At 40.8% G+C, this 523,975-nt stretch overlaps 5 protein-coding genes and 1 long non-coding RNA gene across 17 annotated transcripts; 4 read left to right on the top strand and 2 right to left on the bottom strand.

The window, feature by feature from the left end:
- Positions 1-57,024: 57,024 nt before the first annotated feature.
- Positions 57,025-237,861, bottom strand: CPEB3 (cytoplasmic polyadenylation element binding protein 3). Of its 6 annotated transcripts, none has more exons than XM_077822603.1 (11): positions 237,741-237,861; positions 224,065-224,960; positions 185,788-185,947; positions 162,839-162,895; positions 130,033-130,056; positions 122,579-122,746; positions 120,562-120,651; positions 83,220-83,338; positions 80,673-80,787; positions 71,767-71,948; positions 57,025-60,733 (listed from the first exon to the last, which is right to left on the bottom strand). In XM_077822603.1, exons 2-11 carry the CDS (start codon positions 224,947-224,949, stop codon positions 60,506-60,508), a joined length of 2,028 nt encoding a protein of 675 aa, XP_077678729.1. In that variant the 5' UTR covers positions 224,950-224,960; positions 237,741-237,861; the 3' UTR covers positions 57,025-60,505. The 6 variants fall into 6 exon arrangements, with proteins under 6 accessions (XP_077678729.1, XP_077678727.1, XP_077678728.1 ...); XM_077822601.1 differs by having other exon boundaries at positions 237,684-237,800; XM_077822602.1 differs by lacking the exon at positions 237,741-237,861 and adding an exon at positions 227,267-227,359.
- Positions 237,862-237,928: 67 nt separating this feature from the next.
- Positions 237,929-315,099, top strand: MARCHF5 (membrane associated ring-CH-type finger 5). The gene is made up of 6 exons (XM_077822607.1): positions 237,929-238,228; positions 268,195-268,397; positions 298,917-299,047; positions 303,707-303,890; positions 304,364-304,530; positions 312,961-315,099. Exons 1-6 carry the CDS (start codon positions 238,185-238,187, stop codon positions 313,075-313,077), a joined length of 846 nt encoding a protein of 281 aa, XP_077678733.1. The 5' UTR covers positions 237,929-238,184; the 3' UTR covers positions 313,078-315,099.
- A 20,211-nt stretch (positions 315,100-335,310) lies between these two features.
- On the bottom strand, positions 335,311-444,489 carry IDE (insulin degrading enzyme). Of its 5 annotated transcripts, none has more exons than XM_077822592.1 (25): positions 444,361-444,489; positions 415,638-415,822; positions 413,399-413,606; positions 411,488-411,657; positions 407,873-407,995; positions 405,399-405,511; positions 404,736-404,898; positions 399,601-399,693; positions 398,853-398,944; positions 395,157-395,237; positions 391,754-391,857; positions 386,292-386,394; positions 384,735-384,857; positions 381,602-381,684; positions 374,364-374,508; positions 368,833-368,943; positions 366,123-366,243; positions 363,022-363,113; positions 359,310-359,421; positions 356,533-356,700; positions 353,778-354,050; positions 349,594-349,655; positions 340,050-340,122; positions 338,751-338,818; positions 335,311-338,142 (listed from the first exon to the last, which is right to left on the bottom strand). In XM_077822592.1, exons 2-25 carry the CDS (start codon positions 415,795-415,797, stop codon positions 338,047-338,049), a joined length of 2,937 nt encoding a protein of 978 aa, XP_077678718.1. In that variant the 5' UTR covers positions 415,798-415,822; positions 444,361-444,489; the 3' UTR covers positions 335,311-338,046. The 5 variants fall into 5 exon arrangements, with proteins under 5 accessions (XP_077678718.1, XP_077678717.1, XP_077678716.1 ...); XM_077822591.1 differs by lacking the exon at positions 444,361-444,489 and adding an exon at positions 434,178-434,220; XM_077822590.1 differs by lacking the exon at positions 444,361-444,489 and adding an exon at positions 433,997-434,205.
- Positions 340,123-350,834, top strand: LOC144268045 (uncharacterized). Its single transcript, XR_013346702.1, has 3 exons — positions 340,123-340,139; positions 343,889-343,993; positions 350,698-350,834. It is a non-coding gene; the product is annotated as an uncharacterized LOC144268045 (long non-coding RNA).
- An 18-nt stretch (positions 444,490-444,507) lies between the features above and the next one.
- On the top strand, positions 444,508-477,185 carry KIF11 (kinesin family member 11). 3 transcript variants are annotated; one of them, XM_077822585.1, is made up of 23 exons: positions 444,508-444,894; positions 445,232-445,317; positions 455,923-456,055; positions 456,188-456,285; positions 456,366-456,444; positions 456,850-457,035; positions 457,119-457,243; positions 458,524-458,614; positions 460,070-460,312; positions 460,462-460,557; positions 461,276-461,364; positions 462,745-462,832; positions 464,438-464,626; positions 466,257-466,464; positions 467,930-468,102; positions 468,578-468,700; positions 469,509-469,667; positions 470,150-470,289; positions 471,890-472,169; positions 473,321-473,543; positions 473,787-473,938; positions 474,313-474,429; positions 476,798-477,185. In XM_077822585.1, exons 3-23 carry the CDS (start codon positions 456,053-456,055, stop codon positions 476,921-476,923), a joined length of 2,988 nt encoding a protein of 995 aa, XP_077678711.1. In that variant the 5' UTR covers positions 444,508-444,894; positions 445,232-445,317; positions 455,923-456,052; the 3' UTR covers positions 476,924-477,185. The 3 variants fall into 3 exon arrangements, with proteins under 3 accessions (XP_077678711.1, XP_077678710.1, XP_077678713.1); XM_077822584.1 differs by having other exon boundaries at positions 445,232-445,334; XM_077822587.1 differs by lacking the exons at positions 444,508-444,894; positions 445,232-445,317; positions 456,366-456,444 and having other exon boundaries at positions 456,037-456,055.
- A 27,757-nt stretch (positions 477,186-504,942) lies between these two features.
- On the top strand, positions 504,943-511,131 carry HHEX (hematopoietically expressed homeobox). The gene is made up of 4 exons (XM_077822908.1): positions 504,943-505,356; positions 507,410-507,588; positions 508,010-508,060; positions 509,870-511,131. The coding sequence occupies exons 1-4, from the start codon at positions 504,966-504,968 to the stop codon at positions 510,101-510,103; spliced, it is 855 nt and encodes a 284-aa protein (XP_077679034.1). The 5' UTR covers positions 504,943-504,965; the 3' UTR covers positions 510,104-511,131.
- Positions 511,132-523,975: the final 12,844 nt, after the last annotated feature.

Genomic DNA, 523,975 nt, shown 5'->3' with positions numbered 1-523,975 from the left:
TCCCATTAAGAGGGTGTGCTTTTTTAATTTATCTATAAGGCTAGAATATAGCCCCATTCAGAGACCTATGTATTCAGTAGGTTTCAATCCTATATATTTTTTGTAACTAAAAGAACAAATATACAAACAGAACTTTTCCAGAAATAGATTTTGCACTGTTTAGAATTCTAAAATCCATGCTGAAGAGACTGTTTACTGTACTAGTGCATGAATTAAAACCTCTTAAACAGAAGATGGGAAAATATTTTCTTTAGGGATCTAGATTTACATACATATCATCATAGAAATACCTCCTCTCAATCTGAGGGAATCGAGCATTAGAGTTAAAATCATGTAACAAAGATTCTAAAGCAGGAGTGGGCAAACTACAGCCCAGGGGCCACATCTGGCCCTTCAGATGTTTTTAATCTGTCCCTCGAGCTCTCGCCGGGGAGCGGAGTCTAGGGCTTGCCCCACTCCATGCATGTCGTGGCTCCGCATGGCTCCCGGAAGCAGCAGCATGTCCCTCCACCGGCTCCTATATGTAGGGACAGCCAGGCGGTTCCACATGCTGACCCCGCAGCCCCCAGTGGCCAGGAACCGTGGCCAATGGGAGCTGCAGGGGCAGCGCCTGTGGACTGGGCAGCGCGCAGAGGCACCTGGCCATACCACCGTGTAGGAGCCAGAGGGAGGACATGCTGTTGCTTCCAGGAGCTGCTTGAGGTAAGCGTCACCCAGAGTCTGCGCCCCTGACCCCCTTCCACCCTCTGTCCCAGCCTAGAGCACCTTTCTGCACCCCCTATCCCTCATCCCTAGCCCCACCCCAGAGCTCGCACCCGCAGCCTGAGCCCCCCCCCAGCCCGGAGCTCCCTCACATGCCCTGAACTCCCCATTTCTGGTCCCACCCCAGAACCAGCACCCCCAGCCAGAGCCCTCACCCCCTCCAATACCTCCCCAAACCGCAATTTCATGAGCATTCATGGCCCGCCATACAATTTCCATGCCCAGATGTGGCTCTTCGGCCAAAAAGTTTGCCCATCCCTGTTCTAAAGGGCTTTAATAGCTGGGAGTGCGTATACAGTAGCTGTATATTAAGCAGCTTTTTATAAAAGGGAGTCAATAGTAAAGGTGGTATGTATGTTTATAGATGTGCATGTATGTACCAGTATGTACACAATTTTATAAATATATTAAATTATAGATAAATTTACAAAGCTGTCTGAATGAATACATATATAGGATATATGTATAGATATCAAAATAATCTACAATTTGTAGCTTGTTGTGCACTTAAGCGTCAGAGACTAAAAACCATCAGAGACCTCAAATATGTAAAATAACAGATTGCTTTGTTAAAACACCCCTCCCCCCCAAAAATAAAATAAAAAAACCCGCTTATCCTATAAAGCAAGACTGTTCTGCTGCATTTGGAAATGAATTTGACATATTTCAGTAGTTACAAACTGCCATATTGTAATATTAAACTAGCATTCCATTAAAAAAATAATAAAAACAAAATTGGGAATACATAACTCTTTGTATGTTGTATGTACATGTGGTGTGTGTGTGTGTATATAGAAAAGAATGATGAATGGAGAAAGACCAGTTTTATGCATAGTGAACAGTCCTATGGAGAAGTACAGTTGGGTCATTAGTGGTGAATGTTTTGGTGCAGGGATGATCCTGATTGGTTAATGTTCACTGCAAAAATAAAGTATCTTTCTCTCCCAGATGCATAGCAAGTACCTTCATGTACATTGCCTAGGTTTTTTCTACTGCATGTTCAAGAAAAGATGAACAGTGTGTAGCTAATATCTCAAAACAATAAGCTTTGGTGTCCTTCTGTTTGAATATTTGACTTGCTATTGTTGTAGCCAAAGAATTACTATGCATGAATTTTGTAGACATTCGGAGATAATGTTGACAACTCTTTTATGCATTAATCTTGCTGTGGCTCCAAGACATCGGTGATGAAAAAGATAGTAAATGTTTTTCTTTAATTTCAGTAAAGAAGTGTTTTTATCTAACCATAAAACATTGCATTAATTCAAAACTAACTTGGGGAACTCTGCAGCAAGAAGCATTCCAATCTACTTATCATGATGGGAATTTGCTGGAGCACTGCAAAGCTCTACTCCTGTCACTGCCATATGGTCACCTGGACTGCATTACATTAATTACCACCATAGGGAAGGAAAGATACTGCCTAGCAACGCTCTCATATGATGGCTTTAAATTGGCTGCTCATTGTCACATTTTTGTTGCTATGCAACCCTAATCCTCCTTATGACAGTGGCCTTCTTGGATGTGACATCAAGATGGCCCTGGCCAAGAGCTGGGGAGTCCGGAATAAACTAATGTTTGTGTTAATTTGAGGATTGTATGCACAAATTATAATTCTTAAGAGAAAATGTTCAGAGCAGGAAAGACCAGTAAACACCAATGAGGACTGGTTCAAATCATTTTTATAGAAAGTCAGACTAAACAATCTGACTAAATCCTGAGATTGAATGACATTAAACTCAGGCAAGTTTCAGGACCAAGAAAACAATGAATGGAATCAAAGAAAAAATACCCTATACACTTTAGTAAATGAAAAGATGTGTAATGAACATTAATCTGTTCAGAAATGTTGCAAATGGTAGCTGTCTAAAGTATTCAGAATTAAGCAGAAAAGGGTGCAGACTTCAAGTTTGAGGGGAACCAAGGCCTGAAAAGATACTAATGTGGGATTACAATTTTTATTAAGGTTACAGCTCAGACTGACATTCTAATCTGAGTCAATGTCTATGAGATTCTTTAAAGTACATGGTATTAAAAAACATAGACTATAAAACACTTTGGGGCAGAAAGTACCATTTTAGAAGCAAATTATATGGATGTGTATAGTTCTTTTCAATTTTTGAAATAACCTAATTTTTGAAATAACATACCGTATATACTTGTTCATAAGCCGAATATCTTTGGTAAAAAAGTGATGCATCAAAGAGTGGGGAGGTCGGCTTATAAACGGGTCTACACCAAAATTTGATGATTTTAAACTCTATGAAATCATTGAATGAATATCTAATACATTGTCAAAAAGAAAAGGAGTACTTGTGGCACCTTAGAGACTAACCAATTTATTTGAGCATGAGCTTTCGTGAGCTACAGCTCACTTCATCGGATGCATACCGTGGAAACCTGTAATACATTGTCATTTTGTTTACCTGGAGCGTCTGCAGACATGGAGCCCCTCAGTTCCCAGTGGCTGCGGTTTGCCGTTCCCAGCCAATAGGAGCTGCAGGATATGGCGCCACTTCCCGCAGCTCCCATTGGCTGGGAATGGCAAACCGCAGCCACTGAGAACTGAGGGGCTCTATGCCTGTGAACGCTCCAGGGAAACAAAACGTCCTGACCCACCAGCAGCTTACCCTGACAGATCGGGAACCAAAGTTTGCCAACCCCTGAAATATAGGGTCGGCTTATGAAAGGGTCATATGTTTTTTACTATTTTTACCTATCCATCTTTTGCGGGGTTGGCTTATAAACAAACGGGCTAATGAATGAGTATATACAGTAATTGTTCCAAATGAATCTTTCCAGTCTAGTATTAGCGAAGTTTCTGTGCATGTGCACTACATCTGCATGTTAAATATCTTATTGAAAAGTTTAGTTTCTCCATTTGCATCCTTAGGAGAAAGGCAGCAAATATGACAACTGCCCAAAGAGTCCACAGCCAGTCTTCACAGCTGATAAGGAGAGAGGACTTCTCTTGTTATTCTGGGGACAATCATTTTCCATGCCACACAAAGTGTACTTAATTCACTTTGTTTTAGAAATCTTCCAGGAAAGTTAAGTGATGCATTTCCATGCCATCTCCCAACTCTTCTTCCTAGTCCTCCACAGATACCTTCTCTATCCCTTTTCATGGATCCATCTCCTGGGGCCTCTGCTTTAACATGAATTTGCCACAGTTCTGCAATTTGGGGGGAAACACAAATTGTTCCCCAAGAGTATTGAAGAGAATGGCTCTTGCTTTTTCAGTTTAAAAAAAAAAAAAAACAACAAAAACCAAAACAAGAACAGTAGTCTCACACCTGTGTTTGACTTTTGCAAATCCAGATCTTCTGAGATACTTGTTTTAAGTGGGTGGTGGTGGTGGTGATCTTTCCATGCTCTTTTTTTACTTTCTCAGGATTAGTTTGGGACTTCATTCTTCCATTTCTCCCACCATGAAATCAGGAAGACAGAGTCCAAGTTATTCTTACAGTTCTAACTTAATCTTGTCAATTTTGACATTCTACTAGCCCTGTCACTGAACATCAAAACCAGTTGCCAACAGTTCCAGATCTGTTACCTCAAACCATTGTCAGGTCTTCCATCTAGACCTGACGTCACTTCATATGGCATCTTAGTGTGTGAAATCCTTTTAGGATTTGGATGTAGACACCCAAATCCTTGGCTGCAACCAAAGAGTGCTGAACTACGATCAGGAAGGTAAGTACAAAGGTGGACTTAGTGTCTGAGCGTAACAAGTTTCCTTAAACTACTTGCATTTTCTCTAGTTTGGGAACCACCACAGATCTTGGATCTAAGTAAAGTCCTGACAAGACTGACCATCTCTCTGTGAGCCAATGTCTCTGAAGAGTTCCTCATAGCTAAAACTTGAGGCACTGATGGCTGATCTTCCATTTAAAATATTTCCAGAGTGTCATAATTGACCTTTATACTAGATTTAAATTACTACTTAGATGGGACAAATTATTTTCATAACCACTGTAGGCTATTTGTGGTTTTGTCTGTCTCGATCCAGAATCTTTCTAAATTGATTAGACTTTGTATCCAATTTTGTTAAGTTAGGCGAGAGTCATGGCCATAAGGAACTGAGAACTCATTACACTACGTCCAAAGTGTCTTGCAGGGTATACTTGCAAAATGTCCATTACAAAATGCATAGTCATTGCATTGCAATTTTCCATGATATTATGTTTGTGAAGCTGCCACTTCGAGAGCCATTCACATACTATTTTACACAGTATTATTCTCTTGAAATGGGCCAGAGTAATCCTTCTATAATTAGAATAAATCTTCTGCTGAGGATGGATTAGTAGTTCTACTCCCAGACTGGGGATCAGCAGAGTCCATGATTTTGTTTTCATTGCCATCCACTAGTCAGACAAAGTTCAAAACTTAGGAACCAGTTATATTGGCCACGGTGCAATCAAAGAATTAAAATTCTATTTATTGGAAAGTATGACTTCCTGTTTAAGCAAATTACTTGAAAAACCTCAGCACTGAATGCTGAGAAGAGGTCTGTGTTTCACTGTGCACATCTAAAGCTGATCTCTTCCACCAACAGAAGTTGATCCAATAAAAGATATTGCCTTGCCTGCCTTGTTGCTCGGGATGAAGACTGAGACTTCCAGAATGTAAATATTTTTATAAATAGTTACAATCTGTCAAACATACTCCTAGTGCAAGGAACATATACTGCCTTCTTTTAAAAAGAACAGGAGTACTTGTGGCACCTTAGAGACTAACCCATTTATTAGAGCATAAGCTTTTGGGGGCTTCAGCCCACTTCATTGGATGCATAGAATGGAACATATAATTACACACACACAGAGTTGGAAGTTACCATACAAACGGTGAGAGGCTAATTAGTTAAGATGAGCTACTATCAGCAGGAGAAAAAAACTTTTGGAGTGATAATCAAGATGGCCCGTTTAGACAGTTGACAAGAAGGTGTGTGGATACTTAACTTAAGGAAATAGATTCAATATGTGTAATGACCCAGCCACTCCCAGTCTCTATTCAAACCCAAGTGAATGGTATCTAGTTTGCATATTAATTCAAGCTCAGCAGTTTCTCATTGGAGTCTTTGTTTTTGAAGCTTTTCTGTTGCAAAATTGCCACCCTTAAATCTTTTACTGAGTGGCCAGAGAGGTTGAAGTGTTCTCCTACCAGTTTTTGAATGTTATGATTCCTGATGTCAGATTTGTGCCCATTTATTCTTTTGCATAGAGACTGTCCGGTTTGGCCAATGTACATGGCAGAGGAGCATTGCTGGCACATGATGGCATACATCACATTGGTAGATGTGCAGGTGAATGAGCCTATACCGGAAACCTATTGACCGCTATACTTGCCTACATGCCTCCAGCTTCCATCCAGGACATGCCACACGATCCATTGTCTACAGCCAAGCTCTAAGATGCAACCGTATTTGCTCCAATCCCTCAGACAGAGACAAACACCTACAAGATCTCTATCAAGCATTCTTACAACTACACTACCCACCTGCTGAAGTGAAAAAACAGATTGACAGAGCCAGAAGAGTACCCAGAAGTCACCTGCTACAGGACAGGCTCAACAAAGAAAATAACAGAACGCCAGTAGCTGTCACCTTCAGCCCCCAACTCAAACCTCTCCAGCGCATCATCAAAGATCTACAACCTATCCTGAAAAATGATACCTCACTCTCACGGAACTTGGGAGACAGAGCAGTCCTCACTTACAGACAGCCCCCAACCTGAAGCAAATACTCACCAGCAACCACCCACCACACAGCAACCACACACCACACAACAAAAACACTAACCCAGGAACCTATCCTTTCAACAAAGCCCGATGCCAACGCAGTCCACATATTTATTCAAGTGACACCGTCTTAGGACCTAATCACATTAGCCATGCCATCAGGGGCTTGTTCACCTGCACATCTACCAATGTGATATGTGCCAGCAATGCCCCTCTGCCATGGACATTGGCCATACCAGACAGTCTCTACGCAAAAGAATAAATGGACACAAATCTGACATCAGGAATCATAACATTCAAAAACCGGTAGGAGAACACTTCAACCTCTCTGGCCACTCAGTAAAAGATTTAAGGGTGGCAATTTTGCAACAGAAAAGCTTCAAAAACAGACTCCAATGAGAAACTGCTGAGCTTGAAAAATTAATATGCAAACTAGATACTATTCACTTGGGTTTGAATAGAGACTGGGAGTGGCTGGATCATTACATACATTGTATCTATTTCCCCATGTTAAGTATCCTCACACCTTCTTGTCAACTGTCTAAATGGACCATCCTGATTATCACTCCAAAAGTTTTTTTTCTCCTGCTGATAATAGCTCATCTCAACTAATTAGCCTCTCACAGTTTGTATGATAACTTCCAACTTATGTGTGTATAATCTTACTGTATGTTCCATTCTATGCATCCGATGAAGTGAGCTGTAGCCCCCGAAAGCTTATGCTCTAATAAATGTGTTAGTCTCTAAGGTGCCACAAGTACTCCTGTTCTTTTTGTGGATACAGACTAACACGGCTGCTACTCTGAAACCTGCCTTCTTTTAGGACCTTGGGTTTAACAGGTTACGGGTAGGAGTAGGCTCCATTTTGTAATTGTCAGTTCAAGATACTTGTTTCTGTTGGGTTTTTTTTTTAAATACCATAAACTGAGCATGAAACAGTTAAATGTGATTTAAAGTTGATTTAATTTTTGATCAGTTCAACCAAGGAAACTTCTCTGAATGATAGTTACATTTAATGACTCATCTGAATTCTGCTCCTGTAAAATGTCTTCATTGATAAATGGCTTTTGAGCTTTTGATTTCTGAAGCTTAATTAACTGCAAACTCTTGTAACAGCTCCCCCACTCCTTTAAATCAGAGTTCTCTCCCTCTGCATTGGAGCCAGAAGCAAATGAACACATTTATTTAACCACATTCCCAGTTGCCATTCTGATGCTCTAGCAGCACCAGCAATAAAACTATTCAATAATTGGGGCTAGATTCAGGTTATTATTCAGGTGCCCCACTAACGAACCAGATTCTGGTTGTAGCCGCAAAAGGCGATCTTTCTATTGGCGTAGAGCTGGCTCGTGGGCCAGCTGCTGCCTGTCCTCTCCAACACAGATGAGATATGGGGAGTGAAGGCGGCTTAACTATGCCAATCTGCTGTTGGCAACTGGTCCCTTAAGGATGATATGCCAGTGGTATAAGCTCAAGCAATAGTTCCCAAACTGGTATGTGCACCTCTGGTGCTCAGTATGGTTGCTGGAAGTAGAGTACCAAAAGTAGTTTTTCAGATGGTGGTTGCATGCACTGCAGCGTGCCAGAAAATGCAGGAGAAGCAAAATACTCCCTTCTAGCTAGCCTCCTTTAGTCATCAGGGTAAATAATGCTCACCAACGCTGTGAGCATCGTAGTTTTATGTAGCAGGGTGTGCTGGCTGGGCTCTGCAGAGGAATGCTGTACTATCAGCTGGTCACAGGAAGCTGAATTTCTGCTGAGCTTAGCTGTCAGTTTGCACTAAGCTGCACGGCTCGAGAGACAGAGGCCAGCTAGTGAAGTTCCACAGCTGGTCTCCTCCCGAGAGTAGAGGCAGGTGTGCGGGGCCAGTTCTGCACGGCTGCACAACCTATGTGCTACCTACCCTGCAGAGGCTTCCCTCCGGCTGGGGAATACTGGGAAGCTGGGCCACATGGGGAATTCCCGCCTGTCTGTGCAGGAAAGTTGCTGAGAGACAGGTATTGCCAATCCCAAGTTTCCTTCAACCCTGCTAGCCATGTGCTGCTTCTAAACAACGAGAGCAGGATTCTCCTGCCCCTCTCAAGGCTGGGCCTGGGCCTCTGCAAACCAATTCACCAGACACACAGTCAAAGGGTGGCAGTTGGGATCATGGTCCAGTGTAGGGAGAGCCACCTGCTGCCTCCCAAGCAGCAGAGCCAGCCCATGGCAACCTGAGCCTCCTCCCAGCAGGACGTGCCCAAGCAACATCGCAGGCTCCGCCCTTCTTGGGAGGGGCCAAACTCCAGAGCTGCTGAGGAGCAGCCTGATGCCCAGGTAAGCCCCACTTCCACCCAAGTGCCCTACCCCAACACCCCCAACAAACCAGAGCCTCTCACACCCTGACTCCCCCAACAAACCAAAGCACCCCATGTCCCCTACCCAGAGTTACCCCGTTCCGACACCCCCAACAAACGAGCCCCCACCCCTCTTACCAGAGCACCCCATACAGAGCTCCCGACACCCCAACAAACCAGAGGCCCCCCATATAGAGGTCCAGAACCCCAACAGCCCCCCAACAAACCAGAGCCCCTCACACCTCCTTATCAGAGCCTCCCCATCCTGACCCCTCCAAACCAGAGCCCCCCTCACCAGAGCCTCACCTGCCCTGACACCCCTAACAAGCCAGAGCCTCACCTGCCCGGACACCCGCAACAAGCCAGCCCCCCCAACTCTGATGTCCCCCCACCAGAGCCCCTCTGGCACCAGAGTCACCTGCTCTCTCACCCCCACCCCCCCAGAGCCCCTCACCCTGCCATTTGATGCACATGGCTTTTCACTGATGGCACTTTTTTGTTTTCTCCAAGAGTTATTTAAATTGTTTTGTATTTTTCTTCATTTAAATTTTGTAAAAAAGAAGCAAAGTGAACTTTGACTTGTGCAACAACAATTCAGATATTTCAATTTAAATTAGACAAATTAAAAGGTGAAGACACTGAATGCAAGTCAGCGGCACACACCAAAATACATCAAGGCGTCATTTACTTGCTTGTTGTTTTGAGTAACAAAACATGTAAGTGGTAATAATGGCTACTTCATTTTGTTTCTTTTTGATGCACTGTTTAAACACCTGAGATGTTTAAAAAGGATGTTATAATCTAACATATTAGGCTTCCTTACATATTTATTGTATGGTAGAGTCCAGAAATACTTATTTTTAAGCCTATTAGAGGCCTGAAATAAATGCACAAACAGGAGGAATTTGCATGTGGTACTGCAACCATATTTTTTTAAGTCAGTGATATATAAACCAATAAAGATTAGGAGCAAATGATTAGAGCAACCCCTACAGTGCTCTGACTTACAGTGATGCTGGGGCTGATGCAGACTTGGAAATAAATAAACACACACTCTATCTTTTGCTCCCTTTTCCCTATCCCGTACGACCATTAGAGCTCAGACACATAGGAGAATCTGGGCCTTGGTTGAGTTGGATTTTTTGGGCAGGGCAGCATCTGGTACCACCATATCATCAGTTTAAATCTTGCTCAGCTCCATAGTTAGTTAACATCTGATGGCTATTACAGTATAAAATGTATAGGAACGGGAGTGAGACCAAACTAACATAACTTCAGTTCAGCATCTATTTAAGTTCTTTGCTGAACAGGGTCCAAAGAGTGCACATCAGAAAACAGCCACCCTTGTTGGCTGTTTCTGAGGCCAGTGTCTGAATTGGCTGGATCTCTGCCCTATTTTCTCACTTTTAGAAACGGTTGCTGCATGTCAGGAGTCAAGTAAAGTGATGGGGCAGTATAGGGAAACTTGGCACTACTACTGTTAATGCCTTATTTTTCCTGTAGATAAAGGACTGTAGTCTGCTGGCAGTTCAGTACTTTCCCCCAGCACTAAACTCATTAAGAAAACACAAGGTCTAGGATTATGAGATACCATCATAGGATTTTTAGAAAGTAAAGAGTGTATGGTTTGAGGATCCCAATACCCAGTCTTGCTGTAGCACTGTCCTTTCACATACCCAACAGAACTTTTGTAATCTGGAGTGAAACAGATATCCCTTTTTTCCGCTAATTACTGGATATCAGTAAACTGCTGAAATGCCTAATTAGGTGAGTTATTGAAGCTTATATATTTATAATTTGAACTAGCCTGTTAGCAGTTTTGTCCCTTGTTTGCTTATGCTTGTTGATGGTGTACAACAAGGAATGAAATGGATAAATGATTCAGAGATTTTTGTGACCACACTGAAAAACGTTAGCACAGTCAGTTATTTCTTCACACAGTTTTCATTATTTTATATTTAAAGCACAGTGTATCACAAACATGAGGGTTTCAAGTCTGTGTGGAAATAACAGGTATTATTTGTAGTACTTTACTGTGTGTTGCACATAGGGCCAAATTTTTAATCCTTATCTTATTTTTCTCTGCACAATCAATACAGACACAGGAGTGACAGCATTTCTGTCTGGTTGCAACTGCAAATCAAGTGGTTACATGTCGAAAAGCTGTAGCTCCTGATCTTGAAATGACCTCTGTAGAGGCATGGGGTCCATCCAGGTTGAGCTCATTGTAGTTTGAAGGCCATAACTGCATATGCTGAAATTGCCTATAAGCATAATTGTGGGGGAAATAAACCAAGACCACCAGAACCTCAAAATAGATTGTCCATGTATTATTTTTTTTTTTCTGTTAGATGTACAGAGAGTGACTCTCAAATTGCAGGGCATTGAGAGGAGAGGAACAAAAGCAATTGAGGAGGAAAAGAGAGTGACTTGTGGAAAGATTAAAGAGTTAAAGATTAAAGAGTTTGGCTAAGCAACAAGTATCTACAGATAATTGACTTACATCAGCCTTACGTGGGAGATGAATTATTTGGCGTAGTATAAGTGAATAAAACTAGGAGTTCTGGAGTCAAATTAACAGAAGGAAAATACAGACTGAACGTTAGGAAAAACTCCCTGCTGTTGGGATGTGTACTGGGTTTTGAAATAGTTTCTTAAGAGAAGTGATTTGAATCTTGGGTTTTTAAAACTGATTTGGCAAAACACTAGAAGATGAACTGTAGGGAAAAATTCTATATTAGCAGGAGGGGGAATGGATGATATAATGTCTCTTTTCCATCTCTGTTTTCTTATTATTTCTGCTTAAACTCAGCTGTATTCTTGCTGGCTCAGTTTCCTATTGCCTTTCCTATTAAAGCTGCTACAACCACTACAATCCTGGCTTTGAATCTATTGTGAAACAAATACAAAAACTTGATTTCATTTAAATTCAAGCCAGTTTCTGGCCCCATCTTGTAGACCCATTAAAATTTTCTTTATAGTGTATTTGAAAATGTGTGTTATACTGCAAGCTATCCTAAAATTGTGTTATGCTTAAATGTGATATTGCATCTGTACAAAACAATTACGGATGAAAGTTCATTATACACAAACTTACAAATTACAAACCCATCTTGAAACTCTGCTAAGAACTATTTCTTGAATTACTGGTAGAGCTGCACAAAATACTTTTCATCATATTAAAACTATTCAATATTTGCCATTTTTAGTTTGAGGAGCTTTCAGGAAAATGGTATGGCGCCCATGAAATTTTTCATGTCAGCAAAAGTATTGGCAAAATTGAGATGATGATTTTACAGTATCTGTATGACCGTGTAAGTGCAGCTTTTTGTCATGGAGCAGCTATTTATGGTGAATTTTTATTTTTTAACTGGGATGATTAGGTGTTGACATATGATATTTCTTCAGGATTCTGATCAGCTGAACCCATCCTATGAATTCAGGAGGGCTAGCACAAGGCATTTTGACGTATTTGCTCAGGCCTTAGTAGGAGGGATGGAAGAGAGATGCCCCCAATAAGCAAGAACAGTAGAAGACAACCTGTAACCCAGACCTCCAACCCATGCCCAAACAAGATAATACTTGTGTCTGTTCGGGAGAAGGTGATTGGGAGGAAATGAAGGCTGCCAGGACATTGGTGGTCTGGTTGCCTGTTTAAACAGAACTCTAAACCTTTTCAGGTTCCCATATTGCTATTTTTATATGCATTTCCTGTTGGTAGGATATTTTTTTCATTCTATGTGTGTGCCCCCCAGGGTTCAACAGGCTTTCTCTATGCTCAGAATGCATAACCCGTTAAAAGTGTTTCAGTAGTGGTTTCAGTGATGTGACTACTCTCAGGAATATCTTTCCGCTAGTTACTCCCTGCGGCTGAAGGGATAGAGAAACTTTTTGTAGCTGGGAAGAAATTGTGTGAGTAGAGTAGAACACTTAGTAAGGTTATAAATTTTATTTGTGGGCATTGATATCATGGGAATCAATGGCCACAAGATGAAGGATTTTAAAAAAGCAACCTGAGGCCAGCAAGTGGTGATCACTGCCCCACTGGGTTAAAATCTTCACTGACTTCTGACAAAGCTGTCGTTTGCATCTAAGCTTATTTTTCTCACATACAAGCTTTAAGCATGGCTGCAATCAATGCTTTCTTGGAGCAGGGTGAAATACAGGTTTAGAGTTACAGTATCTGCTATGCACCCCAGAAACTCTAAACTTAGAGCAGGAGTAAAAATGGATTTTCTGCCTTTAGTAAAATTGTTTGGGGGTGACAGATCCAGTACCCTCCCCATTGGTGCAGGACTTCATTTCAGGAGAGCATGATCTGATAGGTGAAGCTGGTATTTTAAAAAAACAAAAAATAGCCAAAACAGTCTACCCACTTCTGATATCAAAACTTGTGAAAAATGCATTTTTGCCCATGTTAAAAAAAAATTATGATATTTTCTTTGAGGTGCTTTCGTGCCCCCATGCTTTGAAATTTGGCCTTTGTGTCAGGGATGAACCTTTTGTCATCCCCATGAAAATCTGCCCAAATTTGGCCAAGTTATCAGCCTTTGAAAAATTGCAGTTCTCAACATGCTGAGTAGAGACTTAGATTTTAGCAGTTGAATCCCTCAAAGATTCCACCCACACTGGGTATACTCCAGCTCAGGGCTGAACAGGACTTTTCCTGCAGTTGTAGCTTTGGGCTCCAGAATGGAAAGCATGGAGACTCTCTCTCATGTGCATTCAATGTCCCTTCCTCCCCCCAATGGGCCTAGACATCTTAGAGGAGGAATCTACCTGATTCACACAGCAGGGGGACAAGAGCCATACCAGAAGTTCGGGTGGGGAGAGAGAGGAGTATGTTGGCAAAATGAGCCTGTGGGGAGGGAGAACATTGTTGGGACTGGAGTGACTGGAGGCTAGGGGTGGGAGAGAAACAGATTGGGCAAGGAGCTGGAAGGGACCGGATGCACAGAGAGTAGAAGTTACTTGTCCAGTGTCACCTGTTAGACGAGTAGTGGAGCCAGGGCTAGAACTGAGAGATCCTGAATTACCATCCAGTTCTTTCCCTTTCAGTTGTAGAAGAACATGTCTGTACTTCTGGGGGAATTGTGGGAAGCCATCGGAGGACTATCAGCACTTGAGTGATTTAGCCTGCATCTTCAGTGTAAAGTGGGCAGGTTCCAGCCCACATTCCCATCCAGGTAGGCTAGCCAAGGCTTAAAGTGTTTCCATACCCAGCTCAAAGATTTTTCTGTATGGATTGTAGCGGGTTTGGGCTAAAACTGAGGTTAAAGGTGCCATGAAATCCTAGCCCAAGAGCTTAAGAAGGGAAAATACTGAGTGCACCACTGGCTAGATGAAGTGGAATGGTATATTTTGGGCTATTATTGCACAGCTGAATCATAAAATCCTACCTCATGGGGAAGGAGGGACTGGAGAAACGAACACATTGATAGTATCATCAAGTTAGGAAGCAGAAAAATCAGCCCTAGTACATTTCATTTAGCTTGATTAGACAACATACAGCAATATTACCAAAAGTTAAGATAAATCAGCCTTTGCAAATATGTCTGTAAAACCTACAGGTGCTCAGTAATATTTTAGGAAGAGTTACAGGCTGCACTAATCCTTCCTCTCCCATTCCTTGGTCTAACTTGTTTAAAAGAGGAATGATTATTAGATCAGGTTGCCCCAGAGAAAGAATCCCAAATTTGGGGAGATTATCAAGGGCAAACATTTTGGGGGTATTTCTACTCTCACTTTTTGCTCCTCAATAATATCACTCTTCTTCAGCAACAAATAATTTAAAGCATTGGCTCTGAACCTTTCCAGACTACTGTACCCCTTTCAGGAGTCTGATTTGTCTTGCATACTCCCAAGTTGCACCTCATTTAAAAACTACTTGCTTACAAAATGAGACCTAAAATTACAAAAATGTCACAGAACATTATTCTAACTTTTTACCATATAATTATAAAATAAATCAATTGGAATATAAATATTGTACAGTAAACACTGTGTTATCTGGCACTTTACTGACCAGAAAGCTCTAGAAACTGGCATTTCTTATATCCATTAAAAATCCGGTTGGCGTGGGTCAGCAGGCTCCCTACCTTGCTCCACATGGCTCCCTGGAAATGGTGACATGTCTCTTCTGCTCCTAGGTGGAGGAATGGCCATGGGGCTCCATGTGCTGCCTCCACCCCTCCCCAAGCATTGTCTCCGCACTCCCATTGGCCGCACTTCATGGCCAGTGGGAGCTGTGGGGGGCAGAGACAATGCGCAGAGCTGCCTGGCCATGCCTCTGCCTAGGAGCAGCAGAGACATGTCACCGCTGGCCAGATCCGGCTCTGCAAAACGCCTCCCATGCCCCAACCTCCTGTCCCAAGCCCCTTCCTGCACTCAAACTCCCTCCCAGATCCCACACCCCCTGTCACTCCCCAGCCATGAGCCACCTTCCACACCCAAACTTCCTCCCTCCATATAACTCTTAGTTAACCAGAATTTTTGACTAACCACCACCTCCCATTCCCCCAACATGCCAGAAAGCAAAACTTTTATTGTACTTACATTTCAGCATATAGTATATAGAGCAGTATAAACAAGTCCATTGTCTGTAGGAAATTTTAGTTTGTACTGACTTTGCTAGTGCTTTTTAATGTAGCCTGTTATAAAACTAGGCAAATATCTAGATGAGTTGATGTACCCCCGGAAGACCTCTGTGTACCCCCAGGGGTACACGTACCCTGGTTGAGAACCACTGATTTAGAGGTCCCTTGTGGAGATGTCCCAGGCTGATCCCTCTTGTCCCCTCATCAATCTGTCAAATAGATGCCCGTATAGAAGACCTCCGTTCACAAATCATATTTCATGGGGCCATGCTTTATTGAAGGCCATATATGATGTGCCATAAAGCATGCAAGAATGTGAGCCCCTTGACTAATGCTGTGAATCATCAGCCCCGCAAGTTCATTATGAGCAACAGCTTGTGTATGTGATAATTTTTTGTACAGACAGAGCCTGGTAAAGGTAGCATATCACTTCTAGTTAACACCCTTCTCCCCTCCCCAAGACTAGAAGACCAGCATCGGAGAAATGTCCTGGAAGTTATATCTGATAGGAAAAGAGGCCAGGAAAAACTAGCATATTGGCATCAGCAGCGGATATTGCAGCTTTAATTCAGTTAGAGGAAATGGGATTCAGCACTAGGACGTTAAAACAAATAATAGACTTCGGCAACATTATCAAGACAGTCATTCTCTACAGTTAAATACTTTTTTATGCTTAAAAGGAATGGGATCCCTCTGTAATGCATAGGGGAACAGAAGACAGCCAGCTAGCTTGAACAGTTGTTTTCTACCTACTATCAAGCTCTAACCTTCAGTGCATATGTGAATTTGTATAGGTGAATAAAATCTATAGTACATTAGAAGTTCTGTTAAATATACGTGTGTGTTGGGGGAGAAGCCCATTTAATACTGTCTTTGTTGCAAAAAGTGTATCAGCTGTCTTGGTTTCCTCAAATCTCAAAAACAATCCTTAATTCTACTTCATTTGTCTAAATGCACCTCAGTTGCTACTAAAGAGTCCAAATTTTCTAACAGCTACCACGGTGTTTTGAGTTTAGATACCATCATATTTCTCCACATGTAAAATAAGAGCAACCAGCAAAATGAAGCTTGCATTGTGTGTGAGTTCCATAGGACAGTAATATCCTGGGAGCTAAAAATCTAATGCTTAAACACATGCCATTTATTTAACTAGTAATCAGCAGCCGCATGCTTTTTCATGCTGTTGAGTTGCATCACTTTTTGAGGGTAGGATTCTTCAGCAAGTAAGCTGTAAGGAGCGGAGTCTCACACTGCTAAAATTAACATTATTAAGGTGGTTTTCCCTCTGGAATCAAGAAAAAGAAAAAGGAAAAATATTAATCTCAATCCTATAGGTTGATTTTTTACCCTGTGCACCAGAGTGGAGTTCAATGCAGGGACTGTGGGTGCATGGAGCTTTTGCATTTACCATATGCTGGGTCCTGCCAAGTGTCTGGTTCAGCCTACAGGGCATGTTAGACTGTGGGCCATTATAGCCAGCCCGTAATAGTGGATTGTAAGAACACCCCTGCAAAGCCCCTAGCACATTTTTTGTTCCAGGAGCTGCTGCGTTAGTTATGCCAAATCTATACCTGCCAGGGATTTCCCACATGTTGGGGAAATTCGATTGTATGGCTTTTGTAAACCTGACTGCTCAGGGTTAGACAGTTCCACATAACAGAGCAAGTCTGAGGAAAGACTAAATATACTAAATGCAGGTAAATTGGCTTGTTGGTCATGATGTACTCATTACTGTTGTTTCAGCTATTTTATTTCTCTTTGAGAATTTCCCTTCCAGATAATCATTTACTTCTGTTTCATCCTATGGCAAGTTCCTCAGCCTACATTTGTGGTGGTTTAGGCATCACAACCTGGTGGCCTAGAAATTTAATGAAATATCAAGTTGAGCATTATGACTGCCTGGGAGAAGAAACAATGGTTCTATTTAAACTTTGCTAATTGGAAAATGTGTCATGAAATGTAACTGGTCTGTTTAAAAATAGCACCTACTTAAAGATTCTGATCCATGTCATGTTTAGAATCATAGCTGCTTAATTTAGGAACAAAAGTAACTTTTTGCTACTTAGCACTGTAGAGCAACAGAGCTCTGAGAGAGAGCTGTATTCTAGCTCATGCTCCCACATTGTTAACAAAATGACTAACTTCAAATTGTGGCAATATTCTGCTTCCTGTACATCTGTGTAATCCTCCTGGCTTCAGTGGCATTGCACAAGTGTTATGAAGTTATCATGGAGAACCATCATGGGTGACGCTGAAACTTGTAAACTTTGTGACACCCTAAACTTAGATCATCACAGTGCCCGTATTTCAGTTATTTTTCAGAGTATAACCATGTAGTGGGCAAAATTCACCCCTGCCTAGCAAGTCAAAATACAGCCTGTGCCCTATTTCAGAGTCCTTTAAGAATAGCTATCTTTACAAAATGATGTATGGATTAGCATCATACACACTAACCAAAGTAACGCTGCCTGCCCACGAAAGCTACTTTCTTCTCAGGCCTAATTTAATGCTTGCTGGTTTGGGCACTGTACAAATTAAATAAAACTTTTGTGTGTTAGCGAGAGGGAGAAGAGAAAGAGAGAGAACTCAGAGTTGATACTTCTGCTTCCTTTGTTGTCCTTGTAAAAGCTGTGAGACTCAGGATTTCAGGTTTCTCATGGCTGGCTCAGATTCAGCAGTAATTAATTGTATATAAAATTATACTGTACTCAGTGTTCTTGTGACTACATCACTCATTGGCTATGCCTACTTTTATTTATAGCCTGAAGAAGGGCTCTGAATATGCCTGAAAGAAAAGTAAATTAACCTATTACAGTTTATGCGTTTCTTCAAAATCTTTTGGAGGGTGGGGATGAGGAGATGCACTCTGGAATCATCCCATAGTTTTTTTTTCAGCCTTGCCCCCTTCCCTTCCTGGAGAGATGTGAGCCACCTGTCCTCAGGAACAGAACGTGCTGCCTTGCATCCCTTCTAGCTCAGTAGTTCCGGGTCTGAGCTTATGTCCCAAACTTAAGCATTGCTTCCCCCAGTTATTCACCAAAGTCTCAAACACAAAGGAGCATCCTTGGCCAGTTCTAGAAAACAGCAGCAACATAACACATTCACATAGAGATAAACTGGAGCTGTAAGGTTCGGATTGGATCTAGAGTGGAATTTTCCCAGAACCATGAAAGTATTTGGAACATTTATCTGGATAAAGCTTATCTCAACCCTTAGATTCTCCAGAGGCAAAATTTTTTATTTCTTTAGCTTGTGATTTGTCCTATTGTACAACAAGATTAATGTTAATGGCAGAGGGATATTCAAGGCAATAAATAGCTTTTGCAGTATTCAGATGCCTTGATCAGCTTTGCTTTGACATTTAATCATCTGCAGAAGCTGTTTATTGCCTCATAGACTCCTCTGCAGCAAACATGATCTCTTAATTAATCTCTAAAAATGATTAAGGCTCTAGCTGTAGCCTGGTTTTAGCACCACATGAGTAAGGGGTTGGGTTTTTTTCTTTTTTCATTTTGTTTTTCAGACAGTTATTAGCTGGTAGAAACTCAATGGTTCAGACAGGTAGCAGCTATTCAGTCGCATGGGATGTAACAAACTCCATCATCAACACAGAGGTGTGGGAATCATCCACAGCTGAAAAAACCTGGAGCATGAGTAGAGGTCTCTTACAGAGAAAACTAGTTGGCAGCTTACACCCAATTTGGATGACATATTTAAATAGGAAGGTGAGTCCAATAGGCTAGTGGCTTCAGTATGGAGTTTGCTGTTTAAAAACTAATCATGAAAAAGATTGGAGCCATTTGCCAATCAAGGGTATCTGAAACTGAGCAGATATGTCACCATGAGGCCAGAAAAGGCTACCTTCTTGAATTTGAAGGGAGTGTGATGCATACCCACGTATTTTAGAAATAACAATTTTTAAATCAGTACTTTTTACAAATTCAAAATAATTTTGTTTTGGTTTTTCCGGTTCAGTGCATGTAAGACTCACATATCAGGATCTGTTTCTGTTTGGTGCATCCCCTTAGAAGAATTTATATACATATTTTCATAGCATAGACCACATTTTAGGAGAGAGATTCTCATAAACCCAGTTTAGCCAACGCCAAGCATTTAAAAATCATGAGTTAGGCCCCAAAATCATAAAATTAGATGAAAAATCATGAGATTTTAAAAATGAGAAGCATAGGGTTCTTTTTCGTCTCTCTACTGGTTTTGGAGACCAGACTTTAGACTTCATGGTTTCAAGCTTTTCTCTGCAGCCATGAGGGCTAGAAACTTCCTGTTTAAAATGGATGCTGAGATTCTCAGGTAACAGCATGATTCAAGCAGTCTTTAAAAAACAACAAAAAAAAAAAATCCAAATTCATGAGAGTTGGCAGTCCTGTTGCCCTTCCTCACCACCTCCCATGGATGTTTGTATGGTATCCTTGCGGTGACTACAGCAATTGCTTCCAGAGAGAAGTAATATTGAGAAATGATTTAAAGTATTTTTAGCTTTTGTTTTTTTAAGGCAGTTCAATAATTGGAAATTAGGGGGTGATATCAGTACCATGTGATCAGGCAGCTCTCTGCAGCCCACAAGCAAATGCTCCTGGATTACAGTTTAGGAACCCTGCTCTAGCGTGTGGTACAGAGTTTGCAGTTACTATTGTATAAATTTGATACAGTACATGGTAATGCAAGAAAGGGGAGTTCTCTAAAGAGTCTCTGGAAGAGATTTGTCCTATCAACAGTGAAAGCTAAAAAGCCTGATTCTAAAAACCAACACACACACAAAAGTCATGTCTGTGAAATGGCAGAAAGTGTAAGAAAACTAAAAAAAACCCCCAAAGTTGTTCTCCCCCACCTTTTACTAATTTTACGTCTCTCATCAAACTGCAAAAAGCTGATGGTTTGAAACTTGGAAAGGTTTACATTAATGACAGCTACTAGGGAATTTATCTCTCATATGGCAGGTGTTAATCAACAGGAACTTAAAGAGTCACTTCAGTGACTCTTTCTATGCATTGGTAGATGTCAGTAAAGCCAGGCACAAACTGAAAGAAATTGTTTTTGAAAGACATATTGAAAACTCCAACCAATAATTAAGTTTTCTAAAGTAGTCTGTGTTTGCTGTGATGCAGCTGGAGGCATTCTGCATTGTCTCAATGGTGTTTTCTGGGAAGCTGAGTTTCTGGAATAGAAACAGAAATAAGTTGGACTAAATGCTGATGCTGCTAGAGTAAAACTTTGGAAGCCAGAAAGTCCAAACCACAATCTTCCAGAAAGAGGTGTAATGATGAGATTTCATCGTGTGCAAACACAGACACCACAGCTATCATCTATAACTGCATTCACGCAACATGGAGAGTAGAATGTTTAACCTGCAGTTCCACTGACCTCTTCCCAGTGAACTAAAGTATCCACTCAAGTAGCCTATTTAATACAGTGAACAAATTATACAGGCAGGCCTGGGACAGTCCACAATACCTCAGCACCCACTCCTCTTCACTGGTCACAACATTTATATTTAACATTCTTTTTTTTAGTGGGACTTCCCTGGTAATAGGGAATTAATATTTGAACAGTGATGCTCTATTTCTAATTCCAAACTTCAACAAGGCTCAAAGTGAGATCAAGAAGAGACAGCTAAAGTCAGGGATGATTATATTCAACAGCGGGAAACAGCATAAAAAAAATTCTACACTAAAGAGCAGAAGAATTGGTCCAAGGTAGTCACTCCTTACTCTTCAGGCAGTCCAGGATCATTTGGCTCAGATATAAAGACTGTGACGGAGAGGCACAGAGAGCAGTTAGTCAGCTAACTCCCATTGAAAGACAATAGGAATTAGGGACCTAACTGCCCATTGTGCCTTTGAAAATCTCCTCTTCATGGCTCTCCTATGGGAGTTGAAACAAGCTCAATACAGTGAAATTGTTCCCCAAAATTACATCGTTTGAATTTCTATCAAGCTCTTTTTCAGGATAAGTCACAACCATCGTTATTGTTTCAAAAAGATGACAGCAATCTGCCTAGTGGGCCAAAGAAATGACAGAAGACTTCATTAGAGTCGCTTAGCCTTCTACAAGACTGAAGCAAACCAGCGTTGGCATCTGTTCTTACAAGAATAAAGCAAAAAAATAAAATAAAATAAAAACAGTACAGGGGTCACAGTGGCACCCTTTAGAATGTAATTCATCAGAACACACTAATAACAACAGAACATTTTGTTATCAATCACCCCTTAAATAGAGTGCTTGGACCAGATAAATTTTATGTGTGAGAACAGTCCAGCTATGACTGCATCATATTGACCCCAGAATTTGGCAAGATAATGAGTGATAACTAGTTGGAGAGCCTGCTACAGTGTCATAATGCATTTTTGGATCAAGGTCCTCCCCACCATGCCTTTCGGACAAGAGGCTAAATATTCTCTTTCTGTATCTCACCAGTAATCCAGATCAACTAGTACCATTCTGAGTGACATGTTGTGCACAAGGAAAACAAAAGGGATTGCATTTTTTCATACTTTAAAAATTAAACATTTCTTCTGAGTAATCTCCCCTCTGCAAATTGTACCAGACTGAGTAATGCATTCAGAATTATTGTGAGCTTGGATGTGTGAATGATTCCTCTTGTCTGAGTTAGCCTAACTGTTGAGAGCCTGGATCTCTGAATCATTCCTCCTGTCTAAATCAATACAATTTGCAATCCAAGAGGGTTTACGTAGCACATATATTGTGAGTGGATATGGCCCAACGCAAATCTTACTCTCATTTGAAAACCATTATATTATAGATGGCAAGTGTTTGGATGTGTCTAAGAAGGGGCCTAAGCGTATGGGGTTTTGTTTAAATGTTGCTATTTAATGTGTAGCAAACATTGTAGTGAAGGCTTTGGAAGAATTGACCTTATAATATCCCAGTGCTGATTGTGTCAAGAGAGAGCAAGGTAAGAGTAAAGAACTGCACCACAGATCATGTCTGTAATTTTTCTCCAGTGAGAAGCTCTCCTAATACAGATGTGGGTATGAAGAGCTTATTTAGATGGAGGAAGTTGTGATGATGATCTGCTAGCAAGGCATCTTGGAAGTTAATCTAGTAACAAAAGTAAAGCCACAATCCCAAAAATGCACAAATAACAAATCTAATCATTATTTCCCCTCCACCTTCAAAACAGAGGGACTAGATCTCAGCCATATCACTCACAGGAAGCACCAGCCATGAAACATGTCCAAGTGTTGACCACAGTTGTGGTGTGTCACACCAATAAATCTTACTTGCAGTGAAGACAGAGACAAAGACCATACTGGCCATTTTTAAAAAATGAGATGGCTGTGCTGGTAACAGATAAGTAGGTAAGAGGCACCGTGCTCCTGTGGAGACCTGGGGTTCTATTCCTGCCTCTGCCCTGATGTGCTGAATGATCCTGGGCAAGTCACTTCACCTCTCTGTCCATTTGCTTCCCCTCACAAACTGTCTTTTCTGTTTGGATTGTAAGCTCTTCAGGGGAGTGACTGTCTCATATATATGCAGCGTCTGGCATAATGCGGCCTCCAGACACTCCCTGTAACACAAAAATATTGAGCAGCAAAAATGTGGTGATACTGACTCTGAAATGGAAGCCAGGACAAGGCCTGAGAGAGTTTCTTTAAAGGCATTTTCCCATATCTATTGCAAAATATTAAGTCTTAGAGAAAATATTGGCGATTGATGCAAACAGTATGAAGGCTTGAAATATTTTGCACAGGAGGAACCCCCTGCTGACTTTGAAGTAACTTGTTTGAGAGGTCTTATATCTGCATTTAACCCACAATATTAGCTTTATTAATACTTATTTACATCTCATACTAGGCACTTTCCGAAATCAGAGAAAGAAACAATGCCCGCACTGAACAGCGTTCGGTTTAGTACCAGGTAAAACTAAATCCAACGTGATAGAACATAAGACAACTGCCCTGGAAGAGAGCAGTCTGCTGGTCTGGTCATGCCATAAAAATTTCCCCATCCCTGCTTTACTGTCAGCCCTGCCTCCTTAGGCAAGAGGGAGAAACCTGAGTACAAGCAGAATTTCCTTCCCAATAGTTCAGTACCAGTCTATGATTGAGGATACCTACAAGGGCACATTTATTTTGGGAGACCAATTTGGCCTTTCAGTTTCTGGAGAAAGTTAAAGGCACCAACAGCAAAATTGGTTTAACTGGCTCTTGTGACTGAGGTACCCATTGTTTGCTGTAGAGAGGTGTTTAGAGGCAGAATGGAAGGCTACAGTTTGCTTCATCTATATTCTTTGTACTATGGGAGTTTCAGTGGGAGTTAAGTGCTTAAATATCTTTTAGGATCCATGCCTAGGTCATCTACAGAGGTAAAGCCAAGGTTCTGAATAGTCATCTTCCATGCTACTTGATTGTGGTTGTCCCAAAGAATCATCACCTTGCTAGTTGCAGAAGTAAATATTTTCATTATGGATCTGTCCAAATGTCCAAGTCAGGATTGGTAAGGGGGCCCAATATCCCCTCCACTTAAAGTGGGCGACCGTCTACACTATGTAGAGGAAGTCCAGGCTCTGGTTTCTGTTTTTACAGATTTTCAGAGGGCGGTTCCAAAGGTTGTTGAAGTAAAACAGAACATTTACATTTACTTCAGTGGGCTTACGATCAAGTCCTAGGTGTTTATTTCTATCTAATTTGCTGGCTTCACTTCTTAAACATTTTTCTGTAAGTTTATGTTTCAGTTATGCATGGATCATTCTGTTAGTGAAATTCCCTGTGGAGCAGAGAGGCCTGCAGCAATGGTTTCTCATATTTTTTTCTTGGTTTATGGAATCAGTCTCCTCAATTATTTTTTGGGGTATTATTGCCAAATTCTTTATCAGGGGATTGAAACAGAGAATTAATTAATGTTTTCACAGTGCTTTCCCATGTAAAGTATTAAGTATCACATACCCATGGAGCTGGCAGCCTGTCCCATGACATGCACGATCAGTCCTGCTCTTCTTTCTGCTTCCAACTCCCATGCCCCCCCTCCAAATTCCACTTACTACAGGAGTTTGGAATCATCCTTTCCCATTTTGCTCTTTGTTGCTGCTCTACCTTTGCCCCATTCCTCCCTTTCAGTACTTTTCTCACCCACCCCCATCCTCTGTAGCACTGTGTCCTGCTGTGCTATTGACAGCTCTTTGTAGAGTGGAATACTGCTAACACCACTAATCATTCTCCCCTTCCAGCTCATTTGCATGTGCCCCTCGTGATTGAAATGAATCAGCAAATTAAGTTTTTGTACCAGTTAATTGGGATCCCAAATGCTCCATATTGCTTTACTGTTCACTTACCTGTATCATCCATCAATATGCAATACAGTTATACATAATTAACACAGAGCTACAAGGTTTTCCACTGTATTAGTTGTGCCATGTGTAAAGTGCAGATGTCCACCATGTGGCCATAAGACTATGCCAGTGGCACTTCAGTGAATGGGCAACTACTGTTCATAGGGCATTGAAGTCTTAAACACAGTATCACCACTTTATCTTTTGAAAATACCACCAGCAGCCCTGGTATGATGCCTGTCTTCTCATTGCCCAAATCCTATTTTCAATTTATTTTCAAGGACAACCTACCTGTGAGACCTCAATTTAGCACAATGCTCCACTAGCACAGCCTGTAAATGCCAGCAACAATTACAGCATTTACTGACTTGAAAATTGAATCAAACTTCTAGAAAAGTAGAAAGGGGAGGAGCGGTAACTGGTTTGAGGCATATGCTCTTGTAAATTATGGCCCTCACCCTCCCTTGAGCAGTGAGAATAATTCTGGTAATATGACCAGTTCTGTACATTCTGTATACCACTACTATGTGCATGCTGGCTAGGTAAAGCTCTGGCTACCCACAAGGGCTAAAGGGAGAATGAGAACATTTACAGGAAAATAAATGCACTGAGGGATTCTGTAACATATAACCCAAAAGATAAGAGCTCGGATCAGTGGATATCTTTTGGGGAGAGTTTTGGTCAATTCATGACTGTTTCAGGCTTCCAAAAAAGACTTTCATATAAAGTTATAATTTTCAAATAAAACAAAAAACAGCTGCTCAGGGAGCGACATAAGAAAACTTTGCCAGGTCTTAAAAGTCCAGCTTTTTTCTCTGGAGTAAAAAAGGATGCAATCTGCATCCTACCACTGGTCCATCTAAAGCAGTCTGCTATCCCCAGCTGTGGCCAAACCCAGAGGGTCAAACACCAAGGCTACTCTCTGTTTATAAAACTGAGTCATGGACTGTAAATACTGTTGGCCTCTTTTTTACTGGAGCAGTTAACCAATTTCAGAGGTCTAGTGGGTTGTTTCCATTGGGAGGTGGGGGTGAGAGGTTGGGAATTGATGATGGAATCAGGCATTTTTTTGATGCAATCCTGTTTATTCACAAAGAATATACAAAGTGAACACAGTAGGAATCAAACAGCAAGAGACCAAGTTTTTTTGCTCACCCTCCCAAGTCTTTTTCAGCCTGCACTTTACCCTAAAGGTCTCTCAAGCTTCTTTTTCCTAAGTATCCCTCTACCAGGGCTTCTCTGGCTCTTTTGCTCCTTCTCCATGTCCTGTGTGTTTCTGTTGCTTTGTTCTCTATCACAGACACTGAGGCACGCAGCTTCACCAGTTGGTGCTTCAACCCTGCCTTTGCAATGTCAGTCTCAATGGGAGCCCATTGGATCAGCTTCTACTAAGGCCATGCCATGTGACTTTGTTTTGGGTGGTGTTCCTATTATTTCAGCTGTCTGGTTCCATAAAGGAGCTTGACTGTTTCTCACAGGATCCTAAATGAAGGATGACAGTTATGCCCACCAGCTTCAATGAAGTTTCACCCAACTGTCCAGCATAACAAAACGATCTGTGAGCAGGAGGTTGGACTAGATGACATCCTGAGGTCTCTTCCAACCCTAATCTTCTATGATACTCATGTGAATCCAGGACCAATCATTGTGCCCTCTGCAACTGACTGTCATTGCCCAAGTCTTCACCTCGGGGAGTTCCGCCGATGCAAGCTCTGTTCCAGGTTATCTTGGACTACCTCTTATCACTGAAAGAGCAAGGCCTAGCCCTTTCCTCTCTAAAGGTCCACCTAGGGGCCATTTCAGCATTCTTCCCAAAGGTTGACTCTAAGTAGGTATTTTCAGATGAAATGGTCATTCATTTCCTCAAAGGTCTGGAGAGAGCATTTCAACAGATAAGAGAACCCCTCACACCATGGTACTAGAACCTTGTCCTCTTGAAACTGATGGGGTCACCCTTTGAGCCGCTGGCAATGTGCTTTCTGCTGCATCTTTCATGTAAGATAGCCTTTTTGGTGGTGATTTCTTTGGCCAGGAGGGTTTCAGAGATTGAAGCCCAAACGGAAGAGCCCCCCATGCTGTTTTCTTTAAAGACAAAGTACAGCTTTAGCCGCATCCGAAGTGCCTTCCGAAGGTTGTGTCCCAATTCCATTACAACCAACGTACCTGTCTGCTAGTCTTTTACCCTAAGCCTCTTGCAAATAGGGAAGAACAACGCCTGCATTCCTTGGATGTCAGATATGCTCTGGCTTTTTATATTGAAAGGACCAAACCGTTTCATAGGTCACCACAGCTCTTTGTGGTGATTGCTGACAGGATGAAAGGGCTTTTGATCTCTGTCCAGAGGATCTCATCTTGGATCACATCCTCCATACAGATGTGCTATGACCTCACGAGCATTCTCCCTCCATCAACCTTAATGGCCCACTCCACAAGGTCCCAAGCATCCTTGGCGGCCTTCCTAGTGCAGGTCCCAATCCAGGACACATGCAGAGCAGCGACCTGGTCCTCAGTACATACTTTTTTGACGCATTATGCTATCACACAACAGGCTAGAGATGATGCCTACTTTGCGTGAGCAGTTCTACAGTCAGTTTATCCTTAATCTCCGAGCCCATCTCCAAATCTGCTTGCTAGTCACCTAAATTGGAATAGACATGTGCAAGGACTCAAAGAAGAAAAAGGAGTTACAGAAAGTTAGGTAACTGTTGTTCTTTGAGATATATTGCACATATCCATTCCAAGACCCACCCTGGGCCCCTCTCTCGGAGAGGTTGGTAAGAAGAAACTGAGGAGCACAGGCTCGGTGGAGGCCCTTTATATCAGCACTATGAGAGCATGGCATCAGGGGGTACCAGAGCTGAGCCAACAGATACCCACTAGTGGAAAAATCTCCAACGTCTGTGCTCAAGGTACTTGCACACCTAAATCAGAATGGACATGTACAACACATCTCGAACAACAACAGTTACAGAAAGCTAGGTAACCATTTTATTTGAAGACATTTTTTTGCTGTATGTAACACATTTGCTGTATGTTAGAAGAATATCTCAATTTGAAATTGAATTTAAACAGATACGGCAGATTGTCATTACATGATTAGAGTGAGTGTCCTATTTTACACTATTTGTAGTATAATGAATTGGAGTAAGATTGTTTTAAATGCTGCTCTAACTACAGAAAATGAAATGTGCACCTCATGAGTTTTTAATTGATCAGTGAACAAATTTTGAAACACAGCGAACACCATCATCTTTTCATATAGCCACAAATTAGCAGTAAAGCCCCAATTCAGCATGTTACTTAAGTGCATGCCTACCTTTAAACCTGGGAATAATCCCATCTGGATAGGCCTGGGTTTAAGTACTTTGTTGAACTGGGTCTTAATTGGTTTCAGCTCCTTTAATTGTTCAGGGTTTAAGTTCTGAATGCTTGTTCTTTCCATAGTCAATAAACAGTACAGTTCCTTCTTCTAGCATTTGTGGCACTTGTTGAGCCAACCCAACAGCAGTTTTATCAGCACAATGAAGGGCCCTAAGGCCACCATGAAATTTAGTCAGTTGACACTCCTCAGCTACATGCACCATTGACTGATGGAGGCCACAGTGACAAAGTGGGTCTTCGCATAGATCCCATATGTAGAGGCTGGCTGTGCATTTTGCTTGGCCAATTCGGAACCTGTCAGCAGACTCCAAAGGTGACATGGCAGGTCAAATCCAGATAGTCAAATGGTCGGACCAGCAACAAGAAAACCATTTCAAACATCTTTAGTCCACCATTCATCGTGCCATAGGGTTGGTGCCGACAGATTCCAATCTGGCAGTTGAGACCACAGTGGACACCTCAATGTAAGTCATGCTCTGGGGGGTACTGAAAATGTCAATGTACAGAGGGACACCTGGATTAGCATGTAGCTTTTCCACAAGTCTGGCTGTAGACTTTCTGCGACAAATGTATGTAGGGGCTATGTTCTCAGAACTAGTCGCCATGGGATAGGAGTGGGACACAAGGTGCCTGTGATGATACACAGAGTGAAGTTCAATTTAGTGTGAGGCGAATGACACCATGCAGGAGCACACTATTCTGCTGTGGAATAGCAAAGCGCCAGATCTGAAGTGTGACGTGCCTGTGCTACGTGTCGAACAGGCTAATTTGCTGCTTAGTTAGGACTAGGAATAATCTTTGGCAGCAGTCTTTTTTAGATAGTCATGGAAAATCAAAGAGCGGTCCAGTGTGACACTAAGAGAAAACGGTTTTGCCTCATGTTTGTTTTCCGTTGAGGGTGACATCTAACTCACATTTAAGCGCTTGCGTTGTGAAGGTGAAAGACGCTCAAAACTCTTAGTCATACTTGGTTGGAGGTGCCAACTGCTACAGTAGGCTGCCATCTTGGCCAGGTCAGCGTTCAAGATGTTCTCCAATTCGGTGAAACAGCACGACTGGGTATCGCAGTGGCAGGTCATCTGTGTACAGATTAAACAGGGTGGGTGCAAGCACGGCGCCTTGAGATAAGCTGTTGGATGGTCTTTGCCGTGCGTGTATTCTCTCCCCTATATTTACCCGAAAAAGCCTGTCACAAAGTAGAAGTTCCGCAATGTCTGCCACCTATGCTGGGAGAGCTCTTGACAGTTTTACCAAAAGACCGGTGTGCCATACAATATAGTACAGTATAACTGCATCACAACACTGATGAAACCTAAATCAGCTTCAGATTGCATCACTCTACCAGAGCAATACTGCAGATACGCTTGCAGCACTTATTGGGTGGATTTGGCACCCCCATTCTGAACAGAAAAGTTGAAGTGAACAAGTTCCATACAGCTATATTCAGAAACTGAATAATAATTTTTTAAATCCTGATATTACCATTTTTCCGTAAAAGAGGAGATCAAGAAATAAACAGACCTTGAAAATGGTGTCTGTGACAAAGTGTGATATACAGCAAATACACAAGTCTATTAAAACAACAAAGGCCAAGTTTATTAAAAGGTGTCTGCTTTTTGCTAAATTGAACATTCATCCCAAAGAGTTTACAGAGCATGTGGGGGGGAGGGAGAATATAATGAAGGACAGGTGAAAAGATCTTAGATAATTCAAACAACTATGTGTAGTTGATTGCAGACACATGTGCAGTAATAAAGGGAAGTTAATATACTCCAAGGGCAGGAAGGACCACTCTGATCATCTAGTCTGACCTCCTGTGTAACACCAGCCACAGAACTTCCCCAAAATAATTACTTTTGAAACAGAGCATATGTTTTAGAAACAATCCAAACTTGATTTAAAAATTGCCTGTGATGGAGAATCTACCACAACCCATGATAAATTGTTTAATTGCTTACCACCCTCACCTCACCTTAAAATTTTACACTGTTTCTTTAAGTATGCCTTATTGTCTAGCTTTAACTTCCAGACATTGAATCTTGTTATAGCTTTGTCTGATATATTAGAGAGCCCATTGGCAATATTTGTTCCCCATGTAGGTTCTTATAGTGTGTGATCTTGACTTTAGTAAAGCTTTTGATATTGTTGCGCATGACCTTCTCATAAACAAACTAGGGAAATGCAATCTAGATGGAGATACTATAAGGTGGGTGCATAACTGGTTGGAAAACAATTCCCAGAGAGTAGTTATCAGTGGTTCACAGTCATGCTGGAGGGGCATAACGAGTGGGATCCCACAGGGATCAGTTCTGGGTCTGGTTCTGTTCTAGATCTTCATCAATGATTTAGATAATGGCATAGAGAGTACACTTATAAAGTTTGCAGACGATACCAAGCTGGGAGGGGTTGCAAGTGCTTTGGAGGATAGGACAGGATTATAATTCAAAATGATCTGGACAAACTGGAGAAATGGTCTGAAGTAAATAGGATGAAATTCAGTAAGGACAAATGCAAAGTACGCCACTTAGGAAGGAACAATCAGTTGCATACATACAAAATGGGAAATGACTGCCTAGGAAGGAGTACTGCGGAAACCGATCTAGGGGTCATAGTGGACCACAAGCTAAATACGAGACAAAAGTGTAACGCAGTTGCAAAAAAAGCAAACATCATTCTGGGATGTATTAGCAGGAGTGTTGTGAGGAAGACACAAGAAGTAATTCTCCCACTCTGCTCTGTGCTGATTAGGCCTCAACTGGAGTATTGTGTCCAGTTCTGGGTGCCTCATTTCAGAAATGATGTGGACAAATTGGAAAAAGTCCAGAGAAGAGCATAAAAATGATTAAAGGTCTAGAAAACATGACTTATGAGGGAAGATTGAAAAAAATGGGTTTGTTTAGTCTGGAAAAGAGAAGACTGAGCGGGGGACATAACAGTTTTCAAGTACATAAAAGGCTGTTACAAGGAGGAGGGAGAAAAATTGTTCTTAACCTCTGATAGGACAAGAAACAATGGGCTTAAATTGTAGCAAGGGAGGTTTAGGTTGGACATTAAGAAAAACTTCCTAACTGTCAGGGTGGTTCAGCACTGGAATAAATTGCCTAGGGAGGTTGTAGAATCTCCATCATTGGAGATTTTTAAGAGCAGGTTAGACAAACACCTGTCAGGGAAGGTCTAGATAATGCTTAGTCCTGCCATGAGTGCAGGGAGCTGGACTAGATGACCTCTGAAGGTCCCTTCCAGTCCTAGGATTCTGTGATTCTAAGTCACCCCTAAAATTTCTCTTTGGTAAGCTAAATAGATCACTATAAGATATGTTTTCTAACCCTTTAATCATTTTTATGGCTCTTCTCTGGACTCCCCCATTTGTGCATCCAAAGATCTTATTAACCCTTTTGGCCATAGCATTGCAGTGACAGCTAATGTTCAGCTGATTATCCATCATGACCCCAAAATCTTTTTCAGATTTAATGCTTCCCAGTATTGAGTCCCTCAACCTGTAACTATGTCCTACATTCTTTCTTCCTATATTTATATTTAGCCCTATTAAAATTCATATTGTCTTCTTGTGCCAAGGTTACTAAGCAGTTTGGATCACTCTGCATCAGTGACTGGTCTTCTTCATTATTTACCACTCCCCCAATTTTTGTCATGTGCAAACTTTAGAAGAGATGATTTTATGTTTTCTTCCACCTCACTGATAAAAATGTTAGAGTGTAAGGCCAAGAACTGATCCTTGCTTGATCTAACTAGAAAACACCCAAGATGATGATTCCCCATTTACAATTATATTTTGAGACCTATAAATTAGCCAGTTTTTAATCCAATTAATGTGTGCCGTGCTAATTTTACCTCACTCAGTTTGTCTCTCTAATATCCAAGGAACAACACAGCTACAATAACACTGCATTCTACATATATTAATTTTGTATCATTCCAGTTTTTTATCAAAATGTTGTGCGGTACCAACTCAAATACTTTGTAGAACTCGAAGCATATTACCTCAACAGTATTACCTTTATCAACTAAACTTGTAATTTCATAAAAAACAAATCAAGTTAGTTTGACAGGATCTATTTTACATAAACCAATGTTGATTGTCATTAATTATATTGAATACTGGAGTGTTAACTTAAATCTATTCACTACTATTTCTGTCTTTCTTTTAGAAGGCCCCTGCCTTCTAAAAATGGATTTCCTCTTTTCTGCACCCAAGATTAGCAGAATGAGGGAGGCTCTCACATTTTCCAAGCAGAGATCGTTGGACTTTATTACTCACCTATCACTATGTTGGGATATGTCCCTGCATAGGCCTCCTCCTCCTCCCGCACAGTAGCTGAACTAACTTATAGATATGAGGGGAACCAAGCCTCCAGTATTCCCCTTTCTCATCCACTATGTGCTGATAACCACCGCCATCCGCTCTTGCAAATTAAGGCTACTGCTGCAGCCACAGCTCCCAGCCTTTGCCAGACCAAGGAGCAAAAGTGCTCAGGGCCGTAATGAACCCAAGTCTTCTGCAAGGCCATGATTTGCATTATTTACCAGGCAAGTGGATCAAATTATAGCCAGCTCCTGTTTGTCAAAATACATTAACTCCTTCCTGTTTTCACAGTTGACACTGCTTGTTCCCTGTTTGAGTTTTAGAACACATGGCTGCCCTTTACCAGAATTCCCTGAAATGCCTAATTCACACAGATGCAGAGAGGCTTTTCCAAACTATGGGCTAAATCTGTCACTTATGTGCTAACCCCCTGGAAGAGAAAAGGTACATTAAATCCTTAGTGTCCCCTTCACTGAAGTTCCTGACACATGCTTCCCTTGGGTGGAGGGAGAAGCAATCGCATAGAGGAGCACTCATCTTCGGGGCTTAGAAGGAAACTTCCCCTATGGCAGATTATTGCATAATTGTCAGCTATGGAATTTCTTCCACCTTCTTCCGAAGCAGCTGGTGACTGTATGAGACAGGACAGTGGACTAGATGCACCATGGCTTTAATCCAGTCAGGCAGTTCCTGTGCTCATACAGAATAGGCAGGGCCTTACATTCTCATGGAGCCAGAGAAGCTAAAGGCAATTTTAGTTCAAATGTGGTTAATCTTAGGCTTCCAGCAATATTTAGCCCTCTGTTCAGTGCCCAGGGTACCCTTTCTGCTACTTCTATGGCCAGCTCTATTGTGATACTGAAGTTGAACTCCTTGTCCCTGGCTCCACACCACTAGCTCCTGTTCCCCCTTCAGGAAACAGCAGAAGCCATAGCCCAGACATTAATGGTGCTGTTAGCAGTAGCAGGGGGCTTTCCTGCCAAAAAAAATCTCTATAGAGGGGCTGGCAGGAGGAAGGGGAGAGCATCATAGGAGATCCACTTTGCTTCTTCAGTTTCTCACAAGTATCTCCTTTGCCCTCCTCTACAGCATAAAATAAAGGGGAACATTTAGCTCAGTGATTTTTTGAAGTCCAGGAAGTATAGCTCACAATTATCCTTTCCTTCCCCTAGCTATGGAATCCTGTAAAATCTCTGGGGCAAATATTAATACATTCTTAGTTTTTGTAAGGACCATAATACAAGAACAAAAAACATAGCAAAACAGAAATTTAACCCGAGAAGCCATTTGGGTTTGGCTCAGGATTTGGGCAAAGATTGAGCCTGTGTATTTGATATGAACAATTCACTCATTGCTGATGCTATTTCTGGTGCTTCCCTCTTTAGTTGTGCTGGACTGATAGGAGACCAGCAACCATTTACTAGCTCCACATCAGTTCCTGCAGCATTTCAACTGCATCTTAATTCCCCTTTGAAAAGGACTAACACAACTGATCCTGTCCAGTGTGAAGAGTTCATAGGGAAGACAAGTGACTAGGTCAATACATAATTAGGAAATTGGGGCAAAAGAAACCGTTACTTACTGTAACTGTGGTTCTTTGAGATGTGATGAGGATGTGTATTATGCTTAGGTGTGTGCAGGCCCAGCACACCAGAGCCAGAAAACTTTGCCTGACAGTACCCAGAGGGGGTAGAATTCACTCCTTGTGGCAATATCCCCATACCTGGATATATGAGGCAGCTTGCTTTGACCCCCTGCTCAGTTCCTTCGCACCAAATGCCCAAAGACTAGACTATGTATTCCACTCAGGTGGCTCTCAAGCAGTACCCACAGGAGTGTAGCTCAGAGTCTATTTAAACAAAAATTTCAGGACCTCCTTCCCAAAGTTTGTATCAGTTCTGGATGTGGCAGTAATGGCATAGTGGTTCATAAAAATATATATCAATGACTATGTGGCAGCCCTTCAAACATCCTATATTGAGATAGATTCTTGTCCCTTCAGACAGTCCATATATGGCATAAACAGATGAGGCAAAGCATAAAAAGGTTTAGTCCTGTACAGGTGGAAGGAAAGACACCATCTAATGTGTGAAGGCGCTGCTCCTCTGGGGATGAATGCACTTTAGGAAAGAACATAGGTAAATACACTGCCTGGTTCAAATGAAACTGAGACACCACTTTAGACAGAAATTATGGCTGTGGCTGCAAAGTCACTTCGTCTTTGGAGAATTGCGTATAAGGAGGCTCTGCCATCAAAGTCTGCAACTCTCTCACACTCCTTGCTGATGTTATCACCACCAGGAATGCAGGTTTTTGACCCAAAAAAGGAAAGGGAGAAGATGCCATAAACATGAACGGAAGTCCCATCAGAGCTGCTAAGACAGTGTTAAGGCTCCACAAAGGAATTGGTTCTCGCACCAGTGCATGGAGACAAAGAATCCTTTTAAGAATTTTGCTACCATGGCATTGGAAAATACCCATCTTCCATAAATGGGTGGATGAAATGCTGAAATTGCCATCAGATGCATCCTCATGAGCTAAGTGTAAGGCCCAGCAATTGAAAATGCAGCAAGTACTCCAAGATGTCCCAGATACAAGTCAGCATTTGTTAAACTCTGCAGGCCAACAACCACATCGAAAACTGTTTCCATTTTGCTGAATAGACCATTCTTGTAGAGTGCTTTCTCCTATTGAGTAGAACCTCTTGAACAGCTGTTGAAAATTACTCTTCCTCCTCATTCAGCCACACAGCAGCCATGCAGTGAGATGCAGAGAGCTGAGCACAGGATGCAAAGTGTGACCGTGATCCTATGTGAGTGGGTTGGGATGGAGAGTATGGGAGGCTGAATCGACAACTTGAGGTCAGAGAACGAACATTGTCTCAGCTGTGTTTGGGCAATGAGGATGAGCTTGGCCCAATCTGCTTTCAGCTTGAGGATGACTTGTGGAGTGATTGGGATCAGAGGAAAAGCATACAGATGATCCAATTACCAGCTGAGGTAGAAGCGGTCAGTTGGGGAGCCCAAACTGAGGGCCCCTCAAGAGCAGAACAAACGGCATTTTCTGTTGTCTCTTGTAATGAAAAGGTTGATTGTCAGGATGTCCCACGCTGTAAAGATGATTCTCAGAACACTCATGACTTAGGGAAAAATTCCTGCTGAGATGGTCTGTGAGACAATTCTGGACCCCACGCACAGGATCCGCTATTGAAGTGATATGCTCCTCCCTGCAGAACTGCCACAACCAGATTGCCTCTAGGCAGACTACACTGGAATGTGCTCCCCCTCGCCTGTTCGCACACCTGTAATACATCACAGTGTTATTGTAGATAAGTAAGTGAACCACTGAGCCTCTGACGCAATCTGGAAAAGTGTGACAGGCGTTATAGGTGGCCTGAAGTTTCGGCACATTGATATGCAGAGAAGTTTCCTGCTCTAATCACAGACCCTGAACTTTCAGCTACCTCAGGAAAATTGCCACATGAAAATAAGCATCCTGAAGGTCCAGAGCAGCAAGACAGTCATTCTGAGTCATCTCAGGGAGGATAGTTGATAGGGTGACCATTTGGAATCTCATGTATCTGATATATTTCTTGAGGCTGTGGATATCAAGAATAGGTCTCACCCCCTCCTTTGGATTTGGGAACCAGAAAGTACCAGGAATAAAAACCTTGACTTCAGTGCTCTGGAGGAACCTCCTCCACCGCTCCCAAATCTAGTACAGACTAGACATGAGCAATATCTTGTGAGAGGGGTCCCTGAAGAGGGATGAGGGAGGGTGGAGAGGAACTAGATAGTATAGCCCACTCTGACAGTGCTTATGAACCAGCTGTAGGAGTAACTGAGCCCTAGGTGAAAGCAAGCCAACCTGTCCCCAAACAGAGGAGACTGAGTAATAGACGTCACAAGTGGACAGCTGCTCTGAACAAACAAGTCAACATGGGCACTTGGGAGGCACTGGAGGAGGGTGTCAGCTGGCTGAACCCAGAACCTGAACGCCTCCACCTTTGGGACCTATGCCCCTTTCTGTGGTTGTCCCACTACTTCAGGAGAGAGAAATACTGCCCAAAAAGGTGGTGTGGGAGGTACTGCTGCTGCTGCCGTTTCTGACTGCCATAATGGTGTCTTTGCACTACCAGCATATACCTCCCCAAGGAACATAGGGTAGCCCTAGAATCCTTGAAGGAGTGTAAAGTTTCATCTGAAAAGAGCACTTTACCATCAATGGGCAGGTCCTCTTTAGCCAGCTCCCTGCTGCATGTCGGGAGAAATGCCTGAATGCAGCCAGGACGCCCTGCTCATGGTTACCGCTGATGTCATCACTCTGGCCGAAGTGTCTGCCATGTCTAGCACGGACTGTAGCAATGTCTTGGCCACCAAGCAGCCTTCAGTAGTAAATGCCTGAAATTCCTCCCTGCAGGTTTCAGGCAGCTTGTTTCAAGATTTAGACATTACCACCCAAGTCACAAAATCGTATTTGGACAGCAGCACCTAGATTCATAGATATTAAGGTTAGAAGGGACCATTACGATCATCTAGTCTGACCTCCTGCACAATGCAGACCACAGAATCTCACCCACCCACTCCTGCGAAAAACCTCTCACCTATGTCTGAGCTATTGAAGTCCTCAAATCGTGGTTTAAAGACTTCAAGGAGCAGAGAATCCTCCAGCAAGTGGCACATGCCCCATGCTACAGAGGAAGGCAAAAAACCTCCAGGGCCTCTTCCAATTCCTTCCCGACCCCAGATATGGCGATCAGCTAAACCCTGAGCATATGGACAAGATTCACCAGCCAGATACTACAGAAAATTCTTTCCTGGGTAACTTAGATCCCACCCCATCTAACATCCCATCACAGGCAATTGGGCTTGTCATAAATATAAAGGGAAGGGTAAACACCTTTAAATCCCTCCTGGCCAGAGGAAAAACCCTTTCACCTGTAAAGGGTTAAGAAGCTAAGACAACCTCGCTGGTACCTGACTAAAATGACCAATGAGGAGATAAGATACTTTCAAAGCTGGAGGGTGGGGAGAAACAGAGGGTTCTCTCTGTCTATGTTGTCTTTTGCTGGGACTGGAGCAGGAATGCAGGTCAGAACTCCTGTAAAGAGTTAACAAGCAATCTAGTTAGATATGCATTAGATTCTGTTTTGTTTAAATGGCTGATAAAATTAGCTGTGCTTAATGGAATGTCTATTCCTGTTTGTGTCTTTTTGTAACTTAAGGTTTGGCCTAGAGGGATTCTCTATGTTTTGAATCTGATTACCCTGTAAGGTATTTACCATCCTGATTTTACAGAGGTGATTCTTTTACTTTTTCTTTAATTAAAATTCTTCTTTTAAGAACCTGATTGCTTTTTCATTGTTCTTAAGATCCAAGGATTTGGGTCTGTGTTCACCTATGCAAATTGGTGAGGATTTTTATCAAGCCTTCCCCAGGAAAGGGGGTGTAGGGCTTGGGGGGATTTTTTGGGGGAAAAGACATTTCCAAGTGGGCTCTTTCTCTGTTATATTTGTTAGATGCTTGGTGGTGGCAGCAATAAGGTCCAGGGACAAAAGATAAAATAATTTGTACCTTCGGGAAGTTTTAACCTAAGCTGGTAAAAATAAGCTTAGGGGGGTTTTCATTCAGGTCCCCACATCTGTACCGTAGAGTTCAGAGTGGGGAAGGAACCTTGACAAGGCCTATTTACCATGAATATTTAAAGATCAATTAATTGCCAAAATCATGTTATCCCATCATACCATCTCCTCCATAAACTTATCGAGTCTAATCTTAGAGCCAGATAAGTCTTTTGCCCCCACTGCTTCCCTTGGAAGGCTATTCCAAAACTTCACTCCTCTGATGATTAGAAACCTTTGTCTAATTTCAAGTCTAAACTTCCCAATGGCCAGTTTATATCCATTTGTTCTTGTGTCCACATTGGTACTGAGCTTAAATAATTCCTCTCCCTCTCCGGTATTTATCCCTCGGACATATTTATAGAGAGCAACCATATCTCCCCTCAACCTTCTTTTGGTTAGGCTAAACAAGCCAAGCTCCTTGAGTCTCCTTTCATAAGACAGGTTTTCCATTCCTCGGATCATTCTAGTAGCCCTTCTCTGTACCTGTTCCAGTTTGAATTCATCCTTCTTAAACATGGGAGACCAGAACTGCAAACAGTATTCCAGGTGAGGTCTCACCAGTGCCTTGTATAACGGTACTAAAACCTCCTTATTTCTACTGGAAATACCTCTCCTGATGCATCCCAAGACCGCATTAGCTTTTTTCACGGCCATATCACATTGGCGGCTCATAGTCATCCTATGATCAACCAACACTCCAAGGTCCTTCTCCTCCTCCGTTACTTCTAATTGATGCGTCCCCAGCTTATAACTAAAATTCTTGTTATTAATCCCTAAATGCATAACCTTACACTTCTCACTATTAAATTTAATCCTATTACTATTATTCCAGTTTACAAGGTCATCCAAATCTTCCTGTATGATATCCCGGTCTCTCTCTAAATTGGCAATACCTCCCAGCTTTGTATCATCCGCAAACTTTATTAGCACACTTCCACTTTTTGTGCCGAAGTCAGTAATAAAAAGATTAAATAAGTTTGGTCCCAAAACTGATCCCTGAGGAACTCCACAGGTAACCTCCCTCCAGCCTGACAGTTCACCTTTCAGTAGGACCCGCTGTAGTCTCCCTGTTAACCAATTCCTTATCCACCTTTCAATTTTCATATTGATCCCCATCTTTTCCAATTTAACTAATAATTCCCCATGTGGCACGGTATCAAATGCCTTACTGAAATCTAGGTAAATTAGATCCACTGCGTTTCCTTTGTCTAAAAAATCTGTTACTTTCTCAAAGAAGGAGATCAGGTTGGTTTGGCACGATCTACCTTTTGTAAAACCAAGTTGTATTTTGTCCCATTTACCATTAACCTCAATGTCCTTAACTACTTTCTCCTTCAAAACTTTTTCCAAGACCTTGCATACTACAGATGTCAAACTAACAGGCCTGTAGTTACCCGGATTACTTGTTTTTCTTTTCTTAAAAATAGGAACTATGTTAGCAATTCTCCAATCATATGGTACAACCCCTGACTTTACAGTTTCATTAAAAATTCTTGCTAATGGGCTTGCAATTTCATGTGCCAATTCCTTTAATATTCTTGGATGAAGATTATCTGGACTCCCCGATTTAGTCCCATTAAGCTGTTTGAGTTTCACTTCTACCTCAGATATGGTAATATCTACCTCCATATCCTCATTCTCATTTGTCATGCTACCATTCTCCCTAAGATACTCTTTAACCTTATTAAAGACTGAGGCAAAGTATTTGTTTAGATATTGGGCCATGTCTAAATTATCCTTAACCTGCACTCCATCCTCAGTGTTTAGCAGTCCCACTTCTTCTTTCTTTGTTTTCTTCTTATTTATATGGCTATAGAACCTTTTACTATTGGTTTTAATTCCCTTTGCAAGGTCCAACTCTACTTGACGTTTAGCCTATCTCACTTTATCCCGACATGTTCTGACCTCAATAAGGTAGTTTTCCTTGCTGATCCCTCCCATCTTCCACTCCCTGTATGCTTTCTGCTTTTTCTTAATCACCTCTCTGATATGCTTGCTCATCCAGCTTGGTCTACAACTCCTGCCTATGAATTTTTTCCTCTTTCTTGGGATGCAGGCTTCCGATAGCTTCTACAGCTTTGATTTAAAGTAATCCCAGGCCTCCTCTGCCTTTAGATCCATAAGTTCTTCAGTCCAATCTACTTCCCTAACTAATTTCCTTAATTTTTGAAAGTCAGCTCCTTTTGAAATCAAAAACCCTAGTTGCAGATTTATTTTTGTTAATCCTTCCATTCAGTTTGAACTGAATTAGCTCATGATCACTTGAACCAAGATTGTCCCCTACAACCATTTCTTCTATGAGGTCCTCACTACTCACCAAAACCAAATCTCAAATGGCATCCCCTCTAGTCGGTTCAGCAACTACTTGATGAAGGAATCCATCAGCTATCGCATCTAGGAAAATGTGAGCCCTATTATTATTACTAGCACTCATCCTCCAGTCTATATCTGGGAAGTTAAAGTCTCCCATGATCACGCAGTTTCCATTAGTATTTACTTCATTAAAAACATTAAAGAGGGCTCTATCCATATCCAAATTAGATCCCGGAGGTCTATAGCACACCCCAAGCACTGTCCCAGGGGAGGCTCTAGTAGTTTTCTTCCCCAATGTAATTTTTGCCCAGACGGACTCTGTCTTATCCATTCCATCGCTTCTTATTTCTTTACATTCTACCTCATCATTGATATACAATACTACTCCACCACCTTTACCTTTATTTCTGTCTTTCCTAAACAGCACATACCCTTCAATACCCATAGTCCAGTCATGACTACTATTCCACCATGTTTCTGTTATCCCTATAATATCTGGTTTCACTTCCTGCCCCAGTATCATAGAATCATAGAATATCAGGGTTGGAAGGGACCTCAGGAGGTCACCTAGTCCAACCCCCTGCTCAAAGCAGGTCCAACACCAACTAAATCATTGTCAAGCCTGACCTTAAAAACTTCTAAGGAAGGAGATTCCACCACCTCCCTAGGTAATGCATTCCAGTGTTTCACCACCCTCCTAGCGAAAAAGTTTTCCTAATATCCAACCTAAATCTCCCCCACTGAATCTTGAGACCATTACTCCTTGTTCTGTCATCTGCTACCACTGAGAACAATCTAGAGCCATCCTCTTTGGAACCCCCTTTCAGGTAGTTGAAAGCAGTTATCAAATCCATCCTCATTCTTCTCTTCTGCAGACTAAACATCCCCAGTTCCCTCAGCCTCTCCTCATAACTCATGTGTTCCAGTCCCCTAATCATTTTTCTTGCCCTCCGCTGGACTCTCTTCAATTTTTCCACATCCTTCTTTTAGTGTGGGGCCCAAAACTGGACACAGTACTCCAGATGAGGCCTCACCAGTGTCGAATAGAGAGGAATGATCACGTCCCTCGATCTGCTGGCAATGCCCCTACTTATACATCCCAAAATTACATTGGCCTTCTTGGCAACAAGGGCACGCTGTTAGCTCTAGTTCCTCCATTTTGTTACCTAGGCTTCTCGCATTGGTGTACAAACATCTTAATTTTTGCTGTTTGGCCTCGCTCACATTCTATACCCGATTAGGCATGGTCGTTCTACAGCCAGTATAACCTATTAGACTGGTATCCACACTGCCCTTCCTCCTTATATCCATTCTCCTACCCATGGCTGTGTCCTTTCTTACTTCGTTTTCTTCCCTCTCAATGCTAAAATCCGGCGTGGAGATTACCTGGCCATCTCCCAGCCATCTCCCCCAGATTCCTAATTTAAAGCTCTCTTAATCAGTTGTGCCAGCCTCCATCCTAGAAGTCTGTTTCCTTCCCTACTTAGATGAAGTCCATCCCGAGAGAACTGTTCTCTGTCCATGAATGCCTCCCAGTGGCCATACATCCCAAAGCCCTCCTTATAGCACCACTGCCTAAGCCATCTGTTGATAGTCATAATCTTGTCACACCTTTGTTGCCCTTCTTTAGGAACAGGCAGAATCCCACTGAAGATCACCTGAGCCTTGATTTCCTTAAGCGTCTTCCCCAGCCTAGCGTAGTCTCCCTTAATACTTTCCGGCCAGAATCTAGCCGTATCATTTGTTCCCACATGAAGGATAATTAGGGGATTCTTTCCCTCTCCCTTTAGGATCCTTTTCAACCTCAGGTCTACATCCCATATCTTAGCACCTGGAAGACAGCACACCCTTCTATTCTCTGGATCAGCTCTGGTTACAGGCCTGTCTATTCTTCTCAGTAAAGAGTCCCCGATCACATAGACCTGCCTTTTCCTGGTGACAGTGCTATTCTCCAGTCTGGTTTACAATCCACATTTGCAGGGGAAAGGAGGTATAGATCTTTCTACCCATTAAGTCCTTTCTCTTAGAGTTTTGTCCTTAGGAGTGGATTTAAATCTGCCCTGCTGAGCTCTGTTATTCACTGCAGCTACAACAAGGGAATTAGGAGCCAGGAGGGAGTAAAAATCCTCAAATCCCTACATTGGTACAAGTAACATTTCTCTAAATGCTTCAGCGTAGGAAACACCAAAGCTGGAATTCTCCAAAGAACCTTTGCAGGCTGCAGGAGTGCATCATTAATGGGGAGGGCCACTCTCCCTGGAGCAGACAGCTGCAGAATGTCTAGCAAGTGATGGGTATTTTCCTGCAAGAACTCCATCTGGATGCCCAAGGAATCAGCCACATGCTGCAAGAGGTCGTGCTGGCCCTTGAAGTCCTCAGGCACTGAGTGGGAGGAAGAGCCAGGCACTGCTGAATCGTCCAGGGTATGCAGTCACTGCAACCATACTGGTGCACCTGGACTGTTCAATTCCGGAGGCTCCGCAAGGGGGAAGGTCAACTGGTTTCAGCATTTGCTACGCATTGACAGCCCCAGCCACCAACATGCCTGATGATCTCACCTTGGTTGGAGTGAGATAAGGAGTGCAACCTCCATGATTGAGGAGCATTCCGCGGATTACATGGGGGCCACTGAGCATAAGAGTTGGGCATTGGTGGCCAGTGGGTGTCAGGCTAGGGGCCCGTCTGACCTGTGTGAAGAGTGCCAATCTCAGTACCCGTGTTGCTCCATGAACAGCCCCCAATGTGGGCCAGGTGATGGAGAGCAGGAGGATCCCGACATGGATGTTGTGGAGTCTTGGGTCTCTGGGGATAAGGGAGGTGCCAGACCCAGGATGCAAGCTACCAGTCCAACTCATTTGTCGTATGGGGGGAGGGGGTTCCAAAGGTGAAAAGAGTACTGAAGTCAGTAACAGTGCCAATGCAGCCAAAGTGGAGGGTGGAGAATGTCACTTGACCTCACACAACTGATATTGCCTTTCAGGGGGAAGCCATGTTAGTCTGTATCCACAAAAACAACAAGGAGTCCGGTAGCACTTTAAAGACTAACAGATTTATTTGGGCATAAGCTTCTGTGGGTAAAAAAAACACTTCTTCAGATGCAGGGAGTGAAAATTATAGATGCAGACATTATATACTGACACATGAAGAGAAGGGAGTTACCTCACAAGTGGAGAACCAGTGTTGACAGGTCCAATTCGATCAGGGTGGATGTGATCCACTCCCAATAATTGATGAGGAGGTGTCAATTCCAGGAGAGCCAAAGCTGCTTTTGTAGTGAGCCAGCCATGCCCAGTCCCTATTCAAGCCCAGATTAATCGTGTTAAATTTGCAAATGAATTTTAGTTCTGCAGTTTCTCTTTGAAGTCTGTTTCTGAAGTTTTTTTTGTTCAAGTGTGGCTACTTTTAAATCTGTTATAGAATGTCCAGGAAGATTGAAGTGTTCACAGATTGTGTGAAGTTCACTGGTGCTGACGAGGTCCCCTGTGCTGAGCCAGGCACCAGCTTCACTCCTGCAGTTTGTGGCAGGGAATACCGGGATGCGGTGCTAACAGACCCGAAGGTTCAGCACCCCATCCAGAGAGTTCCAGCAATTTGTGGATGCCATAATCCTGCCAAAGTCTTGGACTAAACGAGAACTCAGGACAGAACGGCGGAGGATGCTCACCACCCCTGTCATAAATATAAGGGGAAGGGTGACCACCTTTCTGTATACAGTGCTATAAAATCCCTCCTGGCCAGAGGCAACATCCTGTTACCTGTAAAGGGTTAAGAAGCTCAGCTAACCTGGCTGGCACCTGACGCAAAGGACCAATAAGGGAACAAGATACTTTGAAATCTTGGGGTGGGGTGGGGGAAGGCTTTTGTTTGTGCTATTTGTTTACGTGTTTGTTCTCTCTTGGGACTGAGAGACGCCAGACAGAAATTCATCTTCTCCAACCCATCCTAATCCAAGTCTCCAACGTTGCAACCAGTATAGGTAAGCCAGGCAAGGTGGATTAGTTTATCTTTTGTTTGATGTGAATTTTCCCTGTGTTAAGGGGGAGGTTTATTCCTGTTTTCTGTAACTTTAAGGTTTTGCCCAGAGGGGATCCTCTGTGTTTTGAATCTGAATACCCTGTAAAGTATTTTCCATCCTGATTTTACAGAGGTGATTCTTTTACCTTTTCTTTAATTAAAATTCTTCTTTTAAGAACCTGATTGGTTTTTCATTTTTCTTAAGATCCAAGGGTTTGGGTCTGTGTTCATCTGTACAAATTGGTGAGGATTATTATCAAGCCTTCCCCAGGAAAGGGGGTGTAGGGCTTGGGGGGATATTTTGGGGAAAGATGTCTCCAAGTGGTCTCTTTCCCTGTTCTTTGTTTAAAACGCTTGGTGGTGGCAGCATACTGTTCAAGGAAAAGGCAAAGTTTGTACCTTGGGGAAGTTTTTTACGTAAGCTGGTAAGAATAAGCTTAGGGGGTCTTTCATGCTGGTCCCCACATCTGTACCCTAGAGTTCAGAGTGGGAAAGGAACCCTGACAACCCCAAATATGCCAGTGGTGTGGAAACAGTCAGTGCTGGCATCATTGTTGTCTGTTCCGGCCTCAACAGATACCTCAGGGCCAGAACTGGAGTCAAGGCTACAGGGCCTCACATCCCTACATGGTACCAGAGAGTGATTGGCAGGATCTTCTCCATCCCACATGCCAGCAGTCATGCTCTGCTGATCCATCCTTCCTGGTGGAGGAAGAAGTCTCCACAAGGCCTGGAAGGGTCTTGATTGGACTTGAGACCTTTTTTTGGCGCACTCAATGGAGAGTGGCTTCTCTGGAGAGGTCCCGGCTCCAGAGCATGAGATGGTACTACTCGCGGTATCACTGACATAGCCTGAGGGTGACTTTCAGTCTGACACAGGCCTTGGTGCCGAAACAGATCTCCTGGCCTGTTCCAGAAGGTGCTGCTCCAGGTGACTGTTTCTAGCTATCTGAGTCTACTTTGTGAACAATTTACAAATTGAACACCATTCTTTGGCATGAGCCTTGCCCAAGCAAAGCAAGTACCTCATGTGGGGAGCATCATTAGGGATCTCTGCTATGATGGACAAAGTTTGAACCCTGGTGATGCCCTCACCAGAGAAAAAATTAACTAAGCTAACTAACACTAACTCAAAAAATGAGAGGAATTGTGAGGTTAAGAACCACACAGAGCTCTAACTCCAGCCATGGGCAGTAAGAAGGAACTGAGAGGAGATCACTGCTGCCTCATAGCCAGAGGAGTAGCTATGGCCACGAGGTGCAAACACTTCCCTCTATGGGTACTGCTAGGCAAATTATCTGACCCTGATGAGCTGGGCGCACCTATACCTAAGTGGAATACACCGCTGCATCTGCCAAAAGGAGGAGGTAGGCTTCTCAGGATTGCCCAGAGGCAGTAGCTACAGCTTACAATATGCAATTTAATTATTAGAGGCCACTTATGCAAGAAAAGGCAGTTTCAGGAGCTAGACGGAAAGCTACTAACTACACTTCTAAATTCTAGCAAAAATGAGGATACAAGAGCTTGGGGATTGAATAGGAACATTTAAAAGATCAAAGAAAAAGTGTTGTAGTCTTGTCCTGCTCCAATTGTTCCTCTTGTTCTCAGTGGAAAGATCATGGTGACCCATCTAACCTCAAGCATCACTTTAAAAGGTGAAACCAAGAACAATTTAACATAGTGCCTGTTAGGAAAGTGATTTTAAGGAACAATTGGCCTACGCCTGAGATGCAGGACTGCAGCTGCTGTATGAACAGCAGACAAAATTCACTTTTCTGCAACTAGTCCTTTATGATGTCTCAGAAAACTATTAGCAAAAGGCTTAACTGCAGGAGTGATGTCCCCCCACTTTTGACACAGTCCATCATGCTATACACCATACCTTGGAGCCCAGCCTAATGGGATGGGGATAGGGTCTGAGGCATTTTTGTCACATCACAGACGAGTGGTCTGACAGATTTATAGGATTCAACATATCCAAGCATTTCCTTTTCCTTCTGGTCTTTCAAGACCGTTTAATTTCACTAGGGATTATCTTTCTGCAACCTTAAATGCAACAACAAATTAGACACACATTTACTGAGTTATATAATGGGCATATAGATTTACTTATTCAGCAAAATCAGTTTATAGAGTCTCACTTTAACTAGCAAAAAGTGGTTTATTTGAAAACTCTAGTGATTTTTGACCAGTTGTTCACATACAAAAATGCCTTTTTTTTTTTATAAGTAGTAGCGGTACAGGTTTCAGCAGCCGTTTTACAGAACGAAGGAGACAGCTTTTGCACTGAGTGTTCTTAGCGCAGTTGGACTTCTTCGGCACAAAACATTTCTAAACTGTTGACTAATCGTTAGGAAAACTTGCATCCTAGAATCAGCAGGGTGAACTCTTTATATATAAAGACAATGTTTGGGCCTGACAAAAACATTACTTTTGAGTAAGGCTACGTTTTAGTCACCGGTATTTTTAGTAAAAGTCATGGGCAGGGCATGGGCAGTAAACAAAAATTCACGGCCTGGAACCGGTCTATGATTTGTACTATACACCCCTAACTAAAACTTGGGCTGGGGGTGCGTGGGGGTGTGGTCTGGGGGCACAACAAGTGCTGGGGGCATGGCCTGGGACCCCCACTGGTGCTGGGAGGGTGGGTGAGCCGTAGCTTGCAGCCTGGGACCCCTGCTGGTGCTAAGGGAGGGTGGAAGGGCTGGTAGGCTGCCTAGCCAGCTCCATACAGCTCCTCAGAAATAGCCAGCATGTCCCTACAGCTCCTAGGGGAGGGAAGGCCGGGGGGCTCCATGCGCTCCCCTGCCACAAGCTCCGGCTCTGCAGCTCCCATTGGCTGGGAACTGCAGCCAGTGGGAGCAGCAGGGAGCAATGCCTGCAAGCAGGTGCAGGGCGTAGAGCCCCCTGGCCCCTCTGTCTAGAAGATGCAGGGACATGCTGGCTGCTTCCGGGGAGCCCCCTCCCCAAGCTAAGCACTGCCCCAAACCCTTGACCCAGCCCTGATCCCCCTCCCATACCCAAACTGCTGCTGCTGGACCAGGGGCTGCCCAAGTGTTCAGGCAGCCTCTGAGCCAGCTGTACCAGCCACTGCAAAAGTCACGGAATCTGAGACTTTCATGACAGACACGCAGCTTTTCTTATGAGTGGTGGGGCAGTGCTTTCATTATTCAGCAGCAATGGCTGGAAAATTCCTTCTTCAATGCTTGTTCCTGACTCTAAATATTCTCGAACACCTCAGCTATGTACTGATTTATTTTTCTCCTTTTTATATATTTTCTGCAGTTTGTTTGTATTGTCATTTCCTAAATACATTACCGCATACTTTCTTCTGCACTTCAAGTCCCTGCTGTGGTTTCTGGTGTCCTCCAGGGCTTTCTCCAGCAAATCACTAGTATGTATTATGACAGGTTTCAGAGTAACAGCCGTGTTAGTCTGTATTCGCAAAAAGAAAAGGAGTACTTGTGGCACCTTAGAGACTAACCAATTTATTTGAGCATGAGCTTTCGTGAGCTATAGCTCACTTCATCAGATGCATACAGTCTCTAATGTAGTCAAGTATCAATTCATTTGCTTAGTGAAGCAGCATATGCAGCTAATTATAAAAGCTAAGAAAAAAGCTATTAAGCCCCATTAACCCCCTTAATTCAGAGGGTTTAAGGAGGTTCCAAGGCACATATTTCCCTTCTGCACAGCAAAGATCTAGAAAAATCGTACTTTGCTTCTGGTCCTTTAAAACTTCTCGGATACTCTGATCTCTAGCTTGTTCCAGCTCCAGCCAGGACAGGAGGAAAAAAAAAAAAAGTAAGAATGGACCCTCTGTACAATTCTCTCTCTCTCACACACACACTCACAAAATTTCCCTCAGACTTTTATTGCTTCCCCTCCCAAGCTTTTTAATCTTTAAACCACCTTGTTTGTTTCTGTTACAGTATGCATAAAGTGCTCTTAATCTCTTATCTGGGGACGTTCGTTAGTGAGGCAGGAGCAGTCCCATAAGTAAGCTGCGCACACTTTTCCCTTCGGTGCGGTAATTGTTAATTTGTGAAAGTCTTAAACACAGTTAAACAAAGTAGGTCATTGATCAGAGAGAGCAGTGGGTTAGGCAGCTCCTAAACAGAATGAGTTTAGATAAACTGTTTTATGGCTGTGTAAATAAAAGTAACCAAAGTAGGCTGAAAAGTCTGACTAAATCTAAAGCAACAGGGAAGTCAGATACTAGAGTGACAAGCTGGGCTGACATTCCAGATGAAATGCTGGCCGTACTGTAGTCAATTAGAGCTTTGTCATGGATTTAAATGGACTAACTCCATCCTTTAGGCACTGTTTTGTGCTTAAGTATTACACATATTTCTAACTAGTAGGTGATCTTACATCCCTGAATATAGGTTGCCAACTTGGTAATATTTAAAAACTGGACACTCCAGCAGAGTGCCAAAACCTTCCCTGCCCCCTCTCTTTCCCCTGAGGCCCCAGCCCCACCCCTATCCACTCCTCTTCCCTGCTCCACCCTGTTGATTGCTTCTTTCCCCTTCTCCCCCTACTCCAGGTCAGGAGGGACTTGCCTGCAGAGCCGGAAACGGGAACTGCAGCCACCTGACACAAGTAGGAGGCAGCCCCAGCTGAGTGGGGCTAGTGCAGGTGATGACCCAGCACCTCCCCCACCACCAGTAACTGGACATTGGGTGTCCGGTCAGTAGATCAGGCTGGACACTGTTTGGTCCCCTTTTTGACCAGACTTTCCAGTCAAAAAACAGGCACCTGGCCACCTACATGTGTACGAGGATTTTACACATGGATATTTCTACGGTATGTTGTCCAGAGGACTTGTATCGTTGGCCATATAGTAATAATCTATAGCTGCTCTACATTCTCATTTCATAAGGGATTAAATTCTTTGGATTTCCTTTGTTTGCGCACACAACTGCAGAAGAAAATTTAGCACAGCAAGCAACAAAATTAAGTGGTACAAACAGACAAGTTTGAGAGTAAAATAGTTCAGTTTTGAGCTACCCAAGGATTGAGCAGGAGAGATTTAAAAAAAATTCTAAAATTAAGACATACCATTTTGATAGTGTCTTTTAAAATACAATGAAGATTAAATTGTTAAAACTTTGCCCATTAATCCTAGATGCAATTTACTCCTGAAGATGACAACTTCAGATTTTCCATTTCAAATAGTTGCTGAGGAAGACTCCCTAGCACAGAATGTCATTGTTTGCTCCCTAACGCCCAATATTCAACCCTAGTTTTGGCCTGAAATTTAGGTCACTATTTGCTTTTCTGTGTACAGCCTGTTTGCTGCAATATGTACTGCACATTAGGAAGGGTTAGTTAGTTTCTGAACCCAGTTTTAGCCTTCTGAGAATTTCCTAACTGATTTTGGTTTGAGGCAGATCATTCATATACCTTTCTGTAATTTGATAGAATTAGATAAAGTACTGCCCCTAACTTCATAAAACTGTAAAACAAAGATCCTGGAGGAAAGATGAGATCATGGGTTTGTACCTTAGCTATGAGTTCTTGGCTGTATTTGGCTGAATTACTTTACTGGGCAATTGCAAATTGCAGTTTTCCAGTGACTTGCTAAACCTTTACAAGCTAAAATCTCTGACGCTCTTGTCCACACTGTGCATGCTGCAGCTCAGGGTTGAGCAGGACTTTACCTGCATTTGTAGCTCTGGGCTGCTCCAGGCCTTCCGAGATCCTGACACCAGAACAGAGGAGGGAGGTGCTATCTCTTATGCTCTCAGTGACGCACTCCCGCTGGGCCCAGGCAGCATGGAGGAGGAAGCTGCCTGATACGAATACAGAGAGGACAGGAGCTGGGCAAGGGGAGTAGATCAGGAGAAGAAACTGGGTATGTGACTGGGACTGGAGGCTGTTGGTAGCAGGCTGGGGAAAAATGGGAGGCAGTAGGTGTGGGGTGGAGGGAAGAACACCTATAGCTCACCCCACTTGGGACAGGGAAGAAGAGAACCCCACTGAAGCTGGTTCCCCACACTTGGGATTATAAAGAATCCCTGGAATTGCAGAGGGAGCAGTGGTGTGCTGAAGGGCAAATTTGGGAGGGGTGGGAAGAATTAATTAAAATTTTTGGCAAAAGCTGGAAGCTTTGTACCATCTGGCAGCCAGCAAGAGCTTCTGCAGCTAGGGGCTAGAATCACATTTCTTTAATAAAGTGGGAGAGTTGGCAACATTAATTGTCACACGCACTGTGAAGGAGGGGCAGGAAAAGTTCAGATTACAAAGACAAAAACTATACTCTTCAAAAAAAATTTAATTTTGTTTTTGGGCTAGTCTGCTCATTTTTGAACTTTTAGGATCGGCAATGCTGGGTAAGAGACAGTCATTTTGAGACAAGATGCAACATGTTTATGGGTGACCAGGATAACCGTCAGTGGCAGGAAGGGATGGTTTCAGACTGGCTATATGCTCAGTTTCTACATTTGAGTGGCGTTTCCTTTTAAAATCTAAACAAGATTCACAAAAGTAAAAGTAGTTCCTCCTTGCGACTAGCTGCCCAGCCACTGCTAGCTGGCTGTTTACTATAGATGTAAAGTAAGCATAGCAAAAATGGAAAAGGCAAGGACTAAAGGATTTTGTTTGCACAAAGAAATAGGAGTAGGATGGTTATACCTAAAATGTCTGTGCTTGTTCTCAGGCTAACAGAAAAACGTGAATTAAAAAAAATTCAGATTGTGCCCTTTAAACATCCAACCACTAGTCGTGTCAACACTGACATAATTTCCTACTTTTCCTTTGCTGTCTACACTCTCCTGTATTCTTCCTTTTGACTAGATTTCATTGATCTAACAAGTGATGCTTGTACCCCTCCAGAAGTCATTTCTCTTCATATCTGAGTTTTGAGGCCACGGTATCTTCAAAAGTATCTTTGCCTGTCCTCCAGTTATCTTCAGATTGCATGCAACAAAAAGAAACCAGCTTCTTTTCCGTTGGAAGGATGGTCAACTGTGTTACTGCCCTCCTGCTGCAGTTTTACCTTCATATTAATTTGGCCACAGACATTTCCTTAATCATTTTGTGCACTGCTGAACTTCCTATAATTTTCTTTATTCATGGAATTTTTTGTGCATTTTACTTATTCACAATTTCCAGTTCATGGGTGTGTATTTGTCTACCTCTTGGGCACTCACTAAACTGTCCATATTTAAATCCTTCTTAAAGATCCACTCCTGATAAGTAGTCAACAGTGACTAGTATAAAAATTGACTAGTATAAAAAATAAATAAATCTGTTTTTTGTTCCTCTTCCCCTAACCTCCTTCAACCTATCTGTCCTTAGACTGCAAGTTCCTTGAGATGTTGAATGTTAGGACACCTAGCTCATAGTTGGTGCTACCATAAACAAGTAATACATCAACATCTACCTACTCCAGTATTCAAACAGTTCAGATGGCCAACTGAGTCAGTACAGAAGGAAGCAGTGTGGCCTAGCAGATACTGGGCATCATGAGACCTGGATTTTCCCCCCCAGCACTGACTTGTTGTGTGATTTTATCCCTAGGGGAATTTTTGTTTCTTCTTCCAGGTCGGGGAGAAGAGAAGCAAATGGGTTTTACCATAATTTCATCCTCAGATTATTTGAGGCTCAATATCTTTGTGTCCCCTATTTTTTCCCATGTTAGACTAGATCTGACTAGGCAGCAATATTACAGGAATAACTCTACAAAGTTTCCTCTTTCTGTGTCAGCATCACAGAAAGCTTTTCAGCACTTGGAAGGTCATATCTTCATTAGGGCCCTTCTCTTCCTCGAGCGTTTAAATTGGTCTTGATTTAGGGGCTGGAAAAATCTGGCAACTTTACTACCTACTGTACAAACTAACTACTCACATTGAATCAAACCGACCGCAACAAAAAATAGGTGGTTTTTAATCCAGTAGTTTGTAGGTCCTGGGCAATTTTAACCTTTTTCTGATATTTCGCAGTAACCTCACTCCTGCAGATTAGAAAGAAAATTCCTTATCCAAAAAACTCATTTCCATGGGTTTATTTTGGATATGCTTGTGACTTAAGCTTCCTGTTGTTTGCATGATAATCATCATGTAATGCACCATCCTAAGTGGTATAAATTGCGATGGCCACATTTCTCATGAATGATAAAGCACATAGTATCAGTTTAGAGAAAATAAAATTGATTCTTCTTAATAACACCCATGGAGAAGCAATTAAGAGTCTCCCTGCCTATTTATGTTATTTGGCTTTTACATTTAAATAGGTAGGGAAAGCAGATTTCAGTATTAAGGCCTGGACTGTGGCTTTCCCACAAGAGCCACGAAAGGGGCCATATAAGTCCCTTGGAGGCCTTGTTTATATAAGTAAGCTGACCTGGTGTAACAAATTAGTTTTTAAAAACAGATTTAGGGGGAAATGTTGCATGGATGCTTATGTTGGTTTAGCTTAATCCTAACAGAAATAAACCACTCAAACCAGTGCAAAAGGCTGTGTGAATTTTGGTTTAACTCAAATCACACCTTAAATTAAACTAGTGAAAATGACTCATATAGGCAAGACCGCAGTCGCAACATGGTTCCTGGTTCCTCCTGCTATAGGAGGAAAATCATCTGTGCACACTTATAGATGATACAGATTACTTTCACCAGCTCATCTGCTGGAGTGTTGCAAAGAATGCAGAGTAGCAGCCCCACAGAAACTGCTCTCGCCACTACACTGCTACTGATATTAGCAGGTGAGTAAACCAGGCCACAATGGTACCCTCAATGTCTTATAGAAATGGAGCTTGCTCTTCATGCTGAGGAACATCAGTTACACGCTATTTACCTATCTGCACTTTAGAGCTGACTTATTAAACATATTTTAGCAGAATTCCCCACTCAAATTTAGCTGTGAAGCACACCAAAGCCCTTGGCTTCACTAAGTGCAAAATATTTATTACCAGGATTTCTCAGTTACTGGGGACCAGTCAGAGCTATTAAAAAACCCTCTACTGTATTCTAGAAAGAGCAGTGTCTAGGGGAACATTCCTCTCCCCAGTGTCTGTTCATTATAGGTTTCAAACATTTTCACATAAGAGTATTCTGCTTATCTGGTATCCAAGAGTGAGCCATTTCTTTTCATGTGGCTAAGCAAGGGTACATGCCAGTATAGTCTACCATAATGCATGCCAATGATGCTCAATGCAGTGAGGCAGTAATATAGAACACTCAGCTGGCCCAAGTAAACCAGCCAGGTTTTTGCATACCTTTTCATAATATAGTTATTTATTCCATCTATAATCCTAGCCTGTTTCCAATTAAGTACAATATACACACTGCAGTCATCCTGTAATTTTTAGTGCAGATAACTTTAGCAGGATATTGTGCTGTTCTTATACAATCAACCACAAGAAGGGGGTGACAGAGCCAGAGTAGTGGTTCTTATGTCACTCACTCTTCCTGCTGCTGACATAGCAGGATTTAGGTAGTATTAATGCAGTTCATGTTGCAGCTGGTATAAAATACAACAATCTTCAGGCTGCTTTAACTTAGCACCAGGGGGACCAGCTCTGCACAGAGGCTGCACCAGGATTGAAAGAGTGCAAAGGTGAGTTCACCAGATAGGAACAAGAGTCCCTTCTAAAGAAATATTTTACATTGCTCTAATTGTTTATTTCACTTAATTTTTCCTCCCTCCATCCTTAAAATACAAAGCACAAACTAAATACATAGTAATATAATTGTCTCTTGTTGATCAGTCCAACTTTTAGCACGTGGCTAGTGTGAAGCTACAGACAAAGTAAGTGCAATCAAAATTAAACATCTAATATTTGTTGGCTTCTCTGAATTTATCTCGAGGGTTTTTTTTTGTTTTTGTTTTTTTTGTTTTTTTTAAGAGGTATTTGGGTTAGTATTGTGAAAGAAACTCCTAGAAGTGGTAGGTGATAAAATGAGATCTTTTTCAGGATCTTATAAAACAGACAATTTTACAGCTTCTCACAGAACAGTATTGAAGGTTTTCCCAGTCTCTACAGCACTGGAACATATTGGACAATATTTATTCCAGTCAAAAACTGCCAGACAGGCTTTTCATAAACTACCCTATACTTACCTCTTAGGCATGTTTATAAACTCCATGTTATGGGAGAAATTGGATTTTGTCACATTTTGTGTGCTCCCAAGCATGTTTGACAGAAATAAGTATCAAAAACTTTGAATACTGAAATATACAATCACATTTCTAGGGGAAAACAACTCATTCTGCTTACTTACATTTCTGTGAGGAGATGAAGAAATCTGTTCTGCATGACTCATTTGGTAGCAAAACAAATTTTGTACGAATACAGTTGAATGGTAATTATGTTTTGCCCTTTCAAAAAGCCCTACACCCTTTATACTAATTTCATATGAAGTAAAATTTCTATATTCAGCTTCAATTTAATTAGATTAATGCCTTAATGTTAAATTTAAGAGTGATTTTGGGAGATTTCAGACATGCTCAAATTAACTTACATTTTGAAGGCGAAAGAAAAAGATTAAGTGGAATTCACACCAAAAGAAAAAAAGATAATTGACAAGCATAGTTTTTGTGCATGTGAGCAGGTGTATTTTGCTTAACTAATCAATGTAAAGAGGTTTTTAGTATAAGTTTAATTTTTAAAACCTATCATATATCCCCATAATACATTTCCCAAGCTTTCCTTAGAATATGCAAAGGATGACAAGTGTCAGTACTTCATACAACTAGATTTAATAAGTTGTTATTACAGAAAAAATAAAGTCCAAACTACAAAGTTTAAGCAATAGCAGCATTGAGCTCCATGTTTAGTCACAGTACTGCAGTTCCATACAAGCATTAGTCCAAGCCAAAAAGGTAGAAGCCTTGTTAGGATTACTAGCAAAAACAATCCAAGAAAACATGTAATAAAAGATACAGTACATTTAAAATTAGTTAGCTGAAAAACAAGTACAGAGATCTTAGCTGTGAATACTCTAAAAGTTATGTCCATTATTTTGACAGCAAAATTACAAATATCTAATACTTTATACCCCAACAGAACTACATCCAGGAAAAAATAGCTGAAATGATTATCCCATATTAGCATCCTGGTTTTCTACATGTTGCTAAATTTTGTTTCCATATAAAATTTAAATGTGCCAGAATTACATGATCATTATAGTTCCTGACCAGCTACCCATTTGGGGTATAGAGTAGTTACCAACATGAATATAAAATACTCTGTGGCATGATAGAACACTACAGCAGCTGAGATTGAGAAGAAAGTGTGTCTGGTTTAAAAAAAAAAAAGCTGACATCATACAAACCAGTGTAACAAGCAACTACATACAAGCCAGATTAAACAAAAGAGACATTTGTACAAATCTGTGACTAATCTTTCACTCATATCTTGCAAGTAGAGATGTCACAATACTGAAATATTAACATGGGAGCTTTTCCCAGTTAAGCGTTTTTTTTTAAAAACTACTCTAACAGAGATAGTGAAATCAGCAAGTTATTTGCTAACAGCATATTTGCAATACAATTTATTTTACCCCATGCCTTGCTAAGGAGGCTATAAAACACAAGCATGTAGGCAGAAATCTAAGCATAAACTTTGTACCACTTAAGAAATTCTTTTATTCCCCCCTTCAATCCTTAAACTCTTTTATATTTGCAAATATTCCAACCAGTAGTACCTAATTTTAGTCTAAATTTTACCTCACTATTCTAGTGATCTAGTCTATACATTACTTATGGAACTGAATACACAGAGGATACACACAATGGCCCAACTCTGGACACATTTCTTTCTACAAGTTGTAGGTGACCTCTATCACACCAGCATACATTAGTTATGAAAGGTCATCAATAAACCAGTTGAAATAACTGATCTCTCCAGAGAAGGTCATTGTATGCCCTGTTTACGCAACACCAGTTTCAATCTGGATTGTTTTAGGCACCAGAGTAAAGAGTCACTGGCTCTGGGATGTGGGTTCTGCCGGGAGAATATGGAAAGGGAAGGGTAGGTGAGCAGCGGTGAAGAGAAAGTGAAGAGACGCTTTCATGGCAGCCACGGACGCTGCGTATGCAAGAGACTAAAAGGACAGACAGAAAAGAAAAGCAAATAAAAATTGAAAAAGATGAAGGAGCCGAACAAATTGTCACATGTAGTGGTGATGTGGGTTACTGCATTGCTACCAGAAAAGGACATACATTATTTTGCATTAACTATATGGCTACCAATAGTATATGGTAACACCACTGGAAAATTATGCAGTTACCTGCGTTAACATGTTTACTTCTTCTACGTCTGTTCCATGTCATCAGTGAAAAATTATGAAAGAAGGGAAGTTATTCAGAAAGGGGATAATTAAATAAATAAATAAAGATGGTGGCAGAATACATTCAAAGGGGATAGGGCAGATTTTAGGACATTCAACTGAAGACAGTGTTTGAAAGAAGAATTTAAATAAGTTCATGATAAAAAAAGCAATGGAGCATTATGCTGAACAGACAGGGTCATAAACCCATTACTTCAGTAGATTTTAGTTCGTTATAATAGCAATAGCATTCATCGGCACTGGTGTTGTATAAATCTAGATAGTGAACTGGTACTGTGACATCCCTATTTCCCTAAATCATTTTGATAAAGGAAAAGGCTTTTCAAAATATCACATTTTTCTGCTTCATTCTGTCATTTTATTGCCCAATTATTCATTACATTTTCCAATCACTTTATATAACCATTTTCATCATTGCCACACTATTGTAAACCACATCAGCAAGTTAATACATAAAGCTTTGCATTTCAAAAACTAGACACTTTAGTAACAATATTACAAAGGTTTTAGCTTCAAAAATAACTGAAAATGAAAAAAATAAACTTTTAAAGAATTAGCATCATAAAATTAATTTATTCCAAGTAAAAATACAAAATAATATTAATGACATTGACCAGATATGAAAGTCTCTCCCAGAAATAACTATATTAATGGTTGAGAAAGCACTCCTTAAAGAAAATATGAAATAAAAATGAAAAATATGTAAATATGTTTAATTTTTTTCTTAGCAAAAAATCTTTCTAAAAATAACAATGAAAATTTGTCTCAGTACAAAGGCTACATTACTATTGAAAATATACCAGCATGAAGAAAAGGTACATATTTGACAGTAGAAAAATGATCTTAGTGAATCACAATGTCTAAAGTCTGCAATGAAAATAAATCTGCAATAAAGATTTATGCCTTTTTTCTTTTCATTTTTCTTTTTTTTTATACAAACAGTACAAACAGTATTGCACATAACAACAAATAGTCGAGGTTAGGTTAGCCTTCAAAAAAATCGACTAGTTCAAGTCTCACAACAGAAAAGGCCACAATAGGACCTGTTGTACCCAGGGGCTTCTTAATCAAGTTGCAGTTCAGAACACCTTATTTTAAAAAATATTTTTTTTGAAGGACCCTCTTAATAGAACATTAATAACTCAGGGGCACATTCATGTACAAAACAAAAGGGAGCATGTTATAATTTAATAAACTAAAAAAGTTCTCTTTAAAAAATACAAACAGAAGAACTCTCACAATTCTGGTCAGTCGTGCATAATCACACTTGATTATAAATATACAAATTAAGGGAAATATTTCTTCACCTTTTGTTCACAACTTTCAGCACCAAATGGAGTTTGTGTTTACACATTTTCTTTATGACAACTTTGTTGTTTAGTTTTAATCCAACTTTATGCTGTACTGTACATCTTCATCTCTGTCTGTCTCTCTCTCTCTGGGGTGTCTCTCTACATGAAAGAGGGGAATTTCTTCAAAAAGGTTTACTTATTTCACATAATTAGGTAGATTTCTGTAGGTTAGCTATGATCTTTAATATTACAGTTATAAAGCTTTAACTTCTTCATTTTCAAAAAACGCAAATAAGCATGAAAAAAATAAAGTTACCCATCTGTTAAATCATTTTCTTGCAGAATTAAATTAATATATATTTTTCTGAATAAACTTACTTAGAAAATATCATTTTCTTTCCTATATTTCAAAATTGAGGTATTGCAAAAGATCATGTCAGTCAGAAAGCATGCCTTTTTCTTTAAAAAAAATCATTGGCCGACTGTTGAAAACTGTCTAGATACAAAAAGTAGTGCATAACAAAATGTCTTTTACAGATGAAAAAAAAAAAAAAAAGAAAAAAAGACAGACATCTGGGCTGGAAAAAACAATATCACCAAAAAGCCCAGAAGTAACCTTGAAAGGGATAATTATAATAAGCATTTTAAACCAGTAAAAAACTATTTTTCTTTTTTCAAAAACAGAAAAGTTTCTTTCAAAGCCAATAATTGCAACTACACATTGACAAAAAAAAAAAATCTTACTAAATTAGACACAAACAAGGACATCACAACAAACAAAACCCAGAACATTTAAATCTACTATGCGGTGTCATATCCAGTCAGATTGTCCCCAGAACTGCAAAACAAAGGAGGGAGGAGGGGAACAGTGTACACAGTCTCACAATCGTAAGTACACCAAGTGTGTTTTTATGCTATTATCTACTGTCCCATTGGACATGCTAAATAAATGTCTACTGTGTAAGCAGGTCTTAATTGTATTCAAGCATCACAGGATACATCCAGGGATCAAAGAGTTAACGCCATACCCAGAAAGCAGACATCTCATATTAACTTGTGTGCAGACATTTCTTTAGCACTCCACTTTTTCCTAACTTGCTTTAAAATGTGCCTAGTTTCTCAGTTTGACAGTCTATCTGATCGGTAGTGTATGTAAGCTAGTATGAGCTCTTTGGTCTTCTGGACAAGGTCTGCAGCTACATAAATGGTGCAAGCATTAGGAGAGAGATTGTAACTAAGAGCTCATGTTTTTGTTTATATGCCTGTTATAAACTGTCAAAAGTGTGTTAATGTTGGATATGAGGCTTTAACAGTTAAGTTTGATCACAGTACTAGACATAATCACTTTACTATATAAAATAAATTGCACAATATATAACAGAGCACCGCAAAGTACTTCATCTACCATCCACAAATTTGTTTTAAGAATATCCTACATCTACTTTTTATATTTGCTGTAATATAGGTCATTCTGTAATGGGCTGATCCTAATTTCAGAAGCATTACATTTACGGAGGCATGCCTTCCTCCAGTTAGTAATCATTTTTTCCTTTACTCAGTATTTTGTAGCTTACATAGATTCTTAATTTGTGCATTGTGGGCAGGTTTTATATTAGACATATATAAAATTTATTGCATGCAGCAACCTGATTAAGTAAACATGCAGTCAAAAATATTGACCTTCCTTGGAAGCTTTCTGTATGCTATACTGATCTCCTTTCAGCAGCCATCTCTCTATTTTTAATCACATATTCATTTTTTTAAATTGATACCCTAGCCTGAATAGAGTATTATGGTATTAGTAATACCATTTTAATAGCAGCAAAAGCTATTGCAGCATACATTTACATAACACTAAAAGACTTTAAAAAAACAAACAAACAAACAACCCACCCTCAGCAAAACAAAGAAAAAAATCTGATCCAGCTTATGAGGTATCATCCTTACAAGTCAAAATGGAGAGCAACTAAAGGCTTATTTTCTTTAAGGGTTATTCCTACCTCTAAATGACCCAAACTAATGATTGCTGAATATCTGTTTAAGTTTTTGCTACATCTGCCACCTATTTGTGAGTATTACCTTTGGTAAGTCATCTGCTAGGGGCAAGTCTAAGTTTCTGAAAATAAGTGCATGCTCCAGTTCAAAAATAAAAATAATAATTATAATAAAAAATCTTTATCACATACACATCAACCCAGTGGTGGCTGATGAGAATGGCAGTCTACGTAACGTCACTAGTGACAAGTCTTATGTAGGAAATTAAGGTACCAAGCAGATGTTTGTGTGAATCAAAGTGCAAAATCAGTACAGTTACACTCTGCCGGTTTGTATTATACTGGACACTGAGTTCAGTAATGTGACTGTAAATAATAATAATAGTAATAAAAAGACCCATATCTTCGTTAAAGTCGAGGACAAATGCACAGATTTCCAGAACACTAAGCCCTGAGGCAGCGTTCTCTTCTTTTCACCTCGATTTTATCTACTCCAGTACTTGCTGCTGGGTTTAAGCATAGGGTTCAGCTCCAGCGGAATGGAACATGGCGTGGCCGGTCACCTCCCTCCTTCACCAGTGGTTTGTGGAACTCTCGCCCAGCACGAGAGTGTATGCTTGCCCAGCAGTATTCACAGTAATACTGCAAACAGGTAACATTGGCACAGAAGAACGGAGCAAATTTTCCACCACAGCGAGTGCCCTGGCATTCATCACACATCTGATCATCCAACACATATGGCTTCACTTCCACCTGTAATGGGAAAAGAAAAATTACTATCGGAAAAGCAAATGCTTTACATAGTTCTTTCAAATGCTGGTTAACGGAACAGTATTTTGATTTGTTGTTTTGAAGTCTCATTAATGCCTTTCAAGTTATGCTGGTTGAACCTCAAAAGGCTTTGTGATTGAGATGCTTATTAAAACCCACTTTGGTATGAAAATTTGGCAGGAAATCCCATGAAGAAGTTTGCTTTGATAGCTTTCCATAATTCCTGCTTTCAACTAAGATGGAAATGTGTGAAACTAGTCTCTCTCTCTCTCCCCCACTCCCTCTCTCAGAATTTCTGCTTCTGGGTGCAAAAGTGTAGAACTGATCAATGAAATTGTTTTTAATTGTTCACTTTATTAATATAACTTCATAAGCAAAGTTTTATGAATGAAACGTTCATTCTTAAAACTGGTTACCCCAATAACTGGCTAATTGAGTTTCACTTTCAATCCAATTGCTGCTTAAAATCGCTGAAACTTACACTGTTTCAACATTGTAACTTCTGCTCACTGTTTGTCATTCCTTACACTTGTCCATATTGTAACTCAAACTCCATTTTAACTTGTCCCAAACTCCATTTTAAAATGCTCACTTCATTTTGTAAAAGCTAGCTGCAACCTTCATTTTTGCAAAACCCTGCTATAATCTTACTAGTTTAGTTTAGATGTGTGAATGATGTATTTATGGATGATGGAATCAACCTCCAGCCCCAGCCTGTCCTGATGAAATAAAGTGTAAACACCCAACGGCTGAAGATGCAGACAACAGCCCTGACAAAGTAAGAGGAGTCCACCCTCAAAAAGAAAAGAACAAAAGTACAATTGAAGAAACATCAAAGCCAGGTCCTAGGCTGAAAGTCAGGTCTGCAATTGATGAGTGATCAATCACACTGAACCTAGAGGCAGCATGACACAGCAAGACCTATAGACTCTGGATTCAAACTAAAGCCTACAAAAAGGATGGGTGAGATGGAAGACTTTGGAGGGTAACATTCTGCTGCCAACATGGAAGGACATCGGTGCATGCCCAACAGAGACCCAGCTCTTCCTTGTGCCTGACTTTCCTGGCCCGTTAGCCACCACAAGCTATGAACCCAAGCCACGAACTCAAGCTACATTCAGGACTGGTAACTATATAGCAGCTGCAGAACCTGTGTGTGTGTGTGAATGAATGTGAAACTGAATGAAATGTTATAGCTGTAACCGACTGCCTACTACGATTTTTTCTGTATTCACAATAAAAGTGACATTTTGTCTTATCCCCTTTCATAAGATCCTGCTGGTTTTTATTTTATTGGTATAACAAAAGCATCCAGTTGTTTGGATGCACGTCAGAGTTAAGGAGCAGGAAAAAGTTGACTTATATTGTTGAACCTCAGATGTCTGGGTAAATGCTTGTACCAAATGGAAAGCAGGGATGATCAGACAAGAACAATTACCATAAAATAGAAAAAAAGATTAAATGCATTATCACAATTTGTACAATGTTTGGAAGAGTCACTATCTAAACTATTAACTCTAGAAATTTTCAAAAAATGGAAGTCTGAATGCACCGATGGTACTGTAGGTCCCGAAGGATGCCATGCTAACTGGTTCCAGTCTGCCATATACTTTAATAATCTCTGTGACCAAAAGGAATCAGGGAGCCTCTTGAGCAACAGAAGAATTAAAGGTGCAAAGCAGAAAGATATTTATTTCTCTATTATTTTGTAGGGTGCAAATGGGCTATTTTCACAGTTGACATCAGCTGAGGGCCATAAGCGGACTATCCTCTTGTAGAGGGTCTAGGAGGTGGCTGCTGGCAGGGTACTCTTAGTGAGGTTGCCTCTCTTTTGGAACCGTTGATCTGCCAGAGCTTGAATTTGATGACCTTTTGGTTACATTGCAAATCCCATCAGTTTTCAACAGAGTTTCCAGAGAGGGTGGGAATGGGGATTTGTGGAAGTTTTTAGTTTGGATTGTTCTTGTACATTAATTTGTGGACATTCGTTTAATTATGGGAGGTGTTGTGGATGGAGGTTTCTGAGTTATTTCAGTTGTTGGCTTGTAATCTACTGGAGAGGAACATGTGTGCTAATATTCTGCATGTGTTCCCAGAGCTCTGGATGGGCACAATTTAAAGAAATCTAACTACCTAAACCAATTGATAGAGATCTAGAAATGGCTACACAATAAGCAGCCTACAGTGGTCCCACTCAAGCCTTTAATTCTGTCAGAAGCTCAATATTTCTGGACACTATCACAAAAGCAGCACAAATAACCAGGACAGATAGGGTTGCCAACTTTCTAATTGCAAAACCCAAACACCCTTGCCCTGCCCCCTGCCATGACCCTTCTCTGAGGCCCCACCCCCGCCCACTCCATCCCCCCTCCTGCCATCCCTCACTCACTTTCACCAGACTGGGGTAGGGGTGTGGGACGGGATATGGGCTCTGGGCTAGGGCCAGGGGGTACAGAGTGTGGGAAGGGTCTCCTGGCTGAGGTGCAGAAGAGGGCTCAGGGTGTGGGAGAGAGTTTGGGTGCAGCAGGGGGCTTGGACAGGGGGTGTGGGAGAAGGTTTGGGTGCAGCAGGGGGCTCAGGGCTGGGGTAGGGGGTTTGAGTACAGAAGGGGGTTCAGGGTGCAGGCTCTGGGAGGAGTTAGAGTGTGGGTGGGGGTTCTGACCTGAGGCAGGGGGTTGGGGTGCAGAAGGGGGTGCAGGGTCCAGCCAGGCAGCGCTTACCTCGGGCGATTCCCGGAAGAGACCGGCTCCTAGGCTCGAGGCAGCCAGGTGGCTCTGCGCGCTGCCCCTGTCTGCAGGCACCACCCCTGCAGCTCCCATTGGCTGCAGTTCCTGATCAATGGGACCTGCGGAGTCAGTGCTTAGGGTGGGGGCAGCGCGCAGAAGCCAGACATGCCAGCCACTTCTGGCAGCCATATGGAGCCAGGGCAGATAGGAAGCCTGCCTTAGCCCCGCTGTGCTGCCAGCTGGACTTTTAGCGGCTTATTAAAATCTCCTGGATTGCTTTCAATAGCAACCGGGAGATTGATTCTGATTCCGGGAGACTCCTGGCCAATCCGGGAGGGTGGCAACCCTAAGGACAGACTGTAACTGCTCCTAACAATTTCTCTATGTTCCGTGTTTTGTGAGATATTGGTTATCTCTTGTGCTGACCTCTGCTGCCCATCTTACTCATGGCAGTGCAGCCTAAACTGCATTTGCATTATGATCTAGCAGTTGTGGCATTTCAGTACATAGGAATCCTTCCCAGCTGCCTAGGTACATACCATCAAAGCAAAGCAGAATGTGGAGGTGGAAGGAAGAGTGAAAAATAGAAACAAAACCACCAACAAAAGCCAACCACACAGTAATGAGGATAATAGATTCCCAGTGTTCTATATAAGAACATATAGATTATTAGATAGATCTAGTTTTTGAAAGTGGCTTTCATGAGAGCATTTAAGTGGGAAAACAAGTAGAAGTTCTGTGTTAAAGAAATATTACCCCTTCCAGGCAAAGGATACAAACAATTCATGGATCTATTTCCTGCATTAGTGGGAAGACACTGTTTTTACTTTATGACCAATTATTACATTTCACACAGTTTGAGGTAAGTTATAAAAGATTTGTCACTAAGAAAGTGACCATTTCAAAACTGCATATACCCTAAATATTTTCCTGTTGATGTGTAACCTTGGATTATAGCCACAGTTATTATATGTTAACCATCAAGCTATCTACCTTGGGACTTAGCTATATATTTTTTATCAGGAATTGGGGTGGAAAAGGAAGATTTCACTTAGCTCTGGTGAGTGCCAAAGTGGTTTAGCATACTGTCCTCTAATTTTGTATTTCATCATCATAGCATTCCCTGTACATATCTGCATGATTACTTTGACATAGCTTTGCTTTAAAGGGTTATTTTTTAGTACCAAAAAGCCCTTTTGATTTACCTTAAATATGAACTATATTTCGTAATATTAAGCCTTTATTATGATTTGGCCTTGCCGACATTTCAGTGAAATAAATGTTGGATACGGGATAGAGCAACAATACACCTCCCCCCTATTATTCCTGTAATCAGATGATCTCAGAAAGCAGTTTACAAACATTAAACAAACTCTACATCATCTCTTAGGCTTTGTCTGCACTACCACTTTTGTCGGTAAAACTTTGTCGGTCAGGGGTGTAAAAAAAACAACAACAAAACACACCCCTGAGTGACATAAGTTTCACCAGCACTTTTGCTGGTGTGGACAACACTATGTTGGCAAAAGAGGCTCTCCTGCCGACATAGCTAACACCACTTATTGAGGGTGGTTTAGTTATGCCAGCAGGAGAGCTCTCTCCTGCTGGCAAAGAGTGGCTATATGGGAGATCTTATAGCTGCACCGTAGTAGTGGTGCAGCTGTGCCACTGTAAGGTTCGTAGTGTAGACATTGCCTAAGACATTCTATCCTTGGGTGATGCAATAATGAGGTATATCAGCTGAGTAGGGTACAAATTATCAGCTTCCTGTCATCTGATTTCAGTGGCCACTGCACATAGATATCTTGATAGAAGACTTGAATGTGTCCTTAAGTTTATAAGTATTCGTTAGATTTAGGAACATAACTAGAAGAATTGAGGGAGAGTTACGGTCCTTTGGCTGAACAACCCTATACCATTTTGATGCACAGTGAGAGCTTTTATAATTTATCAGTAATACCAGCATAAGCCTTTCGTAAATACAGGAGAGCAACTGTCTCTTCCTCTGTTCATAGGAAACTTACTTTTTACACCTACACCAGTGTCCTATGAGAAGGTGCAACTTATGTTCCTTCACTAAATCCCCCTCCCTCCAGAAAAAGCTGTCTATATATACACACACACACGGCACTTAGTCCACTATATACACACACACACACGGCACTAAAATCCAGCTCATTTTGAGAAGTCCTACTTTTTGAAGTTTATTTTAAAATGTGCAGCTACAATCATATCCTTTACAACAGAAGATATACATGATCTCATTCACTTTGAAGACCACATTTATTGCACTAATAAGATTTTCCTTCCATCCCAGTGACCTAGAAAATCTCAGTTTGGATCTTGAAGCAAACTAAACTACTGGACAATTTAAACAGTAGCTTCACATCTTAAATGTTAACTTGGCATCACTGCTAAAAATACCATTAGAATTATTGTCATTTTTCTCAGCCTTGCTATGCCCTATTTTCCCCTCACAAAGCACTGAAGTAATATGTTTAAGTTAAATCTACAATGACTCAGTGTCAAAGTAATTATATGCTGAGCCTAATATTGATACGGTGCATTTGTGACAAAGGAGCATGAGTCAGATTTAATACTGAATTTTCCTTTCATTTGCAGACTAGAAGCTTTATATTTTATTCTTACTATTGAACTTCAAGTTTACCTCCATGTTTACAATTTAAAAAACCAAGTCACAAATTATTCAGTGTAGTTGTAGCTCTGTTGGTAGCAGGGTATGAGAGAGACAAGGTGGGTGAAGTAATATATTTTATTGGACCAATTTCTGTTGGTAAGAGAGTCATGCTTTCAAGCTTACATAGAGCTCTTCTTCAGCTCCTTCTTCTTGAGCTCTGTGTTAGCTCAAAAGCTTGTCTCTCTCACCAATGGAAATTGGTCCAATAAAAGATATTACCTCACCCACTTTGTCTTTAAGTCAGAAATTGAAATTTAAGCTTTTCAGAGATTGACTCTGTCACATTACACAGTACAGTAGAACCTCAGAGTTATGAACACCAGAGTTACGAACTGACCCATCAACCACACATCTCATTTAGAACCAGAAGTACGCAATCAGGCAGGAGCAGAGAGACACAAACACGCACACAAAGGCAAATACAGTACAGTACTGTGTTAAACATCAACTAGTAAAAAGTAAAGGGAAAGCAGCATTTTTCTGCTGCATTGTAAAATTTCAAAGCTGAATTAAGTCAATGTTCAGTTGTAAACTTTTGAAAGAACAACCATAATGTTTTGTTCAGAGTTACGAACAACCTCCATTCCCAAGGTGTTCGTAACTCTGAGATTCTACTGTATAGTATAAATTTAAAATTATTAGAGCACCAGTGTTTAATACTTATATCTGCCAAAAAGTCTACAATTGCTTGTTCAATTAAACATACTGCAGTTCAAGAGCAACACATTCTGAAGTCAGGAATTTTAATTTTTTATTTTATTTTATTTTTTTAAGTGTAGAGTATAGATGTTGATGCCAAACAAAGCAGGAATTAGTACTTTGATTTACTGAAATACCTTGATCAGTATTTAAAAACCCAAAACATAAAACTACAAAACCCATTTATTTGTAAGAGTCAGTTTCAATTTTTGAGGTTCACCCACTTTCAGATCTTATCGTAAGCTTCACAGTTTATTAAGTAGCTTTCTGTAACTCTGGAAAATAAACCCAGGCTTCAACTGCTTCTCACTGAGAAGATAATCACCTTGATTTGAGTATCAAATATGAACAAAAGACGGTGTAGGTATTTTTGAGGTGGATTACTATGCTCTGGCAATTACACAGTAGGATTTTCTACACAGTATACTCATTTTGTAAAATCCTATAGATTCACGTATTCAAGAAGTCAAGACTCCTGTCAGATGCATTAAAAAAGAAACAGCTCTTGTGGATGTACAGATTCTCATTTTTTGTGGTTAGATAAGTTTCACTGGATGACTAAGCATTTTCTACTGAATTAATCTACCCTACCAAAAAGAAAAATAAGGCAACTGTATCGGAATAAACATGCAAGCCTTTTTTTCATTTCTAATCAGTTCCATCCCTGACGTAGATTGGAGTTCGAGGTTAAGTTAGAAAGAATTTTGTTTGAATCAATTCTGATAACATTGTTTTGCGATAATACTACCCATATATCTTCAGTATAGTTTGTTATTTATACATTAGGCAGAAGTCTGCTAGGCATTTCAAAGAACAAATAAAAACACATGGTCCCTGCCCTTAAGATGTTATAATTCAGTTATAAAGGCACAGGAGAGTTTAACATGTAATATAAATGAGAGAAAAAGGAGTACAAGTATGATAGTAATAAATTCATATGGTTAACTCTAGTATGTCTGTACACACCTTATTTTTTGTCCAACATGTAGTAAGTTATGGGTTGGTTTTGTTTTTTTGAGAAGAATGGGTGTAAAAACACAGGGGTGATAGAAGGTGGGCGATAAGGAACAAAATGATGGTGAGGAGTGGTGGGTTACAATAGGCATGGACAAGGGAGAGAAAGAGGTAGAAAATGTATGCTTTTGACTGTTAAATATATTTGTTTGCTGAAGTTATGCAGGCTGATCATTTAAGAAATAACTAGAAAAAAAATATCTGTCCCATTAGGCCACTATGTGCATGTCTCAGAAATAATGAGAGAAATGCAGACCTAAATTCTGATGGATGTACACATTCAAACAGTGACACCCCAACAGCCTCTGTATTGATGTGAAATTACTCAATTGTATCAGCAGACGCAAATATTCTGTTTATATTTTATGAGTACATGCCCAAATGCTGTAAGTGAAAGCCGGAGTATTTGTTCTCTTCTGGGACAAATGTAAGTAAGTATGTTTATGGTACCAACAAATATGGAAATGAAATCAAACTTCAATCACGTCAAAGTTTCTGTAGTCTCAAATTTCTTTGAAAGAAGAAACAAGAGATTTATTTTTAAGAACAAGGGTGACTGAAAGACTGCCCTCTCTGTCTGTATCCATCTGTTGTCCCTTGTCTTCTACTTAGGGCTTGTCTATGTGAATCTACCCTGGAATAGTCTACTGCATACTGTCTGTGTGGACCTTGCTGAGGTGCATTAACAGTTTGTTAGTGTGTTTTGATCTTTAAAACTGTGCTAGATCAAAACATACAAACAAACTGTTAATGCACTCAGCAAGGTCCAAAGAGACATTTAGCATGCAGCACTCTAGTGCTGGATAGAGTCACACCCCAGTGTGTAGACAGGCCTCTTTGGGGAGGGACTGTCTTTTGGTCCTGTTTGCACAACTATTAATAATAAAATTATTTTGATAACATGACTGATCTCCCATGAATGTTCCTCCGAGTCCTGTTTGCAAACCTTAATAAATCAGCCATGCACTCTAGGGCTGAATTCAAGACTAATTTAATAGGAAATCAGTTTCATGACTTAAAGAGGAGAAGGGGAAAGAGAGGTAACAGTTTCTTCTCCATTTTTTGATGGCATATGCCTCTACAGTGTCATTTAGAAATTAGCATTTTTTTGAATAGTTCTAAATATATTAAATAGAGCTAAATAAGTACAACCTATGTCTGTTTTTTCTTATACATAATTTTGTTCTAGCTGCATCGTTGTCATTCTCAGACATCTTTACGAATCAGGAAAAATAAGACTGTAATAGCTATGCTAAAATATGTCAGCTTTCAGGTATGAAAGTAAAATATTCAAGAAACATTACATGTTAAGTTAAATAGGAGACTTAAAGTTATGCAAAAGAGACTTGGCAATTCAAAGAAATGTAAATTTTACTCTGCTTTATCTTGTTCCCCTTCTAAACATTAATTTTATTCTCTGAAGTAAAGTTATCTTAGTGAATTACATTACACTACTATCTGGAATAGTTATAACTTTTGTTGTTGCTGAGAAGTTAGACTGTACTAGTAGTACTTCCTGTAACAAGTTGGTATAGAGTGCCATCCTATATGTCAAACACACTACTGCTAGTGTCAGGAACTTTGTGTAAAACAATACTCTATGCACTTTAGTTTTCTTTTATTGTTCTTGGTGCCTCTCTGATCAAAGGTCAAAATAGAAAAAAATTTTTTTGAGGTAATCTGCCCACTCATTACCAGAATGAGATGCCACTCATAGTAAGTTGTGCAAATCTTCATAATATGATAATATCTCTCCTTCCTTGCATGCTTTGGTCAGCAGTATAATAATTTTAATGATGATGTATGAGTTATACAATAATAATTAAGGAATTTGAATAATATCACTAGGTTTTAGAGTTAACATTTAAAGGTTGTGAACAGGGGCAATCCACACTCTCTTAAGCACTATTATTTCAGGATAACTGCATTTGGTTAACCTAAAAAGCAAACTGAACAGTATTTTCACAATTATGCAAGGTAGAGGCAATATCTTAAATAGAAGCTCAGATTCTGGAGCAGCCAACAGGGAGAAGTATTGGCTTGCGGAACTGCTGTGAGTTGGCCCCATTTGTCAGCTGTATCTTGAAGTTTAAAAAATAATAACAACAACAACATGTTTTAAAAGGGTGTTATTAATTAGTGATGGGAAAATCTCAAAGGATTCCAAAACTTGGTTACAAATCAGAAGTTTAAAATCTGATCTGAACCACTATGGTCTGTGACTCTTGCCATAGAAGTCTTTCTGGTAAGATTTCCAGTATTCCCTAGTTAGAAATGCTATAGGAATGGTCTAAATTGGCATGTCTACCACTTGTTGTGGCTGAAACCAGGAAACGTAGAGGCACATGGAAAAAAATATCAGAGTTTTTTTCCCCTCCTCCCCTTCCCTAACCTCAACAAAGGTTCAGTTCAAGTTTTGAGAAAAGATGGGGACAGGTGATTTTAGTTTTCTAAATATGCACACACGTCAGCTTGTCATCTCAATGTGTGAACCAGCTCAGACTAAAAAGAAAAACAACCCACCCTATCTTTGAAGATTATATGTATCAGCAGCATATATTGTATTTTGTTAAATTATTATGAATGTTCTAGGTCCTCAAAAACATGTGCCTAATTTGCACACACCATGATTGCACATACAGTTTCAGTAGCCATGCTATACCTAGCTGGCCTTTTGCATATGCAGCTGCAGTAATGCTCCATAGTTACATACACAGTTTAGTTTCTGAAAATCTGTCTCCAGATGTCTTGACAGGATATAAAGAAACTGCTCCATTTAAATAATGAATTTCAGAAGTAAGTTTTTGCTTCTCAAAACTTAACATTCTGTATCGGATATGAAGTCTGAAGGTCCAGAAAATTTTTTTGTCTCCTGGGAGATAAGTAATAATTTCATGTAAGTCTGAACTTGGAGGACATCAACAAAAAAGAAACTTACTAATTCACTATATGGCTTTTCCCAGTCATTTGTGACAGTATTTCATATGAATGTAACAATAACAATTTGCATTTATATAACTTCCTTTCAAAGATCTCGTAGTGCTTTGTTAACAGGTAAGTAAGCCTCAAGACACTTTTGAGCTCAGTGACACCTATGACCATGCATCTCTTGACTTTTGGGAACCCCAGATATAGTCATATTTTTGGGGATGTAACAATATTTCCCAGTTCCCTTCTAATCTTGCCATATGCTCAGGGTTTAGCTGATCGCCATATTTGGGGTCGGGAAGGAATTTTTCTCCAGGGCAGATTGGAAGAAGCCCTGGAGGTTTTTCACCTTCCTCTGTAGCATGGGGCACGGGTCACTTGCTGGAGGATTCTCTGCTCCTTGAAGTCTTTAAACTATGATTTGAGGACTTCAATAGCACAGATATAGGTGTGAGGTTTTTTGCAGGAGTGGTGGGTGAAATTCTGTGGCCTGCATTGTGCAGGAGGTCAGACTAGATGATCATAATGGTACCTTCTGACCTAAATATCTATGAATCTATAAACACTAGAGAAGCCACAAGCTCTATCGCAGGCACTGACCAAGAACGCTAACTGTTCCTCAAAGAAAAAGAACATCCATATGAAGAGAACAAAGCTAGGAAATTCTACCAGGCTTCACCTTCAAAAAGATAAACAAAAACAAACCAAAATGTATTGCCACTATTTCCCACTTTTGACATGGAAGTTTATTAAGCTAGATATTTAGGCCTATCATCTTCATCATGCTTTGGCTCCTCAAGTAAGCTTTTAAAGAATTACCAAATATGAGACAAGAACACAGCCTAAAATATCCTCCCACACAATTTAAAAAAAATAAAAAAGATTTTTTTTTTTAGCTCCTGTACAATATCATCAACAGCAACCATTCCATTCGGTGTTGTTTTACTTACCCGTTTGTCAATGTCATTATGTTGGAGCTGGACAAAGCGAGCACTAATAGCAGCAATATAGCTCTGCTGATTGGAGAAAGCCACTCTGCCAGCACCTTTTGGGTACTTCAATTCTGGGTCCGTATCAATACCAGCATAGCAGACACCTCCATATAAACGGTCCATAATCATTGCCAGTTCAACTGTGAGAAAATAATTATTAAATATTGAAGACTCAATATTACTAAAGGTTTTATGCATGGCCTGCAGCTTTAAAAATAGACTAGACCATTCACCCTAATTCCAGTACTTCAGGAAAACAGAAAAGGGACCTGAAAGTTGGATTGGTCAAGGAATCACAGTACCCATCTGAAATATACTGGAAGTGCAAAGATAAATTGGTCAAGGTGCTAAGGAAAAGCTTTCCTGGGATTCTGTTACATACCCCAGGCAGAGTGTTATATCAGTTACATATTATATTTGATTCCAAAAAGTGCATTAGTGCAATGTCGAGGTTAAACAGTTATACATTACACAGTCAGAAAATGTAGATCACCCCACCTCCCCCGCCAACAATGGTTAACTCAGCCCTACTGCATCATGTATATTGATGGTATATGTTTACTGACAAAAATAGTAATATACTAAGCTATACATTAATGAGAATAATAGAAATAAAAGTACACCATATGTGCATAATGGAGAGTTATCGGTGGAACCTCAGTTTTTGCATTTCCTGACTTGTTATTTTAAGCATTTGGTCTCAGAGATGCATTTATTTCCTTGGGGTTTTTTGTTTTAAAGAAAAAACTAGAAACTGTTGGAGTTGTTCTTGGACATATTACATGCTCTAACTATCTGAGTACACTTGTCTAAATGCACAGTCAAATAAGTGCATCTGTCCTAAACTGGGCACTTTACAACTTTTCATTCCACGTCAGTATGTAAAGTTCAGACGTTCTTAATTTTGTTAAATGAAACCTAATTTCCACACTCCCCAGACTTGGGAAATCACGCTTTAATTAAGAGCTAAGACTGTGCCACATTTCACACATTGACCATTTTTGCTCAATTAGGGCCTGATCCACTGAAGTCAATGGAAATACTCCCATGTTTTTTCCAGACTTAATTGGGATTTAGGTCAGATTCTTAAAGAATATGGTTATTTTTTTCCAGTGAGGAAACTATTTTTTCAGTCTTTCCATTGAAACAGCTAAACATCCTTCAAACTTTCAGCAGAAAATTCATTTTTGGGTAGAAACCAAATATGGAAAATTTGATCCCAAAAGATTAATTATTCAGAAAAGCACAAGAGAACAAAGGTTGCAATGGAAAATGTTTCGTAGCCTTACCTGCCACAATGTACTCTCATTTGTGAATGAGTTATGTTTATACATATGTAAGTTATATATACATATTTATGGAATATATTGAATGTTATGTGATTTATATTATTGCATGGACATATTGCTTTACACACACATACACACACCCCACAATACCCTCCTCCCTGCCCCCCAAACAGGAGGGATTTTTAGAAGACACTGAATCCTGTCAGAACTTTTCCAAACTGTCAGATATTCTAGCCACCCCCCCCCAAGTTGTTTTAGTTTTTTAAAAATTAATAAAACTCCCCACAAATGAATGACCAACAGAAATGGCAAATATCTATTCTAAACAAGAAAACTACCACAATAAAATTTTGGAATATATGATCCTCAGAGGACAGCTGCTCAGGAACTGAAGAAACCAACATACAGCATAACCAAACACCCAAAACAGTAACTCCAAGAATAACCCCACCTACTAAACTTCTAGTTCCAATTCTTTGTGCCATTCAAATTATGACACGTCATCTTTAAAGCATGATCATATTTCTCAAGTCATACTGCCCACTATCTTCTATTCCCTATATACCATACATGTGCACAGACAAACCTATTCTACACCAGTGTCACAAAAATTCCTTAAGTCTGAGCATTTTCAAACAGGGGGAAAGGAGTTAATTGGTTTTTCTTTAAAAAATTAAATATGGTGTGTTGCATCAGGTTCGTTGTGTCATTTAGTTGCCTTGTCACACCATGTGTACTGAATTTATGATATATTGTAGGGGTAAAGGGAAGCTTAACTATCTTTGGCTTTGAAGACAAAGACAATCCAAGTTTAGTTACCAAGCAAAACAATATTTCTATTCTGTGAATATATTTAGACATCTGGTTTTACAGACCTGTCATCTCCTATATTGACCACAGTTTGGTAGCTACTCTCTCTTGTTGTCTCTCCAGAGATACCCTGTAGCAATCCTTTAGAAGAATCTGGCAAAGCAGGAACTTCTAAATATACTTAAAGCAATAAATCCTGTGCCAGAGAGAAGAGGGTTTTGAGTATCTTACTACTTCTCTCGCTATATTATTTTATTACTGGTTGAGATGAATGCCTTTGGATTACAATCCATGTATGCCATATTGATACTGTCTAAGAGTATATATACCTTAAACTTCTGTTGGAAGGGTCACTAAAAATTTTCCCAGACATCTGATTTTCCAAAATTCATTTTTCTTGTCTCAATAGGTACAGAAATATAGTCCTAGTACTACAGTTGCAACAAAAAAACATCAGTGGGGAAAACATACTTAACTTCTTAGGCTTTGGTACAATTAAGACTATGCTTTAAAAAGAGAAGACAGCAAAAATGATTGAAAAGGAAAGCACGGAATGAGAATGTATAAAGAATGGAATGGAAATTTGCAATATGTCAGACATGCACAGTGTGTCATTAAAAATGTATAAGTAAGAGAAAACATCTCCAGATGATGGTGCCTTTCAGATTCCCCAATGCAGTAATTTCTTAAGGTTTTTTATAAATCTAGCAGTAGAAGCACAGAGTTCTTTTAAGTTTTTATCTTGTTGTTTTATGACAACCTCTTAACTTGACAGCTCAGAAGCTAATCCAGGTTACATAGGTCACCTAGAAAAACTGGAATTTAAAATTACCTAAAACTGTAATTTTTTTTTTTTTTTGACATATAGCCCATCTTTTACAAAACAGAAAAAAACATCTCTCCTTCTCAAGGGTACATTAGTGCAACGATGGTAAGCCACCAAAAGTAGGCTAGTATATTGGCACCATGTAAAATCTTCATAGACTTTAAAGCCAGAGGGGACCACTGTGATAATCTAATCTGATCCCCTGCACATCACAGGCCACAGACCCTCATCCACCCATTCCTGTAATACACCCATAACCTCTGGCTGAGTTACTGAAGTCCTCAGAGCATGATTCAAAGACTTCAACTCTATGCCTAAGGAGGAGTCTCAAGAAAGTCTTAGACAGTTTCTAGACTAGGGTGACCAGATGTCCTGATTTTATAGGGACAGTCCCGATATTTGGGGCTTTTTCTTATATAGGCACCGATTACCTTCCACCCCCTGTCCCAATTTTTCACATTTGCCATCTGGTCACCCTATTCTAGACAGAGAAATTCAGGCAAAGAACCAATTTTACTAGTGATAATGTTCAACTTCAAGAAAGCGCTACATTACAGCTGACAAACATTTCTTTAAGAGTTAACTTTTATACATTCAGATCACAATACCATTTGCAATAATGCCATTTAGTGACTCGCAATAAAGTTCTATAGACTGAGGCCCCTCTATACTATAGGAACTCATAACAGCATAGCTATAGCGCCATAGCTATGCTGGCATTACCCTGTAGCATAAATGCAGCCTACAGCGATGAAGAGGGTTTTTCTTTTACTGTAGGAATATCACTTCCCCAAGCAACAGCAAGCTAGGTAGCTGGGATGGAAGCATTCTTTTCCTGAACAATGGAGCCCTGCAGCCCCTCCTGGCAGGTTCCAAACCATGACACCCCAGTACAGGCAAAATGCTGCATACACTGGATTGTCCTTACTCCTCATAACCCCCACAACAAACATAAGCACCTCTATTTCACTCACTTGGCAGGCTCCAGCACTGCAACCACAAAATGCCACTTTTCCAGCAAGTTCCAATGATCCCCTCCCAGCCCCACTCAACAGCAGGGTACAGCAGTGCCCTCCAGCTTCCTCCCAGTCTCCAGGGAAAGCTGCTGTGTTGGTAACAAGAAGAGGGCGCCTGCCAGGGTCCTCTCTGCCCTCCTATTTCAGTTAATGAGGATCGGGGTCAGAGTCATACAGTTTAAGGCCAGAAGGGGCCACCACATCCTCTAGTCTGACCTCCTGTATATCACAGGCCACCAACACCACCTAGCACCTGCACACTAAACCCAACAACCAAAATTAGACCAAGCAGAAGTAGCCAAAGCAGAAGCTGCAGGTGGTTGAAGAAGAATTTCTGAGCTGCATCTTGATGTTCATAAGATCACAATACTTGTGATAATTTCATGAGTATTGGAGCCTCCATATATACACATCAATATTTGCATGGAAATACACTATAGTCACTGGTTAGTGCAAATTTTAAAAACTTGATGGTTTGAACACCCCACTAAACATAATATGATTAACACGTGTACAGCTTTCAGAATTGGGCCCTTATAATAAATATCAAGTTGAAACTAGTTTAGACTATGATTTAGTGAGTTTGTAAAAAGGACAGTCAGATTAAAAATTTTATTATTTAAAACCAATTTCCTAATATATGTTACAAACCTTAATTTTCAGCTCCCCTTGGGAAAAAATAGACTTGCCAATGTAAGTTTGTTTGTAGAGAGTTTCTAGCCAGTTCCATGTTCAGATTCTCATGCATTAACTCACTGCAGCAGTGTTCAAGTTTGAAAACATCGTAGGGCAATATTTTAAATCCAAACAATTCATTAAAACTTGTACAATATTAACAGTAAGTTTTGAGCAACCCTTTAGAATATTATATATTTTATTTAACCAGACCTATTTTTTGAGCCCAGTGTGATTTAACAGTGTCTATAAAGTGTTTGGTGTCAGGGGCTATATTTGTTTGTACAGTACCTAACACAATGGGGTCCTGGTCCAGGACTAGGGCTGCCAGGCACTATAAGAATACAAATATAATAATAGTAAATAATAAACTGAAAAACTTTAAAGGGACACTATCTAACTGGTCCTCAAACTTAGGTTTTTTTTAAACATTAAAAATCCCAACTAAAACTAATTACATAAGTGTATTTTTTTAAAATATACACTGATTTTGTATAGATATGAAACATTCCACTTAATATTTCCTACATACAGGGGCAGTTCTAGTACCTCTGGCACCCTCTACAGATTGACTTGATTCAGACCCCTTTTACAATCAGTTGCTGCTCTTTCCCACTCTTAAGATAGAACATAGCTATTTTATTTTTTAATATATTAAACATCTACAAGTTAGGACAGGTTGACTGTGATGGGAAAGAGGCAGTACAGAACAGGCTGGTTAGGGAACGATGGAAAAGGGACAGAAACAGGCTGACTGAGGTTTAGGGTCAGCATTGAGCAAATCTAGGTTCTTAGTAGAAATTGGAGGTGGAAGTGATCTTTTGTGGATGAACGAAGAACAAGCCTTCACAAAATCAGCTCTATGGCTCCATGTAGGGGCACTAAAGGTTATTCTGCCTACCCGAGTTGGCTATGCCAATTCAAGCGTGGCTGTGTTACGCTAGTGCACGAGAACCTTGAAAGTGAAACTAGAATCATAGAAGATTAGAGTTGGAAGAGACTTCAGGAGGTCTAGTCAAATCCCCTGCTCAAAGCAGGACCAACCCAACTAAATCATCCCAGCCAGGGCTTTATCAAGCCATGCCTTAAAAACCTCTAAGGATGGAGATTCTAACACCTCCCTAAGGAACCCATTCCAGTGCTTCACCACCCTCCTAGTGAAATAGTTTTTCCTAATATCCAACCTAGACCTCCCTCACTGCAACTTGAGACCATTACTGCTTGTTCTGTCATCTGCCACCACTGAGAACCGCCAAGCTCCATCCTCTTTGGAACCCCCCTACAGCTAGTTGAAGGCTGCAATCAAATCCCCCCTCACTCTTCTTTTCTGCAGGCTAAATAAGCCAAGTTCCCTCAGCCTCTCCTCATAAGTCATGTGCTCCCAGCCTCCTAATAATTTTCGTTGCCCTCCGCTGGACTCTCTCCAATTCGTCCACATGCTTTCTGTAGTGAGGTGCACAAAACTGGACGCAATACTCCAGATGTGGCCTCACCAGTGCCAATCACTTCCCTTGATCTGCTGGCAATGCTCCTACTAATGCAGCCCAATATGCCGTTAGCCTTCTTGGCAACCAGGGCACACTGTTGACTCATATCCAGCTTCTCATCCACTGTAATCCCCAGGTCCTTTTCTGCAGAACTGCTGCCTAGCCAGTCAGTCCCCAGCCTGTCGCAGTGCATGGGATTCTTCTGTCCTAAGTGCAGAACTCTGCACTTGTCCTTGTTGAATCTCATCAGATTTCTTTTGGCCCAATCCTCTAATTTGTCTAGGTCCCTCTGTATCCTATCCTAGAATGAGGGGGGATTTGATAGCTGCTTTCAACTACCTGAAAGGGGGTTCCAAAGAGGATGGCTCTAGACTGTTCTCAATGGTAGCAGATGACAGAACGAGGAGTAATGGTCTCAAGTTGCAGTGTGGGAGGTTTAGATTGGATATTAGGAAAAACTTTTTCACTAAGAGGGTGGTGAAACACTGGAATGCGTTACCTAGGGAGGTGGTAGAATCTCCTTCCTTAGAGGTTTTTAAGGTCAGGCTTGACAAAGCCCTGGCTGGGATGATTTAACTGGGAATTGGTCCTGCTTCGAGCAGGGGGTTGGACTAGATGACCTTCTGGGGTCCCTTCCAACCCTGATATTCTATGATTCTATCCCTACCCTCCAGTGTATCTACCTCTCACCACAGTTTAGGGTCATCCACGAATTTGCTGAGGATGCAATCCATCCCATCATCCAGATCATTAATAAAGATACTGAACAAAACCAATCCCAGGACCGAACCCTGGGGCACTCCGCTTAATACCGGCTGCCAACTAGACATCTAGCCATTGATCACTACCTGTTGAGCCTGACGATCTAGCCAGCTTTCTATCCACCTTGTAGTCCATTCATCCAATCCATACTTTTTTAACTTGCTGGCAAGAATACTGTGGGAGACCGTATCAAAGCTTTTCTAAAGTCAGGTATATCATGTCCACCGCTTTCCCCATATCCACAGAGCCTGTTATTTCATCATAGAAGGCAATCAGTTTTGTCAGGCATGACTTGCCCTTGGTGAATCCATGTTGACTGTTCCTGATCACCTTCCTCTCCTCTAAGTGCTTCAAAATGGATTCCTTGAGGACCTGCTCCATGATTTTTCCGGGGACTTAGGTGAGGCTTACTGATCTGTAGTTCCCCGGATTCTCCTTCTTCCCTTTTTTAAAGATGGGCACTACATTTGCCTTTTTCCAATCATCCGGGACCTCACTCGATCACTACAAGTTTTCAAAGATAATGGCCAATGGCTCTGCAATCACATCAGCCATCTCCCTCAACACCCTCAGACACATTGCATCTGGCCCCATAGACTTGTGCATGTCCAGCTTTTCTAAATAGTCCTTAACCTGTTATTTCACCACTGAGGACTGCTCACCTCCTCCCCATACTGTGCTGCCCAGTGCAGCAATCTGGGAGCTGACCTTGTCTGTGAAGGACGAGGCAAAAAAAGCATTGAGTTCTTCAGCTTTTTCCACATCATCTATCACTCGGTTGCCTGCCCCATTCAGTAAGGGTCCCACACTTTCCCTGACCACCTTCTTGTTGCTAACATACCTTTAGAAACCCTTTTTGTTACCCTTCACATCCCTTGCTAGCTGCAACTTCAATTATGCTTGATTACACCAGGCTAGTTATTTTTATTTTCCAGGCTGAAGTGCAAAAAAGTAAATAAGTAAACTAAATTTGTGTTCTAATTCTAGTAACTACTACAAATTGTGTGTGCGTGGGGGGGTGAGGGTGGCGGGTGTTATTTATAACACTGGTATGGAAATTTGTTTAATTATATTACTTTTAGTCTGATACATAGGTATCACTTTAAGGGATAACTGTGTATGCCAATTCCTATGTTTTTAATGCAATTCCCCAAATTAGAGTAATTCTATCAAACAAAATAGACTCCAACACCATGCAGGTGGACAGCGAAAAAACAGCATAATCTAGTAACTAGTAAGTTCCCAGATTCTTTAATAAAATATGAAAAGTCATCCTTCAGTTCATGAACTGGCAGTAGGAATTCAGTCCAAAATAAGCAACCATGATATCGGTCACAGTAAAGAGGTACCGTCAGTGTGCAAGGAACCCAAAAAATTCAGAAAAAAAGATTTGCTGTATTGCTTTCAAATGTTCTAAATTAATTTCTAAAACTAATCTTAGAAGCTTGCAAATTAATACATCAATACCAAAAAATGGGTTGTCGTGCTTTGGAAAAATTCTAAATTTACTGTTTGAAAGCATTTTTCAACTATGAACTACAATTCATAACAGGCTGAGAAAATAATATAGACAAAAACAGTTAGGCCCATTCTGTTTAAATGGCCTCATTAGAACTGGTCTGGTTTTCAGAGATGTTGAGCAACCACAACCCCAATTTAAGTCAGTGGGAGCTTAAAGTAAATACTTAACTGAACTGGTCAACTTAAAAAAAGCAACCCCCAAATTCAAGGACAATATGAAAATTTGAGCCTTAAAGTTATACTTAATTTATAGTACTAAACAATTGATTCATTGTCTTAACTAGTAGTTAATTTCAAAGATCAGAAGTTCTCAGAAGTTATATTCTTACAGTTAAGGACAGAAGAAACTGATATGCTTAGAAAGTAAACCACAAATTCTTCAAAAATCTCTGAAACAGATGGAACGTCATTGTCTCAGAATCTGAAACCAGTTACTGATAGTATGGTCTGGCCTAACTTTTCTTCTATTTCAACTCACCAGCTCGGAGGGGACGTGGAACTCCCCCTACAAAGATAGTTTTTCTCGGGTCCAATGGCTGAGAACCATCCATTACAAAATCACTGTCACTTAGGTTCCAAGGTCGAATTTGCACCTGAAAGAAAGAGGTCAACTTTTTCTTTACTTCATTGCTAACTTACCCTACACAAAGTAATAAGAATCAGCTGCTAAACATTTACATATGTAAAATCTGATTAGAATATATGTACATACCTATATTCACATTTTTTTAAGATAAAATAGTAAAATGATAGAATGTGAAAGTAAAAACGATGCAAGTACATCATTTATCTATGTAGGTATTCAGAAAGTACACCTTACAGTGTTTACTTGAAAAAGGTGGACAGTATATTTATCACCTCTAGAGGCCAGGCTTGAGTTAGATTTCCTCTTGCAAATGCAGCTACCCCATTCTCTCCCTAATCTGCTTCCTCCTCCAGCCTCCTTTATTAGAATACGGAATATATAAAAGGACATTCAGAGCTTTATCATTTATAGAGTGAACTTAAGGATGCAGGCTGAACATTCAGCTTTCTTCTAGTCACATATAATTTTAAAAGTTGAAAAAGAGGGAAGAGGAAGTGGAATTAATTCCTGTGTTTAAAATAAGAGGATTGCAGAAATGTAAGTGCACTTGTTCAGTTTAGTTAAGCAGCCAGATAGTGGACAGTTAGACAGAAAGTCTTCAGATTGTACAGAACTAAGAATTCTGCTCAAAAGCTACTTGGATAAGCCTGCTCACCACTACAACCCCCTGAATAAGTGAAATGTGTAAGCATCATTTCCATTTGCCATTGCATTGCAATTTTCATTCACCCACGCAAGGTCTAATCTTTTGATTCAAAATGGCCCCTGTGAGCCTTTTATATGAATTTGGTTAAGGACTACTCTGGAAGGATTATGCATATAGTATAATAACTTTAACATATATAATAATAATTACAATTCTATAAAGAAGGCCCCAATCTGCAAGATATTAAGCACATACACTACTTTACTTACTTGACTAGCCCCATTGACTAAATACAGTATGTCCAATTAAAAAGAAAATTGAAAGAGGTGATAAATAGTTGTGCACATGATTACAGATGTAAACAGGTGGTAAATGATTGACATTACCCCTTGCAGAAGAAAGTTAGGCCCAAACTACATGTTTAGAGAAATACTTTACATTAATAGCCTAAACTGATGTTGTCATTCCTGTAAATTAATAAAGTAGCAACGATCTATCTTAAAACCACCACCACACATGCAGTTTTTAGCCCCTCTTTATGTAAACCTGTCCACTTTAAACACTGGTAGTACAGAAGAAGTCTCTACCTCCAGGATTTAACACAGTGCCAGCAATTCCAGAGTTTCTTGTAATGTCCCATTGGCAGTTATAAACAGGATGGACCACTTTGTTTAATTTAACAAGATTAAGTCTCTATTCTAGCTCAACCCTGAGTAATATAAGCCAGTTGTGCTATAGTGGAAATTGTATCACGTATGTAATGCACCATTATATGCAAGCAGCTGAAGCGGTTATCCACCAACTCATTTCTGATTGCAGACAACATAAAAATGCTTGGTTTTTACATACCAAAAGCCAGGGTTACATTTACAATGCCACTTTACTTTCTAAATAAAATTAAAAACAGGATCTTAGTAACTAGGTCTTTTCCAATAGCTCATTTTTAACAGATTCAGTAGTAATAGGGATAATTGTTCATCCTTGATTATAGGGAGTCTTTATGGAAGCAATTTAGAATAAAAAAAGGGGGGAAATACTAAAAGGTATCAGACATTCAACCAGCAACACATTTTGAGGGATGTTAACTAGAAAAAAATATATTTAATTTTCTATACCAATGAAAACCTGCCTGAACATATGTTGATTTAAAAAATCCCTTTAGAAGAATCCAGTTAAAATTTGATTAGCTCTAGCAAAATGACTCAGCAAGAATATACTTCAAACATGTTTTCCTTCTTTCTGGTATTATCCTACTCCTCATTTGTCCATCAGAAGTATACAACTATATGCTTTTCACTGGTTTTAATAAACCTTTCTTTATAAACCAAATTTGGGTCAAAGCAAACTTGCTACAGTAAGTGAAAGGCATGAAAGATTGTAAATTCCTTAGCTAGCATATGCAGAATTGAAAGCAATGAAGTACTCGCAAGGCTGCCTAAATTATTAAAGAGTTTTCTTTTTTAAATCATAGGGGCTTTTAAAAAAAAATAAAACAGTATAGGCAAAGAATGTCACCTATAAAAAAACCTTACAATGTCACCTATAAAAAAAATGAGCAACAGAACACATTCTGTTACCATATGGTACTGGAAGTACCAACATAAAAGTTTAATTAAACAGTGGCATTCATTAGCTTCTGAAGAAGCCAAATTATGCTAACGTAAGAAGGTAAGCCTAGTAGAGGAACACCAACATAACCAGTTACACCGGGGGAAAATGCTTGCATATTTATTTGCTTTTGAATTGGCAAGGGGAAGTTGGTTAAGAGCCGAGGCACTCTGAACACTGCTTACTGGTTTGTCCTTGATGGTGGGGCTTGACACACATAGGTAAAGTTTTCCATCTTCTTCTAGACAGGCATCTATCAGCGCTTGTACAGAGCTTTCTTCCTGGAACAGCAAAAAGGCATAACCTTGGAAAGGACAAAGGCACAAAAAGAAAAAAAAAAAAAGATGAAAACTTTTGAAAGATGGGTCAAAACAGAACACAAAAAAAGAAAATCTGAGAACTGCAAATATTTTGTAAGCAAATGGTTTTGATAATTCACGAAGATTCTGAATTACTTTGTCCCAATACATAGATGGCAATAAACATGTAATATTGTTGCTAACTGTACTGAAGTTAATCCAATAATAAAATGCTTTCATAAGGAATCCTGCCATAGGATCACATGGAGAAAGCAGGCTTCCCCACGATCACTCATTTTTGTTTTGATGGTGCATACAGTGTTGATACCACAATGGAGAAAAAAAGTCTTCAGAAAGTTTGTTTTCTTTATATACATTAAAGTTTCCAAACAAACACAGAATGGCTGGAAAAAACAGAAAAAATTGTGGAAGATTAGCCCACAACTATAATAGATCTCTATTTGTGCTCTTACAAGTATTCGTCATCTTAAATAAAGTGATGGTGTTGAGGCAGTTTCAGATGATATACAAGGGGGAAAATACTATGTGGGAAGGTCCATGAAAAGACAACCTGCATGCAGATAATCTGAAAATTTCTATAATTTTCGATAATCTGAACATACATATGTTGGGAAGGGAAAAATGTATATTCTCATTCATTCATACTGTAGCTTTATTTCCTAAATATATTTTTAAATCAAATCTCCTAACTTACGCAGTCCTCATTGAAGACCCATGATTTACTGAATTTGGACATTTAAATTGCCACATACATAAAAGATTACTACTTGTTTTAGATAATGAAATTTTCTCATGCTTAGGCTCAGACTGTCTTTAAACAGTCATTCAGACATTCAAAGGCTCAGACTGTCTTTAAACCTCCCCTCTAAAAAACAGCTGAAATAAAATAATCTTGAGGGAAAGCTGTAAACAACTGAAAGATTATGGATTGAGAATTGGAGTGCCTTCTGACCCACAAATACTCTGCTAATAATATATCATATTTTAAATCAAATTTTTATTTTAGTTGAGATACTGAGATATTGAGACAAACTTTTGTACAGTATAAAGTTAAGCCTCAGATATTCTTAACGTGTATCCCTAACAGGTTAAATTTTGGAATAAAGAGAATAAAAGTTTTGGCATTAGTTTCCTTAAACTTTGAAATGCAAAATGTGAGCATAGAGATCAGTCAATTAAAAAAAAAATGTACATGTCCTCATGTTTGACTACTGTTCAAGAAGTGCAACTAGCATTTATTTTCATAAAACAGACAGTAAAATAATAATATGAAATGGGTTTGACAAAGTTTTCTATGCAGTAGAGTCCACTGATTTATATTTAATAATGTATATAATTTGACATTGTTTTAGTAAATAGGGGTTGTTCTTGGATCCCAGCTGCTCAGGATAGTCTGACAAAATAGTTTTTAATCAGTTATGCTTAATGCCTTTGCTTTTCACCACCACAGTCATTCATACCTTTGTCACCTCAAAGCTAAATTACTGCAATGCTACTACACTAAATTAGATCTTAAGACCATTTGGTAATTACAGCTAGTATTGAATGCAGCTGCCCAGTTGTGGGGGATTTCCAGTAGTCTGTGTTACACCTGTGCTGAATAATTTGGTGTAGCTACCAGATGATTTCCCACTCACTGTTTTGATATTGGCTTTCACCTTCATAGTTTCGACCCTACCTACCTTATAGAGAGTTCCTTTCTTCACACAATTCTGTAGCAACTGCTTGAGCTAGCATTCCTCTCAAAACACAGGAGGACTGCTAGCAGAAGATTCTCAGTCGGGGCACTGACTCAAAGGGCACCTGGCTAGGCCTATTTGCATTCCCAAGTTTTATTGGGGAGGCAGCAGTTAAGAGGAGCTCAAGTAGAATTTTGAAGTAGTTACTGTGAAGAATGGCTTTCTTTTTTTTTTTTTTTTGCTTGAAACTGAACACTTGGAAGAGACTATATCAGGGGTGGGCAAACTTTTTGGCCTGAGAGCCACATCTGGGTATGAAAATTGTATGGCGGGCCATGAATGCTCACAAAATTGGGGGTTGGGGTGCAGGAGGGGTGAGGGCTCTGGGGTGGAGCCAGAAATGAGGAGTTCAGGGTGCAGGAGGGGGCTCCGGGCTGGGGCTGGGACTGAGGGGTTGGGGTGAAGGAGGTTGCTCCAGGTTGGGACTGAGGGGTTCAGAGAGTGGGAGGGGGTTCAGGGCTGGGACAGGGGGTTGGGGCAAGGGAGGGGGTCAGGGGTGCAAACTCCAGGCAGCACTTACCTCAAGCAGCTCCTGGAAGCAGTGGCAGTGGCATGTTCCCTCCAGCTCCTATGCAGAGGCTCAGCCAGGTGGCTCTGCGCACTGCCCAGTCTCTGCAGCCTTGGTTCCCAGCCAGTGGGAGCTGTGGGGGCGGCACTTGGGTAGGAACAGCGTGCGGAGCCCCCTGGCTATCCCTACATGTAGAAGCCGGAGGGGGGGCATGCTGCTGTTTCTGGGAGCTGTGCGGAGCCTCGGCATGTGCAGAGCAGGTCAAGCCTCCAGCCCCGCTCCCTGGCTGGAGCGCCGGAGCGGGGCAAGCCCCGGACCCTGCTTCCCGGCGGGAGTTAGAGGGTCGGATTAAAACATCTGAAGGGCCGGATGCAGTCCCCAGGCCATAGTTTGCTCACCCCTGGACTATAGTAGTCCTTCACCATCCACCACTAACTCATTATGATCATATTTCATTGGTCAATTCATTTTTTTGGGGTGGAGGCATGGTGTTTAAACTCATAGGCAGACTTCAATACTCTACATACTTCAGTCAGAAAAATTAGCCCCAAATGTTAAGAATGCTCTGGTTTTAACCAATATTTCCACTTGTTATTAAATAACCTCACAGTTCAGAGATTAAGCTAAGCACACCAAAATGTGGATGCTTGTCCGTACATTGTAATATTTTTGGTCTGCAAAATTCATTTGGACATTTTGACTGAACAGTCTCTCTTACAGTATGTTTGGTTACTGTGTTTTCTTTCCTGGATGGAACACAAAGCCTGGAAGATAGAAACGAAAAAAAATCTATACATGTTAGTTTTTTATACTGCTCCTCATTACCACAGCAGCTGAATGCCATCCATGTAAAACAAACAGCAAATATTTAGTTCAAGATTTGGGGAAAGGTTTGGGATGATTCTTATCAGAATCTACACAGATGCACCTGAGTTTCTTACCTCACAGTAAAGATTCTGTTGAACGGGTGGCAGAAAGACCCGAATGCCGTTTTTGGATATAGTAAATATTGTATTTGTAGTTATAATCCAATTAAATTTACCCTAAACAAAAAATCCTTGGCTTGTTCTGTTCAGCTGCTAAACTACAAATGCAGTCCTGGTACGTCAGAATTTAGTTTCCTCTCCTGACTCCAGTACCCTATATACTGCAGTCAGAAAAATCAGCCCCAAATGCAAGACCTGTGCTGCCTTACTCTTCTAGTGCATATTACCTCTGCCAAATAAGGAGACTGCAAGGAGTCTCTGAAAATGAAATTCTATGCACTTTGCTTTGGGATTATGACAGCCCTCCCCTATTAGCTCTGCTGGGCCACCCAATCAGCTTCTCAAAAAAAGCTAACACAGGACTTCAAAACCTGCTGACCTGATGCCTCCTGCAGTTCTTGAAAGGTTTTGGGCATCCAAGACCTCCAGAAATCAGGTTTCCACTATAATTAAAAGTTGTGATTCAATAACTGAAGTTAAATTCAAATACTATACTGATAAACACACATAAGAACTTATATGGATTTGAATAAAACATCTATATCTGCCAAAGTTAAATTAATTAAAAAAAAATCACATTCATCAAAATATTTAGGGAGGCAAAAAGTCAGAAGAGAGAACCACCTTGAGATAGGAAACCTACAGTATTTATTTTAGAATTAGTGTTTAAAGTATTCTGAATGTGTGAAGTATTGTTACTACTAAAATTCATTGCATAAAATCTATCCTCTTTTTGGTATTTAAGGTTGTTTGTGTTTGTTAAAGATTATACTAATCTTTAAATTAAGATCTCAGATACTCCTTGCTCAAATAGACTCCCAAGAATTAACTGTTATTTGTATTGGAATAGAACCCTGTGGCAGAAGGTGTTCCCTGAACGCTAACTATACAAAAGTTAACTAGAAAATATCCATGAAGACCACTTGCTCCATGCTTAAGCTAACATTGCACAAGGAAGTTTTATATCACACAAGATGCAATTTAAATTAAATATCAAATATGTATTTTGTATCAGGAAAAACAGAAGAACATTTTGAATTATAACACCAACCAAGCCTTTTAATGAAAAGCTAATATGTACTTTGACAACTGTAATGCACTAACATCTTTTCACAATTATATCCACCTGTGCTTAAATGGCTATAATTTGCAATTCTCTGGAACAGACCATATTATTCCCTCTAGGAGATGACACCACAACATGTGGTTTGGAAGGTATAGCTTTGGCTGTTAGGCAACAGAGCTCTCAGCCATACCCTATGTAGTTGTATGCAATTATACAATGCATTTCACAGATCATCTTGAAGGATTTTTATATATCCTCAAGGACGACTGGTGTTTAAACTTATCCTCTGCCTTTTTCTGATTTTCAGATACAGCCAAGAAAACAGCAGGTGGTATTCAGATGCACATCCAAATGAGATTTAGGCTGGTGTCTGAACTAGAAAAACAGAGAGCGTTCAGGTTTAATGGTGCCAAAATGAGCTATTTTTACATTCTTCTGACAAAAAAATAGACAATCTCATAAGATGAACTTTTCAAGATTCCCAGTGTCATGGCAGTCATTCTCATAATATTTCAGCTGCACCTGAGTCTGAATAAAGGTTTCTTCTTCCCACAGCTAAAACCATAGGAGGTGGTTCATATTTGAGAAACTGAATATGAATTCCTTCCTCTGCCTGGAAGTTGAGTTCTGAGCCATCTCTGCTTAAAATGGATCTTTTGTTTTATTTATTTATTTTAAACCAATTTGATTTTGATTAAAAAAATATTATCTGGACCCTTAGAGCAAGGCCACTACCACAGAGAGAAAGTGACAATTGCGAACAGCGGAGAGGCTAACAGAGGGAGTTTGCTTGGGAGTTCGCCTGGGGAGAGGCCACTGAGGCGTTCATCTTGCAGGCTTCACTGAGTAGTTACTGCAACAGCTGAGGAAACTCTTAGAAGGAATGTAATATGGATGGTGAGCGTTCAGCTGTTGTTACCAGCACAGAATGTGCCATGTTTGTCTTTCTTCCACAGGACAGAAGCGACCTTGTCTGTACAAAGTGCAAGCTGGTCTCCATATTGGAAGAGAAGGTTCAAGGTCTGGATAAACAAGTATCAACCTTGCGTTGTATAAGAGAAACTGAAGATTTCCTGGACAGACGTCAGGATATGCTTCTACGGGCACAACATTATGAAGAATCAGAGCAGGCTGCACAGCAGGGACAGAAGGACAGTGAAGAAATTTGGCAGCATGTGACCTCCAGAAGAAGAAAGAGGAGCGTCCATGTACCAGCAATGCAGATGAGCAACCGTTTTCATGTTCTCTCCACAGGTACTAATGTGGAGAGTGAACTAGATGATACATCTGAGGGAAGGGAGCAGAAGGAGACTCCACCGATTGGAAGGCATGAGATGCACTGTCCTAGGGATGGGGGTTCAATGACTGCCACTCCCAAGAGAAGGAGGGTGGTGGTGGTGGTCAGGGACTCCCTCCTCAGGGGGACTGAGTCATCTATCTGCCGCCCCAACCGGGAAAACCGAGAAGTCTGCTGCTTGCCAGGAGCTAGGATTCATGATGTGACCGAGAGATTGCCGAGACTCAACAAGCCCTCAGATTGCTACCCCTTCCTGATTCTCCACGTGGGCACCAATGCTACCGCCAAGAATGACCTTGAGCGGATCACTGCAGACTATGCAGCTCTGCGAAGAAGTTTGAGGCGCAAGTGGTGTTCTCGTCCATCCTCCCTGTGGAAAGAAAAGGCCTGGGTAGGGACTGTCAAATTGTGGAAGTCAACGAATGGCTACACAGGTGGTGTCAGAGAGAAGGCTTTGGATTCTCTGACCATGGGATGGTGTTCCAAGAAGAAGAAGTGCTCTGTAGAGACGGGCTCTACCTAACAAAGGGAGGGAAGAGCATCTTCGCAAGCAAGCTGGCTAACCTAGTGAGGAGAGCTTTAAACTAGGTTCACCAGGGGAAGGAGACCAAAGCCCTGAGGTAAGTTGGGAATTGGGATACCGGGAGGAAGCACGAGCAGGAGAGCGCAAGAGGGGAGGAATCCTGCATCATACTGAGAAAGCAGGACGATCAGCGAGTTATCTTAAGTGCCTATACACAAATGCAAGAAGCCTGGGAAACAAGCAGGGAGAACGAAGTCCTGGCACAGTCAAGGAATTATGATGTGATTGGAACAACAGAGACTTGGTGGGATAACTCACATGACTGGAGTACTGTCATGGATGGATATAAACTGTTCAGGAAGAACAGGCAGGGCAGAAAAGGTGGGGGAGTTGCATTGTATGTAAGAGAGCAGTATGACTGCTCAGAGCTCCGGTATGAAACTGCAGAAAAACCTGAGAATCTCTGGACTAAGTTTAGAAGTGTGAACAACAAGGGTGATGTCGTGGTGGGAGTCTGCTATAGACCACCAGACCAGGAGGATGAGGTGGATGAGGCTTTCTTCTGGCAACGAACAGAAGTTACTAGACTGCAGGCCCTGGTTCTCATGGGAGACTTCAACTCACCCTGATATCTGCTGAGAGAGAAATACAGCAGTGCACAGACAATCCAGGAAGTTTTTGGGAAGTGTAGGGGACAATTTCCTGGTGCAAGTGCTGGAGGAACCAACTAGGGGCAGACCTCTTCTTGACCTGCTGCTCACAAACGGAGAAGAATTAGTAGGGGAAGCAAAATGAATGGGAACCTGGGAGGCACTGACCATGAGATGGTCGAGTTCAGGATCCTGACAGAAGGAAGAAAGGAGAGTAGCAGAATACGGATCCTGGACTTCAGAAAAAGCAGTCTTTGATTCCCTCAGGGAACTGATGGGCAGGATCCCCTGGGAGAATAACATGAGGGGGAAATGAGTCCAGGAGAGCTGGCTGTATTTTAAAAGAATCCTTATGGAGGTTGCAGGAACAAACCATCCCGACGTGTAGGAAGACTAGTAAATATGGCAGGCGACCAGCTTGGCTTAACAGTGAAATCCTTGCTGATCTTAAACACACACAAAAAAGCTTTCAAAAAGTGGAAGATTGGACAAATGACCAGGGAGGAGTATAAAAATATTGCTCAGGCATGCAGGAGTGAAATCAGGAAGGCAAAATCACACCTGGAGTTGCAGTTAGCAAGAGATGTTAAGAGTAACATGAAGGGTTTCTTCAGGTATGTTAGCAACAAAAAGAAAGCCAAGGAAAGGCTATCCTGAAGCACTTACACGAGAGGAAAGTGATCAGGAACAGTCAGCATGGATTCACCAAGGGAAGGTCATGCCTGACTAATCGCCTTCTATGATGAGATTACTCTTTCTGTGGATGAAGGGAAAGCAGTGGATGTATTGTTTCTTGACTTTAGCAAAGCTTTTGACATGGTCTCCCACAGTATTCTTGTCAGCAAGTTAAAGAAGTATAGGCTGGATGAATGCCTATAAGGTGGGTAGAAAGCTGGCTAGATTGTCGGGCTCAACGGGTAGTGATCAATGGCTCCAAGTCTAGTTGGCAGCCAGTATCAAGTGGAGTGCCCCAAGGTCATTCCTGGGGCCGGTTTTGTTCAATATCTTCATAAATGATCTGGAGGATGGTGTGGATTGCACTCTCAGCAAATTTGTGGATGATAATAAACTAGGAGGAGTGGTAGATATGGTGGCAGGTAGGGATAGGAAACAGAGGGACCTAGACAAATTGGAGGATTGGGCCAAAAGAAATCTGATGAGGTTCAACAAGGACAAGTGCAGAGTCCTGCACTTAGGATGGAAGAATCCCATGCACTGCTACAGAATAGGGACCGAACGGCTAGGCAGCAGTTCTGCAGAAAAGGACCTAGGGTTACGGTGGACAAGAAGCTGGATACGAGTCAACAGTGTGCCTTTGTTGCCAAGAAGAGTAACGGCATTTCGGGCTGTATAAATAGGGGCATTGCCAGCAGATCGAGGGACGTGATCATTCCCCTCTATTCGACATTGGTGAGGCCTCATCTGGAGTACTCTGTCCAGTTTTGGGCCCCACACTACAAGAAGGATGTGGATAAATTGGAGAGAGTCCAGCGGAGGGCAACAAAAATGATTAAGGGACTGGAGCACATGACTTATGAGGAGAGGCTGAGGAACTGGGATTGTTTAGTCTGCAGAAGAGAAGAATGAGGAGGGATTTGATAGCTGCTTTCAACTACCTGAAAGGGGGTTCCAAAGAGGATGATTCTAGACTATTCTCAGTGGTAGAAGATGACAGGACAAGGAGTAATGGTCTCAAGTTGTAGTGGGGGAGGTTTAGGTTGGACATTAGGAAAAACTTTTTCACTAGGAGAGTGGTGAAACACTAGAATGCGTTACCTAGGGAGGTGGTAGAATCTCCTTCCTTAGAAGTTTTTAAGGTCAGGCTTGACAAAGCCCTGGCTGGGATGATTTAATTGGGGATTGGTCCTGCTGTGAGCAGGGGGTTGGACTAGATGACCTCCTGAGGTCCCTTCCAACCCTGATATTCTATGAAAGTGTGGGCCCCTTCCTGAATGAGGGAGGCAACCAAGTGACAGAGGATGTGGAAAAAGTTAATGTACTCAGTGCTTTTTTTGCCTCTGTCTTCACGAACAAGGTCAGCTCCCACAATGCTGCACTGGGCAGCACAGCATTGGGAGGAGGTGACCAGCCCTCTGTAGAGAAAGAAGTGGTTCGGGACTATTTAGAAAAGCTGGATGAGCACAAGTCCATGGGACTGGATGCACTACATCAGAGGGTGCTAAAGGAGTTGGCGGATGTGATTGCAGAGCCATTGGCCATTATCTTTGAAAACTCATGGTGATCAGGGGAGGTCCCGGAAGATTGGAAAAAGGCTAATGTAGTGCCCATCTTTAAAAAAGGGGAGGAGGAGGATCCGGGGAACTACAGACCAGTCAGCCTCACCTCAGTCCCTGGAAAAATCATGGAGCAGGTCCTCAAGGAATCAATTCTGAAGCACTTAGAGGAGAGGAAAGTGATCAGGAACAGTTAGCATGGATTCACCAAGGGCAAGTCATACATGACCAACCTAATTGCCTTGTATGATGAGATAACTGGCTCTGTGGATTAAGGGAAATCAGTGGATGTTTTATTCCTTGACTTTAGCAAAGCTTTTGATATGGTCTCCCACAGTATTCTTGTCAGCAAGTTAAAATAGTATGGGCTGCACAAATGGACTATAAAGGTGGATAGAAAGCTGGCTAGATCGTTGGGCTCAATGGGTAGTGACCAACAGCTCCATGTCTAGTTGGCAGCCAGTATCAAACGGAGTGCCCCAAGGGTCAATCCTGGGGCCGCTTTTGTTCAATAACTTCATTAATGATCTGGATGATGGCGTGGACTGCACCCTCAGCAAGTTTGCAGATGACACTAAACTTGGAGGATTGGTAGATACACTGGAGGGTAGGGATAGGATACAGAGGGACCTAGACTAATTAGAGGATTGGGCCAAAAGAAATCTGATGAGGTTCAACAAGGACAAGTGCAGAGTCCTGCACTTAGGATGGAAGAATCCCATGCACTGCTACAGAATAGGGACCGAACGGCTAGGCAGCAGTTCTGCAGAAAAGGACCTAGGGTTACGGTGGACAAGAAGCTGGATACGAGTCAACAGTGTGCCTTTGTTGCCAAGAAGAGTAACGGCATTTTGGGCTGTATAAATAGGGGCATTGCCAGCAGATCGAGGGACGTGATCATTCCCCTCTATTCGACATTGGTGAGGCCTCATCTGGAGTACTCTGTCCAGTTTTGGGCCCCACACTACAAGAAGGATGTGGATAAATTGGAGAGAGTCCAGCGGAGGGCAACAAAAATTATTAGGGGGCTGGAGCACATGACTTGTGAGGAGACGCTGAGGGAACTGGGATGGTTTAGTCTACAGAAGAGAAGAATGAGGAGGGATTTGATAGCTGCTTTCAACTACCTGAAAGGGGGTTCCAAAGAGGATGGATCTAGACTGTTCTCAGTGGTAGCAGATGACAGAACAAGGAGTAGTGGTCTCAAGTTACAGTGGGGGAGGTTTAGGTTGGATGTTAGGAAAAACGTTTTCACTAGGAGGGTGGTAAAGCACTGGAATGGGTTCCCTAGGGAGGTGATGGAATCTCCTTCCTTAGAGGTTTTCAAGGTCAGGCTTGACAAAGCCCTGGCTGGGATGATTTAGTTGGGGATTGGTCCTGCTTTGAGCAGGGGGTTGGACTAGATGACCTCCTGAGGTCCCTTCTTCCAACCCTGATATTCTATGATTCTATGCACCTGTATGCCGGTTATGGGTAAGAAGGGCTGCCGCCTCTCTCTTCCCCACAGCTATGTCCAAGAAGGACCTGTGGTGACTGTTTTGGTCATAGGAAGCTAAAGTATTTGAAGGCATCCAATCAATCATTGTTTCAATGTCAAGCCTGACCTTGAAAACAATCAATCATTGTGTGCTGTGTTGTGCAGAGTGGCTGAGTTACAGTTGCTGTGGGAACATATCTGTAATTCCTGATGTAAGCATTACTATTTCTTTCAATGTATATTAAAAATAACTTCATCCATTTAAAATATGCAATGTGAAATTCAGATGCGTGGAGCTCCACAATACTTGTATTTCCTGAAGTGCTCACATATCAAAATACACAAATCCATATTTATATTACTGATACACGTTTTTCCCCAACATGCAATCACTGAAAAGACACAGGTATAACTGGTTATCAAATGAGCTGGCCAAAAGTTTTTATCAACTGTTTGATGGAAAATTGTGTTTTTGACAAAAAGCTTTTCGCAAAAAGGGTCTCTTTTCCTTGCAAAAGTTTGGCTTTTCATAAAAAATGAACACCCAAAAACCAAAAAGTTGTTGGTTTTCAGTTGAAAACTGAAGAAATTTAACCAAAACCCAAAAAATTTCATTTCAGAAATGCTACTTTGTTGTCTCATGTCCCATTCTCTTCCCAGCCAGACAACATCTTCCATGATGCACTGCAGCCAGGAACTCCCATGCTGCATCACGGCAGCTCAGCAACAGAGGAGACCATGGTGCATCATGGCAGGTGTATTCCAGTCAGGGAGCCCAGCCTACAGAATAGAATAGGGGCATGAGGCATCTGAATGAAAACTCCCATGAGGCACCATTACAGCATTTCTAAATCAAGAATTTTGGTTTTCAGCTGAAAGTTTTTGGCTGAAAATTTTCAGTTTTTGATTGTTCACTAAAAAGTCAACATTTTCAATTGGGGCGGAGGGTGGGGGGGGAGGAAATCATCTCATTTTCCAACCAGGTTTAGGTCTCAAACCACAAACTGAAATAGACTTGCAATATTTTTGATTCCATATTCAGTATTTTGCTAGTTCATTCATTGTAGGTGAAGAAATAAAGAGGCATTCAACTGCTCCAAGGATGTGGAGAAGTTTCAATCAGAGTGGCCTGTTTGAGGAGAAAATAACCCATTTCATAATTTATTTTCAAAAGCCAAACTTTTTTAACTCTCATTCCAGACTTCTAGTTACAACAGAAGTGAATTTTAAAAATGTTTTCATACAGCTTGGAGCACATTTCTATTAATTTTTTGCATTTGAGATAACTTCTAAATTAAGATTCAGAAAATTCACACTATAAACTGCCTCCTCTGATATACAACACTATTTTGAAATTCAAAGGTTGTCAGCAGGGGGAAATATTAAGCCTATTCTTGCCTTTGGAAGCAGGGCTGCATCAGTTCCATACCCTAGTACTGCTCTGAAATTCGGCATTCTGACAAATTCGGATACAGGAGTCATATTCAGAGATGCATACGTGTTCAGCCCTATCTTAGTGCAGCTGGGTTAGCTCTCTCATGCATTCCAATATATGGTGGGTGAGAAGAGAGGACAAACTATGAGTATCGTAAGGGCACATTCTTTTCCCTCATCCTACACAGGAAATGGGATGCTGTGACCAATGACAAGGTCTGATTTTAGATAGGATGCAAATATTTTAAGCTTGAAAACAGTTTAACTACCTCCACATTCAAATGCTTCTGTAAGTCAAGCACAGCAGTGTGGTTCCAAACCTGCATATTTGCCCTCATTCTGTTGGCTGAAGGTTTAGAGTGTTCTCTTTTGTCTTCCCACCTGCTCACAGCTCACTTTTAAGGCAGCAATGAAATCTAAAACCTATTTCAGATACGTTTGCTATGTGCCATCTCCTCAATATTTAAAAAAAATTTTTTTGCACCATACCAATAAGTAAAAAAGTTCATATGGAATTACATTGGTGAAATAGTTTAGTGTTCTAGTCTTAACTCTGACAACTTGACTTTTTTTTTTTTTAAATGGTTCTGAGTTGGTAGCTGTGTCTGGTACCTAAAAAAATTTTTTTTAAAAAAGGAATGTTTATTTTAAGAAAGTTTAAATTAACACATTTTCTTCGTCTTATTTTTTATTTTTGTTCATTGCATTAAACTTTTCTGAATACTATTTGCTGTAAATCTTTATTTTTAAGATTGTAATTACTAAAATAGTATCTGAATTTCCTTTTAAAATCCTCAAAGAAACATTTTAAAAAGTTGTAACAAATTCAAGAATTTGTTTCCATGACTGTAAAGGATCATCCCTCAAAGTCACCTTTAGTACCCTTATTAGAATATATTCTTTGAACATGAATAAATACACTTCTAAATCCAAAGATGAAATGAATATTCAAAAAACTGATCTTTAGAAAATAATAAGCCAAGGTGATGACAAAAATCTGACGACTTTCATTTAAAAAAAATAAAATGTTGCCATGCCATGACTGGATTTCCAAAAGACAAAGGGGGATTTAAACATTAAAGAAATCTCAAAATAGAAAGGACTCTCACGTTAGCTACTGCAGAAGAAGAGTGAAATTATGTATTAGTCAGGGCTGCAAAGCTGAATTCCTCTAGACAGACTAATTTTAAGTGGCAGTGTGCAACACTGTCAGCTGATTCCTTTGTCCACATAAATGGTGCATAAGAGATACAGATGAAGTCTAGAATGTAAATAGTTTACATCTCACAGCTAGATTCCCATTAATTTTACAAGCTTTTCATGAACAGAGTACCCCTTTAGCCTCGAACTACAGGAAAATGCATACATAGGAGAGATTTCCCTTGCATCACAGTTATAGAGACAACCTGTTTGTTTAAGCTTTGAACAAATTACTCTGTATGCTTAACTCTATGTGTAAAATAACAATGGTGCTCCTGGTGCCAATGAATGACTATTTTTTAAAATTTTATTTCTTTTGTAGTAAAGTGAAAACAAAACATCTATACAGGAAACTAAGTAGCAAGCATATTTCCTGCAGGAAGTAGAATGAAAAATACCGGACCTTTACAAACTGAAATCCTTGCTCAATGGCCTATGTGAAATCAGTTTGGTAGTCTAACTTCCATTCTTACTGGACAGTGAACCACGTCATTGAGACCACGACCAGAACTTATACCCTTAGTGGCCATAACAGTAGAGAAGCCACAGATTGAAAAAATATGTAAAATGAACTAACTTCTAACCCCTAGAAATCTTTCCTCCATATCAGAGTTGGCAAACAGCATACGGATATTAGCAATTTGCTGCTTGTGTTTTACTTACTCTGTGGATAAAACGAGAATTTTGGTCTTCTGTGCTATCAATAGGACACGGGTCATTGCATTACATTTGCATAAAAATAATGTAAAATAATATGGAGGGCCTGACTTCTCTGTTGACAGTAAACATCCATAACAGTTTTCCTGAGAGTTTGCCCATGTGTCTATGGCCAACATTTCCTCTCCCCTTCAGTGTCATTCAGAATGCTGTTGCTGTCCTCCACTTCAGAAGGAAAGTACATTTCAGCTGTGCCACAGACACGTAAAATTTAGGAAGGATATTAGGTGGCTAGGCATCGCTACATGTGAGTTTCTCACTGTTTATATATATTAAAATACATTTATATCAATGCACATGTGTCATACATAGTTCTCACTACTTAGTTTGGTGGCAAAGTTTCCCCCTTAAGCATATACAGGTTGAAAAAGAACTTAAAATACAATGAAAAGAGACTCTCTCTCTCTTTTTAAATACCAGACTTTTTGCCTCAACATTAGTTAAAAATATCGCAACTGCACATTTGTAAGGATGTCTCCTCTCATAAAGCTTCAGACTCTGAGCTGTAACTACTGTGGGCCACAATATAATCCAAATTAAAAGATAACTAAAAAATTCTCAGATGTGATATGAAAACTTAGGCCAGTGGTACGCTACAAAGTTTTTTCAAGATAACTATGTCGGTCAGGAGATCTTGGGAGGGGTGGGGGGGTGAGACAGGGAAACAAAACAAAAACACCCCCAGATGACATAACCATGCTGGCAAAACCCCACTGTAGACACAGCTATGCAGGAAGGAGAGTGTTTCTGTTGACGTACCTACATCCTGATTCATGCTAACATGTGGCGAATGCTAGAAGAATTCTTCTGCTGACAGCCTCAAAGAAGTCTTTCACAGCAATGACACCACTACTCACAATCTACGTTCCCTGTAAGCTGCGCAGGCAGGCAGAGGAGCCCCTCCCCTGGCCTGGACCAGGCCCACTGGAGTTGCTGGGGAGGAGAGGCAGTGGAGCCCTTCCCCCAGCCAAGCCTAGGCGCGCCGGGGAGAGGAGGCCCTCCCTCGGCCTGGCCCAGCCCAGGTCCGCTGGAGCTGCTGCGGCCAGGGAGAGTCACCTCTCACCTGGCCCAGAGCTGCTGTGGCAAGAGTGTGCTGGGGGGAATCCTCTCTCCCGCCACAGCCCTGGGGCAGCCTACACCCCAAACCCATCATCCCTGGCCCCACGCCACAGCCTGCACCCCAATCCTCTGCCCCAGCTCTGACCCCCCCCTCCTGCACGCATCATTCCCAGCCCCACCCCAGAGCCTTCACCCCTAGCTGGAGCCCTCACCCCCTTTACCCAACCTTCTGCCCCCTCCCGCACCCTGAACCCCTCATCCCCAGTCCCACACCAGAGCCCGCACCCCCAGCCAGAGCCCTCATCCCCTCATATCTCAACCCTCTGCCCTAGGCCTGAGCCTCCTCCCACACCTCAATCCCCTCATCCCCGGCCCCATCCCATAGCCCGCACCTCCCCTGCACCCCAACCCTCTGCCCCAGTCCTAAGCCCCCTTCCACACTCCGAACCCCTCGGCCCCACCCCCACCACATGAATTTTGTTATGTGCACCAATCTGAAGGTGATGTGCCACTCATTACCAGCATATTGGTACACTTAAACTTCATTCCGCACATGGACGTAAAAAATTAGAGGGAACACTATTCACAGTTACTATGTCCCCACCGACAATAATAAGAAAAAAAAGAATCATCTGACTGGACACCACTGAGTGTGGAAAAAAACACACTTAATCATTACATTGATTGCATCAGGAAAGAAACTGACTGTGAAATACTTAAGCATCACATCCATCTCAATCTCTCCATCACTGAGAGGACAGCTATACAGTCCCTGAAATCTAACCGTCAGATAGTGATCAAACCACCAGACTAAGGGGATGCCGTCAAAGTCCTCCACCATGATGACTACTCTCCGACACCATCTACTATAAAGAACTCAAAGACCACCCCACACCACAGCATACCCAGGAATTTAAGGATTCATCAAATGCTTTGCCAAGCAACTCCAAGAGAAACTCTACAAACTCATCCCCCATGAACCCACACCAGGGATCTTCTCCTTGCTTCCCAAGATACACAAGCAAGGGAACACAGGCAGACCCATAATATCTGGCCACAGCTCTCTTACTGAAGGAATATCAGAACTCAAAGAAACCATCCTCAAACCACTCAACACACAAAGGGCCAGCTTCCTCCACGACACAACTGACTTCCTCATAAACTCCACAACCTTTACCACCTCCCTCAGAACACCATCCTTGCCACATGGATGCCACTTCCCTATACACTAACATTCCTCACAATGATGGCATAGCTGCCTGCCTCAAATATTTACAAGACATTGGACAATCCTCATATATACCCCAAACACAGCACCAAACTCATCAATTTCATCCTCACCCATAATAACTTTACGTTCAACAACACACACACACACTTTGTCCAAACCATGGGAACAGACATGGGTACTAGGATGGCTCCCTAATATGCCAACCTTAAAGTAGAATTTCTGATTTTGTGGTGCATTTGTCCAATGATGAAACAGATACATTGATGATATTTTCATTTTCTGGACAAACAACTAATACTACCTCAGATTTCCAGCACATCTTCAACAACCACCACCCGTCCATTCAACTCTCTCTGGAATACTCCCACACTAGCATCAACTTCCTGGACACCACAATCAGGTTCAACAATGGAATCCTACAGACAATCATATATAAGAAACCCTCAGATCACCAAACCTATGTTCACAGGTCCAGTAACCAACTCGAACAAACCAAAGAATTGGTTATCTACAGCCAGGCACTCAGATACTACAGAATATGCTCAGAGGAGAAAGTCCAGGATACACACCTTAACACACTCAAAACTGCCTTCAAACAAGGACACTCCATCAGAGAAGTAGATCGCATCATGAAACAGGCCACCCAAATACCACAAGATAAATTGCTTCAATACATAAATAAACCCCTCCCTGACTGCACACCCCTAGTTGTTACCCCACCTACCAACTCACACTGGAACCCATATGGGATGTCATCAAACAACTACAACCGATACTCGATGGGGACCCCATCCTGAAAGAAATCTTTCGTGAAGCCCCACTTCTGGCTTTCAAACAATCCTCCAAGCTCATGATCAGAAGCAAGTTCCCTACAGATCAGGACACACCTACTCAAATTGGCACCAGACCATTAGAACAGATGCAAAACCTGCAGACATAACCACTGCTATAATGGTCAACACCCCCCACAACAGACCTTACAAGATCTATGGATACAGCACATACCTATGCATAGACAATATGTATGGGGGCCATATGGGGTAAAGTGCACCTGCAGATTTATGCTTAGCCTACTGGGCGGGAAGGGAGAGGGGCCAAATCTGCTGGGGCAGTGGAGACAGCGGGAGAAGGACAGAGCCACCATCCATCCCCCAAGGTAACTCTTGTGGGGTGGGGAGAGCGTGGTGGCCCTAGGCTGGGCACAGGGTAGGGAGGTCACTGGGCAGAGGAGACACATGGGGCAGTCATGTTCCTCCCCCTCCATCCCCCCAGGAGGCATGAGTCATCTATGTGCCTATCTCATGTGGTGTGCCTCATCCAGTGCATTAAATGTACCAATAAAAACTATGTGTGCAAAACCAGACAATCACTACGCTCTTGAACAAAGTCACGCAGAAAAATGATAAAAGACAAACACCCTATCACCTGTGGGTGAACACTTTTCACAAAACAATAGATCTGTCCTCATCCTCACAGGAAACCTGCACAACATTTTCAAAAGATGAGCCTGGGAGCTTAGGTCTTGTCTATACTACAGAGTTTTGTCAACAAAAGTTATGCTGCCATGCAGCCACCGCTTTAATTAAACTGCCATTGCATGTCCACACTATGCCCCTTATATCAGCAGAGTACATCCACATTAGCAGCTCTTGCATCAACGCAGAGCAGTGCACTGTGGTAGCTGTCCCAGTGTGCAACTCGCTGCCGCAGGGTTCTTTGGGAAGGGTTTGTAATGCCTCATGCAACAAGTACAGTGTTACATGATGAAGGTTTCTAAATCCCATCATTCCATGGGCAACATACCAGATTGCCAGCCACTTTTCAACTGAAGGATGTGGGGTGGGGACGGGTGGAGAGTGTGCGACAGGGAGTGTGCATGGGGGTGGGGGGAGGGAAATAAGAGAGAGAGAGAGAGAGTGTGACTGTGTGGGCACACTGTCTTTTTAAGTTCAGACAGCAACTGGAAGCAACAAGTCTTGACGCAGGGGGAAGGGGACACCCCAACATCAGGCCCCACCTCTCTTCCCGGCTCTGCGCGCGTGCGCGCACACCCCCCCCCCCCCCACCTGCCTACCAGCCACTGTGTTCCTAATGCTGGGGAGAGCAAGATTCCACATTAATGATTTGCTGTTAGCTGCTGGAGTGGCATGCTCAGGTGTCAGAACTTACCAGAGATTTGAAATGGGAGGGGAGCATGCCTCTGTAGCTGGAATGCAGGCCAGTGGAGTTCAAAACAATGAACAGAGCAGTCACGGAGGGCATTGTGGGACACTGGAGGAGGCCAGTTATGACGATATAATGAACAGCAGTGTCTACACTGATGCTTTGTCATTTTAATTTTGCCACAAAAAACTATGCTTGTTGAGGTGGTTTTGTTTTGCCGACGAAAGGAGCATTTTAGTGTGAACACCTCCACTGTTTTGTCAGCAAAAGCTGCCTTTTGACGACAAAACTGTGTAGAGTAGACAAGGCCTTAATTTCATTATTCTGCTAGACACGAAAAATCATAGACTTTTTTTGTTGTATGATTGCAGACATGTTAACAGGCCATTCTACCTTGAATGATCTCTTAGAATATGTGCTAACTACCTCGACTAAACAATCTGTCCCACCTTGTATTTAGCTGTGATGCTCAGAGTACCTTTCCCAGACCTGAAGGGCTCTGTGCAGTTTGGAACTTTGGCTTTGTCTACAGTGCCACTTTCGTCGTTAAAACTTTTGTCACTTAGGAGTGTGAAAAAAGCCCACCCTGAACAACAAAAGTTTTATGACGAAAAGCCCTGGTGTAGACAGTGCTTCGTCGGCGGGAGCTGTGCTCCTGATGATGAAGCTACTGCCACTCTTTGGAGGTGGTTTTATTTTGTCACCCGGAGACTGTAAAGAGCAGCTACATAGCGCACCTTACAATGGTGTGGCTGCAACGACACAGCTGCGCCATTGTAAGGTGTGCAGTGTAGACATAGCGTTTGTCTCTGTCACCAACAGAAGTTGATCCAACAGAAGATATTACCTCACCCATCTTGTCTCTCTAATACCATAAGACCAACACGGCTACAACACCACTGCATATGATGTACCTGCTCTTGTTTGGTAATGTGGTATTTATTATGCCAACAGAAAAACTCCCTGTGTTAGGAAAAGCTGCCTCTATACTGGGGCTCTGCCAGTACAGCTATACCAGCAAAGCATTCATAGGATAGACAAGGCCTTAGTTTAACTATATAATTATAATACTAATCACATGAACCAGTAATGATGTGATTTACATAGATGAGCTTTGGACAGTGGAAGCAAGAGTTGTATTTGTAGAATTTTCTGAGGCAATATATATTGTTTCATGACACCTACAGTACATAAAATTAAATGGAAATAAGTAACAAGCAGTACACTGAATTTGAGAGAAACAAAGGGGGTGATGTAATATGTTTTATTGGACCAGCTTCTGTTGGTGAAAGACAAGCGTTCAAGGTACACAGTTAAATTTGTTGGTTTCAGTATTAAGAGGCAATACATGTAGAAACTGCTCCAGGCAGAAACAGATAATCTATTCCTACTGTTTGTGTATGCATCAGGCCTTTTTAACTCTGAACAGGCTGCTGAAAATAGATCAGCTTTCAGGTTAAAAAACAGATTTATTTTTCCGTTCTTTGCTTGAAAAGTCAATTTCTAGTCCTTCTCCAAATAATGCTAATGTAGGAAGCTTCTAGATAAATATAAACTGATAGCCTCTATTTGATTTCAGCTGCCATTGCAACCATGCTGCAAGCACAATCTTAAAAATTTAAGCATCCAATACATGGTTTGGAGGAAGAAAATCTGGGGGCAAGACAAGAGCAAAAGTTATCTCAGTTTCTCTTTTTACTAAAAGACACTTCAATTTTTTTTAATTAACAAGAAACTTGTTTATATTTAGAAAGTTCTTTTATATGGACTCAAGAGCAACACCAGATATCTCTACTGCTTCTCTCTCTGCACACACAAAGAGTAGCAGCATGCAATTTAATAGCGCCATAGTGGTAATACTCCACAAGTAAGGCCCTATTTAATTTGTAAAATTGCAGATTCTATAATATTAGGCTTCCACCGCAGTTCTGACAGTGGGAGCCCCGACAACTCTGGGATGGAGAGCGTGAGCCCCCTGTTCTCAGCCCCATGCGCCCACTCTCAGCTCCGGCGGCCCACAGTGGAAAATTGCAGAAAAATAATAATGGACTTTATTACCACAAATACAGTCCAGTATTACTTTCCCACAATTTTCCATAGCTTGTCCTCAACTCAGCTGCAATTTTCTGACAATCATCCCACAATTCAAGTAGGGCCTTATCCATAAGTTACTTAGGCAATAATGAAGACTGCAAAGTAGTTCATATTTCCTTCCCTTTATAAAGTGGAAACCTTGGTGCATTAGGAGAATTTGCTAAGTCACAACTTTAAAAGTGGAACTTGTGAATTGGTATCTCCCAAAAAGCCTGCTGCTTGCTACCTATTCAGTCAGCTCTGCTGCTGCAGTTACTGATAAATAACCATTTTGCACAACCTGGGGAACTGCAGACAGCATCAACAAAACTGATAATGATTACACAGTACACAAAGTAAGCAAATCTAAAAAAGAAGAAAAATATTTTCTTCTTTACTAACATTGGAAAAGATTAGTTTTGGGGGTTATTTGTTACAATCGTAGGTACAACATTTTTGGATAGAAATGTGATTTTCAATTTGATGGCATCCCTTTTATTCACTGTAGTTAGCATAATCCCATATCAGCAGCACTATGCAGACTAAATCAGTTAGGTCTTGAAAAATAAAGAGCAAGGACTTTTGCTTTCATTTAATCTTTTCCACTGATGACAAAAGAGGAGTAATTATTTAGTTCTTGGCTTGAGAAAAAGCACTGACCAATAGAAAAAGCAAGAACACATATGATTATCAAGAGTTATTTGAAAATTTCATTTGCAACATTCACAGTACCAATTTTGCATGTCAGCATTTTCCATTAATCTAATCTGTTTTGTAGCTTCGGGTTCAATGGAGATTTTAGCATTCTGCAGTTTACCCATGTTGAAAAACAACATGTCCCAAAGTCATAGTCACTCTGCATTATCATCATCTCCATAGAAGTCTATTATGCTGTCAGCACTCTCAGTGAACAAAAACGTGTTCTATTGCTGACAGCTTCAACACTAAGTTTCTTATCAAACCATGGTTACTTTAACCAGAACTTCACCGCAGCAGGAAAAATAAATAACTGTTTTGGATTTTCAGCCATGTGTGTATTGCTTTTCCATTCTAGCTGCTCAAGTCTGTTTCTTTGTCTCTGTAAAGTTGACTGGGATTCTCAAGATGCATCTTTTTCTTCAGTGGCAGAAGATTTCTCCAAATCTCTAAATCACTCTTTGTAACTCCATTATATTATTTCTTTAAAAGAACAGTAGCATTTGGGGAGTGCTGAGCACTTTTTGGGACTTTATAATTCACAGGTTTAACTTTTAAAAGCTTTTATCAAATTCTCTAATACACCAAGATTTCTACTTCATTGAGGGAAGGAAACGAACTACCTTGCAGACGTCATTGTATAAATAATGTATACTGATGCATTAATGCAACATTTTTGTGCTGTTAAACATTATGCTGATACTATGTTACTGTAAGAATAGCACTATTTGTGTTATTGCAATGAATGTTTTGTCAGCAATTCTTTTACAATATCCTACTTATAAGAGTTTATAATAGACTTTGGACTGAAACTTTGCTTATGGCGACAGCCAATGACAACTAGCATGGCATGTACTCTAAGTGGCATACAGGAAAGTTTAATATGCTGTGGGTCTGGAGTCTGTGGACCATCAGCCTATTGTAATATCCTTCCTCTGCCATGTCCCTCCGTCAACTTAAAAGTGGAGTTTGGTGCTTCATAAGAAATGTTGCATGGTTATGCACCAGATATAACTGGTGGCTTTTTGTATCTTGGACCACACAATACCATGATTCAGAAAACAGTTTTAGTCCAGAGCCAGAAAATTCACAGATTGACATGTAGGCTTGTATTTAAAAAGGTAGAAAGAAGCATTTCAGAGAATGGCTTTTGCAGCTGTTATGGAAAAGAGGCACAGGTTTCTGAAGAAAGACTGGATGACCAGTCAAGCTGATCTGATTTCAGCAGTCTGTTCGGTCTTAAAATAAGCTGTAGGGCCTAATCCAAAGATAAATTATGGCAATCAGCTGTCTAGAGCACTAACTGCTTTTACTGGTCAGAAGGAGTGGTGAGAAAAGATCCACAGACTCATTATTTCCTAGCAATAAATATCTCTAACTTATCCACTGCAGTCCTTAGCAATGCCCAAACACTTCCTAATACCCTACCTCCCCACTCTTATATAATTGTGGACCTCAACCTACATTACAAACTTTTTGAGGTCTATTCGTCATTGCTGCTCTTCAGTAGTGGTTGGAAGTTCCAATCTGCCAAACATTGTGATCTATTCTTCTTTCAACATGCTTAAGTCCCATTAATTTAAAATGAGCTATACAATTCTATGCTGGCAACATATACCCATGTATCAGAGGAATGCCAAAGTTTGCTTTTTTGCTTTTCTCTATTAAGAAAGGCTTGACTGACCTTTATTGAAGATAAAAACAAAACAGTAGTGTACCTTAATGTCAGCTCTTTCCCCCTCCTGTGAAATCCTAGGCTTTCTGCATCCCTTGCTATATCATTAACATGATAAAGGTAGTAGAGAGCTGGGACTCTGAGCATGTGCCAACACACTAAGTAGTCGCAAAAAGAAAAGGAGTACTTGTGGCACCTTAGAGACTAACCAATTTATTTGAGCATAAGCTTTCGTGAGCTACAGCTCACTTCATCGGATGCTTATGCTGAAATAAACTGGTTAGTCTCTAAGGTGCCAAAAGTACTCCTTTTCTTTTTGCGAATACAGACTAACACGGCTGTTACTCTGAAACCACACTAAGTAGTAAATATCTGAAAAATATCTCCTACATTACAAAAGCATATTAAAAACCAAACATGTTTGCTGGTTATCAGAAAACAGTATCAGAAGTAATAAAGAAAAGCAAGAGACGGATTGTGAAAAGAGCTTTTTTGTTTGCTTGGGGGAAAGAAGGGGTGTACTGCTAAATACAAAATTTGTTCGGAAATTCACTTGAATGATTTTTCCAAAGACACAATTAATGAAAATCTACTATAGGTTTTAAATCCGTGGTAGTTGAGACTATTTAGTTCAAGCATACAGTTTCACATCTAGCATCATCACACACTGTTCACGCTCTGCTTTAATTTAAAATAGATAAAAAGGATCAAGCCAGTCCTGAATTTATCTTTGTCACACTTTACTTTACAGACAACATGGAGGTGATGAGACACTTATCTTCAGGATTTATTATCCTGAAGAGCAGTAATTCCTTTTCCAGTATCCTACTACATCATAAATATCATACCATAAATACCTCAGCATTGCCATGCTGCTTTGAAAGTAGTAAGTATCTGGAGTGGTTATACAACAGATTCAAGTCAGTGGTTTTAAGTGTTTCCTTTTAAGGGTTTGAAGGGAAAAAATATGGTGACATTACAATGTATACTGCATCACTGAACATCTTGTTTACATCATTTAAACAACGTTCTATCTTTATTTCTACTTATGTAATAAGGTGAATAACAAATATTAAGAATTAAAATATATGGATGGTGTTTCTTTTAAAGAAAAGAAAAAAGTCACAGCCTCAGACATCTATGATTTTTGTTCACTTACAGATCATTGTGTAATATGTACAGTATCATTACACATTTATTTTTTAAAATTCAGTTCACATACCCATCTAATTTTGCTTTCTATTCTGCTTTCCAAACTGCAATCTGTTTCTGTGCCAGGGTTCTTTGTACATATCAATCTAAATCCACTCCACAGCATATAGTATACAGCTGGTGAACAAAATTATTTGACTACTTCAGTTGCATACTGACCAACTACAAAAGACTGCACGAAGAATAAAGACCACGGACAGCTCTACAAAATATGCAGTTTTAAATATTAGGGGCAGCAAAATATTTGTTCATTAGGTTATAGAAGTGACCACAGGCAGGGAGGAACATACATTTTCCAGTCGGCCTAAGGCAGCAGCCAACAATCTTAAGCAAAACTTCCCCCTAACCTATCGGTCGAATTACTTTTAATTTAAGGAGAATTTAAAAAGAAAGAAGACTAAAGCTTCAGAAGATAATCCCCAAGTTACAACAAATATGAGAAAACTTTATCCTGTTAAATTGTTTAAGCTTTACAAAAAAGTTGAGCCAAGAAACGACAAACAATTCCTTTAGTGTATATTTTAATTAACAGTGCTAAAGAAGAAATTAAGGAATTCCAAGAAAAGGCTTTGGAAAGATGGGCTTTTCTGAAGATTGAAGCCACCTATTGGACGGATAGGAAACTTGCCATGATAATTAAGGTGTACAGTTACTGAATAATCACCTGCAGTAAAAGGAAATACCTCCCCAAAATTTAAAAGTGCCAATGGAAAATTGCAAAATATGTGCTTTTGGGTAGATCAAACCTCTCAATTCAACTGAATAGAAGAATAACTTATAACAACAAGACAATTGTTTCCAGTTTACTGTTCTCTCTCCCCTAAGAGATCCAGTGATTCACTTCCTGACTTAAAAAGGTATAACCTTGACGCACGCATCCCCTTGCCTGTTTATATAGTGCATAGCTGTTGTATTCTCTATCTAGATTTGAGTAGAGGTGCCCTGAAGAGGCGCAGAAATGCCTTGGCAGGCTAGTCAAAATGTTCTGAACTTTAGTATATTTATGTGCAATCAAGACTCTGCTTGGGATCATATACTTTGAATTTGGAAAGAGTCTAAATGTGCACTCTAGCCTATTTTGGACGTGTCCATCACTAGGGTCTTTGAAGAAGGTGGTGGATAATATCCTGGCAGACATCTTAGAGGATCTGTCCATCAAAGGAGATATTATAGTAACCTTTAGAAGTTCTTCAGAAGGAAGTCCAACTTTGTATCTGTTCAGCTGATAAACCGTCCACAGCCAACCTTGAGGAGGCCTCGTAATCTTGCCTACAGATTACATAAATACAAGATGCCACATGACCCAGCTGAGGCAGACTCACTGTGGTTCTTGGGTGAGCCCAATGGCAAGAAATGAAGGGATTCTTTGTAGAAAATCTCTCCTAAGGAAGGTATGCCCTTGCAACTGGAATGTAAGACTGCCCCTATGAATTCTGTAGGCTAAATGCTGGTGAGAGCAGAGCTGTCTTGATTGATCCTGAAGCTTGAACAACAGTTATAGATCTGTGCAGAACAGCTCTGTTGAGCTGACTGACCTTGAATCAGCCAATCACCCAAAGAGTGATACACAGGTAGGCCCTGTCTCCTTAGGTGAACTGCTACCATGTGCAGGCATTTGGTAAACATCCTTGGAGCTGCAGAAAGGCTGAACACTTGAACTCTGAATTAATGGTGAAGTCTGCTGACCACAAAACGTAGATACATCTGTGAGCTGGATGAATTGACACATGGAAGTAAGCATCCTGCAAGTCCAGAGTAACAAAACAATTCATGGGATCTAAAGAAGGAATTCCTCAAGGAATCAATTCTGAAGCACTTGGAGGAGAGGAAAGTGATCAGGAACAGTCAGCATGGATTCACCAAGGGCAAGTCATGCCTGACTAACCTAATTGCCTTCTATGATGAGATAACTGACTCTGTGGATGAGGGGAAAGCAGTGGACGTGTTGTTCCTTGACTTTAGCAAAGCTTTTGACACGGTCTCCCACAGTATTCTTGCCAGGAAGTTAAAGAAGTATGGGCTGGTGAATGGACTATAAGATGGATAGAAAGTTGGCTAGATTGTCTGGCTCAATGGGTAGTGATCAATGGCTCCATGTCAGGTGGAGTGCCCCAAGGGTCGGTCCTTGGGCCGGTTTTGTTCAATATCTTCATAAATGATCTGGAGGATGGTGTGGATTGCACCCTCAGCAAGTTTGCAGATGACACTAAACTTGGAGGAGTGGTAGATACGGTGGCAGGTAAGGATAGGATATAGAGGGACCTAGACAAATTAGAGGACTGGCCCAAAAGAAATCTGATGAGGTTCAACAAGGACAAATGCAGAGTCCTGCACTTAGGACGGAAGAATCCCATGCACTGCTACAGAATAGGGACCGAACGGCTAGGCAACAGTTCTGCAGAAAAGGACCTAGGGTTACGGTGGACAAGAAGCTGGATATGAGTCAACAGTGTGCCCTTGTTGCCAAGAAGGCCAATGGCATTTTGGGATGTATAAGTAGGGGCACTGCCAGCAGATCGAGGGACGTGATTGTTCCACTCTATTCGACATTGGTTAAGCCTCATCTGGAGTAGTGTGTCCAGTTTTGGGCCCCACACTACAAGAAGGATGTGGAAAAATTGGAAAGAGTCCAGCGGAGGGCAACAAAAATGATTAGGGGATTGGAACACATGACTTATGGAGGAGAGGCTGAGGGAACTGGGATTATTTAGTCTGCGGAAGAGAAGAATGAGGGGGGATTTGATAGCTGCTTTCAACTACCTGAAAGGGGGTTCCAAAGAGGATGGATCTAGACTGTTCTCAGTGGTAGCAGATGACAGAACAAGGAGCAATGGTCTCAAGTTGCAGGGGGGAGGTTTAGGTTGAATATTAGGAAAAACATTTTCACTAGGAGGGTGGTGAAACACTGGAATGCGTTACCTAGGGAGGTGGTGGAATCTCCTTCATTAGAAGTTAAGGTCAGGCTTGACAAAGCCCTGGCTGGGATGATTTAGTTGGGGATTGGTCCTGCTTTGAGCAGGGGGTTGGACTAGATGACTTCCTGAAGGCCCTTCCAACCCTGATATTCTATGATTCTATGATAATTATGGAAGAAAGAGTGAAAACTTGAAGCAATGGATGAACTTGTTGAGATATGTTTGAGATCTAAAATTGAACAATATCCATCTTTCTTCTGTGGTATAAGGAAGTAACAGGAATAGAACCCTTTGCCTTAAAACTCTGGAAACACCTCCCCTACTGCACCCAATCAAGGAAGAGTATCTCCAAGCACAGCAGGATTTCATCAGAAGAATCCCTGAAAAGGCATGGGGTGGCGGGACAGAGTTGTCAGAGGCTGAAATTGAACTGAATATCCTTTCTAGACAATTTCTGAGACTTCTGGTTGATAGTAATTGCAGCCCGTGAATCCACAGAAAAAGAAAGGCAAGTGTCAAAGGGAAGAGAGAAGGGATAAAGATCCTCTATAACTGGTCAAGGACTCTTAACCAAAATATTAAACATTCAAACTCTGGCCTGATGAAGAGTGCACTGTCCCTGGAGAAAGAAGGCCTTCTTCTGAAAGAGGTCTTTTTCTAGAAAAAAGATCAGGAGCCCATCATTGATTCTGATATGACAGAGGCTTTTATCTGGAGAATGATGAAGCCACTTCGCTTTCTCTCTGTTACGGTGTGTAAAGACTCAGAGACCAAAGCGTCACTCTGGAGTCTTTCAGAGAGCGAAACACTTCATCACTTCTAGAACGAAAAATGTCATGGCCCTCAAAAGGCAGGTCTTCAATAATGGCCTGAATCATCTTTGGCATCCCTGACGACTGCAGCTGTAAATTTCTTCCCCTAGTGACCACAGTTTGACCTGGCTGCAGTGTCAGAAGTATCCACTGAGGCTTGTAGACCTGTCTTCACCAACTCGCTTTCTGACATCACTGCCCTCAATTAGTTTCTGGTCTCTTGAGGAAGTCTCTCAGACTGCTGTAAAACTTTGTCCCCTTTCAGAAAATTATATTTAGCCAATAAGGCTTGATAATTGGCTATACAAATGTGCAAACTAACAGATGAGTAAGCTTTTCTTTCCAGAAGATACATCTTCTTGGTCTCCTTATCCCTGAGTGTAGATCTAGGAAACCCAGGAACTTAGGTTTTTCACGAACTGCCCTTACAACCAAAGATCCAGGTATCTGGGCATACCTAAAGTACCAAATCCCTTAGGGGTGACTTGGTACTTGCAATTTGCCCTGATAAGAGGTGGCCAAAATAGAAGCTGGGGTCTGCCACATGTTGTTAGCAGCCTCAAGAATACCTTTGTTAATAGGCATGGCCAGACAACCTTAGGACTCCAGGTGCAGAATGTCAAATAATTTATGAGATTTGTCCTGGACCTCTAAGGAAATCTCTAAGGTGTCTGTCATACTTTTAGGGAGGTTCTGAAAGGACCTGAAATATAGTAGAATGTCAGAGTTATGAACACCAGAGTTACAAACTGACCGGTCAACCACACACCTCATTTGGAACCGGAAGTATGTAATCAGGCAGCAGCAGAGGAGAAGAAGAAAAAAAGCACATATATGGTAAACTACTTTACTAAAAAAATAAGGGAAAGTTTAAAAAAGATTTAACAAGGTAAGAAGACTATTTCTGTGCTTCTTTTATTTAAATTAAGATGGTTAAAAGCAGTATTTTTCTTCTGCATATTACAGTTTCAAAGCTGTATTAATTCAATTTCAGTTGCAAACTTTTGAAAGAACAACCATAACATTTTGTTCTGAATTATGAACATTTCAGGGTTATGAACAACCTCCATTCCCGAGGTGTTTGTAACTCTGAGATTCTACAGTAGTCTATAATGCACTTATTAGATGGAGTCATGGCCTTGTCAAGTGATGACAAAGGGCTGATCTTCACTATGGGTGGATCGACACTGCTGCAATCAATGCATCAAGGATTGATTTAGTGGGTCTAGTGAAGACTCACTACACTGACTGCAGAGCACTCTCCGGTCAACCCCGGTACTCCAGCTCCCCGAGAAGGTTAAGGTAAATCGATGGGAGAGCGTCTCCCATCGACGCAGTGCAGTGAAGACACTGGGGTAAGTCGACCTAAGCTACATCGACTCCAGCTTTGTTATTCACGTAGCTGGAGCAGTGTAACTTAGGTCGACTTACCCTGGTAGTGAAGACAAGCCCAAAGACATGACTAGAGAATAGGCTAATCCTTGTATTCCTCCGTTACAGTGGTTCTCAACCTGCGGCTCTATCAGCAGACAGCTGCAGCCAATGTGACATCCTCAGGGCCATACAAGTAGTATATGTATTGTGGGATGCGGCCCACGTAACACAGAAAGCTGCATATACGGCCCACAATGGTAAATAGGTTGAGAACTACTGCTCCATTAGGTCTTTCCCATCAATATGAGGTTTTAACTCACCAGTTTGCAGGAGCTCCTGATGAAATGATTAGGACTCTCTAGCAGGATCCTTAGGAGGTGGCAGCAGTTTTACTCTGGACCTCAATGCAGCCAAATAAGGAGTTGATGGAAGAGGCTGCAGGTTCCATGGAAGCTAAGAGGGCTAGGTATGCACCGTATAAGAGGAAGGCATATCATACCACAAAGATGAGAACCAGGGGATTTAAGACCTTTCTGAAGCATGCTAGCAGCATGAGCCGTCTGAGCCAGCAGATCTCCTCTCTCCCAAAGTAGTGTCTCTAGTAGTTAGGGCACTTGTTGAAACTTGGTTCAAAACGAGAAGAGACTACCCTTGAGGGGACCCCTCAGAGTCAGTTGTATTCTGCATATATTTTTCCATTAAAAAACATTTTAAATGAGCATCAATGAGACCTCTGTGTATGCTTCAAAAAAGCATTACGTATTTGATGGGAGACTCCTCTAAACAAAGCAAACATTTTGAACGTGCATCATTAGCAGCATAGCTGTCTCAGGAAGGGTAGATTTTAAAGCCCAAAGACCTGTTTTGCACCACCAGATTTACTCTCCGTACAGAGGCAAGACTAAAGACAGAAATGTTAGGTTTTATTTAAGCCTGTTGCCTAAAAACAATTAAAAAAACTAATAAAAATAGACGGTCAAACAATAACTATCCTAAACTGTCAAAGCTACAATGAAGCAGAAAAACACCTTATGTTCCAACTTGCTACCACAGGCAGTGTGAATGAACTGAGTCCCAGTTGGGGCTGATCCACCTTTTATAACCTTGCTGTAGGGGTTGAAAGAGAATACAGGGTGTACTGCACAGCCCCTGTGGACACTGCTGGCTACAAGATTCTGGGCTCATTTGCAAAAGGTGCACGTTTCTACAATGGGACCACAAGGAAAAATACTCAAAGAACTTGCACTGGTGATATCTGTACTGCATCTGTGGATCGATACCAATCTCCTTTAAAGTCAATATGGTATTATGATCTCTAAGCTTATTTTTTAAATAAAGATATTAATGGTACTCAAGGACTTAATGATACTAGTATTAGTATTAAATAGTAGACTATTTAAGCCCAAAAAATGTAGTTCTAGTACAAGAGATTGTTATATTAGGTAGGAGACCACCTCATGCCTACAGAACCCAGAAACAAGAATTATAGGAAGATTAACTCTGGATCACAAAATGTCTGCCTGATGCGCTGTAAGATATGCTTGGATGCGGTCAACCAAGTTGTGCACACAGACTCATTTTTGCCTGTGCATCAGAAGAACCACCATAAGGTATGGAAATACTTGTGGCACCTTAGAGACTAAACACATTTATTAGAGCATAAGCTTTCATGGGCTACAGCCCACTTCATCAGATGCATAGAATGGAACATATAGTAAGAAGATAGATATAGATAGATATACACACAAGGTGGAAGTTGCCATACAAACTGTAAGAGCCTAATGAAGATGAGCTATTATCAGCAGGAGAAAAAAAAAAACTTTTGGAGTGATAATCAAGATGGCCCATTTAGAGTTGACAAGAAGGTGTGAGGATACTTAACTTAAGGAAATAGATTCAATATGTGTAATGACCCAGCCACTCCCAGTCTCTATTCAAACCCAAGTGAATGGTATCTAGTTTGCATATTAATTCAAGCTCAGCAGTTTCTCATTGGAGTCTGTTTCTGAAGCTTTTCTGTTGCAAAATTGCCACCCTTAAATCTTTTACTGAGTGGCCAGAGAGGTTGAAGTGTTCTCCTACCGATTTTTGAATGTTATGATTCGTGATGTCAGATTTGTGTCCATTTATTCTTTTGTGAAGAGACTGTCCGGTTTGGCCAATGTACATGGCAGAGGGGCATTGCTGGCACATGATGGCATATATCACACTGGTAGATGTGAAGGTGAATGAGCCCCTGATGGCGTGGCTAATGTGATTAGGTCCTACGATGGTGTCACTTGAATAAATATGTGGACAGAGTTGGCATCGGGCTTTGTTGCAAGGATAGGTTCCTGGGTTAGTGTTTTTGTTGTGTGGTTGCTGGAGAGTATTTGCTTCAGGTTGGGGGGCTGTCTGTAAGCGAGGACTGGTCTGTCTCCCAAGATCTGTGAGAGTGAGGGATCATTTTTCAGGATAGGTTGCAGATCTTTGATGATGCGCTGGAGAGGTTTTAGTTGGGGGCTGAAGGTGACAGCTAGTGGTGTTCTGTTATTTTCTTTGTTGGGCCTGTCCTGTAGTAGGTGACTTCTGGGTACTCTTCTGGCTCTGTCAATCTGTTTTTTCACTTCAGCAGGTGGGTGTTGTAGTTTTAAGAATGCTTGATAAAGATCTTGTAGGTGTTTGTCTCTGTCTGAGGGATTGGAGCAAATGCAGTTGTATCTTAGAGCTTGGCTCTAGATAATGGATCATGTAGTGTGTCCTGGATGAAAGCTGGAGGCATATAGGCAAGTATAGTGGTCAGTAGGTTTCCGATATAGGGTGGTGTTTATGTGACCATTGCTTATTAGCACAGTAGTGTCCAGGAAATGGACCGCTTGTATGGATTGTTCTGGGCTGAGGTTGATGGTGGGATGGAAATTGTAGAAATCATGGTGGAATTCCTCAAGGGCTTCTTTTCCATGGGTCCAAATGATAAAGATGTCATCAATGTAGCGCAAGTAGAGTAGAGGCGTTAGGGGATGAGAGCTAAGAAAACGTTGTTCTAAGTCAGCCATAAAAATGTTGGCATATTGTGGGGCCATGAGGGACCCATAGCAGTGCCACTGACTTTATATTGTCCCCAAATGTGAAATAGTTGGGGGTGAGGCCAAAGGTCATCCACCAGGTTTGTCGTGACATTATCGGGGATACTGTTCCTGATAGCTTGTAGTCCATCTTTGTATGGAATGTTGGTGTAGAGGGCTTCTACATCCATAGTGGCCAGGATGGTGTTTTCTGGAAGATCACGGATGGATTGTAGTTCCCTCAGGAAGTCAGTGGTGTCTCGAAGATAGCTGGGAGTGCTGGTAGCGTAGGGCCTGAGGAGAGAGTCCACATAGCCAGACAATCCTGATGTCAGGGTTCCAATGCCTGAGATGATGGGGCGACCAGGATTTCCAGGTTTATGGATCTTGGGTAGTAAACAGAATACCCCTGGTTGGGGTTCTAGGTATGTGTCTGCACAGATCTGTTCCTGTGTTTTTTCAGGGAGTTTCTTGAGCAGATGGTGTAGTTTCTTTTGGTAATCCTCAGTGGGATCAGAGGATAATGGCCTGTAGAATGTGGAGTTAGAGAGCTGCCTAGCAGCCTCTTGTTCATATTCCAACTTATTCATGATGACGACAGCACCTCCTTTGTCAGCCTTTTTGATTATGATGTCAGAGTTGTTCCTGAGGCTCCAGTGAGAAACTGCTGAGCTTGAATTAATATGTAAACTAGACACCATTAACTTGGGTTTGAATAGAGACTGGGAGTGGCTGGGTCATTACACATATTGAATCTGTTTCCCCATGTTAAGTATCCTCACACCTTCTTGTCAACTGTCTAAATGGGCCATCTTGATTATCACTATACGTTTTTTTTCTCCTGCTGATAATAGCTCATCTTAATTAATTAGGCTCTTACAGTTTGTATGGCAACTTCCACCTTCTCTGTGTGTGTGTGCGTGTATATATCTTCTTACTTTATGTTCCATTCTATGCATCCAATGAAGTGGGCTGTAGCCCATGAAAGCTTATGCTCTAATAAATTTGTTAGTCTCTAAGGTGCCACAAGTACTCCTGTTCTTTTTGCGAATACAGACTAACACGGCTGTTACTCTGAAACCTGTCACAAGGTATGGTGTTCACCAAAGGAAACTGGTCAAAATGTGCAAAAAGAGGTTTTGATCTTCAAATGTTTTATAAACAGTATAAATAAAAATGGAAAAGCATAAATTAAAAAGATGCTGCCATCACTTTCAAGGTTAATTACAAGACATTAATTAATCTTAGAATTTCATTTTGGAATTCTTTACTGTTTCTGCATACTAAAGTGCTTTGCTGAGCAGACTCCTGTTAACAGAATACATTGTACTAAATATTCACAAAATATAGATCAATGGCTCCTCTTGGATTTTAACAAATGGGTTTATACTTGTATTACTCCAATCTTAAACTTGGTCCATTCACTCCGAGTAAAGTAAGATAACGACTTCACAATAGTGCTTGGCGCAGTTCCACGTGTGGTATTTTCTTGCTGGTGAAAAGATTTCCCCTCAGTGTCCCCAACTAAGCAGCATGAACGGAATGGAGGAATGCAGATGGTATATTTCACCCAAATCCCTCAGAAGCACTGGAAGGTGACTGGTGGGAGAGGAGACCAGGACGAAAGTATCGGAAGGGATCCAGGGACAGGAGGAACTTGAGGCAACCTCACTCATTCTTCCCTTCCCCCCCATTCACTTAATCTGTTTTTTGCCTCTGTGTCTAATTCCGCTCTGAGCTCAAAAGCCTCCCCATTATCACATTAGCTCCACCCACCCCACATTCTGCATGTCTTTTTCAGTCCCTGGAACCCATTTGTTCTTTCCCCATCTCCTCCCCTTCGAAGTGGAGAACGGATGAAGCCAGAGGCTGCCTTCCCTCCCTCCCCTATTCTTGCTAGCCATAATCCAGTGAAGGGAGCAGCACTCAGGCACCTTTTTCAAAGGTGTCATAGCAGCTCCCACTAACCATGTGAATTTCACACTCATTTTAATCTTCAGAAAAATAAATACAGAGAAACAAGTAAGAGGGGAGATATTCTTTTCAAGTTTGCAAGCTAGTATTACATACAAGGAAAAGTAAAACTATTTTAAAAACAGTAGTGTACTATCTGCTTAACACAAAATACCATATAAAAAACAAGTTAATTACTGCATTTGGTGTATTGCTCAAGTTAAAAACATCATACTCTAGATTTACTGGCCAGTACTCAAAAAAACATCATGTTTAAATTAAAATAGTCTTTGAAATGTCCAGTTTTTGCCTGAATAAAATAGACTACCAGGTCTAAAGTGGCTGAGTCATAGTTATGTATTGCTCAATCCAGTATTTTTCTTTAGAACTTATCTCGTTATTTCTTGAAATCTCATGAGTACTTAAAAGAAAACAAATCGCATTTAAATTCTCAAAACTCTGCAATAAAATTCAAGTAAATGTGTTACGATTTGAGCATCTGCTTCCCCAAGACTAGCACATGGCATTTATAATTTTGCCAGTCCCTTTAAGAATTTGTTTATGATATGTTATGAAGTATGCAAGTCATCTAAAGAATCTTCAGGCAACAGTAATAATTTGGCCTTATTCAGAAGCAAAGCATTGGATTCACATCATGGGAGGCACTGATAAACAGCACTAAGCATTTCAACACAAAGCAGAAAAATGCCATGCAAAAGCAGTAATTTAAATGTGTAAGGGACTAAAAATAGCCCCTTACACACATTGTCAGCTGCTGCTAACAGCGTCTCTTGTTCAAGTGCATAATCTACACATTTAGTGACAAAACAGCTGTGTATCACCACTACCCTCATCCCCCAGCAATCCAGATTCTGCATTTATCAAGGACAAAATGCATACTATAGGGATTGTTGGTTTTTACTCAGGTGTTTTTTTGTTTTATTTTTAAAACATCCATAAATATGAACTTGTGATTGATAGCCAAGCCATTTTAAAAATAGAAGCCAGATGCATACTTACTCATTTATGCAGTGAAACCAATTTAGAAAACTCTTTAAAATATATGCAGACAATTACAGTATTTTGTAGTGTTAGACAAGATACATGGTTCAGTCCTTTCAGTGTCATGTCTGGGGAACAAGGCCAGAATTTCCTGCAGTTTTTTGTTACAAATACTCTGCCATCACGTAAGTGTCAATAGGCTATGTTGACAGTACTCTACACTCTAGGGCCAGGTTCTATCCAGGTATTTACATAGCCTCATGACTAGCAGATGGATCACCCAGAAAAATTCATGAACTTTTTTGCAGGTTCAAACCAGTTAGACTCAGAGTCCACTCATTTCTGATACTGCAGTAATTGAGGGTACTACACAGAAGGACATCCATCATATGTGACATTGTGGAGAAGTTAAGAGAATTATTTGCATTGGTCTCCACTACAGAGGATATGGGGGAGATCCTCATATGGGAGCCATTCTTTTTAAGATGACTAATCTGAGGAATTGTCCAAGATTGAGGTGTCAGTAGAGGAGGTTTTGAAACAAATTGATAAATTAAACAGTAAAAAGTCAGCAGGACCAGATGGTATTCACCCAAGAGCTCTGAAGGCACTCAGATATGAAATTTCAGAACTAACAACTGTGGTACGTAATCTATCGCTTAAATCAGCCTCTGTACTTGATGACTAGAGGGTAGTTAATGTAATGCAGATTTTAAAAAAAGTCTTCAAAGGCGATCCTGGCAATTACAGGCTAGTAAGGCTAACTTCAGTACCAGGCAAATTAGTTGAAAAGACAGGCATGCTGGAGGGACGATGCTGAAGCCCTGATTGATAACTAAGAAGCCAGTTATAAATAATCAGGAACAGTTGGGACTGACTGTTTAGCACTTTCAGACAGACATTCTAGAGCAACTGGTAGGGGCTTTGAAAGCTGTTTCCCATAATAGAATCGTGACAGAAATAGAAGAGAAGCTGGATTCCCTTGTCTTCTGCTAAAATAGATCTTACTCAAAAACATTTTTACAAGTCTGAAAGTAGACTGATTTAGCCTCCTGGAATACAGAACAAATCTGATCCTAACTAATAAAGTCTCAGGTTAATCTGCAACAAATTTGTAATTAAATTAGTTATTTACAAAGTCACAGCAAACAAACTTGTGGAGGTCTTGGAGATATCAGGTCAAGTAGGAGCTCATTTTACCTCTTGGCTAAAGCTAGAATAAGAATTCTGACTAGAAAGAACCTAAAACCTGTGTAAGGCACTACATTAGTTAGTTGCAACTTTTAGGAACTACACTCAAAAGCATATGTTCACTTCATTTTATTTATCCATGAGCAGATGTTATAGAATAACCACTGATAGCAGTTTTCTTTTGAGACAGAAATGTCCTAAATGGTATTTGCAGGAGACTTACTTGTCACAAAGAAGTTACCATGCCTCAATCAGTTTAAAAAACATCTGGTAAGAGTAGCTATTTGCACATAAAAGTGCATCTAAAAAAATATAGTAGGAGTGTTAGCTCAGGGACCAAACACAGTACAATGTGCTGCCAAACCAGCCTTAAGAACAATTGTCAATATTCATGGCCAGGGGAGAATGGAAGGATCTCAGAATAGGAGTGCTAACCCACCCTTGTGGCTACAGATGGTATGCTGTATAATACTTACAAAAATGCAGGAGCTGTGGGTATTCAATAAAAGCCAAATTGTATAAAGCCAAAAAACCTTCCCAAACCACCTCCTCCCCAACCCCAAACCGGTCTAAATGACATTGTTTCAAAAACTTCAAGGACATGGAAGCCTTGTTTACATTAACATTCTTGTTGTTGCTATTAACTGGCAGAGCTCAATTAACAGGGGAAATTTTGCAACCTTCCCCCCAGAATAAAACTAGCTTAAATACAAATTCCTGATTCACTAAACTGAGCAACGTCCACCTCAAATGGGACTCCGTGGATCCACTCTTCAAAAAAAACTTTGTTACATGGATTGCAATTTCCCCCCTCTATACACAATGTATCTGCAGAAGAATCTTACTTGAAAGAGACTGTAACCATCTTAAAGGGTCAAAGCTGTTTGTTTTAATGGATTTAATGTTTTTAAAGCAGCAGCAGCAGGCGTTTGCTTGTTCCAGAACAGCCTGTGTAGACTTATTTTAAGATAATTACCTTTAGGTGGAAAATATGACTTGCTTTCAGCTTTGTGAGGCCAGTCCACCACAAGAGGTCCAAACCTACGAAAGCTGGCAGTGATTTCATCTACAAAAACAAATAAGGAATCTTAAAGAAAATCTGAAGATTAAAAGTGGCAAAACGAAAATTCTTGCTTAAGAAAATGTTAGAAACTGAATTTTCTGAAGCTATTGAAAAACAGGAAAAAGTGAAATGATGAATATGAGAACCTTCTTGACATAAATATGCTTTTTTACCTCTACTATACTTTGTTGCTTAAGTAGTGCAAAACTAGTTTTGCCTTTCACTACGTAGCTTCACAGACTAAAAGCAGATGGGCAGCACGGTTACAAGACATAATTTTCTGTATTAGTAGTAGTAATGATGAAAACCAGAAGCCTTAATACAGATTTGCCACATTATTTTTTGAAAACAAACAAAACGACAAATCTGAACCATCTTAACTCTCAGACTTCGGGGATTCAAAATCTGGATCTGAGATTTCTCAAAGTATGGGATACTAAGAATCAGTAACTACATTTGATCTATTAGAAAGAGTGTGTACTGCAAACACTGATCTTAACCCTGAATTCTGGTTGAGGCCTATTTCTACTTTTAACCACAAATACCTAATTAGCTTACCAAACAAACATCATTTAATCACTGTTTTAAATACAGACAAACATACCCAAAAAAACAAACCAACCAAAAGGAAAAAAAAAAAAGTTATTCCACATTTACAGGCTATTTATTTTGCATGGAAATGTAACTTTTCTGAAATGTTTTTGCAACTCTTTTTATAGAAGGAAGATTAGTCTTAAACAAATGGATCTGGAAGAAAGGAAAAGACTAAGTCTATAACAAGATTTCATTATTTTTAAAAATTCCCTGTACTATGCATTTCAATAGAGCTTTATCAACTGTCACTCACAGCAAAAGGTTGGAGCTCTGGCTTCTGTTCCTGTTGGAGTTGCTTAAACAGAAACTCAAGACTCAAACGTTTTGGTCAAAATAAGTCCAATGGGAATACAGGGCATGGGGGAGGAGGTGGGGTTAAGTTCCTTTATTGTGTGAACAGCCCTGATTCACCAGAACTAAATTTTGTCTCACTGATTTAAGAGAAAAAAAATACAGATTTTTCTACATCAAACAACACTTGAATATAATCACCACCAGACAGATATTAGCAACATATCCATCAGCAAAAAGGTCTGAAGGGCAGTGTTTTGGCAGTGTTTGATGTTTAATATTATTTCTTTATAAAGGTATTGCATGGTTTAGCAAAAGGCTTACTACAAAGTCAACTTCAAAAAAGCCTTTCTTTCCCTTGTGACGCATCCTTAAATTCCTGTATATGCTTAGTTAATGGTGGATTTTTGGTATGGTAGGCGGGAATTGAAGAACATCCACAATGGATTGTGATGAAAATAGGTGTTTTATTAATAAAACAGATACACAATGCAAAAATGATTGTTGACAATAACCTAAATATCTTTTTGCAACAACACTAAATAGGTCACATTTATCAACTGATTCACTGTAAACATCTGTTAGAAATACCCAAGTAAATGGAGAGTCATTGTATTAACTAAAACCCATTTTTATTACAACAGTGGACATATTTAAAAAGTATAGGCTGCCATTTTTCCCTTTCTTTTTTTCCCCCAGATTGAGAGATGGAATAGTTCAGGACTTTTGTGGGCTTTCACCAGTCATTTAACCCTGTATTTCCATCAATTTCTTCACTTTATGTATGTAGACACTTTATGCACATAGGAACATGCCATTCCTGTGGAGGTTACATGCTTACTAGGGCATATCAATCCATCACTCCTCCACAGAGGCTGCCAGACCTAGAGCAATCTGCAAGAATTCCAAGCAGATTCCCAAACTCAAGTTGCCTTTGTAATATCACAACACACTACCAGCCGCATAACCAGGAAAAGTCAGGATTTTTATAAAAGAAAACCAACTCCCACCCCCACCAATTGTAGACGTCACGGAGTCACAGTACCTTCATCAATGTCAGGAGGCAGACCTCCAACAAACACCTTTCTAGAATAGCGTTCCACTCTTTCACCGTTCTGACAGCGAGTTGGAGAGCTGAGACCCGATGATAAAGACTGATCACCATGACTGTCGTCTAGGAAGCCATCTTCAAAAGGAAAGAGTGAAGACCGACCTGTAACAGATTTGGGAGTTTCTAGAGTTAAAATTTTCTGGAGAAATAAATGTTCCTTTAAGAACAAGGCCTACTTAAATCTGCCTTTTTTTTTTTAAGTTATGTTTTACTTCAACAGAATTAGCAGTTTACACTAAAGGCCAGATATTGCAAATGGTACCACACATGGTCTACCACCACCATCAGTACTACTGTCTTCAGTAGCACTGCTGGTGGTAGGAAACAATATATGTGGTCATGTTTACAGGATAAGCTGTAAGAGCTCAGCCATCTCATATGCTGGTGTCCATCACTATCTAGATTATAAAATCAGCTATTGAATGTGTGCAAGATTACAGTTGCCTTTGTTTTGTAATAAAATGAAGTGATAGGTCGGTTTTCACGTAGGTAGGTAAAACATGTTTCAGTGTAATTATAAGCGCATTGCTAAAGCAGTTAAGTTTTTAATCCCACTCTCCCTTTCTTTACCTATTTAGTCAAATTACAAAAATAAATGTGCAACAAAAATTCTCAATTATAACTAGCTCACGATCTTAAAAAACAGACTCTTCTATTAAAGACATTCCACTGTTGCCAATAGCCAGCATTCAAGCAAGTGTTTATTATAGGTGTTTACATTTTCCCAAAGCTACAGTTGGATAACCTTTAAGTATAAAACAGGTATTTCTTCTAACTTGAGATAAATGTTTCAGCTGTAAATATGGAAACCATTAACTACAGCTGGCTAACAAATGAAAGCAAGGAAAATAATCTGCTTATACTGTCTAGCACTGTTATTCAGAGAGCTTGTGAGTGAGATTTAAATTTAAGACAGACCCTCTCAAAACTCTTTACTGTGAAGTTTTCAACAAAAAATATTTTCACTGATTCTTATAAATTAATGCTACAAGAGATACACAAGATCATTAGGCTACTTCACTGCTGAACGGTTCCCCACAACGTATTTTCTAACAGAGAGGCAAATGTCAAAGTGAGCACAGGGGAGTTTGAACTGAGTGGAAATTGGGTAAGGTGGTGTAGCAAGAAGCTTAATTTGTTAGCAGGCTAAAATATTTTAAAAGTCCTTGTTCAAATACTTAGATAAATCACTAAAAAACAACCAAACAAAAAACCTTATTCTCTACTTGAAGAAAAGTTACACTTAGCTCAAGCTATTACCCACAGTTAACACCCAGTTTGACCATGAGAGTAGTAGCCCAGCAGCAGAATATTCAGGGTGGGTACTACCCAGTTTACTGCAAAGAATGAGTGCCAAATAACTACTTGGCTTGTGCCCTCCTAATGTAAACAGCTCATGACTCTCATAGCCAAAAGTACAGCATATCTGCTTTCCTGAGTTGCAGAAGTGGAGGAGCAGAGGGACGCAGGATCTACATATAAGGAACATCATAGAACTTGCCCACTTTTGAACTGATTTCCCTGAGCAGCTGAAGAAGCCAGTCTCATGATGGGGAGAGACTTAGATGGAATGGAAGGACTCCCTCACTTAGATGGGACCCATGTTCAAACTCTGATGTGGCTGAATTTTCCCTCACACACAGTGAGTCAGTTGCTCCAGGGGATTGATTTGTAATGGGAAGATGAACACATATTGTAGAGGATTTGATTATTATAAATATAGATAGCTGGGTATGCAGCAACCAGAAGAAAGACTCATTAACTTCTTTATTGGGTGCAAAGATGTTGGATCTCATGAGACATCTAAACAGACTTCCAGATAGTGCTAGGTAGGAGTTGGTGGTTATGGTACATATTGTTATTAATGAAGTAGGGAGGTATAGGACGGAGGAAAACAGGAACTTAGGGAGCTTAACAGAAAGCCAATAGGTGCTGAGGAGCACTCAAGTCAGGTAAAAGATGTCAACAGCACAAAGATATCCCTTGTATCTAGCGTTAATGGATAGGCTAGAAATTGGGCAGGGACAGGTTAAGATCAGAGGTAATTTCTGTTAAATTAACAAGGTTTCATACTAAAAAATTAAATAAAAAAATAGGCACTTGGTCAAAAATAAAAACTATAGATGTTTACATACAAATGAGATGCTTAAAAGCAAAAACAGATGAACTAGAATGTCAGGCAATGAAAAGAGACCTTGCCATAACAGGCATCACTGAAACATGGTGAAAGCGCAAATGTCAATGAGATACTGCAATACCTGGCTACTAACTATACAGAAAGGACAGATTAGGTCAAGAAGGTAGAGGAGCAGTAGTGCTGAACCTAAAAGACTGCATACACTCTAATAAGATAAACATTCTAACTGGTGATAAAAATCCCAAGTTTTAAGATGACAAATATCCTAGTAGGGTTATATTAACAGCTTTCAGAGGAGCAGAAAAGATACTGAGGGCATAATGTTGATAGAGATCAAAGAGGCAAAGTCTAATAAAATGATAATGGGGACTTTACCCATATATAGTCAAATATAATAGTAATAATCAAATGTCACAGTGAGACAAGATTTAGAGAAGCAATTTTTCAAAACCTTCAACAACTGTTTCATGGAATTGATAGATTTAGAGCACACAACAGGAGAGGTTATTCTTGACTTAGCCTGAAGTAACACAGGATTTAGTTGCAATTGTGTGATGTGTATAGGAAATTTGGAGGCTTAAGATGCAATTTCAAGAGCAAATAACTAAATATCTAAAAACAAGAAAGTATATCAGAAGCAGAAATCCTGGCAAACAACTGGATGCTGGACCACCATGGGATAGATAAAAAGGAGAAATTGAGGAAGAGAAGGATAATGCTGGGAAACTAAATTATTTCCTTGAAATTGTCTTCATCAAACAATTTTGAGGAGATGCCTATCCCAATCTACTATTTTTGGACAATAATGAGGCAGTAACAGAGATTGAGGTGTCAGAAGAAGAGGTTCTGGAACTAGTAAAAACTAAAAAGCAATAAGTCACCTGATCCAGATAATACATCCAAGAGTTCTGAAGGAACTCAAGAATAAAGTGACTTACTTAGTAGCAAACACAGGGCATCAGCTACTATCACAGATAACTGAAGATTAGCAAACGTTGAGCCTATATTTTAAGAAGGCACTAGGGATGATCCAGAAACTTACAGACCAATAAACCTTACTTCTGTAGCTGGTAAATTGGTTGTAACGATAATTAAAAATAGAATTAAAAGACACCCTGGAGATCATGACATGACACAGTATAACCAGCATGTCTTCTGCAAAGAAAAATCATATCTCACTAATCCATTGGAGTTCTTTGACCAGTCATATAAAATACTGGACGAAGGAGAAACAGTTGACCTAATTTATTTAGGTTTCCAAAAGACCTTTGACAAAGTCTCTCATTAGAGAGACTAAAAAAAACCTAAATAGTCATGGGTGGCAGAAGGAATTGCCATCATAGACCAGAAACTTAAGAAATTGTCATTTACTATATGTTGATGTAGCACTTAGCACAAGGCCCTGACCTCATTGGTCTCTAGGAGCTGCCAAAACATAAAATGTTAACCAAAAATAAAGGATATCTTCCACTGTTTGCTGTGTTGGTCCCAGGATAGGAGAGAGACAAGGCTGGAAAAGCAGTATCTTTTATTAGCCCAGTTTCAGCTGGTGAGAGAGAGAAACTTTTGAGTTTACCTTTCCCAGACCGGAACAAGAGCTCTGCGTAATCTGTCACAGCTAAGTACAAGGTGGAACAGATTGTTTAGCATAAGAAGTTAATATGTTTGAACGGTCTCTTCCATGTGAAGTGGGCAGTTTACACCTCACATGCCTGTCACAAAATGTAGAGTACCTCATCCAGTGCACTAAATGTCCCAATAACTATGTGGGTGAAACGAGACAATCACAATGCTCTCGAATTAACTCAAACAGAAAATTTAGACAAAAACACTATCACCTATAGGCAAACACTTTTCAAAAATGATAACTCTATATCTGACATACCTGTCCTCATCCTCAAAGGAAACCTGCACAACCCCTTCGAAAGATGAGCCTTAACAACAATACTGGATTTATGGCTCATTACAAACACTTTTGTAAGCCACTAACCCTCCTTTCTCCTAGACCAAATAGGTATTAACTGCTTACTTAACATATTGTAAGAGACCATTCAAGGTGAACTCCTTATGCTAAACAAGCTGTTCAACCTTGTACAGTAGAACCTCAAAGTTATGAGCACCTCGGGAAGGGAGGTTGTAACTAGGAACAAAACATTATGATTGCACTTTTAAAAGTTTATAACTGAATATTGACTTAATACAGCTTTGAAACTTTACTATGCAGAAGAAAAATGCTGCTTTTAACCATCTTAAATTTAAATAAAACAAGTACAGAAACAGTTTCCTTACCTTGTCAAATCTTTCTTTTTTTAAATTTCTCCTTAGTTTTTAGTAGTTTACGTTTAACACAGTACCGTATTTGCTTTTGTTTTTTTGTGCACTTCTGCAGCTGCCTGATTGTTTACTTCCGGTTCCAAATGAGGTGTGTTGTTAACCAGTCAGCTCGTAACTCTGGTGTTTGTAACTAAGATTCTACTGTATTTAGCTGTGACACTGAGTACCTTTCCCAGACATGAAGAACACTGGATAGCTCAAAAGCTTGTCTCTTTCACCAGCGGAAGTTGGTCCAGTAAAAGATATTACCTTACCCACCTTGTCTCTCTAATAATAAATCAGAAACTTAAGAATGTTTTAATTGCTATAATTTTGGGAGGGTTCATTAAAACCTTTTATCTATATATTTTATATATAAATTTTATATATAAATGAAATAGCCTCTCCAGAAAAGTTTTATATGTATAAGACAGCTCAATGCTTAAAGCAATTTCCCATATATATGAATTCATAGTTCTGAAAAAGCAAACATATAATATAATGTGGTGATTTCTAGTTTTATATGGCAGTTGACTAAGACAGAAAAAATGGAGGCACATTTCAAGAGAAATCAAAAGAGCAAGACTAACAAAAATAAACAGTTCTTTACTCCACCAATTCCTGTAGATAAGTATTTTACACAGGAAGAAACTGAGATGGGATGAAGACAGATCTTTTAGGTAAAGAAAGGATATTGGGAGTCAACTGTTAGAACTTGGGTCTGGGTTTTTTTTTTGCCTTTACTGTAAGTTTCATAGTGCTTTAATTGTATACCCTGTCACACAGTCACCATAGTTAGTGCCACATTCTAGGAGTTTCACTCACTCAATAAGACATGTAAATCGGAATTTCTACCTGAAGATACAAGAGTGGTTAATGGTATCAAAGTGACCTTTTTTTAAAGTTTTAATTGCTATAATTTTTGGAGGGGGCTCCACAATTTTAAAAGATAAACTTTCTTCTGCATTCCCAGTGATCACATGCATAGATGGGGCCCACCGTTCCATACCCTTGTTTTATGACTATATTCATTATCCGATGAAGTGAGCTGTAGCTCACGAAAGCTTATGATCAAATAAACTGGTTAGTCTCTAAGGTGCCACTAGTACTCCTTTTCTTTTAATGGTTGCTTCAGTAACATGATATAACGGACTAGGAGTACTGTGGCAATGAATGAATGCACTGAAGGGTTTATCATGTTGATGTATTACCCACCTAACTAGAGATTTTTCCCCTGGGGGGCCAAGATATTAAATTTAAAAATGCAAGATGGACACTTAGTTATTAAAACCTACTAAAAATTCCATCTTTAATTGTAATCAAATTCTATGGCCAAGACGGTCTCCCTACATAATTTCAAATCACAAGCTCATGCAATCTACATACCTGTCTAGCCTCTACGAACATACTGATCTGTCCACCTAAGTCTTCAATTTTCTTTCACAATGTGATGCAAAACTCCAGATTGCACCCAATAAAATAAAATACTCCACCATGATATAGTCAATGATATATTTCACTGCCTAGACAACTAAATTGCATTTTTAAATTATTTCAGTGCCATGCAATCAAAAATAAAGATAAAAGAATGTTACAGTATCCACAGCAGATAGTATTTGCGTGTTATAGGTGCCAAAATCTACAATCTGCAGCATTGTATTTTATAGTCAATAAGCCAGTTAGAAAGAAAAATATTTTAATTGCTGTTGTTGATTTCTTTTAAATCTATATTTTCCCTTAAAAGATTTTCTAAATAAAGAGAAAAAATGGTTTTAAAAAGCTCATTCAAGTTTCTGAAAGTTTAATTAAGTAAAAAAAGGAGGTTCAAAGCCTGGAATTGGAATAAATCCATGCTTCAAGCCTCAGAATTACAGTTCCTTACCAGTGGTCTAATTTCATTATTGTTGGCTAGTACCATTGATATTAATTGCTCATTTTCATGACTTTTAAATTCACTTAAAGTTAAAAGTCATTGTCCAATAGCAGTGTTCTTATTTCAAGAATCTACAAATACTGAAGTTGTCAGCTCTCACTCAAATTACTATGTGTACCATTGTCATTTGACTCATGTATCTGGTCTTCTCTTATACCACATGTGTAGGGTTTGAATTAGCAATTCATCAAGACACAAAAAAATAGGATAATTCAATTATAAGCTCACATAAATTTAAGAGCGTCTCTTTAGTTGATTTTTAAAAAAGCTTTATACTAGAAACGCAGCAATAGCTTTTATAGAAGGCACAAGATAGTTACAATGTAATACATCTCATGGCACACAGCACTGTGTGTATCTACATACAGGGTAAATTAAAGGTACGGTTCGGGGGGGGGGGGCAGAGTTGGGTGGTTAACAAGCTTGATGTTGTCCACCAAGAATAAATATGTAGCAGCACTTTAAGACAGATGATGTACTATCTTTGCAAATTATTATTTTCAGTTTCAAGGTAGAAAAGTTTCCTGAATGTTGAGATGCAATACAAGTGTTAAATTTATCAAGTTTTCCTTCATTTGTTTAAAACATATCTCATTTATGCAGAAAAGTGTTCCTTTTGAAGCTTATCAATGAACCAGTTACCATCAAATTTTCATTGTATTTTTTGAAAATGTAAACTTATTTCCCCCTCTGGAGCACTAAACAATATTAAAAGCAGCATATCAATCACAGAACACAAACAACATAAGAATAATTTTTAAGCAATAAACTGGAAACTACTGACTAGAAATCATCATTTACTGTTTTAAATTATGAGAATTAAGAGATATTTTTTTACTTTGTTTTTCAAAATATATCATTTGAGATATTTATGGCAACTGATGAACCAAAGAGTTTGAAAAATTGACGATATATTGTTAACATGAACAGCACTAAATATGTTTCTCTCACACCCATAATTTGGCAGGCAAAACCTTTAACACATTTTTATTTTATTTTATTTACCTCTTCTCCGCCCATAGCTCCTGGCTGCATGTAAACACAGAAGAGAATTGTTGGTACTTTTGTCATTGAACAGCAATTAGATTTAGATTCAGAAATAAGGAAAATGTAGATTTTTATGTCTTTTCCCATTGCACCTTCCCCCCCCCCTTTTTTTTGAGAATGAAGTTCTGACATTTCAAACAACCCTAAAAAATATCTTTAAAATGACACAGCCAAGACAAAATTTTAAGCACATATGCTATGCAACATTATTCCAGATAGCAAAGAATATTTTAAAATTATGACACCACACAAATCCTTCATAGGTGTTGGAAGAGGTAATGCACATAAACTATAGTAATTTTAATTAAAGGGAGTAATTGTGCAGAAAAAAAACAATTATAGTTTTGAAAAACTATATTTAAACATCAAGGGATTTAAACAATTAGCCATTCTACAAAAAAAGCTAAATTTTCCACCAAAGTGATATAAATTCAATTTAGTATGTCATCCAAACCTGTTCATATTGATTTGAATGGCTACAATATACAACTTGGCGTTTTTTATGAATAAATCCGAAAAATTGTAAAACTGTTTATGTTCTGATATCTGCATATTGCAAAATGAAGTCACACATCCAGTATATGATATAAACTGAAATGGCTAAATGCATTTACATTTGCTTTCTGAAATTTTTATGTATCATAGAATAGTTTGGAGCATTGTATTTCGAAACTACACTGAGAACTCATCCCAACAGAACATATCTGTGCCCTTCCAAAATATTTACAATGCAGGTGGCCTTGGATCACAAATTTCCCATCCCTGGGAAGAAAGGTCAACCTGTAATAGAAGCCAAAAAATTCTAGGTATATGGCAGACAATTGCTCTGCCACTTCTATTTGGTATTGTGGACAGGATGGAGCTTATTCATGAGAAGTACAGAAGGGGGAGCGCTCCTAATACCATTCATTATCTGTAACTGCATCGTTGGGGATTGTTAGGCTTGGAACTGGAATTTCCTGGTGCAACATTTGGTAGGAAGATGGCCTAGCACTAGGCCTGGCAGCATACTGGCTCGACCAATTCTTTAAGGTAAGAGTTTGGGGGGTGGGGGGAGAGGCTGCTTTGAGGGGAAACTTCCACCCTTCCTGTTATTACTTATCTGAGGTGGAGGCCTCATTCAAGATCATCATCCTACTGGAGGGGAGCTGCATCATTCTCTTGATAGATTTTTTGGTTGATGGGAAGGGGGTCATCTTCAAACTACATGTACCATTTCTTCATCTCTTTGAATGAATTTAGAACAAAAAATAGCCAAAATACCGAAGTATAAATGATATTGTAGGATCCAGGTAAAAAAAATGAAAGACAGTTATGCTGACTGTTAACATTTAGGCTGCCTCTATACTATGAGCAAGGTTTGACAACATGGTGATAAAAATCCACCCGAGTCTTTTCTAAACTACAGAATCCATCACTGCTGTTGCTTCAATACAGTTATGCTGCACCAGTGGTGATTTATGGGTCCCAGTTTTCATATTGATGAATCATTCATAGTTAAAACCTCTGCTGCTGGAGAAAGTTTTTTGCAAGGCTGGGTTAACAGAGTAGCAAAGCATATAACTGGTTGTATTTTTCCTAATGGCAAAAGGTTGTTTTTAAAATGCAAAAGTTAGGATGTACAACCAATTACAAAGGTAGCAAAAACAAAAAAACATGTTCAAATCCCCTTCAACCAGCAAGATATTAATTTTCTATAACTGAATTTTGGGTTTGTCTTTTACCTTAATGTTAAATCAGACTTTTTGGAGATTTTGCTTGTCCCCTTTTGGGACATTTACAATCATGTTCCTGCAAATTGTCCCAGTAGCAGAATGAGTGTAACAGTCCCTGGCCAGGCCAGGCCAACAAAATATGTATTGTGAGATCACAATGGAAAACAGGTTTCATTAGACTTCAAAAATTGTAGCAGCTACACGCTGAGTATGCTCACAACCGATTTTCAATTGCTTATCACTTATTCCTTCCAAATATGAAACAAACTTCCTCAAAAAGTACTTTATCCACAAAATAAGTTGAGAATTTTTTGATTCATCTCTAAGTTATTGGTGAGTACAAATACCAAAAACATGAGTGATTTTCCTTTTATTTTCCTTCTTCCTCTCCCAATTTTATACTTTATCGCCACTTCAAAGGAAAATTATTATGGAGCTATGTATGTGTGGAAATTGGGTTATAATGGAACACGACAGAGACAATTATCCCATTACTACCAAGAACGCCATAATTACGAATGCAATTGAAATTTATACTTAATTTTTAATACACATTTTCATTTCAGACTGTTTATTTTCCTCGAAGTACCAGGCTACTGCACTAAAATTGCTTAATTTCTAATTTCTTCTATTGTCTCGGCCAGACCATGGTCCAAGATTACATTCCTTACACAAGCAACATCAATAAGTGGGCATGTCTCAACAAGCAAAATGGGCGCATTTTCCCAATCATGATAACTTGGCATGTTTGAAAAGCACTGTTAAGATGCAGGCTAATATGTCTGAAGTGGTATTAGCTCACCATCTTGTAGCCATAAGCTAACACAATTGAAAGACACCCCCTCTCTCCTGTCAGGTTATGCAGTGGTGCTACACTGGCCCTACTAGTGTTACTATCTTATTTATTTACGCATTTACTATATGGGAAGGTGGATGTCATATTTATACCACTAAAGACAGGAAAATATTTATATATTATAGTGTATACACACACACACACACACACACACACACACACACATCCCTAAATTTCTCAGAAAAGACCTTTATAAAATGACCTAAAGATAGATATTTGGTGACCACAATGCTCAGATTTTCTGATAGGCTGACTAACAAAATGCATAAAGAAAAAATGAAATGACACAGAGAAACTGAGGAACTACACTGTAGATAAATTTTTATTCAAAATGTTGTTTAATTATTTAGGAAAAATAAACTGAATGACAACAAAATGGTAACAAATAAGCTTCATGTGTGCAAGTGAGTGTTACAGTAAAGAGCTTTTCAAATAGATTAAAATAACCCAAAAATAAATGAGTCCTTTTACGAGATGTAAAATACCCCCAAACTAATTGATCTAAAATAATCTGAACAGAACCTGAGGCTGCCATGCAAAAAATTATTCATGCAAACATCACAGAAAGTGGATTATGATATTAAGGAACTCATGGGTTACTAATATAAACAATTAAAATTAAGCTATAAAAGAAAATGCAGTAGGCGAGTACTTATCTAGGTGGGACAGCTGACTGAGGCCAGAAATGGGTAAAACAAACACTGAAATGCTATGATAATACAAACATGATTAAAAATCCACCCTGAAGGGCCTGAGTTTTTTTTAAATCCCAAATTAATAAAAATCACAACACACAATAGATTTAAATAGAAAACCATATGCACTTTTCCCATTTAACCAGTAAAAGAAAGAAATAAGACCAATTTCCTCATTTTATAAAATACATAGTTGTGATAGAAGTTGGTCATAAAATATAAACATTTATTTGAAAATCCCTTTGGACAATTCTATTCAATATTTATATTCAAGTTAATTTTTAAAAAGTGCTAAAACATCATCAGACCAGGGAATTTGGGAGTCAAAATGTACTTTCTATATTTCCTTCAGCAATGTCACTGTTACACATGATACAAAACAAGAATGTGCAATTTGAGATAAAAATTATATGGTATCCTGCCTTGTTTACAGCACAAAGTCCAGGCCATTGCAGACTTCACTAGAAGAAATGGCTCAGCTATCTGAAATCCATACTACCAGACTAATATTAAGTGTGACTCAGCAAATCTGAATGCAGAGAGCTTCCAACAGGCTTTGCCCAAAATGTAGTTTACAAACACTAATGGAGAGAAAACACTTAAAAGCTAAACAGTTTTGAAATTATTTCTGTGCGAAGGCAGCAATGCATCAACAGGAAAATGAAAATCTACTTACTGTAATCAATAAGATCACAAGTACGACATTTCTGTGCGGTTATTACTGCTTATGAAATTAGAAAAAATACTGTGGTGGAAGTTGTCATAACCATATAGCTAAGGGTAGCCGAGAATTCCTCCTTACCTGCAAGGGGTTAAGAAGCTCAAATAACCTGGTTGGCACCTGACCAAAAGGACCAATGGGGGGAAAAATACTTTCAAATCTTGGGGGGGGAGGGGTGGCTTTGTTTTGAGTGTGTTCTCTTGGGAAGCAAAAAAGTATCAGTTGAAAAAATCCTTCTCCTATAAACCAATCCTGAACCAGTCTCTAATATTACAAAAATAGTAAGTAAAGCCAAGCAAAGCGTGTTAGATTATCTTTTGTTTTAGCTTGTGAATTTTCCCTTTGCTAGAGGGAGGTTCATTCCTGTTTTTTGTAACTTTGAACTAAGCCTAGAAGTTCCTCTGTGTTTGTGAATCTTTTGTTAGCCTGCAAGGTTATTTTCCATCCTGATTTTACAGAGGTGATTCTTTTACCTTTTTTTAAAAAATAAAATCCTTCTTTTAAAAACCTAATTAATTTCTCTATTGTCCTAAGACCCAAGGGTTTGGGTCTGTGATCACTTTCTAACCAATTAGTTAGGATATTATTCTCAAGCCTCCCCAGGTAAGGGGGTATAAGGCTTGGGGTGATATTTTGGGGAAATAGGAACTCCAAGTGGTCCTTTCCCTAATTCTTGGTTAAATCACTTGGTGGTGGCAGCGTACCAAAAAATGTGTGCCTTGGGGAAGTTTTAACCTAAGCTGGTAAAAATAAGCTTAGGGGGTCTTTCATGCAGGTCCCCACAACTGTACCTTAGAGTTCAGAGTGGGGAGGGAACCCTGACAGAAGTGTCACAAGATTTTAGCCACCAGAGAATGACAACCACTCCCCCAAAATGCACTGCCCGTGGTGCCAAATATGGGGCCCTATTTTCATAAACCATATTATGAATAGCTTCAACATGCAAAACAAAGATGAGTGGCAGTCTCAGGTACACTGTAAATGAGACAGCCTACAATATGAACAGATATAATTCAAGAGCACCATATTTTGGTAATATAATAAAAAGTTTTTCAAAAATGTGCAGCTGAAATAACATTAGCAATTAGTTTCCCAGTAGGAGGTATCCACTATGTAAACAATTAGTGTGGGCACTATTGTCCTGTTTATACATGATTGGCTGAACATCAGAGGTTTAACAGCTATTATAAAGTGTAATTTATATATACACCTACAAGTACAGCATGCATAAAAATTTTGCTATTTTGAGACGTGAAGAGCCTATTTACCAGGAATTATACTGGCACAGACTCACCCATGTCAAACAGTAAGGATGTTATACAACGGCAAAACCATAACTGAACATTTATTTCTCACTTATGCAATTCCCTGACCTTTGGTAGTGCATGATTTGCATAATGACTGCAGAGTTATTTCTCAGTTTCTGGCCAGCGTGCAAATCCCTGAATTCTGATGGACAACTTGGAGTACAGAGATCTGCATAAATATTGTATAGCAATTATGCAGATCTAGGTATTCTAAAAGGTTACTTCCCATTCATGTTTCCGCAACAAACATGGCCACTTCAACTTCTGACTCCCTTCCTGAGCCCACCACTTCACCCACCTCTAGAAATACAATATAATTTAATTGAACAAGGAATTGTTTGTATGACAAGGAAGTGGGAGAGAGGAAGTTGAGGATTCTAAGCCTTCTTTAAGGGCACAAGGAACATGGTCATGAATGAGAAGACTATGGTAAAATGGGAAAGGGATTATAGATGGGAAGTTGAGCTGACAGTAATTGATAATATGAGAAGAATTTAAAAGTAGCAAAGTTGTACATGACAGAGGACCACAAGCACATTTCCAGTACAATAAAGTGCTTCCTGTTAACTTGGTAATAATCATATACAGCATAAACTGACTTCTTGGAAAGAAACAAGAACATATTGTAGCAGAAGGGGAAACCGGCACTTTTTCAAGCCATACACACGTTGTGTTGTAGGAAAATAGAAAAAGGTAAACACCAAGAGTGAGTGTGTGGGTCTCGAGGATGATGTAACTAGTAAAGCCAAAATAACATAAAATGCAGGCCAGAGGATTCTGAGAGTATAGTAATAATAAATAAGGTAAGACTTGGAACTGTGGCTAGGGAATAAGCATTGAGAGAGATGTTAAAAAGGGAGCAGGGACTATTTTAATAGCCTAGAGAATGGAAATGAGAGCTGTTTTATTAATAGGAGTCTAAAGAATCAAAAAGTTATTAATATAACCCAATCACTATCCAACATTAAACAGTTTTTAACAAGGTTTGGAATACAGAGATGTCAGCTTTAGTACCATGGCTAACACACCATTAAAAAAATCCTTTTAACCTTTTATAAAAGAGAAAAGAAAAGAAAAACAGTTAAAGCATTTTAAATGTAAAGTATTAAATAAGGCATTCCTTTAATATCCCTTGTTCCTTTTTGCTTTAGCTAGAGAGAATTTAGGAGGGGAAAAATCCTTGTTTGACAGTCCTTTGTGGTATAAATGACGGTAATAACTATGCTTTTGGGGGGGAAGTGAAGAAGTTAATTGACATGGGCTGGAGTGGTCATAACCTTAACACAGTACTTAAAGGTATCAGTAAAATACTTTCTATTTAAATTAATTTAGTCTTTTCATCATCTTCTTGCATCTTTTTAAAACAATTTTATATAACAGGACATTGTGACAATTTAGGAACTTTCACTCACTTTTTATGGTTGAGCTTACAATTAGGGTATATTTGTAGGCCCAGCTATCACAACATAATGCACAATAATGTGGATGCCAAAGGGTAATACAACCTGTTCTTAAAGCAAAGAGGTAGGGAAGTGGGGGGAGAGGTCATATGTCCCATATTTAAGTCTGAAACATGGTCATGTTAGTTGGATGACATGTAACAAGAGACAGCAGAAGACATTTCACATAATATTTATTACCAGCCAACGTGAAACTGCTTTGTGTTAACTCAGTAATTATTATAGTACTGTCCATAGCATCAGACTCAGAAGCCTTTAGTCTCAGATTTCAGGATATGGTCATTATCACTAACTGTGATGTCATATCTAGATGATAAAATTAACGTATTTGGATAATGTACTAACTGTGCTCAATTACAAAACAGTTACATAGAGTACTATATTATATCCTTTGCGGTATGAAGATGTTTTTAATTACTTTAATGGAGCTTCTTTTGAAGTAATTCAATAATTTTGCTAACAATGTTTATTTCTTATAAAAAGGCAGTTAATAAAGAGCAGTTCAGTATCATCTCACTTTGCATGGGTTACTATATTTACTGTCACCATTACTGTCTCTCAGAAAGAATAAGGGTGGGCATGAAGACCAATTATCCTCTTACATAGAGTAGAGAAGTTTGTGTTCATGACAGGTGCCAGTTCGGAAGCTCTGGAGACAGAAATTCTCTATATAGAGCTTCTCGACATTGTCCTACCAATATGCCTCATCTAAGACTGAAGAGGTCACTTCTATATTCAAGTCTGTATTTCAGACTCCATTCCCAATCAATCCTTGATGTGTCCACTGGAACTGCCAACAACAGTGCTAACTAATGTTAATTGTGGTGACACTTTTTGGTATGCTAACATATGCACTAGGAAATGCACTATGACCCACTCATTTCACAGAGGTGACTGAACAGGTATTAGATGGCAACAGCTTTCTACCAGCCTAGGATGCATTTTTACTAAATCTATATTCCTTTGCCAATAATGAGCTGTCCCACTCCACCTGCTGTAACAGTAAGACAAGCTATACCAAAGTTTAACAGTTTATTCCATGAAACAGTTTGTAAAAAATGTCATAAAACAAATGGGATACATGGAGGAAGTGGGAATTACATGTCCTATTTCCAAGTGAAAAATTGAATTTATAAAAAGTAAAATCTCACTCCACCCACGTATTTACATTCCAGTAGATTCATAATAAAAGAATGGTATAAGAAAATACCATCCAAGGACAAATGAGTCAGTATATGGCATAGTAAAGCTACAAAAAGGCAACTATGTTTATTATATATAATTTTCTATATAACACCAATTCACCAGACTATTTTCTGCTTTGCTTGAAAACTGGCAGCCTTATTGGGACTTTTGAACCTTACCTGGTTGTCTGTGGCATAATTTCAGTGTGACCCATGCCGAAATATGTCTTTATTCACTCATCCCCTATACACAGGGAATGTTCCTTCCTAGCCACACACCCTCTTCAATGCCATTAAAACATCCTTTAAGCATGAAAGTTAAGAACTTGAAGAACACGTAGGGTTTTTAAAATCTTACATTACTGCAAGTTAAATTGAGTGTTTAACAATGTGGGACAAATTTCTAGGGCCAGTTGTGAAAGGTTGCTTATTTGGTTAAGCAAAACTAGGATGAAGACAAGTAGAATGCATTGACAATATTGCATTAAGGCTATCCTTTGTTTCCATGAAGCAAAAAAGGAAGGAAACTGAAGCACTGCAATTTTAACTGCATCTCAAATAATTCTGTGAAACTAATGAAAAAAAGCTGCGTTTCAAGGATTATTTCCCCACTTACAAAAATCTACAACTGGCAAGAAATTGCATTTGCAAGACCATCATATTGCATGTGTACAAGAAGGTAGAGTTACAATTTCTATGGGAATTACTGAATATCCTGTCTTTTTTATGTTTAAAAAATGTTTATTTAAACCTTATTTCTTTTTATTATACATATGGTTTCAAGAATTAGCAGCACCATTTCAACAGTAACAAATCTTAAGACTACTGACCTTGAGCATTAGAAGTTATGTAAGCATCTGTAAAGACTTAAGCCTGGTCTACACACAATTTTTGAATATAGTGTAACTATATTGGTTAGGGATATTATTTTTATACCATTATAGTTCTACAAATACAAAACAAATCCCAGTGTGGATGCAGTTATCCTGGTATAGTAGTTTTTATTCCCTTTTCCTGTTGGCAGAGCTGGGAAGAGAACCCAGAACTCAGAACTCTTGACACTCAACAATGAGCTTTAATCTGTAGCACCCACTTCCTCCTTTTGAAGTTGTATAATATCATATTTATTAAGGGTTGGTACCGCTACTATCATGTTGAGGAATACACTTTTCTTCAAAGATACTTGTCTGAATGGATTCTTAATCTTGGAGACAACAAAGCAGAGATCTTGCCAAAACACAAAATCAGAAAAGATAAATATGCTTAGAATAGTACACAATAACTTTTCATATTTTACACTCAGACACACGTGTTTACAGGAATAAGATATTTCCCAAAAGAATGCAATAGCAGGCAAAAGAAATCAAAGAGCATCCTAAAATAAACTGAACTCTAACAAGGTGGAAAGTCTGGGCACTCACACTGCAAATAGTTGGTGGAGAAAGTAGGCTACTGGATTTTTTGTTTTTTAAAAAGAAAGACCAATTAGCCAATTACAATTTTGTCTCTGGAGAATGAATTTAAGTAATAGTGCTTGGTAAACATATGCTGAAAAAACCATTTACTTTGCAAATCTCCTGAATTCACACATAATGGGCATCAACATGACCTTCAAGCTTTCCAGTCAGTAGCAGTAAGAAGTGAAAGATAGTCTTCTAGACATGATACTCTTTAAGAAGTTAGTCAATTAGCACCAAGTGAAACAAATCTGAGTAACCTCCCTTAGAACTTTAGTCAACTGCAGTTAAAAGCCTAGCACCATTCTGGTTTAGAACATGAGGGGAAGGTCTTCCTCAGGATGGGCTCTGACTACTTCCACTGGAACTCCACAACCACCTTTGGAAACACCTTAAGATAAATCTGTAGCAAATTAGTTTTGACAAATTTATTGTAAAGTCATTAAGTCACTAGAGACTGAAACAAGCTGAAGTCACAGCCACCAAGAAAATCATCTTCTATGTACAAAACTTGAGTTCACATACCCAGTAGATCAAAGGGAGCTTTCAGCAGCTTAGTTATGTCCACATTAATAGCTTGTAACATGGGGAACTTTTTGGAGGAGGTTTTCAAATGCATTAAACCCTGTTATGACCCTGATCATATGGATCAATAGAGAAGCTGGTCTACTTTCACTATGTGCATGGTAGGAAATGGTACAGATGCCAGATTAATTTTTTGAGAAGTTGTCTTTAAACCAGTTTTTTAAAATTCTATACTTTATAGAATTGCTTGGTATGTTTTGCTGGGGGATTCGGCCAATTAGAATACTGTAAACCTAATAGTTAAATTCTATAAAACAAAGTTGGACTGTGGAAATAGTCTTGACTATTAAGCACATTCCTGTTACTATTAAACATGGGGAACTTCCTCATTGCAGACCTAAAACTTCCACACAACTTTGTCCTAAGACGTTTTTATCCAAAATGGAAAATAATGATTTATGCTCTGAGTTACCACCATCTTTTCATCTCCCTGAAATTTCTTGTCTGATCTTTTCCTTTTAGGGTATGTCAACAGTGAGATAAAAGACACGATGCACCAAGTCTCAGAGCCAGGTCAGCTGACTCGGGCTTGTGGGGTTATAAAATTGCAGTGTAGAGGTTCAGGCTCAGGCTGGAACCACTGTAATTTTTACAGTCCAACACCCTTCGCCCTGAGAGCCTGAATCAGCTGACCCAGGTCAGCTGCGAGGCTTTTATTGCAGTATATTGTATTTTATTGCAGTGTATATGTATTTTATTGCATACCCTTAAGATTAGGGCAGGGATAACGTCTACATCTTGTATAGCACAAACACATTGTTACTGTTTATCATAAATTGTTATTTCAAAGGAATGAAATCCACGCCACTGCCTTTGTTGTCTCCAAAGGGTGATGAAGCCAGAAGTTAATTTGTTCAGGTCATTCCAAATTAAAGCAAATATAAAACCACAACATCTAGTATTCATATTGCAACATGCTTTACAAAAAGACCTATGTTAATGTGTTTTAAGAAAGTTAAAAATACTCTCTAGTTCTCTTGATTATTGGGATCAATTTTCAAACCTCCCATTTCATGGGAAATACCACCTAGATGGAGCTACTATAAGGCAGCTGCATAACTGGTAGGGAAACCATTCCCAGAGAGTAGTTATCAGTGGTTCAAAGTCAAGCTGGAAGGGCATATCAAGTGGGGTCTTGCAGGAATCAGTTTCTGGGTCTGGTTCCATTCAATATCTTCATCAATGATTTAGATAATGGCATAGAGAATACACTTATCAAGTTTGCGGATCATACCAAGCTAGAAGGGGTTGCAAGTGCTTTAGAGGATAGGATTCGCGTTCAAAATGATCTGGACAAACTGGAGAAGTGGTCTGAAGTAAATAGGATGAAATTCAGTAAGGACAAATGTAAAGTACTCCACTTAGGAAGGAACAATCAGTTGCACACATACAAAATGGGAAATCACTGCATAGGAAGGAGTACTGTGGAAAGGGATCTGGAGGGCTCAGTGGACCACAAGCTAAATATGAGTCAGTGTAACACAAACAAAACAAAACACACACAATTCTGGGATGTATTAGCAGGAGTGTTGTAAGCAAGATGCAAGTAGTAATTCTTCTGCTCTAATCCACGCTGATTAGACCTCAACTGAAGTGTTGTGTCCAGTTCTGGGTGCCACATTTCAGGAAAGATGTGGGAAAACTGGAGAAAACCCAGAGAAGCAGGGCCGGCCCACAACATTTTGGCACCTGAGATGGCGAGCTCAAATTATGCCCCCATGCCCACTCGCTTGGGCCAAAACTTTGACAGGTCTCAATTCTGCCCTCTTCCTGTTCTACACCTCTCATGGTACTGCTCTGCTACCTACCCCAATAAAGAAGAACTAACAACTTAAAATGCCTTGTTCAAAAATTTTAAGTAAACTTAACTTTCAAATCCCTGACCAGCAAATGTAACTTTTCTTGTCTGCATAGTTGTCATAAATATAAGGGAAGGGTAAACACCTTCAAAATCCCTCCTGGTCAGAGGAAAAACCCTTTCACTTGTAAAGGGTTAAGAAGCTAGGATAACCTCGCTGGCACCTGTCCAAAATGACCAATGAGGAGACAAGATACTTTCAAAGCTGGAGTGGGGGAGAAACAAAGGTTCTCTCTGTCTGTATGATGCTTTTGCCGGGAACAGAAAAGGAATGGAGTCTTAGAACTTAGTAAGTAATCTAGCTAGATATGTGTTAGATTCTGTTTTGTTTAAATGGCTGAGAAAATAAGCTGTGCTAAATGGAATGTATATTCCTGTTTTTGTGCCTTTTTGTAACTTAAGGTTTTGCCTAGAGGGATTCTCTATGTTTTAAATCTGATTACCCTGTAAGGTATTTACCATCCTGATTTTATAGAGGTGATTCTTTTACTTTTTCTTCAATTAAAATTCTTCTTTTAAGAACCTGATTGCTTTTTCATTGTTCTTAAGATCCAAGGATTTGGGTCTGTGTTCACCTATGCAAATTGGTGAGGATTTTTATCAAGCCTTCCCCACGAAAGGGGGTGTAGGGTTTGGGGAGGATTTTGGGGGGAAAGACGTTTCCAAGCAGGCTCTTTCCCGATTATATATCTGTTAGACACTTGGTGGTGGCAGCAATAAAGTCCAAGGGCAAAAGGTAAAATAGTTTATACCTTGGGGAAGTTTTAACCTAAGCTGGTAAAAATAAGCTTAGGGGGTTTTCATGCAGGTCCCCACATCTGTACCCTAGAGTTCAGAGTGGGGTAGGAACCTTGACAATAGTAAACACTGGCATTTTTATCTGTTTGAATAATCAAAGTGGTGCTTTCCGTGCCTTCTTGATTGCAAAGATTTGAACTGCTTCCTGCTGAAGGTCCATAGTCTGGGCCAGCTCATGCTTTATTGAGATGGTTGCTAGGCCAACCAGCCTCTCCTGTGTCATTGTGGAGCGTAAGATGTGTTTTTATTAACTTCAGCTTGGAGAAGCTGCGTTCTCCACCGGCAACTGTTACAGGAAGTGTTAGAAGTATGTGCAGAGCAACAAAAGCATTTGGAAAGAGGGTGGTCATCTTATTTGTGCAAATATATTCCAGAACAGCCTTTGGAGAACAGCCTGCTGAAATGCATCTTGAAAGGGCTTTAAGTTCATCACCTAAATCGCTCGCATCAATATCACATGTCATCAAGTGTCAACACGGTCTCTTGTGCCCTGCATTGCTGGTGTAGGTCTTCTTCAGGTATAGTGAGGAGTTTTTGGAATATCATACAACATCCCAAATATACTGCTGGATTCCTTGAGCTGCATGAAACGGTCAACTGACTGCATTTTACAATCTAGCACCTCGTTAAAGAATTCAACTTTGAATTGTTGTTTGGGGTCTCTTATGGGATTATCCCGTGCCTCGTAATCAAAATGTCGTCTTCTTCAGTGACTCTTGCATTTTTGAATGGGTGGGAAAATAGATTCAGTGTGAAGTTCCTCTGCCAACTTCTGTGCACTCTTCAGAATGTTTTGAAATCCCTCATCTGACCGGTGAGACTATAGGTTTGACTTTGCTTTGTCCAGTTGTTCCATTGCTCCAGATATATCAAGGTCAACACCATGGAGTCTCTTGCTTACAACATTTATTCAAACAATATGTCATGCCACAACACTAAGCCACATAGAAATTTGAAGTTATGGATGTTTCTGGTGATTCCATTTCCCTCTGCCACTGTTCTCTCATGAACAGTTCCTGTCATAGCATTATCCTCCATAATGGCAACTATGGCATCATCTATCTTCCCAATTTGGTGTTTGATAGGCTTTATTGCCTCCAGTCAACTTTCTCATCATGTGGCACACAGTGGTTTCAGTGTCAGAGGATGTTCCCAGATGTTGCTTCAAAATTTGCCATCCATGAGTTGATGTAGAGAAAAATACATAGATTCTTTGAATTATATTAAAAAATTCAGCAGCCTCACTAGAAGCTGATGCTGCATCACTAACCACCAAGTTCAATGAATGAAAACTGCATGGGACAAAAAAAGCTCTAGGGTTTAACTCTCGGATCTGTGTCTGCACTCCTCTGTTCTTTCCTCTCATGTTGGCACCATTATTGTAGCCCTGACCTCTCATGTCAGCTATCGCAATTCCCGTATCTTCCAGCTTTTTAAGAAGCACATTTGTCATACCAGCTCCTGTAGTATCATCAATGTCAATAAATTCTAGAAAATGCTCTCTGACAATGACCATTGCAGGGACATTTTCACTACGTTTCACAAAACGCACCATTAAAGTCATTTGTTCCGTATAGCTGATGTCAGGTGTGCAGTCCAGAGTAATAGAGTAATATCTTGCTGACTTCAAATCTGCCACAATCTTCTATTTGACTTTTGTTGCCAGTAACTATATGATCTCATTTTGAATGGTTTTTCCAAGGTAGTGGTGTGTGTACATTTCTTGAGTGGTGACTCTTCTTAGATGCTCCTGGAGTACAGCATCAAACTCAGCCATCAGCTCCACAATTTTAAGGAAGTTTCCATTGTTTGGCACATACAGCTGATCTGAAGCGCCATGCAGTGCTAGGTTTTGAGTAACAAGCATTCTCACAATGGCAATGAGCCTTTTCAGAACATTTTGCAGTAAAGAGATTCCGATGTAATCTTCTCTTGATGCTGATCATCTATGGTGGCCTTTAACCTTAGTCTCATCTCAAGCACTTTCTACCTATGGAATGCTCTCTGGTGATTTGCTGCCTCCTCATGGCATGCCAGACTTCCAGCCAGATTTTTCCAGTCCTTTGTTCCTGTACAACCCAATGTGGCTGGAGCATTAGACTGGAAGAGTTTACAACAAAAACAGTATGCAGCATTCTGGGTTTTTGAGTACATAAGCCATGGACTCTCCACTTTGTAACCATTGGGGATTTCACACCAGTAACGTGTTGGATGGAAATTTCGACTTTCATTGTCTTTGGGGAACATGAAGTTTTTCACTTGTTGTGGCCCACGCGTACAAGGAAGTCCTTAAGGCTACTGCTCAAGTGGGATCCACAGTCCTAGATCATCTAGACTTAAGGAACTTAACTCAGCAGCCGCTGTTTCTTGCGCCTCCACCACACTTTTCTCTGATCTATATTTTTCTTCAGGAATGTGCATGATTACATCCATATGAGATGGAGATATGGATGCTGCAGTAGCTGCCAGGTCACCTGCACTCTGACTAAGTGGAAGATCAGGCATCTCCTCACTACTCACATCCTCACTGGGGCCGAATGCTCACCGTGAATATTTGTGTCTATGTATCTCAGGAGAGCTCCTTCCTGCTTAGACAGAAATGCTTCCTTTGCTTTCTTTCTTTTTCTGAATTCTACCCCGGAGGGGTGGTTTCTTCTTTCACTCATGACTGTTGTTCTGTGCCAGCTATAGTGGCTCTCAACATTCAATTGCAGGGGACAAATAAGCAGGCTGGTAGCAGGGCCTGAGTGAGGGAAGATATCAGCATCTTAAGGGCCTAACTGGCTCCTACTACTTCAGTTGACTGCCTGTTCTCCTCAAGTGGGTTCAGGGAAGCAGTAGGAAACAGGAAGCTCCCTGAGAAGCTGGTGTTAATCAGTCCAGGCTCCTGGGGGTACATAAGAGGCTCCTCCTCCTCTTTCTCCCTGCAGCTCCTGCTGCTTTCTGTTATTCCCTTTCACCTTTTCTCCTGCCTGCCTGTTATGTCTCTTGTGCCCTCCTTCCTCCAGCACAGCACTCATAGAATCATAGACTTTAAGGTCAGAAGGGACCATTATGATCGTCTAGTGTGACCTCCTGCACAATGCAGGCCATGGAATCTCACCCATCAACTCCTGTAACAAACCCCTAACTTATGTCTGAGCTATTGAAGTCCTCAAATCGTGGTTTAAAGACTTCAAGTTGCAGAGAATCCTCCAGCAAGTGACCCCTCCCCCACGCTGCAGAGGAAGGCGAAAAACCTCCAGGGCCTCTGCCAATCTGCCCTGGGGGAAAATTCCTTCCTGACCCCAAATATGGTGATCAGCTAAACCCTGAGCACGTGGGCAAGACTCACCAGCCAGACACCCAGGAAAGAATTCTCTGTAGTAACTCAGATTCCACCCCTTCTAACATCCCATCTCAGGCCATTGGGCATATCTACCATTAGTAGTTGAACATCAATTAATTGCCAAAATTAGGCTATCCCATCATACCATCTCCTCCATAAACTTATCGAGCTTTGTCTTGAAGCCAGATATGTCTTTTGCCCCCACTGCTTCCCTTGGAAGGCTGTTCCAAAACTTCACTCCTCTGATGGTTAGAAACCTTCGTCTAATTTCAAGTCTAAACTCCCTGATGGCTAGTTTATATCCATTTGTTCTTGTGTCCACACTGGTACTGAGCTTAAGTAATTCTTCTCCCTCCATGGTATTTATCCCTCTGATATATTTATAGATAGCAAATCATATCTCCCCTCAACCTTTTTTTGGTTCGGCTAACCAAGCCAAGCTCCTTGAGTCTCCTTTCATAAGACAGGTTTTCCATTCCTCGGATCATCCTAGTAGCCCTTCTCTGTACCTGTTCCAGTTTGAATTCATCCTTCTTAAACATGGGAGACCAGAACTGCACACAGTATTCCAGGTGAGGTCTCACCAGTGCCTTGTATAATGGTACTAACACCTCCTTATCTCTACTGGAAATACCTCTCCTGATGCATCCCAAGACTGCATTAGCTTTTTTCACGGCCATATCACATTGACAGCTCATAGTCATCCTATAATCAACCAATACTCCAAGGTCCTTCTCCTCCTCCGTTACTTCTAATTGATGCGTCCCCAGTTTATAACTAAAATTCTTGTTATTAATCCTAAATGCATGACCTTGCACTTCTCTCTATTAAATTTCATCCTATTACTATTACTCCAGTTTACAAGGTCTTCCTCTTTGATATCCCAGTCCTTCTCTGTATTGGCAATACCTCCCAGCTTTGTGTCATCCGCAAACTTTATTAGCGCATTCCTGCTTTTTGTGCCAAGGTCAGTAATAAAAAGATTAAATAAGATTGGTCCCGAAACTGATCCCTGAGGAACTCCACTGGTAACCTCCTTCCAGTCTGACAGTTCACCTTTCAGTGTGACCCGCTTTAACCAGTTCCTTATCCACCTTTCAATTTTCATATTGACCCCCATCTTTTCCAATTTAGCTAATAATTCTCCATGTGGAACTGTATCAAATGCCTTACTGAAATCATGGTAAATTATATCCACTGCTTTCCCTTTGTCTAAAAAATCTGTTGCCTTCTCACTCCACCATATCTGTGCATCTAGAGCAGAGAGAATACATATTCCCCAGCAGCAGACAATTTTCTACACTCTGGGTCCTAGTGGCACCCTCCCTCCCCGAGTCTGGCACCTCAGGCGGCTGTCTCAGTTCGCCTCATGGTAAGGCCAGCCCTGTTGTACATGAAGTAGTCTCAGTGGAAATGGATTAGTGAGCAGAGTGCAGGTGAAAGTCAAATGCAATTCTTTCACCTCTCTGTGTTTGGCATTGGTGTGACAGCTGCTGGAATACTGTATCCACTTCTGGTGCCCACAATTCAAGAAGGATGTTGATAAATGGGAGAGAGGGTTAAGAGAAGAGTGACAAGAATGATTAAAGGATTAGAAAACATGCCTTATAGTGATAGACTCAAGGATCTTAATGTATTTAGTTAAACAAAGAGAAGGTTAAGGTGTTACTTGATTACAGTCTGTAAGTACCTATATCTGGGGAACAAATATTTAATAATGGGCTCTTTAATCTATCAGAGAGAGGTCTAACAAGATCCAAAAGCTGGACATTGAAGCTAGACAAATTTAGAGTGGAAATAAGACAAGTTTTTAATGGTTAGATTAATTAACCATTGGAACAATTTACCAGCGGTCATGGTGGATTCTCCACTGACCGTTTTTAAATCAAGATTGTTTGTTTTTACAAAAGATCAGCTCTAGTTTTATTTTGGGGATGTTCTACTGTGTGTTATACAGGAGGTCAGACTAGATGATCACAGTGGTCCCTTCTGACCTTGGAATCTGTAAATATATCACATGCGGTTTGTATACTTTGCAGAAGATACTCTGTTAATCTAATGTGAATTAAATTAAAAAATTAGGAAATATTGCAAGAACCTTAGCTGTTTGTATCATTAAAATATACAGATTGTGGCCAGATTATGGAGCACGTTTAACAAGAAACACAGGTGTAAGTGCAACACAGCCAAGTTAATATTGCTGTAGGAATTGTAACTTCAGCAGTCTTCTCTGAGAATTTCAAATGGTATAAGTACTGCATACATGTCTGAGAAGCTGCATATGAGCACACTGTATCTCTATAGAGTGCAAACCTTCAGACTTAATCTTTGTGCTGCCCATGCACAATATGCAATTCCTAAGTGTTCCTAACTTTGTTAATTTTTATCCACTTTAACTTGGTTGATAACATTCTTTTCAATAAAAACTATTTAGATGCCTAATTTCTAGTTTTAAAAATTGTCATTCAAGTCATTCTTGAGAAGGGTATGCAGCACAAGAGGGAGCAAGCACAGGCCTGGGGAATTGGGGGGGCATAGAACTCCTCCGGCCCCTGCAAAAATGATCAAATTTATATTCCTGTGCATGCCTCTCCTCTTGAGTTGCCTGAGTGGAAAAATTATGGTAGCAATTCCAGTCCTATTTCCCCTGCTCGCTTGCTCAACCCTTCCCCCCTCCCTTGGAAAAAACCTCAAAACAAGTGGCTGAAGACATATCACTCAAACATTCAAAACGTTAGAAGTCATGTTTGAATGGAAGCTAAGCATGGAAAGTTTAATCTAAGAAACAGTGAATTTTTCAGAAAAGTTAGGAGTATGTGAGAACAGGAGCTAAAGTTAAGACAGTTTGTGTAAACTGAACTATAGGGATTGCTGTAATGTTATAAAGTAATTATATTTATATAAATACAGTTATATCTAATATACAGTCCTCTATTCCTTGTTGTGCGAGTAAATGATTTTTTTGGCTTGCTGGCCGAACCAAAAGCAAAACAGATTTCAGGGTTTCCAAAGTAAATTTTTTTTTTCTGGTAACTTTTATTTTGAGGTCAAACGAAATGTTTCATTTGACCCCAAACAAAGAGAGGTTTTATTTCTAATTTTTTTAAAACTTGTTTTTAATACAAATGGAAGTATAATTTAATAGAAAAAGCAGTTTTGAATCAAAACAAAAACATTGTTACAAAAATATAAAAAAAGAGTGATTTTTTTCAGAATTTTATTTTTTTTTCCCCCCAGACAAAACAATTTAGCAAGTTTACAAAATGTTTCAGGCAACTCCAACGTGCATTTTTGGCAAAAAAAAAAAGTTGCTTCAGAGAACCATTGCCCAGCTCTACTGCTAACCCGAACGCTCATTTTACTTCATATGAGTGTGTGCAAGAAATGTACAATCAAGCAGAGACACTTAACGTCCTGTAGAAAAACATGGATCTACTGCTTATATTTCTATAACTGACAATCAGATCACCACAATAAAATGAAAAACAAACATTAACATTATCAATTATTGTTATAAGTTTTTAATGGCCATTTGAAATTTTTAAATATACAAAAATCCAATTTACAGATATGGTTTAAGAAGCATTCTGATCTCTTCCCCCATTAGACTGACAGATGTTTAGATAATACAAATGTCAGTGAAAATGAATCTCTTATCCAATTAAAATAGTAACAAATGGAATCTCTGCTTTCTTCCATCCCACACCTCCCATTGTTCACTAGAATGTGAACTGAATAGCTGCAAAGCATCCTGTTGTCAAGCAATCTGCCTCAGCAATTTCACTGCAAATGAATGTGATCATTATGCATTATAAATATGTTCCAAATGGCTTTGTGTGTCTGAAAATAATACCCGTTTTCTCATTAACACTTTTGGTTGCCTTTTTTTTAAAAAATGAAGAAAAAATGGTGTTTTCATTATAAAATGGCATATTTTGTTAATTAACTAATAGTTTCCTCTTACTAGTTACTGGGGGAAAAGCCTGGTAAAGGGATGTATGTAGAAGGATGAAAGAGGGAACAGCTAAGGTTGTGAAGGATGGCCTGTGCTGTACTGTGGTGTGTGCCGTGGATTGAGGAGTAGAGAATGGGTTCTGTTAGGTAAATTAACTTTGTTTTCTTGCTTTTGTGAGTTTGTGTCAGATATGCTGTATATGTAGCAACCCTAACTGCTTCCAAATTAAGCTTTTTCTATATTATTTTATTATGTTCCAAAAGCAATATGTAAAAGCGTTTTTACTTTAACATGCTACAGTTCTGGAATTATGTAGCTTTTTTAAAATGATGGACAATATGACACAGTGGTTTGTTTAAGAAACTGTTTCTATTTCCTTCACTTTCCATCATCTGTGTTCTAGGGAATTATATGGCAAAGAAAAAGGCTTCTATCCTCTACTTCTTTTTGTTAAGGGATCTTTGAAAGCCAAACTTATTCTCTTTCCCTCTCCAAAACCCTGGTGAGTGTTCCCTTTAGTTTTAATTCCTCCTCTGCACTCTTTCATTCTTCAAGTAAAAGTGGGAAGTATTGTGAACAAAAGGCATTAACTAGTTTTAGACTCCCTTATCTTCTCCTCCTAAATCACCCTGGTCTCCTGCTTATACTCACCCTTCCCCAAAACAGAAAGGAAACTCGTACATAAAAAAAATCTGAACAACTGTGTGATGCAGTTCATCCAAAAGGTGGGAGAAAACAAGTGTCTCTTAATAAAATGAGCAATTTAGTTTCCCTGCCCCTCTCCCCAGCACCTTCTCCAGTTCAAGAAGGAAACTCTTATCTCTTGCATAGCTGCTAACATTTTAAAAGTTTCCAGGAATAATTTTCCCAGTAAACGGGAGAGTGCCTGGTCCCATGGCTAGGGCACTGGACTGGGCCTCAGGATATCTGAGTCCTATTCCAGCTCTGTGACTGACCTCCAGTCAGGTAGAATATTTCCAATAAAATTCCAGTAAAAGCCTTAGGGAACCAAAGTCAGAGTGTGACTGAACTAAGTAATTGTCACCCATTTTCACCTTTTCCCACTTATAAATTTTAAATGAATGTTAACTTAATTTGCTCTCGTCACCACTTTGCAGTCTCTACTCAGCCACCGAGACACATCCTGCCAATCAGCAAAGGCAGCAGCTTCCACTGGAGGCTGCTACTTTGCTGGAGATTAAACATTTGTGAGGCCAGTAAAATGAGTTCTATTGTCTGTTGTCGTACATCAACCTACTTTAATAAAGCTTTACCAAAAAAAGTAAGTAAGTATGTTAAATCTTAAGCAGGGGGCATGAACATTTCCTTTATCAAAACAAGGGAAAGCCCTTAAATTCCAAATGATGGGCACAATACAAGATTCAAGATCCCTAAATTCTGAAGCAAGATCCATTGATTCTACAACACATTGGTGCAATGACTGGAAATTCTCTAGTAAGTTAATTTAAATTCTAAAATAGAGAGATTTTCAATGTTATCTCAAAATTACAGACACTCAACTTGAACATTTTAAAAACTGAATAATTTTTTTAAAATTACACTATTTGATCACCCTTTAAATGTAAATTTCCAGATTACATTTTTTTTAAAAATAAAGATTAAGGTTTGGTTTTCTCTTATGAGCTTTATAAAGGTCATTTCAACAACAGAGATATGGATTTATGGACTATGTACCTGATCCTGCAAACTGTTCTACATAGGCACAGGGAACAGTTTCCAGGACAGGGACCTATTTAGGGAAAACAGCAAAATTGATTACACACAAAGTCATGTGAAAAGCTTGAAATACAACTCAACACAAAGGGAAACTTGTTTACTAACTTAAGTTGATTGCCTTAAGTGTTACTTGCAACTGTAGTAGGATACAATTCTCACGCAGAAGGGTAATTTTCAAGTTAACACATTCCCATTAAAATAGATTTATTTTATGCTTCCCCCACATTCAGTTTTCAGTATATACAATACTTTTGTATTAACAAAGCATAACTGCATCACAGAATTTGTCATGCGGGAAGCTGGAGGTTTTGGCAACCGCTTAGGGAACAGTTGGGCCTTTTAGCACCTGAGAATGCATCGGAGGAATTTTGGAATGTGAGATAAGCACATTAACTGGATGGGGATCGGGATCAAAGTATGGACTACATTCTGCCACGCTGACTCATCTTTAGTAGTATTCTTACACTATTAATTAGAAGCCCTTAACTTCCATGTAATGTACTAAGACTCTCCAAGAAAGCCAATGAAACAGACTCTCTCCAGTCATTAATTTATCTCATGTATATCTCCCACCAATATGTTTAAGAGGTTTATTAGGATTTGTTTTTATTCTATATTCTATGTATTCCACAAGGCAAGAGGGCCAGTCTGTTACTGGATCATATCATTTACTGCATAAGGTGAGTAACTTCTCCTTTGAATAGTTCCCTGGTTGCTACACTTAGGTGACTACCAAGCAGTATCCCTTGTAGGAGAAAGGCGCTTCAGAGTCAGATCTAATACTAAAGACAGAACTGCTTTGCCAGCTGCAGCATCTTACTGGAAGCATGAACCAAGGCATAAAGTTTGGAGGGAGTATGTATTGAAGTCCAGGTTGCAGCTCTGTAAATTTAAACAACTGGAACATTTTCAAATAGTGCCATACAGATAGACTGGGACTTTGTAGAATGGGCAAGTACTTGAGAAGGAGGTTGAGCCCCATAACAAAATATAATATGTCCCAAGATACACCTTCAGAGTCTTTGGGTGGAAATTGTGGATCCTTTGCATATGTCTGCAAAAGAAATAGAAGAGTCTGGTAGACTTTCTTAACAGCTTCGTTCTGTCCAAATAAAAGGCTAAAGCACCTCTGACATCCAAGGTATGGAAGGCAATTTCCTCTCTGATCGGATGTAGCTTTGGGGAAAAACTGGAAGATTAATAACCTCGTTTATCTGAAATTCAGAAGATACTTTAACTAGGAATTTAGGATGTGGCTGCAATGAAACTTTTTCCTTGGGAAAAGCTGTAAAGGGAAGATCTACCATTAACGCGCCAATTTCTCGGACTCTCCAGACAGAAGAGATGGCCACCAAGAAAGCCATCGTCATAGATAGGGGTCATAAATATAAAGGGAAGGTTATATGTTGTTATCCTCAGTTCTGAATGAATAATTCATACTCAAGTTAATTAACGCCTGGTAGAACCCATTTAAGCAGTAGTCCTGCTGTTGTTAAGTCAGGCTCATGCATGACAATAAATTTTCTATTACTATAAACTATATTGGTCTGAATATTGGAAGCAGAGGGTCTTCTCACGGATCCAACCTGGCTCTAGTTGGTATTTGTTTCTAGTTTTAGGAGTCCTCTTTTGGACAGCTGCAAAGTTTTCTGGACATCTCTTCAGCTCTCCTCCTCATGTGTTTTTTTCCTCATTATTAATAATAATAATTGTTTGTACTACAGTAGCACCTAGGACCTAGCAGTTCCCTGTTGCTGTTTGATTCCAATACCACAGGAAGGTATCCCTTTAAGTACTCCATCAGGATATGAACTGCAAAAGTATTTTTTTTACTATTCAGTTTTAATATATGAACTGTGCAGTTACAAGCAGACACCTTCATTTTGCAAGCATGCCAGATGGCATAAAGCCAGTGACCAAGAGTCTTAAAGCCTTCCCTTCCCCGCTGTACATTTTTTTGGTTTTGAGGTAAAGTTCCAGTCCACACCTAACAGGCAACTGTATGGGAATTCTCCTCACCAAACTACTGAATCTGACCCTGCCCAGCCTGGAGCTTCACTCCCTACTAACACAAAGCCTTGGGAGCCCTCAGCAGAAGTGCTGCAAAAGCAGATGATACTCCTATGCTGTATACAGGATTGAAGAGATGAGAGGAATGCTAATTTAAAGGGAGATGTAAGGCAGGGAGAGAAGGACTGGGAAAACAAATGGGAAAAAAGATAGGATTATGAGATGGAATGGGAAAAAATAAACAGAAAGATTAAGAAATCCCATTGTACTAGAAAACGGGCCTCTGTAGTTACTGACAGGAGACACTGCCCTCAGTAAGAGTCAATCAAGCATCTGGAAATGTACAAGCAATAGGAAAGGCATAGACCATGATCTAACAGAGGAAAACTGAGGGGAGAAGGGAGGAGAGAGACAGAAGCGGGAGATATACTTTAAATTATTTTTGGTTTTTTATGCCTCCAAGTTTAACCATTTTTCCCCCAATGGAAGGAGCTCCAGACCACTTCCTTCCTACCACCAGGTCTGGGATTGAAAACCTCATTAATCCTCTTCTCTTGTCATCTCTACTTCCTCTTTCCACAACCCCACTACCCCTTTAAGTGTAAGTCACTTAGTGGCAGCACCATCCCATGATTTTGCTACTGGGCCATCTAACGCCTTGTCTACATTACTGCGGTAAGTCGACTTAAGTTACGCCACTCCAGCTATGTGAATAAGGTAGCTGGAGTCGACATAGTTTAGGTCGACTTACTGCAGTGTTTACACTGCGCTGCGTTGACAGAAGATGCTCTCCCGTCAACTTACCTTAATCTTCTCATTCCGGTGGAGTGTACTGGAGAGCACTCTGCGGTTGATGTAGTGGGTCTTCACTAGACACACTAAATCGACCCCGCTGCATCAATCGCAGCAGCATCCATCCCCAATAAGTGTAGGCATGGCCTGAGGGTGCAACCAACTTCCAGCACACAGGCACTCATCATCCCTGGCTTCTGTTCATTTCATAAAAGTGTATCAAGAGCCACTGCACTGCACTGCCAAATGTATGGCATAACCAGTAGAAGTGGTCTCCTTAAAGTGCCTTCCTTTTATAAAATGATACTTCCACCTTGCCTCATATTATGCTCTTTAAAATGTAGTTAAAATGTGATCCTCTATCTTAATGAGTGCTTTACTGGCTTGAACTCTGCCATTTAGCTGCACTTACATAAACCAACTACTTAATACAATCTATATTTTCACAGAAGTTGTATTTTCATAAAACTCATCCCTGACTTCAGTGCAAGTTGTATCCACTTATATCAGAGCTGATTTGGTTCCAAAGATTTTATTCAGAGATCCTTGCAATACAAAAACACAACTGGTGTGTTAAATATGGAGTTTTGAGCATCCACCCTATACTTCCTGACTTTCATTAGTTTAAATCACAACCTTAATGTTAAAACGAACAGGTTTTCGAATCTTATTTTGTATGCCAGAAGTCATCTTTCTGTTTCCATGCCCACACACTTTCATATAGGTTAATATTCTAACACAGCAAAGAGAAGGAATGAAAAACTGGCAAAAATTTGTATTCCGTTTAAGTCTCAGGAATGAAAATGAAATAGTATGAAACAACATTTTAACAAAGCACGTGGGAAAGAACTAGGGAAATGAAAATGCACTATTAAAATTGTCTAGTGGTCAAGGCTCATATTTCAATAGAAGAGGCTGCAAAACAAATATATCTTAATTCTAAGAACATGAGAATTTGAAGGACCAATATTTAAAAAGCAGCATATTTAAATCAGGTAATCATTAAGTCCTTTCTGTGCACACAAATCTTTGAGAAAAATATCAGGAGAGGCTGATGCCTCTGAAAATTTAGCCCTATGTATCACTAGAACTGTACAGTATCCTATCATTAAGAGAAAGATGCTTTTGTCGCTGGCCAGCTGTTCACAAATTTACAGACTTTAAAAGATGACTGACAGATTTAATAAAAGTTTTCAGTTCACATGGATTACTCCCTTACTATACAAGATAGTAATTTCTTTGGGACTGGCTGTGTCTCCCTGTGTATTTGTATAGCACAATGGGGCCCTAATCTTGATTGGGGCCTTTGGGCACTACCAGAATATACATTAATTTGTAAGAATAAATATAAAATCAAATGGTTAAAAAGCTACATTAAGGTAGAGTTAAGGTTACTTGGTGGTACATCCTGCCCTTGCAGAATGTTTAACTGAGCAAAACTCAAACGTCTGAAAACCAGGAAATACACAGTTAAGGTTGACCATGCAACCTTAACTTTTCCCTCGTTCAGCAATGCTCCAATACACCACGTTAATACACATCTTTAGTCTGCCAACCCCACAGTTGCTGATGTGTACAAGCTCTTCACTTCCTTTCACTGTCACTCACAGGATTCTATCTAACAGTATTAAAGGACAAAAAGGAAAAAGGCTGCCCATGCCTCCCTCTTCAAGCAATGCCTCAAAATGTATATAGACTTGCACTGGCCATTGACACTGTCAGACTCAGGATGTTCCAGATCCAGTCACACAAATACTTAACTGACTACCCAGAAAGAAAACTATGCATACACAATTCAAGAGCCACTTCACAACCTTTTACAACTCCCTTATACCTACTCACAAGATACTATTTCAACCTACACTTTCACTTAACCATCATTAAAGCATTAGAATCCTTTCAATGTTTCACCTCACTGCTGACAATATCTTTTGTAATAAAAGTCCTATTGCCTGCTACCAACATTACCTACACAATTCTGCATAGAAATAATGCATACTGCATCCTGAAGGTACACACACACACACCTCTTCCCTTTCCCCACATAAGAGGGTGGAAAGCATAGCGAGACAAATATGGCAGTTTCCTGAAATAGCCTTGAAAAACCTTATTGAATTAAATTTAAGTATCTGAGGTTCAGTGTACTAAATGAAAAGTTTATGTAATATTGTGAGCCGGGATTATATGTAACTTCTCTAGGGGGAAGATATTATGTAAGGCCTGGATGATCAGAGGACTATATTCATCAATGTGCAAGACAAGAATGGACTTCTTGGACAATATGGGTGAAGTGGATTTTCTGGGAACTATCTAGGGGAACACGAATGCAAGTTCCCCAGCTCTGGTTATGCAAAAACCCTGCCCTTTGAAGCTATGCTCCAAGGATAGGATCTCTGACCTGGTCTACATTACGAAGTTAGGTTGATGCAAGCTGACTTGCATTGACTTTATTTGTGCATGTGTATACATTCAAACTTGTCTTCTCCCGACATCAGTACCCTGTTATTTCGCTGTAGTAACATCACCCCCATGAATGGTGCTGAGCCATGGTTGAGGTACTGTGTGAATTAGACACTGCATATGCAGTGCGAGTGTAGACACCTGACCTATATCAACCCTAACACTTCAACAGCTGTCCCATGATTCCTGACAGTGACCCCTCTGGTCACAGCTGTGCACTCCACTACCCAGGGGTCACAGAGACCAGAAGCTATAATCCCCTGTAAAACACCTGCATAATTTTGAAATGCCTATTCCTGATTGTATATCTTGGCAAGCACTTATAGCAGCTTTCTCTTGGTGTATGGCTACATACTCTAGATGCTCTCCTGCCTGGAGTGATTATCTTTGAAAAGTCATGGAAGACGGAAGAGATTCCAGAAGACTGGAAAAGGGCAAATATAGTGCCAATCTATAAAAAGGGAAATAAGGACAACCCAGGGAAGTACAGACCAGTCAGCTTAACTTTTGTACCTGGAAAGATAATGGAGCAAATAATTAAGCAATCAATTAGCAAACATCTAGAAGATAATAAGGTGATAAGTAACAGTCAGCCAGGATTTGACAAGAACGAATCTTGTCAAACTAACCTGACAGCTTTCTTTGACAGGGTAACAAGCCTTGTGAATAGGGGGGAAGCGGTAGATGTGGTATAGCTTGACTCTAGTAAGGCTTCTGATACGGTCTTGCATGACCTTCTCCTAAACAAACAAGGGAAATACAACTTAGATGGAGCTACTATAAGGTGTGTGCATAACTGGTTGGAAAACCATTCCCAGAGAGTAATCATCAGTGGTTCACAGTCGTACTGGAAGGGCATAACGGAGTGGGGTCCCGCAGGGATCAGTTCTGGGTAAGATTCTGTTCAATGTCTTCATCGATGCTTTAGATAATGGCATAGAGGGTACACTTATAAAGTTTGTGGATCAAGATGGGAGGGTTTGGCAAGTGCTTTAGAGGACTGTGCCTATGTATTTCCTGGTATTCAGAAGTTTTAGTTTTGCTCAACTCAACATCCTGTAAGAGGATGATATCCCAACAAGCAAGCTTACCTCTGTGTTACTATGATTTTTCCACTGAATTTCCCAGTTTGTTGAACGGAAAAGATAGATTATTGGCAGGAATTAGTAGTCATTTAGCAATTGTATTTATTTCCCTCAATTTGCATACATAGCCAAATAAGACATCCCCAGGTCATGGTGTGCAACTTGCTCTCCAACAAACTTCTGCAATCTCATGATCCAGGAATCAATCAGAATCCAAACACTGAAAACCCTTGCAGCACACACTTTTTCTGTCAGTGGTCAAGGTAACTGCACTGTCCAAACCTACACACTGTGTCTCTTTAGACACATCAAAGTAACCTGCCCCAGAATCAAGAAGTAGCCACGGCTCCACCTCTCGCGCTAGTAAAATACAGATTTTCCCAATCCAAACGTCAACCTTTAAACCGATGTCATGATGTAACCTTAAATATAGCTGGGCTGCCATGCCACTATAATAGATGTGCTGAATGCCACCAAAAGCCAGGATAAGAAAAGCATTCATGATCATTTAACTCATTTAGCTTTAAGCTACCTCCCCTTTTATCTCATTGACTTATTACTGTTCCTGAACACCAGCACACTCTCCTTCCCTGCGCCCCCAATAGAACATTTGTTGATTCTGTCCACTAATAACTAATCTTGTACTAAGGTCAGGTCCAGACTCTCTCTCTCTCTGCTGGCATAACTATGTTGGTGAGGGGCAAGAAAAGGTAGGATTCCTAACTGACACAGTATACCTATATTGATAAAGCACTCTTAGTGTAGACATGGCTTAAGATGCTAGTGACACTACAATCCCCTTCAAAACTCTGCTCAAGGATGGTCCTGGCCATTTTTGGCTGCTTTGATAAGGAATGTTTATATCCTTACTCCATCCCACAGAGGAATGGTATTACCCGCTCATTACCTCACAGCGGTCATTATTTTTCCAAATCTATCCATGAGCACTTTCAGATTTGAATGCCTGGCTAAACACTATAAATAGAAGTTACTGGGTGAGTTTTTGACTCAAGGAGCTGGTATGAGATTGTACATAAATTATGTTTAAATTTGATCATCATAGTGGACTTAAGAAACTGTGTTCATTGTCCAATTATCCCCCGAGACAGTTCAACTGAAATCTCTATTGGAGAGTTCTCTGATTCAAAGTGAGATTATTTTGGCAGGGGGATAGGGATGTTTCTACTTGGACTATTTATTCATGATACACCTTACAGCAGTAGCATAGTTTATCATATGTGACTAAACAAATAGAAATAGAGTTCTATATTTGTCAGGAATGCTTAGATTAGATATCTGCAGTTAACAGTAAAACAAACACATTAAATAGACGTAACAACAAATCATAAAATTCATTTCAAAGTGAAAGAAAACAAAAAAAAAAGTTTTATGCTTACATTTACCTCAGTGCAGAGGGCTTACAAAGGCCAACCCAACCATTTACACCCCAATCTAGTTCTTAACATGGGATTTAAGCATAGTTTGTGGACCTTCTGCAAGCTTTTGACTTTGTGGTGAATTTAATCCAAAGAAACAAGACTCAGGTGAAGGAAATGTACTTCTTCACTTATTTTGCAAAAGTAATTTATATGTTTTATAAATATTTCCAAGTCTTTGTTTATGAAAGTTTGTATGTACTGCTGAATTTTCAACAATTCTACAATTTACATAATAAAAATGTGTATGATAATTATTCTATTTAGTATGCTTAGACCATCCAACTGGATTATATATTCTGTTTATGTATGTTTAAACTGGGCTTGAACTTGAATTATCATTAGTAAAATCAGTCGAACATGACACATACTGTAGAACACCAACACTCAAAGGGATTCATTATGATGTAAGTAGTATTATACTTGTATTTCCCATCTACTTAAAAAAAAATAAAGAAGGACAGCATGTTTCTTTTCTGAAGAAGCAGCTTACCAATTTCTATGGATAATTATAAAAGTAGAATATATTCAACTACTTAGAAAGGAAGAGTTTGCATAAAAAGCACAATGATATTTATTGCTGTTAGTCATAAATATAAAGGAAAGGGTAAACACCTTTAAATCCCTCCTGGCCAGAGGAAAAACCCTTTCACCTGTAAAGGGTTAAGAAGCTAGGATAACCTCCCTGGCACCTGACCAAAATGACCAATGAGGAGACAAGATACTTTCAAAGCTGGAGAGGGGAGGGAGAAACAAAGGTTCTCTCTCTCTGTGTGAGGCTTTTGCCGGGAACAGAACAGGAATGGAGTCTTAGAACTTAGTAAATAATCTAGTTAGATATGCGTTAGATTCTGTTTTGTTTAAATGGCTGAGAAAATAAGCTGTGCTGAATGGAATGTATATTCTTGTTTTTGTGTCTTTTTGTAACTTAAAGTTTTGCCTAGAGGGATTCTCTATGTTTTGAATCTGATTACCCAGTAAGGTATTTACCATCCTGATTTTACAGAGGTGATTCTTCTACTTTTTCTTCAATTAAAATTCTTCTTTTAAGAACCTGATTGCTTTTTTCATTGTTCTTAAGATCCAAGGGTTTGGGTCCGTGTTCACCTATGCAAATTGGTGAGGATTTTTATCAAGCCTTCCCCAGGAAAAGGGGTGTAGGATTTGGGGAGGATTTTGGGGGGAAAGACGTTTCCAAGCAGGCTCTTTCCCATTTATATATTTGTTAGACGCTTGGTGGTGGCAGCAAAATAAAGTCCAAGGGCAAAAAGGTAAAATAGTTTGTACCTTGGGGAAGTTTTAACCTAAGCTGGTAAAAATAAGCTTAGGGGGTTTTCATGCAGGTCCCCACATCTGTACCCTAGAGTTCAGAGTGGGGAAGGAACCTTGATACTGTTCCATTTGGGAACTAACGTTTATACAGAACACTCACTTCAGTAACCACTATTTTACAGGAATTTATCCTGTATTCATATTTACATTATTTATAAAAAGCAAATATCCAACTAAAATTAATACTTGCACTGTCACAATTATAATGCTATCACACAGAAGACTGCAATCAGTGCATTGAAATGCCTAAGTTAAAAACAATTAACACACAAGCTCCCCAAGACCAGTATTCATGTCAAAGCACAGCAGCAGGGTTTTCAGATTGTTCCCTCCCCTCTACACATTTGAGCAGTCTCTCAATAGTGGTTTTAGTCATATTGAGAATTTCTGCTCAATTAAACATGACTATTCCTTTCACAACCGTTTATGTGCCTTAAGCCAAAATATTGCACACAAGCAGCTACCTACGATGACAACTCTAGAAAAATCCATTTAATAATCAATTGTTGAAAAACCAACAAAAAAAGAGCACACAACAGAAATTTTTGTTGGATCTATAAAATCTGGCTTTAAAGTAAGAAGTTTGATTTAAAAAAATCCAAATGGCTACTTACTAAGAAGTAAAAACTCGTATCAAGTTCTATGAACCAAATAAAACCTACTTTTTAAGTTTGTATCATAGCACATTTCAAAAAAAAAAAGTATCATTTGGAAGAGCCTCAAAAGATCTGGAAACTTCAGCGACACAGGTTGTGGATTGGAAGAATGTGGCGGACTCAGAGCAAGAGCCAAAAATGCTCTACAAGATATAGTAGAAAAATCACAATTGCTACAAAATAGATCAGTAATTTCATGTTGTTCTAACACAATGCTTTTGGAAAAGATTTGCACCTCAAAAATAAAACTATTTCCTTGTATATGTATGTCACACAAGGGCTTCACCTTGGACTATAAGAAGCTTGGAAAAGTTTGTTTTACATTTCCATATACAGTGGCCCTTCACTCCAGGTTGCAGATATGTGATAAAGCAGAACTCCATATTTTCCCTAACAGGATCCAGGTTGTTTTACCTCTTCAGTGCATGTTTAAAAATAACCACAAGCAATTACTGTAAGTATTTCCCTGTGATCAGATGATTGAGTAAGTATTCACATGCTCAGCTCTACAATACACTTTGGTGGCTACTAGCACTTTCCACTACTTTTTATGATATACGATACCACATTCTCCTTAGAATCCAAATAACTTTCATATCAGATTTTAACAGTTTCTTCTGAAGTTTCCACTTATAGATTTAACATTAGTATTGCACCCATTCACAACTAAAATTTGTAATCTGTCATAACTAATCTTAACCTTTTTCTTTTCTAAACCAAACCAAAGCACTAGTTCTCAAATGAAGACTAACCAGCTCCATTCCATTATTCAGAATTTGAATTTGAAAACATTCAGTACAGCCTTATTTAAGTGGAGGTGTTTTTTTTTTATTCGGAAAATAATGTTTTCATCCTCTCTGAACCTTAATTAAAGAAACTTTGAAGCAACTTGGTGGGGATGCCACACCAAAATAAAACAACACCTTGAGTCAGAGGCCAAACATAGAAAAATTCAGCAGGATTTGAACACATGAAAACAGGAGACTATAATGGAAACAGTTGTACCACCTTAACTGTAATAGACATTACCATGTGTCCAATAAAGTACACACAGCAGATGTAAAATAAGTGTTCATTATCGATCATACTAAGAAAATCTGTATTAACTGAGTGATTATAATGTAATATCCACAAATTTAAGTTCCGATTGATTCAACAATAAGTTATGATTAAATACACACTCCACATTTTATTTGACCTCTCCTCTCTACAAATACACACACACACACACACACACATATATGTACATTAAATCTAAATATTATACATATAAAGTATAAGAACATATTGTAAAAAAATTTCTCATGTCAAAAATTTGTTATAGACAAACTACTTACTGTTAAGAGCCATAATATTATCTGTTCCTGGATGATGGAAGTTTATTCCCATCCGCCCTACAAAGTAAACAGAAGTTATTTATTAATAGCACATCACACACACAAAAAGGCTAAAATTCAGTATCTTATTTTGAAACTGAATGAATTCCAAAGTTAAATACTACCATTACAACAGGTCATGTTATTTGTAATTTCAGTCTGCCAGAATGAACATCTAAGTGAACGTACATTTAAAATATACAATATATAAAATGGAAGTATAAAAAGTTAAAATACTGAAGATCAAGCAACAAAACTGGAAGAATAAAGCAGACAGCAATAATGATTTTTTAAGAACTCTCTCCATTTGCCTTATGCTTTATACAAGAGACAGAACTTCATCACTCAAGCTTGTACTTCCACTTCACTAAAACTGCATCTTTTAGGTTAGCCTTCAAAGTAAGTAGCATAAGTGACCAAATCATTTTGGAAACCCCACAAAATTTCAATGCCAACAAGGAGTTCAGTGTTTTTCCATGATAGTTTCCACACAATACTGAGTTGTTCTCTGCACATTCCAGTCGCTAGAGATTGGAAGGAAAAAATCAAAGTAGTGATACTTTGTCCCGATAGGTTTCAGAGTAACAGCCGTGTTAGTCTGTATTCGCAAAAAGAAAAGGAGTACTTGTGGCACCTTAGAGACTAACCAATTTATTTGAGCATGAGCTTTCGTGAGCTACAGCTCACTTCATCGGATGCAGCATCCGATGAAGTGAGCTGTAGCTCACGAAAGCTCATGCTCAAATAAATTGGTTAGTCTCTAAGGTGCCACAAGTACTCCTTTTCTTTTTGTCCCGATAGAGAGAGGATCCACAAAAAGTCAACCTTGACCTCAAAGAGCAAGAAACAGAAGTTAGCTTTACTTCTGTTAAGATTAATCTTCATCTTCACTTAGAGATTATCTGATTAATGAAATATTAAAACATGTCCTAGGGAAAGAACACTGAAAACTTTATTATAGGACTTTCTGAACCAAAAATCCCAGCCAACTGAAAGCTATTATGTGATCTTTTTCCATGCTACGTGGAAGAGGAAAAAAGAAATCAGGAATAGCAAAGTAATTACATCCATTTATAATCAACTTTACTAATTGACTCTTGACTATTTAAGAGTATTATAGTTCAGTCCATGTTATATGATTTTGCCCTTAGAATTGTGATTAAGTCAGGAAGAGCTAGGTAAAAGGCTAGTATTTATTGCCTGGTTGTAGAGAAAACCTGACATATTAGGATTTGAAACAGAGCTCAAGACCTACTCTGTTAAAGGAACAATATATCCAACTAGTTTCTTTATTATAGGTGTCCCTCCCCACTCCTACCTAATAAATTAAAACCGCACTCTGTTTTTAAAAAGTTTACGCTGAAAGAAGAATGGAGGACAATCTGTCTGTTTCTCCTTCTCTCATATTTTCAGTTTCTACCTAGAAATGAAAAACTTCATCTGAAATCACAGAAGACTATCCTGTTGTAATTACTACTTTTAGTGCACAGATGCAACATTCTGATTCAAGACACTTGTGACTTTACTAAGCATTTAAGAAAAAACAAATTTTTAATAATTTATCATTTAAATTAATTTGGAAAAGCTACACTAAATAAAGCTGCAGAACACCACAATAGTATAAGAAAGAAGTGGCACTTCACTTTATTTTTGTAGGGAGTGGCAACGCAGAATTTTCACTTTATTTTCCAAATTCCTGAGTCAAAACTTCTTAGAAGCTCTGCATTACACTACGTCAGACTCTCCAATTGGAGACAATCTACTAAAGTTCACAGTGTATTCTTATGTTAACCTGATGCTGTGGAAACACTGACACAGCCATTATTTTAGTTAGTGTAAGAACATGAAAAATACTTCTATATTCTTGTCAAAGTTATTGCAGTACCCTTTAAGTACATTAATCAGTACAAGGTTACAAATGATACATACATACCAATCTCTGCCAAATACAAGAATTAATTATAGTTATTAGTGCTGCAAACCAATTATTTAATTTTTACAATTATGTTTTTAGTTGAAAAAACTGATAATGTTATAAAGAAACTAGAAATTCCAATCCTGATGCAGGAGGTTTGGGGTTTCTCTCCCCCATACCACTGTTTTTTCTTTGTCAAAGCTGAAATTCTGCTGTTTAACCAGCTACAAAAATAAAATCAAGTGTGAGACATCTGTTTTTTGTTTTGTTTTTCAGGCAGTCACTGTGCCAGATGCTGCCTGCATGACATTTTGTCACCTGCCCTTGGCCTGCTATTTTTAAGTTTTCTTTTCAACTATCTGTCAAGAGTAGCAAAAATGTAGGGTTGTACATGCAAGGAGATATACATGTATATACATAAAAAGAAAAGGAGTACTAACACAGCTGTTACTCTGAAACATGTATATACATGTGACCTTGTGGGAAAGTTCTCATCATGCCATTGAAGACACACACAGCCCCAAAAAATAATAAATTAATTGCCTTAATAAACAGCAAAATACTGGAAAATTCACTCTTGTATTAATACCATATTAAATATGGGTGATCTAATCAGCACTGGAGAGTTAGAAATCTATTCCGTACAGCTTTGAAAAGTATCTAATAGTGAGTGTACATTGTATTGCATTAACCACAGAATATATTAGTATATTACATGGCAAATTACTCAATGTAAAAATAGTAGGCCAAAGGCAGATGAAGTGTCACATAAGCATTTTAGCATCAACAAAATTTTAATTTTTTGCTATGTACTTAATTTTATCTTATACCCAAGTCTTCTGTGTAAATCTGCCATCAAACCAGGAACATATTTCAAGGAGAAGATTGTGTTGAGAAGTAGGTATGATTGATTTGGAAAGCCATCACTTTAGGAGTGCAAATATAGTACTTGATCTCCAAAAGAATTATACCACACATTCAGGTTTCAGAGTAGGAGCCGTGATAGACTGTATTCGCAAAAAGAAAAGGAGTACTTGTGGCATCTTAGAGACTAACAAATTTATCCAAGCATAAACTGAGCTGTAGCTCACGAAAGCTTATGTTCAAATAAATTTGTTAGTCTCTAAGGTGCCACAAGTACTCCTTTTCTTTTTACCACATGTTCAGTTATAGTGTCAACACTATGGAATGCCTTTAGCCAAAACAGTTCCTCTTAGTAACTAACTTTAAAAGCAACAGACAGAAATTTAGCAAGAGAAGTCTGGAATAAAAGATGTGAGGAGTTGAAAATTAGGCATGGACACTCACGTCTCATTCATGTCACATAAAAAAAATTCTTCTGAAAACTATTTAACCAATATTTGTACTCAAGCCACACCTGCGATTTTCAGTTTGCTAGTCTTAGTTTCACACTTATCTTATCTGCATAGTTTCAATTATGTGCTTTGCTAGTACATCTGTAATTGGTGTATTTAGGCTGCAAAAATTCTCTGTCTCCATTACAAAAAGCTTACTGTCAATCTCTGAATCTTTCCCATGCCATGTGACATTGCTTAGGGCACAAAAAAGGCTCCTCCCATTGCCCCCAACCCCAATCTATTCTGGGATACTCTTTGCAAGTCCTCTGTGTTATGTCTCATAAGTTTTCTCTTTCTAAGGACCGTGGATTCTTTCCATTGGCCCTTTTTCCATGTTCCTCCAGCTGCCCAAAGGGACTCCTGCCATGACAGACAGACACTCTGGCATCATACTTGACACATCCCAGATATTTCCATCTTATTTTCTGGATAACTATGTAGATAAGGATTGAACTCTGATGAATCTTGGCATTTGTTATAAATTTATTCCACGTATTTATTCTCAGTATTTCCCTGAGGCATTTGCCTTTGAACGCATTTAGAAATCTGTCTACACCATTTGTGTTTTTCCAGCTTTCACATCCATATGTTAAGGTAGAAATAACATTTGAATTGAAGATTCATAGTTTGGTCTTTAAGTTGTAGATTTTCAGTGGACAAATCTTTTTAAGCTGATGAATGCAGCTATCGCCAATTCCTAAATAATATTTCTTCTGGATATCTCTACTAGCTTCCACTAGCAAAGTATGTGAATTGACTCACCTCTTGTATTCCTTTGCCTTCTAACAAATACTTGAGTTGGGGTTTGCTGGGTTTCTCAGGAGATTTGTTTTTTCACAATTAATTATTAACCCAATTTTTCTTGCAATGCTGGTCTTCTGGTCTTTGCTTGCATGTTGGTTGAGATGTCAATTAGAAGAGATGGCAGCAAAATCATCTTCTAGTGTACTGTTACTGAACCATGCAATATCTGCATGGTATCCATCTATACTTTTTCTCATAATGAAGTCAATGCCAAACAGGAGAGGTGAGAGAAAGCATCCTTTTTTTTGACACCGGTATCTATATTACGCTATTCACTCAAGTCTGCATGTACTTTAACCATGCATGCTGTACCTTGCTATAAGGCCTTGATATTTTTGTTGGCACACCAGAACACTTCCTGAGTGAATTGTGATGGATACTGTCAAATACTTGTTTCTGTCATTTAATGCTCTTTTCGATGATTATTCTTAGGGTGAAAATCTAGTCGTCACATGATTTTCTAGGTAAAAATCCAGCCTGCTCCTCCCTTAGCTTTGCCTCAACTACTTCTTTTTTTTTTCTGCTTAAGATACACTCCCTTCAGGGATAGGCAAAGCCTTCTGCAGTAACACCTCACCAGTTATTGCAATTGCTTGTGTCACCTTTCTCTGGTATTTGACTACAGTATAATGATATTTTTCCGTTGTTCTAGAGGCTTTTCCTAGTCCCATGCTTTGCTGAAAAGTTCAGTGATTTTATCAGTGATTTCATCCTCACATGCTTTCAACACTTCTCTAGTGATTTGGTCTGTAGCTTTCCCAGATTTTAAAACTTTTTCATTGAGTCTTTCACTTCTTTCTTTGTGATATGAGATGTTACAATGTCTAATTTTGACTATTTAAATTCTTTGACAAAGTTCACAATCTCTTGTGGAGTTAGTGTGCTTGCCCATTGACCTTTGCTCTTTTTCTGTTAGAGTCTTTCCTTGTTTATCCTTAACATGTCCCCCAAGCTAGTATAAACTTGCCATTTAGAGCCTTGTTGAGTTGGTAAAGTGTGTTATCACCACCTCTTTCAGCAGGCACTCCAGATTCTTTGACATTGTTGTCTATGTATTTCCTCTTATCTCTTCTTGTGCTACTTTACATGGCTTCATCCTTTATTTCATACAGATTTTTGCTGATGCTTTTTTCTGGAGGTCTTTTTGAGGAGCTAATGTTTGCTTTAACTTGTTTCTTTTATTTCAGAGTTCAGTACACCAGACTTGATGTTTGCTTGTGTGGGAAAAACTTGGCATCTATAGTACTGTCATGAAAAAAGCACCATGACACGTTAATGTTGACTTTCTGTGATGGATCTAAGTCTTGTACCATCTGAAATCTGTTTTTCAGTTCAACTTGAAATTGCTACTATAAATGTCCTGTCTAGTAGGCTTTTGCTGTCAGTTTTCTGGTTCTTTTGGTGGTTTTGTTTTTCTTAAGTTTGATCTTCAATCTTGACACACAAATTGTGGTCACTTCTAACATCAGCTCCTTTGTATGCTGTGACACCCCAGACAGCAGATCTAAATTTTCTTCCAGCACACTGACGACTCAGCCTGGTTCCTGGTTACTCTCTCTAAGGAATTCCATTTTACTTTATGGACAACTTTGTATTGGAGTAGTGTTCTGCCAATTAGGATCCTTGATACTAAGCACAGTTCTATCAGTCTTTCACCATTCTGATTTTGGCAACAAAAGCCATGCTTGCCCATTGCTTTCTCCTCTCTGTTATCACCCCCACCCATGGCATTGAAGTCCCCCATTACTAAACAGATGCCATGCTTGAGAAATTTGTCAGAGTTTGAAGGCAAATGTAGAACTAACTTTTTAATTTCATCATCGTAGTTATCGGTTGGTGCAAATATTGTTTTCAGTGGTATTGTAGTCATGATGGCCCCAGGATATGAAAGACACAAGGAGGGTGAGATAATATATTTTTATAGGACCAATTTCTGAGTGGTATGTAGTGGTCACAAGGTTATAGACTGTGAGTCCTCTGGGGATGATGTTTTGTTTCTTGCATTTGCTCAGGAAGTAGATCTGACTGTTAAGTTTGGCTTCCTTCTTAGGCCTGGTCTACATTACGCGGTTATTTCAGAATTAGCCGAGTTACTTCGAAATAAAACTGATTCTGTCCACACAACCAAACCAGTTTTTTTGATTTAAAGGGCTCTTTAATCCAATTTCTGTACTCCACTCGGCAAGTGGAGTAGTGCTAAAATAGAGATTGCAGTTCCAGGTTACAGGTACTGTGGACGCAATTCGACGATATTGGACTCCGGGACCTATCCCAGAATGCTCCCTTGTGACTGCTCTGGACAACACTCTGAACTCCAATGCACTAGCCAGGTAGTCAGTAAAAGTCCCGGGAACTTTTGAAGTTCCTGTTTGGTCACCACCATCACAGGCGACCATGCAGAGTCCACCATCACAAGAGACCACACAGTCCCGGATTTGCAGACGTGCTCCAGCATGGTCCAAACGGGAAGTAGTGGATCTCATTGCATGTTGGGGAGACGAATCTGTTATGGCAGAACTACGTTCCAAAAATAAGAAACGCAAATACGGACACTAAAGTCTCCAGGGCCATGATGGAAAGAGGCTACTCCAGGGACACAGAGCAGTGTCGTACAAAAATCAAGGAGCTCAGACAAGCGTACCAAAAAGCCAGGGAGGTGAACGGGCGCTCTGGGTCACAGCCCCATACATGCTGCTTCTACCGTGAGCTGCATGCAGTTATGGGGGGTGACGCCACCACTACCCCACCACTGTCCGTGGACACCTGCAAAGAGGGAGTAGCATGGAGTGAGGCGGATGAGTTTTTGGAAGGCGAAGAGGGGGAGGAGGAGGACAATGCACAGGTAGCAAGTGGGGAATCAGTTTTCCCCCCTAGCCAGGAACTATTCTTAATGCTGGAGCCAATAGCCTCCCCCCCACTCCCAAGGCATGCTCCCGGACCATGACCCTGGAGAAAGCACTTCTGGTAAGTGAGAGCTTGACTGGAGCCACACGGTGGGGGGAAACCCAGCCATGCTGGGCTGGTTGCGTTCAGTTTAAAGGGCTCATCCCTGCTTAGAGCCTCATTGGAGCCACACGGGCTGGGGTGGGGGGAGAAGGGGGAGGGTGTTGTGTGAAGTGATCATCCCAGAGAGCCCACAGACCTTCCTTTTATATGGCAAACCCACCAGGCATTGCTTGCTATGGGAAAGGGGGCCCGGCAGTTTGAAAGCATTGAAATGAATGCGGAAGAAGCAGAACCCCGCGTGCCCCTAGGGCTAACCATGGCTGCCTGCAAGCTGAATTCTGTTGCCTGGCCGCATGTGATGGCTTACTCACACTAAAGTGGCAGGCACTTCAGTATAAGAGGCAAAATGAGACCTTGTACAGAAAGAACATGTGCTGTGTACTATGAATTGCCTGTTTCACTGAGAAAGTGTCTCCTTTGTTCTCTAAAATGTATATTTTAAAATACTACCTCCCTTTTTCTCCTCCCGCAGCAGGTGCAAATGTTTCAACGCAGCCCCTCTCTACTCTGTCCCAGAGGCTGGTCCAGATTAGAAGGCAGAAAAAACAAACTTGGGACGATATGTTTGCCAAGCTCATGCAGTCTTCCTGCACTGATAGAGCCCAGTTGAATGCGTGGAGGCAAACAATTGCGGAGTCGCGTAAAGCGTTACATGAATACGAAGAGAGGAGGGACGTGCACGATGAAGGCAGGGAGGATGCTAAGGTCAAGCTCATGGGGGAGCAAACTGACATGCTCTGCTGTATGTGGATCTAATGCGGGAAAGGCAGCAAGACCACAGACTGCTGCTGCAGCCCCTGTATAGCCGCCCTCCCTCCTCCCCAAGTTCCATAACCTCCTCACCCAGACGCCCAAGAACACAGCTGGGGGAGGCTACAGGGACCCACACAGTCAACCCCAGAGGATTGCACAAGCAGCAGAAAGCTGACATATCCTAAATTTTGATTTGGTTTCTGGACTTTTTCTTCCTTCCTCCTCCACCCCCCTAATCCAATACCTCCCCCTCCCCCATCTAGCTTTTAATTTCTCTCAATGTTTGTGGAACAAATAATAAAGAACGGTTTTTAAACAATTGTGACATATATATACACACACACACACACACACACACACATTACACATACATACATACATATACACACACACACACACACACAGAGGCGGGTAACTTTAACAGAAACAAACAACTGTCACACCATACCCTGGCCAGTCATGAAACTGGCTTTCAAAGCTTCTCTGATGTGCAGTGTGCCCTGCTGCGCTCTTCTAATCGTCCTGTTGTCTGGCTGCGCAAAATGGCTGCCAGGCGAGTTGCCTCAACCTCCCACCCCACCTAAATGTCTCCCCCTTACTCTCACAGATATTGTGGAACACATAACAAGCAGCAATTACAATTGGAATATTGGTTGTGCTGAGATCTAACCAAGTCAGTAAACTGCGCCAGCACGCTTTCAAACGTCCAAACGCACATTCTACCACCATTCTGCACTTGCTTAACCTATAGTTGAACTGTTCCTTTCTACTGTCCAGAGTGCCTGTGTACGGCTTCATGAGCCATGGCATTAAGGGGTAGGCTGGGTCCCCAAGGATAACTGTAGACATTTCAACATCCCCAACAATAATTTCCTGGTCTGGGAAGTAAGTCCCTTCCTGCAGCTGTTCAAACAGACTAGAGTTCCTGAAGATGCGAGCACCATGCACTTTTCCCAGCCATCCCACGCTGATGTCTGATGCTTGCAGCACCATGGAAAAGTACCCCTTGCAGTTTATGTACTGGCCGCCCCAGTGTTCTGGGGCCAAGATAAATGGAACACATATCCCTATCGCCCCACCGCAGTTAGGGGACCCCAGCGCATTAAAGCCATCCACAATGGTCTGCACAATTCCCAAAGTCACCACCCTTGATAGCAGCTGGTCACTTGCATCATAGCAGCCCCCACAGTAGATGTGCCCACTCCAAACTGATTCCCGACTGACCGGTAGCTGTCGGGCATTGCAAGCTTCCACAGGGCTATGGCCACTCACTTCTGAACTGTGAGGACTGCTCTCATTTTGGTGTCTTTGTGCTTCAGGGCAGGGGACAGCAAGTCAGAAAGTGCCATGAAAGTGGCCCTACACATATGAAAAAGTTTCTCAGCCACTGGGAATCATCCCATTTCTGCAACACTATGTGGTACCACGAGTCTGTGCTAGTTTGCCGGGCCCAGAATCGGCATTCCACAGCATGAACCTGGCCCAACACCACCATGATCTCCCAATTGCCACATGCCGTGCTTCTAGGAACGTCTGTGTCCATGTCCTCATCACTATCATAATTGCGCTGTCGTCGCTTCCTTGCCCGGTTTTGCAGGTACTGCACATACTGCTGGATAACGTGCGAGGTATTTACAATGGTCAAAACTGCAGCAGAGATCTGATCGGGCTCCATGGCTATGGCGCCTGCATGGGTAATCCTGGAAAAAGGGTGCGAAACGTAGGAGAGCAGAATGGCAGCAGAAGAGGTGCTGTTCGGTTCATGGTAGCCAAAAAAAAAAAAAGGCGGGAAATGGTTGTCTTCTGTAGCTTTCACGGAGGTGGGAGCCCAGGACAGACAACATGGAGAAGCTCAGAAGCGCAGCAATAGCAGGAGAGCAGAGTTGGCGGCAGAAGCTGTGCTGCTCTGTTCACGATGGCGAGCAGAGTTGGCAGCGGAAGCGTTCGATGAGGAAGAGAAAGAGTAGATAGTAGAGATTACATAGGAAGATGAGAGGTGGATTCATAGTAGCAGGAGAGCAGCGGTGCACAGTCTGCGCATCAAAAAGGCGCGAAACAATTGTCTGCCCTAGCTTTCATGAAGGGAAGAGCAACTGACAACACACACCCAGAAACACCCGCGAGAATGTTTTTGCCCCATCATGCACTGGGAGTTTAACCCAGAATTCCAGTGGGCAGCGGGGACTGCAGGAACTGTGGGATAGCTACCCATAGTGCACTGCTCTGACATTTGATGCTAGCCTTGGTACTGTGGATGCACTCTGCCGAATTCACATGCTTTAGTGGGACACACAAGACCGAATGTATAAAATAGCTTCCGAAAATTCAAATAGAATAATTTCATACTGTAGACATACCCTTTATGCTGTGGAGTTTCCATTTCAGTATAATATTGCCATTTTCATTTATTGTGTTTGAAATAAAGTTTTGAGAGATCAGCTGTTAATTAGGCCCCAGTGTATAAGTGATTTTTCTGCTTTGCAAGTCTTAATTAAAGCTACTCCTTCAAAGTGACAACCGTTTTGAATCCCTGCATATATTAAGACTATTTTCATTTTTGAATTGCTTTTTTTCAGCTCCTGGAATCAACAGTTGCTTATTCCAAGGCTCTGGAGATTATATTCATCCATTCCTTCCATCACCTGCATAGGTTTGGTGTTAGAGCCATTGGCCTCATGTTCCAGAAACATACTTTCATAGTTTGTTTTACCTTTAGTAAAAAACTTCTCAGAGTCTTGGCAGCTTTCACCAAGACTCATAATTCCTATTAAGCAAGAGTCCATTACTTTTGCATGATGTTTGTTGGAATGGCTATCTTGCTTTATTTCTGTATTTTAACCTTTAAAGACAAAATGAGCACAGGTTGTTGGCCCATCACTCAACCCCCAACCTTGAGGAAGAAAGGACTGCATTTTGTTTGATCCCTACCCTTTGACCTGCCAGCTTAGGTTATCCTAACAGGAGTAAGAACCCCTGCCAGCATAGCTCCCAGAGTAATTTTTGATACTAGTTACAAATTATAAGAGGACACAATAGTCGCACTAGTTACAAATTAAGACTGGCAGCAGGCTATCACATCAGTTTCAACATCACGTTTGGATAGTACTGTAAAATGGATCTGCACACTTTAAGAGTCGTAAAATGTAGAATTCCTTACATTCATAAAACACAGCCTCATATGCATCAATTCACTTTGTTCAAGAAAGTTAGTAATATTATATATGTATTCAATTAATGTTGTAATACATTACATTCAGAAGGAATGGATAAAAATGATGGCGGCTAAAATTAAATTTCATGACCAATGCTAAATTTATCTTGAAAGCTTCAACATTTGTATTACATAGTAGTGATTAATGTAGTTGCCAATACTATAAAAGTGTCCTAAATATGTTTGCATTGTACACCTTCTTAGGACAGTGTTAGATAAGAAAAAGTTTTGGTAACGAAAGCTATGTGCCACCTGTTCTTCTTGATTAAAACTAGGAATTTTTTAGTTTACAATTGCCTAAACAAGAACATATTTTATCCCATCCTAATGAGAGTTGCTTATTGTTTACTTGGAGTCCATGCAATTTGAAATCAGAAGCCATGTCACTTAGTAGTAGTGCTCTGCAAAGCCATATTTAAAACTTTGATTTGATTTCCAGTTCCAAAATCAACTGCTCACCAGAGAAGCAATGGTTGGGAGTAATATAGAAGTGGCACTCAGCCATGGAGAGTGCTTTTATCCTTTTAGCAGGATGAAATTGAGAACCTGAGCAGATACCTTTTAAAACCAGTTTTTCAGCTGGAAGAATGATAACTATAGGAGAGTGCTTTGAAGGTAGAAGGAAGGACTCCTCAAAGCTCCAACAGGCACATAAGTAATTCTCCCTCTCCACCCAGAAATCAAGACAGTAATTAAAATATAGGCAGCCATGCCATGTTTTGATTTCAAAACCATGTATCCTATGTCTTCTAGGAAACAAAGGGGAAAATATCATGGCTTAAAATAGAAAAAAAATCTTTCAAAAATCAAAAGTCCATTCTCAACTAACATTCATAACAAAACAAAACAGGTTAGATTGCAGAAAGACCTAAAGGTTAAGAAATCACCTACATAAATCTGTGCATGTGACCTCAGCTGACTGGATTTAGGTTAATGACTCCACATGTTTCCAGCAGAGAAGGGAATTTTTTATTTATTTTAATAATTGCATCTTTTCAAGGATACTCTCCAGTTATACAATAACCAGTAATGTATAAGACTAGGAATAAGGGCAGCCAGATTTTCAGCACATTGTTGCTTATTCAATCTATACAAAATTAATACTTACATTGCACTGTACCAACATACTGGGCAAAAGAATTACAACAGTAACAGCAGCAGCGCTATAGTTCAGGGTCTGCTGTATTTCCATAACAAACATTTTAGAGGCTTACAAAAAAATTCAACTCCATTTGAATGCTTCCAAGTTTTAAAAGTATCAAGAAGCAATTATAATTTAAGCACCTATTTCTAATCTACAATGTGTCAACCTAATGTGTGCTCACAGAACATGGAGACTACTGTTTACCACAACCAGACATGAGGATCTATTCATCATAGTTGTCATGGTATGTGATCATTTTCTCACTGCACATGTCTGACAACCACCAGTTATGAAACTAGTTTGTATTAATGTGAAGAAGCGGAGGCCGAGACAGTTTAAGCTTGTTATTGAGTAAGTTCTTCTAACTTTCATTGAATAGACAAAAAGATATGCTGTTACTGAGTAGTGAAAGCCAGCAGCAAGAGAGAGCAATTAAATATTTATTAACAAACCACATATTCCTCACAGCCAAAATACTCATGCTGCTGTTATATAGATGCCACATGTAATAGATGAGGATCTTCAAGCAGAAGAAGTATATTTAGCTCATTAATGGTCAGTTTTCATAATATTATTGTATCTACTACATCAATTTTACAATAAATCCTACTGAACAGGAAAATAAAACAGGAATTATGGCTTCAGTCAAAGGAGATAGGCAAGTCTTCCCCTCCACCCTCTATGTACGTATCTTTTGTGTAGCATCAACACTGTTAGACACCTTGGTTAAGCTTCTTTTATTCAAAGTTGAAAGAGGGCAAATTTATAACCTTACTAGAGACAAATTAACCTCCCCCATAAATCTTTTTTAAAATATTGAACAATTTTCTTTATAAGATGCTGAGTTTTAAAGTAGGAAGGATAAAATGGAGTTATTAGAGCTGCAGATGCACATGAAGCCATAAATCAATGAGAGGATGTAGCAGGGAAGATTTTAAAAAGTATCAGTTAAATGTCTGCATCCCCAACCTAAGTTAAAGAAAAAAAAAATAAAAAAAGACTCAGCATCTAGGGAAACATGTCAAAGAACAGATACACTGGATGTAGGCAATTAAGTGGTAAACATGCTCATGGCAGTTACATTAGATAAAAAAATAAATAAAAATCAAACTTAAGAAGAGGGTTATAAACCTTCATGCTTTAGTGCAGAACCAGACAACTATATGATGAGAATAGGAAAAATTTTCTCTTGTGGGCAGGTTATTCCATAGTCTTCTACTATGTGGTTTGTTGCAACTTACTCTAAATCTTCTGGTACAATTGTCAAGAGTCGAGATACTGGACTAGATGGACCATTTGGTTTGATCGAGGATGGCAATAGGTGTCCACACACAGGTAGAAAAAGAAAAAAAAAAGTCCTTTAGCCTAGTGCAAAGATTAGAGGACACATGTATTTTGTTTCTCTTTGAACAAACTACTGAACTAGCCTCTGTTTTTTCCTCAGTGTCCCTTCATCAATATTTACAGGAAGGGCACTGGTAGGGTGTGTCAAGGGAATGAAACATTAAGAAGTGGATAGTATGCTGCAACTAGTTTTTCTACAGCAAGTGTTGTGAAGAATTGATAACGGAATGCTATTTTTAGAGCTGATATTCCAACGTAAAACAAATTTAGGAACATTCATTTCACTTGAATGGGGAATTGTGAAATTTAGTGCAACATAAATGAAGTTTAGCTGCAGATTGAGAGAACACAAATATATGATCCTTTCTCATTTCCTTTCATCTTCCTTCGGTCATGCCATAAGACTCACATTTCTTTGCCAAAGCATTCTCCAAAGAATTAGAACAGAAAGTGGGCTTCAAGGTAAAAGCCAGCAATTAACTGAAGAGTAGGATGGAAAATTGACTGTCCCTTCTGCGACAGATGCCACTACACTCACAAAACCTATGAGATTAATTAACAATATAGCCTGGATAAACTAAACAACTTAAATAATTGTAGCAGTTGTACATCTGACCCCTATGGAATCACTATAAGGACTAGAAAAGTAATATTGTTGCTTTTAATATATTTGTATATGGATGGAACGAGAATAGCAGTTAAATGTACAATTTACAATAATTAGATAGAATTGTACTAGTTGCCATACCAACTACAGAGATTTATTCTCCAGTGTTATTCTTGACTACGTTTCAAATGCGGGAAGCTAAGATACCACAACATGGCCTTTAAAAATGTATTCAAATCATACTTGTTTTTAAAGGAGATCAGTCATTTATTTTTGGCTTCTAAATAGATTTCTAATAAGAAATAAAGTTTTCATCCATAGAAAAAATATATCTTTGTACAGAAGAACTTCCAATTATAAAACATTAAAACTTTAAAATATTTTTATTGACTGAAATAACACAACATAACAGGAAGGAGAATAAAGATCTGATAAGAGAAAAAGTTTATAGTTTGCTAGTTTACATGGGTCCTATTGTATATGGAGGCAAAGGAGAACACTGTCCTATCTTAGTCTCCACTAACCCAGTAAGCCTTTTAAAAACAGGTACGTCTCTCTATTACCATTGCAAACATAGAATTAAATGCACAAGGCAATATTAATGTGATATAGCACTGAAAATTTAGATGAAAGGGAGGACATTCGAAGTTATTAAAGTATGCTTGGAAAACATCTTGCCTCTGAGTATCTGATGTATATGTAGTCAGAGTCCCAAAGAATCACAGACTAACATAGGTATATGGGAAACTGCTCAGCAAATATTTATCTTACAAAGATGTGCTAAGTGGCAATAGGGAAATAGAAATAGCATGTACACTATTTTCTAAGTTTTCACAAACAGTAGAACCCATCTTAACTATGATTTGAGTGTGTTGTTTCTGCATATTTATACTTGAGGAACATACCTCTTGGTGCCTGTGAGCTTTTCTTCTGTATAGCTCAGGCACTTCTTCCAAGGCCCACATATTTAACAGAGCTTATCGTTGCTCTGAGCAATTTTGCCTGGGGAGGATCACTAAAACAGGATAAGAGGCAACATGAGGAAGACCAAAACGGTTTATTCAAGCCCAGCATCTCTTGTGCCCAGCACTTTATGGTAATTAAATGTGTAATTGTAGATCTTTTGTAAGGTCTCTAATGTGCTGCAGTACCAAACTTTGTCTCGCAAGTCCCCAGTAACTAGTGTACAATTGGTGCACTGAGGCATGCACTGTAGGTGCTTCATCTGCTAAGGCTGTATGCTTCTAGCACCTAAGGGTCTCAATGTCATTCAACTTGCTTTCATATGCCACACTTTTCCTAGGGGCCAGACATCCTCCTTCTGTGACCCACTTTTCTAACTCTCCTCTGAATTGCCACAGAATCTCCTGCTGATGACTTTGCATTTTCCTGAGCACAACAGAGGAAAAAACCAGCAACACTGTAGCAGATTCAGCACACCACTTTGCTGAGCCATCACTGTTCAGCTGCCTCATCACAGTTGCTTACTATTGCCTCTTCTGAGGTTTTTGAGGTGATATCTTCATGAATTGAGGCTGGAAGCCTGAGGATGACACCACAAGAGGATGCCTCTCTCTGACCTTGTTGGAAGAGTCAGAAAGACCTAGCTGTGGAATTGATGTCCTTCCATTTTCTCCAGCATCTTGCCCATCTTGAGGCTGAAAAGACTCTTCCCTCTTGAACAGGAGGTCTCACATAAGACTAAGCTTTAGATGAAAGGCCTAATTCAAAAAGAGGCAAAAGTATAATTTGAAAGAAATAGCTGATGCCATGAATAGTCTGAAGCAACTTCAACTGCCCAGAGGATGTGGGTGGATACTACATGCTCCTGAGTCACCAGCTCCTTTATCCGCTCCTCAAGAAGATGGCCCATTAGATTAAATTGGTATCTTGCCCATGACAGAATTTGACTACGGAGGTACCTAAAGTACCCTTTCCTCATCCAAAAGCCAATCTTTCTGGCATCCTGGTCTGATAGGAGAGCCCAAACTTGTCTTAGAACCTCTCCTCCTTTCATCAGCTCCGGCACCATTAATGAGCTAGCTAGAAGAAGAGCAGGTTAGGATATATTGCCCCCTCTATCCTGGCACCTGATGAAGGCAATCTACCCTCTTACATCTGGCTCTGAACAAGGCTAATATCAACCAGATGTCCTTAGCCATGTCCAGTAGATCATCATTAATAGGGAGAGAGTTTCCTTTGGGACTTTCAGATGTCAAACTCCCAGTTTATCTTTTCCTGGTCAAATGAACTTTCCAAATCCAGGTCCCTTGGACATATGTTGTAATAGCCCCTGAAATTTCCTGAAAGTGGTTGTGAAAGAGAAACAGTGACTATATTGTCACAGTTCAGAGAAACTGCAGCTGCAAATTTCCTCTCAGTGGTTCAGTAAGGGTACTCTCTTGGCTTTCAGCTCCCCAACTGTTTCTCCTTTCAGACTGAGACGCAAGTCTCTCTCCCTTCTGACTGTGGTATTCCCAGACTGGACAGTTCCCCTGCCTTCATTGTGTCCTTTCCAGCACAGACAGGACACCTGCTTACTTTCTCTTCAGAGGCAGGCAACAGTCCAATTGCTACAAACATAAGGTACCAAGTAGCAGTTCCTAAGCAAGCCAACTTTATTCTTAAGGTAAAAAGCATTACAGAGAAAACATTAAAAAACAATAAAAGAACCTACGTGTATGCTAATAAGCTCAGCAGAATTCCTCCCAACTTTCATACTGGCTCTGGGAAATGCAGTGTTTTAATACACTGCCTAAGGGCATCCTTGTGGTTACAAGTCCATCAGAGCTTCAGCTCAGGACAAGTACATTGTCTTATGAGGCCTCAGCAGGCCAAATCCTTCCAATCCTCCCCTAAGCACTGGGGTCCTCTGTGGACCAGGGATCCTGTCCATTTGCTGGATCAGGAAGGCAGCCTTCAGTCAGTATCAACTAAAGCTATTTATCCAAAAGTCTTCTTTGTCTCTGGAGAATCCAGTTTGAACTAGTATATGCATACCTCCTCCGAGCGGGACTTCAAAGGATGTGCGACAAAGTTCCTCCTCTGCCTTGGTGGGTCCTGTGCTTACTGGCAGATTTGCTCACCTCAGAGATTCAAGGCAGCCCTCAGTTTGGCCACTTTTGCTAGTGGCTCAAACCTGCTGTTCACTCAGCTAACCTCATCACTGGTCAGCATGGGGAAACTGAAGGAGAACAATCCCTGCAGGGACCTTCCCCTCTGGTGGGACTCAGAGTCGAGGACAACTCCTCCTGTATCCAAAAGGGAGTTGGCAGGATGAGGGGGGGACACCTGGGCCCGCCCTCTACTCCAGGTTCAAGCCCAGGGCCCTTTGGATCACTGCTGTCTACAGCGTTTCTTGTAACAGCTGTGCAACGGCTACTTCTCCATGGCCTCCTCCCAACAACTTCTTTACCCTCACCACAGGACCTTCCTCCTGATGCTAGATAGCGTTTGTACTCTTTAGTCCTCCAGCAGCACACCCTCTCACTCTCAGCTCCTTGCACCCTCTTGCTCCCAGCTCCTCGCATGTGCCTCACTAACTGAAGTGAGGTCCTTTTTAAACCAGGTGCCCTTATTAGCCTGCCTGTCCTAATTTATTCTAGTAGCTTTTTAATTGGTTTCAGGTGTCCTAATTAGCCTGCCTGCCATAATTGGTTCCAGCAACTTCCTGATTTTTCAGGAACAGTCCATTATCTTACTCAGGGAAAAGAGACCTGCTTAATCTAGGGCTAATGTATCTACCTTCTATCACTCTCCTGTAGCCACCTGGCCTGACCCTATCACAGCTGGTAATGGAGGACGTTCATTAGGATCACGCCTCTATACTGAAGAGCATACACACAGTGCCACAACAGCACATACATAATTGCATTTTAATACAATGTACCTTGAAAGGTATTAACTCTAATTCAATAAGGTTTATCTTAATGCTATAATATTTGTTGTGGATATTATAGGATATTTGCAAGTCTGTCACACATATATGCTTAGAAGTTTTGAGGCTGAAGAAATCCCCTTTTGCTCACCATAAAAAAGGTTGTTCCAAGTCCTTTCCCCTTCTTCCTCCTCTGAATATGACAGGTGGTTAGGAATATTGACCAAAAGAGGGCACAAGGCCACAGATGTTGAAACTGGTCAGGTGGCACAAGAAGTGACTGGGAAATGACACCTTAACTGACTTGGGAGATGCAGAAAGTGAGGATCCCCAGATCCTGATGGTTGCAAAGGAAAATTATCAGTGTGGCCAGCTAGTCACTGGGCTAGAGGGAGGGCAAGGGAAGGGGCCTGAAATGAGGCGCTCCAAGAGGCTGGAGAAGCTGAGAGAACCCCTTGGAGCCCAAGGGAGTAAAGAGCCCAGGATATTGACACACTCCTGATCCAAGAGCTGCGCCTGAGGGCCTATAAGCCCACACCAGGCAGATTTGGAAAACTCACAGAACAGAGTATCAGAGACTCCATCTGAGTCCAGCCTCATCAGAATTGGTTATTGAGTTTCCCCCCAGAAAAGTGCACTAAAAAGAACCAGGTTGCTGAGTATCTGCAAAAAGAACAGGAGGACTTGTGGCACCTTAGAGTTAGTCTCTAAGGTGCCACAAGTACTCCTGTGTTTTTTTTAAAAAAAAAAACAGAACAAAAAAAAACAGTCTATGCTCTGGAGATAGTACCGAAAGACTAACATTGACTATCACTGGAGAAGAACCAGGAATCCTAGTGACCAGGAAAATGGGCAAAGCTGAATGAGTTCCTTGTATTGCCAGTGCCATTGCAAATAAGTCAACTGCATACTCTCTAGACACTTAAGTTTTTTCTTCTTTTTCCAGGTTGGTGCTGAGAACTCCAGCACTGAAGATCCCTTTGCACTTTTTCTGTCCTGTCCGTTACTAATTTTGTTGGAACCAAGCACAAAGGAGACAAACTCAAAGTATCCCAGCACAAAGTGGACAAACACCTGATCATATGTCAGAGCCAAGAAAGGCATGGTGCCTTCGCTGCCTTTTAGTACAGGCCTGTGATTGATGGCCTTACAAGTGCAGTGATCCAAGAATGGACTTTCCCCACATAGAACAAATGGCAGAGCACAAGGGGCTGAGATATCTCCCAGGAGGGAATGATGTATTGCACACCACTTAATTCTGCCCTTCATATCTGAATCCTTAAAGTCAATTAGACCTTCTGGTTGTACTCCAGAACCCTACTTCAAAGTAAAAACCTAGGACCAAGATCTTGGGCCTAACTTTATGGTCCTATTTTTGAAAATCTTGGCCTAGGTATGTAATGGCATAACTAAAGTACACCCAAGGGAATTTGGAATCACCTCCCACCACCAACCCACACCCCTCCCTCGGGGGTAAAAATCAAAAACAAAAAACATTTTAGGCAGAGAGAAAATCTGTACATTTCCATTTGGCCCTTGAAAAGGAAGGAACAGAAGCAGCTGGGGGCCACACTTCTCTTTAATTATCTCTACTTCAAAAGTCTATTGGCAAATGACAGGGCTCCTGTGGCCCCAGTAGACACCACTTTCCCAGAAGATTTCTGAAGCTCCGCAGTGCTGGGAGAAAGGTATCACATAAGTGTGAATATGAAAAGGCCATCTCAAAAAAGACTGAATATTTGCTGAAAAGTTTGTTCATTGCCCACTGGCAGGCTGACATATTCTCTGAAATAGTCATATTGGCTCTGCAACAGGCCTGAAGCTTCCAAGATTTGTATAGTTTGGAAGGCAGAGTGAAACTTTTTACTAGAATGAGCTAATGCTTGCCTCTATTTTCCAAACACAGTGCTTTTGCTATGTCTTTTCACCTCTCCCATCTGTCTGAAAGCTTGTACAATACTAGAACTAGTACGATTAATAAAGCCAATTGATATGTAAGTGCATACTAGCAAGAGTAATTTCGGAAAATTAGCCTATTTTACCAAGGGTGAGCAATTCATTAACTAAAAAGGTAATCTTCTCAAATTAAAGATACCCTAATTTGGGAGAGATCCATCTCAATTGAAACAAACTTGGAATGTTTGGATTTTAGAGTGGTAGCTCTACCTAGTGAGCTAAACGAGATATGTCCACTTACTGAGAGTAGTCGTAAACCACCCGCCAGTCTCTCTGAAGCTTTCAGTTACTTACTATGAGAATATTACTTTCCATTAAATTAATTGTAGTAGCTTGTTCGATTAAGACAGAACATACTCCAGCATCTACAGAAGAGGAAGAACTGCCTGAAGTTGAATCCTAGGAAGGCAGATTATGTTTGTGGGCAGAGGGAAACACTTTGAAGAACCATCTGCCTGGTCCCCCTTTGACTAAAGTCACATGCTCCCACAGATCCAGACAGTTTGCAGTTTGAAAGTTCTTCTGGATTTCCTACCAAAGCTGGCCCTGGATAGCAGCATCTGTGGAAAAACTCCACCTACTAGATCTGACTGGCTAGGAGAGCATGTTCTATCCTTGCTGATGACTTGGCAACTACCCTTTGCACAGAAAACAAAATGTTATCCATGACAGCTGATTGAGATTTGCCTGTTCTGAAACTTTTTTTGTATTCCACATAAAGATATATTTATTAGCTTTTCACACATACTGTAGCTGTTTTAATTAGAAACCAACTCACCCGTCTCACCATGGATACCTGAATCTTAGATCAACAACAGTGGAAAAATTTAGTTCCTGCTGCCCTCAAATATTTAGTGTGCGTGTGTGTGTATATAATACAATCATAGGACTGGAAGGGACCTCGAAAAGTCATCTAGTTCAGTGCCCTGCACTCATGGCAGGACTGAGTATCCCTGTCTACACTATCCCTGACAGGTGTTTGTCTAACCTGCTCTTAAAGATCTCCAATGACAAAGATTTACTCCAGTGCCTAACTGCCCTAAAAGTTAGGAAATTTTTCCTAATGTCCAAGGTAAACCACGCTTTCTGCAATTTAAACCCATTGCTTCTTGTCCTATCTTCAGAGATTAGAAGAATTTTTTCCCTTCCTCCTTGTAACAACCTCTTATGTACTTGAAAACTGTTCTGTTCCATCCCCCCCCCCCCCATCTTTTTTCCTCAGACTAAACAAACCCATTTTTTCAATCTTCCCTCATAGGTCATGTTTTCTAGACCTTTAATCATTTTTGTTGCTCTTCTCTAGACTTTCTCCAATTTGTCCACGTCTTTCCTGAAATGTGATGCCCAGAACTGGAAACTGGTCTCCAGCTGAGGCTAATCAGCATGGAGTAGAGTGGAAAAATTACTTGTCATGTCTTGCTTACAACACTCATTCTAATACATCCCAGAATGATGTTTGCTTTTTTTGCAACAAATGTTACTCTGTTGACTCATGTTTATCTTGTGATCCACTATGACCTCAAGATCCCTTTTCATTATCTCTGCATGTAAAAGTACAATTGCATGAATTAGTAAACAAAAAAGTTCCCCAGACCACTCACTCATGTGGCATCAGCTGAGTGGTAGAAGTAGTTTCATCTGTACCCCTGCAGTTGAAAGGGCAGATCTGCTCCTGAAGAAGTAATCATCAATATTTCCCTGAATCCACCAAGCAAATAAGTTACACTACTTCCAATCCATCCATTTGGGTTTTAATTCATGCTAAATCGATCTACAGATCCGTCTGTCTTTTTGTAATCTTTGCTGACTTGTTAAATTTGAGAATAGCTGCACATCCTTGTTTCAAAATTGCTAAGGATTTTTACTTTGAGGATGGAAAGTAGTAACAGTCTTTGAGTGAGCAAATATTGAGTTAATTGCAATTATCACCCAACTTTAGCACCAACAACAATTGTCATTATATATGCAGAGATAACGACAGTATTGGGTAGTAACAACTGCGCAAGCCAGGATATTGTACTTGATAGACAAGTAGTCTGTTCCTATATGTCACATCCTGATTGAGTACCATACACATGACAATTTGTATACTTGTCTGATGCAAGAACTGAATCTAGTGTGTATAAATCACATTAGCAAGAAATATTTTTCCTTTTGATACATCTCTTTAATCTTTTTTTTCCCTCCGAGTTCTCTTTACCCCTTTCAAAACTCAAAGTTCCATTCCTTCGGTTTTCTGACACTACACACGCAGTCCTGTGTCACAGCCATCACACTTTGGAGCTTGTCAGCACCATCACTCAACTGTCTGGGTAGGTGAGAGACATAAAACCCCATCTCTCTATTGCTGAGCATGGTGCTTTCACAACAATGCCAGTCTGGAGATCACAATACCAGCTGTCAAACTTGGATCTCACACTGGATCACACAAGTATTACTACAGTTGCTAGGATACGTGTGTGTGTGTGTGTGTGTATATAAGATATTCTTTAAATTCTGTTTTAATATCCATGATAAAGGGGATATTTTAGATCACTATCTTCTAACTTAATGATTCATGCAAAATGGTCTACTATAAAAAATTACACAAAATTAAAAATTGAACTGGACTCTTATTAATTGCTTGTTTTCTGAAATAGAAGACTGAAGTTGAAAACCTTACTGAGCAATTTTTTAAGACTGAAAACAAAAACAAGCCTCTATGAAACTAAAGCTTAGATAACATTGGAATTCATCATCTTTCACATATGGCATACTACATTCACACACATTTAGCCTTGGTCATCTGAGATTATTGAGTCATGTTTTTTAGATGGGCTAATAGCAGCTTTAAATATGCACCACTCTGTTTACTAGCAGAAAATGTATAGCAATTATTGAAAAGTTGATTTTTGTTTAAACACCAAGCAAGCATGGACATATGAATATTCCTAACCTGTAAAATGATTCCTCCACATTATATCAGCGAAACTCATTGGTGGGCCACTGGGAGGGTAGTGTTTACCTTTCAGAGGCTCATGATCAGTCCTTATCATATCCATTAAAGAATTTTCCAAAGAGTGCAAGTTAAAAGTGTCATAGGGCCTATTCCGGTCCTAAAAGAAAAGACAGAAAGAAAAACACTGTTACAATATAGTCATTTCATAACACAAGCACACTTCGTACATTGTATTACTTCAGCATTACCAGTTAAAAAGTATCATGGAGGAAAAACATAACATTTATAATAAATCAAGAAAAATTATGATTGTGATATTTATAAATATAGTGTTAAAAGGGATAATACATGGGACTGCTCAAAATAATACACGCTAAGAGTTTTAACATATACCTCTCTCTAAACAGGTGTGTATAACTCTTACCGCAGTAACATTCTCTACATTTAATTAGGATTTGGAAATAACCCCTCCTTCCACACATTTTTTTTTGGGGGGGGGGGGGGGGGGAGGAGAGAAGATAAAGAGTGACATGCAGAGTTTTAAAATTGTATTTCTTTGTTTCCAGCTTCTGCCTTCATTTTCTGACATAGAGCTTCTCTGAACATACGTGGTGCAGAAGCAATCAGTGCTCAGGTAGCCACAGCTTCCCAACAGAGCATTTTTGCTTTCCTCTATGGAAGTCTAACAGGGCAGAGGCAAACTCTCAGATTATAAAAGGTACACAGCAGGGTGCAAGGCAATGCAAGAGAGCTAAGGGGGACAGTACTTCCAACCTCAAGTGTTCAAAAATATTGAGTCAGGCACCAAAAAAACCTCAAGAGATTTCTTTTAAATATCATGATTAAGCCATATTAATTTGAGATTCTTTTTTATTTAACCTTCTGCTTTTTGAATTTTAAGGATTAATTTGACCTCCAATTAAAATGACAAAGTTCATATTATTTGGAGAAGAAACTCTGGTTCTAGTTTTACTCACAAAACCCTAACTACAGTTCAAGGATTTGTTGAGGGCTGAAATGGGTATAACCAGAGAGACAAGGTGGGTGAGGCAATATCTTTTATTGCACTAACCTCTGTTGATGAGAAAGACAAGCTTTGGAGCCCCACAGACCTCTTCTACAGGTCTGGGAAAGGTACTCCGAGCATCACCGCTAAAAGATATTACCTCACCCACCTTATCTAATATCCTGGGAGCGACATGGCTACAACTACATTTCATACAACAATGGGTATAACCACACATTTTAAATTGAGAACGTAACATGAGGCAACAGAAATGCATGTCTTAACTTCACCAGCAGGACATCAGGTTACATGCTTAGAGATGAAACTACTGCATCAACTACCTAATCCACTATCCTGCCACTGCAATACAGTATTCGTAAGGAATGGATACTCAGTGTGGGCAAGTTGGTGAAAAGGTTAGATAGAAATTAGGTGGATTCCCCCGCACACACACAATTAGAAAGAATCTATAAATTTAACTTAGAAATCTACAAATTTAACCTAGGAGATTTTACATGGACGATTCCAGTTTCTTTAAATAAACACAAGCTCTAACTTTTTTTTTTAGTACATCAGGCTAATAAACTAAATATATACATATCGCTAGTCTTAAAAAAAAAAAAAAAAAAAAAAGACTACAGGGGAATAGGATTAAAAATCTTTACACAGCTAAAGGGCCCAATATAAGGGAAATGGAAGAATTGTTTGAGAAGAAATAATATGTAACAGGATGAAACCGAGCAAAGGAACTTTTAAGGCTGGACACCAAGAAAAAGTTTTAACAAGGTCAATTAAACGATGGAATAATCTTCTTAAGGAAGTGATGGAATCCCTGCTGCCAATGTTGTTTAAACTTAAGACAAAGCACTTGAAAATGTTATGCAGGGCACCATCCTGCTGATAAGGACATGGAGTGGGTAATCTAGGACTTCTCCATCTCTAAATTTTAGGATTTTATGAGTGATCAAACTTCATTTAATTAATGCATCAGATACTTCATTCTAGTCATGAATTGGGAAATGTACTACAAACCTGAACCTTTACATTCTCAGTCAATTCATTCACACTGTTACTGACAAATAGGGAGAAAGGATCACGTAGAAGAAGGTAGCAGAAAGCGTTCGATTATTTCCTACTGTGCCGTGTTACATTCACTTCCTCCTCCAGTAAATAAAAGTGGTTCAACATTCCTCTGTGCCAACTGAATAATATCTGCCTTAGACCTAAGAATCACAGAGTCAAAGTTCTCTTCCATGCTATGACATCACAAGATCACTTATGCAGGCCAGGAGGTTAAGTACAGAGTGTTTGGGAAACAACAGCCATAAGGCATATTTAATGTGAGTTTTTTCCCTTCCATATGTGGATCTGGCACGACTAACAGAGGGTCCAGACCTTTCACATGAAGCTACACTTCTGGAGCTTTCTGATCAGCTTGCCCTGAACCTTCAGCATCACAGTACATGCATGAGGATGGCCATATTGGTCCAGAAGTGGGTTGCTATAACCATCTAGAAGCTGGTGACCTCAGACTGCTACAAGTCCTTTGCTAACTAGTTTGGTGCTGGAAAGTCAACTGTGGGTAAAGTGATGGCAAAGGTTTCTGAGGCAATCAGGCATGTGATTTACCCAAAGGTAATGGGCATAAATATCTCTGAACTAATTGCTGGTTTTGAAAGAATGAGTTTATAAATTGCATTGGGCTCCTGATAGGACTCATGTCCCTATAGTTTGCCCTCTTCAAGGAATACATGAGTGCACAAATCACAATGAGTACTACTCCATCATCATGCAGGCCCTGGTAGACCACAAAGGCCAATTTAAGGATGCCAACGTGGGCTGCCTGCAAAAGTTCACAATGCCACTGTTTTCCAGCAACCAGGAGTCTACATTTGTGGACAGGGTGAGACACTATTTCCACCAAATGACATTGTCATAAATGTAGTTAGACCCCCCCACTATTATCCTGGGGACTCTATGTACACCCTTTTGTCTTGTCTCATGAATCCATATCCTGATCTCAGAGGGCCTATCAAAAGAAGGTTCGATTGCATTCTCAGCAAGTCCAGAATGGTGGTTGAACGTGCGTTTGTCAGACTGAAATCCAGCTGGTGCTGTTTACAGCCACGTTAGATGCCTGGGTCATCAATGAAGTCCTCATTATTGTGGCTTGCTATGCTCTTCATCATCTTTGTGAAACCCAAATGTGAGCCATTTGCACCGATTATGAAGCTTTGACAGTCATTGATTGCTGAACTGGTATACCTAGGACAGCTGGAGCATGATGCACCTGAGCACAGAAATCTGGGATACTCTGTGTTCCCACATTATGGATTTGCATAGGCCAATGGAAGAGGGAGAATAGTAAGTTTATGAATGTTTTTGTACAGCAATATTTACAGTACATGAGGTACTATCACATCATGCAATGAAAAGGCGATACTGTCACTGTATACAGTGAATAGGGAGCAGATTGTTATGAATTTTTCATAACAAGGAGATGACTTTATGGAAGCAGGCTGCACATTTACATTATGGATTACTGTACACAGACATATAGAAAGATTGTGTTAAGATACAACCTCCCTGTTGTGCCTTATCATGTGTTTATCTTTATTATTCAAAACACACTTTCTATGATGTGACCTAGCGACGGCAATACATTTTCTTAATTAAATAAAAGCCTTTATTTGTGAACATGGATGTATTACAAACAACCCAAAATTTTACATTACAACTGCCATTAGAACACCAAAACATTAATAAACCAACACCAAAACCAGTAATAAAACACAATGCATAAACCAAACACTGAACAGTGCAAACAGTAAAACCAGTGCTATCAAAACAATCTCCTAAATCTTGTGCGTCCTTTGGAATGTTCTTCCTTCCCTTCCTTTAGAATGCACTTGGTGCCACTGCACGGGTGTGGAAGCCTGCAGGTGGGCCAGAGTCAGCACGGAGATTGAAGTATGCAAGGGAAAGGGGGCTTGGATGGGGGTGCAGGACAGCAAGTGGGTAGATTTGCCATGTCCAGCAGCTCTTATGTCTCAGTTGCATATGCCATCCAACCAGGGAACTGTCCAAAGTGTTCCTGGTCTGTAGTTTGTGGTACTGTGGAGGGGACTCAGGGTGAGGAGCAGGCGCCGCAGGAGTTTACACTCTCGCAGCTATTAGTGAAAGCTGCCTCTCAAAACAGGTCTTTCTACTACATTTAGTCTTCTTCCCTCAAGTGATGCTCCTGTTCCAGGAACTGTGATGCTTCCTCACTGCAACTCTGTCCTCAAGCTCTGCAGCCTGCTTGTGCCTTTCCACATGATGTGAATCCTTCTCTCTTTGGTACTGCACCTGCTTGCTGGCCCTGTCCCAAATGTCAACCATAAGTTCATCAAGGTAACACTTCCTCTTCAACTGATCCATGAGGGTTCTGAGACTCAGTTCTGCCTAAGTCTGCCTGAGTTACTGAGGCAGAATGGCCAATTCAGGTTGAGGAACCTGCAAGACGACATAAAACAGTATGTTATTGTTTTAGTAATGCCGATGGCTCAGTGCATGAGCATAGGAAAAAATCCCCATGAAATGTCATGGTAAAAAAAAAAAAAAAAAAGCACTTTGTAAAACTAAACTTCAATATATTGAGAGAGGAACGCTTCAGATTCTAAAAGTTCCATGGACAGAACCCGCTTAATTGCAGTGAAAAGAGTGCACAGAGAATGGTAAGTTAAAAATCAAAATTGTTTTTTGTTTAGAAATTGCCAACCACCTTGGGCTTTTTTGGGTGTGCATATGAGGGAGTGGACTGTAGCTTACTACATAAGGCCCTCTCTATTATTTCACGCACTCACATTTTGGAAGACAAAACAATTCTTGTGGTTCCAGAATGGTAAAGGGATATTTTATTTCAAGCTGTTCATTGCAAACTAGCCGTATATGCCACAGAAGTTTTCAAACTTATGCTGACTGAACAGCACATTTATGGGTGAACTGGCTTGGTCATGTACCAAGGTGACTCTCAGAAGTATACCATTTCCCAAAATGTGTTTGCCTATCTGGAGTTCTTGCTACAGGAAAAGGTTTGCAGCTATCAGTACCTGGTATTAGGTCAAAAGTCATGGGGCAATTCAACAGATGTTATATTAGCACCCACATGGATTACTGTCTCCTCACAGCTTCTGATAGAGCCTACATGCAAACAAATGCTAATATGGACTTGCCAAGAACTCCACAACAACCTTCCGCCCCCTCGGCACAGTTCTGAACTGCATACAACTCCCCAACTGTCTTTTGGACAAATGATTTTGTCACCCATGGACTACGTTTAGCTTAAATGTATTGCATTTCACTCTCATTCTCCCTCCCAATACAGTTCACGGTTTACAGGAAGCTTGTTAAACCATTGGGCTGGTACAGAGCAGCATAGTAACAGGGAAAGCAATATAAGGTCCATATCTTAACACCCTGGCACATTGTAGCATGAAGGTGTGAGTTTCTATTAAACCTTTGCTTTTAAATGCTTGTTTCACAGTTTGTACTTCCCGATCTCCATTTTGAATTCCAGAAGGTGTTGATAGTGAAGAGCAGGGAGAGGAGGGTGCTAAGCTTCTGGCATGCAATCCACCATTACGGATACATGCTGCTACCAGAGGCTGGTATTAACTTTTGCATTGGAAACCCCTCCCATTATTAAATTAATAAAAACATGAAGACAAACTTACCACACTCCAGGATGACTTCTGTCTCTTGCATTTCTGCTGCCAGTTTTGCAGCAGGGTGCTGCTCCAGGGGTGGCATCAAAAAGCTTCTCCAAGTAGACACCCAGGATGATCTGCAGCTGCTCTAGTGACTAAGCATCTTTGGGAGTTGATTTCAGCAAATTACTTCAGTAGTTTCATCCTGTGCCTGCTGACTCCCTTCCAGTCTTATACTGGATTCGTGGGTGAGAAAGTCACCACCCCGGCTGGCCAGGCTGTCATGAAGAGTTGGTGGCTCTGTGCTTTGCACAGTACCAAACATCCAGTCAAACTCCTCAGGATAGAGGCAAGTTCCCAAAAGTGTGGTTCTCATCACTGGCTTTCCAATAGTTGGTCTTGAGCCACTTAATCCTCTCCCTGCAGTGGTCACTGGTCTGGTGAATCCTCAATGCTGCCAGTTACTTCTCTGTTTCCTGGTACAAGTAGTCATTCCTGGAAGTTTTGCTCGCCTCACATCAGATTCACCAAAATGTAGCTGTGCTCCCATGACCAGAAGGCAGCACACTTGTCAAAGGACTTCTTCTGGTCAATTGCCATTGCAAATGCAGAAGACAGTTTAATCCATTTGCTTCTCAGCAGTCAGATAAAATGGAAAAGTTAAACTACTGTACTTGAACTACTGGGAAAGGGGTGTGCTTCTGTTTCCACTGAATCAATTTGCTATGCTTGGGATGGAGAGGACAAAACACCAGCCAATAAGACTGCAGGATAGTGTTGGCAGACTGAGGGCCTGAGTCCAGAGGGGCCTGCCCAAGCTGCATTCATGCTGCAGAACAATGGAGTTTGGGTCTGAGCTCCCAAGGGACCCAGGCTCAAATCCTCCACCCTACATGGTCCTGGGTCTCAGGCCCAAGTCCGACAGAATTGTGTGTAGGTGGAAGTGGGATTTGGGCTTGAGCCAGAGTCTGAGCTTACACTGCAGTGTAGACATACCCTTGGACCCCCATTAACAGTTATGGGTTATGAGGAAGTAGCAGAGAATTACCTTTCTAGAGCTGCCAGAAAAAAAACAGATCAATATCTTTGTCACAGTTAAACTCTTACAATCAATCAATAAAAAATAAGGTAACCGTACCTCATTGCAATTCCTTCACACCATCTTCTTGCCAACCAATAGTGCAATTTCCTCATACCACCCGCTTGCAGGTCACATGCTATTGCAGTTCTCTTTCAGCAACAGGCTACATCACTGTCTAAGTCTCAGCTTTCAGTTCTACCTCTCAAACTGCCTGCTACCCAGGGTCTTCCCTCCAAAGGCTCACAAGCTGTTCCAACTCAGCTCATACACAGCCTTTGTCTCTAGCCTGATTCCTTTTGATCTCAGGATATTACTTCATTTTCCTGCACTCTAGAGATGACAGAGCCGCTAGTGGCTCCATGTTGAACAGAGCAGTAGAGCCCTCTACTGGCTAGATCCTTTCCCTCTAGCTCAGCCAGGGAGAGGGGAAGGTACTTAACAATGAGCCAGAAGTTCATTACAATAAATTTAGACACCGAACATATCATCTGAAGTACTCCATACAATATTTATGATGCTAGATTTTTGAGAGGCCTGGTTCAATGATTGCTACCTTACAATGAGTTGTTTGTTTTTTTTTTAATAGAACTGCATCTGTGACTTTAGAACATGGCGCCCCATCATTTCAGGCATTGGCACCCTGACAGCAGGATTGTCTGGCTATGTAGACTCCCTCCTCAGGCCCTACGCTACCAGCACTCCCAGCTACCTTCGAGACACCACTGACTTCCTGAGAAAACTTCAATCCATCGGTGATCTTCCTGATAACACCATCCTGGCCACTATGGATGTAGAAGCCCTCTACACCAACATTCCACACAAAGATGGACTACAAGCCGTCAGGAACACTATCCCCGATAATGTCACGGCTAACCTGGTGGCTGAACTGTGTGACTTTGTCCTTACCCATAACTATTTCACATTTGGGGACAATGTATACCTTCAGATCAGCGGCACTGCTATGGGTACCCACATGGCCCCACAGTATGCCAACATTTTTATGGCTGATTTAGAACAACGCTTCCTCAGCTCTCATCCCCTAAAGCCCCTACTCTACTTGCGCTATATTGATGACATCTTCATCATCTGGACCCATGGAAAAGAAGCCCTTGAGGAATTCCACCATGATTTCAACAATTTCCATCCCACCATCAACCTCAGCCTGGTCCAGTCCACACAAGAGATCCACTTCCTGGACACTACAGTGCTAATAAACAATGGTCACATAAACACCACCCTATACCGGAAACCTACTGACCGCTATTCCTACCTGCATGCCTCCAGCTTTCACCCTGACCACACCACACGATCCATCGTCTACAGCCAAGCTCTACGATACAACCGCATTTGCTCCAACCCCTCAGACAGAGACAAACACCTACAAGATCTCTGTCAAGCTTTCTTACAACTACAATACCCACCTGCGGAAGTAAAGAAACAGATTGATAGAGCCAGAAGAGTTCCCAGAAGTTACCTACTATAGGACAGGCCTAACAAAGAAAATAACAGAACGCCACTAGCCGTCACCTTCAGCCCCCAACTAAAACCCCTCCAACGCATTATTAAGGATCTACAACCTATCCTAAAGGATGACCCAACACTCTCACAAATCTTGGGAGACAGGCCAGTCCTTGCCTACAGACAGCCCCGCAACCTGAAGCAAATACTCACCAACAACCACATACCACACAACAGAACCACTAACCCAGGAACTTATCCTTGCAACAAAGCCCGTTGCCAATTGTGCCCACATATCTATTCAGGGGACACCATCACAGGGCCTAATAACATCAGCCACACTATCAGAGGCTCGTTCACCTGCACATCCACCAATGTGATTTATGCCATCATGTGCCAGCAATGCCCCTCTGCCATGTACATTGGTCAAACTGGACAGTCTCTACGTAAAAGAATAAATGGACACAAATCAGATGTCAAGAATTATAACATTCATAAACCAGTCGGAGAACACTTCAATCTGTCTGGTCACGCAATCACAGACATGAAGGTCGCTATCTTAAAACAAAAAAACTTCAAATCCAGACTCCAGCGAGAAACTGCTGAATTGGAATTCATTTGCAAATTGGATACTATTAATTTAGGCTTAAATAGAGACTGGGAGTGGCTAAGTCATTATGCAAGGTAGCCTATTTCCTCTTGTTTTTTCCTACCACCCCCCCCAGATGTTCTGGTTTAACTTGGATAGTGGTCAGTTTGGATGAGCTGTTACCAGCAGGAGAGTGAGTTTGTGTGTGTATGGGGGTGGGTTTTTGGAGGGGGGTGAGGGAGTGAGAGAACCTGGATTTGTGCAGGAAATGGCCTAACTTCATTATCATGCACATTGTGTAAAGAGTTGTCACTTTGGATGGGCTATCACCAGCAGGAGAGTGAATTTGTGTGGGGGGGTGGAGGGTGAGAAAACCTGGATTTGTGCTGGAAATGGCCTAACCTGAAGATTACTTTAGATAAGCTATTACCAGCAGGACAGTGGGGTGGGAGGAGGTATTGTTTCATATTCTCTGTGTATATATAAAGTCTGCTGCAGTTTCCACGGTATGCATCTGATGAAGTGAGCTGTAGCTCACGAAAGCTCATGCTCAAATAAATTGGTTAGTCTCTAAGGTGCCACAAGTACTCCTTTTCTTTTTTAGAACATTAGTATTTCCTAGAATGCTTGCCAAATGGACACTTAAGAGGCAGTGTATTATCAAAATAGAATAAAACCACAATCTACAAAGTGTCAAAATTTCACAAATTAAGAATTCAGATATCAATCATAAAAAAGTTAAATTTTATCTAATTTGGTTTCAACATATTTTCTGGGAATATAAATCATTTATAGATGTAATCATTAAAGAACATTTTAACTTATGTGACAGGGTCAGGCCAGATGGCTACAGGAGAGAGTTCGAAGGCAGATATATTAGTCCCAGATTAAGCAGGTCCATTTTCCCTGGGTAAGGAAACAGGGGCAGTTCCAGAACAAGAAGGAACTTTGCTGGAACAAATTCAGGCAGGCAGGCCAATTAGGACACCTGTGGCCAATTAAGAAGCTGCTAGAACCAATTAGGGCAGGCTGGCTAATCAGGGCACCTGAGTTTAAAAAGGACCTCACTTCAGTTTATGGCATGCATGGGAGGAGCTGAAATTGAGAAGGATTACTGCTGGAGGACTGAGAAGTACAAGCATTATCAGACACCATGAGGAAGATCCTGTGGTGAGGATAAAGAAGGTGTTGGGAGGAAGCTATGGGGAAGTAGCCCAAGGAGTTGTAGCTGTCGCGCAGCTGTTCCAGGAGGCACTCTAGACAGCTGCAGTCCACAGGGCCCTGGGCTGGAACCCAGAGTAGAGGGTGGGCCCGGGTTCCCCCTAAATCTCTCAACTCCTGATCAGACACAGAAGGAGTTGACCTGGACTGTGGGTTCCATCAGAGGGGAAGGTCTCTGGGCTGTTCCCCGACCCACATGATGGATCGGCAGAGACTGTGGGGGTTGTTCTTCTTTTTTTCCCATGCTGGCCAGTGATGAGGTTAGCTGAGTGAATGGCAGGTTTGAGCCACTAGCAAAAGTGGCCAAACTGAGGGCTGCCGTGAATCTCTGAGGCAAGCAAATCCGCCAATAAGCGCAGGACCCACCAAGGCGGAGGAGGAACTTTGTCACATTTTTAAGAAATAATTATGCAATCAGTGGAAGACTCCACCACCTCTCAAACTATATTTTCTTTTTAAATGTTCATTTAAGCAGATTTAGCTCAGGCAAGAACAAAAGTAGAATTCCCAATACAGACAATTCAAAGTGTACACACTGATAAAGTTTTTACATTCAAAAGATCTTTCACTGTTGATTACCATATCCTTTCAGGAAAATAAATTTAACTTCCACTAATATGCAATAGAAAACTAAGAAATTGTAAAAATTCAGCTGGACTTGCTCTTCAGTGGAAATAGGAATAAAAAGGAAGACTAGATAAAAAGATATGGTAATTTAGACATAAGAACTGCCCTACTGGGTCAGACCAATGGTCCATGTAGCTCAATATCCTCTCTTACTGTATCTCTTTGATCATCATCATTCAACCAAGTTTCTGTGATGCCTATTATATTAATATCCTCACAATACCAGGCACTCCAATTCACCCATCTTAGTGTTTAGACTGCTAACATTTGTATACAAGCACTTATAAAATTCTACACTTTTTAGCTGTCTGCCATTATGTGATGTAATTGAATGGGATTTTTTCATTTGACTGTTTCTTTTCAATTCCTACCTGTACTTTATCAACCTCAATCCTCTTCTCCTTACTAAGATATAGAGAATCTCCATTAATAGATCCTTCCCTAAGGGATCTCTGTGCTCTTCTGTACCTGTTGGCTTCCCCCAAGCCCTTATTTAAAGCTCCTTGTAGATGTGTGGACTCACCCCTGCGGCGCCTTCTGCTGGTCGTGGTGGTGAATTAGCTTACCAGGCTTCTGAGCACCCTCTGCAGGCCAGTAATCTGCCTTACCGCTGGCCCCGTGTCCCTCCTGGATCCGGTGCCCCTTGTCTCCTGGGTGGCTGCCCCCTGGCAGTACACCCACTGTCTCTCAGGGTCCCCCTCATCCACTATCCCCACCTTGCCTCACTGTAAGGCTACTACCAGTCACCAACTAGCCCCTGCTCACTGGGGCAGACTGCAGTATAAGAACCACTCATCACTGGCAAGGAGGGGTTTGGACCTGCTGCCTCTGCCTACCTGTGGGTCATCCCCTGTAACCCCAGCACCTCTCTGGGCCCTATGCCAGGACCTGCAGCCTGGGGCTTGCCAGCCTGGAGCCTCCCTGCTCTTCTGGCCCTTCCCCAGCCCTGCTGCCCTTCCAGCACCTTCCTGCAGGCAGCCAGGCCCTGCTCCCTCTCAGACCAGAGAGGGCTTAACAGCTCTTGGCTCGCTGCCCACTTATAAAGGCCAGCTGAGCCCTAATTGGGACTTGGCCCCAGCTGAGCCTACTTCCCTACTCAGCCTGGGCTGCTTGCCCCAGCCACAGCCCTCTCCTGGGCTGTTCTAAGCCCCTCAGGGCAGGAGCGAGTGTCTACCCTGCTACACTCGTCTACAACCTTTTTAATTTTATATGCCAGCAATGTGGTTCCATTTTGGTTTAGGTGATCAAAAACCTTTTTAACAGAAAGGGTAGTGAGACATACTTGTTTGCCTAGAAGAGTCCATCTGAGACATACATCATTTATTTTATTTATAGGCTTTCCATGGAGAAGTGCCTTTAGATGAATATCTTCGAAGAGATCTTAAATGAGAGTTCAGAATAGTAGAAGTACAAGAGAGACAACAGCCTGCATTTTGGATGTAGTGGCCTCCTCCTGTTTTTTATTTCTAGGTGAAAAATAAAGTGCATTTTACCAACAAATCTCTTGAGAGTACTAATGTGGTCAATAGCCTTTTCAAGGAACTACACATGTGAACAGATACTTAAAAGGGGTGGGGAGAGTCGTACATATTTAGCAACTTCATACCATGGTGCAGATTTGTTAGAAACCCGTCTAACTTCAAAAATTCTAATAATTCCCTTCCTTCAAAAATGGAAAGTGTTATGTATGTCAATAGAAAATTACATACACACAGCAGAGATACACACATGATAAATTTAATCTATCAGATATTTATGGGACCCTTATCACCACAGAATCTGAGTGACAATCATTAATGGATGTTTATCCTCACAACTCCCTTGCATCATATTTGTATCAAATATACATGCTATAGCATATAAATACACATATACCCTATATACATATCACACACACTATAAGGCCAAGATTTTCAAAAATAGGAGTCGAAAGTTAGGCTCCTCAGTAAGTTAGATTTTTTTCATACATGCTGAGCACCCAGCAGCTTCCATCAATTTCAGTGGGAGCTCTTGAATGCTCAGCATATTGGACAGTCAGCCCATTTATTTAAGAACTTAAGTTTAGGCTCCTATTTTCTGAAAATCTTGGTCTACCCACCTACCCATGTGGGAAGATAGTCCCTTATTCCTCAGCCTTTGAGTCAGCTCCCCAGGCTTTATTCCTGGACTTTTGTGTTTCCTCTCTTAGGTTTGCCTTTTTGCAGTCCTTCTAGAGTCCACCAGAAGTAAGTTGAATGAACACAGTAGAAACAATGGATCAAAATTCACTCTACAAAAGGTCCTCAATAGCAGCTAGGATGTTTGTAGGGAAGTAAACCTGGGACTGGGAACAAATCAAGTTATGGAACATGAAGAGGTAACGTTCTGGCAGGGGGAAAACTAGCAAGAAATCTACAGATTCTTCTGGGGCCCGAAGAAGCCCACAGAGCCTAAACCTACACAGACATCCTAGGTTGTACATAGAAGAGAAACTCTGGCAAGGTAGGCATCTCCTTTGGGCAACAGGAGTCATCATGCCAAGAAAAGATGAAGTCCAGCAGTCTATCATAGGCTCTACTCGTGCATTGCTATCGATGGCAGCTGAATCCTCCCTATTCATTAATACATGTGGCAGCACATCGTAAGGCCAAAATACTTCAGTTTTGCAAGAAAGTCATTTTGTAACAATGCTCACAGAAGCCATGGATTCCATAGCTTCAAGTCCTTGCATCAGCCCACACATCTCGAGTACTTTTCTCACTACACAGTTACATTAGCTATGTATACACATGCAACATAGCTTCTTAGTTGTGCATTTTATAATCTCAGTGAAAAAACACATGTATTAAATATATACAGCATGGGATTTTTGAAGTGTCATAACTTAGTCAAATTCTAACCAAAATTTCACTTAACCGCTAAAGGCACTTTTCAGTAAAGATTTTTAAGCCAAATTTCAACTTTCTATCTCAAGTCATTTTCACCGTAGAACTTTTTAAAAAATTGAAATTTATATATATAATTAGGCCCCCTTTTGAATGCATGATGATACATTCTTTAGTTATATGACCACATACTATATTTTCCCACTGGCCCCTGTGTCAGTGTACAGGCTGGACCTAGCCTGGGAATTAATCAGGCTTGTGTAGTGAAGGAGATTGCGGTCTTTAAGAACCCTGCCTCTCTTGTTGCAAGTGGGTAGCGAATGAAGCATGGAATCTCAGGAAGAGAAAGGACAGTCTTATGGTTAAGATAATTGCATGCTGTCCTGGAGAAATGGATTCTACCCCACCTCTGTCACAGAATTCCTAAGTGATGCGAGCAAAGTCACTTAAACCAAAACTTTTCAGTGGTGGTCAGTAATTGTGAAATAATGAACACAGCCCACTTGAGATCCTGGGCTCTGATTTTCAGAAGCGCTGAGCACTCACAGCTGCAAACTGAAGTCAATAGGAGCTGTGCTTGAACATATCAAGTGGTATAGAATGCTAAGTACTCTTAAAAAAATCATGCCCCAAGTATCTCATATTGGGTACCCAAAACCAGTGCATAGTTTTGTCTTTAATCTCTTTGCTTCATCCCCACTTCACAGATATAAAACGGGCAGAATAGCCCCTTCACCTTAATGAAGATAAATTTGTTAATATTAGTAAAGCATTCAGATACTATAATGATGAGTGCCATAAAAAGCCTGAGTAAATTAATAATTCTGTCTTCAGAACCTTAATTCCGGCATTTCCTAACTTTTGCATACCTGATTTTTCATGCTTAATAATGTTCTTTTATCATAAGGCTTTTGTGTGCATTTGCATGTAATTTGCTAGGTTTCTAAATAAGCAAACTGAAAAACCGAAATTCCATTATGTGGCATCATATCGACACCCACATAAATCATTAGCAGGGTTAGGACCTTCAGATCCACCACAAAGACCTCTGACACATGAACTAACAGAGTAACTGATAGCAGTGGTAGGCTATCATCCTGTACATGGACCAACCAATAGAAAAGGAGGTACTTTATCAGTGAGTTTCACAAATATCTGCTGACAGCAGAGGAATGACGAGACTCAGAAATCCTAGGTTCCGTTCCAGGGTCTGGAAGGGAGTTGTTTTCTAGTGGGCACAGACTTCTTCCCATTTTCCTCAAGCTTGACCCCTTCTGCCCTGTCCTCTCCAAACCTCCATTCCTGCCTCAGGACCATTTCTACCCCACCAGTGGTTCTTTATCCCAGTCCATCTCCCCACTCTAGGCTCCTCATCTGGTGTCTCTCTCCTCCCCACCACTGTCCCCATTCCTCTGCCCCAAGACTCTCTGTCCCGGCCTCTCTCTAAGCCCCTTGTTTAATCTTTCCCCTCCATCTTTTTGTCCTAGTCTCTCTCTCCTACACACAAACATGTACACATGTTCCCCATCAGTTTCCTTCCTCAGCAAGTCCCAATCACCTGCTGTCACCAGCCCTGTCTCAGTCTTTCCCTCCCAGTCCCCTAGTTCCCACAATTCCCATATATCCCAAACCCTGGTCCCAGTTTCTCTCTCCCCACCTCCTCGAGCCTCTAGTACCATCCCCCTCGCCCTTCCTCAGCTCCCTGTCCCAATATACTTTTATCCTCTCCCCCTGGTCCAGCTTTTATTTTCTCTGTATTCAAATCAGCCATCTTCCTCTTCCACACTGCCTAGACACCACCAGGAAGGTCACTGAATGCACAGGAGAGACAAGCTCCCTGCTCTCAGTTGCAGTACCTTGCCCCATCCAGTCCACAGCAACCAGGAACAGCAATTGCAAGGAAAGCTCTGGGCTGGAGCATTCTCAGTTAAAACATAACAAAAACAAAAACTAGAAAGTTGCAGGAAGGAGGGTGACTGAAAGCACAGGGCTCAACTGGAAATAGTTATGTAGATAACTTTGTTAGTCATTGCTGCTCTTCTACATTACTAGCTCCCAGGTCAATGGTTACTATCAAAATATATTGATGGAGGGGGAGGGGAGGAAACCCAGCAAAGTTCTTATGTACTGCATAGTTGACCAACATCCACAACTGTCACTACTGAAGGCACTTTGCCAGCAAATGGCTCAACACATTTGTTCATTTCTATTCTTTAGATATTAAATGTTTTTCATGTTGGAAGTTTGGGCTGGAGGCGGGGGGTTAAGTACTGTTGAGCTGGTTATTTCGGGGAGATTGTAATAGTTCTGCTGCTTTTGTGAATACATGTAAATTGTTCCCATAATGTAATAGGAGTTTAAAACCAAGCAAATTAGTAATTAGAAGAAGCTTCTAGTATTGCACCCATGAATATTTTAGGTGCAAAATTCAAGCTAAGCATTCCACCATATAATTCAAATAATGTTTAAGTACTGCAGCTGACATTGAACTGGCTCACAAGCTACTCTGGCTCTTGTAATATCTGGAACTTTGAATTAAACAAGTATTGTAACAGTGTGTTTTGTTGTTGTTGTTGTTTTAAATTGTATAATGCAGAATTATAATTTGTTTGCTTTTTTTAACCTCTCTAAAGCCAGCATAGTTATGAGACTATACAAAATACTTCCTTAGTGTTTAAGTTTTCAATTCTCCAAACTGGAGCCGTGCGGGGCAAGCAAATGTAATCCCCTGGGGAGTTGGAGCAAAGGAAGTATAAGGGAGGCCCACAGAAAGAAAAATGTAGAAGTTCTGTTCCTTACCATGTATAGAATTTTCAGAGGTGAAAGTAACTTAAAGGACTTACCTGTACTCCAGAGTCCTGATGAGGGGGCGGGGCCTCAACCGGAAGAGGCAGGGCCTTTAAATCCCCAGGCACTTTAAATCAGGATTTAAAGGGCCTGGGGCTAGGGCTGTGGGAGCAGCAGCTGGGAGCCCCGGGCCCTTTAAATCACCCCCTGAGCTCCCAGCTACAGAGGCAACTGAGAGCCCTGGAGTTCAGGGGTGATTTAAAGGGGGCTATTTGAAGGGCCTGGGGCCACCGCTACTGCCCCAGCCCTTTAACTTGCCACCGGAGCCCCGCTGCTGCTACCCCAGGGCTCTGGCAACAAGGCTCCGGGGACAATTTAAAGGGCCTGGGGCAGATTAACTTTTTGTGGGCTTGGCGCCAAACATTTTTGAGGGCCCCCCTGGGGAAAGAAGAGGCCAGGGGCAAGAGCACAGCAGGGCATGGGGGGGGGGGGGGAAGGATTGGTCCCCAACTGGAGTGAGGCAGGGTCCAGGGCAAGATGAGCACAGTGAGGCATGGGGGAGGGGGGGAATTAGTCCCTGCTGACTGGAGCAAGGCAGGGGCTGGGGGCAAAAACACAGTGGGGCGGGAGGTAGGGTTGGTCCTTGGAGCAAAGGAGGGGCTGGGGGTAAACTGCAAGGGCAGCAGGGCTGGGGAGGGGGTAAACAGGATCCCACACACACACACCCCTGCCCACATAGAGTGGGTACCTACCTTCTCCTGGTTCTAGCCCATTCTCTTTGTCTCTCTCTGCACCAAGCTGAGGGTGGGGGTGAACTGAGAACAGGGCTGGGGATGCAGGGTCTGGAAGGGAGTTAGGATGCAGGAGCAGGCTAGGGGTTGGGGTGCAGGGTCTGTCCAGGAGCTAGAATGAGGGAGGGGGCTCAGGGTTGGGGCAGGAGGTTGGGGTGTGGAGCACTTGCCTGGGGCAGCTCTCATTCGGTGCAAGGGGTGCAGGTGAGTATGTGGGGTGGGGAAGGGTGCAGGAGCTCCCGTTTGGTACTCAGGGTGGGGGTGGGGATGTGGAGGGGGTGCAGGAGTCAGGGCATGGGGTGTGGGAGGGTGCAGGAGTCAGGGCAGAGGGCTGGGGGTGTGGGCTAGGGTTGCTCCCAGCTCCCTGCCCTGAGCGGTTCATGGCAGGGGGCTGAAGGGGGTATGCCCTGATTCCACCCCCTTCTCCAAGGTCCCGCCCCTGCCTCTTCTCTGCTTCCTCATGCCAGCAAAGAGCTGATTGGCAGCAGGGAGAGAGAGTGAGAGGGGAGGGGGAACGCAGCACACTGGGAGAAGAGGCGGGGAAGGGGGAGCTGGGCTGCCAGCGGAGCCTGCCCTGCAGCAGCAGGACAGAGCCCCGGGAGAAGGCAGCACCAAGCTTCTGCCCCCATAGCAGAGAGCGGGGGGCGGAGAAGAGCGGCCAGGGCACCTTCCAAGCGTGGGCCCTTTAAATAGCCGCTGGAGCCTCACCACCGCTACCCCAGGGCTCCGGCAGCGGGGCTCTGTGGACATTTAAAGGGCCCGGGGCTCCAGCCGCTGCTGGGAGCCCCAGGCCCTTTAAATTGCCGCCTGGAGAAGCCGGTCCGCTCCGGTACGGCACACTGGCTCTTGCCGGTACGCTGTTCCGGAGCGACTCGGCTTACTTGCACCTCTGAGAATTTTCTATAACTTCACTTTCATGATTTTGTTTCTGATATCTGATACAAGAATCAACAATTAAAGGCTGGGGGTAGAAGTTTAAATAAAAAATATACAATATCTGCTCAGGATAAGCCTACAACTAAACTAAGTTTGGCCCACTGTGTGTAGATCCTGTTTGATGCACCCAGTAGGCACTAAGATTTTTGGTGTGTGATCAAAAATATATAGCTACATGTGTAGCAATCTGTGAGATTATTTTAACAACTTGAGGGACCAAGGCGGGACAGGGGTGGGAGTCAGAAATCAGATCTGCAAGAATTTCAACAGCTAAGATTCCCCTGACACACTGGGTCTCAAAGCAGGTTTCAACCACTCCCCATCTTTCCTCGGCTGGAAAACTACTACAACAAGTAGGTGTTGTTTTGATTTCTGCCCTTGGGAGGCAGGAAACCTCATTCATTGCAAACTAAATTATCTACAAATTATTTACTTCAACTAAGCCACATCTTAAAGGGAATTTTCACAGACTCAACTTGTAGGACATCTTTTCTGTCATTTATTACACAGTTACTAACTATAATGAAATCCAAACTGATTTAGCTCCTCCACTATCTTGGCTACCCTAACTTATTGCTCAAATGCAGAAGTCCAATTTTCAAACCCAGTTTTCAGTGGTGCATGTTCCCCAGTCAGTGTCGCCATTTGAGACTAAATAGGTAGTTCAGATTGGATTCACTGTTCCCTGACATTTTTAGCATGTCTGGTCTAAGGGACTTCTTCTGGAACAGGGCAGCACACTGAAGTGAGAGCAGAATATCTAAGATACTTTCTAGTTAGGAATCAGGAATCATTTCCCCAATTCAACAAAAATATAGGTTGTACTGAATGGTTGAACACAAGATTGACACTGAGGGAAAACCAGACCATGAAAACAGCCACCTCACTCTTTACCAATAGGAAAGAGATGTTACATGCTGAGGAAATACATCAAGACAACATAAATGAACCTTTAACCAATCCCTAGTCCTCATCCATAGTTCTGGTTAAGAAAAAAAGATGGCAGCACCAGATTCCGTATGGAGTATTGAAAACTAAATCAATTTACTTTAAAGGATTCTTATCCAGAGTATCATCTATTTGTGATAATGGATGCTGGAGCAGATTCAATCCAATTTTCCACACAGGATATGAAGAGGGGGTATTGGCAAATAGAAGTGGATTCAAAGGACAGTGAAAAGACTGCTTTCACAGCAGGACAAGGCCTGTGGCAATGGAAAGTGATGGCTTTTGGCTTGTGCAATGTACCTGCCACATATTAGAGTCTACCTGCAGGACATGCCTCTGGCTGTTTGCTGTACTAGAGGATATCCTGGTGCACGTTAAAACTCTTTGTACAAGAACCAATACATTTACAAATGGTCTGTGATAAGCTAAAGTCTGCCAATCTCAAATTGAACCCAAACAAACATGAGTTGTTTCAAAAAGAGGTAATTTACCTTGGGCGCACAATTAGCGAAGGGGATTTCCACTGACAAAAAAATCTGAGGCTACATTGTTCAGAACTGGCCCACACACTCACAGATGTGCAAAGTGCCCTGCTCCTCTTACAGAAGTTTTATTTATAGGTTTGCCAATATTGCAAAACCATTACATAAGTTAGGTGAGAAAGGGAAATCATTTCAGTGATTCACCACAGGGTGATTTGGCATTTTCATAGTTAAAAAGAAACAGCTTGACAGTTCCTGTCATGATCTGCCCGTGTTTCAAACCCCCTTTTGTATTGGACACAGATGCTCGTTGTTCAGGGGTAGTATTGACACAAGAACTATTTGGGGGGGGTAGAGACTTAATAAAGCAAAAGCCTACATTTTCTAGAAAAATTATTGCACCACCTGAAAAGAACTTCTGGCAGTGGTTAACTCTATACAACATTTTCTCCACTATTTGTATGGGAGGAAATTTGTGGTCAGGACAGACCATGCAACCTTCCAATGACTCTTTAGATTCAGAAACTCTGAGAGGCAAATTTCCAAGTGCTTGGGGAAAAAAAAACAACAACCCTGGAATGCTGTGATTTCACAGTCACACACAGGCCTTGGCACGCATATGGTAATGCTGATACATTGTCGGTAGAAGCAGCACCCGAAACACAGGCATATGCCAAAACCTGAGTAGAAGCTGACCCATTCAGCCTAAAGTGTTTCTCTGGGGGCTGGTATAGCAAATGCAGGGGATACCACAGCATAGATTCGTGGAGCTTTGTGTGTGAGAAAGCAGCAGCAAGAAACACCACAGAAATAGAGAGAAGGAGCAGAAAGCCAAGGAGACAGCCAGAACAAGACCTGGATGCATGACTCTGAGGAAAAAGCCAGCGAGCTTTTTGGGTACAGTTCTGGCTGAGAAGAGGCTTGGAACTGTGTGCAAAGAAACCATCTCCTGTTTGATTCCTGACTCTGTTGAGGGAAATTCTTTGTCAACAGGATTGCATCAAAGAAATACTCAACTCCATCAATCTTGCCTCCTAATGGAAAAACCCATAGGACACCATATTTTGGCTAACCACTCAGGTCAAAAACCAATAGCACTACATTGCTAGGGCAATGCACCCAAACACTGTCTGGAGTGAAAACCTTAACAGGGAAGAGAATACATCAGTCATTTCCTTCTGAAAGAAAACCAACAAGCACAGGGAGAAATGCCAGGTCAGTGGGCACAACTAGGGAAACAGAAGGAGGCTACTTACTTCGTATTATCAAAACAGTAACATTAAAATAGGAAGCTCATGAGCACTCAAGGAACAAGAACCACAGGAAAAGGGAGGAAGTTGATATTTTCAGCGTTCTGGTCAGATTCTACTCTAGCACACAATTTTTTTCCCCAGGATTTAAAGAAAATGATTGGCTTAACAGCTACCATGCACCTTTAATTAAAAAAGCATTATTGGGAGAGTCTCTGCTGTGAAGCTTATATTCTAGCCACATGTCACTAAAGTATTTCTTCAGTTGAAATACCATTGTAGATATTTCATCTGTATCTGGGCAGTGGAGAAAATAATAGATATCAGATGCCAAATGTCCAAAGATTCCAGAATATCAAAGATTCCATTTAGAGGGAGATAGAAAGGAAAGGATAATACAGGATACTGAGAATCCATTCTTATAGAACACACTTTTGGGTTTTTTGGGGGCGGGGTGGGAAGAGTCGGTCTTGTTTTGTTTTTAAAGAGAATTCTCCCTACATTTATTATATGCAAGCAAATTCATTTCAGAGCAAACTCTGAATGCACAATAGGGAATTTACCCTGTGTGAGTGTTCCAATTACACTACTCACGGAAAAGCTCCAGTTAGTAGTGGATTTTAATTTAACACTTCAAGTAAGAAACTGTTTGCTGAATGGCTGGGCATACTCATATCCATTATTACTTTTCAAAACAAAATTTAGAGGGCACATGGGAGGGTAGAGGGAAGAGTTGGCAAGTACAAACATGAGTGATGAGAGTTATACAAGTTGTCTCAAGCAAAAAATGCCTAGAATACCACACTATGTTTTGAACACTGGACAGTACTGAATACTGCACAGTATTTGACACTGGTGCTTCCTCTTAGACCAGAAAAAGCCATTGAAGTTTCTATACCTTAAGTATCACCGCATATTGTGAATTAAATTGACAGAAGTAGTTTAGAAATCCTGTATAAAGTGTACAAGATATATAAAGGCCTGGGCAATGCCAAAGCAATGCAGAAGATAAAATTGTATGTTAAACATATATTACAGGTCTGGTTAATAAAGGCAACTCTATTAAAATAGTATACTTGGATTTTTCCAAGACATTTGACTTAGTACCGTATGACATTTTGATTAAAAATCTTGCATTATATGGAATTAATAGGGCACATATTAGATAGATTAAAGACTGGCCTACTGACATCACAAAATGTAGCTGTTATTGGGGAAATATCAAGAAGCCAGACCATTTTTAGCAGACTCCCCCTTCCCCCCCCCCACCCCGGCATCAGGTCTTGGTCTAATGCTATTCAGAATTTTTGTCAACTAGACCATATAAAATCTTTGCTGGTAAAGTTTGCAAATGACACAAAGATTGGAGAAGTAGTAAGTAATGAGGAGGACAGGTCATTGTTACAGAAATGTAACAAAATGCATTTTAAAATATAGCCAAACACAGTAATACATCTAGGAACTGAAAATGCAGGCTATAACTACAGGATGGGAGACTCTACTTTGGAAAGTAGTGACTCAGAGAAGAACTTGGGGGTTTTTGTAGACAATTGCCTTAACATGAGCAGTCAGTCCAATGCTATGGCAAAAAGGGCTAATGCAATCCTTGGATGTATAAAAAGGGAATATCAAGTAGAAGTAGAGCAATAATTTTGCCTCTATACACAGCATTGCCAGACCACAATTAGAATACTGTGCCCATACTTCAAGAAGGGCGATGAAATGCTTGAAAGAGTTCAAAAGAAGAGCCACAAAAATTTCATCAAGGGGCTGGAAAAGCAAGCCTTGTGATTCAAGTCTTAAGGAGTTCAAACCATTCATCTTATTGAAGAGATGGTTGAGAGGTGATTTGATCACTGTGTATAAGGAATCACACATGGAAAAGATATCTGACAACAGGGGGCAGGGCTTTCAATCTTCCAGAAAAATAAGATTTAATGACTGGACGTTGAAATTTGACAAATTCGACCATGAAATAAAATGTAATGTCCAAGCAGTGAGGGTAATTAAACATTGAAACAGCTTACCAGGGAAGGTGGTTTTCTCGCCATCACATGGAGTTTTTAAAATAAAATTAGCTATCTTTCCAAAATATATGCTTTAATCCAGTTTTTGGCAGAAATTCTACTGCCTGTGTGTGCTTCCAGCCTTGAAGTCTGAATCTAGGAATCCTCCTGTTGATTCTCTTTCTTCATGGATAATGGGGAGAACAGGATTGCCTGCATTGCCCTCAACATGCCCATAACACTTGCAGCTCTGCATTAAGACAATGATGATAATCAAATCGCCTGCAGGGATCAGGAAGTATTTTTTTCCCCCGATGTACCATTGGTCAGATGTATTCCAGGGAGATTTTTCACCTTCCTCTGAAGCATCAGAAATTGGCAACCGCTGCAGATCGGATATTGGACAGCACATCTAGGTGGCAGAGAATCTTTCTTAGTTGCAGAGTAGCAGCCTTGTTAGTCTGTATTTGCAAAAAGAAAAGGAGTACTTGTGGCACCTTAGAGACTAACAAATTTATCTGAGCATAAGCTTTCGTGAGCTACAGCTCACTTCATCAGATGCAGCTCACGAAAGCTTATGCTCAAGTAAATTTGTTAGTCTCTAAGGTGCCACAAGTACTCCTGTTCTTTCTTAGATGCCTGTCTGGTGTGTCTTGCTCAAATGCTCAGGGTCAAACTGATCACCAAATTTGGGGTTAGGAACAAATTTTCCCCAGATCAGATTGGGAGGGATCTTTGGGGGTTTTCACCTTCCTCTGCAGGATTACCTACCAGGATATCTGGGCATATTTCACCTAATCAATTCCCTGGCATTGCAGGGGCCTCAGACATTGGTGGCACCTCTGTCTCTCCTGTTCTCTGCTTTTGGGATAACAGTTTAGTCTTCTGAGAACTGAAAAGATTTAGTCTAACTAAAGTTATCGGGCTCAATATAGGGGTTTCTCAGTGAAATTTAATGACCACCTTGTCTGACTTCCTTTATATCACTGATCTAATAGCCCCTTCTGACCTTGAAAAATATTTTTCATAGATTTTTGTCACACTTCAATGCTAAAAAGTTTTAGAAGAGTTATGTGTTTAATAGATATAAGCATGTGGCAGACATGAGTCGTATGTGTTACTAAGGTTACTAAGCACAGTAGATGGTATTATACTTGGTTATAAGCTATCTGTTGATCAGCTGGATTGTAACAATTGATTAATGTATTAACCATTTATTAACCCTTTACAAATGTACCCTTAGTATAAAGTATGACCTTTATATTACACAGTAGAAGCCCTATCCATTCAAATACATTAACTTTATAAAGGCTTCTAATAAAGTCTTCCATCTCAAAGTAAATACTACATTAAAAGGATCTCTTTGAGAAAGCTGAGCATTATAAAAATTGAAATATTTTAACAAATAAAAAAAACCACTTATGAAACCAGGGAGGCACACCTTGATTTAAACATACTGAGACAAGAGGTTCCTAAACTGTAGCCTGTGGACTGCTGGCAGTCAATTAAACACTCAATCATGGTTTGCAGAGAGCTGACTGATCACATGGTGCAGACTATCCACCTTACTTCCAGCTGCTCAACTGTATTAGAAGACAGCTAAAATACATATGTGAGGAAGGGTAATTTTCTGTATTATTTTTATGATTCCTATGTACACCTCAGTTTCCCACTGTACTTTGTATTGCTACCCAATGGTTGCAGAAGGGATAAATCTGCTTTTGGGGCAGAGACATGAAGTGTTGTGTAACTATCTGGGGTGGAACAAATGAGTCATTAAAGGACAGGCTGAAACCAAAAAGTATCAATGGAGGCTCCACAAAGAAAATGGGAGCCCCAAGGACTGAACAATTGATACCTAACAATGGGAAACTCTGGCAGGCAGAGCATGTGAACTCAGCATGGGTCTGCAAGAGTTGGACAATGGACTGAAAGTGTCAGGTGGCTAAAGTAAGAGTTGGCTGTTGGAGAGACAGAACTCTTACCTGGGCCTGACTGATAGCGTGACAGAATCTGAATCAGAAATGGATTCCATAGCACCTTGGCTGGTTAACTGCATGGCTTGGCCAGTATAGATTATGTCTTAACACTTTTGCTTCTCTAAGCCAACCTAAGGACTTCCAGATGCTGTGTTCCAGTTGACTAATAAATCCTGCTCTGTTTTGAAAAGGCTGCCTGGTGTCACTGAAAATATTTCCTGATGTGCATTGGTCCCTGAAGAGTGTAAAAGTCTCTAATCAGTAATCTAGGCAACTTACTTAAAACAATACTTTTCATACTGGTCACCTATTGTGCATCTCATTTTCTGGATGCCCAGCTTGAGATCCTGGGATCTGATTTGCAGAAGTTCTGAATACTCACAACTGCAACTGAAGTCAATGTCACTTGTCCTTGAATATATGAAGTGCTGTATAATGCCAAGTACTCTGAAAAAAAAATCAGGTCCTAGGTGTCTTAATTGGGCACCCAAAATTTGTGTATGCTTTTGACTTTAAGGTCTTTATGCCTCAGCTTTCCATGTGTAAAATGAAGATAATACCCTACCACCACCCCCTCACAGGGGTATTGTGAAGATAATTCATTAATGTCTGTGAAGTACTTGGAAACAATAGTGATGAGCATCATCGAAAAGCCCAAATAAGAATGAAACTTATAATTCTGTCCTTCATAGAGTTTGAATGGTGTGCAGTGAATAAGGCCTGGGGCCACATGCTGAACAATGAGAAGAAAACAATTGAATAGCTGCTTATTAATTGACCATCATCCATCCTACACACTGAATGAGGAAAAAAGAGAATGTGATCATCTAATTAAAGACTACCACAATACATAAGTAGAAGGTAGCCACATTAATGTTGCACAGACAACCTTATTTTAGAATTTCCTAACTTTTGAGTGCTTGATTTTGCAACCTTAATAATGTTCTTTCAAGGTATTCTTTGTGTGTGCAATATTTGTATAACTGAGAATAAGAACTTGCTAAATTATAACGGGACAATTGCTGAAAGGGAATCTTCAGAACTATCAGGCAGCAATGTATGATGGAAATACAGACTTGTCCTTCGATCTCATAACAAAACAAAGATATATGGCCCTAAAATTTTATGTAAAGTAACATGAAAGGCTTGATCAAATTCATAAAAGCTAAATTTTTTTTCTAAGTTAAGACATGCCTATACATGAAAGTTTGAAATTTCAGGAAATTCAGAAGACTAAATAAGTAGCGTCAACATTTTAAGAAGTCAGCCTCTTCCTGTTCTGATGTGCAGTACTAGGTCAACAACAACTCTAGGAGGTATTACATCAAAATGAACAATTTCAGGAGCACTACCACATCTGACAACACTGACTGACAGACATAGTGGCAACTTTTCTGTGAGAAATGCTTCCAGAGTCACTGCTTCCCAAAATAATACTAAGGAGAGTAGCTGTAAGTACTAGAGAGTTATATGTTGTATCTATCTAGCAACAGGGGACTGTGGAGAGTAACAGTTATTTGCCTACTTTAATTTTTCATATCTTGAAATTCACTAATTTTTTAAAATAAGCTCTTTTATCCTATTTTACAGTTGACTGCATTTCTCCTCTTTACAAATGAGCAAAAATTTTGCTATTCCAGTTTTGAAAAATGAAATGTTATGCTGAAAACCATTATACAAGTCAGCAGTGAGAACCAATTGCATGTGTAATTTACACAACATTTAATAATCTTTTCTTCCTACACTCACACTAGACACAATCCTAGATACTTAGTAGTATAAAGTAATAATAAAAAAAGTGACAAAATACACACAATGTGTCAAATTCATCCTTGGTATCACAAAACAACAACAAGTAGACAAATGCACCATTGGACCAATAACCTGTTCAGAATATTTTTATAAATGGAGCTACTTGCAAATATTTTGTTCTGAAAATTAACACTTACTAGAAATAGTTCTTGGATCAGTAAAATATAGGCTCTAACTTCCTTTTAGCATTTGACTAAAATTTGTTTCCTCAACAGAACCATTTTATTTATGACAGACATGTTTGTTCAGACCAATTACAGAGCCTGCCAAGTCACATGCTGCCACTGTATGAAAGTCTCTCTCCAAGTTCACATCCTACTCCAGAGGGACTCTGGTTATTTTCATTTAATCACAGCCTACTGAGTTCTAACTTGCAGGAAGACTAGAAGTTCCATCTCAATCTCTTCAAGATCAGCCAACAGTAGATTTGGTAATAGAAAGAAAAACAGCACTATATTAGCATTTCTTTCAAACATATTGGTTCCCCAGCAGCTGCTGGTTTCCAAGATAACAGCAGCTGTCAAGCACATTTATTATCTGTTTTTTAGCAAGGAGGTTCAAATCATTCAGAAGCGTAGTGAGTTTAAGTGGGTTTCAAATACAATGCACATTACACCTCTGCTCATTTACCTGCACAGGCCTACCAGCTGATTCCCGAGTGAAGTTTTAGGGTTTCGTTTTATTTACCTTAAGAGTCTTAAAACAGTTTTTGGCCCAGCTATCTTAGACTGCTAGTACAACAGTTAAGCTACTCTTCGGGGATCAAGCTAACCACCCCTCTTGTTATTAGACGAGGGAGCCAATGACCATGAGTTTTTGCAAAAGAATCCTAGGCTCTGAATTTCCTTCCCTTCTTGATTTACAAGAGCCCAGATAGTGTGAGCTTCAGGATACAATGGAAGATCTAATCTTTTGCCATTAGGGCCTGAATGAGACCTCGCATACACATAAGAGTTGGATGAATCTAACTAAAATCTGTTTATAAATTGATATAGTTAAACTGGCACAAATTACTGTGTGGACACATTTAATCTGTTTACAATTCATGTTGATTTAACTTAATTTGGCAACTGAAGTTGTGTTCAGCCAAGGCCTGAGGGATTATGGGAGGCTGGATTTTCAAAATTTTGTAGAAGGTTTTTATTCCCCTCTCCCCCTGATATCATCTGTGGCAGTACACCTGGTTTGGGCACAGTGTTGTACTATTCTGAACAATACTATGCACGCTTTTTATTAATGTGCTTGAGGAAATGAGATAGGCACAATGAACAAGACTGAATAAACAGTCATTGATTATGTGTGGAGGCATAACCCAATACACTTGACCATTCTCCATGGCTCCATTTCATACTCACTAAAAACTTCAACAGTTCAGTAAATTATCTACCTTGCATTCACTCACCTAGTTCTACAGATTTAAAATAGTGCAGAGATTAGAAAGGTAAAGATCTATTGCCATAAACATAAAATAGTATATTCCTGCCTCTGTAATGACTTTATTTAGACATTAAATCATATTTAGAGATCTTTGTTGATGATAGTTATGCATAGTAACCAATTCATGCCAAAAGTCACAAACGTTTTTGCCCTTCTATATAAATGTTATAACTGAAATATGGTCAACCAACCATATTAAAGAATATGGTTCTTAAAAGAATACAGAAGTTTTGAAAAGTAATTCTACCAATTATAGGCTACTATATTAACTAAAAAATATTATACACAGGCTTAAATTAAAAGGTTAAAAATAGAAAGGAAGTTGACAGTGGAAGTGACTAAATTCCAACTCCCATCTTTGATGGGAATTAGATGTCTAAACAGCTTAGATACAGCAGAAGTAATATGAGTTATTTCAATTTCATAACTAGCAAAATGCACTAAAACAGTGCATTTATATTATTGAAATTAGAGATTTTGATTTCTTGGAGAAACAGAACAATCCAATTACCAACTAATTGGTTAGAGTTTCTCTGATGTTAGCATTGCTAGGAGTGGATAATTTGTAAAAATAAATAAATGTGACAAAATACATTGTTAAGATTTTTTGTATTAGCTGTACTAATTACTAGTACCCCTGACTAGAGAAGAGCCAATGCTAGACATGTGGTTTGTAAACACTTGGGAAATTTTAGCTGTGAGAACAAAGTTAGTGGCCTAAATGATACCTTTAAATTACAAGGACCACCTAGCTAACAGACATTACTTATGCTGAAAAACCATGGATTACGAAGCCACCTACTCTATTTCCCTGACCCTTACAAATTTTTTATTATTTATTTTGTTCCATTTCTTTTTATATATGCGAATTTTAAGTGTTCTTAGTTTGAATCATGTGATCTAGTCTTTGTCTTGGAATATAATGCACGTAAGTGCAAATAATTTCAATTATTTTTTCAGGACCCTTAAAATTTTGTATTTAAGTACAGAGAGCATTCATGCACAGTGTCATGTTGAACTGTGACCAAGGCTTTGGCATTTTAGTGAATACACAAGATAGACTATTGTATATTAGTGAGGCTTTCTAAATACAGTATCTTGTAATGCCTCTTCTGACATTCAGTAACTAGAGAAACTCAGATTTTTTTTTTTTTTTTAAACAAAGTCTCTCCATCTTTCCTCCCATTTCAACAAAAGCAAACAGAACTTCCCCACAATACTTAGCTTTTGGTACCATTCTGATGATAAAAGTAAATAACTGTTATTGTTTGTTTTAAAAGCCATTAAATCTGAGAAAGTGATCATGTTTCACACTTGTGAGACTCCTATGCTCACTCTTTTTATTAAGTGACCTTGAACTGCATGAAGAACTTCTAATCAACTTGTATTAGTTAGTCCTTCAGAAACTGGACACAGCTATGTCCTAAGCATTCATTTGTCTGACTGTCTGGAAGATGCCAGCATACTAAGGGGCTTAAGCACAACCTATAACCAACATCATATGTACTAGACTATGTGGCACATTAAATCCAACCCCTGGAGCAAGATGCCCCTCCCCCTTCAATTTATACAGTTTACAGGAACATTCTCCCACGCATGAGGGGCAGTATGGGAGAAAGCATTACTACATCTGCAAAATCAACTAATTATCCTCCTTCAGCTCTCTCCTTAAAACTCTCCTTTGCTGCAAAGCCTACAGAACACTTGACAACACTTAGACTACTGGTATGCTGACACTACAGTCTACCACACTGACCAATATTTGCTCATTGTTTCCTTGTACTCCCTTGATGGTGTCTGTGTCCATCTGTTGTCTCTTGTCTTACAACTTAGATTGTAAGCTATTTGGGGGCAGGGACTGTCTTTCTGTTCTGTTTGTATAGTGCCTAGCACAATGGGGTCCTAGTTCATGACTGAGCCTCATAGGCACTAAGATAATATAAATAAATAAAACAATAAGAAAATGGCAGGCAGACAAGCTCAGTCACTAAAGGTAGAAGCATTTTGCTGGTTCATGCAGCACAAACAGGGATGTGCTGGGTAGCAAGTTGAAAAAGAGGAAAGTGTGGTCATTTGCACTGCCAAATTATCACAGTACCCACACAATGAAAGATTTCCTGAAAACTATTTACAAAGTCTAATTATACATCATTTTCTTACCTCAAGAGAAGTTTCAACGTTCTAAAAATCTGAAGCCAATAGTGAAATGTTCTATTATCATCATCGTGCTTATTATGGTATTGCCTCAGGGGCAACCAACAGTGAGGCCCCATTGTGCTCGACACTGTACAGAGTAGTAAGCTGCTCCTTCCTCAAAGAGCTGATGATCTAAATAGACATGACAGACACAGGGTGGGGGAAGGGGTATAACATACAAGCAATGCGGACAAAGGCTAAACAGCAAAAGTCACGTTAGTTCCATGATTTATTTATTTAGTGGGTGGGTTTACTTCGGAGAGGAATCAGCTAAATGTTAAAAAACTGAAAGGAAGGAGAATCAGGGGACAGAACAGGGGAGAAGAGGGTAAGGAGGGTGAAGTGAAGCTGAGCTGTAGGGACTGTGAGGGTGGGGAAGTGTTGGCGCAAACAGCCAATCACCAAAGTCAGGGAAATTCAGAGAACTTTTTACAGGTTTTGACTGGAATGACCGAAGGTGAAAAGGGTCCCTGCTTTGGCTGCTGCTGTTCCTACTGGCTGGAGTCTCTGGCTGGTTCCTGTCTGCAGTTTTCCCCTAAAAGCACTTGAGCAGAGGGGAGAGACACCACCTGGATCCTCATGCCTCCAGAGTAGGTGTGTGTCTGCCCATCCATCCTGCACAGTTCTGGGTACTCCTCACTTGTGGACCACCACCACCTGGGCTCCATTTTACCCCTCCTCCTAATGCAGCACTCCCTACTTACGGTTGCTCCTATTCCTACCAGCTGGAGTCTAGGGTTGCTCACTAGTATTCCTTAGGTTCACAATGGGGGAGAGAAAAATAGCTTCTGATTCAAACTCCTGATTCTGCTAATAACATAAGGGTTGAATAGCAAGAGTGATTGAAGCTACTGAAAAACTATATTAGCAGTACCCTTCATTTCATCAAATTTTTCATTCTTCCTATAGGAAGACACTGTTTTAGCTGCATACTTACATCTCATTTACAGATGCATTGTAGTGGCATTCTAATAAATTCTAAACAGGTTGTTAGGCTGCTCTCATCACTGTAGTATCTGAGCACCTTCCGGTATTGTATTATGCAACATGACTACAAACTGTCATGTGTAGTTTATTCTTATTCTCATCCTCTCTCCAGAATAAAATTTGTGTGCGCGGTGAAATGTTTTGGATTGGTAGGGTTTTTCCTCCCCCCCCCCCCCAAATATGTACACACTGCTACGAGTTTATGTTTGAGAAAGCAAGATCAAAGAAGCATGCCTTGCATTAGGAGCATAAGGTGGTGAAGTTTGTGATGTCTTCATTTCTTGGGGAGTTCATTTCACAATTTTGAGAAACAATTTACTTATTTTAGTGATCTAGAACAAGTTCCTTTCTTTTGTTTCTTAATCCAAACAGAGGTATAAGACTTTTTTCTGATAGTCTTTCCAAACTTGTAATGGACTACCTCAACTATAGAGAACAAAACTAGTCAGACAGCCTTAGCTCACCTTTGAAAGGTCACCATCAAGGTATATTAAATAAATTTAGCCATGTTTACCCCTTCCCCCAAATTATTTGATAAAGAAATGCTTTCAAAATATGGCAACATCACCCAATCCAACCAAGCGCAGAGTCACACAATTCAAAGTCATTGTAGAACTTCACATTAGATACCACTGGCATTTGTTCCCTACTGGCATTGTATCCAGAAAGGAAAGGTGGACATCCTGTGTGAAAGGTGGATAGGACAGCTACTTTGCTAGCTCCTAAGAAATAGAAATGGTCACCATCCAGGCAGCTAGCTCACAATATCTTCTCCTTTTGCTAGGCTACAAACTCTCCAGGACTCATCACCCATTCCTATTCCCATATCCACAAGTAGGGCTCCCAGCAACAAGCAGCCACACATTGGAAAGGCAAGAGATAAAGAGGGGGGATAACTAGCATAACCTCCCCACAGAAGCAAGAACTGTCATTCTCTCTTACACAATTGTTCATGGCCAAAAACATAACTATTGAAAAAAGTCTTAATATAGCACAATAAATCAAAGAGTTTAAGTGAATCAATTAAAATTCTATCTTTATTAAATATCAAAAATAAATTGATTCACCCATAAGTACTTAGTGACCAAATGTTGATGCTTTCAAATAATAAATGGTGAAATAAGCTTGGGATAAGTGTTATGTGCAGAAGGCCACTAGATTTCACGGTTGCATGCAGAAGTTGTACAAGAATTCAGATATTAAACATTAGAGTCTTAGGGCAAGTCTACACTATGGCGCTACATCGGCACAGCTGCACCGATCCAGCTGCGCCACTGTAGAGTGTCTAGTGAAGATGCGCTATGCTGACGGGCGAATGCTCTCCTGTCGGCATAATTACTCCACCTCTTTGAGGAGCATAAATTATGTTGACGGGAGAGCTTTTTCACACCCTTGAGCAAGATAAATTAGATTGACTTAAGCTGCAGTATAGACCTTCCTTTCATTTTATCAGCTCCTATGAACGTTAGTCTTTGCAAGTTCTTTTTTAGTATACCAATACATTTTCAGTAATTCTAAGAAATGCAGATATTAGAACACAATCAAATTAATTGTCTGACCCAAACAAGATAAAACCATTCACAATTTCTGAAGCCACTAGCTACAAATAGTATGGTAGCTTTACCTGTTGAACTAAAGATCGTTAGGATGACAGGGAAAAAATGATCACATTTTAATATTTCTAATCAGGTTACTCACCATGTAAATGAATAACTTATGTTGGTAAGTATATAACCCACCAAAGAGGGAAAATGGGACTGTACCACTCCTACAACCACTAAATGTTCCTTTAGTGTTTCAAGAAAATCATAAAATATCAGGGTTGGAAGGGACCTCAGGAGGTTATCTAGTCCAACCCCCTGCTCAAAGCAGGACCACTCCCCAATTTTTGCTGCAGATCCCTAAATGGCCACCTCAAAGATTGAACTCACAACCCTGGGTTTAGCAAGCCAGTGCTCAAACCACTGAGCTATCCCACCCCTAAAGTTGTACACACTCTGCTTTTATGTAGCTGGAACTCGAACTGGCCATACATTTCCATTTATTTCAAGTACTAATGGATTCCACATAACCTGAAAGATCTAAAAACCCATTTCAAATCTGTCAGTAATTTGCTGAATTAACAACATTTTATAACAATATATTTCATTGACCAACATGGCATCTACTGATTATTTAAAAAAAAAAAAAACAAAAAAAAACCCACACAGAAATATGAGAGTGATGCCAAACAAAATGGACCATTTTTTATAATAATTACACTTCCGATCTACAGCAGGTTAAATTTAGGATTTAAAAATAGATTTCATACAAATATTTGTTACATCTGATTATATTAATCTTGCAAAATCTCCTTGATAATCTGTGTTTTTAAATGCTGAATATTGTACAAAATTTTATTTCAAAGAAATAGGAATCTTGTAATTATTGTTACATATGAGAAAAACGTCTATATTCAAGAGTGCTTGTATTTGTAATCAATGACTGTATTGATGTCAGTAACTGCATAGCAAATCATACTTAATGTCGATCTACTAACCTCATATCAAAAAAATTATAACCCAGAATGTCAGATTTAGAAAAATGAATTAAATCTTAAAAAAAAAGTTACTTATGCAAAGGGCTTTACACCTACCCTAAAATTCCCCAGAAGGACAGTGACCCCTGAATACTATGTGAGAGACATTTAAAATCTAAAAGAAAAGGAAAGGGATTTTTAATAGTTATTGCACTAATTAATGTTTCAGTTTTAACAAATGGGCTGTAGAAAATTGCATGGAATTCATTCCATATTGGAGATTTGGTAACATGAAAAATTTCTCAACGAGCACTCTCATTGCCACTCATCCATCATTTTCTGTATGATGACCTGTTTAAGTTACTGTAATACCAAGCAAGAAATACAATTACTGTACTAGGACTGTGAAATAACTAATTCATTACCGTACGAAAAAGGTTACATTTTAGCTGGTGTTCTCTTATTTGTAAGCTAGCAGAGTTTAGTTAGCAATAGTATTCTAGGGCTTGAAGACAAAATTATTTTATGCATCATTGTATTTCATGGATATATATTAAGAGCAATATAACGGTAGTTCAAAAAGCTACCAATATCTTAAAACGTGAAGTACCTTATACATTTAAAAAGATTGATAGCAGCCTCTTAGCTTCTTAAAGAGCAGTCCATTAATCAGCAGGTGGAAAAGTTATTATGCTAGAATTGTAACCATGATATAGTGTCTATTCCTTTGCCCTCCATTTCACTTTGGTAAGCAAAGACAGCACAACATATGGCAGAATACTTGCACCTATTAATGAGCTTCACTACTAAATACATATAAAAATGTTAATTTATTAATTTATAAATCCACTTTAATATTAAATATCAATTGCCAAAACTGAAGATATTTTCTAAATTTAGTTAACAAATTTGTATGGGTCCAATCCAATTCCTATTAAAAATCAGTGGGAAGACTCCCTATTGCCTCAAGCTAACTAACCATTAATCCCCACGTAAATAATTATTGCAGTCCTTTTCTTCTAGCAGTAATCCACAACAGTCTTTTAAGGTGGTATTTTAAATCAAATATAAAAGCAGTAATACCCTGTTCACATTCTTTTAAATATATCACTAGTAGAAATCTCAGTAAAGCTGGATTTGATCAAAAACTGGGAAAACAATTAGATGCTTGTGTATGCGTGTACACACACACACACACACACACACACAGAGCAGAAGCAAAATGTTATACATATATGTATTCAAAATGTAACTTGTAATTGTGTATTTTTACATGTATCAAAAGCACAATGAGGAAAGCAGCAGGCTCAGCAGAATATTTTGTATGCTGAAACTGCTCTACTTCTGAGAAATGACTCTTCCACTTGTTAAAATGATACTAGTAAGTATTCTGACAATCATCTTCCTCTATTCCCTCATCAGCCTCTACCTCTTCGAATCCCTTCACTAAGATCCCCATGGACACTTTGTAGGCTCTATGTATTTGTCCTCACCCCACGTCTGCTCATCTTCTCTTATTTGCTCATCTTATTTTCCTGTGTTTTACCCAGTCCTGTTTCAAGTGTTCCTTTTGTTTACTTCTTCTGCTTTCAGCTTTCCACCTTTATTTTATTTATAACAATGCCCCTTATGGCAGGAACAGCCTTCCTTGACAAGTATACCTTCTCCTTCAAAGCATCTTTTACTTGCCTCTCAAAACTGGTCACAATTCAGATGTTGCCAGAACTCCTTTGACTTTTTAATCCTTCAGCTAGGTTGTCTGAATAAAACTGAGTTCCTCTGAGCAGTGACCTTGTTCATAATGTTTGTGAAGTGCAAGATACAGCAATGTGACTCAATTAAGTTGTTAGACAAATATGGGTGTTTAAAACATTTATACATTCTATTATGTTTAATGTGTTATATGTCTACGGTTTAAAAAATTTCAACATGGGGAAATTAAATGTGATAGTAAAAGTAGTTAACTAATGCACTGTTATCAACAAAAAAAACCCACCAAAGTAATTAAGGTTAACAGACTGATGAACCTGCCAGAATTATTTGATAGCGCTGATAAGCAAACCTTCATGTGCCAACACATTGCCCAACTTTTCTAAGACAAAAATACCAGGCAACAGATGTTAAAATAAACTGTCACTACACTGCAAAAAGGAAATTGAAATTTAATTAAACAAACAAACAAAAACCAGACAATTGTCTATATAATCCATATTACGGTTACAAGACTCCTTCTTCAGCAAATTCTGTGTAGTAATCATGAAACTACTCAGAGACAGGAATAATAATTGTTAATCCAGGGGACTGCCTCAAGCAAAACTCAAGATTTTGTGTTATAAAATGTCATTGTGACAACTAGAAAATTTTTTGAGGCTCATATTTCACCTGGCCATAAAAGTAGTCAGTCACTGGCACATATTTGTTTTTAGTTTAATAGACCACTAGCAGGTTAAAATTCATGTTGAAGAAAGCAAATTTTTCTGACCTACGTTACAAGACTTAGACTTTCAAAACTGAATTTTAAACATCTAATTAACTTTTCACTGCATATATTGTCTTCTCCCTGTTTCTAAATGAGAAGCTAGTCAGTTTAATATATGGCATTTTCTAGGAATTTTCACTTTTGGTATTCCTGCACTAGCACAATATTGCTTATGTCTGGGTTGCAAATACTACAGAAGAATGTATTTTTATAGAAGACACTTCCCATTAGAATTAACTAAAACCACAGAAATAGTGCCATTGGTCTTAGATTTTGTAAAATCTTATTTTTAGAGAACTCAAATATGGGTACCAGTTTGGATACTTCTACTAGTCACCTTTAGGAATAGGTGAAAGCTAGCTAATGTCAATTAACCTTTTAAGTTGTTCAGAACATGGCGATGTAACAGCTTCAGCAGGGAAAAGAATGTCTCAAGAGTTGCTTATTCTTTGATGCTACAGAGAGAGTGACAGCAGCTCAATAAAACCTGTTCCTCCTCCACTGAGGGTAGCCAATAAGAAATTAGCAAGTCTCCCTGTAAACAGAATGAAGCAGCAAAATGAAGTCTCAAGGCTCACTTTAACATCCCTATTTGAATGGCAGAAAGTGCAAAGGAATGCATATTTCTTAGACTAGTAATAGCTGTTAAAGCTGATCAGCTTTTTTACTTATTTCCTACATTTCTAACACAAAATATCAAGCTAAACATCATTCCTATTACCAGTAATATGTTAGGTTTCAGAGTAGCAGCCGTGTTAGTCTGTATTCGCAAAGAGAAAAGGAGTACTTGTGGCACCTTAGAGACTAACCAATTTTTTGAGCATAAGCTTTCATGAGCTACAGCTCACTTCATCGGATGCATTCAGTGACTGTAGCTCACGAAAGCTTATGCTCAAACAAATTGGTTAGTCTCTAAGGTGCCACAAGTACTCCTTTTCTTTTTGAGTAATATGTTAAAGACTTAACACTTCGTAACTTCTGAGAAAGCCTCTCTAAAGCAAAAGCATACATACCACTTAATATTGCAAAACAGAAGCATTCCAGTTGACCTGAGACTGGAAATGATAACTGGCACAAAGGGGGATTCTTTTAGTCTCATACAGATGCACGTGAGTGCCCCTACCCTAATTTATTCCACTTTAAAAAGGTATTTAGCACCTAGACAAGCCTCACTCTTTAAAATTGCAAAGCTTCTATTTCCCTCAGTTTCGATTGTAATTTATCCGCCTTGTCATCTTACCAAACTGGTGAAGGACACTGCAGCTTTAAATATTTCAGAGCTATGTAGCTAGTAAATAGACTCCATTGCAATATGGCTCTGAAGGTCGTGTCCTATTGTCTCTTTTTCTCTGCAAATATACTGAACTGCATAACATGGTTTATTTTACAAAATAATAAATACTGCCCTACCATTTCTAAATAATGTCAATTTGATCAGAGAGCTCCTTATTAGAAAAAAAACAGATACAGCACTCCTTCTGTACACACCTATGCTGCCTCTAGATGCATCAAAAACCTACACCCTGGATGCAACACTGGATTACACATTTAATAAGTTTCAACATTTGATTGTATACATTATGTAAATACAGTCCTTCTTAAACCACATCTCAACAATAAGTATTAACCTCTTTAATGGTGAAAAGTAATGAGCTGCATATCAGGTTCAGAAGCATCTTTGTTTAAAATTAGCCTTCTAGTTAGAAAGCTGAAGCCTGCTATTATACACATTATTAGCCCCATATTCCTCTCCATTTAAGGTCGTATAGGATTTTTGCAAATACTATACAAATTAAATACACACATTGATCATACACAGGAATGGAATATAAAGTCTATAGAAACTATGTTCCCTGAAAGCAACCAGCTTTCTAATGTTAAAATCCCTTGCATTAATTTAAAAAAGTTAAATTAGAAGAAAAATAGGGCTATTGTCCATACTCAAGATTTTGGATCTGAGTGTGCAATTTCTGAGAGCAGCCAGTGTGATTTCAGAAGAGGTAAAATACTCATAAGCTATGAGGAAGGTAAAAATGACATGTTGCCTTCTAGATGATATATTGGTGCAGAGTGCACCTTAAAACAAAACACTGAGATCTGTCACCAGTGCAAAAGGTGCATTAAGACATTACCTGAAAAGGCAACAGACTGTTGCCATTGTCGGTCCTGAAAGCATTGTCCTCCATCCAGGATTTGGGGGTTAAGGGTGGAGCCCGTGGGAACTTCGGAGGGGCAATGACATTGCTGGAGAAAGGTTTTTTGAGGGGTGAAATAGGATTGAGGGGGGAGGGCACCCCAACCCCCACTCCTACCCCAACCCCCACTCCAACTGCCCTTCGAGGGTCCCTGCCAGCTTGCAACCCACCCCAGGGGTTGGAAGGTGTACTCCAGGCTGCGTTTTGGTGGTTATTCCAGCTGGAGGAGGAAGAGGAAGAGGCAGAGGAGGAAGACGGTTTGCTGGTCATAATGGGCTGATGGCTGTAAGCAGCATTTCTCTGAGCAAAAGGTGCCTGATTGGGACTCACAGGTGACCTCCTTTGCTGCTGCTGTTGGGCTTGCTGCTGCTGATGGTGGTGGTGCTGAGTCTGAGCTAGGCCGATCTGGGGAGAGAAAGTGCCACCAAACACAGGGTTGACATGGTGAGGGAAATTCTGGAAAAGCATTGTGCCATTGACTGGGGTAATCCCTTGGAAAAAGCTATCATCCACTGCGTTTGTGGTCCCTGTAGACCAGGTGCTGCCGAAGGACGGAGACAAGGAGGTGCCGGGTGTAGGTTCCTGCTGAGGCTGGTGAAAACTCAAGCCAGGCAAGATGGGGGACTCCATCTGCATCTTCTCCTTGCTATTTTGGGCAGAAGTTGCTGTGCCGACACTAGTCACTGGGCTGCTGTCCTCCGGTTTAGACGTCTCTGAAGAGATTGGTGTAGAAGGGGTTTCTGCTGCGTTTGGATCTTGCTGCTGCTGCCGCTGCTGCTGGGGCTGGGCTTTGCTTTTGTCCATCAGTAAATCATCCTGCATGGTTTGTGCAGCTGAAACAGTGATGGGGGGTAGAGGGGAAAACACAAAGACAGGTTATTATTCTCATTCATACCACTCGCCGCACTGCTTTGGTATTTCGCTTGCTAAAATCCCGTGCCATTGCTAGTTGCAAGGCAAATTCGTAATTCCCCCTCCTCCCCCATTTAGCAGTATGCAATGTTTAATCAGTGTGATCGTACTAGATTGCCTTCAAATATATTTTAAGAGGCTTCACCCTTTCTGATGCCTTGATTCCTTTCAATCTAAATGAGAGATGTGCTTATAGGGCAGAGATATACAGCAATTTCGCCACGTCTCTTTTCTCTTACACCGGAACTCAGAGCTCTCACCCTGCAATGAGAAACTGATTCTGGTTCCTGTTTTTCCAAGCACCCTCCTCCTCCCCAGTTATTTGCATACGTCAATAAATACTGCTGCGTCCTTCAGCAAGGTTAAAAAGACACCAGCCTTTACTCTCCTCCACCCCCTTCCATACGAGGAGACCTTTAAAGGAGCAGGCTGCCCATTTCCCTTAATTAACAAACAGGTTTTCAATTATTCCATTTAACAGGACAGAACATGCTCAGAACTTAAGCTGATAATGGAAGAGGTTCTTAGCTACACAATCATTTACTGGCCTTTTCTTTCTTGACAGTTTACTGTTTGGTCCGATACATAAGCATCAACTCTGATTAAAAAACAAAACAAGGTTATATGTGCCTCCGACGACCTTAAGATTTTTCACTTCAGGCTTATTCTCCATAAAACAGGGTTTTTGCATCCTAGGACAGTCCCTTCCTTGTGTATATCTGATATACTCACTACAGACAGGACTATATATGTGAAATCTACAGAATAGAATACTTTTCAGATCTCAGGCCAAAATTATAAGCAAATCTTGGAGATAGTATTTTAAATACTAAAATCTGTTACTTTCAAAACAAAATTAAAAAAGTGGGGCGAATCAAAACATTTAATTTATACAGGCACACATTTTAAAAACCACCTTTCTTCCATCTGAAAGGGACTGAATGATTAAAGATGCAATTTACAAGTCAATCACTAAATATAATCAAGTTCAAACGTTATAAAATTACATTTATGTGGGGGAGCAAGTCCTATACCTATTAGAAAGGTGGCACTTATAAAATACATCAGGCCAAGCAATACAAATGTTAACCTTATTTTAAAACTCAGTACCAGAGTAAGGTCTATGCATTCGCTACTCCTCAACCTCTGCAAGAAACGATCAGAGCAACCACCCCCAAATTTCGCAGATGTATATACAATTAAAGAGGCAACACACACAAAAAGTTCGTGACGATATTTTAAATACGCCTATTAATTTAGGACTAATTTTAATCAAGTAGCCATGTTATTAAAAGTAGGCATCTCTGAACACCTAAGCACATTTTTTAATTGTTCTAACTATATGGCGTTTGTATTTCTAAAAATCACTTGACTTTTAGATTGCTATTTAACTGCCGCAAAATAACGTGATGCCAAATTAAACAGCTGGTTAGGAAGGGTGTCAAGGAGCGTGAAGACAAAGTTTAATTTCTTATATCAGCCGTTTTTACATGATCCATGTCTTTCGTTTAAGATTGCACTTTCCATCTGGTTCAAACTCTATATTTTATTCACACAATATATACGTACACACACTTTTGCTTTAGAGATAATGACAGGACAGGTTCTGCTACCCGTTCCCTTACACTTTCTGTTTATTCTCTATTCAAATAAGTAAATCCGACAATTATGACTTTAAACAGTCCATATAGTGAGACAGCATTAAGCCAAGTTCCTAGGAAGAAAGGAGTAAACTATTGCATCTGTATCACGCAGCTCTGCTGCTGCTGGTGGGGGTGCAGGAAACCTTTCGAGGCAATTTAAAGCCGTACTGCAGCAAGCCACAATATTCCAGGCTTCGTGTAGCTTTCCATTAGCTGAATTTCTATCAAAATCATCATTACTGTTAGAACTGCATACAATTGCTGGGGATTCCATAGGAGAAAGTGAAAACAGATAACATCTATAATCCTTCCTTGCTTTTTGAGGCACCCATTTAGAAAGTTATGTTTTACAAAAAACAATTGAAAGGTTAAAATCCTGCCTTCAATAAAGTGTACTTGATTCACTAACTCACCAAGTCATCGTACAGTGGCCACCCCACCAGTTGTTTCAGATGCATATCTTGACTTAGTTATTTGTATATTAACTTTATCCTGAGGATAGTAATCCACATCCGTTTTCCATTACTCCTTAAAGGTTAAAATTTCAGCACAAATTCAACCCTCTTGTCAAGGTCAAGACCTACCTTTAATGAATGAAGCCAGTCTGAATGGAGAAACACTGGATAATAAATGACTTTGAAAGACGGGCCAACCAATGTCTAATGTTGGGCTAATATGCGGTGCCTCTTGATTATATGCTGGTATAAGTATTTGTGCAAATTTACAGTCCAGTACAGGAAATCTATATCCCCATAACAATACCAGCTCCGTTCGTATGCAGTAACCCAAGCAGTCAACGCAGAAATTCTTAGGAACAGTTAGCTTTGAGTGTTCTGTATTTAAATATCAATACAATGACAGTATTTATTTTCTTCTTTCGGGTTTGCTATATAACAAATAGGCGACCGCTCTGGCAAGAGCACTTTGACAACTGCAAGCTTATGGCGCATGCTCACCCACGGAACTATGGGGATTGAAGTATTTTCCACATACGGCTATTGACTTCTGCATGTTGGGAGAACTACAGTACTGAAGGGAGGCGAGATCAAATACATCCATTCCCCAGGGGGAAGTGGTTGCAACCCGGATTACATTTAATATTAACGCAGCCCCAAATCATTAGCTTTCAGAAGAAAAACTGGTGGGATACATTGATCTGAAAATCGAGATTACAATAAAAGCCTCCAGCAGTCTGACAGATGTATACATCAAGATAAAACCGATCAAATATAGCTACCCAAAATAATAAATTAAATGCTAGTCACTAGCTAATTAATTAAACTTCTCGTGCAAAATCACAACCTGACTTCCACTATGAAGAGGTAAGACACTACTTTTTAATATTAGTTACAATATTTCTTAGCTGAAGTAAATGTTTCATATTGCAGTCACAATATTCTTGTTAAAATGTAGTCTTACATCTGGGTATAAGGTAACAGGTTTTATGTGAGATTTTAAAAGTCAATTAAGATCAACATCTACATATTATGGTTACTTGTGCTATATAAATGCCCAAGGTAGATTCCCACATGAGAAAGTCAACATTGAGTTTATGTTACTAGACAGCATATCCTATCAATGCAAACTACAAAAAAAAAAAAAAAGGGTGGGGGTAAACAAGCAGTTAAGTAATTTAACACTCCATCTGCACATCAGTCAGCAGTTCCTCCTCCAAGACCTCCCTTCTACCACCCACATCTCTCCAGCTCCTCTTCAGAGATCAATATGCATCCTCAAACCAAATTAATTGGTTATATGTTCCAGTGTTTGGATTATTAATAGAAGGCTGTTGTTACTTTCATAAATTACATTCTGTGTAGTTCTGTATGTTGTATTCGTGTATAATTGAGATGTGTCAGATTGGAAATGTTGGCCACAATATATTTTCCTATAGTGTCAGGAAAAGTTATATATATTAACATGTGATCAATGTTAATAATTAGTTTTCATTACAAAATTTAAATCTGGATTGTGTGAACATTAGTGCGTGAGGCTGCACATTGGTTGTTCAACAGAGGCTGGAGATATATGAGCAATAGTTGGAAGAGAGACAGTTGAAGCTAAGAAGGAGAAATGAGTGGAATTGTAGCTGAATTGTCAAGTGACTTAACTGTTTATTTCTTCGCTTTTTACAGTTTGAATTGGTGGGCTATGCAGTCTAAGAACTAAGTCAAAGCTGTAATGACCAGATTCTCAGCATCCTTTCCTAGACTCTTTGCTGCCACTCTGATTGCACAAATGGGCCAGGAAGCTGCTTTAATAGGGCATCTGAGGATTCTTTTGAACAGGGAATCTGACTAGCATAGAACTGGTTATACTGACTCTATGCCACTCCCTTATGCCACCCTACCATAAAATGGACAGGGTGCCAGGGCAGAAAAGGGTATGGCTGGACCAGTGTTACTGCCTCTAAGGGGGCTGTTCCAAGACAACTCAAGCAAGAGCAAACTCGAGGGTGGTTTAACTTGCACTGGGAGCTAAAATGGCTCCCTGCAACCTTGAGGACTGAGGGAGCAGAGCCCTGACCCACCTGACTGGGCCAAAACTTTTTTTGTCTCGATTTCCAAGCTTTTAAAATAATTATATACACTGCTGCTATTCCCACAGATAGCCATTGGGATTTATCTGTATTACCCTTTGTAGCTCCCTGAATATCAGCAACAACTGCAATACATTATCTACCAATACACTTGCTTCTCCATCAGATTCCTGGAGAGCTGCACTCCAGTCCTCTCGTATCCTCTGATGACCCCATCAGCCCCTTACTGTCATCCCATCCACTGCCTGCATCCCACCAAATCCTCATGACAATAAAAGTTCAGAAGTGTGAAGTTCACTACATTTTGAACTCTTCAGGTGAAAGCCATCATTGCAGCTTCTAGCTCATGGAAATGTTCCTAAATTGAAATAACTGATGTAATCTTCTCCAGTAGCCATGGAATGCTGTATTAGATATTTCGTAAGGATTCTCATTCAAAGTCTGATGTCAGGCAGCCCAGTCAACATACGTATGACCTGAAAGTGACAGCAAGTGTGTCACTGACTGCCTAATACGGGAGAGTTCTATTCTGGTCTATTGATCAGTGGCTGAATTGCTGTTCCATTTTGAAGGGGCAGCAGCCTAAACCCATTCAGGTATCCTTGATGACAGCTTCACTCTGCAGGTCAGCCAAGAAGATGGAGGAGGAGGGTCCAGGCAACCTGAATATTATCTATGTCCCCTTCCCAAATACAGTAATCAGGAAAAGTGGGGAAAGCGCACCATAATAAGAAGACAGAATCTGGGTGCTGAAGGTCCTTCTCCTAATAAAAGGATCATTGGGGCGAAAAAATAAAGCTTTCTCCTACTAGTACTCTTTGGCAATTGGGAATAGGGAGGTCAGTTTAGAACTGCCCTATCAAAACCATCAGCGGTTCAATTAATCAGGTATCTGGCACTGGCTCATGTCAAATGATTCAAAGAAAGGTGTAACCCCAACAACTGGACATAATTTTGCAATATTTTATTATGAGAAAAGTGCCTTCTTGGTCTCAGTCAGTTGTAGCTCATGAAAGCTCATGCTCAAATAAACTGGTTAGTCTCTAAGGTGCCACAAGTACTCCTTTTCTTTTTGCGAATACAGACTAACACAGCTGTTACTCTGAAACCAGTTTATACCTTGTACTTCATGCAGTTTATTCCCACATTTGTAATTTGATCCTAGCTATGTAACTACAGATACTATTCTTATTTATATACAAAGGCATTTTTAGCTTACTAAAGCTAGTAGAAATTTAATATTATATTATGGGGCACTGAGTTTCATTGAATAGAAAAATCTAAATTAAAAATAAATTTAAAATTAATCTGGTGCCATATGTCTTAATTATGGGACAAAGTATGTATGAATGACTGAATGACCTCCTCTGTCAGGTGTTATTTTAAATATTACTTATGCTGAATTATCTCCCCTTTGTCAATATTAAAGTGTAACTGCTTTCATATTTCCCTGTTACTTACCTGTGTTAGATCTCTCAAATTTCTTGATTCTTCCTACTTTTGACTAAACAAAATGATTCCACGAGAAAATGGTCACTTTGCTATTCAGCCCCTCTTCTGGATCCTTATTAGAAGTTATACTGGTCACTATTCATTACTGATCCCTAGATATTCCCTTATTAACTAACAGAAGTACTTTATCAAAATGTCTTTTTAAAGTCAAAATAAGTTTGTTACAAAGTGATTTAATTTTCTACTACAATCCCCTCACCCAACACCAGAACACCTTCCCGTCCGATTCCCTATGGCAGAGCACTCCCGGACCTGCTATGCCCAGTGCCGCCCCCCCACCGTGCCACAAATGCACAGCTCCCTGCACACCATCACCCTGGCCCAGGACCCTCTGCCCACAGCCCCACCACAGGTGCCCAGCACCCACACAGAACCCCCACTCCGTAGTGCCCCAACACACAGATCTTCCCTACCCCCTCAAACCCGAGCACCCACCCCCCAGACTCCCAAGAGACCCACTCCCCCATGCCCTGCTTCCTGGCCACACTCACCAGCTCTGCTGGGAGGCGACTGTCTGCTGGGCTGAGCCGGCAGTGCAGCCAGGGCTGGTCCAGGGGTGGAAAATCACTCTGGCCCCTCGGAAGTGATGCAATCAGCCAGGCCAGAACCTGCCCCTGCTGGGCTCCCTCAGGACCCACTTGCCTGAAGGGGCCCAGCCAAGCCCCTGCTCCACTGTCCCACCCTTTCCCGCAACTGGCCAGGTTTCTGCACCACTCCCAGGCGGCTCAGCTCCAGGGAGACAGGTGGGGCCCCACAGGTGACGGGAAGCAGAGACTGCCCGGAGCCGGAGATGCATTGGCATCCAGCCAGGGGGCAGAGATGCTGGTGGGTGGGGCCAGCGGGAGAGGAGCCCCTGGCTGGCCAGTGAGCAGGCTGAGAGGAGCCAGCGGTGCATGGTGGGGAGTGAGCCAGCAGTATCTCAGGACACAATGCAAGCCGAGCAGGCTGGGACTCCTTCTGAGCATGGGCCCAGCTCCATGGCACCACTGTAAACCTGGTACTGGGCAGAGGAGTATGGAGGAAACGCGAGTGTGGATAGCTGCCTATCCTGTCTTGTTAGGGAGGGAGATATGGGAAGCTGTTATTGTAACCTCCTCTGTCAGGGAAAGGAGAAGGCAAGTTCTTACTTTGCAGTGAACATGGAAACTGCATTTTTGTATGTATTTGAGATTGAAGTTGGACCCAGGTTGATAACACACAAATTGGGGATGGGAGCTTCCTCATAAAAGACGTGGTGGTGGTGGTGAAATTAGACAACAGACAAAACCCACAATTTTTAAATATTATATTTTGGGTTCTGCCTCATGATTTTCGAATACTTGGGTTTTGCAATGCAGTGATATACACACTGCCAAGTGTTGTGCATCTCAGAATGCAGGCTTTAGGCAGCCTTGTCACATCTGCCCACATCTCAAGTGACAGTACAAGGTAGAACCCTTCCTCAAAGACTTCAGCTGAGACTGAGAATCAGGTGATCATGGATTCTGGTTTCACCTTTTCTTCTGAGTGCTGTTCACAAGCCTTACTACTATGATGACCTCATATCTCTACCCTAAAAGCTAGGCAACTAATAGTTCCCTAATTTTTCAAATAAGGTAATTGAGAAGTTGCACAAATCACATCAAGACTGAGTTGCGAACCCAGGTCTCAGGTCTTGTTCTGTTGCCTTTCTGAAGCAATGAATCAAATTTATGTGCTTGACTAACTGGTCTGTAACCATTGCTCTAACCACTAGACCACATACGGCTCCCAGATCATGATGCGAACCCAGGAATTCTAATACCCAGCATTCCTCTACAGTCTCACAAATATTTGTTAAACTAATTGACAGCAAGCTTCGTTCTTGAAGGTGTAACATTTGAATTACTAGGGTACTGAATGCTATCTAAGGATATTGCTACGGAACTATGGTCTTATCTGTAGGTCACCACTTTTAATTTAGCTCTGCTCTGCTCCCTGTTAAAAGTTGTTCCCATGTAACTGATATTTTGGCGACCTCCTAAATTTTTTTTTTTTTTTGCTAAAAGCTTGTTTTCAATAAATCTGAATTTTGGACCAAATTTGAGTCGTCATTGCTCCTTCCATTGTTCCTCTTTCAAATAAAACTTAAGGTGTTTACAGGCATGATTTACCCCTATTGAAGTTCTGCTATGTCATCATGTTTTGTCTCTATAATATTATACCATTCTCAGATATTATACTGACTTCATTATGGATGTGTTGTTAACAGAGCCATCATTAAGGTTATACTGAGCTTTTTCAAGTGGAGTTTTAATTATTGTATTAGGTATAATGACAAGTAAATGTGTTTAGTATTTTAGGAGTTAAAAATTACTCCTTTCTGAAATGTAAAAAAATCTTAATGTTTTGCACTCCTTATTCATGGCTTTGCTTTTACATTTAAATCTGTAGGTAAACAGAGTTAAACAAAATTTCAAGCATAGATAATTTTTTTTCCAATAAAAAGTTATGATAATTATTTTTTGAAACAACTTTTGTTAATGTTAGAAAAGGCAACAGAGAAAATATTTATGAAAACAATTGGGAGGCAGCCCATATAGACCCTCAACTCTGGAAAGCTCTGAAGAGTATGAAGTAATCTTTACCCTATTCAGCTCCTTGACATGTTGAATATATGCAAGGAAACCTGCTCTGAACTGAGTCAATGAAGTGTAACATTTTAAACACATAAAATGCTCCACGGATTTAGACTCCAATTCTGCAAATGCATCCGCCAAGGCAGACACTTGTTCCCATTCAGAGATCCACTGAAGTCAATGACCTCCGTGCAAGTGCAGAAGTCCAAACACATAGATACATTTGCAAGATCAGGGGCTATGCTATGAGCAGTTTTCCTTGTATGTCCTCCCAAACTTGGCTGAGATATAAGACAGTTTACCTATCCTCTGCCCATTTATTGAAGCAGATTATTGTAAAAATTCATGTCAGATGCTTGGAAAGAGCTGTAGAGAAATATATTAATCTAGTGCAGAGTTTTTTTTACATGAACCCCTTGGAGCCTGGCATTGCAGAAAACTATGCACTCAAGTAATTTCCTATGCCAAATAATTAAAAAACTTTCAAGACTGCTAATGTTTTCTTCTTTTTTTTTTTTTTAAAAAAAAGCAAGGATATTCTCCCATTAAAATGTGTTAACTTTAAGTTCAGACAACTGACATAATATAAAACTCTTATGAAAAACACAACTACAATGTTACCATTAAATAAATAAGTATTTAAAAGAGATTAGTAAAGACAATTTATATAAATATTCTGTTCTTACTGTTCACACATACCATTCACTGAAATACTGACATGTGCAAGTTCCTTCCAACAACCTTAAATCTGACACACAAAATATGCTTGCAGACTTTCAATATATACATCACAAATTAAATTTTATATATTCAAATATATATACAGAGAGAGAGAGAGAGAGGTGGTATGTATATTGAATGGCATATAATATAGAAAGCTCGTGAGGAAGGTGTTGCTATTTTTCAAAGAGGTAAAAAAGGAAAGAGGGAAAACTATAACAACACTAGAAAGTTGTATTGCCTTAACTATAATATATAGCTATAAATTAACTTCACATCATATAATCCCCCAAGCGTGGATGAAGTTATATTGGTATAAAAGTGCTTTATACCATTATAGCTATTCCCATACAGGAAGGTGAATAAGCTATATCAGTACAAGGTACCTTTACACCAGTGTAACTACATATGCATTAGGGCTTGTACCATTTAAAAAAAAAAAATCACGTCCCTAAAACAATTGTTCCTTCACAGGCTTTATAATCTATTAATACCTTGCTCTTTGATAAAGATTTTCGTAGCCAGAATGACATTTACAACGATTACCACCAGACAAAAACAAAAACAAAACCCACATCATTACTCCCATCAGAATTTCCTATATCCAGGAAGGGAAAAGAGTCAAAGACTCCACAAAGTCCACTAGGACCTTTGCTATGCCATTCAATCTCTAGAGTGATAGATGCTAGTACAAAATCATAACAGAACTTTTTGGTAAGTGAAATTTTGTTTATTTATCCTCTTGTTTGATCATACTTCTGTAACAGATATCTAATATGTGTAAGCTTGGTGAGAAAGTGATAAGACAACTGTTCTGATCTCTTCTATAAATATTGATAGCTACTTTAGATTCCATAGTGAATTTTCTGGAAGAAAAGACGTAACCTAAGATTCAGTAAGGTTCATACAAAACCTTCAGATAAAAGGGGGCCTCAGGCTTAGAGAAACTTATTTAAGGTGTTTGCTGACAAATATAAACGGACCATAGTACAGGCAGTTGGTGGTAACCCAAAGATCTCCTTTTTACATAAAATAAACGTGTTTACTTTGGGAGACACCAAATCAGCTTATAGACCCTTCTCAAAAAGGCCTGTTCTGTGCACTGTGAAGTGATCAATGTGGAGAGAAGCTAGTTACATTAATGTGTGGACCTTGCAAAATTGTTTTCAGACTTACCCTACTAGGCTAGCTTTATGGACTAGATTAACAAGGCAGTGGCTGATAGGACTGATGTGGAAACACTTTTTATGTATGTCATTTCAGTAATATTTTATTGACATTAACAGAGCAGTGCGGGAAAACTTGGCCCCTGAGCCTGTAAACATTTAAATACATGTGTAACTTTATTAGTGAAACATGTCCACTGAAGTTAAAAAGACAAGTGACATGAGTAAAGTTATGCAAGTACTTTAAATGTTTGCAGGATCATAGCCTTAAACAATATCAATAGGTACTACAGCTAGCACTTTAATATTTTAAAATTAATTCAAATTAATATTAATTGTTAATTTAACTTCTAGTTCTGTGGTAATAACACTTCCTAAATTTAATGAGATAATACAACGGATAGTGTGTTGGCCGTTGACCTGCATCCTAGCATCCTTAGCTAAATTTGTAGGAGACAGAGCTATGTAAATATATTATATAAAGAAGCCCACAATATGAAAGAACCTATGATATGGCTAGGATGCTGCTCAGGAGCTTTTATCTTTAATTTATGTATTAGTTAAACTTTAGGCTTACTAAAACTGTTATGTTCTTAGAGTTTGTGATAAGCATAATAAAAGATTAAATAAAATTCACGATCCCTCCTCCCCCTAGCCGTGCAGTGTACAATTCCTACCAAGAACTTGCCATTTTGCCTCAATCTCCCAGAAGTGCCTGCACTGTGGTGTAGTTGTACATTTGCAGTTTTAGAAGTGCTTTGGTAAAATATTAAGCCACTACAACCCAGAGGTGCCGACTTCTGCTCCCGCCCGTGGGTGCTTGACCCCCCCCGTGCCTTCAGCCCTGCCCCGACTCCACTCCTGCCCCACCCCCATTCCAACTCCTTCCCCAAAGTTGCTGCCCCCTCCCTGCCCCTATTCCAACTCCTTCCCCAAATCCCCGCCCCGGCCCCACCTCTTCCCCACCTCCTCCTCTGAGCGCATCACATTCTCGCTTCTCCCCCTCCCGCCAATTGGCGGCAGCAAGGTGGGAAGTGCTAGGAGGTAGGCGGAGGAGTAGGGACATGGTGGGCCCAGGGGAGGAGGTGAGGCACGGGGGAGCTTGGCTGCCAGTGGGTGCAGACCACCCACTAATTTTTCCCCATGGGTGGATCCCGCCCCAGAGCACCCAAGGAGTCGGTGCCTATGCTACACCCTATTACTGTATATTATAGCCACAAAACAACAAGACAATCATACGGACCAGGTACCAATCACTGTTGGTCATTCCTTGTCTAACAAGACTAGGTTGCAGGGATACTCTCTATAGGTATTCTAAGGGTGAGAACACCTCAAACTGCTCTTTATTAACCACCTCTGACAAACATCATGGAAAGTATGACCCTTCCCTGGCCAAAGTAGGGTGATCAGATAGCAAGTGTGAAAAATCATGACCCTTTCTTTTTCAGGGGGTAGGGCAATAGGTTGCTTATATAAGACAAAACCCTTAATATCAGGAGGTGTGGTCACCCTAAGCCAAAGTGACACAATGTAGGATCTTCGTACATCAGTACAGAAGTGAGAGTTGAGAGTGAAGGACAGTAAGGAAGGAAGAATGGAGAGATTTGGTAGACGTAGAGATGGCATCACAGCTTCATCTAGAGAAATATGTACATTACGTTACACGAGGATGACTTTTTAGAAAGGAGTTATTTTTTCTCCATGAGAAAGTGTACCTACAAGCTAAAACAAGAAAATTCACACAATTCCCATTTTTCTTTTGGGCATCTCCCTTGTGCCTCATAGTACAGCTAGGGGAGGTGAGTTTTGCTGCAAAAGCTCCACTTCACTTATTTACTTAGGGATATCCTTAATGAGGACTTTTAAGTGCAAGGCTTTACTGAAGTATGAGGGGACATTAACAAAGGGTGCATGTGTTTATTTGTTTTTGGCAATAACCCCCCGTAAGGAAACAAGGATTTAGTAATTTCACTTGAATCATGTCAATTACCACCCGCCTCAACAGATTGTTAAACTAAAAGTCAGGTACTCAGCACGAATCCCTTTCTCGCTTACTCATGATTTACCAGAGACCCCTTTCTTCTGAAAGGGGATCTCACGGGGGGGGCAAAAGCCGCTTTGGAGGTCAAGACACTAAATAGCAGCCCCTGTTTATGTCACACTGGGGGCGGAGAGGACACTCCTGTGTCCCCAGTGTCCTGGGGAAGGGGAGACAGGGCGGGGCTACAGGTTTACAATAAAGTACTTGGGGGAGGGTATAACTATTCCCCACAGTGGCCCCACGCTGCCCTGGAGCGTGATACACGGGCCCTACGAGGGGACTGGGACAGAGCAGCCACTTTACTAGGAGGGGGGAGAGTGAAAGGCTCTTTTCCCCCTCCCTGCTTACAGGGCCTCAGGGAAGGGAGGAGGGAGGCGCTAGCAAGAGAGCGGCCCCGCGGAGAAGGAGAGGGGACAGGGTGCTGACCTTTCCAGCAGCAAGTGCGGCCATCCCGCCACGTCCCCCTCTGAAGGCAGCACCCACCTGCCCCGCACTCGACACCGGGGAACGGTAGCAGCAGCCGCAGCGCGCGCCCTGGGGGCCTTTAAATCCCCTCAGTAGCGGCAGGCGCGGGGACTACAACTCCCATGGTGCGCCGGTCGCCCTCCTTCCCCAGCGCTCTGACGCGCGGGGGAGGGGGCGGCCTGGCTCTTACCTCACAGAGGTGCCGCCCCCATTTCCGCTTACTCAGTCCGCGCAGGGTATGGAGCCTGCGGCCCGCACCCGATAGGAGTCACCCAGGGCCTGTCCTGCGCCTTAGCGGCCTGTCCTGCGCCCTGCCTGCGGCGGGGGGCCTGCCGGAGCTGCGCGCGGAGGGAGGCCCCCGTATCCCCTGCGCTCGTGTCAGGCTTCGGGCCCGGTATTAGGCCGACTTCTCCTGATACCGCTGCTGCAGCGGGGCCTCCGGGGTCCCCGCACCCGGAGAATATGTCGGACCAGGCGGGCTCGGCGCTGCAGCAGACCATGGACAGGTACGGGGGAGAGAGGGTGCGTGTGTGGTAGTGGGGGTGAGATCGATACCACCATGGTTACCGGGGACGTGGGGGGCGAGTGTGTGTGAGCGGTTGCGTCCAGGCCTGGGGTGGTGGGGAGACATAGAGGGAGAGGGGGAGTGTGCCTGCGGTGGGGGTAGCCACACATATCTAGGGGAACGTGTGTGGTGGGGGAGCTCTTGTATGTTTATTCTCCATGAACTTGGGTGTTTGATTGTTTCACCTGTGTGTGTACCAGGCGCTTCAGGGAGACTACATCTCGGTGAAGTATGAGTCTTAGAGAGATGATCTCAGATAAGGCACCAGGAGGTTTATGGAAAGTAAAGTTCTGGGATTACTTGTTTTTGTACAGTGTTTAGTCTAATTCCATGAGGGTGGCATGAGAAAACTGTGGGACAGACTATGGAAAGAAGTGGAGGAACGTTTGCCTTTGGTTAAGGCACTGTATTGGGATTCAAGGTACTTCCTGGCTCTGCCACAGACTTCCTATCTCACCTTGAATAACTCACTTAGCGGCTATGTACCTTGTCTATAAAATAGTGGTGATAGCACTTTCCTATCTTATAGGGATGGTGTAAGGATAAATTAATCAGTGCCTGTGAGTTGCTTAGGTACTAAGGGACATGTGGGGGGGGGGGAAGGGATAGCTCAGTGCATTGGCCTACTAAACCCAGGGTTGTGAGTTCAATCCTTGCATGGGCCATTTAGGGATCTAGGGCAAAAATTGGGGATTGGTCCTGCTTTGAGCAGGGGGTTGGACTAGATGAGCTCCTGAGGTCCCTTCCAACCCTGATATTCTATGATCTATGTGTGTCTAGAAAGACTTGGGAAGGGATGTAGAAGCAAAGGAGTATTACTCCTAAGGGTTATAAAGGACACTGTAAACATAGGAGGTCTCATGGAAGAAAGTTTGGAGATGCAGGTAGGAGAAGGCTGAAGAAGAGAAGTATATGACCTGCAAAAGAAAAACATATGGGTATGTGCATTTGTTGTTGCTTTATGATGTTAGCTGATACATAAGAATGGCAACGCTGGGTCAGATCAATGGTCCATCTAGTCCAGTATCCTGTCTTCTGACAGTGGTGGTGCCAGATGCTTCAGATGGCGGAACAGAACAGGGCACTTTTTTGAGTGATCCTCCCCCTGTTATCCAATCCTGGCAGTCAGAGGTTTAGGGACACTGAGAGCATGGTGCTGTGTGTCTAACCATCCTGGCTAACAGCTAAGTTCATGGAGGATAAGTCCATCAATATCTATTTTTTTTTAACCCAGTTGTACTTTTGGCCTTCACAACATCCCCTGGCAATAATCCACAGGTTTACTAAATTTTGTGAAGAAGTATTTCCTTATGTTTGTTTTAAACCTACTGCCTATTGATTTCATTGGTGACCCTAGTTCTTATGTTATGTGAAGGGGTAAATAACACTTCCTTAATTATTTTCTATACACCATTTATGATGTGGAGAACTTGTCAGTCCTTCATCATAAGGAAGCAAACAGGGCACAAACCCAATGTGTTTCTCCTTTACAGGTCACCTTTAAGGAAAGTGGAATTAGTGAAATGTAGGCTGCCATCAGAAGAGCGATGGACACTAAATTATGTGAGGAAGGGGAAGAGCTGTGTGCAGCGTTTATGGTGAGAATGAGGAGTTTGATCTAGGAGGAGGATGAGGGTGATATGGTGGGAAAGAGAGAAGCAGATAAATTTGGTGTCTGCATTTTGGATAGGATGGAGGAGTGCAAAGTTAAAGTCAGGCCAGCCAGAGAGAAAGAGGTTATAATCTAGGCAGGGGATTATCAAGGAGGTTGCTGTAATGTAGGCAAGAGATTACCAAGGGTTTTGGAAGCAGGAATGAAAAGAAAGAGTTGGATTTTGGAGCTACTGAGAGGGACCAGTGTCAAAGTGAACAACAGCATAGATATGAGAAGTAAAGAAGAGAGGAGACAAGGAAGAAAACAAAGGTGGGGAGAAGATGGTGGAATTACTGTGACTGAGAAAGGAAGAACATTCTGGAAAAAAGATCTGGGGGAACATTGCAAATCCAAAACAGAACAGGTTTTCAAACAGTGGAATGTGTCCACTTGTACTTCAGTATCTTCTAAATTCCCCTCTTTGTAATGCTAGTATTTCTTTTCTTGCTTCTGATAAAATTGGTGCTTTAGTGTTATACACAAGTCCTAAAACACATTTTGGAGGCTCGTTGCAGCCCCACATACAGATATAATATCACATCACAACTGTGTAGCTTGTTCCAGTGAATAAATCTTCTAAGGTGATAACAACCTGAGTTGCTTTACACTCAGCCTCATTATTTCCGTTGTGGGTTAGTGTGTTAATGAGAGCTAATGGGTGGTAGTTGGTACAGCTGAGGTCTTAGACTGGTAAATGGGTACAGTGACCTTTAAAGGCCGGGGGGGCGGCGGACCAAACAAACACTGGGGTTGTGGTGTATTTTTGCTACTTTATGAATTTGGAAGGCACAAATGTTTTTTCTAAGTAAAAACTTTTTTTGGCTTGGTTTTTTTTCAGGTTTTGTGTATCATGGAAGACTCTTTAGGGCATTGCCTACACTAGAAAAATTACCCATTAGCAAATGTCAGTAACAAAACATGTTCAGCAGTGTTTCAGAACCCAGGTCTGTATTTGCAGTTAAACTGTGCTCAGCACCAGTTCAACTGCATCCATTGTCAGCAATAGGTAATTTTTCTAGAGTAGACCAGGCTTTTGCAGCTGAAAAAATAATGAAAGTTAAAGATCACAAGAGACTTAAAGATGAACAGCTGAAGGGGAAGAGATTTTTAATCGGACATGATATTGATTAGTTCCTATGCTTTATGAACACTTTGAAAGAGGATGTGTTTGTTATAGATTTTACATGCAACCTGTTGTCTCAAGGTGTGTGAACTCACCATACACATCACTGACAATATCCTTCCCAAAAAAGTCCTCCAGCAAAACTAGGGAACACTCAGGGGTTGTACCGTATGATTGGAGGATTGCTAACATAGTTCCTATTTTTAAGAAAGGGAAAAAAAGTGATCCAAGTAATTATAGGCCTGTTAGTTTGACATCTGTAGTATGCAAGGTCTTGGAAAAAATTTTGAAGGAGAAGGTAGTTAAGGACATTGAAGTCAATGGTAATTGGGACAAAATACAACATGGTTTTACAAAAGGTAGATCGTGCCAAACCAACCTGATCTCCTTCTTTGAGAAAGTAACAGATTTTTTAGATAAAGGAAACGCAGTGGATCTAATTTACTTAGATTTTAGTAAGGCGTTTGATACGGTGCCACATGGGGAATTATTAGTTAAATTGGATAAGATGGGCATCAATAGGAATATTGAAAGGTGGATAGGGAATTGGTTAAAGGGGAGACTACAACGGGTCCTACTGAAAGGTGAACTGTCAAGTTGGAGGGAGGTTACCAGTGGAGTTCCTCAGGGATCGGTTTTGGGACCAATCTTATTTAATCTTTTTATTACTGACCTGGGCACAAAAAGTGGGAGTGTGCTAATAAAGTTTGCAGATGATACAAAGCTGGGAGGTATTGCTAATTTAGAGAAGGACAGGGATACCCTACAGGAGGATCTGGATGACCTTGTAAACTGGAGTAATAGGAATAGGATGAAATTTAATAGTGAGAAGTGTAAGGTCATGCATTTAGGGATTAATAACAAGAATTTTAGTTATAAGCTAGGGACGCATCAACTAGAAGTAACGGAGGAGGAAAAGGACCTTGGAGTATTGGTTGATCATAGGATGACTATGAGCTGCCAATGTGATATGGCTGTGAAAAAAGCTAATGTCGTCTTGGGATGCATCAGGAGAGGTATTTCCAGTAGGGATAAGGAGGTTTTAGTACCGTTATATAAGGCACTGGTGAGACCTCACCTGGAGTACTGTGTGCAGTTCTGGTCTCCCATGTTTAAGAAGGATGAATTCAAACTGGAACAGGTACAGAGAAGGGCTACTAGGATGATCCGAGGAATGGAAAACTTGTCTTATGAAAGGAGACTCAGGGAGCTTGGCTTGTTTAGCCTAACTAAAAGAAGGCTGAGGGGAGATATGATTGCTCTCTATAAATATATCAGAGGGATAAATACCAGAGAGGGAGAGGAATTATTTAAACTCAGTACCAATGTGGACACAAGAACAAATGGATATAAACTGGCCACTAGGAAATTTAGATTAGAAATTAGACGAAGGTTTCTAACCATCAGAGGAGTGAAGTTTTGGAATAGCCTTCCGAGGGAAGTAGTGGGGGCAAAAGATCTATCTTGCTTTAAGATTAAACTCGATAAGTTTATGGAGGAGATGGTATGATGGGATAACATGGTTTTGGTAATTAAATATTCATGGTAAATAGGCCCAATGGCCTGTGATGGGTTTTAGATGGGGTAAGATCCAAGTTACCTGGGAAAGAATTTTCTGTAGTATCTGGCTGATGAATCTTGCCCATATGCTCAGGGTTTAGCTGATCGCCATATTTGGGGTCGGGAAGGAATTTTCCTCCAGGGCAGATTGGAAGAGGCCCTGGAGGTTTTTTGCCTTCCTCTGTAGCATGGGGCACGGGTCACTTGCTGGAGGATTCTCTGCTCCTTGAGGTCTTTAAACTACAATTTGAGGACTTCAATAGCACAGATATAGGTGTGAGGTTTTTTTTGTAGGAGTGGTGGGTGAAATTCTGTGGCTTGCGTTGTGCAGGAGGTCAGACTAGATGATCATAATGGTCCCTTCTGACCTAAATATCTATGAATCTATGAAACACTAGACTTGATGCTCCAGATATTTCTAAGGTAGAAAGCAAGCAGAAAGTCACCTTTTTTTGCAACCAGGATGGGAGAAGAGGCTCTAAGTATACAGGCAGCATGAAAGATGGTAGAGAGGGAAGTGTGAGAAAATGACAGTGGTAAGGAGGAGTAAGCCTGGAAGAGTTTGAATTTAATTGAGAATGCAGCAGGGTGCCCAAAAAGGGAATTTAGAGGTACTGACATGTATATAATATCAGTCAGTAAGGATAACAGTCACTCTTTCTGATTGAAGAAAGGTTACAAAAGCCAAAGAGAAGGGTAGTGTTCCTATGCATTGTTCTTGCCAAGGTCATATAGATATGTGTAATTGCTTTCATTATGTTTTGTATGGTGGTCAACAAGAGAAACCTTAATATTTGGCTCCAAAAAATATGATGAGTGCGTGGGTTTTCAACATTGGGTTATGAACAAATGTCAAAGGAGTTACAGCCACCCTTTCTTTCTACTTTGTCCTGTTGATAAATGAGGGGGGGTTCTTGGGTAGATACCCAGCTACAGTAGAACCTCAGAGTTACAAACACCTCGGGAATGGAGATTGTTAGTAGTTCTGAAATGTTCGTAACTTCGGAACAAAATGCTATGGTTATTCTTTCAAAAGTTTACAACTGAACGTGGCCTTAATATAGCTTTGAAACTTTACTATGCAGAAGATAAATGCCGCTTTTAAACACTCTGAATTTAAATGAAACCAGCACAGAAACAGTTTCCTTGCCTTTCAGATCTTTTTCTAAACTTTCCTTTTATTTCTTTAGCAGTTCACATTTATACAGTATTGTACTGTATTTGTGTTTGTTTTTTTTCCTCCTCTCTGCTGCTGCCTGATTGCATACTTATGTTCCAAATGAGGTGTGTGGTTGACTGGTCAGTTCGTAACTCTGAGGTTCTATTGTAGTTGGAAAAAGGTGTGCTGCTATGGAAAAAGTTGAGAATCACTCTGTTGGTGTCTGATAACATCACCTGAATGACTTATAATTAACACCATATCAGGGTGGCTGGATTTAATCCGTTTTTAATCATTTAAATTAGCAAGCAGGAAATCTTGATATAAAGAAATTATTTTAATCTTGTTTTGCCTTTGTACTACTTAGTTATTTTCCTAAAGAAAGGTTGATTCTCTTTGATTTGTAACTAAATATAGACCTTACTTTTTGCTGATCAGGAGGAGATACTATACCAATCCACATTTATTTAAGCAATTATGTAGCTCAACAAACATTTATTTGGATTATTATGATAGAAAATGGAGAATGATGCTTTTCTTATTTACTAGATTTTTTTTTTTTTTTTTTGCTATTTATGTTAAGTTGCTTTGGGGGTGGAAATTGGAATTCAATTAAATGCACAAAAATAGCATTTTATTTTATTTTAAAAATATTTAAATAAAGAAAAGTTATAAAAACATGTTTTACATTTAAAACTGATTTAGACAAAGTAGTATCTGTGGTTAATGAATTGAACTGATTATTTCTGATCACCATCTCCTTCAGAATTTTAGAATAATAGATCTCATCCTGTCACACCTCATTTTTATTCATATATTGGTAGAGAAAAACAAGCTTTTCTGCTTTTTCAGCTCCCAGTCAATTTTTCAATTTTGGATGAACTAGTCATTACATTGCATTAGCTGAATAATCTGAAATGAAGAAAATATTCTCTCTGTACCTGCAGAAGAGGCTACTGCTGTCAAAAGCTGGTTTAGCACTTTAACATTCTCTGGTTCCAGGTGTTTAGCCAGTGACTTTCACTATGGTTTGACTTTCTTTAAAACTTCAGCAGCAAACTTGTACTGCTTGAAAATAATTTTTTATTTAATTTAAATGATTGATAGATTATAGTAACTTTAGGCCTTAATATAGTTTGTCGTCATTTCAAATTTAATTTTAAATATTCTTATTTTTAAAAAGAAAAATGTACTGTATTTTAAAAACTTGATTTAAATAAAGTAAATTTTTGTCCCCTTTGAGTACGATTATCACTTCTGGTTACAATTTTTTTTTTCTCATTGATATGAAGACATGGATGTTGAACAAGTACACTATTGCAGGAATATATAAGTATAGGATATTCTATGTACAGAATTTCTGGTGTTGAAGTATTTGATCACTACATAGTAAGCAGTATAATTTAAGAACAGTGAGCTTTTTGTTTTTAATCTCCTCTTTACAAGTGAGATTTTAGTGTTTATAGTTAGGGGCTGGTAGGAATTTCTGCTATCCCTCTGGAGTAACAATTATCAGATGAATCTATTTTTCATATTTTATTTTAATATTTATTTAAATCTGACACACATGGCTGAAGCAGATATACTGGCTGTTACCATTTATCCAATATTCAGAGTGCACGTGGACTAAAAACACCAAACCATTGCATTTAATAAATTAAAGAAATATTAATACATAAAATTCATTTAGTGTGGGGTTTTTTAAGTAAAGAGAAATTTTCTTACTTAAAAACAAATTACACTGTTGCATTACATTATTGAGCCTCCAACATGGTAACCTATGTTCAAAACATAAATACGACAATCTGAATCCTTCCTGCACTGTCAGTAATCGCTTAAGGTACAAACAAGGCTCCGCCATCCTTGTCTATCCTGGGCCACTCTTTACATGTCCTCTGTTAAGTCCCATACGTTTTCCCTTTGTACTGTTTGATAGAGGTATTCTTTAGATTGACCCCTTTATGTTGCTCCAGCTGCCCAATGGCATGCCTGCTGTAGCAGATGCTCCTGCTTCATTCTTAACACAGATATTTCTCTCATTTTCTGGATAATTTTGGAGATAAGTTGTTGAACTGTAACAAATCTCAGCGTGTGTTATACGTTCATTTCTGTTTACCACCTAGTGTGTTTCTGAGGCATTTGGATCCAGCTTTCACATCTGTACCTTGAACTGGAAATAATATGTAAGATGAAGATTTTTAGTTGGTCTTTAAATTGTAGAATTGCTATAAACAAATCTTGTTTAAGCTGGTAAATGCCACTACCTCCTTGCCAGTTTGTGACATGATTTCCTTCTGGATATCTCTGTTGGCTTGCATGTTACTGCCAAGATATGTGAATTGACTCACCTCTTGTATTCCTTTATCTTTTAGCAAAATGCTTGAGATGAGTTTCTAGGGTACTTATTATATTTGATTTTTCATAACTGATTGACCCAGACTTTTTTGCATGTACAGTCTTTTAGTCTTTGCTTCCAAGTTGATTGAGCTGTCACTTAGGTTTTGCTGATGATGTAGTTCTTCTAAGAGTTGTAGTGTACTGTTAGCCTTGTGATATCTGTTACACAACTTTTCCTCGTAACGAAGTCAAAGGCAGTGCCAAATAGAGGTGAGAGAATGCATCCCTGTGAGACACCAGTGTCTCTTAAATCATTTGGACAAGTCCACATTTACTTGAAACTGTTCATGCTGCATCTTGATATCAAGTCTTGATAACTTTTTATTGGCATACCAGAACGCTTCAAGATGTTCCAGAATGAATTGTGATGGATGCTGTCAAAGGCTTTTAAAAAAACACACAGACTTTATGCTGAGTGGATTCCCCTGTATAGTCAAGTTAGTGAAACAGATTATATATACAAAGTGTTCTCAAATGGAAAAAGTAAACAAACTGATTTTTTTCCCTTATCTTTCAATTATAATGATCTCCAGGTGCCATCAGTAACAGCAGGCAAAAAGAACATATCAGAAGTATGGCTTGTAAGTTGATGTCCTTTTCAATGTGTTTGTTTTAAATATTTTTTGTGCCCAGAGAGTGTATACCCTTGCACTACCAAAATGAAATTGGAAACTTTATTGAAAGGGCTTGGGGTCATTTGAGTTCACTCCACACAGAATTTATTAATGGAATCTATCTTTGCATTTCCTGGCTTTTACAGTTTGTTTTTGTCATAGCAGCAATAGAACTTGAAGGATTGTTCTATTTTTGAAAAGATTTTAAATGTCAAAGTTAGCATACCCAACAGTTGCCCTGTCCTTTATTTCTTAATGTTTGTAATGTCCATGTACTATTTATTATATGCAGGGGCATTTTCCCAAAACATGATTTAGTGCCATTTAAACTAAAATTCAATATTTGGTATCTTGCAGTAACACAATACATGTTGTCACAGCGTGGCACCCACCTCTCGTGAGTGCCCCCTTCCAGTCGGGTGTGTCTGCAGGTTTTAAACCAGTCCCAGCCGTGGTATTGGGCTGTACCTCCAGGGCTTCCTCCCTGGAGGCAATTGGTTTCACACTCTTGGTTTGTTCTGGCCCCAGCTCTCCAGCTGGGCCTCCTGACAGTTCAGTCCACTTCTGGGGGTTAACTGCTGTCCAATTGTAGGTCCTTCCCCACCAGCCTGTGGCTGGGGGGGGATGCAGGCTCACCCACTATTCTGGGTCCCAGCCCAGGGACCCTAAGAATAGCAGCTACGCTCTGCCGTGTCCCTTTAGCAAAACTGCTTTCAGTTCCCTGGGCCATTTCCCCTTGGCCCAGCCTTGATTGACGCCTTACCTTTAGCTCAGGGCCCTTCTAAATTCAGGACCAGCAGGCAGCCAGTTCTTCCTCACTCCTGTAGTCCCTACTAGCACTGAGCTGTCCATTGTACTGCAGTTCCCTTTGGCTAGCCAAGAGCACCACCTGCACTTCTCTAGCTCCAACAAGGAACCATTTGTCTCTGGCACTGCTTTTTATAGGGCCCTCTTGAGCCCTGATTGGCTGCTCCCTGCAGTTTTCTGGGACGAATATGGCAGGACCATGAGGCCTCCAGCAAAGGGCCTAATCCACCCCATTATGGACATGTAATGGGGGATAAATGCTTCCATATCTAATAATGTTCAAAAGTTTCAGAGTAGCAGCCATGTTAGTCTGTATTCGCAAAAAGAAAAGGAGTACTAGTGTTGTTTAAAACAGTATTGATTTTTAAAAATCACTATATCTTGACAGAGGTCTCTTTAAACTCCAGATATCTAAGGGTAAGTTTAGTTAATAAATGGTAAAGGAAGTTAATAGATAAAATAATAAACTCAACCTTTTATTCCTATGGAAAATTAAACCTTTCACAGCAGATATAAGGTAATTTGTGCTTGTCACCCTTTTGACTGGAAGTTTGGAGGAAGCTGTTGTCAATGGATCCAATGTCTTTTGTTCGCTCCTTGCTAACAGAATAATGGCTATAAGCCAAGATAGTCATTCCTAGTCAGTTTGCAGACTAAGGCCTGGTCTACACTACAAAGTTATGTCAACACAAGGCAGCTTACGGTGACCTACTTTTACACACTAAAATTGATCTCCTACCGCTGTAAACACCCCGTTATTCTGACATAGTAACACCACCTCTCAAAGTGGTGCAGAGCTATGGTTGATGTATTTAGGTTGATGCAGTGTGTACGTAGACACTGCATTATTTATGTTGACCCTAAATTTTCTCCAGCAACTGCCCCATAATGCTCCACACTGACTGTTGTGGTCACCATTGTGAATTCCATTGCCCATTGTGAATTCCACTCCTCCCCTTAAAGCCCCATGAATTTTTGAAAATCCTTTTCCTGATTGCCTGGTTTGGCGAGCATATCTAGCAGCTCTCTGTTGTTGAGTGCAACTGCCCAGCTGACCATGCTGGCTACACTCCAAGTTGGAGTAGACTGGAGATATTGGATCACCTGTGGGAAGAAGAGGCTATGCAGGCACAGCTCTGAACCAGCCAGAGAAACGTCAACATCTGTGAGCAGATTGCTATGGGGATGCAGCATAAAAGCTATGACAGGACCAGCAGCAGTGCTGTGTGAGAGCCAGAGAGATGCGGCAGGCATACCAGAAGGCCAAGGAAACCAACAATTGATCCAGTGCCACGCCACACGCTTGCCACTTTTACGAAGAGCTCTATGCCCTATTCAGTGGGGAAACACCTCACCATAGCACCATGGATACTCTAAATAGCCCAAGTCTGAGGGCCCTGCCGTGAACAGCGAGGATGAGAAGGCAGTAGATGAGGAAGAGAAATATGGGGATCAGGTGATGTGGGGGGGATCCATCTGGTCAGGGAGTCAGGGCCTGTTTTTTGACTCCACTGCAGTCCAGTCAGGTCTGCCAGTCAAGCACAGGTGAGCCCAGTGGAGGGGAAAGAACCTCAGGTAGGTGTGTAGATAAATAGTTACAGGGATGGTACCCCCAAAGTAAGTAGGACACATCTTTTGACTTTTCATTACTTTACTTGTGCTAGAAGAGGTAATGGTACAACCAAGAGAGATTGAGGTGTTATCAGATTTCCATTTATGCGGGTGTTGGGAGTGGGGCGTGCAGAGAGCAATTTATTTCTGTGCACCGGGATGTCCCTTGAATCCTCTTGGGAGATCTCGATGAAACTTTCATGGAGATACTCTGCAGTCCTCTCCCAAAGATTTCTGTGAAGGGCTGCCTTATTTCTTTCTCTGTGGTCGGACACTTGCTCATACCACTCAGCGATGACTTCAGGAGGCACCATTGCAATATGCAGGCTAGCAGCATATGGCCCACGGCAACTTTGGGATGCCAGCAGCAGCTGTATTCTCTCTGCCTTTGTCACCCTCAGGAGCGAGATATCAGCTAAAATCACCACTGCCTGTGGAAAATAGTGCCTGTATTCAGTGTCATTGCCCCATATTTCTAGATTCATGCAATTGAGCAATTCCCTCCTCATTTCCCCAACACCCGGCGGGCCATACTCACCATGGCTGGTGCTGTGACTAGGTCGTGCACAAGCAGTCCCAAGGAGAATTAGTTTGGCATCTTAAATTTCACTTTCCATAGTGTATACACTGACAGTGGTACCTCTGGGTGTTTTATCTGCTGTTGCTGCCACTGCAGACTTCAGGGTCTCTTCCCCCTCCACCCCCCACACGCCATGCTCATGGAATGCCTGAGCTAGTAGGGTCCTGTATCAGACCATGAGCACAGGGCCTGGTCCAGAGGATGAACATTGCAGACAGCCTGGAGAAGGAAAGAGTGGAGAGGAGAGAGGTCCAGGAGTCCCTGTAGGAATAAGAGGGAGATGCACCAGGACATAATGGGGCTTCTCATGTGCAGGTTCAGCAATCCCAGGATCACCTCCCTCTGTGGCCCATGAGAGAACTCAATATCAGGACCTCCCTACACCCCCCTCACCCCCCCAGCATCACACATGGCATCAGGTGTTGCTCCACTACCCCTACCACTCCACCCTGGGTGATGTTAAAAACAATCACCGCTTCATATTCACTCATCTATGAAAGTCACAGTTGGTGTATGTATAGTTGAAATGGACATGAATGTTCTTTCCCCTTCAGCGGTTCTGTTCTATTTAATTTAAGTTTTATTAAGTTCTTAATGTATTTGTTTTAAAATGGCATGTTTTTTGCACTGATTTTGTTACAGAATAATAATCTATTATTTGGAACATAATTCATCTTTATCAGTTCACAACATATGCTGCTGAGTGCTCCGCAGTTCTGAGAGCAACCAGTTACCTGTAACTGTGCAGTAACCCACAACTCATAGGATCAGTAACAAAAACAATTAATAGGTGCATTGGCAATGTTATATTCTTTCATATAATTACTCTGGCTCACTTTTAAAATCGTCTTTCAAAGTCTCCCTGAGCTGTATAGCTCCATGTTGAGCTCTTCTAATAGCCCCTGTGTCTGGCTGTTCAAATTCAGCAGACAGCCACTCTATTTCTTTCCACCACCCCAGAAACTTTTCCCCCTTTGCTACACAGGTACTATACAGGACATAGCAGGCAACCATTACCATTGGGATATCTTTCTTGCTGAGGTCCAATCTTGTGAATAGACAGTGCCAACCACCCTTCAAATGACCAAAAGCACATTCAACTGTCATTCTGCACCTGCTGAGCTGCTAGTTGAACCTTCCCTTGATGCTCTTGAGGTGGTTGGTGTATGGCTTCGTGAGCCAGGGGAGCAAGAGGTAGGCTGGGTACCCCACGATCACTACTGGCATTTCAACATTGCCCATGGTAATCCATCAGTTGGGAAACATAGTCCCTGTTTGTAGCTTTCTGAATAATCCTGTGAGCCTTCCCAGCCTGTCCATATTGATTTCAGTGAAGTGTTCCTGGTGATCCACCAATGCTTACATAACCAGAGAAAAGTAGCTCTTTCTGCTGATGTACTCAGTGGTAAGGTGGTCTGGTGCCAAAACAGCAATACGCTTGCTGTCTGTTACTCCACCATGGTTTGGGAACCCCGTAGCTGAAAAGCCATCCACTATATTCTGCACGTTGCAGAGAGTCAGTCCTACAGCAGGAGGTGATTAATGGCCCTGCACACTTGCATCACAACAGCCCCTGCAGTGGATTTCCCAACCAAAACTGATTCCTGACTGACTGGTAACTATCTGGCATTGCAAGTTTCTACAATGCGATCACCAGTCACTTCTCCACTGTCAGTGCAGCTCTCATTTTGGTGTCAATGTGCTGGAAGGCTGGGGCAAGCTCAGAGCACAGATCTAGGAATGTGGCCTTGCACATCGAAAAATTCTGCAGCCACTGCTTGTCATCCCAAACCTTCATTATGATGCGATCCCATCAGTCAGTGCTTGTTGCTTGGGCACAGAAGAAGTGCTCTGCCATTTGCAGCTGAATTGTTCTTCCACAGCAATCTGTCCTCCAAGGAATTGTCATATTCCCCACTCATTTGGTGGTTCTTGCGGCTCTGCAAGTATTGAAGGATTGGGCATCCTGTGCTTGCGATTCTTATGACAATAGTGCAGAGCTATGCAGGCTCCATGCTTCTGTCAGAGATGGCAGACAGCAAAGAGGGCTGTGCAGGTTTGTGGGATTTTTGAAAACAGGCACAAAAGTAATGGCATACAGATATAATTATGGGAAGTTGGCCCCATGCTCTTAGTTACCCCTGTGTGACTTGTTTCGGCCTCATCATGTATTGTCAAAACTTCCTGCAAGTCAGTGCGCTAGATGTTGGCGAGTTGCACAGTGGGATGCCTACCCATGGCACACCACACTCTGCATCTACACAAGCACGCCTAGTGAGTATGCACAGTGCCGATGCAAGGAGCCAGGTATGCACGCATGCAAGCAATATACTAAATGCGGAAGCTCTGTACCAGAGGTGAACAAACTAAGGGCCACATCTGGCCCGCGGGACCGTGCTACCTGGCCCCTGAGCTCCTGGCAGGGGAGTCTAACCCCTGGCCCCTCCCCCGTTGTCCTCCCTCCCGTGCACACACGTGGGGAGCTTGTACGCACCCACCTCCCAGACTTTCCAATAAGCCTGTCCTGCTGCTCTGAGCAGCATGATGGGGGGGGGGAGGGGTTGGATAAGGGGCAGGAGGTCCCAGGGAGCAGTCAGGGGACAGGGGGCGATTCGATGGGGTGGAGGTTTGGGGAGGGGGGCGGTTAGGAGACTGGGAGCAGGGGGGGTTGGATAGGTGGTGGGATCCTGGGGGAGGGGGCAGTTAGGGACAGGAGTCCCGGGAGCGGGCGGTCAGGGGACAAGGAGTGGGGGGGAGTGGACGGGTCGGGGGTCCTGGGGGGCCTGTCGGGGGCAGGATAGGGGTTGGGGCAGTCAGGGGACAGGGAGCAGGGGGAGGTTGGATAGGGGGTAGGGTCCTGGGGGGGCGGTTAAGGGAGGGGGTTCCAGGAGGGGGCAGTCAGGGGACAAGGAGCAGGGGGGGGTTGGATGAGTCAGGGATTCTGAGGGGGACAGTCAGGGGGCAGGAAGTGGGAGAGAGCAGATGGAGACGGGGCCCAGGCTGTTTGCGGAGGCACGGCCTTCCCTATGGCCCTCCATGCCGTTTCACAACCCCGATGTGGCCCTCGGGCCAAAAAGTTTGCCCACCCTTGCTCTATACTGACGTAACTTGATGTAAGTTTGTAGTGTAGACATTACAAAGAAGCTTTTGTCTAGTGTTTGTTCAAACTATAGTGATATTTCATCATTAAATCACAGCTGTGATTACTCCAAGCACTTGGGAGCTTGAGTTCAGATTTCCTACGTATATCTTTAATGCTCTCCTTTTCCTAATCTATTTTCTTTCAGTTTGGGCCATTTGATGTAGAGCTGAAGGGACAGTTTTTATGGCCCTTTTTTGAAAAAGCCACTTGGATCAAGCTCACAGAGTTTCTTCCATGTCTTGATCTAACTTTAGTGTTCCTGTGTCAGGTCCAACAGGACAGGGTACTGAATCTATTGACCCACTGATCAGTGATTCAATGGCTTTTGATTTTCTTTTCAGATTAGGTATAATTCAGGTCATGGTGACAGTGCAAAATGAAGAAAATTTTTTTATAGAAGCTCCAAATAATTGAAGTTAAAGTCACTGATTTTGTTTTTTATGCATTATAATCTGTTACAATTAATGATGAACATCTGGCAAATAAATTGAATGTAATGAAGAACCATAGCAGCATAAAAATCAAGGTAAATTGAAGGGAGAAAATATATATAGTATAAATCTGTGGACAGAAAGCTAAAGATGTTTAAGAATTTGTAAATTATACATATAGTAGATTAATCATGACAAAAATTGCCTATAATCTGAAAAATAAATAGTTTCTGCTTGAAGGTCTCCAATAATCCTCCTCTACTTAATCTGGGAGCTTCACCAGGCCTGATGGAAGATTTTTAATCTCAGCTAGTAACCCACCCTTGCTAATAAGTGTCTTTTCTGTAATTTTCCATGGATTAGATGACTCTGGTTAGCTCCTCAGAAGAAACCCAGTAGACTGTACTTATATGGAACAATTATAATGGGCTATGTTTGCCCTTCTTACCATCTGGACTCTTGTCTCTCCCAGGAACAGAAATTTATGCAATGGTTACCTTCCTTCTCCCAACTAGGGTAGATGTTGAGAGGGATCCCATCACAGGAGCTGCTTCTGGATCGCAGCTAAAGTCTCCATCACCTTCCCAGCCAGACCTGAATAACTATGTTGTTGAAAGTTTACTTTGAAAGAAATGGTGGCAGAAGTGAATCTTTCTTCTCTTCATTTTATTCACTGTAGTTGAGCTTCTAAACCACATGCAATTTGTTTTATAGTTTATAGATGGACCCTAATCACTATAGGCAATGTAGAATTAACAGAATAACTTAGTTGTAAATAACCTCTAAATGTTTGTCTTAAATAATGTTTCCACATCCAAGGAAATAATTTTTTTAACAGTCCCTCAGGTGTACTTTCCTGGTTTTGTTTCAGCACCTTCATTAAAGTTACATTCTAGGAGCGTGGGCTGCCAGAAAGGAAAAGTGTTCTTCCTTTTTTTCTTAACAGTATATAGCACATTGTTTTTAAAAAACATTGTACATTTAAAGCAAAAACTTAATGCTATGCAAATCATGGAAACTCCACTAAATCTACACATTTGACTACTTGATAAGACTCTCTTTTCAAATAATATCCCCCACATTTTATATTTCAGTTTTAGAAGTGTTGAATTTAATTGTTATTTTGATTGCCTAATATAATACAAATAATGTAATTAATATAAAAATTATTGTTGCTTTAACTAAATATAATTTAAACATTAATTTTACTTAGAGTTAAACTTTTAAAAAGGGTCACAACAGCTAAATGTTTTCTTTTTAGAGATAGGGACCTCCCTTGTTTGGCATGAAAATATTTTTAACTTAATGTTTGGGAAGCCTCTAATCCTGTGCTATTGTCTTCAGGTGCAGCGCTGCAACTCTGCCACTGTAGCAGTTCAGTGAATACGCTACTATGCCAACAGGAGAGCTTCTGCTGTTGGTGTCGTTAATCGACCTCTGTGAGAGGCAGTAGCTATGTTGACAGGAGAAGCTCTCCCATGCACACAGTGCTGTCTACACTGGAGGTTAGGTCAGTATAATACTACTTGGGAGTGTGGATTGCTTGGGAGTTTGGATTTTCACGCTCCTGAGCAACCTAGTTATACTGATATAAGTCTGTGGTGTAGACCTGGCCAATTTAAAAGCATTATAGGATTAAAATAAGATAAAGTAAGACTGGTCAAACCTTGGATTTTAAAGTTTTGCAAAATGGGCAAATTTGATAGCTCCTATGTTTGAATTTCAGGGGAGTGTCATTTAGCTTAGTGCCTAAAGAGAGCCGTTAAAACTAGAATTTTAAATATTAGTTTGTCTTTGAAAATGCAAAATTGTCATACTGCAGTGCAATGGAGAATCTGAAGGCACTGGGGGAAGGTAGTCAGAAACCCATCACAGTTGCAAGCAGTCGCTCTTTTATAACAATTGTTCATTATAGCACTGACCTGGAGGAATCAATAATATAAGTGATTCTGTCTTCCCGCTTCTTCCAGTCCCCCTTGTTAATCTGTATACCTTTTCTTTCAGAGGTAACTATATATGCAAGAATTTATGGCAGTAATTTTCTTCTGGCAGTAACTTAACCTCCTTTCCTCAATGTCTAGATCTGTAAAATGGAGATGGTACTTAACAGGGTTAATGTTAATAAAACACTACATTTTAAATATTAATTTCAAAACTCAATATACATTTTTTTTCTTTCCTTAAAGGCAAAGATCCTGAACTTGGGATTCCTTGTGTTTTCTACAGCAGTTAATATGTCTAGGACTGTCTTAGCTCTTATTTTACACTAGGAGCGCGTTGCTGGTATAGCTATATTGAGATAGTGTACCCGCAAAGCACTCCTAATCTGTGGACGCATCTTTTGCTGTCATAGCTTATTACAGTCTAGTCTATGCTACAAAGGCTTTGCTGGTTTAGCTACACTGGAAGAGTCCCGTAGCGGACATGCAGCTTATACCTGCATAATGAGTTCTTTTGCCAGTATAGTTAAACCACCTTCCTGAACTACAAGATATACCAGCAAAGGACTCTTGTTGGTATCAGTTATGTCTCCCTGGAGCACTTGCCAACACAGCTGTGTCAGTTAGGGGTGTGTCTTTTTTCACAATCTTAACCAACAGAGCTATGTGTGCAAAACTTTGTAATGTACACCTGATCTCCTCTTTTCCCTACCTCCTCCACCCGAAATGAGCTGTACTGGTAAAAGTGCAGTTTTGCTGGTAAAACTGTGTCTGCACTAGGGGCTTTTGCCAGTATAGCTATGTTGGGTCAGGGATCCCACCTCTTCACACCTCTGACTTATAGAGCTATGCCAGCAGAAGGCTGTCGTGTTGGTATGACCTAAGCCACAAACAACATGTGGAATGTTGTAACAAGAATAACATGCTACTCATGTGGAACCTAGTAATGAGGGGTGACAGTCTGGAGAAGGTTTAGTATGTTTGGTGAAACTTGGTGTAACTTGGGTAGTGATACATCCCATGGTGACTTTGCAATATAGGAAGTTCTTAAAGTCTTCATTTATAAACTGAGCACATTTGATCTTTAGTATCTACGAAACATAAAACTTCAGTGTCATATTTGTAGCGGTAACTTTTTATCATAGAAACTGCACTTTCAAACAAGCTTGCTTTATCTACAACTTCCCTTTTGCAGTATTTAATTCTATTATTTTATGCCCGTTCTGGATCATATGTTTGTTTAACTTTGATAATTTTTTGTTGCTCTAAAGCCTTAACTAACTTACCCTCTCAGAATTCCAAATATGGGGGATTTCCTCTATTTCCTTTGTTCCCAGCAGAGCAGCTTGTGCTGATGGAGCCTTACATCCGTTTTGAAAAAGATGGTGGTTCAGTTTGAGTCAGCTGGTGTTGAGTGTATGAAGACTGGGACAGAATCTGCTGTATTCATGAATGTAGTGTTAAGCAGTCAGCCACAGAAAGGTTATGAGTGCTAACAACTTTCTGGTAAGAGTCACTGGGTCAAGACTTACTTTTCAATTTTATATTGTCTGTATTTTAAGTTGACATAGGATAAAATCGTTAGCCTAACTATTGTGTTGCAAAACAGTATGAAACTTGAGAAAGTTTCCTAAGATATGATTGTGTAGAAAAGAAGATTGTTTTCAGAAATAGCATGAAATAAACTTAATTTCAGTAGTCTGAAATGCTGTGAAACCTTATTAAATTTGCTGTTTGAAAGACTATTGCAAGTCATTATCCAAATCAGAATGTTTGGAGTATGTCACAGTAGTGGTTTAGGCCAAACAGACCCAAAGGATATTGGTGTACTAAGAGGAGTCTGAGAATCAATACTTGCATATGGCACTTCAAATAATGCAGAAGTTAGTGTTGTCATTAGCTATTGCATGGGGAAACGTGTGGGTTCTTTTCAAAGACTTCCCTCCACACACTCCGCCCCCCATAGTTGTTCCAGAACTAGTTATAACATTTTTTGGGTTTTTTGGTGATGTTGCATAGTCAAACCTGGTGGAATCCCAGGAGTATCATGGCTGATTCAGCTCCCAAGGACCTAGAGAGAGACTTGATTTAAGTATTGTATTTTGTATCTCTCCATGTTGCCAGTGCTGGTTGTTTAGGTTTAGACCTCTGTCCATTCTAATACACAGGGGACTTCCAGGCTTTCCATAAGACACAGATTTTGAGCCAGGATCCATGATCTATGTTCAGATCAAGAGTCCGTTCTGCCATAGTTTTAAATTCTGAAGATGTCAGAGTTGGGAAAGCCAGCATGGAAAGACAAGGTCCATCCTCTCTAGGGTCTAAGCCAGACTTGGTAGAGATCCATTCTTAGAAATGTTTCAGAGTAGCAGCCGTGTTAGTCTGTATTCGCAAAAAGAAAAGGAGTACTTGTGGCACCTTAGACTAACAAATTTATTTGAGCATAAGCTTTCGTGAGCTACAGCTCACTTTATCGGATGCATTCAGTGGAAAATACAGTGGGGAGATTTATATACATAGAGAACATAAAACAATGGATGTTACCATACATACTGTAACCAGAGTGATCACTTAAGGTGAGCTATTACCAGCAGGAGAGCGGAGGCCGGGGGGGGGAGAGAAACCTTTTGTAGTGATGATCAAGGTGGGCCATTTCCAGCAGTTGACAAGAACGTATGAGGAACAGCGTGGAGTGGGGGATAAACATGGGTAAATAGTTTTACTTTGTGTAATGACCCATCCACTCCCACTCTCTATTCAAGCCTAAGTTAATTGTATCCAGTTTGCAAATTAATTCCAGTTCAGCAGTCTCTCGTTGGAGTCTGTTTTTGAAGTTTTTTTTGTTGAAGTATTGCCACTTTTAGGTCTGTAATTGAGTGACCAGAGAGATTGAAGTGTTCTCCAGCTGGTTTTTGAATGTTATAGTTCTTGACGTCTGATTTGTGTCTATTTATTCTTTTACTTAGAGACTAAAAGACTCCAGTTTGACCAATGTACATGGCAGAGGGGCATTGCTGGCACATGATGGCATATATCCCATTGGTAGATGTGCAGGTGAACGAGCCTCTGATAGTGGCTGATGTGATTAGGCCCTATGATGGTGTCCCCTGAATAGATATGTGGACACAGTTGGCAACAGGCTTTGTTGCAAGGATAGGTTCCTGGGTTAGTGGTTCTGTTGTGTGGTGTATGGTTGCTGGTGAGTATTTTCTTCAGGTTGGGGGGCTGTCTGTAAGCAAGGACTGGCCTGTCTCCCAAGATCTGTGAGAGTGAGGGTCATCCTTCAGGATAGGTTGTAGCTCCTTGATGATGCGTTGGAGAAGTTTTAGTTGTGAGCTGAAGGTGATGGCTAGTGGCGTTCTGTTATTTTCTTTGTTGGGCCTGTCCTGTAGTAGGGAACTTCTGGGTACTCTTCTGGCTCTATCAATCTGTTTCTTCACTTCAGCAGGTGGGTATTGTAGTTGTAAGAATGCTTGATTTTCAATTATTGAACCTGTTGGTGTTGAAACCTACTGTGTCAAAGCATCTTGCCTGCAGAGAGCAATACGTTTGTGAGGGGATCATCTTAATGTTGGAGGAGCCCCCTTGGCAATGGAGATATGCTGTCAAGCAGGTACAGGTGGATGTGGGGCCTCCTTAGTGTTAAAGAACTGCTTGACTCTGAAGAAAACTGCTCTTAAGCAAGAATTAGCTTGTGACATTGGAACAGGCTTTGAGGATTGTTTATTTGGCGCTCGGGGTATGGGAGCTTTGAGCTGGAGGTTTTTTTATTGCATGCAGACCTTCTTCCTAAAACAACTTTTGTTTTAGGTTTGTTTTGCAGAGAACTGAATTGGTGAGATTGTCTTTGTTAGTTCTTACTGGCCAAAACAGAAAGATATTTTGAGACTGGAGATTTTTACAAGCATAGGAGAGAATCAGAAAGTAGCTGTAACCATAACTCCAAGGCTGAAATAATTATATAGCTGGATTTTTTTTTAAGTCAGAACAGTGTTGAAAAATACATTAGTGTTTTGGTTTTGTAGAGAGCATCAAGGAAAGAGGTTTGAGTTTGACAGAAATGATGGTTTGTTCTACCTAGCCAGCCTTTTCTCTTTCAGATAGTTATCTGAGTAGTGACCTGATTCAGTAGTAAGATCAAGGTCATGTTTTATTCAATAAAAGAAAATGGAAAATCTGGCAAGAACCAAGTGGTTTTATTTAGCCCTTTCTGCTGCAGCCACTGTCAACAGAGAGAGAGAAAGCTGACTACAGAATACAAGGGATTGCTATTCATTATTCATAACTGGCTAAAGGTTTACGTATATAAAGGATATTACGTGATTCTTTTCATAGGTCTTTTATGGTTTAAATAGTTGCCTGGCAAACTGGATGGAGTAATTAGAAAATCATTTTTAAAATATGTGTATATTGTTGCTCTGTTACCAGATAAAAAAACAATAACTTCTTTAATTGAAAAAAAAAATAGATTATATTTTGAGTGTAAAACCTCTGTGGAGCTTCATCCAAAGGGTACTCATTTAATGACTAATGCAGTAGGTGTTGCAGTGGTACTTTGCAGGACTGCAGTGACATTTTCTTTTGTCAGTATTTTAATAGACCTTAAATTTCTTTGGTTAGATGGTGTCTTGCAGTAGTGCAGTCCACAGCTTTAGCTGAGCTACCCAGTTCTGCCGTGGAATCTCATTCATCAAGAATAAAAGCTCCACACTGGATTTCTAAGGATGACTCTCAGATCCCAGTGGTGGAGGAGCTACATGACTACAGCAACATCTTTTGGGGATGGGAGTGGTGGGTCTCGGGCTTTTTGTCTTGCTAGGAAGTAGCAACTACAGGAATAATATAGGAATAAGGTTCTCAGGCCCTTCTATCTCCAGAAGACCATGTGTGGTTTCTGTCGTGGCTTGGATGCTCCACTGATTGCTGCTGCCTGCTGGTTTACGTTAGAGGATCGCTTTACCAGCAGGACTGCTAGAAATTCCAGTCTCCACTTTTCCATCCTCTGACTTGTAAGAAGGGCAAATAAACTTTTCAGCCTCTGAGGCAGAAACCCCTGAATCTTCTGTCTCAGGAGAACTGGTACTGGTGAAATATGTTTCCAGGACTGAAAGAACCACTGGTACTAGAGACAGAAGAGAGTGATCTCCCTATATATCTGAAAGACAAGAGTAGAAAAACAGTTATTTTTAAGAAGATGATGGGGTAGCTACTGAGCAGCATGTATTGCTGTAATAGTACCTGACAAGAATCTAATATTAATTGAGTGAGGAAATTTTGGAATCCTACCTAGCAACTGTTTATATAAATCCCTCTGTAGTTACTTGCACTAAGTCCTTAGTTCTAATTTTCTTAGATGCTGATACTTCAGGAGATGCTCTGGACTAGAAGATGGAAAAGGCCTTAGGGATTTTCTGATGTGTAGACTCTCAGCCAGGAGCCGCTATTAATGCTGCATTGTTCAAGGAAACTATGGAATGGCTTGCCCAGTTCCATATAGATTTTGCAGTACAGTCAAAGATAACTAAGGAATAGTCCATTTCCTGTATTGCTGTTACAGTCCTTATTGAAGTAGCCTATATCTCTGTTGTATTAGTGGCATGTATAATCAACTCCTTGGTGTCAAGGTTAAATTTTGTTATCACTGTATGAAAGCAAAACAGTTCTGTAGGAATCTTAACTTTTCATTTTAATACTCTTATAGCAATTCTTTCAGACAAACCTGACCCAATTATTCAATCTGATCCCTACAGCCAGCTCTCTCTGTTATGAATAAAATCCAGGTTTTGTTTAAAAACAGAAGCAGGAGTAAAGTGGTTATTCTGACTTTTTGTTCATCCAGCATTTAATAGGAGGGAGATGCCACTTTCCTAACAGTGGTCTATGATAACAGAAGGGTGTTATCTACAATAAATGGTGGTTACTTCATAGAATTTCTTACTCTACTTTCAGGTGATCAGAGAGAAATATTATGAAGAGTGCAGTGTCTGAGAATAGTTTTATGAATAGTTAAGTGTTTGATTTGTCTCACTGTGTGGATGGAGTTATCAGCCAAAACTGATAACTCCCTGTTTACCAGCCACCATGTATCAGTGGTTAAGATGTCTGACAGATTTTAATCACACTGATTTTACTTGTTAATAGTGGTCTCCCCACTTCCCCCCAGTCTCTTGTCATCTTGTGGCTTGACTATTGTGGTTTCTTTTACTTGGGGCATTTTTTATCACCTTGTCGCCAGGACCTGCTCTGGGCACAATGGCAACAAGGCTATAAAAATGCCTATGGCATTACTGCTGATGGAGTCTGCAACGGCAGGACACTTCCTTTAAAAAAAAAAAAAAAAAAAAAGTGCAGACGCAGCCAAAGTCATACTTCAGAGTTAATTCCCAGTTGAGATGAACGGAAACAATTACCATGTCTGTATCAAGATATCTTTCTTTAGATTGAGGACCACAGCCTTTTCAGTGTGAACCGATGCAGTGCTTATCTTCACAAGCATAAGGGCTAAAAACTGCAAGAGTGCATGTACAGTAGCATGCTTCATAGCCATAATTCACTACCTGTGCAGCTCCACCTGTTTCAATAATGCTGGAAGCTGAAGTGGAGCTAGAGCTCAGGCTTAATATGGTTATATAACATGGTGAACAAAATATCTGTGTCCTGCCTCAATTTACAACTTCCACCATTGCTATTACTGGGGAATTTCACTGGTGATGTATTATAGTTGTGAAATTTGCAAGTGTACAGAAGGCCAAAGACTAAAAAAAGGTGACATAGCAGCCCTTGTCAGAAAATAGCATTGTGAGTTCTTTGTGGTCTCTGTCTACTCCTGCCCATACTTGCTTAGTTTAGAAGTTAAAAAAATTCCATTTTTTTCTAGCTGCCTGCCCTGCACACTTGTCTAGAATCTGAATGTCAAGCTGGGTCCTTTACTTCGCAGGTATTCTATCAGTAATATAGATTCTGCAGCCCAAATTCTGCATCTTGTATATTCTGTGCAATCTGTCTTTGGTACGCTTCCATGGGTGTAACTTAGGACATGTCTACACTTACCTCCGGAGCTATCTATCTAGCGGGGGTCGATTTATCGCGTCTAGTGAAGATGAGATAAATCAACCGCCGAGCACTCTCCCATCGACTCCGGTTCTCCACCGGAGTGAGAAGCATAGGCGGAGTCGACGGGGGAGTGTCAGCAGTCAACCTACCGCAGTGAAGACATGGTGTTAAGTAGATCTAAGTACATCAACTTCAGCTACGTTATTCACGTAACTGAAGTTGCATAACTTAGATCGATCCCGCCTCCAGGGTAGACCAGGCCTTACGGGCAGAAGTTGGCATGTGGATGACTCCTGAAAGCCCTTAAAGTTCTGGATCCAAAAACATCTTACAAAATAGGTATGAATAAAGAGAAGAAAATGGGGCAGAGGTGTTAATTAGGTATGGGACAGAAGTAAAATTTGGGTGATTTAACTGCATTTCCATAGCTTCAAATGCTTTTGTTTCTTTTAAAGTTAAGATTAGTCTGACTATCCTTGATTCTCATGACTGGCTTTTAACCACAGTGTTTTAACAGTACTTAATCCTTAAATCACTGACAACTTGTCAGCCTTAACTCCAGCTTAACTAAATTTTTGGTCTGATAAATTCTTTAGATGGAGAGCCTTCGTATTTTGTATGCTTTTTGAAAAATACTATGGAACCTTTAATTTAAGGACAAGCAAAGGGAGCTGGGTATAACCTTTTGAAAGCAAAGTACCTTACTGCAGCAAAAAAGAATCAGCATTGGCTGTGAGTCAAGTCCTTGTGTCAAATTTGAACTTGAAGCTTTCTAGCCCACAATTACAGGTACCACCACTTGAGGCATTTATCAGGCCCTGATTAATTTAATATGGGCATCCAGTTGTGTGGCAAATCAGTGTATGCAGATGCATCCAGGCGTTTTTGTGTAGATACCTAATTTGCATGTATAAGTGTGTGCATAAACTGAAAACAACTCAAAAGAATTAAATCTTTTAAAAAACAATATTACCCTGTCCTAATGCTTCGGTTGGGTTGTCATTTTATCCATTTTTTTAAATTTCTAAATTCGTACAAAAGAGGTTTTTCTGATTTACTTGCAGGAATCTGACTTCCCAATTCTGATTCTACCCAAAAAGCAATATGGCCTAAGTTGGAAGTAGCAGACTATGGCAGGTTGTAATTTTCTCTTTTGAAAATGGAATGACCTGAGCAAAATTTTCATAGGTTGGATTGGTTAATCTGAATAAACACACAGGACAGTGACATGAACCCCGTCTATCCAAACATCTGGATCTAAGCCACAGATGTTATTTATCATTTTAAAGGCTTTACCAGGCATTATTACTTGGGTGCTCAAGCAGCAGTTCAGGATCACATACAAAGATCAGACAAATTGGGTGTGGCATTAAACTATTCTATGTTAAGGTGTATTGTGCATGATCCAAGTAAATGCAGTATAAAGAAATGCAGGGTAGAGACTTACATATTTTAAAGTTATTTCACCTGCAAAAGTGACTTAGATCTGCCTATTTAATTGTTTTGAGGTGAAACTTTGGGAAACTGGCATCTGCTTATAATTTTCTTGCATTAATACATTGATTTTTGATTCTGTACAGTGATAAATAATCTGTGGCCCTTTAGAGCACAAATAGCTGCACGTTTAGGAACTGCTGACTATTATAAATCTGTTCTTTTTTGCTTTGAGCAATGATACCCTTATGATCTTGGGGTAATTGCTGTGTGGAACATTTGATAAATGAATTCTGTTCAGCTGCAGAACTGACAGCAGTGACTGATATAGCTAAGGTGCATTAGTGGTTTAATTTTAGCTTGGTTGGAATATAGAAGTAGCATTTATTCACTGTTTTTAAAATACTACTTTATATATGTGATTTTCTTATTGAACTGAAAGTATCTCTTTTTTGCACTATACATTTTCAGTACTTTGCTTGGTATTTTGGAGGCAAAAGTGTAATACCTCAAGTTCTTTTCTCACACTAATAAAACATTGTTAGTATAATTCAATCATTTTGAGTAGAGAATGGTTCTTTTTAAGTTAAAAGTTTTAGTTGGCAAATACAAATAGTACAATCTAAATGTCTAAAATAGTGTGTGGAAGGAAATTTATTAGAGGTGGCACAGGTAGCAACACCTATAGTTAAGTTAGCCCAATATTTTCCCTTAAAAGATGCTGTTTTTCATTAATTATAACTTTGCCAAAGTTAAACAGTTTGAGCTGAAATTTCTTATTATGGGTATCTGCCTCAGACTAGTTTTTAATCTAAAATGGTTCAGCCATTTGAGAATAAGATTAAGGAAAAATTATATATCTGCTTATTTTAAAAACAAAAGCCTTATATCCATCTAAGTGCTTTGGAGCATAGGATTGCCTTGCTCAGGGATGTACTTTTTGCTGTCCCAGTGGAGGAGAAAACTGAAAATTTGTCCAGGTTATGACTGAGCCTCAGAAAAATCTCAGTTCATACATGCAGCATGGAGACTTGTTAGTTTGGTAGCTAAATTATTTTATGGTTCCATCTGTATTAAGCATGCTTCAATACTACACAGCTCTTGCATCCCATAAAAGTGACACGTGCACCTACCTCACAGATTGCAGAGTCTGAGTAGGAGTTTCCCTGCAATTGCTCCTCCCAGCTAACAAGGGCAGCTGTGGTACCAGAACTGAGCTCAGGGAGACTTTATCCTTTGCTCTCAATACTTTCCCTGCATCTAAAAATCGATGTGTTTTTTGTTTTTTTTTAAAAGAGAAATTGAATTTTTATTTTGTTCAGATTATACGCTTTTCTGTTTAAACCTGTTTAAAATGAAATCTGAGTTTAATATAAAATGTTACGGCCTACACATAATTTCTTAAAACGTTTAAATGATTTTTTTTAAAAAGGCCCAATCCGTAAGTCTATATGAAAAACTTTGTGTTAAAGGCTGCTTTTCTGTATAAAGAAATAATCGGGGAGGGGGGAAAGAGAAATCTAACTTTTGAGGTCAAGCTTTATAAATATGGCACAATAGGTCACATACTGTATTAAGGGCATGATCCTGTGGGGGATCTAGGGGCTGTGCTAGTGGGTGCAAGAGACTGGCAAAGTTATCAGAAGCATTGGGAGCTGGCTTCTGACTCTAAGAGGACACCATCATGTATCTGACCAGGATCATCCACTGAGCCCACCTGGATGGTCTCATATTCCTATTTTATAGTTTCTCCCTACTTGAGCTCTGATGGGCTCAGTTCTCAAATTTTGAATATTTGACTCTACCCAGCATGGAAACTTACTGTCTAGCTCCTGTATCCAAAACATTTAAGGTTGTTTTGTTATTAAAAATAATATTTATATGCCGTTTTGTGTGTTTATTTAAATTCCAGTTACCATCCTAGTGCAGCTTGACACAAATTCTGAGCAAAAAGTTAATTAATTTGTGAATTAGCCATATATCATTCACCATTTTCTAACATACTAAAAATTTACAATTAATAATCAGAAAATGTTAAGCTCTATAAATTGCTTAAATAAATGTATTTTGTTATAGTATACCCTAGTTAGCAAAAACATGTATCATATCTAGTGTAAAGGCTCTATTTAATTGTAATTCACCATGTTTTAATAGTTCTATCAAGCACTGAGAATGTACCTTTCTTTAGAAAATAACTGAAGTACAAATGAAAAATTTATTTCATATCGATTTAAATCAAGACTTTCTTCTTGGTGATTTTAATCAAACCAGCCTTTAGCACAGAGGGGAAGGAGGAAGCTCCCTGACTCCAGTGCAGAAGGGTGAGGAATGGGGTGAGGTGAGGGTTAGGAGCATGAGCCAGGAGGGGCGGACAGGGATGGAAGATTGGGGGACGAATAATAACAAGGGGGGTTGGAAAAAGAGGCAGGAGCTGGAAGGGGAAGGTTGTACAGGAACAGTCCATAATAAGTAGAAAACACTCTTACAGAACCAAGAACTGAACCCATTAGTCATGAGTCAACCAATGTTCCTTTGCTGTCTAGCAAATAGCTGTGAAACTCATTGGCAGTGTATCTCCATTCTTCTCTAGTGACAGTTGTGCACATAAGAAGCCTTTTACTGCTGCTGTTTACTCAAGTAGTAGAGGACTTTACTGTGGATCTAAAGATCCCAGCCTTGCCATGACCTATATTGGGGGTTAATATGGTATCACATGATGAAATTTTTTGTTGTTGTTGTTTAAGCTTAAACACATGATCAAGACTGGTTTTTTGCCCCTACAAAATCCCTGCCTCATTCAGCACACAAGGCAAGTAATTATAGCAATAAAAATGTAGTTACAGTAAAAGTCAGTAAACAGCTGAATAAAATTAACGTGTTTTAAACAGTTTAAAGGGACACTAGTTAATTATACTTTATAAAGCAGTTTAATAATTTAAGATGTTAAAATCCTAACGTGTTAAAATTAACTTATTTTTCACTGCTCATTAACTAGTGTTTACCTTTTGGTATTCCATTCAGCTGCTTAGACAATATAAACTATTTACTTTTTCCTTTCTGGTTCTTGGGCACTCAGTATTTGAGTGCTAAACATAGCAGAAGGATGTTTAAATTAAACAATCTGCAGTAAAACGTTTCCTGAAAACTCTTACGTTCAACAGTAAGTATTTAACAAAATTTCTTTTTCAAAATCTAATTTTGGAGCTTATGTTTTGAGGACACAATGGAAGTCTCAAATTACACAATGATAGTGCTTCTTAAAAGCTAGATAACGGGGGCATAATTTTAATGAGGCCACTGAAAGATTTTCGACTTTTGTTGCAATTATTTCTTAATAGTAAACTTCTACATAGTGAACAAGCAAGTAATTACTCATGGAATCTGAAATATTTGTAGACTCTACCTTTAAAATTAATTTAATATATGAAATCAGGCAGCAAAAGTTAGTTCAGTGTGAAACAAATCATGAAGTCGTTAATTTTGAAGTTTTATAAACACTTTAAGCCAGAACCATATTTCATATTCTTTTGAAAACTATATCCCGGGTGCCTAGAGACACAGTGCATTAGTGGTTAGAACAGGGGCTGGAACTTGTTCTCTTCCTTCCTATGCAGGTCTCATAACCTCTCCATGCCTTAATTTTGCCTAACTGTAAATAACCCACCCTTTGTAAAATAATTTGAGATACTTTGAGAAGTGCTATGTAAGTGCCAAGTATTGATACTATATCCAGATAGCACTTACAGCATTGTGATTATTTTTGTAACTAAAGTGTTTTGTTGGTGATTTCGTAACATTCTGGTGATAGACAAGTGGGAAACTGTCATACTCGGATTCCTCAACTCTTCTCCTTGTTGGATGTTTAATACCAATATGATGCATTACAGCACTTTTGTGTTAGCCTTCATCACAAACACAGTGGTTTAGAGTTTGTTTTGCAAGGACTGTACTGTTGGCATAGCTGTCTGTTTTTTTTATTAAAGCAGACAGCAAAGCATGTGTTTTGCAGTGGTTATGAGGTGGGTAAAGGCATGTATAATACATTAAGAACGTGTACTTTGCAAATATCTGTCAAGTGATTCAGATTTTGAGTTTACAACTTTGACATAGACTAATTGCTCATTTATCAAACTGAATTAATAGTGCTTAAGTATTCCCAAATATTTTAAAACTAATATTTTGCTGACAGAAACATTATTGCATTATTAATGGGAAAAGTTTGCTCTCCAGAGGAAGTATTGGTGTTCTTGGTGATTCAAGGAGTGACAAGTGTAATTGCCCTCTCCAGGTTCAAGTTTTTTTCTTTTTCTTTTTTTAACTGCTTTACATGTAAAAATATTATCTTTAAGTGTTGTTTGCATACATTGCTACTTTTGTCTGATACGTGTTTGTTTAATTACAGAAGTTGCTGGGTGTGTTTTGCCACTGATGAAGATGATCGAACAGCGGAGTGGGTGAGACCTTGCAGGTGTAGAGGCTCTACAAAATGGGTTCACCAGACTTGTCTACAGCGTTGGGTAGATGAAAAACAGAGAGGAAACAGTACAGCTCGAGTTGCATGTCCTCAGTGCAATGCAGAATACTTAATAGTATTTCCAAAGCTAGGTAAGAGATGTGCAGTTAAATTCAAATACAGTGTAACTGTTTCAATATTCATACTTTACTTATTTTATGCAAAACTTCCAGTATCTAACTTCTGTTTGGCATGTAAACTTCTGTGTTGTGAAACACACCCGGACTTGTTAACTCATCATTTAAGTTGTTCGTGCTCTTTGGAAAACTGATGCAGAAATTTGCAAGTAATGCATCTGTCCTGGTTCGGTTCACTGCATCCTGAAAACTTTGGACAGCTTCTGCCCTGTAGATATGCTGAGACCAATAGCTCGCTATAATCATGCCCAAGAATCCTTTGTCAGCCTATAGAGGAGACTGCGTTAGTCAGCTGAGGGGCAGAAAAGGGAGCCTGCCTGCAGATTTGTAACAATGTCCCTAATGTTACCTGAAAGTATTTTTATATTTAATTTGTAAAGGACACCGTGAACGCTGCTCTGTACTCAAGAGACGACGGTATTGTAGTTGTGTTATGAGTACTCAAACAAAGAAAAGGGGAGTGGGTACTGTTCCAAGCTCCATCCACAAGTTGCCAAAATTACTCCTGAGAGGATTCTGCACCTAAAAATTCTGTGCCAAAAAATTAAAAATTTTTGTACATTTTATTTGTCAGATAAATGTGGAAGCTCCAGCATGGCATTGGGAAGCACAGGCCACTGGCTGCACAGAGGTGGGAGATCACTGTGCTGCTTCTTGCCCCCCCCCGCCCCACCCCAGACACAGACTCAGCGGTGAGGCTGCACCCAAACCTGACACAGCGCAAGGACCGGGCCTGCCCCAGAAACACCCCAGTGCCCTGCCCCTCCGTGTCACGTGCACTCGGTGTCGGCAGACAGGCTCAGCAAGGCAGGATCCAAGTGCGGGGGGTGGGGGGGTCCAGGAGTAGGTTGAGAGGGTTCTGTGTGGGGCAGTCTGGGTGCAGGGGCTCAGTGGGGGATCTGGGTGAGGGGGGGATCTTGATACATAGGGGCTTGTTGAGGGGTTCTGGGTGCAACAGTAATTGAACTCTGCAGGGGGGTCCAGGTGAAGGTGGATGGGGCTTAGCGGGGGTGGGGGTCCAGATGCTGGGGAATGGGGCTCAGTGGGGTGGGGATCCAGGTGCAGCTGGTTGGGGCTCAGTAGGGTGGGGATCCGGGTGTGGGAGGGTCTGGGTATGAGGGGGTCTGGATACACGTGGGTTGGGTGGATGGGGGAGCATCTATCTGTACAGAGATCACTCCCCCTGCAGCTGAGGAGCCATGGATGCAGAAAGTGTGAGGGCAGGGGGGAGTTTGCAGAGCTTCCCACAGTGGGGGGAGAAATCTGGGGGTGGTCTGATGTGGCCCCAGATGCCATGCAGGGGAAGAGGAAGTCCAGTCCTCCCCAGCCAAGATGGGATTAGCAGCTGCACCCAGTCACGGTAGGAGCCACCAGCTGGGTCTTACCCAGTCCCACCTCCTGCCCCACAGTGATTTACCTCTCTGCTGGCTGCCTTGGGCACCCAAAACATACTGCTGGGGAGGGTCGCGTGACTGCTCTTGTGGCTTCCGTTTGCTTCCCCATCAGAAAATCATTTTTCTGCAGGGAAACAAATCCGCGGGGGACATAAATTCTACGCATGTACAGTGGCGCAGAATTTCCCCAGGAGTACAAAATGCTGCTCACAATAGATTGTTACCTTCTGTGCGGCTACAGTATCTACCTGGTCTCTATTAGGCTCCTTCTTGATTGCGGATGAGGGGAAATACAAGTGTGGTATGTCTAAACTCCACTAACTTGTGGCACAAAAAGGAGATGTCATTAAATTGTGCAGTTCTTCGATCCTCCTCCTCCTCCTTCCTTACATGAAAGATGAAACAGTTACCAGTATTGGCATTTAAATTGTCACTGGGTATCTAAGTTAACACTTCACTAAGATAAATGGGGTAGTTTGCACCTCAGTGCTTTTTGTTCCAGACTCTCTCTAGACTCATGTCTGCATCAGTTCCTCTGTTCGCATTTTTGATATTTTCTTCACAGCCATGACGGCTAGAGACTTAATTTCTGTTCAAAAATCAGTATTGCTAACACTTATGAATTAATCATGAATCCCAGTATCGTGGTTGCGAAGACATGAGGGGCAAATCCATTCCCCACGATTCTTGGGTCTGGATGCATGGGCAGAGCTCTGTACAGGAGCCTGTGGGAGTCTACACTGCCAAGAAAATCCCACAGCACAAAATATCAGAGCCTTGATCAACTCACTTGGGCTCGTGAGTGTCTGGCTGTGGGGCTAAAAATAACAGTGTAGATGTTTTGGGCTCGGGTTTGGGCTGGAGGCTGGGCTCTGAAACCTGGTGAACAACTACACTACTATTTTTAACTCTGCAAGCCTGAATCAGTTGACCTGGGTTCTGAGACCCTGCGCTGAAGCTCTTTTATTTGCAGTGTAGACATACCCTGTGTAGCTGAGAACTTGGATTTGACCTTGCCACTTAGAGCTACTCCCTTCATGCAGGGATTAGCCTTATCTCAGCAGTAGCGGAGAGAGAGGGTCCTGGGGCAGAGGGAGTCAAGGGAGAGGTGGAGTCAGAGAAAAGTTGCTGCTGGGTCCAGGACACCAGAACCAACAACAACACTTCCCTGACTCCTACTGGAGTTCTCCTCTGCCCAGAACCCAAAAGCTGCTCATTCCGGAGGAGCTGGGGAAGCCCTGCAGCTGCAGTGCTAGGCAGAGGAGAAGCCCCAGGGTAACATAAGGGAAGGATAATTAAAATACAAATTATTTTTAGCTATTTGAATACTTGAGGTTTTTTAAAAAAACTAAATTGTATTGCAATGTGATGATATATACGTAGCTGATCAAAATTATGCAAAAAAGTAGAAAGGCCTATGTTTGACGCACTTTGAATATGAGAATTGATTTAAAAAAAATTAAGGATTATAAATAATTACTGCATGTCTCAGATGGATTACAGAAATCCAATACCCGGAAATGACGTCTTCAGCACTTTGGAAACTCCAGCTAGTACAGAACACTGCACCGCATCGTCTCAGCAACACAGGCTACCGCGAACACATCAAACCTGACCTCCATTGGCTTCTCATAGGATTTCTAATCGAGTTAAAGGTCTCGGACCTTACTGTCAAAGTTCACCATAGCATTGGCTCAGGATACCTAAGAGACAGCCTCAAGCTCCAAGATGAAGACAGTGGTGGATAACTACGCTCCTGTGGCACAATGGAACTCTCATTAATAGGATTAAAGCTTGTCTAATAGGGAAACAGAACCTTATCCAGGAGTGGTTTGAGACTATGAAATGAACTCCCCCAAGAACTGAAGACCATCACTACTCTTGCTGTTTTCTACTCCAAGTGCAAGGCACGTTTCTTTAACATTGTCTTCTTTAACAAACACCTAGAAACAGGTATAGTTTGTTTAAAAAACCCCACAAAAACCAAACCCTATCAAGACACCTCACTGCACATGCTTGTCCCCTGGGAGAGGATGAGAAAACAAATACCACATGACAGATGTGTAGCCATGTTGCTCAATGCACTACTGGAAGGCACTCAGATATTATGGCTGTGTGGTATAAGATCCTATGTGGAATACAATAGGCTTACAGAAAGCTCTGCTTGGGTTAGGGTTTTTGCAGTTACCAAAAGTGGTTGATATTGTAAAGACATTCTTTCATGTAAAGATATTTGAGGCTCACACAAAGATTTATTGAATAATAATTGGAAAACTTGATACACAGAGTACTTTGTGCTTCCTGGATGTTCATTGTTAAATTTCTAGCTCCATTTTGTAGTCCTCCTGCAGGAGGAGAATATGGAGGAAAGGTGGAAAACTGGGAGAGGAGAGAGTCAAGACAGTAGGAAATGGATGGTAGTGCCCCTGTCTGAAGGAGGAGAGAGAAAGTGGAGCATCCAGGAAGAAGTGCACATTTGTGTGCATTAAAGGTTGACTTTTCAACATGAAATTAATCACACATATACACTGGCAGAGGCATCCAAGGGAATTAGTCAAGACACTATTAAAAAAAAATCAACTCAAATTTTAACAAAAATCTCATGACTTTCAGGGAACTGACTCTCTTAATATTTGGTCTCTTGAGGTTGGCAGTACTGATAAATGAAGGCTGATTCAAAATAGTAGCTTCAGAGAAATGTTGGTATGGTATATGGGCATGTACTAACTCTTTCAGAACCATGACTGTGGTCACTAAAGTAATGTAGAATCATTTGGACACTTAGTTACATGCCTGAATAAATTAAGGAGTTCTGCATGCAGCAGGTAAGAGTAGTTTTATTACAGGCATATTGCAGATTTTAAGATTCCCTGAATTATCCTAGTAGCCAGACATAGAGCATCATCCTGTTGCAGCACATCTAGTTTTAAGCTTTTTCCTTAACTTTTATATCTATAAGTTGAATGTTTCTCTTTAGCTGGCTTTTGGGCTATTCATTATTTTAGTTATTTATGTAGCATCAGAGGTAATAAATAGTGCATTACTAGAGGAAAATATAGTTCCTGCCCCAAGAAGCTTAAAACAAGTTTGAGTATGACAAAAAAGGATGCAGGGAAAGATGTTAGGAAGGGAAGGAGGGAGGAATACACAAAGAAAAATTGTGTGGTTACTTTTTTGGCACATTATGCTAACCATCTACATTAAATTTTACAAGGGCAGCTATTCTGCACAGAGGTGAGGATCATAGTTCACTACTAAATTTAAGGCAAACTTGTAAAGACTTTCAGCTCCATTTTTAAAGTGCCACTTGTCACCTTGGTCCAGTACAAAAACTGGGAGTGTCTATATTGTAAGCTCTATAGAGGAGGGTTTTGTCTTATCTGTTTATACAATGCCCTGTACAATAGGGTCCCAGTTATGTTTGGGCAATTGTATGTTGCAATAATACAGGTCTTTAATAAGGAAGGTAGATCTGGTATGCGAAGAGTTGTCTGATAAAAGTTGTACCTGAGAAGGAAGACTGAGCAGTGTGCTAAATTGAATTCAGTTGTACAAATACCCTGTTAATACAAAATTCTTCATATGAGAAGAAACATTTGGCTCCAAGAATGGGAGAGGAGAATCTTTTTCTCTGGATAAAAAGGAGCCTCAGGTTGATGTAAGTCAACAGCATTCTGATAAAGAATGACATTGTATGCTAGCATTTTGCGTTAGGGTTTTGAATAAACTCTGCTTTTCATATTTGAAGTTAGTTTAAAATATTGACTATCTTTCATGGGATAGTGAAGTAGTGATTAGGACTGCATCTACATTTTATCTTTGCAAGGGAGGGGAAATCAAAACTCTAGAGCATTGTCCAGGTGTGCTTTTCCCTATCTAATTACATTTTTACCTTGCATTCTTTCCTGATTTTTCTTTATCTATTTTATTTGTAAAACCCACAGCTTGCTGCTGAAAAAATCAATCTAAAGGACTTGTATGGCCCTCATCACCTCAGTATCTGAGCACCTGAATCTAATGTGTTTATCCTCAGGACACTCCCGTTCCCATTTACAGATGGGGTGCTGAGGCAGAGAGAGTGTAATTCACTTGCATAATGTCACCTGGGAAGTCTGTGGCAGAGCAGGGAATTGAACACAAGTCTCCCAAACCTCAGACCAGCACCCTAACTGTCAGACTGTTGTTCTCACCACTGTAGCCCTTATTACTGACAGCCCTAGAAGACAGTCAAGGTCACATCAGGCAAGAGTGAGAAGAGAACCTGTCTTCAAAGGATCTCACCAGCAGCATTTTCTTATGCAGCAGTACCTATCTTTTTGGAGGTATTGCTGGTGGTGATCTCCAGGAGGCATCAGGGTTGTCTGACGGAGGGAAAGACAACTGACCGAGCTCCCCCATGTGCCACAGTTAAAAGTTCTGTACATCAAGAACTCAACTGCTCCATGCTACTGGAAAATATTGCTCCAGAAAGCATTCACCAAAGCATTAACTATGAAAGCTAACTATTCGTTCTCTCAAAATTATGATTGGCAATAAAAATCAGAGTTTCAGAATTAAGTGGAATCCACAAATATTTCTCAAAAAGAAAAGAAGTACTTGTGGCACCTTAGAGACTAACAAATTTATTTGAGCATAAGCTTTTGTGAGCTACAGCTCACTTCATCGGATGCATTCAGTGGAAAATACAGTGGGGAGATTTATATACATAGAGAACATGAAACAATGGGTGTTACCATACCACTGTAACCAGAGTGATCACTTAAGGTGAGCTATTACCAGCAGGAGAGCGGGGGGGTAGGGGGGTACCTTTTGTAGTGATCATCAAGGTGGGCCATTTCCAGCAGTTGACAAGAACGTCTGAGGAACAGCGGGGGGTGGGGGATAAACATGGGTAAATAGTTTTACTTTGTGTAATGACCCATCCACTCCCAGTCTCTCTATTCAAGCCCAAGTTAATTGTATCCAGTTTGCAAATTAATTCCAATTCAGCAGTCTCTCGTTGGAGTCTGTTTCTGAAGTTTTTTTGTTGAAGTATTGCCACTTTTAGGTCTGTAATTGAGTGACCAGAGAGATTGAAGTGTTCTCCAACTGGTTTTTGAATGTTATAATTCTTGATGTCTGATTTGTGTCCATTTATTCTTTTACATAGAGACTGTCCAGTTTGACCAATGTATATGGCAGAGGGGCATTGCTGGCACATGATGGCATATATCCCATTGGTAGATGTGCAGGTGAATGAGCCTCTGATAGTGGGGCTGATGTGATTAGGCCCTATGATGGTGTCCCCTGAATAGAAATGTGGACACAGTTGGCAACGGGCTTTGTTGCAAGGATAGGTTCCTGGGTTAGTGGTTCTGTTGTGTGGTGTGTGGTTGTTGGTGAGTATTTGCTTCAGGTTGGGGGAGTGTCTGTAAGCAAGGACTGGCCTGTCTCCCAAGATCTGTGAGAGTGAGGGTCATCCTTCAGGATAGGTTGTAGCTCCTTGATGATGTGTTGGAGAAGTTTTAGTTGTGAGCTGAAGGTGATGGCTAGTGGCGTTCTGTTATTTTCTTTGTTGGGCCTGTCCTGTAGTAGGTGACTTCTGGGTACTCTTCTGGCTCTATCAATCTGTTTCTTCACTTCAGCAGGTGGGTATTGTAGTTGTAAGAATGCTTGATAGAGATCTTGTAGGTGTTTGTCTCTGTCTGAAGGGTTGGAGCAAATGCGCTTGTATCTTAGAACTTGGCTGTAGACAATGGATCGTGTGGTGTGGTCTGGGTGAAAGCTGGAGGCATGTAGGTAGGAATAGCGGTCAGTAGGTTTCCGGTATAGGGTGGTGTTTATGTGACCATTGCTTATTAGCACCGTAGCGTCCAGGCAGTGGATCTCTTGTGTGGACTGGTCCAGGCTGAGGTTGATGGTGGGATGGAAATTGTTGAAATCATGGTGGAATTCCTCAAGGGCTTCTTTTCCATGGGTCCAGATGATGAAGATGTCATCAGTGTAGTGCAAGTAGAGTAGGGGCATTAGGGGACGAGAACTGAGGAAGCGTTGTTCTAAGTCAGCCATAAAAATGTTGGCATACTGTGGGGCCATGCGGGTACCCATAGCAGTGCCGCTGATTTGAAGGTATACATTGTCCCCAAATGTGAAATAGTTATGGGTGAGGACCAAAGTCACAAAGTTCAGCCACCAGGTTTGCCGTGACATTATCGGGGATACTGTTCCTGACGGCTTGTAGTCCATCTGTGTGTGGAATGTTGGTGTAGAGGGCGTCTGCATCCATAGTGGCCAGGATGGTGTTTTCAGGAAGATCACCGATGGATTGTAGTTTCCTCAGGAAGTCAGTGGTGCTTCGAAGATAGCTTGGAGTGCTGGTAGCGTAGGGCCTGAGGAGGGAGTCTACATAGCCAGACAATCCTGCTGTCAGGGTGCCAATACCTGAGATGATGGGGTGTCCAGGATTTCCAGGTTTATGGATCTTGGGTAGCAGATAGAATACCCAGGTCGGGGTTCCAGGGGTGTGTCTGTGCGGATTTGTTCTTGTGCTTTTTCAGGGAGTTTCTTGAGCAAATGATGTAGTTTCTTTTGGTAACCCTTAGTGGGATCAGAGGGTAATGGCTTGTAGCAAGTGGTGTTGGAGAGCTGCCGAGCAGCCTCTTGTTCATATTCCGACCTATTCATAATGACGACAGCACCTCCTTTGTCAGCCTTTTTGATTATGATGTCAGAATTGTTTCTGAGGCTGTGGATGGCACTGTGTTCTGCATGGCTGAGGTGATGGGGCAAGTGATTTCTGCCTGTAAGTGACAATGGATGCTTGTTTTACGCAATCCATTTATATATAATATAGATTTTGAAAGTGAACAAAAAATTTGGATGAGATGACTAAATTATGAATGGACATTCTTCTCTGCCATTTTAGATTTTTACAGATGAGATTTTAGAGTTTTGTTTGCGCATAGGGGTAGCTTCCAGGTTATCTTATTGTCTCTCTTATGCCACACCCAAGTCTTATCATCTTAGTCATAGTGCCTCTCAGATTGTGTTCAGTATGTTTGGTCATCTCATGTAATTTAACAACTAGACAACACTGTCCTCTTAGAACCAGGGCTAGGCACTGGGGAGATGCTGGAGGCTTTCACTACTACTTGTAGCTACATATTGCAGCATCAGCTACACATAGCCTGTGCAAGCCACAAGTGTAAACAAGAAACCATCTTACAGCACTGAGTGAGTAGTCAGCCCCAGCTTTCACACAAAGGAAGTGGAACCCAACTGTCCAGGATCTCTGCTGTACTCAGATGTACAGTGGACTGACCTGCAGAATGAGTCTTCAAGTCTCCTGCAATAGGAAAGGCTTTAGTTTGTTCTTTTGCAGTTTTGGGGCGGGGGGCGGAAATGCACAGACACAGTTACAAACTGGAGAGAGAGGGACCTTCCCAGGCACACGAGGCAGTGAACATGTGGGTATGTTACATATCTTCTACTGTCTCATGTTTTAAAAAGTTGCTTCCTTGTTGGAAATCAGACGCTTCAAATGAAGAAAGGAGACAGAGGCTATATAAAGAAAAGGAGTACTTGTGGCACCTTAGAGACTAACGAATTTATTTGAGCATAAGCTTTCGTGAGCATACAGTATGCATCCGATGAAGTGAGCTGTAGCTCACGAAAGCTTATGCTCAAATAAATTGGTTAGTCTCTAAGGTGCCACAAGTACTCCTTCTCTTTTTGCGAATACAGACTATCACGGCTGTTACTCAGAGGCTATATAAGCCATTAAACAATACCAAAGCAGAAACCAGAGCTTTGACATGCAAAGAACTGAACATAGCTTGTGGTACCAGAAAGTTTGTTAGAATATGTAGAAACAGTCCTAGTTGCTCACAAATAAAAACAAGCCTAGTAAGTAAAAGATAGCAACAGGCATTGCAACACACTGCTTGACACTCAGCTAGCCAGGTAAGAAAAAACGGAGGGCAGTTGGGGCCACATGTTTCTTGATAGCTGCTGTTCTGTACATTTGGATCCATGAAGGGATTTGCACAAGCCGTATTGGTCATTGTTTTTCTTGATGGTTCCAGGCTCAGCGCAGATGATTATGTATTCTACAAGTGAGGATATGCCGAGCCAGTTTTCACAGGAGAACAAATACTTATGAACACGTCAGTGAAAGGGTTTAAAAGAAAAGTAATATAAATTTGGGAAAAATAAAATTTAGAAGAGGATCACTTGTTGAAGAACATGGATACCGTAAAGGTAACTTTTCATTCTCCTCTGGATCCCACCTCAGAGGACTGACCTCTTCAGTAATCCATTTTAACTCCATCTGTTGTGTAGTTTGTTTTGCTATTTCTCCTCCTTTTATACCGTCACATGTTTGAAGTCGGTGTCCCAGTATTTGGACCTTCTGTACACTCCATTTATATATCCAAATTAAATGCATGCAGTTGAGCATAGCTGTCAGACAATAACAGTGAATCTATAAGGTCTCACTAGACACTTCATTTCCTTGCTACCAAGTCAATCTGTTAGTGGCACAAATTATAATATACAATATTGAACATAAACATGCACAGCTAAAATACATGATTATATTACCATTACCTATGCAAAGTATTTTTTCAAGTGCTGCATGCAGTACAACTAGTTATAATCTAATAATATTTTAATACCAACAAAACATTTGGTTTCTTTCTTGCAATTTTAAAATCTTAAGTTCACTTTGTTTTCAACCTTAGGTAAAAGTAGTGTGTGTTCTTCTCATTCACATTAGGACGAAAGGAAAACTAGGGTATTTTGTTTCATTTCTTGCAACACAGGTATTGTAAATTACTATTAACCATTTGCAGCACTGCCAACCCCAAGCTTCCAAAAATCATTATTTTAAAACACTGGATTATTTTTATTTGCATTCTGGTTACTGAGCCTATAGGGTGCACACTGTTCATATATTCAGGCTTTTCTCCACTACCTTGGACTTCATTGTCAGCAATATGCAAGTGTCACATATCTTCTTCACCACATATGAATTACCACCACCATGATGACCCAGTGCTTGGATGAGATCAACTCATGGTTTTTCAGTACAGTCAAGGGAGAGGTTATGTTTGGAGACAGAGGAAAGCTCTTTAATTTTCAGCCACGGTGCAGTCTCCTTTGGGTGAAGATGCACACCTACAATTTGTCAATTCATTCGTTAGGTTTAAGATTGCTTTCAGAGTAGCAGCTGTGTTAGTCTGTATCTGCAAAAAGAATAAGAGTACTTGTGGCAGCTTAGAGACTAATAAATTTATTTGAGCATAGGCTTTCGTGGGCTACAGCTCACTTCATCGGATGCATAGAAGATTGGATTCCTTGCTGATGCTAAGTTAGCTCAAAGCATCTGCAAGTAATGCTGTCTACCATCTCTTTTTGGTAAGGAAATTCTGTCCTGTCCAGGCAGATGATTAACTGGCCTCAGTTTTACACACCCTCATCACCTTTACAGCAAATCAGTATACCTTTGCATGAAGCCATAGGCAATCAGGAAATTTCAAGTAGTCCTGAATGCTGCAGCCTGTCTGTTCAGCTACACAGGATATCATGAGTACATCAGACCTGTCCTCTGCTCTTTGTATTGTTGTCCCATAGAATACTGAGTTAAGTTCAAGGTCTCAGTCCTTACCTTCAAGTCACGCCATAGATTGCGCAGCCTGGGATGTCTAAAGGATCACCTAAAGTTCCAGGATGAAGACCATAGTCAACAACTCTGCTCCCCAGGCTCTTTGTACCACACAAGCAAAATTAGTCTGCTAGACAAGCTTTTGAGAGCCAATCCAAGACTTCCACAGGAACAAAAGCCAATCACAGATCTTACCATCTGCCATTCAGAGTGGACAGCATGCTGCTTTGATCTTGCCTTCTTGCATATAAACACATAGAAGCATGCACTTTAAAAAACAAAACCGTATAATACACACATAATTCTACCCCTTTGGGAATTCTACCCCTTTGAGAAAGAAAGGACAAACCACACATAACAGATATAACTTCTATTGCTTAGTGTATGACTGGAAGCCACCTAGATACAGTAAGTCCTCACTTAAAGTCGTCCTGGTTAACGTTGTTTCATTGTTACATTGCTGATCAATTAGAGAATATACTCCATTTAAAGTTGCTCAGTGCCCCCTTATGTTGTTTGGCAGCCACCTGCATTGTCCACTGCTTGCAGAGAGAGCAGCCTGTTGCCACTAGCTGGTGGGGGCTTGGAACCAGGGTGGACCGGCAGCCCCCCTATCAGCTCCCTGCTCCCTTAAATTCCCTGTGCGGCAGCTGCCCAGCAGGCTATCAATTGCCAGCAGTTCAGCTGTCCCTCCCCCACGCTTCCATGTGCTGCTCCTGCCCTCTGCCTTGGAGCTGCTCCCAGGAGGTTCCTGCTTGCTGTGTGTGTGTGGGGGGGGGAGGGGTGCTAATGTCAGGGTGTCGTCCCCCTCCCCCTGCTTACCCCATCTCCATAGAGCAGGGGGACACGATAGGGCTCAGGACGGAGGGAGCTTGCTGGCAGCAGCTGCTGTCTCAACTTGCTGATCTACTTAAAATGGCAATGCACTTAGAGTGGGTTCAGCATACTTAAAAGGCAATGTGCTTCACTCACACACACACACACGGGGTGGGGGGCGTGTCTGTCTGTCTCTCTGTCTGCCATGCTGTCTTCCCTCCCTCCATTCATGCTGCCTTGTAGAGTGAGGCTACATTAACAACATGTTAATCCTTGAGGGCTCAACCGAATGCTAGTTCATTATTTAGCAGTAAGTCATTCCCTGGGAAATATCCCACCTTCTTCTACTCTCTGACTTTAGCACCTCAACCAAGCTTCACAATCATCATTGGGGGGGGAGGGATAGCTCAGTGGTTTGAGAATTGGCCTGCTAAACCCAGGGTTGAGAGTTCAATCCTTGGGGCCATTTGAGATCTGGGGCAAAAATTGGGGATTGGCCCTGCTTTGAGCAGGCGGTTCTGAGGTCCCTTCCAACCCTGATATTCTATGATCATTGCTGTGTACAGTATTAAATTGTTCGTTTAAAACTTATACTCCTATGTGTGTCTGTGTCTGTGTGTGAGTGTATATATTTATTAATGGGGGGCTTATATATCTAATGTATAGTTTTTTGTCTGGTGGAAAAAATTTCTCTGGAACCTAACCCCCCTATTTACATTAATTCTTATGGGGAAATTGGATTCGCTTAACATTGTTTCGTTTAAAGTCACATTTTTCAGGATCATAACTACAACGTTAAGTGAGGAGTTACTGTACTACCATGGTATGGAGCTAGAAACTTAGCTCTCATTTTTTTAAAAAGGAGAGCTGAATTCTTGTCATCACTTCCCTTAAGGAGCAGGGGCTTTATGAAAACACCAACTATTGCAAGACTCTATAACAATAGCAAGAGTTGGCTACACTGCATTTGTAGTACTTTCTTGAAAGATCATATTTCACTTTTGAGCTGTGGTTTCTCTGGTAACATCGAGAGTTACCTAACAGATTTACTGCAGTCTGGATGCCCATTCTGTTACCTCAGTTTCTCTATTCTTGTTGCTGGGCAGGGATTAGAAGTTTTGGGACAGGAGGAAGAATCTGAAATAGTTATGTAATTCTATAATCCTTGTCCACCTAGAGAATTGGCAAGGCTGGATACAATCCAAACTTGCTGTGATTTATGATGAACGGGGATGTAGTAGTCCAGATTGTGGGGTGGGAATGAAATTGCCTTCATTTTCAGAAATATAATTGCATGCACAGAAAGAAGGCTCAATTTAGCAACCAACTTAAAACTTGTAATGGTGTGATTTTCAGAGGTGCTGAGCATGTTCAGGTCCCAGTGACTTCAGTCAAAGGTTTGGGTACTCAGCTGCTACAGAAATCAGGCCGTAAGTTTTCAAAGTGATTTAGTAGCAAAATAAGAAACATTATTTCACTACATCTTATAGTAATTGTCATTTAAGTAAATACTATGCGTGTTTACACATTAAAATCCTCAACCTACAGATTCTTAAACATTCAATAAAGGTAAACATCTAGTAAACTTAACATGACATGTTATGTTGTAATGCTTATATTTAAAGCACATTTAGAGTGATTCAATGTATATTAATCAACTATATTAACTGCTGCACAGATGTAGCAAAGGACATTAAAATTTACCAATTTAAAACAGTTGACTCAAACAAGAATTTTTAAAATATGGTTAACAGGGTCCTAAGATGGTCTTGTTTAAAGCACAAGATAGAGAACCAGGAGATCTGTGCTCTCTTCTCAGTTTTGCCATAGATATCATTGTGACCTTGGGCAAGTTTTATGCCTTACTTTACAAATGTATTCTGAGGCTGAAATTATTACATTTGTGAAGTACTTTGGTTTCTCTTTAGAAGGTGCTGTAGGAGTATTGTGATAAAGTTTGTTTTAAAAATAATTTGGCTTGATGTGGCTCAGCCATTTGCAATGAAGAATAGAGCAGGATTTCTTGATATCAGCTGACCTTCTGTCAAGCCAACCAACTCAAGAGCCTGTTGCAGGAACCAGCACTGCCTAGTAAGAGCACTCTTACTGAGGTGTACTGCCATATTGGTTCATTGTTGCAGCAGGGCAACTTAGATGTGTGCAGTGCCCTCTGGGCCCCTCCTTGTTTTCTCATGTTGCCAAGTAAAGCCATTGTACTAAAAAGAATTCTGAACCGGGTCATACAGTGGAACCTCAGAGTTACGAACTGACCAGTCAACCACATTTGAAACTGGAAGTACACAGTCAGGCAGCAGCAGACACCAAAAAAATACAGTACAGTACTGTTAAATGTAAACTACTAAAACGTAAAGGGAGAGCAGCATTTTTCTTCTGCATAGCGAAGCTTCAAAGCTGTATTAAGTCAGTGTTCAGTTGTAAACTTTTGAAAGAACAACCATAACGTTTTGTTCAGATTTACGAACATTTCAGAGTTATAAACAACCTCTATTCCTGAGGGGTTCGTAATCTGAGGTTCTTCTGTATTAGCAAGTACTCACAATGTAACTCAATTGAAAAGCAATTCAGGATTTTTGTAAAGAAAAGTTTATAATGCTGTTTAGAGTAATCTGATATACTTTTACTTTAGAATAACCTTACATATCCCTTCCAGATCTGGCTAGAATTTTATTAAAAGGAAACAGACCGTGATATTGCTTCCTTCCTTTTGTGTACCAATCTAGTGAAGTTATATTACAATTGTGACAGAAGTCTGAAAAGGTGTATAGTGCATTAACTTAATACAGTTTTTTAAAAGCTGCATTTCTAGGAAAATGAAGGTTTTATTTTGTAAACTTTCAAGCTACAAAACACTGATTCTTGACTCAAATCTTAGGACATTTTTTATTGAACATGATAAATACTCATTTTGTATTTTAGCGTTTGTGTAACAACAAATCTTACATTTTAAGATAATGTTTCAGTCCTACACTGAAAATTGTTCATATTGACCAGAGGGAGGGATGGTATTCTTCAGGAGACCCGTTCCAAGTGAGGAACATATGACAACTCCATTTGTTACTAACAGTATTTTCCTTCTTCCATCATGCCCTTTTTCTCTTTAATGTCAGTTTATTCTTTAATGTCTCTTCACAGTTTTAGATAAAACTGAAGTCATTTTTATTGTTGTGAAATTTTTTGCTATGTACCAATGTTTGGGCCAAATCCTGACCCCACTGTAGTTGATGAAGAACTTGGTCCTCTATTTGTTCTAGATATTATTTTAAACAGCACAGTGTAAACTAGGGAGAGAGTTTAGAAGGCCCAAAGGGTGGTTAGGTGCCCAATTCCCATTGAGAAGTGTCTCTGTTGTCGTCTTTTTTTTTTTTTTTTTTTTTTTTAAAATCCTTTGAAGTGTGTGTCAGGTAGTTCAGGCCCAAACATTAAATTTTATATATATTCTTTTGGACTAAACCTGGTAGTAAAATGTTTGTACTCGGTCATTTTATTTTGACTTAAAAATTCCTCTGCAGTATCTAGAACCCAGATGTTTCTGTATTGGCTAGTCCAGTAAAACCAGAAAGTTAGATTAATCTGTTTTTATTGTCTAAGCTGTATGCAGTGCAAAAAACCCCAGAAAACAAAAACCCTAAATGGTGAAAAGTTAAACTAGGTTTTAGGCTTAAACTTTTTTTTTTGTTGCCAGTGCATTAGATTATTAATACATTTTTTAACCTGACATTGTCCCGTATATTTGAAAAAAGGGGCAAGGTTATGACTTTATAGTACAGTACTCCAGTTTATATTAGTTCTGCTTTAAAGAGTGGGTCTGCTTGCCCAAAATCTTCATATCATCACCAATATTAAAGATTTTCAGAACTATATTCAACTCTGTTGCTTGTTTATCCCATTGTTTTCAGCTGAGAATTAACAGTTTTGTTGGTATGTAAGGCCACGTCTACACTATAAACTTTGGTCAATGCAGATACGTTGGCTTAAAGCCGCTGCAGTTAGCATATCACTTGTGCGTGTGCATAGTTGGTTCCTTTTGTCAGTGGTGCGTATGCTCATCAGAAGTGCTTGTATTGATGCATGGTGCAGTGCACCATGGATAGATTTGCTAGTGTGCAACCTGCCACTGTCCAGGCAAAGTTTGGCAATGCATGGTGGGGCAGAAACAAGTTGTGCCTTTGTGACGGAGCAAGGGGTCAGCTTCTCCGTGTGCAACTGTCTCCATGCCATAATGTCATCTATATCAGAGATCCTCAACCTTTTTGTTTCTGAGGCCCCCCCCAACATGCTATTAAAAAAAAGAAACCTCCGTGGCCCACTTGTGCCACAATAACTGGTTTTCTGCATGTAAAACACAATAACATGTTTTCTGCATGCTGGCATTAGGGGGTAGCAAGCAGGGCAGTTGGCTGGGGCCCCCACGAGGCTACATTGCTCAGGCTTCAGTTTCAGCCCTGGGTGACGGGGCTCAGGGACCTGGGCTTCAGCCCCATGTAGTGGGCTTCGGCTTTCTGCCCTCAGTCCCAGCGAGTCTAATGCTGGCCCTGCTTAGAGGCCCCCCTAAAACCTGCTCGAAGCCCCCTTGGGGGCCCAGTATCCCTGGTTGAGAACTACTGATCTAAATCCCATAATTTTCATGTTTTTTTTTTTTTTTTTCAAAATCATGCAAATCTGTATAGCCCACCTTACTGTCCACCATCTCTGACAGCATCATGGAGCCTGCACAGCTTTGAACTGTTGTCATGAATGTTGCAAGCCCAGGACATACAATCCTCTGGTATTTGCAGAGTCGCATGAAGAACCAAATAAGTGGCACACAACTTCTTGGAGGGGGGTGGTGGTGGTGGTGGTCACAGAGCAGCTCAGATAGTGGAGTGCTGCTTCTGGGTCTGAGAAACAAGCATTGACTGGTGGGATCGCATCGTAATGCAGACTTGGAATGATGAGCAGTGGCTGCAGAACTTTTGGATGCACAAGGCCACATTCCTGGATCTGTGTGCCAGGCTCACCCCAGCCATCCACCACAGGGACACCAGAATAAGAGCCACATTTGACAGTGAAGTGAGTGGCAATTGCACTGTGGAAACTTGCAATGCTAGTTTGCTGCCAATCAGTCAGAAGTTATTTTGGAGTTGGAAAATCCATTATGTGGGTCATTGTAGTGCAAGTGTACAGGGCTATTAATCGCCTCCTGCTATGTAGGACTGTGTCTCCTGGCAATGTGCAAGATATAGTGGATGGATTTACAGCAGTGGGGTTTCTGAACTGTGGTGGAGCAATAGACGGCATGCATGTGTCTATTTTGGCACCAGACCACCTTGCCACAGAGTAAATCAACAGAAAAGACTACTTCTATTTGGTTATGCAAGCATTGGTGGATCACTGGGGACACTTCAGACATCGATGTAGGCTGATCAGGGAAGGTGCATGACACTCACATCTTTAAGAACACAGGACTTTTCAGAAAACTTCAAGCAGGAACTTCCTTTCCTGACTGGATTTCCATTGGGAATGTTGAAATTCCAATAGTGCTCTTGGGGGACCCAGCCTATCTATTGCTCCCCTGGCTCAGGCTCATGACAGCACCGAGATTCAGTTATCACCTCAGTAGGTGCAGAATGACAGTTGAATGTGCTTTTGGTGGATTGAAGGGTCCCTAGCGCTGTTGTTCACAAAATTGGATCTTAGTGAGAAAAATATCCCAATGGTTATAGCTATCTGCTGTGTCCTGCATAATATCTGTGAAGCAAAAGGGGAAATGTTTCCACTGGGGTGGAGGTGGAGCAGCTGTCTGCTGAGTTTGAATAGACAGACACAAGGGTTATTAAGAGAACTCAATGCAGAGCTGTACGACTCAGGAAGGCTTTGCAAGACCACTTCAGCAGTGAGCCACTGTAATGCATTTTGGTGTACTCTGCTTTACCTGGTCCTGCTGTTTTGTAACCTATTAGGGATTGCTTGGTGTACATGTATAAATATAACACTGTCAGTGCATCCAATTTTACTTGTCACTGATCCTACGACTTGCCATACTATACAGTAACAAGTAATTGGTTGCTTTCAGAACGACTAGGGCACTCAACAGCATATGTTTTGAACTAATAGAGGAATTATGTTTAAAACCATAAAATTTTAATGTGTAACAATCCAAGGAAGAGACACATCCATGCAGTTTTCAAGCAAATAGATTAAAACTTTAATACAACAGAACTTCTGAAGGGGAAAGAACATTCATATCCATTGTAGCAATACATACAATGACCTTTGAAAAATTGTGTATGTGAAGCTGTGGTTGTCTTCCATGTCCCTTGGGATGGCATGGTGGGGATAGTGCAGCAGCCCCGAGGCCATGTGGAATGGTGAGGGAGACTGTAGGGAGGTGCTGCAGTGGAGTTCTCTATGGACTGCAAAGGGAGGTGAGCCTGGGATTGTTAAACCTGTAGGTCAACTAGAGTCTGCAGCATCTGTGTTTGCTGGCTTGATGCATCTCCTTCTTCTTTTCCTGCTGGGACTCCTGGGCCTTTCTCTAGGCTGTCTGCATTGTTCAGACTCCAGGCCTGGTGCTCACAGTCTGATGCAGCACTGGCTTGCAGGATCTCATCGAATGTGTTATCCTAAGTCCTCTTCTTCCTCTTCCTCCTCCTCCTCACTTGGCTCAGGTGTTCTGTGGGTGTGGAAGGGGAATCCCTAAAGGCTGCAATGGCAGAAGCTGCAGATAAAACACACAGAGGTACCATTGTCAGTATAGTCATAACAGAAAGCAAAACTTAAGATTCAGACCTCTCTTCCATTGCTCCCATAAAGTTTTAAACAATACATGCTCATTGACAATTCTGTTTGGGATTGCTTGTACATGCACCATTCTCATACCAGCCATGGTGAGTATGGTCCACCAGGGGTGCGGGAAACAAGGAGGGAATTGTTTGGTTGCATGAAACTGAGTATTGGGCAATGGCATTGAATACTGGCACCATTTTCTACTGGTGGTGGTGATTTTAGCTGATATCTCACTCCTGAGGGTAACCAAAGCAGAGAGAGTACAGCTGCTAGTGGTGTTTTGAAGCTATCTGGGCCCATATGCTGCTGCCTGTGTCCTGCAATCGTGCCTGCCAAAGTTATTGCTGACTGGCATGCAAAAGTATCCTATCATGGAGGAAGAAATAAGGCAGTCCTCCCTAGAAACCTTCAGGAGAGGATTTCAGAGTACCTCCATGAAAGTTTCATTGTGATCTCTCAGGAGGATTCAAGGGAAATCCTTGTGTACATAAACTGCTCCACATGGCCCTTCTTACCTAACTGTACAGGACAATGAAAAGCAGATGATAACTTTACCTCTCTGTGTACTACTATATCTTCTAGTATGAGTAAATTAATGAAAAGCTGACAGCTGTGTCTCCTGCTAAATTGTGGGGCACTATCACTGTAATGGGAAATACATTTCCACGCTTACCTGAGGATCCTTCCCCATATATTGAGCTCATCCGTGCTCAACTGACTGCACTTGGTGGAGTCTCAAACGGGTCCTGGTTCATGGCATAGCTGGATCACCATGGTCACCAAGGATTTAATTATGAGCTTGTCCTACTTCAGGAGTTGTCTTCGCCTTCCCCCCCTCCCCCCCCCCCCCAACATAGTTCTTTCATATCAGAATAAAAATGAGAAGTTTAAGATATGTGATGGACTTGCTGTCTTTCAAAATGGAGGAAACACTATCACTTAAACTTGCTTAATCAATTTCAGCCTATTTTTATCCTTTTGAGTCCATGTAGAAGCCTGTACACAGTGTGGAGCAAACAGAATATAAAGTATATTTGGGAATAAACTCCGTAGATGGAAAACATCTGGGGAATAATTTATGGAGCTATTGTTTTAATTCATTCAAAAATATTCAGATTTACTCACATTAAAAATGCCAAAATTTGCCACTTAAAATTGTCACTTAATTCAGCCAGCTGTAGTGCCAACACGCTTAAATAAAGGTAAACTATTGATTAAAATATGTATTAAAAAAAAATCTCAATTCATGGACAGGCTCAAAAACTTACTGCAGTATAAATGAGAAACACCTACAGACCTTAATCAGGGACCAGGGTCCTTTATGCTAGACACTGTACATATTAAAACAAACACAGTCCCTGCCTAGGAGAGCTTACAAGCTAAGTAAGGGTATGTGAAATTGCAGTTCAGTAAGAGCCAGCTCTAGATAATTCAAGGAATGCTGCTTCTACTAAACTATATAATGTATGAAAAATACGTAATCTGCAATTATATCATTCTACTGTGGAAAGATTGATTTGATGTAAACTGAGTTGGACCAATGTGCTGGGCGGTTTTACAGTAGATTTATCTTTTTAGTAATGTACACAAAATAAAAACTTGACATGTATGCTTATTTCTTTTTCCACTGTGGAGGAAATTTGTGAGGCTAGAGTGAAGAAAACATATAGCCTTGGAATAAGATTAACTGAACCAAAAACCCTGAAAACTCCACTTAATTAAAAAAAACTCACCCCCATGTTGTAGGTAGTTTGTACCCACAGTAACTGAGACTTTGTACAGTATTATATTTGGAGATACTCTTCCTGCACAGGTTTCAGAGTAGCAGCCATGTTAGTCTGTATTCGCAAAAAGAAAAGGAGTACTAGTGGCACCTTAGAGACTAACCAGGCAAACTGAATTCTAATATAGCATTTGAACAGCAAGTAGAAAAGTTGTACTTGGTGTAAGAAAGTGTTTCCTACGCAAGTTTATTTATTTCCTTTTAAAATTGGTTGTGGCTTCTGCTCAACATAGAAGTATGCTTTGAAAAAAAATCCTTTAATTTTCCAAAGCAATTTAAAATTGTGAGCACCAAAAATAAAGCTTTTTCCCTCCACCCTTCATAAACGTCCACTCTCTTCAGAATGGTTCCACCCCAAGTTGTAGCTACAATAAGGCAACTTAGCTGTTTTAAGTGATGTCCGATTTGATATCCATATACGGTAGCTTGACAATATCAAATTAAGTGAATGTAAGTAATTCTAGAAATTTGTAGTGGTTTGTATGAGGTTCTCAGTGTGTTCATAGCGTACAGCCTTTGAATTGCTGGTATCTCCAGAAATAAACATTCTGAAAAGTGGGCTATAATTTACTGTGGGCGGTGCAGAACCAGTTTCAGACAAGGCCAGTTCAACCATATAGAGACATGATTTATAAATAACTGCTTTAGAAAAGTATTAGATATTTAAATGGTGAACTGGAAACAAGATACAATTAGCTTGTCTCTTCTCTTCTAGGGTTGATATAGGAAATGTGAACTGCAAAGGAAAGTTACCTCTGCTTCATCTATAATTGAACTGTCCTTTTCCCCCCCACATACCAGATCTATATATTTATCACCACCACCACCAAAAAAAAAAAAAAAAAAATTGCTCATATATGCCACTTCCTTAACTCTACCTCTGCTGAAATATTCAGCCATGCTTTCGTCTTATCAACTTTTGCTATTGAAACTCCTTTCTCTGTGGCTTTCCAGTTCTAGGTCTCTAAATTCCATACATGTGCTGGATTCTACTGTCCCAATTGTCACATATACTAAGAAATTCCATACATGCTCAAGAAAACATACATAGGCTCCCAAATTTCAGAATCCACTTCAGAGCTACTCTGGTTGTAAGATGTATGGGCTTGCTTCAGCCCATGTCATGCATCTTATCCTATTCCCTTTCTTATCAAGCAAAGTACTCCTACATGCCTGTAGAAGGTTCACTCGCTGGTTAACGTGCTCCCTTGTGCCTGGGCTCAGTGTAGCAGCCCCTGTCTGTCACCCCCTGCTGTCAGGAGCTTGGGCCATACAGTGCTTTGTCTCTTCTTGTGACTCAGCTCCCTGGTGAAGTCGCTTATCTTCACCCCTTCCAAGATTCCAAAAAATCCAAACAAAACCTAAAGTCTAATCTAGGCTCAGTAGGCCTTGCCCTTTTACTCCTGAGGTTTATACAGCCTTCTTTAAGGGGAGTGGTAGAGGAACCCAGACCCACCTCCTACTTTAGGTTCTAGTGCAGGGAGCCTGTGTTAGACAGTTAAGGTCTGCTTCTTACAGTCCTCCACTACTCCTACTTTTGCCTGTTCACAGGTGTCTTTCACAAAGTTTCAGAGTAACAGCCGTGTTAGTCTGTATTCGCAAAAAGAAAAGGAGTACTTGTGGCACCTTAGAGACTAACCAATTTATTTGAGCATGAGCTTTCGTGAGCTACAGCTCACTTCATCAGATGCATACCGTGGAAACTGCAGCAGACTTTATATATACACAGAGAATATGAAACAATACCTCCTCCCACCCCACTGTCCTGCTGGTAATAGCTTATCTAAAGTAATCATCAGGTTAGGCCATTTCCAGCACAAATCCAGGTTTTCTCACCCTCCACCCCCCCACACAAATTCACTCTCCTGCTGGTGATAGCCCATCCAAAGTGACAACTCTTTACACAATGTGCATGATAATCAAGTTAGGCCATTTCCTGCACAAATCCAGGTTCTCTCACTCCTTCACCCCCCTCCAAAAACCCACCCCCATACACACACAAACTCACTCTCCTGCTGGTAATAGCTCATCCAAACTGACCACTCTCCAAGTTTAAATCCAAGTTAAACCAGAACATCTGGGGGGGGGGGGTAGGAAAAAACAAGAGGAAATAAGCTACCTTGCATAATGACTTAGCCACTCCCAGTCTCTATTTAAGCCTAAATTAATAGTATCCAATTTGCAAATGAATTCCAATTCAGCAGTTTCTCGCTGGAGTCTGGATTTGAAGTTTTTTTGTTTTAAGATAGCGACCTTCATGTCTGTGATTGCGTGACCAGAGAGATTGAAGTGTTCTCCGACTGGTTTATGAATGTTATAATTCTTGACATCTGATTTGTGTCCATTTATTCTTTTATTCCTGTGTAAGACTGCCTTAAGTCTCCTCACAAGCTCCGGCATGCCAGGGGTAGGGCTGGGAGAAGCATGTGAGGTGTGGGGCTACAGTACACAGCTTGGTGTCCCATTAGGCAGCGTTGGGAAGACTGTTGTAATTTAGACAGGCTCCCATGACTATGTTGTTTTGGGGGCCCTCCAGCTCCTGGAACAGTTATGCTTTGGAAGGGTGCAACCGTGACTCAAAGCCATTTTAGACCCCAACCAGCCCCTCCCCCCAGGCTGTAAACGTTGTCCTGTCAGTTTCCTGTGCTATATGGTATCCTTCTACTTTTTAGATATTAGTAATTGAAATCTTGTCCAAATTTGCACTGGTTGCAACTTACCTCTCCTCCTTCTTACCTTAATAGTCCTTTTTTTAAAACAATTTCATGGTCGCTGTGGGAGTTAAGATTACTGTTACTGAAACTGAACAACTTGTTCAAACTCATTGATGCTTTACAGTCTTGATATATTATCTTCTCACCTACTGCATAATTTACTTATTTTTTTTTTCCTGTTTATTCAGCAAAGGACAAAATCAGCTCAATTTCAGAATCCACTAGTAGTTTAGTTATTATGCTGTCACAATAATCCACCAGTTACGATAGTTGAGATGTGGTGGGGTTTTTTTTAAGTCAGTTTGATTAATATAAGAGCGTAGACAGACTTAAGGGCTGACAGAGTGTTTACCATTGTACAAGACACAAAGAAAGATATCTTCCCGTGCACTAAGGCTAGCCCTAGAGTTTTTGCCTTGGCAAAGGATGGACACTAATACATTGGAAGATCTAAAGAATGGTAACAAGTTTAAAATATTTTATATAGTGTAGTAAAGCTTGAGGTACAGGAAAAACAGGAAATATACTCCACATTGCTCTGCTTTTGCGTGCCTTATACTTGCCTGTCTAGTCACTCATGTATCTAGAATGATTCCTGTTATGTAATTGCATGTAAATTATATAGCATTTAAAATTCAGGCTCTTCAGATTAGAGTGTCTATCTTTGTATTGTACATCTGACTCAAATAAGTCTTGTGTATGGGCGGTCTCTGGGTGCTGCCACTCTCTGCCATAATGCAGTCTGAAAAAAATAGAGTTAGTGCTATTAACCAAAATAAAGTCAGGCATAGTCTACAAGAATAAATATACTGTCAAAATATGCAAAGCAATTTAGAATTTGCTTTATTTGGTGGTTTGAAGGAATTGGCTTTTCTTAACGTGTCCGCCTTAGCACTGTGTTCTGCTAAAAATAAGTGACTGGGTAATTGCAACGCAAACGGTTCTAATTCTGTCAGTTTTGTTGCTGAAAGTAAGTCATTTGAAGGCTGTTGGTTTTTTTTTATTTTTTTTTTTCCCCCTTGCTGTAGCTTTCTGGATTCTGATACAGTAACTCCTCACTTAACATCATCCTGGTTGACGTTGTTTCGTTGTTACATCACTACATCGCTGATCTATTGGAGAACAAGCTCGTTTAAAGTTGTGCAATGCTCCCTTATAATGTTGTTCAGCTGCCTGCTTTGTCCACTACTTGCAGGATTCTCTGGAAGAGCAGCCTGTGCTCATGGGGGGTTGGAACCAGGGTGAGCCAGCAGCCCCGCTATCAGTTCCCCATAGTTCCCTGTAAGTAGGTGTGCATCTGGGCTCCCGCCCAGCAGGCTATCAGTTGCCACAGTTCAGGTGTCCCTCCCCCCACTGCTATGTATTGCTTCTGTCCTCTGCCTTGGAGCTGCTCCCGGGAGCCTGCTGCTTGCTGGGCGCAGCGGGGAGAGGGGTGCTGATGTCAGGGTGTCCCTCTTCCCCCGCTCCTGTACCCCATCTCCACAGAGCAGGGGTGGGGGACACACGACAGAGCTCAGGATGGAGGGAGCTTGCTGGAAGCTGCTGCTGTGTCTGAACTTGCTGATCTACTTAAAAGGTACTTAAAGTGGGGTCAGTGTACTTAAAGGGGCACCGCATGTCTGTCACACGCACGCATCCCCCAGCACTTCGGAAAGTCAGCACCTGTGCATGTGCTGTCTGGAGGAGGGAGTGGTGCATTCCACCGGGATAGGGTTCATCATCACATTCAGTTTCTGCAAGGAAGTGTTTGCAGCCACTGCTGTGCGCCTGTTGTGTTTCCTCCCTCCTTCCTCAGTGCATGCTGCCTTGTAGAGTGTGAGGCTACATTAACAACATGTTAATCCTTGAGGGCTCAGCCGAGTGCTAGTTCATCATTTAGCAGCAAGGCATTCCCTGGGAAATATCCCACCATCTTACTCCATCACCTCAAGCAACCTTCTCAATCATCATTGCTGTCCACAGTTTTAAATTGTTTGTTTAAAACTTATACTGTGTATTTTTATAATGTCTCTTTTTGTCTGGCAAAAAAAATTTCTATGGGACCTAGCCCCCCCCATTTACATTAATGCTTAAGGAGAAATTGGATTCGCTTAACATCGTTTAGCTTAAAGTAGCATTTTTCAGAAACATAACTACAGCATTAAGCAAGGAGTTACTGTCATTACATACTTTCAGTTCTGTGTGTCTTTGAGTTCATGGACTAATGTTTGTTCCAAAGACACAATTCCTAGTGAAATCTTACTGTACTCTGACAGATTCATCAGGAATTAGCAAAGCTGATGTCTGTTAGCTTCTTTACACTGACTGAAAAAAAGATTTGGTTTTTTTTTAAAAAAATCCGTAGAAGTAACTATTAGAATTAAACTGAAGACCAGAAGCAGCAGGTTCTCCTTATGCCATGGATGAGTCCGAGGGGAGCAGAGTCTTGTTTAAAAGAAAAGTTGTGATATCCTTATCTTTTTGTTAGCAAATGTTGTGGTTGTATGCAGGTAATCCTGTTTCTTGGTGGTTTGATTGTAACTGTAAAATTAACTTTATTTTCTGTTTAACTATCTGCTGTTCTTTCTAGGTGTTTATTTGTTTCATTAAGATATAGTAGAGTGTCTGTGCACCATGTTGAATAAGGACATCCTTTCAATTCTAAAGTATCACAGTATGGGAATCCATAGTTAAGGCCTGGTGTCCCACGCAGCACATTAGATCTAAAACTATATGTTAAAGATCCAGAATTTCTTCTTGGAGTGCTTGCTCATGTAGATTCCATTCTAGGTGTGTGCACGCCCACATGCACGGTCATTGGAGATGTTTGCCTTAGTGGTGTCTGTAGGGTCAGCTGTGGTGCCCCCTTAACTGTCGCGCCCATGTGCTGGTATATAGGGACCGCAGACCCTACGCTCTCACTTCCTTCTTACCACCCATTACGGTTAGTCAGAATGCTTAGGTTACACCCTGCAGTTCATGGCTGACCCTCCCTCCCATCCCTCTTCAGGGATCCTTCTCATGAGCAACTTCTCTTCCAAGAGGTCAAGAATCTTCTGCACCTGGGTGGCGGAGGTCCCTCCCACTACTTCCTGATCCTGAAAGCAAAAGGGGGCTTCAGACCCATCTTGAACCTGTGTCGTCTTAACAAGTCAAAGTTTCGCATGGTCTCCCTGGCCTCCATCATTTCGTCCCTGGATCTGGGAGACTGGTACACCGCCCTCGACTTAAAGGACACGTATTTCTACATTTTCATTTTCTCGGGGCCCAGGTGCTTCCTTTGTTATACGCCGGGCCAGCAGCATTTCCAATTCATGGCATTGTCATTCGGTCTTTTGTCAGCCCTGAGAGTGTTCACGAAGGGTATAGCGCCAGTGGACACTTATCTGAGGCACTGGAGTGTTCAGATTTATCCGTATCTCAACAACTGGCTAATAAAGGGTCAGTCCCTGGATCAGGTGCATCAGCATTTCAATCTGGTTTGTTCCACCTGTTGTGAACTGGGTCTGTTAATAAACGAGAAAAAGTCTACCTTAAGTCCAACGCAATGCATAGAATTCATTGGAGCAGCCCTCAACTTGGCTCAGGCCAAAGCCTTCCTCCCCGAGGCTTGGTTCGAAGCCATGGTGGACCTCATCTTGTGCATGTAAGCCCACCCTCTCACCACCGCCTGCACTTAAGTGGTCCGACATGTGCAGCTCCACCTCAGGCCCGTGCAGGCGTGGCTGGCATCGGTCTGTGCCCTCAACAGACACAGCATGGACTGGGTGGTGAGGGTCCCAGACCACATACTGTCGTCATTCACCTGGTGGCAGAATAATGCCTCAGATAAAAGGCATTCAGCCTGAGTGGACCTCTCTGCAGTTAATCCTGGACTACCTTCTGCATCTCAAGCTCCAAGGCCTGTCCCTTTCATCTATCAAGGTCCACTTGGCCACTATCTTGGCCTTCCATCAGCTGCTCGAAGGTAGGTTGGTTTTTCCCCAGGACATGACTGCCAGGTTCCTCAGGGGCCTCGAGCACCTCTACCCATACATCAGGAAACCCGTCCCTCCGTGGGATCTGAATCGTGTGCTGTCGTGGCTTACTGGGCTCCCCTTCAAGCCTCTGGCTTCCTGGTCTCTCCTTCGCCTTTCCCGGAAGGTCGTGTTCTTTGGTTGCAATAACATCTGCCTGCTGGGTTTCTGAGATTAAGGTGCTTATCTCGGAATCACCCTATACGGTCTCTTACAAAGACAAGATCCAGCTGCGGCCTTACCCAGCTTTCCTGCCCAGGGAGGTCTCACAGTTTCATATGGGCCAGGACATTTACTTACCTGTTGTGTTTTTTTTTTTTTTCCAAAGCCATATAAGTTGGAGGAGTGTAGGTTGCATTCCCTAGATGTCAGAAGGGCACTTTCCTTCTACATTGAAAGGACCAAGCCATTGCACAAGTCAACACAATTGTTTGTCGCGGTGGCCAACAGGATTAAAGGTCATGCAGTGTCCACTCAAAGAATTTCTTCTTGGATCACTGCCTGCATTCACTGCTGCTATGATCAGGCACAGGTGTCACCTCCAGCAATTGTCGCCACCCACTCAACCAGAGTGCAAGCCTCTTCCACAGCTTTCCTAGCTCAAGTGCCTATCCAGGACATCTGTAGGGTGGCCATCTGGTCGTCCGTCCACACGTTCGTGTCCCATTATGCACTTACCTAGCAGGCCTGGGACGATTCTGGGTTTGGTAGAGCAGTACTGCAAGCCGCTAAACTGTGAACTCTGAGCCCACCTCCACTGATGATGCTTGTGAGTCACCTAGAATGGAATCGACGTAAGCAAGCACTCAGAGAAGAAAAAACACTTACCTACCTTTTGTGTTTTCTTTGAGATCTGTTGCTCATGTTCATTCCATTACCCACTCTCCTATCCCTCTGTTGGAGTTGCTGGTAAGAAGGAACTGAGAGGACGTAGGGTCAGCGGCATCTATATACCAGTGCATGGGTGCTGCACTCAAGGGGGCGCCACAGCTGACCCTACAGATACCGCTAAGGCAAAAATCTGACTGTGCATGTGTGCACGCGCACGTCTAGAATGGAATGACCAACACATCTCGAAGAGCAACAGTTACGAAGGGTAGGTAACCATTTTTTATATGGTGCTACTTCCCACCCCCACTTTCCTTTTATTTGGAGCTCTCCAGTTTAGACCAACATCACTTTAGTTGTAAGAAGAACAAAAGGATCAGGAGGGCCCTAGGAGTCCCACTCTAGCATACTGTAAGAGTGGGGGGTGTTGTGGCTGATCACCAATTTAACACTTCTCTGAGCCATTGCTTCAGTCTTTGTGTATTACTGTGTTTTGTATTGGTATGTCATTAATCTGCTTGTTGTGCAGATTTTATTTTAAGAAGTCTCAAAGATACTATAAAGTTGAAAGGATAATTTTATGGAACTTTCACTTATACCTATTGAGCAATTAGGAAAATTTCATCTTGGTGTGATCTGCTGCATAGTAAAACCAGATTTCAAAGACTTGATTATTGGCATTCTTCATCTAGAAATTTCTAGAAGATTTTACAATATACATTGATATATTAGTGCTCCCAGTGTATTTCAATAGAATTTTTAAGAACAGAATTAGTCTTCAAACCTCATGCAGATACTACTGTTAAAAATATTACACCAAAGGCAAATTGACTACGTTCAGTAGTATTTGAAGAGTAATTACAGCATACATAATCTTTATTTAGTGTGTTAAAAGCAGAGTGACTTATTTGGGAAAGTCCTTTTACATGCTTTTTAAAATATGTAAAATGTAAATCTAGTCCTAGTTCATTCCAAACATGGTGAGTCTGAAAGCAACACCAGATATTCTCAGAAACTCTTCTCCTTTCTGTCTGTGCACATACCCAAAGAGGCTATAGACAGGTATGTCTACGTTGTGATAAGACCTATGGCACAGCCATGACTGCCCCAGATCAGCTGACTCGGGCTTGGATTGCAAGCCTTTAGAATTGCAGTGTAGCTGTTCAGGCTTGGTATAGTGTCCGGGCTCTGGCACCCTCCCCCTCGTGACTCCAGCCTGAGACTGAATGTCAACTCTGCAATTTTGTAGCCCTGTAACCTGAGCCCCATGAGCCCAAGTCTGCTGACCCATGCCACCCCGCAGGCCTTTTATGGTAATATGGACATATTCTTAGGTTTGTTTCAGCTTTGTTGTGGCTCTTCCTGGTATACAAACTCTTGCAGGGGGAAGAAAGTGCACATGAGCACGCCCACACATTGAACAGTGCTGGGGAACAATATCGTCATGTGGTGCATCAGTCTGGAAATAGAGTTGACCATCAACAAAATGGTGAAACTGCTTATTCACACAGTGCTATCAGAGGCACAAAATAAAGTGCAGGGGGGAAAAGGTGTTTCTCCAATCTTGGAGTCATTTCTAACAAGTATGCCATTTTCCATTAGTAAGGAGACTTCAAATTGACAATGTCTTTTGAACGGTCCTCTCAAATTGAAATAGAAGCAGTCTGAGATCAGAGTTTGAAACACTATTTAAATTGTATCTATGGTAGTTTTCTTCCTCTGAAATGCTAAGTACATTAAAAAAAAAAAAATCCCAAGCTCCCAGAAATGGCAGATGTAGCTGTACAATGGGAGGGCTAGGTCATTAAAAATTGTTGCTTGTGCACATACAGAAGACCATGTAACACTTTATTGGAATCACATAAAACATGTTACGTCTGATTATCAGATGAAGTATCAGGTAAAGTTGTATGTGGTCTGTGTACACATTATTGTAACCAGAGTTTCTGTTAATACTATTAGAGCTATTGCCCCCTTGACTGAAATTTCCTCCTTTTTAAAGAATACCTGATGTGTTTTGAGTCTGACTTTTTCACATGCTCAGGGTCTAACTGATCACCGTATTCAGGGTTGGGAAGAAATTTCCCCCCACGTCAAATTGACAGGGACCTAGGGCTTTTTAGCCTTCTGTGGCATGGGGCAGGGGTCACGTGCTAGGATCATCTGGGTATATCTCACTAAATCAGTTCATTTCAGGGGCCTCGGGGATTGGTGCACCTCAGTCCCTCCTGTTCTCTGTGTGGCGCACAATAGTCTCCTGAGGGCTGTAATGCTTTGATCTAATTCTGGTTGTTTGACTTGTGGTGGGGGTGGCATTTAGTGGCCTGTGATATAGAGGGGGTCAGACTAGATGTTCTGGTGACATCTGACCTTAAACTGACATCTGACACCCTGACCTTAAACTCCGATTGTGACTCTAAAGTCTGCTAAATTAATCAGTTTACTCAATAATATACAATTGTTGCTTTTTTATTACAATATCCTTTTTGAAACATCCTTCTCCTTTCTGTTGTAGGTCCAGTTGTTTATGTCTTGGACCTTGCAGATCGGCTGATCTCAAAGGCATGTCCATTTGCTGCAGCAGGAATAATGGTGGGCTCTATCTACTGGACAGCTGTCACCTACGGAGCTGTGACAGTGATGCAGGTTCAAATTCACTTTTTTTTCTTGTGTGTTACTACTTTTGAAATAATTTTCTTAAAATTCTCTTAGCTGAGTTTTTTCCTTTTGTATTTTAAAACTGGTGATAGTTTAGAGCTGAAACTTTAGAAACATATATCCAGCTGAGTGTGACACAGAGTAACTAGTGTCATCTATTCTTTAGTTCAGAGGCAATGATTTCTTGACATATGAAAGGACTATAAAAGCACCGTTGGTAGAAGATTCTAAAACAGTAGCCTGATACTGATGTGTACAACAGGGATTCCAACTATCTCCTATTTTAACTTGCATGAAGAGAACTTTTTGACCATTTCCATCATATTCATCATCATGACAAGACCACAGGGATGCGGTCTCCTTGCAGATTCAGCACATGCTGGACATAAATAGAATACATGGCCAGACCATCTTAAGGACCTAGCCAGAGACCACCTCAGTCTCTGGCTAGGTCCTTAAGATGGTCTGGCCATGTATTCTATTTATGTCCAGACGTGGCCATGCTGGTTTTGTTCAAACTTTTCTAATGGTGATGGAACTTACAATGTGAATCTTTTATTTTTAATTTTTGAGTTTGGGTCCAAAGTAATTTTTTAAAAAAAATCAGAGCACTGAAAAACTGAAGCATTGGATGGTTTATAGGGTTAGTAACAGAATATCGAGCCTTTCCAGTTGCCTGCTCAAATCCAGTGCATGGTTAATAGTGACTGAAAGCTGTTATTGCTGATGGCTGTTTTCCCATTGTGAAATAAGTTGTCCTTGACCTCAGTCTATTTCCTAGAGAAAAAGTGTCACCTACAAAATTAGTAATAATTGGAAGCCTATAAAGGGGCTATTGATTGAACAGACATGAAAACAAAACTTCATATTTGCTTATGGAATCCTGCCTCTTTACGGTTGAGGCCTGGTGGTAAGACAAGGTGGAAAATCCTGCTTTACCATTGCCTTTGTTGTACAAAGGGAACTTAAATCCACTTTCCAGAGCAGAATTGCACTTCATGTAAAACAACAACAAAAAATTCCTAGCATATTGAGGGGTTCCATGTTTACTTTCTCCCAGTGACTCCACATCAAGCGTACTCAGTTAAAATGAAAAGCTGTTTCTTTTCTAACTGTCATTCCTGCAAACCTGCACTTTAACCATAGCAAAAATGCTGGAGGCTGCTAATCTTGCCTATGTGAGTTTTCCCACATGATCTACCCCAATTCAACTGACTTGGTGGAAAGTTTTTCTAAAAATGATCTGCGTTAGACAAGACCAAAATGAGCTCTTCCATGGAATTTACAGCCAGAAAGGCCATTATGATCACCTCGTCTGATGACTTAATACAATCCAAATAATTTTACCCAGTAACTCCTACATCAAGCCCACAATTTGTGATTGAGCTAGATCATTTGTTTTGATTTACTTCAATCTTTATTTACTAAGAGAGGATTCAGAAATTTATTTATGGTAGCTGCTACCGAATATATTGCACAGCATAAACATATAATTTTAAAATGAAGTTGGCAAGCTAGAGAGTCTAAGTGAGTCTTAAATATTTAACTAGCCACATTAACTATTATAGTTTCTTCCTGGCCTGAACTGTTTTTTGTAGAGTTGCTGTGTACTTTTAAAATCTTTACTGTGCTCCACCTCAGGAGGTGGAACAATTTTGTTGTCATTCCTGTGTATGCTTGTAAGGCCCTTTCAGGATGGAAGGTATTATTTGCATACAGTAAATGGCAGATTCGGGCCCTAATTTTGGATCCCTTTGATGATAGCTCTGCCAGTGTAAAGGGGCTGCATAAACCCAGCAGAAACAGCTACAGCATAGTGGTAGTCCTAAATCTGAATGACGTATGAGTCTAATCCTTAAAACATTGGCTAAATCCCAGGTGTTTAATCTGAACTGGCTAATTTCTTAAGATATATTGTGGTCCTTGATTGGGAGAATGGCAGGTTGGGGGCACTATGCTGGGGGAGCAGTGAGGTTTTTGTTTGCTATAAGGTGAGGCAGTCTAGAATTGTATGAAGAGTGAACTCACACTCACTCCCTTTTCCTCTTCCTAGGCGCCACTTGGTTATGGATAGTGTAACCTCTCTCCTGTTAAGTGTCAGATCCCTCTCCCTCTGTCTGAGGGCCAGAGGAGAGAGGCACTAAGAGTAAGTCTACACTTAAAATGCTGCAGCGCTTCAGTGTAGACACAACCTATGTCAACGGGAGGGCTTCTCTTGTCAGTGTAGGTACTCCACCTCCTCAAGAGGCAGTAGTTAGGTCGACAGAATTCTTCTGTGGACCTAGTGCTGTCTACACCAGGAGTTAGGTCTGTATAGCTATGTGTCTCAGAGATGTGGATTTTTTGCATCCTTGAGAGACATAGCTGTACTGATCCAAGTTTGTAGTGTAGACCAGGCCTAAGTTAGGGCTTGTCTACACTACCATGCAAGGTCGATCTAAGATACACAACTTCAGCTACGTGAATAGCGTAGCTGAAGTCAACATACTTAGATCTATTTACTGAGGTAAGTCAACAGTTGACACTCTCCTGTCAACTCCGCTTGCGCTCCTCGTTCTGGTGGAGTACTGGAGTCGACGGGAGAGCGCTCAGCGGTCAATTTATCGCATCTATACTAGACGTGATAAATCGATTCCTGCTGTATTGATCGTTGCCCGCCGATCCGGGCAGGTAGTGTAGACAAGCCCTGAGTTACAGATATTCAACTACAGCTGGGTTGGAATCGATATGGAGCAAATAGTGCTACTTCACTGGATTGCTGGGCCAGTAAGAAATAAAGCAGGTAGGCACTTCTGAAACTATTGTAGCTCCATGAGGAAGGGACATAGTGAACCAGAAGAGAGAGAATAAGAGGCTTGGATCCTTGGGGTGGGAGAGGAAGTTGAGGAGCAGGATAAGAGTCTTCTAGTTAACTCTCAGTTGGGAGGAGGTTGATCACAAAGCTGAAGACAAATTCTTCATGCATGTCTTTGATGCTCTAAGAATTAATTTACTCATTTAGAATTTTTTGGGCCGCAGTAACTTCAGCTAATATCAGTGTTACAGGCTGTGGTGACTGATGCACCCTTCAAAAATTTTGGAAAAATAAAGTAGACTTTCATACTTAACTGAAAAAAAAACTTCTAGAAGTGCTGTTGAGAGCCACACTGCGGCTAGTTATTGTCACAATATTTTCCTACCTGCCATCACACCCATTCTACTGAAGCTCTATTTCTGTTTTTGTTTTTTTAAGTGATCTTAAACAGTCTGTTCTCTGTGTTCTACCAAATAAAGCCTATGCTGCTTATTTGTTTTGATACAAACATACTAGGACAGTTGGTGTCTAAGACAACCAGTGCTCGTTGCATTTCTCGCTTTTGCGCTCTGCTTGGACTATCATTTGAAGGTCATGCAAAAGTTCATTCTTTCTAGAGGTGCATCAGTGATGGTAGCAGCCTTGGTCAGTTTTGCCACACAAGACCTAGAGGACAGGTACAATTTTCAAAATTTAATGTGTCTCAGTTCTCAACCTATCAAAAGTCTACTCTCAAGACTGTCTACAAAATTGTGTGTTTTTGAACATGTGCCTGTATCTTAACAAGTATTTAAATCTGAGTAGAGATTTGAGCCTTTTGAATGAATAGAGCATTTCAAGTCTTTTTCTTGTTGAAACAAGACGAGAGCACTTAGTCTGACAGTTGGCTTGGCTGGTCTTGACCCACACCAGATAAAATGCAGGACATTAAATACTCTTAAATAGGGACAGTTGGCTTGTGACATGTTGCTAAAAATATACTACTAGTCACTTTTTACCGTGAGGCTTAAGTGTGACCTTAATTGTAGTTTTGACACTGCAAAGAAATCAGATTTTACTGTTGCACTAAGAAATTATTTTAAACCGTCAGTAATAAAATTACCAAGTCCAAATAAAGGTAAATTTTAGATTAGTATGTAGCATACAGAATTAGAAGTATAATTGCTGTTTTTGTTGCATGGTATCAGATGTTAACCTTAGTTTTAAAAAATGCTCATTTACATGAGAAGCTGCATGTGCAACTGGTGTTGTCATAGTGGGAAAATAGATTTTTTTTTTTATGATGCACAGAGAAGGAATACACATCACTAGTGTGCCCTCTCTCATGCTCTACTTCTAAATAGTATCTCAGGCCATTAATCAGAAGATTCAGCTATTGATTTGTATTCTTAAATCATAGCAGCTGAGCAATTTTAAATCTCAGAATTAAAATTAATCTTTCCAAAGTTATGTGACCTTCTGGGGATTTTAGAAAACATGCTATTGTACTATAAGGTAGCTTTAAAATATCTCAGAGACTTTACGTTATTTCTATATAAACATCACTAGGAGTAAGTATATGGAGAAGCACATCTGCCCCTTTCTGGGTAAGAAGGAATTAATTATGTAATGACTCACTAATGCAAGATGAGTCAGGCAAGAACTGGTAACTCACCAACAGCAAATATGATAAGCAGTGAAGGGCACCACATGAGAGATTTAAGCTTCAGGTAAAATTTTTAATAGGATTATTTTAAAATTTAGATGCCTAGATAGTTCAATACAAACCAGTAAAATCTTCCAGAACTAGACGCTTAAAGTATGTCCACTGCACAATAACCATCTGACACTAAAACTTTTTGAACATTTCACAGGTTGTAGGTCATAAAGAAGGTCTTGATGTCATGGAGAGAGCTGATCCTTTATTTCTTTTGATTGGACTTCCTACCATCCCAGTCATGCTGATACTGGGCAAGATGATTCGCTGGGAAGACTATGTGCTCAGACTGTGGCGCAAATATTCTAACAAACTGCAAATTCTGAATAGTATATTTCCAGGTAATGCAATTAAATCTAAATGAAATATGAAGTCTGTGCTCTGCCCAGGCGAGGTGGGGTGTCGAGGGCAGTTTCCCTATCTGTAATGGGGATAATAATGCTCCTTTCCCTCCGACCCTTTGTCTAGTTTATTTTGATTATATGATCTTAAAGGCAGGGACTGTCTCTTACTGTGTGATTGTACAGTGCCTAGCCCAATAGGGCCCCGAACTCTGAGGCCTCTATGCTCCATTGTAGTGAAAATATTAAAATAAAAGAACTATAAATGAAATTTTAGTGTGAGAAGCTAAAAGTTGATGCTTAAAAATAATTTCCTCACTTAATAGAAATAGAATACTTACTGGAGAGAGGGATGCTTTATAATAAAATTGTTAGATTGTAGAAAACTAATTAGATTTGAAAGGCTAGATTCATAATGAAAACAAAGTTTTAAGTCTTCTTTAGTTTTAGTTGGCAATATGATTTTTCTCTAGGAATTGGATGTCCTGTTCCTCGTATTCCAGCTGAGGCCAACCCACTAGCAGATCACGTCTCTGCTACTCGTATTCTGTGTGGAGCTCTTGTCTTTCCAACCATTGCCACCATAGTTGGCAAGCTGATGTTCAGCAGTGTTAATTCTAATTTACAAAGGACAATCCTGGTAAGATGATTTAAGAAGAATGTTTTTCAGAAATGGCAATAATAATGGTATATGGAGTTGCAGTAAATATTCTGTGTGAGCAGAAGGTAAAAGGAACGTACATGGAAGTAGAATTTAGAATGGTAGTTGACTGGTGTGCTTTTTCATAGGATGAGTATTTTCAAGATGCCCTGTCTAGAACAGCAGTTCTCAAACTGTGGGTTGAGACTCGAAAGTGGGTTGCGACCCCGTTTTATGGGGTCGCCAGAGCTGGTGTTAGACTTGCTAGGGCTGTAGTTGAAGCCTGAGCTCCACTGCCGTGGGCTGGAACCGAAGCTGAAGGGCTTCAGCCCTGTGTGGCGGGGCTCAGGTTACAGGCCTCCCACCTGGGGTTGAAGTCCTTGGGCTTTGGCTTTGGCCCCCCCACCCCCAGGGAGCAGTGGGGCTTTGGGCCCTCCTGTGCTGGGTGGTGGGGCTCAGGCTTTGTCCCCCCATGTCCCTGCAGCGGGGCTCAGGCTTCAGGTCCCCCCCCCTCCTGGGGTCATGTAGTAGTTTTTGTTGACAGAAGGGGATCATGGTGCAATGAAGTTTGAGAACCCCTGGTCTAGACAGTGGGCTGGAATCACCAATGTAATGTAATCTAAAATGGTAAATTAATCTGGACCCAGAATCCTAGACAGGACTTAAAAACAGACAAACAAAAAAAACCTACAAGTCAAAGATCTAAATAAAGTAGACAGAGGGTGATGGGGAGGGGACCCACCAGTGACTTCCAGGGGAAAAGCCCTGGTGAAAGGCCCAGTGTGTAGGGTCTGGTCACAGGAATGTGCCTCTTTGTTTCTGAATAGTAAGTGTATAAATTGGACTCCCTTACTGCTTTGGTGTCCGAACAAGAGAGAGAATAATCTCTTCCCCCACCCAAAGCTTGCTGCCTGCTGCTGCGGGAGGGAGAGCAGGGAGCTGAGGGATCCTCCCTTATGAATAACTCAGGTGCCTGCTGCTTCTGCTCATGACCTCCCCAAAAGCAGCTGTTAATGAGACTGATATGCTTGTCTGTTTCACTGGCTTCTCTGCCACACCAGCCGCTATCCTTCTCAATACCAACAGTAAAGTCACTTCAAAGCCTTGTCAATTTTTGTGCTCCTACTTTGGTTTGGGAAAGCTATGACCAACAGCAGCAGAGCCACTAGAACAGACTAAGACTTTGTCTTCATGGGGGGTTTAGCTCACACTGAGTTGACATGCGCTATTTGGTATACTATATATAAGCCGTACTAATTATGTACACATGGCTGTGCCCTCTTTCAATTTGCATCATTGTGCACCCATGGCAGTTAAGTGCTATGTAGGAAGTGCGTGGCATGGGAGGGTATGCCGTGGTCCTGTGTCTTTGCTGTTGAGCGGTGTTCATTCTGGGATTTGTCTCACCTCACGTTGTGGGATGCATAGCAGAAGTCAGGTGGAAGCCAGTAAAATTCTGTGGCTTGAGGTCAGATTAAAAAACCAGTCCCATGATTCCACTCTCTCCATCCTATGCTTTGTCTCTTTGTCGGGGGCTAGTGCCATTTTCAAATTGCTGTTGGCCATCATGGACCTAGCAATGCTCTGTGCCACTATGCTGACAACCACAAACACACGTAAGCTGCTTAGGCTTTATTTTGAGCTCTTGAAGCCAAGTGGCTTCAATTTTGGACTTCACCTACCACACCACTGAGCAGATGATGGGACAACTGTAGCTTCAGCAATAGCAGAGGAAGAAGAGGAGGACACTGAACTACTACTACATGAGCTGTTCCTGGAGCAGCTTTACATAGTGCAGCGCCATTGCTGAGCTTGGGAACCCAGCATCAATCCCTGGGAAAGGATTGTTCTGCAGATCTGGGGTGACCAGGAATAGGGAGAAAATTTCAGGATACTGAAGATTTTTTTTTTTTTTTTTTAAATCTGTGCTGAACTAGCCCCAGAGCTGCAGCAACACTGTACCAACTGTGGCAGAGCTCCAGCCTTGTCCCCGTGAGTCCCGCGCTTCCAGGCTGTTTTTCAGCCTCAGAGGCTTATTGTGATCCTCCACATAGCCCTTCTCTCTCTGGGGCCAGGGTACAGTTTACTGAGCCCTTTTCATCATAAGCCAGCAAGGAGGTTGGTGAGGGAACTCTGTCTCTGTTGTCCCTACAGGCTTATTCCAGAACAGTTTAGTCTCCTGTCTTGACAGGGACCTGTCTTCCCCTCCCAGGAGGTGTTTCTGTAGTGGCTGGTTGGGGGGAAGCTGGGTCCGCCCTCTACTCCGGGTTCCAGCCCAGGGACCCTAGTGGCAGCAGCTATTGGCAGCCAACCTTTCCCTGCCAGAGTTGCTACATTTTCTTGGGCCACTTCCCCACAGCTCCCCCGCTTCTCTCTCTTAACGTGTTCTTCACCCTTACCTTTGGGCTCCCTTTCCAGTGGCTTGAGGGTGTCTTCATTACCCAGCCCTTCAGCCGCACTTCCTCTCCTCGGCCTGACTGGAGTGAGCCCTTTTAAGCCAATGGGCCCTTAATTGGAGTCAGGTGTTCTCATTAGCCTAACGGGTTCAACTGACTCTTTGCAGGCAAATTGAAGTCATGTGTCTACCCTAGCCTGGAGCAGCCCCTGCTCTGGTCAGTCAGGGAACAGAAAACTGCTTATCCAATGGCCAGTATATCTGCCTTCTACTACTCTGCTGTACCCAACCGGCCTGGGTCTATCACACAACATACAGTGCCCTGTACCCATGGAGAAGCTGGTCGCCATTGCCATCTGTAAGTTGGTCACCTCTAAAGGTTGCTTAATCATAGAATCATAGAATATCAGGGTTGGAAGGGACCTCAGGAGGTCATCTAGTCCAACCCCCTGCTCAAAGCAGGACCAATCCCCAATTAAATCATCCCAGCCAGAGCTTTGTCAAGCCTGACCTTAAAAACTTCTAAGGAAGGAGATTCTACCACCTCCCTAGGTAACGCATTCCAGTGTTTCACCACCCTCTTAGTGAAAAAGTTTTTCCTAATATCCAACCTAAACCTCCCCCACTGCAACTTGAGACCATTACTCCTCGTTTTGTCCTCTTCTACCACTGAGAATAGTCTAGAACCATCCTCTCTGGAACCACCTCTCAGGTAGTTGAAAGCAGCTATCAAATCTCCCCTCATTCTTCTCTTCTGCAGACTAAACAATCCCAGTTCCCTCAGCCTCTCCTCATAAGTCATGTGTTCCAGACCCCTAATCATTTTTATTGCCCTTCACTGGACTCTCTCCAATTTATCCACATCCTTCGTGTAGTGTGGGGCCCAAAACTGGACACAGTACTCCAGATGAGGCCTCAGCAATGTCAAATAGAGGGGAACGATCACGTCCCTCGATCTGCTCGCTACGCCCCTACTTATACATCCCAAAATGCCATTGGCCTTCTTGGCAACAAGGGCACACTGCTGACTCATGTCCAGCTTCTCGTCCACTGTCACCCCTAGGTCCTTTTCCGCAGAACTGCTGCCTAGCCATTCGGTCCCTAGTCTGTAGCTGTGCATTGGGTTCTTCCGTCCTAAGTGCAGGACCCTGCATTTATCCTTATTGAACCTCATCAGATTTCTTTTGGCCCAATTCTCCAATTTGTCTAGGTCCCTCTGTATCCTATCCCTGCCCTCCAGCGTATCTACCACTCCTCCCAGTTTAGTATCATCCGCAAATTTGCTGAGAGTGCAATCCACACCATCCTCCAGATCATTTATGAAGATATTGAACAAAACCAGCCCCAGGACCGACCCCTGGGGCACTCCACTTGACACCGGCTGCTAACTAGACATGGAGCCATTGATCACTACCCGTTGAGCCCGACAATCTAGCCAACTTTCTACCCACCTTATAGTGCATTCATCCAGCCCATACTTCTTTAACTTACTGACAAGAATACTGTGGGAGACCGTGTCAAAAGCTTTGCTAAAGTCAAGAAAAATACATCCACTGCTTTCCCTTCATCCACAGAACCAGTAATCTCATCATAGAAGGTGATTAGATTAGTCAGGCATGACCTTCCCTTGGTGAATCCATGCTGACTGTTCCTGATCACTTTCCTCTCATGTAAGTGCTTCAGGATTGATTCTTTGAGGACCTGCTCCATGATTTTTCCGGGGACTGAGGTGAGGCTGACTGGCCTGTAGTTCCCAGGATCCTCCTTCTTCCCTTTTTTAAAGATTGGCACTACATTAGCCTTTTTCCAGTCATCTGGGACTTCCCCCGTTCGCCACGAGTTTTCAAAGATAATGGCCAATGGCTCTGCAATCACAGCCGCCAATTCCTTTAGCACTGTCGGATGCAACTCGTCCGACTTGTGCACGTCCAGCTTTTCTAAATAGTCCCTAACCACCTCTTTCTCCACAGAGGGCTGGCCATCTATTCCCCATGTTGTGATGCCCAGCGCAGCAGTCTGGGAGCTGACCTTGTTAGTGAAGACAGAGGCAAAAAAAGCATTGAGTACATTAGCTTTTTCCACATCCTCTGTCACTAGGTTGCCTCCCTCATTCATTAAGGGGCCCACACTTTCCTTGGCTTTCTTCTTGTTGCCAACATACCTGAAGAAACCCTTCTTGTTACTCTTGACATCTGTTGCTAGCTGCAGCTCCAGGTGCGATTTGGCCCTCCTGATTTCATTCCTACATGCCCGAGCAATATTTTTATACTCTTCCCTGGTCATATGTCCAACCTTCCACTTCTTGTAAGCTTCTTTTTTATGTTTAAGATCCCCTAGGATTTCACCGTTAAGCCAAGGTGGTCGCCTGCCATATTTACTATTCTTTCGACTCATCGGGATGGTTTGTCCCTGTAACCTCAACAGGGATTCCTTGAAATACAGCCAGCTCTCCTGGTCTCCTTTCCCCTTCATGTTAGTCCCCCAGGGGATCCTACCCATCCGTTCCCTGAGGGAGTCGAAGTCTGCTTTCCTGAAGTCCAGGGTCCGTATCCTGCTGCTTACCTTTCTTCCCTGTGTCAGGATCCTGAACTCAACCAACTCATGGTCACTGCCTCCCAGATTCCCATCCACTTTTGCTTCCCCCACTAATTCTTCCCTGTTTGTTAGCAGCAGGTCAAGAAAAGCTCCCCCCCTAGTTGGCTCCTCTAGCACTTGCACCAGGAAATTGTCCCCTACGCTTTCCAAAAACTTCCTGGATTGTCTATGCACCGCTGTATTGCTCTCCCAGCAGATATCAGGAAAATTAAAGTCACCCATGAGAACCAGGACGTGCGATCTAGTAGCTTCTGCGAGCTGCCGGAAGAAAGCCTCATCTACCTCATCCCACAGGTCTGGTGGTCTATAGCAGACTCCCACCACTACATCACTTTTGGTTGCTCACACTTCTAAACTTAATCCAGAGACACTCAGGTTTTTCTGCAGTTTCGTACCGGAGCTCTGAGCAGTCATACTGCTCCCTTACATACAGTGCTACTCCCCCACCTTTTCTGCCCTGCCTGTCCTTCCTGAACAGTTTATAACCATCCATGACAGTACTCCAGTCATGTGAGTTATCCCACCAAGTCTCTGTTATTCCAATCACGTCATAATTCCTTGACATCACCAGGACCTCCAGTTCTCCCTGCTTGTTTCCAAGGCTTTGTGCATTCATATATAAGCACTTGAGATAACCTGTTGATCGCCCCTCATTCTCAGTATGAGACAGGAGCCCTCCCCTCACCTGTTCATAGTCAACCCAATTTTGATGTAGGGAGATTGACTGTTGGGGCTGTTGTCATGCAAGTATGTGGTGCCATGCATAAGGTACTGTTGTACCAGGTTATAAAGGTTGGTGATAATGCTCGGGAGATTGATGGCTTTTCACACATGGGGTTCCCAAACTGTATTGGGGCAGTTCATGGGATCCATGTGCCTATCGTTTGCTCCCTCCACCAGGCCTCTCAGCGTTTATAAACTGAAAGGGTATTGCTCCATGGTGCACCAAGGGCTGGTTGACCACCATATCAGGTTTACAGTAATAAATGCAGGATAGTCTGCAAAGGTCCACGATACTAGGATCTTTCAGAACTCAGCTTTGTTTACCTTAAGGAATAAAGGACATTTTCCCCCACTATAGACATTATCCTGGGAGACCTGGCTTATCCGCTTCCCTGGTTAATGAAGGCATTCACTGGCTTCTGGGACAGAAGGACAGAACTGTTTAACTATCCCCTCAAGTTGCAGAATGACAGTGGAGCATGCATCTGAAAGGAAGACGTTGCAGTTTATGGGCTAGGTTGGAAGTTGTAAGAAAAACCTTGCCCAAGAAGATAGCTGCATGTTGTATTTTGCACAATATTTCTGAGAGTAAGGGAAAAAGCATTAATGGCTGGTGGGAGGCTGAGGTGCAGAGACTTGCTCCAACTTTTTGAACAGGCAGCATTTAGAGCAGGGGTGGCCAACCTGTGGCTCCGGAGCCACATGCGGCTCTTCAGAAGTTAATATGCGGCTCCTTGCGTAGGCGCCGACTCCGGGGCTGGAGCTACAGACACCAACTTTCCAACGTGCTACAGGGCGCTCCCTGCTCAACCCCTGGCTCTGCCCCAGCCCCACTCCACTCCTTCCCCTGAGTCTGCCACACCCTTGCTCCTCCTCCCCCACCCCGAGCCTCCTGCACATGACAAAACTGCTGATCGCGGCGGGCAGGAGGCACAGGGATGGAGAGTTAGGTGCTGATCGGCGGTGCTGCTGGCAGGTGGGAGACACTAGGGGTTAGGGGAGGAGCTGACGGGGGGCTGCTGATGTATTACTGTGGCTCTTTGGCAATGCTCATTGGTAAATTCTGGCTCCTTCTCAGGTTCAGGTTGGCCACCCCTGCTCTAGAATATGGAAACGGCGAGGCAGTACTATCAGGGTTGCATACTGCTCTTACTTTGAGTCTCAGGCCTGACAAAGTGCAGCTGTACATCTAGCTGTTATCCTAGGCAGGAGTGAGCAGAATGGAGTGTGAGAATTGCAGGCTCTTTGATGGGTGGTAGAAGTGGCACGTTGTGGAACTCCTTATTGTATCTTAGGACATGAAAAATTTACTTTTTTTTGTATGTACCATGCATTGTGGACTCTCTATGAATGAATTTTTAATGGACTGTATTATTAAACAGCTTGTTACATAACACCCATAAATAAAGCTTTAATTAAAACAACAATGAAACTGATCTTTAAAGCCTTGATCTCCAAACTTTTGAGGGTCATGCCCCCCTTACTCTTGTCCCCGCCCCTCTCCCCCAGAGCCAGGGCCGGGAGTGAGGCTACGGCTGCGGGGGGGAACGCGGACAGGAGTTAAGGGGGTGGGGGCTGGAGCTGGGGACGGGTCTGGAGTCCGGAGTGGGGCCTGGAACGAAGCCATGGCCAGAGGGTGGAGGCAGCAGCTGGGCCCGCAGCGGGATGTAGCTCTGCTCCCCACCTCAGCCTTGGCCTTGGTCCTGGCCCCATGCCAGTTTTTAAAAGGTTGGAGTGGGCATCCAGTCAATTTGACCCTAGAGCAGTGGAGAGCACTCAGATAAAGAGATATATACCTGTCTGTTTTTTTTCCATTCCATGCATCTGATGAAGTGGGTTTTAGCCCACAAACGCTTATGCCCAAATAAATTTGTTAGTCTCTAAGTGCTAGAAGTACTCCTCATTGTTTTTCTGATACAGACTAACATGACTATCACGCTGAAACCTATCTCCACAAAAGACATCTGCAAAAGAGTGGGGGAGAGCAGTTTGAGGATTGTCAAAGCAGTGCATGGCCCTAACTCAATTCACATTGAACTCAGTATGGTTTGAAAAAGGACTCCAAGGCTTGCATTAAATGTAAAGTTAGTGCGCTCTAACAAATTGCATCTTATGTATGCAGGCATTTTCACACCAGAATAACTCAAGTTAGTGTGGACTAAACCCCCTGTGTGGAAAAGACCTAAAGAAGATCACTTGAGATCTGTTCATGTGTTGGAAGGGTTTTTACAAGCATGAGGACTAAAGCCATATCTTTAATGAAAACTTAAGTTTTACAGAAATTGATGGTTTTTGATCCCTTCTGTATTTGCCAGAGGAAGTTCCCTAAATGCCCCTAAAAAGTGGATTTTTCAAGTTCTGATTAGTTTTTAGTGGGACTGTTAATTAGTGTGTTTATTATATATTCTGGGAAAATGTCTCATTGTTATTTAATGTGATGGGTTTTCATTTTTTGTCAAAACTCATAAGTGAATAAAAGTTTCCAAAATTATTTATAAACCCAGCATGTAATCTTTATGTAACATGAACATTTGTAGTATTCTATTGTGACAGAAAATTTGCCTCATGTATTCATTCATAATTGTTCTAATTAGCTTAACTTCAAAGGAAATATTTCTTGATTATTTTTTGACCTTTTTTACAACTAAGAAGAAAACTATGATAAGATGTGATACTGAACTTGTTCTGTAAGTCTTAAAAATTTCTCTTTATTTCAGGGTGGAATTGCTTTTGTTGCTATAAAAGGAGCTTTTAAAGTTTACTTCAAACAGCAGCAATATTTACGTCAAGCTCACCGCAAAATTTTAAATTACCCTGAGCAAGAAGGAGCATAAGGCTGTGATCTCCAGCTGTCATACAATCTCATCTACCAGATTCTCTTGATGTATAGATTCCATCGTTATTGCACAGTAGTGGAGAATTGTGATAAGTGGCTGCTCCTATTTTTTCTTCAAATATAATAAAGCACTTTCTTGTGGCAGGGTAAATCCGCTCAGTAATCACTGAACCTAAGAATGTGATTTGTTCTCATTTTTGTATATTTCCTTTGTGAGAGGCAGGCATCTGAATCTATCACATATGCTGAATTAAAAAAAAAAAAATGAAATTGTGCAGTTGCTCATCAATGCACAGACTGTATCCAAATCCATTTTTTGTACACTTAATAAAGTATCTGCACAATATTTGCATACACAGACCATCTAATTCAACACTAAGGATACCACAGAGGGATTTTTTTTTTTAAGAAATTTTGTTTGAGTAGGTTATTGCCAAGGAGAAATTTTTCTTGGATTTTAGCCAATAAGGATTCCCTTGTTCGCAGCTGAAGCTCTGCAATAGATGTAAAATAAGAGGCCTAAAATGTACACACAACATTGGATAGACCAGCAGAAGACCGATCCTTTTCTAAAGGGTCCACATAAGCCAACTTTGACCACCTAGAGTATGAGCTAGTACATGGCTTCCAGCTAATTTTGCTACTATCTAATTGTATTGTCTGCAGTGTCTAGTATTGCTGTCATGGCTCCTTTGCTGTCTTTTCTATTAACTATTATTATTAGATCCACCTCTAGAGAAATTATTTGGGGAAGTGAATTTCAATCACTTACTTTTGTAATTAGAACAGCTGTTTAGTAATAGTAGATTGTATTTTGAGAGTTCCTTTGTGATTATGCAATTAACTACTCAAATAAATTATAGTAGAGACTAGCGAGCATTGGACAATGAGAAGGTAACTTGATTCTCGTTAGTCAGTACACAGACTAAAGGATAAAACTTAATTCTCTAATAAATTAAGATAATTGATTGCAACAGTAAAAGCCTATTGTAAAAATGCAGTTTTTAGTGTCATGTCAAAAAGGGAGACACTAGCACTTAATCAGTAATTTTACTTGTTCATAACTCCACATTTTTCAGTTGAAATTAGCAATTACTAATTACAATGTTAGTGTTAATTCTGAGTCCTGTTTGACAAACAATGTGGCCATTTCATATTAATGCAAGACTTAGCCTGGATTTACAGTAATTGCAGTTCTCTGTGCATAACAGTTGAATGATTTTTTTTTAAAGTTCTGATTCTTAAAGTTGTTTCCTTTTTTTTTTTTTATTATTCATGATAGTATGTCAAATGCATGGAGAAGGGTAAGCATTCCTCATAGTGAAGTATTGGTAAGTAAATGTTGCTTTTCACCACAAATGAAGCAACTATAGAGTGGACTTCATGTCTAATTGCAATAACGTATGTTAGTGACACTTAATGTGGTACCTTTTTTTATGTGTTACCTTAAATATTGAGAATGTAATATTTTAGAAATGTATAAAAAGTATATACATGGCCAACAAGTATTCAGAAACTACAGTTGTTGAAAATTATACATGCATAGCTGATTTGAGATTCTTGCTAAAATTATTGATAAATTACTATAATCTTGTAAATCTGCTGATTATGTTGGTCTCAAAGATTGGTCTGACTTTTTTATATATTTATGTACACAGCAGCAGCCTCTGATTTTCTGTAATATAAGTTTTCAACCAATGTAATACATATTTCTTGCAGAATTCCTCAGTACAAGGAGAAGACTTTTCAGTGGTCTTCACTGTATAGATTTCCAACCACTTTATAACTGGTTTTTAAAGTCTCATGCAGAATTTAATCGTGCAAAATATTTGTTTTGACATTTTGTTCCGTAGGAAAGCTGTCTTCTTTGAACCTGTTGTACATCAGATGATTATAAAAGGAGTATAAAATGATTTAAACTTAGTGGCAGAGAGTTACTACTTTTGTTGCTGTATTGTAAAATCTTTTTAGTATTAATTATAACCACATTGGATTAGGTTGAATAAATATTTTTACATTATTTAGGTGTATTTTGTCCATTGAACAAATAGTGCCAAAGCCTATGACAGAAATAGGTTTTAAAATTGATAACTATTGAATCAAAAAGTAGTATACCATTTCTTTTAAGTAGACACCCCAGGGTTAACCTTATGGAATTTAAGAAATACTCTCTTTTGGGGGGGCGGGAAGAATGGAGACCTAACTTTGAAGGTTCCATTTAGTTTGTGATTGAATTTTAAGCATTTCTCTTTCTCTCATTAATCAGTTATCAATAAATGATGAGTGCATCATCTGAAATCTGCCTATTTTTATAAAATCAAAGCCATTACTCTGATTTGAAGGACTTAGGATAACACTGATTGGGGATTGGGTGGGACTGGATGGCTCTGGATTGGTAGTGCAGTACAAAATCTACTGCTCAATGAGGGAGGAGGATAGTGTGAGAAGACCTGAAACCCATACTAGCTAGTGATCAATGTGCATCCCACTACTTTCAGAGCAAGGAGCACTGGCCGACAGCATTCCAGCACATATTCGGCACCTTGGTTTGTCTTTGCCCTCCATTACATAAATATTTAGGTGCTACTTTTTCCTGGAGACCAGTTCAGTGATTTGCAAGCAGAATGTGTGTGTCTCTTCTACATCTTAAGCCTCATAGTTATTGAGAGGGGGGCCCTTCTGTCTTCATTCCTATTTTTGATTTGAAGAGGTTTGTGCCAACACTCGCTGTGCTAACTTGCGTTTCTGAGTTTCAGAGTTAGGGAGTTTGCCTATCTCAGTATATCCCTGTTGGAGTCTCATCTCAAAAGGCAGCTGAAGGTCAATCCTATGTCATTGTTGCTTCTACCAATCTTTCACCTTTTCAGTTCTGATAATCACAGCACTTTGGAGCCACATACCTAGCACGGAAATGATGTTTGTCTGCACTGCTGTTTGGAGGTGGGATGCCCAGTGCAGTTAGACAGACTCATGTCTGCTCAGCTCAGGCTAGTGTGCTAAAAATAGGAGTGTGGATGTTGTGGCACTGGCAGCAGCTTGGGCTAGCCACCTGAGCTTGGACCCAGAGGGTCAGGTAGGCTTGGACTCTGGTGGCTAGCCAAAGCCAGTTGTGCAGTGTTCACACTGCTATTTTTAGTGCATTGGCTCAAGCTGCACTAGCATGAGTCTGTCTGCCTCCCTGCTTCAGTGTAGACATATCTCAATTCAGGAAAGAACTTTATGCTTAACTTAAAACATCCATAGGTGCTTAAGTGCTGTATAAGGTTGCTTTTCTGAATTGAGGCCTTGGTAGGAAAGGACAACAGCAGAAACTTTGAGGAGCCCTTCCCTCTGTACAAAATGTTTCAAAAGGTGCTATAATGACCTTAACTCTCGGAAAAGCTTTCTGAAGCTGAAGATTCTTATGGTTTGATTTAATTTGAAAATATTCCTATTAGGGCATTTTATCCTCAAAGCAGAAAATGCACCTTGAGCATTGGTTCTCTGCTTGCAGAGCTATTAAATTGATGTAGAGAACAAGGAAGGGGCATATAAATATCAGCTGGGTGATGGTCTGTCAATGACAAAGTCAATATACCTTTTTGGTCCCTATATTGGAGCTCTTTCAGATATGACAAGCAATGAGCACTTTTCTTCTGGCAGGTCATTGAGGGTGATTATGCTTGCCTTTTGTCATTTCCAGAACTTCAGAGAGCCATGCAGGTTCCAGAGCTGCCATTTTGACTGCTTTAAGTTACACTGTTGAGTAGTAACTTAACTTTTAGCCTGTTTTGTGGGAGCTCCCATCCTGGACTGTAGTCTTTTTAGGATACATTTCTAGGATACATCTTTAGCTTAGTGGATACTTTCATATAGGCAACTTATGAAGAAAGGATTTACTGAAGCCAGAGAGTTGCTGAAGTTCCTACTATCAGAGGTACTTTGGATTAGCTATAATGCCAAAGCTTCCAATTATCATTTGCAGATCAATATATACATTTATACTTAGATAGTGATCTTTTGGTTCTAAAGGTCATGGCAAAGAGCAGAAGGCATTTGCTTTGCACTCTTCTAGGTTACTAGAAATTCTGAATCACTTAAAGGTGGATTTTCCGCCCCCACTGAGCATGGTGCCAGAAAATAATGCAGGAGAAAGTTGAAGTTGCATAACTATTTGTGGAAACTAAGCAGTTAATCTCTGCTTGATTTATGGAAGTACATAGCTCAGGTTTTTTTTTTTACTGAATTTTCAATAGAACTGTAACCCATTTTTTTGTAGTGCTATCTTCAATAAGTTTTTCTTATTACAAGACATCTTGAATATTGGTATTAACAACTATAAATATAAACAGAATGACTAATAGGGACAATATTGAAAAACTATACCTAGGAAACCACTAACATGAATTGCTTTTGCTTTCCCATTTATTGATGGGCAATAGCTTACATAATGTTTCCTCAGAGGATGTTCATTTTCGTATGTTTGTAAAATCTGTTGTATTGCAGGCTGTCCTAGTGCACATCTGATATGGCAGCACAGGTGAGCCCTGCCTTGACTTCCCTTCTGCCTGGATAAAAGCAATCCAAGCAGGCCTTTTGATCAAAAGAGCACCTCTTTCAGAGGGTTTTGTTTATTAACCAAAAATGCCAAAACAAGTATCAGAGTCTTAGCTGGCATCACCACCTCATTTCCAACTGATAGCAAAAATTACACATTTTCCCTCAATATTACTTCTACGAGGAAACGGGAGGTGAGTCAGTTGGACAATTTCTATTAAAAATATGGTCTGCCCCTTGAGAGAGTTTAAGAATCTGTAACCTATCAATCTCCATGGGTCAGTTAAAAGATGTTCGTGTGCTCTGAAAATTTCATTGCTTCTGCTCCCATTCAGTACCATTAGCTGAAAGGAATTATTTCTGTTCATGCTGTACCAACTAAAAGAACGGTAGAAAAATTCAATTTTAGAAGCACAAAGAAATATCAGAAATTGCTTGAGTGCCCCAGCACAGCAGCCCCTGTCATACACTTCCCGTAGGCATGTCATTTAATGCTGGTTGACTAAGCCAGGAAAAAACTAGTATGTCCCTCTAAGTAGTGGGCCTCCAGACGAAGCATTATGCTGACAATTTTTTTTAAAATCAAACCCCATTACTGGTCTTACAATTTCCCAATGCCTCACAGTGACGTTTATATAGCATGGAATCCATACAAAAGACCAAAGCCCCTATATTTTCTCTTTTTTAGATACCATTCCATCTCCTCAGTACAGTTACTGATCCTTGTCTCCACCTAAGAGGAGTGCACAGGCACAAAGGAGCAAGGAGGTGCAAAGGCAGCTTTAGACCTAGGGCCATCTGTGCACTGCTCTGGGACTTTACTGTAAGTTAGAGACAAGGGCTATTATGTGTCAATGTCCCCCCAACAGACAGTATTACAGTAGCTCATGGTCCCCATTCTAGAAATAGGGAAGTGGACTGGTGTGGGAGCTAGTACTCCATTTCCGTCCCACTGGAAAAAACTCCCATGGCCAACCATGCCAGCGTTAGAGTCACTTTGCACTGGGATCCCATCCCCAGCACAACTGAAAAACAGCATTAATATGTCTTCCGACAAAAATGAAATGAAATATTATTAATCAGGGTAACAACTGTCCTCAGCAATGCTACAGCACGAGAGGCCTCCATAGACTCACTTTGGGTTAAGATCTATACCTTGAGGCTGGTTTATATATTGGTAGTGACCTATGTCCACCTCGCAGCATTCAGGTTTTTGGATGAATGTCATATTCATACTTGGCCCCACTTTAACATGCAAGGTTATCACATTTCCTTCCATTTCAATTTACATACCTTAGTCCTTCTTCTGAACAAATTAAGGGTGAAAGGTTCCCTCCACTTCAGTTGATGCTTCAGTCATCTATGGTGTATGTCTGATGTGTTCAGACCAAAATAAAGCAAGTCATTATTTGTCAACCAGAAGTGGAATGGAGCTGTTCCACCACCAATTTGGGCTGTTTTCAATACTAAAACTAAGATTACACTAATATATCTGACTTATAAAATGGCATTTCGTTACCTCACCTCCACAAACAGATAGTATTTGCTCTCATGATTCACAACACAGATCCTGGGTAAAGTTTTCAAGAGTGTGTAGTAACCCAAGATCTTGAGTCTTATTGCCTATTAATGAGTTAGACTCCTGAGAGCCTGTCTCTTTTGAAAATGGGACTTAACCACTTCTGAAAATTTTACTTTATGCTGAATTCACAAATGCCTATTTAGGAACATGCTGATTTCATGAAACATGGTTAAAAGTTCCAACTTGCTTTTGATCTGATTTTTGTCTTGTGAGTTGACTTCTCTTAAAGCAGCATACTTCCTCAAGCAAAGAGAAGCCACCCTTCTCATAGGCTGGGCAAGCACAAATGCAGATGATGCTCCATGACCACCTTTATTGTCCAATCAGAATAAAAAGGTGATGGTACAGGAAGGGAGTCTAACCTCTCCCCTGTGCTTACACTTCTTCTGTAACTGGAATTCTGGAGATAGTATCTGGTTTGGTACATACATACACCTTACTATGCCGCAGATACTTCCTTATGCATCTCTCCGGATGAGAAGAAAGTTTTTGGTGCAGTTGCAGTTGGAAAGGAAGTTATGGGATAAGAGCGTTTTGCTGAATATGAGGAAATAATTTTTCAGGATCATCTCAGACTTTCAGTGGTAGGATAATGCACCATCATATAGGGAAGATGATTTTAAGGCTCAGAGCTGGACCCTCAACTTTCTGGCCAACAAGAGCTGACAGTACTACACCGAAGTCATATTCAGCATGACATGGCTTATTTGGAGGTGGGAGTGCTGAAAGAGAGAAAAGGCAAGTGCTGAGATAAATGTAATTCAAATTTGCTTCATCCTTAGAATGAGCAGAACTTTCTTTTTTGCGTAAACATTTTCTTTTAAAGAATGGAGGACATGGTTTTGTTTTCTATTTTGTCAGGGTTGGAACTGAGGCAAGAAAAGAATCTTAATTGTAGGGTCCCTAGCCACAGAATCTACTTAAAACTTCAATGTATAAAAGAAAAATACCAGATTCTTCTTAACAAATAAATTAGACAAAAGCAAATCCTAAGTGTATTTATCAGGTGTGGTACGTTCATAAGGAATTTAAGTGAACTTGCACTTGGTACATTAAAACTGTTATTTGCTCTTCTTTCCCAAATTGGCTCAGAGCTGAGAACGCTGGGTTTTGAGAGATGGTGAAAAACTTCAAACAATATTTTCTAAATTAATTTGATGTCGTGTATGTAACAATATTCAAATACACCTCCTTTTATGCTAAAGGATAAAGTACTTTACAGACTTAGATTTTAAGGCAAAAAGGTAACGTGATAATCAAGTCTGACTTGCTGCATAACACAGGCCACAGACTTTCACACAGTAATTCCTGTATCAAGCCCATAACAACTGGCTGAGCTAGAGTTTGTGTCTACTATATTGGAGTTACTTTACCTAGCAATGTAGGAGCCATTAACAGCACACAAACACTACAGAACAATTAGGCCAGAAGTTCAGCATAGCCTATCTAATAGAAACGGCAGAGGAATTTGAGGTAAATAAAATTAATTATGCAAACTGGAATTTGGTTCAGTGCTGGGGTTAAGATTTTTTTTTAAGTGTGCCATGGGGGAAGTATGAATCTCAGAATTACATCAAATTCAAAAGTCAGCAACACAGTGCAACCAGCGCCACATCAGGATAGTGTCCTCCTACTGATTTAGAAGTCCTCCTCCTATACCACCAACACTCCTTCTTTTAGCACCTATTTGTCCCTAAGAGGCTTCTCACCGATGTACTGAACTAGCCTGACCATGTTTAGCTGGGAAAAACTGACAAGATCACAGCTGGAGGTGCAGTTAGTTGGTCTCTTGACTTTACAGGTTCCTTATTTTCATATTGAGTGCTAAGATTCTTATTTACCTGCTAGCACTCAAGACTTTTTCACTGATACTCAATAAAATTAAACCGCTATCTTCTGTCTTTGTAGCACTAGTTCTCATTACTAAAATAACTATTATATAATTCTCCTGTCTTAACAGCGTCTGCTTTCCCATCCTGTCTTTGATGCATACAAAGATTTGTGGCATCCACATCTTAGCTGTATGAAGAATGTCAAAACAAATTATGATGACTAAAACTGGACACCTTCAAAAGTCTGTACTGCAGTCAGCTTCAGGAGCCTCATTACAGGATAATTAGCTCTGCCTGATGACCCCCCAGGTAAAAAATTAACACTGCATTCTAAAATGCTCTGCACAACATCTGAATTTATCCCTTTTGACAGCTGCATGAACAGCGCATGTAAGGGAAGGAAAAACGCACCAATTCCTTTTCTTGTACCTACCATATATACCTATGAGAGCCAATCAGTGAGCAGCATGTATGTAATAGGGTGTTGCGCATGAGTCTGATATCCACAAATCATGAAATACAGTATTGTTCAGTTTGAAGGATACAGTTTCCCCCATCCATGTTGTCAGAGTATTGTGATACAGAAAGAAAAGGAGTACTTGTGGCACCTTAGAGACTAACCAATTTATTTGAGCATAAGCTTTCGTGAGCTACAGCTCACTTCATCGGATGGAAGTGAGCTGTAGCTCACGAAAGCTTATGCTCAAATAAATTGGTGATGCATCCGATGAAGTGAGCTGTAGCTCACGAAAGCTTATGCTCAAATAAATTGGTTAGTCTCCAAGGTGCCACAAGTACTCCTTTTCTTTTTGCAAATACAGACTAACACAGCTGTTACTCTGAAACTTATCTGATACAGAGCAATCCACAAGCAACTGTGTTTCAATATGGTCAGATGTAAAGTCATACATCTAGGAACAAAGAATGTAGCCATAGTGACAGGATGGGGGAACTGTCTTGGAAAGCAGTGGTTCTGAAAAGGACTTGGGGATCATGGTGGATAATCAGCTGAACATGAGCTCCCAGAGCATGGTGTAGCCAAAAGGGCTAGTGTGATCCTTGGATGTGTAAACCTGGGAATACTAAGCAGGAGCAGAGAGATTATATTACCTCTGTATTTGGCACTGGTGCAAACCACCATTGGAATACTTTGTTTAGTTCTGGGGTTCACAATTCAAGAAAGATGTTGAACGATTGGAGAGGGTTCAGAAATGAGCCTTGAAAGTGATTAACAGATTGGAAAACATTCCTTATATTAAAAAACTCAAGGAGCTCAAACTATTCAGCTTAAGGAAGAAAAGGTTGATTTGATCATAGTCCATAAGTACCTGTATGGAGAACAGAAAACTGATAATAGAGGGCTCTTCTAGCAGACAAAGGCATAACAAGATTCAGTGACTGGAAATTGAAGCTAGACAAATTCCCACTAGAAATAAGATGCACATTTTTAACAGGAGGGTAGTTAACCATTGGAACAACTTACTAAAGTTTGTGGTGGATTCTCCATCACTGGCAATTTTTAAATCAAGACTGGATGTTTTTCTAAAAAGATATGTTCTAGTTCAAAAGGAATTAATTCAAGAAAGTCTTAGGGCCTGTGTTATACAGGAGGTCAAGCTAAATGATTATAGTTGTCCCTTCTGGCCCTTCATTTATCAGGTTCTTCCCACCAACTGCAGTTCCTAAACACAATTTACAGTAGTTGTGTCCTACCTTTAATTAGTTCAGCTTTCAAGTTGCAGGCAAACAAAACCTTCCTAAGCTGAATCCTAACCAATGGTTCAAACTGAACCTAAAGGGAAAATGTCTAGTTATAATTGTCAAATTAGCAAGAAGAGTTGAGTCTAGAAATTATCTAGTTTGATACTTCTGCTTGGCTCATGAGGACCAAATCCTGAGTTAAGCCTTGAGATTCTTATCTATTGCTTGGATGAGGAACCTGAATGAAATGATGTTTTAGGGATGGCTTTAAGGACCGTTTTTATTTAGTCTGGGGACAAGAATCCTGGAGGAAAGCTTGATGTCTCCTTTGTAGATGCATTATAGTTGATGTTTAAGGAGGCTTTCTGAATCTGGATGTCTGCAAACATCAGATCTGGGCCATGACTCTCTCTCTCAGGGCTTTTACTCTTTGTATTTTTTTCTCCTTTTTTGACCTATGCCGTTTTCTGAGTTAAGAGTTCAATTCATTTCTGGTTTAAAGTTTTTTAATTATAAGTTCCTTATTAAAGATCTTTATTCTATATAAATATTAAGCATTACTTATCTGCAGGTTGCAAGTCATAAAAACAACATTCTATATATGAAGTGGCTACCACCAATCATTTGGTGAATAATTTGAAAACATTTTATTCAGTGACCCCTTGTGTGATCTATAAGAGATACTTACTATTTAACCTGCTGATTTGGCATCTCCGTGAATAATATTTTGAGCTTAATGAATAGCTTATAAAGAGTAAAAGATGCAAGAACTACCGCTCTGATCCGTAAGAAATGTAAACCTTGTTCTTTGATGGTAGGCTACATACAGGTTTGGTGTAATAAAGTGAGTGTTTTATTAAACTAAAAATGAATGTCTCACTGTGATTGCAATAAACTTCTCAATCTAGAACAAGTAACGACAGATAACATTAAGAGTAGAACATTTTTAAGCATAAGGAACCCAAGTTAAATGTCACCGTGATAATCCATAAAACAAGCTGTATGATAGATAAGAGGAACATCTGTTTATTCATACCCTAGTGTATTGATGAGGTTATGGTACTGTATAGCACACACAGAACAGCATGGAAGCATAGAATCCTGAAGCCAAATTTGAGCTATTCATTTTGAAAACAAGGGCCCTCAGAGGACCCTTGGGCTTCTCTTGCTTTAACCCTAAATGACCCCTAGTTCAACAAGAAATCAATTTGCATCAGGAAATTATGTCTGTTCCTTTGGTTATCCACCAGTGGTTGGGTCTTCAAAAGCTTAGTGCCCTGCTCTCTTATTGCCATGGTGTAATATCAGGACAACTAAAAGAGGCAGAGAGCAAACACGTTCTGGTTTAGCCCTTGAATGCCAAGGAACCTGGAAAAGGTGTGAATCTTTCTTCCTTGTACACAAATGCTTCTATCCATACTGAAATTGTGGTCTCTTTCCTCCTAGACAATATATATGGCAGGAACCTTTTCCCAAACCAATAGCCCTTCCAGTCCTCATACTTAGGTTATTCTGAATTATGCCGGAGACAAATAAAAGAGAGAACAGCACAGAGGAGTTGCAAGGGACAAAGATGTTTTCAGCTGAGATTGGAATGTGATGGAGAGACATCCAGTGTCCTAAAAAGATCTTCATAGGTATTACTAATGCTTAGGCAGTCTTTAGATTTAAAGCAAAATTCAAAAGTGGCTCCAGCTCCCCTCTTGACTCAGATCAACACTTTTTTGTGGCCCTCTCAAAAATGTATGATACACCAAATTTAGATTCCCTGTAAACTCCCTCAGACTTGCACCCACTTACCAACATGCAATTTACATGTCCCAATGTACATCACTTCTTAATTTGTCCATTGATTATAAGCAAGCGTAAGGGACTCTAACCCATTCTCAAGGAAAGCTGGTGCAATTCACATACCAAGTGGCCAGAAGAGAGGAATTTAGCAAAGAAAATAAGGTGCAATTTAGAATAGACCTTTAACTTGCACCTTTTTCTGGCTCCATTTGCTAGTTATACCACTTTAGACTCTCTTGAACAATGGTAAACATCAGAACATAGAAAGCTCTAATATCACTTCTGTATTGGGGTCACATAGTTTTATTTTAAAGGAATCTGCTAAAGTAAAAAGTGACATGAGAAAAGACAAAAGTGAATTTAATAAAATGTCATAATTAATTCAACATTTTAAATCACAGACCACAATGTTATTCAATTACAGCAAATGGGAATTTAAATAATTCAAAATGTTTCAAATCATACAGAGCAATTATTCAGTTGAGAGCTCCAGCAAGAGTTCAAATCAGTCTTCAAAAGAGTGTTTATAAAGCACAACACTTTCTCTCAAGCCAAGAACTCTGCCATGTTCTTTTTCCACCTTCCAGTCTGAAAAGTACTATTTATTCCTCTACAGTATTTTTATACTCTTGCCAGAGTATCAAATTGGGTCCAATTTCCTCAAACCAGAAAAAAAAATCTTTGTATTTACATAGAGAGAGTGAGCTAAATTAAAGTTCTCAAATATGAGTCCTACCAGGAAGATCAGATCACTTAACCTTTTAGTACTTTGTAGATCAAAGTCAACACCTGAAACTCCACCTGAAAAACGAATAGGCAGCCAGTTCTGATCACTGTGAGACAGTCCACATAACCAGGCAGCTGACACATTCTGCATCAGCTTCAGTTTCTGAATGGATGAAGCTGTAGCCTCTGTAAAGCTCAACACAGCAGTAAATTGTATATCTATCTGCTCTATGTGGAGAGAAAAATGCCACAGTGCTTTCCAGAAGATGAGTTTCCCCTGGTGTCCTTAAGCAAAATTTCCCTGTGTTTTGTGTGTCTGGCTCCTGATCCCCACTAATGGAGAGCTCTTTGAGATGAAAAGCACTATAGGTACCTTAAAAAAAACACCTAACACCTTTGCCATTTAGGTTAAAATGTATTAAACATATACAATGTCTTCACATACAAAGTCAAAGCACTGTGCAGGCACACAAATGAAGAACCCTTTAGATCAGTGGTTGTCAATTTTTTTTTTTTTTTTTTTTTGCAGACTACTTCAAAATGGATGAGGGTCTTGGTGGACCACTTAATGACCTTTCCAAATGTTGTTTGTACCATTAGCTAACTATTGTAAAGCGCTTTGGATAAAAATTGTTACTGTTTTTTTTTGTTCTACAAATAAAAGCCCACAGCTCATATTTTAATATCAGTAGTCCTACCTTTCTAATGCGATGGATGTGCCCTCTCTCCCCCACCGCAGCAGCCTCCGAGCTGGGAAGGAGGGGGGGGTCTCCCACTTTCTCCGGCACCGTGGAAGCCCCTGAGCTGGGGCTGGGATGGAGGGCTGTCTCTCCCCAGCAGCCGCAGCCCTGGAGCTGGGGAAGATCGCCTCTTTCTCTGGCTGCTGCAGCCCTGCACGTCCCAAATTCCCGCCACCCCCTCTTCTCTCCCCACTGCCCCCTCTGACCTACCCCTTATTCCCCATAAGGCCACCACCTCACCTTATATTTGCATCTTCTCCAGGGTCCAGGAACCTAATTAGTAGAGACACGCCTACCCTTTATTCTCGTGTGCGGCCGCCGAGGCACGCACCTTAGAGGGAACTCTCCACAGACCACCTGAATGGAGCTCAGTCTGCGGACCAGTTTGAGAACCTCTGCTTTATATTATTTACCTTCCCGTTCTTCTCTTACTCTGGCTCACCTCAGCTTTTCCCTGACACACACTCTTTTGCTCTCTCAATTTCTTTACACTTCGTTGGATTTTTCTTTCATTAAAGCACCTTCCTTCTCTATTACATCTCTTGCTCCCATTCCAGCTCCCAACTCTTTTTCTACACAGACACGGGGAGGCTAAGATAAGATGAGGCTCACTCTGCAGCAGGTTTAGTAAAAAAATTATTCAACTCATAAGCTTTTTGGAACAGGGACATTGTCTGCCAGGTATAAGCACCAGGCACACTTAAAATAGCATAGATAGCTACATATACGAAGCTAGGGTTCAAAGTAAGCCTGGAATTTCAGTTTTAGAATACACACACTTCTCTGATCCTCTTCTTGCCCTGTGTCTGATGGAAGTCTAACTTCTGCACTTGCAGTTTCCCTTTAAATGTGCCCCCGGCTACCCCAGAACGCCCTGCTTTGAAGGAGAAGAAAAAAGGTAATTAATCTTGATTCAGCCGGAGCCCATGCAGTGCACGGACCCCACAGCTCTGCAGCATTCAGCTCAGGCAGTGCCAAACTGTGCCTCTTGCAGAATCCACGTTCACAGAGGGAAAGAAAAGAACTCTGCTCTGGAGAAGGCGGTGTTCATCCATGCTTCCAACCTGGCACAGCAGCACAGTGAGCAGAGCGCATACACACGCAAGGACCGTATGGCCTGGAGTAAATTAGTTATACTCAACCATCACAACTCCCGGGCTATAGCAAGGCTGGGAGAGGAATGTCTGCAATTTAAAATCTTTTTTAAAAATTTTCTACTCCCAGCTCTCATGACTGCTACAGTCAGATGGTATTTAAGTGGATGGTATTTGGGGGTTTTATTGCATTGCAAGTTTCTACTTCCTGGAAGGCTGAAAATGTTTTGTGCTGGGATTATAGACCCCCATCCTGTGCATGAGAGGGGAATGGGGCTTAGGGCTGTTGCAAGGCAACAGCTGGAATAGCAAGTACCAACCAGGGACAGCAGGCTTTTGGCAGCGGGAGCAGCGGACACTGGGTTTCCTCTATACTCAGCTCTGCCCCAGCTTCAGGTGCAGAAGCCCAGTATTGAGCAGGGGCGGGCAGCTGCTGCTGTGGTGAAGGTACCTCCTGCAGAGCTACTCCTGACTTCTAACTGGAAGTGGAATTTCTCACACTCCAGGCCCCTGTGGCTTAGCGATCATTGAGATTTTAGGAGTGGATAAAGGTAGAGGATCTCACCCCACTTCCTGCGGAGTCCTCCCGTCTCTCCAGGAGATGGTAGCTAAAGTCAGGAGTCTCCCAGGAAAAACAGAAGAGTACAGTGCCACACAATCATGTCCTGCCTGTGTTTAGCTTTATGTAGAGGTGCTGCAGACCAAACAACCGTCCTCTGCAAAAGTCATTTCCGTGAGGATTGCCATTAGTCCTAAAAGGTCATTTTCACTTCACTTTGGTAGAACTGGTTAAATGATTTCAGTCAACTGCATAAAAGGAAAAGGTTTTCAGCAGCCACAGGCTTACAACCCTGTGTCTCAGTTAAGTCGCAAACTGGGAACACAGACCCAAAATGAGGGACACAAAAATAATAGCACAAGAAGTTTTAAATGAGGTTGGAATTATTTTATTTACCACCAATGCTTATGCTAACATCAGCTTCATGATTCAACATTTCCAATGCCAGTAATTTATATGCTACAGACAATGAGATAGGCAAAGCTTCACAGAGTTGCCACTATTCAGCAGGGAGAAACTGAGCTATGCTTACAAGTTCTGTAAACAAATTCAACCCCTCAAACTCAACAGAGGTGCAGAAATGAAAGTAAACTCAACTACATTTCCATGGATGTGTTCAATGTCTTTATTTTGTACTAACCATTATATTGATCTATGGCATCAAGACAAACAGAAATTATATAAAAGAAGAGGATAAAAAACATTAACGGAATTTATAGAATTTGGTAGACTGTCAGGACAAAGGAGACAAGAACACAGAATGAATAACAGACTTGAGAGAGAGAAAGATCAATTTGAGACACACAAATGACAGACACCATAACAGTAAAGTTGTAAAGAGACAGAACTTCAATGGCTGTCCTACTTATAAAATAACACATTCCTCACAAGTGCAGCGCATTGTGATTGTGAACTAATTCATTATCTCAAACAATTTTAAATTTTCTTCTTAAGGTTACCATTTATTTTTTAAAACCATACACACGCACACACCCCCTTTAAGATTTTCCTCATGAAAACATGAAGAAACTCAGTTCATGCACAAAGAAGGTGAGATGCAGAACTCCTTCAAGGACTTCACATTATTACATGGAACAGCAAGAACAAAAAAAACAACAAAAAAAAAATTCCCTCCTAGCACCAAGAAGAATTTTAATCACAGTTATGTGTGTGAAGGAAAGATACCAAGAAAGCATCACTATTCATAGCTGATTTTTAAGACTTTTTTATACAGAATTATTACATTCTTTTCCAACCAATTAAATTAACCTTTTTGTTTAAAAAAATAACTGTTCAAAACAGATTCAAAACTACTTCTATAAAAGAATGTATGTTTTAAATTATAATCTACAACTTTAAATTTTTTTTTGCATAGCAATTTTTTTTTTAAACTTTGATATATCAAAAAAAGCTATAAATGAAACCCTCCATAATTATGTTCATAGACTCAGAAATGACTCATAGGGCTGGAAGGGACCTTGAGAAGTCATCCAGTCCAGCCTCCTGCACAGAGGATGGCCCAAGTATACTTAAACCATCCCTGACAGGTGTTTATTTAACCTGTTCTTAAAAACCTCCAATGATAGGGATTCCAAAACCTCCCTTGAAAACCTAGTCCAGAGTTTAACTACCCTTATGGAAAGCTTTTCCTAATTTCTAACCTAACTCTCCTTTGGTGCAGATTAAGCCCATTACTTCTTGTCCTACCTTCAGTAGACATGGAGAACGATTGATCACCATGCTCTTTATAACAGCCCTTAAATGCCAAAAATATGATATCCCAACAGAACCTCTCACAATTTTAAGTGTGAACAGGACAGAAAACATAATTTTCATTTTATGTTATGCTCAGAAAAGTGCTAAAAAATCCATTAACCAGGCTCTAAGTGCCACATAATACTTAAATGGTTGGGAGAGGGGGATGTTTGTTGTTCGTTTTTTTTAACAGTTTGAAACTATAAGGGGAGTGTGACATCACAGCTGGCTCAGGGAACAAAGAACCCAATGTACTACTGCTAGACCAGTTATTCCAAAACTTTTTACTACAGCAACCCACCAACTGCACGATGTATACCCTCCACAACACTAGTCTGGCCCAGTGCAGAGGGAAGGCCAGAGGGAACGGGGTTGTAAAGCAAACCCCCCCATACTCACCCTGTAGCTGTGGTTTGGGTAGTAAATGGTCATTAATAGTCGAGGCCACAAATCTGAACATGCCTCCTCAAATGATAATTTAAACTGTAATTCCATTCTTAAAAAAAAAAAAAGACTAAAATGGAACTGTTGGGTCCAATATTTATGGTCTCAGTGATTTCAATATCAAAATGTGCTCAGTTTATAGGTAAACAGTTTTCTAAATGCCAGTTCAGCAAACTCAGCATCGGTTTTGAAAATCAAACTGTGGCCTTTTATTGTCCTTCACTGTCACCAGTACAAGATTCTGCAGGTCAAATTCTGCTCTTTTAGACCTGTGAAACAGAAGTGCCTGCAGGATCAAGGCCTACATTTGGCACAGGATTAAGTAAACTCAGAAATTGCTAGGTTTGTATCCAGTGATTTTGTAACCTGATTATCTGTGCAACTGGAAAATTTAACAAGCACTCCTATTAACGGGGCAAAAGAAGGAATAGAATCAAAATCCTTCTCTTTTAGTTGCAGGGCTAACAGGATTAAAATGTAGTGAAAACTTGTACTAAAATAAACTGATATTACTCTAAATTTGCATAGGGAACAGAATAGTTGACTAAGAGGATCTGGTTTAATACAGTTATTTTTTAGAGTAGGACTACACTTTAATTATACTGTGTTAAGGAATGACCTCAAAACTTCACTTACTGGGCATTAAAAAAAACCTAAGATGCAAAATTTTATTACACAAACATTAACTCTCCCGAGCCATCAAAAGCCATAATTCTTTAGAGTACATTAGAAACATTGAGAATGGCAGGGAGCCAATGAGACTGGCGGAAGGTCTCTTCTGCTCCTCCTCCCTCTCACTCATTAAACAATCCCAGAACTAGGAAGAAGCACTGGGAATTCATCAGTGGCAGCTCTTCTAAAACAGGAGGGGTGCCACTGGCCAGCAGATCCTCTGGAGCTACCCATTGGGGCTAGCCCCTTTAGGTTCTGCAGCAACAATTAAATAATACTCTTCTGAGAACGGTGCATGTTTCTGCTAACATTTGGTATTTGACATTTGGTATCTCTAATATCACTCAATGATTCATCCTAGGATCTTCAACGAATCAGAAATTTCCAATGGTGTGGGGGGAAATTATTTTCAGTTTATTTAAAATGCATTTCTCTACTGAGTATCTCCTACATTCTTGTTTAGTGGGGTACTCATCACATAAACCAAGACCCAATTCAATTTTAATTTTTGCTTTGCCGTCACTTTCTAAACAAGTTACATCATCCTGAATTGCTAGGGGGTCAGACACTTAAATAGCTCGCTACACAATTTTGAAAAGATACACTATTTAATTTAGAAGGGTTTTTTTTAAAAAAAGTATATTTTACAAACGTAGACCAATTTTTTTCTTGATTTTTAGGTCTTTCTTTTGCCCTAACAACATAGAATGACTCCTGTGGAGCAGTGAGTCAGCTTGGTTGACATCTTGCAACATACTATATCACACAGGTCTGCAGAGCCATTACAAAGTTAGGGCCCAATCCTGCAAAGTGGGAAACCAGTGGGACTCTTTGTAGGCATAAGGGTCTGTCTGCACAGAGTGCTTTCCAATGGCTTGGGTCCTAATCTGGTCATATGAAAAAAATTGTTGCATATATTATAATGCCAGAGCTATGACACTATTCAAATATTAGTAACTCTGCAATTTTAAACTGCTCTTTAAAAGGTTTTTAGGACAAAATTAAGTTTACAGTCTACATGTTTTGGAAACTACGGGAGCAGAAGAGGAATGCCATTATTTTGAATGATCTTTAGATACTATGCAACAAAGTAATCTACTCCATATATTAGGCAGCTTAATTACACAATATAGGGAGGATTTAGTTCCCAAACTGAATGATTTTCTTGATTCCTCTTTATTCTCCTGGCTTATTCCAGAGGAAATGACAAAGTTAAAAAGTGGTAAGAGATCCTACTATATATCACTCAGATACTTTCAAAGCTCGAAGTAGCCTATTAGCGTTAGTTTCTAAGAATTGCAATAAAGACAGGTCTTCTATTCACTCTTAATTACTGGATCCAACATTTAAACCGTCGAGTAAAGATTCTTCTTTATGCAGTGCCATAGAAGTGCATGACAATTTATAAACATCACACATGGTCCCTTCCCCCAAAAGTTTATAATATAGGTTAAACTAGATATTACATGATAGAACGTTATCAGAGAAAGGGGTGCAATATATCATGCAATTATCTACTTTCAACTTATATGAACAGTATATGCACATTATGATGTTACAGTAATTCAACTTAATTTTTTAACTGTATTTTTATTTGTATTAGGTTGGTGCAGGGTGTGGGCAAACACCATAATACAGTGTACATTTTGTATACATTTAGTTAGATATGATTATCTATATTTTAAATTTCATAACAGGCCTAAGGTAGTAATTAGATTTAATTCCAAAGCAGAAATTCCAAAATACAAAGCCTTATCCTACACATACCACTCCACCCTTAAGTACATTATAGTCTGGACCCCCATAAAGGATGCTTAATGTACATTCTTATTAGGTTTCACATTACAAGTCGTGGGCTATATACAGCTGATCTGTTCAGACTCCTGTTCTGGTTGGGGAGTTCCTGTTTTCAGCTGCTTTCTGAACTGTTCCTGCCTCACTGCTTACGATTCCTGACTTGGAGAGCTGAGGAAACACTCTAGGCTGGATATTGTTGGTTAGGATCACTTACTCTAGGAGTGATATTTATGGTTAGCGTTCACCAGGACCCAGCCAGGCGAACGCTAACCACAGAAACATATCTAAAACATAGGCACCCAATCCAGCATGGCCATAAACTAGTAGGTATAGCTAGAATGACAGGCCAGAGCCCACTAAGCTAATGAGCAAGGGGGAAGAAGCAGCCAGAGCTAAGCACCCAATTTTGGGGAGATGCTGAAGCCAGCTACAAATACAATTCCTATGTGCCTAAAGCTCATTCGATTCTGCAGTCCTGTCAGAGTTAAGTTTTTCTCCAATTTATGTAAGGAAATTCATATTAATCAAATATGCAAGATATGGCCTTGTCATTTGCATAGAATTTTCAGATTTCTGAACCTTGAGCTTCAACAGATATACATCAGAGAATAATAATGGAAAGAGCGTGATGTGAAGGTCACAGTGACCACATTTAAGTACCTCACAATTGAGTCCTCCCAGAACTCCATGGTCATTGTGAGGAACAATTTCCTTCAACGATGCTGAAGGCTCAGAATGGTGGTGTTAGCAGGCCAGATATTTTCGTAAAGACAAAAGGAACTGCAGAACTGGTTGACATCTCACAGTGATTCCAAAGCTGGAGGAACTAATCCATTATGGCCCTTTCTAGCTTCACCAAAAGATATCCATTTGGGTTGAAATTTCTCATACTAAATTTCGTTCATATCCAAGGCAAGCTGGACAACTCAGCAGCATCCAATGAGCCATTTTTGAGTTATGCAGCTGCAAAATGTTTACAAGTTCCTGGTGTTTTAAACTGCCTCCAACATTTCCTTGTCAAATGAATTCTTTTAATAGCTTTAAACATGAACCTTGCCGTGCAGTTAGTCCTCACTAAGGATCTGGGCTTTGAACAAGTTTGAAAATAATTTTTTTGAATTTAAAAATTCATAAATACTTTAAATGCTAATCTTATTTAGATGCCTGAGTTTAGATAAATTGGATCCGGACATAATTTCACAGTTTAAGATGGTCCAATATGATTTTACCATGCTTAACACTGACATTTCTGGACTCTCCTGGAACCCTTGACTTCCTACTCAGGCTAACTGTTTCTCTTTAAATTTTAATTCAAATGTTACACACTTTGTGCTTTATGCCCCCGAGTGCACACCTGTCACCTATCAATTTCAAACTGTGTGTATTCTGGAGCACTGCAGATGGACTCATATGCTTGGCCTTTTCTGAAATCATATCAAAGGTAGGAGAGGTAGTTAAGATTCATAGTTCTTCTACCTTTAAAATAACGTAGGAAAAGGCCTGTAGATCTGAAGTCCTCTCTGTTCAGCTTCCCTGAATCATACATTTAAAATATCTCATATGTATAGAATCACTGTGTATTCTGGGGCATGCAGCCACAGAATGTGCAAAACTTGATTTAAATCTGAATAATAAATCTGAAACGGATTTGAATAATAAATGAACGGGGTTGACTCAAAAAAGGGACCTGCTCATTTTTGGAGACAGCTCAATGAAGGGCTCTGCTCACTGCACTGTGGTCAAAGAAGTGCATGGAAAATTCTCATATGAAGAGATTCAAGAAAGGAGATGAATAAGAGGGGCCATAATTTAAAAAATGGTTTTGAGAGGACAGATTGAGACAGGGAGAACAGAAGTTTCCCATAACACAAGAACGGCGGGACAGTCAATGAAATTGAGAGGTGGGAAATACTTTTTCACACGTGTTTAAACTGTGGAAGTCGTTGCCACAGGAAGTCTTTCGGGCCAAGAATTTAACAAGATTCAGAAAAGGACTGGACTCTTATGTGGATATCAAGAATATCCAGACTTACAATTAACAATACATTGTGCGAAGAAAAATTTTTCATGTTTCAGGAATTAAGACACAGGATAAGACTTAATGTTGGGGGGGCAGATTATTTCACCTCTGCCTTCTGGCAGAGTTTTCCACCTCCCTCAGACATCTGGTGATGGCCATTGTCAGAGACAGGATACTAGACTAGGTGAATCTTGGGTGAATGAGTGGTCTTCAGAGTTCATTTCTCAGAAGTCAAATCCTTTTGGCATCCTCCTCCACACTAATGACAAGACTGTAACCCCACTTTAAGCTGTCAAGTCCTTCCAATCCCTCTTCCCAATACCAACTGTCACCCTTCAGGACTCTTTCTCTTTGCAACCTAAAAGAAGTTTTTCTCTAGGAGCCCCCCACCAGCAGAGGCAGCAAAAGAGGATTTTTTTGGACTCAGAACTCGCACCATTTATAGTTCCCAGCAGTAACCTCACTAATCTCTAACCCTAGTAACAGGTATTTTACTTTATACATATATTTAATGAAATAAAATTAAAATAAAATAAAATAAAATAAAATGAACGCAATAGCTACCAAAGTTAAGCTACTGAAGTATAACACTATCAAGCTGCAGTGATGGTCTAATAGGCTGCTCCGAAATTGCCAGTTCAAGATTTAGTAATTTTAAAAAACCTCGTTTATAATTACTTTTTCTTTTTTTTTTTAAATAGAGAGACATCTACCTATATACAAAATCTATATATTAAAATAATCTTCTCATCTTCATGTAGGGAAGCCATCAGGATATTTATACAACATGCACCACTGCCCTCTGGCACTTCCCTAGCAGAAATGAATTGGAAGCACAATAAAGCGATCCCAGCCAGTCGAGGCAGTTCAGTCAGCAGCACTTTATGATCAAGGCTATAGAAAAACCAACGCTTCAGCTGATAGATGTAACATTACCAGAACAGAACAGAATACAAATAAAACAAATGAAGAACTCCAAAGATTAAATCAGAGTGTTTATTGTAAACAGGGTAACTCTAGCACTCTGTCATACTGGCTGTGTCACATGCACCCAATTACACATCAACTGCTCAAAATAGCACTTGCAAAAATGACTGCAATCTCATCATTTATGGTTTGTTACATAAACGTAATTTAACAAGCACTGAAACAGAATTACAGTGTATTCTAGGTAGTCTGTTATTGCTTGTAGACACTGCAGCTTTGGATCCATTCAAATGAATCCATTAATATGCCTGAGTTAACAAACTGTACTGCTGTATCAAACTCAGAAACTGTAAAATGCTGGAGAACACTTAAAAGCAATTAAAAGTTGCTGTCAGGCTACATGAGTTCCCACTTTCACTCCAGAACTTAAGAAATACTAAATGTTCTTTTCTGGAAAAAATGGATTTGTGGTACTGTGTTAAATATAACATCACTCCAGTTTTTATGTATAGAGATGTGTGTGTGTGTGCGGACACACACACACACACACACACACACATATAAATGGTTAAAATTTGAGTTCACATCACTTTAATTATAATTTTTTTTATACAAAATAGAGGCCATTTCATTTTTTTCCACCATAAGAGTGCTACGTTTAAATACTAAATCCCAAAAATATATAATTTGTATCGTGTGCAGTCAACATTTATTTTTAATACCTATAATACAAATAATCTTAACCAAAAGGAAATTATAAACAAAAAAAATGCATTCGGGACAAAGCAAGCCACAACGCGTGAAACATTCATGAAGAATATGGTAAAGCATAAAAAGTAGCAGCATTTCATTTTTCCCCTATAGTGTGTTCATGTTTTTCCCTTCACGCTAGCGAGAAATGCTATTGGCCTCCACTGACAACCGGCAAACATCACATGGAAACAGCACTTTTCAAAATTATTCTTTGTGAACAGTTTATGCTGTAAACCTTTTAACAGCATTTAAGTTGATAATATTTATTCAATTAAAGCAGCATTTCTTGGATAAATATAAACTCGGGCCCTGATTCTGTAAACACTTAAGCAAGCATGTAATGTTACTCATGTGAGTAATCCCACTGAAGTAAATGTTTTGCTTTATTCATGTGAGTAGTCCCATTAGCCTCAATGGGCTAATGGGACTACTCAGGTTAGTAAAGCTACACATGTATTTAACTATAGGCAAGATCAGGGCCAAAGGTTCAGGTTCTGTTAATAGTGGGCAAAGTCTCAAAGATGTTAATGGTATTTATGGTATTAAGTGCTCTGCCTGATAAGTGTTCACATGATTAGGCCCTTAAGTTTTCAGTGTTCAGCACATCCTGCCCTGCCTAAACGTGTACAGTAAATTATACACATCAAAAGGCAAGATAGTTTAATAATGTAACAAAATATTTTAAGACTAAAAATAACTCTTTTTAAAATCCTTTTTGTACTTTATGGCCTAATCCTGCCTTCTTTATTGAGGCAGAACCACCACTGAAGTCACTAAGCTCAGTAAAGGGTGAAGAATTGGATTCATTATATATTATTCTGCTATTTTCTTTATGAATTAAAATTATGAATTACACATGTGCCAACTGTGTTTTTGTGCTGATTTAACTAGTGTGTTGTGCTGCTGTTTTGTTTTGAATGTCTGAATGACAGAAAAAGGAGTGTGAAGACTGAGCATCTAAGCCATGTAGCCCTATACAGGAAACTCAATTGATGCATTCATGGGGCCAAACTTGACTTTAGCTGTGCTTATGTCAAAAACTAAGGCTCTGATATAGTAAAGCACTAATGCACATGCTTATAGTTATGTGCATTTTTAAGTGTTTTGCTAGATCAAGGCCTAATATAACAATATACTGAGCAAAAAAAACGTTGGCGACCTCATCCAGTTTATGAACAACTGGAAACAAAAATGATGTCAATTAAAAAAAACCAATTTTTATTATTCAACCAGAAGGAAACAACTCAGAGCAACCCTGAGAAATTGAATGAGGTATTAACAATCAAGAGACAAGCATAACACTCACAAAAATAAGATGGACTACCCAAGTGTTTCCAGCATTTTACTAGTTTGAATATAAAATGTCCCCAAATTTGTATATAAAGATTAAAACCATGCCAATATATTTAATTACTCTTCTTCTGTTAAAGACAACTCCCTTGTTTATTATTTTGTTGCAAAATTTCCTCTTTTCCACTGATCTACTTAAATCTTAAAAAGAAAACAAGTTGGTTGCACTGAGGATCAATTAAAAAAAGGTATCATTCAACACTTTACCCTTCAAAAAAATGTCAAAGCCTCCTTTTTATGAAAAGTTTTGCTCTGCCCTCCCCCCAAAAAAGGCTTAATACTTTTTTTCCTGAAAAAATTAGAGCTATTTTCAATGGCCTTTTGCAAGAATAACATGGATATTTTAAGCAAGATCAGTTTGGTCTGGAGGCTTCTTCAAATTCCATTATCAAAATGAAAATTTTAAGGGATATATTATTTTAAAAATATACTGCATCTACAAGAGCCTTTAATATTCTGGTTGATTTTGGTTTTCAACAGTTGTTTTGTAATATAAATGACACATGACAACAACTAATTTTCTAATTCTCTGTATCCCTAAGACACCAATAACGCTGAATGAACCAAGAGTGAATCAGGGACTCTCAGAATGGACAGGATTGTTTATCTTAATAATCTTTAAGATGTTTGTTCATGATGAAACCCCTTGAAATTAATTCCTTTGCATTTCTTCATCCATTGGGATTCTTCACAGTTTTGAAGCCATGACATTGATATGTGGTTTCACCAGTGGAAAGAGTGGTAGACTGCGTTTGAACTCTGTCATATTTTGAATCACATCAGGCTGCAGAGAAGTTTATTTGAAAAAACAAAAGCAAAGAACCTTTGCTCAATATCAAATAAAACATGAGAAATTGCTCACTTTCAGATGTTATCACTTAATTGTTCTATCCACATACATACAAATCCTGTCTGCTCTCTTTTACCCTGAAATATCAGATCATCAGTTCCTCAAAAAAAATATATCAGCATTACTCTTACACTCACAACATTATAAAATGGCTTTTAAGCTTTGAACCCAATCAGAACTTTTAGATTTATTCTATATTATTTCAGACTATATTTAGAATACATTTATTCTATAGTGTAGGTGCTCAGCATACAATTACCTACTTCCATCTACTGTTTCTACAACGGAGTCATAGGGACAAAGGCAACTGGAAAGCCCAGGATAAAGCAGAAGTTTCCTCTTCTGTTTCGAAACACAGGATAAAATCCACACGTACAGAAGCAGGCAATGTGTTTGTAAAAAAGTAGAAGCTCTGAGACAGTTGTGAGCCGGAATCTCAATTTGTAATGATAATGTCACAGTCAGGATTTCAAAAAGTCTGTACCCTCACTCAATGCCCATTTTTCTATACTATCAACTAATTTTTTTTTTTTTTTTTTTACCTGTGGCAAGGGGGGTGCTGGTGCCAGATTTACGTCATTTTGGCTTGGAAATTCTCCAACAACAGGACCTATTAAAGAAAATTAACTTAGAAAGACTGCAGCTTCTAAAATATCTTCTCAAAGAAGCTACTTCTTAAGTTAGACAAATAGCTAAAAGTACAGTTTATGAATTTTAAGAACCCTTCCTGTAGTTTTTCCTTAGCAGAACCAAGCACCTAATTTATACTCCTAAATATCCCCGATCAATAAATAGTTTAACTGATAGATACATATACTATTGACTGAATTTGTGTGAAGCAAGGATAACATCTTATGGCCAGTTACAACATCTGTGTTGTACATCTGTGTTCCCTATATATTTTCCAGGGGCTACCCAACATCCTACAACTATTGCTCCCTTGTGGCAGACAGACCACTCTATTTTCATTTTTACATTTTAAAAGCATATTTATGTTCTTCCTACTCATGCATTTTATTAACAGCTAAAAGAACCTAATAAAGATCAGTCAGTCGTGGAAGTTAGAGATGGGAAAGTTATCTTAGACCCTCAGTGTCACAAAACACACACAACCTGATGCACATTGACAAATGATTTTGCACAAAATGTCATGGAAAATTTTTCACCAATCTTGCAGATAATTAGTGAAACCATGTTTTATTTTTTACATTTTAACTCTAGAGAGGAGCAGGATAGTTAATAATAAATGACAGCTGAGTCTATTTTCCAACTGATTAGTTAATTAATTGGAAATAAAATCTAAATAAAATTATTAGCATGTGTATTTCAAGTATAGAATAATGTTTCATATTACCAATTGGAGGTTTATATATTTCTTTCCTCAGAAATGCCCCAACAACAGACTGACATTTCACTGATGATCAGAACAGTCTATTCCATTTCTACACAGACATACTAAATATGTATATTTTATTTTCCAGAACAAGGTGTTTCCAGGGTTTTTTTAGTGTCTTGTTATTAAAAATAGAAGTTGTACATTTTAGGACATACCATTTTAACATAGTTAGATACTTCAGAATGGGTGAAGGAATGCCAGGCTCATCATCTTTATTGTGTCTGGAAACCCACAACTATCTGAACTTCCCTCAAATGAACTATTTTTAAATATCCTTGTGGAAAATACCTGGGTGAAAATACCTTCCTCCAAGAAGCCATAAACCACCTTTCCAGAATTTGGTTTCATAGTGCATTGTACTTGTACTGCACAACACACTGCTGTATTGCACTTTGTCTGACTTGAACAGGAATAAATTTAAAAATCTATGCAATACAATACTTACAGGAATCCATTTCCCTTGAAAGGACGTGTACGGATACCTTGTGTCTCCTGGGAGCATCTACTGCCAACATCTCCTACAGAAAGCAGCAAGGTCAGTTATTCAACAACAGAATCTAAGTGACAGCTAGCTACTATCAGGAAGGGGAGCCATATGTTGTCTACGTATTACAAGGGATGACAACCATTTAACGTGCAACTTTAGTGGTAATTAATGTTAGAGTCAAATTTTGATTCTCTAAACCCTTGTTGGGCACGTCCCTGGAAATTTAACCAAAGTTCCAGTCCTTCACAGCTCTTAATGATTTCAGAACTGAGCTGCATGAGAGATCCAGTCTTGTGAAGTTCAGAAGCCCCAAGGAACTAGGGGTGAAATGCTGGCTCCATGGAAATCAACGAGAATTTCGCCATTGATTTCTATGGAATCAGGATTACACACTAGATATTTGGTCCTACAGAGTTTCTACAGAGCTGTAACGGCAGAGCCCAGCAGCCTTGGGGAAGCACATCAACCCTGAGCACAGATGTCAAAGTCAGTTGGGCCATCTCACCTAACTATGTATATGTTTCTAGTGTCCCTTCCCACATCCTGGGACAACTGAATAATGATGCACTGTGTATTAGTACAAACATTAAAATGGATAGAAAGAAATCTACTCCAACTGGATGGAGTACTGGTACCTTGAACAACCATATAGGTTATCACTTATTAACCATCTGTTAAAGAAATCTCTTCTAGTAATTTTCAATTTGTGGTCTTTGATTTTTAATAGGTCTCTCTGTGTTTAACTAATTGATATATGTAGTGTAGTTGTAGCTGTGTTGGTCCCAGTATATTAGCGAGACGAGGTGGGTGAGGGAATCTCTTTTATTGGACAAACTTCTGTTGATGAGAGAGACAAGCTTTCAAGCCACACAGAGCTCTTTGCCAGGTCTGGAAAAGAAACTTCCAGTCTCACAGCAAAATGTGAGGCGAAGAGATTGTTTAGCATAACTAGTTAACACACATTCTCAGGGACCATTCTACCACCACCTTCCCACTAAACTCTCTCTGGAACACTCCCACACTAGCATCAACTTCCTGGACATCACAATCGGCTTGAACAATGGAACCCTACAGACAACCATATACAAGAAACTCATGGATCACCACATCTACCTTCACAGATCCACTAACCATCCCAAACACACTAAGGCTTTGTCTACACCAGCACTTTTGTCGGCAAAACTTTTGTCAGTCAGGGGTGTGAAAAAACCACACCCCTGACCAACATAAGTTTCACCAACAAAAGCGCCGATGTGGACAGTGCTATGTTGGCGGGAGACAGACTTTCGCTGACATAGCTACCACTACTTGTTGGGAGTAGTTACTTATGCCAGCAGGAGAGCTCTCTCCTGCCAGCATAAAGTAGCTACATAGGAGACCTTGTAATTGCACAGCTGCAGCGGTACAGCTGTGCTGCTGTAAGGACCATACTGTAGACATGGCCTAAGAAATGTGTTATCTACAGCCAGGCACTCATAGCACAGAATATGCACCTTAACAGACTTAAAACCATCTTCTCCAAACAAGGACACTCATCCAGAGAAATATATCACATCCTGGAATGGGCACCCAAATACCCAGAGAGCACCTGCTTCAATAAAGAAACAAAACCCTCTCTGACGGCACTACTCTAGTTGTCACCTACCCCCCACCCACCACTGGAACCCATATGAGGGATCAAACAAACAACTACACCATATACTTGATGGGGACCATCTTAAAAAAAAAAAAAAATCTTTCTTGAAGCCCCTCTTCTGGCCTTCAAACAACCCTCCCAACCTCTCCAAGCTCAGCATCAGAAGCAAGCTCCCTGCAGACCAGGACACAGCAACTCAAAGCAGCACCAGACCCTGCCAGAACAGATGCAAAACTTGAACACATATCTCCACTGCTTACAATAACCAACACCTCCCACAATACACCTTTCAAGATCCATGAATCTTACATATGCCTATCACAACATGTAGTGTATCTCAACCAGTTCATTAAATGCTCCAATAACAATTGTGTGGGTGTAACCAGACAATTACTATTCTCTCGAATAAACTCACACAGGAAAATGATAAAAGACAAAAACACTATATCACCTGTGCATGAAACCTTTTTCACAAAGTTATCACTCTGTATCTGACCTATCAGTCCTCAACCTCAAAGGAAACCTGTACTAACACTTACAAAAGACAAGCTTGGGAGCTTAAATTCATCACTGTGCTAGACACCAAAAATCATGGACTGAGACACTGGATTTAGGCTTATTACAACAATCTGTAACCCACTAACTCCTCTTTTTGTCCTATGACTGCAGAGGTATTGATGGGCCACTTACAGTATGTGTTAACTACTTATGCTAAACAATCTGTTCCGCTTTTCATTTTGCTGCAAGGCTGGGAGTTCCTTTCCCAGATCTGACCAAGAGCTCTGTGTGGCTTGAAAGCTTGTCTCTCTCACCAACAGAAGTTGGTCCAATAAAAGATACCCCCTCACCCACCTTCTCTCTCTAACTAATTTATGTAATGACTATATAGGCGAGATAAATCATTAAAGAAAAATAACTTGACAAATAATTTGTTGTTTGAATCAGCCTATCAGCAAAAGACTAACACCATTAGTCAAATTATGATGGGAAATTCTGCCAATAGATGGGTCTTACAATTTGTCTAGCTCTCATAAGAGAGTCCATAGCAAAATTAAAATAAAAAGCACAAAAAGGGCAAATCTTTGCAAGCACACCGAGAACCACCCAACAATTTACTACTCTATAAGAAAACAAATTCAGCTCATTTAAAAAAAAAATGCATCTTCTACATGAACAGATCACATTTAAGCTGCATATGGGGATGAAAGGATACATACTTCAAACACACTAACATACATCATTGCAGTCTCATATCATTCTTAAAAGATCCGAATAAGTCTCTTCACTATTTTTTACTTCCATGCATTCTCAATAATCGACCTCTACATATCTAGTGAAGAAGCATACCTCTGCCTGGTTAAAGGAAAATAATTATTTTTCCATCTGTGCTGGATGTGTTAGATTTTTAGTTTGTTTTGTGTGCGCATCTCACCAGTCATTTAAGATCCATAACAGTTTCCCGAGTCCATGCACTGAATTAATTATTTATTTGGGAATAAAGTTATTTTACTGGGAACTATAACTATTCCTGATTGAATCTGGGGTAGGTCAATATTGATTGAAAGTCACTACTATCTGACAGTTGGTCAGTAGTATTTATGAAATTAAGTTGCCTGCTAGCAAAGAGGTGTCCACCTCACAAATGACAACCTGGCTGGCAGTCTCACCAAAGCCCAAGAATTAAATGGGCATAGCAATTGCTGCTTATTTCCATAGAAGGCAACTGTAGCTAACAAAAGTTTTTCTGTGTGACCAGGGCCACTGGAAAATCACAGAGATATTAGCATATTCTGCTGAAACTTGACCTCAATCTCTCTGGAAAGTTTACTATATTTTTATATATAGTCTTTCTGGAACTTGGGGTAAATGGTCCACAGTGAGGGAAGATATGCTTGCACAGTGCTGGTTAGTAAACTGGCCATGCTGCTACCAGTTCCACAGAATATCTGGGAAACTGCAGAGTGAATCCTGCTGCAGCTAATTCTCTAGGACATCAAGTAGTTTGGGGATGAGGTGAATTGGTCTTTATACCATTTCCTTCAGATCCACTGACCCTGGCAGAGGAATAGGCCCATGCTCTGTTGCTTAGAAATCTTCTATTTGTGCCATGGGTCAGGGAAGTCTGGTCAGAATTCTTACATGATTTCTGTATCCTTTCAAGAATATCTCAACTGCTTCTGAAGAAAAAATGGCAAAACCGCATTTTCCAGTGGAGAACAGCAACATTTATAGGATACTGAAGGTTTTCTACAGCATGAATTTCCAGGTAAAAAAAAAAAAAAAAACAGGAACAAATGAACTCCCTAAGACTATCATTAGTGATAATGAAGGTAAGAGAATCTCAGATACATGAACAGATTTGTTGGTATCTATAATATTTTTCAAAGTGCTCCTTTCGCTGTCAGCTGCTCTGCAAGTAATAAAACTACATGAATATTTTGAAATATTGTGAAAAAGATGTGCAACCTATCTTTTGCAGCATAGAAAAAACGGTTACTCACCCTCTTGTAACTGTTTTTCTTGGAGATGTGTTGTTCATGTCCATTCCAATCAGGTGTGCATGCACCGTGTGCACAGTTGCCAGAAATTTTTCCCCAGCAGCTCCCATTGGGTCAGCTATGGAGCCCCGTGGAGCGGTGCCTTCATGGCGCTCAGAGACCCTGCCAACGTGGCCCCTCCTCAGTTCCTTCTTGCCGGCTTCTCTGACAGAGGGGTTGGAGGGTGGGTATTGGAATGGATGTGAACACCACATCTCGAAGAACAACAGTTACAAGAAGGTGAGTAACCGTTTTTTCTTCGAGTGCTTGTTCATATCGATTCCAGTCAGGTGACTCCCAAGCTCTACCCTGGAGGTGGGGTCGGCATTAAGGAATCGCCGATTGGAGCACCGCTCAGCCGAAAGCTGCATCATCTGTAGCATGCTGTGTGATGGTATAGTGAGAGGTGAATGTATTCACCAAGTACCTGGCCTGCAGATTTCCTGTATCGGGACCTGGGCCAGAAACGCAGCTGACGAGGCCTGTGCTCTTGTGGAATGAGCCTTAAGAGGTGGGGCTGGGACATTGGTCAGCTCATAACATGTGCAAACACAGGCCGTGATCCAGGAAGATAATCTTTGAGATGAAACTGGAAGTCCTTTCATGTGGGCTGCCACTGCCACAAACAGCTGGTTCGACCTCCTGAACAGCTTTGTGGGCTCAATGTAGAATGCTAAATGTCCGCCAAACATCCAGTGAGTGCAGCCTTTGCTCTTGGATACTGTTGCGTGGCTTGGGAGAGAAGACAGGTAGAAAAATGTCTTGGCTAGTATGGAATTGTGACATTCCCTTAGGGAGAAAGGCCGGGTGAGATCTGAGTTGCATCTTGTCCTTGTGGAAGACCATGTAGGGTGGATCGGAGGTAAGGGCCTTTAACTCCGACACCCTCCTGGCTGATGTGATGGCGACCAGGAAGGCTAGCTTTCACGAAAGGTAGCGAAGGCAGCAAATAGCCAGCAGTTCGAATTGGGGTCCCATAATCTGGAGAGGACCAGGTTAAGGTCCCATGACGGAAGAGGCTGTCTAACCCAAGGATATAGCTGTTCCAGGCTCTTAAGGAAATGTCCTACCATAGGGTTAGCGTCCAGATGTGCCTGAATGGAAGGCCAAGATAGCAGCAAGGTGTACTTTGATGGATGATGCTGCCAGGCCTTGTTGGTTGAGATGCAGAAGGTACTCCAGGATGAGTGATATAGACGCCTGAGTGGAGGAGTGTAATGTTGGGCACACCAGCAAATGAACCTCTTCCACTTGGCCAGATAAGTGGTCTTGGTAGATGGTTTTCTGCTGCTGAGCAGGACCTTTCTTAGTGGTTCCGAGCACAGGAGCGCCATTGGGTTTAGCCATGAAGCTTCCAAACCATGAGATGGAGGGACTAGAAGTCCAGGTGGTACAGGCGACCGTGATCCTATGTGATCAGATCGGGGTAGAGTGGTAACACGATAGGAGTGTCCATTGACTGCTCCAGAAGCGTAGGTACCAGTGTTGGCGGGGCCATGCCGGGGCCAAAAAAATTACTTTTGCTCTGTCTCTATGGATTCAGCAGTACTCTGTACATGAATGGGAATGGCAGAAAGGCATATATGAGACGGTCTCCCCAGGGAAGCAGGAATGCATCCGAGATTGAACCCGGGCTGTGTTTCTGAAAGGAGCAGAACACTGGGCACCTCCTGTTGCTCTGGGTGGCAAACAGATAGACCTGGGGAAACCCGCACTTTTGGAAGATGGAATATATGATATCCAGACAGATGGCCCACTCGTGATTGCGAAACGATCTGCTGGTGGTCCGCTAGTTCGTTCTGAACACTTGGGAGATAGAACGCTTCCAGGTGAATCGAGTGGGCTATGCAGAACTCCCATAGCTGAAGGGCCTCCCAACATGGGGGCGAAGAGTGGACTCCACCTTGCTTGTTGATGTAAAACATGGCCGTAGTGTTGGTGGTCATTACCCACACTCACTGGCCTTGGAGCCGGGATAGGAAGGTTTGGCATGCTAGCTGTACTGCTCTGAGCTCTCTGACATTGATATGCAGGGACAGCTTGTCCTGCGACCATAATCCTTGTGTCTGGAGCTCTCCCAGATGTGCCTCCCAACCCAGAACTGACGCGTCTGTTACGAGGGACAAGGAGGGCTGGGGGCTGTTGATGGGAACACCCTTGCAGATTGTGTGAGGGTTGAGCCACCATTGGAGGCACTTGAGTACTTGGTCTGTCACTCCCTGGGTGGTACACAGACGCGAGCCATGCTTGAAGTGGTCTGAGCCTCAGTCTGGCATGCCGGACCACCTAAGTGCAGGCTGCCATATGGCTGAGGAGACTCAGGTATCCCCTTGCGGTAGTGGTCAGGTACCAACTGAGGCTTTGGATAATGTCTGTCATGGTCTGAAATCAGGTGTCTGGCAGGAGCGCCCTTGCCTGCACCAAGTCCAGAACCACACTGATGAATTCTATTCTTTGAGTCGGTGAGTAGGTTGACTTGTTCACGTTGAGCAGGAGTCCCAGCCTCTCAAAAGTAGTTCTGACTAGTCAGACTTGAGACTCCACCTGCTCCCTGGTGTGCCTCCTGAGTAGCTAGTAGTCGAGGTAGGGATATACCTGCACCTTCCTCCTGCGGAGGAAGGCTGCTATGACCAACATACACTTGGTGAACACTCAGCGGCCTGTCAACAGACCGAAGGGGAGGACTGTGAACTGACAGTATTTGTGGCTGGCTACAAACCTCATAAATCATCTGTGCATGGGCCGAATAGCTATGCGAAAGTATGTGTCTTTCATGTTGAGGGTGGCATACCAGTCTCCTGGATCCAGGGAAGGAATAATAGTACTCAGAGAGAACATGCGGAACTTCAACTTCACCATGAACCTGGCCCAGAGTGGGTCTAAGACCTGCTTTGCCTTGGGGATTAGGAAATACTCGGAGTAGAACCCCTTGCTCCTTAGCTCCTGAGGAACGTCCACCATTGCCCCTATGGCGAGGAGTGACTGCACCTCCTGGATAAGGAGTTGCTCGTGAGAAGGGTCCCTGAAGAGGGATGGGGAAGGGAGGGTGGGGAGGAGCAGAATTGGAGACAATATCCCACTTCTACCATGCGGAGAACCCAGCGGTCTGATGTTATTTGGGACCATGCACGGTAGAAGTGGGACAGACAATTCCGAAAGCAGGGCTGAGGATCTGGTATACAGTCTGGCACGTCATCCCTAGGCGCACCTTCAAAAGGCCTGCTTGGAGGCTGAGGAAGTGCGTGCTTGGCCCTGTGATGACGAGGGCTGGGACGGCTTACGCCTGCTGTTCCTACCTCGCATTCTAGAAAAGTCTTGCCTAGGGTGAGGTTGGTAGGGACATTGAGGGGATTCAGGCTTAAAAAGTGTTTTCGCTGAGCAGCTGGGGTATGCAACCCCAGCGATTTCATCGTCACCCTTGAATCCTTTAGGCTGTGTAGCCTGGAGTCTGTTTGCTCTGCGAATAATCCTGTCCCATCAAAGGACAGGTCCTGCAGAGTCTGTTGGACCTCTGGGGGTAGACTTGAAACTTGAAGCCATGAGGTCCTCCTCCGCCAAGTCACCAGCATCCAGTGCCTGCAAAGAGGTCTGTGCCACTGTCTTGCCCTCCTCCACAATGGCCCCAGACTTATCCCTGAACTCCAATGTTATTAGCTCCTTAAATTTGAGCATGGAGTTCCATGAGTTAAAATTTTATCTGCTCAGGACTGCCTGCTGATTAGCAATCCTGAGCTGTAAGCCTCCCGTGGAGTAGACTTTTCTACCAAAAAGGTCAAGGTTTTTTTTTTTGTTTTGTTTTGTTTTTAAAAAAGAGTCCTTGGACTTAGGCGGGGGTCCCTGCTGCCCCTGCCTTTCATGTTCATTAACTGCAGACACCACCAAGAAGCAGGGCTGCGGGTAGGAGTATAGATACTCTTAACCCTTGGAGGGAATGAAGTATTTGCATTCTACTCCCCTGGCCGTCGGGGAGGATAGAGGCCGGGGTCTGCCACACAGTTTTGGTGTTGTTTTGAATGGTCCTAATGAGTGGCAGCGCCACTCGGGATGGACCTTTTAGGGCCAAAATGTCCACCACTGGATCCTCCTATTCCACCACCTCCTCGGCTTGTAAGCTCATGTTGCACGCCACCCCGCAGAATAGGTTCTGGTGGGCGTGACTATTTATGGGTGGTGGTCCTGAGACGAAAGTTCCTGCTACCATCACGTCTGGGGAAGAGGATGAGGATGCAGGTGAGGAACTAGGTCATCCTGGGCCTGTTAGTCCATGGGGACCTCCTGCTCGACCTGCTGTTCCAGGTTGGTGACCACCTGTTCCACCGTAAGGGTGGGAGTCTCTGCTGGTGAAAGTGCTGTAGACTGAATCCCTTCAGCACCTCTGGGCACAGGGTGGCTGGCCGAGGCCATCGGCAGCCTGGGCTCCGATGCCACTGACCAGAAACCCTTGGACAAGGTGCCCTGGGACTGGTGATATGCCCAGGGGGTCCAAAAAAGCCATTGAGCTGGTCCTTGCCATTGGGACAGCCATGGCATTGTACCCACATCAGGCTGTTGATGCGTTGACCGGTGCCAGTTCTGATGTGAGTATCTAGACCCCACGTCTGATTCTGAGGATGGGGACCAGGATCTAGATAGCCATGGCAGTGCCGATCAGAGCTGGCCAGGTGAGCGGTGCCACGAGGAAGGGGAGTGGTGCTGAGGCCTCAATCTCTACTGAGGTGATTAGTGATGTGATGATGATCAGCACCGGGAGCTGGCCCTCCGACGACCCAGGGCCGAGACAACCGGTGCTGTGAGTGAGAGCGGCACTGGGACTCTGAGCGGCGCTGGGAATCAGGACAGTGCCCCCTTTCTGGGGCAGTGGATCAGTGACATGGCGACGCGGGCGTGCGCATCATTGTCAGCTTGCCACAGGAGAAAAATTGTTGGCAACTGTTGGCATTATTTTTGGCTTGCTGGGGGGAAATTTTCGGCAACTGTACATATGGCGTGTGCACACCTGATTGGAATTGACGTGAACAAGCACTCGAAGAAACAGGTTTACAATTTCCAATATTGGATATATATAGTGTTATTACAGATGTCATGCTAATGTGAGTTGGGGTGAGGAGCCATACTTCCATTAGGTATGCAAAGTCCCACAAAAATCATCAGGAGTTTGTAGATAAACAGTTCCCCATTGACTCTGAACTGTAATATTAAGACATCTGGATCAATCATGTTACCTTTATAAGACAGGTATAAATGTACTAACTTGCAATTCACACAAGCATATTTTCTTTTAGTGCCTATGTTTCTTAGTGATAAAATTCTAAATATATGACTAACTTACCTTATAGAATTGTATGATATCATCCTTAGTCAGGGTCTTTAGAAACGCCACTTCAATGTTATCTGAACAACAAAATTTTAATTAAAACAAGTCGGCAAATAATAGCTAGTTATTATCATGGTATTTTTTCAAAGTACTTTTATTTCAAATTTAGACAGTGCAATTGACTGCAAATTATATGCTTTTCATTCTTAACTTACAAGCTACTATCTGAGTCTATGAAAAATAAATAGCAGTGGAAGCTTAAAATATTACACAAAATGAGCCCATTTGATTAAATGCGCTATACAGGACTAGAAAACAGCACACACTTTAAAATTAAAAAAAAAAAAAAAAAAAAAAAAAGAGTGAAACAGATTCATAACAGATACTGAATTTATTGATGGCTTTTTATTCACATTTATTATACTTAGGGAACCTTTTATTTAGGAAACAGCAAGATGGCATGAGTTTTAAAATATACAATAGCGGAAAGAAAATGTGCATGGTCTTTAGTGTGCAGTGTGGTCTAAAGTGAAAAGGAAGGCCTTAAAATTAGTTTGCAGACAAAGTGACTCAGTAGCTATAGTATTTTACTAAATATAGATACATTTAAATGTATGTAAGTCCATTATATAATGCCATTATAAAAGTAATTATTACAGAAACAGAGCCTACCATAAGGGGCAGCGTAAAAGAAAGAGCAACCTTCAAATAAGGAGACTTGTGGGGCAGGAGGATCCAGTTTAAGAATTAAAACATGCAGGGTGATAAATATGTGACTAGGAAGTCAGAGGTGGATTGGCATGGTGAGTTTTGAAAATCAGAATGAAATTTTTAATTGAATTCAGAGATGATGGGAAGTCAGTGAAATTGACTGAACAGATGTTGCCCTGGTAGGGATGGTCATAAGTAAACATGGGTGGGGAAAAAAGTTTGGTAACAAAGATTATTCAGACTTCTAGCCTTTAGAGGAAAGTTAAGTTTGAATCACGTGTAGTGAAAGAGTAAGAAACATGGACAGAGAGAGGACTTTTTTCCCCTTTGCATGAGTTGACTAACTTCTGTTTTTGTCAATTCTAGTTACACAAAAACCTTCTACTAAATTCTTCTCAATCAATGTAGGTAGATGGGAACTAAAAGGAACAGGGAACAAATTAAGAGAAATAAAGAATTGGATATCATCTGAATAGAAGAGATGATCACAGATCAGGTTACAGATAGCAATGAGTCATCCTGGAGAGAGAAGATATATGAACAAGAAGGCGAAGGATGGAGACATCTGGGGCACTAGAAAGCAGGACAGAGGAGATGAAAAAGCAGCAGAGAGTAGGAATTTTCACGCTGCTCCCTATACCTGGAATGACATCTCATTGCCAGTATACCAAGGGCCCTTACTCCTTTCAAAAATGTTTTCTGAAAGCTGTACTGAGGCCAATGTATAGGGCACTACAGGAGGATACACAGTTAAAGTAGTTTCCAATAGGACACTGACTACCCCAACAAAGCTGAACTTGGTACTGGCACAGGACAGAATGTTGAATGGAAAGCAGTGGAGAAGGCTACAGCGGAAAAGGTGGCCACAAAATGTACAGACCGTGTTTCCCAGAACCTTATTAAACAAAGGAAGATTGGAGACTGTACTTCTGAGCAGTAACGTTCAGACACACACCAAATATAAGGCAGAGTAGATCTGACCCTAAAACGGGACAACTCTTTTATTTGAGAAGAAAATACATGTTTTAACTGTCAAACTGATTTATCTTTCTTGTGATAAACTGTATTTTAAAATGTTTACTAAGTAAATAGTGAACAAAGCCAAAATCTAAACTAGAATATTCCATTCCTTTTCTTTTGCTCGTTACCTTTTGGGAGGAGTGGGAGAGAAACATGTTTTTTATGGCAAAAACCAATTTAACTTTCTCTGTTTCAAGATGTACTAACTAATAATACAAAAAAAAGAAAAGGAGTACTTGTGGCACCTTAGAGACTAACAAATTTATTTGAGCATAAGCTTTCGTGAGCTACAGCTCTGTAGCTCACGAAAGCTTATGCTCAAATAAATTTGTCAGTCTCTAAGGTGCCACAAGTACTCCTTTTCTTTTTGCGAATACAGACTAACACAGCTATTCTGAAACCTAATAATACAAAATGATAATCCTATCTAGCTCAGAATATTTCAGATAAAGATTAAGGACTTGCTGGTGAAAAGAAAAAAAAGGTTTAAAAGGATGAGCTAGAAGATAAAATGTTTCAATATTGATATAAATTATTTTTAATTAATTTTCAGTGAGAATGAGTTGGTCAAACTGGACAGTCTCTATGTAAAAGAATAAATGGACACAAATCAGACTTCAAGAATTATAACATTCAAAAACCAGTTGGAGAACACTTCAATCTCTCTGGTCACTCGATTACAGACCTAAAAGTGGCAATACTTCAACAAAAAAAAACTTCAAAAAAAAAAAAAACAGACTCCAACGAGAGACTGCTGAATTGGAATTAATTTGCAAACTGGATACAATTAACTTAGGCTTGAATAGAGACTGGGAGTGGATGGGTCATTACACAAAGTAAAACTATTTCCCCATGTTTATCCCCCCCCACTGTTCCTGGGACGTTCTTGTCAACTGCTGGAAATGGCCCACCTTGATTATCACTACAAAAGGTCCCCCTCCCCGCCCTTCTACTGGTAATAGTTCACCTTACGTGATCACTCTGGTTACAGTGTGTATGGTAACACCCATTGTTTCATGATCTCTATGTATATAAATCTCCCTACTGTATTTTCCACAGTATGCATCCGATGAAGTGAGCTGTAGCTCACGAAAGCTTCTGCTCAAATAAATTGGTTAGTCTCTAAGGTGCCACAAGTCCTCCTTTTCTTTTTGCAGACTAACTTAACAGACTAGCACGGCTGCTACTCTGAAACCCGGGGGGAACACTATTATTCTCATCCTAAACACCTCTCCATTAATGTTTGTAATATTTAGAATATAAGATTAAATCTTAGAGTGGCATCTAGACCTGCTCAGAACAGAGACCGACAACATCGTGGTTCAGACACAAGCTGTGGCCTACACTAGTGCTCCCACTGTTGCTAGCACTAGTGGAGCTGCACTGGTAGCAGAAAGAGTGGGAAATTTTAGCAGGGAAAAAGCCTATTATAGAGGCTAAGAATGTATGCATTGTCGTAAGGACTGTGCAAGGTAAATATGACTGCTCTTAACACAGGCACTAGGTGCACATGTAGTACAATCTTTAAAAACACATACAAAAGAATTCAGGCTGACACAATGTCAATAAATAAAGCCTCTTATCATATATCCAACCCTTTACCACCCTTGGCCTACTGTAGTGGTTCATGGAACTCTGCAGAAAAAGAGCTGAAGATCAATAAATGTGGGCTCTGGTCAACCAAGGAGGAGAGTAAATTTCAGAGCATAGGGTCTTTCACTGTGAATGTCCCCTGACAAATACTGCAAACTCAGGTATCCTAGTGGATATCTCCCAGGGTAGAAAGAAAGGACTAAAAGCACTCACACCACAAAGAAATGCATAAAATTATGTGCACAGAAGGCAAAAGATTAGGTCCCTAATAAATTCACTCCTATTCAGTGCAGCTGTAGTTGTAGCCAATTTGCAATCAAATGTTACTTTTAGAAACAAGTGATGCAGAACTTTTTAAAGATACTTGCTTATCTGGGCCTACAGTGTTAATATCAGTGCAAAACCTGTAAGTTTTCCAGTTGTAAGAGAAGTGTTACCTGCTCTCAGCTCTCTCCTTTATATAGTTGCATTCATTAATTAGGACAGTTCAGGCTATTAAACTGTTAAACATTTTAAGTGGAGTCCCCTGTGGGGTTTATAATATATTGGGTGAAATAGTGCCCCTGTTAAAGTCAATAGGCGTTTTCCCATTGACTTCAGTGAGGCCAGAATTTCACCCATTATCTTTACTGAAAATGCAAAGTATATTTGACTCCTCTTTTTTTTCTTGCCTTTCAAGTTATCTATTGTGTCCCTGAGAGATTCCTGCAGAATATTTGTGTAAATTTCTGTGACAAGTGGATAAGAGAAATGCAAGAATTTTCAGTTATTAAATTGTTTTATATTTAAATACAAGTGGAACTAACAGTATGTTTCAGCACTTCAGCCCTCAATTCCACATTTTCACCTGATAAACAATTTTCTGTTTTTCTTACCTCTGTCAAAGTTATACTGCTGGGAAATTATTTCTCCCCAGTATTTAGCACACTCTGCAGACAACTTCTTTGGTTTGTCTAGACGACGAATTGCTAAAGCTTGGATATGTTTCTGGAAGGCCTCCTCTGACATGTCTTCAATGCACTTCTCCATAGTTTTTAGGAAAGCTTCAACCCTGCTTTCTAAGTAGTGCGGTTGTTTTTCTGACTGAATAATAAATCGCAGTCCTTGTATGCCATTAGCCCGTCGCGGACCACTGAACACAATGTAACCTTGACAAAAAAGAAAAAATTGCAACTGGTTAACTACATCTATATCTATGTCCAGTAAAAAAGTTTAAATTTGCCTTCTCTTCAGTGAATTCTGGCTATTAACAATGTATGATACAGTGACCATCTGTTCCTTATTTGTCAACAGGAAATACACCCTACCCCATATTTTAGCATGTTATTTGAAGTGTCACACACTAGAAATGAATGTATGATTTTACATTGCGTGTGATTCCATGAATAAAACATTGCAGTGTTCAAAAAATATAAGCTACATCTTGTATTTTTCAAAGTTTTCTTTTATTTCCCAAAATAGATGTGGTTGCCCTAGAGAGGAGAAAAAAAAAAAGAATGAAGAAAGGTTGTTTGTCATTAATAGTTTCTGATACTCAGATAATAAGTGTTACTAGGTTGAGCATTCAGAATAATTACTTAGATCTACTATTTATATCTAGTATCAGAGGGGTAGCCGTGTTTGCCGCTTTTACAGATCCAGACTAAGAGTCCTGTGGCACTTTATAGACTAACAGGCATATTGGAGCATAAGCTTTCATGGATGAATACCCAGCATCCGATGAAGTGGGTATTCATCCACGAAAGCTTATGCTCCAATACGTCTGTTAGTCTATAAGGTGCCACAGGACTCTCTGTCTATTTTGTATCTAGTTACTACTTCTCAGTTTTATAAACTTTCATTACACGCACATGCACACACAGAGCAGTGGAACAGTCTCATTTTGAAGTAATTTTTTCCATGTTAAACATTCACCACTGAGGTTTGGTACAACTGTGGGCAATTTACACATAGCAATGCACAGAAATGATTTTGGAATTCATTCTACCGACTATAAAAAGGAATTTTACTAAATGGTCCTATTCATTGCCCATTACTATAGCCATGTTATGGTTAACATTCCAGCAGTTGTTTCCTCTATAAAGCTGTACTACTCTCTCAGTGTATTATATACTGAAAAATATCCTATGGTTTAAAACTTAAGATTCTCAGGACAGAAGGAGGACAGTGATCCTTGTTGAAATCCATACGAAAAGGGAAATTCTTAGTAAAATGATCAAATCTCCAACACTGGGTTAATACCTCTATTACACACAATGGGCCCTATCTGTAACATTATGCGGCTGTACAGAGCTGTGCCTAGATACTAGAAACGTGATCCCTTAACTGTTCATGTCCATGTTTACATAGGTTTAAGTTAGAACCCTATTGGTCTTTTATTACCTTTTTTATCTCTCCAAATTAATATTCATTTTGGAAGATCTCTTTTCCAAGTTGATAACTTACATCATAATATAATATTGGATGGATGTGGGATTTACTCAAAGTCTTTACTCAGCCTAGCAGGGCATTTTGTGCTCGGTATTCTCCATTTTCATGCAACCCCCCTCCCCGCCCCCCCCACTGCTTACATTGTGGGTCACTTGTACTTCAAACATAGCATTAGTTTACCTAAGAATAGGATCCTTCATAATGAAAAAGTTCTATCCACATAATAGTTTTTATTGTTGTCATTACAGTAGCACGCAAAATGTACTATGTGCTGTACTAAGGAGGATATGGATATAGTTCATGCTCCAAAGAATTATATGTAGGCTTTAAGCTAAAAGTGATTCTTTAAGGTATGATTTGTGGCCTGGCATGCCATCTAAAAAAGACCATTCCATGTGTACTGTGTGTTGTGGAAGAAAGGGCAATGACAGCTTTGTGAAAGGAAGAGTGGTTTTACTATTGTAAACACCAGGCCTACCAGAGAGGCAAGTTTAATGAATGCAATTTAAGGAACTCAGCTAGGAGACCGTGAGGCTTCATTTTTTTCATTTTGTTGCAATTTGATAATTTAAACTCTCTCGTCTGGTAGTCTCTCTGCCTAATCTAATAGCAGCCACTGGATAAATCACGGGCAAACAGTGGCTCTGTCTCTGACGTGGGAGAGGAATCCGAGAGTTGTAGAGGAACTGGTGAAAAATTTCATTTGAATTAGCTCTGATACATGTGCAGTCACATCCTTACTAACCATGAGTCATACCTATGGCTTTGTAAGCATTATTGCGTACCACTTCTCATAAAGGCTTTTTAGTCCTTAGTGTCACCGATTCTCAGTACTGCTCAGTTTTCTTCTGACAGTCATCTAGCTTTGGGAAGCTGATCTAATAATTCCATCCTCTCCTGTCATTCAGAGCTTTAGATGAGGTGACTTCCATATAACCATTAGACACCATTTTTTTCTGGAGTGAGGCAGTCTTCAGATATTTCAGTCTTGATCTTAAAATCTATGCTTGCTTCATCTCAGTTTACCTTTGTGAACTGTATATTCTTCGGGATCTCCATTAGTTAAAATAACATTTATTTACCAAATGTCCTTTAAATGGCATTCAGGGAGAAGGGTAGAAGCAGAGCTATAGAAAGTCTATCGTCATACTTATCCTTATTTATTACTGAGATATGGAGGATAACTCTGGGAAAACTCACCTAACTGTTCCTTGGTACGCAGAGTGTTGAAGCAAGGCTCTGATATAATTTGACAGAAGAGCTCCAAAAACATATTCTCAGAGGTACTCTGCATATCTGTTTGGTAATATATTTCTATGCCACAGTTGTTATGAACTTCATTCCTCTGTTGATAGACAAACCAACCTCCTAAAAGATAAAGTTAAAGTAATTAGATTCTCTCTCTCTCTCTCACACACACACCCACCCATCCCACCCCCCCTTCCCAAATAGAGTCCAAGGAGAAAAAACAAACAGTCTACCTGCAGATAGACTCTGATTACAAGAAAAAGACGCAAAGCAGATCTTCTATTATTAATCAGGCAACCTGTTTACTAACCTGTGGGAGAAAGATTTTTACAGTATGTTCACAAGGTTAACAAATCCTAGCCTGGCGAGTCAAATGGGTAAGTGAATTCCAAAAGCCAAGGGTCGTCACAGAGAACACCATGCCTATGCCTCCTCTCTTATAACGATCTCAAATGACTCTGCTGATTTCCCACTGATTAGACTCGGAGACTGCTGCACCCATCTAATCCCTACCTAGGGGTGGTCCCTATGGATCAGGGTTGAGGTGCATTTGTGTGGTTGGAGGGGAAGCTTGCACTGCCTCTCCCATGCTTTATTTGTTCTGTAAACAGAGGACTTCAATTTCTACGACAGTCAATCCAACAGATTTATAAAGCATTAAAATTAATTCAATGAGTAATACCAATAGCTTCTTTGGTACATGGCATTTCCTCTAGGCTAATGATCAGCTAGAGATTATGGCCTTTGGCTGTACATTAGCTATCTATTTGTACATATTCTCGGGAATTATCTTCAATCTCTGTAGTAATTATTGCTTAAATCTTGACTCTTTGGCAGTGCAAAAAAATTTGGGTACTATAAATAAATTCTGTAAAATCACCCTAGGTTAAAAAATAATCAGCTGTTAGACATGGCAAGAAGTTATTTGGATAGAAATTACACTTTACTCAATGAAGCAAAGGCAGCACATCACTGAGTATACAAATGCAAAAAATGAAAGTTGCTCTCAAGGAGCTCTGGTCATTCAATGTGTACACTAATACCTCTTACAGAATGAGGCAGGGCTCTCACTTTGACTGTGTAGAATGAGGGAGGACTCACATTATATTTCACATGCACCTACACACAAAACATAAAATTTGAGTCGACTACCATATGCATGCATGGGCAAAGCCAGAAGAATGTTGGCACATCTTTGACATGGGTACTTTGTCCCTGCCAAATTTCAAAGTTCCACACCAAGATGCTAGAGCTATTGAGAGAAAGAAAAAGCAAAAAGCAAAAGAAAAAACTGCACAGCAGTGTTGGTCCCAATGTGAATAACAGCACCAGAGTGCCCCACTGTTCTGATGCCAAGGGTGGTGAAAGCTGCCAGGGAAGCATATGCGGCACGACTGCAGCAGTGCAGAGGAGGTTCCTGGTACTGGGGTCCCCCCATACCAATTCTGATACCAGCTCTATCCCTACTACTGGAAGGGGAGTGCTGAGATGTGGTGCCAACAGGCACGAGGTTCAGTGGCTCGCTCCATTGGACAGGCTATAGATGGCACAGCCCTGGAAAAATCCTAGACCAATGGCGAGGTCGGGATAAACACAGTCTGTACTGGTATTTCTCTCATCGGTAACAGACTCAACAGATGCCCGGTGGTGGTTTCTGACCTACCCACTCAGTACAGGGGAAGGGTCACAGGCACCCATGCCTGCCTTCCTGCCCACCGCCACCGGCTCCATGTCAGTCTGCACTCTTCCTGAAGGAGGCAGAAGAGTTACCCCGAGAACTAGAGTGGTCATGGCTGGTCTTATGTGACATTTCTTTGGCACAGTTGACAGGTAACAGCTTCTCCACCTCTTCAGAGAGGCACCTGCTCCCGCACGGGAAGCGGTCACAGTCTCGGAGCCTGATGAAGGCCTCTGTACTGGATCAGGCTGCATGGCCTGTTCGAGGTGAAAGTCCCAGGCCACCTGAGTCCTTTTATTGAACAATCTGCAGATCAAACAATGCTCTTTAAGGTGGTCCTTGCCAAGACAGAGCAGGCACCGCGTGTGGGGATCGTTGTTAGAGATCACTCCCCCACACGAAGGACAGTGTTTAAACCCTGGTGAGGGTATCAACAGGGAAAAAAACCTACTAAAAAGTTAACACTAACTATATACAATAAAAAACTACACTAAATCTGATTGCGAGGATGTAAGGTTATACCACACAGAGCTCCCACTCCAGCCATGGGCGGTAAGAAGGAACTGGGGGGTGGGAAGGGGTCAGGGTGGGGCCACCACCATGAGTGCTGCCCCTCTACGGGTATGGCTAGGCAAAATCTCTGGCTCCAGCGCACTAAGCATGCACACCCCTAATGGAATACAGGTCTGCGTCCACTTGAAGAACAGTTTTTACTTTAATGTTATTTTGCTTCAAACTGCTGTGCAAGCCACATGTGTGTATTCATCCTTCACATCAACACTCTAATATATTAAGCAGCTAAATACTATTTTATAGTTCTACAAAACAGTTACTGAGCATAACAGAAAGATTAATGTCACAGACCTACCTATACAACTTTTCATATAATGATATTTCCCATTTAATTCTGCAAGATTTACAGTGCAAAATCATTTGAAGTTGATTTTTAGACAAACTACAGGTAATATTCACTTCAAAGGTCATTAGAAGACACCAGGAAACAGCTTTAAATTACTTCCTTTATTACATATAAAAAAATGATTTAACTTACTGTCAGGCAGCTGCACTTCTCTGTATCTTACTAGCTGACTGGGAAGGAGGGGCTTTGTATGCGCATGCTCAATAAGAGTGTCCTCAACCATTTGCATAATTCCTAATGCAGCCTGGAAAAGAAGACATTAGTTACAGGTTTTTTATTTATTCCTTGACAATCCTAAATCTGGCAGCACACTGAAAGACCACAGTTATTCTTGGTGAGATGCAAAATCAGGACTGGAATGGTTAATTTAAAACTAAGTATAAGAAAGTGAAAAATAAAGTGGAAATAAGTGAGATTATTTTCCCTACATTAGATTATTTATTAATTTTATAATAACCCGGTACTACTGGTGAACACCTTCAGTTACATTAATCTTTACACATTTAGCTAAACATTTTGGACCTATTCTTAATATGCTCTCACTTTCTTACCCTTGAAGTATTTATCTATGCAAACTTGAAAACTGCATATGAACTAACCAATTTATATATACAAATGACATTTTGCTAGCTGTTAATTTGGTTTCTCCAAGTATTTCTATACCAGCACAGCTATTCACCCCATTTTGTTGCATTGGTGGAGTTAGGACTGTTGGGATCAAGGTAGTCCCTTTTATATGGGGATAAAAATCACAAGATTTTTTTTTTCCTGTCTCCATCTGCTGGTAAGGCGCCTAGGAAAAATCATTTTGTCCAGCAGCCAGTGACAACTGATAACTCAGTCTCCGCAAGTGAAATTTACTTACTGTCTGATTAACAAGGTGCGGGCCTGACTTTAGGGCTGGAATTTTCAAAAAAGTCAAATGGAATCAGGCTCCAACTCCTAGTAAAAATAAATGGGAACCGAGTCCCTAACTCCCTTAGGTGAATCGCTTCCTAAAATCCTAAATATTTCCTTTAGGGAGGGACAACACAAAGTTTCAAAAGTAAACTAGAGCATCTTGAGTAAAAAATATTAGGACAACCATATTTTCTTATTCTTCAAATCTGAGATCCAGGTTTCCCTAGGAAAAGTCAACTAAAATTTTCTTCTCCTAGCCTGGCAGGCTATGCTGGCATACAGAGATGCTACAGGAAGCAGTTTTTAGACCCTAATTCAACAAAGCATTTAAACATGAGTAATCCTGCCCCTATTTGTCAAAGCACTTAAGCACAAGCTTCAGTCTCACTGAAGTCAATGGAATTTAAAGCAGGTAGTGTACTGTATAGGGATGGGATGACTGACATGCTTAAAGCCCTTGCTGAGTTAGTGCCTTGGTGCCCACAAACACATCACACATAATTAAGTGAAAAAAAAAGAGAGAAGACCTTGTATGTACAGGCATGTGGCAGGGTAGCAGACCAGCTCTGTTACCATTTTTAATTGCTAACTATAAACTTCATTTTTCTTTCAGAAACTTCATCAGATTTTTTTTTAAATACACTACAATATACAACATACAAACATCAATACACGGCAATTAATATGGCAGGAAATGCTGAAGTAACATAGTTTGGATGCAATGTTGGTCATAGTTCTAAAGACAGGGAGTAAAATTTATAAAAGTGCCTAATCAACTTTCCATGAGACTTAGACTCCTAAGTTCCTAAGTCAGTTTTGAAAAAGAACCTTAGAATCTTAAGTCACTTGGGTACTGCTGAAAATTTTACCCAGAGGCTCCAATATGTGAATATACCCACAGATGTAGACTACAATGCTGTGCTTTAGTTATTAAATGTGGATGTTAAATAATATTTTAATTGAATAGGAGATCTTAAAATAGTTATTTTAAAATGATAAAAATTCAGATTTTCTTTTACTGCCTTAAATATAATTAGCTTTTTATAAATACACAATACAGTGTTTATTCCTAAACCGTTCTAAAGTTATAGCCATTTTCAGTAAATCTACAGTTTCAACCTAAACAGCATCAAATACATAGGATATTTGAAGTTAAGGTGATTTTATGAAAAGTTGGTCTTTAAAAAAAGAAAAGAAAAGGAGGGATTTCAGTAAATTACATTAAAAACTACACTTCAATGAAAAAAGTCTTTAAAACCTGACTGTGATGCTGGGGTGGGGGTGGGGTATGGGGTGTGTGTGAACAATATGTATGCCAACATTTTTTAGAAGTCTGGCCTCACGCAGATGTGTAACTTCAAACAGCTCGATTGTTAAGTGCCATGGATTACATGTTGAAAAGTATAGCAACTTATTACAAAATCTGCTTCAAAATTCTATGCAGAAGCCCAAACCTCTTACTCTGTTTCTGTTATGTAAACTCATAACACAAAAATGGTCTCTTGCAGAAAACCTGCAAAAGATCTGTAAATTTATGAAGGGAAAAAAAAGGGGGGGAAGGGATTAGGGAAATATAGGAAATTTCAAGGTAAAGCCAAAATAATATAATATATATTCTACTCTAGAAAACAACAAATTACCACAGAATATGTATAACACGTTGGTGTCACTGTGAGCACTATTTGCCTACTATTAGCAGAAATCAACACCCTACGGTGGCAAACTACAAACGTCAGAATAGAAGTCTAAGCATACAGGTAGATTGCAAGGAGCTCAGAAGAAGCTTGCGGTTCATTTCTGATCACCATGGTCTCCAAATACATAGATGCACCATACATATATGCAGTGATATATATTTTTCTCTCTCCCATAGCCACCCACATGACTGCTTCGAGAAAACATCTTTTTCTCATAATTGGGTCGCATAATACATGTCAGCACAACACAGGGCTCAGTCCTGAGTAATTCTGTGGTGCTTTATAGAGGAATTTAATCACACCTTGTTCAGATATAGAGGGGGTTAGGAGGAAGATGGGATTAGTCTTTAGTTTACATTTCCAGACAAAAAATGTAAAAAAATTAAAACACAACTTTCCTGGAGCTCTTATTTAAAGCTCCAACTTTCTATATCCTATCCTTCTGGCTCCTTCCCTCTTTCGCTCACTGCTGCTGGCCACTTTCCTCTCCGTGCACTCACTGCTGACCTGAAGGGTTTTAAGATAGTCTGGTACTAGTGCACTTTCACTAGACTAGTACAGAAGCACTTCTGTCATGATACTATTGGGAATGCTGCTATATCAGCCCCAAGGGAATAGATGCAGCCATTTTAATATTTTAACTCTCTCACAAAGGTATTGTCACATCCAGTATTTGTAAATGAACTCAGATCTTTGGATAAAGGTGATACAGACGTGCAACTCATTACAGGTTTAATGAAGGACACATTAAACAGTTTGTGCCTCTTACTAGCAGTGCCCTCTTACTCGCACAAGGAAAAGGAACTAGAAGTCTGATTTATGGACCCACACACCTTAGCCTTGTACTAGATGCTTCACTTTGAAGGATTCTGATTTTTTTAACCTTTGCTAGTCAGCTCAGTCCCATGTCTGAAGCTTGTAAATGGAAAACCAGGATCTGTAGCAGTTACTTTTGCAGTCTAATTATTTACTGTAATGACATGCAATGCAGACTTTAAAATATTTAGATCATAAGCTGTTTTCTATTACAGTAAATCTCAAACACCAACGTTCAAAGGGACATTGAGCCTGACAGAGCAGAAAAAACGTCATCATGATATACTTGCTGTAAAACAGCTAAAAATTAAGTGAAGACTATGAAATCATATTTGGCAAAAATTGTTTTAAAATTTGGGAAGATTAAATAAACCAATGGTTTTAAATCCTGTTTTTAATACACACTGTTTCTATTAAAGAAAATATCAGACCTGTTTTGTTATATTGCCATGGAGAAGAGCCTCGATGTGTAACCGTGACAACAGTTGAGATATAAAGGCCTTGAGGCGGAGAAGAGTGACATCTAGAATAGATAAACAGATAGTTAAATCAATCACATGATTTTTTTACATTAGAGGGAATTGACCTCATCATCAGCAGATAGGATGCGTTTCTTGGAGAAAAGGGAAAATCACAATCATCAAAAGCTTTGGATTTTCCCTTAAAAATTCATTGTTGGAAAATTTCCAGGTTTAAATATCAGCACTCATTGCATAGTTTGCTTTGCTTAGAATTCACATAGCATCTGACCCAGATTCCACTAAGAAAAACAACATCCCTGCTCTCCAATCATGCTGAACACACATTCACTCTCCAGAGAAAACAGTTACCATCATTTAGGTCGGGCTGAGAGATAAAGCTGTAGCTATTAACTACATAAAGAACATGTGGCTTATCCTTCTGGAAGTTACAGTACATTACTATCTAGACTAAATTTCTGAACTCAAATTTCATCGTTTGATGGTAATTAGCAATAAATCATACACAAAAAATTATTAATTTACAATATATATACCTGTACTTACGTACGTACACGTACACACACACACACCTGATTTTCATATTTTAAACACTTTTACAATCAGTATTACTCTTGTCCATAAAGCAAAATACAATTTACATATTAGAATCAATAGGCAGAATCAGCAGACTAAGACAGTCCCTTGGTAACGGCACAGACTTTGGAGCCAGGAGACCTGGGGTCCAATCACTGGCTCTGCCATAGCCTCCCTGTGTGACCTAGGAAAAGTCTCTTATTATCTCTGTGCCTCATTTTCTTATCTGTAAAATGGGGATAATCACACTTTCCTATCTCAAAGGAGTGTTCTGAAGATAAATACATTAAAGACTGTGAGGCTCTGAGTTACTATTGTAATGGGGGGTATACAAGTAGCTAAGATAGGTAGATACTTTTATCCTAAAAATATCAATACTTTTTCCAATAATTTTTCCTCTTACTTCAACCCCGACGAACGCTCTCCCAAAAACACACACCATTTCCACTTTTCCTCACCCCACATCAATTATTAGTTGCTCTCACTTCTTTAGTCATAGCTTATATTTAAACTTTCTCCTGGAAAAGGCCAGGGGTCTCTTATTGTTTGTGTAATTAGTCTCTTAATTCTGACTTAAGAAACATTTGTCAGCAGTACATAGGGCTGGGGTCATCTGGTAGTGGTGGTGAGGATGATGGTAGTAAAAAAATCAAACCAAAAAATCATTGTCCCTCAAGCAGAACTTTAATGTTGCAAGACAATTAGACTTTAACCTCTTTGAATAGCAATTCAGTGTTAAATTGCCATGTTAAATACACTCAGTATTAAACTTTAAATAGATTACATTAAGGGACAGAAGTCAGTAAATAAAAAAGGATCTGCAATTCCTAGGAAGAGGAAGGGAGTACCCTTTATCGGGCTGACCCTGCTCTCGCTGAAATTAATGCTAGTTTTGCCACTGACTTCGGTAGGGCCCATTGATAGTCACCTTACTTAACACTGTACAGACAACAGAACAAAACATTTAGGGCCCAGACCCAAAGCTACTCTGTACAGTCGGCCCATGCACTAGTATAAAGTCTAGGGTTGCCAACCTCCAAGATTGGCCTGGAGTCTCCAGGAATTAAAGATTAATCTTACATTAAAGATTATGTCATGTGGTGAAACCTCCAGGAATAAATCCAACCAAAATCGGCAACCCTAAAGCCCCCTATAGCGTGTACAGAGGACTGCTTGCATGGAGCAGCTTCAGGATCAGAGCCTTAATAGTGGAATGCAACAATATACAGTATAGTCAGTTTCTGACCATACTGGATTTTTTCTTTCCCTCTGAAAACATTATTTTTCATTGGCATCTTTTAGAGTTCAATACATCAACCAAGAATGATGAAATAACTATCTTGCAGCACTATGCAGAAGCCAATCAGAATCAGGGCCTCACTGTGCACTGTACAAATACAGAGGTATTCCCAAGAGTTCCTGTTGGAAAAGATTTATACATTTTTTAAAAAAATTTTGTTGCTGATATTTTTCTGGTAAAAGCTTTTTCTTGCAATAATTAAAAGGTATACAGTGCCCAATATATTTTAAGCCTGCCTCAGTAGCAAGTGTACAAGATGTGCACACTCACCTCTATAAATATCTCACTGAGGGAAACATGGTGAGGGAAGGGTAAATTCACATCTTTGCTCATGATGGCATTCAGCTGAAAGCAGTATTTGGTAGGGCTGGTTTAATAGGGTGGTAAGATGTCTGAAAATTAGAAGATGGGAAGCAGCTACAAAAAGATAAAAATAGAGGAGCAAATCCAGCCCACTTCACTAATATGAGCCGTCCCACAAAAGTCAAAACTTGCATGAGAAAGGCAAGCTAGATTTGGCCCTAATTTACATCTTCTGGAAGATTTGCTAGGGGTGGTCTAAAGAGATATTCACCATCTTCTTTCTGCAGATTGCTCCAACAGCAGCCCATTCTCATGTCAGGCCAGAGTGGGGTACTACATGTAAAGTTCACTAGCCTCTGCTAAAATTATAGATACATCCTCAGATTATTTTGAAGTTGTTGGTAACTTTTATATTTTAAATTACGCTCCCCAGTGAATATAGAAAGGGATCTGTTCTTCATTAAGGACTGTTTGCATGAAAAGTTTGTAGGCTTTTTTCCAAATATTTTTGAGACAGTGGTCATCAAAAAGTAAATACATAATTTAAAAAAAAATCTTAATTCCCAAACTGGGTTTTCCTTACATTAACTAATAACTAAAAAAATTAAAGTTTCTCAAACTTTAAAAACACTATGAAGCAACTGCTGTACAAACATTGCAAAATATGGTTCAGAGTTCAAAATATGTAGCTCCATTAATGTTGATTAAGTAATTACTTGTGAGGACAACAGACTATGTTCCCATTCAAAAACGGAAACTCCTAACTTTACTGAAACAATACAAAGCTCAGGATTCTGAACATGATCAAAGTCAAAATAGGCTAAAATAGTGAATACGGTAAAAGAAACAAAGTTACAAATTAGGGGGAACTCACCATCTAGAGCTTCTTTTAATTCATCTTTGGTCCAAGCAACTTCTGTCATCAACAGTCGGAGGTAATACATAGCATGCTGGTGAGGCTGTTCAGCTCGAAAGTTGTTAAGTGATCGCATGTACTAACAAGGTTGAAATAGAACATTCAATAATTACAAAACTCAGCTTCTGAATATAACGGCAACATCACCCCTGAGCTACTTGGCTTTGTAAACAACCCAAAACCCCACATTCCAGATGCCAGCAACATTCTTACTATTCTACACTTGTGCTTTCTTGAGTAGCGTAATAATTGGATTGAACTATGCTCATGATGATGTAGCTTTGCTTACATGATGAAGAAGCTAGGAACTAAGCTAGTTTCAATTTTGATAAAAAACATTTATTCTCAGAGTGCAATTTTCCATTAATTCATTATGACAGATAACTCCAAACCAATATTTTCAATCATTCTAGTCAAGGCCTATATATTCTGTGGCAACTATTACCAAATTCATTGCTAGCTGCAAACTATAACTAATTGTCCAGTGCCCTAGTCTCACACTGTCAGACAGAGGCAGGGACAGCTACATACAAAAGGAACAAGAAAAGAATCTATTTTCGTGAGCAAGGCTGTGACAACTGTTATTTTGCTCAGTTTGCATCCAGGCAAAACAAACACAGTCATCTCCTCGAACAGAAAGAATGGAAAGAACAAGCTAACAGTCTTGGCAACGTGGGATCTACTGGGTCCATATAGCCACAGGTAAGCATATCCTCCATTTCACAAGAGAAAGTCAGCTGTTTTTCAGAGGCCAGTGGGTAGGTGGGAAATGCAACCCCTATGACCATAAGGTGAGAGGGCTTTGTCTGGACTGACAGGAAAAAAGGGGAAGTGTCTCCTTTAAGAGTCCCTCCCTTGGGAATTGGGAAGGGGTGGCAGGCATCACCTAAGCCTGCAGGCAGGTGAGTAGGACTTAGGTAACCCACTGTCCCCCTGCACATCTGGAGAGAGTATATAAATCCTACTCCCTCCAGCCTGAGCCCCCTCCTAACCCAGGATTAGTTTAGGACTGGATTTTTCGCTCAGTTATGGGCATTGTACAAATTGCCTCATTTATAATTAGGAATGACTTACACCCCACCATGGCTAATCTGGCAGTAAGGGGGAGTGTGCATGTGTGTGTGAGATTCTTTTTCCCTTCCCCATAGCAGCTCAGGGACCTGATAGGGTAGATCAGGATGTAAGGTTCAAGATGTCACAATTTAGCAAGTGCCAACAAGTGTATGCTGCTACTCATTCCATAGGGGTCCAGTTCTGTGTAAAACTGGAAGTGGATTTAGGGGAAGGCATCCCCTAAAGAAAAGGGGGAATAAGCTTAGGGCTCCAAGTGTCTGCTGCAGCAAAGAGACAACCCCCTTTCCCCAGCCCCTTAACCTTCATATAAGGGAAGGGTGGGGGTTCCCAGAAGTAGACTGGAATCAGCTTTGGAGGGCTGATGGCACCACATCCCTTGCATTTTGTCTTTCTTTCTGTGTTTCTGAGACAAAGAGGAAAAAGCTGGTGAAGAATGCATTCCCACTTTCACCTACTTTATAAGAAAAAAGGAGCTGACCCTTTCTTAACATGGATGAGCTTGTGGGAGAAGAAAATGCAACTTTTCCTCTTTAGATTTTGATATTTTTTTGGTTTTTCCTTTATGTTGTTACACACATGGATATAAAGACAATAAAAATTGTACATACTCACAAAATATGTAAAATAATGAAAAGCAAATTCTGAGATAAAACTCCCCTGAGTTCTAGAGACATAAATGAGAAAATATCTCATAATACATAAAGGAAAATCCCCAAGAAGTATGCATTATAGATAATGTATACATAGAAATATTTAGAAATTTCTTTGGGGTTTTCCTTAGTTTTAAACTTAATTTTTATCTGTTTTATGCTGCCATGTGTGTCAGTTTACCACAGTAATGAGATTCAACGTGCCACAGATATATAGACCCCGATACTGGACTAAATCTTCCTTATATTTGATATTCACCTATTTGAATATTAAAATTAAAAGTTTCCTGTTACATGATATAATGCTCTCTTCTCATGTATGCAACTCCAGTGTAAATAATTACATTTCTAGATTGGACTAACAGAAGTAACAGAAGTTGTAACCTATTTCAAAAGTTTAAAAAAAATTTGTAAAATGCAGTATATAAATATGGATCACTGAATTTTGTGCCAGTTTTCACTTCCGGAATTCTGCATATCCATGTACTGCATATCCTATACCATGAAATGGGTTATGATCCCCTGGGTCCAGAGGGGTCATTTATGTTTCTTTATGGCTAGATCAGATTGAAATCCTAAATCTTTTTCTTGTTGTAAATGGGATCGGAATATGGAAAAGTTTGAGAGGCACTGTTCTACTCCTTTTATAAATGAAAGGCATAATCCAACAGTTAGAAAAAGTTTACCACACATTTTGCCTGAATAAAGACTGTACGGCCAATACTTTTGAAGATGTACAACTGTCATTTAAATACTGTGGGTGAACTTCTGACCAAACTGAAGCCAACAGCAAAACTCCCATCAACTTCAGTGGGCTAGGATTTCACCCTATACTTTTGGGCAGATTTAGCTCTCAACTGCCATTAAAGTGTTCACATTTCACTCATAGTCAATGTATTCTGTTTTAAATTATCCCAATCACATTATATTTCCATAGAGCTTACCGCTTCCTTGATAATTTCAAATCTTTTCTCATCAATCTCAAAGGTGGTCATTTTTTCAATGATCTTCTTTAACAAGATATGCTGCTTGTCATTATAACCTTTTACAGAAAGCTATGGAAAGAGTGCATAAGTTCCTTTAAACTTGAAAAGTCAAAGAGCAATTTCTAAAAAAAAAAAAAAACTGTACATGTTTATAATGGCCTAAAACTCAGACATCACAATTAGAAAGAAAAAACAACAAAAAAAAAAACAAAAAAAAACCCCACAGATATTTGATTAATTTTAATTTAAAATCAATTTTTCTCACAAGCTGGTGTAATATTGAAGACGACAATACTGTATGTCTTGGTGGTTTTACATGCAAAGGACAAATATAAATTCACTGTAGCTTAATAAAGCAGCAATGTGTAGGAGTATAGACTAACTGTTTATTAGTACGGGCTCTAGTCAGTAAACTGTGTTTGAAGTACTCAAAAATGTTTTTCCACTATGGACTTCTCATTATAGTAATAAAAACTAGCTTCCTACTCTCCTAAAATGTTAGCCCAGAAACCTATTTTCAACTCTATATTTAAATTTCCCTCATGACCCATAAATATATTTTACTGGGATGGTAGTACATAATATCAGGAGACATGGGTCAGTGTGGACACCTGCAGTCATAAAATTCAGTATGATGCTAGCTTACAAAACCCAGGGTGTTAGTCTCAAATGTTATGAGATATGGGTACCTCTACACAAAGTCTTGATAAGGCTGCATATGGGGTAATATGCACATGGTATTAATCACCTAAATTACAAAATGAGTATCTATAAAATACAAAGAACGGCTACATAATTATTTCATGCTATGAAGAATCTGATGAGAAAAGGTTCCAAACAAAGAAAAATACAAGATCTAAGTCCTGTTTGCAGGAACCAAAGTGGGGGACACACATTATGATCACAGAATCATAGAAATATACAACTGGAAGGAACCTTGATGGGTCATCTAGTCTAGTTCCCTGAACTGAGGCAGGACTAAGTATTTTCTAGACCATCCCTGACTGGTGTTTGTCTAACCCATTCTTAAATATCTCCAAGGATAAAGATTCCACAAACTCCCTAGGTCAGTGGTTTTCAAACTTTTTTTTCTGGGAACCCAGCTGAAGAAAATTGTTGATACCCATGACCCAATGGAGCTCGGGATGAGGGACTCAGGGTGTGGGAGGGGCTCAGGGCTGGAGCAGAGGGTTGGGATACAGGGGTGAGGGCTGTGGGGTGGGGATGGGGGTGAGGGTTCGGTAAGTGGGCTCTGGGCTGGGGCTCCACGCTGCTCTCACCCGCAGGCACCCCCTACCCTCCCCAGCAGAGTGCAGAGCTAATGCTCGGGGCAGGGGCAGCACATGGAGCCCTGTGGCCCCCCTGCCTAGAAGTGGGACCCACTGCTGGCCGCTTCCAGGGCGCAGTGCAGTGTCTGAACAGGTAGGCACTAGCCTGCCTTAGCTGGGCAGCACCGCTGACGGGACTTTTAACGTCCAGGTCGGCGGTGCTGACCAGAGTGACAAGGATCCCTGGGTGCTAAGCTCGGCGACCCAGTGCCTTACATGCCGCGACCCAGTACCTGAACTTTGAAAAACACTGCCCTAGGTAATTTGTTCCAGTCCTTAACCACCTTATGGTGAAACAGTTTTTCCAAATGTCTAACCTAAATCTCTCTTGCTGCAAGGGCATGGGAGACAGTATCAAAAGTCTTACTAAAGTCAAGATATATCACATCTCCTGCTTCCCCCCCATCCACAAGGCTTGTTACCCTGTCAAAGAAGGATATTATGTTGGTTTAACATGATTTGATGACAAATCCACGTTGACTATTACTGATCACTTTATTATTTTCTAGGTGCTTACAAACTGATTGTTTATTTGCCCCATTATGCGTCTGGGTACTGAAGTTAAGCTGACTGGTCTATAATTCCCTGGGTTATCCTTATTCCCCTTTTTATAGATAAGTACTATATTTGCCGTTTTCCAGTCCTCTGAATCTCTCCCATCCGCCACAAATTCTGAAAGATAATCACTAATGGCTCAGAGATCTTTGGTCATTTCTTTACGTGTTCTAGGATGTATTTAGCCAGATCCTGCCAACTTAAAGACATCTAAATTGTCTAAATGATTCTTAATATTTTTTTCCTTTCCTATTTTAGACTCAGAGCCTACTGTGATGTTATTCATCCAATCACTGCTAACCTTTTTTGTGAAAATTGGGAAAAAAAAAAAAAAAAAAGGCATTTAACACTTCAGCCTTCACTGTGTTTTCTCTTATTGCCTTTCCACCTTCATTAAGTAAGGGGACAACCCTGTCCTTGGTCTTCGTCTTGCTTCTAATGTATTTGTAAAATGCTTTTTGTTACCCTTTATGTCGAATAGCTAGTTAAATCTTGTTTTGTTTCTAATGTTGTCCCTACAAGCTTCTGATGGGTTTTTATATATATATTTTTTAATATTCATCTTTCATAATTTGACTTATTTTCCACTTTTGGTATGACTCTTTTTGAGTTTCAGGTCATTGAAGATCTTCTGGTTACGCCAGGTTGCTCTCTTATCATACTTCCTATCTTTCCTAGTCATTGGAATAATTTGCTCTTGTGCCCTTAACAGTGTCTCTTTAAAAAATGCCAACTCTCCTTAACTCTTTTTGCCCCTTAGATTTGCTTCCCATGGGATCTTACCTACCAAGTCTCTGGGTTGCAAAAGTCTGCCTTCTTGAAGTCCATCGTCTGTATTGCGCTTTCTTCTTTCCTACCATGAACTCCATCATTTCATGATCACTTTCACTCAACTGCCTTTCACCTTCAAATTCTCAACCAGTTCCTCCCTATCAAAATCAAATCTAAAATAGCCTCTCCCTTAGTTGCTTTCTCTAACTTCTGTAATAAAAAAGTTTTAAAAAAATTCATCTACCTCTTTTTCCTGGTTAAGTGGTCAATTGTAGGCCCCTACTATGACATCACTCTTGTTTTTTACCCCTTTTATCTTTACTCAGAGACTTTCAACAGGTCTGCCTCCCACTTTTATCTCAATCTCAGTGCAAGTGTATATATCGTTGATATACAAGACAATATCTTCTCTCTTTTCACCCTGCCTGTCCCTCCTGAACAAGCTGTATCCTTCTATACCTATATTCCAGTCATGTGAATTATCCCACCAAGTTTCTGTGATGCCAATTATGTTATAACTGTGATTATTCACTAATATTTCTAGTTCTTCCTGTTCTCCATACTTCTTGCATTAATATACAGACATCTAAGAGGTCCATTAGTTTTTGCCTCTATATTCCCTTATCTCTCATTTGTGCCTCCTATGAATCTTCCAGGACGCAATGACAATCTTTCCAGGGAAGGAATAAAACACTGTAGTTATGATTGGAAGCTCCAGATAGAAGATTTCATCCTCTATAGTAGAAAGGATTTTTTCTCCACTACTATTAAAACATTGAATAATCTACCATATGATTTTGAAGTAGATATCAAAAATGCATTTTATGACAAAGGTTGATATATATATATATATATATATATATATATAGTCATAATAAAATAATATGCTTGAGTTGATCATAAACAATTTGAGCACTCAGATACTACAATAATGTGTGTTTTAGAAATGTACATATATCATATGTAACACTAGAGTTTTAGTAGAACATTCTTCTTTCTTTAGGCATGCTTTTATAGTGTTGACATCTTAATGTACAGCATGTACGACAGAATTGCAGAATACCTATCACAGATGATCTTCTACACTGTAAAAAAATATATTGATATATAGACTAAGGGTTCCAGATACCAACTCAGAGTAATATCACTTTACAGCATGAAACTGAAATCTTCACATAATTTTAAAATTAAGTTTCCAAAATATGAACTAATTTAGCTGCTAATAAAAGACTAAAAATCTGACAGTAAATGAGCATAATTTCGTTTAGAATTAACTCTGACCACTGAACTTGAAAATGTCAGCAAGCTTTCAGAATAAAAATATGTATACGTTTTCAGCCAATTACGCGGAACCACTGGAAACAGGATTTTGTGGAGTTAAAAAAAGTCCCTACGACAAAGATGTTGCAAGCTTTTGAGCACAGAAAATTCAAAGGCAATATATAGCACACTCTCTCCACTTAGCTCTTCTTTGAAGTAGCGCTGTGTTCTGTAGGAATGTGATGGTGTTGGTGTGTTACATAAAGATTGATAATAAAAGGCCTTTAACACAATTGCAAGCTAGGTTTTGATAACTTATTAGAAATATCTTAGGAAAGCCTAAAGAAGTAACAATACATCGTAAGATCAATATTTATTAAACAAAAATTGCCATAGTTTTGGATTTTAAAATAGTTGACAAAAATCAACTCCAAAGGAAATTCACAAAGATGTATTAGTCTGATACAAACATGCACAAATGGATTCATAACTCACTGCTGAAGAATTAGAGGAACTAAGTATATAGGAAATCTACAGGGTTAATATTCATACAACACAAAATGCTTTTTATTTTGAAAGTTCAGAATTAATCCATTTTATATACAAACACACCATCACACTTCCAAGGTTACTGTGTAAGCAGGTAAAAAATGTGAATTAGAACGCACACAGTTGCGGCGTGCACACATTCACTAATTAACCAAATCATTCACTGATGATTAAACTTTTTTTCCCAGTCATGAGATAGATGCAAGGAAAAATCATTAACCATCTTGTTTAGAAATGCAGAAGTCAATGTTTTCCCCAAGCTCAACTTAACTCTCAAGCTGTCTTCACTTCTTCCTGTGTTTTTTTCTTACTTACAAGAATTGCATTCATTCCTGATGCAATGCCATAGATCAAACCTGAGAGGCGTGCTGCATATGTATACTCTTTTAAATCATCCTTCAATAACCTGATAAACAGGTATGTCATGTTGCAATGGAGAGGATCAGCATAAATGTAGCGACTAACAAAAAGAAAAACAAAAGAAATGCTTTGATACCTCAAGCAATGACACAGTAATGGATGAAGAAACATGACTGAAGAGTATGTATATGCAGCCTCATTATTAGTATCTCTTAGAAAAGAAAGTTGAAGTGAACCACTTATTTAGCAGCAATGTGAAGATTTTTTTTTCTTTGTCAGAAAGTCTTACAATAGCTATCTGACATAGAATGAAACTAAATCGAAACTCAGAATTAGGAACAGAATGACTTTTTTTCTTTTTTGGAAGAGGAGCAAATCTTACAGCTAGCTAATCTGATGAATGGTGTAAAAGAAAGGAGTAAATTTGCTGAGTATAAATGGAAATATTGTTGAAGACTTAGAACAAGATTCAACTTAACATTCAAATTATGAGAAAGTATGATTAGCTATCAAGATTTAAAAAGGAGTTAAAAAAAAACACCATAGACCATCAATGGAAAAAAAGCCACTTTTTAAATAAGAATGCTTCCATCAAATCAATATAAAAATCTTGATGAGTGGAAGTAGATTTAAGGCTCTCAGATTTTCCTTGATTTGGGTACTTACATACATCCCATAGATGGTATTTTGGAGGTCATAGTTCAAGCCAGCTAGTTCTGCTGCATATGCATACTCGTTGAGGGAGTCTTTGAGTAGTTCAAGGTACAAATAGGCCATGTTACAATGCAAGGGATCCACGTAAGCAAATGGGCTGGAAGAAAACGTTGAAAGTAAAATATCCAGTTTAATTATTTCCCAGTTCTTTTTGGCCATTTAAATTTGAGCTCAAAAAAAATTTAATATTTAAATACTATGCTGTTGGGTCCCCTTCTGAAGCATTACTATTTCAAAATAAAACACACAGATAAGCAAAAATAACAGTTGATTTTTCTTATGGTTTCAGTGTTGCCTCACTATAAATATAAAATCAGGACTTTAATTTAAATTCATGTTCTTTTTAAACTGGTAAATCATGCCATGCAATATTAACTCTGCTTCTGAAGTCAGAGCTCATCAAGTGCATAATTAAGTTAAATGAACCTTAAGTATTAAACATAAATAATTAAGATTAATCCAATTTCTAAATGTTAAGCAGATTAATGCTTTCATGCTATCAGAAAATACAATAGTTGCTATTTATAAACATGAACAGTTACCAAACCATTGTATGCAAGGCACTGCAGGATTTCCTATACTCAGAGCAGGAAATAACTGCAGCATCTCCCATTCCATGGTATAGTAACTGTATGAGATAAACGGTGTCTTTTTAATGAAAACAACTGTACAAGTTCGTGTTATGTTAGTACTATCTAACCTTATACAGTAGCTACATACATCTCTTAAAAGAGAAAGGCAACTCAAAGACTCAAGCCATGTTTCAACAATATTGAGATCTGTTAAATATTGGTATTTATTAGAGTGCCACAAGCTAAGTCAATACTGGTAATAATGTATTCCTACTTTGGTCAGGTATTTATTTTACTAGCATTATATGCATGTGTATGTACATAAATTTATAATAAAAATGTCACAGACATAATAAGCAGTACATGAAATACAGTAATTCCTTGTTAAAGTATTGATTACCAAATACATATTAGTGTTCACCATATACATGAAGAAAAGTCCCATTTCCAACAAACATTTGTGGCAAAGCTTAAAGATGAACTGCAAATGTTTTTTAAAATAAAGTTCCTAAATTTTTTTGGCAAAACCTGGATCTCTGTCTCTCTCCCAACCCCCTAAAGTTAGGGAATGGGATGATAAGAGGATCTAAAAGGATATTTTCTGTTACAGAAATTGAGTGGCCTTTCAGAGTCTGATTTCCAACTCAGTGAAAGTTGCCAACCCACTACAACGCTACAGACTCTGTTTTGGCTGGCCCTTTTCTGAATACTTACCATGAGCATAGAATGAGTCAAGGTAGGATGGGGCTGTTATTTGCATTTCCCTCTATCTATATAAGGAACATCCCAACAACTGATTAATTTGAATATGTCCACTTATGCATCTCTCAGGATAAAATACTGAAATCAAGGTAATATACCAGCCAACCATTTAGAAGCATACGTTACCCCCCAAAAGGACTGAATTCTTCTCAGGTGTGACACCAGAACCACGACTTGTTATTATGGGCTATTTTCAGTATCTATAGCAACTATAACTCTTGCTATTCATCTGGCTGGTGAAGACCAACAGGGACTTTTGGAACTAGGACTGTTAATTCACTTTGTGAAAACAGAATGTAAGCCATCCTTAAGATGGTGATAGTAAGGGCATTGCTTAAGAGGCTTTTTTTAGAGGCTACCAACCTCACCAGCTAGTGCTAATTTCTAATCTAGCATTTTTAAACAAGATTGTTGAGAAAGTGTTGCTGGAGCAACTCAGTCACATCTTGATCTCACGGATGACGTCCTGCTCTTACCAGCCTGGTTTCAGACATGAGTTTAGTACCAATCCAATATTTTTGTGCATGGTTGTTGACTTCCTCCTAGCAGTGACACAGATAGTGTCCTTGCTGATTTTTAAGCTCTATCAGCAGTCATTCAATAGCATTAACCACAAGGCTTCTTACTTGCCTATGGAGCCTTATTGGCAGAGATGGAAAGGCTCTTCTTATAAGGTTTGTTTCTCCTCTTAGATCCCAAAATGTGGCAATGAATATTTGTTGTTCTTCTCTTGTGTATTAAGCAGGACCCCAACCTCTTATACATACTGTGACAGTCCCAGACCAGTGGGGTACAGGAGTCTGGTAGAAGGCAAATATAATGGCCACTGGATGAATAGTTTTCTGTTCCCTGAGTGACCAGAGCAGGGGCTGCCCTAGAGCAATCAGGAACCTGCTAGAACCAATTAAGACAGGTAAGCTAATCAAGACACCTGGAGCCAATTAAGAACTTTTGAGAATCAATTATGGCAGGCAGGCTAATCAGGACACCTGGTTTAAAAAGAACCTCCCATCAGTTAGTAGGGGGGTACGCAAGGAGCAGGGAGTGAGAGGCATGCTGCAGGAGGACTGAAGAGTTCAAGCGTGATCAGGCTTCAGGAGGAAGATTCTGCAGTGAGGATAAAGAAGGTGCTGGAGGAAGGCCATGGGGAAGTAGCCCAGGGAGTTGTGGCTGTCACGCAGCTGATACAGGGAACATTGTAGACAGCTACTATCCACATGGCCCTGGGCTGGAACCCGGTGTAGAGGGTGGGCCCGGGTTCCCCACATCGCCCCAACTCCTGATCGGATACAGGAGGAGTTGACCTGGTCTGTGAGAAACACCAGAAGGAAAGGTCTAAATTGGAAAGGGATCTGGCCTGTTCCCGACCCACTAGGTGGGACATAGAAACTGCAGGGATTGTTCTCTGTTTCCCCCATGCTGGCCAGTGATGAGGTTAGCTGAATGGACGGTAGGTTTGAGCCATTAGCAAAAGTGGCCAAAACTGAGGGCTGCCGGGAATCTCTGAGGCAAGCAAATCCGCCATTAAGCGCATGATCCACCAAGGCAGAGGAGGAACTTTGTCACAATACATATTGGACAGACAGGTTAACTGCTAGGGGCAGTAGTGAGCCATTCTGACCTGTACTTTCATAGATACATTATGCCACAGAGAGCTACATTTTTTTTTTTTAATTTGGGGTGGGGGGGGTCAAACCAAGGTATAACTGTTTCTTTTCTAGTACTTGATAGAGAGGGAAGTAGATGGGAGAAAAGTGGTTTATGCTCAATCCAGATAAATTAGAAAGGATGCTGGTAGACAGAAAGAAGTGGCTTTGGGAAATGGCAAAAGTGGGGTATACACCTTCTTTTGGGGGTATATGTCCAATCTTTGCCAGTACATTTCACAATCTAGGGGTTCCTATTGAAGCCACTGCTGCTCCTCAAGTGACAACTTTTGCAAACAATGCCTTATTTCCATGTATGGTTAGCCTGGAAAACTTAACAGTTCCTTTGTGACGCTGACCTAGCCACAGAGATTCACACTTTTATAACCTGCAGACTGGATTATTTTAAAAACACATTATTAAGGCCTATGCTTACAAAAATACCCAGAAACTTCAGCCAGTGCACAACAGAGTGAGGCAAGGCCCACTAAACACAAACACCAGTACTCTGTACATGAAATTCAAGGTGCTGGCAATGATATACAAAGTGTAAATGTTGTGAGATCAAAGAGAACTCCCCTTCCTGCTTCTGTCTTTCCATTGATGGCACTGAATTCTCAGTGAAGGACCCAGGCCTTTTGAACCTGCTCTCTCCAGTGGTCTGCCAGTGCTAAGCTTTACCACACATTAGGCCACCAGTATAAGACTTATCTGTTCAGGCCTTTGAAAGCTTTTGGGCTGAGTTTAATAAGAGGTCTGAGGATCAGCACTGGGATTTTCAAAGAAGCCTAATTGAGTCAGACACTCAACTTCTGCTGAAAGTCAACAGGAAGTAGTCACTTAATGCCCTTAAGCTTCTTTGACAGTCCCAGCCTAGTTTCCTCCTCAAACCCCTTCCTCCAGTCAAATGAAGCAGACAGTTGCTACCATTTTAGCTTCAAGGCCAGTGATGCATTTGGCTATTTTACAATTTATTATTTTTATAAATGTAAAGCACTCTGTTGCTCAGTGATGCGTGCCAATAAGTTTCCAAATAAACAAAATTCCAAAATAGGAATGCAGACTACGCCCATGGGGGGGGAGGGGAGCAGCACCGAATTTTAATAGCCATCTGCCTAAACCTTGGGAAATCTAAAATGTAGGCCTCCTGGTTTCCCTGCCACTGTGGATGACTCTACAACCACCTTAAACAAAAGGTTGGAAAACTTCCTTATTAAACCATTATTTTACTTCTCTTTTTAAAAAATGACAGATTGTCAAAATTCCTGAATCATAGTCTAGACAACACCCAAGGCTATTTAACAGCCTATGGAGTATCTGACAAGGCCCGTATACAGAAGCCTTTAATACAAATTTCACATGATGCCTGCGCCCCAGGGTTTCCAGAATCTCCCATCCATAGAAGCTTCATAGAGTTCCATATCCTTGATCCATGCCGAAAATTTTGGGGATGAGAAGCAATGATTGACTATCCTCATTTTCTTAGTTTTAATTTCATCAACACAACAGGTGCTGTTAGCATCATTCAGACAGAAAGGACTCCAGGGATCCTGGCTGCTCAGAGCTGCAGGCAGTAGAAATCATCCTAAAGGATCAAAGGCTATACTCCAGACAACTTTTTTGGGGTATACCCCTCTGATGTAATGAGAGAGATTGTATTTTTCAATAGGTTCCACTGAACTGCACTGATTCAAAGTAAACTCATTCTGGAACAGGTCATGGTGGCTCAAATCTTTTGCAAGGAAAGCAGACTTCTGAGGTAAGCCTCTTCACCACACCTCTGATCATAAAAATGTCAGTATTCTGCTCAAGAGAAAGAACAAAGACCGGAAAACCCATGGATGCTTTCATCTTCCCATGGAGAAAGATTATGTCCCATATTACTTCTTGTGACAGCAGTACTGGCCAAGCTCAAGAGACACAAATGTTCACTGTCAAATATTAACAGAGACAAAACTGGTTTCCACTTCTGTTGGAGATGATGGTTGTCAATCTCACCAAGCCACGTCTCCTCAGAATTGATCATATAAAATCAGGACACCCTCTTGATCCCATCTCTGGCTCCTCGCCTCTGATCACTTCTCCTCAAGGAGGATGGTGGATCATTCTAGCATTTTAAATAGAGTATTTCAAGTACTTCTAGTTGTTCAGAAAGAACACACCAGGAGAGTCTATGAATTCAATTGGCAAAAGGTTCACAGTTTGTTGTGAATATGTCCAAGTGAATCCCTTCACTTGCTCTACATTAGAACTGTTTTATTACTTTTTTCATTTGTCATACACTGGGTTGCAAATGGCATCTCTCACAGTTCATTTGGAAGCTATTTCGCGGCCTTTCATAAACCTGTAGAAGATAAAACCTGCCTCTGTGCATCCCAAAGTGCCCCGTTTTGGATGTGCATATTGCAGTGAGAATCTATTTCAGCAGGTAGAAATGGAGAAAGAGGAGGAGGAAAGTTACTTACCTTTAATTCTTGTTTTTATAAGAAGATTACCATTTTATCCTCCCACCATTTTCTTAGACATACATATGAATTAGTTTGCTCTGTTTTTTACTTTCAGTGTTTATCCTGTAGCTTCAAAAGGGAAGGGGAGAGAAAAGCAGTGTCTGGCCAGGCTAGTGGCCCCCATACTAGCAAGCATTCTAATGGCTTAGAACTTTGTAGTAAGTGAAACCTGACCTTGTCAGACAGCCAAGTATGATACAGACTGGTAATCTATTGCACCTAAATATTTAGAAAAGGAAGTAAGTTTCCTCAGACAGGGTGGGTTGATAACTGTTGACATTCAAAGTATCTTCAGAAGGTAAGAGTTACAGGCAAGTACTACAGTTTTTTCAACCTTCACTCCCATGCGCTTATACAATATGCCTGAACTTGGAAGGTAATTATCACAAGGCCCTCTATACATATTATTTGCTATTTTCTGATGACAGGAGCATGACCTCTTACTGTCTTTCACTGTTGTGTGTGCAACAGACTATTTCCTTAGAATTGCTCTATGTGATGATCTATTGATTTGATTATATTATATGGAGGACAATTTTTTTATGCTGGATGTTTGTTAGGATACTGAAGAACCTCCAAAAGGTCTGCCTACACCACACTCCTAATGGAGATTCAAGACAAACATTCAGTGCACCCATGAGCGACCATAACATCTCATACTCTAATCTTTGATCCATCAAGAAAAACAAAGAAAGGTTCTGAAATAATTTAGGTTTCAGAGTAGCAGCCGTGTCAGTTTGTATCCACAAAAAGGAAAGGAGTACGTATGACACCTTAGAGACTAACAAAATATATTTGTTAGTCTCGAACGTGTCACACGTACTCCTTTTCTTTTTGTGAAATAATTTAGACGCTCTCTGGCCCCAGCATGGGAATCAATGTCACATGACATTCAACAGTCAATACCGCTTCAAAACCAAGAGCTGAAAATGACTGTTCCAAAAGAAAGATCCACAGCACTAAGAAGATCGACAGGTTTCCTCATTCCCAGAACTATTATCAGAGAATTCCAACTGGAAGTAAATATCTTGCCTTGGCCAATTTTTTTAAATGGTACAATTCCCCATGGAGAAAATACAAGACCTGATTTAACTTTACTGTTTATACTGCCAATGTGATGTCATATATCTTCATCTGAGATCCCCATACCTGTTGATATCAAAGATGTTTCCCCCAAACTCAAAAAGTGATTTGATAAGTCATAAAAATAAAACTTTGAATAATATTTAAATCTTATATATATATGCATTACAGAAACTAAAAAAAACACCTCTGATTTGTGGTTATATAAAAAAGTGTATAAAACCACATCAGCATATTTAATATGTAAAGCATTACCTTCATAATTTAAAATAGAACATCTTTGAAACAGCAAATTGAATAAGTAGTAGCTGTTGTCAGATGTGTTTCAGATATAGTAAATAAGGGATTAAGATATGTTGTTTTGAGACTGGATTAAATATTTAATGTTATTACCAGCTTCTCATAAATATTTATCTGAACATCCCCAACTGCTTCTTTCTTCAATTATTGCATAATATGAAGTTTCCTGATGTGTTTTATTGTCTAATATTACCAAATCAGAATAAACCAGTAACCTAGATCATTTTGAAGAGTGTTTGCAACTTAAATGCAGATTTCCTGTAAACGGTAAGAAACTTTTGGGAGTTCAATTAGTGTGATATACTTAATATACTGCATACCTGAAAAACTCAAAGTTGAGACAAGCTTTTGGCAAGAAGAATTTATCATCTTGCTTGAACCATAGTTTGCTCATAGCAGTGTCCTGTGTCAAGAAAAAAAAAACACGTTTTTAACATAAGATTTTATATTATGCTGTTTTACAAACTGCATTTTATCACTTCTACACTTAGTTTACATTTTTTCCTTAAATACACATATACATGACTGGTGTACACAACCATCCACCTTTGGAGTGAGATTCTCACCTCACTGTGGCTTGTTTACACCAGATAAAAGGGCCAGAGTGGTGTAAAGGAGCCCTAAAAAATCCATGCCCAGCTCGGGGAGAATTCCCCTGGAGCAGGAACTGTGGAAGACAGCCAGAAAGCTGCCATATGAGAAACTGCAAGCTCTAGGATAGGGATGTGCCAGGGCAGGGCTGAATCATGCAAAACTGTGGAGATTATGGGTAGTATGTGGCTAATAGGTCAGCCTAGGGAGGCTGCTGTAACTCACTCCAGAGAGCAGCTGAGGATCAGGAGGACACAAAGACGACAAAGTCACCATAGCTATCCCGTTCTCTCCACCCTCAGCACGGGGGCTGCAGACAATCTCACCCCCATACTTCAGGCTCAGTATATTATTTCTTAATCAACAGTCTTTAAATAAAATTTATGAATGTATATTACACTGTGTTATAACAATCCTGAAAACAAAAATATCCATCCATTTATAAATAGGAAAATACAGTGATTAAACAAAGACAGTCCTCTAAAGTTTTATTTTAAAATTCTCAGTGGAGGAAAAAAAATCCAAAAGAACTGCAAACAAAATGACACAAAACAGGCAATCTTCATATTTTAACCCTAGCTATCATTTCTCTCCCCACCTTTTTTTTTTTTTTTTAAATTTCCATATACGGTGAAAGAGGTAACGTTATGACAAGCTGATTTTTGGGGATGGGGCATTTTTTAAACATCTGTTTGTCGCTGCTCATAGGTTTGGAATGCCAGTTGTCCAAGAACGAGATGGACTAGTGAGCAGAGTGCAAGTGGGGCCATCAAAGATACACAAATATATTTTGTTGCATGGCTCTTTAATTTATAAACATAGAAAATCATCTTTGCCGCTACCACAAATGCTATATGTGCATACAATTTAATACATAAAGTACATTTACTTTTCACATAGTTTTTATATGTAAAAAGCAACTCTTGTTCTTCACTCCCCATCTCCCCATACACAACCCCCCACTTACATGAAAAAATTCAGCATTGCAGTGTAACTTATTTCTATGGTAACAGAAATTCTCATTTTAGTAATATTACTGCTACTATACAAAATTCACAAATTCTCTGCTGGCAGGAACAGAATAGTAAAATGGCAGTCACTGTGTCCATTGTGTCAGTTCAAGAAGCTTTACAAGATTTTCTTTGCTTTAAAAAATAAAGCAAAGACTTAAAAGGCACATCAAGTTTCAAAAGCTGTGATGCACTAACCACAGCTCATACCAAATAGTTCCTTTTGATATGCTGCTGGCTTCTCAAGTTTTTGTAGAATTTAAGCTTTAATTAAAAAAAAGTGTCTAGCCTTTATTCTTGTGAAGACAGCCTTCTGAAACAGAATATAGTGTTGTTTACTGAACCTGATATACGTCCCTATTCAACTCCGACTCCAATTCAGGAAAACACTTAAGCTCAGACTTAAGTCATCCCTGTTCATGACAGCATGTACGCATGTGCTTACATCCCAATGAGCTGGAACTTAAGCACATGTTTAAGTGCTGTTCTGAATAGATATGCTTTCCTGATTGGAAGCCTATGTTAACTTTAAATTCAAAAGACATCAATGTAGATTACAATATTTTACTGCTGCTCATTGATGCACAAATATTATTTTCCTGTATTATCCACTGTGGTTGCATGTCAGAGAAATTAGAGACTGAAGAGATCTATTAGATTTGGTGTCCTGCCAGCGTACATGCTTTCAATATCTCTGGAAAAGCAAGGCTGAGAAGACCTTGGAGCAGTGGCTCTCAACCTTTCCAGACTACTGTACCCCTTTCAGGAGTCTGATTTGTCTTGCGTACCCCCAAGTTACAGCTCACTTAAATTACTTGCTTACAAAAATCAGATATAAAAATACAGAAGTCTCACAGCACACAGTTACTGAAAAATTGCTCACTTTCTCATTTTTACCATATAAAATAAACTGATTGGAATATAAATATTTTACTTATATTTCATTGTGATACTTACCATATAGTAGTATATAGAGAAGTATAAACAAGTCATTGTCTGTATGAAATTTTAGTTTCTACTGACTTCACTAGTGCTTTTTATATAGCCTGTTGTAAAACTAGGCAAATATCTAGATGAGTTGATGTACCCCCTAGAAGACCTCTACTTACCCCCAGAAGCACATGTATCCCTGGTGAGAACCACTGCCATAGAGAACTCCCAGGTGTGCTAGATAAGCTACGTTCATACTGTGATCCAGCAACAACAGGACGGAGTTGCAGAAGGTTCATCCTACATCCAACTAAGCAAAGCTCATCACTCTTGAAAGATTAAAACTATTTCTTGGATCGAATAGCTGAGAAATTATTTTCTGGTATTCAGAAATGTTGAACTTTGCTGAAAGTGCGAGGGGGGTGGGTCCTTGCTTGCTACTACCAGAAAGTTAGGGAGCAGACAGGTGTCTTTGCTTGCAATCGCAGGCTCTTTTCATGCACAGCTTCAACAGAATGACCTTTCCAACTTTCTGACTTACCAACACATGCTCAAAAAAAAAAAAATCTGTGTGGCAGTCACTCTTCTGATCAAGAAGTTTCAATATTATTTCTATCAGTGGTTCACACACTTTCAAAAGGACCAAGAAAGGGTTCAAGCTATTGGCAGACCCATTTTCAGGGGAACCCGAAGAAACAGAGTCCACAGTTTAGCTCAAATTGACTGATTTTAGTGCTTTTTTGTTGCCGGTTAAGAGGTTTTAAAGAAAGCAGTTTACAAACTTTTGTACTTATGAATAAACTATATATGACAGGTTAATCTATATTATTTTAAAGCTTTTATCAGGGAACAATGGTTAACCTTCCAGCAAGCTAGCTGGCTGACAGAACTTCCATTTGATGTAAGTAATACATATCCTTACCTTGATAAGAGCAGGGTACTGTGGTGCATCCTTTTCTAGTGGCAAAATTTCAAAGTTAGTAGGAATAAACTCATTCTTCATTGGAAGCTTGAACTTCCCATTTAGGTCAGCATTTTGCCATTTCTGGATAAATAACAGTATGGTTATTAGTTAAATTTCTCACTAGCAGATGGATATATATTTAAATCCTGTAGTTCTAACAGAAAACATAATTTTGCTAGTATCCTATACATATGCACTAGTGAGAGATGGGAGATGACAGACCAGCAGAAAAATGTCTGAACTGGGGAAGGAGGTGGGAGAAGGCCAGCAAATAGGTAAGATATATCTGACCGAGGGAAATGGGAAAGTAAAAGATAATTAGAAAAGGTATATGGGGGTGGGGAATCTTTTTCCATTCCACCATTTCAGCCCTGTGCATCCTCTTGTTTTTGGCTCAATAAAAGTACCACATTAAATGTATATACAGAAATTCTTCCAGTTTGGGTTCTACTTGTTCAATTAAATATGTTGAATATGGTGAGGAGTTTCTCTACTATTTCTGTTAAGAGCAGATTAGGATGTGTGGTCTGACAGAGCCTGAGTATGCCTTTCAGGCATACTGCAAGGCCAACTCATTTTTAAGTGAGTAGATAATTTTATCTGAGGAGGGATGTTTCCCACTTCCCTCCTTTTTCCTGAGGTTTTCGTTTACAGAAGTCCACTAAATTTTGCATGATATATTCATTCTATAAACTTGAAAAAACAAGCATATTTTGAATCAGCCTTAGAACCATAGTTAAAGCTGTGTTGGTATTTCCATTATAAATTCCTCTTTCAGGACAAGTATAGTTCATAAAAAAGTTACTTTTGGCTTAAATGTGATTATATAATTTTAAAAATTCACTCCTTTGTGGAAAAACAAAATTGTCATTTTATGTTGGATCATCTGTTTTTACAGAAGAAAGAAAATGAGTTTATAGCCAGTTCAGAAATCCTTCTCTCATCTAACTAAAACTATCTTTGCAAACAAAATGTTGTTGATCAATAGTTTTTGGCATTGAAAATAATTAAAATCACCAGGTTGTTAAAAATGAGGGGTGAAAAATCCAGGTCCTATTGAAGTCAATTGCAAAACTACTATGGTCTTCAATAGGGCTAGGATTTCAGACAAAAATTCATACAGAGAGCCAGTCAAAAGTCAGTAGGAGTTTTACCATTGACTTCAAGGGTCCAGAATCAGATGAATAAGCCACAAGTTTTTTGTAACTTATTTTTTACGTAAGTATTGCATATTATGGAGGTCTTACGAAGAAAATCTGCAAAGACCCATTGATTTCAATGGATTTGATGTATAGCTATCTTAAAGTACCTCACCGTACTATTTTGTAGCATGCAATGAAAAGTCTTGAAACACTTTTAAATGAGGGTCTAATCTCCACTGCTGCAGAACAGACTGAAATATCATTGCTAATAGCAGTTGTAAGTGCAAATTCTCCTTTCCACAAATAGGGAAATTACATCTACATGCAAAAATTTTATTTCAGAAATGGAAATCTAGTAATTGTTTTAACATGCCTTGATGACTTCATCAGAAATTGCTTCTTGCTTGTAATGTGTTCCATACCATTCTTCCGTTCGATCAGTTTTTCCTTCAAAAGATTTAGAAACTATTGCAACCCTAAAAATACACAGACAAAAATCAAACACACTTAGGTACCAAAGTACTTTACCAACAAATATACAAAGTAACATGAGAGATCATTTCATTCGCCACTAAAATGCAGCCATCTCCAGCATGGAATTTAGAAGCTGTTTAAGATGCATAGTGCCTGTAACTGAAGAATACCATCTCCAAATGTAACTGCAGGAATATTTAGGCCAACAGTATGCAGTATCCACATTTAACACACAATCATAAGCCCTTAATCATAACTTTCGATTTGTACTTGTTCAGCCACAATAATTTTATTCTTCACAGTAAATGATGCTCTACAGGTTGGGGTTGTGTGCAAACTTGCATGCAATTTCTGATTTCTTGGATTCTCCATCCTTGATTTACGATTTGTATTGAGCAGTTTTAATATCTATGAATCATCGTTTTAAGGTCAGAAGGGACCATTATGATCATCTAGTCCGACCTCCTGCACAATGCAGGCCACAGAATCTCACCCACCCACTCCTGTGAAAAACTTCTCACCTATGTCTGAGCTATTGAAGTCCTCAAATTGTGGTTTAAAGACTTCAAGGAGCAGAGAATCCTCCAGCAAGTGACCCGTGCCCCATGCTACAGAGGAAGGTGAAAAACCTCTAGGGCCTCTTCCAATCTGCCCTGGAGGAAAATTCCTTCCTGACCCCAAATGTGGCCATCAGCTGAACCTTGAGTATGTGAGCAAGATTCACCAGCCAGATACCCAGGAAAGAATTTTCTGTAGTAACTCAGATTCCACCCCATCTAACATCCCATCACAGGCCATTGGGCCTATTTACCATGAATATTTAAAGATCAATTAATTGCCAAAATCATATTATCCCATCATATCATCTCCTCCATAAACTTATCCAGTCTAATCTTAAAGCCAGATAGGTCTTTTGCCCCTACTGCTTCCCTTGGAAGGCTATTCCAAAACTTCACTCCTCTGATTGTTAGAAACCTTCATCTAATTTCAAGTCTAAACTTCCCAATGACCAGTTTATATCCATTTGTTCTTTTGTCCACATTGGTACTGAGCTTAAATAATTCCTCTCCCTCTCCGCTATTTATCTCTCTGATATATTTATAGATAGCAATCATATCTCCCCTCAACCTTCTTTTGGTTAGGTTAAACAAGCCAAGCTCCTTGAGTCTCCTTTCATAAGACAGGTTTTCCATTCCTCGGATCATCCTAGTAGCCCTTCTCTGTACCTGTTCCCGTTTGAATTCATCCTTCTTAAACATGGAAGACCAGAACTGCACACAATATTCCAGATGAAGTCTCACCAGTGCCTTGAATAACGGTACTAAAACCTCCTTATCTCTACTCGAAATACCTCTCCTGATGCATCCCAAGACCGCATTAGCTTTTTTCATGGCCAGATCCCATTGGCGGCTCATAGTCATCCTATGATCAACCAATACTCCAAGGTCCTTCTCCTCCTCCGTTACTTCTAATTGATGTGTCCCCAGCTTATAACTAAAATTTTTGTTATTAATCCCTAAATGCATAACCTTACACTTCTCACTATTAAATTTCATCCTATTACTATTAGTCCAGTTTACAAGGTCATCCAAATCTTCCTGTATAATATCCCGGTCTCTCTCTAAATTGACAATACCTCCCAGCTTTGTATCATCCGCAAACTTTATTAGCACACTCCCATTTTCTGTGCCGAGGTCAGTAATAAAAAGATTAAATAAGATTGGTCCCAAAACTGATCCCTGAGGAACTCCACTGGTAACCTCCCTCAAGCCTGACAGTTCACCTTTCAGTGGGACCTGCTGTAGTCTCCCTGTTAACCAATTCCTTATCCACCTTTCAATTTTCATATTGATCCCCATCTTTTCCAATTTAACTAATAATTCCCCATGTGGCACAGTATCAAACACCTTACTGAAATCAAGGTAAATTAGATCCACTGCATTTCCTTTGTCTAAAAAATCTGTTACTTTCTCAAAGAAGGAGATCAGGTTGGTTTGGCATGATATACCTTTGTAAAACCATGTTGTATTTTGTCCCATTTACCATTGACCTCAATCTCTACTTTCTCCTTCAAAATTTTTTCCAAGACCTTGCATACTACAGATGTCAAACTAACAAGCCTGTAGTTACCCGGATCACCTTTTTTCCCCTTTCTTAAAAATAGGAACTATGTTAGCAATTCTCCAATCATCCGGTACAACCCCTGAGTTTACAGATTCATTAAAAATTCTTGCTAATGAGCTTGCAATTTCATGTGCCAATTCCTTTAATATTCTTGGATGAAGATTATCTGGGCCCCCCGATTTAGTCCCATTAAGGTGTTCGAGTTTCATAGGCAGGAGTTGTAGACCAAGCTGGATGAGCAAGCATCCTATACAAAATCTGCAATATGACTACTGAATTTTTCTCAACACCTACATCAGAGACCAAATAATTAAAGTAGTAACTGCACAAAGACTTTTGATATACAAATTTTATGTATGACCTAGTTAATATAGAACAGATTTAAGTCCTATTCCTGCATGCTGAACCCTGTGTGCAGACTTCCACATGAATTGCTGTTTATTGATTAGCAATGGACCTCTTTACTGTGGTAGCAGTTTATTTTATACTTTTTAATCAATACACATTGTCAATCAGAAGCCTACAAGTGACATGGCCAAGAAGGGGAAATCTAGAATAAAAGATGAGAAACAGTGCAAGTAACTAATTACAAACTAAGATGTTTTCAGCAGTCTTCACAAAAACACAAAACCTTGAATTGTATACCAGTTTTTACTGCAAAATGGTATATTCAACAAAGAAACGCAACAGGAATTACAAACTAGATTAAAAGGCACATAAAATTTATAAGAATTCTGATAACAGTTACTGCATATCCAGAAAGGTCATATCATTATCTTCTTCATAAATTCAACATTTCATAGAGATGTTTAATAGCAAAATAATTAACAAAATGTCAAACTTTGTGCAGATGGTTAAAATACACACTAAATACATGTGCTGTGGACGTTCTATTAGATTATGAGGAGCTCTTGAAGCTGGGACAGTCTCTTATGTGATTGTACCACACTATTGGGTCCTGATCCCATAGGAGGCATTTGGACATTACCAGTATCAAACTTTAATAATAATGAGTATGTTTCTTGCAAAGTATTTATGGAATTTTTTATAAAATGAAGAAGAAAAGTTTAAATATATGGAAGGTTAGTGTTCTTAACGTGCATTATCTACATCTCACTATTCCACTAACTACTGATGTGACCACATTTTTAGTGGGGCATGGAGGGGTGCCACTCAAACAGTTTGGGGAAATTTGGATTCTATTATACATAACTTCAGATACAATGTTTCACTAATTCTAGAAGTAAAAATTCAAAAATGCTTGTGAAATTAGTCTGTGCCTTGTAATAAAGGCACATCGGGGTTGAGGGTGTAAATGGTAGGCATTATTTATTTATTTATTTTAAATTAAAGGAAATACTCTCCTACCCCCAACACCTATCGTCACTGCCACAGAATATCACCAGAGCTTCAAATTCTGAAGCAGGATTTGTACAGGAGGCTAGATAATTTTGAGACCAATATTTCTAGTCAGGCATGCTGAGGAGGAATGATCAAATCTCATGCTTCAGGGATGCCGATAATTACTGCAGGGGTCAGAAAGAAAATTTTTACTTCCCACCTCAAAGACCGTTGGTCAACTGGCGTTTAAAAAACAAACAAACGTTATTCAGAAACAGTAGCTTGAGGCTACTACCAGAGACAGAATACTGATCGGATCTGCCATAGCAAATGCAATGGTCCTATAAACATTTTGTTCTCCAAGGCAAAACAATGGCTAGGAGATTTATCATAAGAAGCATTAGAGACCTAGTCAGGCTGGTTTACACTGCCCTGCTACAAGTGGAGCATCTATGGGTATGTCCAGTTTGGCTAGTTACCTTTTTCAGGAGCATAAAATGGCTGTTACGATCAAGAGGAAAACATATCTACACTGCAATTAAACACCCACAACTGTCCTGGTTTTAGCAGACTCAGGCTCACAGGGCTCAGGCTACGGGACTGTAAAATTGTGGTGTAGACATTCGGGCTTGGGCTGCAGCCCAAGCTCTGGGACCCCAGGAGTGGGATGGTCCCAAACATCTACACTGCAATTTTGAAGCCTCACAGCCCATGCCCTGCCAACCCAAGTCAGCTGACATGGTTCCGCTGCAGGTGTTTAAATTGCAGTGTAGACATATACCCTATATGTTTTCCTCTTAACCCTAACAGCTATTTTATGCTCCTGAAAAGGTAACTAGCCAAAGGGAAATTCTAGAAGTAAGAGAGAGCGCTAAAAACTCATGCTATTCAGTCCATACATTCACAAGAGCAGAACTGGGAAAAGCAATAGTGCAAAACTGTTGATAATATCTGCTAAAGCGAAGCCCACCACTAGAACTAACTATTTATTGTTTCTTGAGCACTCAAATGTTTGCTAGGCATTACATAAACAAATAAGAAGGGAATTTGCCTGTCTAGGGAGCTTATGATTTTAATAAATGACAAGATGCAACAGCTGAGAGCAACAAATAGCAGTACAGCAGAAGAGTTACATATACAAGGTTATGCAATTATTTAAGTATGTCCCAGGTGCATCCTAAAAATTAGCAAGATATGTTACATTACTTTTCTTTCACAAAAGGTGTCATGAGATCTGTAACTTTCATCCAGTCACCCAAAGTCAAGAAAGGGACCTTTTACCATTTTAACTGAAGTTTGTAATCCTGTCCTCTCCTCACTTCTGCAAGCTCTACACTTCACTGTAAACCAAGGGTAAGAGCCAAGTCCTAATATGGGACATGATCCTTTGGCCCAACTGCTATCAACAGACCCAAATCAACCCAGATTTATGCTAGATTTACAGAAATGTAGACAGGGACTCACCAGCAAGTTTAAGAGGCAAAACAAAAACAACTAATGGGTAACCCTAATCAAATGCTAAAAACAAAAATGCAAAATCCCCTAACATGTGCTGGAAAAGTAGCCACATGATTAGTGATCCTGGCATGAGACAACGGTCTAATTTTTTTTTTTAAACTGTGACATGGCACATGTCCAAGTGGGGCAAAGAAATAAGGACTAGTTTGTCTTATCAGAATTCTTGTGTGCTGTGCCTTTACCACCCTGTGACCATTTTTAGCACAAATGGGTCAAATAAAGTCACCCAAATACTTTGTCTCATTGTTTACTTTTATTTCCCCATCTGTCTGTATTAAAAGTAGTAGGCACCACAAGGTTTTTGATTCCAGTTACATTCATTTGTTTTCATCACAGAATATATGGTTTTAAATATAAAAGTTATTACAAAGAGCTTACCGGACATTTTCTGGCCTCAATTTATCCAGCACCATCTCTATTAAATCAGGCCTAAATTCTTCAAGTAAATATTCAGCAGCAAGCACTTCTTCTATAGGATAATACTAAAAATACATAATAATAATAAAATAAAAATAAAACATTTTTGACTAGAAAACATTTTAAATAAAACAAAGCCTTATTGCATTAAGCTAAAAAGATAGCATTTAATAGTAATTATTATGAAGAACAGAGAGCCTTTATATTAGGTTCTGAATACATTATTATATGGTCATCTAAAAAGCCATCCACCCTAACTCCAGTAGTTATTAATATAAAATTAAGTAAAAATAATATGTAAAATAGTGACCCCTGGAGGATATTTTTAACGTTAAAAGCAGGAAATAGAAAGTGTACACAGACTCTCAAGAATTCAAGTTTCAGAACTCTAAAATGATCCTTATAACCGTAATTTAGCCATTTTTTCAAAGGAAAGAACATTTCCAGTATCTAAGAACACAATATATATTGTTTCAGTAATTTGGAGTTTTCAAATATTTCTTTAGAACTCCAAGTTATATGATCATTTTCCTTAAGATACTACCATGTAAGCTGGATTTATAGAAAAGTATATTTTTGGACTGTGTGTTCAATGGGCACAAAGGGAGGTAGAAATTGCAACCTCTGCAGGCAGCGATGGTGGAGTTAGGATTCAAACTGGGGAATGCAAGCAAGCTATTGCAAGGATTCCACCAGGTAACAGCGTGACCCACTCGTAAGCATGTGTTACTGGTCTGCCTCTGCGCCTAGTCACAGAGCATCGGAGTTGCTACTCTCCCCACATACAGAGACTTAGCTCTTTAGCTTAAGCTGTAGTAGCACACGTGTTTAGGTCTGAGATCCCCCATTCAGTCCCTGGTGTGTATGCCAAAGGAGTGACAATGGCACCTGTACTTTCTTGCTGGGGTCTCTATCATTGCCTAATGATGGAAACTGCCTGGGGGAGCTACTCAAATCAGTGCATCTCCTAGACAGCTTGGCTATGGCTGTGCTGTCTGTCTAGCTGGACCTTCCTAGTGAAAGTATAAAATAGCACATCAGATTTCAGTCTCAGATACACAGTATACATTGCTCTTCCATCTATACAGGTATTTTTATAGTTCTAATTACCATAATATCCACGTGCTACATTTGAAATTATAATTTGAATCTCTGTCCTCCTTCTGAATCCTGCAGGACAACTAGCTTGATTGACTGTATGTTTGGGAGATTATATGTATATTGGTGTGTGAGAGCAAAAGACTGCTTATCTGGAAAAATCATATATTGATTTTTTGAGATATGCTGCAAATTGAATCTGGCTCAGCATAGCAAAAGCAGTCACATACCACTCCCTAGCTGCACAGGTACATTGGTTTCAGGCACCCGGAGCAGCCAGCTGAGAGGTAAATCACCACAGGGCTGGGGACACCCAAGACAGTGGGCTCCTACTCCGAGCCGGGATCAGCTGCTAATCCCAGCTGGGCTGGAGGCAGGAGGATGGGACTTCCTCTTCCTCTGCAAGGAATGGCAGGGGCTGTGTCAGACCAACCCCCAGAAACCTCCTCCAGCTACACGAAGCTTAGCATCATCCCCTGCTTCCTGCCCTCATCACTCCTCAGCTGTGGAAGGAGGGGTCACTGTACAGGGAGCTGCTCCCCCATCTGCCCAACCCCCATGCATCTGGACCTCTCATATCCGGACAACCCCGCCAAGCCTCACCCCGTACACCCAGAACCCCCCTAGTCCTCCAAATCTGAACCCCACCCCATTGAACCTCAATCCCTGCATCTGGAGCCCCCTAAACCCAGACCCTGTCTCTGCACCCCCACCCCTGCACCAAGTTCCCTGCACTCAAACCTCAGCTCTGATGAGCTCCATGCCCCTGCACCACCCTGAGCCCCCACATCCAGACCCCCATGCCACTGACCCCCAACTAGCTGCACCCAGATCCCCATCCCACCAAGCCCCACTCCCCCAGCACCCAGATCCCTCTGCTGAGCCCCAACCACTTTCCCCTGGAAGCCCCTGCAGGGTCCCATTGCCCCTGCACCTGGAGCCCCCATCCCCCAAATGAGCCTCTATGCATCCAGATCCCCCCACACACTTAGACCCCTCACTGAACTGCCTGCACACAGATTGTCCCACACAGAATCCTCTCACCCCACACCTGGATCTCCCCACAATGAGCCCCTCCACACATGGACCCTGCCTGGTTGAGCCTGCCTGCCTCAAACCTAGTGCGCCTGGCACAGAGGTCCCAGGGTACAAGCCCCAGGGTGTTTCTGGGGCAGGCCCAGGCCTTGTGCTATGTCAGGGACTCAGTGGTAAGGCTGCACCCACCCATGTCCCTGGGATGTGGGGCGGGGAGGCTGCAGGGTGATCTCCCACCTTTGTGCACTGCCATGCTGGAGCCTCTGCATTTATTTATTGACAAAACTTGCAGAATTTTACAATATTGTGCACATAATTTTTAGGCGCATAATTTTTATTTTTTTGGCACAGAATGCCCTCAAAAGTAACTAGAGTATGTCTTGTGAAGGAACATAAAGAGCTCTAAGTACCCACTTTACAAACATCTAGTAGGGATAATGACATCCTACATCTAGTAGGGGTGTGTCCTTCAGGGATGCAGCTGAAATTGCTTGCCCCCTGGTGGAATGGGCCCTCGCCCCCTCCGGAAGGAAGGACCCAGGCCCACCCACTACTCTGGGTCCCAGCTCAGGGATGCTAAGAATACCACCTACATTGCCTTCTCCATCAGATATTTTCTAAGTCTCTGTTCCCAACCCCCAAGTTCAACTGGTGGGGCAGGAAGTGAAAGGGGAGGGAAAAGAGTGGCAGATGCAGCACCTGGCAGAGATGTGAACCTTGCCTAGGCAGCAGAGGCAACGTTGATTTTTTTTTTTCTTCATGTGAGCAACAAACAGGAAAGAGTGAGGGCAGAAAAACACGTTTTTTGGACTCTGGGCATAACCCCAGACTTTTTTTTGTATGTGGGTGGGGAGGTTGAATTCACCAGGTGGGGAAGAAATGGGGTAAAAATACTAAGTATACTATGCTACACTATACCATAAAAATTACTAAACTTCTGCAGCAGACAGGAGGTGAGGACACCAAAGATTCCAACTCAGACCCTGCGGCAGAAAGAAGAAAGTGGAGAGGCATCTTCCCACACCAGCCTTTATGCCCTTGGTTTGGAGCACAAGGAGAACTACAGTGCATGTGAGGGGCAACTGACACTGCTTGTAAGAAGATTCCAGACTCAGGTGCATGGCACATATGCATACCCATGTGTGGAATACACATAGAGACCATCACCTGTAGAAGAACATCATATTTATTTTCATTCAGATATTGCCCAAAATACAAATGCTTTACTTACATGCAAAATCCCTCCAAGCTTTGATGTATAACCTCGTGGTCGTTCTTTATCTTTAAATCTGAAAGCCACAGCATTTAGATCCTAAAAGAAAAAATTAAATCAAATTATGCATGGGAAAGCCATTTTCTACTTTGTAAGAATAAAAAAGTTTACTTAATACATTTTACACTCAAGATCAAATTAGGCATTTGGTCAAATAAATAAAGGACTGGACATTTGATCAACTGCCTGTCAGTTGCTTACCAATTTAAATAACCAAATGAATCACTGTATTACCCTTTCTTGTACACGATCATATACAAAAAAACAGCTATCATCCAATAAGTGAAAATCCCCTGTGATTTTATATCACTAGGTGACTACTTCTTTAGACAGTAATCCAGGGATATCAGCTATTACATTCAAATGCTTCAAAAAGTAGCTCAGCTTAAGAAGGACAAAGGGCAGAAAGCTGGCAAGATCAAAGGCTTGTAGCTGCCACGTAGAGCTGACTAGGAAGGATATGCTCCCAAGCCAGCTCTGAGACTCCTCTCTCCTTAAATCCTCCCCGATTTACAGATGGGGGTTTTGCAGCTCTTAGGTCCTAAGCAATAACATTTAATAAATCCATGACCACCAGAAGAAGATTCTTGTTGCACAACTTCTCTTACAGACAAAGCCTGATCAGGATTTACATCAATTTCTTACTACTAAGGGCACATGTTAAACATTCAAAACTGGCTATAACAAATATTCCCTCCGTTCGTCTTAGAAGACCTAGAGTACAACGTATTGTTGACTTTTGTCTATGTCTGAAACTTTTGTCTGTGTTTGAAACACTCTCCTCTCAGTTACACAAGTGCTTTAGTACCTATACAGCTAAGGTATACATACATATACATACATATGATCTCCTTCATTACCAGAAAACCATTTTGATTTAACTTATCAATTTTCTGAATTATCCTCTCCCCCAAAAAGTGATAAAAATCTGATTTGATATCCTTTTTTTGTAAGATGGTACATCTCCTGCAGCTGTTTCCAGTTAATTCTTACACAAAGTGTTATATTGTTTATGGAAACTGAGCCTAATATAGCTTTACAAGCCTTAAAAACATTCATGCTCTTTTCTCCTCTTTTCATATATCCAAACTGAAGGAAACTTCATAGCGAAGGGGGGAAAACCAAGCTGTTGATATTTCATGAGCTCTGGCAGCTGTGGGAAGGCTATGCAGGAGAAAGTAAAATTTACACAGCAGGATCTTCAGAAAGGAGGAGCAGCATCGTGGAACTGAAGAAAAATTCTAGAGTAGGGATCAAGACCAGAGGCTGAGTGGGGATAAACTGGAGAGGCTGATGGGGAGGAGAAGAAGAAGGAAGCTGCCCAATTAGCATATGTGAGCAAAGGGTTCGAATGCAACAGGAGCACTACAGACATTTCTTTATCTAAAATAGCACTTCAAAACTTCCATTGCCAAAGTTTTTGAATGAAATATTCAAAGTGTTACACTGAACAAGAATAAAGAAACTAATACCTGCACTTTTCCCTTTTTTCTCCTATTCAGTCAGCCAATGGTAGAAACAGAGAGGCAGAAGCCTTTCAGAGCCCCTACACAAGGCATAACAAGGAACTAGGAGGATGAGAAAAGGTTTTCCTGGCGCTGTCTTTAGCCACATGAACTGGAGAAATCTCCCCTGGGAACCATACTACAAAGAGAGTAAAGAGTCATCTCTTTGCAAACACATGGCATGAAGATGGAAGGAATAAAGACGACAACTGTTGCATTGCTGGTCCCTCTACAACAAGATGAAGAGACATAATAGCAGGGGCTGCTGAAAGCCATGCAGTTGAAAAGCAGGGGTCTGATGTGAAGTGGCAATTGAAAGGGAAGAACTTAAAAAATGAATACACTGAGATGGGAGTACTAGTTAGTGTAAAACAACATGTAAGATATACCTATACTCTATAGTTTGTATTTTGGTACAACAGGCAATCCGTGTTTCAAATCATAATACAAATGGTCAATAGTATCATGGTCAAGTGGCTAGTTTGACAGAACATATATTTTGCTTGTAATAGCTAATTCACAGAGTAATATATATATCTACATAAAAAAAACAAACACACACACAAACTTCACACCTAAATAGGAAAAGAGAGAGAGCCAGAGAGAAAAAGAGAAAGGCCTTCCTCAACACTGTAACAGGGGCAAGGTAACTTATTTCTTCTGCTGTTTGAGACTGTCAACAAGGAAAGATTTTTAAGGGACCTTATGGCCATAAACAACAGAACTCCCTAAATAATTTTAGGCAGTACATGTAGCAAAAGTATTCAAACAGAAAATTGATCTTGTTCAGTTGATACTGTCTCTAAATTCCTGCAGACTCTGTGAATCCAGCACTGATGAAAGGAAGAAACTGCAGCTAGGGAGTAGCACAATATGGGAGGACTAGAGCTGATTACATTGCATTTCCTTCCCAAAATGTAGTCCCACAAGTCCTTGGTGAAGACAGAGATCAATTTTTTTTATTTAGTAAGTATCTGGTGAAGCAAATTAACTTTTCTGCAGTGTACAACTATCTATCTGTTATGGAGTTATAGTTTATGGCATTCTGCAGCTTGTAAAACTTTGAAATCTAGAGATGCACATGACTGGATAAGACCCTTAATTAATCATTCTATATCTGATATCATAATTTACATAACAGACTGGAAAGGAGATACCAAGAAGCAATTACTGCTTTCCTGTATTTAGAAGTCATATAAAAATCTATACTGACAGAGGTTTCGCCAAATGAGACAAGTGCTTGAAAATGTTAACATTTGACATTTTAACCAAAAATTCTGTTTTTTATCTTGTCAAGTAGATAAAGATTTTCTGATTATTCTAAGTGGAAACTATTACTAGTTACTAAGTTTAACAGGATATAACTAAGGCCCTGATCCTGCAACATTTATTTGCATGAGTAACCCGTACATGAGTAGTTCCAGTGAACCAATGGAGACACTCTTATGAGTAAAGGGTTGTATTACATTTCACATCACCACTGAGAAGTTAAATTTTATTACTGGGTATTAATAAAGCACTTTCAAAGTTTGCTATGTATGCGCACACAATCACACAGAACTGGAGTGCACTTTAACAATTAGTTCTGCAGAAGGTACAGGATACAGCTGTACTGCCCAGGAGGAGTCCAATGAAGTAATCTCCTGAGCTCTTGTTCAACAAGGTAACAGAGAATACTAACCCCCTACATGCCTGTGTCAACAGAATTGTGCCAGATGATACATGGGGAAGAAGAAGGTCCTGTCCATTCCCCACCCACTACCCAACTGTACCAGGTGTCCTGTTCCTGTTTTCCTCCCGCACCTGTAATAGAGCTGGAAGAAGGCCAGGCAAGTGCATTGAGGGGGAGTGTGAAACTTCTCCCGACACCTCTATGCAGCCATAGAAGGTAGGACCACGATCTAGACCACTCATCTGGCTCAGAAATAGCATTTTGTATTTATATTAAAAATATTGGTGTATCAAAGTATAAAGCTCCGCTTTAATTTTTTAATAAATGTTATAGAGTCATGCAAACTGCTTCTGCAGAACTGTAAAAGAAATTCCAATAGGGATTGGACAACCATGGAATTTGGTTCTCTAACATCCAAATTCTATCTATAAAAACAGATTAAGAGAGAATTGCTATTATAATGTAAAACTACTATACCTTGCACTCTTGGAAAACCCATTCCTGAGGTCCTTCCGTACGTAGTTTTTGAATATACTGAAACATGTGCAAAATTATATCTTCCACGTGCACTGAAAAACAAAGATTACACACTTAAGAATTCCTTGCATTCTGCATCTTGAAAAAAAATTCTTCACCTAAAAATAGACTAAAAAAAATTATGAAAAGTCTTTAACCTTGGTTAATTAGGACTTGATTCAACAAGGTATTTAAGTTTGTGCATGGTCCCAGTGCAGAAGTCAACCTGTCTATTTATATGCTTGAAATGAGGCATGTGTTTAAGTACCTTATTGAACCAAAGCTTTATTTTCTATATAATGCTTTGAACCTGTTAATTTTTCTCTGTGTGTAAGCATTATTATTTCAATACAGATTTATATGGTATGAACCATCCAGCATGTACAGTAAGAGTTTATGATATTTTGGGAAATTATTAATTATTAATAATTAAAGAAATTAATATCAAACATTTCTTTTATGAAATGGTCTTATTCAATACACTCATTTACAGTTGATTTCTGACTCCTTGATAAACAAAATGCCTGTCAACTTATTAAGAGGATCAGTGTCCAAAACACTTTTACAGGGCAGAGTCATGTATCAGAACAGAAATGTATTCAGCTTGCAAGTTATTAAATATAAAATTAGACTCTTTGGATAAGAGAATAAAAGCCAGAATGCATCTTGCTTTCTAATAGGGGAGATTGAAAAACAGTTCTTCACTTACAAAGCCCTTCCTCTGTCAGGTCCACGTTAATGATGAAGAACATGAAACCTCTAGCACCTTCTTTCTGTCCTCCAACCAGAGTATTTACCCAGCCTATGAAATTAAGAAGAAAATATATTGCTAAAAAAATGTGTTCATTTATGCCGTTTCTCTAAATGTTTTTGGTGATAGTAATTTATTTACACACCGTACGCACTCTGAAAAAACATTTGCGTCAAACAACTTATATGCGGAGTACCTATTACATAGACAAGTTAAAAGAAGGATTAAATAGACACAATATGATGAGACGCTGAAGAGGATGTGTGCATGTAAACTGTAGTCCCCTTGCCAGTTTGGAGGCTTCAGAGAAGCAGCTCACAGGAGCTACCACAGACACTATCCCATTCAGGGAAAAGATCCAGGCAGTTTGCCCCAGCTGATGTGGAAGATGTCAGGTGATACTGGCAGCGGTTGATGGCTGCTGGCGTTACCATCAAGTCAAGAAGACAGTATGCTTCTCCCATTGTATTCACCAGGAAGAAAACCAGTATGCATGCAAATCAACTACTGGACACTCAACAAGAGGACTATTCTGTCCAATACATGATGTCATGAGTGGATGATTTTGGATTGTCTGACTGGGTACAAATGGTTCTCAGTTCTGTATTTGCACTGTGTCTATTACTAGATTCCAATGGGGGAAGAGTTCAAGGAGAAAATTGCCTTCATTTGTCCACTAGATTCTACCAGTTTAAGCACATGCCCCAAGACATCCCAGGTGCCCCAGCCACATTCCAGGGACCGATGGAGAAGGCAGGGAAAGACTGATAGCAGTCTTGGTATAGCTTGATGACTTGGCTGTATTTAAGAGCACCCAGAGAAGCATGAAAATTTGGCTCATGAAAGTCCATGATCGGCTAAAAGCAAGTGGGTTGAAACTATAAATAGTAGGGCTGTCGATTAATGGCAGTTAACTCATGTGATTAACTCAAAAAAATTAATCACGATTAATGACAGTTTTAATCACACTGTTAAAAAATAGAATACCAATTGAAATGTATTAAATATTTTGGATGTTTTTCTACATTTTCATATATATTGTATTCTGTGTTGTAATTGAAATCCAAGTGTATATTATTTTTATTACAAATATTTGCACTGTAAAAATGATAAACTAAAGAAATAGTATTTTTCAATTCATCTCATACAAGTACTGTAGTGCAAACTCTGTGCCATGAAAGTGAAACTTACAAATGTAGATTTTTTTTGGTTACATAACTGCACTCAAAAACAAAACAATGTAAAACTTCAGAGCCTACAAGTCCACTCAGTCCTACTTCTTGTTCAGCCAACCACTCAGACAAACACGTTTGTTTACATTTATAGGAGATAATACTGCATGGAAGCATATCTTCTGGAATGGTGGCTGAAGCAGGAAGGGGCACATGAATGTTTAGCATATCTGGCAAATAAATATCTTGCAATGCCAGCTACAAAGTGCCCTGCAAATGCCTGTTCTTACTTTCTGGTGATATTGTAAATAAGAAGTGGGCAGCATTATCTCCTGCAAATGTAAACAAACTTGTTTGTCTGAGCAATTGGATGAACAAGAAGTAGGTCTGAGTGGACTTGTAGGCTCTAAAATTTTAGATTGTTTTATTTTTGAATGCAGGGGTTTTTTTTAAATAAATTCCACATTTGTAAGTTCAGCTTTCATGATAAAGAGGTTGCACTACAGTACTTATATTGAATATACTTTTTCTTTTGTTGTTTTTACAGTGCAAATACTTGTAATCAAAAATAAAGTGAGCACTGTACACTTTGCATTCTGTTTTGTAACTGAAATCAATATATTTGAAAATGTAGAAAACATCCAAAAATATTTTAAAATGGTATCCTATTATTAACAGTGCAATTAATCACACGATTAATTGTTTTAATCACTTGACAGCCCTAATAAATAGATAAGTGCCAATTTTACCAACTCATGGTGAAGTACATGGGACCACATTGTATTGGACAAAGGATTTGCAACAGATACAGCAAAGATGGAAGCCCTTACCATATAGTCTCAGCAAAAGGACCTGAAGGGTCTGTAAACATTCCCAGAGTTCTGTGGGTACTACAGGAGATTTTTGAAGAGCTACTCCATTGTGGTAAAGCCACTTAGTTGTATGACGTAGTGTTACCCACCCACTCAAAGAAAAGGGAAGACTATCAAGAAATCATCTGTCAGGGTGTATTACTGTGCGTCTGAACCCTTTGGTGATCAGTGGGATGCATACTAAACAAGCCTTCAAAAGAGGGCATCTACTGACTAATGCACCAGTATTAGCCTATGCCGATAGCCTTACATCCTACATGCAAATGCCAGTCTTAGTGGGCATGAAGCTGTGCTTTACCAGGAGCATCCAGAAGGATAACATTGTATAGCCATTTGCTAGCCAAAGACCGTTGGACTCTGAGCAATGGTATCCTGCTCACAAGTTGGAGATCCTTGTGCTCAAGTGAGCAATGGTAGAAAAGTTTCAGGACTAGTTCTATGGGGTGAAATTCCAAAAAGTCAGAATAGATAACCCGCTGACCTATGCGCTCATTACCACAAAACTGGGTACAACAGGATAAAGTGGAGTGTCTGATATAACAATATATGACTTAAGCCTGAAGTACCTTCTTGGGAGTATAAACATTGGTGCGGACACTCTGTCATGTAGACCACAATAGAACATAGACCGGTAACAGAACTGCCTGAGAAAGGTGACTGGACTGAGGCATGACTGAGTGTCTAGTTGTTGTATAGACATATCCAAGAGGACAGCCCCTCTCATTACTATTACTAGTGTAGGAGGAATAGAGCTAGTCTGTATGGACTCTCTCTCTCTTTGGAAACAGACTAGGAATATTGGGAATACTTTGGTCATAACTGACTACTGTACCAGGATGCGCAAGCTTACCCCACAAAGGATCAACTTGCATCCACTGTTGCCAATGTATTGTAGGAAGAATACGCCAATGTATTGTGCATTATGGGTTACCTACCAGAATACACACAGACCAAAGATGAACTTTTGAAAGTTGCCTCAGCAAGAGCTGCTACATGTCGTAAGAGAAAAAAAAACCCCCAAAACCTGGAACACTACCCCTTATTACCCATAGGGAGACCTTCAGAAGAGGTTCAACTGCATGCTGTTAAAACACATTGGGTACACAGGACTCTCAACAGAAACACAGTCAGAGTCAACGTGTCTCATCTTGTATATACCTACAATTATATGCATAATGAAGACACTGGACACTCAGCTTATTGACCAAACATTAGAAGCTATCTACCTGTAAAACTTTGTTTTGGCATTTCTGCTAGTGGACTCCTACTCGGAGTAGTAAAGTCATGTCAGGATACATGGACTTCACTGTAGAGGCCAAAAAGAGTGTCCTTTTATCACTGCTAACAAAACATCCTTCAATCATAGATCTGTCCTCTGAGCACCTGAATGTTGGATTTAGTCAATTGTGGTAAGGAAGCAATGTACAGGCTGGTGAAGTAAACATATGCAAGAGGAATAGCTTCTGGTTGTATCCCCAACTGGCCAATGTTATGCCCTATGTTGGCAGGTGTGGGGTATCCCTTAAAGATTACTATCTGGCCCACGGCCCTCACTTCAGATGGAGACACATCAGTTCAGTATACTACCTTCAACAGACTACCTGTCTAAAAGAACAATTTCAAAAGACATACCATGGCCACTTCTGCTGCACAACAAAATAATCATACTAACAAAGGACTCTATGACCCCCAGGCCAGAGACCAAGAATTGCATACAAAAAACAGAGTCCTCACCAGGAATCTGCACATTTCTGGGACACACAAAACTGCAGAAAGGTGGAAGGCTGAGCCACACATAGTCAAAGAGAAAATGCCTGGCCTCCCAGTCTGTCAACTCAAGCTATAGAAAGGAATGGGTCCCTCTAATATCCTGCACAGAAGTCAGATCCTGACAACAGGACACTTGGTGAAGATACCAGTCAGGACCTCGTCACATTCATCTACTGTCACACAACAGATAATAGATCAACAATGCCCTCATATTATCACTCCTTGCAACCTCCATCTTTTCCTGAGAGGTCAGCAGAAGACCATCAGTTACCCTATGCTGTTGCTCCTTCTGATTCAGGAAAGGAAGACATTGGCCACACAAACCTGCAATTTACTTTGTTGCTCTTAGACAGGTTAATTACCCATTCATTTGGCATTCTTGACTCCTTTGCCTGTTCCCTTCCCCTCCTTTTAATTTATCCCTATCCTTTCCAGGAACAGAATATTATTTATGTTTATTTGTTTGTCCGTGTGTCCCAGCTACTATAAACTGTAATATCCTAGATGGGGCCATAGGGGTTATTAGTAAATGCACCTGGCCACTAGGTGGAGACATTGCACACAATGAACCACAGACCCCATTGGTCCTAAGATGGGTCACAGAGCCCCTTAAAGAGAAGGAATAAGAGACTACACACCACCCTTGAAGATCAAGGGTACCCCAGAAGAGGAACCATTAATGTACAGAGAAAAAAAAAAAATACTCCTTCTGAGAAAGCAACACGTATAATTACCATAAGGGAAATATGAATGTCTACATTTCTTTGCAGTTGTTTTGGGCATTAACTAACTCATTCTGGCAGTAATGGATATCTCAGTGGTATACATTGTATGCATGGATGGTATTCAGTAAAATGATTTTGCAATTAATAATTTGGCTAAACTTCAATAAAAATACGTACAGAAAGTTACCAATCACAGTAAAATGAACAACAGAGGCCAAAGACACACCGTTTTGGTCATTGAGAGGTGCTGCCCTTAGCCCCAACATCAGTGACGCAATACAAAAGGGAAGTCAATATGCCTATGTTTTGAGAGACAACCCAATTGTAGCAATGGGATCCAAGAAACAATAGTTTCAATATTTGAGGTTCTCTTTGTAACCGAACAGAGAAAAAAGAATACTTGAGAAATGACTTAGAATTAAGATTTAATTTATTCAGATTTCTGATATTTAAGCTTTTAATTCTCAGAGGTCAACCTGAAGTGAAATATTGCTTCAAGGTTTCATGGCATATTTAATGCGCTACTTTTAACAGTTCACTTCCAGTGGGCTTACCTTTAGCTTTGAGTTCTGATAAAAGACTTCCTGGACCTTCATGCCCAATGAGATGACCAAGGTAATGACCAGGGTTTGATTTATAGTATTTCTGAAGGTCCGGTATTGGAAATGTGACATAAAGATTTCTAATGTCCTTAATAGGTACCACTTTGTAAAGTTGCTAGAAGTAAAAATAAAACATTCCATTGATTCTAGTATTTCATCTTTTCAGGAGCATACATTATACCCTCCTACACACACACACACACACACACACACACACCTATACCATACCATACCAAAACAAAAAAACAAACAAAAAAACCCACCCCATTTACTTAGAGTTAAGAAATGCACATAAGTAACCTTATCAACACAATTGTTAATTCGTTGTTTCCTGAATTTTTAACCCAACATTCACAATCACAGTAATCTCAGCTCACAAGCCTTAGCACCCAAACACACACTTGGAATCCTCATTTCTCAATTTCTCTCAATCACATTCAAATGCACAATTTTAACTATGAACTTAGCTAGATTAAGCTGTATGGTCTATAGACACCTGCAGTAGTTGTAGTAGTAAAGTATATGATGGTGTTATTTCTACATGGAAAAAGTAGGAGAACAGAGTTACAGTCTGTACCCTTCAGTGAATGTATACCAGAAAGTCTCACAACTTACCTGAAGATGTTCTTCTTGGAAAGGATGTTCAGGAAATTCTGGTAATGGGACATTTTTGTTCTCTACTCCTGAAAATAGCTTCACTACCAAACTGGTCAGCTCATCCAAGGATTCTAAAAAGAGAATCATTAGAAATAGCACAATCATTGTCAGAAGATTCCAGCAATCTGGGACTTACATACTTTTTTAGAAAAATAATAAATTATAAGGTTGGACTTAATGGCTCCCCCATCACCAATAAGTGAACTACGATTATTTGGAGAGACGGAATATATTCTGAGATTTATTTTTATTACTTATAGATAAGGTTTTGTGCTTTATAAACCTAAAGGAAACAAGAAAGAGCACCTTAAAAACAAACACACCTACACCCACACACCAACAGTTTGCAGGTCAAATTAAGGCTGCGGAAAAACAAACAAAGATGTTCACAGTTCTCTAATCAACATGTAATGTTACAAACCACATGTTCTGCCATACTAAAGCAGGATAGCATGAGTTAGACACGTGAGGCCTGATCCAGCAGTCCATACTTGCACAAAACTCCCATTAATAAATAATAATAATACTACCACCTAGCTCTTATATAAGCGCTTTTCATCAGAAAAATTTTAAGTGCTTTAAATGGAGGTCAGTATCATTATCCCCATTTTAGAGATGGGGAAACTGAGGCACAGAAAGGTGAGGTGACTTGCCCCAGGTCATCCAGCAGAACAGCGGAGGGGGGTAATAGAACACAGGCAGTTCAGTGGGCCTACAGTTATAATTCCACAAGCATAGTTTGTCAATTAATTTCATATTAAAAGACAGAAAAAGGCAAGGTACCACAGAAGTTGATGATAAAAAAGCAGATGATGGAAAAGAGACGACTAAGGGGGGGGATATGATAGAGGTGTATAAAATCATGACTGGTGTGGAGAAAGTAAATAAGGAAGTGTTATTTACTCCTTCTCAGACCACAAGAACTAGAGGTCACCAAATGAAATTAATAGGCAGCAGGTTTAAAATCAAACAAAAGGAAGTACTTCTTCACACAACTCACAGTCAACCTGTGGAACTCTTTGCAGAGGATGTTGTAAAGACCAAGACTATAACAGGGTTCAAAAAAGAACTAGGTAAGTTCAGGAGGATGGGTTCATCAATGGCTATTAGCCAGGATGGACAGGGATGGAAATCATGTTCTGAAGTGTCCCTTGCCTCTGTTTGCCAGAAGCTGGGAATGGATCACTTGATGATTACCTGTTCTGTTCATTCCCTCTGAAGCATCTGGCATTGGCCACTGTCAGAAGACAGGACACTGGGCTAGATGGCCCATTGGTCTGACCCAATATGGCCATTCTTTTGTTCTTACTCTTTGTAGCCCTGATTTAGGAATGTACTTAAACAGGCAAGTAGTCCCAATGAAGTTAGTGGGACTACTCATATGTTTAAGATAAGGAAAGTACTCAAGCACATGCATTAACTGGGATGTACAAGTCCACATATGGTATGTTTATGTTCCATACAATGTTCAATGTCATTGCCACAGCAATTTATTTTTTCTCAAAAGCAGTATTTTCTAAAAGTAGACAGTTCATCCTATTATTACCAAAGATGTCAGGTGTTCTTATTTAAAGCATGAGTATTTCCACATGATGTTACTTTAGAGGCAGACAATTTAATTAATAATAAAATCTGTCAAAGTACTTTCCATGATTTTAAAAATTAAATTTCACATATTTTGTCTGATCATGTATTGACCCCCCGTTATATTATTGTAGTTTGGCTCACGAGTACTGGTCTGCCAGCATATTTAAAAGTTTTTCAACACATTGTTATTAAGCTTCTTAAAACCCTCACAAAAAATATAGTCCTGATTCTAGGAGGTGTTGAGCATCTGCAACGTTAACTGACTTAATTTAGAATCTTGAGTGTGCAGCATCTCTGAAATTAAGGCTTCTAATCTAATTTAGAAATTTCTATAAAACAAATATCTAGATTAAACTTTGGCCCTTCTATCTTTGATTATATGTCCTGTAGGTCATTGTGGAATTACACAAACATGCATCAGAGAAAAATCACAAATTATGCAAAGTATTTTCAGACTAGATCTGCTAAACTGATTGTGGTAAATTTCTAAAAATATATTCATATAAATTTTAAAAACTTCTCTTATCTGACGCACAAGTACTCCTTTATCATGTAGCATTCCGTAGCAAGTTTTAGGATTGGAAAAAAAAAAAAAATTCTGCAAATATATACACACGCTGAACTGTGCGGGCAATGAGTATTCTCACTGACTTCAGACTGTTCACAGTGTATAAATTGAGAACATCTTTACAGGATTGCGACCCTAGCCTCCTTTGTTTAAAAGCTTGGAGAAAAATCTTAGCTGATGTAAGTATGTCTTATTTTCTTCTATAAGAATTCAAATAATAGATGTAAAAATCACACTCAGCTAACTAAGAAACTACCATTAAAAGTTTGGTACTCACCTCGTCCTAGGACACAAATAGCCATTAAATTTGATGAATAATAAGTGGAATGGAACTTCAACAGCTCCTGTCTTACATCTATTCCTTCTTTAGTTGGTCTAGTTTCCAAAGTGAATTTGTTCCCTGTAATACAAAAGAAAAATCATGAAGATATTTATTGCTGGACACACATACAAGTTATATGAATTTAAAAACTGAAAAAACCCTGTCTGATTCTCCTGTCTTCAAGGTGCACGTACAAAGATTTATTTATTTATTTTTAAATAAAAGTACATACCAAAAACATCAGATTGGACAAATATCAACTAATCTCATCAGGACCAATCAACTCTTCCATCCTCAACCCATTCCTTTCTTAAAAGGCTGGGAAAACAGATAACTTTGCAGTAAAGCTTACAGGTCAGACTTTTTCAGATAAACGAAAATTCCCATTTAAGTAGTCACAGCTATTGAGTTTTGAAGGTGTCACATTAATGCACTGATGGCAACTTTTACTGTAAGAAAATATTTAGGTTTGTAGTTAAAGCAACAGTCTTGTCTGGTGCAAGAGTAATGAGGTGACACTAGAAAAAAAAGTCAGAATTTGTGAAAAACAAGATGATCAGAGTTGAATTCTAGTCCATTCCCTTTCACTTGGAAATCTTTTGTTGCAGTCACGTGGATGTAAAAGAAACATACTAGAACTCTGATAGGCTACCAACTCTAAGACTAGTTTTACATTACAGCCAAACAACAAAGAAACCAGAAAAAAGGAACATTCAATGATAAGGTAGGAGGATGGAAGCAAGACAATAGGGTGGAGGGAGATAATAACACAGGATATGCAACAGCAAGAAGTATAAACATGCTGTTAAACAAATCTCCAACACAGGTAGCAATTAACATACATCACCAAGGCAATAAGTAAATACCAGGCATAGTATAAGCTTGTACCAGAGGCTGCAGGTACATTTAGTTTCAGGACTTCAACCAACCAAAAACCACAGGTATCCAGTATACAAACTCTTCATGAAAGGATTTATTACTTTTATTTAAAAAGTTATATTTGAAATTGAAGTAAAAAGATCATACAAACACATAAATATAGTTCTTTAAAGTTATTTGTTTTTAAAATGTTTGGTTGTTTTTTTCCCTGGTCTCCCTCTACCTCTGCTAAGCAGACCACAGATGTCAGGAACTTATCGGACATTATAGAGCTCAGCCTGAAGCCAGAATGTAGAAGTACATGTTCCAAACCTAAATATTTAAGTCTATCATTTCCATTCCCACAGAAATAGGCAATGGATTGGCAAAAACAGGGCAAGGTACCAGATGATTATTTGTTAAAAATTGTGCTGCTAGGATATATATGAGTCCCAGAAAGCGTCGGGGTATGTGGGTGGGTGGGCAGGCAGAGCACCAGACAGTGCTTGATGTCTGGGAGAGTTGGTTGGGGGAGAGTGCTGGAAGGTATCTAGAGTCAGGGGAGGGAGTTGAATCGCTGACAGATGTCTGGGGCTGCTGGATTAGGTGGGCAACGAGTGTATGGGAGTTACTGGGGACTGAGTGGTGATACTAGGAAGAAAGCTGGTGGGCTGACTGTCTATCCAACATGAGAAGCAGCACAAGGAGAGTCTGCTTGGCTGATGGGAGAATAGGTTCCACAGTGACCCGTGGTGGTCTGAAGTAGGAATCACACCCATTCCTGCAGCCCAGCAGAATGCATAACATCTCAGCTGCAGACAGGGCTGCCACATGTGTGCATCATGCAAAGGTGAGACACTTGGCAACCCTCTGTGTAATTAAAAAAACCCCACAAATGAAGGCTCTGGTTCTTCAACTCATATATGCAAACTGTCCACTTTAAAATATTTGATTACAGAATTGGGGCGTAAAATAGTACTATAGGTATTGAGAATTATCATCTTAGTATTATTACTACTACTGAATTTGAATATATTTCAGGCACTCTATCTAGAAAAGATCTGTAATCCTGACCAGCCATAAATCCCCACAGCTATCTATGGATATGACAGTTGCATAAAGAAGAAATATTTAAACAGGAACTCTTCTAACCTGCAGAAAATGTTTTCTGAAACTTTCTGGATTCTGCCTGGGATTGGTACAGGGATTTAAAATGATTCCCCGCCCCTCCTCACCCCCATCAGCACAGTACTGATTCATGAGCACCAAACCCTGGCTCGCTGAGATTACAGAAACTGTTTTTTCCTGATTAGAAATTAATCCACCGACACTGGATTTTCTCCCATGGATCATCAGATAGGTAACTTGCAACACTTTCCTTAGATTTTTCTCTGTACATTTTTAAAATGATTTCCCACTTCAGAGAGTTCTTCCTTACTAGGAGAAAGTCAACATGTCCTCATCCAAATAATCTTACCACTTTAGGATGCTAGAGCTGATTAGTCAGACACTGCATCTATTAAACAGCCCGAGAACCCTTCTGAAAGTCTTACATCCAAATGTTAAATATTAATTGAGAATCCAAGGACATCATCATCAATTGTAATAATGTTCTTATTTGCTCTCTAGGGGTCATCTCTGGCAACCCCACACTTGCAGTCCCACTGTCCTCAAGGCATCGGATTTCTGTGGCCATGAAGGGGTTGATAAAGCCCTGAAAAAGCACCTGATATCCAAGAATTAAACACAACTTAAATCTCTATTGTACTAGCACAATTTGCTAGCTAATATACTTATTCATTTGAAATTATCAAAAAAAAGCTCTGTAGTAAAGTGTAGAAAAGTAACTTCTGTGAAGTGAACCTAATCAAGCCTCTCTGTCCATTTTAAAGCTTTTCTGTTTTACATACATGGAAACAGATAAATGGTATCTAAACTCAAATATATTTTTATAAATGTTAATTTGAATTTTTCTTCAGCTGTTAAAGGGCACCTAAGGAGCAACAAATCCTGTAAAAGCCATTTAGCCACCTATTTAATCAAGGCCTCACTTTTCTTAGCCATCTATCGCTGTTGCCCACTGTGATTTATGCTCTAGATTTTGTCTTGATGCACACATCCATTAATTCCACCAGTGCTTTGCTGAGCTTTCCTCATTTACTTAACCTGCTCAGTTTGTCCTCCCAATGCAACAGTTGTTAGCAAAATGCTATTTGGCTGCTGGCAATTTAAATGCTCTTCATCCACTTTCTCTCTCTCACAATGATTTACAGTCCCAACTTGTGAGACTCACTTCCAGTCGTTACAAAAGAATTGTATACTGCTGAAATCATCATCATCATAAAGGCTGTGTCATCACCAAACTCCTAGTCTTGTATCAGTTTGTTCCATTTGTTTTGTCCAGCTCTTTTTTTAATCTATTGTGTGGAAAATGTAATGAATCACCACAAACATGTATGGAGGAAAAAAGGAAATTGCTTTCAGTCCTATCTTCACCAATTTTACACAAAAAGTCTCAGCATGCATTTTATGCAGAACTTTAACTGGGCATTTCTGTGTCTGGGGCAAGCAAGCATATTTGCACCCGCTACCATTTTTTTCATCTTTTTCGCACCATTCTTCCAGCCCTGGGGCTGCCGCACTTGCCCCATCCTGGTTACAGCCCTGATCTTAGGTCAGCTCTAATAGATGGGTAAGTCTATTTTAACAAACCTGTTCCAAATTTACTGAAGGGATGATTGGGATTTCCGGTAGCTTTCTCCAACTGAAACAATCGCCAGGCATCATTCATTAAATTCTTTTCATGCTCGGAATCAACAGCATTCACCTCCCTTTCCTTGCAGCTCTCATCAAACAGAGGGCATAGGAAAAACTGGGCAAACCTAAAAGAAAATTTTACAAATTTGCACAACTAAAATGTAAACATTTTCTAAGTCAGGATTATTGCACATAAAAAAAAACACCCAATAACAAAAACCAACCCTCAAGCCACGAAGTCTAAAAACTCATGTAATATTTTAATTTATTGTTAATTAACAGTTTAAGACTAGAATCTCAGAACTCCTGAAACAAGTCCTGGCTTTCCCAGAGACTTGCTGTGTGGTTCTAGTTAAATCACATAATCATCTTCTTCTTAATTTCTCCATCTGTAAAATATCAACAATGACTTATTTACCATAGAAGAGTGTTGTGAAAATCCAACACTCTTGTTAATATAGTGCAGTGCATCCATGGAGGATGTCAAATGTTTATTTTTTAATATTTATCGAAGGTTATATAAATGGTACACAGACTTATACAAACCTAAGTAAAACCAAACATATAAACCTTGATCTGTACAAAATGCCATAAATACTATCACATATCACTCACTATAAATGCATTTCCTATAACTGATGCAACTCAGCCCATAAAATAATTTCAATCTTTCATTTTATCATTCATTTAATAACCAAGATGTTCATACCATGCAACTTTTGTCATTTCTAACTATTCACCATCATGTGATCTTTATTATTATAGCCCTAGAGGCCCCAACAGGGATCAGAGCCCCATTGTATTAGGCATTGTTCAAACACATAATAAATAAGGCTCCGTATTTGTCACAGAAGTCACCCTTCCGTGACTTTCCATGACCTCCGTGACTTCTGCAGCAGCTGGTGTGCCTGGCCTGGGGGCCGCCTGCGCAGCTCAGGCAGCCCCTGGGCCAGTCGTACTGGCTGCTGCTGCGGCAGTCTCAGGTCCCCCCTACCCTCCAGCAGCAAGAGTTTTTTTTGTGGGTTTTTTTTCTGGGGGGGGGGGGGGGGGGGGAAGAGTTCAGGACTGGGAGTTGGGGTGTGGGACAGTGCTTACCTGGTGGGGGAAGCTCCCCGGAAGGGCGACGACAACAACTCCCCCTCCCGCAACTCCTAGCTCCACATGCTGCTTCCGCAGCTGCTATTGGCTGCGGTTCCCAGCCAATGGGAGCTGCAGAACCGGGGCTTGGGGTAGAGCGGAGGCAGCACGTGGAGCTAGAGTCCCTGCTTTCCAGGAGCTGGGTAGGGAACCTGCCCCAGCCCAGCCAACCTCCCCAACCCCAGCAGCCGGGCTGCCCTCCCAAGCCCTCCCCCCAAGTTTTAGTCAGGGGTATTTAGTAAAAGGCATGGACAGCTCACGGGCCATGAATTTTTGTTTACTGCCCATGACTGGTCCATCACTTTTACTAAGAATACCCATGACTAAAACGTAGCCTCAAGAATAAGAGAGAGTCCCTGCCCCCAAAAGCTTACAGTCTAAACAGACAAAAGGTAGAAGAAAGGAAATATTGTCTCAGTTTTACAGATAGGAAAATTGAGGCAAAGAAGGCCTATCTCAAAGCCTATTAAAGGTAATGGAAAGACTCCCACTGAATTCAATAGAGCTTTGGATCACATCTTAAAATGACTTGCCCAAGATCACATGGAAAATCCATGCCTTAAACACAAGTCAACTCTAACAGTCAGTGCTACCAACCCCACCTATAATAATACAACATGTAATCCTGTCAGCAAAAGTTCAACATATAATTATGATTTTGTTTCAGATATTACAAAATGTCAACCAAAAAAAACCCCTCAGAAAACTAGAAGTAACAAATCTGTTTACCTGTCCAGTGCACCTTCTAGATGTTCATGTGACACATCAAAGTAATAATTGGTGTGTTCTCCACTGGTGAAAGCATTTGAACTTCCTGCATGCTCACTAAGAAACTGACTATACTCATTCTCTTTTGGGTACTTCTTGGTTCCCAAGAACAGCATATGTTCACAAAAATGGCTAAGCCCAGCAATGTTTGGGGGGTCTGATAATGAACCTGCGGAGAAAAATACACATTAAAGAAGTCATATTAGAACAGGTATAGTTTTTTAAAAAGCATTTAGATTATACTAGTGTGCAACCAATTATGTGAATTCTGTAGTTATGAACCTCCACTTAACTCCAGCCCCACAGCCATAGGAAAACAAACCGAATGTTCAAAACAGATATTTCAAAATGAGCAACTTAGTCATCTTGAGAGGGCTCAAACTCGGTTTCTTCCTTCTGGGCCAAGCTAGGATCACCATATACCCGTGACTCCTAAACTGAGGCCCACGGACCATTTTTAGTCTGAAGAGAACTGAATGATCATATGGTTCTGGTTTCTCCTCTTTGTTTCCAGCAACTACACTGCATTAAAAGGCAGCTAATGATATACTAAATCAGGGGTGGCCAACCTGAGCCTGAGAAGGGGCCAGAATTTACCAATGTACATTACCAAAGAGCTGTAGTAATAGGTCAGCAGCCCCATATCAGCTCCCGCACTTTGCTCCCAGGGCCTCCCACCCACCGGCAGCCCCGCCAATCAGCATCTCCCTCTCCTTCCCCGCACCGCCCTATCAGCTGTTTCGTGGCGTGCAGGAGGCTCTAGGGTGGAGAAGCAGGGCATGGCAGGGTGAGAGAAGGGGGCAGGAAGGGGTGGAGTGGGGGCAGGGCCTGCAGCAGAGCCAGGGGTTGAGCAGTGGGCACCTCCCAGCACATTGAAAAGTTGGTGCCTGTAGCTCCTGCCCCGGAGTTGGTGCCTGTACAAGGAGCCATATGTGGCTCTGGAGCCACAGGTCAGCCACCCCTACACTACATGCTTTGCTGATATTACATTTCCACGCAAGCCATTGCTGCGATTTCCACAAGGTTGCTATGCAATTGTGAATAGAAGGGAGAGGTGTCACTTCAAAAAGGGAGGGGAGGTAGTCCATGAGGAAAAAAAAAATGTCTATTAAGATGTGATGCACGCTATGAAAAATATTGATAACCTCTGCTATAAACTGAAATTCACAGTATAAGATTTCAACATTGGTGAGGCTAGCTAGCTACTCTCTGAAGTGTGTAGATATGAAAAAGTCTAGACACTGATTTGTAACACACATCTTTCCTGAAAGCTATGATATATGAACAGAGAAATATCTTAGACTTTTCAGATCTAGGAAAAGATTGCTTTTCTGTTACTGTCAGAGTCGGAAGCAGAATAACTGCCTTTGTTTTTCACCCCGGGCACTTTATGTCAACACTCTAAGGGCTTGTCTACATGGGAACACACTCAGGAAAGTTATGATGAATTAACTAAAGGTGTAAAGTTAATGTGCATAAATTTAAGACCATTTAAAACTGTGTGTGGATGCTCTCATTCAGAAGAAGAAGGATTTAATTCTCTGTAATCCTCCAGATTAAGAGAGTGAACTAAAGCCACTTTATTTCTGGATGGGAGCATCCACATGATGGTTAAAGGAACTTTAATTTGTGCAAATTAACTTCACACTTTTAGTTAATTCACCTTAATTCTCCTGAGTGTTCCAGTGTAGACAAACACTGCCATATCAGAGATTAAGGTTTTCCTCTTGGCACATTATGCTGCTTTTCTTGCCCATCATCATTACAACAAACATGCATGAAACAAAAATCTAGAATGGTAGATAAAGCAAGACGGAATGATTTCTACATCCCCTTTTTTTTAAAAAAAACGGCTCCCTCAGAACGTGTAATCATATGGTTAAAATTACAAGTCTGACCACTGACTGAGCATATATTACATCAGGAAAATTTAACTGGGTCTAATAATTTCTAACAGGATATATGGAGAAATAAAACTGGAACTCCCAATAATAGAAGGCTGTGCAACCTGTTGAAAACAACTTCTGTAAATGCTACCATATTTTGTGCTATGTACCATTGGTTTATTTGCAACTAAAACACTGAAATTAGTGGCACACTGAAAGTAGGTCGGATTCCCTTTCCTCACAGAAACGTACTGCAGTAATTATTTGCAAGGCAAAGCCAGTGGAACAGAATACAAAATAAATTCATTAAATACCTATGTGTACATCAAGTGCTGCTGAAGACTTATCTGTGGTGGGGTCGCAGATGAGCATTGCTTTGATGCCATTTTCCAGTTCTAATCCACGATATTCTCGCTTATCCTCAGGTGATTTGATAATTTCCTTTGCTATTCTCTTAATAGCTGGATTGCTCATTTTGTTATGAGTATTCTTCTGAAGCCTAAAAGAAAATAGTAGAAATTAAAATTCCTAATTTATATTTAACTAACTAACTATCTCAGAGGATAAATTGTGAGGAAAACCTAATTCCCTGTGCAGAACCTTTAAAACCTGTCCTGTATGCCGAATTATGGTCCAGATTCAGAGAGATGTTGAGCATCTGCAACTCCCATTAAAATCAGGAGACTTCGTATGGGACTGGATCACATCACAGAATCTACTGTAACTTCCACTCTCACAGTAATTAAAAAAATTAATCTTATCAAAGATATACGTCAGCCACCCTATTCAACTATAATAAAAAAAATGAAAGGCTACAATGCAATCTTGCCAAATCCATCTTCAACCTATTTTAAATATCTTTGTACTTATATTGAAACTTTACAAAAATCTATACTTAAAATCAAAAGAAAAACATGAAGTAATAATAATAGGTATGTTTACTATCATGAAGACTATTACTATGCTGTCATAGACTGCCTTTGATCCTAGGATCTCAAAAGCACTTTTCCAGAACAGTGTGTTAACTCAATTTTACAGATGGGAAAACGCAGCCAGGGAAGGGTTAAATAATTTGCCCAAGGTTTCACAGTAAATCGCTGGCAAACTGAGGAACAAATTCAACCTTTCCTGTTCCCCAGGTTGCTGCTCTAATTCAACTGCCTCAATTCTTAAAAACTGCTTTTAGAGTTTACTAGTTCTAGAGATACAGTAAACTAGTCTCCTGGTGTGGCAGCAATATTTTGAAATGTTCAACACCAAGTGAGATTTTGGAATAACATTCTCTTGTTGTTTTAAATTTTAGATCATAGAATATCAGGGTTGGAAGGGACCTCAGGAGGTCAATCTAGTCCAACCCCCTGCTCAAAGCAGAGCCAATCCCCAATTAAATCATCCAAGCCAGGGCTTTGTCAAGCCTGACCTTAAAAACTTCTAAGGAAGGAGATTCTACCACCTCCCTAGGTAACGCATTCCAGTGTTTCATACCCTCCTAGTGAAAAAGTTTTTCCTAATATCCAACCTAAACCTCCCCCACTGCAACTTGAGACCATTACTCCTTGTCCTGTCATCTTCTACCACTGAGAATAGTCTAGAACCATCCTCTTTGGAACTACCTCTCAGGTAGTTGAAAGCAGCTATCAAATCCAGGTAAACTGCAAAAGTAAAAACATGAGACATCCCAATCATGAATCTTGATTTTTAAAAAGTGTTCAATTTTATTTGAAACTACATGCTTTTTAAATAAAGCAATCACAGATATGGGAAATGAGAGAGTAATGTTTGAAGCCAGCACAGCGCAGTCAGGTAGTAAATTTCCACATGTAACTCTGCCAATGAATCTTAATGCTGCTTTACAAGATTAATGTTTCAGTGAAGGGCTTGTTCGTAAGAGAGAATGTCAAACAAACAACATTTTTGTCTGTGGCACAACATATTGTTGACCAGAGCCTGGTTAATAGCTAGCAAACTAAACTCGCTTGGGAGCTAAACCAGATTTGAGCCTAAGCCTCCAGATATGATGAGCTTGTGTAATAAATCTTTGTTTATGGTAAAAACTGCTGTAAGTACAGTTCCATCAGAAGCACAATATATGCAATTTCAAGGGTTTGACAATATTGCTGCTCCTGTCTTCAACTCACATTGGGCATCACTAAAACAAAAGCCAAATTCATTTATTTTCAGAAGCTTTAAGACTGTATACTATAAGGTACTGAAATGACTAATATTATGTAGCTCCTCACACATTTACTGTGCCATATCTTCAATCATGACATTTATTAGGTGAAATACCATTCGGCTTATAAAAGCATATAATATTTTAACTAGCTCTCTTGTGATCTGTGCATACCAATTGATATTTTTAGAATGTTAAAAGACTTCAGAAGTGAAGTTCTGGAGGTGAAAATTACAGTGCTTATTTAAATAAAATACCGCTACATGGAAAACAACTTAAAAGTTCCCCTTTCTACAGCCATATTGGTATGGAAAAGGAAAAAGTGGTATAGGTCATCATTCATCTAGATTACCACCCTTCGACAGAACAGTGCCCTTGGGACCAGCTACGTATATAATTTACACCACAGGTGTAATAAATATTGTGGGCAGCTGAAGGTGATACTATGAGCATCACAATGAGGTGAATGTTAACACCTCCAGAATCGGAATGATTCATATGCTCTTAGGCCTTCTAGAGCAAGGCCTTTACTGTATGTTTCTAACGAGGAGTCCTTGTGGCACCTTAGAGACTAACAAATTTATTTGGGCATAAGTTTGCGTGGGATATAACTCATTTCATCAGATGCATGGAGTGGAAAATACAGTAAGCAGGTATAAGTATACAGCACATGAAAAGATAGGAGTTGCCTTACCAAGTGGGGGGTCAGTGCTAGGGAGGCCAATTCAATTAGGGTGGATGTGGTCCATTCCCAAAAGTTGACAAGAAGGGGTGAATATCAACAGAAGGAAAATTACTTTTTGTAGTGCTAACGAGGCCAATCCAATCAAAGTGGATGTGGGCCCATCCCTCTGTTGATACTCACCCCTTCTTGTCAACTGCTGGAAATGGGTCACATCCACTTTGACCCCCACTTGGTAAGGCAACTCCCATCTTTTTGTGTGCTGTATATTTATACCTGCTTACTATATTTTACACTCCATGCATCTGATGAAGTGGGTTATATCCCACGCAAGCTTACGCCCAAATACATTTGTTAGTCTTTAAGTGCCACAAGGACTCCTCGTTTTTACTGATACAGACTAACACAGCTACCCCTCTGAAACCTGTATGTTTCTAGTTACACAAGAACAAAAAAAGACGGTCATCATTAGTACTTCAGGGTTCATAGGTTCCTCAAAATGAAAACTTAATTCTGTATGAGACACTATGTCTCCAGGTCAAAAGTCTGGAAATATAGACCCAATTTATATCCTGGCTGAGACTGAGAGCATTTTTAAATTCAACAGCCCTTATAAGTTGACGTATAACTTAAAACAACACAGCACATCTGCAGAAAGGAAAACAGAACCGAACAACTGAGCCTTTCAAAGATATTACATGAGAGGTTTTAAGACAACATATAATGCAGTCTATATTTTGTATGATTTTAAGTTACTTTATTTACTAAACTCAGTGAGCCAAGAGTAGTCAAAATTATATTTAATATATTCTGGGAGGAAAAAAGTAAACTAATTACACTATTAGATGGTTAACAAGTAGTAAATTACATTCCTCATCTCTTGATCAGTTCAATAGGAAAAGTGTTTTTAAATGGGCAACAGACAGCACAATAAGATATACTTTATAGCCTCCTCTTTTCCAAACTCCAGACTCTAACCAGTGTTCCCAAATTGTGGTTCATAGAGGACTTGCTGGTAGACCACAAAGTTGGCTTTTCATATGGTGCTTCTATCCTGCTTGTTTCCAGATGCTAAACATTGCATTAAAATACAGCTAAAATATATAAATTTTTCTAATATTACTTTTCACTGTAAGCAATTGTTGCTGTCACATAAATGTTACATGATTACATATGGAGGGAAGGTGGTCCACATGACTGAAAACAAGAGGGGAGATTGTCTATCAGACTCTCTACTATAGTATGGCTTGCAATATGAAAAAGTTTGATAACACCTGGAAACTCCTAAGACTTTCATAGTTAATTTAGTGGTGGGTTTTTAAAACCGTTTCAAAACATCAGTGGAAAATCCACAATCCTCAAATTATTCAGTGTCCAGGTCACCATCTTGTGGTGGATTTTTTATTTCAGTAAGTAGAATTCTAATGTAGTAAAAGAGCTAAAAGTATTACAGGCGAAGTATATGTTATGATCAGAAAAAATTAATAATTCAAGAGCCAAAAATTCTGCAAGTTTAGACCATTTAATACCACTGAATTCACTGTAATTGGTCATAGAAACTGCCCCAGAAGAACTGTAAAAATTTCAGGGGACCTATCCTAGAAATACTGCCTTTGTGTGTGTGTTTAATTAAAAAACAGGATCTTGTTGTCATTAGCAAACTTAGAATCAGTTATTTCTCCCTTCTGTCTACTATATTTTGTAAAAATAATAAAATTTTGAACAATAAAAATCAAAAGTTTACTTTGAATAAAATAAAAAAAGGATCAGAACCAAGCCATTCTTATACAAGGTAAAATTTGATAGATGGTCAGCGTAGTTTTTGACGAGAACAAAAAGATTAGGATTCCCTCACTGGAGCTATTAATGATTAGATTTGATTTTACTACTGTGACATTTCAAAGGTACAATCCAGACTAATGACTGGCTGTGTCATCCCTGCTCTCTAACCTGGGATGCTTTGCTTTGCTGCTGTAGCTTCCAGTCTGGACTGCTCTCAACCTCCAGCATACAAGTCACTCCCAGCTATGTCTGTGGATATGCTGCAGCCAGCAAGCCACACCCTGGCTCTTACCAGCCTGGGTTATACTGCAGGGTGACCCCAACACCTCCCACACAACAGGGTCCCGGAGCTCAGGCTCCAGCCCGAGCCCAGGAGTCTACAAAGCAGTGAAACAGCCCCACAGCCTGAGCCCCACGAGCCTAAGTTGGCCGGCATGGGCCAGCCAAGGGTTTTTTCCTTGTTGTGTAGACATACGCTCAGTCAAGTAAGGCAACAATGTGAGCATCAAATGTTGAAATACCTGAAACTTACGAAAACATAACCTTCTTTACTCCACTCCCTTTGAAAGCTTTATACAATAAGTAATGAGGTATCCTTAAATAAGGGCAAAACTTTACTACTCTATATTTTTAAATAGAGATACTGAATACAGAAAGCATCAGAAGAGAATAATTAGAATCAGTATACCTCTAAACAACAGCGAGGAACATGAACTCTTGCAAGCGCGTAGGAGGAGATTGCTTTCTAAAAATGTAGACATTTCTACTAGCAAAACGGGCACTATCACATTACAAATTATAAAACAGTTTCATTCTAATATCAATGTTACAATCAAATGTAAGTATTGACACACACAAGAATCGCAATCCCAGCGTCTAAATTCTAGTTTAGAACTAAACTATCTACCAAATTTTATCCTGTACAATGGCTGAGCTGGTTGTGCTCAGGGTTCACAAGTTATCCCATAATTGCCTACTGCACGAGGTCATCCTCTGAAATGAAGCAGCTACTATTGGCCACTTGTCAACGACTGGATATGGGACTATATGGACCACTGGTCTGATCCAGTATAGTAATTCCTATTGTTATGCCTCAGTATTATTAATGCTATGCTATAATGCAAACAGATTGCTACAAAAAACCTGACTTCTAGTTCACAGAATTACAGAACTAATTAGAAATGCTCCACAGCAACTGGGTTCCTCTTAAATAAAAGCAATACTGCTCTATTTGTTAAATACTTGAAAATTCAAACAGTACTTAACATCAGTTCAATCTGCTATGCCAGACAACAGGGAATATAGAAAAACAAAGGAGGCTCCTGAAACCCTGGATTTCACCTTAACTATTCAATTAATAAACATTTTGCATTCTATCCTTTTTAGTTAAATGTATGTCTAATTCGGTTTCAGACTTCAACATGCTGGTTGCTTACTGGTGCAATAACCTTGGAAGTGTGTTCCACACACTTTCTACCCTGTGTTTGATGATACACCTGATTTTTTTTTTGTCACCTGCTACTTCCTTATTATTTTGAACCCACACCCTCAAGTCATGAAGTTTTATCATTAGCTTTAAATGATTCATCTACATTGAGTCGAGGAGTACTTGTGGCACCTTAGAGACTAACAAATTTATTTAGGCATAAGTTTTCATCGGCTAAACCCACTTCATCAGATGCATGTCCAAATAAATTTGTTAGTCTCTAAGGTGCCACAAGTACTCCTCGACTCTTTTTGCTGATACAGACTAACACGGCTACCTACAATGATGACTCATGAAATGCTATGCCTACTGTGAAATCCCATACATTTCAACTGATACCTTGTGAAGGACCACAGAATATACTGTCATAATACCAATTCTCTGTTTCTATCTCCTTCACAACCTAGCTCTAGTTTAGCATGCAAAATTGGGTACAGTTAGGCTTACTTCTCCCACCCCCACATTCCAAAACAGTTAGTTTCAAATCAAAATCAAAGGACTGATCTTGCATGCCCTTACTCATCATATCAATAGGCCTACTAGGAAGAGCAAGTTGTACTTATGCTGGGGTTTGCAGGATTTGGGCCCTAACACTTAAGCAGGATAGGAAATAAAACCATTTAAAAAAAAAAAAGCCACATGCACACACCCAAAACATAGTCTGCTGCACCAAACCCAACTCAGAGGAAAAAAACAGAATAGATAGTTTCCTCTCCCTCCCCCACAATGCCTGGAAGGTCAACAGACTTGGGCTTATGAAAAAGACAAATGAAATATATGATGAGGCAAGTGCTGTCCACCAAGAATACTAAGCCTCCTGGGTGCTGAATAAATTATTAAAATATAACTTTTGGTGAGAAGAAAACATATATGGCAAATCAAAGGCAATGGAAATATGTTTGAACATTTTTACAATGAAATCGGTGTAAATAAAAAAAGATTGAATAAAATTACAAGGCGTGAAATGGCATTTCCCTACTTATGAATGGTTTATTGTGCAACCTTAATGTTCTCTTAAGATTGTTTCTGGGTATAATACTACCAGGTACTTCTCCAGTGCTTTTCACCCAAAGATCCCAAAGCATTTTACAAGCTAAACTTTCAGATCAAACCTATGCTTCCTTCTAGAAGACAGGTTTCCGGTCTGCCCTTCTAAAACTTGCTTGCCTCTTTCCCCTCACTTGTACTTTTGTGTAAGTTGCCCAATTCCAAAGTGCTGATTCCTCTCCTAAGATGCTAGTACTAAGCTAATATCTCTGTTGCTGGTATGACCACCACTAAGTTGAGCAGCAACGATATGACCCACAAAATGTCTTAGCTATTTAGAGAAGACTCATTATTCTAAATAATTTAAAATAATATTTTTTAAATTAAGATACTTTCATAGTATTGCCACAAAACCATACCAGCATCAAGTGGCCCAACAAAATACAGGCAGCAGCAAGAAATTTTCCTTTGTACAGCATTTTGGGAATCGTGGTGCTTGCTCAAAAAGTGCAAGTGAGGAGAAGACCTAAACAGAGGGCAGTATAACAGGTGAATGCAAAGAACGGGCTGAGCGGAAAGCAGGCTCACATTCAATGATGGGGATACATAAAGTATCCATGTCCCCCTCTCACCAAAATGCCCTCTTCAGTATAATAGATCAGGTGCTGAGGAAAAATACCTGTTGATTTCTATTTTACAAGTAAGTAAAAGCAAGTGGTATACTTTAAGGTGCTTTTTCTGCAATGAGATCCATGCAGGTGGACCTCTGCATCCCCACAGAGCCTCACTGATTTCAATGGGGCTCTGAGAGACTGCTGAGGTCCACCTGTGAAAAACTTATTCCAGGACCAGGGTTTTAATTTTTAAACTGCATGTGATACCTATGTCAATCTATAGTTATTTTAGAAAATAATTTTTAAATGAAAATACAGTTGGCACATTAGCCAGTATAGTCAAACCTCATTTACAGTATTTGAAACCCAGTTACCAGAAGCATTTGACAACAATGCAAAAATTTTGGTGCATAGCCAAAAGTAATGGCTTGCTGAGCACTGGCTTCAAAATTTTCTTCAAGATCTGCTGGATCAACAGGATGTATATATTTAAGCCATATTAGAAAGGCCCTATCAAAATTCACAGCTGTGAAAAACACGTCACGGACTGTGAAATCTGGTCTTTTGTATACTTTTATCCTATACTATACAGAGTTCATTGGGGAGACCAGTGTTTCCCAAACTTACTTCTACACTCGCGTTCAGAGGTGGGCCAACGGCCAGAAACCATCACTCTCTGGCTACCCACGTCTGAAGGCAGCAGCACAGAAGTAAGGGTGGCAATACTGCAACCCTCCTATAATAACCTTGTGACTCTCCCACAACTGTCTTTTGGGTCAGGACCTCTACAGTTACAACACCATGAAATTTCAGATTTAAATATCTGAAACCATGAAATTTACGATTTTTAAAATCCTATGACTGTGAAATTGACCAAAATGGACCGTGAATTTGGTAGGGCCCTACACATTAGCCCACAAGTCTTGCTGAGGCAGATGAACTTCTATAAACAATAATCAGCTGTAGAGAATCAAGCTGAATGGCTATAGTTGGGATGCCAGCTCTTCAGATTTTGAAGTCTGTGCTCGGTGAGCTCCTCCAGTTATCTGCAGGTTTTGGGTTTCCCTGAGACTTTCAGACAATCATAGTTTTACTATAAATGCATATCTCTGGTGTGCTGAACCATACTCAAACCATGTCTATATCAACTGATGAACAAACAGCACAATTTTTGTTACTGCTTTTTCAGCTCATGTTTCATAACCCTTCTTGAGTACACCATTATACTACACTGAATGCACTACAATTATTATTTGAGCTCCAAAAGTGTCCTTGGCATTATATAAAGATCACGATTGTGATCTACTATCAATTCCAAATTTTTCATCTGTTCCAAATTCTGCAAACTGTGTTTGTAGTCCTTATATATGCACATTATGTTTTTATTCCAGATCTCATTACCCAGTAGTTGCCATGGATTGAAGTTTATGATGAGCCAATACCTGCCTATATTCTTAATTTATCTAGATCTCCATCGTTAGTCTACACTCGCTGCATTTTCATTAATCCACCTACGTTTACATTTTCTGCCAACAGTGCCTGGCGTGACACTCTCAGGAGCTGGGTGTTTTTAGTAGAAGGCTCTGAGCTGCAGGTCTCCCAGCCAGTGGGGATCATGGTGAATTTGTTTCTCACCTCTTTTACAGAGAAGATAGTGCTGAATTGAATGCTCTGGAGAATTTGTTGAAAAACTCATTATATTCTGGTGGGGCTGCGATATTAGAATAGATCCCCATTCTCTTGTGTGTCTTTTCTCCTGCCCCTTCACCTCACACATCCACTAGTGCTCTTGGAACAGATCATCACCAGATGGAAGGATTGTGACATCCTTACCAATGCAATAGCGACACTAGAGGTATGTCATCCAATAATAAGCCTCCTCTCTTCACCTTCCCTCAATTCATTTGCATGCTATAACTGGATTGGTTAAAATGAGTTAATAATTAAGTATTTTCTTAAACTAACAAATGTTTTATCAAAATTCTGACATCACAGAAAAATAAAATTCTAATAACAAATTGGAATACTTTTCCACACATAAAAGCAAACTAACATAACAGAACATTATTATAAAGGATGCTGCAGAATATTTTACCCTTATTTCTTATATCACTAGTTCAAATGTACACTAAAGCTATTAGGCTCCCCTTATTCCCTGGTTAACATATGATTTTCTACTTCTTTCTTGCAAATTTGGGAATTAGGATTCTTTAAGATATTACACTTCCATAGCTTCAATAGCTCTCTTACCTAAATTCAGAGGTCAAAGAATTTACCTAACTCCCCAATATCACGCTAAGCTGAAATTAAACAACTAATATTGTCTGTTATCAAAATGTATGCAAACTGTTCAAAATTTTGAACATATATTAGACTCTTCTGCCCACAGGAATTAGCAGGAATTCATCATAAAATTTGATATCATTTGGCACACACCCCTCACAAAAAGTTCTGCAATAATTAGTAAGTATAATTCATCAACTCCACTAAAAAAAAAAAATTATAAACTGAAAACTCTGGTTTTACAAAATCAGAATGTTTATCCTAATTTTATTCTTGAGAATATATCTAACCCAGAAGTCAATGTACTCTACTGTTTCAAAAAGCTAAATTTGAGGATGATCATTACCTTGAAATTAGTGCTGATCTGGTGCATTCTGAGGAAGTTCCCCTCTTGCCACAATTCAAAATTTACTTCTCAGTGAGAGAGTCTGCAGTAGGCAAACCTCCCATTGACGTCACATAATTTTCCAGAGAAGTAAAGGGCAATGTCTACACCAGGGAATTTAACCAAAAAACTCTCATCACTTTTACCATCAGTCCCTAAAGAGTTTACACAATTTAATTTCAGATTTGACAGACACAGGAGGCAACAAAACAACTAAACAAATTACTTACCACCCTAATCTAGTTTTCACATCTGTTTTTAAAACTGCACCAAACTGAGTATCTTAAGCACACACTCAAATGTAAGTAAATAAACTTTATCCAGGTTCACCTTAAAATTACAGGCAATCAAAAGTGGCAAACGTGAAACCAGTCTTTTCCCAATATTTTTAATGTAATCTCCAAATATATCTCATTGCACCTTTTACAACAGTGCTGGAAATTAAATGGAATAAATTATGAAGAGGCACTTGAAAGTGGGACACCAATGACCATTTTCAAGGTTGTCTAAAAATTAAAAACAAACAGTTGTTTATTTTCTTGTTTACCATCCCAAAGCATCTTTACAGACATGGAGAGTAGTACAGTTTCACCATTCATTCCTGTCCCTGGGTTATTCCTCCATTAAGTCCATCCCAGTCACGTCCACATAAACGATTCACTATCTAGTCTGTAGTCAGCTTCTAGGTCTGACTGACCTTGATTATATTTGCATTATTTTCTTTAGCATTCTGTCATCTGTGTCTTCTCCAGTGTCCCCACCATCATAATCTTTTCTATTATAGCCAATCCCATACCCGGACTTCACATCACTTCTAACTTCATTTCTCTTAAAATCATTCCACTTTACACCTACCATTTTCTGAAGAGCTCTCATCTCTACTGCTTCCAGCCTTCTGATGTCTGTTTCATGTAATGCAGCAATACAAAATACAGCACAGAAGGTTATTGGAAGGCATAAGCAAACAAGGAAAAGCTGGACAAGCAACAAAACAAGAATACTACAGGAAAAATGTAAACAAATCAAGAATGCTGGGATAATGGAAGTAATAAAAGCATCATGCAAAGTGGTATAGAAATCACAGACTAGATAAGTAAAAGGCTCAACAACTACAGGAGTCAGCAAGAAAACAAGATATGAAAACAATATACAAAAGATTAAGTTGTATGGAAATGCATCGTTGGCCTGATTGTAACAGTAAGAAAGGCTGTCAGTTCACTGACAATAAATGCCAAAGACATGCTGAATGTATAGAAGGAGCATTATAGCAGTGGGAACATAATACTGACCACCTGTCCAGGATGGTCACAGTGATTGTGAAATGCTCAGGGAGGTAAGAGAAGCTACAAAAATAGAAAACATAGTAATAATGAGGGACTTCAACTATCCCCATATTGACTGGACACATCACCTCAGGACAGGGTTCAGAGATAAAATTTCTAGACACCATTAATGACTGTTTCTTGGAGCAACTAATCCTGGAACCAACAAGGGGAGAGGCAATTCTTGATTTAGTTCTAAGTGACACACAGGATCTGGCCCAAGACATGAATATAGCTGCAGGGAAACTACTTAAAAACACCATAAATAGAGGCTCAAATGAAATACAGACCCCAAATTTAAAAAAATAAAATAAAAAACAAAACAGTAAGGGAAGCAAAAACTGCCACCATGGCTTAACAGATTAAAAGAGAGACAGAGGTAAAAAGATATCCTTTAAAAATTGAAGTCAAATCCTACTGAGGAAAATAGAAAGGAGCATCAACTCTGGCAAGTCAATTGTAAAAGTATAATTAGGGAGGCCAAAAAAGAATTTGAAAAGCAACTAGCAAAAGACGCAAAAAACTTAAGTACATCAGAAGTAGGAAGTCTGCCAAACAATCAGTGTGGCCACTGGACAATTAAGGTACTAAAGGATCACTCAAGGAAGACAAGGCTGTTGCAGAGAAGCTAAATGAATTCTTTGCATCAGTCTTCACCACAGATGATGTGAAGGAGATTCCCACACCTGAGCCATTCTTCTTAGGTTACAAACCTGAGGAACTGTCCCAGATTGAGGTGTCTATATTTTTGGGGGCAATGGTAAACAGTAATAAATCACCAGGACCAGATTGTATTCACTCAAGAATTCTGAAGGAACTCAAAGATCAAATAGCAGAATTACTAGTAACTGCGGTATGTAACCTACTGCTTAAATCAGCCTCTATACCAGATGACTGAAGGATAGTCAATATAACAACATTTTTAAAAGGCTCCAGAAGAGATCCTGACAATTACAGGCCAGTAAGCCTAACTTCAGTACCAAGCAAATTGGTTGAAATTATACCAATGAAAAGAATAATCAGACACATAGATGAACATGAAATCGTAGGGTAAAGGTAAAACATGTAAAGGTAAAACCATGCTTCACCAATCTATTAAAATTCTTTGAGGGAGTCAACAGGCATGTGGACACGGGTGATCAAATGGATATTGTGTACTTGAACTTTCAGAAAGCCTTTGAGAAGATCCCACAAAGGTTCTTTAGCAAAGTAAGCTGTCACGAGATAAGAGGGAAGGTCCTCTCATGGATCAGTAACTGGTTAAAAGATAGGAAACAAAGGGTAGGAATAAGTGGTCAGACAAATAGCAAGGTCCCTCAAGGATCCGTGCTGTTCAACATATTCATAAATTATCTGAAAAAAAGGGAGTGAACTGTGAGGTGGCAAAATTTGCAGATGATACAAAATTAGTCAAGATAGTTAAGTCCAAAGCTGACTCCGAAAAGTTACAAAGGGATCTCACAAAACTGGGTGACTGGTTAAAAAAAAAAAAAAAGTTAATAAAATCAAGTATTGTGTGGAGAAAGTGAAGGGAGTTTTATTTACCCCTTCACATAACCCAAGAACCAGGGGGTCACCCAATGAAACTAATAAGCAGCAGGTTTAAAACAAACATAAGGAAGTACTTCATGCAATGCATATTCCACCAGTGGAACTCACTGCCAGGAGATGTTGTGAAGGCCAAAACTATAACTGGGTTCAAAGAAGAATTAGATAAGCTCATGGAGGATCGGTCCATCAATGGCTAGTAGTCAAGATGATCATGGACACAACCCTATGCTGTGTGCGTCCCCAAATCTTAGACTGCTAGAAGCTGGGACTGTACAAAGAGATGAATCACTTGATAAATGCCCTATTCTGTTCATTCCGTCTGAAGCATCTGGCATTGGCCACTGTTGGAAGACAGGACACCGGGCTAGATAAACCATTGGTCTGACCCAGTATGGCCATTTTTATGTTGTTAGCATCTTGACAAACTGCTGAACCCTTTAATTCATCCAAATGCAAACATTCTAGACATGCTAGATGAACAGGACACCTTGCAAGGCAGAACACATGTCGGCACTTGAACCACTCACAGAAGAAGAAACAAAAAGAGTAGTGAAGCAGTTGAAAATGGGAAAGCAGCTGAAAGTGGGCAGAAATAGACAACAAAACATTTGAGATGCTAACGTTGACTGGACAAGTGTTATCAAAACACTAGGAAAATATATATAAATAGGTATGGGAGCAAGAGGAGGTTCCAGATGACTGGCTAAAAGGCAATAGTTGCACCAATCTTGAACAAAGGAGAATAATTACAGAGGTATAAACTCATCATCAGTCCCAGGAAAAAAATCACAATGAACATAACTGTCAAAAGATTATGGCCAGTTTTAGAGGAAGCAGTAGGTGAGGAACAGTGTGGCTTCTAACCAGGCCTAAGTTACGTTGATTAGATGGTTATTTATAGAAGCTCTTAAATGTGCAAACCGCTATAGATGGACTTCACAAACCAGATACAGTATATTCAGTATGAACTATTTGCTATCAACAAACATTTTGGTTAAAATGTAAAAAAGCAATTCAAGTACAAAAAAGGCTGAGAATTGGTGAGAGAATCTGACCCAAGTATACCAAGATGAAGAATTTGAGAGCCTTCAGAAGTGAAAGGGGGAGAGGGGTAATGAAAAGAATTGTCCAGAATTTTCTTCTTTAGTTAGATTCTAAAGGAGAACTCTTATTATTCAGCGTAATCCTCCTAAAACAACTGCCTGTAACATTAGATCTTTGACAAACCCAACATATCTACAAGACTGAGCAATTTACAAAAGTTAGCCATGCATTAAAAAAAAAAAAAAAGAAAAGAAATGCTCATGAGCTCCAGCAAAAATTACATAAAATATAATTTACTTATTATGTGCTATCTTGCAGAATTCCGAACATACTTTATTATTAGTAAAACCAACATTTTAAGTAAAGCATTTTCAGTATTAAAGCTAAATTAAATGCTTTTTTGGCATTGCTAATGTAGGTAATTATAATTATGATTCAATATAACTCAGAAACAAGTTGTGTTAATTTTATTTTAAATTTGAAACCATCTGAATCAACTTTTAAACAAGTTGAACACAAAATATATCGTATTACGAATATAAAGTGTTGTCATATTAGCATACAAAAGCCCACAGCCTATGGCAGGCTCTAGATGGAATAGAGGCTGAGAGCACAAACCTGTCCATTAGCAGCAGCATGCCATACATTTCCAGATATAGTAACCATTAAACCAATCTCTGTCTAGCCCCAGTTGAATGGAAAATATTTTTCATGAAACTTTTTATTTTATTAAAACATTAACACCTCAAAATAAAAATACACACATTCATTATATCTAATGCAATGCTATCAAAAAGAAATTAGAAACAAATATCATCCCAGAATGTGATAGCCCAAGTGCTCTGAAAGTATTTATAGTCGGTGACTTAGACAGTAACCTGAAATGACCCTGATTTATTTCCAGCTCAGTGCAACAGGAGTTACACTGCTGGTAACATAGAGTGAACAGCCTTTCTTTTGCACTTTCCCCTCCTGGACCCCGCACAGACCCGGGGGCTACTTATGGCACCAGGCCCAAAGTGACACCCCACCTCATGTACTGTTGAGTCCTACCCAGGATGAAGCCCCTATAAGCCAGAGAGACATGACCAATAGAGAAAAGTAGCCCTGTTCCTGCAGATGCCTTGATATCAGTACCACTAAGTAAGAGAGGATTTTATTTGCCCTAAGAGAGAGGATTTCAGTGCTGGGAACAAGGTAAGAAGGAGGTGGTTAGGAGGTCTAATGGAGGGATTAATGGGATAGAGAATAACTATATATAAAAGGGTTAGGTTTAGGATTAGAGGACAATTGGGAGAGAAAGATGGAAAGTTAGTGAGAATCTGGGCAAGGCTTGGAGGTGGGAATGTGGGATGCATAAGAAGAAGATGGTTTGTTTTTTTAAGATGAGCGGAGAAAAGATTTAATGTGAAAGTGTTATTCATGCTCTCATTTTTGGTCTATTATCCATATAGGCCCTGATTCTATAACTGACACTACACAGGCAGATCTCTGTCCAGCCAGGAGCCCTTCTGAAGTCAGCAGCATTTCTCGCATACATAAAGTTGAACACATGCATGCAAGCAAGACTGGGACCTAAAAGATCGTTAGTAAATTGCTACAGCTAGTTTCTTGAACTTACGTACTTTCTCTTCCTGTAATAGATCATAATATACCTTTTCTTCTGTTTCACTGTCATGTTTTCTCTTTCCCTCCATCTGTCCTACCCTCTCTTTATCTCCTCCCCCATATTTTCTCTCCAATTTCTCAAATCTCTGATCAACTTCTCCTTTTCCGTCACATCCATCAGCAAACCCACACCCATTCATCCACCCCATTCCAAACTCCCTTAGCCTATCCACCCAACTGTTCATACACAAATCTTGAAAAACAAGTCGTAGACAGATGACAAAGAGGTAAGGATGACTAAGGGGTCTAAAGTGAGAATTCGAGTCTCCTTCCTAATCCCCATCCTTGACCCTGGGAAAGGGAAAGGTGCTGGGATTTTTTTCTAGGGTGTTGTCCCTGGGTCCTATCTGTGAGCTCCATCTTTTGTAGTCTCCAGCTAGTAGGTGTCTGAAGTTTGAAGCACTTTTTGGCTGCTGGAGAGCACTCTCTCTGTTTTCCCCCGTCCTACCATCTCCTGCTGTAAGGCTGGTAGCATAGAGAAGAGTCACTGCTGATCTACCCTCTATTCTGTTTTGGATCCCTCTCCTCCAGTGAAAGGCTTGGGTGACTGTTTTCAGCTTTCAAAAGAAGAAACTGACCTGGTTCTTGTCCCTTTCACTGCTGCCCACTGGCTCCCAACAGAAGGAGTGAAAAGTGACAAGTTCTGGTAAGTTTTAACTCTAGGGTAGGTTAGCAGATGAATCAGTAACAGGAGAAACACTAGAGTTATCGGTCTAAAAAAAAAAAAAAACACACTCAGAAAAGCACCGAACTAGCTTATATTTGGTAGGTTATCTTTGTAATTATGATGAATAGAATTTTTTTCCACCACAAGTGAAACCTTACATTCTGTAAAAGTGGATGATACTTGCCCAGAAGTGTTTCCTACTCACTGTGGGCAAGTGGATTTTTAAAGATCTGCCAACCATTTCACATGCTAAACTCTCTCTAGATATTCTTTGGCTTCCTGTTTTCTACCATATCAACTTCAAGCTCCTCGCCTTTACTTGCACAATCTTGCCTCAGACTGCATCTGTTCTCATTTCCCCCTACTTCTCCCACTCTTGGGTCTCCACCTTCTCTTGAAACAATCTTCCACTTCTCATTAGCCAAATGCCCTCTCTCCCTTCCTTTAAATCCCTCTTTAAGGCTCACTTCCTCTATGAATCTTTTGTACATTGCACTTGAACAGTTGCTCCATGTTTTCTCATTTGTGTACAAATGTAAGTTCTTCTGTGGAAAGAGAATATCCTTTTCTGTGCTTTATAAAGTACTCTATGCACTTATGGTGCTTTATAAATAACTGTGAATGATAACATCACACCTAAAATTTGACACATTGACAGCAGCCACTCAACATTGTTTAAAAGAAAACAGCTGCTTTAGACAGTCTACTTTCCAGATAGCAAACTTCAAACACCTTTATTGAGAGAAAAGATCGGGAACTGGGCTATCTAAACTACAGAACTCACACAGAAGTATTAAAATTAATTCCATGCCATGCTAGCCAGCAATTATCTTGTTATGTAGTGAAGAAGCCCTTCCCATCAACAGTCCCATAAATACTAACATTGACAACAGAACAACTAGTTTCTGTTGAAACATATATCCTGTTTATTCTGTAGATAAATGTAACAAGTTATGTAACATTAAATATTACAATTTGGCAAAACACAATTCATATGGGGAAAATAACATTATACCACAATAGTTCAGTGTGCCCTGAACCCTGATTTTTAAAATAAGAGCACAGTTCTCAGTATAAGAAATAAGACTCCCAACTCTACTGAATGTCATTGTTTCTAAATGTTGACCTATTTGGAATAAAATAATCAAGAAGCAATAAATGCATTTACATATGTTTTACAACATGCTGTGGTGCAGTATTAAGGCCTTAATGACGAGTCCAACAATACAAGGTATGTTACCAGCTTCCTTAAAGCACATAGAGTCTACCCCAGCACAATACACACAAGAGGAGAGCAGAAAGGTGATCTGGTCCCGCATTTAGCTAGTTGGCTACCCTTTCCCAGCACTCCCCAAACTACTCTTCTCTCAGGACCTTCCAACTCTCCTCTTCCCTCGGAGCTTGATAAATCCCACCCAGTCTGCAGACACATTTCGGGGAGGATGTTACCACCCTAATCCCCATCTCTAGGAGACTCTATTCCCCCTGGGCCTCCATCCCTTTTAGTAGCAGGCGGACACATTAATGCTGATTCATGAGTTCCCAGATCACAAGCAGCCTGTTACACATACACAACAACGGGGGGCAACAACACATCTCCTGCCACCCGGTAGCCTGTTACACAACAGAAGAGGGCCCACAACCCCACCCCCGAACGGGACGAGGGGTTCCCACCACAGCCCCACACACGACAACCATACCCGGGCAGGCGGAGCCACTGCTGCAGAAGAGGCGGCCGGGAGGCACCGAGGCTCACCAAGGAGGTCAGAGTCCTACTGAGAAGAGGAAGCAGCCGCTGCCGCATATCCCGGCCCCACTACCAGAGACCAGCCTCTGCTCACTTCCTTCCCTCCGCCCGCCCCTTTCAGGGGAAGCTGCCCCTCAGCCCTCGGCCGGCGGAGGCGCCATCTTCCCGCCTGCTGGCCAATCCCTCCCCAGCGCCCGCTGGCTGCTCTCCTCGCCGCTGAGCCGCCGCTCCTGCACTGGCTCCGGCCGGGCCTACCACCAAGGCCGCGCTCCGGGGCTCTACCTGACACGGCTGGGGGTACCGCTGCTGCTGCGAAGCGGGGCGGCGAGGGGAAGAGGAGGAGGAGGAGCTGGCTGCGCAGCCGGGCGGCGAGCCGGGGAAGCACTTATTGCTGCGCGGAGTCCGGGAAGCGCTGCTGCAGCGCGGAGCACGGCCACTCACGCTGCGGGTGTGTAACACTCACGCTGTGTGGCGGAGCCGCAGTCCCGCTCTCGCACGCGCCAGGCATGTGACTGTCGCTCTGTGTGTGTGTGTGTACACCAGACGCTGTGTGTGTAACGGCAACGCGCTATGAGGGCGACGGATTCTCACGTTCACTGTTTGTAGGTAACTATCGCGCCTTCACTGTATGTGTGACACTCGTGTGCTCACTTCTGCTGTGTCCCACACTCACTGCATGTATCACCGGTACTGAGTGCGCGATCCTCCTTCTCTGTGCCTGCCAGTTCACAGATTTCACAACATTTTCTGGCGATGTCTTTGTTTGCTTGCTGGTAAAAGTCAGTGCAAGCGATTATTTATTATTTTATTTCATCAGCTGCCGTGACATTTTGTATAACTGATTTCAAATGTTAATGAAACAGATGGCAACATCTCCCCTCGTCCTCCGCCCCCACCTCAGGGAGCGACGTTAAACGCAACGAGCTCTCATTAAGGAGTCTGTTTTTTCCAGTCCTCTTATGTAGGAGTTTTGGAGCAGCAGGTCTGTGCGTTTTCAGATTCATGGTCTTTTTATAAGCTCTAGTATAGTTTTTGGAGTATAAGAGGGATTTCATTATTTCTCCTCCTTTTCACTGGCTCATAACTTCCTGGAGGAAAAAAAATCTCTTAAGATGTAACTTTACCTGCTTGCTCTCCTTTGTTGGGAAAGTTAGAAGATCAAGACCCAGTTTGAAAGATGCTAAGCATCCTCAGTTCCTGTTAAAGGCAGCTGATCCAGTGTTAGTGTTAGAGAAATTTACTAAATAATTCCTAAGTGTACATAAGGCTTCTAATGTTCAATGTTAATATGTTTTGAATCAAAAATGTGTCTTTATGGCGTTCTATAAGTTTGTTTTCTTTCGAGTATCGTATGTCCCTGTCTCTTTTATTTCTCTAAACCTCAAAGAAAATATTAAAGCAAAAAAACTACATAAGTAAAAAATCTCTGTATATATTTATGTAGTACCAAATTGTGGTCTAGCAAAACACCCCCTTATGCCCCTGCACTACCTACCTCACAGGTAGCAGTACAGGAGTAGAAGTGGACTCCATAGAGCCACTCCTCTTTCCCAGTGCAGGACTGTGTTTTTTCTAGGAAAAAAGTTACCTAACTCAAGTTAATTAACACCAGGTGAAATTTTAGCGAAGACAAGGCAGTTTGTGGTTTCACACACGTTAGTCTTTAACTTCATCTGCTAGGGTAGGGAAGGATGAACCACAACACTAAGTTCCCTGTTCCTAGTGCTAGTCCCAAGCCCAGATAAAGTGTGAGGGTGGGGTGATGGCCTGGCAAGCCATCCCCATAAAACCTTCCCACATTTGACACACAAGAAAAGGACATAAAAGTTTGGCAGTTTCATCTGCTACTCACAATAGAGCCAAGCATCAGGATTCATCTAAATCTTCTACTACATGCAGAGGGTTCGGACCATATGTTGGTGGGTTTTCCATAAATCAGAAATTGGGGAAAGCATTGGATATAAAGAGGGTATGTCCTGTTCTGCACGGAGGACAGGATTGTGGAATGTTTGATCATTAGGAGTCGGCAGAAAAACAACTCTCCTGGCTTAAAAATTGGAAGGTTTAATGTTGATATACATGTCATACAGGAAACATTGTGGAATTTGAACACTGAGAGCACAGCTCTGACTCATAGTGGTCGGATCTTTCAGTTGTTGCATGTCTGGGATACATCTGATAGGCATACCAGTGTTGCTCTGATTCTGGCCACACAAGGGTGCAACCTACACTACTGACTTGACAAGCTTGTTCTCCATATTTGATTGCTGCCATTTTCTGTCTGAAGATAGGACGTGCAGTAGTTAATTAGTACATATGCGCCACATGATGCAAGGTCTGATGTTGACAAAGAGGCTTTTTATGGCATGTTAGATGACATTGTATCTAGTAAGTCACCCCAACTTCACATTGTCATTTTAGGAGATATGAACACAAGAACTGGCCATAATAGAACTGGTATTGGGATGACACAGTTTAACAGAGGAGAGATCAGGTAATGGTGTGTCTATTAGAATTTGCTGCCACACATGAACTATTTCTTAATAGCTACCTGGTTTCAGCACAAGTATTGCCATACGTGTACATTTTGATATACTTGGGGCAACAGTGCAACCTTGGATCACAGTCTAGTTCCGAAGCCTGTGATTAAACTTATCCAGGATGTATGTGTATTTAGGAGTGCTCTAGAGTCTGATTGTCAACTTCTAATAGCAACAGTGATATTGCATACGTCGGTATCTGTTGCATCGAGATGCTTCAGTGTTGATAAGCTTTGTGATGAAGCAGCTGCTAAGCATTACAAAGTATTAATTTCCAATAAATACACTATATTGGATGACCAGCTGTCTACCATGAAGGAAGAGTGGACTTTATTTTGGATTCTACCACAGAGATTGCTGGAGAACAACTTGGACTAAGGCGAATGCAAAAGTGACATTGGATACAGATGATACCATCAGATTGTGAGACAGAAAAGAAGAGGTGCAGTGCAGAATGGTTGCACTGAGTCAGAGTCACTGAGGAGAGGAGGAAATGGGCAATAGAGGAAAAGAAATGAATAAGCAGTGTGGCAAATTGCTGGCACTACTATGATGGGTCTCGCACTCTCTCTTCTTTGGGGGGGTGAGGGGTTGCAGGGCACCGTTTCTTGCCCCTGAACTCATAGACTCAGATATTAAGGTCAGAAGGGACCATTATGATCATCTAGTCTGACCTCCTGCACAATGCAGGCCACAGAATCTCACCCACCCACTCCTGCAATAAACCTCTCACCTATGTCTGAGCTACTGAAGTCCTCAAATCATGGTTTAAAGACTTCAAGGTACAGAGAATCCTCCAGCAAGTGACCCGTGCCCCATGCTACAGAGGAAGGCGAAAAACCCCCAGGGCCTCTTCCAATCTGCCCTGGAGGAAAATTCCTTCCTGACCCGAAATATGGCCATCAGCTGAACCCTGAGTATGTGAGCAAGATTCACCAGCCAGATACCCAGGAAAGAATTCTCTGTAGTAACTCAGATCCCACCCCATCTAACATCCATGGGGTATTAACTACCCCACTAGTGTCCTAGAGGAGGGGAGTGGAGAGAGAGGGTATTTGAGATTTTGAAGGACATAATTGGATGTCCATTCTTGTGGCATCTGCTAGTTAAGGACAAACATGGAAAATAGTGCCAGGAATTAATGAACAACTTAACAATTGGCATGGGTGTTTTTGTGAATTAATTAACAGATCCCCACCAAGATGTGAACTACAACTTCTCCAAAAATGAACCCAGCAAAAAACAGGCTGGTGACATTAAAGGAATTGATGCTTGCAGTCAAACAGTTATGGAATGATAAAGCAACTGGTCTTGACAATATTTCATCAGAACTCCTAAAGAGGTCTGGATTAGTTCATGGTTTCATAGAGTTGTCTTAAAAGTAGGGCTGTCAACCAATTAAAAAATTAATCGTGATTACTCATGCGATTAATCGCACTGTTAATAATAGATTACCATTTATTTAAATATTTTTGGATAATATCTATATTTTCAAATATATTGATTTCAGTTATAACAGAATATAAAGTGTACAGTGCTCACTTTATATTTATTAGATTACCATTTGTTTAATATATTAGATTATAAATTATATTATAATTGGTTGGGAGGGGTCAAGACAGAAGGTCGAATGTAGAGTCTCAGCTCAATCCCTGTTCTCAGTGCTCGAAGCAGCATAGTGGTGGATATAGATCTGGTGCAGTTTACTCCCTCCTTGAAGCAGCAGGAGAACAAGAAGTGAGATTGTGACCCAGGGTTTATCTACACTGTAGTGGCTAAAGCGGCAGTGCTGCAGTTATACCACTGTAACCCTATAGCAATTATTATAAATTATTTAATATATTAGATTATAAATTATAATATTCTATATTATATGAAATAATAAATGGTAATCTATTATGGTATAACTGCATCCACATTAGGAGTTGTATTGATTACAGCAATACTGGTAAAAAACCACACCCCCAACTGAGCTAATTATACCAGTATATAATCTGTGTGTAGGTATAACATTGTGCTTGACACACTTCATGGGGGATGCTAATTCTGCTTACAGAGAACCTAACCAGTTTCAGCCTTGAAGATTTGAATCAAATTCTTTTTTCCTGCTATAACATGCTTACTTACACTTCATTAAAGAGCACCTTTTCTTGATAAAATAGTTTTCATCGCCCGTCGGCATAGAGCATCTTCACCAGACGCACTACAGTGGCACAGCTGCTTCAGTGCAGTTCTGCCAATGTAGCACTTCCAGTGTAGAACTGCCCTCTGTATTACTTTTTCAGCTAGGTCAACAATACTTGTAGTTTGGAACAATGCTGCCCAATTGGATTTCTCTCCTCAGAAGCTAGAAATAGTTTCCCGTGACCTCAAGTTGCAGACAGCTACATTGTATTGTCAGATCTTGTGTACCGATTGTTTTGTTTGAGATCATTAATACTTTTTTTTTTATTTGTAGATTCAACCCCATTACAGTGTTAACTGAAAAATAAACAATTACTTTTATTCCCATTCATAGTTTATAGGGCCAGAAGCGCCCACTGTGATCCTCTGGTGTGACCTACTGTATAACACAGGCCCTAGGACAGAGGTGGGCAAACTACGGCCCGTGGGACCTTCCTCCCCGGCCCCTGAGTTCCTGGCCTGGGAGGCTCGCCCCCGGCCCCTCCCCTACTGTTGCCCCTCTCTCGCAGCCTCAGCTCACTGCACCGCCAGTGCAATGCTCTGGGCTATGAGCTCCTGGGGCAGCACAGCTTCAGAGCCAAGGCCTGACCCGGTGCTCTGTGCTGCGCGGTGTGGCTGCCTGTCCTGGGGCAGCTGCGCCGCCAGCCACCGGTGCTCCAGGCAGCACGGTAAAGGGGCTGGGGGAGCGTTGGCTAGAGGGCAGGGGAGTTTGGGGCGTGATCAGGGGCCGGGGGTGTGGATAGGGTTCAGGGTGGTCAGGGAGCAGGGGTCCCAGGAGGGCAGTCAGGAAGGAGAGGCAGGGTTGGATGCGGCAGTGGGGGGCAGTCAGGGGAGGGGGTTCCGGGGGCGGTCAGGGGACAGGTAGCGGGGGTGTGTGGATGGGGCAGGGGTCCCGGGGCAGTCAGGAAGGAGAGGGGGGTTGGATGGGGCGGCAGTGGGTAGTTAGGGGCGGGGGGGTTGGGGGGCAGTCACGGAGAAGGGGTGGTAGGATGGGGCAGGGGTCCTGGGGGGCAGTCAGAAAGGAGAGGGGAGGTTGGATGGGGCAGGGGGCCCGGGGGCGGTCAGGGGACAGAGAGCGGTGGGGTAGATGGGGCAGGGGTCGCCGGGGGGCCATCAGGGGGCAAGAAGCCGGGGGGGGGGTGGATAGGAGGCGGGGGCACAGCCTTCCCTAACCAGCCCTCAATACAATTTCAGAAATCCAATGCGGCCCTCAGGCCAAAAAGTTTGCCCGCCCCTGCCCTCGGACTTCCCTGAATTAATTCCTGTTTGAATTAGAGTGGGTTTCTTAGAAAAACATCCAATCTTGATTCAAAAATTTCCAGTGATGGAGAATCCACCATAGGCCTTGGTAAGTTGTTTCAGTGGTTAATTAACCACTGTTATGCCTTCTTTCTAATCTGAATTTGTCTAGCTTCAACTTACAGCCATTGGATCGTGTTATGCCTTTGTCTGGTAGATTAAATAGCCCTCTATTATCAAATTTTGCTTTAGGTAGGTACTTATACACTGTGATCAAATCACCCCTTAACCGTTTTGGTGAGCTAAATAGATTGAGCTCCTTTTTTTTCCAATTCTTTAATCATTCTCGTAGCTCTTCTCCAAACCATCTCGAATTTTTCAACATCCTTCTTAAATTTTGGATTCCAGACTGGACAAGGTATTGCAGTAGTGGTTGCACAAGTGCCAAATACAGAGGTAATGTAATATAATCTTTCTACTCCTGCTCTTGATATTTCCTGTTTATACATCCAAGTATTGCATTAGCCCTTTTGGCTGGAGCGTAATAGTATTGTAATCATATTCAGCTGATTATCCATAATAACTCACAAATCTTCTTCAGAGTCACTATCTCCCAGGAGAGAGTCCCCCTTTCTGTAAGTATGGCCTACATTCTTTTTTCCTAGATATATAATTTTACATTTGGCTTTATTGAAACATATATTTTTAGCCTGCACCCAGCTTGCCAAGTGACCTAGATTGCTCTATCAGTGAACTTCATTATTTGTCATGCCTCCAGTCTTTGTGTCATCTACAAGTTTTATCGGTAATTATTTTGTGTTTTCTTCAAGCTCAATGTTAAATAGCATATGGCCAGAATTTGCTTTGTTTGGGACTCCACTAGAAACACACCCATTTGATGACAGTTCCCTATTTACAATTACATTTTGAGACCTATTGGTTAAGCAGTTTTAATCAATTTAATGTGTATCATGTTGATTTTATATCATTTTAGTTTGTTAATCAAATTGTTGTGTAGTACCAAGTCAAATACCTGACAGAAGTCTAAGTATATTACATCAACCTGGTAGCAGTGCTGCCTACGCCATCTGGCTTCTCATTTAGGTGAAGTTCTACTGATGAAGGCATCTCTTCAAGATAGTTAAGTCCAAAGCAGACTGCAAAGAATTACACAGGGATCTCACAAAACTGGGTGACTGGGCAACAAAATGGCAGATGAAATTCAGTGTTGATAAATGCAGAGTAATGCACATTGGAAAGCATAATCCCAATTAGACATACAAAATTATGTGGTCTAAATTACCTGTTACCATTCAAGAAAGAGATTGCGGAGTCACTGTGGATAGTTCTCTGAAAACATCCGCTCAGTGTGTAGCAACAGTCAAAAAAGCCAACAGAATGTTAGGAACCATTAGGAAAGGGATAGATAATAAGACAATAAATATCATAATGCCACTATATAAATCCATGGTATGCCCACACCTTGAATACTGCATGCAGTACTGGTAGCCCCACCTCAGAAAAGATATATTAGAAATGGAAAAGATACAGAAGGACTACGAAAATGAATTAGGGGTATGGAACAGCTTCCATATGAGAGGAGATTAAAAAGACTGGGACGGTTCATCTTTGAAAAAACAAAGGGGAATTATGACAGAGGTCTGTAAAATCATGAATGATGTAGAGAAAGTGAATAAGGAAGTGTTATTTACCTCTTCATATAACACAAGAACCAGGGGTCACACGATGAAATTAATAGGCAGCAGGTTTAAATCAACAAAAGGAAGTACTTCTTCACACAATGCACAGTCAACCTGTGGAACTCATTGCCATGGGATGTTGTGAAGGCCAAAAGTATAACTGGGTTCAAAAAAGAATTAGATAAGTTAATGGAGAATAGGTCCATTAGTGGCTATTAGCCAAAATGGTAAGGATGCAACCCCATGCTCTGGATGCCCCTAAACCTCTGACTGCCAAATGCTGAAGCTGGATAACAGGGGATGGAAAACTCAGTAATTGCCCTGTTCTGTTCATTCATTCCGAGGCATCAGGCACTGGCCACTGTCAGTAGACTGGGTAATGGGCTAGATGGACCATTGATCTGACTAATATGGCCATTCTGATGTTCAGTCAGTATTTATCTGTTTGCTCAACAAATGTTTATGTTCATCACCACAGAAATCAATATATTATTTAAATTAGTCTGAATAACTTTATTTTGATATTTTTGTATTTTTGATCTTTAATTTTTCTATGTAACTTCTATTTTTTTAATAAATGAAACATGTTTGCTATAATTGACATACATTTTTTAGGGTCAGCTTTAGGGTCAGATTTAACTACTTTTGAACCTCTTTCCCAATTTTAAAAGTATCTTATTTATTTGCAATATGCCATTTCCTTGTTCATTTTGTGTCTTCTGTCTTGCCTAGACTAGGAAAAAAGGTTCTGCTTACGTTATAAACTGACCTATTAAATAGAGGTAAAGGTGTTAAACTGGGTCTACACTTGTGTTAAATTGGGTTTTTCAGTCATGTTGAGTTAGTTCGATTGACTAAAGTATCATTTTTCCTAGCAGAGACAAGAACTAAATACAGAAAGGCCTGATCCAATTCCCATTAAAATAGATTCCTATGGTTTAATTGGGAGTTTGAATGGTCTCTAACCTGTTTACAGAACATGTATTTTTCTAGTAATTGTCTTATTTTATATTATAAGCCAAATTCTGACATTCCATCGCAGCTGTACATACTTACATACCAAAGAAGAAACTGCAGCGAGAAGTTGGAGCAGAAGGTAGAAGTTAATTTTCCTCCACAGTGAATATTGCAAAGGGATTGTTATAAAGTGTAGGTGATGGCATATAATCTACAGGTTTATGTACATAGACTTGTTGCTACCTCGATCAGGCCATAGCCCTGATACACTTCCCTATGCAAATTATTTTTACGCTTAGCAGGTACAGAATGAATAAGGTGGCTGTGAATAAGGTGGCTGTGAATAAGGATGGACTCAATCAGAATATAGTTGCAATCAGTGTTGCTTTTGTATCTATTAGTTTTCCCATTTGGATGCCTCTTTCCATAAACTAGCGAGAATTTGTTTCTGTGATTTTTGTTTTCCTTAAAAAATTAAACAAAATACACCATGCCTAGGAAATTACACACCAAAAACCTACATTAAAAGAAAGTTATTTTGGTTGCAAAGTTTGGTTTGCAAAACTAGGAAGTTAGGAAATGCCAGCGCTAGCATCTCCTGTACAGCCTAATTTGACACCTTATGCATATACCCTTTATGATACAGTTTTTAATGACATGATTACATGCTTTTTCTACATGATCCCTGCCTCATTCAGTACAGAGGTTTGATGGACAAAGGGGAAGAATTAAGATTGCAAGGGTAAGTGAATCTGGCATTACTAACTTTTGACTTGCACGCAAATTTTCTTTTAATGTAGTATTTTTAATATGTAATGTATAAGCAGATTGTATCTCATTTTAGTGACACCCTTACACAAGTGTTATGTGGAAGCCAATAGGTAATGCTGCAAATTAAACTTGTATGAATTAGTGTAAAGTCTCTATTGGTCTTTGCGGTCCTCAGCCTATTTTTAGAATGAGCCAGGACCTTTTGTTTAGGATTGGACTAGCAGCTCAACAGTAGTGGCCTTTTATATATGAAGATATCATATATGCATGATTCCTATGCCTTATTCTTAGTGCCTTTGCATGAGACTGCAATATCTTTGGTTCTTGCAGACATTGTTTTAACTCTTAAGAGGAGTGGGAGCAGGTAGCGATGAAGCTGTTTCACAAGAAGGGCCATACTGGGTCAGACCAAAGGTCCATGAAGCCAAGTATCCTGTCCTCTGACACTGGCCAATGGTAGGTGCCCCAAAGGGAATGAACAGATAGGTTATCATCAAGTGATCAATGTCCTGTCACCCAAGCCCAACTTCTGGCAAACATAGGCTAGGGACACTATTCTTGCCCACCCTGGCTAATAGCTATTGATGGACCTATCTTCCATGAATCTATCTAACTCCCTTTTGAACCCCATTATAGTATTGGCCTTCACAACACCCTCTAGCAAGGAGTTCCAGAGGTTGACAGTGCATTGCATGAAAAAATACCTTCTTGTGTTTGTTTTAAACCTGCTACCTATTTATTTCATTTGGTGGCCCCTTGTTCTTGTTTTATGAGGAGTAAATAACACTTCCTTATTTACTTTGTCATGTCACCATTTGCCAAATAAAAATGCACCCTTGCAAAATTCCAATCCATTCTCTCTTGTCTGTGTCGTCCGTGAAGGACCTCTGATCCAGAGACTGCACCTCGTTGCCCCTCGCTCCAGCTCTTCAGGATTCTAGCAACGCTCGTCATTGTGTAGTTCTGGTTTATGCAGGCTCTTATGCTATACCTATTCCTTTTAGTAATGAAACTGCTGTCTGAAAGCAAGTCAGTGAGAGACAGCTGCTCCCACTATATTGTGTAGAAAGTAGACCCTTATACTGTAATAGATCTAAAAACATGGTTTGTTAAAAGGTAGAAAAGCCTCCTTGTTCCGCTTCCTGCAGTACAACAAGGAGTAGGGAGGGAGTAGACACTGAATGACAGGAGCGTCTGTTCAGTGGTCTTGCCGTAAGGAAAGGAACATTGCATGGGCTTCCTGTGACTCAAGTACCTTTACAGCCACCGAATACAGGTGCAGTAATGTCCACAAGCCCTCCCCCGACAGCAGTTATACAACTGCCGCGAGGCGACAGTGCAGAGCACGCAGTGTCCGATCCGACTGCAGAGGGCTAGATTCGCCATAGCACGCAGCGCAACACGTCACTCCTCGGAACCAAGTGACCGCTTGCAGGCAGACACTACCACTCCCAGCATGCAGTGCTTCGGGGAGGGGGACCACCATTCCCAGCACCCATTGCTTCGTGGGACGTAAGCGACCTGGTGTTCGACTCCGGAACGCTCACGGCCGACGCGTGCGCCGTCTGCGCGCCTATGTGACGTCAATTCAAGCATCACCCTGCCCCCGAGTTCCCGAAATTTAAAATAAGTCCCATGCTGCACCAGGAGCCGCGCGGCTGTCCGTTGATTGGCTGCGGAGGTGCTGGCGCGCGGTTCAAAGTTGTCGAGGGGAAGGGGCGCCTTTGGCTAGGCGCGTAGTGACGGGAAGCGGCCGGAGCAGCTCGGCGGGTGGCGACGGTGGGCCAGGGTGAGTGCCTGCGCGCTAATCGCGGGTGGGGGGGCTCCGGGCCGGCCGGTTCCCCCTTTCCCAGAAACCCCTCCTGAGCTCGGGGCTCCTTTGCTGAGCGATGCTCCCTCTCCGTGGCCGGCTGCCGCTGTGCTCAGCGCCGGGTCCCCTGTGTGAGCGGGACACGGCGCCGCTCGGTGCCCCGCGGGGGGGAATGATGCTCCCCCGCCCGGGCTGTCGGGGCAGGGCTGTAGAGCGCTCGGGGGCCTGGCAGGGGCGGGCTGGGGCGCTGTCTGTTGTCCCGTCCGCGCACCGGGGAGCAGCCAGTCTGCACTCACCGCTTCCTTCTCCTCCGCAGGCTCCCCGCGCCCAGAGACCATGGCGACGGCGGCCGTGAGCTCCCAGGGCGGCGCTAAGAAAGAGGAGAAAGGCAAGAATATCCAGGTGGTTATGAGATGCAGGTAAGCGGGTCCTGTGCGCCCCGTGACCGCTCCTCCTGGGCGGTGGGTGCTTCTCTGTTATAGCCACGGGCAAATGACGAGTGCTGGACGGCATCCAGACGGGCCTGGTGAGGAGGCTGCCAAAGATTCCTGTGGTCAGACCTGTGTAAAGCATTAGAAGGGACGATTTAATGGTGAGGTAGTTATAGCTATGGAGACATTTTAACTAAAGCCCCTATATTTAAGTACTTTCTCAGAAGTTCAAATCTGGGACATCTCCTTGGCCCAGGCGTGATATGTTTGCAAAGCATGGTGAGCTTCAGACTTGCAAATGCATATCTTACCAAATTATCAAAAAGAAAAGGAGGACTCGTGGCACCTTAGAGGCTAACAAATTTATTTGAGCATAAGCTTTCCAGGGCTACAGCTCACTTCATCGGAAGCTTATGCTCAAATAAATTTGTTAGTCTCTAAGGTGCCAGGAGTCCTCCTTTTCTTTTGGGAATACAGACTAACAGGGCTGCTACTCTGAAACTTACCAAATTATGTTTCTCCCTTCAAAGAAAATAAATGCCTGAACTATGTTAAAGTAAGACTAATTGGACAACTTAACATCAGCCTAACAGTTAGTTCCCTTATATGACAGCATTGTAGTACAGTTTTTTTAAACTCTCCTTTCTTGTAGTTTTCCTCTCTTCTTTGAGAGCCCTCTCCAGGAGGGGTTCAGGAGACAGAAAGTCTTTGTGGATGGGAACCCCACCCTGTTTCATTGTCAAGATGTAGATTTTTCTGCCCTTACCTCTTTCCTGCCAAAGAATGGCCACTTAACCAGGTGATGGCCCATTTGCTAGCCTTTTGTCTCTGGAGAACCAGTTTGTGACTGCTCTCCAGATTTGGAATATGTCTTAGGCCTTATCTACACTACACAGTTTTGTCAACAAATGTCCGCTTTTGTCAACAAAACTGTGGAGGTGTACACACTGAAATGCTCCTCCACATGATGTAACTACCTTGCTATGCCGACATAATAAAACCACCTCAACAAGAGGTGTAGGGTTTATGTCAGTATAGTTAGGCTGACGCAATGTCTGTAGACCCTGTGTTACATTGGTGGTTAGCTGTCAACTCCACTGGGAACCAGGTCTAGAGGCCTGGTTGTCTTCCACCAGTGCTCTGGGCTGGGAATGGTGGGTGTCTTGTCAATTTCCCAGCTCTGGAGCTGGGAAATTGACACAGCTGCCTGGCTCCCAGCAAGGAGCAGGTAGGGGGTGCCCAAGAAGCGGGGACAGCTGGACCCCACTCCCTGGGTGTAATTTTTTTTTTAACCCATTTACTCTTTTGGACTTCATGCCGTCACCTGGCAACAAGTTCCACAGGTTGTGCATTGTGTGAAGAAGTATTTCCTTAGGTTTGTTTTACACCTGCTGCCTATTAATTTCATTGGGTGACCCTGGTTCTTGTGTTATGTGAAGAGGTAAAAAACACTTCACTTTCTCCACACCATTCATGATTTTATAGTCTCTATTGTCATCCCCCTCAGTCATATCTTTTCCAAGCTGAACAGTCAGTCTCTTTAACCTCTCCTCATACGGAAGCTGTTCCATACCCCTATTAATTTTTGTTGCCCTTCTCTGTACCTTTTCCAATTCTAGTATATCTTTTTTGAGATTGGGCCACCAGAAATGCATGCAGTATTCAAGGTCTGGGCATACCATGGATTTATGTAGTGGCATTGATATTTTTTTATTATTATGATTATCATCATCTATCCCTTTCCTAATGGTTCCTAACATTCTGTTAGCTTTTTTGACTGCCGCTGCACATTGAGTGGATGTCTTCACAGAACTATCCAAGATAACTCCAAGATCTCTTTCTTGAGTAGTGTCCCCGTGCCTCTGTGGGTCACAGCTGAGAATACCAGATACAGGACAAAGTGCTGAAAAATAGCGCAGGCTCACCCCAAACTGGTGGTTATTCTACCATTAGCTATACCAAGCCAGTAACAAAAGTTAAGTTCTGTCCTAAGTTCTCTCTAAGCTGTGCAACCGCTCAGCAGCCTATTAAGCACCATGCAGGCGCTCAGGGCTGCGGCGGGAAAGATTCCTCTCCCCTAGCCCCAGACCTGCTGTGAGAGAGCTTGGGGGTGTCCTCTCTCCCCATCATAGCCCCAGGGCAGCCTGCCCAAACCCCTTATCCCCGGCCCCACCTCAGAGCCTGCATCCCCATCCGGAGTGTCCCCCCTCCCTCCTGGCACCCTAACTCTCTGCCTCAGCCCTGAGCTCCCCAGCTCCACCCCGGAGCCTACACCCCAACCCTCTCCCCAGACCTTAGCCCCCTCCCACACTGCAAACCCCTCAGCCCCACCCCCCCACATGAATTTTGTTATGTGCAGCAATATGGAGGTAATGTGAGACAAAGTTCATTCTGCACGTCTCACTACACTGATTCACATGACGTCAAAGATGCAGTCTCCTTAGGCATTCCAGCACTTATTTCCTCACGCAGACACTAGGCTTTATGATGAGTGGTTATTGAAAACCAGTTTAATCAAACAAAGGGTCCTTCTGATCTCAAGAGATCAGCCACATAGCCAGGTCAGTATATAACTCAGATCTTGTCCAATAATTGCTCTGTTGTCAATAGTCTAGTAACTACTCCTGGGGGAATTCTGCACGTGCACAGAATTCATTTCCCCTGCAGATTTCCTTCCTCCCCCCCCCCTCCCCCCAGATAAATGACATTCTGACAGGGAAGCAAAGGCAAGCTGCAAGAGCAGTCACACCACTCCCTAGCAGCACGGGTACATAGTTTCAGGCACCCGGAGCAGCTGATGGGAGAGGTAAATCACTGTGGGGCTGGGGACACCCCAGCCAGTGGCTCCTACCCTGAGCCGGGGTCAGCTGCTAGTCCTGGCTGGGTTGGAGGTGGGAGAGGTTGGGACTTCCTCTTCCCCTACAAGGAGTGGCTGGGGCTGTGTCAGACCCACCCTCAGAAACCTCCCCCAGCTACAGGAAGCTCAGCATCCTCCCCTGCTTCCTGCCCCCATCACTTCTCGGCTACGGGGGCAGGGGTCATTGTATGGGGAGCATCTGGACCTCGCATACCCAGACATCCCGGCCAAGCCTCACTCCGTACACCCAGAACCCCCCAGCTCTCCGTACTCGAACCCCAACCCATTGAACCTCAACCAAATGCATCCAGACCCCCTGCCTCCAGCCCCCAGCCCTGCACCTAGACCACCCCCCACTGAGCTCTTTGCACTCAACCCCCCCAACCTGATGAGCCCCACCTCTGCACCACTCTGAGCCCCCACATCCACTGACCCCCACCCCCCAGCTAGTAGCAACCAGACTCCCTACCCCACCAAGCCCTACTACCCCAACACCCAGACTCCCCCACTGACACCTTCAAACCCAGACCCCTTCGCTGAGCCCCAACCACCTTCACCTGGAAGCCTCTGCAGAGTCCCATTGCCCCTGCACCTAGAACCCTCCAACAAGCCTCCATGCATCCAGATCCCCCCACACACACCTAGACACCCCCCACACACACACACTGAGCTGCCTGCACCCAGATTGTCCCTCTCACCCCACACCTGGTTCCCCCCACACAGCCCTTTCACACTTGGATCCTGCCTAGTTGAGCCTGCCTGCCCCACACCTGGTGCACCTGGCACAGAGGGGCAGGGCCCCAGGGTGTTTCTGGGCCAGACCTTGTGCTGTGTCAGGGTCACATGTAACCTCACTGCTCAGTCTATTTCCTAGGGGTGGGGAGGCTGCCGGGTGATCTCCCACCTTCGTGCAGCCAGTGGCCTGTGCTCCCCACTGCCATGCTGGAGCATCTGTGTTTATTTATTGACAAATAAAACTTGCAGAATTTTGGAGAATTTTAAAATATTGTGCGCATAATTTTTAATTTTTTGGTGCAGAATGCCCTCAGGAATAAGTAACTAAAATCTAAAGGTTTCAGAGTAACAGCCGTGTTAGTCTGTATTCGCAAAAAGAAAAGGAGTACTTGTGGCACCTTAGAGACTAACCAATTTATTTGAGCATGAGCTTTCGTGAGCTACAGCTCACTTCATCAGATACATACCGTGGAAACTGCAGCAGACTTTATATATACACAGAGAATATGAATCTAAAGCTTTATTTATAAAGAAGGGGAGGGTTACAGTCATTGCGAAGTTGGTGTGTCAGGTTTGAAGCAGTGATGGACTAAGTTCCCTCGGAGCTACCGCAGTCGGCGAAAGGCGCCTCTCCTCCTGCCCCAGCCTTGGAGCTGCTGTGGCGAGAGAGGGATGGGGGAAGTCCTCTCTCCCCACTGCAGCCCCAAGCAGTCTGCACCCCAAACCCCTCATCCCTGGCCCCACCCCAGAGCTCGCACCCTCCAACTCTCGGTCTTTCTAAAAGTTATCCAAACAGCACTTTAACGTTGGTAGTGAAGACACATTAAAGTGCTGCCGTGGCAGCGCTTTAATGTGGCTATTTAGTTGTGGCACCAGCGCTGGGATCCCCCTGAGCGAGAAAGTTGCAGCCTGTAAAGTGGCAGTGTAGATTACAGGAAGACTTGCTGGTGGGACAAGTTTCTTCTTTGGTGCAGTGTGAGAGTCCATTGCCCTTGATGGGCCATTATCACAAAGCTGTCTGGCTTCACCTGGTGGGTGTTACCGGAGGAACAAACACATCTGGGATATAGATCTATATAGTCAATATTCATTACTTCAGACACAGTGATGAAACAGGGATATAGACAGGATAAACATAATTGGCAAATCATAACTTTTCCATTGACATTTTACATGAGATACTTTGTACTAGATTTATTGCAATTGTATAACAATGGTAGCAACAATAATATATAATGGTCATATGTCAATCAAGTAGTAACAACTAATTTAGACCCCATCATTTTGTATGAATAGCTGGGATTATGTTTTCCAGTGTGCATTACTTTGCACATCAACACTGAATTTCATCTGCCATTTTGTTGCTAATTACCTAGTTTAGTGAGATTCTTTTGTAACTCTTTGGAGTCAACTTTGGACTTAACTATCTTGAGTAATTTTGTACCATCTGCAAATTTTGCCACCTCACAGTTCACCCCTTTTTCCGGATCACTTATGAATATGTTGAACAGGACAGTATAGATTTTTGGGAGACTTTGCAATATACCTCTCTCCATTGTGAAAACTGACAGTTTATTCTTATCCTTTTGTTTGCTGTTTTTTAACCAGTTACTGATCCATGAGAGATACTTCCTTCTTATCCCATGACTACTTATTTTGCTTAAGAGCCTTTGATGTGGGACCTTATTGATGGCTTTCTGAAAGTCAAAGGACACTATATCCACTGGATTACCATTGTCTACATCAGGGGTTCTCAAACTTCACTGGTCTACGTGTTTGACTCCCTCAAATAATTCAAATAGATTGGTGAAGCAAGATTTCCCTTTACAAAAGCAGTGTTCGCTCTTCCTCGACATGTTTTCTTCATCTGTGTGTCTGATAATTCTTTACTACAGTTTCAGCCAATTTACCTGATACTGAAATTAGGCTTATCCAGCCTCTATTTGTCAGGATCGTCTCTGGAGCCTTTTTTAAAAAATTGATGTTACGTTAGCTGTCTTCTGGTACAGAGATTGATTTTTAAGTAGCAGTTTACATACCTGCAATTTCATATTTGAATTCCCTCAGAACTCCTGGGTGAATATGATCTGGTCATGGTGACAGACTGCTGCTTAATTTACCAATTTGTTCCAAAACCTCTTCCACTGACAACTCAATCTGGGATAGTTCCTCAGATTTTTCACCTAAAAAGAATGTCTCAGGTGTGGGAATCTCCCTCATGCCCTCTGCAGTGAAGATTGATACAAAGATTTAATTTAACTTCTCCACAAAGGCCAGGTCTTCTGTGAGTCCTCCTCTAGCAACTTGAGTGTCCAGTGGCTCCACTGATTGTTTGGTAGGCTTCCCTTTTTTAATAAATAATTTAAAAAAAAAATGTTAGTTTCTGTGTCCTGCTACTTGCTCTTCAAATTCTTTTTTGGCCTTTGCAGTTATACTTTTACATGTGACTTGCTGGAGTTTATGCTCATTTCTGTTTCTAATAGGATTTAATTTCCAATTTTTAAAGGATGTCTTTTTGCTATTGCTTTTGTTTAGCCATGGTGGCATTTTTTGGTCATCTTATTGTTTGTTTTTATTAGGGGTATGCATTTAGTTTGATCCTGTATTTATGGTATTTTTAAGTAATGTCCATGCAGCTTGCAAGCATTTCACTCTTGTGACTGTTCCTTTTAATTTCCATTTAACTAGCTTCCTAATTTTTGTGTAGTTCTCCTTTTTGTAGTTAGAAACCCACCACTGTAGCATTTTTGGTATTCCCCCTCACTCCCAACTCCCAAGAATTTTAAATTTTAATTACATTATGATCACTAATATTTAGCAGTTCAGCTATATTCATCTCTTGGATCAGATCCTGTGTGTCACTGAGGACTAAATCAAGAATTGCCTCTCCCCTTGTGGGTTCCAGGACTAGCTACTCCAATAAGCAGTCATTAACGGTGTCTAGAAACTTTATCTCTGCATCCTGTTCTGAGGTGACATGTGCCCAGTCAATATGGGGATAGTTGAAATCCCTTATTATTACTATGTTTTCAGATTTTTGGTAGCTTCCCTTATCTCCCTGAGCATTTCACAGTCACTGTCGTCATCCTGATCATGTGGTCGGTAGTATGTTCCTGCTCCCATACTCTTATTATTCAAGCATGGGGTTTCTTTCTATGTAGATTCTATGGTACAGTTTGATTCATTTAGGGTTTTTACTATATTTGACTCTGTTTTCTTTTACATATAGTGCCACGCCTCCACCTCCATGCTGTCCCTAGCCTCTGTTTGTCAGAGGGTGGAGATGGATGGCAGGAGAGAGATCACTTGATCATTATTTGTTAGGTTCACTCCCTATGGGGCACCTGGCATTGGCCACTGTTGGCAGACAGGATACTGGGCTGGGTGAACCTTTGGTCTGACCCAGTATGGCCATTCTTATGTTCTTATGCAGGGGTCAGCAACCTGCAGCACACGAGCTGATTTTTAGTGGCATTCTGCTACCAGTCAGGGTCCTGGCCACCGGCTCGGGGTTCCGTCCATCCAGCCCACAGTGGGATGAGCGGGGTGGCGGCCAGGACCGCTCAGCCTACTGCTAGTCTGGGGTTCTGTTGGGGGCGGAGGGTGGGCTTGTAAATGTAAAATTTATTACTGGCACATGAAACCTTAAATTAATAAAGACTTAGCACGCCACTTCTCAATGGTTGCCAACCCCTGTTCTTGTGTATTCTTATGTTTTTAGTACAGCCTACTCTGTTATTTCTATGTCTTTCGTACCCTGGTATTACTGTGTCCCATTGATTATTGTCATTCCACCAAGTTTCTGTGATGCCTATTATATCTATATCCTCATTTAAGACCAGGCACTCCAGGTTGCCTATCTTAACATTTAGATTTCTAGAATTTGTGTACAAATGATTGTAAAAATTCTCAGTATTTAGTTTTGTCTTTGTGGTGACTGAATGGGACTCTTTCGTTTGACTGTTTCTCTTTCAGTTCCCAGTGGCACTTTATCACCTTCTATCCTCTTCTCTTGGGAAATAGAGTATCCCTTTTAATAAATCCTCCACTAAGGGATGTCTCAGTCTGAACTGTGTTCCTCTGCACCTCTCTGCTTTCCCCATCCCTCAGTTTAAAAATTCCTCTGACCTCTTTATTTTTACATGCCAACAGTCTGGTTCATTTTGGTTTAGATGGAGCTCCTCCTTTCCCAAAAAGTTCTCTAGTTCCTAATCACCTATATCCCTCCTCCCAAACCATTATCTCTGCCATGCGTTGAGACCCTGCAGTTCTGCCTGTCTTAACTGGCCCTGCATACAGAAGTGGAAGCATTTCAGAGAATGTTCCCATGGAGGCCATGGACCTCAACCTTTTAACTAGCATCTTAAATTTGGCCACTCAGACCTCTCTCCCACCATTTGCTATGTCTCTGGTACCTACATGTACTATGACCACTGGCTCCTCCCCAGCATTGCACATACATCTATCTAGATGTCTTGAGAGGTTTCCAACCTTTGCACCTGACTAGCAATTCACCATGTGGTTTTTTTGGTCTTCACAAACCCAGCTATTTATATTTCTAATAATTTAATCCTCCATTACTATTGCCGGTCTCTTCCTAATAAATGAGGTTCCCTCTCGTCACTGCAAGAGGATACCATGACATCTGGAAGGAAGGTCCCAACTATGGGATTGTTTCCCTTTGCTCCAGCTTGATGTTTGACTTCCCTGAGATGTTCATTCTCCAACAGCACCAAGGCTTTCACACCAGGGGTGGGACTGCTCTGCTGTGTCCCTGAAAGTCTCATCTATGTACCTCTAGCTCCCTTAGCTCCTCCAGTTCAGCTATTCTGGTCTCAAGAGCCCATACTCTGTCTCTGAGGGGCATGAGTTTCTTGCTCCAAAGGAATACATATGCCACCTGCCCACAAGACAGCTAATCTTACATGCTGCATTCAGTGCAAAAACTGGATAGCCCCCACTCTGCTGCTGGACTTCTGCCTGCATTATTTTTACTCTTGCAGGGGTTTGGTTTTGTTAATTGTTTTTGGGGGGCATTATTGGCCTAAAGTCAGAGTCTGTCTGTTAGGTGTACATGGCTCTCATGCTGTCTGTCATGCTCCCACTCAAAACTACCATGTTTGCTGCTGCTGTTCGTTAGCTTCTCTGGTTGCTTAGGAGCTGGTTTTTAAACTACTGTTCTCCCTGAATTAGCCATGCCCCCTTGTCAAGGGACTAGGGATCCAAGGATAGGAGGCTAGAACCTCATTAGTAAACTCTCAGTCTAGCTAGCAGGCTGCTTGGCTCAGCACTCAGCCCCCAAAAGAGACCACACTGTAAACTTCAAATAAGCAGGCACACAGCAAGCACTCACACAACAAACAGACAAAAATTCTGTTCTGCCTTCTTCTCGCTAAACATCAGTATATATTTTAGTTGCAAATATGCATTACCTGGACTCCATAAGTATAGTATCAGGGTTATTCCCACAGTTCTGGACATCCCTATAACAAACTAGTCCCTTGGACTGAACTCCATTCCAGGACTCTCTAGTAGCTTCTGTCCTTTGAAGACAGCAACTCATTAAATGACAAATCATATTTCTATCAAACTTCCCCAAAATCCCTTAAACTTCTTCTCTCCACCCTGCCCTTTAATATCTGGAAAGCTCTTTTGCTTTAAAAACAACATACACACACACAGAGTTAAGTGCTTGTGAGTAGGTCTTCATAATGGAAATAATGTATCAGCATTAAAATGGTTCTGGTGATATCTACTGCTCTATTCTATAAGCATTGTAAATTTACATGGTGCCTTAAATTGGGTAAGATATTCTTTGCCTCAAAGGCCATCAACGTGGGATGAAGTTGAGTCCCTCTTTTCTCAATTGTATGCAAGCAATCAGTCCAATGAGAAACTTAATCCATCCCCCATATCAAACCAACTTTAGTAGAAGTTTAGCTACTGTATAACCATGTTGGACAGCTTCTTCCATTGCCTTTTTAGCTAACCTAATTATTTCCTGGTCTTTGCTCTCGGTGAAGGGCTGTTCACAAGGTTAATAAAAATGCGTACTTTAGGGTATAACCTGTTAAAGAAGAAATCCTTTCCCTCACAGCTCCATGTCAGAACACTATACATTTGGGCACGTGCTTTGTAGGAGGTTGGGCTTTTTCTTCAAACTCTGGATGATGGCCACTGTTGAGAAGTCACAATGACTGACTAGATGTATTGCTAGGGATCCATGGTGGATCACGCTACATTCAGGATTTTCTTATAAAGGTGTTTACAATAAGAATTATGCAGTATATTTAACCCTTAGTGAAATATAATTTGGCATATTGTTAGATAAACTGACAAGTCTAAATAAAACTGCACTTTTTAGTTCACATTCGTTATTGTATGTGTAAAAAGAAAAGGAGTACTTGTGGCACCTTAGAGACTAACGAATTTATTTGAGCATGAGCTTTCGTGAGCTACAGCTCACTTCATCAGATGCATACCGTGGAAACTGCAGCAGACTCGAGCTGTAGCTCACGAAAGCTCATGCTCAAATAAATTAGGAGTCTGCTGCAGTTTCCACGGTATGCATCTGATGAAGTGAGCTGTAGCTCACGAAAGCTCATGCTCAAATAAATTCGTTAGTCTCTAAGGTGCCACAAGTACTCCTTTTCTTTTTGCGAATACAGACTAACACGACTGTTACTCTGAAACCTATTGTATGTGTGTCTCCTGTGTTCTAGAGGCAATAAACTTGTTGAAAATGCATGCACAAACAGCAGAATAGCTGCAAACATGCCAAATATCCATCAAATGCACTCTTTAGTGGTTTGAAGATAAATGGAGGAAACTTCCCCTAGATTAAGCAAATACATTTTGTGGTTTATACTGCATAAGCACTATGCTGCTTTTGGATTTTTAAACCAAAATACAAGCACCACTTAGCCAAACCTGATTCATATCCTTGCCGATGAGAGAAATGTATTCTTAAATCTTGTCTTTTAGGCCCTTTAATGTGTCGGAGCGCAAAGCAAACGCCCATGCTGTTGTAGATTGTGACCATGCAAGAAAGGAAGTTAGCGTCCGTACTGGAGGAGTAACTGATAAAACAGCAAGGAAGACTTACACATTTGATATGGTAACTGTTCTTTGAGTCACTGATTTCTAGATTTCTAAATAATCAGTCATGGAATTGAAATATGTGCTAACCTCAGCTGGTGAAACACATCAGAGTGTAGCTAAATGTGATCTACTGACTTTGCCTCAACAGGTCTTCGGAGCTCAAGCAAAACAAATTGAGGTGTACCGGAATGTTGTCTGTCCTATTTTGGATGAAGTTATTATGGGATACAACTGTACCGTGTTTGCGTAAGTGCCCCAAACTACTTTCTTAACATGTAACTTCAGTTTCAAGTATATACTTTTAATCTTCAAATTCTGCCACACAGTTATGGCCAAACTGGTACAGGAAAAACCTTCACAATGGAAGGGGAGAGATCACCTAATGAAGAATATACATGGGAAGAGGTAAATCTGACCTCCTATTAAAACCTCGTTAGCTGAATTGTAATTCAATGCAAGTATATTGTAGAAGACTTAGCTGTAGCTAATGAAAATTTGGTTGGAATTGGTCTTTTGCAAGTACTCTAAAGCTCTCATTTCACACTCACCTACTCTAACATTAAGAGTTTACCATTAACCATCTTTTTTTAAAATTATAAATATTCTCTTAGATAAACCTGATTTTGTTTCAAACCTATCTGCAAGCTCTGAAAATTATCCTATGAAAAATGGTCTATTTGTGTCAGACTCTAATCTTTAAAACAAGTTATGTTGATTTCCCTAAACTTAATTCTCCTCTTTATTCCCACCGTCCCTTTGGTCTTTTCTTGGCACTGGTATTTAATAAACTCATCTGTGCTTCAATTATAGGATCCACTTGCTGGTATAATCCCCCGTACACTGCATCAAATATTTGAAAAACTTTCAGACAATGGTACGGAATTTTCTGTGAAAGTCTCCCTGTTGGAAATCTACAACGAGGAGCTTTTTGATCTTTTGAATCCGTCCCCTGATGTAGGGGAGAGACTGCAAATGTTTGATGATCCCCGTAACAAGGTACAAATCTGAATTCTAAAACTTAAGTGGGGCTCTTGGAATGACTAAATAAAGATGTGTAACATAAAATCCCGTCTTGACAGAGGGGTGTGATTATCAAAGGATTGGAAGAAATAACTGTGCACAACAAGGATGAAGTGTATCAGATTTTGGAAAGAGGAGCAGCGAAAAGAACAACTGCAGCTACTTACATGAATGCATACTCTAGGTACAAAACTTTCCTCTTATAAGATTTAATATTTTTGATGTAACAAACCTGGTGTGACCAAAACAGTCAAAGATTTTGAAATTACACTGAACCCAGCTTGAGCTTGTGGTCCTCATATTAGTTTAGGCTCTCAAGATTAGGGCTCTACTGTGGCTTTGTAAGTCACACCTCTATCATCCTGCAAAATTTGGAGAGTACAGCACAACACAGGCACACCTGGAAGCATTCTGCTTTTGCTAGACACAGGCAGACAAAATGCCTGCGGGGTCATATGCCTGGAAGCAGCTCTTTTTGAGGGGCTGTTTCTAGACGAGGCCTCCTCACTCACTCATGATGTCCAGAGATGCAAGATATTCTGATCTTGTTTGGCTGCTGCTACTTTGTAAGAATATCAATCTGCTCTAAGTCTAAGGGCATCAGGATCATTACTTTATATCTAAATTTCCCATAGTTCCAACTGGTTTGTAGGAGTATAATTTTTGTTCTGCTTGTGTGTTTCTATGCATTGTGAAATCTACATGTTCTCAGTCAGAAGCGTCTGCATATTTGTGGTGCATTCAGTGTTTATTGCATATCCCTTACCAATGTCACACTGGTGGTGAGACTTGTAAATGGGATACTGTCAAGCTAAAGTGAGCTGTAACTCACAAAAGCTTCTGCTCAAATAAATTTGTTAGTCTCTAAGGTGCCACAAGTACTCCTTTTCTTTTTGTCAAGCTAAAAATAAGTCCTAAGCTCTACTAATGTCTTAGATAAAAACTGAATTTTAAATTTTTATTCCTGAATACTGCTTGCTTGTATTTACATAGCTTGGACAATAAAAATACTTTTCAGATTCTCCTGTACTGTACCTGTGTGTACCTAGTGCATTGGTTACAAACACAACAGGGCATGTTCATTTTCTTTTTTTAAAGTTTCCATAAGTTGAGTGTGTAAAAATATTTGTAGAGTTTATTGCTCTAATGTCTTCATAAATTTTTTTCCTGAAACCTAAACATTGGGCTGAATTTTCTGACACTGCCCCTTCTATGTTTTAGTATATGAGTGCTTTTCAGAGGATCTTATTTGTAAAGTGCCTATTTAGAAGCGTGCTTAGTAAAATAAGATGATGTATTAGAAAAGTGCCCATCTATTTAAAAAAAAAAAAATCAGTGGGCCAAACTTATCCCTGGTACAAGTCCACTGACAACAGTAGCACTTTATCAGTGATTGTCTTGCAAAAAGAAGAACAGTTGGTTTTATTGGGATGTCTGTTTTAAACTGACTGACTTATTTTGCAGTCGTTCACACTCTGTGTTTTCAGTCACCATACACATGAAAGAAACTACAATAGATGGAGAAGAGCTTGTTAAAATTGGGAAACTAAACTTGGTAAGTATCTGCATTAAACTCCAGAGTTCTATGAAGGTGACAATCCTAGAATAACAAACTAGAAGAAGAAAAAGTTTTGCCTCATTGTCTCAACTGAACAGCTGACATTAATTCACAGGAGAGGCGCTTAAGCTATGTCTACGCTGCACTTTTGTTGTTAATACTTTTGTCGGTCAGAGGTGGTGAGAGGCGCGAAACAACCCCTGACCGACAAAAGTTTTAATGACAAAAAGCACCAATGTGGATAGTGCTTTCAGTGGGAGATGGTCTACTGCCCCTTGTTGAGGGTGGTTTTATTTTGCTGGCAGGATAGCTCTCTCCTGCCTGCAAAGAGAAGCTACACTGCATACCTTATAGCAGCACTGCTGTAGTAACACAGCTGTTCCACTGCAAGGTATGCAGTCTAGACATAGCCTTAAATGCTTTTGAACATCCTACTAGGTGTGTCTGTACCTTCTTAAAAATCTGGCCCTATGCTGTTAGACCATGCATTTTTGTGTCCTGCATAAATAATTGGTGGGTGTGACTGATTAGTATATGTCTGTATGTAGCAATACCAAATTCAGTTTGTTTTGTGAATGCTATTTTGACTGTAAATATCTGTGCCTTCATCTTGGACTGGTATTCCAGCACGTGTCAGGAGAAATACTTGCACCCAGCAGAGGACTAACAATAGAGAGCAATCTGGAGTCATTAATCTGGATGGTCTTCTTTTCAAATGGAAGCACTATAGGACAGCTCTGCTGTCTGTAGCCTAGGGGAACCAGGTTTACCAGATTGGATTGCATGGGCCTGTAACCAAGCAACAGATTGAGGTGTATTTCATAGAATTAAAAAAACAGGTTACCTGATTAAATTTATAGGCAAAATTTATAATACAAATTTACAGTACAAACAAGGGGAAGTTTTTTGTTTTGTTTTGGGGGGGGTTGTTTGTTTGTTTTTGTTTTTAATACAATGCACAATTAACCTGTGAAACTCACTGCTGTGGGATGTTGTGGTTGCCAAAAGTGTAACTGGGTTCATGAATTATCCAGTTCTTTTTTGGGGGATGCGTCCAACAAGGGCTATTAGCTAAGATGGTCGGGACACAACCCCATACTTGGGGTGATCCTAAATCTGTGATTATCAGAAGCCAGGAGTGGGAAATGGGGTGGATCACTCCATAAATTCCCTATTCATAATTGCCACCCTAAAGGCCTGGTACAGGCCACTGGTGGAGAAAGATGGGCCATTGGTCTGACCCAGTATGGCAGCTGTTATGTTTTTATGAAGCCATTGAGCAGAATATACAATAAACACTCCTAAGTCTTAGGAAAGCTAGGTTTGTGTGCATGGTGGCATATTAATATTTTGGGAATCATTCTTTATCTTCAGCTTTATAAGATAGGAGTTGTCTGCCTTTTGCACTCTCATGGCAGTAAGTTACAGTTTTCATTTTTTTTCTCCTTTCAGGTTGATCTTGCAGGAAGTGAAAACATTGGTCGTTCTGGAGCAGTTGACAAAAGAGCTCGTGAAGCTGGAAATATCAATCAGTCTCTGCTTACTCTGGGGAGAGTTATTACTGCTCTTGTAGAAAGAGCTCCGCATATTCCATACAGGGAATCTAAACTCACTAGAATCCTGCAAGATTCTCTTGGAGGACGTACAAAAACATCTATAATTGCCACAGTTTCTCCTGCATCTGTAAATCTTGAGGTAAAGACTTGCAAGCTGATCCATCCTACATTGTTGTTAGTGGGACACTTATTCCAGCAGTCTGTAAATTATACAAAAGTTCAGATGAAGTATTAAAATCTTAAACCTTCATCTAGAGGTCATGTGTCTGTCTTTGTACTTTTATACAGGAAACTTTGAGCACTCTAGAATATGCACATAGAGCAAAGAATATCATGAATAAGCCTGAAGTAAACCAGAAGCTGACAAAAAGAGCTCTCATTAAGGTAACTGTCCAGTATGCTTTCACAAATTGAAGGCTATTTAAATTTATTTCTGTCAGGTCAGCCAAATTGCTGAGAATTAGCATGGTTACCATTTCATCCTGTCCTGTAGGCACCTCTTTAATGATGAGTGGGGTGTTCAGTCTTAAGGATTGAATCTCCCTACTGATTCAGTTTTTGGCCCTTTTGCTGAAATTGCCAATCAGAGTACTGGTTACAGCTTTTGATGTGGATACCTGTTCACAAGGAGGCTTAGACAGCTGAACTATCAGATGGTAGCAACTAAAATCTGGCAAAATATTAACACAATAGGTGCCTCAACTCAAACACAAGCATCCCAGTGTCTCATATGGTAGATAAGTCAGTAAGGTTTGACAAACAACAGCATGTCAGATAAAACTGACCCTTAGTAAGGGAACTTTATAGGTGATTATTTGAAGATGTTAGACACTGCCTAGTTAAATTTTACTGTTGAGCACTGTCGCTTTACACCTAATCAAATGTATTTAATGAGAAGTTCTGCAATGCTGTAACTGCTTTCAAGATGTGAAACTAAAAGTACTAACACTTAAAACATTATTTTACCTTTCTTATAAAATTTTTCTTAAGGGCATGTGTAACATCTTACAGCGTCACAGCCACCTGCTAACTCAAAATCAAAGTAGAGATGTAATTTATCAAACTGGAATCTTCGGTCTTTTACAGATCATTTTTGTTACAGGAATATACAGAGGAGATTGAACGCCTGAAACGAGATCTTGCTGTTGCACGAGAGAAAAATGGAATCTACATTTCTGCTGAAAACTATGAGTGAGTCCTTGACTATTGCAAAACCTGGTGTGTCAAGCATAGCAACCACATCCTCAAATGTAACATAATTTATAGGAGCATTTGTACCTGTAAGAACTGCAGCTAGTACAAAGTCAGTCTCTCTAAACCAGTAGTCTCCCAAACTTTTCAGGGTTGCAACCCCACCCCCGCTTACCCCTGTCTGTGCCCCAAGGGCGGAGGGTGGGGGTGGGGTTGGGAACGCAGCCAAGGCTGGGGCCGGGAGCAGAGCAGAGCCAAGGCTGGGCCACAGTGGAGGCTAGCAGCCGGGCCCATGGCTGGATGTGGCTCTGCTCCCAGCCTCGGCTTCAGGAATGGAGCTGTGGCTGGGGGCAGGTGCGGAGCTGAGGCTAGGGGCAGGTGTGGAGATGGGGGGTGGGGCCAGGAGCCAGGGCTGTGGCTGGGCGCAGGTGGGGGCTGGGTGGTGCTTCCTCCTCACCCCCCATAGAGGCTGGCCCAGACCCTCAAACGTTTCTCTGCGCCCACCTACTGGGGGCATGCCTCACAGTTTGGGGACTTCTGCTCTAAACTCTTATCTGCCTCAGAATACCTGTGAGTCCATTGGTCAATAAATAATGCATCTGAAGGAAGAAACACAAGGTTCTTCATGTACATTATACTGTCTAAATCAAACTGGCATCAATCTTTGTTGCATTTGAATGAATAATACTTATTATGGATGTATTAGCAGGACTGTTGTAAGCAAGACATGAGAAGTAATTCTTCCACTCTACTCCACACTGATTAGGCCTCAGCTGGAGCATTGTGTCCAGTTCTGGGTGCCACATTTGAGGAAAGATGTGGACAAACTGGAGAAAGTCCAGAGAAGAACAACAAAAATGATTAAAGGTCTAGAAAATACGACCTATCAGGAAAGATTGAAAAAATTGGTTTTGTTTAGTCTGGAGAAGAGAAGACTGAGAGGGGACATAACAGTTTTCAAGTACATAAAAGTTGATACAAGGAAGAGGGCGAAAAATTATTTTCCTTAACATCTAAGGAGAGGACAAGAAGCAATGGGCTTAAACTGCAGCAAGGGCAGTTTAGGTGGGACTTTAGGAAAAACTTCCTAACTATCAGGGTGGTTAAGCACTAGAATAAATCCCCTAGGAACATTTGTGTAATCTCTATCATTGGAGATTTTTAAAAGCAGATTAGACAAACAGCTGTCATGGATGGTCTTAATACTTAGCCCTGCCATGAGTGCAGGGGACTGGACTAGATGCCCTCTCGAGGTCCCTTCCAGTGGTATGATTCTAAAGTTTATATGGAAACTAGGATAAAAGTACCATTAAAATAACCATGCAGCATGAGAAGCATTAGGTAACTATTAAATCAATCATGTTACACTTATTGTTTTAGAGCTCTTAATGGAAAAGTGACAGTTCAAGAGGAACAAATTGCAGAGTATATTGATAAAATTAGTGCCATGGAGGAAGAAGTGAAAAGAGTAAGTGAAGTCTTTTAACAATACTCGTCTGCAAACAAGAAGTTCGGGGGGACAACTAGATCAAAGGGAGGAGCTTGATGTTGTGATATTTTTAGAAACTCCAAACCTATCACTGTGAGTTTACATCTTGAAAATCTAAATTTTTCTGATGATGATTGTAGTTCTTGCATAATTGAATGTGTTCAATCAGAAAAGAACAAAGGTAGAGTTGTCTGAAGCTCAGGATTTCTTGTTTGCAAGAAATTGAGATTTCAAAACTTGGTTTCCAATTTGGACCTAAACCAGTTTTTTCTATAATTTTGACAAACCGGAGGGAAAATTATTTCAAAAGCAAATGCATGGTGTTTCTGAAACAGAATAGCCTAGTAGCTGCTGAATGAAATTGACATTCTTGTCAGTTTTGCCACTGCCAAGGAGCTCCCAGGGCTGCTCTGGAGCACATATCCTGGCAGCCTATCCCAGGACCTCCAGGCTCCTGACTGAATGTTTTGTAGCCTGGAAGTTCTGAGAACCCCAGTCAAGTCAGATTTCTTATGGCTCCCTGGTGTATAGCTGGGATCCTAGATTCTGGAAGCCCTGGCAAGGTGGGGTTGCCCTATAGCTGTGGTCCCTTGAAGCCCAGGTGAGTTGGAAGGGAGCCAGACAAGTTTCCTAAAGAAAACCTGCCTGGCCAACAGGGTTCTGATGGAGCACTGTCTGAGATTCAACAAAAGTTCGTCTAACCAGTCTCAATTTTGCAATACACTTTGGTTCCGGCAAACTGGCATTTTGTGACCAGCTCTAAACAAAGGCTGTTTTTATACCAATGGTACTTTAGGGAGCTTAGTCAGAGTGTGCTTAGTCAGTTTGTGAAGCTGAAGCTAAACTTCAAACCTCCTAATCAAAAATAATTGTTTGAAAGGGAAACCCAATGCCTAACTCCTTAATAAGAGTGGCTTTTCACTTTGGTAACTTATAACAGCATAATGCAATATTACACTTGGTTCTTAAGCTTGCCTTAGCTTAAAATTGCTCTGATGGACTTTCAACAAAAAATTGGACTCTTAAAATGTTCTTTTCTGGATGGATTAGCATTTACTTTTCAGCGTTTATGTGAGAAAAGGTGACTTTTCATTGCACATGTACAATAGGCTAAATCTGAGAATAAGAAACATTATTTTCCAAGATTTGGAACTACAAAGCTATCAAATGTTGATGTTACAAGTCTTGCCTTTAGCTAAATTAAGTAATATTAATTGAATCTTTTTCCTCCAGGTATTTGGTTAGGCTGATTTTAATGGGAGAACCCTAAGTGGATGTAATTATTCTGCAGAACTTTTCCTTGTGATTAATCATGTTTTCTTGTTCTGGAGAAAAGTCATTGGTACTTGTTTTGAGACATATTCAAGTTTAGTGTACAAGGTCTCAAATATCAAACATACTGCTTAGAACTGAGGCTTCATTTGTAATTGACCAGTCATCTGATAATTTGGCATAAGTCACATTGTTGGGGGAGAAGATATTCTTCCTAATGAATATATGATTTGGAAGTATGACTAAATTGCTCTTCAGATTTCTGAAAAGCAGTATCTCCTCATTAACTGCATTATTTCAATTGCACTTTAGGTCACTGAGCTGTTCATGGCTAATAAAAATGAACTTGAACAATGCAAAACGGATCTGCAGATCACGGCAAGAGAACTGGAAGACACTCAGAAAAACTTGCAAGAAACCAAGATTCATCTTGAGGAGGAAGAATATGTGGCTTCAGCTTTGGAGAACACTGAAGAAAAGCTTCATGGCACAGCTAGCAAGGTTATTGCATTTCTGATAACTAATTGCAAGTGTAACTTCCCATACTCTCTGAGCAATTCTATTGATAATATGCCTAATTTTTAAGGGAATGACTTGTGAAAACTGTACTGGTACAGTATCTTGCAAGCTGATCTTAAAACTGAAAACTGGAACAGACTTATGAACTGACCCACTCCACAGTGATGGGGAGGGGACATCACTTGAGATGACAAGTTTGTTTGTGACAGTTTGATAGTTGACTATTCACTAACCAGCATGCTGCCTTCCTCAAAGTCATCCTGCCCTAAAAGCTCTGAGCTCCAGTGTCGTCCAGTCTGCATCACCCCAGATGCAGTGAACCAGCAAATGCTTATTCTACATGGCAACTTCCTGCACCCATCGCACCTCCGCTTCAGGGGGAGGGATCCCTGTACAGGGAGCTGCTCCCCCATCAGCCCAACCGCCATGCATCCAGACGCCCACATACTCAGACCCTCCTGCTGAGCCTCACCCCCACCCCGCCCCGATGAGCCCCACTCCTCCTGCACCTGGACCACCCTGATGAGCCACCCACATTTGGATCCCCCCCCCCACCGAGCCTCAACCAGCTGCACCTGTATCCCCACCGAGCCCCACTCCCACAGCATCTAGACCCCACCCTGATGATCCCCAACCACCTTCACTTGGACCCCCCTGCTGAGTCTCATTACCGTTACACCCAGAACCCCCCAACAAGTCCCTGTGCATCCAGATCCCCAATTGAGTTGCCCGCATCCAGATTGCCACACACAGAGCCCTCTCAATCCACACCTGGATCCCCCCACACTATGCTCCTCCACACTTGGATCCTGCCTTGCTGAGCCTACCTGCCCACACTTGCTGCACCTGGCACAGAGAGGCAGGGCCCTGGGGTATTTCTGGGGCAGGTCTGGTCCTTGCTCTGTGTCAGGGTTGGGTGCAGCCTCACCGCTGAGTTCATGTCCGGAAGGGGGAAGCTGCACAGTGATCTCCCACCTCTGTGCAGCCAGTGGCCTGTGCTCCCCGATGCCGTGGTGGAGCCTCCACATTTATTTGACAAATAAAATTTGCAGAATGTTAAAATATTGTGTGCAGAATTTTTGGGTTTTTTGGTGCAGAATTTTTACGTTTTTGGCGCAGAATGCCCTCAGGAGTAATTGGCAGGCAAAATACATTGTCAAATTCTATATTATTCACTGCAAAAGTAGTGGGAAACCACCTAAATGTCAGAGTCCTAGTCATCCATGTATTTACACTTCAGAGAGGGGATGCCACCATGCTCCTTCACTTCCAATTGTCCTATTTTGGGGACATTGGTTGCTGGGATGTTAACGCCTTGGTGTGTCTCTTCTCGAAGTTGGTAAGAGTAAACAATGTCTTGTGTGCAATTTTCTGAATGCCTGAGCACCTGATCATAATTTATACAAGGATTAAGAAATTAACTGTAGTGATATACTAAGCATGTTAATGTAAACTCTTGGCTTCCCTTCTCTAGGGATGCAACTCCTACTGTAAACAATATGTTTAAGTTTTCGTCATCTAAGTTAAACAAAGACTATAGTACACCCTTCGGTTATGTTTTGAGGCTGAAGGTGGTTCATCTGAAGATTGACATTGTAACTTTTTTTTTTAGTTGCTTAGTACGGTTGAAGAAACAACAAAAGATGTGTCTGGTCTCCATGCAAAACTAGATCGTAAAAAAGTAGTTGATCAACACAATGCAGAAGTCCAGCAGAGATTTGCAGGACACATGAATGCTCTGTTTAGCAAAATACAAGATTCTGTTAATGAGAACAGTTTGAAACAGCAACAAATGATAGAATCTTACACTAATTTAGTTGGTAAGTGTAACAAATTTATATCAGTCTATCTTCTGACTGCTAACATGAACTCTGTGCAGCAGAAATACCAAAGATTTTCCTAAAATTGATATGGCATGACATAAGGACCAGGCTTTACCTAAAATACTAGAGCTGAATTTTGTCACACCAATGGTAGTCCAAGTTGAGCAGTCATACCCGTATAGTAAAGGTTATGCCCAAACGTCCGCTTCAGTTTGCTGTGTTGTGGGCAACACTTGTGACTGATGAGAGGTACTGTTTTTGGCCAGGGCAAACTGTTCTTATCCTAGGTTTCAGAGTAGCAGCCATGTTAGTCTGTATTCACAAAAAGAAAAGGAGTACTTGTGGCACCTTAGAGACTAACAAATTTATTTGAGCATAAGCTTTATGAGCTACAGCTCACTTCATCGGATGCATGCAGTGGAAAATAGGGTGGGGAGATTGTATATACACAGAGAACATGAAACAATGGGTGTTACCATATACACTGTAATGAGAGTGATCAGGTAGGGTGAGCTCTTACCAGCAGGAGAGAGAAAAAAAAAACCTTTTGTAGTGATGATCAAGGTGGGCCATTTCCAGCAGTTGACAAGAACGTGTGAGGAACAGTGGCGGGGGGAATAAACATGGGGAAATAGTTTTACTTTGTGTAATGACACATCCACTCCCAGTCTTTATTCAAGCTGAATGTAATGGTGTCCAGTTTGCAAATTAATTCCAATTCAGCAGTCTCTCGTTGGAGTCTGTTTTTGAAGTTTTTTTGTTGAAGAATTGCCACTTTTAGGTCTGTAATCAAGTGACCAGAGAGATGAAGTGTTCTGCAACTGGTTTTTTAATGTTATAATTCTTGACGTCTGATTTGTGTCCATTTATTCTTTTACGTAGAGACTGTCCGATTTGGCCAATGTACATGGCAGAGGGACATTGCTGGCACATGATGGCACATGATCACATTGGTAAATGTGCAGGTGAACGAGCCTCTGATATTGTGGCTGATGTGATTAGGCCCTATGATGGTGTCCCTTGAATAGATATGTGGACACAGTTGGCAACGAGCTTTGTTGCAAGGATAGGTTCCTGGGTTAGTGTTTTTGTTGTTTCAGAGTAGCAGCCATGTTAGTCTGTGTCCGCAAAAAGAAAGAGTACTTGTGGAACCTTAGAGACTAACAAATTTATTATTCGATCCCTGAGCATGCTCAAATAAATTTGTTAGTCTCTAAGGTACCACAAGTACTCCTATTCTTTTTGTTTTTGTTGTGTGGTGTGTGGTTGCTGGTGAGTATTTGCTTCAGGTTGGGGGGCTGTCTGTAAGCAAGGACTGGCCTGTCTCCCAAGATCTGTGAGAGTGATGGGTCGTCCTAGTACCACATTATTAGCGTATCCTAACATGAACCCTTAACCTCTGATGGTGTAGGACTCTTGGGGAAACTTTACAAAGTTTGTAATGTTCTGTTTACCTTTGTAGGTGACCTTCTGTCTGCCAGCTCTTCAACCACTAATGTTATTGCATCAGCTGTATCTTCATCTTTTGCCTCTGTTGTGGAAATGCTGTCTGCTGAAACTTCTTGGGTTTCTGAAAAAATACTAGAACAGGAGACTCAATCAGTAAAAAATAAAGCTGAGTTGAAGAGATTGATGGTTAGTTAATCTAGATGCTCTTGAGTTATTTTGGGGATATGGATCTTTCCTACTCTTAAAGGGCCTCCATAAACTTGGTCTAGTCAATTTAATAAAAATAACTTTCAATTCAGTAGCTGTCTCAGAGCCCTCAGTTGCATGGTTACTGAATCTATAAAGCTTGAAGTAAGATGATGGGGGGCAGTCACACCTGGGTCATTGTTGCAGGCTTTTTAGAAGTAGGTTGGTATTGGCTTATATTCTGTTCACATGTTCAAGGCTATCTTCCCAAACAGAAGGTCTGGAAACTTTTTTTTCTAATGATCGTTGAGATTCTGGAGCACAATTCTACGGCAAGGGAGATTCTGGAGCAAATTTTGCAATTGCAGAACACACAGGGCCCTGAATATATTCAAATGAGTCTGAATAATCTCTTGCAGACTTGAACTGAGGAGCTGTCTGGTATTTAATTTTTTTTCCCCACCATCCTTTCTAGGAAGAGCATAAATCTGGAATGGAAAGAGCGTTAAGTAGTCTGGTGCCTATGGTAGAATTTGTATTGGGAGTAAACAGCCAGTTTCAGAATAACATCAAGACCTACTCAGCTGTGGCAGAAAAGGTAAATGCATGGATATTTTACTTTCACACAGACTTCTTGCTGTGCTCTTCTAGTTCACTTAGCTTACTGACCACTTTCTCAATAACTCTTCCAGGGTTCTCATCTCAGTCTCCATCTTTGATCTGGCCTTGCCTATCTGCATACTCCGCCCCATGGGTTCATCTGTTACCTCTCTGACTTCCAGATCTTCTTTTCCATTAGTGACCTCTTCATTTGTGTGCTCATGTATTCCCCTCATCAGTACAATCTCAATTGTCCAAATGTCAAAGTTTGGCTCCTCAAGGTTTTAGATAAAAGAAAGGACCACTGCTTAAACCTCCCCCTCTCATTTATTTTGCCTGCAGTTTATCCAAAATGCTCTTCTTCATTTGTTCTGACCGCATCTCCCCTGTCTAGAGCATCTAATACTGGCTTGCTATCTTCCTCAGTGTGTAGTTTATGTTCTAACTTTTGAAGAATTCTAGTGCATTTTGCTGTTGTCCTGCCCAAGCATCTCCTCTTTTGTCCTCATTCTACTGTGCTCTTTCACACCATTCCTTATGTTTAGAACAGCCTCTTGCCTAATATACCAACCTCCCTTCTTTAATTTCAAACTTCTGCAAAGCCTACCTGCAACAACTGTCATACGGTTGTCCACCATACTTTATTCAGTAGTGCCTTTAAACTGCAAGCTCTTCAGGGTATAGAGATTCTGTATAGGTATAACCAGTGTACGGTCATGGCACTGGGTTTATGAAAACTTCCACTTTAACTACCATAATTCATGGCTTCCTTATCTAACCTTCATGTAATTTATTTCCCTCTAAAGATGGAAGGACATAAAGAGGAAACAAACACCTTCTTTACAAAACACTGTCTCGCTCTGAATAAATTACAGGAAGATATAGCCAGTGTTCTGGCTCAACTTCAGAATGACTGTGAGAGTTTAAAGGAAGAAGCAGAGCTGGCAAAGCTGGCACTTACAGAGGTATCACCCTTTTCTTAGAACAAGAAGATGGAATTAAGCATTTTGTACCTAGTGTTTTTCACCTGGCTTGACTTAAACTCATCTGTAGTAGATCTTCATACTTGGTTCATCAGTCAGTACTAGGACCATTGTTTCCCATTCATTTAATTTGCTTGTCCTATTTCTGTTAATCAGCCTCAGTTGTGATGCTTTCTCTAGCTTTGTGGGGGAAGTGGAAATATCACGTCTGCTCCTGGAGTGACCTATAGCTGTTGCTAAACTGTTGCTCACAACGCACTCCAAAATCTAAGTGAATCCATTGCTTACATCTTTCTTAGCACAACTGGTGGTTATGGCTTTAAAATATATTCTACTTTTTGGTGTGCTATATAATACCTTCCATAAGGAGTCTATTACATTTAATTTATTAATGTTGAAAGTGCTAATGGCTTTGAGGCAGGTAACACCCCGTCTGGTGTATAACTCTGCATTTTTCTTAATAGGGCACAACCCAACTCATGGCTTCTTTTCAAAGCCAGCTGAATTTGTTGGTTCAGGAAACTCAGCAGAATTTAAGTGGTGTATCTAAAAAGGGTGGAAACTTGAAGACCACTATTGCTGTTGCCCAGGAAAATGTCCATCTGTAAGAAATATATTGTTTTTCATATACTTACAACATTGTCTTACATAGATTATTACCACAAATGTAGATTACCGTGCAGTAAATTCTTTTGGACAAGTCCCACCTGTTAGAGGTGGGTCCTGCCACAAAATTCAGATCCTGATTCAGATTTCCTCAACATATGAGGATATTTGGACCTAACTTCTGCTCAAAGTTGAGACTTTTATGCATCTTGCAATCAAGAGGTTCCGTTTTTTTCAGGAACTATACATTTGTGAGTGGTCATCAGATATGTCTGGGCATGGCTCCCTGATTACTGCTGCATGCTTACACTCAGTTCTGCAGGCAAATTAGTTTATATGAGTAGTAAATTAATCTATCACTTGAAAAATGAGCTCACCGAATGAACTAGTGGCTAGTGACTTATAGGGGCCCAACTTGAGACCCTTGGGAAAGATCTGATTTTCCTAGGGAGAGTGCTTGGTACCTTCTGAAAACTGAGGTCCTTATAAGACTTGTCAAGTGGACACCCACAGTCCTTAGTCACTTGGAAAATCTTGGCCAAAATGAATATAATAACTTATTAAATCCCGCAGTAATACTAGATCAGTGGTCTCCAACCTTTTTACATCCAGGATCTACCTCGCCCCTTCCCCAAGGGCCCGTCCCGCTCACTCCATTCCCCCCTGCCCCATTGCTCACTCTCCTACACCCTCACTCACTTTCACAGGTTGGGTGCGGGCTCTGGGCTGGGGCTGAAGGGTGCGCAGTGTGGGAGAGGGCTCTGGGCTGAGCCTGGGGCAGGGGGTTGGGGTGCAGGAGGAGGTGAGGGGTGCAAGCTCTGGGAGGGGGCTCAGTGCTGGGGCAGAGTGTTTGGGTGCAGGGGGGTTCAGGGCTGGGGCTTGGGGTGCACAAGGAGGTATGGAATGCTGGCTCTGGGAGGGGGCTCAGGGCTGGGGCTTGGCATGCAGGAGGGGATATGGGGTGCAGCCTCCCGCCAGGCAGCTCTTACCTCCAGCGGCTACCGGTCGGCGGCACAATGTGGTTGCCACTAAGGCAGGCTCCCTGCCTACCCCGGCCCCACGCTGCTCCCAGAAGGGGCCAACGAGCCCCTGTGGCTCCTGGGAGGGGGCGGGGGCACATAGTTCTGCGCGCTGCCCCTCTCTGCAAGCACCACCCCGCAGCTCCCTTTGGCCACAGCTCCCCGTTCCTGGCCAATGAGAGCTGCGGGGGTGGTGCTTGCAGGCAGGAGCAGCGGATGGAGGGAGACCATAGGGCTGCACTGGCCACTTCCAGGAGTGGCGTGGGGCCAGGGCAGGCAGGGAGCCTGCCTTAGTGGCAGCCCCACTGCACCACCAGAGATCACAATTGACTGGGAGATCCTCTAGGACTGACCGGTTGGTGACCACTGCACTAGATTGTGGTTAGGGAAAACTTTACTGCATAAATAGCTTAAATAGAAAGCATTCCAGTGTCATCTTATTATAATAAGATTGGATCTGGTTTACTTTGAAATTAGACTGTCACTGCTGCTGTCGTCAAATCATATTAAATGCATAATGTTTTTAAATCTGCATTTCCAAATCCTCTGATCTATATTATGAATCTGTTGTTCATGCAGGCAAACTACAGACCTAGTCAGTTGTACAACTTCCCACCACAACAAATACATTGCATCTTTGGATAAGTTCTCACGAGAGATCAGGAAGCTAAACAGGGAAGACGAAAAGTTGCTGAAGGAGTCCACTGAATGCTGTGAACAACTTCGCAGAACTCTCACCACAGTGTGTCAGGAGACAGATGAATGGGTTGAATCTGCAAACACTAAGATTGACTGCCTTACTGATCAACAGATATCCTCCTTCAGCAGTGAGCTGGAACAACTTCAATGTTTGCAGAGGGTAACTGATAACTTCATAGTGTAATGAAAAGTTCTCAGTGGAGAGGACCAGAAAGTAGAATATGTGTAGATACAAATCCAAAGTCATCTGTATATCATTCTACAGTACTATTGTTACGCTACGGGCCTCCTGATCAGGATAGAGGTTGGCTTGCCTCTCGTTTCCTGTAACATCATGTACCCAATCTTTTGATACGTGATATTAACCACCTAAGTTCCCTCTAAGCTGCACAGTCATGCAGCTGCTTATTAAGCAGTGCTCAGGGCAGTGACAGGGAGAGATGCTTCTCCCCAAACCCTGGACCTGCCAGTGGGAGGGTTTGCATAGTGATCAAGTGTAGAATATGGCTTTCAAGTGGTAGCTAACCTTTTAATTATCGTTGTTAGATTTGGCATGAGTCAGTGGGGAAAATGTTCCCCTTCAGGGTTACTGCTATTTCTGGTCCTTTATTTTTCTTCCTTCCCCATTCTTCTTTTCCCCATCTGTTTTTTCCTTCCCTGTAACAACTCTCCCATCCATGGATTTCACTCCCAATCCTTTCCCATGCCTCTGATAAAATAAATAGTGAGCTAGTTTAATACTGACTTTTAAAGTGTCACTAGACTTCAGAATTAACACCCCAATGAGTAAATTCACAGCTAAATGTTTCAGGCTGTCTGAAGACTCAGGAAGAAAACACTGTCTATGCATACCAGGTGTCTTCATGTCTGGAAGACTTTCTTTACAACCTTAAGGGCTAAAAATGCTTTCTAAAATGTAAACTTTCTTCCTAGCCCTTTGCAGGTGTTTTATCCTACAATTGTCCAATATGCAATTATTTGCATCTTTCTTTGAAGCATTTAGTACTATTTACTTTTCAAGACTTGATCCTGAATCTGAAAAACCAGTGGTCTGATCCAGCATGGCAATGTCTGTGTTCCTATGACTAGCTATTGGCATCTGTTCCCAAAGGATAGCATGTACGTTCCAAGCAATGGACTATTCTAAATACTGCTCTCAAAATGAATATAAATTAGCATGGCCAAACTCTTCAATTTGAGGTCACATTTAAGTTTAGTGACACAACCTGAAATGTAACTGATTTTGCGCCACCAGTTAGGCAAGAAACCTTAGCCTTAATTTTATTGTTAATTTGGTGTTCTGTCTTTCAGAATGCAAATGAAAGCTGTAATGCATCGGTTGCTGAAGTCACAGACCAGATTAACAGACAGAAAACTGCTGAAGAGAGGTCACTGAATAGCCTCCTTGACCAGATTCAAAATGATAAGGAGATGTTCCTGGAGCAGAAACTGATACTCCATGAGGAAGCACAGTATGGATTGACTCAGGTTAATGCCTTCCTGCAGGAGGAACTTAAAGTGGATATCCCAACAGGTATTCACAGTGGGGGATGGGAAGGGGAATGATCTCACAGCAAGCTACTTGAGTACAGAATTCATAAGCTAAAACTAATGGGAACATGAAGTGATTGATAGTCGTGGATTTTTTTAATATGGACAAGAGTGTCTTCAAAGAATGCTTCTTATATTTCATTTAATATGAAATCTGAGATGTAACTGAAGTGGAAGATGGAAGTGTTTAATAATTCCATTCATTTTTACATCAACTTCATTAAAGGGACAACTCCACAGAGAAAAGACTACTTGTATCCAGTGACTCTTGTGAGAACAGAACCTCGTGACCTGCTGCTTGAGCAATTGAGACGACAGCAACCAGAACTCATGGCTACATTAAATAGTGCAGCAAAGGTGGTAGAGCATGTGGATCAGGTAAACGTGAGATGGTATAAATATAAGGCTCCATTTTGTAACCACTCATTCAGAAGATATGGGATTGAACAGTTAGTGCAACACTTTAAAGGTGTTTCAGTTCAACTCTGTAAACACAGAGTTCTGGAAGCTTTTACATTCTGCATTGCACTCGTCAGTTACAATGTGAGTGTCCATGCAAAGCTCAGGAAATGCACAGGATGGGATTAAACCAAGTCTAATGTTTAAACGGTCTTTTTTGCGTGATAGTTGTGCATGTAAAGATCTATAAATATCTCAAAAGATTGTACCATATATTTTAGGGACGTAATCAAATGATTGTAAATCCCTTATGAATTTAGCCATTCATGTAAACTGGCCATTTCTGTTTTTAGGACTCATTGGAGGAAGAAGAGGTGGTGCAGGAATTTAACGAAAGTATCTTCAGTGATAAATCTTCCCTGGACACAAGTGTGTGCTGTCAAAAAAATAGTGGTATTCCCTTTTTCCAGGTAATTTCCACAAATGTTGCAGACAGATTTGGATTTGACCAGGAAGCATGGTGCCCCTTCTATAATAGGGTCAGAAGTAGTTAAATGACATGCCTTTTAATAGCACTTGTGTAACATTGTCAGTGTAGGTTTGTGACTAGACTTAGTCCTTCAGAATATCAATTTGAGACTTAATATATCTTAATTTAAAGAAGCATCCAATAAATTCCCCCCTTAAATTGAGTTTTTTCATCAAACTCAGCTGAAAGTAAGTTTTTCTTAAAACTGAAGCCGGCACAGGGGAACATCAACTCATGTATTTTAACATGAGACAGCGCAGCATTAGATTAGATATAGAACATCTACCATAATGGCTTTGCAACAGATTAGTACTCCCAACTCCACTGGGGAGGGAACTGGTAAACTTTGTTTTGTTGTTTCTTTTTATTTATTGACTAGTGTTAGCCCGTGGGCTCTTCTTGGTAAAGTATTCAGAGTTGCTCTAATTTCACCCATAATCCCTTTTGGATCAGGGCTTTGGAGCTGTGCTCCGGCTCTGCTCCAGCTCCAGGCAAAAACCTGCTGCTCCAGCTCCGGGCTCCACTCCAAAGCCCTGTTTTGGATAGTTAAAGGGCGGACTGCTTTCAAAGGCTTTGTACTGTCTAGTTATAGGATCTCTTTTAAGATGTTGCGGTCCTTGGAGGAGGGTGCGGTTTGAGAGTTGCAAAAACCTCTTAACTGACTCTAGCAAAAGAAGTATCTGGTCATGAATCACTGCAGCACTCCAGGGATTAAATACTTGTCCTGCTGAACATAACCTCTCCAATGTGACTTGGAAACTAAACAGGCAATCTTCTAGGCTGTCCATGTGGACTGCTATATCAATATTTGTTTCAGTGAGGGAGATCAAATGTTCTGAGGATTTGTTTAGTGTATCCTTAAACACCTGATAGTACATGTTTGCTTCACCTTGTTTGGGCCTATATGAAACACAAAGGGTTAAACTGGTTATTCCTTGAGGAATTCTGCACCAAAAATGTAAAAATTCTGCACACGATACTTTAAAATTCTGCGTATTTTATTTGTCAAAATAACACAAATTAATCACACTACTTTCAATTATTTTGGTAATTTATTTCAAAATACTTCTCAGCAAGTATGTCTGTAACAATCCAGACAACAAAAAAGATTCAGTAAATGTTTTTTGACAAATAGATCCTTACTGGGCATATTAATACAGAACTTTTGAATAATTCATTTAAACTGCAATACAGAAACATATTTCCTGCATCCCTCAGAAGCCATGCAAAAGCTTAGGGGAGTCTGGGGTAATGGAGGAGCTGAGGGGGAGGGAAGTAATTGGTGGGAAGGAGTCTGGGAGTGAACCTAGAGGGTTGTTGGGTATGGGTGGAAGAAGTGTGTTCTGTGGGGAGGGATCAGGGAGTTGGGGAGCCTTTCCAATGCAGATCCAGACTGACTCCTAGCCTCTCCCATTCAGTCGGGCATATCTGTCTCTGTCCCCTTGTGTCCCTGCACCCCCCCCTCCTTATCCCCAGGAGACCTTGCACCCCCACTCAGTCCCCCCATCCCCATGTGGCACTGCACCCTCACTCCCATGCAGCCCTGTGTGCCCCGCTCTGTCTGTGCTGCTTCACTCCCCCCCCATATCTCCTCACCTGGCCCCACAGGGAGGGCGCTGTGAGGAATGCAGCCTCTCCTCCTCCCTATCTGCTGCTAGATGCTATGGCCTGCTGCTCTCTGTTCTGGCACCACAGCAGCCACTGGTGGACAAACAGCGTAACTTTAGTGCCTCTGCGGCAGAACATATTTTTTGCGGGGGACATGAATTCTGTGCGTACACAGTGACACAGAATTCCCTCAGGAATAACTGGTAATTTATCAGAAGCCTAAAGGGTACCTCTAAACTTGCATACAAGAATCAGATTTAAATCTAACTGCACAACCTTTTAGACTTTTCTTTTTGATGGAATAGTAATTGTTGGTTTGCTTTCATTAGCAATAAAAGTGTGCTGTTTATAAACTTGTCTCACTATAGCTAAGGGTGCCCTTTCATTAATTATGGTAAGAACTATCTTTAAAGAAATGACTTCCAACAAATCAGTTCTTAGGCACATACAGGAATTCCTTGAGGTATCTTCTTTTTGATCTTAAGGAGAAAATCTTAATGCCTTAGGCTCGTAAGACTCTCTTGTGTCCTCAAGAATAAATCTTAACATATGTCTTGAGAAAATTGTCCTGTATAATTTTTTATGCTTTGAGTATTGTGTGCAGAATTATGTGGCAACCAGAAAATGGAGGGTAATGTTGCATTCTTTAGCATTGTGTGTAAAGGTGTAATACTAACTGGGTACTTTTTTAAACCCTGCAGCACAAAAAGAGTGTAAAAAAGGATAAAGAGAACAAATCTACAAGCATCTTGGAGAGGTCCAAGATGGAGGAGACAACAGAACAATCTCTTCCCAAGTCTAAGCTTCCTTTAAAAGCACTGAACTAAGATATTTAATGCAGACCATTGCATTTGTAAAACTTACCTCTGATCTTCTGTTCAGTCTGTTTTCTCAACCATTTTCAGGTGCTGTATATAGTGATATATTGTTGCAAAATCAAATTTTCTAGGAAGTTGTCCTGCCTTTTTGTCTGAATTGTTTTTATACACTGTAACTTAGTTACATAGCATATGCTATAATTTAGTTATATGGCATTTACAGACTTTTAAAACTTCAAATTATGGCTCTGTATGTTAAATAAAGACTTTTAAAATCTAAAGCTTATAATGCTAATGAGCCTTTCTCTAGCCATTTTCCCTTTCTTACAAACCAATACAACCAACAGATTTAAAACAACATGGGCAGATGGGGACAAGCTTTCCAAATAGGTCACTTCTACATTTTTTTTATTTTTATTTTAATTGACTGTAAATATTGGCATTCTGCTTTTATACCTGCCTCAGTCTGTCTCCTGTTGCTATGTAGTAGACTGGTGTCAAAGTACTGTCTTTATTATATAAGTGGATACTTCAAAGAAGCCCATCAGAATCTGCAGCACTGCTACAAATAAGCATTCCCCATATTAACAAACTTGTAAAATTTAAAAGATTACCAGATCAAAAAGCCAAAACAAATACACTAGTCTAGCCAAAGTACTAGAAATCACACTATAAGAGATCTTCTGCTCATGCAGGATTGTTCATCCTTTAATATGAAGCAAAATGGTGCAGTGGACTGGGCATGGCTTATTAGTTTTTATGGTCAACAACACTAACTGAAAGGTATAATGAATGTTCAGACAATACTGTGCCAAAGTCAAATATCCAAACTCTCCTGAGCTATATCTGCTTTTCCTGCTGCAGCCTGGCCCCCTAATGTTACAACCACCATTTTTTGACTCTTGGGAGTAGTACCCATTGATGTTTTGGGGGCTCGGTGTGTTCTCCAGTTAGTGGAGGACGTTCATGTGCTGCTAAGCATGAGACAAGTGAAGGATGTATAGGAATGGATGGGGAGTGAGGAATGGAATCGTGAAAGTGGGCTGCTCTGTTGCTCTGATTGGTTGAAGGGTGCTTATAAATGGAGGGTGATTTCCAGGGTACTCTCTTCTTGGCTTTTCACCCATGTAAACCATGGCCCATCCCCCAAATCTCAGGTATCCATATGAGGGAAATGATCCATGTGTGCTAGATTAGGCGCTAGTGGGTAACAGGCTGACACATGTTCTAAGGGCCAGGATTCCTGTTTGAAACAGATTTGCCCCTCTGCCAAAGTTTTACATGACCCTTTTCTTGTCTGAGAGGGATTTGGAGAGAGAATTGTCTGTAGAGATGGTATTTGTGCCCAACTGCCAAAGCTACACAGTGGCTGTCAGAAGATATCTGCTAAAAGGTGTAGAAACAAGGTGCTGTGTACTGAGGCAAACTGGAACTTGTGATAAGGTCCCTGGATTCTGCAGAACTCGGGTGAAGCAGAGTGAAAATTATGCAGTAACTTAATTTACATGTAAACATGATTTTAATGACTTAAATGTAAAACCAATACTGTAGTCCCCCTTTCTATATTCAGCTTGTTCCATAATTAGCAATTGTCATTATGCCACAGTCTTTTGTATTGACAATGCAGAGCAGTATCATAGAAGTTGGAGTGGAAACTGAAGGGCCTGTGGCAGTGGAGGAGATAGCTGGTGTTCTTGGGACCTGGAGACGCATGAGGTGTAGTTTGCAATAAGCACACTAGCTGGATGTCACGGCTTTGAAAATCAGGAATAATTTTCAAGTCCATCTTAATCTCAGAATTAAGAATGAGTCGGTACACACCTCAAAGCTATTGCTTTAAGCTATCCACAGACTTGGGAAGACGCTGCCCTGACTTACACTTGGGCCATATTTCCAAGGTTTCCTCAGCTATGAGAGCTGGAAGCATAGAATGGATCTTACAACAAATTCCATGGCCATGGACTAGTGGGCCCTGGCTATTTTGGTCTTTATGTAATTGTATCTCCTTCTACTAGATGTCTTTCACTACTTATCTAGTGGAAAGGAGGGGATGGAGCTGCTGTTTCCATTAACTACAGCAAAGCTTTTAGGCTGGAGCACCAGTCTTAGCGTTGATCATGTATGTCAATATAACTTCTGGATTTGGACTCCATTCTAGCTGCTTTCAGTGATTGCATAACGAGAAACTCAGTTTTGGGGACTGAATTTGATCACCAATCATGTGGAACTTGACCCTAGAGATTCTCTTAAAGAGCCACACTTAATTTTGTGGGGGTTTACATACACACTGCTTTCTCATGCCTGTGCTGCAGCACAAGTATTCATTCACATGCTTGTGATGGCTACTTCTGCCTTTACTGAGGTTGCTGCTGGTACACAAACAAGGACTTAAATCAGAGGTGGGCAAACTACAGCCCACAGGCCACATCTGGCCTGTGGAACCATCCTGCCCGGCCCCTGAGCTCCCAGCAGGGGAGGCTAGCTCCTAGCCCCTCCCCCGCAGCCTCAGCATGCTGCGCTGCTAGTGCTCTGGCCTGCCTCTCCTGTCTGGCAGCGCAGCGGCTGGCTCCGGCATGGTAAGGGGGCGGGGAGCGGAGGGTCCTGGGGGGCAGTCAGGGGACAGGGAGCAGGGAGAGGTTGGATGGGGTGGAGGTTCTGGGGGGGGGGGGCAGCGGCAGCCGGGGGATGGGGAACGGGGCAGGGGGGGTTGGATAGGCGTGGGAGTCCCAGGGGGTCTGTCAGGGGGCGGGGGTGTAGCTAGGGAACGGGGTAGTCTGGACAGGGAGAAAGGGGCAGTTGGATAGGGGTTGGGGTCCTGGGAGGGGGTGGTTAGTGGTGGGGGGTACCGGGAGGGGGCAGTCAGGGGACAAGAAGCAGGGGGGGTTGGGTGGGGCAGAGGTTCTGAGGAGGGTGGGAAGTGGGAGGGAGTGGATAGGGGCAGGGGCCAGGCTGTTTGGGGAGTCACAGCCTTCCTTAACCGGTCCTCCATATAGTTTTGCAACCCTAATGTGGCCCTTGGGCCAAAAAGTTTGCCCACCCCTGACTTAAATGATGGTAATGCTTGTTTGTGTTAACATCGGCATAAAAACACTTTACAGAGGTCGAATGTAGAAGAGAGAAAACAATACTTAAACAGGCATTATAGCTTTTCACTAGCAATAGCTGAAATAATTTTAAAAAGCTTTAGTATCAAAATGATACTTTAGTGAGGCTATTTCCATATTCAAACTAGTGTAAGGGGCAGAGGTGGTTTAAAAGAGCCCACCACTCAAGAAAGCAACACTGATTATGTAAGGCGTAGATCTTCTTTGGCTCTGCTGAAGTGGCACTAGAAAACTTTATTTAAAAAAACAAATAAAAAAATCCTGACCTCTTTCCCCTACCATATGTACATTCCCAACAATAAAAATGAACAGTGCTATTTGTCTGTACATGATGCAAGGTAATATATCAATAAAAGGAAAGAGTACTCTTACTCTAATGGGGAATATGTCAAGATGGGAAGCGATATATAGGCAACATCCGTTGGGTTCATGATGGGACTAACAAGAAGGGGAGTATAGTCTTTTCCAATAACATAACAGCAAGCTAGTAGCCCTGTCTGGAGGAGTCCTATGGGGCATGATAGAGAAGATCAGTGGAGCTGGGGATGTTTTAAAAAGACATGCTCTGGTTGACCAATTTGGTCTCTAATGATGTTACATCCATACACCAACAGCTGGGACCTTATCTATGATTAAAATGAATTCCTACACCCACTGGTGGCTGGTAATGAGGGGATAAGGAGGGCCATGCTCCACCAATTAAATCTGCTCTCCTGTTTTTTTCTTTAAACAAAAACCCTTTGTGGTAGATGACTTCCCCACTTCTCTCCAGCAATGCACTAGAGAATGCTGCAAGGGGCTGGTTGTATCTAGTACAGCAGCAGCATCATAAAGTGCACTTAGGATGGTGGGGCTAGAAGCTTCTAACTCCATTCTTTGTTGAAAATATAGAGCAATGAGGTGTCAGCATGTGTTTGTAGACTCTTTCCAGTCCTCTGAATCAAAATAGCCTCAGATTCCCATTGCCAGTGAGAGCTCCACTACCCTACTACAAGAGCAACATGAAGGAATCCAAATTGGAAGGTCGGAGGAACTGGCCAGCTTACGATTTCAAGGAGGCGACAGATAGGTGTCTGGGACCTGATGCGGTGAAATGGGAGCTGCAGGTTTTGTGAATTGTTTGTGTAAATTGGTGGCTAACCCAGGAGGAGATAGGGAGCAGAGCAGCTGGAGTCTGGTTTTTTTTTCCAGGTGGGAGAGGCTACTTGCTCATGTTTTGAAGTGGTGGAAGTTGCAGCAGAGCAGCTATTGAAGCAAGGTTTATTCATTGGGGAAAAAGAAAGAGTCTTCAATTGGTGTTTGATTTTATCTGACAGATCAGAAATTATGACTGGGGGTGGGGGAAGACAACTATCTGCCAACCGCAGCTTTCCCAATTATGCTGGGTGCCATCCAGTGCTTTTATTTTAAATGGGTAGGGGGAAATGAGAGGAAGCCTATAATGATGGGGGCAGGTGAAGAGCAGAAGATGGAGGAAAAGTGGCAATTTAAAACATTAAAATGACTTTTCCCTCAAAGAGACATGGGAAAAGGAGTACAAATGGTCCAGGGCACCTTAAAAATAAAGACACAAGGTAGGAAAAGATTAACAAAAAATATACTTGGAGCAGTTGGACAAAGGTACATACAACCTTTTTCCAACTATTTTTTTTCTTCTCTTATTAGAAACTGTTTTTCATGGTGAAAGGGTCTGTTGTATAAACTGTCCACCCCCATAGTTATTTTATAGCTGTGCATTAGTCAATTACACGTTACAGTATTCTAAATGAGATGTGGATCAGCCAGCAGAGTAGTACGATGTGCTTGTTGGTTAAACTCAAGCTCAAACTCCACATACACTAAATCCTACAAGGTTCAAAAGGCCTCTGGTCAGCATGTGCCCAGCTGCAGCTGAGGTCAATGTTTAAATCTCTAGCAATTCTGGAATGCACCTCATTCCAGTATGTCTTGATAAAGAGGTTGGCCACAAAAAGTAGGGCACAATATCATTTAAAAATTCCCTGTCAAGCAGTGGAAGTCCATAATTTCATTTTAAGGTGACCAGGTGTCTAGTTTTCTACCAGAACACCCTGTCAAAAGGGGATCCTGGCGGCTCTGCTCAGCACCACACGGCTCCTGGGAAGCAGCTGGCATGGCCGGCTCCTAGGCTTAGGGGCGGCCAGGGCAGCTGCAGCTCCCATTGGCTGGGTCAGGGCAGGGGACAAACTGGCACAACTCGCAAACGCTCAGCAGGCAGCTGTTGAGGGGTCATGGCACACGCCTCTCCTGCTGCTGCCAGCCCTCTTCTCCTCCTCAGGCTCCTCCTGTGGCTGGGCTTGAGCTGTGGTGTGTGCTCTTGCGGTGACCCCATGGTCTGTTGCCCTATCTCCAGCACCCAGGAGTTCGAGGTATGTATCCCCGTCTCAGAGTGCTGGGAATGGGGCTGCTGGAGGAGAGGGGAGGAGAACGAGATGAACCCAGCGCCCAGCACTGCCTGGCCACCTCGGGGAGGCAGGGGCGGGCCTGGCAGCACTGCCCCAGCACCACCTCTGCCCCGGCAGCACCACCCCCCCCAGCCTGGGATCGTCCTCCTGAGTCCACCACTGGCCCCAGGAGCCTGGCACTCTGGGCAACTTCTCCCCCTCCCCCAGCCCTGCACCCCCATCACTGAACCCCTCCCCATCCCTCTCACTGCATCTCACTGTCCCAACCCCCCCTCTCACCCTGCCCCCCACACCTACCCATCCCAGCCCTGTACCCCTTAAAGCACTCTCTCATACATCCTCTCCACCTCACAGAACCACCACCCCATGTCCCTCACCCCTGACAGCGCTACACCCCATTCACCTCCATACACTGCTGCACTCCCATTATGTCCCTATACACCCCTGTGCCCCCCACATCCTCATGCACCTGTAGCCTTCTGCCTCCCCCTGCATCCCCATCCACCCCAACATACCTCCTCCTCTCTCCTTCACTGCCTCCTCTCAACTCCACCCTGCTCTCATCCTTGGCCTCTTTCCCTCCCCATCCTCTCTCCTCCACCCCCTCTGCATCTTTTCCCCTCCAGTCCACCCTCCTCTCTTCCCAGCTGGGTGATTTAGGCAGCCCCTGGAAGAGTGGAGTTCTCCTGGACACCATCATAATCAGAGACAGAAAATAAAATGGCAATAAAACCAGACAATAAAACTCAGCCAGCAGCCCAGAGCCCAGGCAGAGCAGAGCCCCCTCAGTGCCAGGCGGCCAGCCTCCTGCCCCTTTCCTCTGGGGCCCAACCTTCACGTTGGGCACGACAGCACTGCAGCCCCCTGAGCAAGGGGCCTGCAGGCATGAGAAGTATCTTGCAGCTAGAGAGGATGGAGTGAGCAGGGGCAGGGCCTCAGGGAAGGGTTCCGAGCAGTGTGCGGGCAAGGGTGTTCGGTTTTCTCGAATTAGAAAGTTGGCAACCCTACTTAGGATGGTTACAATGGAGAAAATCTTTAATACACAAACTACCCTGCCATAGCAGATTAAGTTAGAAATAAATTGCCTTTTTTGGTGGGGTCCACAAAAATGTCTTGTGCTTTTTGTGCTGGCTCTGCAGCAGATGCTAACAAGGAAACATGATTTCCGAAGCTCTTTAACAGGAGACCATCAGCGTAATTTGTAAATTAAGTTTTTGTTTCCTTGTTTTCTTTAATTTCAATGAAAACATTTTTTAAGCAGCTAAGAATTCTCCTATCCTGTTTACAACCCAAACATTGCGAAATTGTGTTAGTTCATGAGAACCTGAAAGAGAAATTGACTAGAAACAAATAGAAATTATCTAGTCTCTTTTCACTGATTCATAGATTCTGAGGCCAGAAGGAACCATTGTTATCATCTAGTGTGACCTGTATAACACAGACCATAGAAATTCCACAAAATAATTCTTAGAGCATATCTTTGAAATACATCCAATCTTGATTTTAAAATTGTCAGTTATGGAGAATCCACCAAGACCCTTGATAAATAATTCCAATGGTTAATTCATTGTCCAAACCGAGAGAAATGTGTAAATTAAATATCATACATGGTAAAAAAATAAATTAGATTTTTAAAATCCTTACAGATTTAATTGTTTAAGATGTTTCAGTAACACATGCAAATAGTTATTTAATTTTAACCTGGCCATGTCCCTGTAGCATAGGTGATACTGGTATATTTAAAAAAAATTGTATTTATATGGTCAGAATTGTACTTTTAGTTACAGTAGTTCAATTTAAAACAAAAAAATTGGTTTTTCAGCTCAATTCTACACAAGAAAAAAATCTGCAATTTTGCAAAATGGAAAATAAAATTAGGAAAGGAAATATTCTGTTCAGATTTCTAGGAGTTTATCACAAATAATAATAAAAATAAAAGCTTATGCTATAGAAATTACTATGACACCTCAGTTTCCACTCATCATAATAATAAGTAGCACTTCATAGGGCTGACTTCCCCACTGTGTTATTACTCTGGTTTTATGCTGGGATGATTCTACTGAAGTCAATTGACTCATACCAAGGTAATAGATTGGAAGAGTAGGCCACATTTCTTCAAAGTGTTTTACAAATGTAACACTTATGTTTTATTCCACTGTAAGGAACCTAAAGAAACTAGGATCCTGTCTGTTCTATATGGACAATAAAGATCCTATGGCACTTAGGAGGACTTGTCTTAGTGTTCTTGGCTGATATTTCCTCTTTTTCCCCCCACTGCTGTGTAATGTACTCTTTTGCTGCCACCCTTCACTCCAGAGGCGACTGCTTTCAGTGGTATTCCTGTCCTGAAGTGTGTAAAGTGCCTTTGGGATCCTTCAAGATAAATATCTTCATTTTATTGTACTTTTGTTAAAGGCCCATTGAAATAATTTCAAAGACTCTCATTGACTTCAATGGGCCTTTAACAAAAATACAATTAAATAAGTGTCTTTGGGAGTAATCAGCATGGATCCTTTTTGCATCAAAGAAAGAATAAACTCCCAAGTCTACAATAAGATCACACAGTAATTCATAGTAGACAAACTAACTTCAGGAACATAACTTCAAGTATCTCGAGTATCATAGCTTTCGTTGTGATAAATGGAAACCCCTTGACATCTTTATCATAAGGGGAATCTCATTCTGTGTAATGACTGAAATAACCACTGTTCTGTGTAAAAATTATGTTGGGAAAATGATTGCTCAACTTTCATATAACTTCTGCTACTACTGACAGAACCTTACATAGCTGCATGGCTATAGCTTTATCAGTGTGCTCTGGAAATAAAGGAAAAGTGGATCATTTATCACTTGTTATATCCAGTGTCTTGTATGACTTAATTAAAGCAATACACACTACCTTCATTTCAAAACCAATCTGTCTTATAGATATACATATTCAAATGGTCACAATATAATAACGATTGGCGCCAAACTTTTGCTCATATGCTCTGGCAGTTTGTTTTAGGTTCATCATGTCAGATTGAATTTCCTTGCATAGGTGGATTCAATGCCAGAAACGAAATTTTATGATGTCTGTTAGTTAATGCAGAAACCAGTCTTATTAATCATAGATTTACAAAGGGCAGTTTTATTAGATGTTATCCATAGCTTATGTTGACAATTGATTTTCATTGTAGGGCAACTAAATTTATTATTTGTAATAAGATAAAGATAATTAAATTGACTTTGTAAAGGTTGCTATCATAAATGTGAGTAGTACCTGTGAATAGCAGGCATAAAACTGCTTTAACTGTGGAAATTCAGTAACTGGTAGCTGCTTTCTTTCCATTACATTTAATAGTTTTTGAGTATTTCTATGCTGAACCCTGTTTTGCAGAGTTTATGTCTAGGCTATTAAAACTTATTTTAGGATGAAGCCTAGTTTCTGGATTTTTTCTCTCTAATAAAACAAAATCAGATGGGCATTTTTCTAAATTATAGGACTAAAATAAAAAAACATTTAAAAAAATGCACTATCCAATAGAGATTTCTCTGTGATCTCAGTATTGTAACTTAGTTTTTCAAAATACTATATTTTTTGCAGACACTTCGTCTACAATATGGACTAGGCCTTGGAGTGTCGGTTGGTTTGTTTTAAAGTAAGTGAGTTTAATGCTTGTGAAAATGAGGGACCGATTACTTTGAGGGAGAAACATGTTTTAGATTTTTTGGAAGTTGTACTGGTCCTATTTTACATCTCTCTCTACCTGTAAAGCTTTAATACTGTGAGTACAACTGTAGAGGCTCTTTGGAAAGAATGGAAAATTACAGCTAATAAATGTTAGTAAATAAAATTATAAAATATAAAATTTGCAGATGCCACCAAGCTGGGAGATGTTGCAATGAGAGGATTAGAATTCCAAATAACCTTGACAAATTGGAGAATTGGTCTGAAATAAACAGGATAAAATTCAGTGAAGATGAGTGCAAAGTATTACACCTAGTAAGGAAAAATCAAATGCACGAATACAAAATGGGGAATAACTAGCTAGACACTGGTACTGCTGAAATGATCTATGGATTATCATGTATCATGAATTGAGTGAACAATGTGATGCAGGTGCAAGAGAGGCTGATATCATTCTGGAGTGTATTAAAGGACTGTTGTGTGTAAGACACAGGTGGTAACTGATCCACTCCACTCAGCACCGGTGTGTCCAGGTCTGGGCATCACACTTTAAGAAAGACATGGACAACTGAAAACAGTCCAGAGGAGAGTAATAAAAATTATCAAAGGTTTAGAAAATCTGACCTATGAGGAAAGGTTTTAAAAACTGGGCATATTTAGTCTTGAAAAAAGAAGACAGTTTATCATGGAGTTCATATTACCAGTTGTCAGACTATGACACAAATAAGAGTCTAATGTTGGTGTTTGGTATTTAGGCATGGTAATTCCCATTGAAATCAATCAGAGTCAGGCACTTAAATACCTTTTGAGGATCTGGGTCTCACAGACTACAGCGATGTAAATAAATACATGCCAAAGGATTTTTTTCAGGATTTGTAACGTAACAGTCATGAAAATCTATCATAACACAGCCCATAGTCTGAGTTACAGTGAGAAGAGTAAAGCAATCTGGAGCCAAGAGGATCAGTCTATTCTTAACAAATCTCCTTGTGCCTAGGTGTTGGTCTATGAGTGGAGCTTGTATCGCCCTCCTGTTAGTACAACTCACAGCAGTGAGTTAATGATGGAGAACAAGCCCTTACTTTGAATCTCCTGGACTTTGCAGTTCAGTCATGTAAAAAAGCATATATAACATATATTCCCTGAGGTGTGAGATGTCTTGGCTGTGTTTTGTCTCTTTTAACAGCAACATTGTGCTGCATTTTTAGAATGTTTAGACCATTACAAACAATCACTTTCTGATTCTCCCTGGGGTGTATGTGGACTAGAGGTGCAGCACCTACTGCAACAACCTTATATTGTCTGATGGCTTTAATGGCTTACCTAATCTGTGCAGGACCAACCCAGGCCAGACTCCTTCTCCAGATATTATTATTCCATTTTTATTTGGTATTTACTTTAAACGAAAGGCCATGATCCTGTTCAAAGACATCATTTCCCTCTCTCCCACTTCTGTCATTAGAGCCAGATAACAGGAAGAGACAGTCAGATAACTGGCCACTTATTCAGATTTCACAGAAGCTTTTAGGCAGAAATAAGGACGCCAGCCAGAGTTGAATCAATTCATTTCAATGATTTGCTGATTATCTATGTTAGTTATTCTCTCATTATCTTGCCCAGTGTCCAGGACTAGTCTTGCAGCCTCTGGGTCTCAGCTGGATGTTTTGTTTCAGCTGATTATTTTTAGGGAAAGCTTTGCACTGTAAACTGTATTCTAAAGACCCGAAGGCATTAGTGGCACTGGAAAAATTGCAAGCCAATCTGTTGATAACTGAGCTTCAAGAGAAAGACTAATCAGCTATTAATGGGGCTTCCTAAAATCACTTCCCGTCCTAATTAGCTCAAAGAAATAATCAACATAGCCTTAGATATCCCCACTTGGAACTATGACTTGAAAGCTTGGGTAACAGCTTCTGCATCATCATCATCATCATTATTTATATTATGGTAGCACCTAGAGGCCTCAACCAACCATTGTGCAGGTCACTTACAGATAGTCCCTGCTTTGAAGAGTTTATAATCTGAATAGGCAAGACAGACAAAGGTGCAAGGGGAAACTGAGGCACTGAGCGAAGACGTGGCTTGTCTTACCTCACACAACAGTGGCAAAGCTTGGAACAGAACTAGTTCAGTGCCATCGGACAATGCTGCCTCTCCAAGACATCATCGCTCCTTCCTTTGTCTGACAATAAAACCGTGCTGTGTTAACTGTCTGGATTTTTCTCTTTGGATAGATATTCTCTCTTCTAGCAGGGTGTGTCCATGTAGGTGTGCAAATGGGAGAATAGGGAATAGACAGGACCCTCTCATGTACTCCTGCATCCCTAGCTACTGGTTGTTTTTGGTTTTTATGGAGGTTCTCCTCTAACAGAGGCTACCATAATAGAAGACAAGACTATAGAAAAAATATGTTTATAGTATTAATTTTAAGAGCCAGTTTCCAGTGTACTGCATGATGGGGCTAGTATGCTAATCACATTGTATGAGACAGCTAGCTGATACAGCCATCCTGTGCAAAGGCAATGTGGGCCTGGTCTTTCCAGCAGCTAGATGATCTTAACAGTCATTGGATTTCTGGGAAATACCCTTTTCTCTGGGTTTTTTGGCTGCCCAGGAACATTTAATCAGTATTTTTTTTTTTTTAGTCAGTTCTTTTCATTCCTTTCTTCTGAGAAGTTGAGTTTTCAGCCTCTTATCACATTTCTTAACTTTCCAGTGCGGTGGGCCCTTTGCCAACATACAGATTGTTCACTGGCATTTAACCCTGTGTATTGCAATACAGGGTAGATAAAATCACACAGTATTCTTTGCACACTAAAAATGCAGCACCTGCTGTTCTCATTTGTTACGACTTTCTGAATGAATTCACCTACATTAAATAAAGCATTTAGCACATGGTCCATGATAATGTTGGAATAATAAGAGCAAACAAAACAGTGAAAGATTCTGTTGTTCTAGATGATTTAAAAAGAAACTCAAACATAACTGGAAATGCAAATAAGATCATTCAATGCAATTTCTTATAATCACAGACAAACTGACAGAATAAGTGGATAAAAGGAATAAGAAAGACGCCAAGATTAAGGGCCCTATTTTCCTTCCCTATGCAGGCTGAGCAGTACAATTTATGGCATAAGGTGATCAACCTGAATAAAGGTGGAACAAATAGGGCCTGCGCTCAGATCAAGCAACGGGTTCTATCGCCTCATCTCATCATCCTGTGATCTTTTTATTTCTGAGTGTGTTTGTGCACATGCACATTTTGTTTTGTTTTTTATTTAAGGCAGATTGAGATGTTTAGGAGAGAGGCTGATACACCAGCAAATAAAGAACAAAGCCAACTAAATGAGATGGCATCACCCAGTCATGTGGGTGCGTTTGTTCAATAGCAGAGAGGGGAAGAGATCCCCAGAGCAGATATACCATTCACAGCACAGATAAGGATGTCCTTTTGACATCAGCCCCCACCCAAGCTGATCCAACCTACTCTATTAGAGAGGGCAAACTGACAGCTTGACCAATAAAGTGGGCAAACCTGCAGCCTTGAAATAACTGCATACAGGAATAGATTTTGCTGTAAACCGTCTTCTGGCTACCAGCTGGATCAGATATGATAAATGTGTCCAATGACTAATTCAGAGAGACTGGAGTCAATGTTCATTTTAAAAATTTGAACTGCACAACAGCCACTGACTTTGGTATCTCCATCTTAAGCTGCAAAAAAATAACTAAATAGATCAATAATGTAGCAGCCTCACTGTGGGTAACTAGAAATCTGGTTTGTTTTTATTCTGACTACGGGTATAGTAGTACTCCCTACAGCACTCTTCCATGCCATAATTTAACTTCTTAGTGAGAAGATCTGGAATATGGTCTAAACTAGCTAGGAGAACAGTAATGTTTCAAGAAAAGCAGCTTCAGGAATTGTGTAGTACTGTTGGGGAAGAGGAAAGGACGTGCCTAAAACTGCACCAACCCAGACAGAAACTAGCATTTTCAGCTATCTTGGGTCTGGTCTGTACTGGGTGGGGTTTTTTTTGTTTTTTGCTTTGGTGTAACTGCACCTGCACTATAGCTGTAAGTCATGAAGCAGACCAGACGCCCTGTTGTACCAGTGTAAACTATGACTTGCACCGGTGTGGCTCACTGTGCTCAAAGTCATAATTTACACCAGTGCAATGTGTCTACCCTAAGGGTCTGCACTGGTGTAGCTGTACCAGTGCAAAAAAACCATCATAGATGAGATCTTTCTTAGCTATCAGGTTATCTCACACTGAATTAACCCGTCCACTGATTACAGATTTGGCACCATTCCTGGGAAAGGGGTCTGATGTCCATTCCACGTCAGCTTGATGGCTCACACAATAGTGCAGCCACCATCATTATTTTATGTAAAGTAACAAGTAATCTGACAAACTCCTAATTATAATTAATTCAGATTGGCCTGGGTATGAGCATTGTTGCCTATCTATAAAATGGACTGGAAAAGCAAAATTAGGTAACAATACATAGATACCTCTCCAGCAGGAGAGATGTATAACAGGTGCTACAAGTAGACATTCGGGTCTTATTGAATATCTTCATTAATGACCTAGCAAGGAGTAAATAGCATATTAATTAAATTCTGTAATGGTACTACACTGGAAAGCATTACAGATGCCCGGGAGGACAGAACAGTAATAAAAGGGACATAGAGAGGATAGAAATATGGATGTGAAACAACAAAAATAGATTTAACTTGGAAAAATATAAGCCCCGGAATTTGGAGTGAAATGTTCAGAAATATACATTGGATGGGAGGGGAAAACCCGAAGCACAATAATCCTGAAAGAGACCTTGAGGAGACAGGTAACAGAAAATTACAAAGAAGTCTGCTAGGTGATGTGGTAGTGGAAAAGGCCAATGCAAGTTTGGGCTGCATGTGTAGCCACATCACATCACTGAGTGAGGAGGGAGCAGCCTCTCTTCTTACAACTCTAGTGAGACTTTCTGGGTATGTCTACACTATGAAATTAGGTTGAATTTATAGAAGTCGTTTTTTTAGAAATCGGTTTTATATATTCGAGTGTGTGTGTCCCCACAGAAAATGCTCTAAGTGCATTAAGTGAATTAACTCGGCGGAGTGCTTCCACGGTACCGAGGCAAGCGTCGACTTCCGGAGTGTTGCACTGTGGGTAGCTATCCCACAGTTCCCACAGTCTCCGGAAATGAGATTCAAAAGTTCGTGGTTCTTTTCCTGTCTACCTGGCCAGTGCATCTGAGCTGAGAGTGCTGTCCAGAGCGGTCACAATAGAGCACTCTGGGATAGCTCCCGGAGGCCAATACCGTCGAATTGTGTCCACAGTACCCCAAATTCGACCCGGCAAGGCCGATTTAAGCGCTAATCCACTTGTCAGGGGTGGAGTAAGGAAATCGATTTTAAGAGCCCTTTAAGTCCAAGAAAAGGTCTTCATCGTGTGGACGGGTGCAGGTTTACATCAATTTAACGCTGCTAAATTCGACCTAAAGTCCTAGTGTAGACCAGGGCTCTGAATATTACAATCAGGGCTGGGTGCCCCATTACCAAAAAGACAAACTGGAGGGGAGCAAAAAATGTGACTAAAGAGGTTGGAGGGACTGACAGTTGGGGAAAGATTTAAAGAAATAAATGTGTATAGGTTGTCTAAACAATGCTTAGGAAGTAACAGGCCATAACTGTCAACTGTTTAAGTGCATCCGATGAAGTGAGCTGTAGCTCACGAAAGCTTATGCTCAAATAAATTGGTTAGTCTCTAAGGTGCCACAAGTACTCCTTTTCTGTTTAAGTGTGTAAACACTAAAGAGTAAGAGGAATTGTTTAGCATCGTACAAAGAGGGCAAAATAAAAAGCAATGATGACAGCTTCACAGTGTTCCCTGCTGGTTTACATACTTGTTATTCTTGACACATAATGAACCAATTAAGCCCTCACCAGTGAACAGGTATCTATCTGCCTTTCATGCATTGTGCATCATATGGATGACAACACCAAGGCGCAAATCCTACCCCCCAACTCAGGGCCATGGAGACCCCTAGATCCTACTGAACTATGTGGGTCTTTTGAAGGGGGTGGAGATGTGGGAACAGGATTTAGGAGTCGAGTACAAACCCCACCTTGTACTACAGAACTCAGTTCTGCAGTGCCTTTCTGCGTGTACCTGCCCAGCTAAGATTGGGCTGGAGAATGTAGGGACTGAGCTGAGGAATCTGTCTCTATGTGAATCCACTGTCCATTGCCCTCATGTGACCTCTCTTCTCTCTCTCCTCCCACTCCCCAATAGCAAAAAATAATAATAATCATAATAAAAATTAAAAAGTGTTCAGAGTCAAAGGCCCATGTTGAATCATCGGCAACAGAAGCATTTGACAAGATGCCATTTTCTCTTTAATGATAGCATCTCTGTCAGACTGTCTTTTCCTTGAACACATCCATTTGAAAGGAATTCTGTTGTCTTCATAAAGGAAAATTCTCTTCCAGTGATGGTCTTTAATAGCACTGTTTCTAAGGTATTTCTTTGTTGTTTATTACATGTAAATACAAAAATATCAAATACAAAAATGACCCTTCACTCTATTATTTGGTATTTTCCTGTTGTGTGCTATTACTAATGGTAATGTGATTCATACGGTAGGCCCTGAAATGCAGTTCTCATCCATTAGGGGGATTGTGATTGTGGGCAGGAGAAAGAGATAGAGGTAGTATTGGCCTTAGGGAAAACTGATACTTTCTTTACTTCAGCCACCTAAAATTTTACCTTACAAAATATTTCAGAACATACACTCCAGGCCCAATCTGCAGTTCTGACACAAGCAAAACTCCCTTTCCCCTAGGAAACCATTGACATCACTGGAACTGCAGCCTTTTACTCAGTTTCTGAATTTGTCTCTAAGCATCCATTCCTGAAGCCTTAATTAGTCTTATTGGCCCAGGTCTACAACGGTATTTAGGTTCCTAAATTTATGGAAGTTAGGAGCCTAAATACCTTTGTGTATCTGGGCTTTATAGCTAACCCTATATTTCTCACACAATGACTAATATCTAATTCCCCTTGTGACTCCATTGTTGAACACCTTTGGTACTTGGCTTGATTGTTATTTTAATCTTATGTATTTGACGATTAACAGCTACTGTATGTTCATATCGACCCAAAATAAAAATGAGCACACCTAGGAATTGATTTTCTGATACCAAAATGATCAAACATGTTAAAATATGTAAGGGGAACATTCAAGGCTCTGGAAAACATTAACAAAATATAACTGAGTTACATTTTCAATTCATGCCTGATGTGAAATTTCTATTGACATCAAATTAGATCTGTGTACTTTGGAACCAACTGAACTGTTAACAATGAAACTCTTGCTGTGCAAGTCCACTTTGAAATTCATAGTATTTTGAATTTTGACTACCCTACATATAAAGAAGTATTTTGTAATTGCTGTAGTTTGGGGGACAGATTCTCTATTGCTTTGTGCAAGGTATAGAGCAAAGAAGAATCTGGTCGTGGAGATTTATAAGCATTTTTGGGGTGTAACTTTTATGAATATAGCCTTTACATAAAGATAGAAGTTTGAACATGTTGCAGTCACTCTTTCATAGTAAATAAAAATTAGCCAAGAAATTGTCAGTTCCCCATATACCAAGGATCTGTGTTAGCCCACCTTATGTGGTAGGAGACATAGAAGAAATATCAAACAGGAAGAAATAACATAAATAGTTTTTTCTGAAAAACTAAATTAGTTTTGTTTTTTTAACATTGTTCACCATATTCTCATAAATGTAGAGGTCAGATAAGAAACAATTTAAGACATGGGAGGAATAGAAAAGAATAAATAGTCTGAAACACATTAAATCACAAAATAATCTAGGAGATGCCCCCTTTGAGGTTCAGAGAGAAACTCCAATGAATTATGTGAATCTTTAGATAAATCAACTTCAGAATCTTAGTGAGAGAAGCTAGTACCATAATAACCATTTGGACTCTGTGAACTTTTCAGCATCATGACAATCTAGAATAAAAGGCTGGATAAAGCTTTAGTTCTAATATTGGGACCTATGTTTCCTTTCCTTTATCAAGAAGAGCAAAAATGGACAGAAATGCTCCCATCCCATTCCCTGGAACTTCAGGGACGAACTTTGCAGGTACTCCACAGTGTCAAGATGTCCCAGAATGGGAGTTAATGATGAGAATATTGGGAGTTAGAAGAGGTGGAGGCAGGAAGCAGCCAAACCCCAGCAGTGTTTTCTTCTGGGAAGCTAATAAATATCTGCTATGATAATTCTAAAATCAGTTCTAAAAGCAGCATTAACTCCCCTCTGCAGCTTCTATTTTATCAGAGCTGGAGACAGTACACAGCTAATGGGCATTCAGCCAATAGCAGCCTGGTTCCTACAGCATGGTAACCTAGTGCCATAGAAGAAGGTGCTTTCTATTCATAATGGAGCGTCAGGCCGACCCCAAGGATGGCCCAGGATTTGTGCTCTATTCTCTCTGCAGATCTTTGGATTTGTGGAGTTTACAGGCTAGGCCTCTATTCTGTCTGACTACAGACCACTCCCCCAGGAGGAGAGAATACAAAGGAACATGCAAGAAGAGAACTTTACATGTTTTACAGGTTTTGCAGTGGTCTCTGTTTCCCTCCCACACGTTTTCTCATTTAAGGAGCACTAGAGCTTCTCAATACAATGATTGAAAGATGAGTACAAGGTTGGCAGAACAATGTATTTCCCCTAACCTTCTTGGAAACCACTGAACCATTTTTGTTTAAACTTTCCAGAAATATTTAGCCTGAGGCAGACCTCTAGCATGCAAAATTTCAGCCTGAATGGTTTAAGTCGAGTAAAACTAAAAGCAGTTGAATGTAAAATCTTGTGTCAGAAAATGATAAGCAACCTTATGGGTCACTGCCAGCTCTGCCTGGAACAACAACTAATTAATTAATTAATTTCAGTTTTTTTCTAAGCAAAGATTCATCATGTTCTGTGTTATATTACATGTACCAATTTAGAATTGTATGGAAATGAGAGTTTTCCATGTATTCTGTTTGTAGTTCATTTAAATTGCATCAAAGTGGTGGGGAGGATGATTTTTAGAGGAAAGTGCCTAACAGCCAAGATATCTGGAACACCACAGTGTTGTGTGACTTCATTTTCTGTAATACATAATGCCACTGATTGCAGCACAGTTTGGTTTCTGGGGTGTTAGGAAAATGAAATGTTCCATCCTGTACTGTTTCCTCCTTGGAGGATTTTCAGGGCTTGCAGGGTCACCTCTTTTGGAAGAGTTTGGAGATCTTTCCGGCAGTGGGAAGAAGTGAAATGGCTGCAGACATTATAGAGCATCTTGGAAAGCTACACATACTTCAGGAATCAATTTAGAGGTAATTTTTGCTGCTAACCTATTCCTGGTGTTACAAGATGGAAGTTCACTCCACCTCCCATAAATCTCCTAGGGCCAAGTTCACCACTGATGTAACTCCATTGATTTCAGCTAGGAGCCGCTCATCTCTGGTGTAGCTCTTTTGAAGTTAATAGATACAATATTACAATATTAACTATTGGTACTGTGATCCATGTTTTGGTACTCAAAACTCCCATACCTGTATGTGCTAGTTCACAACTATTAGTTCAGGAAGATCAGAGACTGGAATACCTCACAGACAGAAGAAATACATGGACAGTTTCAACTTTTTAAATATAGGCCTTCACATGTGTCCAGCCTTATGATTGTTGTGCCTCCCATTGACTTCAATGCATATGTACGAGATAGCACATCAGGTACATAGTGTTGGTTAGTAGCAGGTAGTTTGAAAAATTGTTTTATGGGAGAGTCTTTTCGAAAGTGTAATTAAAACTGAAATATGTATGTATCTGTTCAAACATGACTCTCTTGTTCTTTTTACATATCATAGTGTTCAGAGAATTGGTTTGGACATGGGAGTTACATGTTTGAAGTTTCAGCCAATAATAAATATGAGTATTTTGTGAAACTGCCGTATTATTTATTCATTATTTTTCAGTCCAACAAATCAGTCACTCTGTCATAGTCAAAATAATCAAAGATGAAACATAACTATATTGTCATTGGGTTGTGTCATACAGTGCCTTTGATCTGCTTCTATAACTCCCATTTACACCAATGGGAGGGCATAGATACTTGCACGACTGGCACCTTAGAAATACCTTCGATAGATTTATCAGTGGGAGTTTCATGTGTATGCCCCACACCTCTTCCACAAATTCACTAATAAATTGGAGAGCCTGATATAACTCATCCACACTCCAAAATATCTACCCCACATGTTAGCACCCTTCTTATATGACTCATTTATCACACAGTTAATAAAGGTATGTGTGGTGGGAATACTGGATCAGGGATAAGGTTGTACTGGAAGTTTAACTACAAACTTTCTGATTTTTAATGTTAACATTAACACAACTTTAAGTTTTCAACCATTTTATAACAAAGATATTTTAATTTAATTTATAACTATTATATTCCTCTGGTGACTCTGATATGCTGTTGAACAGTTCTCTTTCAGGTCCTCTTATAATAGTATCATAGAAATGTAAGGCTGGAAGAGACCTTGAGAAGTCACAGACTCCACCCCACTGTACTGAGGCAGGACATGTATACCTGGACCATCCCAGACAGATGTTTGTCTAATCTGTTCTTAAAAACCTCCAAAGATGGGGATTCCACTTCCACAACTTCCTATGTATCCTTATAGTTTGGCATCTTTTCCTAATATCAAATCTAAATCTCCCTTGCTGCAGATTAAGCCCAGTACTTCTTGTCTTACCTTCCATGGACATGAAGAATAATTGATCACCGTCCTTTTGTAATAGCCCTTGACATATTTGAAGACTGCCATCAGGTCCCCTCTCAGTCTCTTCTTCTCCTCCAGACTAAACATACTTATTTTTTTAACCTTTCCTTATAGTACAGGTTTTCTAAGCCTTTTCTCATTTTTGTTTCTCTCCTCTGGACTCTCCAATTTGTTCTTCTTAAAGTGTGATGCCCAGAACTGGACACAGTACTCTAGCTGAGGCCTCACCAGAGCTTAGTAGAGTGGGACGATTACCTGCCATATCTTAGATAGGACACACTTGTTAGTACACCGCAGGGTATTGGTCTTTTTCACAACCTGCATCACATTACAGGCTCATATGTAATTTGTAATCCACTGTAAATCCCAGATCCCTTTCTGCAGTACTACCACCTCGTCAGTTATTCCCCATTTTGTATTTGTGGGTTTGATTTTTCCTTCCTACCTGAAATACTTTGCACTTGTCTTAATTGAATTTCATCTAGTTGATTTCGGAATAATTCTCCAATTTGTCAAGGTATTTTTTTAATTCTAATCCTGTTCTCCAAAGTGCTTACAACCCCTCCCATCTTGGTGTCCTCTTCAAATTGTATAAGCACGCTCTTCACCCCACTATCAGTGTAATTAATGAAAATATTGAATAGTCGTGGACCCAGGACAAACCCCTGTGGGAACCTACTCAATACGCCCTCCCAGCTTGACAGCCAACCATTGATAACTACTCTTTGAATTAAGTCTTTCAACCAGTTGTGCACCTACTTTACAGTAATGAATTGGACGTTTATCAAAGGCTAGAGTAGGAGTTATTGTTGAAGATCTGGAAGCATAGTCACAATGTGTACCTCTCATCGTCACTAGGTGGCGATAGAGAGCAATCTTGCTTTCATTTAGAACGTATGGTTAGATATTCTGTTTTTATATGGTTATGTTAACCTACCACGGCTTGAGTTTCAGTACTCCTATTGGTGTAAAAGTTATATAACTTACTCATAAGTGCCCCAGATATAAGAGAAACAGCACAAACATGAAAGCTGAATTTTAAAGATATCAAATCTGGATTTGGAAGAAACTTGACAATTCCACATTGTTAGTTTGAAAGGTGAAATTTGTGTCACCTTGCTGCGTAAGCTGCATTAGAGTCGCCATTAAAAAAGTAAATATATCCTAGCCAAGAAATCCATGCTGCTGGGATTCACCTTAGAGAAAAGATAGAGGAATGAAAAATGTCATGCGATCTTATTACAAATGAATTTCTGACCCTTTTTTCCTTTCTGGCAAAGATCCTTTCCTCCTGGTTAAAGCCGGAAAATATAGCCCTCTCCCTATTCATGTGCTCGCCTCTTCTCCCAGCCACTGGTAGGGTCCATGGCTAATGCAAAATGGGCTATGAGCAGGGGAAATATGCATCTTCTTTGTTCTCTGAAGACTCCCCACTGCCCTATATTGCCCCTCCTATCCCCAGGTTCTTACTTGTGGATCGGATTTTATCTATCCAGTCCCAGGTGCAGGGTCATGTCTTCAACTGGGATCTTTGCCCCTCCCTGCACATGGTAGTAAGCGCCAACATTTCAGACAAATGCAGGATGGAGCCCGCTGGGTGAGCGAACACGTCAGAATGACAACAGAGACTATCGCGATAAATATAGGGCAGGTGCGGTGTGTTTAGTTTGGGCTCCTAACAGGTAAGGTATTGGGGGAAATAGGTTAGTTCGCTCTTAAAATAATGCTACCCACAAACGGTTTGTCCAGCGCCTAGCACAGTGAGGACCATTCTCGGTAGAGACCTCTGGGTGCTACTGTAATCATAAAACTGTGGCCAGGATTATTGCCAAAATCACAGAAAGTGCATTCGGTTTTAAAAGCCAGAATGAGGCACGTTACAAAAATGCAAGTAAAGAGCCGCATAAAGACAGAAGTTTCGTCGAAAACATGAAAAAGTGTCTTTAAGGTTAGGTGCCACAAGTACTCCTTTTCTTTTTAAGGTGTATGATGCTCATTACTAGATCGACCAGAATGAGTGTCTGTAGAAGCCAGGCTATTACAGTGTACCGAATAAACTGCCCTCCCTTGTGCCAGGCTAACACCCACAAACACTTAGCAGTTACATGGAGAGATCCTCTAACGGGCAGCATGTGAACGCCAGAGCTGTTCAATCCCCTTCTGGGTGCATCAGTGGCCTTCTCCTCCTTTGTGCCATTTGCGTGCTGGTACATCTACATCATTTCGACACCGAGTTCAGCTGAAAAGCCACAACCGCTTTTCAAGACGCACCCCAGGTATGCAACCTCCGCCTTGCAGCTTTCATCGAAAACCAGCTCTCAGTATCCTACACCCCAAAGCACTGCGTGGATACCTGTCTTCTCTGCAGCCTATGCCTCTTGCCCACCCCCAATTATCTTCTGAATGGTGCCAATATGAGGAAGCAGGTGTCATTAGAGGAGGTTTGGGAACAAATTGATAGACCAGGATCAGATGGTATTCACCCAAGAGTTCTGAAGGAACTCAAATGTGAGATTGCAGTACTAACTGTTGTGTGTAACCTGTCATTTAAATCAGCTTCTGTACCAAATTACTGGAGGATAGCTAATGTGATACCAGTTTTTAAAAAGGGCTCCAGAGGTGATCCTGGCAATTACAGGTTGGTAAGCCTGACTTCAGTAGCAGGCAAACTGATTGAAAATATAGTAAAGAACAAAATTGTCAGACACATAGATAAAGATAATTTGTTGGGAAACAGTTAACATGGTTTTTGTAAAGGGAAATCATGCCTCACCAATCTACTTGAATTTCTTGAGGGGGTCAACAAGCATGTGGACAAGGGGGATCCAGTGGATACAGTGTACTTAGATTTTCAGAATGCTTTTGACAAGGTCCCTCACCAAAGGCTTGTAAGCTGTCATGGGGTAAGAGGGAAGGTCCCCTCATGGATTCGTAACTGGCTAAAAGACAGGAATCAACGGGTAGAAATAAATGGTCAGTTTTCAGAATGGAGAGACGTAAATAGTGGTGTCCCCCAGGGGTCTGTTCTGGGACCAGTTCTATTCAACATATTCATAAATGATCTGGAAAAAGGGGCAGTGAGGTGGCAAAATTTGCAGATGATACAAAACTACTCAAGATAATTAAATCCAAAGCAGACTGTGAAAAGCTACAAAAGAATCTCACAAAACTGGGTGAAGGCAACAAAATGGCGGATGAAATTCAATGTTGATTAATGCATTGGAAAACATAATCCCAACTATACATATAAAATAATGGGGTCTAAATTAGCTGTTACCATTCAAGAAAGCGATCTTGGAGTCATTGTGGATAGTTCCCTGAAAACATCCATTCAATGTGCAGTGGCTGTCAAAAAAGTGAACAGAATGTTGGGAATCATTAAGAAAGGGATTGACAAAAAGACAGAAAATATCATATTGCCTCTATATAAATCCATAGTACGCCCATATCTTGAAGACTGTGTGCAGAGGTCATTGCCCCATCTCAAAAAAATATATTTTGGAATTGGAAAAGGTTCAGAAAAGGGCAACAAAAATAATTAGAGGTATGGAACAGCTTCCATATGAGGAGCGATTAATAAGACTGGGACTTTTCATCTTGGAAAAGAGATGACTAAGGGGGGATATGATAGAGGTCTATAGAAACATAACTGGTGTGGAGAAAGTAAATAAAGAAGTGTTATTTACTCCTTCTCATAACACAAGAACTATGGATCCCCAAATGAAATTAATAGGCATCAGGCTTAAAACAAACAAAAGGAAGTATTTTTTCACACAGCGCATAGTCAACCTGTGGAACTCCTTGCCAGAGGATGTTGTGAAGGCCAAGACTATAACAGGGTTAAAAAAAGAACTAGATAAGTTCATGGAGGATAGGTCCATCAATGGCTATTAGGCAGGATGGGCAGGGATGGTGTTCCTAGCCTCTGTTTGCCAGAAGCTGGGAATGGGTGATGGGATGGATCACTTGATGATTATCTGTTCTGTTCATTCCTTCTGGGGCACCTGGCATTGGCCACTGTCAGAAGACAGGATGCTGAGCTAGATGGACCTTTGGTCTGACCCAGTATGGCTGTTCTTATGTTCTTATGAGTAACAGCTGATTTCACCCAGGGACTGTAGAGTTGGATGAGACCTGGGTCCTCTTATGCTCTATCATCCAGTCAGTACCTAAATTGCTGATATCCTTAAAGTAAGGAGCACATAATCCCCATTTTTTTATGCAGAACTCCTCAAAGATAAGGGTAATTTTAGAAAAATTAGGTGGGAGGATATGGCCTTAAAATTATTAAACAAAATAATGAGTTTCACAGTCGATCATGTGCCCTTTGGGGTGACTTTATACTGGTGCACGTGAGAGACACATAACTAAGGACAAATAAGAACCTTTAGCTCAGCAAGTAAACTTGGTGGGGTTTAAAATATATTGTATATATTTCAAAGCTCGCTAGTCAAACCAGTTATGAGCTAATGCGAAAGGTTAACTATGAACTAACTTTGCTTGGACTGACGCATAGAACATTATTTCCCCCAGTGCTCTTTCAGATGAAATAAGGTGAATTGTAGTAAGAATATAGAACAATGCTACAAGCTTCAAAGAGCTATTTTGCTTGTCTTGATCTTGTAGCGTCTAGAATACCGTTACATTCCCTTATTTTAAATGCTTTTTGGTCTGTAAATTCGAACCAGAATGTACGTTCATAGCAATAGTATTAGTAATAACATTCTATACCCTTAATTTTTAAAAATCTCATGCTGCATTAGAAACGTGTAGGTTAAGAAGTACCTCTTTCACAGAAACGACAAACAAAATATATGCTCCAAAAGAAAAAAAGAAAAGGGGGAAAAGTCTTATTTAATCCAGAAAATAAATTAAAATCTCATGTATTTTTATTGGTTTTAGTATCCAGCAGAGTGAAAATATTGAAACTCCGAGACCCCTTGCATTAAAAAGTCACAACTGTTCTATTTTATTAGTTCTGACTGTGTGAAAAAAATTATAAGGACAACATTGAAAAAACCTGGGGTTTAGAGCCCCGAATGGCTATAAAAACAATAAAATCAGCTATAAAACCTACACTAGTGATATTAAAAAATTATGTAGTTCAATAAATGTGACATTTCATGAATGTGGATTTAATAGTTTTCAACCGACAGAAAAGAGAAGGCAAAGGTCTAACAATTGGATTTGAAAGGGGCGGTGTTGTAGAAGTGCAACATTAACTGCTTCATTTTTCTTGTTAGGGATTATGCAGTGGTAGTGGAATGTAATAACTGTGTCATTAAAACTTCCTTTTAACAAGGCCTATTGCTTGTATAAAAGTCAGAAAAGAGTAATCTCTTCCTCTATTTGTTTTCCAATAATTCAGCAAAACATAGAGGTTTCTCGGCTTAAACTTGTTCTCAGGGTTTTGAATCGACAGCTTGTAAAATATTGTGGGCCCAATATACTGTTGCTTCATATCGTGCACATCATTATTCTAAAGGTCATCAGTTTATTGTACATTTATTAAAGAAATCAAGCTGCAAATCCAACACTTCCACATGAAAATATTAGCTAAATCCCATGGAAAAAGCAATGCCTGGGAGACGTAATACAAAGAAAAAATAATCAAAATTGTCAGTTTATTTTACGGGTACCTGAAATTTACAAGACACAGGCATACACTTTAAAGGTGAGTTTTGGCATTTGCTAACAATGTAAAAACCCTGTATGATTAAAAAATATATTTCCATTTCACCAACACCCCTTCCTCCTGTTCTGAGCCTTAGTTATTAAGATCTTTGTGGGTTTCAACCAGAGACCATTTTTTCTTTAACAGCACCTGTTATTCCTTAACCATTTTAGTCATCTGTGTTCGGTGTCACCATTTGCGAATTGTGTGTGTGTGTAGAGCCAGGAAAATCGATCAATCGAAAATTCTCCCAGACAGACATGCATTAATCAGTCTATTTTCCAAGTGTTATTCAAATAGGAAAAAAACTCCTCACTGTCTCGTCAGGAATAAGTTCACTTTCAAAGAAAGCATTTCATTGGAGAACATTTTGTGAACAGTTTTCTGTAGGGGAAGCGGGCTTGGAGGAGTATTCCTTCTAGCACGTAACTAATAACTGGAGAGGGAGTAGCGGGCCTGCTTCAGTAAGGAAGGCGAGCGTAGTCCCTGGGTTCGAGCATTTGCTTTCCTCCACGTCCTGAATACACAAAACTGGGGACCGATCAGCAAACTATACACACAGTTTTAAATATGAAATCGATGGGATCCAGGTGGCGCTATTAAAGAGGAAAACCAGCGGAGGCTGCGGTACTGCTAGGCAGGCAGCTGTGCTTGTTCTCTGCTGATAGTGTGGAGGAAGTTGGATCCCAGCGCCTGAAATCCCCTTCTGATCCGGTGCGTCTGGCGCCTGGCCTTCGGCGGCTCAGTCCAGCTGCAGGACACCAACCACCCCCTTTGTTTACTGTCGGGTCGCCGCTAGCTGGAAGCTTGGTGCCTGAGGATTCCATGTCTGACGAGGTGACGAGAAGTGCAGCAGGAAATAATGCCTGCATACCTAATTCCCTGTCCGGGACCCAGCCCGGTCCTGGGGGTGCCCAGGGCCTGTCAACAGCTCAGTTAGGGCCCGGGGAGCTGTCCTGATAAACTGAGCAGCTGGAGATATGGAAGATTAAGGAGTCTCCGTAGCCGCTCTTTAAATACATCAGCAGCTCCTTCGGATACACTGTGGGCTCGCGGGTTGGCGATTCAATCAATACGTGTCAAACAAGCCACGCTGGAGCTGTGTTCTCACTACTCCCGGGAGAGCCAGACCGGCGCAGCGCGGCTCGGCCCTACAGCAAGCCACGAGGGCGTGTCAGGACTGGGTGCTCACCTCCGGCGCTCACCTCCTGCTACAGGCGGCCCCAATCACCTGTCCTAGCCAAGCAGCCAGTGACACCTACACTGAGGTGGCGAGTCCGGACCCCTTCAGGGCGAAGGACACAACAGCGGCAGGAGTGGCGTGGCTCCTGGAAAATCCGACAGGGAGGGGTTGGGGTGGCTCCTGCCGTACAGCTCTGCTACCAGGGATGTTTGCCCAGCGGAAACCCTACCTTTGATCACCCCGAGCGGGCTGCAGAGCTAGTAGCCGACCCCCCTCCCCCCCGCAACTGTGGCTGGAGCTGTGCTCGGCCAGGGCTATGTCCTGTCCTGGTATAGCTCGCAGCTGCTCCTGCGCAGCCAGGATGATCACTGCATCAGTCAGAGACAAAAACGCCATCCACATCCAAAGAAAGGAGCGGGAGCCTGTCGGTCACTAGGACCCGGGGAACTTGTGTGCAGCGAGGCAATAAATGCCCCCCGATAGTACCATGAGGGAGGGCCAGAGCAGCAATCCTGGGTCAGACCAATGACCCATTTAGCTCAGCATCCTGCCCACAGTGCCCATGGCAGATGCTTCGAAGGGAACGGACAGAACAGGGCAATTATTGAGTGATCCGGCCCCGTGCCCCAGTCCCAGCTTCTGGCAGCCAGACGTTTAGGGACACCCAGAGCCCGGGGTTGCCTCCCAGCCCATCTTGGCTAATAGCCACTGAAGGACCTACCCTCCCTGATCTCAGCTAATTCTTTTTTTAAACCTGGTTATACTTTGGGAGGGATTCCGCTCCGCTTTCTGCTCCCACTTGCTCCAGCGAACATTGGGCTCCAGCGCTTGTTGATTGGCGCCGTGGGGAGTTTGCTCAGGGGGAGTGTTTGCCGATGGGGGGGGCTGGCTTTCCCCTGCCTGGACAGGCTCATTGGCTAGACACAGCACTGGCAGGAAGGGGACAGAGACCGGGCGGCCCCGCCCAGCGCCAATAGAAACCTATTGAAGGGTAATCTGAGCCCGGAGAAATTCGCTGCTGCGGTGCAGGCATCAACCCCGAGGCTGGGGCTGCTGTCGGGCGGGGTGCTGGGGGGCGCGTGTCTCTGTGCCCGGCCAGGCAGCGCGGCCTGAGGGGGAAGGGAGGGGAGCGCCGAGCGCGGCGGAGCCATGCAGTACCAGCACCCGGCCTCGTCCCCGGCCGCCGCGGCCATGGGGGTGAGCGTGCCGCTCTACGCGCCCACCCCGCTGCTGCAGCCCGTGCACCCCACGCCCTTCTACATCGAGGACATCCTGGGCAGAGGGGCCGGCGCGCCCCCCGCGCCGCACCCCCTGCCCTCGCCGGCGCCGCCGACTCTGCCGTCTCCCAACTCCTCCTTCACCAGCCTGGTGTCCACCTACAGGACCCCCATCTACGAGCCGACCCCGATCCACCCGGCCTTCTCCCACCATCCTGCCCTGGCTGCTACCTACGGCGGCAGCACCTACGCCGGCCCCCTGTATCCTTTCCCCCGGACCGTGAACGACTACACCCACGCTCTGATCAGGCATGACCCCCTGGGTAAGCAGCGCCTCTGTTCTCTCCCTCCTCCTCGGGCTTCTCTCCCCTCCTGTCCCCTCGCCGCGCCCTGCACTGGGTCCCCGCGCGGTTGGGTCCCAGCAGGGCCGTCGGCGCTTCTGCATTTCTGCTGCTGGGGGCTGCAATTGAAAGTCATTGAAACTCTCCCTGGCCTCAGTCTGATTTACAGTAAACTGAGAAGCGCTGAGCTCTCGCGTTTGGAGCCAGACCGCAGCGCCCGCCCGCTGGTGACTCAGATTTGTTTTCCTTCAACCAAGTGACTCTGAGTGTCCTTAGTAATGTCGTGTGTGGTTTTAGTGGAGAGTTTTAATTGTAGTGAAAAATCGTATTTCAGATCTGAGACTTTGCCTGCACATGACTTAAAACGTTTGGCTGCTGATTCTGATCTCACTGGGACCCGAGTAACTCAGGCGCACTCGTGCATCCCCTCAATAAGTCAGATCAGAATCAGGCCTCCGGTCACTCTTCTATTGCAACCCCCAGGACGGTCCCTTCTCTACTCCGCTCAGCAAGGCTGAGATCTTCAATCCCTTGGGGGCTGAGCCCAGCCTCAGCCGGCGTATTGATAGCTGCAGCACTTGTTCTTACTGATTGCAAAACTGGACCTGACTCACCAAATTTGTGCAGTGAAAGAGGCTGACCCTTTCCGTTCATACAGGAAATCTTGAGCTCTCGATAGGAGTAAATCTGGTTTCAGAAGCTGTTAAGTGTTTTCCTGGCTGCCTGAAGCAGGCTCTTCCCCGGGAGTCGTGCACACTGCTGATTATTTTATCGACATCCTCAATACAGACAAATTCAGGAAACACTCGACTTCTGATAGCCGGGATCCGTTTTTCTGATATTGTTCATTTCCTCTGTGTGGGATGTGACTTTATGACAGCTAAAATAACCAGTTGCTTCCTATTTTTTGAGTCTGTTTTGCACCAGAATTACTAAAGCCTGACGCAAGCAAAATCTCGAAAAACAATGCTGCATTTCAAAGGGTACAGACAGAAAGGCAAACAGTGACTCAAAGGCTCTAACTGGAGAGTTACTGGGACCAGGGGGCACTGCAACTTGTTTTATTTGGTTTGATGTAATTAAGTGTGGATTGCTGCACCTCCTTCCATATACATTGCATACGGCCATCAGACCCAAGAGCTACATTTCGATTGCGAATGTTAAGTAATTAACCCCCAATTGCCTATGCCCCTTGGGGGGTCTCCAACAACTAGCGTTTGGTGTTTAGCTACAGCATCGTTTGTGTGATTAATAAGGATATACAAAATACAGATAAAATGATAGAGTCCACGTTAGGTATCTCCACAGAAATGCTGCTAACCCGTGTGGAAGGTGAAGTAGACAGATAATGACAGTACTTTCTAGCACAAACCATTGACAGACTCGAGATAGTGAGGACTTCAGTGAGGCATGCTCTCAGCATGCGGGCAAACATTTGCACAGAGAAGGCAAGGTAGTTTCTTTGGGTTATTACAGTGAAAGAGCAGAAGGAAGCAAAGTTTTTTTTCTCTCTCTTTTCTTTGCGAGATAGACCAACAGGAAACACATTGACGGAAATGTTGCCATGGCCCTTTGGGTGGCTTTAACTGGTCTCCTCTGCTCGACTGATGTAAAAATCAGAGGCGAAAGATCAAACTAAGGCTGAAGAGTCCGCGTGCACTGAAAGCGAAGCGCCTCAGAGCCACACTGCACCCAGCACTTGTAGCCCTCCTGGCGAGGGGGGTACACACCGGGCAAAGCCGGTCTGCTGTGCAGTAAGCTCTGACCAGTGGGGAAACGCACCGGCTTCCCATTTGGGAAGCCAGTGTTTCTATTACAGAAAAGGGCCCCGGGGTATCAGAAACAGACGCAGCAGTGTATATGCGGCACCCGCAGCGAACGCCTCCCTCTCTGTTACCCTGGGACCCTCCGAGGGCCAAGTTTCTCTGCAGGGCGGGCATAAGCCCCGGGACTGGAGCCCAGCCCCAAGCCGCGGGAGAGACAAGCCCCAGCTACTGTCTGCCACTAACGTGCAGGGATTGTGTCTCTTTTGAAGGGAAGCCCTTGCTCTGGAGTCCCTTCATCCAGCGGCCGCTGCACAAGAGGAAAGGGGGGCAAGTTCGCTTCTCCAATGACCAGACCATCGAGCTGGAGAAGAAGTTTGAGACCCAAAAGTATCTCTCGCCGCCGGAAAGAAAACGACTGGCCAAGATGCTCCAGCTCAGCGAGAGGCAGGTGAGGCCAAGCAAATCCCCCCCGCACCTGGGAGCACAGTACGGGGCTGCCTCCCGTAGGCCCCACAGGATACACATGGGGGGCCCTGCGCCTTTGGGAGCCAAGGCCGTAACTCCTCAGTGAGCACTCCTCTTTACCGCTCTTTCAACCAGACAGGGCCGTGTAAATCCCTGCGTGTTCCGCAGGTTTGAGTTACTTCTCCTGGGGTTAAATTCGGCTCGCAGTGGCATGGGTTGAAATCAGGAGTGACTCAGACGTTTTCTGCATTTAGGCTGGGGTCGCTGAGCAGCCCGTTTTTTGCTGCTTGGTTTTTCTTTTTCCTCTTTTTTCGCCCTCACCCGAGCAAATGGACTTTGTTTTAAGCTGAGCCTGGGATATACCGAATGTGGGACAACGTTGTGCCTTTTTCTGTTGTTTTTAGGTCAAAACTTGGTTTCAGAATCGCAGAGCTAAATGGAGGCGCCTAAAGCAGGTACTGGGATGTTTCTGTTTCTATAGAAATAAGTATTTTAATAATCTTATCTTAGAACGTGATCGCCTATTCCAGCTTGTATGCAAAAGTCATTTGAAAGGCTGTTTAACCTCTTCACCTTGATTAAAAAGGCAAATAGTCATGCTGGAATCCAGGATGGCTCGTTCAGCCAGCACTAATGTTAAAAGCTCCTAACGTAGTTCCTATATCAATTATGCCTGGGTTTTCACACACTGCTATTAAAACTCCACACTAATTGTTTTGTAAACCCATATGTTGTTTATCTAATTAACGCAGAGAAGATAAGTAAATTGCTTAGGCAGTTGTCTTTGGGAGAATATTTACTAGTCCTTTTAATTACACCTTTATAGCAAGTACAGGCAGATTTATTATATAAAGGCTGGAAAATAAATATACAAAAGCCTGTTTATTGTTTTGAGCCCTAGGAAAAAATAATTAGCTTTTGAGTTCATTTAGTTTAGGTCAGTCACTTACAGCCTATTAGACTGGAAATTATAATACTTTCCCTCCCATCAAATAAAGTGTAGTCATATCAGTAAATCATTATATATCTGATCCTGCAGTTTTTTATAGGGTTAAGCTTCCATCGAGATATCTGATAAAGGGCTTTAAAAATTATGTAGAAAAGAAAAAGATGAAACATTACAACATCGTGTTCAGTTTAATCCTCCAATAAACACAAAGTGAGGATTTGTTTTAAATCGTACTATTTTTCATTAGTAATTGGGGTGGGGGGGTTATATGTTAATGAAAAACAAAGATTAACTGCAGTGTGAAGTTGTTGGCTATGTTTACTATATGAATATTTTTGGGTTTCACCTGTTCCTCAATCTACTTTTATTAATAACTCCAGGTTTATGTAGAGCTGTACTTATTGCTATAGAAATAATTACTTTCAAGGAAGTCATTTTCCCTGAGAAACATAAAATGGGCTGACTCCTGCTCTAAAATATCCGGAGACATCTGGTTACCTGGGATATTTTAAGTCACTGCCTCCTTTTTAGTCAGTCAGATCCCTATCCGAGGTACATTTCCACCTATTCTTTCTCTTTGCTCTAGAAAGCTTCATGCCTCCTGAATCATTTTGAAATTAGCATTTTTAATGTCTGGTTTTAGGTTTAGGATTATTATGGTTGGTAATTTTCTCATTTCTTTCCTATGACATGAAGGGCCTTGGTTCCACCTCCCATTGAAGCCAAAGGCAGTTTTGCCATTGGTTTCAATGAAAGGATAATCTGGTCCAGAAAGAAGCAGCTGGCCAATTTAAGAAACATTTTCTGAGAACAAAATCACTTTCAAAATGCTCTTGGATCAAGGTTCTCGCTGGGAGGTATTTGAGATGATGATGATGATGATGATATTGCCTGGGAGCCTGGTGTTACTGAGCCCATGACAAAACTGCCAGTGACTTCAGTGGGAGCAGGAACAAGGCCATATGGATCCCTTATGTTTGTGATGCCTCTTAGCTGTGCTGTCCCATCTCATTTTGGTACCAGCACAGTTCCGCCTTCTTTTATGATCCTTTAATCCCATCTGCTCAGTGGGACACTTTTATAAGGAAGAAGTGCTCACAGCCGTACACATGCATTTCCATAAGCATTTAACAAGCAGACCAGCGCATTGAATCGAAACAGCCCAGACCGCCTGAAAATGCCTCAGAATTGTAGGCTTAGAAGGAACCCCCTCAAACAATTCACTTTGCCTCACAACATTGTCTTGACTCACGGGTGTTCTGATTGTGTTGGCTATATTTCGGTGTCAAGCTGGTTGTTTACTGATTAATTTTAGGAGAACCCTCAAGGCAGCAAAAAAGAAGAAACTGAAAGTGTGGACAGCCACTGTGATAAAAGGCAAGAGAGCTGTCTGACCCCTGAGCAGAAGAATAAAGAAGTCTCTCTTGATGGGTCTCAGTACACCCCTTCACCAGTCTCTCAGGAGGACCTTGAGTCAGAAATCTCAGATGATTCAGATCAAGAAGTGGACATTGAAGGTGATAAAGGCTATTATAATTCTACCCACTAGTGGCTCCACTTTTAAGAATGGACCCTAATTCAGCTTGCACTTTAATAGGAGCTGGCTTGTAAAGAATGTTTTGCTACAAAAGAAAAACTTTCACCATTTCTCAGAGACAACCACTTAGTTTTGTAAATCTAAAACCAAACTATTTTGTGCAGATAGTTGATTCATGGGCAGATCTTTATTTTGGATAAAGGAACAGATTCATGTTTTGTATTTAATTTGTAAGATATACTTGTACATTGATTAATGTTCTAACTGAAATATAATAATACTATGTCCTGTCTTTACTGACTTGGGTCTGATCCAGCTCTCTTTATGCAGTCAGGCAGAACTCCCATTTATTTCAACTTTAACTGGGAAGTGAGTGTGAACTGCAGGGCTAAGGACCTTTGTATGTATACACAAAATGTAGCTTAAAAGAATAGACGGTCTTTTAAAAGTCTCCTTTCCTATCAGAGGAATATATTTAATGAAATGGAGAGGGATTTGATAATTCTCATCAAGTGCCTTATACCTTCCCTCTCATGACACATATGGTGCTTTTCTTCAAGACATTATTCTATTTATGCTACAGGTCATTTGTAAAAGCTGATTTTTACTTTTATATTACACACAATACATATATACAGTGCCCTTTTGAATCTGGGGTCCCTGGAGATGTTGCCTTGAAATCTGGCTGATTCTATTTGTAGGAGAAATATTTTTGATTAAAATCTATCAAGCTGGTTTTGCCTGATTTATAGTTTACTTCCTCTGTTTCACAAGAAAATGTGACAAATGATAGGGCCCCACTGCTGGAGAAAAACTGACGTCAGCTGCTGGATAGTAAGGTAGGCATACATTAGCAGTGGGAAGTTAATGCCTACTGTATACATATCTATCTCTGTATATATTCCTTTGCTTTACAAGTCTTGCGGTTTTATACCTCACATTGTTCATATTTTGTACATATTTGTTTATTGTTTTAAAAAAGCCACAAACTGGTATTTAAATTTTTGTTTAAGAACTTGTCTGTGAAATAAAACTGAACTCTGGACCACCCCAGATATTGGACAGTCACTTCTTTGAAACAGGCATGTTTGCAATAGAATTTATGTTACTTTTCCAAAAAGCCTTTAACCAACTCCATTTCCAGCCTCTCATACAACTGAGGGGGTTGGGGGGAAAGCAAGTTTCCTTCCGAGTTTATTGGTGGGACGGGTCGGGAAATTGACTTCCTGGCTTTAGAGGATTCTGAGCAGCTCCATGCTCAGAACTTCTCCGTTGAATTTGGGATTATTTTTCTATTACAGCCTGCAGCTCCGCCCTTGTGTTTTATACAGACAGTAAAAAATACCATGCCCCCTGCCCACCGGAATACAGAGCGAGGTGGAACATTAACCACCGAGAGAAGGGGGGGGGGGTTTCAAGTGTGTCAGTCTGTTGTAAAGGTTTACAGGGCGCTCTTAAGTGATCCAAGTATTTGGAGAGAGGAAGAAAAAGGGAAACTTAAATCAAAGTGAACGTGGGGTGGATTAAAAATGAAAACCTTTGTGGCTCCCTGGGGAGGGGGATATTGATTTCCCTGGCGCTGCCCAGCTCTGGCTGCCATTGACCTACCTGAGTCAATAATGGTTATTTATCTTAGCCGCCATTCTCCGAAACCAGGGGAGTCTTCTGGGAACAGGAGCCCCAGGGAATAAAGGAGAGCGAAGAGAGTAAACTGCTGGGAGGAAACGGGGATGGGAGAGGGTTGGGCTCAAGGACAATAATGGTAAACGTCAATATAATATGATAATGCCTGCCACATTTGAGAGCGCCGCGCATTCCCCAGCCGCTGTCTCTCTTACACCAGACTCTGCAGCTTTGTGCCTCCTCTATATTAAGGGATGTGTTATTGCTCCTATTATTATCTCCATTCTATTCCGAGGATCTGGAGTAGGATCGATCTCTACCCCTGCCCTCCAGACCAAAGTCTGCGGTAAGCCCCTGAGTCAGGCCTCGGGGGTTTCTCCTTAGCAACCCTGAGCAGGAGGAGCCAAAAGAACTCGTGGAAACGGGGCACTGAGACACAGCTCCTCAAACAGGTCTGTGAAGAAGGGTTACTAACGACTGAGCATCCTGCTGGCTCCTCAAGCCGACGGAGCCCTAGTTAGCAGGCGTGGGTGGCTGGCGGACACAGCCAAACTGGCTGCGAATGCGGGTCACTGCAGGGGTTCATGGGTTTGTGGTGGGAGGTGTCGGGGGGTGAAATGTTGCAGGGACCACAGCCTGAAGGTGGTTTCTCCAGACAGGATTCAGAATGCGTGGGCAGAGACACAGGGCTACTGCCAGAGGCAAAGGCAGAGAGCTGAGGAAGAAATGGCAGCTGCGAAGGCCTTTTCGGGCTCAGTTAAGACTCTTACTATGCAAACCACTGTGTGCTCCAGGGAGTCTCCCAGTTGTCGGATTACAGACGGCAGAATCTGGCCCTTTGCACTAGTTACCTTCTTGTGGTGAGAAGGGAAATTGCCGAAAGGGCCACCATTGGAGAGACCTCCTTCTCCGGTATAAGAAAGTGGAAAGTGCCGTGTGGCCTGAGAAAGATGGGAACAGGATGAAGCTCTGGCTGTGCCTTCTGGCTGCCCTGGGTTGCTTAGTTCCCTAAAGTCTCATCAGAAAGGGGCCCCTTCCTGCTTTATTTACTTCAGTGGGCGTTCTGGGTGCGCGGGTATGCGGGTGCAATACTTTGCAGTGAATATAAACACGCTCCGGTGCGGCATCTCGCCTGTTTGCAGAGAGCCTGCTATATACATCTCCGCTCCTGGGAACTCCCAGTTACCTTCGGTTAACACTTCAGCCCTGTTTATATGTGTGTTGGGACATGTCCTGGGCAGTTTTCCTCCCTTCTGCAATTACGTGGAGGCTGCCTAGTAAACATTCTTTTACCTTGGCAGCCCCACAGTACAATGAGGGGCGAGGGTTGGAATCAGACATTTTCCGTGCGGGGTGCATGCGTGCGAGAGTGTACGTGGGAGGGATTGTTTTCTTTACAGCTGTGCAACACCAGAAAGGAAATTACCTCTGAAAACAAAAGCCTTTCTCAGAAGTAATTTGGATTAAGAGAATACAGGGTTGTTGCAGGCTGCAGATTTGTCCTTTTCTTCCGTTAGCACAAGGCAGTGATAGGGCAGGGGCTGCGGCTGGGAGAAAGGACTTCTCTCTGTGTCCCCTGCAGACTCCAGCGGCTGGATCTCTCTAGCCTTACTCGGGCGAGAAGCCCACAGAAGTCAATGGGACTTTCCCCAAGTAAAGTACTGAGGGACTAGAATGCCCAGGAGCTAATTCCAGATGCTGTTAGTCTTCACCGTGGGCAGACTGTGCCTCTAGACATAAAGACAAGGCAGTCCTACCTTATATTAGGTTTTTCTCTCTTGACCATCACCGTAGCTTCTAAGCAAAGATGTCCAAATATTTCTCTCTTCAGTAACAGCTGCTGTGTGGGATGCCACTTATGCTGGTGTAAATCCGGTGTAACTCCATATTGATTTACACCAGGGTAACGGACAACAGACAGCGGCTTGATTCCAGTACAGCTGCACGTAGCACCGGGACAACCAGAGAATCTATTATTGTAAAACAGAAAGAATGGGACAGAATAGATTATTATAAGCGCCTGCTCTGCTTTGCTAGGGTTCAGGGGAATTCATCCAAGAGGTAGGTCTTGAACGCGGCACTTTGATTTATTTTACTATTGAAATGCACAGTTCCTTTACAGCCGTTACTACGTTCTTTAGGTGTCCTCAGTAGGCCAAATTCTGCTCTGCACCAGAAAAACTTCACACCGTCCCCACTGAATTCATTAGGGCTGCACATAACTGAGAGCAGAATTTTAGTGGGCAAACTTCAGGCCTGGTGTTAGTGGGTGGAAATCGATGGACATATCTGGGTGAAATTCAGTGGTTTGCTACCTTCGCCTCTGCTTGTAGGGTGCTCCTGTTTTCCTCACCTACTGAATGCCAGCGTATGCTGCGTAATTTATGCCACCTTTCGAAAGCCCCCCCTGAATGAATGTCATCGTTGTAACCTGATTATACCAAGAGTCTAAAACAGGCACATTACACACCTTTCGCCCTTTTTATTCCCGGTGCGTGTGCACAGCATACATCACCAAACAGCGCTAACTGCAGTAACAGGGCTTTGCTAAGGAAATAGTGGTTGGCTATGGAGACAAACAGAGGTTTCCATTTCTTTCGTCTGTGTAATACCTCCCCTAAGCCTTCACGCACGGCTAAGCTATGATGTGACACGCGTGGGGGATTACATTTCTACAAGATCCTTTGGGGGTTGAGATCTGTATCCAGATTGCACAGCCGAATCCAGTGTATTTCCTCCGTACAGAAACCAAATCCGTTAACACCCAGAAATCAGCTACTTACCCCAGGAGCTTGGCAGCGAGGGAGCAAGGCTGCTAAAGGCTACAAAACACAAGCCAGAACGGAGAGCAGCCGATGCAGCGGCTTATCCCAAACGCATCAAGATTTTGAGCACGCTCCAGCCTTTGGGCGATTAGCGCGGAGCCCACATTTTCTCTCTACAATAAGCCACCCTATTAACGCCACACTCCTTCCTGCTCAGTTAGGAGCTCTCTGGCATAGAGGCTCTTGATGCGAGGCAAAGACTGTTCCAGAGATAGGTTGTCGTTTTACTGGAGAGAGCATAAACCCGTGCAGCAGATTTATCAGACACCGATCTGTACATGACGTCTAAACAGATTAATCCTTTCAGCAAAACGGATTCATTTGTCTGCTTAAATTTACTTGCCCTTGTTTCTGATTTTTTAAAGTTGTTCATCCAATGGAATCTGAATAAGGAGGTTTTAGTGTCAATCGTTAAAGAAATATGCAAGTTCCTATAGCAGCTATTTCTACATCCTCGGAAACTACAGCAGGGAAGTAATTTTAAAACATAAATATTTTTCTATTTATCCAAAAAGATAGCTAGTTTTCTCCTTCCTTCCTTCCTTCCTTCCTTCCTTCCTTCCTTCCTTCCTTTTTTCCTTCCTTCCTTCCTTCCTTCCTTCCAGCAATTAGCTAAATGCATCTATATTTGCACTTGGTTTCTGCTGGTTTTTAAGAACATAAAAAGATAAAATACAACATAGCGGCAGTGCTGCCAAGTGGAGGTGAATATTAAAATCCCGGAATACACGTTGCAACGGAAAAGTTAACTACTTTTCCGATAGTTTAATGCAGCAAAGAAAACAGGGTACTGAGATGTGAAATCCTCCGGTGGCATATGTGATCGCCTTTTAGTGACAACTGTCCCTGACTCTGCCTTTAGCCATCTAACGCGTGTCTCGGAGACATACGCAGAGTGCACTGTAAGCAGAAGCTGCACATTATCCTTCTAGCGGCGAGCGAATACAAAATATACAGGTTTCCGTTATATAGTCGGAATTCATCCAAGCAGGGGGAAATAGCGCCTTCACGTTCCCCTTCTTGCCTCTGCATCAGATGTAAATACAGCCCCCGTTTTGACTAGAGACATGGAAACAAACGAGAGGCCGATCCATTTGTAATGCTACAGCTGAAGCAGTGGCCAGGCTATTCGGACATAAGGACTCTGGGCAAGACTTATTTTGGATGGCTTGTCTCAGTCGAGAACACATCACAGCGAAGCACGGAGTCTGGCTTCATGTATTAAGCACATTAATTGCGTTAGTGTGTTTTGCCGCGGTGTCCAAGGGGCCCGATCTTGCAGCCCATAAAGACAGAATCTCGATGCCAGTAAAGGCTGCAGGGGTGTGGGCTTTTCAAACGACCTGTCTCTCGAAAAAGCAGCAAGCCCTGAGTGAGTTACACCAACCTGGAGCGGGCTTGGTGCTGGAAAACCCGGCGCAGATTGACACTGCTAGATGGTGTCACGCAGCCCGCCCGTGTGTGCGAATGCAAAGGGCCGGGGGTCCCCGGGCTGTAACAGTGGTTTGCACAAGGCTGTGTCTCATTGTTCTCAACAGACACGGTACGTTTTTATAACAGAAAACCGGACGCGGTGAATATCAGCCCTGAGGCAGGTGAGGAGACACATTGCGTTAAAGACATTTTCTAAACGATAATCGTGAAATCGGATGCCACACAGACCTGCTGTTTCACACAAGCTATGGAGCCAAAGCAGAGCTGCTAGTTATGACCCGAAGGTGGTCAGTCATGTACGGATAGGTCAGACATTTCCGAGCAAGGGGCAATATAGGTATTACCCGACCTTAGTTCTAAATATGCCCTGCTTAGACCCCCCGTGTGCCATTCAATATTTTTGGAAGGGTGGGAGTTAAAATAACGTTACAAATAGATGGTTTACAAATGCCAGGAGACAAGAACATTCTGCTAAAATGTCAAGGGCAATTAAAATGAGTTAAAATGTTTCTCACGAGGGCAACAGTTTCCACACGCAGAGCTGTGTAGCTCGAAAGCGTGTCGCTTTCAGAGCAACAGAAGTTGGTCCAATAAAAGATATTTCTTCACCCACCTGCCTCCCTACATTTAAAAGACAGTTTCCTAAGCTTATATCCAGACACTTCACGGCAGATTTGTCTAACATAACCCTCTAAACTGGAGATTAGCAACAGGAATTACATTTGTTAACATACTGCGTTATTTGAGCAACCTGATCTATATTCAGTCATTTCTCTTTGGGTAAAAACGCCTTACATCTTTTGTGAATGTCTGAGTCCCTTACTGTCCACACTATTTTTTTTATTTGTTTGCATGTTGGCTATTTCATGTTGAATCAGCACGTATGACCTTTACAACACAACTCTCGTCTTGTTTTCGACTCTTTTATCAGGAGATTCAACTTGAAAACGGTTATCATTTAGCAGGAAAACAAACAAAAGCACATTTTTGTAAGCAAAACGTTAATGATTGGAAGAATTGCACCAATTTCACCATGACAGTGTGTGATTAATCCTCTCGGTCAGGTACTTATATTTTTAGTCATTAGGTTCGTTGTCCTTTGATATTCAGAACACTTTCTAGCCTAATAGAGTATTGATCTTGCTGGATAGTGTACTTTGACTCCTTAAACAACGCTCATTTTTAAAGATTGCAAACGCTGTAGAGTATTCCCAGCCAGTCCAACCCAACTACCGTACCTGATAAGGAAGTTTTGGGGATTTTTCATTATTTCACTTGGCGAGAAGGTGGTATTATGGAGACTGCATGATCTCCCAGCAACAGGCGTCCCTCGTGGTGAAAATACGATCATGCACTTTCTAAGGAGTGACAAATCTGTCCGGCTTTCAGCATAAGGACACCAGATTCTGTTTAGACACCGCGCACCCCCTCTTAACCTATGGAAGGGAAAACACTCTACGGCTCTGGGAGTGCAGAACTCTAACGGGGTCCTCCTGGCCGGCTGCTTTACTTGCTCCCCAGGCCTGTTTTTCTGGACACTCGGTTTTATTTTCTTGAACCACAGTTTTACTCTGTTTTTGGAACGAGCACATTCCCTAACAGCCAACCGGTTTGTTCTGTGCCTGTATGCATTGATTTTATGAGTTGGCAAGACAGCAAATGTAGGAACAATTAATCACTTCTAATAGCAGTTTTATAACAAAACTGAACAAGGAAGCAAAGTACAGCTCATAGGTCCGGTTCTCCCATCCTCACCAGGAGTAACGAGGTACCACTTCACCTAAGCCTCTTTTTAGTCCAGGTATGCAGAACCTGGTTTTGAATTACTACAGTATCTAAGGAAGAGTTCGTGTCTGGCAATAGCAGCAGCTCTTGGGAAGTCTATGGATGTCTTCAAGCTTTGGGCAGGATGTCAGGAATTCCCCCTGGTATGTGTTTCCTGGATGTACATTAGCTAGTGATTCTGGTATTACTCACACCAGTTTTACTCTGGTGTAATCCACTAATTTGGATGGAGTTACTCCCGATTTAAAAACTGGTGTAGAGTCAAATCCTTAATGAATAAACACCAGCTGTATAAATAATGGCAAGTGGGGCATCTTTATTTTTCAGCTGATGTAGTAAGTTATGTTTTATATTAGAAATGCCTTTGTCCTGCAGCTGTCTGGGCAGATTTCCCCCCTAAATGCACATAATTAAGGTCTCTCTTAAACATTCATTACATCCCTTCTTAGTCCAGAGATGGCTGAGGAGACCTTCATGGTTCCTCCTTCTCTTATTGAACACCTTTGGAAAAAGGACCTTTCCCCCTAGTCTAGACAGGGCTGTAGAGGTTTTCCCTACAGGTCTGGCATTAAGAACATTGTTAGGCCAATGGGGAGAAGCAATTTGTATTTTATAATTGTCTCGGGATGTCACTTCAGCACCTTCCATGAGCGCCAATTTAAAAGGTTAGGCGTTAGGGTTTGTCTAGACCAGGATAACTGGATTTTTCAGGGAGTTAGCTGATATCTGTTAGCTAAGATTTTTTAGAATACAACTTGTGCTAGTGACACAGGATTTTAAAATGTGCTAGTGAAGCCTGGTTAGTTAACACCTTTCTAAAACCCACCCTTTATCCCATTCTAGACATTCTGTTCGAGTTCTCCCCCTGAGGAACATCCACACTTGATTACAAGCGCTTCAGAACAGATCAGGATTTTGCCCTACACCACATGACAGTATTCCAAACGATCAGAAAAACTTTGCGTCGTTACTCGGCTGAGGACAATAGGTTGTCCTCTTCCCTCACGACCCACCTCTTCCCCTTTGCCTAGGCCAGTCTGCCACTGCCTTTTTTATGCAAGAGGTGCAAGGCTTCTAGCCCAGCCAACAGGGCTCCAAATTTAGCACAGGTCTCCTCCGACCAGAAGCAGTTGAGACAGGTGTGATTAGCAATAGTCTTTATTACCAGGTCTCTGAGGGAAAAATTAATAAGGTCAGACAAAGCACTGGCAAGTCCCGTCTTTCTCCTGGATATTGAAAGCCTGACAGGCAACGGAGAAGCGCTCCCCTCCTGTGCACAGGGCTTGAGGCATGATGCAGGGAGGTTGTGTGGGGGTCTCCACAAGCCTTGCTTGCTGTAGGGCGGAAGTGAACTGGGCTTCATCCAAAGCACCGTTAGGACGATCTGGAGGAAGAAGAGTGAACGCGTTACTCTACTGGCCGAAGCCACACCAAGCAGGTAGACGGCATCGGTTCCCAAGGAAGCTGAAACTGAAGCCGCACCAGTGAGCAGCCGCTCTGCGGGCTCCTTGTGCTGGGGGGGAGGGTGCTACCCCCAGCAGAGCACTTCTGAGCCCAGCTCGGTTAGTCGGCATTGGCCCAAGTCGCGCACCGCAGCAAATAATAGGTATGGGAAGGACTCCTCTGTCCGGACAAACACCAACAGAAAGAAACCGTATCAATGTTCTACCAGGAGTGAAAGACACTTTATAATATCACCTTGGAGCCAGGGGACAGCTGCTCTCTTGGGGCCTGATCTGACCACCCTTACTGAGTAGCACCTTTCGCTAGCCTGGGAGCCACCCCCCTGAAGACAAGATTACTCACCGGGAGAAAGGGTGGCAGACTCCGGCGCTGTGAAGTGAGAAGGAAGCTGTTTTCCGCGCTAAGAAGTTCTGATCGTCAGACTTCATCGAAGTCTTTAAGAACGATTCAGCCTACATTCCCCCTAGATTGGTGCTTACATTTTAGGCTGCGCAGGTCCGGACATCTTACTGAAGTCTGTTTAATGGGGGTGGGTGGTTGGACAGCACTTTTTGAAAGTCAGTCTCATGATGGTTAATCTAGCTGGGTATCAAAGAATTGAGGCACCTCAGATCACTAGTCACTTGGGTCAAATGCGTTATCAAGGTCACAATTCCTACAAATACCCAAAAAGAACAGGAGGACTTGTGGCACCTTAGAGACTAACACATTTATTTGAGCATAAGCTTTCCTGAGCTACAGCTCACTGCATGGGATGCATGCAGCGGAAAATACAGTAGGGGGATTTTATTATATACACAGAGAAAAGGAAATAAATGTGTTAGTCTCTAAGGTGCCACAAGTCCTCCTTTTCGTTTTGCGGATACAGACTAACACGGCTGCTACTCTGAAACCTACAAATTCCCAGTACATTGTTCACAGCTCCCTCCCTCCCATACCATAAAAGACAACACACAGCCACAACCCAAACACCGCAACAGCAGAAGGAAAGACACAGTGTCAGGTTCTGCCACTCTTACCAACACTGGTACCTCCCTTTACCAATGGCCCCCCTGAAACCAATGGGACTATCTGCGAGGTAGGGGATTGCCGGCTGTCAGTAAAGGTGGTGGCGAAATCTAACCCGGGGAATGTAACACCGCCCCAGCAGCAAGGCCTATGCTCTCATATCAGGAATCACAGTAGCTCTGGCAACTCTTCTCAATGGATCTTATCTTACTAGTCAAATCGCTCTCTCTCAAACCCTGTCTGCAGAGCTAAGGGAACCCTAGATTGTAGCCAGTTTTGCAAATGATGTATAACATGGAGCCATAAGGAAACAATCAAAATACTGGTCAGCCTGATAGGCATTGCTCTCAGCACTCATGTGTGGTTACTTGGGAGATACTTAGATTTCTATTATTCTTTACACCTGTTTCCCCTGCACAGGCAACAGATCTATGGGTGAGGGAACTGGTTTCTATTCTTACTTTTACTGTGTTTGCAAATTTGCAATGTTCTTTTAACACAAACTGGCTAATTTACTAAAAAAAAAAAAAAAAAAAAAAAAAAAGGCCACCAATTTTCTTCACCTACAGACTTTGGAAACAATTTCCCTTGATACATAGGGGATTCATGCACCTAACACCTCCTTCTGCGATGAGATTAGGAAGATAAACTCTTTTGAATTTTGTATATATCAATATAGAAATGTTTAGCTACAAGTTTATTTAGAAATAGTAATAGCTCCCATTGCTTCAAAATGGATGCTTTACATCACCACTGCACCCTCCAAAGTGAGATTACTACATAATAAGGTAGACTAATTTAAATTGGTTGTTGACTAACTAAACTGCTTTTCTGCAATTTATTTGAATAGTATTTTGTCTTCCGCTGTACAGACCCTTTATAAATTGCATGATTCATTAGACTGATCTTATTTCCTATACATGTAATCAATATTTCTAGCACCGCAAACCCAAACATATTTTAAAATGTAAAGTGTTTTTTAAAATTGTATGTCAATTGGGCCAACACAAATGCAATTATAGGATAAATAGTGATGTTAAACGTAGCGAAGCAAGGTTTTATTTTTCCTTAGTTGCTTATGGCATCTGCATTACTGCATACTTTCCATTATTTGCAAATTACACCAGACTAATTGAATAAATGCTTTAAAAATGGATCCTGAGTGCTGGTTTAGAAGCCCAGTGGAAGTGGTTTCTTAGACAACAGCTGCCCCACATATTGATCTGATAGTAGGTAGGTGGAGGGGGTAAAACGATTATGTTGATGTACGGAGCTGTTGATTGTTTAATTGAAGGTAAAATTTTTAGCTTCACTAGTCAATTACTTGATCTCATTAAGTCCTTAAAAATCACTAACATACCATTCTGACTGAAGCAACTGCACCTTGTTACTATATTGCCTAAGGCATTAGGAAAATCATCTTGCTAATGGTGATTAACAAGTGTAAACAATGATATTTTTAGCATCCGAATTAGCTTTCTCTGTGTGAGAGATATCAGGTATTTAAAGACAAAAGTGCTATGAAATTTCAACTATTGAGTTTATGTATCTTTTAATTTTAGCACTTGATTATATATGCACAATTAGTGTATAAAGTAGAAAGAAAAGGAGGACTGGTGGCACCTTAGAGACTAACCAATTTATTTGAGCATAAGCTTTCCTGAGCTACAGCTCACTTCATCAGATGCTGTAGCTCAGGAAAGCTTATGCTCAAATAAACTGGTCAGTCTCTAAGATGCCACAAGTACTCCGGTTCTTTTTCGAATACAGACTAACAGGCTGCTACTCTGAAACCCTGTATATAGTACTAAAAACTGGGTGGGGGGAAAGTTACTATTTTCTGCATTTTTTCCCTTGCAATAAATGTAAGCAGAAAATATGGTGGAGTTGTTTCAAATACATAGCTAAACAACAACTGCCAACGATACAGTACAGAATATATCTGTTGCTTTGGAAGAATAAAAATCAATTCATGCAGCTTTGGTACCCAAAATGGAGGAGACAAAAAAGAGCCCGAAACCTATAATAACAACGTGTGACAGTATGAAGGTGCAGGGCAGTAGTGATCCCCAGGATAACGGAAATCTCGGATGGCAAGGAAGCCTAATACAACATGAGGTTTCATTAAGTGGGGAGTAACCGGTGCAAGACCATATACAACACCTACCTCAGACTTTGATTTACTTAACTTAACAGGTTAATATCGGAGCCTCGTTTAGAACTCGGGAGTTCCTGGCTCCTACCCTGATTCAAAACCCACTGAGCACCCAGCCTGTTTTCTTTTAACGTTTCCTGTAAAAAGCATTCAGTTATTAGAGAGAGTGCAGGGGCTGGGTACTCGGTCTATGTGTGGAAATGAGTTTCCCCCCTCTTCCAGTGATGGTATTTTAGCTGAATTTGCTTATCCTTAGAGAAGCAATCGCCATGTGATCTGAACGTGGTTTGATGTCCTCGTGAACGGATCTACCTAAAGACTTGTTCGCTGCTTAGCGTAAAGGCACATCACGAGATCATGAATTCAATGAAAGGATAGATAGATTAGGAAGTGTTTTTTCTCACCATGGGCTAGCCGTGGGAAGAACAGGCTGCCAAACAAGGTAGTTAAGGCGAGTAGCATTAAAGAAACGTAAGGCTGCAATAGATAATTTTTTGGAAACATGCAAAGTAATTATATGTGCTGACAGAGGCAGCTGCTTCAAAGCAGGAGAAAATGGACCTTTTCTTCCAGCAATGTTATATGTTTCTCCCCGCTTCGTGCGGTTACAGTCATGTTCAATGCTGACAGAAAATCAACACCTTGGATAGCTTCAGAGAGCCATTTTTGGGTAAGTAGTTGGAGCCAACATCTAAACGGTATGTTTTCAGAGCTCGGCAGGCTGGGTTACCAGATTAGCCAGGAGTATTTTGAGAACTCAAAGACATCAGGGACCTGATTCTGCTCTCACTTACACGAATGTAAATCAGGAGTAGCTCCACTCACTTCCAGGGAGTTACACTAGCATAAAATTGGTGTGAGCAGAATCAGGCTCCAAGTGTTTTGGTTGGGATTTTCAAAGTAATCTGAGACCCCAGATCCAACTTGAAATTCAATTGGAATTGGTCACGTAACTCCTTTGAACATCTCACCTTTTGAGTTCAGCTGGTCTTTAACCGATAACAAGGCACACCAGTTTAGAAAACTTTCTAAAAATGTCAGATCTGTAAATTAATTTTGCATAGGGACATGCAGTGATGTCAGCTAGCAATTTTATGGGATGAAGATGACATAGAGCTCAGTATCAAAAGTTTCCCTTGACATAAAGATGAAGAGTTTTTGAAGAATCTCTCCAAAGTATGAGGTAAATTCAGGTTTCCCTTCCATAACAGGTGTGAGGGCTTTCTTGTTCCAAGAGTATGGCGTTCTTCAGCCACTAGAAAATGCTCTCTCTACCTGTATTGGATTTTCCCTATCTGCTTCTTGCGTAGGGTAAATTATTTTCCAAACTCAGATTGTTTTTAAATCCTCCCTTATGATTTTATTACCATAATGCTAGTCATTTGTGACCTTATCCATAGTTTCTTTCTTTGGGTATTAAATAATTCCCTCCTCTTAGTATGTAGAGATTCTGAACGATGAAACTGATCCTTTGTTTGGTAAGTGGTGATTCCAACAGAAGAAACCACAGCCTTTCAGGCAGCAGAAGTGAAAGAACCTGAGCCATATTTTGTCAACATGAAAGTCACAACACCAGGGGATCAATAGGAA

This window comes from Eretmochelys imbricata, chromosome 7, assembly GCF_965152235.1.
Source record: "Eretmochelys imbricata isolate rEreImb1 chromosome 7, rEreImb1.hap1, whole genome shotgun sequence".
In the NCBI taxonomy this organism is placed as follows: domain Eukaryota; kingdom Metazoa; phylum Chordata; order Testudines; family Cheloniidae; genus Eretmochelys; species Eretmochelys imbricata.
This window is presented reverse-complemented; position numbering and strand designations above follow the sequence as displayed.

What these genes read in the sequence shown, in the direction of transcription:
- CPEB3 (XM_077822603.1), bottom strand. Translation starts at nt 224,949, where the DNA reads ATGCAGGATGATTTACTGATGGACAAAAGCAAAGCCCAGCCCCAGCAG. An exon ending in GTGGAGGAATCATTTTACAG is followed by an intron (nt 162,896 to 185,787) that starts GTTAGGAATATT and finishes TTTACTTTGTAG; the next exon opens with GGCGGATGGGAATAAACTTC. An exon ending in GAGCTATGGGCGGAGAAGAG is followed by an intron (nt 122,747 to 130,032) that starts GTAAATAAAATA and finishes AATCTGTTACAG; the next exon opens with GTCGGTCTTCACTCTTTCCT.
- MARCHF5 (XM_077822607.1), top strand. Translation starts at nt 238,185, where the DNA reads ATGTCGGACCAGGCGGGCTCGGCGCTGCAGCAGACCATGGACAG. An exon ending in AATAGTATTTCCAAAGCTAG is followed by an intron (nt 268,398 to 298,916) that starts GTAAGAGATGTG and finishes TTTCTGTTGTAG; the next exon opens with GTCCAGTTGTTTATGTCTTG. An exon ending in ATTTACAAAGGACAATCCTG is followed by an intron (nt 304,531 to 312,960) that starts GTAAGATGATTT and finishes TCTTTATTTCAG; the next exon opens with GGTGGAATTGCTTTTGTTGC.
- IDE (XM_077822588.1), bottom strand. Translation starts at nt 433,771, where the DNA reads ATGCGGCAGCGGCTGCTTCCTCTTCTCAGTAGGACTCTGACCTCCTTG. An exon ending in CTTCAGTAAATTTGGAACAG is followed by an intron (nt 407,996 to 411,487) that starts GTTTGTTAAAAT and finishes TTTGTATTACAG; the next exon opens with GGAACAAATTCACTTTGGAA. An exon ending in CTCAACTTTGAGTTTTTCAG is followed by an intron (nt 374,509 to 381,601) that starts GTATGCAGTATA and finishes GTTTTCTTCCAG; the next exon opens with CCCATTTGCTTACGTGGATC.
- KIF11 (XM_077822584.1), top strand. Translation starts at nt 445,252, where the DNA reads ATGGCGACGGCGGCCGTGAGCTCCCAGGGCGGCGCTAAGAAAGAGGAG. An exon ending in AAGAATATACATGGGAAGAG is followed by an intron (nt 456,445 to 456,849) that starts GTAAATCTGACC and finishes CTTCAATTATAG; the next exon opens with GATCCACTTGCTGGTATAAT. An exon ending in ATTTCTGCTGAAAACTATGA is followed by an intron (nt 461,365 to 462,744) that starts GTGAGTCCTTGA and finishes TTATTGTTTTAG; the next exon opens with AGCTCTTAATGGAAAAGTGA.
- HHEX (XM_077822908.1), top strand. Translation starts at nt 504,966, where the DNA reads ATGCAGTACCAGCACCCGGCCTCGTCCCCGGCCGCCGCGGCCATGGGG. An exon ending in TCCAGCTCAGCGAGAGGCAG is followed by an intron (nt 507,589 to 508,009) that starts GTGAGGCCAAGC and finishes TGTTGTTTTTAG; the next exon opens with GTCAAAACTTGGTTTCAGAA. An exon ending in AATGGAGGCGCCTAAAGCAG is followed by an intron (nt 508,061 to 509,869) that starts GTACTGGGATGT and finishes GATTAATTTTAG; the next exon opens with GAGAACCCTCAAGGCAGCAA.